This window comes from Narcine bancroftii, chromosome 6 (genome assembly GCF_036971445.1).
Source record: "Narcine bancroftii isolate sNarBan1 chromosome 6, sNarBan1.hap1, whole genome shotgun sequence".
NCBI lineage: Eukaryota > Metazoa > Chordata > Chondrichthyes > Torpediniformes > Narcinidae > Narcine > Narcine bancroftii.
In genome coordinates this window covers 51,739,800-52,152,583 of record NC_091474.1, presented here as the reverse complement: position 1 = coordinate 52,152,583, position 412,784 = coordinate 51,739,800, and the positions used below count along the sequence as shown (strand labels likewise).

Here is a 412,784-nt window from a genome sequence, read left to right as displayed (position 1 = left end):
GATGCAGGAGCATCACCAGGATTGTGAGAAGATTTTAAGGGCAGCAGCAGAAGGGGCGAAAGCGATGAGGGGTGGGGGTCGATGGAGCTGGACGGAAAAAAGATTCTATTCTACCCAGACATAAGCATGGCCCTCCTCAAGCAAAGAAAGGAATTCAAGCCAATAAAAAAGATGGCTAAGCAGAAAGGGTACGAAAGTGTCCTTAGGTCCCCAGCAACCCTAAAAGTCTTAATGCCAGGAGGTGAAAGAAAATTCTTGTCAGAGGTCAAAGAGGCCCAAGAGTTTGTGAAGCAGCTGTCGGAAATAATGTATATAGGTGTAGTACCAAATGAACAATGTTAGCAATTCTGTTGTATACAAGAGTGTATTGTTGGAAATAGTTACATATCAAGAGAGTAACAGTAGATTTGACCATTAGAAATGTAAATATGCTATTGGGAGAATTTATGAAAAGGAAATGGTCTGGGAGGGGGAGATGGTGGAGAGGTGTGGGAGGCAAATGGATATAAAATGCACAGCCTTTAGAAATGAGGGGGATGGTGACAGTATAGATGGTAAAGTTACCAGAGGTGAGGGTTAGTGGGAATTAGATGTGGGAAGAGAAAGTATATGAGTAAGGGGGTAAAGTTTGGTGTAGTATTTTATGTTGTCTTCATCTGTTTTCTCTTTTCTTTTTTCCCCTTTCATCACATCTTCTTTCTTTTACTTGTCCCTCAGTGGCTGTGGCACTTGTCTCTGTTTTATTTCCTCAGGGTTTGCTGTGGGCCTGGCGGGCTGGATCAAATGGCTGGAGGTATAATGTTGGGCAAGGATGGACATGGTGTGGCAGAGGCATGTGGTAACACAGATATGGAGGTCCCCAGGATAATGACCAATAACATAAAATACATTAATTTTAATGTTAATGGTTTGAATGGATCAGTAAAGAGGAAATGAGTTGGCGCACAATAAAAAAAATAGGATCGGATCTGGCCTTCCTCCAAGAAACACATTTAATAGAGTGGGAACACCACAAGCTAAAAAGGGGATGGGTGGGCCAGATATTATCCTCCTCATTCAGTTCACATGCAAGGGGGGTTGACAATTTTGATAGGGAAGAGTGTTCCAGTGAGAGTGCAGAATGTGAACAAAGATAAAAGAGGAAGATTTGCAATGATTCATTGTCAGATATATTCAGAATCCTAAACTTTAGTAAATGTGTACATCCCCAACTTTGATGACAAAAATTCATTCTGTCCTAAGATTGGCAGAAGGAAAGAAAACATCCTGATTGGGGGAAATTTTAATTTTTGTTGGATCCACTTTAGATAAGTCAACAAAGATAATAGCTAAACAAAGGCAGTGAGGGCTACCATTGGCTGTATGAAGGAGCTAAATTTGAAGACGTGTGGAGATGGAGACATCTGAAGGAGAGGGATTATTCGTTCTACTTAAAACTGCATGACATATTCTAGAATTGATTTTTTTTCCTGGCTTCAGCCCATATAGAGGGTAGGATCATGGAAGCTGAATACCCAGTGAGACTCTCTCAGATCACTCATCCCTGACACTAACAATAGAAATGCTAGACAAGCAGGATACAGTATACAGAAGGTGACTTAATGTGTGCCTGTTAAAGAAACTGGAGTTTTGTAGTTTAATAAGGCGCCTGCAAGCTCACACCAAGACACAAGAGCAACTTGTCCGTGAACTACTCTTTGCAGATGATGCCACTTTAGTTGCCCAATCAGAGCCAGCTCTTCAGCGCTTGATGTCCTGTTTTACGGAAACTGCCAAAATGTTTGGCCTGGAAGTCAGCCTGAAGAAAACTGAGGTCCTCTATCAGCCAGCTCCCCACCATGACTACCAGCCCCCTCACATCTCCATCGGGCACACAAAACTCAAAACGGTCAACCAGTTTACCTATCTCAGCTACACCATTTCATCTGATGCAAGGATCAACAATGAGATAGACAACAGACTCGCCAAGGCAAATAGCGCCTTTGGAAGACTACACAAAAGAGTCTGGAAAAACAACCAACTGAAAAACCTCACAAAGATTAGTGTAATCAGAGCCGTTGTCATACCCACAATCCTGTTCGGCTCCGAATCATGGGTCCTCTATCGGCATCACCTACGGCTCCTAGAACGCTTCCACCAGCGTTGTCTCCGCTCCATCCTCAACATTCATTGGAGCGACCTCATCTCCAACATTGAAGTACTCGAGATGGCAGAATTGAATCCACGCTGCTGAAGATCAAACTGCACTGGGTAGGTCACATCTCCAGAATGGAGGACCATCGCCTTCCCAAGATCGTGTTATATGGCGAGCTCTCCACTGGCCACTGAGACAGAGGTGCACCAAAGAAGAGGTACAAGGACTGCCTAAAGAAATCTCTTGGTGCCTGCCACATTGACCACCGCCAGTGGGCTGATATCGCCTCAAACCGTGCATCTTGGTGCCTCACAGTTCGGCGGGCAGCAACCTCCTTTGAAGAAGACCGCAGAGCCCACCTCACTGACAAAAGACAAAGGAGGAAAAACCCAACACCCAACCCCAACCAACCAATTTTCCCTTGCAACCGCTGCAACCATGTCTGCTTCTCCCGCTTTGGACTTGTCAGCCACAAACGAGCCTACAGCTGACGTGGACGTTACTCCTCCATAAATATTCATCCTTGAAGCCAAGCCAAAGAAAAAAAGGATAGACATATTTTGTGAGGCCAACTGTTCCTCTACTCCAGATAAATTCCCCCTATGGGATACCCTTAAAGCATATTTGAGAGGCCAGATAATTGGATAAATAAAGAAGATATGAGGGAGGTAGATGAATTGGAACAAGAAATTATCAAAAATAAGGCTCAGAGGACCACTGCAGGGAAAAGGCCATAATACAGTCAAAACAAAAATACTACAAATTGGGGGAGAGCCCATAAAATCCTCTCTTGGCAGTTGAGGACACAACAGGCCTCAAGGATAATCTGGGAATAAACCAAAAGAGATCAATGAGACCTTCAGGGAATTTTATGAGGGTCTCTACAAATCAGAGCTATCAGGAGGATCTGATAAAGTCAATGGGTTCCTGTCCAAATTAGAGCTTCCAAATTTAGACCCAGAAGAACAGGGTAGCCTAGATCTTTCATTCACAGAGGAAGATATATGGAAAGCATTGAACTTGCTGCAGACTATCAAGTCTCCAGGGGAGGATGGGTTTCCACCTGAATTCAATAAGGAATTTAAAGATTTACTGATACACTTCTATATGGAGGTGGTGGACCAGGCAATGGAGACCCAAACTCTCCCAGAATATTTTTCAACAGCAATCATTACAACAATACTTTAAAAATACAAAGATCCACTATTTCCATCCTCCTATAGACCTATCTCACTGTTAAATACAGATTATAAGATACTTGCCAAAGCCCTGGCGAATAGATTAGTGAAATATTTGCCAAAACTAATAAACAAAGACCAAACAGACTTCATGCAAAAGAGACAGGCAGCGGACAATATTGGCAGACTGTTGAGTATAATGCATCTGGCACAAACCAGGAATAAGAGGAGTCTGGCTGTGGCCCTGGATGCAGAAAAGGCATTTGACAGGCTGGAGTAGGATTTTTTATTCAAAGTACTGGAAAAACTGGGGTTTGGGCCAACTTTTACAAATTGGATAAGGGCACTGTACCATGTGCCTAACACTAACCCATGGACAAATTTCTCCACCATTCCCACTGACAAGATCAAGTAGACAAGGATGCCCACTGTTTTCAGCCCTGATCATATTGGCCATGGAACTGTTGGTTGAAGCCATTCGCCAGCATCCAGGCATTAAATGTTTTAGAGCAGGCCAGGAAGAACATAAAATCAATTTTTTCAGATGATGTACTGATATATCTGACTACAAGGTTAATTGGAACAAGAGTGAAATTATGCCACTCACTAAGGGGGACTACAGTCAATGTCAGCAGAACAGCTATTTAAGGTGAGCACAAAATGAGATCAAATATCTAGGAATTAGAATAGACAACTACTTGAATAATTTATACCCCCATGCTTGAAAGAATCGAGGAGTAGGTGATGTCCCTGCCAATAACCTTGGTGGGCAGGGTCAACTGCATTAAAATTAATGTGTTGCCGAGGCTTCAGTACCTCTTTAAGACACTGCCTGTGGCGTTGCCCCTGGGATTCTTCCAAAATTTACTCTCTTGGGTAAGAATGCTCCTATGGAATGGAAAGGTGGCCAGGGTCTCTATGGAAAAATTGACCTGGGATTATAGTTTGGGCGGATTACAAATGCCAGACTTCAAGAAATACTATTGGGCAGCCCAGTCAAGATACATTGCCTCACTCTTTGAAGGGGGAGATGTACCATCCTGGGCACAAATTGTCCTGCGCACAGTGGGCGAGAAGGTGGCAGAGGACTTTATTTATAAATGGGATGCTAAATTGTTATCTGGAAAAGCAAGCAGCCCTCTACTAAAACAAATCATCACTATCTGGAACAAAATTAACCAATATTTAGGTATCAAAGTGGGACAGTCCCCGAAAACACCCCTGACTCCAAATAGATTAATAGTATTAACTGTAGGTAACAAGATCCTGGACATCTGGCATCAGAATGGCATAAACTGCATAGAGGACTGTTATGAGCAAGAACAACTTATGTCATTCAAACAACTCAGACATAAGTATGGCTTATCAAACAAGACATTCCACTGCTACCTTCAGATAAGATCTTTCTTACAGGAGAAATTAGGTCCAACCATGGCCCCACAGTGACATAGGGACCATGATTTGAAGGGGGAACTCACGGAAATTCATCTCGGCCGTGTATTTCGTGCTTCAAGTGGAAGGACCTAAATAGCCTTCATAAATCAAGGCAGAGGTGGGAGTTGAACTTAGGAATAGTGATTGATGAGAGGTGCTCGTCCGACCTGAGTTGGGCCAGTATGATGACAACCATCAACGTGCAGTAGAGACTGGTGCACTACAACTTTCTGCAGTACAACAGCTGTATCTGATGCCACAAAATCAAACAGAATTAAATCAGAATTACTAGACCATTGAAGCTGGACATGTATCAAGGTGAGGCTCTTTTGGGTGGAGCCAGGTCAGGTCCTAGGAACGATCAGAGGCAAATATTTCCCGCAGGTCCCTGAGTTGTTCCTGTTGGAAAACATAATGGACGTAAGACTTACAATGAAGCTGTCTAAATTCCAAATTCAATTTGTGATGATCACATTGGCAGTGGCCAGGAAGTGCATAGCAGTTACCTGGAATTCCGACTCCTGCCTAAGCATCACGCTTTGGAACACAGAAATGCAAAGTCATGTTCCCCTGGAGAAAATCACTTACAAGTTAAAGAAAAAAATATGGCACTTATAAAACAATTTGGCAACTATATTTAAATTTCATGGGAGCACGACTATAGGTAGACTGTTGTACCTTATCACCCCACCTTCCTCAACTGTTTGGGGGAGTGCGCCGGGGGGGGGGGGGGGGGTGCGGGAGGCCCAACTCGTCCCGACAAGGTAAAGTCAAAAAATGAAACAGCCTGTGCTCTGACCGCCGTGCCATGACAAACCACCAAATCCCAACATGTTTCTTCTTTTTATTAGTGTCCTGTGTAATTGTGATCAGATAAATGTCTAGTGTTGAATAGGGGGGGGTTGGGGAGGGAGGGATATAAAAAGAGCTTGAACTCTGCAAAAAACTGTATAAAATGAATAATTGTAAATTGTAGTCAATGCTGACCATGTTAACATTGAGTTCAAGTCTGGAAAATCATAAATAAAATATTTTAAAAAAAGAAATACATTAAACTGAAAAAGAATTTGAAATTAAAAAGGGATTGGGTGGGATACATGATGTCATCTTCATTCAATTGTAAAGCAAAAGGGGTAGCAATTCTGATTAAAAAGAATCTTCCGATTAAGGACCAGAATATTATTACAGACCCTATAGGCAGATATGCAATGATAGATTGTCAAATATTTTCAGAGATGTGGACACTTTTGAATTTGAATGCTCCAAATATTGATGATGAGAAATTTATTCAAAATACTTTTTTTTTAATTTAGCAGAGGCACATGAAAATATTTTAACAGGAGGAGATTTTAATTTTTGTATAAATCCCTTGAGTAACAATGAGAACGAAAGCAGCTAAACCTATATTGGGTTTGTTGAGAGATTTGAATTTGATTGATGAGTGGAGAAGAATCCACCGTGGAGAGAAAGATTATGCATTTTATTCCAGTAGGTTTGATTCTATTTCTAGAATTGATCTATTTTTAGTCTCGGCTCAAATACAAGAGAGGATTTTTGAACCAGACCATAAACCAAGGATTTTATCTGATCATTTGTCTTTGTTAATAACTAAGGAAATGCCTGATAAAGAGAAGCTGATAGTAGATGGTGATTAAATTCCTTATTGTTGAAAAGGAAAGATTTTTATGATCTTGTTCGAAACCATATTGGAAAATTTTGTGTTATCAACTTGAACTCGATAAATGATCAATTTCTCATATGGGATGCCTTAAAACCATATTTACGAGGGCAAATTATAAGTTTTACATCTAAAGTTGAATTTTATAAAGAATTTAAGGATTTATTAATTCCAATATTTATGCAGGTATTAGATCAGAATTCACAAACTTCTACCCTTCCAGCATTATTTTTGATGACAATAATTACTGTGATTCCTAAAAAAGACAGAGACCCTTTAAAACCCTCATCTTATAGACCTATTTCTCTATTAAATGTGGATTATAAAATAGTACAAAAAGCTTTGGAAAATAGAATAATTAACTTAATTTATTTAATATGGATCAGACAGGTTTTGTTAAAAAAAGGCAATATTCATCCGGTAACGGCTTCACTAAGTCAATGTGCACATGGATGAATATTGCCACTGTGACACCCAAATCACCTCTTTTTTGCGATAAATATTACTTATAAACCTCAAGAAATAAATGATTTAAAAAATTATATGAGATTATATAGTTCAGAATCTTTAGGAGACGAAGCTAAAATAAATGATTATGTATCACAGATAATATTGCCCAGACTAAGTTTAGAAGAACACATCCTCATGAACACATACTGGCGATAATTTAGGTCCTTCGGGACATTATGTTTGGGCTGGCCATGTGGTGGTGTTTGCCATGGGAGGAAGGACCCCAGTTTCTGGAACAGGTTCTCAAGGGTCACCGCGGGCGGGGTCTTCTTGGCATTTATCAGGGGCTGAACTCCCCGGGGATGATCAAAGGCGCGCTGTAGATCATTTTCGCTGCTTAGGGCTTGAATTCCTTCTTTGGCTCAGTATGAATCCCCAACAGGACCCAAGGCAGTTTGTCCACCCATTTGAGACCCTTGAGCCAGGCCATCAAGGCTGCCTTGAGGTGCCTGTAGAAGTGCTCCATCAACCCATTGGCCTGTGGATGATATGTGGTGTGATGGAGCTGCATCCCCAGAAAGTTAGCCAGCAGTGCCCAGAGCCCAGAAGAGAATTGTGCCCCCCTGTCTCAGGTGAGGTGCTCCAGGACACCCATGTGTCATTGAGTGGCCTGGCGCATGTTTCTGTGGTGGTATCAACCAGCAGAACTGCCCCCGGCCACCTCATGGAGCAGCCCATCATGGTCAAAAGGTATCTTGCCCTACGGCAAACTGGTTTATAAGTAATATTTAGCGCAAAAAAGAGGTGATTTGGGTGTCGCAGTGACTTTAGATACAGAAAAGGTTTTTGATGGATTATAGTCGGATTTTTTGTTTAAGGTTTTAGAAAAGTTTGGATTTGGATTAAATGTTTTAAGTTGGATTAGAGGATTATATAATAGTCCTAAAGCTAAAGTGACTCTGACATTTAAGTTAATGAGATCAAGTAGACGAGGTTGTCCTTTGTCACCAGCTTTATTTGTTTTAGCCATAGAAGCACTTGCACAGGTGATTCACTCAGATTTACAGATTAAGGGTTTTACGGTGGGTCAGGAGGAACATAAAATTAGTTTATTTGCAGATGATGGTTCAATATATTTGATCCTGAGTCGTCTTTAAGAAGATTGTATGCTCAATTGTAAGAATATGGAAAAGTTCAGGATATAAAATAAATTGGGATAAAAGTGAAATTATGCGTTTGTCAGCAAGTGATTATATTCAGTGCCAGAGGGACACTCAGTTTAAATGGCCAAAATAAGGTATTAAATATTTAGGAATATGAACAGATAGCAATTTGAACAATTTATATAAATTGAATTATTTATCTTTGCTTAAAACAATTGAAGAAGATTCTTTAAAAATGGATAAATATACCAATAATTTCAGTTGGAAGGGTGAATTGCATAAAGATGAACATATTTCCAAGGATACAATACCTTTTTCAGACATTAGCGATATTAATACCCTGCAGCGTTCACATTACGTGAGCATGGAGAAGAATGGCATGCAAACCAAAGCCTTGGAAAATGAAATAGATTTATTGCTCTGACCATCAGAGGAGTGCCGGTCTGTGATTGGCCTGCATTCCTGCCAATGTTTCCCATCTTCCCGCCATGCAGAGGTCACCTGGGACAACGGCCGGAGTCACCCCCCACCCACCCCTAGGTCCGCAAGATCACCACGTTCATCAGTCATTTTGCAGGCCGGTCCATGTCTCTGTGTACATACTGCTACATGACTCCCCCCCAGATCCAGCGACTGGGCCATTGAACATAGCCTTAGGTGGCCTGCACCTTGGTTGTGTGGGTGGAGTGGAGACCAGTTTGTTACAGTCCAAATATGAAGGTTTCAGGTGGTCGACAGTAAAAGTCTCCTCCTTACCACCGATGTCGAGGATGGAGGTGGAACCATTGTCTCTAATGATCTAATGATCTTGTAGGGCCCCTTGTAGGGCTGTTGTAAATGTGGTCTGTGTGCGCCCATCCTCATGAACACATACTGGCGATAGGTCCTTCGAGACATTATGTTTGGGCTGGCCATGTGGTGGTGTTTGCCATGGGATGAAGGACCCCAGTTTCTGGAACAGGTTCTCAAGGGTCACCGCGGGCAGGGTCTTCTTGGCATTTATCAGGGGCTGAACTCCCCGGGGATGATCAAAGGTGCGCTGTAGACTATTTTCGCCGCTTAGGGCTTGAAGTCCTTCTTTGGCTTAGTATGAATCCCCAACAGGACCCAAGGCAGTTCGTCCACCCATTTGAGACCCTTGAGCCAGGCCATCAAGGCTGCCTTGAGGTGCCTGTAGAAGTGCTCCATCAACCCATTGGCCTGTGGGTCATATGTGGTGTGATGGAGCTGCATCCCCAGAAAGTTAGCCAGCAGTGCCCAGAGCCCAGAAGAGAATTGTGCCCCCCTGTCTCAGGTGAGGTGCTCCAGGACACCCATGTGTCATTGAGTGCCCTGGCGCATGTTTCTGTGGTGGTATCAACCAGCAGGTCTGCCCCTGGACACCTCATGGAGCAGCCTATCATGGTCAAAAGGTATCTTGCCCTACGGGAAACCGGTAACGGCTTCGCTAAGTCAATGTGCACATGGATGAACCTGTGCCGTGCCAGCACTAAAGTCTGTTTGGGTGCTCTGGTGTGAAATTGCACATTGAGGACTGACAGTTCATGAAGGTCTTGGCCCACTGGCTGACCTGTTTACAGAGACCATGCCAGACAAACCTGTAGGCCTCCATTTTGACCGTGGCGTGGATTGTGGGGTATGCCAGGTTGTGGATGGCCTCAAAAACCTGGTATCTCCATGCGGCCGGGATGATGGGGCAGGACAGTGGAGACGTCACACAGCTGTGTCAGGTTACCTGGGCCACAGGGATGTCCTCCATCCTGAGATGTTTGTCCTCAGGATCCTGCTGCTACGTTTTGGCGAGGGCCATGCAGTGGACCGACTCGATTGCAGGACATGACAGAGCTCCAGCTACCACTTTGCTTTTCCCCAACGATGTGGTAAATTCAGACATATAGTACAAGGGTTTCTGCTGTTGGGCCGATCACAGGTACAGTACCTTATGGAAGGCGAAGGTCAACGGCTTGTGATTGGTTAAAACCCTGAATTACTGGCCTTCCAAAAAGTAATGGAAATATCTCACCACCAGGTACAGCGCTAACAGCTCTTGGTCGAGCGTGCTGTATTTGAGTTCTGGGGGTATGGAGGTGCCTGCTGAAAAAGGCCAGGGGTTCCACTGGTCCTGGATGAGTTGTTCCAGCCCACCCCCTACCATTGTGCTGGAGGCATCGACTGTCAGTGCCTCCAGTCTGGGGTGGATCAGGAGGGTGGTATTGGCCAGCATGTCTTTGGCATTCTAGAACACCCTCAAAATCTCATCATCCCAAGAAACGTCTTTTGATTTGCCCGCCATCAGCAAGAAGAGGGAGCACATGATGCAGGCTGCTGCCGGTTTGATCCTGTGGTTAAAGTTGATCATCCCAGTGAATTCCTGCAACACTTTCACCGTGCGTGGCTTAGTGAAGTGCCGAACCACCTCAACCTTCTTGGTGAAGGGTGTGGCCCCGTGTCTGTTAATCCTGTGACCAAGGAAGTCAATAGTGTCCAGGCCGAATTGGCATTTTGCAGTGTTAATTGTTAACCCAAACTCACTCAGCTGGGTGCACAGTTGTCTCAGGTCTTTGCAACTCCAGCTGGTAATGAGGATATCATCCAAATAGATGAACATAAATGGGAAGTCCCAGGCCCACTATGTCCATCAGCCTCTGCAAAGTTTGTGCCACATTCTTTAGACTGAAGGGCACACAGAGAAACATAAACAAGCCAAAGTGGGTTACATTTGCAATCTTCGGGATGTCCTGGGGGATGAACTGGGATTTGGTGGTATCGCCTGATAAAGTCCCTGAATGCTCTCCAACCCCCTGCTGATTTGGGCACCATGTTGGAGGGGGGAGGCCCAGGGACTGTCGGAGCACCACACATTTTCTTAAACTTCTCCTTTGCCAGGCTGAGCTTTTCAGGAGGGAGTCAGCATGGCCTGGCATGGAGTGGGGGGCCCTTGGTCAGAATGTGATGCCTTACTCCATGCTTTGGCTCAGTATTGAGGGGAACTCTGCCAGGATGTGGGTGAATTCATTGTCTGAGAATGTTATAGAATCCAGGTGGGAGACGGGCAGCTTGGCTTCCCCAGAGGCAGAGTCTGAAAGGTTTTGGCGTGTACCAAGCACTGTCCCTTGAGGTCAACCAGCAAGCAGTGGATCTGAAGGAAGTCGGACCCCAGGAGCGGTAGCGCCACTCCTGCAAGGATGAAGATCTTTGTAAAGCGGCTGTTGCCAATCTGAAGGGGGATGGTGTGGGTCTCAAAAGTCCGAATGGAGGAACTGTTGGCTGCCCTCAGAACTGGTCCCTGCTTGCTGTTGCCGGTATTGAGGTCTGTGGGCAGGAGGATGCTTATCTCAGTGCCTGTGTCGACTAGGAAACGCCTGACCGACAGTGAGTTCCAGATGTGGAAGAGGCTATCACGTGGGCCAACCATCACAGCCCTCAAAGACTGTTGGCCAGGGAATTTCCCAGAAGTTCACAGGGTGGGCGGCATTGGGCCTTCACACCCCATCGCTGATGGTAGTAGCATAGCTGTTCCAGGGTGTCCACTGCCTCTCTGGTGGCCTTGATCTCACCAGGGGCTTTTTGTGGGGCTTGCTGAATTGGTCTATGATGGCGCTGGTGTCCTTATTCACTCTCCAGAGCATGTCCACTTGGGCCGCGACCCTCCGATAGTCGCTGAAGTCCTCATCCATGAGCAAGAGCCATATTTCCTCGGGCAGCTGCTCCAGAAAGATCTGCTCAAAAAGCAGGCAAGGTTTGTGGCCCTCGGATAAAGTAAGCATTTTGCCCATTAAGCTGGATGGGGCCCTTTCCCCCAATCCATCCATGTGCAGCCATGTGCAGGCACACTCACACCGGGAGAGTCCAAAAATGCGGGTAGTAGCTCTTTGGGGGCCATGTATTTGCCTTGCTCCAGAGGCTGCCGTAGAAAATCTATGACCTTTGCTGCTGTGCTCTGATCGAGGGCGCTCATGAAGTAGAAGTAACGGATGTCGGTGGCGGCAATTTGGCGAAGCTGGAACTGAGCCTAGACCTGTGAACTACATGTGTGGCTGCGACACCCAGAATGTTGGGAGCCTGAATGAGACCACGTGGATGGTCGCTGGCTTTGCCTGGTCCATCATCTTCGGGTCCAACTGCCAGTCTGACCTGTCGGGTTCACCAATGTAGCATTGACACCAGGATGAGTGTGAAGAAGAATGACACGTAAACCAAAGCCTTGGAAAATGAAATTGGTTTATTAACCATATAACCACTTACAGCACAGAACAGGCCAGTTCAGCCCTACTAGTCCATGCCGTAACTAATCCCCACCCTCCTAGTCCCACTGACCAGCACCCGGTCCATACCCCTCCAGTCCTCTCCTATCCATGTAACTCTCCAGTCTTTCCTTAAATGTAACCAATGATCCCGCCTCGACCACGTCTGTCGGAAGCTCATTCCACATCCCTACCACCCTTTGCATAAAGAAATTTCCCCTCATGTTCCCCTTATAATTTTCCCCCTTCAATCTTAAACCATGCCCTCTGGTTTGAATCTCCCCCACTCTTAATTGAAAAAGCCTATCCACGTTTACTCTGTCTGTCCCTTTTAAAATCTTAAACACCTCTATCAAGTCCCCTTTCAATCTTCTACGGTCCAGAGAAAAAAGCCCAATCTGCACAACCTTTCCCTGTAACTCAAACCTTGAAATCCTGTCAACATTCTCGTGAACCTTCTCTGCACTCTCTCTATTTTGTTTATATCTTTCCTATAATTTGGTGACCAAAACTGTACACAGTACTCCAAATTTGGCCTCACCAATGCCTTGTACAATTTCCTCATAACCTCCCTACTCTTGAATTCAATAATCCGATTTATGAAGGCCAACATTCCAAATGCCTTCTTCACCACACCATCTACCTGAATATCAGCCTTGAGGGTACTACTTACCACAACTCCTAAATCCCTTTGTTGCTCTGCACATCTCAATTAGCCTACCATTTAATGCATATGACCTATTTAGATTTGCCTTTCCAAAATGTAACACCTCACACTTATCTGTATTAAATTCCATCAGCCATTTCTCAGCCCACACGTCCAGCCTTCCTAAATCACCTTTTAATCTACGGTAATCGTCCTCACTGTTCATAACACCACCCATCTTTGTATCATCCGCAAACTTGCTTATCCAATTCTCCACCCCTATTTCCAGATCGTTAATATATATAACAAACAATAGTGGACCCAGGACCGATCCCTGAGGAACTCCACTAGTCACCGGCCTCCAATTGGACAAACAATTTTCTACCACTACTCTCTGACACCTCCCATCCAACCATTGCTGAATCCATTTCACTACCTCCTCATTTATGCCTAATGCCTCCACCTTTTTTCCTAACCTCCTGTGGGGAACTTTGTCAAAAGCTTTACTGAAGTCTAAATAGACAACATCCACAGCTTTCCCTTCATCAACCTTTTTTGTAACCCCCTCGAAAAACTCAATCAGGTTTGTCAAGCATGATCTACCCCTGACAAAACCATGCTGATTACTCCCTAGCAATCCCTGTACCTCCAAATATTTGTAAATACCATCCCTCAGAACACTTTCCATCAACTTGCCCACCACAGATGTCAGACTCACGGGCCTATAATTCCCAGGTTTACATTTGGACCCTTTCTTAAACAGCAGAACCACATGCGCCACCCTCCAATCCTTTGGCATGACTCCCGTGGCCAGTGACATCCTAAATATCTGTTAATGGCCCCACTATCTGTCCACTAGCCTCCCTGAGTGTCCTTGGGAATATTTTGTCCGGTCCCGGAGATTTATCCACCTTTATCTTTTTCAACACAGCCATCACTACCTCCTCGGTTATCCTTATATGCTTCATTACCTCCCCACTATTTTTCTTTACCTCAACTGGTTCAATATTCTTTCCCCTGGTGAATACCAAGGCAAAGAAATCATTCAAAATTTCCCCCATTTCCTCTGACTTCTCACTCAGCCTACCCTCACTATCTACAAGGGGTCCAATTTTATCCCTCACTAATCTTTTACTTTTAATGTACCTATAGAAACCCTTTGGATTTATTTTTACTCTGTCTGCCAAAGCCTCTTCGTGCCTTTTTTTGGCCTTTCTAATTTATTTCTTAAGATTCCTTCTACACTCCTTGTAGTCCTCCTTCAAATTGTCAGCTCCCTATTCTTTATACCTCTTGTACACCTCCCTTTTTCTCCTAACCAACTTTCCAATATTCCTCGAAAACCAAGCCTCCCTATGACTTCCAGCCTTTCCTTTGATCCTCATTGGGACATAACTACTCTGTACCCTCAAAATTTCTTTTTTGAATATCCTCCATTTTTCATTTACACCCTCACATGAAAATATCCTGTCCCACTCAATACTCCCCAAATCCCTTCTTATTCTTTTGAAATTTGCTCTTCTCCAATCCAGAACCTCAACTTTAGGCCCCTCCTTACTCTTCCCTAAAACTACCTTAAAACTAACAGAATTATGATCACTAGACCCAAATTGATCTCCAACAATAATGTCTGATACCTGACCTAGCTCGTTCCCTAACAGGAGATCCAGTATTACACTGTCCCGAGTCGGTTCTTCTACTAGTTGATTCAGAAAACAATCTTGAACACATTTAAAGAACTCTAGCCCATCCAGCCCTCTAACTGTATGGGTATCCCAATCAATGTGAGGGAAGTTAAAATCTCCCATGATCACTACCTTATGATTCTCACACATATACGTTATCTCTCTACACATTCGTTCCTCTAGTTTTCTTGACCCATTTGGTGGTCTGTAATACACCCCTATTAGCACCCTCATGTCTCCTTCACCCCTCAATTCCACCCAAACAGCCTCACTAGACGATCCCTCCAGACCATCTTGCCACCTCACGGCAGTAATGTCCTCCTTAACAGTAATGTCCCCCTTTTTTACCCCCAGATCTATCACATCTAAAACAAATGTATCCTGGAGGCCATCACGTTTATATGGGCCCCAGGTGCTGACATCTGGGCTAAGCATCATCGGAGCACTGGCCTGGGATTGACCAGTGTTCCCGCTACAGTTCTCCATCTCCCTGCCATGTGGGAGATCACCTCGGACGATGTCAACCCCAGGCCTGCGTGGTCGTCCCATTTGTCAGCCATTTTGCGGGCAGGGCCATGTCTCTGTGCGCATGCTGCTACAACCCCAACAATTTTTTTCAAGATTTAAATAAACAAATAAGCCAATTCCTTTGGAAAGATAAAATGGGAAGAATCTCTAAAGAAAAGTTACTGTGGAATTACGAATTGCGAGGATTAGAGCTTCTCAAGTTTAGGAATTATTATTGAGCAGCACGGATGATATTCCTGACTTCTTGTTTTAGAAATAGAAACTCTGCAGGAATTAATATAGAACTAAATTAAAATGGGAATTATAAATGGGAATTCAAACTGGTGGTTGCTGATAAAGAGGCCCCATTATTGAAGTGTTTACTTAATGTTTGGAATAAAATAAATCAGGATATTGGAGGAGGGTCTTTTTCATCTAAAATGCCATTGATTAATCCTCTTTAGTTCTTTTCAAGAGATAACCAATTTTTAAATATACAGCACCGTAAATGGGTTGTTAATGTAGAAGACGGTTGCAAAAGAGGTCAATTAATCTCATTTGAGCAATTGAGAAACAAATATGCAATACCACATAACATTCTTTTTTGTTATTTTCAGTTAAGTGCATATTTGAGAGATAAGTTGGGAACAACAATGTTTCTGTCCAGCTGTATTGAGGGAGAACTTCTTATTAGGGAAGGGATTGTTAAGAAATGCATTTCTTTTATATATTTATTATTACAAGCAAGAACTCCTAAATTAGGATTGTATAGATCTAGGCAGATATGAGAAATAGATTTGAATATTACAATAGACCAACAAATGTGTGAAAATTTATGAAGGGATTGTATGACTAATACTATCAATGTAAAATATAGACTAATTTGATATAAATTTTTACATCAGTTATATCTTACATCACAGAAACTGAATAGATTGAAATCAGATTTATCAGATCAATGTTTTAGGAGGATTTAGGATCTTTCATACATTCAATGTGGTCTTATCCCAATGTGAGACCTTTTTGGGTGAATATTCATAACTTTTTGGGACAAGTTACAGGAGTTGTTTTTCCATTATATCCTGATTTATTTTTATTAGGAAATATTGAAGGTAGAAGTCCTAAATTGAAATTATCAATTGAAATTTGTTAAATTAGCATTAGTAGTAGGGAGAAAATATATTGCAATTACTTGGAAATCGGATATATCTTTAACTTGGTCAAGGTGGCATGCTGAAATTCAAAGTTCTATTCCTTTGGGAAAAATTACATAATTTAGAGAATAGATACACTATATTTTTACATATATGGTGCCCATACACCCAAATAATGGGATTAAATTTGTAGCGATGTCCCTTTATCCCTCTAGCCCTGCAGAATTCTCCTCTGTGTGTTTGTGTTAGAACTGATGAGTTACACTACATGACTTCTCTCTCTGCAATCCAAAGATTCTTTTCTCACTTTCTTTTTTCTTTCTTATTTTTTTTAACTTTTTTCAATTTGTATACATTTGTTTCTGGGGAGGGGTGAAAAACCATCATGTATGTAATTGATTTGTTTTTTTAGATATTTACGTTGTTATAATGATTGTAGTTACTGAATGTCTGGAATATTAAATAAAATGTTTAAAAGGTGTATTGTGTGTGAGGGTCACATTCAATAGCTGTGAAGTAACGTGGCAGCTATAGTTGGCATATTATGGCCCATTCTGGTCATCTCACTGTTGGGAAGGTGTGGAAGCTGTAGAGAAGGTGCAGAGGAGATTTACAAGGAGGTTGTCCGGATTGTAGAGCATGTCTAATGAGGATACGGTGAGCAAACTTTGTCTTTTCTCCTTGGAGCGACGGAGGATGAAGGATGGCTTCATCTGGATTATGAGAGGCATTGACCTGCCAGAGGAACTGCTTACACTAATCATCCGAGGCTCCCATATTTACAAAGCAATACAATGGTTATTTACTTATTTATTTGTATATATGCAAAAGCGGCTAACACAAGGGGTGTAATTTTAAGGTGATTGGGAGTAAGCACCAGGAGAATTTGTTTTTCACACAGAGTGTTGGGTGCATGGACTGCCCTGCTGGAAACAGTGGTGGAGGCAGGTACAATAGGATCTTTTAAGGGGCTATAAGACAGGTACATAGAACCTGAGAAAAATGGGGGGTTGTACAGTAGGGAAATTCTGGAAAGTTATTAGGTCGGCTCAACGCTTTTGTGCTGTAGATTTTTATTTTCAATATAATTGGGTGGCACGGATTTCAAGGGCCTTTTACTGTTTGAAAAATTACTCTTGAATGTCTTAGAATGTAGCCTCCCACACCCAAGCAAATAGCTGTTTCCTGTGTCCACACGTGATCCATTAGTTTACTAAATGACCCTCTAATTTTCTAGTTCAGACGGATACATCTAGATCTATGTCACATTATTATAATTTAATATGTAAACTTGCAAATAAGGACACACAGCCCCTAGAGACTGTTCCATCATTTAATAAGATTGTAGCTGATCAGATTGAACTTGACTCCACGTTCTCATCTACTTAACCTTTCATTCCATTGCTTACCCAGGATAGATCTATCTATGTATCTCTCTAACTGTGTGATGTCTGTCTGTTTATCTACCTATCTGTCTGTCTGTCTATCTATCTATCTATGATTTAAAAATAGTCAAAGATTCTGATTCCCCCACCCTTTGGAAGCAGAGTTCAGAGAATAGATTTGACCTCACTGATGTCTTGAATGGGCACCTCTTAATTTTAAGGATCTAACTCTAGGTTCCTCCCCATCCTCTCCATCTCCATTCTGTCAAGACTCTACAAGAGCTGACATGTTTCAGTTGTTCTTCTGAACTCAAGGAGATACAAGTCTAGTCTGTTCACCCCTTTCTTATATGATCCATCCAGTGTGGGTTTTACTCAGCTCCACCTCTACTCTGATCTTCTTCAGTGTATGAACATCCTTCTCAAATAGGGAGACCGATATGGCTAACAGATGTGGTCTTACCAATGGCCTCTATAAACGTCTCTATTCCCGTAGAAATAAATAATGCCATGAGTTGAGCATTTTCAGCTACTTGGTGTATCTGCATTGTAGCTTCCATGAATCACACACTGGGGAAAATTCCTTTGAATCTCAGAGCTTTGCAATCTCTCACCACTCAGGAAATGAACTTCATTTTTAAAAATGTTTTCGACATAAACTTGAGTAAAAATACATCCATCATATTCCTCCTAGACAGCCTTAAACCTAACGTCTTGACTTCTCTAATTTTATGTAACCCTTAAATAGGTTACACAACCCCCTACATTGATTCCACTGATTCCATCGATGAGACTGGACGTAGACTGGAAGATCACTTTGCTGGGCACCTTGGGCTCTGTCCGCCGCAATAGCGTGGATCTCCCAGTGGCCACCCATTTCAATTCTCCATCTCATTTCCTTACTGACAATCTGTCCATGGTCTCATGTACTGCCAGACTGATATCACCTGTGAATTGGAGGAACAACACCTCACCTTTTGACTGGGCTCCCTCCAACCGGATGGCATTAATATAGACTTCACTGGCTTTCGTTAAACCCCCACCCCCCACCTTGCTCCCCCCTCCCCCGTCGACTCTCCATTTCCTGTCTCCTTTTGCACAGAAATGAGAAATTCTCACCAAGTCCCTTATTACATCTAATTAGCACCTTTTGTTGGTCTGGATTCCTCCCCCATTGTTTGAATTCTGAGTTTTCCCGGTATATCCGGTTACTGCCTTTTCTGAATTTTCATTGAAGAAGGGCCCGGGTCTGAAACATCAGCCATATATCTTGGACACCTATGGCTGCTGTGAGACCGGCTGAGTTCATCCCCCATTTCAGTGTGTTTTTAGTACAATCACAATGTCTGCAGACTTTCAAGTTTCACTCAGAGATATTGGGGGAGTCAGGGCTTAGTGAGTCATGTGGAGTCCAGATGTTTGTGGCCACCGGGGGTTGGGGAACATATACAGCACAGTACTGGCCCTTCAGCCCACAGTATTGTGCTGACCTAATAATCTACTCCAAAAGCTGCCTAGAATTCTCCTACTATATAACCCTCCTATTTTTTCAGTTTGATTAGTGAATGACATCATGTCACCAGCTCACAGCAGAATCTATCAGGTTGAATTTTCAGTGACAAGAATTGTGTAGAAAGAGAATTTCACACCAAGCAAAGCCCATTTCCAGTTGGACAACTGAAATCAGCTGCCCTGACCAATCCCACTTCTATGCCCCAATGCATTCATCCTGTTTGCTGCAGAAGGCTGTATTTTATGCCAAGGGAAACCATCTTTTAAATATTCGTTCTCCTTCTGGTATGGGGATACCCATACCCCTGAGTGTTAAAACTTACAAAAGGTAGTGGACCAGCCCAGGACATCACAGGCAAAACCCTCCCCACTATTGAGTATATCTACAGGGAATGGTGCCGTCGGAGAGCAGCAGCAATCATCAAGAATCTACACCACCTAGCACATGCTCTGTTCTCACTGCTGCCATCCGGAAAGAGGTGTAGGTGCCACAAGGCTCACACCACCAGGTTCAGGAACAGTTGCTCCCCCTCCACCATCAGACTCCTCAGCAACAAAATCAATCAGGGGCTAATTTAAGGACTCACACTTGTGCACTTGGCAGATTTTCTTTTGTTCTTTTTGTATTGCAGTCAGTTTGTTTACATTCATTATCTGTGTACAGTTTTTTTTGCACTACTAATAAGTGGCAATTCTGCCACGCCTGCAGGAAAAAGGAATCTCAGGGTTGTATGTGAGGTTATGTATGTACTCTGGCAATTAATATTTTCCATTTCTCCCCCTTTCCTTTGGTATATTCCTTCTGCAGAATCTGCTATGTGAGGGAGCACTGATCCCAGCCCAGTGCTGATCCTTAATGCACACCAACATCTGACTTACTTTTCTCATTTCAGATGAGCATTGTTGCAATAGCTTCCATTTGTTGTTTGTCAGCACTCAAAATCTCTTCCATTTTCCATGCATATTATTTTATTTCAATCAAAATAACAGATTATTCCTGGATCCTCTGCCCCAGTGAGAACCACTTAGCATATCCTTTCAATAAATTTCATCTGCAGTTCATTTATGCACTTGCTAGAGGCTGCTTTGATAGTATAGTCTTTTCACGGGCTCGTTTTAAGAAATAACAAAGGTTGGTCCAGATTATTTGGTAAAGTGACTGAAATGCTTGATTTATTGCAATCTCCCCAAGTTTGTATTTATTCTTACATGTACCAAGAAAGCAGTGATAAAATGTGCTGGAATAAGCAAAGACACACAATGTGAAAACAGGCCCTTTGGCCCAACTTGCCCGTACCGACCAAATTGTCCCCCCCCCCCTCCCACACCAGTCCCCTTTGGGTGTGACTAGGTGTGTTTGGCCCATATCCCCCTAAACCCATCCTATCCATTTATCCGTCCAATGTCATCTCCTATATAGTGCAGCAAATATAGTGCGGTCTTACAGAGAGTGGCCAGTTGGGACGCAGGATGATTTCACCAATGTTAAGGTTGGTTCAGGAGTTGGATAATGGCAGGAAAGAAAGTGTCCCTGAATCTGATAGTGTTATCTCATACTTGTGAATGTTGGGGTGTGGGGGGGGGTGGTGCAAGGGGGATGGGGTGAAGAGCATGTGATGAGGGTAATTACTCCTTTAATGCTTGTCCAAGGCAGCAGGAGTTACAGGTCACTGGAGATGTTCACACCTCAGCCCAGGGTGTCCTCTGTCAAGGTGCTTTATTGCTGTGGCCTGCGGTTGCCAAACACAGCATAGTCCCGTAAACACTGGGTAGGGATAGGCCATCTCACAACTGTGGCCCAAGGTGTAAATGAAGCAAATACAAAGCATATCCCCTGTAGCCCGACCTTGGCATCCCTGAAGAGGGCAGCTTGGTTAGAGAGGCAGATGGCATCACATCCGCACAGCGCCAGCGACTCGGGTTCGAATCCAACACTGTCTATAAGGAGCTTGTATGTGGGATTTCTTTAGGTGCTCTGGTTTCCTCCCACATTCCAAAGGTACGGGATCACTTGGGTGTATTTGGGCCACGTGGGGCGGTGAACCGGGAAGATCTGTCACTTATCTTGCTCTCCATGATGCCGCATGAACACCGAGCTCCTTCACCATGATTTTGTACCTTTTATTTTGTAGGTCTCATCAGGTTAGGAGCAAGAGCTTGATATCCTCTGTAAAACATCTACATGTAGTGTTACCTGCTGGAGCCAAAATGCCGTGTCTTCTAAGCTCACTCATGGTAGAAGGTTCCTTGGGGCAGAGATTCATAGCGCTGATGAAGGACTCCTTCTTGAGAATGTAGGTCAGTCAGTGCCTGACTGCTTCCACAAACAAGCTTCAGAAATAATTAATAGAGCCATTAATATTTTACCAATTATTACTATGGGTTCTATTTCTGCTACTAAGGTATGTTTTCTCTGAAGATTAATCATTCTTTTGAATCATAGACCACACAAGATAATAAATTGGCTTTGCTGTTATTATTTGAAGTAAATTCCCTTCAAGATTCTAGCAACCAAAACCATCATCCACAAATACCCTATTCTAAGGTCACTGAACCCTGATCTTAGGCTGGGCCAAAGGTATCAAATCAATTGGAGACTTGAAAGGTCATTTAAGTTCAAGTTCAAGTCAAGTTTATGTCATCCATTTTCACAAGTACAACCTGACGAAACAGCGTTCTCTGGTCCTCAGTGCAAAACGCAAACACACAACTAGACACAAAGTACATACAGTCAAACAATGCAAACATAGGACAAGTATTTCAGCTACACAAATAAATAAATAAACATTGTATTGTTTTGTAAATATGAGAGTCTCGGATGGTTAGTGTGAGTGGTTCTTTTGGTCGTTCAGCGTTCTCACTGCCCGTGGGAAGAAGCTGTTCCTCAGCCTGGTGATGCTGGCTCTGATCCTCCTGGATCTCTTCCCGACAGGAGCAGTTGAAAAATGCTATGTAGAAGATGTCCTCAATGATTTTGCATGCCCTTTTCAGTCAACAATCCTGGTTGATGGGGGTGGGGGTGGGGTGGGGGGGTGGGGGTGGAGGGGGGAGGCTCCAATGATCTTCTCTGCCACTCTTATGGTCATGTGGATTGATCTCTGTCAATTTCTCTGCAAAAACTGTACTGCACTGTGATGCAGCCAGCCAGGATGCTCTCAATAGAGCTCCTATAGAAGGTTGATATAATGGTGGCCGGTAGCCTTGCCCACTTCAGTCTTCTCAGGAAGTGCAGTTGTTGATGCACCTTCCTGACAAGTGAGGAGATACTGAGTGTCCACAATAGGTCACTAATTAAGTGAATTCCAAGGAACTTGGTGTCTCCACTCTCTCTACTACAGAGTTGTTGATGTGTAGTGGAGGGTGGTCATTCCTGGTCCTCCTGAAGTCCACAATCATCTCCTTCATCTTGTCCACGTTGAGACTCAGGTTGTTGTTCTCATACCATTTCACGTGATTTTCCGCCTCTTCTCTGTGGTGCGACTCATCGTTGATGCTGATGAGGCCAGCGACTGTTGTGTCATCTGCAAACTTGATGACACTGTTGGGGCTGGATCTGGCAATGCAGTCATGGATCAGTAGCGTGAACAGGAGTGAGCTGAGCACACAGCAGTGAGGTGCGTCAGTGCTCAGCATGAGGTTGTTCAATGTTCTGCTACTGAACCGGACAGACTCTGTTCTATCCGTTAGGCATGTGCACAAACGTGGTTTCTAGCCAGTGGAGTGTGATTATTGTTGTAATAATTGGAAATACACAATAATGAGCAAGTAACCTGGAAGAGAAAGACGAGCAGGTCAGGCAGTATCCATGGGTCAGGACTCTTTAGTCAGGGGGTCACAGCATGGAAAAGGTCCATTGGCCCAACTTACCCATACTCCCTAAAATGTCCCACCAACACCAGCCCCACCATATCCCTCTAAACCCTGCCTATTCATGTTTGCATCCAAATGTTTGCTTAAAATTTGCCATAGTACCTGGCTCAACTACTACCTCCCTCAGATGTAACTTTGTGAAGATTTACGAGGATGTTGCCAGGATTTGGAGATATGATTGATAGGGAGGGGTTGAGTAGTCTCGTGCTTTATTCCATGGAGAGTACATCTCCTCAAGATGTACAAAATCATGAGAGGAATAGATTGGGTGAACACTGAGAGTCTTTTTCCCAGAGTAGGAGAATTGGTAACCGTAGGTTTAAAGTGAGAGGGAACTTTTTTACAAGGTGCATGGAAGGGGCTGCTGGAGGGGGTGGTTCAAGCAGGTATTATTGCAATGTTTCAGAAAAAAAAGAATGGATAAATGGATGGGATGGGTTTAGAGGGATATAGGCCAAACACAGGAGGTGGGACTGGTGTGGGTGGACACTATGGTCAGCATTGACAAGTTGGGCTGAAGGGCCTGTTTCCACACAGCATGATTCGTTAAAACAGCTGCTGACTCCTTAACTATTAACTACATTTTTTAAATTCCTGGCTAATAGAAAGATTTAAAATCTTCCATTTGATTTGCCCACGTCCAGGACACTGTCACGTTGCGACAGTGGTGGAGATCTCGGCTGTCCTTTCTCTCGAGTGAGGGGAACCAGGTCTTTGCTCCCTTTGCTGTCGTACCTGGTGTATATGCCTTGTGCTGATAGTTCTGCATGTCTTTGATCTTCCTCTCCAGGAAACATCAGACATCTGAGGAAGTACAAATAATATGTTCAAAAAAGTGAATCCAAACCATCAGATGGGAATGCAGGACACAGACCTGAGTTGAAGTTCAGTACAGAAGCAGGAAGTACTTCCTTACACAGAGAGAGACTAAACAGCAGGAAGCCTGCTAGACTAAACCATTGGACTCGCACTGATATTGAGAACTCACACACATATCTGCAACTCAATCAAGGGATATAGTGCAGCAGTGGGACACAAGCTCATTGTGTAATGCAGAGCAGTGCTGCTGGCCATGCCAAGTGGCTCTTGAGAGGTGAAGAACCTTCACTGAGGGTAGGTGAGATAAAAACCAGAGGACATGTGTTAAGAGTGAAAGGGGAAACATTTAGGGGGAACATGAGGGGAAACTTCACCCAGAGTGCAGTTGGAGTATGGAACAAGCTGCCAACTGAAATGGGGAATGCTGGCTAATTTCTAACTTAAGAAGAATTTGGACAGGTACATGGATGGGAGAGGTATGGATAGCTTTGGACTGGGTGCAGGTCAGTGGGACTAGGTAGAAAAATGGTTCAGCACAGACTGGAAGGGCTAAAGGGTCCTGTTTCTGTGCTGTAATGTTCTATGGTTCTAACTTTCTGGAATGGATGTAGTTCTGGACACTGGTGTCTCTCTAATAGCTATAATGTCTCTCAATTGAAAAGGATTCAGAGGAGATTTAGCAGGATTTGCTGGGACCCGGGGGCTTGAGTTATAAGCAGAGGTTGGATGGCTGGGTCTTTATTTCCTGGAGTGTAGGAGGCTGGGGAGTGACTTCCTCGAGGTTTATAAAATCATGGGGGATTCAAGAGGGACCTGAGGTGCAACTTTTTCACTCAGAGGGTGGTCTGTATCTGGAACGAGGTGCCAGAGGTTCCATTACTACGTTACTGACATTTAGACAGATACATGGATAGGATTGGCTGAAAAAGATGTAGGCCAAATGCAGGCAAGCAAGACTCCCCAGAATGCTGATTTGGTCCGCATGGATGAGTTGTGCTGAAAGGCCTATTCCTTCCTACATGACCCTCTGGCTCAGTCCATGGGCTAATGGTACTCCCTCACTGGTGTTCCATGACCTTCATGGAGCAACCAAGAGGAGATAGCAGTGACTCCACAGAACAGTAATGTGGTGCAGTAGGCAGTGCCGCTACCTCACGACTCCAGAGACCCAGGTTTAATCCTGACGTCCTGCCTTCTGTCACTGACTGAGCGGAGTGCGTGTAATCACGTGGATTCCCAACCCCCGCTCCATCCTGCTGCTCTCATTTCCTGCCACATCCTAAAGGGGTACCAAATTAAAATGCAAAAGTCTGTTGACACTGCAGTTAAAGTAAAAATGCAATGCTGGAGAAACTCAGCAGGTTAAACAGAGCATTTTACACAGCAAAGATAAAGGAACATAAGCAACATTTTGGGCTTGAGCCCTTCTGTCCTCACTCTAAACAACTTCACCTTTGGCATTTCACTTCCTCCAAATCAAAGGAGTGGCCATGGCTCACAGCTATGTCTGCCTGTTTGTGGGCTTTGTGGAGCAATCCAAGCTACACAGGGAGGACCCCCCAACTCTTCCTCTTGTTTATTGATGCCTACATTGGGGCTGCCTCATGCACCTGTGATGAACTTGTCAACTTCATTCAACTCTTGGCCAACTTCCACCCCGATCTCAAACTCTCCTGGTCCATCTCCAGCAACACTCTCCCCTTCATGGATCTGTCTCCATCTCAGGAGAAAAGCATTCCACTGACATATTTGACAAACCCACCAACTCCCACAACTACCTCAACTACACTTGCTCATACCTTGTCCCCTGCAAGTGTTCAATTCCCTTCTCGCAATTTTTCCATCTCTATCGCATCTGCTCCCAAGATGAGGGCTTCCAGACCAGATCTTCCAAAATCTCTGCCTTCTTCCACAAACATGACTTCCCCTCCACCACCATCAACTCAACCCTCACCTGCATCTCCTCCATTTCCCACTCATCTGCCCTGGCCCCCTCTGCCTCCCTGACACCACAAACACAGGATTCCCTTTGTCCTCACCTCATCAGCCCACCACCCTCCACATCCAACACATTATCCTCTGGAATTTCCGCCACCTACAACATGATCCCACTACCCCTCTCCTCCCCTTTCTGCCTTCCCTAGGGACTGCTCCCTCTGTGACTCCCTCATGCACTCATCCCTCCCCACCATTCCACCCCCCAGCACCTTGCCCTGTGGCCACAGAAGGTGTTACACTTGTACCCACACCTCCTCCCTCACCAAAGTCTGGGGCCCCAAACAGGCCTTTCAAGGGAAGCAACACTTCATGTGTATACACGGGAGTGATCTACATCAGAGAGACTGGGCGCAGACTGGGAGATCACTTCACTGAGCACCTATGCTCGGTCCACACCAGTGACAGAGACCTCCCAGTGACCAACCATTTCAGTTCTGTGTCACACTCCCACACTGACATGGCAATGGCCTCATGTTCTATCCCATTAAGACAACCTGTAAATTGGAAGGCACACACAATGTGTTCAGTGCCTTGCCCAATCCAACTGTTTCAGGCAGAGGTTCATAGGAAGCTTTCCCAAACGTGAGGCAGAAAATTAACTTTTCACTGCAGGTGGTGCCTGAGCTGCTGAGTGTTTCCAGCACTTTCGGCTTTTATTTCAGATCACAGGTGACGGCAATGTTTTTTTTTCCATTTCCGCTGTTCTAATTTACTGGAAGAGAAAGTTCCTATTATCGCAATTTAACCTTGCCAAGCAACAACAAAAATATCTTACTTTAATTGCAAAATCTCCTTAAATATTGCGAAGGTTTTTGGGAAATCAAAGAAGATCTAAGATGCTTGGTGAATTCAGAGAAGTATCTTAATTAAACAAGCCCAGGAGTGTAATCAGCACAGAGATCTAGTGCACCATGTATCCAGATAATGACACAAGTCAATCAGAGCACTCTTGTACCTTGTTCTCTCAGGAGATGTTTCAGGAACGCAAAGAATGTGAAAATCAGGAAAACCCGATGGTATCTTGGAAGTTGGTATTGCATCAGAGGTGAAAGGGGTGTAAAGTGTACAGAGATACATAGAACAATGAACATTCCAGGGAGGTACAGACCCTTCGGCCCATGGTGATGTAAACCACAACAATCTATCCCCTCCCTACTTCACCCCCATAACCCTCTATTTTTCTTGAATCTGTGTGCCTATCTAAGAATCTTTTGAATGTCCCTGTTGTAGCAGCCTCCACCACCACCCCAACCCCCCCCCCACAGCAATGCATTCCAGGTACCCACCGTTCCATGTAAATAAAAGCTACCTCTGATGTTTCCCCAACATTTTTCTCCACTCACCTTAAACAGACCATCCCCTGGCATTTACTATAAACACCATTATGCCTTCTAATAAAGTGGAATTTCCCCTAGAGATGTGGCAAATGAAATATAACGACAGAAAGTGTACGGCACTTTGTTGGAAAAAATAAACAAGCAAACCATTTTTTAAATAGGGAGAAATTGAAAATATCCAGATGCAAAGGGACCTGGAACCCCTCATGCAGGATAACCTGAAGTTAAACTTGCAGGTTGAGTCGATGGTGAAGAAGCCAAATACAATGCTGGCGATCGTTACAATTGGATTAGGCACTGGTGAGACCTCACCTGGAGTTTTGTGAACAGTTTTGTGCTCCTTGTTGAAGAAAGGATGTGCTGGAGAGGGTTCAGAGGAGGTTCACAAGGATGATTCCGGGAATGAAAAGGTTACGGCTCTTGGCTTGTACTGTAGGAGAATGAGGGGGGGTCTCATTGAAACATTTTGAATGTTGAAAGGAATGGACAGAGTAGATGTAGAAATGTTGTTTCCCACGGTGGGAAAGAGGGCACAAGAGGGCACAACTTCAGGATCGAAGGGCGTCCACTAGAACAGAGATGCGGAGGAATTGCTTCAGTCAGGTAGTTGTGGAGGCCAGGTCATTGGGTGTATTTAAGACAGAGATTAAAAGGTTCTTGATTAGCCAGGGCATCAAAGGTTATGGGGAGAAGGCCGGGTAGTGGAGCTAAGTGGGAAAATAGATCAGCTCATATAATTAAATGGTAGGACAGACGTGATAGGCTGAATAGCCTATTTCTGCTCCTATGTCCTATGATCTTATAATCTTATCGTTCTTCGTGCTAAGCCATTGAACTCTATCCTCCTCGCTTACTGGGGTTTGTGCTGAGAAAAAACATGACTCCTAAACGAGGTTAAAAAAGAAAGTCTGCAGTGGTAGGGTTGCGTGGAACACACCAACATGCTGGAGAATGTCACCAGGTCATGCAGCATCCACAGGAAGTAACGAGCAGCACAGATGTGCTGGAGAAGCTTCACTGAGATTCTTGAACGCATCTCACAGTAGTGAAATAATGTTGGCTTTGGTCTCTAACTGATCTCTCTCTGGAACCTTGCACTGATGCATAAGGTGACTAGCTGGACTGCTTGTAAAAGAAACTTCCTCACAGCACCTTGCTACACCTTGCTACACCTTGAAGATAGAGGTAGGGAGAGGTGGGGAGGATGAAGGAGAAGACAGTGTAGCAATAAAGGTTCATTGCACCTGAGGTCCCATCTCACTTGGATTTTGCTTCCCCGGAGAGTTGTGGAAACAAATGACATGGAATCAAGCCTTCATCACACCCAGGCCACTCCACCATCAAGTACCCTTTAAGACATTTCTCTGAGCATTTTTTTCACATGTGAAACAACTCCTGATGCTGACACCTCCACAGTGAGGTTTCCTTACTAACTTAGAACACGTCTGATCCATTTCCCCAATTTAAAAGGCTAACTATCAAATTACATTCTTTGTCCGCTCGGAGATCTCTGACCTCCAACGACCTGGAGGGTAGCCTTTCAACACTGCCTGATTCTCAGCCTCCCTGCCTCAGGGACATTTCAGGTTGTTATTGCTGATCTCTGCCACATCCCACAGTTACTGTTCACTGCTGCATTTGAGAGGTCACCAAACATCATGGTCCAGGAGAGGAGACTCTGATAGGTGCCAGGCAAAGGGATATCAGGTATTGCTAGTATTGCAGGCTACCCATAGTGGAACCATTTGCAGACTGTACATGCATGAAAGGTGAGGACAATGGTTGAGGTTGAGGAGAGATCACAAGATAGAAGAGCAGAAGTAGGCCATTTAGCCCATTGGGTCTGCTCTGACAATTAATCATGAGCTGATTCTTATCACTCAGCCCCACTCCCTGGTCTTCTTCCTTTGATGCCCTGAATAATCACATTCCTGTCAATTTCTGGCAACAAGTTCCACAGATTCACAAACCTCTGGCTAAAGAAATTTCTCCACATTTCTTTTGTAATATGACGCCCTCTTATCCTGAAATTATGGCTGCAGTGATAGGTCACTGTGGGGATAGTTGGGGAGTTGTAGCGGTGAACTTCAGCAAGCTCAGCTTTCGTCCCTCACACAGAACCCAGGTGTTCGATGAAATGGTCACTTGAACTGTGCTTGCTCTGACCAATGTATTTCAGAGCAACTTTCAGCTGCTAGGGAAGTTCAGCAGCAAGACTGGGTCTGCCACTACAATAAAGCCCATTGAAACCTCCAACGTCAGCCTTTGAAGAGGAACTGGATACTGGATGAACAGGCAGCTTGCAGACACCAGAGGGTAAAAGGAGAATAAGGAAAGGAAATTGTGAAACTGTGTTGGGGAAATTGGGCGAAAGTGTAATTTGCACTGGAGAGGGTGTGGAGCTTAAAGAACACCAGCTATTCCTGCCTTTGTGTTATTTTTCTCTTCCGAATTTCCCATTTGGGATTTGGGCACCATGATATTGAAGACTGGGTCTGAAACTACTTCAATCCACACACCTTTTTCAGACAAGGTTAGGGCTCAAGAAATAGGAAACCTGATCAACACTCCTTTCTGAAATAAAATCAGAAAGTGCGGCAACTTTCCAGGCCATGGGGAGAGACTCAGAGCGAACATTTGAAGAGCTGGCATCAGAACTGGGGAAGAATCAAGTTCCTCTGAGGTTGCAGAGAAGATGGGAAGCGGGGGTGGGGGGAGAATGGAGAGGTCAAAGGGGATGTGCCTGACAGGAGGAAGCCAGGATTGCCATGGGAACAAAAGAACTCAGCCCTGACTGGAGACCAAATCTCGGTATCGATTTCCCTCGTGTGGCCACAAGGTAAATACAATCAGAAAATAGTGGAGCTGTTCAGCAGGTGAGGCAGCATCTTTGTAGAACAAAGTGAAGTAGGGGTTCACGTTGATCACCTTTCATGGAGGAAACCATTGATGAGAGAAATTGGTGCGTTAACTATATACCGGTGACTCGGAGGAAGGTTTTTTCTGGTAATGGTAGAGAGGACTGCAGTGAAAACTAGGATCAAGTCAATTAAGGAGGTGCTCTCCAACCAGAGCCCCTCTCCTTATGTTTGTGGCTGTCAGTGCCACTGAAGGAAGAAAGCAGGGATAGGACTTGGTGTTCCCCTGTCCCAGCTGCCATTGGATTCTCAGTTGTGTTCCACGGGCAACACCTTTGTCCCTGAATCAAACTACACTCCCAAAACAAGAGCGCAAACCCTGGCTGGCGGCTTCCTCCAGCACAATGTTAGCGATATCTTTAGATTCAGATTCAGATTTCTTGTCAGAGTACATACATGGCATCACATACAACCCTGAGATTCCTTTTTCCTGTGGGCATGGCAGAATTACCTCTAATTGGTAGTGCAAAAATAAACAGCGTAAACATGTAAACAAATAAAAGAACTGTAAACAGATAATTAATGTAAACAAATTGACTGTGCAATGCAAAGAGAACAAAAAGAAAATCAATAAAGTGCACAAGTAAGAGTCCTTAAATGAATCCCTGATTGAGTTTGTTGTTGAGGAGTCTGAAGGTGGAGGGGGAGCAGCTGTTCCTGAACCTGGTAGAGTGAGTCTTGTGGCACCGAGACCTCTTTCCTAATGGTAGCAGCGAGAACAGGACGAGTGCTGGGTGGTGTGGATCCTTGATGTTTGCTGCTGCTCTCTGACGGCAGCATTCTCTGTAGATGTTCTCGATGATAGGAGCCTGTGATGATAGGATGATAGGATGATAGGAGCCTGTGATGTCCTGGGCTGTGTTCACTACCCTTTGGAGGGCTTTATGATCAGTAGTATTGGTGTCCCCATAGCAGACCATGATGCAGCTGGTCAACGCACTTTCCACCATATCTCTGTAGGTTTGCCATGGTTTCTGCTGTCATACCATACCTCCGCAAACTCCTGAGGAAGTAGAGGTGCTGATGTGTTTTCTTCACAAAGCCATTAGTGCACTAGGTCCTCCAAGATAGTAACTCCCAAGAACTTAAATTTGCTCACCCTTTCCACCTCTGATCCCCCAATGATCACTGGATTATACACCTCTGGCTTTCCTTTCCTGAAGTCCACAATCAGCTCCTTAGTTTTGGTGACATTGAGTGCAAGGTTGTTGTTGGTGCACCATTCAGCCAAGTTTTCAATCTCCATCCTATTTACTGGTTCACCCCCTTTCTTTAGACAACACACTTCCATGGTATTGTCTGAAAATGTGTCACTCTGGTCACAACCTTTGGGCGGAAGATACAAAAGTCTGAAAATCAGCACCTCTAGATTTCAGAACAATTTCTTTTCAACAACTATCATGCTCTTGAATCTCCCCAGTACACTAATCCAACATCATAAAAGGTTTGTCAGTTTTGCACGAGGATTGTTTTAAATATTTATTATCTACTTTAGGCATTTATTATCTCTTTGAATTACTATTACAGCTTTTCTTTACAAGTACCTGTCCTGGAGCAGCAAGTAGGAATTTCGGTGCATTTGTACACTGTGTATGACAATAATCTTGTTATCTTTGTGAAATGTTAAAGCATGACCTTTTCTGCTCTCTCAGATGGAAGTAAGAAATGAGATTCTGAAAAGAAAAATAAAATTGTGGACTGAATTGCAGGCCGAATGCACTGGAAACACTCAGTAGGCCAGGTAGCATCTGCAGGAAAAGAAAAACCTCAACATTTCAGAGGTGGGACCCATCATCAGAACAGGAATAGTCCCATGGGGGCCAGAATTTTAGAGTTTGACTGTTGGAGAATAATTTAGAGACTCACCAATAAAAAGTGGAAGATTCCTGATGAATGTGGGGCAAATAAAGAGACAGGTTGAAAGATGTTAAGAATATTAAGTCTTTACCTATTACAGGTGTGGAACAGGCAGTCCTGACATTTGGACGGTAATAAATGCCTTGAATCCATTTCAAGATTAAAACTGTGGATGTATTAAACGTCAATGAAACGTTAGGAGAATAATCCCAAGGTCCTGATGGATGCAGTCATGCATATTTACAAGACCCTGAGATAAGGGATGCATGTAAAAACAGAACGCTGGAGAAATTCAGCAAGTTAAACAGGATACTTAAAATAGCAAGATCCATGCGGGGACCAAACTGGGAGCCCTGCAATGGGACATGGAAACCACGAGGCATAAGATGGAGGCAGAGGTAAGTAGCAAAGGAAGCCAACATGGATGTGGGAGCGAGCTGGGTGAGAATTTGGGAGCTGCAGGGATTACAGATGGGCAGCAGTGAGAATGAGCCACACAGAACAGAAGCATTGCTGTACATGTTTAATAATTTGTTAGGAAGAGATTATTCTGCATGACTGGGAACTTGGGTGGTTAAGAAGGGAAACAAGAGGTCTGAGGATCAGGAGTGAATTATTGGAGGTATATAAGATCAGGAGGGACATCAGGAGAGTGCACAGGCAACACATTTTTCATGGAGTGATCAGAGTATATCTGTTTAAGGTGAGTCAGGTAAAATTTAGCGGAAATAATAAAAGGTAGGTCTTTTTATACAGAGAGTGTCCAACATCCATGCTACCCTCCCACACCTACCTCCATCTGTCCATAACCAAAACTCCTCTCCCCCATCTATCTTCACCTGTCCATCATCCACACACCCCTCTCCACCTAACTCCATGCCTCCATCACTCACACTAGCCTCCCCACCAATCCCCATCTGTCCATCACCCACACTCCCCAAACCCACCTATCCCCATCTGTCCATAATCCACACTCCCCTCCCCCACCTACCTCAATCTGTCCATCACCAAATTTCACTCCCCCACATACCTCCATATGTCAATCATCAAATTCCCCTCCCAACCTATCCCCAACTGTCCATCATCCACACTTCCCTCCCCCACCTACCTCAATTAGTCCATCAACAAATTTCCCTCCCCCACATACCTCCATATGTCAATCATCAAATTCCCCTCCCAACCTATTCCCACCTGTCCATCATCCACACTCCCCTGACCCACCTACCTCCACCTGTCCATCACTCATACTCCCCTCCCCACCTATCCCCATTTGTCCATCATCCACCCCAACCCACCCATCCACTCCTGCCCATCAACTCTACCCTCCTCCCATACCTATCCCCATCTGTCCATCATCCACACTCCCCCCCTGCACCTACCTCCACTTGTCCATCACTCACACTCGCCTCCCCACCTATCCACATCTGTCCATCATCCACCCTCCCCGCCGACCTATCCACACCTGCCCGTCAACTACACACTACTCCCCTACCTATCCCCATCTGTCCAACATCCACATTCTCCTCCCCACCTATCCCCACCTGTCCATCACCCACACACCACACCCCCACCTACATCCACCTGTCCATCACCCACACTCCCCTCTCCAAGCTAACCCCATCTATCCGTCATCCACACTCCCATCCCCCACATATCTACATCTTGTCATCACCAATTACCCAACCCACCTATCTCTATCTGTCCATCACCCACACTCCCCACCCCCACCTATTCCCATTTGTGCATCTACCACACTCCCTTTCCTCACCTATCCATCAACAACATCCCTCCCCCACCTATCCCCATCTGTCCATCATCCACACTTCCCCCCACAGCCTATCCCCATCAGTCCATCATCCACACTCCCCTTCTCAACCAACCGCCATATGTTCATCATCCATTCTCCCCTCCCCACCTATCCCCACCAGCCCGTCAACCACAACCCTCCCCCAACTATCCCCATCTGTCCAACATTCACATTTCCCTCCCTACCTATTCCCACCTGTCCATCACCCACACTCACATCTCAACCATTCGCCATCTGCCCATCATCCACACCCCTCTCCTCCACCTTTCCCCATCTATCCTTAACCCACGTTACCTTCCCCATCTACCTCCATCTGTCCATCACCCACACTTTCCTCCCCACCTATCCTCATCTGTCCAACATTCACACCCCATCCCCACCTATCCCTACGTATCCATCACCATCACTCCACTTCCACACCTACCTCCATTTGTCCATCATCCACACTCCCGTCCCCCATCATCCCCAGCTGCCCATAAACCACACCCTTCACCCCCACCTATCCCCATTTGTCCAACATCCACAGTCCCCTCCCCCCATCTATCCATTATCCACACTCCCCACCCCACCTACTTCCACCTGTCCATCACTCACAATCCCATCACCACCTATCTCCATCTGTCTATCATCCACACTCCCCTCCCACACCTATCCCCACCTGCTCATCAACCACACCCCTCTCCCCACCTATCCCCATCTGTCCATCATAAACATTCCCCTCCCTACCTTTCCTCATCTATCCATCATCCACACAACCCTCCCCACATATCTCCATCTGTCCATCTCCCACACTCCCTTCCCCCACCTATCCATCAACGATACCCCTCCTCCACCTATCCTCATCACGCCCCTCCTCAAACTACCTCCATATGTCCATATGTTCATCATCCACTCTACCATCCCCACCTATCCCCACCTGCCCAACAACCACACCCTTCCCCCAACTATCCCCATCTGTCCAACATTCACACTCCCCTCCCCCACCTATTCCCACGTCCATCACCCACACTCCCCTCCTGCACATTTCCCCATCTATCCTTCATCCACATTAACTTCCTTCATCTACCTCCATCTGTCCATCACCCACACTTCCCTCCCCCACCTACCTCCACCTGTCCATCACCCACACTCTCCTCCCCACCTATCCACATCTGTCCATCATCCACACTCCTCTATCCCACCTTTCCTCATGTATCCGTCATCCACATTATATGCCCCCATCTCCCTTCATCTGTCCATCACCCACATTTTCCTCCCCTACCTATCCTCATCGGTCCAACATCCACAAACGCCTCCCCCACCTATCCATACGTTTCCACCACCAACACTTCCCTCCCTCAACTTCCCCACCTGCCCATCAACCACGCTCTTCCCCCAACTATCCCCATCTGTCCAACATTCACACTCCCCTCCCCCACATATTCCCACCTGTCCATCATCCACATTTCCTTCCCCCACCTATCCCCGTCTGTCCATCATCCACACTCCTCTACCCCACCTTTCCCCATCTATCCTTCATCCATATTACATTCTCCCATCTACCTTCATCTGTCCATCACCCACATTTTCCTCCCCCACCTATCCTCCAACATCCACACACCATCCCCACCTATCCCTACGTATCCATCACCATCACTCCACTTCCCCACGTACCTCCATTTGTCCATCATCCACACTCCCGTTCCCCACCATCCCCAGCTGCCCATAAACCACACCCTTCTCCCCCACCTATCCCCATCTGTCCAACATTCACACTCCCCATCTCCACCTCTTCCCACCTGTCCATCACCCACACTCACCTCTCCACCAATCCCCATCTCCCCATCATCCACACTCACCTCTCCATCAATCACCATCTCCCCATCATTAGCACCTCTCTCCCCCACCTATCCCCATCTGTCCAACATTCACACTCCCCTCCCCCACCTATTCCCACATCCATCACCGACACTCCCCTCCCCACCCATCCCCATGTCCATCATCCACACTCCTCACCCGCACATTTCCCCATCTATCCTTCATCCACATTAACTTCCTTCATCTACCTGCATCTGTCCATCACCCACACTTTCCTCCCCAACCTATCCTCATCTGTCCAACATCCACTCACCATCCCCACCAATCCCCAACAGTCCATCATCCACACTTCCCTTCCCCCACCTACGTCCACCTGTCCATCACCCACTCTCCCCTCCCCATCTATCCCCACCTGACCATTATCCACATTCCACACCCATACTACCTCCACCTTTCCATAACTCACACTCCTCTCCCCCACCTACCTCCATCTTTCCATCACCCACACTCCCCTCCCCCACCTACACCCATATGTCCATCATCCACACTCTCTTCCTCCACCTATCCCCATATATCCATCATCCACACTGCCCTTCCCAACTACCTCCTTCTGTCCATCACCAATCCCCCCCACGTATCTCCATCTGTCCATCACCCACACTCCCCGCCCCGTCCTATTACCATCTATCCATCATCCACACTCCCCTCCCCACCTATCCATCAATGACACCCCTCCCCCACCTATCCCCATCTTTCCATCATCCACACTCCCCTCCCCCACCTTCCCCAGCTGCCCATCAAACACACCGCTCTCCCCCACCTATCCCCATCTGTCCAACATTGACACTCCCTGCCCCCATCTATCCATTATCCACACACCCTTCCCCACCTGTCCATCATGCACACTCTCCTCCCCCACCTACCTCCACCTGTCCATCACTCACACTCCCCACCCCACTTATCTCCATATGTCCATCATCCACACTCCCCTCCCCCAACTATCCCCAGCTGTCCATCAAACACACCCCTCCCCTACCTATCCCCATCTGTCCAACATTCGCACTCCCCTCTCCAACTACCTCCTTCTGTCCATCTCCCATACTCCTTTCCCCCACCTAGCCGTCAATGACACACCCTCCCCCAAGTATCCCCACCTGCCCGTCAACCACACCCCTCCCCCAACTATCCCAATCTGTATAACCTTCACACTCCTCTCCCGCACCTTTCCCCATCTATCCTTCATCCACATTAACTAACTCCATCTACCTCCATCTGTCCATCACCCACACTTTCCACCCCCACCTACCCTCATCTGAACAACATCCACACATCCTCCCCCACCTATCCCCAACAGTCCATCATCCACACTTTCCTCCTCACCTACCTCCACCTGTCCATCACTCACACTCCGCTCCCCATCTATATCCATTGGTTCATCGTCCACACTCCCCTCTCCCACCTATCTCCATCTGTCTATCATCCACATTCCCCTCCCCACCAATCCCCACCTTCCCATCAACTAAACTCCTTCCCCTACTTATCCCCATCTATCCAACATCATCACTCCCCTCCCCCCTCCTATCTCCACCTGTCCATCACCCATTCTCCCCTTCACAGCTATCCCCATCTGTCCATCACCAACACTCCCCTCCCCCACCTTTCCTCATCTATCCAACATCCACACTCCCCTCCCCATCTACCTCCACCTGTCCATCACTCACACTCGCCTCCCAACCTTTCCCCCTGTCCATCATACACCCGCCCCCACCTATCCCCACCTGCCTGTCATCCACATTCCCCTCCCCACCTATCCCCATCTGTCCATTACCAACACACCCCTCCCCACCTATCACCATTTATCCATCATCCACTCTCCCCTCCCCATCTATCCCCACCTGACCATCATCGACACTCCACACCCATACCTACCTCCATCTGTCCATCACTCACACTGCTCTCCCCCACCTACCTCCATCTTTCCATCACCCACACTCCCCTCCCACACCAACCTTCATCTGTACATCACCCACACTCACATTTCCCACATATCCCCATCTGTCTATCACCCACAATCCCCTCCCCCAACTTCACACATTCTTCTATCAACCACACTCTCTTCCCCCACCTATCCCCATCTATCCATCATCCACACTGCCCTCCCCAACTCCTTCTGTGCATCACCAATTCCCCCCACCTATCTCCATCTGTCCATCACCCACACTCCCTTCCTCTACCTATCCATCAATGACACCCCTCCCCATCTATCCCCATCTGTCCATCATCCAAACTCCCCTCCCCAACCTATCTCCATATGTTCATCATCCACTCTACCCACTCCACCTATCAAAACCTGTCCGTCAACCACACCCCTCCCCCAACTATCCCCATTTGTCCAACATTCACACTCCTCACCCCCACATATTCCCACCTGTCCATCATCCACTCTCCTCTCCCCCACCTTACCCCATCTATCCTTCATCCACGTTACATTCACCCATTTACCTCCATAGGTACATCATCCATATTTTTCTCCCCCACATATCCTCATCTGTCCAACATCCACACACGCCTCCCCCACCTATCTTATGTGTCCATCACCAACACTCCCTTCCCCACCTACCTTCATCAGTCCGTCCCCACACTCAACTCCCCCACATATCCCCATCTGTCTACCACTCACACTCCCATCCCCAATTATACCCATTTGTCCATCATCCACACTCCCTTCCCCCACCTATCCCCATCTATCCATCATCCACACTCCCCTCTCAACTACCTCCATCTGTCCATCACCAAAATCCGCTCACCCAGCTATCTCCATCTGTCCATCACCTACACTCCCCTCTCCAAGCTAACCCCATCTATCTGTCATCCACACTCCCCTTCCCCACATACCTACATCTGTCCATCACCAATTACCCAACCCACCTATCTCCATCTGCCTATCACCCACACTCCCCACCAACACCTATTCCCATTTGTACATCTCCCATACTCCCTTCCCCCACCTATCCATCAACAACACCCCCTTACCCCAGCTATCCCCATCTGTCTATCATCCATATTTCCCTCACCAACCTAACCCATCATTCCATCATCCACACTCCCCTCCCCAACCTACCTCCATATGGTCATCATCCATTCTCCCCTCCCCACCTATCCCCACCAGCCCGTCAACCACAACCCTCCCCCAACTATCTCCATCTGTCCAACATTCACACTCCCCTCCCCACCTACTCCCACCTGTCCATCACACACACACATCTCAACCAATCGCCATCTGCCCATCATCCACACCCCTCTCCCCCACATTTCCCCATCTAGCCTTCACCCACGTTACCTTCCCCATCTACCTCCATCTGTCCATCACTCACACTTTCCTCCCTCTCCTAACCCCACCTGTCCATCATCCACACTCCCCTCCCCAGCAATCCCCATCTATCCATCATTCATACTCCACTCCCCACCTATCCCCACCTGTCCATCATCCACACTCGACACCCCCGCCTACCTCCACCTGTCCATCAACAACACTTCTCTCCCTAGCTATCCCCATCTGTCCATCACTAACACTCCCCTCCCCCACCTTTCCTCATCTATCCATCATCCACATCCCCTCCCCATCTATCTCCACCTATCCATCATCCACACTTCCCTCCCCAACCTACCTCGATATGTTCATCATCCACTCTCCCCTCCCCACCTATACCCACCTGCCCATCAACCACACCCTTCCACCAACTATCCCCGCCTGCCCATCATCCACACTCCCCTCCCCAGCTATCCACATCTATCCATCATTCACACTCCACTCCCCACCTAACCCCATCTATCCATAATCCACACTCCCCTTCCCACCTAACCCCATCTATCCATCATTCACACTCCCCCACACCTATCCCCACCTACTCGTCATCCACACTCCCCTCCCCAACTTTTCCCATCTGTCCATCATCCACCCTCTCCCCCACCTATCGCCACCTGCCCGTCATCTACACTCCCCTCCCTAACCTATCCCCATCAGTCCATCATCCACACACCCCTCCCCAACCTACCTCCATATGTTCATCATCCATTCTCCCCTCCCCACCTATACCCACCTGCCTGTCAACCACACCACTCCCCCAACTATCCCCACCTGTCTATCATCCACTCCCCTCCCCAGCGATCCCCATGTGTCCATTATCCACACTCCCCTCCCCACCTATCCCCACCTGTCCATCATCCACAGTCCACAACCCCACCTACCTCCACATGTCCATCACTCACACTCCCCTCCCCCACCAACCTTCATCTGTCCATCATCCACACTCCATTCCCCCACATATCCCCATCTATCCATCATCCACACTGCCCTCCCCAACTACCTCCTTCTGTCCATCAGCAATTCCCCCACGTATCTTCATCTGTCCATCACCCATAGTCCCCGCCCTGACCTATTCCCATCAATCCATCATCTGCACTCCGCTATCTCTATCTGTCCATCTCCCACACTCCCTTCCCCAACTATGAGTCAATGACACCCCTCCCCCACCTATCCCCATCTGTCCATCATCCACATTTCCCTCCCCCACCTAACCCCACCTGCCCATCAACCACACCCCTCTACCACACCTATCCCCATCTGTCCAACTTCCACAGTCCCCTCTCCCCACCTATCCATTATCTACACTCCCCACCCACCTATCCCCACCTGTCCATCATCCACACACCCCTCTCCCACCTACCTCCACCTGTCCATCACTCACAATCCCATCCCCACCTATCTCCATCTGTCCATCATCCACACTCCCCTCCCCCACCTATCCCCACCTGCCCATCAACCACACACCCTCTCCCTAGCTATCCCCATCTGTCCATCACCAACACTCCCCTCCCCCACCTTTCCTCATCTATCCATCATCCACATCCCCTCCCCATCTATCTCCACCTGTCCATCATCCACACTTCCCTCCCCAACCTACCTGAATATGTTCAGCATCCACTCTCCTCTCCCCACCTATACCCACCTGCCTGTCAACCACACCCTTCCACCAACTATCCCCGTCTGCCCATCATACCTACACCTCTCCATCACCAATTACCCAACCCACCTATCTCCATCTGTCCATCACCCACACTCCTGTCAATTCACCCATTTATTCACATTTGTGCATCTCCCACACTCCCTTCCCCTACCTATCTGTCAACAACTCCCCTCCCCCACCTATCCCCATCTGTCCAACATCCAATCTCCCCTCCCTCACCTAATCCCACCTGCCCATCATCCACACTCTCCTCCCCAGCTATCCCCATCTGTCCATTACCAACACTCCACTCCCCACCTATACCCATCTATCCATTATCCACACTCTCCTTCTCACCTAACCCCATCTATCCATCATTCACACTCCCCCACACCTATCCCCACCTGCTCGTCATCCACACTCCCCTCCCCAACTATTCCCATCTGTCCATCATCCACCCTCTCCCCCACCTATCGCCACCTGCCCGTCATTCACACTCCCCTCCCCAGCTATCCCCATCTGTCCATTACCAACACTTCCCTCCCCTCCTATCACCATCTATCAATCATCCACACTCCTCTACCCCACCTATCCCCACCTGTCCATCACTCACACTCCCCTCCCCTACCTATCCCCATCTGTCCAACATCCACAGTCTCCTCCCCCAACTAACCCCACCTGTCCATCACCCACACTCCCCTCCCCAGCTATCCCCATCTGTCCATAACCAACACTGCCACCCCAACTTTCCTCATCTATCCATCACCCACACTCCCCTCCTCCATCTGCCTCCACCTGTCCATCACTCACACTCCCCTCCTCATCTGTCCCCATCTATCCATTATCCACACTCCCTCCCCAACTATCTCCTTCTGTCCATCACCAAATTCCTTTCCCCCAGCTATCACCAACTGTCCGTCACACACTCCCCTCCCCACCTATCCCTATCTATCCATTATCCACAGTCCCCTCCCCACCTATCACCATCTATCCATTATCCACACTCCCCTCCCCACCTAACCCCACCTGTCCAATATCCACACTCAACTCCCCCACCTACCTCCACCTGTCCAACACTCACACTCCTCTCCCACATCTACCTCCATTTGTCCATCACCCACATTCCCCAACCCCACCTATTCCCATTTGTGCATCTCCCACACTCCCTTCCCCCACATATCCATCAACAACACCCCTTCCCCCACCTATCCCCATCTGTCCATCATCCACACTTCCCTCCCCAACCTATCCCCATCAGTCCATCATCCACACTCCCCTCCCAAATCTACCTCCATATGTTCATCATCCACTCTCCCCTCCCCACCCATCCCCACCTGCCCATCAACCATACCCCTCCCCCAACTATCTCCATCTGTCTATCATCCACACTCCCCTCCTCCACCTATCTCCACCTGCCCATCAACCACACCCCCTCTCCCACCTATCCCCACCTGCCCATCAACCACACCCCCTCTCCTACCTATCGCCATCTGTCCAACATCCACACTCGCCTCCCCCACCTTTCCTCATCTATCCATCATCCACACTCCCCTCCCCATCTACCTCCTCCTGTCCATCACTCACACTCCCCTCTCCACCTATCCCCATCTATCAATTATCCACACTCCCCTCCCCAACTACCTCCTTCTGTCCATCACCAAATTCCGCTCCCCCAGCTATCTCTGTCTGTCCATCACCCACACTCCCCTCTCCCAGCTATGCCCATCTGTCCATCATCCAGACTCCCCTCCCCCACATACCTACATCTGTCCATCACCAATTCCCCTCCCCACCTATCTCCATCTGTCCATCACCCACACACCCCACCCCCACCTATTCCCATCTATCCGTCATCCACACTCCCCTCCCTCACCTAATCCCACCTGCCCATCATCCACACTCTCCTCCCCAGCTATCCCCATCTGTCCATTACCAACACTCCCCTCCCCCATTTACCTCCATCTGTCCATCATCTACACTCCGCTCATATGTAATTCCATCTATTCATCCTCCTTCATCCATCTCCAACCTCTCCCCCACCCATGTCGCTCCCTTCCCACTCTCATTATACTTTCATTATACTTTGTCGGGTCTCAAGACTAAGAGTGCTTTTCCCACCTAAGATGTTGACCTACTCATCAAGTGCTCCAGCATTTTGTCTGTGCTCCAGCACCTGTTTAAGCACGATGGATGGCTGTCTCGTGGGAGTGACTTGGAATAAAGGATAATGATTAATGCTGCAACGTGCTGTGGACCAACCTACATCAATGTTCAAAAATCCTTCTAAACCCAGCAATGATGCCCACTCAGTTGGGCCTGGCAATCCTGAGAAACAATGCCAATAAGAATGAATACACTTGGAGAATGGAGAAATAATCAGCAAGTGAAATTCAGTCTAGATAAATGTGAGGGTGTACCTCAGGGAGAAAGAACAGCAAGGCCATTTATTGTTAGGGGATAATGAGGGGAGTTTATTGTTATCCACATTAGCACAGTGGTGAAATTCTTGTTTTCTGCAGTAACAAAGGTGCAGAAAATACAGGCAGTAAGTATACATTCAATTCCCACACAAAAATATTCCCAGTTACAGTTAGTGCAAGAATAACAAAGTGATGGTTCAATAGTGCAGACAGATCTTCGAAGACAGGCAGTCCGGTACTAGTTTTGGGGAGTATGGGGATGTTTAAGAGCCCGATTTATATTGGATAAGAAACTGTTCTTGTTTCCAGAGGTGTTAGACAAACATAACAGCTGCAATTGTTGACTCTTGAGAAAATAATTGCTGGAGCACAGAACAGCGGCAGCAATCGGGTCCGGGGTTCGAATCCCGCACTGTCTGTAAGGAGTTTGTACATTCTCCCCATGTCTACGTGAGTTTTCTCCAGAGGCTCCTGCTTCACTGATTAAAGACATACTGGGGTGTAGGTTAATTGGGTGTAATTGTACAGGATGGGCTTGTAACCGTGCTCTATGTCTAAATTTAAAATTTAAATTTAAAAAATGTAAAAACTGAGCAGGTGAGACAGCACCCACATCAGCTGGAGGCTTGAGAAAGGCTTCAGACCTGAAACGTTCACTGTGTAGTGGCCCGCTAACTGCGAAGTGACCCGGTATACAAGATGGCCGGCAAACGCTGAGACCGTGCAGACCTCATGGGGGCCAATGACCTTTGTTCCAGGTGACCACCCGTATGGCGGGAAACAATTAACCAATCCGAGGCTGGCGCTGTTGTGACATCACTCCTGTCATCAGCAGCGAGGAGAGAATATAAGCAGAGCTGTCGGTGCAATAAATCAGTCTTTGACTTCAACTTCTTGGGTGTGTGTCATTCTTTCCACACTTCCCGGTAGCGCGCATGCTACATTGGTGACCTCAGCAGGTCCAACCGCCAGATTGACCTGAAGATGATGGACCAGGTGGCTCTTCACGCGGTTTAGTTGAAGCTGCCAACATTTTGGGCACTGCAGCCACACGTGTGGTTCAAACAGGCCGAGGCCCTGTTCTACCTTCGACAGATCAGCGCCAATGCCACACTTTACTACTACGTGGTGAGCTTCCTCAACAGGAGATGGCAGCAAGGGTCATCAACTTCATGTGTGGCAGCCTCCAGACCAAGGCCAATATGATGTCCTCAAGGAGCTATTAACCCGCACCTTTGGGCTCACACGGTGCGAGCACACCGCCCAATTGCTGCAAATGGACAGTTTGGGGGACAGGGCCACATCCGCCCACATGAGTGAGATGCTCGCCCTTGTTGAGGGACACAGGCTCTTCAAGCAGATTTCCTTGGAGCTTCTGCCTGAGCATATCTGACTCTCACTTGCCAACGAGGACTTAGGCGACCCCAGGAAAGTCGCAGCCTAGGAAGACGTGCTCTGGATAGTGAAGAAAACGGCTCCGCATACAGCCAGCTACAAGGCCAAAGCAAAAAGAGAGGCAAGTTGACCCCCTCGACCCAACAGTTCTGTTACTATCACCAACGACAGGGTGTGGAGGCCCATCAATGCTGCCCACCCTGCACATTTCAGGGAAACACCGTGGCCAACCGTCGTTGATGGCTGCAGTGGTTGGCCAGCGTGACAGCCTCCTCCACATATGGGACTCTCTGTTCGGAAAGTGCTTCCTCGTAGACACCGGCGCTGAAATAAATGTCCTCTCCCCACCCACCACCACCCCAACCCCCCCCCCGTCCCCAGCCTATGACAACCGGAACAGAAAACCGGCCCTGGCACTGAGGGCAGTGAACAGCACCGCCATACAAACATTCAGCCCCCACACCGTCCCCCTCCACTTCACCATCAACCGGTTCACGTTCATGAGGCTGTGCAGCCGCTCCTGGAAGCAGACCCTGCGACCCTACTGCCTGCTGGTGGACCTTAAATGGCAGCAATTGGCGCACACCAGGACTTTTCAAACCAGGCCCCTGGGGAAAAACCAGGTTACCTGACCCTCCACCTTGACTCTGTTACTTTGTCCAACAATTCACGCAGATCCTAGCAGAGTTCCCTTTAATCACGGTGTCACAGTTTTCCTCTGTTGAGCTGAAGCCTGGGGTAAGGCACCACATTCTCACTGAGACACCTCTCACACCACACCAGTCCCCGCCCATGAAGCTCAGCCTCACCAAGGGGGAGTTTAAAAATGAGAAGAGCAGTGTTCCGACAGCCCCTGGGCCCCCCCCCTGCACATGGTTCTAAATGCAGAAGGAGGGTGGAGACTATCACCACCTCAACGAGGCCACCACACCTGACAGGTTCCCTGTGCCCCACGTTTAAGACTTCACCGCTAAATTATGGGTGTTTTCAAAAGTCGATCTCATCAAGGCAATCATCAGATCCCGGTCCATCCCAATGACGTCCCTAAAACCACCATCATTACCCCTTTTGGACTTTTCGACTTCCTGAGGATGCTCTTTGGACGTAATAATGCAGCCCAGATCTTCCAGAGGCTGATGGATGCGGTGGGCCAGGATCTCCCATTTTCACATTCATCACTTTGGACAATATTCTCATCGCCAGCTGCAAACAAACAGAGCATGCGGCCCATCTAAGGCGACCGTGTGCCTGGCTCTAGGAATTTGGACTAACTATAAACCCTGCTAAGTGCCAGTTCAGGTTGGAAACAATCAACTTCCTGGGGCATTGAATCATCAGGCATGGAGTGAACCCCCTGCCTGAAAAGGCTGAGGCCATTCAGAGTTTCACCAAGCCCTGCATGGTGAAGGGACTGCAAGAATTCGCTGGCATGACTAATTTTCATCACCAATTCATACCAGCAATGGCTCACATCATGGGTCCCCTGCTCACATTCATGGTGGAGAAAGGTCAACACATTACCTGGGACAATGGGGCCTTGGAGGCGTTCCAGAAGGCGAAGGATGTTCTGGCCAACACACCCTTCTGGACCATCCCAGGCCAGAAGCGTCAGCCACTCTCACAGTAGACTGCTCCAGCATAGCAGTAGGGGGCATACGGGAGCAATTCATCAAAGGGCAATAGCAGCCCATGGCCTTTTATAGTAGGTACCTCCAGCCACCTCAACTCAAATACTGCGCCTTTGACCGGCAGCTATTGGTGTTGTACCTGGCAGTCAGGCACTTCCGATATTTTCTGGAAGGTAGACAATTCAGGGTCTTCATGGACCATAAATCGTTAACCTTTGCCTTCCATAAAGTGTCAGGCCCATGGTTGGCCAGGCATCAGTGACACCTCTCATGCATGTCCAAGTTCACCACGGACATCCAACACATCGCGGGGAAGACCAACGCAGTGGCCAATGCACTTTTCCACCACGTGATCGAATCAGTCCAGGCCCTGTCCCAGGGAATACATTATTCAGCCCTAGCCAAGGTACAGCAGGAGGACCCTGAGATCCCGATGTACAAGATGCCAGTTTCTAGCCTCAAGCTGGAGGATGTCACCATCGGTCGTGGTAACCACGACACTCCTCTGTAACATCTTCACCGGCAAACTCCACCTCATTGTGCTGGTAGCATGGAGACAGCAGGTCTTTGATGCAGTGCACAACTTGGTGCACCCAGTCAACAGGACTTCTGTTAAAATGGTGGCCAGTAGGTTCATCTGGCACAGCCCCTGAAAACAGGTTAGTCAATGGGCCAAGACCTGCACACTCAGTCACACATCCAAAGTGCAGACGCACATCAAGGCACCCCCCCCCCACCCCAGACTTTCGGGCCAGCAGGATGTCAGTTCAGCCACATCCATATTGACATTGTAGGGCCGCTGCTGGGCTCCCGTGGGATGTGATATCTCCTCACCATGATTGACCGCTCCATGAGGTAGCTGGAAGCAGTCTTACTGGCTGACACAACCACTGAGACCTTGTGCCAGGGCACTGATTAACACCTGGATGTTGAGGTTCGGAGTCCCAGAGCATATGACTCTAATAGAAGTCACAGTTCACTTCGGGGCTCTGAGCAGCATTGGCTAACCTGCTGGGAAGCAGCTCCACCACACCACAGTTTACTACCCTCAGGCCAACAGGTTGGTAGAGTGGTTCCACAGGCACCTAAAGGTGGCCTTGATGGCTCGGCTCAAGGGGCTGAACTGGGCAAACGAGCTACCCAGGTCCTCCTGGGGCCCTGCACTGTGCCAAAAGATTTCAATGCCTCAGCAGCTGATATGGTGTATGGGGCACTGTTGGCGATGCCAGGGAAGCTTTTGGCCACTGTCAAGGACCCAGAGGACCTGGCGGCCTCATTGACTAATCTGAGGGAAAGACAGGGTACTCTAGCCCCTCCTCAGTCTTTGCTGCACGGCCCTGCCAAGTCTTACATCCCCAAAGACTTAGAGACCTATGAGTACGATTTTGTTCGGAGGTGGTTGGGTGGGGGGGGAACACCAGACACCTCTGCAACGGCCGTACAAAGTAGTCAGATATAGTGGGTTAACATGTGTGCTGGATATTGGCGGTAAGGAAGAGACTTTCACCATTGATCGCCTCAAGTCAACACATCTGGACGTTAGCCAACCGGTCTCCATGCAGCCCCTGTGATGTAAAGGGCGCAGACCCCACGGGAGCCAACGACCTTCGTCCCAGGTGACAACCCGCATGGCAGGAAATAACGAGCCATGGTGGGAACTCTGACCAATCCGAGGCCGGCGCTGCTGTGACGTCATTCCTGTCATCAGCAGTGGGGAGAGAATGTAAGCTGAGCTGCCAGTGCAATGAACCAGCCTTCGTCTTCGACTCCTTGTGTTTGTGTCATTCCTTCCGCACTATGCGGTAGTGTGCACGCTACAACTGCTCATTTCTACCCCTGGATGGTGTCTGACCTGCTGAGTTGCTCCAGCAATTCTTAGTTTGCTCTAGACATGCTGGACTCCAGTCAAAGACTGGTGTCAACAGATGTCAATGTTTCACCAAATACACAGCACAATGCAAAGGGATCTTCTGTGAACAGTCCAGCAGGTTATCCCCAGCATTCATGCATGTAAAGAACACAAATTACAGAGAATTTTTACAAGGATGATAGCAGGAATATGAATGTTTACATATCAGGAAAGGATAAACAGTCTGGGTCTCTTTTCTCCAGGAAGAAGATGAAGGCTAATTTAATGGAGGTTTTATAAATTATGAAAGGTTTTTGGTAGCATGGACAAATATAGAATTGCCATTCCTGGGGACCATCAATATAAATCATTCTAAAAAGACATCAGGAATTCAGAATAAACTTCTCCAGTGACAGTGTGCAGAGATGTGGTAAGTGGCCCACAGAGATTGGATGTGGATGTGGATGTGGTAAATGGAGCTTGATGGGGGTGAAGTGGGAGAAGATTCATGGGTCGTGGACTGATTGAGGGATGCACATCGTGGAGAACCCTCTCCTTCCCCTGACCCCAGGGGTCTGGGCTCAAAAAGAGAAGACTGGTCATCGGGAAAATCCATGGAAAATCCCTGACTTGGATGTGGAGTGGCAGGGTAAAAAGCCATCACCTCGTGATCTATTGATGTGCCCCCAAGGTCAGGACCTGGCTCACCCTCAGAGTGGGATGGCAGCTGTGGAAATCTCCCATAGATTTCTGCCAAATCTTGCCAAGAGGGCACGGAATGGCAGAGGTTCAAGAGCCTGATGGCTGTGGAAAGAAACTGCTTTTGAACTGAGAAGTGTTGGTCTTCTATGCCTGAAGGAAGCAGTGAGAAGAGGTTGTGACCAGCATCATTTACGATATTGACTGCCTCCTTGAGGCATCTCCCCATATAAATGTCTGCAATGGACTGGAGGTCAGAGCCTGCGATGGGCCTGGCTCTGTTAGCTACTTGCTGCAGCCTTCTGCATTCCTGGGCCCTTACCAAGCCAGGCTGTGATGCAACCAGTCTGTATTCTTTCCACAGCGCATCTAAAAATTTTAGACATAAATATTCCAGAAGGATGTAAATTAATATTGTAGAGTTTTTTTGGAATTACAAGAGTGATCTGGTTAGTGCAGCGGTCAGCGCAATGCTGTTACAGCACCAGTCATTGTGAGCAGGGTTTGAATCCTGCGCTGTCTGTAAGGAATTTGTACGTTCTCCCCATGCCCGCTTGGGGTTTACCCGGGGGCTCCGGTTTCCTCCCACCATTCATGGGCCAAAAGGGTCTGTTACCCTGCTGTATGTCTAAATTTAAAATTATAAAATTTAAATTAAAAAAACATTAAACATTATAAACTCTTGCTGTTATTTTAACCATTTTTAAAAGAGGTGTGTACACTCAAATTTTTCTAGCAAGTGGCACCTCCTCAAACGTTCAGAAGGTCCAGATCAACCCATTCAACTTTTCAAAAAGTCACAGTTCCGATACATAGGTGATAAGAGGATGGTCAGGTCATGCTGAGGAAGAACTAAGTCTGCAGAAGGACTTTGGAGATTCGGCAAGGAAATGGCAGATGGAATACAGTGCAGCAAAGTGTACAATCACACATTAAGGAATAAAGATGTGGACTATTTTCTAAACAAGCCACATGTTCAGAAATCAGAGGTGCAGATGGACGGGAGTCCTTGTGCAAGATTCTCTAAAGGTTAACTTAAAGGAAAAGTTAGAGGTCAGGAAGGCCAATCCAATAAAAGCAGGGGTGCAGTGTGGAGGCTTTATGAAGCTTTGATCAGACCACACTTGGAGTATTGGGAGCAGTTTTGACGTTCTTATCTGAGAAAGGATGAGGTGGCATTGGAGAGGGTTCAGAAGAGGTTCACAAGAATGATCCCTGGAATGCAAGGGTTATTACATGAGGAGTGTGTGATGGCTTTGGGGCTGGAGTTTAGAAAGGTGAGGGGGGAGGGGTCTCATGGATACCTATCGAATACTGAAAGGACGTGGACGTGGAAAGGACATCCCTTATGGTGGGTGAGTCTGGGACCAGAGGCCACAGCCTCAGAATATAAAACCATCCCTTTTGAAGGGAGATGAGGAGTCATTTCTTTACCCAGAGGATGGTGAATCATTGAAATTCTTTGCCATGTCATTGGGAATATTTAAGACAGAAGTAGATGGGTTTTTGATCAAGGAGGGAATCAAGGGTTATGGGAAGAAGGCAGGAGAACGAGGTTGAAAAACATAATAAGCCAGCATGATGGAATGTCGGGGCAACAATGGGCTGAATGGTATCACTCTGCTCCTATGTCTTAGGGTCTCCTGGATAGAGATGGAGTGGCCAGGGCCAGTGCTAGGAATTGCAGGGCCCAATTAGAAAATTGATAGCGGGTCGTCTGCTCTACAAAAGTCAAAATTGATGTTTTATATTTTGTGTAGTATGCCAGTCTTAGCCAAAAAGCATTAAATGCTTGATATACTAAATATTGAAAGACAATATGAAAGTTTTAATTTTTTAATACAAGTTAAGACAATTACAGACATATTGTTTATGCAGGTCTTTTAGAAACAGACTTTTCTGGCTTTTTTATTTACAAAATCTTTCAAAATAATTTCAAAGTCAATGGTTTTAGTAATGTCATCGACAAATTGTTTAGTTTCTCTTGTGAAATTGTTGACCGTAAGTATGTTTTAATCAGTTTTAGTTTTGAAAAACTTCTTTTGCCTGATGCGACTGTTACGGGCATTGTTAAGTAAATCCTCAAAGCAATAAAAACATTAGGAAATGCTGTGAATCAATTGTTTACTACCAGGTATTCAAACAGAGCTTAAGGCTTAATGACATGAAGGGAAGAAAAGTTTTCAGAGCTTCAAGTTCTTCGGCCAACAGATAACCATCCACGTCTTTAGTTATTTCAGTAACTACCCCTCCACCAGTGCTCTGTTTTAGTATGGTGTAAGTTAAAGCTGCTTCAAGGTCTGCTGTGTGTTTCCTTATTTCTGGCTTTTGTAAGCTCTGAAAGTTATTTAAAAATCCAAATAATTTTACATGGCTTTTAAGCTGCTTAAATCTAGGCTCTAAAGATTGAATAGCTTTGTCTAGCACTAAGCTGAAGCACTGAACTCTGTATGCTTCTTTTGGATCATCTAAAGCTTGATTTTTTGCATCAGACAAAAACATTCTCTTCCTTCTACATTTTTTTTTCTTGAAATTGTCTAAACTCCAATGGTAATTCAACAGCTTCAGCCAATTCATATGCACCTATTAAGACATCATTAAAACTGCCCTCTCTATAAATTCTTAGCCATGATAATAGTTTTTCAAATGACTCCATGCCTTCATCAATGTCCTTTGTTTCACCTTGTAATTCCTTGCTTACATAGTTAACTTTAAAAGGCACTTCATGCGAAAATATAAAAAAAACTAAAAATTTGTAGTCTTTTAGCTGGTTTGCTAAAGATTCAGCTTCTGCTTTTACCTTGGGCTCATCTGTTATCTCTGATATTTCCACAAGTGCATCATATACTTTTCCAACCTGATAACGAATAGTTTTAACACTATCAATCCGACACTCCCTCCTTGTGTTGCTCAAGGGTTTCACTGATAACCCGGGTACATGTTTGTTAAAAACTGCCCACCTCTTAGTTGATGCTGAGAACAATATGTAGATCCTTTGCAAGATCCCAAAAAATGTAATAGCATCTGGACAACACTTGGCTACATCTCTGAGTAAAAGGTTATAATTGTGACATGCACAGGGTACAAAGAAAACTCTTGAATTATCCTTCAACTGTCGTGCTTGTACTCGAGATGTGTGACCTTTCATGTTGCTACCGTTGTCATAGCCTTGGCCTCGAATATCTTTCACCTCTAAATTTAATTCCTTCAATGTGTTTAATAATGTTTTATATATATCTTCTCCTGTGCTACTTTCAACCTGCATAAACTTTATGAAATGTTCATAAACATCTGAAAGAGCCAAGTTACCATCAGACACATACCTGATCGTTAGAGACATTGGCTCTTGGTGACTCATATCAGGTGTGCAGTCTAAAATTATGGCGTAGTACTTAGCTGCTTTTACGCATTTCACTATCTCATTCACTATCTCATTCAAAACAGCTGTAGTTCATTCTGAGTATCTTTTCTTAAATAGTGGTTATGAATTTGGTGGGTTTTGACTTTTAGCAAATGTTCTTCAAGAACAGGGTCAAACTTTCCAAGCTCAACAAGATCTAAAAAGTTTCCATTGTGTACACTCTCAATACCAACTTTTTCCTCTGTTCCTCTAAATGCTAGATTTCTCTCAGCAAGAAACTGTGCTATTGCTGCTAGCCTTTTAAGTACTTGTTGCCAGTGCTTTGCATGTTCATTGATGATTATTTCAAGTTCTTTGTTAATTGTCTGTCCACTAAAAAGTCTTTGGTGTAACTCCTAGAAACTCCATGTGGCTTCCAAATGGTTTTTCGAATTTTCATGCTCATACAACCTTGTATGAAGATTAAATCAGTTGTTGAATCCACTTGTTGTGTTCTTACTAAAAAGTTTACAATAAAAGCAATAAATTCTATCAGCAGACTGAGAGTATATAATCCAAGGCCTTTCAACACACTCCTCATTTGGAAGTTTCCTCTTAAAGTGAAACTTTGAAAAACACAGTCCCTGTTCACCTGAATAGGAGAATCTTTCATTGTTAAATAATCTCTTACATTTTGATTTATATATGCTGGCCAGTTGGCTGGTTAATTACAACTGTACTCATGGATCCATCATTGCGTGATGTTTGGGCTTGGTCTTTTTCGGCTATAAGTGGACTTTCTGCTTTGGCATTGTCTTCTGGTGTATTGAGATCGTCTTCAATTTGATTCACAGCTGCGTCATCCTTTTCTAACGTTATCAATTTCATCATCATATTCACCAACTGTAATTGGACTCAAGGCTGCATTGTCATTTTCTGAATTGTTTTTGTTTTCTTCATCCTCAATACATGGGCGCTTCAAAGATGGAGTGACAAGGAATTTTGTGATAGCACCTCTATGTTTTTCATTTTCAGCTACCTTAACCTTGGCCAGTCCTCGTTTCTGGTTGCCGCTTAAATACTTATGCCCTTTGTCTTGTGCTTGCCATGTAAAATGACATATAAATTTTAAGCTGCTAATTCTCTGGGCTATATTTTAAGGTAAAAAAGATAAAAGAAGTATATTTTAAAATGTTTAGACTTAAAATTACATTAAAAATTTGAGGTTAGCAATTTGTTATAAAATTGGACTTGCCATCGCTGATAACATGTCTACGTTGTTCCAACAGTGGAACAATGTTCTCATCGTCATTGGTCTTCTTCTTTGGCTTGGCTTCGCGTACGAAGATTTATGGAGGGGTAATGTCCACGTCAGTTGCAGGCTCGTTTGTGGCTGACAAGTCCGATGCGGGACAGGCAGGCACGGTTGCAGCGGTTGCAGGGGAAAATTGGTGGGTTGGGGTTGAGTGTTGGGTTTTTCCTCCTTTGTCTTTTGTCAGTGAGGTGGGCTCTGCGGTCTTCTTCAAAGGAGGTTGCTGCCCAACATCAATCCCACGTCATTTTGCTCGTTAGCTTTACATTGTTCCAACGTCAGCTGCTGATCTTGGAACCACGCACCCAACTCTCAACTTGTGAACGCCACCGAACAGGAAAACAAGCGACCAATTCTGGATTTCTTGAATGACGACCACTTTGAATAAGGTAAGAATTGCCTTTTTTTGGTAATAGTTAGGTTAGGTTAATTAAGGTTACATTCCAGAATGGGGGGATGCACTTTAATTTTGCTGTTTTTTTAGCTGATTTTCTCGTCAAATGTCCAGCGCTAGTTTGTCGCTAGAAAATCGGCAGAAAAACTGATGCATGTAACGAAGGAAATTCGCCCCCAAAGAAAACAATTTCAGCATGGTCAAGCTAAACTGCACCTGTTCCAAATCACCAAAAACTATGCTATTGCCTGGCAGTGCAATAGCATAGTTAGTAACAGTAGCCTAGTACTATTTTGATACTAAATCAAACTACTGCAAAATTATGTAACAATGACAGAGGCAGCCTTGCTAAGAATATCCAGATCTTGTAAAGATGAATAACCCCGAGATGTACAGTACATGACCCTATAGCTGAATTACCATGTAAACCAGCTCGTAAAGATGTAGGCTATAACCCCCACAGCGACCTAGCCTAGTAAAGATCAACTTAAACTAACCTAACTTTGGGGTTATTCATCTTTACAAGACCCGAATATCCTCACCAATTCCATCTACAATTGGTAACATTGTCAGAAATTCTACGCTTAGGCCTAGGCTATTTATGTTCAGGCTAACTGCTTAAGCCTGGGCTATAGGCTAGGCATTAGGCTAACATGACGCTATCTCAATCTCATATTAAAGTACAAGTTCTCTTATTGATTAGCCTAAAGCCTGTTTTGATCTTGATAATAATAAGAGATGCTTCATCAGCTCCAGAATACATCAATCTTACTGGGTCAAATGAATACAAAGCATGAAATTTTTGGCTAAGGAGACAAAGGAGGCCTATAGCTTCCTTTAATCGAAGACATATTTCCTAAAAATATTTCACTGAGCTAATACGATCAATTAAGGGCAATAACTTCACGAGTTCACTGACAAATCCCTCAGTTTATAAGGCCTATAGTATTATTATTTTCTTACCAGTTTAAACGAAGTCTGTCACAGTGTTCTCTGTTCAAGGCCTGGGCTCAAACACGTGCTCAGAGCCCCCTTGAGGCGCAGGGCCTAATTTGATCAAATTGGTCAAATTTGAGTGGAACAGCACTGAAGGAGGCACTTCAGCCCAACCCACCCATATTGACCAGGATCCCTACTTGAGTTCGTCCCATTGGCATACATTTGGCCCATATCCCTCAAAAACTTTCCTATCCACCTGCCTGTCTAAACAAAGAACTTATTACCCCTCCATTTCTTTGCAACTGTAATGAGATCAGTGTTTCCCACAATTTTAATAACTATCTAACCTGGTTATTACAAATTCTGAGCAGGTATTTGTAATTGACACTAAATTAGTACATGGTTAGATACTTCCTTGGCCTTTAGTTTTCTTCCAGTGAGTTTGCAAATAACTGTATGAATTGCAAGGTAAAAAGTTAACTCTAATCAACATCTTTTTCACAGAAAATATAATGAGCCAGAACTTCCCTTCACCTATGAATTCCAAAAACTTCCACACAGAACTTCTTCAACTAGAGACCGAAAACTTGCAGCGTGAGACAGCAGAAAGATTTTTTTTCTGTCAGCCATTGCAGATTAATTCTGTGGTTATTTTTCTCTAAACTATATAAGTTTGGATTACTTTTTTCCTGTTGAAATCTTAGAGCATATGAAGGAATCAGTAACCTAATTATGGACAGTGCTTTGAAGATCAATTAAAAAGGTCATGTCTTAAAGTTTTCATCTGCAGTTCCATTAGCTCGAAATACCTAGAGATGTTTAAAATTGATCAACCACTCTGCTTGGCAAAGTTACATCAGTTATCTTTGGCTAAAATCCACATAAATGTCCGTAGTCCAAAACGCAACTAATTTTTAAAATTAATCCTTGGTGCACAATCTCAGTTAAACATTCAATCACTGTATATAAACATTGGCCTAATTATTTCTTGCAACAACTAATCCTTTTGTTCGAAGGGCTTTTCCTCCTAACTTTTCCCCTCTAAATCTTTTTTAATATTTTGATGGAACCATTTACAAATACTTGTGTGTGGAATGAGCTTCTGGACGAAATGGCGGAGACAGGCTCGATATTAGCATTTCAGGAGAAGTTACATATATGGGCGGGAAAGGAATGGAGGGTTACGGGTTGAGTGCAGGTCTTTGGGGTTCGATGGGAGAAAGTGTTCAACATGGTCTAGAAGGGCCAAGTTGGCCTGTTTCTGTGCTGTAATTATATCCCTGATATCAACTTTATTGATTTAAATGCCCCTGTGGAATGATTCTACAGCTCAATATCATGCTATTACATCAGTCTTCCAAATGTTTGGAGTTTGGGATGGATCTCCTTGATCTCCTTGATCTCACCCTATCATAAACATTCCCTTTATTTTACCCATCCCTCCCTCACCTTCCCTGTTACATCAAACTAACTTGTTTTCTTGGTTCTGAATGAAAATGCACAGAAAATATAATCGGGGTGGGGGGGGGGGGTGTGGTTAGCCTGTTCTGCCATTCACGGCTAATCAGTTCCCCGTTCCCACTTTCCCCTCATAACCCTTCATACCTTTCTCCTCATAAACAATATCTAACATTCTCGAAAACATTGAATAATTTGGCTTTAACCACTTCCTGTGGTAGAAAATTCCTCTGGTTTCCCACTTCCTGAAAGAAGACATTTCTCCTCCTCCTCTCTGTCTTATATCCTTAGATCCCTGAATTTCGGTTCCTTGTTGAACAGAGACATCCGTCCTGCCTCCGATCTACCCAGTGGTGTCAGGATGTAGTTAGGGTTCTCTCTCTCTCTCTCTCTCTCTCTCTTCTCTCTCTCTCTCTCTCTCTCTCTCTCTCTCTCTCTCTCTCTCGCTGGAACCCTGTGGCTCTGACAATCTCGGTGGTTCTTTGCTGTCAACAGCCAAGCTCCTGCAGGTACAACACTGCCCCAATGATGCTGCACCCCAGGGGTGTGAAGATTGTCCTGTTAGTAGAAACATGATCCTTTATCTGCATTGAAGATGCAGTTGACAATTCAGGCTGAGCTCTCCGTCAGTGTTGAGCGCTATTCTTCTTTGGCTTGGCTTCGCGGACGAAGATTTATGGAGGGGGTAAATGTCCACGTCAGCTGCAGGCTCGTTTGTGGCTGACAAGTCCGATGCAGGACAGGCAGACACGGTTGCAGCGGTTGCAGGGGAAAATTGGTTGGTTGGGGTTGGGTGTTGGGTTTTTCCTCCTTTGCCTTGGTAGCCCCAATAATGACACAGACAGAAAGACTGAGGGGAATGATAGATTTTATTGAACTAGAGACTACTGGCCCGGGTCCAGGCTAGGAAATGAGCGGGAAAGAGAGAGGACTCGACCTTTATGGCCTGGGGTTACATGGGCAGGACTAAGGGAGGAGCCAAGGCAGGGAGACAGCTGGAGGGCGGGCCAGCCAGTGCACACAATCTTATCACCACATTCACTCCCGCTTTAAAAAAAATGGAACCCATCAGAAAAACAACAGCAAAACCGAGTGTAATAACAGTAACAAAAATAATAACAATAGTTGCAGTATTAACAATTATTATGCAAGGGGGCAGGAGAAGCAGATGCCCCCACCAGCTTGAGGTTGAGCCACACAAGCGGCCTCCTCTGTCTGCCGACTGCCAGGGAACCAGTGTGCCCGTACGGCGCTCCTCCAAAGAGGGGGCCGATGTGGGAGTGTCCGCTGCAGGAACTGTCAGGGTTGGGGTGCTGGCGGTGGACTCCTGGAGACCTGGGAGTCCACCGCAGCTACATGAGGGGTAAATCCCTGGACGTCCGGCTGCAAGGCAGGCAACTCGGACTCAGGTCATGCTCTGATGCAGCACCATTGGCTCCGCAGCATGGTTAGCAGCCGGCAAGGCAATCACAGGATCTCCGGCCCTTGCCAGGTCTTGTATAGGCACAGATTCCTTGTGGTCATCCAGGTACCTCACAAATGCATATTGAGGGTTTGCATGTATGAGGTGCTCCGCTTCAAGCAGTGGATCCGTCTTATGGCTTCTGACGTGCTTCCGAAGGAGAATCAGCCCTGGGGTTGTCAGCGAGAGAGGGATGGATAAACCATTCACTGATCTCCTAGGGAAGGCAAAGAGGCATTCATGTGGGGTGGTGTTAGTAGCGGTACACAGTATTGATCAGATGGCATGGAGATCTTTGGGCAAGACATCCTGCCAGCAGGACACTGGCAAATATTTGGACCTAAGGGCCAGGAGCACTGTCTTCCAGATGGTGCCATTCTTCCTTTCCTCCTGGCCATTACCTCTGGGGTTATAGCTGGTAGTCCTGCTGGTGGCTATGCCTCTGGCTAAAAAGTATTGTCGCAGCTCCTCACTCATGAATGAGGTCCCCCGGTCACTATGAATATAGTGTAACTGTAGACACAGTCAGGTCGCTAACGCCCGATGCTGAGTTCCAGGCTGATGGCCTTCATGGTGGAACATATGCAGATGGCCCGCTTCTGCCTATGATTGACACCGCGTGGTTCTGGACTGAGTCCAGAGTTTTGATCAAGTCGATAGCCCTTTTGAACAGGTGTGGGTCCTCTTCAAGGAGTCTTTGCCAGATGTAGTCCGACCTCAACAGGCATCTCTGATCAGCTCTTCCACGCATTGGGTCAACGATATCGTGCCCATGGGATCCCCCAGTCTTTTCCCAGTGTGACCAGTATACTTAATTTGGAAGTCAAGATGTTAAGTGTGACATGTTGGTAAACAAGAAAGTCTGTAGACACTGGGGTCTAGAGCAGTAGACAAAAGTTCTAGAGAAATTCAGCACGCCATGCAGCATCTATGGGATGTAAAAACAGTCGACGTTTCAGGCCTGAGACCCTCGTCAAGATTGTGGGAAGACAGGTAGATGCCTCAATACAGCACAAAAACAGGCCAACTTGGCCCTTCTAGTCCATGCTGAACACTTTCTCCCACCTAACTCCACTGACCTACACTCAACCCCTAACCCTCCATTCCTTTCCCGTCCATGTACATACCATCTTCTCCTTAAATCCTAATATCGAGCCTATCTCCACCACTTTGTCCGGAAGCTCGATCCACACACAAGTTGGGTGGAGGAGAGGAGGGAGGAAGGGGCAGGGGGGGAGGCTTAAGTTTACTGATTGAGCTTCCGGACGAAGTGGTGGAGATAGGCTCGATATTAGGATTTAAGGAGAAGATGGTATGTACATGGACGGGAAAGGAATGGAGGGTTAGGGGTTGAGTGTAGGTCAGTGGAGTTAGGTGGGAGAAAGTGTTCAGCATGGACTAGAAGGGCCAAGTTGGCCTGATTTTGTGCTGTATTGAGGCATCTACCTGTCTTCCCACAATCATGACGAGGGTCTCAGGCCTGAAACGTTGACTGTTTTTACATCCCATAGATGCTGCATGGCGTGCTGAATTTCTCCAGAACTTTTGTGTACTGCTCTAGACCCCAGTGTCTACAGACTTTCTTGTTTACCAACGTGTCACACTTAACATCTTGACTTCCAAATTAAGTTTACTGTGATCAACAGTGAAGGAAAGTGGGAGCTAATATTTCTATTGATCATAGAGATGGAGATTCAACAAGCCTGCAGGATGTGCCTCTCGACGGACCTCTGAACCATTATCACAAAATCACAAAGGAACAAAAGCAGGCCACTAGGCCCATCGAGTCTGTTCCAAAAAACTACACTAAGCTGAACTATCCTCACACTTAGTTCCAATTTCCAGCCTTTTCTCCATATCCCTTACTAATGAGATACTTATCTATTTCCTGTTTAAATACTCCCAGTGATCTGGTCTCCACTGCTTTGTGTGGCAGTAAGTTCCACAAATCCATGACCTTCAAAGTTTATGAAGTTGATGGTGCATTGTCACAGCTAACTATGGTGCGCTGAGGTAGCAGCGAGCAAACACAAAACTCAAAGACTGTACAACAGGCTTTATTCAGGTAAAAGTCTGATCACCAGTTCATGCTTTGGTGGCTCCCTGTGTGACTGGCTCAGGAGGGTCGGCTGATTGACATCCAGCCAGGTGGACTCAGCCCCTTAGGCGGTTTTCCTGCTGGGTCAGAGATTGCCCACTGCAGTAGGTTGGTGGTCGTATAACCACACTAACCACATCCTTATTATTATCAGGGCAAATCATAGACAAACAGGCAGAAATCAGAAATTAAACCAGTCAAGCAACATCTACAGAGAGAGTAACAGTCAGACACTTAAAACAACATGATTTTATGGAAGAGAAACAGTGTTTGTTAGAGGGGAAACAAGACAGGTGGGTGATTTGAATTTCCAGAAGGCATTTGATAAATTGCATGAGATTTGAGAAAGTGGATTTTGTAGGGTGATATATGGATACAGGTCGGGGAGCAGCGAACTAATGGAAAATACGAACTTGGGATAAATGGTGTAAATACATGTGGTGATACACCACTAGCCAACTGCAGGGGGCAACCTGTGTACCTGCAGGAAGAGCACTGAAGGACAGACAACACCTGGCTGGCTGTCAATCAGCCGACCTGAATGGACCAAGCCCCGCCCGGTCAGCTGGCAATCATCCGCCGGGATATAAGCCACATTCGGCCCCTCGAGGTCATATGCTCGGAGCTACAGCTGACTGCAGCAGGGACTTTAAGTCGAATAAAGTAGATCAGTCTTTAAGTCTTGTGTCTGCATGGACAGGGGGGAGGAGGGAAACGCTGAAGATTGATCAGAGGATGGGAGTAGTTCTAAAATGCAGAGCTGGAGAAAAAGTCAGAGGGATAGAGAGAGAGAGAGAGAGAGAGAGAGATAGAGAGAGAGAGAGAGAGAGAGAGAGAGAGAGAGGGAGGCAGACAAGGGGTGAGGAGCTGGAAGAAAGGGGACACAGAGGCAGGGAAAGAGAGAGAGATGGGGGTGGGAGCTAATGGAAACTGGAGAAAATGATGTTAATGCCACCCGGTTGGAGGATGCCCAGATGGAACATAAGGTGTTATTCCTCCAATTTGTGAGTGGTCTTGGTTTGCATGAGACCATGGACAGACATTTTGGCATGGGAATGTGATGGGGAATTGAAATGGTGGCCACTGGGAACACCTGCCATTACAGCAGACAGAGCTAAGGTGTGATCTCCCAGCCTGCATCCATTCTCTGCGGTCAAGTTGGCCATGACTCAGGGGCATAGCCAGGTTCTAGGGGGGGAGCAAGCACATGAAAAAGGCACCAAGACCCCTGTTCCCTCTAAGCTGTGCGCGTGTGCACGTGTTTCACAGCCAGCACACAAAGGAAATTAAAAGATTAGTTACCTAAAATAATGTAGAATAAAATGTTTACAAAATCATTACATCATAGAATGTAATCATACTTGTATCAAAACATGCTGATACAGTTTTATTCACCATGAGAGACTGGCTGGGCCAAAATGATTTTGACACAATTTCAAGTTTTACATTTGCACAAGCATTCAGTGGCACAGACTTCTGTAACAGGAAAAAAAACTTTGCACAAGTAGTTTACTTTTCTTGATGCCGGGGGTGGGGGGGGCCCGCTCGCTGAGTTTCTCCAGCACTTTTATGTACTGCATTAGACCCCAGCAGATGGGTACTTCCTTGGAGTTAGTGATAGGTCCTTTGCGAATGGGTTAGGTGGGTGGCTGAGGGGTGGAAGAAATGAAGGGTGTGAACAACGATCGGGGGAAAATAAAAAATTTACTGGAAACTCCCTCACATGATCCACCAATGCGAACAGCATTGCAAAACAGTCCAGCCCATGCGGCTTCAAAGTAATTATGGGCAATTGCAAATTCAAAGACCAGCGGGTCTCAGTCTTCCGTCAGGGTCAGTCAATGAGAAAACGTTCTTGAACTGGGACAACAGAAGTTGTTTTTAATAAGTGAAGCTTCCTTCCAGAGAGTGTGGGAGGTTGTGTCACTTTTAATGGCGAACATTACTCATGCTCGCTTCAGATTTCAAGTGCATTTTTTTTCTGCTGACTTGCACAAATAAAATGCGAAATGCCCAAGAGATATGAGGTTTCGGTTTTGGTTCCACAGGGAACACAGGCGGACTGGCTGCACGTATATAACGGATGGCTCCCATCGATGGAGTTCGCCAGAGCAGAGATCAACTTCGCCGTGAGTGTGATCCCACCAACATTTCACAGGAGTTGAAAAAGAAGAATGTTCTCGGGGGAGCTGTCGCTCCCCCGCACCCCTTGCAGCTGCCACAACAGGAACGCTGGATGCAGTAGATGGCCCCTGCAGATACACAAAGAAAGTGTTGCTTCACTTGGAAGGGATGTTTGGGGTCTCAAATGGTGGTGAGGGAAAAGGTGTGGGCACAAATGTAGGGGAAAGTGCCAAGGGGGTGATGGGTGGGAAGGGGTGAGGGTGAGAGGGAGTAACAGAGGGAACAGTCCCTGCAAAAGGCAGAGAGGAGAGGTATTTCTGTGTATTTACTACAATCACAGTGTCTGCAGACTTTCGCCTTTCACCGCAGTTGGAATAAATAGTTGTTTCTGACATCGAGGTCAGTGCTGGGCCCAGATCATCTACAATCTCTACTAATAATTTGAAGATAATTAAAAAGAGTTTTCCCTCTCTCTCTTCTCACCCTCTAACATGTCCATGCATTGCTCCCAGTTCTCCAGTACCTTATGTCTCTTTCTCTGGCTCAGCGTCGAGAGTCCAAGTGGAACACTGGAAGAGTAATTTCAGGGGAAAAGCAAATATCTGGCAGCAATTGGTCTCAGCCTGGGCTGTGTTTTAACAAATGAGCCAGGTAGCTGAGTGATGCTGGTCTATGAATTGTAAGGGTGGTAATTGGTGCAGACATACTTCGCCCTCACTGGTAAACAGAAAGGTTCTCAGGAGAATCCTCCAGCAGAACTATGGATTGCAAAATACATTCATTTCTTTTGATATGAGCAGGCAACCAAGCAGAGATGTATTATTGAGTTTTGGAACCTCACATGAAAGAGGGAAGATAAAATATTATATGCAGGTAAAAGCATTCAGAAACTACCCTGCACCATGGTAAGAAAAATAGAACCATCAGCAATCAAAAACAGTAATTCTGATTAAAAATGAGCAGTTCATTAACAAGAGAATATCAATACCCTTGAATGGATAAACGAGAAAGCTTCACCTGTAATTATTAATAGTTCTAATCACCTTCAAAGATATCATTTGAAATGTTCGTTACATCCAGTTGTCATCCTGTATTCCTAAAGCAATAGAAATGTGACTGATGGGTAAATGTTAAAGTCATCTGATTGTACATTTACAACCCGATGGAACTGTGTTCTCCGGTCCTCGGTGCAAAAACACTCAGACACTCAAGCAGATGCAACACACGTACAGACACAGAATACATATGCAGGACAAATATTTCATCTACGCAAATAAATATTGTCTTGTACAAATGAGAGTCACAGCTGGTTAGTGTGAGCAGTTCCTTTTGTTCATTCAGCATTCTCACTGCTCGCGGGAAGAAGCTATTCCTCAGCCTGGTGGTGCTGACGGGAGCAGCTGAAAGATGCTGTGTGCAGGGGGGAGGGGTCTTCAATGATTTTGCGTGTCACCGGAACAGAAACCCAGGTCATGGGTGAGAGGGCACTCATGTGGGGACACATGTGGGGAAGTGGGGACACCTTCTTGACCCATTGACTGATGAGTCACTAAAGATCCAGTGAAATCCCCACGTGCAGTTGCCACAAGCAGCCTTCCTCCCCTTATTGCCCTGCAGAGTTTCATATCATCAAATGCAGCTGATTAATCAGATTCTCTCAAACCTTGAATTGTTTTAGCCTTGGCTTTTGGATGATTCATGCTTGAAACGAATTCCACCTGCTCAATTACATAATAAAGTCAGTCACTCATCCAGCCCTGAACTGTTGGACCCAATATAAACGCACAGCTTACAATCCAGCCCATCTGAACGTAATGCAACCAAATAATGGAATGATCCCACGGCTTAGGAATGGCATTGGTGCATCACAATACCAGCAAACCAGATATTCCCGCTTCTGAATAATAGACAATTAAAACAAACTAGTTTTGAAATGAATCCAACACAAAATCCCAGTCCAAAAATAACTCTGGCAATTTTACATTGTCGCTCCACAGAGACTAATATGTAATTAAGGGAGAGGTTTCCCGGAGATCCAATCATGATTGGGCAGGAAGTGGCCTAGTGCTCCCTGCTCATGATCCTGCAAATGGTGAGGGGGACGTCGGTGGGACCATATTCACCTCACACTGCAGGAATTGAGGTTAAAGGGCAACCGGAGGTCTGGCAGGAATGGTCACAAAGTGGAAACGATTGCGACACCAAAGTGAAGTTCTGAGTGCCACAAAATATCTGCCTGGAAATTGGAGCCAGTCCTGCAGCAAAAGCAGTGACCTGCTTCACCTGCAATAACATCACATCAGCCAAAAGCCCCTCTTTAAAGAATTGTTATGATGCCACACGCCCAGTGCAGTTCCCCAGGCTGCCTCATCCGGAGCAGCACAGCTGCAGGTGTAGGCCGCAGCCACAAAGCAGAGGCAGGAAGGAGCAAGAAGCAGCAAAGCAAAAGGAAGGGAGATCCTGGGTAGACCCCGTGGAACACTGAGGTGATGGGTTGTGGGGGGTGGGGGGGGGAGCAAAGCCAGAGGCCAAGGAAGAGTTCTCCTGTGCATGGTGGAAGTTGGAGCGACTACAGCGCTGCGTGGAAAGCAACCTCTGACCTGGGTGGAACATGATGGAACTGTGATGATTTGTAATTACATCACTAGGTCACCAGGGGTCATCCCAGTGACCTTGTATATAAAGCAGTCCAGAGCTAAAGTCTAGCCTTCCAGGTTTGTCTTGCAGAGATACAAGACCTCTTAGTGTACATATTAGTTTATTAAAGCTGTCTTATACTCGCACTGCTGGTGTGGTTATTGTCAGTACAGGAACACTGCAGGAAATTCACTGACCCGGCCATGTCTGTGATTAAGTCACCTGATCATCCAAGAACTCTCTTTTTAAATTAGGTGCATTGAATTGTTTCTCACCACGTTTACCAAAACACTGTAAAAAGCTTTGTTTGTGTGCTATCCAGGCAAGTCAACTCCAACAGCAGATAAAACAACAGGGTGGAGAGCAGTGTTACACTAAGTCAAATAGTGCAGGGTGTAGAGAACATTGGAACCCCTGTCAGAACAAAGACCCCAGTTTGTAGGTAAGGAATCAGAGAGAAAGGACATGCCTGGTGTATATGTACTGTCAAATGGAAAAATAAGATTAAGGAGCTCAAAAATTTGGGCTGTTTAAAGCCTGGGACTGGCTGAGCAGTTTCACAGAAATTAAACATTTCAGTGGGAGTGCGAGGAACAGTTCACCTGTGACATACAATGTTCACATTGTCTATGTTGATTTAAAATTGCAGCTTCACTTGAAGATGTTACAGAACTGAATTCAGCATATCAGTACCTGCATGGTGTCATTGCCAGGGAAAACTTGCTGAGAGGAATGGAATAAAAGGTTATGGAACCTTTTCAAGCTGCTCGGTACCATGGAAATGGTAAACACAACAGTGAGGAGAGCCTTCCATTACCAGGCACTGGGAGACGAAGGAGATTCCATCCAATAACAGGTGAAAGAGTAACAAGGTGCCACAGTGGTGCTCAATAGAGAAGGAAGGAAACAATGTACATTGAGGAAATGACTCTAAGGATGTGAAAAGATTTTGAACAGTTTTCTTTTTTGTAAAGAATTTATGGTGAATAAAGTTGATTTTTGGAAATACAATGGTGGTGACATTATGAAGCTGTGTGAGAGCTGTCCCACATTTAACATATATTGAAGATTTCACTGAATGCTTTATCTTAACATCCGTGACTGAAGAGGATAAAGTGCGTTTTCAATTTGAATTCTACAGCGTGAAACCCTACAGCATTTCTTCCACTCAGGGTCACTGAGTAAACATTTCCATGGCATGGACAAAGCACAGAGAGATCGCCTTCCATAACGGAGGAACATGATCGGGACAACCCTGATCCAGACATGGCCTTCAACCTACAGCTCTTGATTTGCACAAGTCGTGTTCTTATTAAAGGAGGAACAAGAAGACTAGAAGAGACCACTGCACCCTCCAAACAACTGACTCCATTTCACTGTTAACTCTGCTTCTCCCTCCACAGATGCTGCCTGACCTCCCGAGTATTTCCAGCATGTTTATTTCCACTTTGTAACATTTGCAGTATTTCACTTTCTGACCAGAATGATTCTGGTATAAGAGGGTTGAAATATAAGGGCAGGTGGCACAGATTTCACGCATTCACTAGATTACAGAAGATTAAATACGATTAAAGGAGGTGACCGGAGAGTTGGATGCCCATTCCTCTGGTACTGCTATATTATAAACAAGACAAGGATTAATGCAAACACCAAATATTAGACCGAGCTGAAGTGTTGCAACACTAGCTCTTCAACACGTCATAGTCAAGGCAGTCAGGTGATTTGTCATCCTGTTGCTGGGTTATATTTAGGAACTTAGCCTGTGGAATTTGGGATCCAATACTGTAGTTTTTTGGTATGCTTTCATTAGAATGTTGCCTCACCCAATTTTTTGCCTGCAGGTCGGATCTACATCAAGAAAATACCTGCTCTTCTCTTCTAATCCTGTAAATGAAATCTAATAAGCATGATTGAATGTATCTGTTGTTGCCAGAAGAGGAGCAAGAGATTTAATTATTATTTGCTGAACATTTGGAGACAGTGTATTTGTCAGTCAAGCACAGATGCTGGAAATATGAATTAAACTCAGGTAGTTCACAACAGGCCAGACGGCATCCATGGAGAGAGAGAGAGATGGGGGGGGGGGGGGTGCGGTGGAAAGCAAGAGAGTCAAGTTTCATGTCTGAGATATTTCATTATCCTGCTTCAAAGCCATGGTTTCATCAGTTGATAGGGTTCAGACTGCGTGGGCAGGATAATGGGCAGAGACGAGGGACTTTGCCAAACCCCTGGGTACTTTGATTGTTGGCTCATTGGCCTCAGGCATGTCTCCAAGGATTGGCTATGGTGTGTGTCAGCTGACTGCAGGGAGGGTCCAGGTCTCCTCTCTTTGTTTTCTCCCTTGACATCCAGACTGCCAAGAGGGAGAAATAGATATTCTTTGTAATGGTTCTCATCTTTGTACAGCAAATATTTCTTTTCTTGAGATTGTTAGTTTAAAAAGTGTTTCCTTCCCCTGTGCCTGTCAAGAATTAATTGAATAGTTTATTGCCACGTGTAATGAGAGACAGCCAAGGGCTCTGTTTTCAGTGCTATCCAGTTAAACCTTCCTGGTGGTGCAATAGTAACATATAAGCAAACAAACAAATAACAGTGTAGGGAGCAGGGCTGCATTTCAGTGCAAGGTCAATGAAAATAAGATTAAAACAGTGCTTGGGCATCGCCTTTCACCAGTGAGGTCTATTTAAGAGTGTGATAACAGCAGGAAAGAATCTTGGGGGGGAGAGGGGTTCAGGCTTTCAAGGTGGTGTATCTTCTGCCCAACGGAAGGGGGGGAAGAAGTGAATGTGACTGGGGTGGGAGGGCAGACTTCCTCCAGCTCGGCAGAGACAGAGAACACTGTATTGCAATGCAGGCCTTTTATCCTCCGATATTAATGCTGACCTTTGCAAACCTACTCCACAACAATCTAATGTTTCCCCACCTCGCACCCCTACTGTAACCCTCTATTATATGCACATTCATGCACCTATCAAAGGGTACCAGCCTCCGCCACCACCTCTGGCAGTGCATTCTAGGCACCCACCACCTCTCTGTGTAACACAGCCTATTTCTGACGTCTCCTGTAAATGTTCCTCCACTCACCTTACAAAGGCATCCTCCAGTATTTACTATTGTCACCGCGGACAAAAAGCTGCTGGTTGTCTACCCTTTCCAAGCTCCTCATAATCTTGTATACACTACCTCTATTAAGCCAGTAATTAAAATCAGACTTCAGAGAACATGATTCCCATTTGGTTCTATTTTATTTAGAGATACAGTATAGTAACTGCCCCTTCAAGCCCTTCAAGCCCATCCTTTACAGACAGCAGTGGATTCGAACCCAGGCTGCTGGCAGGGTCATGGTTTTGTGCTGACTGCGACTCTAACCAAGTCCGTCTTTGTGAACATAAAATGCCGAGCAATGAGGGGCGGCCTCAGACAGCAGCAGGTTTGCTGTGGGCTTCAGTTTAGCTTCCTTTCATACTCAGACATTCCCAAAGTATGATTACTCGAAACGATGAAAGGTTGGAGGAACTTCCTGAGGCAATTACCGACTCGACGTTTCTTGTGCTTTGGCCAACTGCAAAGTTATTTATTTATTTTCCTTCTTCCTTTAAATTTATTTTTTCCTCTCTTGTTATGTCTCAGAAAGGTACATCATATTTGCACGTTGTACACATGCCAAGAAATGCCTTTCACTCATAATTCACCTCATTTGCATTGGATTCACCCAAAGCTATCCTCAGAGCGATGTCTTTTCATAGGTATAAAACCCACTCCGGCAGCAACAAAAACGGCAGGTAAAGGACAGTTCGAATGGTGCAGTGAAGCTCGACTTACAGCAGTTCCCATTATCCTGGACATCGATGTCCCCTCACTTACTGGACACCCTGGGTATGCATCAAGGCCAGTGGATCAAACCATTCTCCGTTCTTATTTTACTTCGTGGACTGATGAATGCTAGAGCCCAGAGACACATCCTTCGAATATCCGGTTGGCCTCATCCCTCCTGCATTAGCCCTGCATTTCCTCCACTTTCAGATCTGCTTTCAACATAACAACGAAAACTGGCACTTTAAAAATGATAGGAATTTGTCTCTTAATCTGTGAGCTCTGCGTTAAAGCTGTTAATCCTTGTCTCCTGTATCAAAGCCTTTCAGAATTTTAAATGGAATTCTACCTTTTTGTAAATGAAGCCAGGATCAGAATTTGTTAAATGTTCTACAATCAATGCAACTAACTGCTTCAAACAGACACAACTAGTTCTGCATTCACTATTTAGGGTTCCTGTTTACACTACAGTGTGACAGGTCACCCCCACCCCCCTCCAGTTTTGTCCCCCCTCTTTTTTATTCAGGTGTCTGAAGAAGGGCTCAGGCCAGAAATGCAGACTGCCTTTTGCAACCCTTACTTTCTGAATTTCTTCAGCAACTTTAGGTACTTACCTTGAGTAAAATGTCAATTCTTATCCATGGATCTCACCCTTAATATTACTTTCAAATTGGAGATGCTGTGAGCCAATGGACTAGAGTGTGGTATGAAACTATGGATATTTGTGGAAGGAAATCAAACCACATTAAATCCAAATAGATCAATGCATTAATTATGCTGCATTAAATTCTTCATCACGGCCTGGTAAGGGGACATCAGTGGCCCTGAATGTAAAGCCCTTCAAAAGGTAGTGGACACAGTCCAGGATATCACAGTTAAAACCCTCCCACCATCGAGAACATCTACAGGGAACAGTGCCGTTGGAGAGCAGCAGCAATCATCAAGGATCCATACCACCCAGTTGCTGCCATCAGGGAAGAGGTGTAGGTGCCACAGGACTCACACCACCAGGTTCAGGAACAGTTGCTCCCCCCCTCCCACCATCAGACTCCTCAACAACAAACTTAATCAGGGACTCATTTAAGGACTCTTACTTGGTACTTTATTGAAATTTGCTTGTTTTCTCTGTATTGCACAGTCAGTTTGTTTACACTTCTTTATTTGTTTGCATGTGTATGTTGAGTACAGGTTTTTTTTGCACTACCAATAAGTGGTAATTCTGCTTGGCCCACAGATAAAAGAATCTCAGGGTTGTATATGATGTTATGACAATAAATCTGAAATTTAAAATCTGAAATATTTATGATGCAAAGTAAAATTCACTAGTGTTGTCACTCAGGCAGTGTCACTGAGGAAACTCAAGATAGGATCAAAGTGGGGAGAACAAGCAACTGATAACCATAACTTCCCATTCATTGCTGACATCTACAGGGCCTTCCATAATATTCAGGACAGACACTTTTCTCCTTTATTTGCCCCTGTGCTATTGCACATACCAGATTTTTTAAAAGGGTATTTGTGTACATTGTGGTTTGACTGTGAAGAAATTACAGCACTTTTTATACATAGTTATAGAAAGCAATATTACATATCAAAAATCCAGAAGTATGCAAGGTAACACAGTGGCGTGGCCAAGTTTATCTCCAGACTGATGGAAGCTCAATTGTCTTTAGGTGATGCTGACAACCTGAACAAACCAAAACATATCTGGGCATTAATTCTTTACCCCAGCTCCAACCCCACTGAGTCAAGTCATTCAATACTGGAACTATAATGAGACAACTTCCTCCTCTGTAGGTCTGCACTAGGATTAACCTACCAACTGACATGTGCTTGGGTTGTGGTGGAAACCAGGGCAGCCAGAGGAAACCTGCACAGTCATGGGGAAATCGTGGCAACACCACGCTGAGATCAGATTTGAATTTGAGCTGTGAGGGCAGAAAGTCTACCTGCCAATAGCCTTTGGGGGTCTGCCAGGTATTTCACAAGTCCCACAGAGCAATGAGATGATGAGCAGAGCATCTCTTTTGGCAGTAAAAACACACTGAAGTGTTGGAGGAACTCAGCCAGTTTTGCAGCATCTATAGGAGGTAAAGATTTATATTAATATATCTTTACCTCCTGTGGACGCTGCAAGACTGCCTAAGTTCCTGCAACATTTCTGTATGTTGTTACTACAATCACGGGGTCTGCAGAACTTCGTCTTTCACCTCTTTTAGCAGTGCTCGCTGCAGGTTAATTACAGCCAGGATCCCCCAGTTACTCCCCCGACACAGGCAGATAGGGTTGTAAAGTGAACTTTGGGCACATTGGCCTTCAAAAATCCAAGTATTTCGTACAGGAGTTGGGATATTATGGTGAGGTTGGAGCCCAAATTGGAGCATTTTAACTTTGGTCATCTAACAGCAGGAAAAATATCAATAAGCTTGAAAGAGTGCAGAGAAGAGTCACAAGGATGTTGCCCAGACTTCAGGAACTGAGATACAGGGAAAGGTTAAACAGGTTGGGGCTTTAGCAGTGGACAAATCAATCGATCTGCAGAGTGAGAGATCTGCACCCAAGTCTGGGAGAAGAGTTTAAAAAGGAGTATTAGCCATGCACCAATCAATTCACAGAGTGGGAGAGCTACACTCATGTCAGGGAGAAGAGTTTAAAAAGGAGCGGGAGAGGGGTGCACTTATTTAAATTTCTCCATTAGCTGATTACCTATAGCCAATAAAAGGAAAGTAGGGACAAGCGGAGTGGCCATGTTTTAGTGGCTCAATGTCGCAGTAAGAATTTGGGGCTTTGGTTCAAGAGGCATTGGTGAGCAGAGGCAGAGGTGGAGGTGTAGGAGTTGAGGTAAGATAAGAACGGGTTTTCTTTTAACTGTTTCCTCTTTAACAGACAATGGGAGTAGCAGCGAGGGCAGGGACATGGTTCTCTTGCAGAATATGGATGGTCAGGGAAGACAACACTATCCCTGACAACTTCATCTGTGGGAAGTGCATCCAGCTGCAGCTCCTGACAGACCATATTAGGGAATAGGAGCTGGGGTTGGAGGAACTCTGGATCATTTGGGAGCCAAAGGGAATGATAGACAGGAGTTACGGGGACACTATCACACCCAGGAGGCAGGAGGAAGGTAGATGGGCTACAGTTAGGGGAGAGAAAGGGAATGGGTAGGTAGTGCTGTAGCCATTCCCCTCAGCCACAAGTATATCCCTTGGATACTGCTGAGGGGGGTGACCTAACTGGGCCAGGCAGCAGTGAGACCAATAGCACCGTGGTTGGCCCTAAGCCTCAGAAGGGAAGGGTAGAAGGATTGTCACAGGGGACTCGATAGTTGGGAGAACAGATAGGAGATTCTACGGCCGCAAAAGAGACTCCAGGAAAGTGTGTTGGCTCTCAGATGCTCAGGTCCAGTATGTCTTCAAGCAGGTGCAGAATATCCTTAAGTGGAAGATGAGCATCTAAACTTCGAGGTACATATTTGTACCACTAACATGGGATGAGTGGGGTAGAGATCCTGTAAAGTGAGTTCCAGGAGTAAAGAGGCTGAAGAGCTGGACCTTCAAGGTGGTAATTGCACTCAGTACCATGAGCTAAGGAAGGTCAGAACAGAAAGATAATGCAGACAGATCAGTGACTCTGGAGATGGTGCAGGGGGCAAAGTTTCAAGTTGTTGGATCATTGGAACCTTTACTGGGGAAAGGGGTGACCTGCTCAAGTGTGACGGGTTGCACCCAAACTCAAGGGGAACCAATATCCTGGCACAGAGGTTTGCTGATGCTATTGGAGGGAAGGGAGGGTTAAAACTATATTAACAGGGGGGTGGGAACCAAAGAGAGGGGGTGGCTGGAGGACAAGTAGGGAAAGCCAGTAGGGAGTATGTGGGGAAGGACAGGCAGACAGAGCAAAGTTACAGCAGTGGGTGAGTTTTAGTGTGACGGGAACACAGAGTCAAAAGTAACAAATAAAGGGCTAAAGGCTTAATCATTTTTTTTAAAATACACGCAGCATAAGAAATAAAGTGGATGACCTTGTAGTTCAGCTACACATTGGGAGGTACTGTGTTGTGATCATCACAGAGCTGGGGTTAAAGGAGGGTGATGTCACGCCGATGGAGTAATGGCCAGAAAGAATAGCACTCTGAAGAGAAAAAAAAGAAGAAAAAACAAAGTTGGACAGAAAAAACATAGAAGGCCTGAAAGATAAAGAAACCAAGAAAACCCAAGAGATGGCACCAAAAAAGGAAAAGACCAGAGAGGCAGATAAAACAGAAGACAGGAAAACAGCAGAAAGCCTTACCTTAAAAAAGAACGTCCGATCCCTGAAGCCGTTAGATGTCCAGCTGGGCAACGGCCCTCCTCGGAATGAACTACAAAAATGGCTCACTGAGACACAAAATGACGCGCAACCATGGATAACAAAAAAGACACTGATGGGAGGGGGGCCCAGCAACAGGACAAAAATGAACTGGCAGAAACAACCAGGTATATGACATCGCGGCATGAAGTGGTGAACAGAAGACAAGAGAAGGAGTTAGAGAGAGAAGAAAAATAAGATTAAAATTTACACGGAAAAGAGGAAGGTAAAAAAGATAAACAGTTAACAGTGAATATTTTGATGAACAAATGAAGACATTAAAAGACATTTTAACAACAGAATTTAACACAATAAAAATAAAAATGGAAAAAGCCGAAGATAGAATACAAAGACTAGAGCTGGCCATAGCAGATATAGGAAAAAGAACAGATGAAGTGGAAGAAAGTCAGAAAGCTGTGGAATTAGAAATGAATGAACTAAAAGAAAAGCTGAAAGATAGAGACAAGGAAATTAAAGAGATGCAAGATCTGTTAATTCAAAAAATATATCTTTTTAAATGTTGGAAAAAAAGAGAATTATAGCAAATGAAACAATATAAAAATAGTAGGCATACAAAAAGGCATAGAAGGATCAGACATAAAGGGATTCATAAAAAGATGGATCCCACAAGTCTTGGAAGCAGAAGAACTACAAGACAAAATAGAAATTGAAAGAGCACATAGAACATCGGCACCAAAGCCTTATTCAAACCAAAAACCTCATTCCATAATAATAAAGTTGCTAAGACAAGAGAAAAAAAAATTAGAGTGGGCAAAGGATAAAGTAAAAGAAAATAAACAACGACTGGAATATAAAAGACAAAAAATATTTTTCTATCCAGACATCAGCTTCGAGCTCTTAAAGAAACGGAAAGAATTTAACTTGACAAAGGAAGAAAGGATATAATTTTAATCTACGACATCCAGCAATATTAAAAGTATTTATTCCAGGGGAAAGAAATAGACTGTTCTCAGACCAGAAAAATGCCCAACACTTTGCAGAACAATTGCCGAACAGACAAAGAAACGAGTATTAAAAAAAAGTCTATCAAAACAATGTATAGAAATAAATTATAAAGATAATAATGTAAATATAAAGTTGAAGTTTGAAAAAGATAAGGAGGAAAAAAAATAAGGTAAAAAAAGCTTTGTTACATTTTAGAAAATATATATATTGTTTCTCTGGGGGGTGGGTTGCTAGGGAGAAGAAAAGAACTGCAAAAGCTGTTGATGCTTGCAATTATTACCACAACCCAAATAGATAAGGGAATTGTGGTTGTCTAGCAAGGAGTCAAAGACAACCCAATACTTTCATTATTTTGGATAAGAATATTTTATGTGTTAATTTTAGTAGGGATTTCTAGGATAATATGTTTTTTTAACTGTGTCATCATGTATTGAGATGTGCAAAAATATATTTTTTTAAATGTTGGAAAAAAAGAGATGAAAGAGTTGAGGAGATGAGAGAGAATTGAAAAAAGAGGTATAAGATGGGTACATTAAATTTCATAACTGTAAATATTAATGGAATACACAATCAAATTAAAAGAAAAAATCGACATTGCTTTTGTGCAAGAAACACACTTAACCAAGGTAGAACACAGTAAACTGAAGAGAGACTGGGTCGGCCACGTAGTGGCATCATCATACAAATCAAAATCCAGGGGATTAGCTATATTAGTCAACAAAAATCTACCAATCAATATAAAGGAAATAATAACAGATCCAGCAGGTAGATATGTAATGACAAAGTGCAAGATTTATTCTGAATTTTGGAATTTACTAAGCATTGATGCACCTAACAAAGAAGACCAACTATTTATGCAAAACATCCTCCTAAAGATAGCAGATACACAAGGACATATCTTGCTTGGAGGGGATTTCAACTTCAATCTGGACCCAATGATGGGCAAAACTGGGAAGACAATTAGTAATAAGCATAAAGTAACTAAATTACACTAAAAGCAATGGAGGATATGAAACTAATCAATATATGGAGGAAACAACACCAAAAGGAGAGAGAATATTCACACTATTCAAATGGACATAAGACCTATTCAAGAACTGGCATGTTTTTGTTATCAGCACAGATCCAAGGAAGAGTTTAAAAAATGAAATATAAAGCAAGATTATTATCAGATCACTCTCTCCTGTTATTAACAATTGAATTAGAGGATCCCCCACCAAAGACATAGATGGAGATTAAATCCTACACTGTTAAAAGACAAGATTTCAAAGAATATATTGAACAACAAATTAAAATATACTTTGAGATAAATATGGAATCAGTAAAAGATAAATTCATTTTATGGGATGCAATGAAGGCCTTTATTAGAGGACAAATAATTAGCTATATGACTAAAATTAAAAAGGAATATAATCAGGAAGTAAAGCAGTTGGAAAGAAGAGATAAAAATCATAGAAAAGGAATTAGCGGGAAGAGAAGATACAGAGAAAAAGAGAAAACTGGCAGAGAGAAAATTAAAATATGAAACATTTCAATCATATGAAAACAAATCAAAAATATTATGAACTAGGAGAGAAAACACACAAAATATTGGCCTAGCAACTTAAAACAGAGCAAGCTAAAAGAACCATTCTAGCGACAAGAAAAGATGATAAGCAGATCACATATAATCCATTGGAGATTAATGAAAATTTTAAAAGATTCTACAAACAATTATACCAAACTGAAAATAAAGGAAAAAATGACAGAATTGATGAATTTTTATCTAATATTGAACTACCACATTTACAAATAGAAGAACAAAATAAATTGACAGAACCTTTTAAGATTGATGAAATACAAGATATATTAATGAAACTAGCAAGCAATAAAACACCAAATTAAGATGGATTCTCAATAGAGTTTCATAAAGTTTTTAAGGATCTATTAATCCCTCCCCTCCTAGAATTAATAAATCAAGTAGAAGAGACCCAAAACTAAACAGAATCATGTAAAACAGCAATAATTACAGTAATCCCAAAAGAGGGAAAAGATCCGCTATTGCCATCTTCATACAGACTGATATCATTATTGAATACAGATTATAAATTGATAGCAAAATTATTAGCAAACAGACTGAATGATTGTGTACCGAAACTAGTAAGGCAAGACAAAACTGGATTTGTTAAAAAAAGACGGGCAGCAGATAATGTTTGTAAACGTATCAATTTAATTCACGTAGCTCAAATAAATAAAATGCCAATGGTAGCTGTTATGTTAGACGCAGAGAAAACCTTCAATAGGGTAGAGTGGAACTATTTGTTTAAAGTGTTACAGAAATTTAAACTACTAGAAAAATTTATTAACTGGATTAGAGCATTATATAATAGACCGCTAGCAAAGGTAGTAATAAATGGATATGTATCAGATTACTTTAAATTAAGCAGGTCAACAAGATGCCCATTATCCCCTTCATTGTTCACTTTGGTTATTGAACCATGAACAGTGTTGATAAGGAAGGAAACTATGATAAAGGAATAAAAATAAAAGAGAAATATAAAATCAGCCTATTTGCAGATGTTATTATAGTATATTTAACAGAACCAGATAAGTCAATAAAAAAAACTACATATGAAACTGGCTGAGTATGGAGAGATATTAGGGTCCAAGATTAACACCAATAAAAGTGAAGTGATGCCAATGAACAAAGTTGACTATTCAGAATTTAAAAAAATACCCTTTTCAAATGGCAATCACAGGTGATACATTACCTTGGTATCAAAATAGATAATAACCTAAAACATTTATACAAATTAAACTATGAACCATTAATTTAAAAAATACATGAAGATTTAGAGAATTGGAAAGAACTACCATTAACTTTAATAGTAAGAGTAAACTGTATTAAGATGAATGTGTTCCCATGAGTGCAATAACTATTCTAAACGTTACCAGTTCCTCTGACAGAGAAACTTTTTGCAAAACTGAAGAAAATAGTAAGGAAATTTTTATGGAAAGGTAAGAAATCAAGAATCTTTCTTTGCTTGGATTCGCGGAAAAGATTTATGGAGGGGTAATGTCAGCGTCAGCTGCAGGCTCGTTTGTGGCTGACAAGTCCGATGCAGGACAGGCAGACATGGTTGCAGGGGAAAATTGGTTGGTTGGGGTTGGGTGTTGGGTTTTCCTCCTTTGTCTTTTGTCAGTGAGGTGGGCTCTGCAGTCTTCTTCAAAGGAGGTTGCTGCCCGCTGAACTGTGAGGTGCCAAGATGTATGGTTTGAGGCGATATCAGCCCACTGGCGGTGGTTAATGTGGCGGGCACCAAGAGATTTCTTTAGAAATCAAGAATAGTGCTAGAAAAATTAACATGGGTTACAAACAAGGAGGATTACAGCTACCAAACTTCAAAAATTACTACAGGGCAGCACAGTTAAGATACTTATCAGATTTTTATCAGGGAGGAGAAAAACTGGTCTGGACTAAGATAGAATTAGACAAATTGGGAGAAAATATCCCGGAACACAGAGTTTATAAATGGGATGAAAAATTAATGCAATATAACAATTCACCAGTACTACATCACATACTTAAATTATAGAAAAGAATACACCTGGAAGAAAAAAAGATAAATTATCAAATACCAAAAATGATATTAACTCAAAACCCATGAATCCCCTTTACAATAGACAATTTATTTTTCAAGGAATGGGATAGAAAAGGAATCAAGAAAATAGAAAATTGCTTTTTGGGAAATAATTTATTAACATTTGAGCAATTAAAAGATAAATATGGAATAACTCAAGGTACAATGTTTACATATTACCAATTGAAAACTTATCTAAAAGATAAATTGGGAAATACTTGAGATTACCACAAGGTAGCAATTATGAATATTTAATTGCAGACATAATGATAATTTAAAAAATTATTACAAGCATGTACATCAAATTGCAATATAAAGAAGAAGATGAAATAAAGTATAAACCAAAACAAAGTTGGGAAAAAGATTTAAATACAGAGATAAAGAACAAAACATGAGAGAAGTTATGCATAGGAACAATGAGGAATACTAGATGATGTATGATACAATTTAACTGGCTACATAGATTATATATTACTCCTCAGAGGTTAGGTGTGGGACCCAACAGCATTGGAGAGATGTTTTCATTGCATCAAGAGAATGGATCAACCTTACATGCAATTTGGGCATGTTCAAAAGTAAAAACTTTCTGGGAAGATCTAAACCTTTTATTAAACAAAATCACAAAACATAATATACCAAAATTCCAAAAAAGTTTCTGTTAAATAATATAAGAGACAAAAAATTAGAACTAAAATTAGACAAAGCCCAAATAAAATTTATTATTATAGCACTAACAGTCGCCAAAAAATGTATTATGACAACCTGGAAATTGGAAACAAACCTTAAAATACAACAGTGGTACAGAAATAAACAAGTGTATTCCATTAGACAAAAATTACATACAATCTGAAAGACAATTATACATTATTTGAACAAATTTGGGAACCATACATAAAATGTCGGAGAAAGCCAACGACAAACCTCCATCTCTTAAAACAACATAATTATGAGCACAATAAGATTTAAATATGTGAAAGTACAACTTCTTTTGTGTTTTTTGTTATATTTTTGTTTTATGTGTTTTATTATTTATTGGTTTTTGAAGGGGAGTGGGGAGGGGGAGAGGTAGGAAAGGGGGAAAAGAAGAAATGTCACTATGTATATATGGATGATGATCATTTGTGGATGTTGTTATTGATATGACTCAGTGCAAGAAATAATTTTTTTTAAAAGGGATAGATGTTAATGGGATGGGCAGGTCACAGAGGGGGTGGCGTGGCTCTGTGGGTAAGGAACAACATTAGAAAGAGGTGACATAAGATAAGAAGATGGAGAATCATTGTGGGTTGAGTTAACAAGGGGAAAGAGATACTGTTGGCAGTGATTATACAAACCTCCAAACAGTAGCCGCGATGAGCAAAACAAATTGCAACAGCAGATAGAAAAGGCATGTCAGAAGGGTGGTACAGTTGGTGTAGCAATTAGTGCAATGTCTTTACAGTGCCAGCGATCGGGTCCTGGGTTTGAATCCCGTGCTATCTGTAAGGAGTTTGGACATTCTCCCCTTGTCTGCGTGGGTTCTCCCCGAGGGCCCCAGTTTCCTCCTACCGTTTGAAATGTACTGGGGGTTGTAGGTTAATTGGATGTAATTTGGGTGGCACAGACTCAGGGCCAAATTGGTCTGTTACCATGCTGTATGTGTAATTTAATTTAATTTAAAAGGGTAATGTTATGATAATCATAGGGGATATTAACAGGCAAGAAGATTGGGAAAATCAGCTTGGAACTGGATCTCTTTTAGGAAGTCTATGAGATGGCTTTTTAGAGCAGCTTGTTGATGCTGGACTGGACTGGGTGTCGTGTAATGCACCAGAGGTGATGAGAGAACTTAGAGTAAAGGAACCATTATGGGATAGTCAGGGTCCAACATTAGAAAAGTCTAATAGGGGGGCACTGGGGTAACTGCAGGGTGGAGGGGGATTATCTGAAGTTTGAAAACTTGCTTAGCATGGGGGTGGGGGTGGGGGTGGGGTTTTACTTACCTGCCGCGATCCTCCTCTGTGTTCCGCCATCACACTTCACCCCTCCTTCTGACGTAACAGACAAATGCACTACTTATATTGGGTGGAGACTAGCAACGCTAGTGGCACTTGCACTGTGGTTGGGTGAAGGGGACGATCCCCATAAATTCCCCCCTCCCTCACTTGGAACTAGCCATGGGGGAAGTGATCACAATAAGATTGAGTTCAAATTGAGATTTAACAGGGAGAAACTAAGGTCAGATGTGTCACTATTTCAGTGGAGTAAAGGGAATTATGGTGGCATGAGACTGTTCAAGGCATTGGTGAGGCCATATTTGGAATACTGTGTGCAGTTCTGGACCCCAAATTATAGGAAGCATATCAGTAAGGTAGAGAGGGTGCAGAGAAGATTTACTAAAATTTTGCCAGGATTGCAGTATCTAGAATACAAAGAAAGATTGAGTAGACTGGATCTTTATTCATTGGAGTGTAGAAAGTTGAGGGAGGATTTGATAGAGGTACTTAAAATTATGAGGGGGATTGATAGAGTAGATGTGAATAGGCCCTTCCACTTGAGGGTAGGTGAGATTGGAATGAAGAGTCAAAAGTTAAGGGTTAGGGGGCAAAAGTTTAGAAGTTACATGAGAGGGTGGTTCTTCACTCAGAGAGTGGTGGCTGAGTGGAATGATCTTCCAGAAGAGATGGTTGCAGCAGGGTCAATTTTGTAATTTAAGAAAAAGATGGATAGGTGCATGGATGTGAGGGGATTGAAGGGTTATGGGCAGGGTGCAAGTAAGTGGGATTAGAGGAGATCACTTAATTCGGTGCAGACTAGAGGGGCTGAGATGGCCTGTTTCCTTACTGTAATTGTTATATGGTTATATCTGGTTATATGTGGGAGGTACTGGCCAAAATAGATTGCGGGGCGCCACTAGAAGGGAGGACGGCAGAGCAGCAATGGATGGAGTTTCTGCAAGAAATGAGGAAGGTGCAGGATAAATACAGACTGAAAGAGGGGAAATATTCAAATGGAAAAAAAGTCACAACTGTGGCTGACAAGGGAAGTCAAGGCCAACGTAAAAGAAAGAGAGGCCAGACATGGAAGCAAAAATTAATGGGAAGATTGGGAAGTTCTTGAAAACTTGCAGAAAAAACACAAAAGGAAGGAAAATATGAAGAATGAAAGTAGGGTAGCAAATAATATCAAAGAGGACACAAAAATCTTCTTCAAGGACATGAAGAGCAAAAGAGAGGTGAGAGCAGATGTAGAACCACTAGAAAATGATGCTGGAAAAATAATAATAGGACACATGGAGACGGCAGAGGAACTAAAAGAGAATTTTGCATCAGTCTTCACTGTGGAAGACTTGACCCATGTGCCAGATGGTGAAGGGCACCAGGGAAGGGAAGTGAGTGCAATTGCTATTAGAAGGGAGATGGTGCTCAGAAAGCTGAATGGTTAAGGATGGTTAAGTCACCTAGACCAGATGGATTGCACCCTTGGGTCCTGAAAGAAGTAGCAGTAGAGATTGTGGAGGCATTAATAATGATCTTTCAGGAATCAATAGATTCTGGTTATGATCTGGAGGACTTTTCAAGAAGGGAGGGAGGCAGCAGAAAGGAGATGGTAGACCAGTTCGTCTGACGTCATTGGTTGGGATGGAGTCAATTTTTTCTTTTTTTTGTTATAATATTTTACATCATTTTAAATATATTTAACAATCAACAATCATACCAAATACAAAACATCAAGAGATCCTCTCCCTCCACCCCTATTAAACAGAAAAAGAATGAAGGAAAAGAAACACAAAGCAGATCATCCCATTGACCATGCGTACAGTAAAACATATGGAGATACAATTATATCACAGTGTTAAGATCTTTACAGAGGTCTACTGGCTAGCCAGTAGCGATCGTAACCCTAAATTTGCACCAGTGAGGTACCTATATACTCTAAATAAGGCTGCCAGATTTTTAAGTAGGTGTTCAATCCCTTCCTGAGATTGTATGTGATCTTTTCAATTGGAACACAGCTGTTCATCTCCAAAGACCACCTATCCATGAGTAGATGGGAGTCAGACTTCCATGCTATGCATTTTCTGGACACACAGAAGGCAATTTCTGTGAACTTAATTTGAGAATTAGTGATCTACCAACCCTGGAAGACAAAGCTCTGGGTCAACTGGGTATCTCCTGTCATCTTTGTTGGGGCGTCACAGAGGTCATACCAGAAGGGCATCACCTTTGTGCAAAGCCAGGTAGAATGTAAAAAGGAACCAACCTCTACACCACACCTAAAACACAGCTCTGATAATTCAGGTTTATACTGGTGTAATTTCTGTAAGGTGAGGTACTGTTGATGGAGAAAATTATAATGGACCAATCTAAACCCGGCATTGATAGGAGCCAACAAACTTCCCTGACACAGATCTGACCAGAGTTGTTTGTCAATTGTTGTGTCTAAGTCTGACTCCCATCTCACCCTAGACTTAAAAAGTACATTCTAGAAATAAACATAAACATTTCCTTCATGGACTAGTTTCTCTTTATCAGTGAATCCTGGTAGAGTAACTTCAGGGCCAGAATTGGCTCTAAGGAAGGATTGTAACTGAAGGTAACAAAAAAAGGTCTTATTGGACAAATCATATTTCTTCTTCAGCTGTTCAAATGACATGAAAAGTTCTTTTTCATAAATATCCTTCAAATGTTGTGTCCCCTTATGATGCTAGGTTTCTTGGTCAGAGTCACGGGTATAAGTTCATTCTGTCTTAAAGGTGTCTTTGATGACAATCTTCTTTTCAGTCCAGAGCCTCCACAGATCTCATACCATATTTTAGCCAAGTGTTTTTAAATGGGGTTGTCTGTCCTGCTGGGTATAATTCTGGAATTCCACTTATTCATGAAATCATTACACGCCTTCTCTTTCAGAGAGTGCAATGCAATTTGTACTGAGGAGGGAGTAACGTACTGCTCAAAAAAATGAAGAAATAAATCTCATTTGGGCTGCCAAATAATACTATTGAAGCTATACAACCAGATGTCTCCAAACCTGTAATCCCATGTTAACATTTCCATAGCCACAAACGAGCCTGCAGCTGACGAGGACTTTTACCCCCTCCATAAATCTTCGTCCGCGAAGCCAAGCCAAAAAAGAAGAAAAGAAAGAAAGAAAGAAGAAAGATATTCTAGTACCTCACAGTTCCAAATAAATTTGCCCAACATGCTTATTAATGGTTTTAGAAAAGGTTTGGGGTAGTGGAATGGGGAAGGACTGGAAAAGATACTGCAATATATTTATCTTTACAGATTGACCCTGCCAATTAGAATGATGGGGAAGTTAACCCACCTTCTCAAATCTTCTTCAATTTTACTAAGTAGCAGAAGATAATTGAGTTTGTATAAATTCTGAAGATCATCATTGACCATTATTCCAAGGTGCCACCTGGGGGCCATTTGAAAGGACTTGTTCACTGTGTCTCAGTGTGATTAAAATTTGTTACTGGGGCGATCTCACTTTTTCCCCAGTTCATCTTATATCTTTTTTTTCTTTCCATTTGGCATCTCCTGTATAGCCTCCTTAATCTCAAAATCTGTAAATGGAGATTTCAATTCCATAACATCTTCCTCCCCTAATACCGGTAACATTAATTTAGATAAATAAAATTCAATGGAACCATTATCCTGTTTCCCCTCAGAAGTATATAATTTTTGATAAATGAATAAAACTGGTCTGTGGTGGGTTACTACAAGGCAGGTGAACCAGCCCTGCTTGTAAGCCACGCGGCGGGGCATCCGGCCAAAATGGCACCGTCAGGGGGTTTCCCTTCCTTCCAGTATGGGGCTCAGAAACCCTCGCTGGGGAACCACGTGATGCCTGGGTGACGTCAGCACCTTCCAGCGCGGTTCTCAGCCAGGTCCAGGCTGGGAGTATAAGTGCAGCCCAGCAGCCTGCAATAAACTAGTCTGCTCACTGAGCTCAACCCGACTGGTTGTGTGTGTTATTGCAGGAGCAGTGTAGCTGCTGCTACAATTGGTGACCCTGACTGGTTTAAATGTCTTTGAACCCATCTTGAGCGAGCCTGGGATCAGTGCTATAGCCGTAAAACTGCCTGAATTCTGGGTTCAGGAGCCGGAGACCTGGTTCGGCCACATGGAGGCCCAGTTTCACCTCTGCCAGATTTCGTCTGACACGACCAAATTCTACCATGTGGTCGCTGCCCTGGACCAGGCCACCGCCAGATGCGTGCTGCACCTTGTTCAGCACCCACCCACCGAGGACAAGTATGAGACCATCAAGCGAGTGCTTACCGGATCCCTTGGACTATCCAGACACCAGCGTGCTGCTCAGATGCTGCACCTCGATGCCCTGGGGGACAGGTCCCCGATGGAATTGATGGACGAGATGCTCGCGCTGATGGGTGAGCATACCAACTTCCCACTCTTCAAGTGCATCTTCCTCGAACATATGCCCGGGGTCATCCAGCCGCTGCTGGTCCAGGAGAGCTTCACCGACCCAAGTAACAGGCCATTTCGGCCCATAAGTCCGTGCCATTCAATTACACCCATTGGCCTACAACCCCGGTACGTTTTGAAGGGTGGGATGAAACTGGAGCCCCGGGGAATAGCCACGCAGACACGGGGAGATATACAAACTCCTTACAGACATTGCGGGATTTGAACCCTGGTCCCAATCACAGTCAAAATAAATTGGGAACGTTTCCTCCTCACTGATTAACAACACAGGCGCACCCCAAGGATATGTGCTTAGCCCACTGCTCTACTCATTATACCACCACATCTGTGTGGCCAGGCACAATTCAAATGCTATCTACAAGTTTACTGATAACACCACAGTTGTCCGCAGAATCACAAATGGCAATGAGGAAGTGTACAGGAGAGAGATAGGTCAGCTTGTCGAGTGGTGTAACGACTCAACATCAGCAAAACCAAGGAGATGAAGTACAATGAAAGGAAAGTGTGTCACAGCAGCAACGGGGCAACAATAAATCCTGTGCCATCTATTGACAATGTAGCAACATCAAACATCTATTGATTCTTTGGAATCATCCTGCTTCCCATGGAAGGGCTGTCTGGGTGTAAAAGAAGCCTTGAGGAAGTGATTGCTACAAGTTTCATGATGCATCATATATTGCCTGACTTGTTACTTAAATACATATTGTATGACTCGACAACTGGTCTTGCTCAATCAACAACTTCACTGAGCTTAGTGTAACATAGAGACATAGAAAAATAGGTGCAGGAGTAGACCATTTGGCCCTTCAAGCCTACATCGCCATTCAATATGATAATGGCTGATCAGTACCCGGTTCCTGCCTTCTCCCCATACCCCCTGATCCCCTTAGCCACAAAGGCCAAATCTAACCTACTCTTAAATATTGACAAGGAACTGGCCTCAACTACTTCCCATGGGAAAGAATTCCACAGATGCACCACCATCTGAGAGAAGAAAATTTTCCTCATCTCAGTCCTAAAAAACTTTCCCCTTATCCTTAAACTGTGACCCCTGGTTCTGGTTTTTCCCAGCATTGAAAACAACCTTCCTGCGTCTAGTCTGTCTAAACCCTTAAGAATTTTATATGTTTCTATAAGATCCCCCCTTAACCTTCTAAATTCCAGAGAATACAAGCCTAGCCTATCCAACCTTTCTTCATATGCAAGTCCTTCCATCCCTGGTATCAGACTAGTGAATCTTCTCCACCCCCTCCATGGCGAGGATGTCCTTCCTCAGATAAGGAGACCGAAACTGCACGCAGTACTCCAGGTGTGGTCTCCCCAAGGCCCTATACAGCTGCATCAGGATCTCCCTACTCCTGTACTCAAATCCTCTCGCTTTGAACGCCAACATACCATTCGCCCTCCTCACTGCCTGCTGCACCTGCAGGCCCACTTTCAACAATTGATGCACAGCAACACCCAAGTCTCACTGCATCTCCCCTTTTCATAAACAGATACCATTTAGATAATAGTCCTCTTTCCTATTCTTACCTCCAAAATGGATAACCTCACATTTATCCACATTATATTGCATCTGCCATGTCTTGGCCCACTCGCCTGACTTGTCCAAATCACTTTGCACCCTCCTAGCATCCTCCACACAGCCAACCCCACTATCCAACTTCATGTCATCTGCAAATTTTGAGATATTGCTATCTATTCCCACATCTAAGTTGATATATCTTGTAAACAACTGTGGCCTCAGCATGGAGCCCTGCGGTTCCCCACTAGTCACTGGCCGCCATTCCAAAAATAACCCATTTATACCTACTTTTTCCTTCCTGTCCTTCAACCAATTCTCTATCCATCTTAATACCATACCTCCTATACCACACTTTTTAAGTTTGTATGCTAGTCTTCTGTGTGGAACCTTATCAAATGCCTTACTAAATTCCAGATATACCACATCCACTGGTTCTCCCTTATCCATTCTATTGGTTACATCCTCAAAAAACTCTATTAGATTCATCAGACATGATTTCCCCTTCACAAAACCATGCTGACTCTGTGCGATGATACCACTACTTTCCAAATGTACTGCAATTGCATCTTTAATAACTGATTCTAGCACCTTCCCTATGACCGATGTCAGGCTAACTGGTCTGTAGTTTCACAATTTCTCTCTCCCTTCCTTTTTAAAGAGTGGGGTTACGTTAGCCATCCTCCATTCCTAAGGAACTCATCCAGTATCTAAGGAGGTTTGAAAAATTATTACTAATGCATCCATTATATCCTGGGCTACTTCCTTCAGCATTCTTGGATGCAGACCATTCAGCCCTGGGGATTTATCTGTCTCTAATCCCTTCAATTTAACTAATACAACCTCTCGATTTACAATTATTTCCTTTATACCCTCCCTCACATTAGGTCCCCAATCCTCAACAATTTCCTGAAGATTAGTTATGTCCTCCTTAGTGAAGACAGAACTAAAGTAGTCATTTAGACAGTCTGCCATACCTTCGTTCCCCACGATTAAGTCACGCATTTCTGTCCGCAACAGATCCACATTTGTCTTAACCAACCTCTTTCTCTTCAAGGGGAGCAGAAGGCAGGTGGCTTCATTTCCAGGAAAGGAATAGCAACTTTGTGAGTCTGGCAATGAGAGTCAGTAATGGGGCCTCAGGGAAGAAGTTCACATCTGCTGAAATACAAGAACTGCAGGCGCTGGAATCTTTAAGCAAACAGTAAGAGTGGGGGGGGGGGGGGCACCATTGGTCAGGAAGCATCCACGAAGAGAGATGGTCAGTCAAGGGTTCTGACCCAAAATGTTGACTAACCATTTCTCTCTATGGATGCTATCTGACCTTCTCAATGAAAGCCTGTAGCTGCAGTCCAACAAGTTTGTATGAGAAATCATGTTAGAAGCCCATGTGTAAGTATTATACCTCGAGATCCAAATTGATGCAGGCTAATGGATCAATTCCTGGTGTTGTCATCAACTACAACCACCAGTACACTAGATTTAGCAATGATTCAAACATGACAGGAGGTCAAACTGACAACAGTGAAACTCTGATAATACAGCGCATTCAGGACTTGGGGGGGGCTATGCTGGCAGATTTCCCCGACTGTTCGATAATATTCCCAGTGAAATCCCAATCCCATTTTAATCCTTTTTTTCAAGAACTTCATAAGTATAATGATCACTCCAGTAGACTCAGTTAGTGCAGGAACCAGCCCTGCTCCTCTCTAACCCCAGATGTAAAAAATACAGGATTCTGCTTGTCCTCACCTTCCACCCACCAGCCTCTGCATCCAACACATCATTCATTTGAATTTCGGCCACCTACAACAGGATCCCACCATCTTCCCCCCTCCACTCTTCTCCGCCTTCCATAGGGACCCCTCTCCGCAACTCCCTCATCCATTTACCCCTCCCCACCATCTTCAACTGTAGGGGCAGGAGATGCATCATTTGCACCCGCACCTCCACCCTTACCACCATTTGGGGCCCAAGCAACCCTTTCAAGTGAAGCAACTCTTCACTTGTGTATCTGCGGGAGTGATCTACTGAATCCGGTGCTCCTGCTGTGGCCTTCTCTACTGCACACAGGCTGGGTGATCACTTTTATGAGCACCTTCGCTCTGTCTGCATCAGTGATAGGGATCTCCCAGTGGCCAATCACTTCAAGTCCACAACCCACTCCCATGCTAACATGTCTGTCCATGGCCTCATGTACTGCCCCACCAACACCATCTGTAAATTGGAGGAACCATTTTCCATCTGGGCCCTCTAACTGGACAGTATTTACATCAACTTCCCCAGTTTCAGCTAACCTACTCTCTATTCTTCCCTGTCCCACTGTCTTCTTTCCTCCAGCTCTCCACCCCCTTCCCTCTCCATTCACAGAACAATCACCCCACCCTCCCCTAGTATGCAGTTGTACCCTTCCTCCCTTCTCCACGTATTACCTCCTGCCTTTGGGACCATGCTTCCCTTGGCCCTACCACACCCCATAGAACCATAGAATGCTACAGCACAGAAAGCAGGCCATTCAGCCCTTCTAGTCCCACTGACCTGCTCTTATTTCATAATCCTCCAGACCTCTCCCATCCATGTATCTATTCAATTTATTCTTAAAACACATGATCGAGCCCACATTCACCACATCAGATGGCAGCTCATTCCACTCTCCCACCACTCTCTGAGTGAAGAACTTCCCCCTAATATTCCCCCTAAACCTTTTCCCCTTCACCTTAAAACTATGACCTTTTGTATTTATCTCCCCCAATCTAAGTGGAGAAAGCCTATTCACATCCATTCTGTCTATACTCTCATAATCTTGTAAACCTCTATCAAATCTCCCCTCATTCTTCTTTGCTCAAGGAATAAAACCCTAACCTGTTTAATCTTTCCCTGTAACTCAGCTCTTGAAGACCCGGCAACATTCTAGTAAATCTTCTCTACACTCTTTCAATCTTATTGATATCCTTCCTGTAGTTTGGTGCCCAGAACTGCATACAATATTTCAAATTTGGCCTCATCAATGTCTTCACCATGCTTCACCAAAACATCCCAACTCCTACACTCAATACTTTGATTTATAAAGGACAAGATGCCAAAAGCTTTCTTTACAACCCTGTCCACCTGCAACGCCACCTTCAGGGAATAATATATCTGTATTCTGAGATCTCTGTGCTCTCAGTGCCCGACCATTTACTGTGTCTGTCCTACCTTGGTTTGCCCTTCCAAAATGCAACACCTCACACTTGTTTGCACTAAACTCCATTTGCCATTTTCTGGACCATTCTTCCAGTTGGTCCAGATCCCTCTGCAAGCTTTGAAAATATTCCTCACTGTCTACAACGCCTCAATCTTTGTATTATCTGCAAACCTGCTGATCCAATTGACCACATTATCATCCAGATCATTGATATAGACAACAAACAAGAATGGTTCCAGCACTGATCCCTGAGGTACACCCCTAGTCACAGGCCTCCAGTCTGAGAAGCCACCATCCATCACCACTTTCCGTTTTCTCCCACACAGCCAATTTTGAATCCAGTTTATAACCTCTCCATCGATACCTAGTATCTGAACCTTCTGAACCAACCTTGTCAAAGGCCAAACTAAACTCCTTGTAGATAACATCCACAGCTTTCCTTCATCTACCTTCTTAGTAACTTGCTTGAAAAACTCTACAAGATTTGTTAAACATAACCTACCACGCACAGATCCATGTTGACTGTCCTTAATTAGCCTATGACTGTCCAAATGCCTATATATCCTGTCTCTCAGAACTCCTTCCAATAACTTACCTACTACTGACGTCAGGCTCACTGGTTTACAGTTACCTGGTTTACTCTTGGAGCCTTTCTTAAACGGAGGGATAACACGAGTTACTCTCCCATCCTCTGGCACTTCTCCCGTGGCCAAAGACATTTTGAATATATCCGTCAGGGCCCCTGCAATTTCTACACTGCCTCAAGGTCTGAGGGACTGTCATATCTACCCCAGGGGATTTGTCTACCTTTATTCACAGCAAGGCAGCAATCACCTCCTCCTCCTTAATCTCCATACATTTCATGACTCTTCTATTTGTTTCTCTTCCATCCATATGCACTCTGCCAGTTTGCTGAGTAAATACTGATGCAAATAAACTGTTTAAGATCTCCCCATTATGTAAAGCTCCACACATAGTTGACCACTTTGATCCTCTAGAGCACACATTCAAACTCTGGCCCGCGGGCCAAATTTAGCCCGTCATATAATTATATTTGGCCCGCAAGATCATTTCAAAAATGTATTAGAGGTGGCCCGCCCTGCAGCGAGAGCCGATGCTGTTTTTTTGGTAATGTCACCCCCACCATCCTCCCCCTTCATTGCACATCCTTCCCCATTGTAACACGAGAAATTGTAATACGAGAAGTCTGTCGATGTCATCAGCGGCTCCCCGCACAACCAGTCACTTCTCCCACCTGTCGAGCGGTGCGGCGGGTTGGCGAGCGCCTGTGATTTCCTGTCGGCGCGACGGGCATGGCAAGCTGCGCACGGCCCCCGGGCAGCGCGAGCCCCGCACGGCCCCCGGGCAGTGCGAGCCCCGCACGACTGGCACTGGACGGCCCTTCCACAGCGTGAGCGCACTTCTTCCGGTCGCCACGGCCTTCAGCGTTTGCACCCGCGCGGACCCCAGGGACGGCTGGTTAGGCCCTGCACGTGAAGAGAGAGATGGTGGCTGTCCGCAAAGGCTGATCGGCAGCGCGCTGGGCCTGAGTGGGTGGGTAAGCAGGGGTGGGCAGAGGGTGTAGGTGAGGAGTAATGGGCAGGGGAAATTATGGTGGTGCGAGGGGCAGTTAGAGGGAGGGATGAGTAGAAGGAGGGGTGGATAGGGAAGAGGTAAAAGGGGAGGGGCAGGGTGAGTAGGGGAGGGGCAGGGTGAGTAGGGGAGGGGTGATTAGAGGGTGAGAGATGGGTAGAGGGAGGAACAGGTTGAGGGGAGAGGCAGTAGAGGGGCGTGTAAAGGATGGGGTGGGTAGAGGCAGAGCGAGTGGAGTGAGGGGTGAGTAGAGGTTGGGTAAAGGACTGGTCAGGTAGAGGGATGGTGGGTCGAGGGTGAATAGAGGCCTAGAGCCTGAGGAGTGAGCAGGAAATGCTGAGTCCTGATGCAGGCCAAAATGGACACAGCCTGTGAATGCTGACTACATCTCCACAGGGACCAAATATGTTTCCCTCAGGTCAAGCAAAGGGTGAACTTGAGCTACCTACTCCTGACCTGTAACATTATCCTCCTAAAGTTATATCTTAAAGTTTAATATTACATATGTTGAAAGAAGAGAAAACATGCAGATATTGTTGAAAATTTTCAATAAATATTTAGTTCGGCCCTCGACTTAGTCCAAGTTTTTAATTTTGGCCCTCCGTGAATTTGTGTTTGACACCCCTGCTCTAGAGGAACAATTGTGTCCATTACTATCCTTTCAATCTTAATATACTTATAGAAACCCTTTGGGTTTACTTTCACATTATTTGCCAGAGCAACTTCATGACTTCTATTTTCTTGTATTTTCTGAACCCTTCTAGTACCTCATTAACTCCTTGTTGCCTGTACCTGCTAATACACCTCCCTCTTCTTCTTAACCAGATCACGAATATCCCTATGCCTGGTAACTTTGACTTTAATCCTGACAGGAACATGCAAACTCTACACTCTCAACATTTCACCTTTGAAGGCCTTCCACTTACTGAACACATCCTTACATGAAAACAGCTTATCCTAATCCACTCTTCCTAGATCCTTTCTCATTGTCACAACATTTGCCTTCCTCCAATTTAGAATCTCATCTCGAGGACCATACTTATCCTTTTCCATAATTAACTTGAAGCTAATGACATTATGGTCACTAGACTCAAAATGTTCACCTACACATACATCTGTCACCTGACCTGTCTGGTTCCCTAGTAGATCAAGTATTGCATCCTCTCTCGTTGGTTCCTCGACATATTGATTTAGAAAACTTTCCTGAACACATTTGACGAACTCCAAGCCACCCAGCCCTTTTACAGTATGGGAGTCCCAGTCAATATGTGGAAAGTTAAAATCTCCTTCTATCACAACGCTCTGCTTTTTAAATCGGTCTGCTATCTCTCTCTTTACAGATTTGCTCCTCCAATTTTCTCTGACTTTTGGGCTGTCTATAATACAACCCTATTAGTGTGGTCACACCTTTCCTGCTCCTTAACTCCACCCATTATGGCCTCTGTGGACAAACCCTCCTGGCTGTCCTGACTTCACACAGCTGAGATATTTTCCTGACTAGCAATGTTACTCCTCCCCCTTTCATCCCTCCCCCTCTATCTCATCTGAAGCAACAGAACCCCAGAACATTAAGCTGCCAGTCCTGCCTCTCCTGCAACCAAGTCTCACAAATAGCAACAAAATATCATAATCCCATGTGTGTATCTTTGTCCTAAGCTTGTCAGCCTTTCTAACAATACTCCTTGCATTAAAATAAATTCACCTGAGAACATTTCTACCACGTCTGTCTAATCATGCAGTCCTCACATAACCTTTATCCTCCTCCTTCTCACTATCTACTCTAACATTCTGGATCCTCTCCCCCTGCAAATCTAGTTTAAACTCATGGGGACAAGGCTAATGAACATACCCTCAAAGATATTAATCCCCTTCCAGTTCAGATGCCATCCATCCCATCAATAGAGATCCTACCTTCCCTGGAACAGAGCCCAGTGATCTAGAAACCTGAAGCCCTCCCTCCTACACCATTGTCCCCAGCCCCGTGTTAAGCTGTCTTATCTTCCTATTTCAAACCTTTCCAGCATATGGCACGGGAAGCAATCCTAAGATCACTAACCTGGGGGTCCTCTTCTTCAACCTAGCGCCTAACTCCCTGAACTCTCCTTGCAGGACCTCCTCACCCTTCCTACCCACACCATTGGTCCCTACATGGACCACGACATCTGGCTGATCATCTTCCCACCTAAAAATGTCGTGAACTCAATCTGAGATATCCCGGACCCAGGCACCAGGGAGGCAACACACCATCTGGGATTCTCGATCTCCACAGAACCTCTCTCATCTGTCTTCCTAACTATGGAATCCCCTATCACTACAGCTCACGTCATTTCCCCCCTTCCCATCGACCACCAGGGAGCTCTGTGCTGCCTGTCTCTTCCCTCTCCCTCTCCTAACTGTAATCCATCTACCCTCTTCCTGCCTCCTGGGTGTAATAGTGTCCCTGTAACTCCTATCTATACACCCCCTGCCTCCCGAATGCTCTGGAGTTTATTCACCACCTGCTCCAAAGCCTCAACACATCTTGTCAGGAGCATCAGCTGGACACACTCCTCACATTTGTAGTCATCAGGGAAACCACTGACTTCCCTAACAATCCACATCCTACAAGAGGAGCATTCCCCTGCCCTGGGCGCCATTCTCATACTTGCTCTCTCTACCCCATATCCCTATCCCCCTCTATCCCATTGTCTCAATCCCCCTTTCTCTACCACACTCTATCCCCTCTCTCTCTCTCACTCTCTCTACCCCACTCTCTCTACCCTACTCCCTCTCTACCCCACTCTCTCTACCCCATGCTCTCTACCCCACCCTCTCTACCCCACCCTCTCTACTCCTCTCTGCCCCGCTCTCTCTCTACCCCTCTCTACACCACTCTCTCTACCCCACTCTCTCTACCCTACCCTCACTCTACCCTACTCTCTCTACCCCTCTCTCTCTATACCCCATCCTCTCTACCCCACCCTCTCTCCCCATTCTCTCTACCCCACTTTCTCTATCCTACTCTCTCTCTACCCTACTCTCTCTACCCCCATCTACCCACCCTCAACCCTACTCTCTACCCTACTCTCTCTACCCCACCCTCTCTATCCCACCCTCTCTACCCCACCTTCTCTACCCTGCTCTCTCTACCCCCTCTCTACCCCACTCTATTGACCCCACCTCTACCCCACTCTCTCTACCCCCTCTCTCTACCCCACTCTCTACCCTACTCTCTCTATCCTACTCTCTCTCTACTCCATTCTCTCTACCCCACCCTCTCTAACCCACTCTAATATTATATAACAATTTAGACCAAAAACAGAGGTAAGGAAACTGATCCTTCCTTCACCGCTGCTCCATCTGGGCCTCACCAGGCCTGGGCCCCATGCCACTATGCACTGGTTTCGCCAGGCCTGGGATCCTCATTGGGCCTCTTCGGCCAGTAACTCACCAATCCTCTTCCTCTTACTCCTCTTCCCGTGATCAAACCTTTCTCCCTTGTCAAAATTGCCTCTGCTCACTCTTCCCTATCTCCGTATGCTGTCCACGCTGCAGAAGTCTTGCCTCGACCCCCCCCCCCACCATTTTATTCAGGCCTGCCCACATTTTGTCTATATCTTGTGATGTTATCGCTATCCATTAGTTCCAAAGACTAGAAGTTGCCAGAATGAGAGATGTTTAATGGCTTAAAGCGATATGCACAGTCATTGCTGGCCTGAATCCAGAGCTTGGACTGAGGGAGGGGTTGGGGGAACCGCCTTTATTGGGGATTTCATGGGCTGGAGTCATAGATACAGTCAGCAACGGGGCAGAGCCAGCCATCCAGTAATAGTGGTATCACCACACCTTGAGGAAGGGCTCAAGCACAAAATGCTGGTTCTGCACCTTTATCTTTGCTACATAAAGGACACTGTTCACCTCCAGCACCGTATTTTTACTTCAATTACTGCATCTGCAGACTTTCATGTTTATCTCCGGTGAGTTTCAGGAAGCCCTGGAAACGTCACCTGTGAGTCGGATGATAATGAGAATGAGTTTACTGCCATAAGCCTGACTCAATGTATGCATGCGCCGATACATGCCATATACAGTGTATGACATATATCTATCGATATATGTACAGTCAAACCCCTGGTATCCGGCATCTATGGGGATTGGTAGATGCTGGATAAATATATTTTCCAGTTGCTTGAGGCTGCGTGTTGTGTGATTGGTGAACTACCAGTGAGGCGCACCAATTTTAAACATGTGTATTTTTTACCTCTTTATTTTCTGTAATTTTTTTTGCCAGTTGCTTGAATTCCGGATAATGGGTTTTACAGTTTATGTGCATTAAAGCATTATTCACTTAAGTTTACTTCCAGACAGAAGTGCTGGAGACGTCACAAAGCATCCATAGGAAGTAAAGATATATAACCAGTGTTTGGGCCTGAGCCCTTCGTCAAGGTCTGAGCAAAAAGCAGGCAGGCTGCTGAATGAAAAGATAATACCCTTTGCTTCTTATAGATACTGTGTGACCTACTGAGTTTCTCCAGCACTCCAATGTATTACAATCACAGTGTCTGCAGACTTTCCTGTAAAACTAAGTTTACTTATACAGTTTATTTTTACAAATACCTGTTTGGCTGCAGCAAGAATTCTGGTGCATGTGTACATTGTACAATGTTATACGACAATAAACTCATTATCTTTATCATACACCGATGCCAGGGTCTTGGAGGCTTTGTGGAGGCCATCCAGTTCGAGCCTTGCCTTCAAAAAGACCAGGAGTGTTATGTCCACAGCTCATGTGGATGGGCATTTCTTCAAAGGCAGTGCAAAGAGAATTCGTGAGTCTGTAGGAGCCACAATTCCACTCTTCCCATCAGTTCATCATTAATTCTGGGCATCACATTTCAAAGGCCTACACTTCAACACTGAATTTGAAAGACTGAACTTTAAAGTAACTTTCTAGATTTTGGCCTGGACTGTAATGGTCTGGGTATATCACGCGCGCACACACATGTGCACTAGTACACCTGTGCATAGCTGGGGATGGATTTAGTGTTAAGGATAGTTTAAGAGCCAAGACTATAGTTTTGGAGTAAAAAATAAAATCAGTGTTTTAAAATTAAACACTGTCTGGTACATTGTCTATTGCTGTTCATTATACACAGTTCATAGCACAACCCAGAAGTTCCAAAAGGCTCCTGCAGTTTTGATTCCTTGAATGATAGTGAAGGGGGGGGAATTGGTCACTCTTCAGTTCTATGATGGTAGAGTGGGCAAGCTGATATCCTGATCTTTTTGGAGATGGCACACCTTCCTGCTGATCTCTGGGTTTGGGGAAAAATCACAGGGTGGTTTCACTGCAGAAGAGCAGAGTTCAACATCCAATCTTTCGGGTTTGAGGAGATTGCAATGCGATGAAGAGTGGAATAGGAGGGGGCCATCTCTGAATGAACCCCATACCCTTTGATTTCCAAAGATCTTGTCTTGAATACACTCAAAGACCCCTCCACAGCCTCTGAAGTAGAAAATTCCAAAGATCACCCTCTGGATGAAGAGACATCTTTGTCCTGAAAGGCTGGCTCCTAATTTTGAAATTGTGATTCCTGGTCCTGATGCCTTAGCCTGGAAAAACATCATTTGTGCATCCATCTTGGAAAATCTTGGAAAGGATATGGAAATAAAAGTAGGGCTCTGGGAATACTCTGAGAATTCACTGGGAATACTCTGGAAATACTCTGCCTGTCTTGCAGCTTCTGTGGAGAGAGCAAAACAGAGTTAATGCTTCAGTTATATGACCATTTGGGAACTGGGAAATGCTGGAATCAAGCAGTTTTTTCATGATGGTGAGAGGGAGGGGCAGAGAAGGCAGAAGGAGAGTCTGTGCTAGAGTGGAGACAAAGAGAGATGATGACTCATTGGTTCTGGCTGAGGATGAAAGAGAATTTTGTGTAGTTTCCAGTTTTATTTCAGATTTTGAGCATTTGCAGCGTTTTTCAATTGCCAGAAGAATTTTCAAAATGTTAATGTGATCACTTGTCATTCTTCCCAAAAGGAACAAGGGCAGTCTACATCACCTCTTCCTCTTGGCAGGTCCAGCACATCTTAACCTGGTGAACCTTCAATGCCTTCCCTATGTCACTAATACAACCCACTTGAGGAGTGGAGACCAGATCTGTCGATAATATTCAAGACGTGGTCCCAGCATGACCATGGAATGACCACAAAGTCCTGTCTCTCCACTCAGAATCCCCTCCCCCACATCTCCCCACGACACCTTACCCTCAACTCCCCACAGGACACCCCTCCTCCACCTCTCCCCACTCACCCTCCGCACCTCTCCTCCATGTCTCATTAGAGGGCCCCCCTCCCCCACGTCTCCCCTCAGGCCCACTCCACCCCAATGGGTGCTGCTGGGATGGGCAGGATGGGAACTGGCCACCTGTGGATCCTCAGCTGCAGCAGAAATGCGGACCAGTGCTCTCCTAGCCTTGTGTGTCCTTGACCCTGTCATGACCATCAAATTGTGGACTGGCCCGGTTCCATGAATATGCAGAAGGGGCATGATGGGAGAACACAGGGCACACCTGGAGCTTGGGGAATTAATCTGCTGAACACGACTACTTCAGAACACTGGAGTTTAGAAGATGAGGGGAGATCTCATTGAAACCTATCAAATACTGAAGGACTTGGACAGAGTGGACGTGAAGAGGATGTTTTTTTTATGGTGGGGGAGTCTGGGACCAGCAGGCACAGCCTCAAAATACAAAACTTCCCTTAGGACAGAGGTGAGGAGGAATTTCTTTACCAAGAGGGTGGTAAACCTGAGGAGTTTGTGGCTGAGGAGGCCAAGGCATTGGGTGAATTTTATACAGAGGTTTCCTCCATATATCCAAAAGTTTCATTTCTTGCATTGATTTAATTATAAATTTGGTTACTTTGTTCTTCCTGTTAATTTTTTTCCCCGTTTTATCCATATTTGGATCCAAATTCAGGTTGAAATCCCCTCCTATTAGTATGTTCCCTTGCGTATTAGCTACCTTCAAAAAGATATCTTGCATAAACTTTTGATCTTCTTCGTTAGGTGAATATACATTAAGTAGATTCCAAAACTCCGAATATATCTGACATTTTATCATAACATATCTCCCTGCTGGATCTATTATTTCCTCTTCTATTTTAAATGGCACATTTTTACTAATTACTATAGCCACTCCTCTTGCTTTTGAATTATATGATGCTGCTGTTACATGTCCTACCCAATCTCTCTTTAATTTCTTGGGCTCCAATTCAGTTAAGTGTGTTTCTTGGACAAATGCTATATCAATTTTTTCCTTTTTCAGTAAATTTAGTAGTTTCTTCCTTTTAATTTGGTTATGTATTCCATTAATATTTAAAGTCATATAGTTCAGCGTAGCCATTTTATACTTTGTTTATCTTCTCCTTTGATAGGTTCTTGATTAGGAGGGGAAATCAAGGGTCACTGAGTAAAGGCATGAGAATGGGCTGAAAAGGATAGTAAATCAGAATTGATGGAAAGGCGGGGAAAACTCGATGGGCTGAATGGCTCATTTCTACATCATGGTCTAACAGGGGTGGCCAACCTTTTAATTTTTAATTAGCCTACACGCCTGATATATACTCGTGGGCCAAAATGGCCTGTTACCGTGCTGTATGTCCAAATTAAAAATTAAAAGGTTGGCCACCCCTGGTCTAACTGAACAACAAGATCTCGATGCAGATGATCTATCTGGCTCCCTGCTCAAAGAAGCCAATTTCCAGCCAATTCAATTCACTCCACTTGATAACAAGAAACAGAAGAGGAGCTGGATACCACAGAGGCAGTGACAGCAGACAACGTCCCTGGGGTGGTAGTGAAGGTTATCTTCAACATTCATCCACTGTATGGATGGTAGAGATAGCCTGGTGGTCTCTTCACAGAAGAGTCCTCATTGTCCTCAATGTGACTGATAAGCTTGAAAGAACTTCTAGAATGAAAGGTACCTCACGCCAAGCTGTCCCCAGTGTTGTAACTGTCATAGAGCAGTTTGTCGGTCATTGGCATCCATCCAACAATTGCCCAGGTATTTCCTCAATGCAAAAGGTAGCAACAACAAATCCTATACAGTTAACAAGCACAGTCAACTACCAAATATCGGAGCCTGTCCACCACAGCACAAAAGGACTGTCTGCATTATTTTTGGCACAAGGATTACTGTGAATATTTATTATTTATGTATTCATGGTCATTTTTTAATTCAATTAAGATAACAATTTTTAAAACAAATACCTGTTAAAATTATGGTGTACGTATGTGTGCCACTATCATTACTTCCTCACCAACAGCCACCTTCCTGACGGCCAGGGCCACAGCGCTCCTGACCTCCACTCAAACACCAAAGAGCTGAGGTGAAAGTGACAGGCCTTGATATCAGGGCAGCATCTACCAAAGTGTGGTGTCAGGGAGCCCTGACAAACGGGGCATTCGGGTGGAGCAGTCCAATGGTCTTGCAGTTGCGGTCGCGAGGCCACAGGCAAGACCTCACAGACGTTCCTCGGGACCAGGTCTTGGGACTCATCTCTAGCTGTTGCATCAATGCTGGTCCAACAGGAGAAGACGATGGTGGAGCTGAAGATCAATCCTGCAGTCTTCATGTCAATGCAACCTTGAAGAAGGCTCACCAGCGGGTGTACTTCATTAGGAAGCTGAGGAGATTTGATATGTCACTGAAGACTCTTGCAAGTTTCTTGCACCACAGAGAACATTCTGACTGGTTGCATCACTGTCTGGTACAGAGGTGCCAATGCACATGACAGGAAAAGACTACAGAGAGTTGTGAACTCAGCCAGCACCATCACAGGCATCAAACTTCACTCTTCAAGAGGTAGTGTCTCAACAAAGCAGCCTCTGTCATCAATGACCCTCACCACCCTGGCCATGGCCTCTTCACTCTGCTACCGTCAGAAAGGAGGAACATACAGTAACCTGAAGGTGAACACCAAACTGCACAAAAACAGTTTCTTCCCCTCCTCCATCAGATTTCTAAAAGGAAAATGAACCACAGACGTGACCTCACTTTATCTCTTTCTTTGCAATAATTGATTTATTTTTAAAAGTAGTGTATTTATGGAATTGTAATTTATAGTAATTTTGCACGTGTAATGCACAACATTGCTGCCCCAAAACAACAAATTTCGTGTCACACTCATGACAATAAATTTTGACTCTGATTCTGATTCTGAGATGGGAGCATCTGTGCTGGACAGCAGACCATGAGGTGTTGCAGACTCCGGGGGAGCAGTGGGCCAGCGTAAGGCACTTGAAATGGGGAGAACACCCCCGTTGAGAAGGATAAACCTGGGAAACAACCCTACATGGCAGCTGGACCCACACAGACTGCAGGCGGTTGGCGACTTGCAGTCGAAGGACCCACACAGGCTGCTAGAGACTGACTCATGGGGACCTGGTATTGGAGCCAGGATTCAAGGGCAAGAAGGGCTCCCGAAGGGCTCCCGAAGGGCCTTGGGCGCTGAAGGCTTCCTTTTATTTTGAATATTTTATTTAAATTTTTGTTCCTGTATTAATATCCAAATTCAGAATGTGACAATCACATAATCAAATCAGTTATACATGTTACATAGTTATACCTACCTTCTCCCCCAAATAATAATCCCCAAAAAAGATAGAAACAAAAGTACAGAAATGTTAGAAAAAGGAAAAACAAACCTGGTTATCAAAATATCATCACCGTTCCCACAACTTTCCCTTCAATGTCATCACCATTCCCACAACTTTCCCTTCAATATCATCACCATTCCCACAACTTTCCCTTCAATGTCGTCACCATTTCCACAACTTTCCCTTCAATATCATCACCATTCCCACAACTTTCCCTTCAATGTCGTCACCATTCCCACAACTTTCCCTTCAATGTCATCAGCATTCCCACAACTTTCCCTTCAATATCATCACCGTTCCCACAACTTTCCCTTCAATATCATCATTTATTTATCCCAAGGAGTTAGCAAGATTTCATGAGGTTCAGGGAAAGCTATTTATAAATTAATACCTACTTTATGTAAATATGGGCGCCAAATTTTCAGAAGGACATCATATTTATTCCTTAAATTATATGTCATTTTCTCAAGAAGTAGACAACTATATATTTCTGCATGCCATCTGTCCATTCTCAAATGGGAATCAGATTTCCATATGACCATATAACAATTACAGCATGGAAACAGGCCAATTTGGCCTTTCTGGTCCACACTGATCCAAGTACCCTCCTCTAATCCCACTTACCAGCACTCTGCCCATATCCCTCCATCCCCCTCCCATCCATATACTCATTCAATTCTTTCTTAAATGATAAAATTGACCCTGCCTCCACCACCTTTCCTGGAAACCCAGTCCACACAGTAACCACTCTCTGAGTAAAGAAGTTCACCCTCATGTTTCTCCTAAACCTTTCCCTGTCAACTCTCAACCCATGACCTCTTGTATCCATATCTCCTACTCTCAAAGGGAAAAGCCTTTCCACATCAACTTTATCTATCACTCTCATTATCTTAAACCCCTCTATCAAATCCCCTCTCAGTCTTCTATGTTCCAAGGAATAAAGACCTAATTTGCTCAATCTCTCCTTCTATTCCAGATGCTGAAACCCAGGCAACATTTTTGTAAATCTCTCTGCCCTCTCTCTATCTTGTTAATATCCTTGTTATAAATCGGTGACCAGAACTGCACAAATTATTCTAAATTTGGCCTCACCAATGCCTTGTAGAGTTTCATCATTACTTCTCAACTCCTATATTCTATGCATTGATTTATATAGGCCTTCTTCACCACCCTATCCACATGTGCTCCTACCTTCAGGGAACAATGCACCGTTATTCCTAGATCTTTCTGTTCCGCTGCATTCTTCAATGTCCTCCCCTTTACCACATTTGTCTTCCTTTGATTATTCTTTCCAAAATGAAGCACCTCACACTTATCAGCATTAAACTCCATCTGCCATCTTTCTGCCCACTCCTCAAAGCAGTTTAAATCCCTCTGCAATCTTTGAAAACCCTCTTCATCATCCATAATTCCCCCTATTTTAGTATCATTTGCATATTTACTAATCCAATTTACCTCCCCATCCTCCAGATCATTAATATATATGACAAACGGCAATGGTCCCAATACCAAACCCTGAGGTACACCGCTTGTGACTGGCCTCCATTCTGACAAACAATTATCTACTACTACTCTCTGGCACCTTCCTTCCAGCCACTGTTGAATCTTTTGACTATCTCCAAATGAATACCCAAGGACTTAGCCTTCCTAACTAACCTCCCATGCTGAACCTTATCGAAGGCCTTACTAAAGTCCATATAGACAACATCCACTGCTCTACCCTCATCAACATTCCTAGTCACCTCTTCAAAAAATTCAACAAGATTGGTCAAACACTACCATCATGCGCAAATCCATGTTGAGTGTTCCTGATCAGACCCTGTCCCTCCATATACTTATATATATTATCTCTAAGAACCCTTTCCATCAATTAACCTACCACAGACCATTTACAGGCTGATAATTGCTAGGCTTGCTCCTCGAACCCTTTTTAAACAAAGGAACCACATGCGCAACACACCAATCCTCCGGCACTATACTCGTCTCTACTGACATTTGAAAAATCACTGCTAACTTCTCTGAAGGTCCTGGGGAAAATCCTGTCAGGGCCTGGAGACTTATCCACCTTTATATGTTTCAAAAGCTCCAGTACTACCTCTTTCTTAATCACTATAGTCTCCATATTTACCCCCTTTGCTTCCTTTACCCTGCACAGTTCAATATCCTTCTCCTCAGTAAATACTGAGGAAAATAAATTGTTCAAGACCTCCCCCATCTCTTTTGGCTCCACATACATTTGTCCTTTTTGATTCTCTATTGGACCAATTTTATCTCTCACTTTCCTTTTGCTATTTACATATTTGTAGAAACCCTTTGGATTTATTTTCACCCTGCTTGCTATAGCCTCCTCATACCTTCTTTTAGCTTTTCTAATTTCTTTCTTAAGATTCTTTTTACATTTAATATAGTACCCAAATATCTCCTTTTTTCCCTATTTCTTATATTATTGCAGTACTCCCTCTTTTTTCAAACCAAGTTTCAAATATCCCTTGAGAACCATGGCTCTCTCAAACTTTTGACCTGACCTTTCAACCTAACAGGTTTATAAAGATTTTGTACTCTTAAAATCTCTCCTTTAAAAGACTCCATTTCTCTATTACATCCTTCCCAGAAAACAAATTGTCCCAATTCACCCCTTGTAAATCCTTTCGCATCTCCTCAAACCTAGTTTTTCCCCACCTCAACTCTGGGCCCAGACCTATCCTTTTCCATAATTACCTTGAAGCTAATGGCACTCTGATCACTGGACCTGAAGTGCTCCCCCACACATACCTCTGTCACCTGACCCATCTCATTCCCCAACAGTAAATCCAACACAGCTCCCTCTCTATACATTTTCTTGCAACTGCTAATGCAATTTTCATAAATTCCTTTTGGAAAGAAATTAATTTCAGTTTTGGTCTTATATTACCCAATAAAGAAAGCATTGGATCGTGGAAATTTAACTCCTGTAACTTGTTCTAGAAATTTTCCTAATTCTACCCAAAATGGTCTCAATTTTGAACATGACCATGTAGAATGTAAAAAAGTGCCTATCTCTTGACTACACCAAAACATTTTGATAGATCTGATTTCAATCTGTTTAATTTTTTTGGAGTAAGATACAGTTGATGTAAAAAGTTACACTATATCTAACATTTATTGTGTTTGTCATGCTATCATAAAATATTCCTGCCAATTTTTCTCTGCAATATTTGTGTTCAAATCCATTTCTCATCTCTGTCTAGATCTGTTAGAAAATTCTCTTTTTGCAATAATATGTACATAACACATATACATTTCTTAATAAATCAATAACAAATCAGTTTCTATTTCACTTCTTTCAGGCAATATCATTGCTGGACCCAGCTTATCTTGTAGATATGCTTTTAATTGATATTGTATTATTAATAATATTATCGTATTACAAAATATTGTATCATTTTGTATCCCATGTTTATTTTTTAATTGATCAAATTACATTACTTTTTGTCCCTCATAACAATCTGCTATATTTCTAATTCCTTTAGAAAACTAAATATTAAAAAGTCTATTATTCTTAATGAATGGTTAAGTCTATTTTGAGTCAAAGACATTTTAATGAGCCCAAAATTCCTTATTCCTTATTCCCACTTCATTATTTACTTCATTCCGCATGCTGATCAGATGCTTCAACAGTGGTGTATCCCTGTCTCCAGATATTACTCTCGGTTCCCATTTATATATAGAATCTTCTGCTCTCTTCTCCCTTATCTGATCCAGTTCTATTTTAATCCATGTTGGTTTCTCTCCCTCTATGTAAAAAGAAGAGAGAAACCTCATTTGTGTGGCTTTATAATAATTTTTGAAATTTCCCAATTCATATTTCCATGTTAATTTTTCTAACAAAACTCTTGACATGTTGGCCTTCCAAAGGGATTTCCTTGCATATTCATTTAATTCCTGGAAAAAATAATTTGTGGAAGAGATATAGGTAATGTTTGAAAAAGATACTGCACTCTTGGATATATATTCATCCTAATACAATTAACAATTAACCGCTGAGGTTTTCCTGATCGTATCAGAGTTTTGGACCTGGAGCTCAGGCTTCCAATCGTTTGAACTGGAATCTGTGAGGCTGCAGGAGTTGCAGGAAGGCTGGAGACGAACCCACAGGAACTCAGTGTCCCTGAAAAGATAATCTTTTGCTTCCCTTTCTCTTGTTGTTAGAGGGCGCTGGGTGATGGTCATGGTGATTCTTTGTTTCATGGCAGACAAAAGTTGAAGTTTATTATGTATAATATGGTCTGTGTGAACGTCTCGTTTGTCTATATGTGTGTTATGCCTGTACGTGAGTTTTACATTGTTCTGCGCCATGGTCTGGAGAACGCTGTTTTGTCAGGTTGTACTGGTATAACAAACAAAGTTGAACTTGATATTATTTTATGCAACAATAAAAGGAACCTTGAACACTGACAAGTGGGGAAGGCTGCTGACCACTGCAAAATGGTTGCAACCTATGAACCAGGCCATGTCTGCCAGCAACGAGACTGCCACAACATTGAGGCAATGGCACAATTGACAGTTCCAGCCAATGGCCACCCCATCAAGAGAAAATCCAACCATCCGCTGTTGACATTCAACTGCCCCACCACCAGCACTCTGTGGGTTAATACTGACCTGAAATTTGGCTAATCCAACCACGCATATACTTTGGTCTCAGAGGCAGGGCAGGGACTGGGAATCCTGGAGTGAGTGATCAGATGCTTCAACAGTCCTTTCACATTCTTTTAGGCACAAGTCAGGATTGTGCCACTTACCTGAATGAATGCAGCTCGAACATCTCTCAGAGAGCTTGGTACCATCCAGGATAAAGCTTGGCTGCATATTCTCAGAATCAGCACTAGAATTTATTGTCATGAACATTTCATGAAATTCATTGGTTTGTGGCAGCTTCACAGGTACAAAATTGCTATAAACTCATTTTTATTTTTAAAATAAATACATTAGTTCCCTCCACCATTGGTGCAGAGTGTTATGCAGCACTGTATAACACTCCAAAACACACAGCAGTTACATGCCCAAATACTTGCGACCCCTACTACCAAGGTCAAGAGCAGCCGGCTTGTGGAACTACCACTTACAGCTTCCTCCCCAAATTCTGTAAAATCCTGATGTGGAAATGAATTCCTGGTGATAAACCCTTGAACTCCCTGGCTACACCAGGAGATCTGCATCACTGCTGCCTTCTGAAGGGTAATTCGGAATGGGTCTTGTCCTGATCCCAAACAGAAGCAAAAAGAGAGTCTACAGCATTAGAACAAAACACTTTACTCTTGCAATTAATAATAAAATATCCTTTACTGTCCCAGTTCGTTGCACCTTTATGTTAACTTCCAGCAGGTCTTGTACAGGGACACACCTTTCAGTCTCTCATCATTTAGGAAACACTTCGCTTGACTAATCTTTTAAACAAGTTTGTCGCCCTCACAGTTTTCCACTAAGTATTTCACTTCTTGTCCACTTCACAGTCTCTACCTCACAGAAGGGTCTCTAAATCCTCCTCACAGTTCCTGCTCCTGTTTAATCTGTCTATCCCCTACTGAAGTCTCTCCACATCCTCCCGACGTCTCCCGCTCGTGTGAAACTCACCTATCCCCCACTCAAGACTTTCTAAATCCTCCTCACAGGCCGTGCTCCCACCTAATCTGTTTACCCCCTCCCCCCCTAAATGCTCCTCATGTTTCCCACTCATATCTAACCCACCCATCCCTCACTCAGGTTTCTCTAAATTCTTCTCACAGCTCCCACTCCCACCCAACTTTGTATCTTTAGTAAATTGGAGTATATTGGGGTAAGGTTTGTTACCTGAACTGGAACCAAAAGCTGGAACCTATGGAAAGATGCTGCATTCCTTTCTATCCAAGGCTCTATTCTGCTCACATTGAAATTGGAATCTCTGAGCCAACATTACACTCATCCTATTGCAACAAAAGTTCCAGTGGCTAAAAATATCCCAGAGCTCAGGTTTAATATAGAGCTGAGAAACTGTATGGAATGAAGCAGGCCACCTTCAGAAAGATGTACAGAGCAATACATCAAGGGTGATGAAGGAACAGGCAGGTGTGACTTACTTGTCAGACATCATGAGATTGGCTGAGATTGATTTTGTAGCAGAAATTGTAACAATGAATGCTATCTTGAAGTAACACAAAATAAATAACTTTTCTTTGCTAAATCTTTTAACTCATCTTCATGACATCGTAAAGTGCCAGCAGCAAATAAATTCCTTCTGATCGTGTATCCTCCTTAACAACATCAAAGCTGCAAGCAATTCTTACACAGTATTCTCCCTCCGATAACAATGAGATAAAGCAAGATGTCATTTCCTTTTAGAGTTCTTGAGGGAATTAATTCTGGCCTAAACTCTGGGCTTTTATTTAAATACTGCATTGGGGTAGCTTACTTTAATTTTTTTTTAAATTTAGACCTACAGCGCGGTTACAGGCCATTCCAGCCCACGAGACCCTGCCGCCCAATTCTCTTTGGCTTGGCTTCGCAGACGAAGATTTATGGAGAGGTAATGTCCACGTCTGCTGCAGGCTCGTTGGTGACTGACAAGTCCGATGCGGGACAGGCAGGCACGGTTGCAGCGATTGCAAGGGAAAATTGGTTGGTTGGGGTTGGGTGTTGGGTTTTTCCTCCTTTGTCTTTTGTCAGTGAGGTGGGCTCTGCGGTCTTCTTCAAAGGAGGTTGCTGCCTGCCGAACTGTGAGGCGCCAAGATGCACGGTTGGAGGTGATATCAGCCCACTGGCGGTGGTTAATGTGGCAGGCACCAAGAGATTTCTTTAAGCAGTCCTTGTACCTCTTCTTTGGTGCACCTCTGTCTCGGTGGCCAGTGGAGAGCTCGCCATAGAACACGATCTTGGGAAGGCGATGGTCCTCCATTCTGGAGACGTGACTCACCCAGCGCAGTTGGGACTTCAGCAGCATGGATTCGATGCTTGCGGACTCTGCCATCTTGAGTACTTCGATATTGGTGATGAAGTTATTCCAATGAATGTTGAGGATGGAGTGGAGACAGCGCTAATGGAAGCATTCTAGGAGCTGTAGGTGATGCCGGTAGAGGACCCATGATTCGGAGCCGAACAATCTCAGCCAATCTTATGACAATGGCTCTGTACATGCTGATCTTACACCCCATTCAAAATGTGGGAGGAAACCGAGCTCCCATACAGTCACGGGGAGAACATACCAACTCCTTACAGACAGCACGGGATTCAAACCCTGGTCCCGATCACTGGTGCTCTAAACACTACGTCCACTACGTCCACCACGCCGCCCCTTACGAGTGTTTAATGTTGGGGCCTCAGCTGTTGCTCACTTGCACCCCTGTGGGTGACAGCCCAAAAAAGAAGGGAGAAGCCATTTAGGGTTGAGGTGAGGAGAAACATCTTCACTCAGAGAGCTGTGAATTTGTGAAACTCCCTCCCACAGGAAATTGTTGAGGCCATTTTGTTAGATATTCTTAAAAGTCAAAAATGCAATGGGAGAAAGATTTAAATATACAAATTCAGGAGGAGATTTGGTTAAAATTATGTTATGAAAGTGTTATGAATACAGTAAATGTTAGATATCAAATGGTTCAATATAGCTTTCTTCATCTATTGTATTACACTCCACATAGGTTAAATAGATTTTATCCTAATTATTCAAATAAGTGTTTTCGATGTGTGAAAGAAATAGGGACTTTTTTGCATTCAATGTGGTCTTGCAAAAAAGTGGAAAGACTTTGGAATGAACTGAGTTTATTATTAGGGCAAATTATGAAGATAAAGGATCAAAGGGTCAAGAATATTTTTACTTGGAGATATTTATGAAAAGGATTTAAAATTGAAATTGGACAAATATCAAAACATTTTTTAAAGTATTGCAATAGCAACTACAAAGAAATTTATAGCGACATCATGGAAAGATGATAGAGAAGTGTTATTAAGTAGATGGTATAATGAGATGCAAAATTGTATACCTTTGAAAAAAATTATGTATAGTTTAAGGAATCGAGATGAAAATTTTTATAGTATTTGGAAACCATATATGGATTTTATGGATAATTTTCTGTCCACCTCTTCTATCTTTTATCTTATCCACTCTTCTTAATTAGTCATTTTTAATAACAATTAATGATTGACTGTGCTAATATTATTGTATATTAAATGGTAGGTGTTTCTTTCTTTTCTTTCCTTACTTTTGGGTGGGAGATAATATATAAAAGTACTTTTTTGTATCATTGGTTATGGATATTTGATTAATGTTTTATTCATTTTTTTCCTGTAATGATGCAAACAAATAAATAAAATTTAAAAATGATGTACTCAAAAGTGCTGGGGGCGTGGCCATGCGTAGGACTTGGACAGACATGTTTTGGTTCAGCTCTTTGTAAAGAGATCTAAATAGACGGTCAAAACTTGAAAATCAAGATTTTCTTCATCAACAATGGATAAAGAAGAATTCAAGGCAGCTGAGAACAAAGATTGAAGAAGCTCCTATTCAACGGGGAGCATCGGGTGAAAGTCTGAAAGGGAGAGGTGCAAAATTGGCAACAGAACCCACAGAACCAGGTAAAACTGGGGAGTCAGGTCAAGAGCTGAGCATCATCCTGGAAAAAATGGAGAACTTGAGTAATCAATTCATGTGTTGAAACGGTGATGAGAGACATCACGGAGAAAATGACTGAAATAAAAGAGATCGCTGAAGATTTGATAGAGAGAATGGGCCAAGCAGAGATTGAACTGACACATGAAAAATTCGAGGCTTTGGGGAAAAAAAGCAAAAGAATGGGAGTTGGATAAACAAGGATTGTTGGACAAAATTAATATATGGAGAACTTTCGGCGATCGAATAATGTCCGAATCATTGTAATGATGAAAAGGAATCGAGGGAAGAGACCTGGTAAACTTTTTTTTTCAAAAATAGATCCAACAAGTGTTGGGAGAAGATAAATTTAGAGAAAAACTGAACATCAAGGGAGCTCACCGAATACTCGGACCCAGAGACCAAGACCAATTCTGGTGAGATTTTTAAGCAATTGAGAATGAGAGATAATTCTGGGAGCAGCATGAGATTACTCTAAGCAGAACCTGAGGATGATCATGAAAAGTTACTATTTTTTCAAGACTTTAGCCCGCCCTTGATTGAACAAAGAAAAATATTTGAAGACATGAAAAGAAAACTACGTGCTAAAAACTTGAATTATTCAGTGATATACCCCACGACTTTGAGGATCGAAGTAGCGGAAGGGAACTGGCGATTTTTCAAGACCAAGAACAAGGTGGAAGACTTTCTGCGAAGTTTGTAAATAAAGATCAAATTTGACAAGGGAGAAGATTATGAAAATATTTATGATGGAACTAAGTAAAAGTTGTATTCTTTTTATTTTTACAAACACATCTTGTATTTATCATTTAAAAGTTAAGTGTGTAGAAATGTTCTCTTGAGAGTTCAATAAAAGAAAAAAAATCTGGGAAAAGTGGTAGCAGGGGTGGAGACTCCAGTTTAAGGGGGAGAATGGTGCCTGGAAAGGAGTAGCAAAAAAAGATGGTGCTAAAGGGAGGGGCTCTTCTTCCTCAAGTGATTCCACGGGCTTTATTCATGGGATTTGGGGCTCCATATATACGTCACCATCAGGGCAAGGACACTGTGTTTTTCTTAAAGGGAAAGGATCACTTTATTATTTAAAGTGTCAAAGAGATTTTACTGTTTAAAAAAATTGATAGAAACATGAATATGGATAGAACATTAAAATTTATTAGATTTAATGTTAATGGAATTAACAGGAAGAAAAAATGGGTTTTGGCATACCTAAAAGATATAGTCCTTTTACAAGAAATGCATCTTACCAAATCAGACCATGCAAAATTAAAAAAGAAGATGGATGGGGCAAGTAATATCATCTACATTTGGATCAAAAGTAAGAGGTGTAGCGATTCTAATTAATAAAAATATACCAATAATAATAGAAGAGGATTTAACTAATCAAGCTGGAAAATTTATTATGGCACACTGCAAAATCTATGCAGAATCATGGATGTTTATCAACATTTATGCCCCAAATTATGATGAAGAAGTCTTTGTGAAGGATTTTTTTTAAAAAAAACCACAGGGGAAAGGCAAAATATATTGATTGGAAGAGATTTCAATTTTTGTTTCGATCCAATATTGGTCAAATCAGCAAGAACAATAACAAGGCGAAAGCGGCAAAACAACATGATCATTTATGAAGGATTTAAATTTAATTGACATATAAAGGCGGCTCAGCCCCTTAGAAAGAGACTATTCGTTCTCCTCAAGGATACATGCCTTGGATACAAGGAATGACCTATTTTTAATGTCTGCTCAATTACAAAATAGAGTGGAAAAAGTGGAGTATTGGGCAAGACTTTTATCAGACCCCTTCCCATTAATCGGGCACACAAAACTCAAAACGGTCAACCAGTTTACCTATCTCGGCTGCACCATTTCATCAGATGCAAGGATCGACAACGAGATAGACAACAGACTCGCCAAGGCAAATAGCGCCTTTGGAAGACTAAACAAAAGAGTCTGGAAAAACAACCAACTGAAAAACCTCACAAAGATAAGTGTATACAGAGCCGTTGTCATACCCACACTCCTGTTCAGCTCCGAATCATGGGTCCTCTACCGGCATCATCTACGGTTCCTAGAACGCTTCTACCAGCGTTGTCTCCGCTCCATCCTCAACATTCATTGGAGCGACTTCATCCCTAACATCGAAGTACTCGAGATGGCAGAGGCCGACAGCATCGAATCCACGCTATTGAAGATCCAACTGCGCTGGGTAAGTCACGTCTCCAGAATGGAGGACCATCGCCTTCCCAAGATCGTGTTCTATGGCGAGCTCTCCACTGGCCATCGTGTCAGAGGTGCACCAAAGAAGAGGTAAAAGGACTGCTTAAAGAAATCTCTTGGTGCCTGCCACATTGACCACCGCGAGTGGGCTGACATCGCCTCAAACTGTACATCTTGGCACCTCACATTTCAGCGGGCAGCAACCTCCTTTGAAGAAGACCACAGAGCCCACCTCACTGACAAAAGGCAAAGGATGAAAAATCCAACACCCAACCCCAACCAACAAATTTTCCCCTGCAACCGCTGCAACCATGTCTGCCTGTCCTGCATTGGACTTGTCAGCCACAAACGAGCCTGCAGCTGACGTGGACATTTACCCCTCCATAAATCTTTGTCTGCGAAGCCAAGCCAAAGAGAAGAGAGAAGAGAATGGAAAAGCAAGAAAATATGTACAGATGGCATCTTAATGCTACATTATTAAAACGAAAGTTTTTTGTGAATTTATTAAGGGACAGGTTTAGAGAAGGATATTACAAAACAGGGAAAAGAATATCAGATATCAGGAATACAAGAAAAATACAGCATATTTTATAAACTAGAAGAGAGAGGAAAAAAAACTTAGATGTTCCTTTTACAAGGGAAGAAACAGAGAAAGCTAATAAATCCTCAGGGGAAGATGGGTTCCCTCCTGAATTCTTGAGGCAATTTAAAGACGTTAATACCTCTGTTGATGAATGTGTTAGACCAGGCTGTGGAGACCCAGACCCTCCCAGAAATATTTTCAACTGCTATAATTACAGTGCTACCAAAGAAAGGTGGAGACGCACTAGAATCCACATCATATAGACCAATATTACTGCTGAATGCAGACTATAAAATTCTAGCAAAGGCACGAGCCAACAGACTGAGTGAGTATTTACCAAAATTAATACATCCAGATCAGGTGGGATTTGTCAAAGGAAGAGACTCTTCAAATAGTCTAAGTAGATTATTCAATATAATACATACTGAAAAATTAATGTTGAATCCAAACATAACTATTTCTTTAGATTCAGAAAAAGCATTCAACCAGCTAAAATGATCTTTCTTATATAAAACATCGGAAAAATTTGTTGAAGGCAGAAAATTTATAAATTGGATAAAAACTCTTTGTCATGAACCACAAGGTAAAATTAAAACTAATAACCAAATGTCATCTGTTTTTCCCTTGGGTAGATCGAATAGACAGGGGTGTCCTCTGTCCCCGGCACTTTTAGTCCTAGTTATTAAGCACCTGGCAGATTATAAGGAATGGCAGCTGGTCGCTGTGAATGAATTTGATTTCCCAGTAATTTTTAAATGCTAAAAACTCAGTTTGACGAATGATTCATCTTGTAACTTTGCTTGTACCCTGTTTCATTGAACCCAGGATGCTACCCAAAGAGTGGTGACTCTTTTGTTATGTTTGAATAGCACATAAAACTAAGATTTTCTCTGTATCTCACAATAAAACCAATGGACATTAATGATCAAGATGGGTTTTTATAACTAACCAACATCTTGCTGATTATTTTAAAAAGAGTTGCTCCTTTTATTTCAACAAATCTTTAACCAAATTAGAACTGTTACTATGCCAGGGGGGGTTTTAAACTCCTTTCTACTTTCTTCCATTAACTCTCCAATCACCCCACATCAACCGCCCGGTTCCCCGGATCGTTAAACATGCTCCTAGGCTTTGGGATCTCCATGGATACAAGGGAAGAATGCCCCATGGGCACAGAGGACAAGGTTCTGCCAGAAGCTGCAACTGGCCTCTTCGCCCCCTATCCCATGTTCCAATGAAAATCCTGCCCAGTTGTACAAAAGAGATTGGATGGAAGTCCAGCTGTACTCAAAGTGATTAGTTAGTGTAAATGGAACAGGCTCTCTCAAATGGCACATACTGTATCCATATACATATGGAATGAATAACATAGAAGTGGATCTGTTCCAGTCTGGAATACTTCTCCATAAAATTGAACAAAGACTGGGATGGGTAAAGAAATGACAAGGACCCTGAGCTGGAAACTAGTCTGGCAGCTGCCGGTGACACTCCCACTAACAAGGACTGGGTCCTTAGGGGCTTTTGTGCCTAGCAACTGCTTAAAGTTGAAGGTGAATGGATTCATAAAGGCATCACACAGCAATTTGCGTAATCCCCTTCAATCACTCCAGCAGGAATCCTGGACTGCCCCAGCCTACAGCAGGCACAGCTTCATTGATTGAGCAATGTGCTCTGAATTCTCAAGTTTCCAAAAGTCAACAAGATGCATTATCACCACCCTGGACATGTTATCGTGTCATTCGGGGAAGTCATCGCTGGGACACAGCGGTGGAGAACCAAGCTTTCCCTGTCATGCTGCAGTTTACTGGCCTCTGCTCCTTGGATCCAGTGCCTGGCTTGGAATTCAAAACTCTTGAGATGAGAAACAAGGACAACAGGATTTCAAACAGCATGCCAGAAACTCTGAAATCTGGCAAGGCAAATCTGGGATCGGAAGAGTGACTAGCAGATTGTCGTAAATTCCCAGGTGGTTAAGCCAACAGAATCTGGTCACCTTTGCCTACTCTCCTACTTCCTCATAACAATCAATCTAACTCCTAGCTACTTGCCAAAATAACTGATACTTGAGATACTTAAATCTCTAGGATGGAGAAGGCTACAACCAAGTGCAGGTAACTGGGATGATTACCTCAGATACCATGGTTGGCAAAGGTATGCTGGGCCAGTTTCTCTGCTGTAAGGTCCTACAATTATCTAACATTAAAGATGACACTAAGATTGGGGGTATAATGGACAACGAGGATGTTTTTCAAATCTTGCAGCGGGATCTGGACCAGCAGTAAAAATGGGCTGCATAATGGTGGATGGAATTTAATGTGGTTAAAGAGTTTGATGTTGCACTTTGAGAGGGTGAACCAAGATAGGTAAAACACAACGATCAGTGAATATGATACATAACTCCCTGAAAGTGGCGTCACAGGTAGATAGGGTTATAAAGAAAGCTTTTAGCATATTGGCTTTCATAAATCAAAGTATTGAGTGTAGGAGTTGGGATGTTGTGGGGATATTATGGGGATCCACAGGCCAGGTAAAGAAGATCCCACCACGTGGGCGAGGGGTTGGGGGGGATGCTACAGGTCAAGCTGGGACCTGAGGCCTCCACCCCCTACCATCCTCTTGGGCAATGCACAGACCTTGGAAAACAAACTGGATGAACTCCAAGCCAGACTTCAACATCAGAGAGTCATCAGGGAATGACAAGGATGGCACAGTTATCGTAGCAGTTGGTGTAACGCTGTCACAACACAAGTGATCGAGGACCGGGAATCCAAATCCACACTGTCTGTAAGGAGTTTGTATGTTCTCCCCATGTCTGCATTGGTTTTCTCTGGGGGCTCTGGTTTCCTCCCACCATTAAAAATGTATGACAATTGGGTGGCACGGGCTTATGGGCCGAAATGGCCTGATACCTTGCTGCACATGTAAATTTAATTTAAAATTCTCCAAAGGTATATTTGTTACTTCTGAAAATATTCAATTTTACAATTTTAAACTTACATGTTTTTACCTGTTATTTTATTCTTACATATTTTATTGTTTAATGTTTATTTTCCTCTGTTTTTTGGCTGGTTGCTTGAATTCCAGATACAAGCAGTTTCACTGTTCTTATGTACATGACAACTCTCATCCTCTGATCTGACCAGTCACTTGTCAGATATGGGTGGTGGGGACCACAGGCAGTGAGTCTGGACAGAACAGCTGGCCTTATCTGACAGATCCCTTCTGGCAGGATCCGTTCCGGCTTCGCGTCCTGGTTCTTGATGTTGGAGCCTGACACTGACCCAGTCTTCACCTGTGAACAGTCCCCCTCCCAACCGCCACCGACGAAAACCGACATCTCCCCACCGAAGTCCCATTCCTGCCTGGGAGCCCGAGGTCCATGCTCCTGCCCAGGTGCCTGAGGACCCTGCTCCTGCCCGGGAGGCTGCTCTCCTTGATGATACTGGGACAAAGGATCCTTCTGACCATTTGCAGCTGGGAGACAGTGGTACACAGTTTGAGAGGGAGAGTTGGAGAGAAAAGTCAATAGGGGAAGGTAAAGAAGAAACGGGAGAGAGTACCTGAAACATGGACAATCATTGTTCTAATTTCACGTCGAGTGAATTTATTTTTTCAACCTGTGAGGTCAGTTCGGCTCCGAAAATATTTTCTCATTTATCCAAAATTTTTCGGAGGCAAACAGACATCACTTCCAGGTCCAAAAAAATTTAAGGATGGGAAGTTTCCATCGTCTTTTAATAAGGCTGGTATATCTCTTATTTTGAAAAAAAGGGAAGGACCCAGTGAATGTGCATTTTATAACCTATTTCATTACAACGTAGATAAGAGGATTTTATCTAAAGTTCTACCCCATAGATTAGAGTATATTTTACCATTAATTATGGATATGGACCAAACTGGTTTTATTAAAAATTGTTATTATAACATATATCGATTATGACCATCATTTATGTACCTTCCACCCCAGCGACTGAATATGTACTTTCATTAGATGCTGAGAAGACGCTCAACTGGGTGGAATGGGAACATTTGTTTTCTACCTTAAGAAAATTTAATTTTGGTCCAGATTTTATTAAATGGATTAAACTATTATATTCACATCCTATGGCTTTAATGTGTACTAATTCACAACAATCAAAACTTTATAGGCTTTACAGAGGAAAGAAGTTTTATAGAGGTTCTTTGACCTGGTATTGGAACCCCTTTCAGCTGCTCCTCGTGAGGGGAGAGATGAAAACCAGGAACGGAGTTGAACATAATGTTTCCCTATATGTAGATGATCTTTTGTTCTTTATTTAGCCAGTTTTCAGGGTATAAATTACATCTGCATAAGAGTGAACTTTTACCCCCAAGGGGGTCTTTTTTAAGATATTCCAATTTCCTTTTTAAGATAGTGAAAGACCAATTTAATACCTGGGAATTACAGTAACTGGGAGTTATAAAAACCTATTGAAATAATTTTTTTTTGGTATTATTTAATCAGACTAAAGTATTATTGTCTGGATGGTCACCTTTATCCATTACAATGATTGGAAGCAGCAATTTGATTAAAATGATAATTTTACCTACATTTTTGTATCTTTTTCAATCTTTACCAATTTAGATTCCTAAATCTTTTTTCAATTCATTGGATTTGTTTATTTCTTCGTATATATGACAAGGAAAACAACCTTGTATAAACAAGGATCATCTCCAAAAGACTGAAAGGAAAGGGGGATTATCACTTCCAAATTTTAGATTCTGTTATTGGGCACCCAATATATGCAATTTATTCTTATTATTACATTTTGATAAATTAGTCGACAGCCCTTCTTGGGTAGAAGTGGAATTGAATTTTTCTAAAAACTCATCTATGTTGGCAATTTTAGTTTTTTTTAACTCTTTTCCTTTTCTAAATTGACAGGTAATCTGATAATGAGGCGTAGGTTGAGAATATGGGCACACTTTAGGAATTTTTTTGTTATTGTCATTTTTCTTTTGCCAGCCCTATTATACATAATAATCATTTTCAACCTTCTTTGTTAGATACAGGTTTTAATGAGTGGTACAGATTATGTATTAAAGATCTTTTTATTCAACATAATTTTGCTTCTTTTGAAAAATCGACAGCAAAATTTAAACTTCCGAATAGACATTTTCTCAGATATTTACAAATTAGGCATTTTTTTCAGTCCAAACTTTCTGATTTCCCTTGAATTTCTGAAATAAATATTCTTGAGATCCTTTACTTAACAAAATAGGAGAATATTTGAATAAGTGGATGATACTGTCAATAACATTATCGGATAGGGTTAATTGTGTTAAGATGAATACATTCCCTAGAGTACAATATTTATTTCAAACCTTACCACAAAAGTTTTTACAAGAGTTAAATAAGTATATAAGAAATTATCTTTGGAGGGGTAAGATGTTGAGAGTTTCTTAGATAAATTGACATGGAAGTTTAAGTTAGAAGGTTTACAGTTTCCAAATTTTAAGAACTGTTGTAAGGCAGCTCAAATGAAGTTTCTTGGTTTTTTTTTTGATGAGGGAGAAAAGCCAGCATGGATTAAAACAGAAATTGATAAAACAGAAGAATCAGTATAGGAAGACTTTATATATAAATGGGAATCAAAATTAATATCTGGTGCAAGGAAAGCACCTTTGTTGAAACATTTAATTAATATCTGGAATAAGGTGAACAAGGAAATAGGAATAGGGGGGTTGTCCTGCCTAAAATGCCTTTGATCCAAATAGTTTTGTTCCATTCTCAATGAATCATCAATTTTTTAAACATTTGGTCTTGTCAAGGAATTAGATATATAGAAGATTGCAACGAAGGAAGGAATTTAAAGTCATTTGAACAATTAAAAAGTAAATATGAGATACAAAATTATACACTTTTTTGTTATTATCAATTAAGGGCTTATGTAAGAGACAAACTGGCTCCAACAATGTTATTACCAAAATGAGATGATGTGGAAATGTTAATTCATAATAGACATATAAAGAAATTTATTTCAGTTATGTACACTTTATTGCAGAAGGGGATTCCAAAATAGGGGATCCTTAGATCCAGACAGTGATGGGAGAAAGATTTAAATATTAAATTTAATGAAAAAAATTGGTCAGAGTTATGTCGAGATAGCATGATAAACACTATAAATGTTAAATACAGATAAGTTCAATATAATTTTTGCATCAATTATATCTCACACCACAGAAGTTAAATCAATTGAAACCAGATTTATCAGATCAATGATTGAGATGTGGTCAGGAGATCGGTACATTTTTTTACATTCTACTTGTCCTGTCCTAAAGTGAGACCCTTTTGGATAAATTTGGTAACTTTTTTTAGAACAGGTTACAGGATTCAAATTCCCACTAAATCCAATGCTATTTTTATTAGGTAATATTGAAAGGATAAGACCAAAATTGAAATTATCTATGTATTAGAAAGAATTTGTAAAGATGACCTTGACAGTAGCAAGAAAATGTATAGCAGCAACGTGGAAGTCAGACACCCATTTAGGTCTGGAGCGATGGAACGCAGAAATGCATGGCTCTATTCCTCTTGAGAAGATTATTTATAAGTTAAGAAGTAAATATGATGTATTTTTGAAAATTTAGCACCTGTATTTACAAATTGCGGGAAATAATTTATAGACATTTTCCCTAAACTTTGAAACCTCGTTAACCTCCTTGGAAGTAGTTAAAGATACAAATGGACAGAGCCTTGCGGTGAGGGGTGTCCTCTGGCAACGGGTCTCTATTCTTGTTTTCTTACTTTTTTCTTTTTCTACACTTTTTTCTTTCTTGGGGTTTTGCTAAGGGGGGAGGGGTTTGGGGTTTTATATGTTCATGTATAATGAACTCGATATTAACATTTGATTATTGTATTTTACATTGACTACTATTACATGTATGAAAACATTTTAAAATAAAATTTAAAAAAAAAATTGGAAACACAGGGAGAATGTACAAACTCCTCGCAGACAGTGCAGGATGCAAACCTGGCTCTCTGGAGCTGTAACCACTATGCTAACGGTGCTGCCCTTCTGTGAATAAAGTTTGTTTTTGGATTTTTTAAAAATGAATGCTTCATCCTGTCATGATAATGAATATGTATGAGATGTACCGGAAGTCACGTGGTATGAGAGAGATAAGAACACAAGCAAGAGAACAAAGGAAACGGGAGAATAAAGCCAGAGAAGTTTACCTGATAAAACTTGTGTTTAATATTTTATTAACTTCACATTTCGGGCCACAAATGTGACATTGGTGACGAGGATGAAAGAAGCTTGAAGAAAATTAAAGACTAAACAAGATTACAGAGGATTACAGACAACTTCAAGGTGATAAGAATTTTCTCTTTGTCTCAGTACTTTTGGGGCTGGAATATTTCCTCATGGCTGGTGCAGACAGTGACTTTCTAACACATAGTGGAATTGCTCATTTTGACCCAACGGGTGATGCAAGTACTGTAAGTGTGAAGTGGAAGGCATGGCTGGAAGAATTTGAATCCTACGCCGACAGTCGTGGCCTATTTCTACATACCGGTACGGTTGAACAAAAAGCGCAGAGGAGGGCGTTACTTCTTTTCACGGCTGGACCTGCAGTTCGGGAAACATTTAAGACACTTTTGAATACTGGAAGGAAGGATGAGTACCGGAAAGCGGTAGATGCATTAAATGCACACTATGTAGTGACACCGAATGCTACATTTCAACGCCATTTATTTCGGAGAACGAGACAAGAAGATGGCCAGACAATTGCTCAGTTCGTGACGAGACAATGCCAGCTAGCTGTTGGATGCAATTACATGCCAGCTGATTTGGATCAAGTCGTACAGCACTGCAGATCAGATAAACTCAGAAGACGTCTACTGGAAAGAGGGAGTGAGTTGGAACTCACCAATGCTTTAACCATTGCTGCTGCATTAGAGGCTGTTGAAGGGCAATTTCATACCATGACCCTGAAAGACAACTCAAGCCAGCAAATTAAGAGGCTCTCACATCGCCATAATCAGCCAAGATATACGTCGACACAGGACGTGGAGTGTTATCGAAGTGGAAACCGAGGTCACTTTGGAAAAGACCCATATTGCCCGGCCAAAGGCAAAGTTTGCAGAAAGTGTGGAGGTAAGGACCACTTTGCAAAGAAGTGCAAAAGCAAGTCCAATGCAGACCAGAAGAGGAAGAGTACAACTTCCAAAGGCAAAGCCTGGGGGAAAGGAAAGTATTCTGGAAAGATACCATTCGCCAGATAGACGGTGACGATGATGATACCCAGGAGGAACAGAGTTGTTACCAATTTACGTTGAATGAAGTACATCATGAGAAGGTCCCAGTGATCATTGGTGGAGTGACAGTTCAGGTCATTGTAGACTCAGGCAGTGACAGTAATGTGATTGATCGACATTTATGGGAGAAGTTGAAAAGGAAAAAGATCATCTGTACCTCAAAGAAGTGTTCCAAGAAATTGTATCCATACACAGCAACCAAGCCATTGCAGACCATTGGATGTTTTACTGCAACTGTTGAAGCTGGAGATAAGTACACCGAAGCAGAGTTTATGGTCATAGAAGAGAGGGGAGAACCAATGCTGAGTAGAAGCACAGCGCAAGACCTGGCAATACTTCATATTGGAGCTTGTGTCAATTCAATTCAGTCATATGAGGATATGAAGCAAGAATTCCCCGCAGTCTTCCAAGGAGTAGGAAAGCTGAAAGGTCGACAATTGAAGCTAGCGGTAGATGAAACGATCAAACCCAAGGCACAACCAATGCACCGAACTCCGTTTGGACTTCGTGGGAAAGTCGAAGCCAAAATTAAAGAATTGATCGAACAAGACATTATTGAACCTGTGGAACATTCGACACAATGGGTCAGTCCCGTAGTGATTGTGCCCAAACCAAAGGGTGACATAAGACTATGTGTTGACATGAGAATGGCCAATGAAGCTATAATTAGAGAACGACACCCTATACCAACGGTGGAGGAAGTACTTCAAGAACTAACGACCAGCAAGATATTCTCAAAAATTGATCTGAAATGGGGCTATCATCAATTAGAGCTGGATCCAGGTTCCCGAGATGTGACAACATTTGTGACTCACTGTGGATTGTATCGTTACAAGAGACTATCATTTGGAATTAATGCAGCTTCGGAGATCTACCAGTATGAAATCCATTGAGTGATTCAAGGCATTCCTGGAGTTGCCAACATTTCTGACGACATCATAGTCCATGCACCAACGAAGGAAGAGCATGACAAACGGTTGAGGCGTGTACTATCTAGACTACAGGAGGCAGGCCTTACCGTGAATGGAAACAAGTGCCAGTTCAGTGTGTCAGAAATGGACTTCATGGGACACAGACTTACACGGGAAGGACTAAACCCTGCAGAGGCCAAGGTGAAAGCTATTGCAGAGGCACGTGCACCTCAGAACGCAACAGAGGTGAGGAGTTTCCTGGGATTGGTCAACTTTTGTGCAAAGTTCATTCCTAATTTCGCTACAGTGGCAGAACCACTAAGGAAACTAACCAGGAAAGGTGTACCTTTTCATTTTGGATCTGAGCAGAAGAAAGCATTCACAGCGCTGAAGCAAAGCCTGACTGATGCAAAAACTCTTGGATATTACGATCCGGCGGCATCAACCAAAGTCATAGCGGATGCCAGCCCAGTTGGTTTAGGAGCCGTGTTGGTCCAGATGCATGATGGAGGACCAAGAATCATTGCCTATGCCAGCAGATCATTATCAGATGTGGAAAGAAGATACTCTCAGACAGAGAAAGAAGCACTCGGACTTGTATGGGCCTGTGAGAGGTTCCATGCATATTTATACGGCATTGAATTTGAACTCATCACAGATCATAAGCCATTAGAGGTGATCTATGCACCTAGATCCAAACCATGTGCCAGAATAGAGAGATGGGTACTCAGACTACAACCCTACAAATATAAAGTAATCCACATTGCAGGGAAAGCAAACATTGCTGATCCACTGTCCAGATTGGTGAAGGATGGTGGTCCACAATCCAAGTCAGAATTGGGAACTGAAACAGAGAGCTTTGTACGCTTCGTAGCTATTCAGGCGACACCGAAAGCTGTCACTACGAAGGAAGTCGAGAGAGAATCCGAACGTGATCCAGAACTCATGGATGTAAGAGAATGCATACAGAGTGGACAATGGGACAAGTGTACTCACAAGGCTTACATTCCCATTAGAGACGAACTTTGTTGCATCGGACAGTGTATTGAGAGGTTGCAGATTGGTGATACCGCAAAGATTGAGACCGAAGATCGTATCCTTAGCGCATGAAGGACACCTAGGTATTGTTGGTATCAAGCAAAACCTCAGGACCAAGGTATGGTGGCCAAGTTGTGATAAAGACGCAGAGAAATTTGTTAAAACTTGTCACGGATGTCAAATCACAAGTAGGAGTAATCCGCCAGAACCGATCCGGAGTACGCAACTTCCGACAGGACCATGGATCGACGTAGCTGTTGATTTTCTTGGACCTTTACAGACGGGTGAATCACTTATGGTAGTGATAGATTACTACAGCAGATACTATGAGTACGTGGTGTTGAAGTCCACAACCACTGAAAAAACAATATAAGCGTTAGCAGAGATATTCGCAAGATATGGATTACCTGTTACATTATACTCTGACAATGGTCCACAATTCATTTCAGAGACATTTGCGGAATACATGAGGACCACAGGTATCCACCATCATAAAGTAACTCCGAAATGGCCGCAAGCCAATGGAGAAGTAGAGAGACAAAATCAGTCCATTGAAAAACGATTGAGGATTGCACACGCAGAAGGACAAAATTGGCGAGAAGCATTGCTATCTTATGTGGCTGTCTATCGAGCAATGCCTCATGCAACCACTGGAAAAAGTCCTGCAGAAGCATTTTTTGGGAGAAAAATCCGCACAAAAATGCCAGAAATAAAGGAAATCCGAGACGATCAGGAGATGAGGGACCACGATGCTGAAAAGAAAGGTACAGCAAAGCTGTACACAGATTTGAAACGTGGAGCCAAGTACTCAGACATCATGCCAGATAATGTTCTAGTGAGGCATGAAACTGGTGGTAAGCTAGACACACCTTATTACCATCAACCCTATACTGTCGTATCCAGAAGTGGCAGTATGGTGACAGTCAAGTCTCCGACTGGAGTCCTGTATAAGAGAAATGTGTCAAGTGTAAAAAGGTACCAGTCCAGAGATGCATCGAGCGATGAGGTTGAAAGGCCAATACGAGATGCTGAAACTGAGAGACCTGATGATGTTCCAGAGGTAGTTACCAGCACTCCTGATGAAGTGACTAGAGCGCCAGAAACACCCGAAGCCGTGGCGAGCGGTATGTCCGACGCTGAGAGTGAACAACCGAGAAGCGACGACAATATCGCAGGCAGGCCGAAACGAAACCGGAAAGTGCCCAAACGATACGAAGACTTTGTGCCATAGTTTTAATAAGAACTTTGGGACAGTATTTTAATCTTATATCATACAGTGCATGTATGAGTGCTGTAAGAAGTACATTTTATGTAGTTGAGTTATAGTATTACCATTAGTTACGATGTTTGTATGTTTCCGAGGGATATTGGTAAGTGAAGATAAAGTTTATTTCTGATTAAAGGAGGGATGTCATGATAATGAATATGTATGAGATGTACCGGAAGTCACGTGGTATGAGAGAGATAAGAACACAAGCAAGAGAACAAAGGAAACGGGAGAATAAAGCCAGAGAAGTTTACCTGATAAAACTTGTGTTTAATGTTTTATTAACTTCACATTTCGGGCCACAAATGTGACACATCCCACTGAATGTATTGTAATCATTTAAGAAAGTCTGGATATAAAATTACGATAATTTTTCCATTGCACTTTCAAATAAAGTGTATTTTCACAGCACTGGGATTGTTAGACATTGGGTATTGAGCAAAAAATTAGTTTCGTGGTTAATGCAACATTGCACTGTTCTGTCAGACAGTTGGAATGCAGGATGTCAATCACAGTTCTATCAACAAAGATGCTTTGCCCAGGAGTAGCTTCAACTTCCCAAACAGATAGGAAAAATCACATTGAGCTGCTTTGTGAGAGTTCCTGGCACATGTCTCTATGTCAGGCAGTGTATGCAAAAAGAGAAACAGTAACACCAATGCAAGTTTGTCAAAACTGTTGGTTATTGAGGTGGAGGAATGGGCCACAAGTTAAACATTGAAACAATAAAATGGGTTTATGGAATATGTGACATGGGTGGCGTTTTCCTTTTTGTCTTTTTCTCAAGAGAATTTAATGAGTTGTTATTCACAGCAGCACTGTTGTAGGACAACCTTCTCAGGACTTCCTCTGATGGCCCCAGGTGTGGTCTAGAAACAGTGTTCCTGCCTCTGAATCTACAGGGATGGGGTCTAAATCCACTCCATTTTACAGGCATATCATTCAGATAGATACTCGAGTAATGAGGGAATTCTGTTCTGTCAGATGAATTAAGATCCTTCCTGCCCTCTCAGCTGATACGGTACAAGGGGTATTTATTTTCAGAGTCCCTGGCTAACATTTATACCTCAGCCAACATCTTAATCAGATTATCTTTTTTTAACCATCTTGTGGGAGCCTGAGCTGCACAATCTCCTTTTGTGTTTTCAACGTTACATTAGTGGTAAAATGATTTAATTGGCTTCCACGTCTATGTGTAAGAAGCTATTAGAGAAATCCTGTCTTCTTATAATAATGTGGCACCAACCCAGGCTCACAGAATCAGTGCTGAGCAGGGCAGCACTTGCAATGAATTCTTACGCATTTTCTGACAGCATGGAAGCTCATCCAGCTCATCGAGTCCATGCTGGTTCCCCAGAGTATCCCATCAATGCCATTCCTCCACTTATTTCCTTGTAACCTGTTCTGCCCCGTCAACAGCCAATACTGGGATTAACTGTTAGCCACCAATTAACCGGCACATCTTTGGGATACAGGAGGAAAATAGAATACCTGGAGGAAACCCGCATGATCAGAGAGAGAACGTGTAATCTCCAGACAGACAGCATCGGAGGGCAGGATTGAATACAGGTCACTGGAGCTGGGAGATAGTGGCACCACCTGCTGTACCTCTGTGCCACCCAATATAATAGTACACAAGCCCTTCGCTATGCACCTGTTCCCAAAGAGACACCTTTAAACGTGATCTGCTTATTTAATTGCTTGTGGCTGCATTAACATTGTGATACAGTGTATCACAATTTTAATGACCCATGAGTTTTTCTGGTTTAACAATTAACATACTCTATTGATGCGTTCCTGAGGACTTCGAGTTTTTCCCCCTCAGTTTGTCCACTTTCCTCAAATAAGGGAACAACACAAATCCAATGTCAGTAACAATTAAGCTAAATGATCTGAGGCAGCCCAGCTAGAGTCCACAAAATGGGAGTTGAACACAGAACCAAATTTGATCATTGCCACATTTAGGCTCATTTTGCTTGCTATCCAGCTAGGCTGGCACAGTTGGCATAGCAATTAGTGCAACGCCTTTACATTGCCAGTGATCAGGACTGGGGCTCGAATCCCACACTGTCTGTAAGGAGTTTGTACATCCTCCCCGTGTCTCTGTGGGTTTTCCCCGGGGGCTCTGGTTTCCTCCCACTGTTCAAAACGTACCGAGAATGTAGGCTAGTTGGGTGTAAATTGGATGGCATGGACTCTTGGGCTGAAATGGCCTGTTACTGTGCTGTTTGTCTATATTTAAATTAATTAAAAATTTAACAGTCAAAATCTAGACAATCAGCAAGTAAAATAGTACCAAAGACAGACTTGCAGGAAGAGATTGGGCAGAACAGAGCAAGGGCTACGTTATTTTATGAGTGTGAGGTTCGTTCAGGTGGCTAATAGCTGCTGGAAATAAACCATCCTCAAATCTGGTATTGCCTGATCTTGTGGATCTTCTTCCTGTCAGAGGGAGGGAAAGGGAGTGTGTACCTTAAATATGTTTGTTGCTTTTCACCAGCAGTGGGAGGTGATGGAGGGGTGGCAGTGGTTTGTGTGATAGACTGAGCTGTCTGTGTTCACAACTCTTGAACTTAATTTTTAATTTAAATTTAGACAAACAGCACGTTAACAGACCATTTTGGCCCACGAGCCAATGCCATCCAATTTACACCCAATTGACCTACACCCCTGGTACATTTTGAAGGGTGGGAGGAAACCGGAGACCCTGGGGAAAACCCACGCAGACATGGGAGAATGTACAAACTCCTGAAGGACAGTGTGGAATTAGAACCCTGGTCCCGATCGCGGTGCTGTAAAGGCGTTATGCTAACCACTATGCCAACTGTGCTGCCCCCTCCCCTTTGAGGCAGATCCCAATCGATGCAGACAGGATTATTTCAACAGATCATCTCTCAAGGTTGTTGAGGGATGCAGGGCACAGTCCAAATGTCCCCAAATGTCCTCAGGCCCTCAGCCATTGGTTGGACCAGGACAGGTCATTGGAGATGTTTACCCCTTAGAAATTGAACCAGAAGCTTATAAATTAGATATTTAAGTCATATAATTTCTTATTCTTTTTATTTAATTTTAACTATTCCACTTAAAATTGAAAGCAAGAGATGTTAAAGCAAAAACCAGCTGCAAGAAGCAGGTTCAACTGCAGTACTAGCAGTGGTGAGAGTCTGTAATTACAATGCGACTGGCTTACATCGGAGGACAAAGAATCGACACAAAGGTCGCACCAGACATGTCAAAAAGAAATCTACTTTCAGGAAGTAGAAAATGTTCATAGTGCTCAGGCCATAAACATGGGAACGTTACTTCCAATAGATGCTGAGTGACCTAATGTGGTTCTCCAGCACTTGTGTGTCTTACATTCAATCACAGCGTTGGCAGATCCTTCTGTCCAAGTCAATTTAGTCAAGTGAGCAGACTTTACCAAGACAGGTTGGACCCATTTTGACCAACTGCCTTGGTGAACATTCTACTTCTGTTCCTCTTTCCACAGATATTCGCTGAACAGCATTTGACTTTTCATTTTAAATCTCCCAGTTTCATTAAATAGGGCAAAAAGCATAAAACTAACAATGCCAAATACAAAATGAAATGAAAAAACTGGCGTAAATCTGCTCCTGTGCCACAAAGAAGAGTGATGAATCTTCATTAGTACCGATTACCAATTCAGGAAGACCAGGAATGACCACCCTCCATTACATATAAACAACTCTGTATCAGAGAGAGTGGAGGGCACCAAGTTACTTGGATATACAACAACTCCTCACTTGTCAGGAAAGTGCAACAGTGACTGCATTTCTGAGATGACTGAAGCGGGAAAGTCCACCTGTCACCATTATGTCAATTTTCTATAGGACCTCTTTCAAGAGCATCGTGGCCAGCTGCATCCAATGAGAGAGATGGTGGGCAGACAATGTTGGCTCAAGACCCTTTATTGAGAAAATTATCTGTGGTTTGTGAGAATTTGCTTTGCAAAAATTGGTTTGCTATGTTTCCTTCACTGCCACAGTAATTACTTTTTAAAGTATTTAATTTTTCATTGAGTAGTGTGAAAGGTCTGTTTGGAGCACAGAGAGCAAAATAAAGCCACCTAGTGGTTGTGACCTCATAGTCACATTCATTGTCATCTAATTGTACAACCCAACAAAACAGTGTTCTCTGGTCCTTGGTGCAAAGCACGCAGACACACAACCAGACATACATATACAGGACAAGTACTTCATCTATGTAAATAAATATTGTTTTGTACAATGAGAGTCTCAGATGGTTAGTGCAAGCAGTTCAGCATTCTCATTGCCCATGGGAAGAAGCTGTTCTTCAGCCTGGTGGTGCTGGCTCTGATATTCTTGTATCTCCTTCCTGAAGGGAGCAGCTGAAAGATGCTGTGTGCGGAGTGGAAGGGGGTGCAGAGAAATGGATCTGAGGTCAATCCACAGGACCATAAGAGTGGCAGAGAGGATCACTGGAGTCTCTCTCTCCCCCTGCATCAATGTGATCTACCAGGATCGTTGTCTGAAGAGGGCACACAAAATCAATGAGGACCCCCCAGGCCTTTGTAGGGAGATGAAGCTCCATCTTCAGAACCAGCAATGCTGCCCACTCTAGGAACCAGAGCTCAATTTTAAACTGCTATCCTGTCCCTTTAAACTCACACACAAATGTATCCTTAGCCTCCTTGCAGGTGGAATCAGGCCATATCTATTAGATTATCCTACTCACACCAGTCCACCTGCCTCCATTTAGCCCACATCTTCAGTTTAAACCCATCTTATCCATATATCCTACCTTTTTCTCCTCAAATATTGCCTGTTCCATTCACCCACCACGCTCTGTGTAAAAAAAAAGTTACCTCCCCCCACCCCAGATTGCTGTCAAATCTCCCCAACATTTCTCACTTTAAACCCATGTCCTCTAGTTAGGATTCCCTGAATCTGGGCAAAACGCTGTGAGAGTGGACAGCCAGCACCTTTTTCCCAAGGCAGGAAGAGTAAACGCCAGTGGGCATATGTACAAAGTGAAGGGAGGAAAGTTCAGAGGAGACATCAGGGTAAGTTTTTTTTTAAACACACAGAGTTGTGGGTGTCTGGAATACTTTGCCAGGGGTAGTGGTAGAGGCTGGAACATTAAGGGCATTTAAGGGACTCAGTCACATGGATGCAAGAAAATAAAGGGTTGTAGAATATGCAGGGCGGCACAACATCGAGGGCCGAAGGGCCTGTACTGTGCTGTGCTGTAATGTTCCATGGTCACCCGATTTGTAGCATTTGTAGCAATTTCAGCCCGTGGGGAAGCTGAACCTCTCTAAATCCAGTCCTCCCCAGGATGTAGAGACCTCCCTCTGACAGAAACAAAATGAGGAGTAAAACAAAAACGCTCAAGATATTTAGAAAGACCAAGCAACGGATGTGAAGACAAGGCGCCGCTTTACCCGGCAGCAGAGTCCGAGCCGGTACCTTCAAAATCTGTGAAGTTTAAAAGAAAGTTATTCCCAAGGTATTCAGCTCCTTGGGGCAAGAGCGAGCCACATTGGGGCAACCATCGAGAAGCTGGAGGGGCTCAGCGGGTCGGGGGTGGGAGGGGTTAGGGAAGGAGAGAGGGGCGAGGGGAAGGAGAGAGGAGAAGAAGCCTCCGATGGGGAGGGGGGGGGGAAAGAAGCCTCCGATGGAGAGGGGGGGGGAAGAAGCCTCCAATGGGGAGGGGGGGGGAAGAAGCCTCCGATGGGGAGGGGGGGGGGGAAGAAGCCTCCGATGGGGAGGGGGGGGAAGAAGCCTCCGATGGGGAGGGGGGGAGAAGCCTCCGATGGGGAGGGGGGAGGAAGAAGCCTCCGATGGGGAGGGGGGAGGAAGAAGCCTCCGATGGGGAGGGGGGAGGAAGAAGCCTCCGATGGGGAGGGGGGAGGAAGAAGCCTCCGATGGGGAGGGGGGAGGAAGAAGCCTCCGATGGGGAGGGGGGGGAAGAAGCCTCCGATGGGGAGGGGGGGAAGAAGCCTCCGATGGGGAGGGGGAGGAAGAAGCCTCCGATGGGGAGGGGGGGGAGAAGCCTCCGATGGGGAGGGGGGGAGAAGCCTCCGATGGGGAGGGGGGAAAAGAAGCCTCCGATGGGGAGGGGGGGAAAGAAGCCTCCGATGGGGAGGGGGGGAAAGAAGCCTCCGATGGGGAGGGGGGGGGGAAGAAGCAACCGATGGGGAGGGGGGGGGAAGAAGCCTCCGATGGGGAGAAGGGGGAAGAAGCCTCCGATGGGGAGGGGGGGGGGAAGAAGCCTCCGATGGGGAGGGGGGGAGAAGCCTCCGATGGGGAGGGGGGGGAGAAGCCTCCGATGGGGAGGGGGGGGAGAAGCCTCCGATGGGGAGGGGGGGAGAAGCCTCCGATGGGGAGGGGGGGGGAGAAGCCTCCGATGGGGAGGGGGGGAGAAGCTTCCGATGGGGAGGGGGGAGAAGCCTCCGATGGGGAGGGGGGGAGAAGCCTCCGTTGGGGAGGGGGGGGAAAGAAGCCTCCGTTGGGGAGGGGGGGGAAAGAAGCCTCCGTTGGCGAGGGGGGGGGAAAAGAAGCCTCCGTTGGGGGGGGGGGGAAAGAAGCCTCCGTTGGGGGGGGGGGGGGAAAGAAGCCTCCGTTGGGGAGGGGGGGGAAAGAAGCCTCCGTTGGGGAGGGGGGACCCGAGCAGATAAAAAGCGGCTTGTTTCGGGTTGAAGATAAACAATGGGGCACTTGGGTTGAACCGAGCTGTGGAAGAGGCTGCGCTAAGGAAGAGTGAGTGCGAGTGCGTTGATGTAGCCGCCAGGTTTGGGAGGTGTTGAAGGGAACGCCGGAGGGGAGGGGAGGGAAGGGAGGAGGGACAGGGCTGGCTCATCGGAAGCCACGCCGGAGAGCGGCGATGCTTTAACTGGGTGGGAAGGTTGGGACACGCCGAGTGTTGACCGCACGGACACACACGCTGGCGAGGACGAGCTGTGCGCAGTCCTGGGTCACACGCCGTCCAGTCCGCCCCGTCACCGGCCTGGGGTCCCCGCTCACGGGGTGAAGATGTGCGTGGAGAAGGACGCGTCCGATTGCCCACTCTCCGTGTCCGGCTCGTCCGACGAGATCCAGACCCTTAGCGGCGCCGTGCCTGGCAGCGACGTGCCGTCCAGTCCGGCCGAGAAATTCCGGGCGCTCTACCGGCTGCGCCCGCACATCGCGGCCGCGGTGCTCAGCTTCGGATACGTGGTGAATTACATGGACCGCTACACTGTGGCAGGTAACGGCGGGGCCCCTGGACCATCCGCGGGACGGGAGGGGGTGGGTGGAGCCATGCACCTGCCCCGGAGGGACAGCTTCTCCGGGGACCCTGCGGGGCTCGGCTGCTCCCGCGGGGAGAGCGCCGTTCGGTGACCGCTCCTTGTTACCTGGAGTCCTCGCCGGCGGGGTATTCCCCCTCCCCCGGGTGACCTGCTCCAGAGGAAAGTGCAACTTGTACCGGCCACCTCCCGCGAGTCGCTTCGGTTCCCGGCCGCCGCCTCCACCTGAAACTCGCGTCCGGACCCTTCCCCGAGTTAAAAGAAAAAGCCCCGTCCTTTCGCCGCCTCCAGTCCGGAGTTCGCGGTATTTCTCAGTTCGCTGCGGAGAAAACTCGGGCGGCCGAACGGCCTTTCTTTTTCGTTACTTTTCGTTATTTCGTCGCTCCTTGAATAACGGTGACGGATGGGCGCTCTCTGGAAGGGGGGCGGGGGGCTGGTCTCGTCTCTGTACAAGTTCATTACCGGCGCTTCCACCCCCCCCCCCCCCCCCCCTCTGTCAATTGTTGTTGTCAGTAGCTGTGGGCTGCAGGTGTTAGTTTGATGGATTCTTCATAAATGATTAAACTAACGGTACTTTCCCCTTGGAAGAGCACCTTGAACTCTCACCTCAGGACATCGAGCCCATCCATTAGTGACCATCTACCAGATCTTATTAGGACAGTGAGCTTTACCCATTCACCGCGACTGCATACAAAAGGGAGTTTGATTTTGGCTGCGTGTAATAACCAAGGTGATGTCCATACATTTTTAATTGCATGAACTGACCGGAGTCCGCACTTTTGTTTCCACCCGGAAAGGATAATAAACTGCAAATTGGTGCAACTTGTTTAAAAAATTATGCGTTCTGACAAAGTCCCCATCTTCAGAACCTCCCGGGTTTCTCTCAACTCCGGCTTTGGGCTCTGAGTTAGACTTGGAACTTGTCAAGGTATAATTTATGTTGTTGCAACATCGGCAAATATCTTCAGCTCAGAAAGGAATAAATTAGAAGGAAGCAGTTGTATTCAAAGGATGTCTCAAGATTTTCAAATGTATTTAAAGATGTTTTCCTGTCTTTGTTCTTTATTCCTTCGCGCGAACTTCTATCCCTTTCCACGCGTTCTGGTTAAGGGGAGGTGTGGCTTGTGTAACGGCAACTGATCGAGGTTCAAGGTGCCTTAGTGTTCTGTCTTCCACCCATCCAGCATGTTGCAAGGCCAAAAAAAATCATCATTCGGAAGTTCAGGCTAATGTCTAACATGGATTGCTTGAAGATCAAGTGATCTGTGGAGAGAGAAACTGGGTGGATGTTTCAGATTAACTCTTCTCTGCATAGTTGTTACCTGACTTCTTGAATAAATGAGCATTTTCTGTTTTTAATTTGGATTTCTAGCATTTGCAGTTTTATTTTTGGTTAATACTGTGAGATGTCTTGTTCCAACAAGGTTCACACCTTGTCTTCACTGTGGTCGCTGTATCTGGAGCTTTCTTAAAACCAGCACCGACCATGGGATGTTTGGTGGGTACGGCAATGTGCATGCGTTTGGACTTATGAATCAATGCCGTTCGATACCAACCCAGTTGGTGACCCACAGCTCTATCTCTCAGTTACTTCTCCAGTTCTTGCAGATCGCTCCCTCAGATGAAGTGTGCTGTTTAATTGAGATCGAACAAGGGACACTTGATACAGCCAGGAAGGCTGTATTTAATCATTGCCACAAACTGGTATCTCACAACTAGCTCAGACAGCTGTCTGCACCTGATCCACACAATTCACATTGATGTAACAGACTGGATGGAACTTCTGTTTCATCCACATAACCATCCTGTTTATTAAAAAAAAAACATTTTTTTTCAATTCAGTAAAACTGTAGCCACTAGAAATCTAAAATAACAATGGAAAACCTTGGGAATTTTCAGTAGGTGAGGCAAACACTTGAATCCCTCTGAAGATCACTTCATAAACATTCTGCTTCTCAGAGCCCATGTCAAACTGGCTATGTGTTGATCTGCTCCCCCTCTTAAGATCCTCACCAGTTCTTGCTCCATCAGTAGGGAAGTCGTTTTTGTAAGTCCCCGTGGCCATGCCCATCCCCCTCACATCATCCCCATCCTTCCAGCATTGCTCTTACTGCACCCAATCTAAAGATCTGCTCTCCAACTCCACTCACTTTACCAGCGGTGAGGAGCTTTCAGCAGGCATCAGTGCCAGAACTCGTGCTTTAATGCTTTCTGCCCACTTCTAAAAAATATCCTTCTTCAACCATCGGCCCAGTATCTGCTCTGTGGCTTCAGTTGTTTGTATGGAAATAGTCAAGCTAAGCACTTTATATGACAATTTTTGTACATGAACAGTTGACAGAAAATTTGCCTTTCTGGCGTATCACAGTAGCCTGAAGTATGAATGTAAAAGTTGCAAGATATCTTCAACCATGGAAGAAATGTATCATAAAATTGCCCATTGAATGATTGAATCGGCTATCCGATTTTTTTTTTTAAATAGCATAATTAAAGGGATGTATATATGGGAACTGATCAAGGGATGCTTTGTTTGTACGTGGCAATGAAGAGTTTCCTGTACATTTTACAGGTTGGTAGTTTGTCTATTTCACAGGTAGGGAGTAGAATAATTGCATATTTCTTGTCAAGGTTCAATATATATTTTACAGTTAGGTTTATTATATGGATAAGGGATGGGCTAGTTCAAAAGTTTATTGTTTTAGAGGATTCCATTTCACAGATAAAAATGAGGTTCATCTTGTATCAAATGAGTGGTGCAAATTTTTTAAAATTGGGGTTTTATCAAAGAATCCTAGGAATATATGGCTGTTCATCCCTTTGAGCTTGTCCTCTATTCATGACTGTTCATATAGTTTAAGTACCCCCTCATACACACAATGCTAGATCCACTCTTGTTGCCCACGGTTAATTACCTCTGAGAAGAGTACTTGAGCATCTGTTGATCTTCTGATGAAAGTGCTCCTTCTGGGGTGTGGGACAGGGAATCCTGGATTTTAAAAAAATTTAATTTTAACTTTAGACATGCAGCATGGTAACAGGCCCTTTTGGCCCACAAGCCAATGCCACCCATTTACACCCAATTGACCTACAACCCCTGTATGTTTTTGAACGTGGGAGAAAACTGGAGCACCTGGAGGAAACCCACGCAGACAAACCCTGTACAGACAGCGCCAGGTATGGACCCTGATTCCGATCGCTGGTGCTGTAACAATGTCACACTGACAGCTACACCAACCATGCTGCCCTTGCACATTCCACAGTGAAATTAGTTTATTTTCATATATATTGCACAGTGCACTGACATTTTTACTTGTAAACAAGTACTTGGGGAAAAAAAACACAACTGCTAAAACAACAAAAAAAAACAACCACAATTAATTGAATTAGGAGTCAATAGATAGAAATAATAAATATTCACAGTTATCATTCTACATAAAACTGAGCTAGCAGCACTGAAGGAACAGTGGGTGGGTGCACGGCTTGGAAAGGACCTGCACTGGTGATCTTCCTAAATGGCCTTGACCTTCCTAATGTCAGATTTAGCTGCTTTTGGAGTTTATGGTTAGATGAAGAACTGCAGTGCATGATTTTTTTATGGCTGAGGCTTGCTGTGTTGGAGGTAGGGCTGAGTGTTTGACATGGTTGATAGAGAAATAGAAAATGCTGGAACTGTGAGATACTTGCTGGAAATCTGCACTGAAATATAATGCTGAAAATTTACAGCATATCAGGCAAGTTATTTTCAGCCTGATGGGTTGATGAGCTTCCTTTGGAACTTGTCAATGTGAACTGGGAAGGCTGGTTATCTGAACCTGTTAAATCCAGAGAGCTGTCGCAAACCGAGTTGGAAGATGGGGTGCTGTACCTCGAGCTGGTGTCAAACTTCATTGGAGTGGTGTAAACCTGATTAGGATGCAGAGTTTAAAGTGGTGGATGACTGCAAGAAAGAACCACCCTAAGCTTCCAGCTTCCTGGCACTTTAATGGGAAAGAGTGCAATTGTGTATTCCAGAAGTACATCCTCTCTGGCATTAATTTAGGGATGTCGTTTTGAGTGAGGGTGAAGAAACTGATCTTTACAACTAGTGAAATTGAGCATGCCACGCATACAAAGAGCATGCTGTCTGCATCGCACGATTTTTCAGGATTGGAGATACATCAGGAGCATAATTTATTTGTTCTGTGAAGACTGTCCTTGGGAGGCAGGAACCACTTGTGGATTGTCAGTGTATCTGCATGCATCCATGTCTGTATAGCTATGCCCCTATGTCCATGCACACGTGTGTGTTTGGTGTTTATGATCTTTATTTGGTCATTAATGTTCAAAACATAGATCTGCATGGGTTGTTTTAATGGACTGAGAATGGGTATTCTGTGGCAGTAATAGATTTAATGTAATCAGTAAACCATGGGTTGAGACACATTTTGTTTAATTCAAAGCCACTTGCTGTGATTTTAATTTGATTGCTCCAAGTCTGTTGATGAAGTACACAGCCTAGTAGGGCTTGAATGTAAACCAGGCAGGGGCCAAATTTTGCTAAAAGAATTAATGTCATCCAGAGGGGCAATTGGGCTGCAATCCTGAGAGGACCAAGTTAAACACCTCTCTAGAGGACCTGAGTGTCACAATTCACTCAAGATGTGGATTGGGTTGTTCAGAAGCTCAGTACCAGAGGCAAAAGCTTAACAAGGAAAATTTTGAGAGCATTTACCTGTTAACTGTACCAAGTGCTTCCACTGATCTGTGAGCTGGTCCACATGTTGGCTTCAAATCAATTCTTTCTTTGGCTTGGCTTCGCGGACGAAGATTTATGGAGGGGGTAAAAAGTCCACGTCAGCTGCAGGCTCGTTTGTGGCTGACCAGTCCGATGCGGGACAGGCAGACACGATTGCAGCGGTTGCAAGGGAAAATTGGTTGGTTGGGGTTGGGTGTTGGGTTTTTCCTCCTTTGCCTTTTGTCAGTGAGGTGGGCTCTGCGGTCTTCTTCAAAGGAGGCTGCTGCCCGCCAAACTGTGAGGCGCCAAGATGCACGGTTTGAGGCGTTATCAGCCCACTGGCGGTGGTCAATGTGGCAGGCACCAAGAGATTTCTTTAGGCAGTGAGATAGATCAAATCAATTAGTAACACCTGAAATTCAATTCAAACACAGTTCAAATAAAGTGGACTAGCTTGGCTACAATGGGTGATTGAAACATAATAGGCTGCAGATGTTGTGATTGTACCACCAAAATGCTGGACAAACTCAGCTGGTCTTTTCAGCATCTATTGGAGACAAAGATATATTCCTATTGTTTCAGGCTTGAGCCGCCCTTCAAAGAAAATTCAGAAAAGGTAGGAGCAGGATATATCAGAAAGTCTCAGAAATCAAGCCATGGGGGAGGAATCCAGACCAATAAAAGGTGCTAATTGGATATGATAAAGGACTAGGTGGAATTTATCTTGTCTGTGCAAAAGGAGACAATGAATGGAGAGACGACGGTGGGGGAAGTGTGGGGGGGGTGTCGGGTCCTTCTCAGGCTCTGTGGTAGTTTACAATGGGACTGTGAAGAGAACAAATAATCAGAGATAGGGTTCCTGCACACCAGATGCAGCCATCCCACCTGTCCTCATATTGCCTATCTCTCTCTGCACCCTCGGTCTCGATGGAAGGTTCCAGCATGAAACGTTGCCCATTCTTTATCTGCCACTTATGCTGTGCGACCAGCTGATTTCTTCCAGCAGAATGGGTTTTTTTTTGCTCTAGGTTCCAGTGACGACAGTCTCCTTGTCTCCACATGAGATTTGAACTGATTTTTGTTTCACGGACATTTAAGAAAATGGGTTAAGACTAAGGGAGGAAAAAAATAAAGTCTTGCTCATGGTTAAAAGTTATTGACAATAGAAAATGTTGGAAAGGACAAGGTGTGTTTAGACATTTCAGTGAAGCATTGTCACTGTGGCAGCATCAGAAATTTACCAACCCATTTGTACACAACTAGCTTCCACAAAACCATTGAATTGTATTTCCTTTACTGACATTAATGGTTGGTTAAATGCCAGTGAAGTAGCAAAATGGGATGTTTTTGTATCTGAGAAATTGGACAATATTACATCTTTTGACACCTGACAGTCATCCTAGATTTTTTCCCCCCTCAAAGGGGGCTTTAATCCACATTTAAAGGCCCAACCAGAGATACTTGAAGAATAAACTGTTTTGTGTTCTTGCAGCTGTTCACTTTGAATGGATGTGCTATTTTGTATTTTCCGATGTTTGACCATTAATTTGCTAAATGCCCACTAGGTATTCATGCATACCTTTCTTCTGAGTAAATCGCACATAATTGGGCAGCACGGTTAACTTAGCAGTTAGCACAGCGCTGTTACAGCACCACCGATCGGGACCGGGATTCGAATCCCATGCTATCTGTAAGGAGATTCTATGTTTTTCCTGTGTCTGCATGGGTTTCCTCCAGGGGCTCGGGTTTCCTCCCACCCTTCAAAATGAATAGTGGGTGTAGGTCAATAGGGTGCAATAGGACAGCACAGACCCGTGGGCCAAAAGGGCTGTTACCATGCTATATGTCTTTTTAAATTTAGTTTAACATAATAATCCTTGGTAAATGTTGTAACAATATAACAAAGGAATATCATAACATATACATACCATAATTAATATAAAAGCACTTTATAATAAATTTCACCATAATTGTTAATTTGACATTATTTGTAAAAAAAAAACCCACTTGAGTTGCATTCTACCAACCCTCCCCATCCCTTGGTATAACATCTAAGTGATTGTTATGATGTAGGACAATCATAACTAAACCATACACGATCAACTTACCTTAAAAAATATCTAAAACTAACACTAATCTAACCCCTCCCTCTAATCAAGGTTACTGAATAGGCCCCCCAAAAATATGAAAATGGATCAAGTAGCGACCCTCAGAGGGCAGATGAAGCATCACTAGAGCATCCAATTATGATAGTGTTCTATGAATGGGCCCCGTATCTTTTCAAACTGAAACTTTCTGTCTTTAACATTGTATCTAATTTTCTCTAAATTAGATATGTCATTACATCCTGTAGCCACTGTGCATGAGTCGGTGGGAGTTAATCTTTCCATTTCATTAAAACTATTCGTCTGGCTATCAACGTGCTAAAAACTAAAATTTGAGGTGCCGACGAAAGTTTATCCAGATCACATGAAAAACAGGGCAGTTAAAGGGTCTAATTTAATCTTTAAAATTGTTGCTAAAGATTGAAAGGTATTCTCCCAATATCTTCTGAATTTGGGACACTCCCATAATCTATGAATCAATGAGGCTTCAAAAATGTTACACTTCTCGCATCGTGGGTCAACATCTGCATAATTTGTTTGGACGCGAGTGTTCTGTGTACCACCTTAAATTTTAATAAACCGTGTCTTGCAAAAAAAGTGAAGAATCGTTGATCAAATTCCGAGTAGAAACCAATCCTCATCTGAGAATGTTATATTGAGATCACACACCCAATCATTGTTTCATTACATAATGTTGATGTGGAGATTTTATGTAAAGTTTTTAGCACATAGATTAGAAAATATTCTACCAATAATTATTAACTCTGACCAAACAGATTTTATTAAAAATCATTATTTTTATTATAATGTATATTGAGTATTGAATATGCTATATTTGCCCTCTACCCTTATGACAGGTGTTCTTTCATTAGATGATAAAAAGGTGTTTGATTGGGTAGAGTGGAAATATTTATTTGGTACTTTAAATAAATTTAATTTTGGTCCAGATTTTATTAATTGGATTAAATTATTATATACATGTTCTATGACTTCAATTCATTCTAATTTACAAAAGTTGAAAAAGTTTAGGCTATATAGGGGAACGCGACAAGGATGCTCAATAAGTCCTTTACTTTTTGATGTAGTATTAGAACCATTAGCAGTTGCCCTTTGACAGTGTAGAGAACTTAAAGGAATAACCAGAAATGAAATGGTACAGATTGGGCATTACAAGTTCTAAAGATTTATTTATGTGAGATAATTTTGCATCTTTTGAACAATTGTCAGTTAAATTTAATCTCTCTAATAGGCATTTTTTAGATATTTAGGAATTTTGTTCAGTGTAAATTACATGATTTTCCTCGAATCACAGACCCAAATATTCTTGATATTTTTTGACACAGTTTGCTCACGGGGGGGTTGATATCATGTATTTATAATGAGTTATTCAATTTAAGATTAGCCTCCATAACTGTATGTCTAAATACATAATTAAAAAATGTATTAACACAGGAGAGCTCAAGAACACTTCTTCTTGTTCATCGATTTTCACCTTGTTCTGTTTGAAGTCTCTGACACATCAGCATAAGGTTCAGTTTCTGAAGAGGCCAATCTATAAGTAGGATTAGTGTCAAAGGATGCTTGCTGGCCAGCATGGGCTTGTTAGGCCTGTCTCGGTGCTGCATCTCTCCGACTAGTGAGTATAAGCAGCTTACTGGGTGTTGTTGGATCAGCAGAAAGCATCATGGCTGACATGGAGTAATCTTGTGCAAAAAAAAATTCCCAGCTTGACACAAGATTCAAAGCCAGTCACAGAGAGCCGTAAAACCCTCCTTGTATCCTCAGAAAACATGAGTAGTGTTTTATACTGTGTGGGCACCAATAATCATCTATTCAATGCTGAAGCTTCTAGTAATTGAGATGTAATCAAACAAGCTTGTTGGTTTGTGGGCACGACCATTAACTGCTTTTGAAGTGAGATGAGATGACAGTTTATTGTCATTCACATAAATTCCAAATTCCTTAATTTGCTTTAGACTAACTTAAGGCAGACAAATTCGCCATCAGCAGAAATTGTCAGGCGCCCCTTACAGTCAGAGGAAAAAGAAGCAAAAGAGAGTCTTTCTCCCACCCCCACAACCCGAGCACCCATTTGTCTCCAGTGCTCCTGCAGCCTCCATAGCCACAATGAGCCCAGTCCAAATCATCGGCAACTCGAACTCCAGATCTCTGGCTCTCACCTCAAATGCACAGAGGCATCAACTTTCTTATTTGCTGCAGCCATGCCCCAACAGCAAAAGCATGAATTAAATTGTTACAATATTGCCAAGGTGGGAAAAAATGATAATAACTATAAAAGGATATCGGCAGTGGCAGTTGTACATGAAAATGATTTTTGAATAGTGCGGGATGGGAGTCCAGCATCTCCTTGGACAGTTGAATGATATAGGTCAGAGTCGACCACGTTGGTGTGCAATGGAGCAGGTTAGGATAGCAGGTTTCCTTCTAGAAACAATGTTAATGAACCATTTGTGTATCAATAATCTACTGAAATCTCTGTTATCCACAGCACAGGCTGTCATGAGGGGACTTCAGTTCACACATGTGGATTATTATTGTTCCATGAGATGGCTTGCTCTGGTATAACTGCTCAAACCCAGCTTGTTAAAACAAGGTCATTGTCCACACTTAATTTTCAATCAACCATTCAAATCCCTAATATTGTTATAAGATTAATTGTTGCCCAGTCTCATCCATCAATCAAAACAACACCGTATCATATTCTTACTGGTTGTCATCCAAGCAGGCAAGGTAGTTGCTGTTGGAGTGGAATATATTTCAGATTCATCGTCAGAGAGCATAAATGACATCACATACAACCTTGAGATTCCTTTTTCTGCAGGTGTGGCAGAATTACCACTATTTGGTAGTGCAAACAAAAAAACTGTACATAGCATAAATGTAAACAAATAAAGAACTGTAAATAGAATAGCAAATGTAAACTGTGCATTACCGAGAGAATTAAAAAAGCAATAAAGTCCACAAGAGTCCTTAAAACAAGTCCCTGATTGAGTCTGTCATTGAGGAGTCTGATGGTGGAGGGGGAGCAGCTGTTCCTGAACCTGGTGGTGTGAGTCTTGTGGCACCTACACCTCTTTCCTGATGACAGCAGTGAGAACAGAGTGTGGGCTGGGTGATTGATGATTGTTGCTGCTCTCCAAGGCAACGTTCCCTGTAGATGTTCTCAATGGTGGGGTAAGTTTTGCCTGTGATGTCCTGGGCTATGTCCCAGTACCTTTTGGAGGGCCTTCCCCACAGGGTTATTGGCGTCTCCATACCAGAAAGTAATGCAGCCGGTCAGCACACTTTCCACCACACCATCTGTAGAAATTTGCCAGTGTTTCCAATGTCGTATCAAACCTCGGCAAACTCCTAAGGAAGTAAAGGTACTGACGGGCTTTCTTCACAATGCCATTGGTGTGTTCAGTCCAGGAAAGATCCTCCAAGAACTCCCAAGAAATTAAATTTGCTCACCCTCTCTACCTCTGACACTAGTAGTGGCTGAGATGTTGTAAAGTGCTTTATCTTGCTCCAGGATCACTTTTAAAAATATTCTTGATTTGAGGCCACCCAGAGAACTCGGCACCGTACAGGCAGTGATGTTTATTTTTCCTTTCTCTCTTGTTTCCTATCTGACAAGCATTAAAAATAGCTGTAAAGTGCAACCACAGAGGGTGCAAATATTTTTACTTTAACAGCGTGTTACTGTCAGATTGTTTCATGTATTTTTGAGGGTGAAATTTTAGTCTCTATCAAGGTGGAGAATTAAACACTTCTATTTTGGTCATCCAAGGATGTGGAAATTTGTCAGTGCACTGACCCCAGGGGTAACACATAGAATCGTGTGCTTGATATGCAGCCCCAACAATGTGCCCCTTAATCTGAACTCTGCACACCTTACTGCAGCACTGTGACCCTTTCATCTTTGCCGAGATGACAGGAAGCTGTCTTTTGTACACTTCATAGCTGCCCTGTTCTTGTCATCTGACAGCTTGGCATTTCCCTCTGCTCTCGTTGTAGTCTCTGGGCAAATCATTTGTGGCAGTGGTCAGTTTTCTCATTGGAAGCTTGTTTGTCACATGATACCATAAAGGACATGTCAGAAGGCTCATAATAATCCAAGAAGATGGCTTGACATCTTGAGTGATCCAACTCCTCTAGATGTGTCAAATACAATATGTACATCTTCACTGCCTGCCTCAGTTAGAACCACCCTGTGTCTCCACTCTCTGGTAGCCACTAAAACAATGTTTAATTTCCAACATTACTCAAGGTTATCAAACGTTATGTGGTTTCCTCTCCACTCTTGCTGCCTGACCTGTTGAGTATTTCCAATGCTCTTTTAATTCCGATTTCTGTCATCTGCCACTCTTTTTTGCTTTTGTGTCTGTCTGCTCTTTTCCACCATTTATTATTTTCAGGTGAGGTCAATGCTCTGCACTGAAATGAAAAGGTTTCTGTGGCTTCACCACACGGGCACGGCTCCACTTTGGAGTGGTTGACAAAAGGGAGCTGTGCGTTCCATGCCACAGACCTCTTAAGTTACTGCACGAGCATGTACAATGGGGAAGCAGTCAACTTTGTGGTTTCTTGCTGTCAGAGGGACACCTTTCTAGTCCAGAGGGCAAGAGGTGGCGTGACAATGCTAAGCCACACAACCCAATTCCTTTGTCCAGATCCGTCAACAAGCCCAGAAATTGTTTGTTTTTAACATCTGCCTAATGTTCAAGGAATTTTATGACTTTGTAGCATTCTGAGGATCAAATATTACAGGGCCAAAGACCCAGATAGAATGTGCTGCTCGCTGAAAGGAGTTTGTACATTCTTTCTGTGTCTGCATGGGTTTCCTCCTGGCACTCTGGTTTGCTCCCATGGTCCAAAGGCCAGTAGGTTAATTGGTCACATGGGTATAATGAATGGCACAAGCTCATGGGCTGGAAATGCCTAAACTGCTGTATCTCTGAATTACAAAAAAATGATAACCATTGGCAATGCTTGTAACAATGCCTGTAACAAGTGATCGGCTGTTGGGTGAAGGTACTCCATTTGTGAACCTTCCCTTGTTATTGTTTAGAATTTTATACAACCAACAGGGATGGACTTTCTCCAGGTTTTTACAGGAACTGTTTCCAAGTGTCTTGAATCAAAAATTGATTGGTTTCCTACACCTGAATTAATTATGAAGATTAGGTCAGTAGTTTCTTGCTGGCTATAGGGCCAATGGCAGGTAGGCTTTCATGTGTTGGGTCCCCTGGTGAGAGACACTGTCTGATCTGAAATCCAGATTCTGGGCACTGCACTAGGAGGTCGACCAAGGTTAAGGTTCCACTGTGGTGGTGAACATATGCAGTTTTGGCACCTGGTTTTTGAATGCATTAATTGCCGTGTTTCTTGGATTGCAACAGTAACAGCATGCAAAATATGCAATTGGTACTTTCTCAGGAGGGTGTGGAGATTTGATATGGCATCGAAAACCTTGGCAAACTTCTATAATGGTGCGGTGGAAAGTGTGCTGACCAGCTGCACCAATACCACTGACAGGAAAGCCCTGTAAAAGGTAATGGACACAGCCCAGGACATCACAGGCAAAACCCTCCCCACCTTTGAGACCATTGACGGGGCACGCTGATGTTGGAGAGCAGCAGCAATCATCAAGGATCTACACACAGGGGAGGAGTCACGTGATGGAGTAGTGGCCGGACGGTGAACTCCAGCCCTCTCCAGAAAAGTCGGGAAAAACAAGAGAAAATACAAAGGCACAGAAATACAAGTTAAAGAAAAGTGAGTATAAAGGTGGAAAGAAGATGGAGACAAAAGGAGAAAAATCAAAATCAACGGAAAGAAGAGAGGAAGAGAAGACAACGGAGGAAAAAGGTGAAGGCCTTACCTGTCCGAAGAGGCCCGCTGTGGAGAGAAGACCCCACTACCTCAGGTCGGTAGAAAGAGAACTACAACAATGGCTCACAGAGCCAAGTAAAAGTGCGCAACCGCGCATGAAAAAAAACACACCGACGGGAGGGGGGACCAGCTGGGGAGTCGATCTCCACAGCCGGCAACGACAGCTGCAGAACACCTGCAGCAAGAAGAGACCACAGAAGACAATGGAAACAAGAAAGAAGAGGAGGAAAGGGCAGCAAAGAAACAACAGATGGTCAACCTAGAGGAAGAAGAAGAGGAAGAATACAGTGAAATAGATAAAGGGAAAGGCAAGGTAAAGGATATACTTGCTCTTGTTAGAGGATACATGGAGTCATTTAAAGAATGGCAAACACAGGAATTCAATGATTTAAGAAGAAGAATAAACAACACAGAAAAGAAAATAAATAAAATGGATATGACCTTAACAGAAATGGGGAAAAAAATGGACAAGATGGAAGAACGGGCAATAGCAGCAGAAATGGAGGTAGAAGACTTAAAAAAGAAATTGGAGGAATCTAATAAAAAAACTAAAGAGACACAAGAATTACTAGCCCAAAAAATAGATATAATGGAAAATTATAACAGAAGAAATAACATAAAGATAGTGGGCCTTAAGGAAGATGTAGAAGGCAAGAATATGAGGGAGTTTATAAAAGAATGGATCCCTAAGGCCCTAGGATGTCCAGAACTACAGCAAGAAATGGAAATAGAAAGGGCACATAGAGCATTGGCCCCTAAACCACAACCACAACAAAAACCAAGATCTATTGTAGTAAAATTCCTAAGATATACTACAAGAGAAAAGGTACTGGAGAAGACAATGGAAAAAGTAAGAGAGGGCAACAAACCACTGGAGTATAAAGGGCAAAAAATCTTCATTTATCCAGATATAAGCTTTGAACTCCTAAAGAAGAGAAAAGAGTTCAATGCAGCAAAAGCGATTTTATGGAAGAAAGGATATAAATTTACACTGAAGCATCCTGCGGTATTGAAAATATTTATTCCAGGACAACAAAACAGACTATTCTCGGATCCAGAAGAAGCACGAAAATTTGCAGAACAATTACAAAAATAGACTGAGGGATGAAGACGGGTAATGAGAGCAAAAATCATCACGATTGATATGTATGTGGGTAAAGACAAAAATAGACTGAGGGATGAAGACGGGTAAGGAGGGTAAAAATGACCACGATTGATATGTATGCGGGTAAAGAGGTATAAGAGTGAATAGAGACAATGGGCATATGTGAAAGTATCTGTAATTAGAGGAAAACATAGAGAGTATAGACAAGAATTAATAAGGGAAGGTAATGGAATAGAGAGAATAAGGAGGGAATTAAAAGAGTGACCTTTGTGACATATAAAAAGCGAAATCTTTTCTGGGGGGGGCTGGGTGGGGGAAAAGAGCGGTCACTGCAAAATCAGTTGACGCTTGCGAGTGGATTCGCAAATCCAAATGGAGAGGGGAGATGTGGTTGTCCGACAAGGGATAAAGGGCAACTCAGGAGGGGAAGGGGAGATTGGGGATAAAGAAGATAGAAATAGGAGAATAAGGAAAATGTTGGATGTTGTAGGAATGTTGTCTGGTAAAGAGTTGAAAATAAGAAAACAGAAATGGAAAAGGAGGAAAGGTAATGATGGAAAAACGGAAAGAGAAGATAAACAAAATATAAAATGGCTACGCTGAACTATATGACTCTAAATATTAATGGAATACATAACCAAATTAAAAGGAAGAAACTACTAAATTTACTGAAAAAGGAAAAAATAGATATAGCATTTGTCCAAGAAACACACTTAACTGAATTGGAGCACAAGAAATTAAAGAGAGATTGGGTAGGACATGTAACAGCAGCATCGTATAATTCAAAAGCAAGAGGAGTGGCTATATTAATTAGCAAAAATGTGCCATTTAAAATAGAAGAGGAAATAATAGATCCAGCAGGGAGATATGTTATGATAAAATGTCAGATATATTCAGAGCTTTGGAATCTACTTAATATATATTCACCTAACGAAGAAGATCAAAAGTTTATGCAAGATATCTTTTTGAAGGTAGCTAATACGCAAGGGAACATACTAATAGGAGGGGATTTCAATCTGAATTTGGATCCAAATATGGATAAAACGGGGAAAAAAATTAACAGGAAGAACAAAGTAACCAAATTTATAATTAAATCAATGCAAGAAATGAAACTTGTGGACATATGGAGGAAACAAAACCCAAAAGAAAAGGAATACTCATACTACTCAACTAGACATAAAACATACTCAAGGATAGACCTATTCCTGTTATCAGCCCACATTCAAGGGAGAGTTAGGAAAACGGAATATAAAGCTAGACTATTATCGGACCACTCACCCCTGTTGTTGGCAATAGAGCTAGAGGACATCCCTCCAAGAATGTATAGATGGAGATTAAACCCCATGCTACTTAAAAGACAGGATTTTAGAGAATTTATTGAAAAACAATTAAAAATGTACTTTGAAGTAAATACGGAATCAGTGGAAGATAAGTTTATACTATGGGACGCAATGAAAGCATTCATTAGAGGGCAAATAATAAGTTATGCAACCAAGATGAAGAAGGACTATAATCAGGAAACAGAGCAGTTGGAAAGGGAAATAATAAACATAGAAAAAAAATTAGCAATAAAGGAAGATACAACCAAAAGAAGAGAATTGGCGGATAAAAAAATAAAATATGAAACATTACAAACATATAAGGTGGAGAAGAATATAATGAAGACAAAACAGAAATACTATGAACTAGGGGAAAAAACACACAAAATCCTAGCATGGCAGCTTAAGACAGAGCAAACTAAGAAAATGGTATTGGCAACAAGGAAAAAAGACAAACAAATTACATATAATCCAAAAGAAATTAAGGAAAACTTCAGAGAATTCTATGAACAATTATACCGAACCGAAAACGAAGGGAAAGAAGGGAAAATAGATGAATTTTTGACTAAAATTGAACTACCAAAACTACAAATAGAGGAACAAAATAAATTAACAGAACCATTTGGAACAGTAGAAATACAAGAGATAATAAAAAATTTACCAAATAATAAGACACCAGGAGAGGATGGACTCCCAATAGAATTCTACAAAACATTTAAAGACCTAATAATACCGCCCCTCCTGGATGTAATCAACCAGATTGATGAGACACAAAACTTACCAGATTCATGTAAAACAGCAATAATTACAGTGATACTAAAACAAGGGAAAGATCCACTCTCACCAGCGTCATATAGACCAATATCTCTGCTAAACACAGATTATAAGATAATAGCTAAACTATTAGCGAACAGATTAGCAGAACAGGTACCGAAAATGTTAAATTTAGACCAAACTGGATTTATCAAAAAAAGACGCACAACAGACAATATTTGTAAATTTATTAACTTAATTCATGCAGTAGAAGGAAATAAAGCACCGGCAGTAGCAGTTGCTTTAGACGCAGAGAAGGCCTTCGACAGAGTAGAATGGAATTACTTGTTCAAAGTATTGCAAAAATTCAGTTTACCGGAGAAGTATATTAATTGGATTAAAGCATTATATAAGGGACCGTTAGCGAAAGTGACAGTAAATGGACATGTATCAAAGCAATTTAACTTAAGCAGGTCAACGCGGCAGGGATGCCCACTATCACCATTATTGTTTGCGCTAGCTATAGAACCACTAGCAGAATCGATAAGAAGAGATAATAATATAAAAGGAATAAAAATAAAAGACAGGGAATATAAAATCAGTCTGTTTGCGGATGATGTGATAGTGTACTTAACAGAACCAGAACTATCAATAAAAGAACTATATAAGAAATTGAAGGAATATGGAGAAGTGTCGGGATACAAGATAAACGTAAATAAAAGTGAAGCAATGCCTATGAATAACGCGGATTTCTCAAAATTTAAGGAGGAATCCCCATTCAGATGGCAAACGCAGGCAATAAGATACCTAGGTGTGCAAATAAACAAAAATCTAGGCCAATTATATAAACTCAATTACAATCCACTAATGAAAAAATTACAGGACGATTTAGAGCATTGGAAAGAGCTACCACTAACACTGATAGGAAGGATAAACTGTATTAAAATGAACATTTTTCCAAGGATACTATACTTATTTCAGGCATTGCCAATACAACTGACAGAAAAATTCTTCAAAGAGTTAAAGAAAATAATAAGGAGATTTTTATGGAGAGGGGGGAAACCAAGGATAGCACTAGATAAATTAACAGAATGGTATAAACAAGGAGGCTTACAATTGCCAAACTTCAAAAATTATTATAGAGCCGCACAATTAAGGTACCTATCAGAATTTTATCAAACAAGGGAAAAACCAGACTGGACGAGACTAGAATTAGATAAAATAGGGGAAAAGATACCTGAACACATATTATATAAATGGGATGAAAAATTGGTACAACATAGAAGTTCTCCAGTATTACATCATCTCCTCAATATTTGGAAGAAGATTCATGTAGAAAGAAATAAAACAAATTATCAATTACCAAAACTAATATTGACGCAAAACAAGTTACTCCCTTTTACAATAGATAACCTTGCCTTTAGAAAATGGGAAAAAAAAGGGATTAAAAGAATAGAAAATTGTTTTTCAGGAAGTAGATTCTTATCCTTTGAACAAATGAGAGATAAGTACAATATAACTGGAGATACAGCGCTGGCATATTACCAACTGAGATCCTACTTGAAAGATAAATTAGGAAGCAACTTGAGTTTACCAGAGGGAAGTAACCTTGAATATGTGATTACAGATACAATGTTAATCAAAAGATTTATAAAAAATATGTATATTAAACTGCAAGAAAAGGAAAATGAGGAAACAAATGGTAAAACTAAACAAAAATGGGAACAAGATTTAAATATAAAGATAAAAAAGGAAACATGGGAGAAGTTATGCTCTGGAACGATGAGAAATACAATAAATACGAGGCTGCGTATGATACAATATAATTGGTTACACAGACTATACATTACACCGCAAAAGTTAAATAAATGGGACCCAACAGTATCTGATAGATGTTTTCGATGTAAAAAAGAAAGGGGAACAACAATTCATGCAATCTGGACATGTGAGAGAGTAGAAAAATTTTGGGATGATCTCAATCAGATATTAAATAAAATAACAGAAAACAATATACCAAAGAATCCAGAGATCTTTCTCCTAAGTAACATAAAAAATAAAGAATTTGGAATTGACTTGGAAGATGCACAAAAAAGATTTGTCAAGATAGCCCTAGCCGTAGCAAAAAAAATGTATTATGTCAACCTGGAAATTGGAAGATAATTTGAAAATACAACAATGGTATATAGAAATGAATAAATGTATTCCATTAGAAAAAATAACATATAGTTTAAGAAATAATATTGAAATATTCGAACAAGTATGGGAGCCTTACATTAAATACAATAGCGAAAACCTACCGGGAACAAACATTACCTAAGTTGATGGAAGGAGAAGAAAAGAAAAGAATGGACTCAGTAGAATTTCTGGTGTATTTTTGTTGAATGACAACATTGTCTAACTGAATTAATGCAACCTAGATTGTATACCTAAAATGGATGAGAGGGGGGGTGGGTGGGGGGGTGGCTTGGGAGGAGGGAGGGGGGAGGGAGAAAAAGTCACTGTAAATGTGTGGAAAAGAAAAAGTGTATATCATGGCTATTGTGATTTATGGTGTGAAAAATAAAAAATTAAAAAAAAAAAAAGGATCTACACACACTCCGTTCTCGCTGCTGCCATCAGGAAAGAGGTCTTGGTGCCACAAGACTCGCCCCACCACGTTCAGGAACAGCTGCTCCCCCTCCACCATCAGACTCCTCAACGACAAACTCATTCAGAGGCTCATTTAAGGACTCTTACTTGTGCACTTTATTGATTATTCAATATTTATTTTCTGTATTGCGCAGCTTGTTTACACTCATTCCTTTGTTTACATTTCTTCTCTTGTACAGGTATCTTTCCTTGAGTACAGTTTTTTGCACTACCAATAGGTAGAAATTCTGCCTGGTCTGCAGGTAAAAGAATCTCAGGGTTGTATATGATGATATTAATGTACTCTTGACAATAAATCTGAACCTTGAACTTTGGTTATGAAATGCCTTGGGACATCCTGGAAACTCCAATGGGACTATTTAACCATATAACAATTACAGTATAAAAACAGGCCATTACGGCCCCTCTAGTCCACACTGATTTAAGTGAATCCACTAGTCCCACCTACTTGCTCCCTGTTCATAACCCTCCAACCCCCTCACATCCATGTACTCATCCAATCCTCTCTTAAATGACAAAATTGACCCTGCTGCAACCTCCTCTTCCGGAGGGTCATTCAACTCAGCCACCGCTCTCTGAGTGAAGAAGCTTCCTCTTATGTTACTTCTATAGTTCTGCCCCATAACCCTTAACCTTGTTCCAATCTCCCCTACCCTCAAGGGGAAGAGCCTATTCACATCTACTCTATCTATCCCCCTCATAATTTTATATACCTCTATCAAATCCCCCCTTAACCTTCTACGCTCCAATAAATAAAGATCCAGACTACTCAATATTTATTTGTATTCTAAATACTGCAATCCAGACAACATTTTAGTAAATCTTCTCTGCACCCTCTCTACCTTATTGATATCCTTCCTATAATGTGGGGTCCACAACTGTTCACAATATTCCAAACTTGGCCTCACCAATGCCTTGAACAGTCACAGCATCATCTCCCAGCTCCTATATTCTATGCTTTGATTTATAAAGGCCAGCATACCAAAAGCCTTCTTCACCACCCTATCTACATGAGAATCCATCTTCAAAGAATGATGAACTGTTATTCCAATATCCCTCTGTCCTCGGCATTCCTCAGTGCCCTCCTCTTCACTGCATATCTGTTCTGATTATTCTTCCCAAAGTGAAGCACTTCACACTGATCTACATTAAACTCCATCGGCCACCTTTCAGTCCACTCTTCTAAGCCATTCTAAGCAGTCCCCGAAAACCCTCCTCACTATCCACAACTCCCTCTATTTTTGTATCGTCCACATATTTACTCATCCAATTACCACTCCATCATTCAAATCATTAATGTAAATGACGAACAACAAGGGACCCAACACCGATCCCTGAGGCACACAGCTCGTCACCGGCCTCCATCATGACAAACAGTTATCCACCATGACTCTCTGTCACCTATCTTCCAGCCAAAGTTGAACCCATCTGACTATCTCAACATTAATCCCTAGTGCCTGAACCTTCCTCACAATCCTTCCATGTGGAACCTTGTCGAAAGCCTTATTGAAATCCAGATAGACTACATCTACTACTCCACCCTCATCAACCTTTCTGGTAACTTCCTCAAAAAATTCAACAAGATTTATCAAGCATGACCTTCCCCTCACAAACCCATGTTGGGTGTCCCTGATTAGTCCTTGCCCTTCTAGGTACTTGTACATATTATCCCTAAAAATACTTTCCATTAGTTTACCAACCACTGACGTCAAAATTACTGACTGATATTTGCTGGACCTACACCTGGACTTGGTTCACTGTATACAAGCTGGTTAATTTTGGTGAGGACTTTGGGGGAGAGCTCACCTATCCTTCCTTGGGATATTTAAAATAAATAAATATTATTCAACAGGAGTAAGTGCAAATTGACTGATTGGATTCTAACTGTTCCCAAATAGAGTGCAGATTCCTGGGAACCACCTTTCTCTTGATAGCCTTGCCAGCTGTTGAAACAGCATGTCATTATGCTCAGACCCTCGAGAGCTGTTATATCTGTCAGCGTTTTCAGTTTCCACATCGTCCAATGTGCAGTGTTGTGCGGATGATGAGCCTTTAGGTTTGCCGGAGAATCTTGTTGGTTCCCTCCACTAGAACAGGGTGTGTCCAACATTAACCTTTTTGGGTATCACTTCTGGGGCTTCCCTGCCCTTTTTTTTTGGGGAGAGGGCAACAGCCCACCACTTCCCTGTGTCGGGGGTTAATTAATAAATAACCACAGGAAAGGCCCGGAGCCACTCTCCAATGGCACTCTTAACTTCCTGCCCCTTTCCTTTTTAATTGTTCTATTTTATGATAAATGTTTTAACTGGCAGCATTAATGGAATCCCATTAAAATAGCAGGCCAGCCCTTCCAACATCATTCCCTTTGCTCTTATTCCTCTGCAGTGCTGTGACTTGTTCTTTTTCGAGTGGCAATCAACTCTGCTTTGATTCTTTTGCCATGTACCCACATGAGGGGACATTTACGGTGGCCAGTCATCCTGCTCATACATGTACAAGGAAACAATGATGTGTTTTTTTGGGGGCGGGATGGGCAGAGGCCCACAGCGTCAACGAGATTCTACAGCATCAGGATTGAACCTGGGCAGCTGGAATAGGGAGGCAGCAGCTCTACTCGCTCATATTAACTCTCTGAGACGCTACTATTTACGAAACGACTATATATGTACTGCATGTGTATCATTTGTCTGTATGTGTGTTGTGTCTGGTTTTGCACCAAGGACCGGAGAATACTGTTTCCTCGGGGTGTACTTGCCCAATCGGATAATAAACTTGAACTTGTACCTGCGGCACAGCACTGCCACTATTCTCACACCCACATTCTGCCTCACTGGTTGTGAAGAGTTGGGTGATGAGACTCTACTTCCATCTTTGACAGCGCAAGTTTTCCAGCCTCCTTCACTTGCCTCCCATTCTCTTGTCAATGTTTCCTTAAGATGGTGTCCTTTAGTTAACTGCTTCACTGAGAGTGCCTGCAATTTGATTTATGGGGGGGGGAGGAAATGCTCTTGAAACCTCATTTTAGCGGGAGAGATGTTGGCATGATGCAGCCTTGGTGTGAGTGACAGTACTGTGGTAACAGAAGGTGGAAGGTAGAGTGTGGATCACTCATTAAGCAGACTGGAATTTCCCCTGCAAGTAATCAGCAAATGAATTAATCCAAATTTAGCATCTCAGCACAAATTTTGCTCATTATTTTCAGCGCCTCCAAAGATGCTTCCTGTCAACATATTTTAATTTTCGATGGCACACCATTTCGGGGCTGCATTTCCTATAGCAGATCTTTGAGTGCCTGTCCTCAGCAGCAGATCTGGCTCTGCCACCTGGTTGTGAAGCCACTCATCCAACAGGCTTTGTAATAAAAAGTGTTTTGCTGATTATTTATGTGGGATCTTGCAGCATGCAAAAAGGCTTTGGATCCCTGTACTTGCCCAGCATAGGAAAGAAAGCTACTGAGTGCTGACACTGATCCACTGAGGTCACGAAAGTCACATTGGTGAAGGATATTTGTTTTCCAGGAATTGAAAATTGAATAACTGCAGCTGAAACAAAATCCAAAACTGCTGGAAACTCTCAGCAAGCTGGGTAGCACCTGTGGGGAAAGTTCCCAACTTCTGCTTATGTTTTCGTCTTGCTTTTTATTTGCATACAAATTGTGAGCAGTGCGTCAATGGAATAGAGTTTCTCCTCGATAAATTGAACTATTCATGTTTTGGGATGTGGGTATCAGCATCAAGTTACCTCTTAGACCGTCTAATAACCGTTGTCAGGTTTGGAGTTCTGGGGTTTGGATCCGGAGATGAGGAAGGAAGGGTGATGGATTTCGGGATGGAGGGTAATTTTCCGTGTGCCAGCCGACCTTGTCCTTGGTGGTGAAGCTCTTGGAATGTGGAGCTGGGTTTGGAACAGCCTGCAGTGATTTCAATTTTTCCCCCTCAACACACAAACATGCTGGAGAAACTCAGCAGGTCACCTATAGGAAGGAAAGGGTGACCAATGTTTCGGATCTGGTTTCTTCATCAGGTATAAGAAGTAAAAAAATACGGGCAGGTGCCTAAATAAAAAGACGGGAGGGGGTAGAGCGGAAGGGAAGGATCACAGGGCAGATACAGGGGGGAGGGTAGAAGAGAAGGAAGTGGAGTGGTGATGGGGGAGAGGGCAGAGGATACGTTTTTTTCTGCACTCTTTGACAACAAGGGTGCCGGGGGGTGATTGTCTCAGAAGGGGACTGGTGTGCCCAATGAGTGAACTGCTCTGTCATGGATAGTGTCGAAGATGTAGCGTGTTGGAGAATCTCTTGTGCGGGCGTAGCGAGTCTCCCATCATGTTCTTCACCATCCCTCTTTGGCGGAGTATTATTGCTGCAGCAGAGCTTGTTTCTGACCTCTTGTAGCTGATGGTGGTGAATTTAGCCATTTGAACGGCAGTGAAGGGTATTCTAATCCCTCTTGCTGGAGATGGATGCTGCCTAGCTCTTTGGTTATACAATGCTCGTTGTATGTTGGGCTGCACCCAAATGTGTTCAGGACATCTGTCGTGTGCAGCTTCATTGGCTAAAATTGAATATTATGCAAGGAGATGATCGTGGAGTTCAGGAGGACCAGAAGTGACCACTCTCCACTATAGTAGAGTGGGTGGAGAGCACCAAGTTCCTTGGAGTTCATTTAACTAGTGACCTATTATGAACACTCAACATCTCACTTGTTGGGAAGGCACAACAGAGACTGAAGCAGGCAAGGCTTCCAGCCACCATTATATCAACCTTCTGCAAGAGCTCTATCGAGAGCATCCTGGCTGGCTGCATCACAGTGTGGTACAGAAAAATTGATCGGAGGTCAATCCACAGGACCACAAGAGTGGTAGAGAGAATCACTGGAGTCTCCCTCCCCCCTATCGATTGGGGTCATTGTCTGAAGATGGCGCACAAAGTCATTGAGGACCCCTTCCACCCTGCACACAGCTTCTTTGAGCTGCTCCCATCGGGGAAGAGATCTAGGAGGATCAGAGCCAGCATCACCAGGCTGAGTTTCAGTTTCTTCCCACGGGCAGTGAGAATATTGAACAACTAAAGGAACTGCTCACACTGACCCTTCGAGACTCTCATTTGTACAAAACAATATTTGCCACAGGTTTCTTTCAGTTACATTTGTGTCATGTGTTTACTCCCCTACTCTGTTCCTTGAACACACACGACTGCAAAACCCAATTCTGATCCAACTCGATCTACAAATTCGCTGAGAACACCACAATTATTGGCCAAATAACTGGAAATGAGGAGTCAAAATACAGGATGAAGGTCGAGAACCTGTTTGGTGGTGCCAGAGCAACAATCTTGCTCTTAACATCACCAGGACCAAGCAAGTGATTGTTGATTTTAGTATGTAATGGCCTGCCTGCATTGATGGGACAGAGGAGGTAGAGAGACTCCAAACATTCAAGTTCCTGGGAGTCCATGTATCAGAAGACATTACCTGGAACCTGCACATCAAGGCAACTGTGAAGAAGGCACATCAACATCTGAGGAATGTGAGGAGTCTGGGGATGACGTTGGATACTCTAACACACTTCTGCAGGTGCACTGTGGCAATTATACAGACTGGATGCTTGGAATCAGAATAAGAATTTATTGTCATGAATGTGTCACAAAACTTATTGTTTTGTAGCAGCATTACAGTGAAAACATTTATATAATCCACCTTACGACAATAAATAAAAATAGTACAAGAAAAAACTCAAAGTGAGGCAGTGTCTGGGGTTCATTGATGGTTCAGGAATCTGATGGCAGAGGGGAAGAAGCTGTCCTTGTGCTGCTGAGGGCTCGTCTTCAGGCTCCTGTATTTTTTTCCCAAAGATAACAGAGTGAAGAGGGCATGGCCTGGGTGGTGGGGGTCCTTGAGGATAGAGGCTGCTTTCTTAATATTACCACTTCTTGTGGATGTCCTCGATGGAGTGAAGACTGGTACTCATGATGCCGCAGGCTGGGAATATGAGTCTCTGGAGTTTTCTTTTCTTGTCCTGAGCTTTGGCACCTTCTTGCCAGAGAGTGATGCAACCAGTCAGAATGCTCTCCATGGTACACCTGTGGACGTTTTTGAAAGTCTTCGGTGAATGTCAAAAATCTTCAGTGAATACCAAATCTCCTCAAACACATTACAAAGTTACAAGAAGGTGAGCCTTCTTTGTGATTGCATTGACATGGAGGCTCCAGGGCAGATCCTCAGAGATGTTGACACCCAGGAATTTGAAGTTCTTGACCCTCTCTCCTGCTGACCCCTCAATGAGGACTGGTTCATATTCTCTTGATTCCTCCTAATGTCCCCAATCATCTCCTTGGTTTTACTAATGCTGAGCACAAGGTTGTTGTTGTGACACCACTCAACGAGCTGATCTATCTCCCTTTCCCTGCACTTCCTCGTTACAGTCTGTGATTCTGCCAATAACTGTGGAGTCATTGGCATATTTGTAGATAGCATTGAAATTGTGCCTGGCCCCACAGTCTTGGGTGTAAAATGAGTAGAGCAGTGGGCAAAGCACAAATCCTTGGGGAGCACCTGTGTTGATAATCAGTGAGGAGGAGATGTTGTTTCCAATTCATACTGACTATGGTCTTCCAATGAGGAAGTCAAGGATCCAGTTGCAGAGAGGGGGGTGGGATGCAGAGGTCTAGAGTCTGTAGCTTCTTGACCAGCACTGAGGGAATAATGGTGTTTAAGGCTGATCTGGTCGATGAAGAGCAGCCGAATGTGTTGTTTTTGAGGTGATCCAGAGCTGAGTGGAGAGTCAGTGATATTACATCTGCTGTGACAATAGGAGAATTGCTGTGGGTCCACTTCTTTATTTTGAATTGTGTTAATTCTGGCCAGGGCCCAATCTCTTAAAGCATTTTATCACAGTAGATGTGAGGGCTGTGGGCAATGATCGTTGAATCAGCTCACTCTGCTCTTCTTGGACTAGGATGATTGTTGCTCTTTTGAAGTGGGTGGGAACTCCAGTTTTAGAATTCAGGTGCCCAGCAAACACAGCCTGGTCTGTCATGGACTCCGGCCTCCCATCCATTACAGACATCTATGTGAGGCAATGCCTCAAGGAGGCCACCAACATCATAAAGAAGACCCATCACCTTGAGCACAACTTCCTTGAAGATGGAGAAACCTGAAGACCACCACCTCTAGGTTCAAGAACAGTTTCTTTCCATCTGTTATCAGGCTTTTGAACCTCCTCGCGTTACACTGATCAGGGACTGCTCTGACACCACTGAAGGACATTTTGCACTTTTTTTGCACGAGGATAACTGTGACTATTTATGATCTTTTGTGTATTTATTGTCTCTTTTAACTTGATTCTTGGTGAAAACTTAATTTGCTAGTAGTTGTTATTCAAAGATGGTGAATCATGGTTATTGGTCAACCAGGAAGAAGAGAATTTGTTGCCTTTGGGGTGCTGGGAGCCAATCAGTCAAGGCACCTGAGATACATTTGCACATGACTGAGAGGCAAGGATCACCTAAACTTAAATTTAGACATACAGCATGGTAACAGACCCTTTCAGCCCATGCTGTCCAATTATACCCAATTGAACTAAAACCCTGGTTTGTTTTGAAGGGTGGGATAAAATTGGAGCCCCCCCCACCACCCCCCACCCCGCCAGGGAAACCCATGCAGACACTGGGAGACACAGTGCAGGATTCTAATGGGTTTGGAGGGGTGTGGGAAGGAGGGAGGGAAGAGAGAGGGGGAAAGAGGGGAGAAAATGCCACTGTATATTCAAGAGGGAAATGTTTGTGTATATTTTGATTAATAGGGTTCATAGTGTGAAAAATAAAAATTTTTTTTAAAAAAGCACGGTATTTGACCCCCAGGTCCCGATCACTGGCACTGTAACAGTGTTACACGAACCACTACGCCAACTATGCTGCCTTCACATTCCTATCCATTCAGTTACAGGACGGTGACCTTTTGGAAAAGGTCTGTATTCATTGGCTGCCCTTGAGAAGCTTGTGGTGAATCCACATTTCTTTAGTTAAGATATTCCCATATTGCCCCCATCTGACTTCGTTCCGGAGACATTGAGGGAACATTGAGGTATTTCCAAGTTGCATAGACCTGGAGACACCATGGAATGTTCCTTGAGGTCCAAGGTGACGGAGGGGCAGGTTTGGGAGATGTTTCATCAGGTTGGTGGAGCAAATGCAGGCACAGATCTATTACTTGGTGAGCAGGCTGTAGAGAGAGTGAATAGGGAAAGAAGAAAAAATAACTAAAAGAAGTAAATTCTGGTCTCAACTTCCATTTACTGCTTGACTTTTGGATGGGTCAAATAACATTTTAAAACGTGGAACAGGATGCGCTTCTTCATATACTGCCTGTCCAATGAAATGATCATCCATCACCTACAAAGTAATTTATTACCATTTATAATTAATAACTTATTTGAATTGTTAATTTATCTTGTCAGTTTTCATATTATAAATCCTGAATATTTGAATGACTTTGATAAACTTTATAAACCAGGTAGAGGTTCATCCAAACCAGTTGGAATTCAACCTACATTCTAGATGGCTTTGGAGAAGGCAGAAGATCAGCCTCAATCGTGGTTGAGGCCTTTTTATTTTGTCAGAGCCAGGTGTGTTATCCCTGCTCTCTTCATTAGCAGAATCTTCTCCTTGCCTATGGGGTTGTCAGCTGCGGCTGCCTTCTTCCATCACGTGAATTTGTTACCATTAGGGAGTCCCCACGTCCATCAATGATGTTGCCATCTTTTTCCTTTGTCTCTAATTGTGTGTCTTAATTTATTTCCAGGTGTATTGGCAGATATTCAGAACCACTTTGGAGTGAGTGACAGTCAATCCGGATTGTTGCCTACAGGTTAGTGAACCATCGCTAACCAGTTAGTTTGACAACACCAGGCTGCATTAACCAAGGCCCAGCCTGGCCGTCCATTAGCCCAGCAGTGAGTAGTAGAGCCCTGTGCCAAATACGTGGTTTAAGATGCTTGATAATAAGTCTTGGTCAAAGAGTAAAATCTGCTTTGGAAGTTCACATGACAATGGAAACCAAAGCATTGGTGGGGGTGGGGGTGGGGGGGGGGGGAAGCACAAAGGTTTTTGAGTTGCAGACTTTACAAGAGGAAGCCACTATCATCATAATTTTTGAAAGTCACACGGAAAGTGGTGGGGATGTGGAACGAGCTGCCAGCTGAAGGGGTGAATGTGGGCTCAACTTCAACATTTAAAAGGAATTTGTGCAGGTACATGGATGAGAGAAGTATGGAGGGCTATGGGTGCAGGTTAGTGGGACTAGGAAAAAAAAAGGTTCACCACAGACTAGATGGGTTGAAGGGGCTGTTTTTATGCAGTAATGTTCTGTTTGGGTTCTTCCAATTCCAAAACCATTTGGACAAACATAATTATGGGAACAAGTGCAATTTCACTGCTGCTTTACACATTAATTCTCCCCTTGCTCAATCTTCTGCTTCTTTTCCCTTCCCTTTCTCCTCCTTCTCTGTTACCCCTTCTCACCTTTTCTCTCTCGCTGCTTTCTTTTCCTTCCTCTGCCTTCTCTTCATCCTTTCTCTGTTTATTGTTATGTACACAAAGTACAGTTTTCCTTTCTTTATCCTGTAAAGACAGAGGCACTATTAATACAGCACTACTAACAAGGTAAGAGAGTTCCCTCTGAGATGTCATGTCCATGAATCCTGCCACCTCTGTAGCCACATGGCCTCCTGTCCTTTCCAGTAGTGAACCTGAACTCCAGGCGGCCGTCTCCCTTTTCGGCCTTTGGGTCCCAACCCACAACTCCCCTCCCCCCCCCCCACCCCCACCCCAAAGGCCTTTTGAGAGCCCCACTCACCGAGTCCTGGACTCCACACCTAGTTCCCACAAACCAATCTCCAGCAGCCCACAGCCCTTTGGCTTCAAGCCCCTCACTGGTCTACCATCTGCTAGAGGGTCTCATTCAAAGCTCCTTCTTCTTGAGGGGTGAACAGAGTGGGGGGGGGGATGTTCCCATTCTGGTGCCCTGAGACCCTCTGCTGCTTCCCTGGATCCCACCCCCTTCGAAACCTGAGCTACAGAATGCAGGTGCCACCATCTTGGGTACAGACCCCTGAGCACATTGATGGAAAAACAACTGGTGGACTTTTCTGCCAGCAGTTTAACAGCACATGGGCCATCAGGTGGGACAGCTGGGCGCCAGGACCCTGCAGGAACCATGGAAAGTGGCAGGTAGTCCCCTTCATTCCTAGGTCTACACCAGTGACAACCCTGCTGTTCCAGCTGTTTGCTGCCACTTCTCCCCCACAATATTTCCTTTGGGAACAACAGAACTGAAAGTAGTTTTACAGTGAAAGGTTGTGGAGGAAATTTTTTTTAAAGTTTTAATTTTTTAAAAATTTAGACATGCAGCATGGTGACAGACCCTTTCGGCTCACGAGCCTGCACCACTCAATTCAGACCCAATTGACCAGTCCGTTTCAAACAGAGGGAGGAAACCGGAGCCCCCAGGAAAAACCCACACAGACACTGGGAGAATATACAAACTCCTGACAGACAGCACGGGATTCGAACCCTGGTACTGATCACTGGGGCTGTAAAGGCGTGGCACTAACCGTGCTGCCCCAAAAGGAGAGAATTGGTCCTTTTAAGCTAAACATTAGATTGTAGTGAGTCATTAAAACTTACTGCACTGGGACTTTACAAACTCAACCTAATGTTTATGTGAAGGATAATAAAGGTGGGATAAAAACACAAGGTCAGTGAGGCAACGGGAAGTTAAAGATTGAAAAAAGGAGCAAAAATTAAAATAGCCTTTCTATCTCTCTGGGATTTGATTGCAACTGACTTGTTTTTATCCTGTTTAAGCTTGGACTTTAATTTAAACACATCAAAGAATAGGCCATTAATATTGAAACACTGGTGATACTTGAACACCCTCCTGGGACTCTAGATGCAGCTGCCAGCTAAAAACCCATCTGCCAAAGCTGCAATGCCATGACTGAAATAATTTGTCAGGTTTCCAGCATCTGCGGTGATTTGTTTCTGGACGATGCATGCAGGATTCATTAGGAAATGCTGGGATTTCACCCGGGGATTGCTCCAAATGGAGTGGGAGGAGGGCAGGGGTGGGGAGGAAAGAAATGGTGAAGAGGAGGGGCAGGAGAGGACAAAGTGGGCAGCATCAAATGAGCAAGGTAGAGCTTGGAGAAATCAACTGGGTATTCGTCACAAACTGTGCTAAACCTCTGAATAAGCTTCTCAAATCATTCTCCTGCAGGTATATATTGCTAAAATATAAACTGAAGCTTAAAACACAGAAATAAGGATTTTTTTAATCACTGGTTTAAATGGATTCAATCAGCTATTACAAAATTGCCATGGAGGTGGTTTTATATTCAGAATAGCATTTGTATATAGAATACATTATTACTGAAATGGTCTGGATGTAAGTAGTGAATCTTCCAAATCCACAAAGCCTGCAAGTCTCATCCAGTCCATGGAGCACCATACACCATTCAGATTATTGGTTCCACACTGCCCCATAGACCAATTGTATTCACACAAAATCCCTCCTGTTGGATCTTGCAGCCATGATGGGTTATTCAAAAAAGGAAACTAATGAACAAGATAGAGCATGTTACAGCTCCTGTTAAATTTCTAACTTTTTTTAAAAATTCTGTAATCATCAAAGATCCACACCACGTAGCACATGCTCTGTTCTCGCTGCTGCCATCAGGAAGGAGGTATAGGTTCCACAAGACTCACACCACCAGGTTCAGGAACAAATGCTACCCCTCCACTGTCAAATTCCTCAATGACAAACTCAATCAGGGACTCATTTAAGGACTCGCATGTGCACTTTATTGAGTTTCTTTGTTCTCTATGTATTGCAAAGTTTATTTACATTAGTTATCTGTTTACAGTTCTTTATTTGTTTACAAGTTTACGCTGTATACAGTTAATTTTTTTTGCACTACCAATTAGTGGGAATTCTGCCAGGCCCACAAGAAAAAGGAATCTCAGGGTTGTGTGATGCCTTGTATGTCCTCTAACAATAAATCTGAAATTTGTTGTATTGAAAATAGAATTGCAATAAAGCCACAAAGGAATGAAGCGGGGATTAATAAATTCTGAAGTGCATTGCAACGGGAAAAGGCTGAAAAATGCACTTTGTGAGAGTAATGTGTAGTTATTTGGAGGAGGAGTCGGGAAGTACAAGACAATGCTGTTTATCTGAGTTAAACAAGAAAGTCTGCAGAGGCTATGATTGTAATTTAACACACAAAAGCACTGGAGAAACTTGGGAGGTCACGCAATGTTCTTTATGTAACAAAGATACCTGCCCAAAGTTTTGGACCTGAGCCCTTTGTCAAGGTGACCATCTGAGTTTCTCCTGTACTTTTGTGTATTCATATTACTGTTAGTCTGTAAATGTGTTAGCTAATACAATCACAGTTTTAACTTTGGGCATGAAGAGGTGGTTTTATATTCAGAATTGCAATTGTATTTAGAATACATTATTACCTGAAGCGGTCTGGGTATTAGTAGTCAACCTTCCATGTCCGTTGCACATCTCTACCCAGCTTTTTAATTACTTCAGTCAGTTACGAGGTTTAAGCTGATATGTTATTGTCCATTTTGCATTACTAGACAAAGTCATAATTAGCTACAATTTTGTGAATGGTTTGAAAGCCCCATTGCTTGGAAATTCAAGCCCACTGGGACTGGCAGTGGATTCTATTCTGATATTTAGTTCTGTTCAAGTCAATTTACTCCCAGGAATCAGTAGTAAATTCCTCGACGATGGTTCTTCCAGTCTACTGCTATTGGCTCGTTTTTTCCCAAAAGAAGGGATAGTGAATGTGGTCAGACCATCACACACACTGCCTGGTCTTCATCGACTTCATCTACTGGTGCCTTGGAAAAGCAGCCATCATATTACACGATTCGTCCACACCATGGCCACACTCCCTTCACTCCCCTCCCATCAGGAAAAATAGTCGTATGTGTGAGATCTGCATCACCAGGTCTCTTTCACACCATTATCAGACTCCTTTATGTGGCCTTGATTCTGCAGCTACAATCTCTCTTTATATCTCTTCACTGCTGTAATGTTTGCCAAACAACCTCTATCACAGCATTTTGGTCAATAAACCAGAACTTGAGAGGAGGAGGAGGACGAAGGTTGGAAGACAAAGGGCAGGGGTCCCCATCATGCCTCTCTCAAACCAATCCCAGCGACACCAGGGGGGTCCAGGAGCCCAATCCGCGAGTAGCATCACAGATCTCAGTCCATGCACTGCCTGCATTGTACTACATACAGAGAAGGGGTAGATCCATCAATACAAACAGACAATTAGTAACAGCAATGGTGACAGAGGTCCTAATGGTGTTGACCGAGCTAAGCTGTGTCTTTACCTTTGGACATGCAACCAGAGCGCATATTTTAACTAGCTTGACAGCCTGGTGTTGGTTTACACTTTACTCTGTCTAACATGCTTGTAATATTTAAGCCATCCACACTGAAGCTGTTAGCTTTGTTTAATCTGGCTTGTGCTGCTCCTACACACTGGATGAGCTCAGTTGGCAGTTCTCCAGCCTCCGTTAGTCCTTTTTCCTCCCGAGGTTCGATGATGAACAAAAGGTGCCAGGGTTGGAGTATTTGCTTTTAATTTCCCTGCAGGTTCATTCTGTATGTGACACAAGTAATTAAGCAGTATGTTAATTTAGAACCTTCAGGCCCATCAGGCCACATCACCCATGTGACCATCACCCCGTTCATTTGGAAACCTGGGAGGAACCCATGCAGACAGGGGTTGAACGTGCAAACTCCTTCCAGACAGCAGTGGTTTAGAACCTGGGTCACTAGTGCTGTGATGGGTTGCACTAGCCATGATGTCACTTCCAAAAGCCTTTTCACCAAGAGGTTGCAGATGTTGATTGCAGAAGGGTGTCACAGTTAGCACAGCAGTTAGCGCAATGCCTTTCCAGCACCAGCGATCAGGACCTGGTTTCGAATCCCGTAGAGTCTGTACATCCTCCCTATGTGTGTGTGTGGGTTTTCCCGAGGGTCTTCAAATGTACCGGGGGTGTCGGTTAATTGGGTGGCACAGACTTGTGGGCCGAAAGGGCCTGTTACCGTACTGTATGTCTAAACCTATTTTTTTTAAATCAAGACAATACCTTGGAAGGACATCTCAAAAGATAAATGTCTGCATTACAATTTGGGACTTCCTTTCAAGGTGCAGTTCGCATAAACCTGTTATCAATTTTTACAAATCCATCGATGAAGAAGCTTTTCTGATCTGACTCACTCTGAAATTTGAGCTCTGTTGTGGGGTTCATGCAGGAGCCTGACAGCTGGAGGAAAGAAACTTAATATGTTGCCTGCTTTTCCAAAGCAGCGGGAAATTAGATAAAGTCAATGGAATTCTCAGTGATGCTCCCAATTCAAGTGTTTGGCATCTCACTGATGCCTGCTCTATCTTGCAATGCTGTTTTTTTAATGGACAATGCTGATACTAGAAACCTGAGATAAAAACGAAAATGCTGGGGGCATTCAGCAGCTCCGGCAGCATCTGTGGAGGGAGAAGCAAAGCTAATGGTTCAGGTCAATGGCCTGCCATCAGAATTCAGACTCAAAAGGGACAAACAAGCAGTGAGAGAGTGTGGTTCACTGACCAGTGTATTGCATGTCTGAGTGAGCTGTAACTTAGCCTCCCATTCACCCTGGTTTCTCTGATTTCAGTCGGTCTCTGAACTGCTGTCTATTTTCTGCAGAGCACATGGCTGCATGGGGTTCATCATAGTCCCAGCACACTGCCACTCGCAGATCTTTGGTGCCTGAGCCCATGGCCAGGTTGCCCTTTACTTCCCACCTATGCTATGTGACCTGCTGGCTTTCTCCAGCAAGTTTGTCTATAGCCCTCAACCTGAGAGTTGGCAGACTTTCCTGTTCCACTCTGATCAGCAGCTCCACCGCAAGGCATGCCTACCCTGAAGAAATTCTCCAAAGAGAGTTCTGCAAGAGGCTCTCTTATTGCTCCCCTTCTGTTACTGTTACCTGATAAAGGACCAGGACCTGAAATGTTGGCTACCCTTTTACTTCCCTTCAATGCTGTGTGACTTGCTGAGTTTCTCCAGCACTTTTTGTAAAACTACAGCCCACCTCTCCTGCCTCATTCAGCTGTGATCCTTCTGTTTGGACCCCCTGCTTCAAGCAACCCTTCCCCCCCCCCCCCCCTTTCTACATCCACAACAGCCCTAAACTGAACATTTGAGACGGCATGGTTAGCGTAACGATTAGTGCAATGCCTTTATGGTGCCAGCGATTGGGACTGGGGTTCGAATCCTACGCTGTCTGTAAAGACTTTGTAAGTTCTCTGTGGGTTTTCTCCCCGGGGGCTCCAGTTTCCTCCAACCATTTGAAACGTACTGGGATTGTAGGTCAATTGGGTATAATTTGGGCGGCATGGACTCATGGGCCGAAATGGCCTGTTACTGCATTGTATGACTAAATTTTTTTAAATTAAATAAATTAAATTTCAGTCACCCAATAACAAAGCAGCAAATATCAAGGAAATTTGATCCTTAAAAAAATAAATAAATAAATACAGCATACAAACTAAAGACAAACATGGCAGTATTTTCTGGAGGGATAATTTTAAATTTAAACATACAGTAATTTAGTAACAGGCCCTTATGGCTCACGAGCCTGTGCCACCCAATTTACACCCTGTTACATTAGAATGATGGGAGGAAATCGGAGCCCCCGTGAAAACCCATGGAAACACAAGGTGAATATTGCTTACAGTGCAGGATTCGAGTCCTGGTCACTGGTGTTTCACTAGCCATTGTGCTAAACCTGCTGCCCACATCTTTGCTTCCTATTGGCGCTGGGAGACCTGATTAGTTTCTCCAGTAGTTTGGTGCATTACCTACAATTGCAGCATCTGAAGACTTTCTCGTTTCATTCTATAGATCCTGCCTCCTCCTCCAAATCCTCCACCTGCTGCGCCCCCATAATCTCTGTAGCTGCATGGCTCCTGACCGTTCCAGTGGTGGACCCGAGCTCCAGACATCCGCCATACTCCTCAGTCTCTGGTTCCCAATCTCTGATACAATTGGGAGCTATCAGTGGCGGAACTCTTGCTTGCCAGCAGAGCCCCATATCAATTCCCTACCCCGCGGGGTCTGGATAAATCTCTTGGATCAGATGGAATACACCCTCAGGTTCTGAAGGAAGTAACTGTAGAGATTGGGGAGACTTTGCTAATGATCTTCCAAGAATCAACAGATTCTGCTAGAGGGTCGGGACAATTTCAAAGGTCACTCCACTATTTAAAAAAAGAAGGAGGCAGCGGAAAGGAAATTATAGACCTGTTAGCCTAACATCAGTGGTTGGGGTCGATTGTCAAGGAGGAGATTATTGGAGTACCTGGATGCACATGACAAGATAGGCCAACATCAGCAGGGTTTCCTTAAGGGAAAATCTTGCCTGACAAACCTATTGCAATGTTTTGAGGAAACCACAAGCAGATTGGACAAAGGAGATACAGAGGATGTTGTATGTTTGGATTTTCAAAAGGCCTTTGATAAGGAGGCACACATGAGGCTATGCAACAGGATGAGAGCTCATTGAATTACAGAGAAAATACTAGCATTGGCTGATTGGCAGGAAACGGAGTGGGAATAAATGGATGGCATTGTGGTTGGCTACCGGTTACCAGCGATGTACCGCAGGGGTCAGTGTTGGGGCTGCTTCTTTTCATATTGTATGTTAATGATTTGGATTATGGCTTTGTCTCTAAATTTGTAGATGATTAAAGATAGGTGGAGGGGCAGATAGTTAGGATGAAATGGAGAGGCTGCAGAGACTTGAATAGAGTAGGAGAAGGGGCAAATGAAATCCAATGTTGGGAAGGGTGTGGTCATACTTTTTAGTAGAAAGAATAAAAGAGCAGACTTTTATTTGGATGGGAACAAAATCCAAAATTCAGCAGTGCAAATAAACTTCGGAGTCCTGGTGCAGGAGACCCTAAAATAGTGGTTTTCAACCTTTCTCTTTTCACTCACATCCCACTTTAAGTAACCCCTTTGCCATCGGTGCTCTGGGATTAGTAAGGTATTGCTTAAGGTGGGATGTGGGTGGGAAGGGAAAGTTGAGAATCACTGCTCTAGATCCAATTGTGATTGAAATATTTTACTTGAGGAAAAATTGTCATTGGCCCATTTCCTTTGGAGCTATGAATCCATGCACTTAATGAGTCAGTGAGAGATGATTAAAACAGTGGCTTTCAAACTTCATCTTTCCACCACATCCCACCTTAATCAATCCCTTACTCATCACAGAGCACCGATGGCATAGGGATTACTTAAAGTGGGATGTGAGTGGAATGGAAAAGGTTGAGAACCACTGCCCTAAAGGTTAACCTCCAGGTTGAGTCAGTGGTAAAGAAAACGAATGTAGTGTTGGCATTCATAGCTCAAGGAAAGGATAAAAGAGCAGGGATGGTGATGTTGAGGTTTTATAAGGCACCCAATGAGGCTTCGCGTGGAGTCCGGGGCCCAGTTTTGGGCCCCTTATTGAAGAATGGATGTGCTGGCATTGGAGAGGGTTCATTCACAAGAATGAAGGAGTTAGTGTACGAGGAACATTTGTCGCATCTTGGCCTGTACCCTTTGGAGTTTAGAAGAATGAGGTGGAGGTGGGGGGGGGGGGGTGGGGGGAGTTCACAGAAGCATTTTGAATATTGAATGGTTTGCTCTGAGTAGATGTGGAAAGGATGTTTCCTACGGTAGAGGAATCTAGGACAAGAGGCACAAATTCAGGATTGCAGGATGCCCATATAAACGGATGTGAAGGAATTTCTTCAGCCACAAACCGGTGATCCTCTGGAATTTGCTACCACGGGCAGCTGTGGATGCCAAGTCATTGGGATACCAGAGATTCTTGATGGAATGGCAGAGTGGATCGATGGGCCAGTGGCCAATTCTCCTCCTCTATCTTGTGGTCTAAAATGAGCACTTTAAGGAAGACTATAAAAGTATGTGCAGGCAGTTGAAAAGAGAAAGGTGAAATCTGATTGGAGAGCTGGTGTGAAGGAATAAGCAGAACCTTCCCAAGCACGACTCGCTGAGGATATCACTGGAACAGTTGAAAATCTCTGCACTATCTGGTTTGCGTAGATTTTCCAAATGCCCTTGCCAGCATTTTGCATGAATTATTTCTAATTAAACTCGTGATTGCAGGAATCTGGTGCCAAGTTGAGATTTGCTCCGAAATTTGGCAATTTAAAAAAATAAAGGAAGGAAGAACGTGTACTGGATAAAGATTGCGCTGTGAGTGATGGATGTCAAGGCAATCTGTCAGGTGTCCAGTTCTTTAATATGCAGGCAGCTACATTTCAAATCTAAACCTGTCAACACAAAGTTGGAAGGTGCAGTAGAGGCACAAATACTTCCAGCTCGATGCAGCTATCTGGCAGGTAGATAGAATTTAATGCAGATTAATGTGAGCTAATTTGTTCTGGCTGTAAATGAGAACCTCCCCTGTACAGCAAATGAAACTCTAGCATGGTGGGCGGTTCATAGGAGTGTTGGGAGGTTGGAAAGGATCGAGAAGCTGTGGTGTGTTTGCTGGGAGGGATAATATCGCAGTGGGTGCTGCTGGGATTTTACCCCTGTTCCTGGGTTCTGAATGTGTTTGGCTCCACTCCCAGTAGTTCTCACTTCCACTCCCTGGATCTCCCCTTCTGTTCCCTAGTTTTCTCCCCCAGCCCATCCTCCTGACCCTGCCCTCTCCACAATCATTTGCAAATTCGGGCGTATATCTAGGATTATCAATCGTTACTCTGTGATTTTGCACTCCTTTATTTCAGTTTGCATGCAAAGGGTCACCTTGGAATTCTCACTAGCTCTGCAAACTCCCTAATCATTAACAAGTTGGTAGCCCAAAAGTAGAGGTCTTCCTGGAGGCTTTCTACCATGACCTCTAACTGGCCCTCTCTGGCACCCCTGTTATCTCATCCCTTGATGTATAAAACAAAGAACAGGATGTGATTTCTAGGTTGATGCACCATAATTTTGCTTTTATCTTCAGTTTACATTAATTCTTAGAGGCTCCGGAATAGACCTGGGGGTGTTTGCTACATTTCCCACCATCATTTCTTGCATGGCAACCGATAATTATGTCCAGACAGTTGGCTCCTCCGGCTCCAGGGAAAGAAAGGGAACCTGGTTCAGCCTTACCTACTGTGAGATAATCAGAAAAAACCACGTGGGTGCCTGCATCATCCACTGCGCAGTGACATTGTTCTTGGGCGTGGTTCAAATAGATGAAAGGAGCCACACACGTGCAGTGAGGGAACAGAATGTTCACTGGGATGTTCCCTGGACTGCTGTCCCATCAGATAGCACTAGGGCTGGGGCTGGGGCTCTGTGCACCAGCCCTCCAAGCAACGATGCTTCAGTCCCATCTGACAGTGTTGGGTCTGGGGCTCCGTGTACCAGCCCACCAACTCTCCAGTCAATGATGGTTCAGTCACATCTGACAGTGTTGGGTCTGGGGGCTCTGTGTTGGGTCCAGAGCTCTGTACACCAACCCGCCAACACTCCAGTCAATGATGGTTCAGTCACATCTGACAGTGCTGGGTCGGAGAGGTGGCGCTGGGTTGGGGGCTTTGTACACCGGCCCACCAACCTCCCACATAAAGACAATCCATGAAATATCTCACCGAAACATGGGGCTCAAATGCATCACTTTAATGCATTCTTAAATGTAAACATACAGCAGGGTAACAGGCCCTTCAGCCCATGAGCCTGAGCTGCCCAAATACACCAATTAGCCCAAAGCCCCTGTACATTTTTTTTTAATAATGGGATGAAACCAGAGCATCCAGAGGAAACCTAAGCAAACACAAGGAGAACATTCAAACTCCTTAAAAGGGTAGTGCTGGATTCGATCCCGTGGAACTGGCACTGTAATAATATTGTGCTACCCGCTACCCTCCCCCTCACCTGCTTCTTAAAGTTGATCATTTCTGAGCTCATCCCACTCCTGAGACTTATCCACAACATCCATTAATGAGGGAGTGCGACAGATGGCCTCTACGAGGCGTTAAACTGGCCTCCTCTTTTGTGCTTTAGTGAGGAAACTGCCCCAATAAACTCTCCTCTTCCTCCACAAGTTCCTGGACAATGCTGATAATGGGGTCATAGAGAGATCTGGCATGGAATTGGTGCTTCTGCCTCATGGTGCCCGAGATCCTGCCCTCAGGTGCTGTCCGTGTGAATTTTCATGCTCTCTCTGTGTGGTTCCTCCAGGTGCAGGACACAAAGCGCTGGAGGAACTTAGCATCGACCGATGTTGCCTGACCTGCCTTGACTTGAAGTCTTCTGGTTTCCTCCCATTAGCCACACACAGCGGGCTGATGGGTTAATTAGTCCCTGAAATGTCCCTGGGGTTGGCAAGGGCTATGGGGAGACTATTCCTTTGGGCAGGTACTTGAAGATCAGCAGGGAGAAGGAGGGCCAAATGGCGCATATGGGGTGCCGCGGTTAGTGCCCCAGTGACTGGGGTTCGAATCCAGCTCTGCCTGCGAGTTTATACCTTCTCCTCGTGTCTGCTTGGGTTTCCTCTGGGTGCTCCTGTTTCCTCCCATGTTCCAACAAGTATTGGGGGTGTGTAGGTTAATCAGGGTATTTGGGGCAGCATAGGCGTGTTACTAAAAAAAAACCTTGTCACAGTTGCTGGAAACTGCAAAGTGCAAATCATCTACAACTCTTCCCTCATGCAAAATCTGACTACATCAGGTAGAAAGTGCTTTGGGAAATCCAGGGGAATGCAGGTGCCATATTAATGTTATTTCTCTGGGGTTTCATGAAATGGACGCAGTTTGAGAAAACTGGCATAATGTCTTAATAAGAACAGATAATTCTGGTGATACTCAGTGGAACTGGCAGAGTGAGAAACGGGGTTAATATTGCAGGTCGCTGACCTTCCAGCAGAAGTGGGTCATCACCTTGAACTGCTGACTCTCTTATCCTTTCCACGGTAGTTGCCCGACCTGCAGAGTGTTTGCAGCAGTCCACATTTCATTCCGGCATCTGTAGTTTTTAAAAATTCTTTCTTCTCAGTGGAACGTGGTTCCTGCTGGGTTCGTGTATCATTGAATCATGCATACAGCCAGTCTTGGACGTGTTAAAGTGAGATTTTATTCCCAGGCACAAACAATTGTGGTGAAGAGAAAGAATTTGAAAATGCCATTTAAGTGTGAAGTACAAACGCCATGTCCATAGAAGCCCTTAAAGGCACCCCAACAGTGATCATTTGCAGGGAGCATTGTTCTTACTAACTAGTATGGAATTAATGGGCCAAGTGGTCTTCCATTCTACAATGATGAAAGTAGTGTTGGGATACTGTTTTACTGACAAACAAGGAACAACCAATTGCCTGTGCAGGAGCTTGCTTTGTTTCCAAACATTGGTAGAAAAGGGCAGATGCCCAAGATGATGTACAGTTGGAGCTACCAATGAGAGGCTGAAGAGGGTGGAACAGTTGGAGCTGAGAGGCAGTGTGATGAATACATCAGAACAGCTGGCAGCCCTGATCTGGAGCTGGGTGATTAAAATAAAGGAGAAACCTTCCTAGAAAAACATTTTCTTTGAAAAACATTCTGATCAATGACCTTGCAGACTCATCCCATTTCTAAAGCGAGCACAGGCTGCTACTCCAGATTGGTCATTTGTGGAAATGTTATCAGCTGAGAACTTGAGAATGCAGTGGCCATGTTTTTTTGAGGCCCAGGCAAGGTTTGCAGCTTTCAATCGGAGTCACAAGTTTACCTCACACACTTTGGCCAGAACATGAGAGGTAATACGTGAAGAGGCGGGAATTGTGGGAGACTGACGCTCCAATGTACTCTCTGTTTTGCAACTGGTAATGGGAGCAATGGGTGATGCCATGTTTATGATGTGAGTTCAATGTCGTGTACATAAGTACAGACGTATCTGACAGAAGCCAGGAGTGGGAAGGAAAGGGGTCTTTCTGTTTGGCTGCCAGTGACCAGGGATCGATGTTAGGGCTGCTACTTTTTATGCTGTGTGTGTTAGTGAGGTGGTTAGCCCAGTGCTATTACAGCACCAGAGTCACGGGTTCGAATCCAGCACCATCTAAGGAGTTTGTATGTTCTCCCCGTGTCTGCGTGGGTTTCCTCCACTTCCTGACACTAATGCATCATGTAGATATCCTTGATGGAGTGAAATCTGGTGCCTTTGATGTCGCAGGCCGAGTTAACAACCCTCAAGAGTTTATTCTTGACTTAAGAGTTAGCGCCTCCATTCCAGGCAGTGATGCAACCAGCCAGAATGTTCCGTGGTACAACTGTAGAAGTATATGAGTCTCTTTACCCATTCTTTACCCATTCTCCCAACCTGTTCAAGTCCTTCTACAGATTCCTAGCTTCCTCAACACTACCCACCCCTACTCCTATCTTTGTATCATCTGCAAACATGGCCACAAAGTCATCAATTCTGTTGTCTAAATCATTTAAATTTAATTAAAAAAAAAAAATTAGAACATTAAATTTAGGCATACATCACGGTAACAGGCCCTTCCAAAATACCCCAATTAACCTATAACTCCCATCCGTTTTGAAGGGTGAGAGGAAACTGGAGTGCCCTCAACACCCTCTCACATCTCCGTTCTGATACCTGGTATCCCCTCAGCCAGTTTCCAGCAGTCTGCAGGGTCTATTGACTGTAGTCGCCAGCAGCCCAAGTGACCAACAGCCGCTGAAACGCCTCCATGGTCACCATTGCGTGGATCATATCCTCTGCTTCCCTTCTCAAACTGAGGGGGAGGGAGGGGTGGTTTTCCTTTCTCTGGTGCCTTGTGCACACCTCTGCTTCCCCAGAATCTGCAACCCCTTGAGGCCGCTTCTGAACAGAGGCACCGACATCCTGGGCCCAGACCCCACAGATGAAGTATTTTAAAATCTGCAAACTTCTCTACTTCTTTGGCCCGGTTGTCAAAGGGACATGGGGGTCCTGGTACAGGATTCTCCACAGGTTAACTTGCAGTAGTAAGGACAGTAAATGTGATTCATTTCAAGAGGATTGGAACAGCTAGGTTAGCACAACACTGTTACAGCGCCAGTGATTGGGGCTGGGGTTTGAATCCCACACTGTCTGTAAGGAGTTCGTATGTTCTCCCCGTGTCTGTGTGGGTTTTCCCCGGGGGCTCCAGTTTCCTCCCACTGTTTGAAATGTACCAGGGATTGTAGGTTAATTGGGTGTAATTGGGCAGCACGGACATTTGGGCTGAAATGACCTGTTACCGTGCTGTATGACTAAATTTAAATTTACATCTTTCGTATTTTTTTTAATGCTGAGACTTCATAAGGCATTGGTCAGAACACATTTGGAGTATCATGAGTAGTTTTGGGCCCCATATCTAAGGAGAGATACTTCGGTGTTGGAGGGAGTCCGAGGAGGTCTATGAGAAAGGTCCTGGAGATGGGAGGGTTAACTCATGAGGTACTCTGAGCCTATACTTGCTGGAGTTTGGAAAGATGAGGGTGATCTCTCTGAAATAAACCAACAATTGAAAGGGCAAGATATTAAAAAGAAAGAGCTTGTATTCAGTGAAATTCTCTTCAGTTTTCACTGATTCTAAACTCTTTCCAGCTGCTTTTGAAGTGTTCATGTTATTGTAAAGTAGGAAGTTGGTTGATGGTTTAATTGGCCACAATAAAATGCCCCCAGCAAGTAGCAGAATATGGAAGTCAGGGTATTATGGGAATATGGAAGTCAGGGGAACACGACCCAGTCCTCATCAAGGGCTCGGTAGTGGAGAGGGTCAAGAACTTCCAATTCCTGGGTGTCAACATCTCCAAGGATCTGTCCTGAAGCCTCCATGTTGATGGAATCATAAAGAAGGCTCGTCAACGGCTATACTTGGAAGTGTCTGAGGAGATTCAGTATGTTAGCAAAGAGACTCATATACTTCTACAGTTGTACCACGGAACATTCTGGCTGGTTGCATCACTGCCTGGAATGGAGGCGCTAACTCTTAAGTCAAGAATAAACTCTTGAGGGTTGTTAACTCGGCCTGCGACATCAAAGGCACCAGATTTCACTCCATCAAGGATATCTACATTAGGCAGTATCTTAAAAAAAGCAGCCTCTATCCTCAAAGATCCCCACCATCCAGGCCTTGCCCTCTTCACTCTGCTACCATCAGGGAAAAGGTACAGGAACCAAAAGATTAGCACTCATCGGCACAAGGACAGCTTCTTCCCCGCTGCCATCAGATTCCTGAATAATCAATGGACCAAATTCTGATTCTGATGTGGAAAAAATACAATGGCATAAATGGGTACTCGATAGTTAGCATGAACTGGAGGGTCAAAGAGCCTGCTTCCAGGCTGGATGGCTCTGAATTGGAACACAGCCATCTCCTGCCCCTGGCAGGACCAAGTAATTTGTTAGTGATTTTGTTGCAAGATAAACAACTCCTTACAGGGTAGAGCTGATTGCTTATTTAGATGTACAGTCCCAGTCACAGGCCATTTCAGCCCACATGCCAACCTATTACACCTAATGCCTGGTAAATGTTTGAACAGTGGGAGGAAGCCGGAGCCCCAGGAAAACCCACACTAACATGGGGAGAAGGTACAACTCCTTACAAATGGGATTTGAACCCTGATCCTGATCGCTGGCGCTGTAACAGCGCTGTACTAACTGCTATACCAACTGGGCTGCCCTATGACAATGCTTTTATTGCCATGTACCTAGTACAAGCTACATATGCACCAAACTTCTGACTTGCTGAAGCCCAATAGGTGCCTGTATATATTAAAAAAAACCCCACCCAGATATAAAAACAACACCAGTAACACACTTTCTGGATTCACCTCCACAAATATACAATACATCGTCAGGGGCAGATGTAGACCTCCTTTGGCCCACAGATAATGGTCACATTTCCAAGTGGGATTTGAACTCCCAACGTTTCGACTCTGAGGCTACACTGTGCGTGGTTGTAAAGGGCATGGTGCTTTGTGGGGTCATTGAGCACAGAAACAGGCCCCACAGCCATTGAACCACACAGAGTATCGAGCCCCCAAATACATTCTTCCACTTATTTCCACACAGAGAATGTAATGGTACAGTACAAGCCCTTCAGCCCACCTATCTAACAATCTAGCTATTCCCTTCATCTTACCCTCCATTTTTCCTATCGGAGAGTCCTTTGACTGTTCCTATTGTTACCAGCCTCCACCACCACCCAGACACCTAACCTTATCTCTGACCCTGTCCTTATTGTACCACTGCTCCACCCCAGCAAGACCATTCCAGGCACCCACCACTCTCTGTGGGGGTAGGGGGAAAACGTTGCCATCTCACCAAAACTTTGCTCTATTCACCTTAAACCAATGTCCTCTGATATTTGCCGTTGTTGCCCCAGGACAAGGGTTTTGTTGATGCATGCCGGCACGTGAGAAGAAACCCAAGTGTCAGTGGGGAAACCCACTTGGTCACACAGAGATGAAGCAGGATTCGTTGCTTTGAAAAGAAGTTGCTTTGACCATGTGCATTGGCTGCAATATGAGGAGGGTGAAGGTGGTCACGGGGAATCCCAGGTCACTGACCGCTGCAAGCGGAGGCAGAGAATAGGGGTGAGCTTGCAGGGAGGAGGTCTTCATTTGAGACTACATGTGGGAGCCATTGCAGGCCCTGAGTTTGTGGGCCGAGTTGAATCCCCTTTATTTAAAGATAAGCCTGGCAGTTCTCCAGGAAAACTGATGTCAGTGGAGGATGTGCAGGTCAGCACTACACAGGATAAGGACTATTTTAGGTCTGTAAACACCCATTCTAGGTGCCCAGTTTGATTACTTTTAAAAGAATTGTTGAAGAATACTTAGAAAATGAGAATACAGAGACATAGAATGATTTTTGGTTGAGTGACGAGGACTGTGTGCTATGCACCAACACAGACTATTTGTTCCAAGTCAGAGCCATTCTCAATGCATGATCTGGGATAAAGCCATTTCGTTTTAATTTTTTTATCTTTACATCAAAGATCTGAACTTCACAATATTGTGCTTAACAAAAATAATTGTCATGTTAATTATTTCACTATTTACAAAACTCTCCTCCTGTCACACACACACTACTGGCTTCAACTTCGAAGTGGGTGGCTCGTAGGTCCAGTGACACTGGTTCGATCCTGACCACGGCCTACTACCTGTGTGGAGTTTGAGTCTCCTCCCTGTGACCGCCTGGGTTTCCTCCAGGTGTCCCAGCTTCCCCTCACACCTGAAAGACATATATTCAAGTTGGAAGGTTCACTGGCCATTGTAAAATGCCCTCTAGTGTAGGGGTGAGTGATAGAAAAGTGGGGCGAGGGGAGGTGACTCGAATATTGGATTATGCAAAGGGTTGATGTGGATTTAGTGGGACCAATATCCTGCTATGTACCTCCATCATTCGAAAATAAAAGTTTAATAGAAACCCAGAACAAGACACCACAGAAACAGGACTTTCAACCCATCTCGTCCCATTGACCTGTACCCAGACTAATAGCCTCCACATCTGAGCCCACTGGCAGCTCGTTCCACACTCTCACCACTCTTTGCGTGAAGAAGTTCCCTCACAATGTTCCTTTTAAAAATTTCACTTTTCACACTTAACACTTGTCCTCCAGCTTTTATCTCACCCAACCTTAGTGATTCTCTTAAATGCCTGCTTGCATTTACTCTAGCGAAATACAGCTGGATGTGTGTGTGTGTGTGTGTGTGTGTGTGTGTGTGTGTGTGTGTGTGTGTGTGTGTGTGTGTGTGTGTGTGTGTGTGTGTGTGTGTGTGTGTGTGTGTGTGTGTGTGTGTGTGTGTACATGTGCGCTCTTTATTGTTGCTGGGTTAGAATCCTGAGCTCCCTAACGCACTCCATTCTGAGACCACCTTTAGATAAGGACTTCAGCGATTCTAATGCACGATCAATTGCACCAAGACTGAAAGTTGCCAAGACTGAAGGTTTTTATTTGCAAGAGACGGACAGCGTCCCTGCGTTGGTCACTCACAGACCTGGACTTGAACTGGGGGCTGGCTTGTGGCATCACAGCCTTTATTGGGGAGAAAGGGGGAGGAGTCACAAGCCAACCAGAGAGAGCAGGGTCAACCAGGAAAGGTCATGACATTTACATATGGCAAATATAGACAATAGTGGTTTCACCACAGATTCCTCACCAGTTTTTCTGCAGTATTTAAGGATGGATGTGTTCGGAGTTCAACCCCCATCAATAAATAAAGGTTTGGTGGAAGTTTGCCTTGGCTGCTTGTCTTTCTCCAAAGGTCTTCTCCACTCCCGACTGGCTCTAGATGGACTGGGCTTGTCCCTGGACTAGAGGACGCTGACGAGTAATCTGTAAGAGGTGAAAGGGGGATAGATAAGGTAAATGGTAAATCTTTTTCGTGTTATGGAGATGTTGAAACCAAGAGGGTGCAAGTTTTGGGTAAGCAGTAGGAAATGTGGAGGGGAATGAAGGGGAAATTTTTCATTCGATAGTTGATATCTGGAAAAGAGCTAAAGGTTTGAGAAGCACATATTTATTTTTTAATTTTAATGATGAAGTACGGTTGAAGGCCTTCTGGCCCATGAAATAATTAACCTACTAACCTGTACATTTTGGAGGGTGGGAGGAAACCGGAGCAAACCCACACAGGTCATGGAGAAAACAAACAACTCATTCCAGACATCACTGGATTTGAGCAGAGGAGATAGCCATGATTGGGAGGAGACTGGCAGAGAATGAATGACAAGTGGAGGTTGTGCTGGCAGGGAGAAGAGACGAGGTGGGAGAACAGAGGAGATGTCTGCGATGGGGTGGAACAAGTGGAGGTGGTGCTGGCAAGGAGAGGGAAATGAAGGGTTATTTCCTGATGTGCACACTTAGATTTCACATGCACCTTGTGTTGCTCAGGGACACTGCAAAACCGTTATTAGCAATGTTTGGGTCGGCAATGAAATGGAATCCCTGAGACTGTAATGTTAAATGCCCACAATGGCTGTTCAAACTCCCAGCACCACCTGATCCTCACTACTGTATTGTAATCATACTGCTTCACATCTCATTCCAGTCACTGTCAGAGAACATTGAGCCGCTTTTGATTTAACTGCCTGATTCACTGTTAGAAATCAGCTTGCGTTCAAGGTTAATTGACACAATAAGGGGTGTAGTGAGAAGGATTCTTCTGCAAACAGGTTATGTCCAACGTTCATACAGATAGGAAAAGAGTATGATTTCATAAGAACAGGATTACAATGAAAAAGAAGGATTAATTAGCATCCATTGTGATAGCATTGTTTCCGGTTCATTCTGGAGTCTAATGGCTGTGGGGCCGAAGCTGTCCTTAAGCTTGTTGCTGGGTACTCTCACTTCTCCCAATTGTGAGGTAGGAGAACAGAGTGTGTCTAGGGTGTGATGGGCCCTTTAGTATGTTAGCTGCCTTATCTAGGTAGTGGGAGGCGTAGATGGGGTCCATGGGGGAGGGGGGTTTGCGTGATGCTCTGAGCTGCATTGACCACCTTTGGCTTCCTCCAGTCTTGAGCAGTGCAGCCCCCGTCCCACACCGTGATGCATTTGGCAAGCTTGCATTCAATGGTGGAGTCGTTATCTCCTTGTTATACGGCTGCTGGATTTACGGTGCCATTAACGAGGAAAACTCCAGCAATTTCCTTTCTGCCATTCCCTGATTATGGAAGATGTATTAGGGTGGCCTGGTTGGTGTAGCAGTTAGTGTAACGCTGTTACTGTGCCAGCGATCGGGACTGGGGTTCGAATCCCGAGCTGTCTGTAAGGAGTTTATATGCTCTCCCTGTGTCTGCGTGTATTTCCTCCGGAGGCTCTGGTTTCTTCCCAATGTTTGAGATGCACCAGGGGTTGTAGGTTAATTGGGTGGCACCGGCTTGTGGGCTGCAGTATATCTAAACAAAATAAATGCCATTAGCATTTATGGAATAGCCCGATTGAACTCTGTGCTGCCAGTTTTTGAGTTCACAGCTCAGTTATGCATAGTACTGAAGGAAGGATGCTCTATGAGAATAAATAAGGGGTCACAATTGGGGAATGACCAATTAGAACAGGGATGAGCAGAAATCCCTTCACCTGGTGGGTGGACACTCTGTCTCTACACAAGAAGTGTGTGTAGACTCGCTCGCTGAGCTCAGATGCAGAGATTTGGGTATGGAGGGAATTCAGGTTACTGCAGGGAACCAATACTGAAGTTAAAGATGAACCATGCCTGTGGGGAAACCACTGTTGTACATATCTGTCATCTGTAAATGACATGACCTTTCCTGGTTGACCCTGCTCTCACTGGCCAGCTCATGACTCCTCCCCCTTTCTCCCCCCCCCCCCCCACCCCACCATAAAGGCTGTCATGCCACGAGCCTGCCCCCAGTTCGTGTCTGGGTCAGTGGGAGTGACCTACACAGGGATGCTGTCCCTCTCTTGCAAATGAAAGCCTTCAGTTTTGGCAACTTTAAGTCTTTGTGTAACTGAACAGTGAGTGAAAATACGGAAGTTGGTCCTGATACAGGGATCTCGTCTGGAATCGTTAGCCATCCCTTTGCCTCCACAGACACTGACCCACCTGCTGAGTTCTTCCAGCAGTTTGCTTTTTGCTCCAGATTTCAGCATCTCTGCTCTTCGGAGTCTCTGAATAGCTTCTGTTTATGATAATGTTTATTCATAGACACATGGTACAATGTTCATGTGCATCAAAATTCTTACTAACATGGTAAACTAATTGAATTAAATTAAGAGAGACAATAAATACACGAGACAGCTAGTACATTGATTCAGTCAGCCACGTTGATTCAGATTAAACTCAGCCCTCTGGGGGTTCTTTGAGGATGTGAATGGGAGGGTGCAGAAAAGATTTCCAGCATGTTTCCAGAACTGAAAGGTTAGACCAGTGGTTCCCAACCTTTTTCTTCCAACTCACATACCACTTTAAGTATTCCCTATGCCATAGGTGCTTTGTGATTAGTAAGGGATTGCTTAAGGTGGGATATGGATGGAAAGAAATAAATTTGAAAGCCACTGTTTTAATCATGCCTAATTGACTTGTTATGTGCACAGTATCATAACTCCAAAGGAAATGGCCCAATGACAATTTTTCTCAAGCAAAATATTTCAGTAACAATTGGGTCTGGAGCAGTGATTCTCAACCTTCCCTTCCCACTCACATACCACCTTAAGCAATCCCTTACTAATCACAGAGCACCAATGACATAGAGAATACTTAAAGTGGTATGTGAGTTGGAAGAAAAAGGTTGGGAACCACTGGGTTAGAGGGAGAGATGGATGGGCCGGGACTGTTCTCCCTGGAGTGACGAGGCTGAATGGTGAGTTTATAAACTCATGATAGACATAGATTCTTTCCCAGAGTAGGACTGGGAGTATAAAACTCAAGGGTGTAAGTTTAAGGTGAGAAGGGAAAGATTTGAAGGAGAGCTGAGAGGGGTTTTTCCCCACAGAGGATGGAGGGTGTGTGGAACGAGCTTCCAAACAAAGTGATTGAGGTGGGGACCATTGCACATGGAAAAGGCATTAGGCCAGGTACGTGGATAGGGAAGGTTGAGAGAGATGTGGGCCAAATGCAGGCTCAAGAAGGCATTGAGGACAGCATGGAGGATGGGCCAAAGGGCCTGTTTTCATGCTGTGTAATTGTGACTTCTACCATCTCTCCTCTCGTTCCCTCTAGCAGTCACATTGCTTAATCCATTAACTTGATCCGTTCTTTCTTTCACTCTTGTTCTGCTTTACCCTCCTTGAAGAGGATGCATCGCCTCCTCTTCCCTACCTCCCCACACTCCACCTTCTCTGCTCTCATTCTGCCAAAGGGACACTGGCACATTAAAGGCTCTCTCCTGACAGAGAATGGGGTGGCAGTGGAGGCCGGAAGGACAGGGATGTTCAGGAGATTCAGGCAGGCACGTTGATGTAGGAGAAATATTGGGTAGTGGGTGGGAGGTAGGGAAGGGTTCGATGATATGGAGTAGGTTTATGATAGGTTGCATGACATTGTGGGCTGAAGGGCCTGGACTTTGTCAGAATGTTCTGTGTTTTAAAATGTTCAGCAGAGTTCAAGGTCACTTTCCAATGGTGGAGCTCCCAGCTGGAACTTGGTCAGTGAAGGAGAGAAGTTCTTTAATATTAAAATTTAGACGTATAGCACAGCAACAGGCCCTTTCGGCCCACGAGCCCGTGCCGCCCAATTACACCTAATTGACCTACAGTGGGAGGAAACCAGAGCCCCCGGAGGAAACCCACACAGACACTGGGAGCATGTACAAACTCCTTACGGACAACGCAGGATTCGAACCCTGGTCCTAATCGCTGGCACTGTAATAGCATTGTGCTAACCATGTCTTGTGGACAGAAGGAGTATGGCAGTGTTTGGGAGAGATTGGACACTACTCAGGGTGCTGAGGCCAGGGAAGGGTACCTGAGATGCTCCGTAAGATCCAAGGGATGAGGGGGTGGGGGGGGGGGGGGGGCGGGGGTGAGTGGGAACAGGTGCTGAGGTCCATACACTTTCAGGTTGATTTTTAAAATAAAAATAACCTGTCAGGACCTGCCACGATCTCCCCTCCAGCAGCCAACAGGGGAACCCTATAAATCCTAGAATGATCAGATGGCAGTTCACAGCAGCATTTAAACTTGGGTGTTGCCCTACTTCAAATATATAAAAAAATTCTTTAAATAAGTAAGCTTTAAATTTAAAAAAAACTGCTCATACAAACAGTGCACAGAATGAGACACAATGGAATAAGGGTTTCACTTTTGATACTTTCTGTCATGTAGCCGACACATTCCTGTAAGAGAGGATGTTATTTGTTTCATGAGAATGTGTGGCATTTCACTGTGAATAATAGTTACATCCTCCAGGCTGTAGACCTTGGGGACTTGTTTCCTAAAGCTGAACCTCAGACTGAGCTTGGAAAGAATTTGCTCCCTGCCACGAGGCAGAACTTGTGCACATTCACTTCTTGCTCCTCAACTTTGCTGGTGGGTCAGGAGCGAATCCATGGGTTAAATCCTATTGGGCACATCTCCGCCGAACTGATGAGGCTACAGTTACCTGCACTCAGAAACTTTGAGGTCAATTTTACTATCGCCTGGATTTTAAAAAAAATTATGGCCCCACACTTAAATCCAAGCCATGTGACAAAGTACAAGGGACATCATACTGAGCCTTGTGGAATCCCACTAATGACAGCTTTCCGGCCACCAAGATGTCTCCCACTCGTTGCTTTGCTTCTTATCACCGAGTAAGGTTTACGTTGCGCCACTCTCTGACCCCAGTGGATTTCCTCCTCCTTTGCCTGACCAACAGTGTCTTGCTGAAATCTGGGTACACTTCCATCAAACAAACCTTGGAATCCCTTCCAAAAGAATTCAGTGTAAATCTGATCCTACCTTAGTCTAACATTCAGAATCAGGATTTATTGTCATGAACAAGTCATGAGTTTTGGTGTTTTGCTGCAGCATCTTAGTGCAAACATTCAGATCATAACCATCTTACAACATTACTATAAAAAATTTTAAATAATAGTGCACGAAATGTAAGGCAGTGTTTTTGGTTCATTGATTATTCAGGAATCTGATGGCAGCGGGGTAGAAGCTGTCCTTGTGCCGCTGAGCGCTCGTCTTTAGGCTCCTGTACCTTTTTCACGATGGTAGCAGAGTGAAGAGGGCATGGCCTGGGTGGTGGGGTCTTTGAGGATAAAGGCTGCTTTCTTAAGATACTGCCTCATGTAGATGTCCTCGATGGAGTGAAGTCTGGTGTCACAGGCTGAGTTAACAGCCCTCTGGAGTTTATTCTTGTCCTAAGAGTTAGTGCCTCTTTACCAGGCAGTGATGAAAGTGGTCAGAATGCTCTCCACGGTCCACCTGTAGAAGTTTACAAGAATCTTGCAGTGCCCCAGATTAACCTGTGCCTTTCCAAACAAATGTTTATGCTGACCATTAGGATTTCTTTACCCAGAGGGTGTTGGATTTATGGAATTTATTGCTGTGGATATTTGGGGCATTTAAGACAGAGGAAGGTAGGAATCAAGGGTTACAGAAGAAGCCAGGACAATGGGGCTGAAAAGGATAGTAAATGGGGGGCACAGTTAGCATAGCGGTTAGCACAATGATGTTACAGCGCCAGCGATCAGGACCAGGAGTCAAACCCCACACTGTCTGCAAGGAGTTGGTACCTTCTCCCTGTGAATTTTCCCTGGGGGTTCAGATTTCCTCCCACTGTTCGAAACATACCTGGGGTGTGGTGTAATTGACAGCAGGTTACAGTGCTGTTTGTTTACATTTTTAAAATCTAAATTAAAAAAATGAAAATTTAAATCAGCCACAATGGATTGGCGGGGAAGATTCGATGGGCTGAATGAATCAATTTCGTCCATATTTCTTCTGGTCTTAGAATTGATTAAACCCGTTAATAATTCATCTGTCACTCTGGTTATCCAAATATTTTCCAATTACTTTATGCAAATTTAATATAACACTGAAACAATCCTAAAAATTAAAGATCCATACCCCATTCCAGCCCATGAGCTGTGCTGCCCAAATATACCCATGTGACCAATTAACCTACTTTGGAATGTGGGAGGAAACCAGTGCACACGGACGCAGGGAGAGGGTACAAACTCCCAACAGACAGTGCCGGATTTGAACCTGGATTGCTGGTGCTGTATTAGTGTTGCGCTAACCATGCCGTCTTTCCTGGTGCTTGCCACAAGCTTCCTTCCATTACTCCACTCTGTACTTCGTGAACCAAGGGGGTTCAGTGAGCAGAAGTGGAGCATTAAGACTGGGGAGCTTGCTGCACCTTTCAATAAGATCAAGTCTCCTCCTGTCTCCCAAATGTGCAATGTTCATCATCCTGTTGGCCAATTCCTTTAGAATCTAAAACTCTCTTGAACTGGGTCTTGATTGAACATGACTGAGTGGTCACCTATAGAAACTTGCAAAGATTTCCTGCAAAAGGAACTGTATCCTTGCCTTAATTGTAGTGCTGTGGCGCTCGCGCTACGCGAGTGTGGAGAAGAACAACACGCCCACCGCAGCCTTGGAAAACTAGGCTGGTTTATTGCACTGGCCGTCGTACTTGTGTAGGTCCCAGGCTCCGAGGTCAATGCCCTGCATCATCGGAGTGCTGGGATTGGCTGGCATTCCTGCCAAAGTTCCCCCATCTTCTCGGCGTGCAGACATCAACCCCAGGTCTGCACGGTCGCTGTGTTTGTCAGCCATTTCGCGGGCCCGATCGTGTCTCCACATGTGGCCACTACAGTGCCACCTTTCTTCTAGCACTTCGGCACCCGGTGATATTTATTAATTATCCTTTCATTTTGTTATCTCTTTTTAATTTAATGTGTATTATTGTAGTTTTTTTTGTTGGTTGGCTGCAGCAAGTAAGAGTTCTGGGGCATTTGTGTATAATGGTTAATTCCAAATGGCCGATCGCTGTCCAGGGATTTTGCCTCCTGGTTGCAGATTCTCCAGCATCTACCCTGTCAGAATCTTCAACATCACTTCAGATTCTTACCTAGTTGTCACTCATGGGTCAAAGCAAAGCAATCTGGCCCACAATTCACTTAAAGGCTCTGGGCTGCTCGTTCTCTGAGATGGAAACCTTCCCACTTGGTTTGTGAGACAGAATAACTGGATCCTGTACAGAGCAGCTTCCAGTTCTTTGTTCTGTCCAAATTCTTGAAAGACCAACCCTTGCTTTATTTAACCTTTTCAGTAAATATTCAGTTCCCAGTAGATTATTATTAAATCTGCTTCCACCACTCTTCCAAGTTGGAAATTCCAGACCATGCTGTTGTTCCTCCTCCAACAATCTTTGGTCTGCCCCCGTAGGTTATCAACCCTGAACAGTTGCTACCTTCCTGAAAAAGCACCACTGCCTCCACTTAATCCTGGATTCTGTTTCAAAGGAATCAGTTTATCATTGGTCCCTTCTGTTTAGAGGGCATCTTCCTTTCTATCACCTCTGAGCTTCTTACATTAATCCCATTTCTCCTTTCCACACCCCCCCCCACCCTCAGCCAAAATGTGGTGCTACCACTATTTGCCGCTTTCAGGTGGCCAGGATACCCCAACGTAAAGCCACCTAAAATACCCGAATGCAGCTGTTGGGAGGCCACCTGAAAGGGGAGAACCCTGACCTGAGGAGTACTTACCCAACCCTCCTTGGGTCAGTGCATTCTCCGCTTCCGAGCGCTCCCCCGAGGCACCTGAAAGCAGGCTGGACTACAGCCATAGTCGACAGGAGCCGGCATTTGCTCCATGGCACCTCTCCCCGCTGTGGACCTCTCAGGTGCCAGAACAGCACCTTCAGTGCTGCCACCTGAATGTTGCTTTGCACACACCTGTAGCCAGCCCCGGAGCTGCATTCTCCCGGTGATACCACCTGAAAGCGGCTTATGAGTATAGATGTATATATGTGGTGTATGGGCCGGCCCATCCCTGAACCTGTGACTCCTCCCTCCCAGATATCTCCATAAAGGCTGTTATGCCCAAACCCTTCCCTCAGTACCTGACTTGGAACTGAGCCAGCAACATTGCAAGCTGTGCTGACACTTTAAGGTGATTAAATTGTACTACCAATCAGCCACCATCAATCAGAGTTATGATTAATAGACTTTAATCACCTTAAAGTGTCAACACAGGTTGCATGTTGCAGGCCTGGTTCCAAGGCAGGTACTGAGGGAGGGGTTTGGCATAACAGGCTTTATGGGGATATCTTGGAGGGAGGAGTCACAGGTTCAGGGGGTGGGCCATCCCATACAGTACATACATGCATCTGTATACATAGTGGTAGGACCACACCTGTCACCTTGTGCTCCTCCCCCTCTCCCGTCCTTTCTTTCAAGCTTCTGTTCTCTTCCTTGCCAGTCTCGATGAGGGGGCCTCGGTCAGAAACCTCTACTATCCCTTGCTCTCGACAGAGACTGCCTGACTGGCTGAGTTCCTCCATTCTCCCAGAATCTGCAGTCCCTCTTCATTATCTAATCCCCTCGCCTGACTTCAGCCCCCTTTTCTGAATGCAGTTCCCATAAGTCACTGTAACCAACCTGGACAAACTGCAGTTATGGGACACTCTGGGTATAGGGTAAGCCCCCAGGAGTTCCAGGCAGCTGCTCTGTCACAAAGGGATGTGGCTCCCATTTTTTTTTTTGATCACTCTTCAGTGTTAACAAATTGATTGCAGCACCTCAGTAACAGCCAGACTTTATTCAGCGGTGTCTGCTCCTAATCTTGTTACTTTCCTGTGCACCATTCTGGAATGCCAGTGCAGTGTAAACATGGGAAGGAAATCTTGGCAAAAGTTACAGAGTTTGTTTCCTGTTTTCCCCCAACACCACTGCCTCGGTCCATGTCGGGACCAAAATCTGGCTGATCGTTCGACTGATGTGCTTAGAGGAACCATTCTTTATCGTGCGACTGCAGATCTCTCCCCGTTAAAGCTTTGCACAAGTTGATGGATGGTTAATGGATGAAGGCCTTGTTGATTGGGAACTGCCCAGCATAAAACCATCATGCACCAGCTCCCACGTACACATTTCCTAGTGCAACACCCCAATGATGCAGTTGAGGTCACGTAGCAATAATTTCACACGGCAGTAGGAGGCTTCCAATTGGATATGTGACATCGCCATGCCCCACAGTGCTGAATGGAATTGTTCATTGCCATGTGTACTGAGATTTGGTGAAAGGCTTTCTTTTGCATACTATGGCAAGGATAGAAATATTATGTCACAACAGAAGTGGAGGGTGTAGCATAAAAAAGTACAGTTAAAACATGCAGGGCATGTGCTAATGAGAACTCCATTTTAATGGCAGCAGGAAAGAATCCTTGAATCTGCAGATGTGTCAAAGGGGTGTTGGTGGTCAGCACAGACACAATGGGCCAAAGGGCCTGCTTCCAGGTTTCATCTCTTGGCATTAAAGGGGCTCCCTCATTAGTACCTGTTGTCAGGAGCTCCAAATGTACAGTTAAACAGTGCAAGGCATCCCCTTGTATAAATGGGAGGTCCATTCAAGAGTCAGATAACAGCAGCAAAGACACTGTCCTTGAATCTGGAGGTGTCTGTTTTCAAACTACGCCATCTTCTGCCCAACAGGAGAGGGGAGAAGAGAGTGTAACCGGGCTGGGACAGACCCTTTAATATGTTGGCTGCTTCCCTGAGGCAATGGATGGAGTTGATAGAGGGTGGTGGGGGTGTGTGAGCAGTTCCTATGGTCATTCAGCATTCTCACTGCCCTTGGGAAAAAGCAGTTCCTCAGCCTGGTGGTGCTGGCTCTGATCCTCCTGTATCTCTTCCTCACCAGGAGCAGCTGAAAGATACTATGTGTGGGGTGGAAGGGGTCCTCAATGACTCTTCAAACAATTATCCCGGTAGAACTCGTCAATGGGGAGGAGGGGAAGGGAGACTCTAGTGATTTTCTCTTATGGTCTTTCAACATTCAAAATGTTTCAATGAAATTCCCCCTCATTCTCCTAAATTTCAACAAGTACAGGATAAAACTGTCAAACATTTTTCATATGATAATTCTTTAATTCTTGGGATATTCCTTGTGATATCCAAAAGTTATCTTGGATCTTACTGCCTCCGTGTCACTTGGACCTTGTCAGGGCACTTTGAATCCAATTTCAGATTTATTGTCAGAGTACGTACATCACGTACAACCCTGAGATGCTTGTTCCTGCAGGCGAGGCAAAATTACCATGTAGGGCAAAAAAAAATAACTACCCAGCGTAAAACTTATAAATAAAAATATAAACAACTGTGCAATACAGAGAGAGAAGGAAGTAAGAGCCCTTAAGCAAGTCCCTGCTTGAGTTTGAGGAGAACGTTCTTCCTGACAACGATGAGAAGTTAGGGTGCCCGTGGGGTTGGCAGCTGTGCTAGCGAGAAAGTGAGTGGTCTCAAACCCTCACTATTGCCTCAGATGTGGCTCCAACCCATAGCATGTGACTTTGTAATGGTGACTGCCATGACATTGGAGAGCTCAGGTTGCATCACCAGCTGTGAGCAGAAGGCAGCATGTTAGTGAAATAAATGTGTTTCCTATGGAGCCCCATCGTTACACATTGCTCATTTGCAGCTGGGCATTGATGGAACTCCACGTTCAGATTTCGGTTGGCTGAATGATGTATCACAATAATGTGAGCACGTAAGTCAGGCTGACCTTTGATCGACAGGGTATGCACATCTGTCCTGGGACCACCTATCTCTAGGGGAACCTCCAGTGACACCTTTTAATGCCTTGCCAGTAGAACAGGTCCATCAGTCACTGACAATTATAGTTGCCTTCTGAAGCTCTGAACATCTAAACACTTGTCCAAGTGTAAAATTACATCAAAAGATCAAATTTCATATCTCCCCCTCCCTCCCTCCCCCTCACCCTCACTTTCATTATACTCTCTCACGTCCTTTTCAGACCCTCTCTCACTCACATTCTCTCTTTCTCTCAGACCCTCACACCCTCCCTGTCTCACACTCTCCCCCTTTCCCTCACACCTTCCTCCTCTCCCTGCAACAGTTTCTCTTTCGTTCCCTCTCTCACACTCAACCTCGCTCACACCAATTTTCCACGTCAATTTTAGTTTTTGCACTAATTACATTGGTGAATATTTGTCCTTTTCTCTAAGTGGCAATTTTATACATATTGGTCATGTACTTTTTATACCGGTGTAGCTGCAAGTAAGAATTTCAGTGCATCAATACATTATACTTGCGTGTATGACATTAAATGCACATTGTCAGCATCCCATCAAGTCACTGTGTGACTGGCTGAAGACCTTGTCCCTGGTCCCAATGCCCTTCTGTTTTTATATACTCTGCATGCTATTTCTGAGGTCCTATTTTGGGACACAGATCCTCAGGAACTCTGAAGTTAAAACAACGATTAACCAAAATATAAACAATAATTAGCAATCACAATAGACTTTATATACAAGTTGGTAGCAGTTTCATTCAATTTGATAGCATGGTCCTAGAACTAAAAAGAGTCTGAGATCTGTGTGGCTGTGGGAAGTACATTAAAAAGACAACATTTGTGATCAATGACCAACGTTAATGAATTAGTACATTCTTTACATGTAAATACACTCACACCTTTCTCAGGCAAAAGAACCAACAGGAACAAAGGTCCAGCTGTGGCAATCGTTGGAAGTTAAAGATTGCATGTGGCCAACAGGAAAGGTTTGCTGCCAAACAACAGTTAGTTAGCGGATTAGGAAAATCTTCAGAATTCAGGAAAAGTGGATCCTGGATCTACTTTACAGTAGTTTAGTGACGATAAACCTGAAAGGAGAAGTTTGCCTTTTTCTTTCAAACCGTGAGGGAATGTGTAGTGTTGGTGCTCAGAGAGACCTCGGTCTCCTTATCATAGTTGAAATGGTGTTAGGGCAAGCCGGAGTGCTTGAATAGAGACATCTTTGCTCTAGAGAGGCATCTTCTGGAATAAGGTATTCACGTCTAATGAAGGATGTGCTTGAGATCGAGGAATGGTAGCAAGAGTGGGTTCCTGGGCTGGTGAGCGCGGCTGTCTTCTCTTGGGCTTAGAAGAATGAGGGGTGATCTCTTCTTCAGAAGCCTGACATGGTAGTTTCAAACAGCTCCTCCCTCACCAGCCTCCTGAAACGACCCTTCCAGGAGAGGCAGAGATTGCCATGCAGTTGCTCCAACCTCATCTGTTGTAGCTGACAGGGGTGCAATGCTGCTGGGACTCAACGGAGCGCTGCTCCGGCACCTCTGGGGGGGGGGGGGGGTGGGGAAGGGGCTGCTCTAGCACCTCCTTGTTATCGTGTTTGGTGAGCTCCAGCACCTTTTTAAAAAAAAAAAAAAAAAAATTAGCATCACATCTCTGGTGCTCACAACGTTCGTCGTCGGCAGGGCTAAGAGTAGTCAAGGCAACTGTTTTGGGTTAAGAAGGATGAGAGGAGGCTTAAAAGAGGCCTGCAAGATTATGAGAGGCATAGATTGGGTGGACAGCCAGCGCCTTTTCCCTAGGGCAGGATCAGCAGACACTAGAGGACGATTGCATAAAGTGAAGTTTTTTTACACAGAGAGCTGTGGGGGTCTGGAATGCCTGGGTGGTGGAGGCTGAAACATTAGGGACATTTAAGAAACTCTTAGACAGGCACATGGATGGAAGAAAAATAGAGGGTAATGGGGTTGGGAGGGTTTAGTATTTTTTTAAGGAATACGTGGATTGGCACAATATCGAGGGCTGAGGGGCCTGTACTGTGCTAGAAACATAGAAAATAGGTGCAGGAGCAGGCCATTTGGCCCTTCAAGCCTACATTGCCATTCAGTATGATCGTGGCTGATCAGTACCCGATTTTTGCCTTCTCCCCATACCTCCTGATCCCCTTAGCCACAAGGGCCAAATCTAACCTACTCTTAAATATTGACAAGGAACCGGCCTCAACTACTTCCTAAGGGGAAGAATTCCACAGATGCACCACCCTCTGAGAGAAGAAAATTTTCCTCATCTCAGTCCTGAAAAACTTCCCCCTTATCCTTTTCCCAGCATTGAAAACAACCTTCTTGCGTCTAGTCTGTCTAAACCCTTAAGAATTTTATGTTTCTATAAGATCCTCCCTCAATCTTCTAAATTTCAGAGAATATAAGCCTAGTCTATCCAACCTTTCTTCATATCCAAGTCCTTCCATCCCTGGTATCAGACTAGTGAATCTATGGCGAGGAAGTCCTTTCTCAGATAAGGAGTCCAAAACTGCACGTGGTACTCCAGGTGTGGTCTCACCAAGGCCCTGTACAGCTGCAGCAGGATCTCCCTACTCCTGTACTCAAATCTTCTCGCTATGAATGCCAACATAGCATTCGTCCTCCTCACCATCTGCAGGCTCACTTTCAATGACTGATACACAGCAACACCCAAGTCTCGCTGCATCTCCCTTTTCCTCTTTGGCTTGGCTTCGCGGACGAAGATTTATGGAGGGGGTAAAAAAGTCCACGTCAGCTGCAGGCTCGTTTGTGGCTGACAAGTCCGATGCGGGACAGGCAGACACGATTGCAGCGGTTGCAAGGGAAAATTGGTTGGTTGGGGTTGGGTGTTGGGTTTTTCCTCCTTTGCCTTTTGTCAGTGAGGTGGGCTCTGCGGTCTTCTTCAAAGGAGGTTGCTGCCCGCCAAACTGTGAGGCGCCAAGATGCACGGTTTGAGGCGTTATCAGCCCACTGGCGGTGGTCAATGTGGCAGGCACCAAGAGATTTCTTTAGGCAGTCCTTGTACCTTTTCTTTGGTGCACCTCTGTCACGGTGGCCAGTGGAGAGCTCGCCATATAACACGATCTTGGGAAGGCGATGGTCCTCCATTCTGGAGACGTGACCCATCCAGCGCAGCTGGATCTTCAGCAGCGTGGACTCGATGCTGTCGACCTCTGCCATCTCGAGTACTTCGACGTTAGGGGTGTAAGCGCTCCAATGGATGTTGAGGATGGAGCGGAGACAACGCTGGTGGAAGCGTTCTAGGAGCCGTAGGTGGTGCCGGTAGAGGACCCATGATTCGGAGCCGAACAGGAGTGTGGGTATGACAACGGCTCTGTATACGCTTATCTTTGTGAGGTTTTTCAGTTGGTTGTTTTTCCAGACTCTTTTGTGTAGTCTTCCAAAGGCGCTATTTGCCTTGGCGAGTCTGTTGTCTATCTCATTGTCGATCCTTGCATCTGATGAAATGGTGCAGCCGAGATAGGTAAACTGGTTGACCGTTTTGAGTTTTGTGTGCCCGATGGAGATGTGGGGGGGCTGGTAGTCATGGTGGGGAGCTGGCTGATGGAGGACCTCAGTTTTCTTCAGGCTGACTTCCAGGCCAAACATTTTGGCAGTTTCCGCAAAGCAGGACGTCAAGCGCTGAAGAGCTGGCTCTGAATGGGCAACTAAAGCGGCATCATCTGCAAAGAGTAGTTCACGGACAAGTTTCTCTTGTGTCTTGGTGTGAGCTTGCAGGCGCTTCAGATTGAAGAGACTGCCATCCGTGCAGTACCGGATGTAAACAGCGTCTTCATTGTTGGGGTCTTTCATGGCTTGGTTCAGCATCATGCTGAAGAAGATTGAAAAGAGGGTTGGTGCGAGAACACAGCCTTGCTTCACGCCATTGTTAATGGAGAAGGGTTCAGAGAGCTCATTGCTGTATCTGACCCGACCTTGTTGGTTTTCGTGCAGTTGGATCCCTTTTCCTAAACAGTTACCATTTAGATAATAGTCCTCTTTCCTGTTCTTTTGAGGTAAGATAACCTCGCATTTATCCACATTGAAGTTCGAGGTTCCAAACAAGAAGCTCTGCAGATGCTGGGATCAAGTGTGATGCACAAACGTGCCGGTGAAATGCCGCAGGTCACGATGAAAGACCCAGGGCTGAAACGTTGGTTACCCATTACTTCCTCCGTATGCTGTGTGACCTGCTGCTTTTTTCCAGCACATTTGTGCACTGCATGCGAAACTGCTCTTTTGTGGAGCACATCCACACCAATCTATCTAGCTTCTGCCTTCCCCACCAACACGCTGAAGTCAGGTGCAAATGTAAAGAACACCTCACCTCATGGATACACCTGAGGGGGGGGGGGGGGGAATGAACTTCTGGGTAATTGTTGCGGCGCGACATTCATTGACGGCCCATGCTTCCTGCAGTCACCGAGTAAAACTCATTTTATGTACCTTTCTCTTTTCTCAAGTTTTCATCTGCAGTTTCATGGTGGCCACGCCAATCTTCGGTTTCCTCGGCGACCGCTTCAACAGGAAGTTCATCCTGAGCTGCGGCATCTTCTTCTGGTCAGCAGTCACGCTCTCCAGCTCCTTCATCACTAAACCGGTAGGTACCAGTACCTTTTGCTTAAAAGAACAGGGCCTCCCCTTCTGGTTAAGGCCAGCTCCTGGCCCTGCATCTGAAGCTGTGGATTCCTGTTCACTTGCAATGCCCAATTTAGCAGGTCACGTAGCATCCACAGGAAGCAAAAAGTAACTGATATTTTGGGCCTGGGCACTTACTCAGAAATGAAAGGTCCCAGGCCCAAAAGGCTTGATTACTTCCTATGGTTTCTCCAGTGCATTAAATTTAAATTTAGACGCAGCACGGTAACAGGGCCTTTCAGGCCTCGAACCTATGCTGCCCAATTGACCTACACTGACCACTGGTACGTTTTTTGAATGGTGGGAGGAAACCAGAGCCCCCTGGGGAAAGTCCATGCAGACATGGGGAGAACGTATAAACCCCTTTCAGACAGTGCGGGATACGAACCCTAGTCTCGATCGCTGGCACTGTAAAGGCGTGGTGCTAACCACTACGCCAACTGTGCTGACGTTTGTGCATTGCTCTCAACCCCTCAGCTCTACGATATTTGACCATAGAGGGCTAGAAGCAAAGTGGCTGATCCTGGTGTCCTCGGCACCATGGTTCTTTCAGGAGTGGGTGAGCGATTGGCAGCTGGGGCTTTGTTAATTCCCCTCCTCTCAAAGTTATTGCTCTCACCTTGGTTATGAGCAGTTGAGAAAGACCTAGGTAATAGACCATGAGCCGACTCCACCATGCATGACCTACCCTTCTGTACTTTTCCACACACCCAATATCGCCCAGCTCTCCTAATTCTAAGAGTGATTTTAAAAAAATATTTTATTTAAAATTTAAAATCACATAACATAACATGAATTACTACACATTAATACAGACCTAGTGTGATTAGTTATTTATATTAAAAAAACCCACCCCCCCAACCTCCCCACTAATATCCTCCCTCCTCCCTTCCCCACCTACAAAGAAAGAAAAAGGAGATTATCATCTAGTACAATCACATTTACACTTTTTAGCTGCAAGAACGGTGGTATCGATTGGAGTGGACCAAGAGGTCAAATTTTAGCACCAATAATTTTCAAATAAGGACTCCAAACTTTAGTAAAGAAAAAATATTTATCTCTTAAATTATATGTAATCTTTTCTAAAGGAAATTAGGCTTTCATTTCATTGTGCCATCTTTTCATACCTAAAACCGAATCAGATTTCCATGTAATATCTAAACACTTTATAGAAAGAGCCAGAAACAAACGCACAAATTCAATTTGATACATAGTCAATCTCAATCTTAAAGCTGTCAACTTAATATAGCCCTAATAAAAACAACAATGGGTCAAAAGGTAAATTCACTTTTAATATCCGTTCCAAAAACAGTTTAATTTGCAACCAAAAACCTTTACCCTTAGGACAGATCCACGTCCAAGAGAGTGATTGAGTGTTTTAAATGTTTAAATAGGGGAGACAATACCCCACGAAATGGATAGCATTCTGGATTCTTGTAGATGAGGACTTACTTCCCAGGAGCATCAGAGAAATGGGGGAGGTATATAAAATGATGGGGTATAGCAGGCTTTTTTCACTGAGGTTGGATGAGACAAGGACTGGCTGACATGTGTAAGGGTGAAAAATTAACGTTTAAAGGGAACATGAGGGGAACGTCTTCACACACAGAGTGGTGGGAGTGCAGAACGAGCTGTCAGTAAAAATGGTGAATGTTCAGGATTCTATTTTTTGTCATAGTAACAAAACAGTCTCCAATTACATGAAATTTCTTTTTACCTGCTGCAAGGCAGACAGATTCGCTACTGGCAGGAATTGACTGAGTGCCTCTTACAGAGAGAGAGAGAGAAGCAAAAGAGAGTCCCCCTCCCCCCCACCCCCCCAGAGTCACTGAGTGTCCATAGATTCACCTCCAGTGGTTCTGCAGCCCCCACAGGGTCCAGTCCAAACTACTAATGACCCAAGCTCCAGATCCGAACCTCTGAAACGGTCAGGGACCTTTCAGCATCTCCTCACATCCCAGTTCCAATACCTGGTACCCCTCCGGCCAGCTTGGGCCAGACTCCAGCAGCCTGTAGCCCATGCTGAGTCTCCCGAAAGCAGTCACCAGTGGCCCATAGCTTCCACGGGTTCCTTGCCTCTAGTTGCCAGCAGCCTGCCACATGGATGGGTACCTGGATGGGAGGAGTACAGAGGTTATGGTCCAGATGCAGGTCAGTGGGACAAGGCACTAGTTTGGACAAGGTAATAGTTTGGCACGGGCTGGATGGGCCGAAGGACCTGCTTGGTGTGCTATAGTGGTTTTTGTTTCTGGCTGCATCCTGTGAAGTAAGAGGTTTTAGTGAGGCTGTCACCACAGTCAAAACGATCTCCATTCTGCTTGGCCTTCTGTGTGTTGCTGATGGTGAAATATTCCCCCAATAAATCTTCAAAACATCATGCTTTTCTTCTGCAAATCGACCATTTTGCCTGAACCATAAAAAGTGAGCGCAGAGGGGACTGAATCTGTTGGCAGCCATTGCAGACACTGGATATGGAGATGAGGTATTGGAGCATGAATGGGAAAACTAATTGGAAAGGAAATAGAAGCATCAAATAAATGAATCAAAGTGGGTGGGGATGTAGCCAAGGGTTTAGTATAACAGTATCACAAATCCCTGTCTCCACTGATTTTCCTTAAAGATTAGTGCTCAGCCGTTAGGAAGGCTTTGAGCTTTGAAATTGTTTTCATGTATCAAGCTGGGTCTTCCTGCATTTGAAGGGTATGTGCTGTTAAAATCTTGATGAGCTCCTCCTCTCTCTTTCAATATGACACGCCACCCAGATGTGCCTAATAGCATCTCGGTACACAAAGAATACTTGCTTCTTCAGGGAGGGAAAGCTGGAATCAGTTTCTGATGTGATTTAGTACATTGCAGACGTGGCTGCTCTCTGTGCACGTCTTGGGGGTGAGAGAGTTTGCCATCGCGTGGATTACTACTTTGAGGCAGCCGATGAAATCTCATCTGTGCTTCATACAGGCCAATTAGAGGAACACTTTGCATAGGCCTCCATGTGATCTCTTGTAGTGATAATGAGAACGTCCTCCCTTCCCCTTCTCCACGTGCTGGTGACATGGGGATCAGGGCACATGGAGGCTGAACAGAGTTGAGGTATTGCAGAGAGGAGGAAGGGGATGTCAGCGAGAGGGTGAAAAACCACGAGAACTGGATGACAAAGAGTCAAGCTGGCTTACGGAGCAACGTCTTTGTTAAAGGCAAACAGCTAGGAGAGCAACGGACTCAGGCAGCATCCATGGCTAGTGAATGTTTCAGGCCAGGACCCTATTTCGAGACAGATGTTGGATTATGAAAAGGGGAAGGACAAGACCCGAGAAAGGGCCCTGAGGTGAAATGTTGACTGACCTTTTCTGTCCACGGATGCTGCCTGACTCTAGCCTACGCCTGCAGTCTTTGTGATCCTCTTGTTAAAGAGAGCTGGAGTGTCTGGGGGAGGGGGATAGAAAGCAAGAAGAGGAACAGAGGGAGACATTGCTCCAACTGTTAGTTGCAGGAGTTGCTAGAAATTTGAAATAAGAAAATAAAAGAGAATGCTACGAAAATGGGAGAGGCAATAAACGCGGACAGAGAAACATTGGAATTATTTCTACTGCTCCACATCTGATAGCACCTTGCTTTTACAATCTTCAAATTGCTGCATCCCTCTGCTCTCCACATCTCCAACTCTCTGAACCTCTGAGACTCTGCTGTAAGAGTTGTAGACGCTTCTCCTGTGTATCGCTGAATATAATGGCGACCCCCCCCCCCCCCCACCCCTGATGGCAGCTGTGCCCCCAGTTTCCAGGGTGCAGGCCCTCACTTCCCTGACTATCTCCCATTTAACAAGCCTCTAAACACAAAGCATTTTCAATGTTACACCTAAATGAATCTTCTGAGGCTTGGAATCAAACACGCTAATGGGAAGGACAGAATATTTTACTGGGCTGAAGGTGTTTTTTTCAACGCCATTTGTTGTTATGGTTATATCAAGAATACCTGTAATTATCTTCAACTATTCGATGCTTTGCCAACTCCTTCCCACTTGCCAAGTTTTATCGTAATGGCAAAAGTTCTAGTTCAAAGTGCAAACAGACTTGTCACCATATCCATTCTGCCAATCTGTTTCCCAAGGGAATTCCCTTCACCCATCCGTAAAGGATGGGTGAAATGGCTGTGCATTCATTACGGTCGATCCTCCCCTTCCTGGCACTGCTTCAGCAGAGCTTTGTTTGCCCCCTGAACACTGAGGGGCAACATGCCCCTCAACATGCCCACGCCGACAAAAATGTCCCAGCCACACTTGGCCCTCATCCCTCTAAAACCATCTTGTTCATGCACCTGTCTACAGTTTTCTTAAATATTGCAATAGTATCTACCTCAACCACTCCTCTGGTGGCCTGCTCCATATGGGGGAACAAAAGGTTCCTGTTAAATCTCTCTCCCCCCCCAACCATCACCTTAAGCACACATCCTCTGGTTACTGAGTTCCCTACTCTGGGCAAAAGATTCTCTACGTTCACCTGAACTATTCCCCTTGTAATATTTCTCTGTGAGATCATCTCACCCTATATTTGGTCTTGCATTTAGTGACATCCTCCATGACATTTATTATGAGGTTTGAGAACCGACACATTCCATCAGAAAATCCTGACCTCATCTCTTAACACACAAAAAGTGCTTTCTCTCCCCTTCCCCCATCAAAGACAGTCCCCATTAAAAAAAAATTCTGAAAAGCTCTCTTTACCCACAGGCATTTCCTTGTACCAAATAATCAAACAGGAGTATTTCTGACACAAAACCTAAGCCAAGCAAATCTAATTATAGATTAAAATCATCTGTAGGGATTTTATCACTAGAGAACAGTGATAACAGTCGTTAACATTGCAAGAATTAAGTTGAATTGTCATCATGTTAATAATGAGACTGAATCTCAGACCTATGTGGAACCTTTGAACCCTGTAGCACAGGAGGCTCTTCAGCCCAACATGTATGTGCTACCCTTTTTAGAATCTAATCTATGAAACCCACTTTTCTACTTCTGTTTCCTAACCTGCCAAATAAGAAGAGAAAGCCCGGAGCAAGCACATCGATTTGAATGCCTTCTGCTTTCTCAGAAGACCGAGGAGGTTTGATGGGCCTTTGCTCAACCATTTCTACAGGGTAACCATAGAGAGCACGCTTACTGGATGCATCACAGCCTGGGACAGGAGTTGCTCTGCTCAATATGGGAAGAAACCTCAGAAGGTGGTGAATTCAGCACAGAACATCACGCAAACGTCCCTCCATGGACCTCATCCACATCTCCCATTGCCTAGGAAAGGCAGCCAACCTACTGAAGGAGCCATCACTCCCCATTCCCTCCTCTCATTGGGGTGAAGGCTCAAGAGTGTGAAAACACCCACCAGTAAACTTCCCCCCACCCATCAGGCTCCTGAATGAACCCCACGACAGTGCTGTTGTTCTGCCCTTGTTAGTGCTAGTTGACCTTTCTTTCATTATAATCCTGCACTCTCTAAATTGTGTGAATGTTGGAGGTGACCTGTTCATAGAAGATCCCTTCTCAATGACAAATGCTATTACTATTTCTGTGTAATAGTCAACCCACCGCCCAAAAACTGAGTGATCTTGTATGACCCACGTGAAAGTCAACCCTTCCTATTTTTGGCTCCGACTAGATGCCCCAGCAATGGACCCTTTCCCCACCCACCTGCCTACGGGAGCTCACAACGCCCAGGTGCCCTCCTACTGGAGCTTCTGATACCCGGGCCATCCTCCTACTGGAGCTCCTGATGCCGCCCACCTACTGGAGCTCCTGATGCTTCCCCGCTCACCCCCCCCCACCTGCCCTCTGGAGCACCTGATGCCTCCAGCCATCCACTTACCAGAGCTTCTGATGCCCCTACAGCGGATCCTCACCCTGGCCAATCACCCACCAGATGGCCACCCATCTGAGCTCCCGGCTGCAGATCCTTGCCCCGGTCACCTGCCCATTGTATGTCCTCTCTCCTGGCTGCTGGCCCATCCAAACCCCCAACACTCTTGTGGCCATCCTGACTGCGGTGCCTCCCCCAATGTACCTCCCATCTGAACTTCCATCGCTCCGCCCGCCCACCCATCTGAGCTCCTGACATTTTGAATGGCGCAGGTACTTACCGAGGACAGAAGTTTGACCTGTGTAAAAATTGACTCCACGTTTTTTGGCCCAAAAAAGAGGTCCAAAAAATTTGCCGAAGCCAAGCCAAAGAGAAGAAAGAAGAAAGTTAATCTTAACCACATACTAGGAATTCCTCAACCCCTTATCTATCTTCCTGCTCCTACACAAACAACTTGTACATTGAGCAGATCTTGGTGAAGGTTGTTCAGGTTGCAAGGTCTCCAGAGTTTATCTAAGGCTGTGAATGAGCTAGAGAGGGTGCAAAAATGATTCACAAGGTTAGAAGGGCTTGAGACTGGATGGGTTGGGATCTTTGCCCTGGAGCGACCAAGGGGTGGCCATAGAGAAGTTTCCAAAATTGTAAGGGTCACAGTCTGTTCTTTGGGGTAAGGAAGCCTAAAACTAGAGGACACAGGATTAAAATGAAAGGGGAACAGATTCCAAGAGGACCTGAGGGGCAGGTTTTTCTCACAAGAACAGTGGGATGTGGAACAAGCTGCCAGAGACCAGCACAATACGACCATTGAACAGGTATACAGATAGGAAGGTGAACAGAGAACGTGGAGGAGCTCTGTGGGGCAGGCAACATCTGTGGAGAGAGGAGGCCAGTCAACATTTTGGGTCGCAACCCTTCATTCTTATTGGTGTCCATTTCCCTCCACAGAGGCTGGCTGACCCATTGAGTCCCTCTACTTTCTCTCTGGTTCAGCCAGATTCTGGAATCTGCTGTTTTTGTGATCTTTATGGATGGGTAAGGTTAAATTTTAATTTTTGACAAACAGCACGGTTACAGGCCATTTTGTCCATGTCACCCAATTGACCCACAACCTCCAGTAAGTTTCAAATGGTGGGAGGAAACCAGAACCCTTGGGGAAAACCCAAGCAGGCATGGGGAGAACAGACAGCGCAGGATTTGAACCCCAGTCCCAATCGCTGGCACTGTTACGGTGTTGCGCTGATTCCTATGCCATGGTTCAGAAGGATATGGCCTAACGCAGGCAAATTAAACTTGCTCAGGAAGACTTGTGGGTCAGAGAGGATGAGAGGGACCTGTTTCTGTGCTGCACAACTCCCAGGGGACAGACGGTTGGGATTCTGGGGGGAAGAATGTAGTCATTTGCAACTGTGGAGAGTATTTGATCACTGCATGGCCTTCACCTTGCCTTTCTCTTGTACTCATTCCCCAGAACTTCTGGATGTTCCTCATTTCGAGGGGTCTGGTGGGCTTCGGAGAAGCCAGTTATTCCACAATTGCTCCCACCATCATCGCTGACCTGTTCACCAAAGACACCAGGACCTGCATGCTCTCCTTCTTCTACTTCGCTATCCCATTGGGAAGGTACGCTCCATGCTTTGACCTTCCCCATCAGCCTCGGGTTCATCGTCTGGGTTAGAAACCCCTCCCACAGGAATGGGGGTGACCTTTCCCCCATCAGCTGCTGTTGTCCCCTATTTTGATGGAAGTTGTGCCATTCAGAGCCTCCCGAAGCAATTTGAGGACAATGCTGTGGGGCAGTAACACCCAGGACTGTGTGACCATATTGATGACCAATTTAGGCCCCTCGCAATGCAGCGGCATCACTTCCAATTCCCCCTTCCTGAGGCTCTCCAAATTCTGAAACCATCTCCAGACGGGCATCTATTGTCCTGCTCACCAGTCAACAGTACTTAAAACAGTCAGAGTTAAACCAGAAAGTTTGCAGGCGCTGGAGAAACTCAGCAGGTCACACGGCATCCACAGGGAGTAGAGGGTGACTACTATTTTGGGCCTGAGACCTTCATCAGGTATAAGCAAAAGTAGACAGGTTCCTGAATAAACAGGTTGGGGTGGGGAAGGGGGGTGGTGGATGAGCGGAGAGAAGGGGAGATGGGGCAGAGGGAGGAGCTCTAACGTGCAAGAGGGCACAGGAGTTTCCAGGTGAAAGGGTAGAAGAGAAAGCAGCCAAGAAGTGATTGGGGGAGATGGTAGCTCTGAGTGGAGAGGGAAGGGAAGGGGGTGGGGGGCTGGAGGAAAGGAAACAGATTGACATTAATGCTGTCTGGTTGGAGAGTGCCCCGACCTACCCTTGACCTGCTCCCCCTATCCAAAGACATTTTCTTGAAGAAAGAACACCGTGTTCCACATCTAATAAAAATTGGTGGAAAGTGGCAGAAACACCAACATATGAGAAGCACTAATCAATCAGGACGTGATGCAGTGAAAGTAATTGGAAATTATGAGACAAACTGAGCAAGTCATGTAGCATCCATCGGGTATGAAGAAGGCCCCAGGCCCGAAGCAGTGGTGTCTCTTTACCTCCTACGAATGCTGTGTGACCTGCTGAGTTTCTTGGCACATGTGTGTGCTGCACTTCAGTCGGATCTCCCTGTGGTCCTGTGAGCTGGTCTGAGCGGATGGGGCCGAAAAAGTGAGTTGCCCACGTGATGGGAGAGGCGGGTCAGTTGTCCACTGGGAGGGACTCCCAGTTACTGCGGGAGGGTGGAGTTTGGAGTGAGAGCAGGCGTGGGGCCGTCACTGCTCTGTGATGATCGAAACTCTTCTCTCCTTTACAGCGGGCTTGGATACATCCTGGGGTCCAGCATGACACAGGCTTCTGGAGACTGGCACTGGGCACTCCGGGTAAGAGGTCACCTCCTGCGACGTGCCCCTAGTTGTTGATTGGGCAGTGCTTGGTTCCGAATTCGAGAAGTGTTCCTGCTGGTGATCTGTGCACTCGAGCCAACCTACATTTCTGGCATGTAGGTTTAGTTGGAGATGGGGTCGTGTCCAGGTGGAATTGTGGCTCTACTTTTCTCTCTGTTCTCCGTGTAATGACAGGGAAGCTGCTTCTAAAGGAGGCCAACTCTGCTGGGGATTAGTTCAGTGCACAGCTGATGAGAAACGGTGAGGCTTTGGAGTTTTGGCAGAGCCATGGAGAAAGAGCAGGGACGGGGAGAGGTGAAGGGATCACTGGGAGCTCATGCAGGATGGTATGATTTCTGCACTGTCAGATATAATGAGGGTCAAATCCACATACAGAGCAAGCACTTTTTTGGTTTTGATTCCAAAATTGCATCTGATTCACGCAGGCACATGCATGCACACACACAAGCATTTATGCACTCACACACTCGCATACACATACATACACACACACATGCGTACATACACACGTGCATGCACACATGCCTACATGCATGCACACACAAGCATGAATGTACATACACATACACATGTGCATGCACACACAAGCATACATACTTGCATACATGCACACACAAATGTGTGAACACACAGACACACATCTGGATGTGGGGAATGGCTGCACCTCTGTAATGGATGAATGTCAGGGAGTTTGACTGTCGGGTACCGATTATGCAGTGGGTAAAGTTCAGCTGCCACGTAGCTGATCCTATTCTGCACCTTTTCATATCCTACATCTGCCTGACACAGTGATAACTGCTGTGGGTTTACCAATGTGAATGTTGTTCATTTCGGCAGATCACCGAGTTCCTTTGCTTCAGTAAGGTACTCGGTGCCACATGTGAACGAGATGTGAACCACTTTTTATTTGATTAATTTGCAGGATGCAGGCATCTCAAGTAATAGCCCCAGTTTGTAACAAGGCTGAATACAATATCAAACCCTCTCAGCACGCTGAAGGTGTGACAACAGCTCATGTCTTCAGTGAGAGTCCCCCTTCTCCATCGCACAAATGGTGTCCATCTCATCCCTCAGTCATTGAGCAGCATTAATTCTCATTGTGGTGCCTCTTGCCCTGATCTCGGCTGATTTTACAACGTGGGCTCTGGGAGTGATGCACTGTGGCTGGAGGGGTGTGCTGCACTGTTGCAGATGGGAGGGGGTGGTTTCATGTGGTAAAATTATGCTGGATGATTCGACACCTGGCTCCCCAGGTGAAGGAGCTTCCTCCCAACATTCCACCCTACCACTGGCCCCACTCCCCCCCCACCCACCTCTCCATGGTCTATTCTTCCCTCCCCCAATCTCCCCTCCCTCACTCCCCAGCCCACACCCATTCACGTACTCCACCTCCTATTCACACTTGCCCCATCACCCTCTGTGCCCCCTTCCCCCACTCCCCATACAACCCTCACTCAGCCCACTGACCCCACCACCTACACCCCCAGACCTATTCACCACTCACTAAATTTCCCCATTTGCCCTTTTCCCTCACCCCCTACTCACTCCACTCCCCCAACCCCCCCATTCGCATCACATCCCCATTCCCCAACCCCCCTATCCTGTCCTGTCACCTCATTCCCTCACCTCACTACACCCCCTCGCTCAATGTCCCCACACCCCAACCCTCACCTCCTATCAACCTATTTCCCCACTCCCCCCCTCGCAACTCACCCCATCCCTTCACCCAGTTACTTCACTTGCCCACCCCTCCACTTGCCTCTTGTCTTAACTATGCCACTATTATCCAGGTTTCATGACAAGAGGGCACATTGCGCCATCCCCTACTCCCCTATCAATCTCACTCAAATTCTGTGACCTCTGGACAAGGTCAAGTCTTATTCTTCTAAACTCCACAAGCACAGGCCCAACCCAGCCAACCTACAACCTGGTGAACCCACCATGAGCTGCCTGCAGAATCAGTGAATCCTCTATAAACAAGGAGACCAGTGCTGTTGGCCATACTCCTGGTGCGGTCGCACCAGTGGTCATTGATCTTGTGGGGTCTCGATCTGATTCAATTGGCCTCTTTACAATTTATTTTCAGTCATGTAATCACTGCACAAAATTTGTCAACTTACATGTAAGGGCACAGAAGGAGAACCCACTCGTCCAAGAAGAGAAGGAGAAGGAGAATCCCATCAATAGCAACATTTTTACTGCATGTTGCTGTGTTACACATACAAACTGTGTGTGTGTGTGTGTGTGCACGCGTGCATGTGGTTTTATAGCAATGTACAAACTATATTTGCTGGGAAGTCTTTTATTTATTTTCTGGGTTCAGCGAGTGCCAGTTTAATTAAAACCCATTTTGTGTGGTGAGCAAGGCTGGATATCTGGTTGAGAACGTAGAGACATTTTGGTGTAGTACACACTCCAGGGGATGACGGGGTAATTCCTGGCCGAGGGACCGCGAAGGCCGGTGCCTCCCAGGGGCATGGCATTCCGTGCTCCATGCCGTGCCTGTCCTTCTCATCGCCAACTGTTCCCCTGGTTTAATCGGCATTCTCTTCTTGTCTCGGGGACCAACAGGTGACTCCGGCCATGGGCTTTGCAGCTGGTAGTCTCATCATGCTCCTGGTGCCAGAGCCGAAGAGAGGAGCTGCTGACCAGCATCAGGTCCAGCTGAGGGCCAGCACATCCTGGAGTAAAGACATGAAGGCCGTCATGAAGATGTAAGGGGCTGCATTGACAATTTGCTGTCCAATTGCTTGAGAATCCTGGCTGGCATTTTCTGTGTTCCCTTAGGCCTTGTTCTCCATGCTCCGCCTGTTTCCCTGAAGAACTCATTGCATATCATAGACAAAGTGAATTAAATATGTGCCAGTGTGCAGTGAAGTAACATCCAATAGTCTGGAAAATCCACCAGCCTGGCTAGATTATTGGATTTTACTGCACTTGAGGAACAGCGGAGTTCTCCCAGATGTCTCGCTTAATATTTACCCCACAAACAACAGCAAAGCCTCTGGTTGTCAACATATTGAGCTAATTTCATGTTCACTGTTGTAGTTGGTTTGTCTTGTATTGTATGAAATTTCAATGCCACTCTGAATAAGATTGAAAGAGAGGATTTACTAGGATGTTGCCCGGACTTCAGGAACTGAGTTACAGGGAAAGGTTAAACAGGTTAGGATTTTATTCCCTGGAGTGTAGAAGAATGAGGGGAGATTTGATAGAGGTGTACAAGTGTTAAGGGTTTCGATTAAGTGGCTTTTTCCACTGAGGTTGGGTGAGAAATGGGTTTGGGGTGAAAGGGGAAAAGTTTTGGCGGAACTAATTCATGTAGAGAGTGGTGGGGGCATGGAACGAGCTGCCAGCTGAAGTGGTGAATGAGGGCTTGATTTCGACATTAAAGATAAATTTGGACAGATACCTGCATGGGTGGGGTTGTCGAGGGCCATGGTCTTGGTGCAGGTCAATGGGACTAGGCAGAATAATAGTCTGGCATGGACTAGATAGGCTTAAGACTGTATCTGAATGTAATACTTGTGTAGATGGCAATAAGCTCTCTCTCTCTCTCACTCACATGACATTGTGGGATCTTGCTGTGCACTGTTGCTGCTGTGTTCCCCATATGGGAGATGGATGTTGTGTGTTTGTGGAGCCCTTTGTGAAGTGTTGAGGTTGGGGAAACATCTCCTCCTAACCAGAGGCCGCAGAGACGTTGGCATCATCCATCAGCCACTAACCCCCCTCCCCCTTTTCTGCCTCTCTCTTGCAGCCCAAGCTTTGTTTTCTCCACCCTGGCATCTGCCTCCGTGTCATTTGCCACCGGTGTGCTGGGTGTGTGGATCCCTCTCTACCTGTTCCGTGCAGAGGTGGTGCAGAAGAACATTGAGCCCTGCACTGTGGAGCCTTGCAGCGGACGAGACAGGTAGGGCTGCCATGGAGGCAGGGTAGGGGTGGGGGGGGGGGGGGTCCAATCACGTGGAGATTCCCCAATTTTGGGCAGGTGTTAGTAACCAGATAGGCTGCCTCCACGGGGCTATTGCCTTCACATCCCTCCCCTGGAATGCTGGAAAGATCTGGGTTTCTTGTTTATTTCTTGGCTGAGGCTTACTGGCCTATGGGTACTTTTGGGCCAGCTGGCATCAGTGTCCATTAATCGTGAATTTTATATTTACACATACAACACGGTAACAGGCCCTTTCAGCCCACGAGTCCATGTTGCCAAATTACATCCAATTAACCTACAACCCCAGGTACATTTCAAACCATAGAAGGAAATCAGAGCCCCCAGGGAAAACTCCTTACAGACAGCGTGGGATTCAAACCCACTGTAATAGCGTTGTGCTTACCACAATGCTAATTGTGCCACCAAGGATGGTGTCAGGCATTGGGCCTGAGAACCTCGGGGACATGTAGTCTCTGCCCATGCCAAGATGCAGAGAGGCTTATGGAGTGCCTCTCTCCCTCTTTGCCCAGGACACCCACCCCCCCTCAAACCTCCATAAGCTCCTCCCACTGCCCACGTCTCTGCACGCACGAATAGCGGTGTGGAGAATCAGGAAACTTGCAGGCGCTGGAACACTCGGCAGGTCAGGTGGCCTCTGTGGGGAGCAAAACAGCGAATGTTTCACATAGAAGGCCTTCACTGACCTTCTCCACCTCGCTCCCACTCTGACCTCTGTGGTAACAAGGCCCATCGCAAGCTCAAAGCCCTTCATCTCCATACTGGCCACACTCAATATCAAGTTGTACAGCTGCAGACTTGCTTTCCCTGACCATATCAGAGTGTATATAAGCTGCCCATCTGTGTTATTGGCTCAGTTTTGCTCTCTTGAGTGAATCTGACTGTCAGGATGTGGTGCATAGCTCTGCAATCTCCCACACACCATGCCACGTTATCTGTGTTATCGCACTCTAACAGCCCCTATTTACTCAATTTGACCAGATGACCATGCAGTTTATCCCCATGGCAACCCTGTTCTTACCCTATCACAGATACATTCAGAGCAGAATTAAGCCATTCAGCCCATCGGGTCTGCTCTGCCATTCGAAACATCCCTCCCCCAAACTTTTTATGCAGGTGACTGTGCACCATCTTTTGACTGAAGTTGACCATAGAACATTACAGCAGAGAAACAGGCCCCTTCAGCCCTTCTAGTCTGCCAAACCATTTTTTGCCTAGTCCCACCGACCTGCACCATCCATATCCCTCCATACCCCTCCCATCCATGAACCTGTCCAAATTCCTCTTAAATGTTAAAATTAAAATTCACCACTTCAGCTGGTGCCACACTCCCACCACTCTCTGTGAAGATGTTCCCCCTCATGCTCCCCCTAAACTTTTCTCCTTTCACCCTTATCCCTTGTCCTCTGGTTTGTACCTCCCAGCTCCACATCTTGACATGGGATAGGAGCTTCCTCTTCAGTTTGTTGACATCCAGGGACCTTTTTGACCTTTTGCCAGTGGCGGTTTGTGCCAAAGCATTGTTAACGTGACCCAACCACTCTTCCTCTCGTAGCCTGATATTTGGAGCGATAACCTGTGTCACCGGGTTCCTGGGACTGATCGTGGGTGTGGCAGCCACGCGCTGGTACAGGACAAGGAGCCCAAGAGCCGACCCCCTGGTCTGTGCATTTGGAATGCTCAGCTCATCCATATTCATCAGCCTCATCTTCGTGTTTGCCCGCTTCAACATTGTGGCAGCCTATGTGAGTACATCGCACACTCTCTCCACCCAGTGCTACACAAATGCCTCACACATTGTGAGAAGACCCTGCGAGCACCCTTGCTTCTCCCAAACTTTGATAATTGAGCAGAGTTAGTAAGTCACGGTGCATCTGTAAGGACGTTGGCCAGGCCATATTGGACGTACTGTGTGCAGTACTGGTCACCCATTCACAGGAAGGATGGGGAGGCTTCGGAGAGCTGGCGGAAGAGGTTCTGAGATACTGCCTTGGTTAGGGGGGAGGAGAGAGTCGACAAACTTGGGTTGTCATGCGAGGTTTATAAAATCAGAATCAGGATTTATTGTCATGAACAAGTCAGGGAAATACGTTGTTTTGCGGCAGTGTCACAGGGCAAACATTCTTGTAAACCACTGTACAACAATAAATAAAACTAGTGCACAAAAACTCAAAGTGAGGAAGTGTCTGTGGTTCATTGATCATTCAGGAATCTGATGGCAGAAGGGAAGAAGCTGTCCTTGTGGTATTGAGTGCTCGTCTTTAGGCTCCTGTACCTTTTTCCTGATGGTAGCAGAGTGAAGAGGGCATGGCCTGGATGGTGGGGTCTTTGAGGAATGAGCTGCTTTCAGACACTGGCTCTTGTAGATGTCCTCGATGGAGTGGAGTCTGGTGCCTGTGATTTCGCAGGCCGTTAACAACCCCCTGGAGTTTATTCTTGTCCTGAGAGTTGGCATCTCCGTACCAGGCAGTGATGCAACCAGCCAGGATACTCTCCACGGTGCACCTGTAGAAATTTTTGAGAGTCTTCCATTACATACTGAATCTCCTCAAACTTCTCCCAAAGTGTTACCCCGTGGCTATACAACTATATAGAGTAGGTAGTCAGGGTGGAATGGTGTAATACTACAGGTTTAAGGTGAGCAAGAGAAAGTGTTTTACATTGAGGGCCTTTACCTGATGCAAGGTTCCTTCATTGTCATGCACAATATAAAAAATTTTAACTTTACCTGTACACAGAGAGGTGCTCCACCAGGAAGAGAAGAGAAAGGCCATGTGCAGGCAGGTGGGATTGGTTTAACATTGCCACATGGTGGCAGAAGGCCTGTCCCTGTGCTGTACTGGTCTATGTGACACTATTGGTGCAAAGGAAGCTCAAGGTTGAGAACCTACCTCTTGACCTGATGGGCCAAGAAAGGCCCAGCCTCCTCCCTCAAGGGCAGCTGCAACAGTCAGTAACTGTCTTATTTTCCAGCAATACCCACAGGTGAAACAAAACTTGCATTCATAAGTAAAGGATAACCAATGTTTCAGGTTTTCCCTGTACAATGAGTTCATTTTGGTCCCAGTGGGTCTAAGCTGGTTTCACCTGCAGAAAGGGAATGCAACAGATGCCCAACTCACCTTTCCAACTACCTCCTCCAATCTCCAGACCTTTCCAAATGTTGGCCTCAGCGTTAACACTCTCGCCTCCCCCCAAGCCAGGAGAGGACATTGCAAGCTCCACTCCAGGGATGCAGTTCGCACCCACATGCCCCTACACCCTCCCCTTTTGGGCAGAGGCAGCGCTGTTGAGTCAAGGGGACATGAGAAAGCAGGGGCCTTGCCCACTATCATACGTCAACCAAGAGCATCCCATGTTTCCAATGTGTCCTGCTGGGTTCCCTGCCCAGTGTCAATACCCTTGACATGCAAGATGTAATGGTTTGGGTGCACGTATATGCAGATGCATTTCCTCTGTTGCAGCTGCAGTTGGCTTTCAGTGTTGTGCTCCCCTGGACTGCAGAGCGGTTGGTGATCTGCAGCATGGGACTGCACCACCCCACATCTTCCATTCTCTTCAGCACCACTCCCCCTCCCCCAACCCCATAAGATATAGGAGCAGAAGTAGGCCATTTGGCCCATCGACTCTGTTCCGCCATTCCATCATGAGCTGATCCATTCTCCCACTCAGCCCCACTCCCCTGCCTTTATCCCATGACCTTTGATACCCTGACTATTCAGATACCTGTCAATCTCTGCCTTAAACACACCCAAAAAGCCGGCCTCCGCAGCTTCCTGTGGCAGCAAATTCCAGAGGTTCACCACTCTCTGGCTAAAGGAATTCTTCCGTACCTCTGTTTTAAATGAGTGCCCATCAATTGTGCCCTCTCGACCTTGATTCCCCCACCATGGGAAACCACTTTGCACATCTACTGTCCAGGCTTTTCAACATTGAAAATGCTTCTATGAGGTCTGTTTTCCCCCCCCCCCCGCCCTCCATTTCTTCAAGGAGTACAGTCCAAGGGGTGTCAAATGTTCCTCCTATGCTAATCCCTTCATTCTGGGAATTATTCTTGTGAATCTTCTCTGAACCCTCCCCAATACCAGTATATCTTTTCTGAAATAAGGAGCCCAGACTGTACCCCGTACTCCTTGAGGCCTCACCAGTGCCTTATAAAGCCTCGACATCACATCCCTGCTCTTGTATCCTATTCCCTTTGATATATTGCCAACACTGCATTCGCCTTCTTCACCACCAGTTCCTCCTGCATGAGGATTCCCAAGTCACTTTGCTCCCCTGAATTTTTAATTTTCTCCCCAGTCCATCCTTTTATCCCTTCTACCAAAGTGTATGTCTGTGACTTGGGACAGCTCAGTACAGGCCCTCGAGCCCACAAGGTTGTGCTGACTATGACTCCACAGCAACCCAATCCTTCCTTACCTCACACCTATCCATGGGCCTATCAATGAGCCTTTTTGAATGCCCCTATTGTACGAGCCTCAGGCACCCACCACTGTAAAATCGTACCTCTGATGTCTCCTCTATACTTTCCTCCACTCCCCTTAAACAGCTGGCCTCTGCTACTTGCTATTTGAAGGAATGTTCATTGGTGATGTCTGCGGTCCGTTGGGGATCTTGCCCTTACCTGCTTCGAAGAACAGGGGAAGTAGCCGAGATCAGGGCTCAGGCCCAAAATGTCAGCAATATATCTTTGTCTCCTATCAACGGTGAAAGACCGGCTGAGTTCCTCCAGCATTTTGGAGTGTTTTTACTACAAATAGATTGTGTGCAGACTTTAGTGTTTCACTCAATAGCCTTGATTATCTGTGTCCACTTCCATCTCCATCTATCCACGGCCTCATTTATTATCACACAAAGACCACCCATAAATTGGAGAAGCACCTGATTTTCTGTCTGGATACTCTTCAGCCAGATGGCATTAACACTGACTCCTCTGGTTTCTGCTAACCTGCTCTCCTTTCCCCCCTCCCTTCCTTTCCCCCAGCTCTCCACCCCCTTCCCTCTCCATTCACCCACCATCCCTCCCTCCCTCCTCCTGCCTTTGCTCCTCCCCCTCACCTCCCTTTCCATTCAGAAGCCTGCCAATACTTTTCCACACCTTGATGAAAGGTTCAAGCCTGAAACATTGGTTATTTATTTTTACCATTGCGATATAAAGGACATTGATTGACCTGCTGAGTTTCTCCAGCATTGTGTTTGTACTTGATATCCAGGTTGAGGGTTATACTTCAATCACCAATTAAAACAGTTTGGATCTTTCCATTCTCCTTTGTCTTGTTCCAGTTGAAATGCTGATCCAAGTGGAGAAAAATGGGGACCTCTGGCCTTGCTGAGAATGCCAATTTCTCTGTACCCTCCAGAGGAATGGAATGGCCAGCTGGGAGTTCCCAGAAATTCCTCTTTGGCAGCTGAAGAAAATCAGTTAATCTTTATTAAATGTTCTCAACATGTTTTAGATTAAAGGAACTGCCCTTAAGATTTAAGAGGATGTTTTGACGAAATGGCTGAAGAGTTTTATAGCTGGCAAAGGAAGGCCAGTGTTGGGAGTAACCTCTGTCAGGTTGGAGACAGTCAGGAGCTGTTGTTTGTTTATAATGTTGCCGGATGTTTCCAGAAGATTGCTTCCAGCCACGTGACATTTCCATTTCCTGCGCTGGCTGATTTTGAGACATCCAGATGATTAGTACTGAATGTGTTTCATGATTTTCCAGTTTGAGTTGGACTGCCTCATCTGTAAGATCTAGCTCAACCATTTCTCTGGGACATATGTCAGAGATCTCCATCTTGCCTGCGGAGACTGAGAGTCCATGCTAAGAACCTGGGCCTACAACCTCTCCGCTGTCCATCTCAATATGAATGTGGCACATCACGTCATCAGGACGTGTTTTTCCTCGAGAAAACAAAATGTAGATCAGGAAATTCACATCTACATTTCAATTTTAAGAAGCGTAATATAAATACTAAAATGAAAGTACAAACATTAAAATAAATGCTTTTTTGGAACCTTTACCTTTTTTTAATTGGGCATACAGACTCATGGGCCTGAAGGGCCTGTTACTTTCCTGTATCATCAGATTAAAATATAGATGTCCCACTGACATTGGGATGCATCTTCCTGAAGGTTAATGCCTCCATTGCTTCAGTACTTTTAAATATTATACAAGGTTGCCACAGGGGAAGACGAAAGGAGAAGCAGCAATAGGAATAAATATTTTATATAACATTTTATGGGAGTCCAGTGGATCTGCTCCACAAAACCACACAGTCTCCTCACTCTCTGTGAAAAGTTCCGCATTTGACCTTCTAATCTGTACTCATCAGTTTGCCACATCAACAACCAGCAGGATCTCCATCACTTTCATCTCTCTCAAATTTTCCCTGATATTTTCGATATCTTTCCTCTGTTGGTAGAAAACTTGTAAAACTGACGGGATAATTCAGCTCCCTAACTGGGATTTTCAACTCAACCGCATCATCCAGTTGAAGCGAAATAATGAGGTAACAGCAAAGAGATGGAACTTGAACCATTCTCCATCTCCAAGCTGAAAGAAAAGAGAGCCCCATCATTTGAACACGAAAGGAAAACTACTTTACACTAATGAAAGAAGGACCTTTAATGTGGAGAAGAACATCTCGTTCTGGTTGAATTGTGGAGTGGAGTTCTGTTGTTCTTGGATGTCAGGACTGGGTGGCCTGAATCTTCCCTGTTCAGAGTCAGTGTTGTTTCCAGGTGGGCGTTTGGAGAATGAATTGGGTTTGCATCCTTTCATCGAATGGCAGATGTTTACAGAGGTGAAGGGGAAAAGTGTAAAGGAGATGTGCGGGCAAGTTTTTTTTGTACACAGGGTGATGAGTGCTTGGAACAGGTGCTGGGTGGAGGTGGAAGCAGATACAATAGTAGGGTTTAGGAGGCTTCTGGATAGACACCTGTAAGGGCAGTGAATAGATGGATAGGAAACATGAGCAGGCAGCAAAGATTTAATTTAATGTGGTATCATGATCAGTACAGTCATAATGGGCTGAAGGGCCTGTTCTTGTTCCGTACTGGTTTATGTTCCATGTTTATGTATAAAGAAACTGTTTGGCCTATCCCACTGATTTTCTTTTGAACCTGTCCTTTCTCTCGTCTGTTCCTCATCTCTTCTCATTCAGATTTTCAAACAAAAAAGTCAATTTTCTGTTTAAAAGTCATTGAAAACTCAAATCCCACTGCTTTTTAATCTGCATGATCTGTCCGGTTCTTTTAAGAATTTGTAACTAGGTGCAAAGGTTGGTATAGTGATGAGTGCGATGGTATTACAGCATCAGTGATTGGGGTTTGAACCCTGCACTGCCTGTGAGGAGTTTGCATGTTCTCCCTCCCTGTGCCTGTGTGGATTTTCCCTGGGGGCTCTGGTTTCCACCTTCCAAAATGTATGGGGTTGTGAGTGGCATTGGTTTAAATAGTCAGAATTGGCTTTTGCCATGCGGTAAATAAAGTTAAAAATTTAAATCTTCAGTGGAGTTTCCATGAACTCCAGCTGGGTCCTTGTAAACAATTCACTTCTAATTAATTAAATTTAAAACCTTTAGGTTTTTTAACAACATGGTAGAAGCTAAACCCATGTTGCCCAATTACACCCAATTAACCTTTCAGCCCCATTTATTTTGAATGGAGTGAGGAAACCGGAGCCCCCGGGGGAAACCCCCACACATACAGAGAGGACGTACAAACTCCATACAGACAGCGCGGGATTCGAACCCGGGTCACTGTTGCTGTAACAGCAATTGGTGTCATATCTCTTGATTGAATGCGAAAATGAACTGTTTGAGCCAAAGCCGCCTTCCAAACTCCCATCCCTTGAACCTTCTCCCTGAGACTAGATTTGGCTTTTTTGAGGCCCGTTAACAGGTGTTAGTGATCTGAACGGTCCCTCTCCCAGAGAATTCCAATCATCCTTTTCTAGTCTAGATGAACTCCTTGTTAACTTGTTATTGATGTGAGACTCATGATTATCAGGTGTCCCAGGACATCTGCTCATCATTAATTATCATGCATTGTGTTATCTTACCTTTTACTGACATCTAATCACCAGTGTTCTCTCTTCACAGATGTGTATATTTATTGGGGAAGTCCTTCTCTTTTTGAATTGGGCCATCACAGCAGACATCCTCATGGTACGTGTTTGATATGAGGTTTAGAGATTATATCAGGGAGCATCCACTTAGCTTCCCCCTCCAGAAGTGAGGTAGTCACTGGAAAACTTTGCTCGATGCTCCCTCCACCGATAGCTCATGTCTTGCTGGTGATCTTCAAAGGCGATTCTGAATGGCTTCATTTTGCCTCTCTGATAATTTGAATTGAATTCAATTGTTTTTATTGTCATATATACTGTCATTCAGTAAAAAGCATGGTTTTGTGTGCTATCCAGGCAAACCAACTGATTCTGCAGGTAGGGCAGTAGTAGTAAGCAAACAACAATGGGTTTACAATAGTCCAATTGTGCAGCAGATGGAAGAAAGGGCAAAACAGTGGAAGATACGGAGAGGAAAGTAGCTAAAATGTCATCATATTTTACCAGTACAAGGGCTATTTCCGAGTCCAATCACAGCAGGGAAAGAAACAGTCCTTGAATCTGGAGGTTCATACTTTCAAGATCATGGGTCTCCTGCCTGATGGGGTGGGATGGTCCTTTAGCCTGTGGATTCCCCCACCCTGAGGAAAAAGAGTGTGAGCATTCACTTTATCTATGCCCCTCATGATCTTATAAATATCTATAAGATCTCCCCTGAACCTCCCGTGCTCTAGGGAATAAATTAAATTAATGCCTCCCTATAACTCATCTACTGTGTAGCTGTGTCAGAATGTCTGTGATCTGTACATTATACTGATGTGTAGGACAATAGGATCTCAACTCTGTGCTCAAATATGTGATGCTGAGGAGTGAAAGTGAGGGAACCTCTCAGCCCCGACCCCACTTGTTGTTCTATTTACCATTGGATTCTAAAATTTAAATCATCTGAATGTGATCTGAGGCTTTTTAGATAGACCATAGGAGATAGGAGCAGGATTAGCCCATTGAGGCTTCTGTCCACCATTTGAAACATGGCTGATGTATTCTCCTACCTTCTCCCCATAACCTCTGATGCCCTTACTAATCAAGAATCCTTTAAATTCTCCACTTTAAATCTACCCAATGACTTAGTCTCCACATCCACCACTGAGAAGTGTATGGAAACCCTTGCGCTTTGTCGCCCAGTGCAGTAAATCTGCCTCTTTGTTCACAGTATGTCGTTATTCCAACCTGTCGTTCCACGGCTGTGGCCTTGCAGAGTTTCACCTCTCACTTTTTTGGAGATGCGGGTAGCCCCTATCTCATAGGTGTGGTGAGTACACTTTGTGTTTGGCAATGGATCGCCCACGATGAGTTAGAGAGCGGAGTCAGGGGGCACGGTGGTGCAGTGGTTTCCTCGCCACTCTAGTGGCACTGTCCGTGGAGTTTGCAGTGTCTTCCTGTGACAACATGAGATCTCTCTGGTCATTCTGAATTCCCAAAGAACAAGTTAATTGACTGGGGTATGATGCCCATAGAATGTAGGCGAGTGTAAGATCTGGGGTGGGGGGGGGGGGGATCAGGGAGGAGTTGATGGGGATGTGGGTGAGAATAGATTGCAGGGAAATTTAATGGTTATTTGGGCTAGCATAGGAATGATGGGTAGAACGGTCTGCTTGTAAGAGGGGAATGCAGTTAATATATTTTAGGAGAAAGGAGAGGAGGCAGCTGAAGGCATTGTCACCAGTGATGGGGCAAAGTAAAATAAGGTTGGGATTTGGCCAGCTCCAGTGATGCAGAGAGAGTAGGTGACTGTGCACCGTCTCCACCATTAGAATCACTTTCCCAAGAGCTTGAACTTCCAGCTCCACCCTTGGATCTTTCCCCTGTGTTTGAAACCTTTTGATCTTGTCTACCTCTAGATCTCAGACGTCATCAGGGAGAGCAAGCCCAACATGGACCTGTGGCAGTTCCTCAGCCTGGGATATGCTCTCATGCTCTGCCCATTCATCATTGTCCTTGGAGGGACCTTCTTCCTGGCCACAGCCCATTATATTGTCCATGACCGCAACAGAGCACAGCAACAGTGAGTATGAGAGATTTAGGGCCACCTTTCTCACTGAAAGGGCCAAGATTTCTGCTCAATCTTCACCTTTCCTCATAAAAATAGAAAGGTGCTCCAAATATTCGGTGGGTCGGACACTATCTCAGGAAATGAGTCTTTGATCTGAGGTGCAGGATGCTCTCTCTTCATTAACAGAGGGGGAGAGAGGGGGAGAGAGGGGGAGAGAGGGGGAGAGAGGGGGAGAGAGGGGGAGAGAGGGGGAGAGAGGGGGAGAGAGGGGGAGAGAGGGGGAGAGAGGGGGAGAGAGGGGGAGAGAGGGGGGGAGAGGGGGGGGAGAGGGGGAGAGAGGGGGGGAGAGAGTGTGGCTAGGATGGATCTGAGATGGGTCCTTCAAAATGTTGTCTGCTTTCCTGAAATATTGAGAGCTGGAGTGAATGGAGGAGGTTGGGGGTGTGGGGCTGGTGTGATAGCTTGAGTTGGGGGGGGGGGGTGGGAGTGTGATAGCCTGAGTTGTGTTTACAACTTTCCGCTGTCTCTTGTGGTCTAGGGCTGAACAATTTTGGTCCCGCACTGTGATGCCTGCAGCTGACATCACAAATTAATTAGACTGTAAATGGCCTCAGGTGCACAGAATAGGGGTAGAATTGCCTTTCGTCTATTGTGAGGCAAAGATTCGCCATTAGTAGAAATTGCCCAGCGCCCCTCACAGTTAATGAAAGAGAGGCAAAAGAAAATCCCTTCAGTGTCACTGAGTGTCCATGGATTTGCCTCCAGCGCTCCCACAGCCTCTGCGGCCACACAGACTTCAGCCCAAGCTCCAGATCCAAACCTCCAACATGATCAGGAAGCCTCTAGCATCCTCAGCACCCTCTCACATCCCAGCTCCCATTCATGCTACTCCTTCAGTCAGTCTGAGCCAATTGCCAGCAGTCCACAGCCGTGGGTTCCCCAGCTTGAGTCTCCAGAAGCCTGTGAGCTCTTCAGCCACAAAGTCCCTCACTGGCCCGTTGCTGTGGTCACCATCTTGTGGATCATCTCCTCTGCTTCTCCTTCTCAAACAGTGGTTGGTCTTCCCATTTCTTGGTGCCCCGACCAGTCTTCTGTTTCCCCAGTATCTGTAACCACTTGAGGCTGCTGCCGAACACAGGTGCCACCATCTTGGGCCCAGACCCTGCAGTCACAGGATTTTAAAATAACTCCTTTAATAGGCCATTTCAATCCCATGCAGAGCCGTCGGTTGTTGGACTATGCAGTAGAACCCTGTGGAGGAGCGGTGTCAGCATGGCCGCACCAGTGCAGGGCCACCATTTTTTATATCCTCATCTCCAGTCCACTGTGTACACACAGTACACAGCACATAATAATCACATACATGTGTAAAATATAATATAAATATCTTAGAATAATTTACTTGGTTAAAGGATATCGGCCTGCAGGAACAAGCTATTTCCCAGCCTTACAGTTCTGATTATGATGCCCCTCCTTCTTGATGATGGTAGGTCAGAGATATTGTGCACTGGATGGTAAGGATCATTGATAATTCTTTGAGCCCTGTTTAAACCTTAAATACACCCAATAATTTTGTCAGTGTTCCATTTGGATTATACGAAACGTAAGTGTTTCATACACTGCTGATGTCAGCGTTCCATTTCACAACCCCCCCCCCCCCTCAAGTGAAGGAGGAAAGGAGATGGAGCCTGGTGTGAGGAAAAGGAAGGTGCTCTCGCTGATGTTTTGCACTGTATAATGATTTCACTGGACTCGTATGTGGCCAATGTATAATCGTTAACTGCTGCAGCTTTCCCAAGTTTTCAGATATGATTTAGGAAGCAGAGTGTTGGTGGAATTGAATTGTAAAGAGTGCTTGTGTTTGTTAAGCATGTTTACAGTGGTTTCAGCTCCAGGGACCCAGATTCAAATCCAGCGCTGTCTGTAAGGAGTTTGTATGTTCTCCCTGTGACATGTGTAGGCTTTCCCCACGAGCTCCCAACAAAAACACACGGGGTTCGTAGATTTGGGTGAAATTGGGCAGTGTGGGTTTCAATGGCCGGAATGGGCTTCTACTGTGTTGAATTGTTAAAATTTTCCAATTTTAATCAATGAGAAGGGATGTAATGGATTTCCATAATTTCTAATGACGTTGTCCTGTCTAGTGCAGTGGAACTAGAGGACAGGTCTTGCATTTGAATGGAGCTAAATGTTAATCAAAGATACATTGGCAATAATACAACAAAGTATGAATTGTTCAGAATTCCTAGGGAAGATGGTTGGATTAGTTATTATTGATTACTTCAAATAAAAATCAGGCAGCTTTCTTCCAGAATATATGCTCTAGGGGTTTGCACGTGATTTCAGAGGCGAATACCTGCATTAATACCAGTAAACATCTTACAACGTCTTGAGGTTTGTGACTCAGTAATAATTCAAGATTGCTATGATAAAGCAACGAGAGTTAAACACAATAGGTGAATGTGGTATGGCACTTTATTTTTTAAATTTAGACATACAGCACCGTAACAGGCTATTTCTGTCCATGTCATCCAATTAACCTACGTTTCGAATGGTGGGAGGAAACTGAAGCCCCCGGGGTAAACCCATGCAGACACGGAGAACGTACAGACAGCACGGGATTCAAACCCCTGTCCCAATCACTGGCAGTGTAAAGGCAATGCCCAAACTGCTATGCCAACCATGCCACATTTAAAATTATCTTAAATGAGGAAAGAAAAAAATCTTAAAATGAATCAGAGGCCCTTATTCGAGTTTCTATCAATTGCAAAACTTTTAGTCAAAGGTTCTATAGATTAAACAATGCAATACTTTGAAACCATCCTCATTTGTTCACTCCTACCCATGAAGACCACCACCTTGGTATGTCTGTGGTATACCACTATAGTTGTAAGTGACACATGAAAGAACATCAGAGAATGGGCCCACACCCAATCAGAACTATGTGGATTGGCAAGGTATTTATGCAGATTCATTCTGGATGATATTCAACATGTAAGTGGGAGTTGCTCAAACAATTGTATTGTCTTGTCAGTGCAAAGCTATATCCTGTACTTGTTAATAAGTGCACTTGTCTCACTGAGAGGAAAACAATCCCCAACATCATTCATTTAATCCCCATAAGCCTGACGTTTCATTGGATAAAAATACAAAGTATTTGTATGATCCTTGACAATAGATATCTGCTGAATCTTGACCCAGCCTCGAAGTGTATATCCTCTCCCTCACAACTCGACCCCCTTCCCTTGTTGGCCTCTTGCTTTTTCCAGTGTTAGCCTTTCTACAGCCCCCTCCCATCCTCATCTCATCAACCACTATGTGTCGACCTATGGTTGAGTTTCCTCATCCCTACTGCTCTCCACCTCCTCCCCCACCCCCAGACTCCAAACCATTGATAATAGAACATAGAACATTACAGCACAGTACAGGCTCTTCAGTCCATGATGTTGTGCCAATCTACGTGAACCTACTCCTTGACCATTTCCTCCCTCACACCCATAACCTCCTTGTATCCCTTCCTGGTTACCCTTCTGTCGGAAATTTTTTTGACACAAGAAGGCATGATAATGATGTGTGGTTATTGTTAGAGTACGTAACCTTCCACATGAAGCCGCATGTTCTGGACAACTCTGCCTCCACTCTTATCACTGACCCTTTCTGAATTTATTCTACCTGGACTAATCCACATTGGAACTCTCCAACTCGAAGGGCAGAGGAAACAGAGTTGAGGTGTATCAAACGTTAGTAAGCCAAGGTTACGGGGGTACACATGGAAATGCCGATTGGGCCTGCCGGACTTTATTGAAAGGCAGAGTGGGCTGGAGTGGCCTCCTGGTACTGCTTGACCAAAGCTCAGATGGTAAAGACCAGATGACAACTGTACAGGAAACAATTGTCCTCCTACTTCCCTGTGGCCTTGCTTGTTATCCTTGAGATCATAAGAGTGGAACTTGGCCATTTGGCCCATCATGTCCATTCCTCCATTGCCAAGGCTGATTTACTACCCTTTTCAACCCCAGTCCTCCTTCTATTTTCTGTCACCCTTGATTCTCTTCCTAATCAAGAACCTATCTACCTCCATCTCAGATACCCGATGACTTGGCCTTCACTGCTGCTGGCAGCAATGAATTTCATATTCACCACTTTCCTCCTGCTTGACACAAAAGCCAAATGATTGGGAGGATTCTGGTTGAATTCTGCTCCCTCTCTGCGACCCTGCGGACATTTGGATTCTAGCTTCTGTTGATAATCTGGTTGGCTACAGGGGTGAAGCAGGTTGTACCCTTTGCAACATAGGCCAAGAACCATGCTAGCGATCCTGCACCACGTCACCAGCTGAGGTCAGGAGACATCCTGCTGGAGTGGTGGGGAGGTGGGAAGAAGACATTGTAAGCCCTTTCTATATCTGATGTACATGTACTCCTCTCCTTACAATTGTGATCAGTAGAAACTCGTTACATTACATCACTTAGAATCCAGCCGACTAGCCCAGGGCACCTCCAGCTCGAAGGTAGCTTCATGTTAAAGGCATGACATGAAACTGTGCTATATGTGGTGCTGCCTGGGGCAGTGACTGGAGACTCATCCATTCTAAATTATTTCTCTAACATTCACAAATCTGTCCACCGTTTGTCAGCGGAATGCCTGAGCTACCCCGCAAGCTTAGATCTCTTCCCATAACAACCCTTTCTATATGAGTGTGTGCAGACATATGGGCGCACACATGTAAAGACCATCTGTGCGCCTGCAGAGGTGGGAATCTGCACATGGGGTGTTCAAGTCAGAGGAAGTGGAAATGGGAGGCAATTTGGCCTCTTGTACCTGCTCTGCCATTCAACATGATCATGACTTTTCCTTTCAACAGCCCCATATCCTACAGTTCTCTTAACATCGAACATCAATTTCTGCTTTCAGTGGTACTGGAAACGAAGCTTCCTCTGCCCTCTGGGTTAGCAAATTCACTGATTGTAAACCAGATAAATTAATTCTAAAGATCTGACAGTGGCCTCGACCACCACAACCCTGGTTGCGCTAACCTTCCTGCCCCTAAACAGTGTTCCTGGTGAATATCATCAACAAAGGAAAGGGAGACCCCAGTGATCTTCTCAGCCGTTTTGATGATTGTATTAACTTCTGGTTTGGTACTTTGCAGCTACTGTCCCACACAGCCACACAGTGATGCAGTCAGACAGGACACTCTCAATTGTTCCCCTGTAAAATGCTGACATGATGGGGTCTGGTAGCGTTATCCCCTCAACCTCCTTATGGGCACATGTATGTTACCAACTTGTTCAATTGGGAAATGCAGAATAGATGTACTCGACTGGTATTACAACTAACAGTAAGGACACTGATTTGCTCATACAACACCCTTTGCTGAGCTAAGTTTATCAGGGCCTTGATGCAGATGATGGTCGCGGTGATGGGAAAGAGCCCCCTGCAGGAGTTTGGGTGGCATTACGTCCCAGGGTCAGGAGCTGAAATGACGGCCCCTGCACCCGAGGGCCGGCTGCTCCTGATCCCTGCAGTAACGGTACGTGGGGCAGTGAGCAAGGCAGACTGTGGTCAGTGAACTGGGGGTCCTGCCAGTCAGAGCAAGAATGAGCCATTCAATGAGATTGTGGCCAATTCAATGTTCCCGGTGCACCTCGCTCCATATCCTTTGAGGCCCTGCTGATTCGACATCTATCCACCTCACACTTAAATACACACTGCAGTAAAACTCGAGCCGGTGAGACTGCCTCGGACCTAGAGGGCCCATTGGCTTTGCTTCATGATCCCACTTTGAGCTGGGATACCTTTTGGAATGTGTGTGACCTAATCCTCCCCAAACCTCCTGTCCTTCGTCATTCACACTTCTCATCAGGTGCCCGGATGGAATCTCTTCACAGCCTAGGACATTGGTGTGCCCACCCCCGGCTGCTTAGGTCACTGTCATACTGTAGGAACTGTGATAGCGGAAAGTGCACAGAAAGATCCCACAAGCAGCAATGTGATTGTAATGGTGCTTTGCCGGGATGCTGGAAAACCCTCCTGGGATATCCTGCACTGCTCAGAGAGGAACTGTGGTGTTATGTCTCCTCCAGTACACAGCACCAGTGGCCTGGTTGTTCTCTGCTGGTCCTGCACTGGGATTCTCAGCTTGAACTACAAGATCAGGTCCTAGGGGCAGGCCATAGCCCTGGGGGCTTTTATCTTGGACACGGGATGAGCTGTGTGCCTATGCTAGTCTCCCAGCCTACCTACAAGAAAGGTCACCCATGAGAAGCTAGTTCAGACCCTATCATCGACAAGCTGTCAGAGTGATTTAAAGAACCTGCCACCTAGCAGCCCCCTACCCCTGCTGTCCGACTGTTACAGCTTCTCTGAGGTTTGTCTCCCCCCCACCCCACAGCTGGCTTCACATCAACAGCCTAGGGCTGAAACATAACCACTGGAGCTCAGGGAGAGTTAGTGGTGATGATGTAACAAATCTCAGGCTATTATTTAGAGTATTGGAGGTATACAGCATGGAAACGTGCTGTCCAAGCTTGTCCCTTTTGCCTGCATTTGGCCCACTGTCCACGTACCTGCCCAAATGTCTTTTAAATATCCCAATTAATCCTGCTCCTACAAACATGCTGGAGAACCTCAGCAGGTCATGCAGGAAATAAAGGGTGCAAACATTACGAACCTGGTCCTTTGTCAGGAATCAGGAGCTTGACTGCAGCATAGGCAGACTTCCTTGTTTAACTGCCTCTACGGCTTCATCCAAGTTACTTTAATGCAGTTGCCCTGGTTATTCTCACATGGGATCCTGCTCTGCTTACTGGTAACTACAATGACCACAATTCCAAAGCATTTCCTTGGCTATAAACTGTTTCATTAGATGAGGATGCAAGAGGCATTAGATATCTAAAGTCGAGGCCGACTTTCTGTGGAAAATCAGTTGGTTCAGGCATGTTCAGGGAAAGGAAACAGTTATTCCTTCCGAGTTGAGCTTAACTCACTATTGTGGAGTGCAAATCCCATCCCCAAGGATATACAAGGAATGGCTTCAACCCCAGCACCATTCCAACAGTCAAGGAAATATCCTTTTCCAAAATAGGGAAAAAAAGCCTCACTGAATGATCTCGAGGAGTAGAGGAAAGAATAACCAGGGTCCACAGTGGCCAGGTCAGAAGACAAGGTGATGACGATGTCTAAATGCTATTTTCACCTGACAAATGCCAAATGTTATTCTTGGCAAGATGGTGAAATGATCCAGTTTGCAAAACAAGTTAAGTGGACTTCCCTACTAAGGCTGAAGGTATTTTTATTGTTCTGAGAGGCTGGACAACAATTCGTTTGTCTATAACCTGAAGAAATCTCTGGAATGTTGATGTTTCCTAAAAACATACTTTGCATTTTGAAATGACAGGAAGTGCTAACACAATAATTGTAATGTGATATTGTAAAGCTCCTGCCAGATAAGGGAAGAACAATGGCTGTTTAGGAAGTGCCTGTTTGTGTGTTGCCAGGCATCTCTCGGACTGTGACTGTTAGCAGGTTCTCAGTAAAGGGGGTTCAGTCTATAGAGAGATGGAATTGTGGTTTGGAAACTATCAAGCAATAGCGATTCATGTTTTCCTGCAACCCTGCACCCACAGATCATTGCTATACCCTTCCCAATACAGTCACTGACCTGTGAACTGCTAGACCTCAAGAAGATAAGAAATAGAAGCAGATGAGGGCTGCACCAGTCCCATCTTTCTCTTCTCAACCTTTTTCTTTCCACTCACATACCATTTTAAATATTCCCTATGCCTTAGGTGCTCTGTGATTGGTAAGGGATTGCTTAAGGTGGGATGTGGGAGGGAAGAAAAAGTTTGAAAATCACTGTTTTAACCGTACCTAATTGACTCGTTATCTGCATGGTTTCATAACACCCATGGAAATGGGCCAATGACAATTTTTCTCAAGCAAAATATTTCAGTAACAATTGGGTCTAGAACCGTGATTCTCAACCTTCCCTTTCTGGTCACATCCAACCTTAAACAATCCCTTACTAATCGCAGAGCACCAATAGCATAGGGATTACTTAAAGTGGGATGTGAGTGGAAAGAAAAAGGTTGAGAACCATTGGTCAAAACCCATCTTATCATATATATCTGTCCATTTTTTTCCTGAAACATTGCAGCTGTACCTGCCTCAACCACCAGCCCTTTTCATACGCCCACCTCCCCCTTGTGCATATAGTTACCCCTTAGATTTCTGTTGAATCTTCCCCCACCACCCCCCCTCCCCCACCACCACCCCCCCCCCCCCCCACCACAACCATCCCTCCTCTCAACTCCTCTTCTCATTGTAAACCTATGTTCTCTGGTTACCGATTTCCCCTGCTCTGGGCAAAGACTGCATTCACCCAGTCTGTTTCTCTTGTGATATTGTGCACTTTTATGAGATCACTCCTCATTCTCCTGCATTTATCTACTTTTCATCTCTCCTGTCCTACCAAGTCATTCTATGTTTGCTACACCAGGGTTCCTGTTGTGATCCAGCCAACGTGCTCTGCATTAGCTATAACTATTTGTTAATATTTAATGTAAATTCCATCGATCATGATGTAATTACACTGTTATAGGCAGTTAATTGCAATATTTGTTCGATGGCACTGTAACCAAGATGCTACAATAACTATTTGCGTTGATTTTGTGGGTGTTCCAGTTGACCATCTTCAGGGAGAGTGACCTTTTAGGCTAAGGCAACCAGTTTCTGTGCCAGAAGCAGAGATCCAGAGATGGAATGCTGTTTCCTTCCCTGCAGAGTGCAGGAAGGAATTCCCGTTGCACCTACACAACTTCAGACAAAAAAAACTCTGAAAAGCCCACTTAAAGTTTTTGCATCCCAAGAGCTTCACAGTGAAGAGTGGACAGTTGGTGTTCTGATGAGCAAAGGTTAGAGGCAGTCTGTGACTGGGAATAGACAGCCAGCAAACATCAGAGGACATTTTCACAAAGGGAGTAAAGTTTAGGGGTAGTTTTTTTTTTGCACAGAGAGGTGTTGGTGCCCAGAATGCATTGCCAGGGGTGGTGGTGGAGGCTGGAACAATAGAGACTCTTAGAGAGGCACATGGATGAAAGAAAGGGGTAGCGAGGCTTTAGGTTTTTTTTGTAGGTACATATTTGAGGGTTGAAGGGCCTGCACTGTGCTGTGTTGTTCTATTTTCTATTCATCTTGGTAGAAGCATCATAACACCTACCCTATCAAATCCTCAGCACCCCCATATTTGGTTGTTTAACTCCCTCCTACCCTCCCTTTCAAATCTTGTAGGGATCTTGCATGTTTCACTCTCCTGAGAATACAGATCTAATTTCTTTAGCCACTGGTTCATTAACCTGCAGTGGGAAACTAATACTTTTTGAGGTTGCTCAGAGAAGGTGACAAATCATAGGCAGAAGTTGTGGCTTTTATTTATTTAGACATTCAGCATGGTAACAGGCTCTTTCGGCCATGAGCCCGTGCCACCCAATTAACCTACAACGTTTTGAAGGGTGTGGGGGATCCAGAGGACACCCAGCAGATATGGAGAGAACATACAAACTCTTTACAGAGAGCAAGAGATTCAAACCCATTTCCCAGTAGCTGACACTGTGACAGTGTTGTGCTAATTGAGCTGACCTTAACACGCAACAAAAAGCAGTGCTTGCAGATGGATAAAGAGCATGTCAGTGTACGCTTAGCTAGAGGAGGCCACATAGCACAGCTTTACACTGGGTCCAAAGTGATGTATAGCAGCAAAGGATTTTTGGTATGTTCTTGGGGCTTTGTGAGTGGCAGACAGTGAACACGACAGTGACTTGTCCTAGGAGGGCCTGCCTGCCAAGTTGCTGGCACCATATACAGCAAAGTGGAAATTTTCAGCCAGCATGTATCGATGCCCAAGGGAGGCATTGTTGAGGAGGGTGTGATTGCAGGTGGGAGACACACAAAGCTTTTGAGAGTGGTGGGATTGAAGTGCCTGGGATGTCTCCACAGGAAAGATATCCATAAGATTGAAAGAGTGCAGAGAAGATTTCCAAGGATGTTGCCTTGATGAACTGGGAAAGGTTAAACATATTAGGACTTCATTCCCTGGAGCATAGATGAACGAGGGGAACTTTTATAGAGGGGTATAGATAGAGGAGATACAAGCAGGCTTTTTCCACTGAGGTTAGGCGAAATGTTTAAAAGGAATATTCCGGGGAACTTCATGCAGAGTAGTGGGAGTGTGGAACGAGCTGCCAGCTGAAGTGGTGAATACAAGCTCTAGTTACAAATTTAAAAAAATTTTGGATAGGTATATGGGTGGGAGGGGAATGGAGGGCTATGGTCCAGGTGCAGGTCAGTGGGATGAGGCAGAATAGTTTGGCATGGACTAGATGGGCAGAAGGATCTGCTTTTGTGCTGTACTGTTCCATGCCTGGCAGGACTAAGCCAGGAAAGTTGGCACAGTGAGCATAGCGGTCAGTGCAATGTTGTTACAGCATCAGCAACCCTGGTTCCAATCCAGTGCTGTCTATAAGGTGTCTGTACATTCTCCCTGTGTCTGGATTTCCTCTGGGTTCTCTAGTTTCTCTCACCATTCAAAAATATACAGGGGTTGTAGGTTAATTGGGCAGTATGGGCTTGTGGGCCAGAATGGCCTGTTAACACGCTATATGACAACATTTATAAATTTAAGTTTTATGAATGCATCAGAGTAAAGGCCCACTCAGCATCTCACTTTCTCATTTGTGCTTAACCTCTTGAATTTCCTTTCTCTGCAGTGTGGAAGAAATGAAGCTGGTTTCTGTGAAGATCTAATATGGTGAGTGAAGGAAAAAAAACATGAAATATCAAGTTGTTTCAAACAACAGATGTGATTTTTGTTGATTTCCTATTATTTAATAACTTTCTTTGAATGAGGAGGTCATAGGATCGGAGTCACAGGAAGCAAGATTGCAGGGCAGTAACAGAGCTGAGATTTATCACTGGGCTTGGACAGACAAATGCAACTGAGAGATGTGTAGGAAATGGGCCTTCCAGACGTTCTTTTTTCAGTTCTGTTGTTTAATGTCAGTGTGGTCTGAATCTTCATGGAAATGTCAGATATTATAGTGAACGATAGTTTGAGTTGTCCATTTCATCTTGATGATAAGTTGATCCTTCTCTTAGTGAGACACTTAAAAAGTCCTTCTACTTTGTGATTCTCAGGGAAGGGAAGTTTTCAGTTGAAATACTTGCAATAATTTACTTAGAAAGTAATTTCCTCTCATAACTTGTCTTCATATGTCCATGGTCCCAGGTTTCGAGGCCTGAGGCCTGTACCACAATACACAAACATGCTGGAGAAAATGCAGCAAGTCACGTAGAATCCACAGCAAGTAAAGGGCATTGTGGGAGCAGAAAAGAGTTATGAGGATGTTGCCAGGACTCAGGGGCCTAAGCTATAGGGTAGGCTGGGGCTTTATTTTTTGGAGGGCAGGGGGATGAAGGGCAATCTCATTGAGGTGTACAAAATCATGTGAGGAATAGATGAGGTGAACGTGGAGTCTTTTTGCCTAGAAATCAGTAATTGGCACCCTCTCCAGCTTGACAACATTGCGGACTGGGCCCTCTTTTTAGAAGAGTTTTAGATTTCAGCTAGGGTGGAAACAGGCCTCTTCAGCCAACTTGTCCATGTCAACCAAAATGTCCCACCCACACTAGTCTTGCTTGCATTTGGGCCTGATTCCTCTAAATTCATCCTATTTAGTCCAATTTTTCCTGAACACTGCAATAGTACCCGTCTTGATCACCTTCTCTAGCAGCCTGTTCCATAAACCCACCATCACCTAAGTGTGTAGTAGTAAAAAAAAACCCAAACAAACACAAATAAACAAATAAATAAATAAATTGCTGTAGAGCATAGAAATCTATAGCACAGTCCAGGCCCTTTGGCCCACAGTATTTTGCCGACCGAATAACCTACTCTGACAACTACCTCAAATTTCTCCACTGCATGACCCTCACATTATGCCCCTATTACCCCTCAAGTTCTGGTTCAATCTCTCCCCTATCACCTTGAACCCAAACTCTGGTTACTGATTTCTGGGCAAAAGACTCCATGTTCACCTCATCTATTCCTCACATGATTTTGTACACCTCAATGAGATTGCACTTCACCCCCCTGGCCTCCAAAGAATAAAGCTCCAGCCTGCTCAACCTCTCCCTATAGCTCAGGCCCCTGAGTCCTGGCAACATCCTTGTAACTCTTTTCTGCACCCTCTCCAGCTTGACATTTTTCCTATGGCAGTGACCAAAGCAACATGCTTCCTGGTATTACTCTTAAAGGTTTCATTCTGTTTAAAACAGTGCCCTCTTGTCTGTTAGATGCTACTAGTACCATGAGCTGTGGAAATGGCTATGGACAAAACCATTCAATGCTGGAACAGTATGGATATATGGATAAATCTCAATGCTTAAGACCACAAAAGGGGACATGGCTTGTCCCTACAGTCTCATTGATAGTCTTTACTTATCAGCTTGTGTCACATTTGAGGCCAGGTCAAGCTGGAAGAGTATGGATATGTCAGCTCACTCTTTGCTTTTAGTGGAGGCACAGTAGCTTTCCTGATTTTGATTGATTTATCAATAACATTTTGAAGAATCTGATTTGGATACATTTGCAAGAAACTTGAATTTGCCTCTTGTATGGAGACGAGAGAAACTCCTCTAGGACAAACAAGAGTAAGCAGGTTACAGGTCTGGCAAGGGGTGAGAAATGCAGGTCTGATCTCAGTTTTAAAACACTTCAGTCCCTTTCACTTTGCTTCAAAGGGACATGTTATCTTAAGGCATCTACTGCATGCAACTGCTTCCCAAATATCTTGTCCAGATTCTGTAATGAACAGGCTGGGGGAGAAGTGTGCATTTCCAGGTGACCAAGTTTGCCAATCTATGGACTTCTCAGGTGCGTGGGAGAGCTCTGTGCTCCTCAGTGCATTAATGAATTGGTGGGGCTCCTCAGCCTTGGTCTGCAGAATTAATACAGAATTTTGTCTCAACTGCTCAGATAGTTAAGACCACAGTTGGTTGGAGTGAAGTATGAACCTGGTTGGATGGAATTCATGATTCCAGGTTGGTGTTAAGTCAGGGATTCATGTGGCACTGCCAGTCGTGCTGCTCCCTCACAGCATCAGAAACCCAGCTTCAACCCTGATCTTCAATGCTGTCTGTGTGGAGTTTACATGTTCTCCATGTGACCTTGTGGGTTTCCCCTGACTGCTCCCAGTTTCCTCCCAGAGATGCGCGGGTTAGTAGGTTCATTGGTCACTGTATGTTGCCCTTAGGATATGGGTAAGTGGTAGAATTTGAGGGAAGTTGATGGATGTAGGGAATGAATAGAATACAGGGAAGAGAAGACATTTAAATGATGTGATTGCTGAGTTGGCATGGATTTGACAATTTCAACCTTTGTTATAAGGAAAATTATGAAAATTATCCTACTGCTTCTACATAGGTTATGAGTCAATAGGTCTGGAACTGTCATTTTAAAATGACCAGATGGTTTGAATCCAGAGGGAACATCCTAGATGATATGAATTTAGAGGGAACATCCCAGTTTATTTGCAGCTGAACATTTTCTTGTCAGCAACACAATTGAATTGGCTGGAGTTTTGGTGACATCACTCACTGAGAATTTGGAAATTCCATCATTTGGGGTTATTTAACTTATCATTTCAACTTAATTAGCCACTCTAATTTGTTCTTCACGTGAATCAAAAATTGATGGGAATGTAGGGAATAATGTAGGTTTGGATAGCAATAGTGTACTTGGCGAGCAGGGACTTGAAGGGCCTATTTCTGTTTCGTATCTATCTGACTGTGTTAAGTGTCTGATTGTTGGAAGTGCATATAATCACAAAAAGAGGTCACCCTTTAAATGTAAATTTTAAATTTAGACATACAGCACAGAGACAGCCCATTTTGGCAAACGAGCCCGTGCCACCCAATAACTCCCCAGTATGTTTTGAATGGTGGGAGGAAACCAGAGCCCCTGGGAAAAACCCACGCAGAATGTACTATCTCCTTACAGACAGTGTGGGATTAGAATCCCGGTCCAGATCTAGCATTCAGGCCTGCACTCTTACTATTTATGTTGTTCACAGCCTTGCTTCATATTACCATCAATATGACTTGCTCTCCCTTTCTTCATGCATCCATCTGTTTTCCTGTACTAAATGTTTTCTTTTCCCCCATTAAAGGCTGGAAGAGGCTCAGGCAGCTCCCAAATCAACCACTTTGGTCTTCGAACCACAACATGGTTGCTGCAAACAGAACTGAGATGTCTCCTGCCAGCTAATGGTGAATAATGAGAAGAATACTGGGAATAGGACAATAATAAGGAACCCCTCCTTGTGAAGGGCAGAGCTTACAATTCTGTTTTTTTTTTGTTATGGATATCTTTCCGTGGGAGCACATATGCCGTTGTGACTCGGTGAGTTTGTAGGTTGAGATCTGATGTGATTCAGGACAAGCCAAAAAAATTTCTGTCAACATCTGCTTCAGCACTGTGGGCTACTGTGATACAAGAGAGACAGGACTGCAGGCTTATTGCCAAGATACCCAGCATATTCTAACCCTTACACCATGCTAAATGCTATTGTCAATGTTGGGTGGCCTTACCATGTGTAACTTACCATCAATCAGTATTACCTATCACCCACAGTACACCAGAGTGAATTCACACTGACTGTGTGAAGGGAGTGGAGTGAACACAATTGACGAGTTAAAAGTTATGGCAACCAAGACTCTTTTGAGGAAGTGTTGCCATCGCAAAATAACAATGCAATTATTGGCTTCTGAAATGTGCACTAAAATTCCCTTGCTATCAATGGAGGTGGTCCAAGCAATCTAAGTTCTTCTGCAGCTCTTTTTGTTAGAATTCCATGAGCTGACAGTAATGTTCAAAGAAGGTGTTCTTCCAGTCCCTGCCATTTCTCCATTCATCTGCAGATTAAGCTGTGAACAGTGCAGGTGACGTTGTTGCCAAGTTACACCCAATTGATTTGCATACAAGATGTCAGAGGCCATCAACAGTTCCTGATGTCTCTGTAATCTGTTGGTGTTTCTCAAGAACTAAATACATTGTGCAAGGCATCACCTGCCACGGCCATTTCCCCAACCCTTGAACGTGGGTAACATTTAAGCAGCAGAAGAAAAAAAAACCAATGGCAATGATTTATCAAGAGCTCCTTTCTCTCCCGATATGCTTGATGCAGATCACTTTCTCATGGTTCATCCAACAGGACAATTTGATAACGTTGGCCAAATCAATTGCTTTGTATTGAAAATGAGAAAAACCAGGAGAAAGTCTTCTTTTCTAACATATTCTACAAATGTCCCTTGTAACAATAAAATGCCGTTTATGATCAAGACAATCAATCAGTCATACAGTGGGTGTTGAATTGAACCCAATCCCTTACTATCTTACAAAAGTGCAAGAACATTTATACTGGTCTGTGGTTGCTAAGCATACAGGTATACCCCACTTTATGCAAATTCACTTTGACAAAGAAACCTGAGTTGGCTATCCAAAATAAATTTGAATGGGTTTTTGCTTTTATGAAAATAGCCTTCAAGTAGCAACCATTTCGGCTTACGAAAGGTTTCATAGGAACACTCTACTTTCGTAAAGCAACATATACTTGTAATTGTATTGGGAAAATTAAAGTCTGAATTCATCTCACTTGCTCAGCAGAAATTAGATATGGGCCATGAAAGTAGGTTCTTTACTTAAATAGTGTTTCCAGTGGAAGTTTCCCCAAGTATGGGTGTGCAATTTTTTTTTACCTAGTGCTCTAATTTTTACTAACAAAATGGCTTCCACATCTCCGAATCTGGAGTACATTTAATTGCTATATTTACTTAAACATCCTTTGTCAGACATTAACTGAGGAGATAAAGCTTTCATAGCCACCACTGAAGTATACTGCTCTTTGTGTTGTCAGTATTCAAAGCAAATACCATGCAATGAAGAGCATCTTAAATGAAACATCAAAGTGTGAGGTCTCAGTTGTGAGCTAAAATGTTATTCGGTGATCTGCAATGTCCAAATTATTAATAAGCTTCTCCCAACATGAACTATTTGTCCTCTAATTTCTTTATTCTATTATCATCAAAAGAATACTTTCACAAAAGGAATAATAATCATCAATTTGAAAATCAAAGGAATAAACTGATGCCAAGAATGGTTGAGAGTATTCACTTAAAAACAAGCTGTTACCATTACCCTCCTTTCCTGCGAGATTTCTAACTGGCATTGTCTGATCTTGTCAGTAAGTATACCCTGTTCAATGGCTGTGCTACATCGTGTCATATGCATGTACAAAATTCAACTTGTACTGATCAAGTGTCTGATGTTTCTTGTTAAACAAGAATTATTTTCTAAAATATCTATTTTATCTGATTATTTCAGGTATATTTTATTGTTTAAACCCAAAGTATATAAATTATACACAAGACTGTAGCTAAATTTATGTATAGTCAAGTAAATTAAATAAACTATTTGAATGCAACTGTTCACTTATTGCATATTTCTAATACCCATTTGCTTTCCTCATCACATTACTATCCAAGAGTCGAATGCTTCATCACAAGTCACAATGTAATTTGTGTTTCCAACTTTTAGAAAATGTAATGATTAGTCTGAGGTTGCTTAATCCAGGACATAATTACATAATCCAGGACACTTGCTAGTGTAAAGGGCAAAAAACAGTCGTGGTTAGAGGATTCAACATTGTTTACACTGGAAAGTAAGTCTGCTGAAGGTGGTAAGGAATGGCATGCATCATGAGATCCAACGAAAACAAATGCACTCATCTGGTCGACTGAAACTGAATGTCCAATCAGAGCTCACACCCCTTCCTCAAACTTATTCTTCCCCAAGCCAATGTAGAGAAGCTGGGACACACCAGTTCAGGCAGCATCAGTGGAAAGAAATGGAAAAATCAATGATCTGGGTCAGGACTCTTTGATAAAGTGTCTTGGTCCAAAATATTGGCAGTCTGCTTATTTACATGGATGCTGTCTGACCTGCTGAGTCCTTCCAGCTTCTCCGCGTTTTATCAAGATTTCAGCGCGTGCAGTTTCTTGTGTTTCTCTTCATATAAAAACTCAAAATGACACAGTGGGGTTATGGGCGTGAACACTTAGAGCAAAATCAAAGTTTGCATTTTAATGGAAGGACTATTTTCAAAATGAGTGGTGGTCAATACATCAATGGGGAAGAACAGCAAACAGTAACACAAATTCACACAACATTCAACCAAACTACAGTGTAAATGTAATGAAGAAACCTCTAATCTTACTTGAAATCCAATTGCATTTTTCACTGTGATGTAATGACAGGGCCATGATACCCCCCTGAAAATTACTCTTTAGAAGCTTCTGGACAGATTACAGACCAACCATAGCCAACAATTCAACCAGGGCCACCACATCAACCATTGTACAACTATTCTTGGAAGCTAACCTCTCTCTAAAAATGTTTGCCCTTAGTAATGGGAGAATAAGTGGGTAGTGCACTGTACTCAAGATAACCATTCTGCGGTGCAGGAGACAGTAATAAAACTGCTCATGAAGGTGGGCCCAAAATGACATACCTACCACCAGGAATTGTGCCTGGCCACAATCATGGGTGTACAGTGAGTAGAACAGTGGGATAAGCACACATCCTTGGGGTACACCTGTGTTGATGACTATTGTGTACTGAAATATTAGTTTACCAACAGTACATAATCATGTTGCAATCTCCAAACACACATACAAATGATATTAAGTTTTCCTAAGTGTGTTGTGGAGTTGATATTGAACGCTATTTAGGGACATTAAAACACTAATTGGCCAAACATTTTCATTAGTGTTTTAAAATATGTGTAATGTTTTTTTAAAAAAGACATCTTCTACTCACTATTTATTTGCAATTCTGGGCAACTCCGCATCACACCAGGAAGTGTCTGTGCAGACAGGATGAACGGCTTGCCATAAATAGAAGTGGATCACCACAGGACGCACGTCTCAATCAAACATCAATGATACACATCCATGTTATGGATGCGCTCCATTTCGAGTAACCAGATCTCAGACCACTGCGAGAGTGGTTGGAAGATCTCTTCCAGAATACAATGGGTGTTGACAATCAAACTACTGAGGTTTCACCAATTGTTTTACAGATGTTGGAAACCTGAATTAACGTGAAATTGTGGGAAATGCTCACCAGGACGGTCAGCATCAGTGGGGAAGGATGGCATTTTCAGACTAACGAGCTTTCATCAGATCTATAGATTTAGCTGTGTATTTGCAGCCCCAGTGGTGAGCACCCTCTCCTTTAATGACCCCCATCCTTCATTTTCACCACGTGCCCTTTCAACCCGTCTCCACCTACTTTAAATATTCCCACTGTTTTCCCCACTATGAAGTTTTCCCACTTCTGATGGAAGTAAATCACATACCTGTTTCTTGTTCCACCTGACCTGTCAAGTATTTTCAGCACCTTCCAGAGATGCTTTTATACAATGGCGACATTTTCTTTGGGACCTTTACACCAAATGGTCACCACTCACCTCCTTCCTCAGTGACCCAGCCATTCTGCTGTGTGGTGATTGGGTAACTAGGACAAGCTCTGTCACTAGGCCAGATGCCCCATTTTCTGGCAGCGGTATGGGGCATCGGTGGGGGCGGGGGGAAGAGAGAGAACAACTGGTGAGTGGGGTGGAGGTGCTAGGTGATGCAGTCAGATCATTGGAAGGGCAAAGCATGTGATCCCATAATTAATACTCACATTTATTTCCATGCTCAATCCACTGACCAGCTGCTTTCCGTTTGCTGCTTAAATGATAATTCAAAGGATACATGTTTGCTGGCTGGGATCACATAACCCACAGTTGGGCTTAAATGTAGAACATGAACAGGCTGTATGGTTTGTTAAGCTTCTTGTACTCAGCCATCAAAAGCAAGAGTTTGATCAAAAGTTTTTTTTCACCCCATTTCTAGCCTCCCCCACCCCCCAACCTCCAGTGATCTCTTCACATCAACAGAAATTAAGGCCAATAGCCAATTCAAAATTAATTAGGCATCATCCAAGGTGATGTTTATGAAGGGTATGACATATGGACCAATAAGAGACACACAGAAGACTCCAAATGGTGGAATCTGAAGCGAAACACAATCTGCTAACGTAAATCAGCAGCATGAGAACAATGGTCAACGTTGAGCTGAAACCTTCCGTCAAGACTGAGAAAAGTTAGCATAGAAACTGTGAAAAGAAGACATGGAATTGGTGAAGGAGGCAGAGGTTGAAAACAATAGGAATAGAGGACTGGCAAATGCCAAAGGAGAGAGGCAAAAAAAAACAAGGGAACAGGTGAAGGAAGAGTCACACATTGGGGAGTTGGTGATGAGAGACCAAAGCTGCCAGTTCTGGAGTCAGATCAGTGGAGGTGAGAATAGTGGTCAGATAGAACTGAAGGGAGGGGTGAGGGTGAAAGAGATGGAACCTATAAAAGGGGCAGGGTGACTGGGAAGAGGGACAAAAAAAAGGGGTATAGAAGAAGAGACTTCCTAATGGAAACACTGCAGTCCGTCCAGATTGGCAGCAGGACATCGAGTAAAATTGTGCAAGCATAGGAACCCAAGTTGCAACGTGGACAAGATGGCGGACTCTGGAGGACAAGGAACCCTCCACTTAACGTGACTTATCCTAGGTACACAAAATCTCACTTGTCAGGAAGGTGCAACAGCGACTGCGCTTCCTTAAAAAGTTGAAGCGACCCATCATACCGTCAACGTTTTACTGGAGCTCTATCGAGAGTGTCCTGGCTGGATGCATCACAGTGTGGTACGGTTGCAGTAGACCATCGAGTCAAAGACTTTAAAAGCAGTGGAGAGGATCACTGGGGTCATCCCCACCAAATTGATGGGATTTAACGGGAATGTTGTTTAAAGAGGGCTCACAAAATTTGGGAGAACTCCTACCACCCCACACACAGCATCTTCCAGCTACTCCTGTCGAGAAAAGAGCCAGAACCACCAGGCTGAGGAACAGTATCTTCCCTCAGGCACGGAGAATGCTGAATGACTGCTAAAAACAACTCTGTGTGACTCCACTATTTATTAAGAATTTTTTTGTTAATATATGTACATATAGAGCTTGCCTATTTATTGTTTGTCCACTGTTCTGCACCATAGACCAGAATGCTGTTTCACCAGATACAATTGGATGACAAATAAACTTGAACTTGATTAGCAGAAATTAGAAAATTCTATGTTCCTACCATTGGCCCTGAGTTTACATTGGGCTTCACTCTGGTAGAGGGGAAGGCACAGGATAGACAGGTTGGTGTGGGAATGGGAAGTCGACTTGAAATGGCAGTAACAGGATGGCCACCGCAGACAGAGCATAGGAATTCTCCAAAATGATCCCCAAGTCTGTGCTTGGTCTCACTGATGTAGAGGAGGCCACGTCAGGAGCACAGAATGCAGATGATGAGATTAGAGGAGGTGCTTGAATCTTACCCTCATGTGGAAGGGCTGTTTGGGAGCCTGATGGTGGTAAGAGCAAACATTGTACTTCCTGTAGATATAGAGAAAGTTCCAAGGACCTTGGAGAGGAGGATGGGGAGGGATGAGTGAACAAGGGAATCCCTGCAGAAGGTGGAAAGTGGTTTGGTGGTGGGGACCAATGGGGGTGGATAATGTGAAGTGAAAGGACTTTTTTTTTAAAAAGACGTAAAGCACATTAACAGGCCATTTTGGCCCACGAGCCCATGTCACCTGATTACTCCCAATTAACCTACAACCCCCAATACATTTTGAATGGTGGGAGGAAACTGGAGCACCTAAGGAGAATGTACAAACTCCTTATAGACCTTACAATCCTGGTCCCAATCGCTGGCACTGTAATAGCGTTGCGCTAACCATGCTATGTGGGGACACCTATATTTCTCTGGCCCATCTGGGATAAAGGGCTATATCTGTACCATGAATGTTATAAAATCCTTAGCATTAAGGACTCAGTTACAACTGATGGTGGTCAAGACTGACAGGCAGGATCAACCAGTTTCTGATTGATCAGTTTGTTTCTTCTGATGGGGGCAGCAGCATGAAGAACTCTGTGCTTTGGTTGTCCCAATGTCAGGGGCACAGTCACACGTGTTAGATCGAGGCAAGTCCCAGGTATTTGCCCCAATGATATTGTCCTTTGTCAATTTACTGAAAGTTGAGTGCACATGCTTTGCTGTGCCCAACGTCTGCTCAGGATTCAGGCGGGCCTGCAGCTGTTATAGATGGAGGCAGATAGAATTGGCATTACCGACCCACATCACTGCATGCTGACACTGAAACCTGGATTTCAGAATTTAGTTCCTTTATCAGATTCAAGCCTGCAATTAAATATGACATTCTTCAGCTTGATTGTTGTTAGAAAAAAAATCAATTGCAGCTGTACACAAAGCTGAGCATAATCATACTGAGCCAATTTGTACAGGGCCAATTAAAACGTCTAGGGCCAGATACTAAGCTAGTGGTTGCACTAGCGCTGCAGGTCAGCATAGCTGAAATTGGATGAAACTTTACTGGCCAGCAAAGCCAGTAAAAAATGTGGAACAGAGACAATAAAGAGGGAGACAAGCATGATGTTTGTTTGGATCATTTCCTGACCAACTGCAATATCGTCAAGATCGTTCCTCTCTTGCTGAGGTAAGGTAGCCTTTGCTTCATCGAGAATTATGGGCAAATTTAACGCAGAACCGGCCAGTTCTGCTGGGTAAAAGACCAGTGGAAGTATGCCCCATCTACATCCAGTTAGAAAAAGCATCACAACCATTTAATTGATACCCAGTACACTTCCTGGCCTCACAGAAGATATACAGAGAAACAAGGTGACTATAGAGCTGCTCAGGCCTGTAATAGTGGAACAGGAAAGGACTGTTCAGCCCCTTGACTCTGGGGCAGCAGTCAGAAACTAAGTCAACAGGAACAGATGCCATCCAGTCCCATCACATCTGGAATGATCTGTGCTTTACCTCCACCAAGTTGTTCTGCTACTTACCTCACCAGATTAAAATAATGACCACTGCTTTTATTTTTAAAAAGTCCAATATGAACAAAATATTTTTGGAGGGGAGGACAAACAGATTGTTTTCATTAGAGCTTGGGCCCCCACTGTGTCTATAATGACAATTCAAGAAGAACAAATCCAGCTGAGCCACACTATAGAAATAACCTACTTTAAACTTTGATTTAAAACATCATTGTACAAGTGGAGGAGAAACCTGCAGGCTTAAGAGCACAGTAAATATTACATCCCATATCTTGGACCGTGGGGCTAAAGCTCCAATGAAAACAATTGGGTCACTTTCATGATAATTATTTGTTATATATCCGGAGTGTGTAATATTCAAATTAGGCACTTATTAGAAAGCTATCTTCAGTCAATGAACATTCTTACGCCTCAGCTATTGTCATCCAGTTCTTGAGATCAGTGTCTGGAATCAAGCTTCTTCAGTCTTCACTTATCTTCAGTTTTCTTGACGATTACTTTGTTGCTCTAACTCCTGCTTCCTTTGATTTTTTTCCTCTTCACCTTTCCCCACCTAGCTGGTGTGGTATCTCCAGGATTTCTTTTCGCCTTTTTAGCTGGGGGTCCCTGGTTTGTCTGTGATTCATCAGCTACTTTCCTCCCTGGATTTTTCTTCTTCTTTCTCTTTTTGCCCACACCTGTGGCCTTTGGAACCTCATCGGATTTTCCATCACGTTTCTTCTTCCCTGTCTGCACATTCTCCTGGACTGGGAGTTCCTTTTTCTTCCAGTTTTTTCGCTTCTTGGTTTCCGGGAGAAATCCCTTCTTTTTCTTCAGAGCTCCCTTTGCTGCTACTGGATTGTCCAACTGTGGTTCGACCTTCACCATCTTTGGTTGGCTGGTGGGGATGAACAACAATTTAGTCCAGCAGTCAGAACCATGTTCCACAAGCTAAAGAAAACAGTATTAAAGAGTTGTTGACCCCGCCAAGCTCTGGGTTGGCAGGAGGGCAAGGAGCATGGACAACATTTACTGTCTGAAAACCTCAAACTATTAATAAACATTGAAATCACTTCATAAAGTTTTTAAAAATGTAACACGATTTGGTACAGGAGCAAGTCATTCATGCCAACGAACCTACCACATTAGAATGGGGGTTAAACAAGGAAGTCTGCAGATTTTATGATTGTAGTGCTAGAGGAATGCAGCAGGTGACACAGAAGTAAAGGCCTGAGCCCTTTGTCAAAGATTCAGCAAATAAAAGGTGGGGCAATAGAGGAGAGGAGGGAGGGGCATTGGTAGGTTGAAGAGAAAAAAGCTGAGGTGATGGGGTAGCTTTCTGAATGGTGAGGGAAGGGAGGGGGTGGAAGGATGGAGGAAAGGAGACAGAAGGACAGGGAAAGAGAGAGATTGAATGGAAACTGGAGAAATTTCCTGTCTGGTTAGAGTGCCCAGATGGAATATTACAAGCTGCGGGAAGCCTCGGTTTGTCAGTGCATGCATTATACAAAAGTGCGGGTGAAATTTAAAAAAACTTTTAGACATCCAGCACAGTAACAGGCATGGAAAAATAAGCCCATGCTATCTGATTACACCCAATGAACCTACAACCATATAATAATTACAGTATGGAAAAAGGCCATCTCGGCCCCTCTAGTCTGCACCGATTTAAGTGATCTCCTCTAGTCCCACTTACCTGCACCCTGCCCATAACCCTCCGATCCCCTCACATCCATGCACCTATCCAACTTTTTCTTAAATGACAAAATTGCCCTTGCTGCAACCACCTCTTCTGGAAGGTCATTCCACTTAGCCACCACTCCCTAAGTGAAGAAGCTCCTTCTCATGTTACTTCTAAGCTGTTGCCCCCAACCCTTAACTCATGGCCCCTCGTACCAATCTCCCCAACCCTCAAGAGGAAAGGCCTATTCACATCTACTCTATCAATCCCCCTCATAATTTTAAGTACCTCTATCAAATCCTCCTTCAACCTTCTAAACTCCAATGAATAAAGATCCAGTCTACTCAATCTTTCTTTGTATTCTAGATACTGCAATCCAGGCAACATTTCTCTTCACCCTCTCTACCTTATTCCTATAATTTGGGGACCAAAACTGCACACAGTATTCCAAGTTTGGCCTCACCAATGCATTGAATAGTCTCAACTCTCGAAACATTTTGAATGGTGGAAGGAAACCAGAGTCCTCGGCAAAATCCCAGAGATAGTGGGAGAACGTACAAACTCCCAAAATGTTGAACTAGGATTCAAACCCTAGTCCGGTTCCAATCGCTGATGCTGTAACACTGTTGTTCTAACCATTACACTAACCGTCTCGCTCATTTCGCTTGCTCAATTCAGTCTCTCCCAACACCTATAACTTTGATGTTTATAAGAGACTTTGTTCACTTTTCACTACTGCCTCTTTTAATACGACAAAACAGCTTCGTACACAATAGAAACAATAAAGCTGGCCAAGCAAAACTTCCATGCTGATCCCACCCTATATCTGCTCCATCATTCAATAGATCATGGCTAATCTTTTACCTCTGCGCCACTTTCCCATACATATTGTTTTCGATGTGATTTTCTATTTCCTCTGACTTGTTCCTGGTCACCTTCCATTTCCCTTCCTAAATATACACTGGATATCAGGCAATCTCTCCCCAGCATCCGTGATCTCTTCCCCAGATAACCGGTGTTGTTCTGTGTGGACCAGGGGTTTTAAAGTGCTCAAGCTTGATGAGTCTATTTATTATTCTTATTATTTCAAATATTTCAGAATTTCTGCTGCCGTGCAAGCTCAGTCGGTCTCCCTGGGAAGCAGCAAATCAGAACTGTTGCCATCTTGATTTAATTTCACCTGACCCTTTTGTGATCCTACTCCTGTACCAACCTCGAGTCCCAAGAGTAGCTTGATATCTGTTAAATACTCTGCTAAATGTTTCTTAGCTGTTTTGCTTTGCCAATATTGATGATCACTTATTTTTAAGTTTTATCCTGAACACCTTAAAAAATTTTTATAAAATATTTCAAGATTTATTACTGCCATTGTTAATGGATGTATTGAAACAAGCAAGGGAGGTTCATTCTTTACCAGATTCCTTTTCTCAAGCTTTTATAACAGTTATTCTTAAAAAAATACTCTAAACACTGGATCTTATAGACCAATTTCTTTGTTGAATGTTGATTACAAAATTGTAACTAAGGTTCTGGCAAATAGATTGGTGAAATACTTACCAGGCTTAATACATTTAGATCAAGCTGGTTTTATTAAAAATCATTTTTCAGCAGATAATATTGCAAATTAGTTTGATTCATATTTCTTGAGAGACATCCAACTTACCAACGGTCTTATCATTAGATGCCGAAAAGGCCTTTTATAGGTTAGAATGGAGTTTTTTTATTTAAAGTATTTAAAAGGTTTTTGTTTGGACCAATGTTTATTAGTTGGATTAAATCTTTATCCAAATATCATTGTCCTTTTTATTAGAAAGATCTAATAGGCAAGGCTTCCCTTTGAATCCGGCACTGTTTGCATTAGCTACTGAGCCTTTGGCTCAGTTGATAAGACAAGATAATATATTAAAGTGAAATCTGAGGAGTACAAGATTAATTTATTCACTAATTTATTTAACAGAACCTCAAAATTCTTTAAAATTGTTATGTGAAATATCTGGCTATAAAATTTATTGGGAAAAAAGTGAGATTCTGTCGTTGATTGTTGCTGATTATCCTTATTGTAGAAAGATTAAAAATCTTCTTCAGCATGATGCTGAAACAAGCTATGAAAGACCTCAACAATGAAGACGCTGTTTACGTCCAGTACCACGTGGATGGCAGTCTCTTCAATCTGAGGCGCCAGCAAGCTCACACCAAGACACAAGAGCAACTTGTCCGTGAACTACTCTTTGCAGACGATGCCGCTTTAGTTGCACATTCAGAGCCAGCTCTTCAGCGCTTGACGTCCTGTTTTGCGGAAACTGCAAAAATGTTTGGCCTGGAAGTCAGCCTGAAGAAAACTGAGGTCCTCCATCAGCCAGCTCCCCACCATGACTACCAGCTCCCCCACATCTCTATAGGGCACACAGAACTCAAAACGGTCAACCAGTTTACCTATCTCGGCTGCACCATTTCATCGGATGCAAGGATCGACAAAGAGATAGACAATAGACTCGCCAAGGCAAATAGCGCTTTTGGAAGACTACACAAAAGAGTCTGGAAAAACAACCAACTGAAAAACCTCACAAAGATTAGCGTATACAGAGCCGTTGTCATACCCACACTCCTGTTCGGCTCCGAATCATGGGTCCTCTACCGGCATCACCTACTGCTCCTAGAATGCTTCCACCAGCGTTGTCTCCGTTCCATCCTCAACATTCATTGGAGCGACTTCATCACCAACATTGAAGTACTCGAGATGGCAGAGGCCGACAGCATCGAATCCACGCTGCTGAAGACCCAACTGCGCTGGGTGGGTCACGTCTCCAGAATGGTGGTCCATCGCCTTCCCAAGATCGTGTTCTATGGCGAGCTCTCCACTGGCCACCGAGACAGAGGTGCACCAAAGAAGAGGTACAAGGACTGCTTAAAGAAATCTCTTGGTGCCTGCCACATTGACCACCGCCAGTGGGCTGATATTGCCTCAAACCTTGCATCTTGGCACCACACAGTTCGGCAGGCAGCAACCTCCTTTGAAGAAGACCGCAGAGCCCACCTCACTGACAAAAGACAAAGGAGGAAAAACCCAACACCCAACCCCAACCAACCAATTTTCCCTTGCAACCGCTGCAACCATGTCTGCCTGTCCCGCATCGGACTTGTCAGCCACAAACGAGCCTGCAGCTGACGTGGACATTACCCCTCCATAAATCTTCGTCCGCGAAACCAAGCCAAAGGAGGAGAAAGATTGTTCAATTTAAATGGTCAGATAAAATTAAATAGTTAAGTATTAGATTAGATGAGAATTTAGATCATTTGTATGAGTTAAATTATTTGCCTTTATTTCATAAAATTAAGAGTGATTTAAATAGATGGAAAGATTTACCTATAACATTAATACATAGAGTTAATTGTATTAAGACAAATATTTTTCCTAAAATACAATATCTTTTTCAATGTATACTTTGTAAAGTTCCTCAAAAGTTTTTTTTAGGGATTTGAATTCTATAGTTACGAAATTTTTGAGGAAAGATAAAATAATTGGAGGTATGAACTGGGAGTTTTACAACTTCTGAATTTTCAAAATGATTATAGAATTGAAATTTATTAATAGAATGTTTGATTTGGATAACCCATTGGCATGGGTTAAAATTGAGTTAACCAAAATTAGTGAGAAGAAAAAGGAACAGCTTATTTATATATGGAATTCTAAGTTATTATTTACATTTAATTCAACTAGTTTGAGACATTTAATTGAATTATGGAGTATGATAAATGAGGAAATAGGTACACAGGGGAAAATTTCAGCGAAGACACTTCTATACCTGAATAAACATTTTCCTTTTAAGCTTAATAATCGACTTTTGAAAATATGGGATCAGAAAGGAAAAATATGAAATTCCACAAAGTAGTCTTTTTTTGTTATTATTAAGTGGGAAAAAGATTTAGGAATAATAATGGAACACAAAGGTAGGAGAAATATATGTACAGATAGTATGGAAGATGTGAGATATAGGTTAGTTCATTATTACTTTATACATCAGCTATATTTAACCCCTGAAAAATTAAAGAGATATCATTTAATTTCTTCAGATTTATGTTTTAGATGTCATAAGGAAGTAGGTTCTTTTCAACATTTTACATGGTTATGTGATATGGTTAAACTTTTTTGGACATGACTTAAGAGTTTTTAGAGAAACTTCTAGAATAAGTTGCCGATGAAACCAACATTTTAAGTAATGTTAAAATGTTGATCTTAAAATTGAGATTAACTAGATATCAAATTGCGTTTTTGAGATCAGCTTTAACTGTAGTAAGAAAATATATTGCGATTACTTGGAAAAATGAGGTTGATTTAAGTTTGCATCGATGGCATATGGAGTTGAGATCGTGTATTCCATTGCAAAAGATAACGTATAATTTTTTCTAAATCGGAAAGTTTGGAGCCCTTATTTGGATTATGTGGGTTTAAAATTTGGGACTTTCTACGGCGCGTGGTGGTGTTACTCTAGTCTGTGGCATTTAGCTCTGCGATTGATGGTTTGGATCTCCTTCTTTTCTCTTTTTTCTAACTTTGGGGTTTGGGTTATAGGGAGGGTGAGGGGGTGGAGGGTGCTATATATTCCACATGTATTCTTATATTCAAAAATATTTCAATATTTTGTGGTTTATAATTTTTTAAATAAAGTATTCAGAGCAATAGGCTTGGTTACAAATCAATACATTTGGTATAGACTCGAGATGAGCATCCATTTTAGAAGCCAATCAGAAAAGGAACAGGATGAGAGTCTTACTTGAATCCAAGTAGCCGCATTATGTGCCAGTAGAATTGAGAGATCTTGCAGAAATCTTGCAGCTGTTCTAGTGATTGTAAAATGGGAATCAGCTCAGTTAGAGAGATGTGGAGCTTCTGCAAAACAAAACACCCACACAAATCAACATTTAACAGAAAAACTAACAGAACATGAAAAGGTAATCCAAAGAAAAATACCCCACACTGATGAAACATCAATGGGTCTATCTAAAGGCAAAAACTATCAACCTTCATTTATTCAGAAAAACTCAAGCCACTTTACAATGTGTGAAATACTTCTAAGGCATGGTAACACTGTAATCTGGTATTCTCGGTCACAAGAAAATTCAAGAAGCATGCTCACAGTAAGCTCATGCTCCAATGTGTTTCTTCACCAGCTGATGTGATAGGTCTGGAGCAACCAAAACCCAGCCTTGTTCATTAGTCTGGTGGTTTGGGTATTCATTACTCACCTCATGGAAGTCCATTAGGCACAGGCAAGTCATTTGTATTTATGGTAAAATGAATGTGTCAATGCTTTGAGAGCTTTTAAAAAGAAAAATTATTCCAACACTAGCTTGGAGTAGCCAAGTTTAAAATAACTGATGAAATTGTGGAATAGTAACAAACTGAAAACCTGTATTTAAACCTGGTCCTTTGCAATACAATTTCCCCAAAGGTCTTTACAACCAATAATAGTCATTTAAAAAGTAATCTATGCGCTGTAGGCAGAAATATGATGAGGGAGAGGGATAATTGACCAGAACAATCTGTCTAATCATGACATCCACCTGAGAGGGAAATCTTAGATTTCCCCCCCACCCGCCCCCCCCCCAAATATCAACCAAGTATAAATGCGGTGTGTTTAAACTAGATTAGCAGGGTGATGCAATTCTATGCAGGACAAAGGCAGGTGAGAGGATAGAAGTTGGTGTGGGAGGTGATGAAATAAAGTTTAGATGGCAGGAGAAAGGACTGTTAGTTTAAATTGCACTTATTTTAATGCTAGAGGCTCACCAGGTAAGGTGGGATGAACTTATGAAAACTGGAATGTGGCAGCCATTAGAGAAACCTAGTTAAGAGAGGCACAGGACTGGCAGCTCCAACATTCCAGGAAAAGACAAAGATGGGAGTGTCATGATAATGAATATGTATGAGATGTACCGGAAGTCACGTGGTATGAGAGAGATAAGAGCACAAGCAGGAGAACAAAGGAAACGGGAGAATAAAGACACTGAGAAGTTTACCTGATAAAACTTGTGTTCGATGTTTTATTAACTTCACATTTCGGGCCACAAATGTGACATTGGCGACGAGGATGAAAGAAGCTTGAAGAGAATTAAAGACTAAACAAGATTACAGAGGATTACAGACAACTTCAAGGTGATAAGAGTTTTCTCTTTGACTCAGTACTTTTGGGGCTGGAATATTTCCTCATGGCTGGGGCAGACGGTGACTTTCTAACACATAGTGGAATTGCTCATTTTGACCCAACGGGTGATGCAAGCACTGTAAGTGTGAAGTGGAAGAATTTGAATCCTACGCCGACAGTCGTGGCCTATTTCTAGATACCAGGTACGGTTGAACAAAAAGCGCAGAGGAAGGCGTTACTTCTTTTCACGGCTGGACCCGCAGTTCGGGAAACATTCAAGACACTTTTGAATACTGGAAGAAAGGATGAGTACCGGAAGGCGGTAGATGCATTAAAAGCACACTATGTAGTGACACCGAATGCTACATTTCAACGCCATTTGTTTCGGAGAACGAGACAAGAAGATGGCCAGACAATTGCTCAGTACGTGACGAGACTACGCCAGCTAGCTGTTGGATGCAATTACATGCCAGCTGATTTGGACAACCAATTACTGGATCAAGTCGTACAGCACTGCAGATCAGATAAACTCAGAAGACGTCTACTGGAAAGAGGGAGTGAGTTGGAACTCACCGATGCTTTAACCATTGCTGCTGCATTAGAGGCTGTTGAAGGGCAATTTCATACCATGACCCTGAAAGACAACTCAAGGCAGCAAATTAAGAGGCTCTCACATCGCCATAATCAGCCAAGATATACGTCGACACAGGACGTGGAGTGTTATCGATGTGGAAACCGAGGTCACTTTGTAAAAGACCCATATTGCCCGGCCAAAGGCAAAGTTTGCAGAAAGTGTGGAGGTAAGGACCACTTTGCAAAGAAGTGCAAAAGCAAGTCCAATGCAGACCAGAAGAGGAAGAGTACAACTTCCAAAGGCAAAGCCTGGGGGAAAGGAAAGTATCCAGGAAAGAAAGACACCATTCGCCAGATAGACGGTGACGATGATGATACCCAGGAGGGACAGAGTTGTTACCAATTTACGTTGAATGATATACGTCATGAGAAGGTCCCAGTGATCATTGGTGGAGTGACAGTGCAGGTCATTGTAGACTCAGGCAGTGACAGTAATGTGATTGATCGACATTTATGGGAGAAGTTGAAAAGGAAAAAGATCATCTGTACCTCAAAGAAGTGTTCCAAGAAACTGTATCCATACACAGCAACCAAGCCATTGCAGACCATTGGATGTTTTACTGCAACTGTTGAAGCTGGAGATAAGTACACCGAAGTAGATTTATGGTCATAGAAGAGAGGGAGAACCATTGCTGAGTAGAAGCACAGCGCAAGACCTGGCAATACTTCATATTGGAGCTTGTGTCAATTCAATTCAGTCATACGAGGATATGAAGCAAGAATACCCGCAGTCTTCCAAGGAGTAGGAAAGCTGAAAGGTCGACAATTGAAGCTAGCGGTAGATGAAACGGTCAAACCCAAGGCACAACCAATGTGCCGAACTCCGTTTGGACTTCGTGGGAAAGTCGAAGCCAAAATTAAAGAATTGATCGAACAAGACATTATTGAACCGGTGGAACGTTCGAAACAATGGGTCAATCCCGTAGTGATTGTGCCCAAACCAAAGGGTGACATAAGACTATGTGTTGACATGAGAATGGCCAATGAAGCTATAATTAGAGAACGACACCCTATACCAACAGTGGAGGAAATACTTCAAGAACTAACTACCAGCAAGGTTTTCTAAAAATTGATCTGAAATGGGGCTATCATCAATTAGAGCTGGATCCAGGTTCCCGAGATGTAACAACATTTGTGACTCACTGTGGATTGTATCGTTACAAGAGACTATCATTTGGAATTAATGCAGCTTCGGAGATCTACCAGTATGAAATCCATCGAGTGATTCAAGGCATTCCTGGAGTTGCCAACATTTCTGACGACATCATAGTCCATGCACCAACAAAGGAAGAGCATGACAAACGGTTGAGGCATGTACTATCTAGACTACAGGAGGCAGGGCTTACCGTGAATGGAAACAAGTGCCAGTTCGGTGTGTCAGAAATGGACTTCATGGGACACAGACTTACACGGGAAGGACTAAACCCAGCAGAGGCCAAGGTGAAAGCTATTGAAGAGGCACGTGCACCTCAGAACGCAACAGAGGTGAGGAGTTTCCTGGGATTGGTCAATTTTTGTGCAAAGTTCATTCCTAATTTCGCTAGAGTGGCAGAACCACTAAGGAAACTAACCAGGAAAGGTGTACCTTTTCATTTTGGATCTGAGCAGAAGAAAGCGTTCACAGCGCTGAAGCAAAGCCTGACAGATGCAAAAACTCTTGGATATTACGATCCGGCGGCATCAACCAAAGTCATAGCGGATGCCAGCCCGGTTGGTTTAGGAGCCGTGTTGGTCCAGATGCATGATGGAGGACCAAGAATCATTTCCTATGCCAGCAGATCGTTATCAGATGTGGAAAGAAGATACTCTCAGACAGAGAAAGAAGCACTCGGACTTGTATGGGCCTGTGAGAGGTTCCATGCATATTTATACGGCATTGAATTTGAACTCATCACAGATCATAAGCCATTAGAGGTGATCTATGCACCTAGATCCAAACCATGTGCCAGAATAGAGAGATGGGTACTCAGACTACAACCCTACAAATATAAAGTAATCCACATTGCAGGGAAAACAAACATTGCAGATCTGCTGTCCAGATTGGTGAAGGATGGTGGTCCACAATCCAAGTCAGAATTGGGAACAGAAACAGAGAGCTTTGTACGCTTCGTAGCTATTCAGTCGACACCGAAAGCTGTGACTACGAAGGAAGTCGAGAGAGAATCCGAACGTGATCCAGAACTCATGGAAGTAAGAGAATGCATACAGAGTGGACAATGGGACAAGTGTACTCACAAGGCTTGCATTCCCATTAGAGACGAACTTTGTTGCATCGGACAGTGTGTATTAAGAGGTTGCAGATTGGTGATACCGCAAAGATTGAGACTGAAGATCGTATCCTTAGCGCATGAAGGACACCTAGGTATTGTTGGTACCGAGCAAAGCCTCAGGACCAAGGTATGGAGGCCAGGTTGTGATAAAGACGCAGAGAAATTTGTTAAAACTTGTCACGGATGTCAAATCACAAGTAGGAGTAATCCGTCAGAACCGATCCGGAGTACGCAACTCCCGACAGGACCATGGATCGACGTAGCTGTTGATTTTCTTGGACCTTTACCGATGGGTGAATCAATTATGGTAGTGATAGATTATTACAGCAGATACTATGAGTACGTGGTGTTGAAGTCCACAACCACTGAAAAAACAATACAAGCATTAGCAGAGATATTTGCAAGATATGGATTACCTGTTACATTATACTCTGACAATGGTCCACAATTCATTTCAGAGACATTTGTGAATACTTGAGGATCACAGGTATCCACCATCATAAAGTAACTCCGAAATGGCCGCAAGCCAACGGAGAAGTAGAGAGACAAAATCAGTCCATTGAAAAACGATTGAGGTTTGCACACGCTGAAGGACAAAATTGGCGAGAAGCATTGCTATCTTATGTGGCTGTCTATCGAGCAACGCCTCATGCAGCCACTGGAAAAAGTCCTGCAGAAGCATTTTTTGGGAGAAAAATCCGCACAAAAATGCCAGAAATAAAGGAAATCCGAGACGACCAGGAGATGAGGGACCACGATGCTGAAAAGAAAGGTGCAGCAAAGCTGTACACAGATTCGAAACGTGGAGCCAAGTACTCAGACATCATGCCAGGAGATAATGTTCTAGTGAGGCATGAAACTGATGGTAAGCTAGACACACCTTATTACCATCAACCCTATACTGTCATATCCAGAAGTGGTAGTATGGTGACAGTCAAGTCTCCGACTGGAGTCCTGTATAAGAGAAATGTATCAGGTGTAAAAAGGTACCAGTCCAGAGATACATCGAGCAAAGAGGTTGAAAGGCCAATACGAGATGCTGAAACTGAAAGACCTGATGATGTTCCAGAGGCAGTTACCAGCACTCCTGATGAAGTGACTAGAGCGCCAGAAACACCCGAAGCCGTGGCGAGCAGTATTTCCGACGCTGAGAGTGAATAACTGAGAAGCGACGACAATATCGCAGGCAGGCCGAAACGAAACCGGGAAGTGCCCAAACGATACGAAGACTTTGTGCCATAGTTTTAATAAGAACTTTGGGACAGTATTTTAATCTTATATCATAAAGTGCATATATGAGTGCTGTAGGAAGTAAATTTTATGTAGTTGAGTTATAGTATTACCATTAGTTACGATGTTTGTATGTTTCTGAGGGAAGTGAAGGTAAAGTTTATTTCTGATTAAAGGAGGGATGTCATGATAATGAATATGTATGAGATGTACCGGAAGTCACGTGGTATGAGAGAGAGATAAGAGCACAAGCAGAACAAAGGAAACGGGAGAATAAAGACACTGAGAAGTTTACCTGATAAAACTTGTGTTCGATGTTTTATTAACTTCACATTTCGGGCCACAAATGTGACAGGGAGTAAAAGATGGAAGGCGGTGTGTGTTGTGATTGGTTAAGGAGGATGTCATGGCAATAGTCAGGTGACATTACAGATATATCAGCTAGTGAGGCTTTATGGGTGGAGCTGAGGGACAAGAAAGGCATGATCTTGTTGGGTGGTGGGGATGTGGAATGAGCTTCCGGCAGACCTGGTCGAGGCGGGATCATTGGTTACACTTAAGGAAAGACTGGATCGTTACATGGATAGGAGGGGACTAGAGGGGTATGGACCGGGTGCTGGTCAGTGGGACTAGAAGGGTGGGGATTTGCTACGGCATGAACTAGTAGGGCCGAACTGGCCTGTTCTGTGCTGTAAGTGGTTATATGGTTATATGTGTACTGAAGGCCCCCAGGAATTAGAGGAGTAAATATGCCAGGAGATTGCTGTCAGCTGTAGGTCAAATAAGGTGGTTATCATGAGGGATTTTAACTTTCCAAATACTGACTGGGAAAGTTAGTATGTGAAAGATTTAGATGGGGTTGAATGTGTCAATTGCATTCATGAATGTTTCTTTTGGCAATATGTAGAGAGTACCACATGGGAGACATCTTGGGAAATTGGGAAGGGTAAGTGGATGAAGTGTTCACAGATTATCCTTTGTGTACCAGTGACAATTGTTCTATTAGCTTGAAGATCATTATGTAAAGAGTGAGGGCAAAATCGCAAATTAAAATTCAAAATGGGGCAAGGCCAACTTTGAAGATATATGATAAGAATTGGCTTGTTAATTGGAACAGGTTGCTTTAAAGGAACAGGAACATTAGGAAAATAGGATATCTTTAGAAGTGTGTTGACAATAGTCCAGGACATGGGTCAGACATGCAAGTGCAGGGAAACTTGGATGAAGAGGGAACCAGGCTCTTGTCAAGAGCAAAGAGGCAAATGGCATGCATGAGCAGCTGGATGAAGTGCATACCTGGAAGAGTTTCAGGAATTGAGGAGCAAGCTACAAAAGGAAATGAGGGCAAAAAGGGGATAGGAGAGAGATCTGGCAGATGAAATTGAGGATAATCCCACGATTTTATGTACAGAAAGGGAAAAAAGGTAACTGGAGAAAAAATGGGACCCTTTTGGAATCAATGTGGTCAACTCTGTGTGGAACCATAGGAGAAGGGCAAGATCCTCAATGAATACTTCTCTTTTTACTGTGGAGAAAGATACAAGGACTGGGGAACTTGGGGAGTCAATGGTAATGACTTGAGAAAAGTTAGTATTACAAGTTGAGGTGTTAAAGGTCCTGTGGTTAATAAAGGCACACAGATCTCCTGGGTCTGATCAGAGGATACCATGGAATGTTAGGGAAGCTATTGCAGGTGCCCTGGCTGCGATTTATGAGTTGTCATTAAGTACAGGTAAGATTCCAGAAGACTGGAGGGTGGCAAATGTTGTCTCTCTATTCAAGAAAGGCTGCAGGGAAAAGCTTGGAATCAACAGGCCATTGAGTCCAACATCTGTGGCCGCAAAGTTATTACAATGTATTCAGAGGGAGAAGATATACATGCACTCAGATGGACAAGAGTTGCATTCTGTGAGGTCTGGGAAGGAGCTACACAATGAATGGTAAGGATCTGGGGAATGTTGTAGAAATGGGGGAAATCAGTGTACAGGCACATAGTACCTTGAAAGTGGTGTCACAGGTAGATAGGATGGTCAAAATAGCACATCAGCCTTCACCAGAGTATTGAGTGCAGAAGGTCATGTTGCAGTTGTACAAGATCCTGTCTAATTTAGACATACTGCATGGTAACAGGCCACTTCGGCCCACGAGCCCATGCTGCCCAATTCACACCCAATTACCCTACACCCCCGGAATGTGTAGAAGAGTGAGAGGAAACCGGAACCCCTGGGTAAAACCCATACAGACACGGGGAGAACATACAAACTCCTTACAGATAGCATGGGATTCGAATCGGTGGCACTGTAAAGGCGTGACGCTAACTGCTACGCCAACCTATTGAGTCTCCATTTGGAGTATTGTGTTTAGTTTTGGTCACCATGCCATTTGAAAGATGTTATCAAGCTAGAGAGATTTCGCCAGGATTCATAGGTCCTAAGCTATAGGAAGAGCTATAGGAAGAGATTTCGCCAGGATTCATAGGTCCTAAGCTATAGGAAGAGCTCGAGCAGGCTAGGGCTTTATTCCTTGGAATAAAGGTGGTCTCGACATCGGAGATTGGACGCAGAATGGGAGATCACTTTGTTGAGCACCTCAGCTCTGCCTGCTGCAATAGCATAAATCCATTTTCAATTCTCCATCCCATTCCTTTGCCGACATGTCTGTTCTTGGTCTCGTGTGCTGCTAGACTGAAATCACCCATCAATTGGAGGAACAACACCTCATCTTCCGACTGGGAACCATCCAACCAGATGGCATTAATATCGACTTCTCTGGCTTTCATTAACCCCCACCTCATCCCCTTCTTCCCTCTTTGTCTCTCCTTTCCCTGTCTCCTTTTGCACAACCATGATATATTCTCACCTAGTCCCTTATTACATCCAATGACCACCTTTGGATTCCTTCCTGCTTCTGTCTTTTTTTCTTTTTCTTTGAGGGGCGGCTCAGGCTCGAAACTTCAGCAATATATCTTTGTCTCCTATAGATGCCGAAAAGACCGGGTGAGTTCCTCCAGCATTTTGGTGTGTTTACTACAATCATAGTACCCGCAGCCTATTGCGCTTCACTTTATTCCTTAGAATGCGGTGGGGGGGGTTTCAGAGTGTCTCGGACTTGCACAAAATCATGAGAGGGATAAATCGAATGAATGCAGTCTTTTGCCCAGATGGGGGGAGAGATTTAACAGGAACCAGGGTGTTATTATTTTTAAAACAGAGAATGGTAGCTACATGTATGGACTGCCAGAGGTGATGCAGCAGCTACAATTGCAAAGTTTAAGATAAAAATTGGACCACTACATGAATAAGATGGGTAAAGAGGTTTATGGGCCAAATGCAGGTTGGGGAGAAATTTTATTAGGTGAGGGCATGTTGGGTCGAAAGGCCTGTTTCCACACTGTATCACTTTATGACTAATTGAGGCACTTCCTTCTCCATGATCAATAATCATCAATTTAATATTTTCTCTAACAATGCATCATTGCCACTCAAGTTCTCTTGTTTACATAATGTACTCATAACACAACTGAGAGGCTATTACGCCAGCCTCAGTGTCCATTGGTAGCATCACCCTAGATTCCTCTGAAAGAGGACACTTCTATTGGTAATTCTCCCAGTACTGAAGAAAAACAGCATTCCCAAATCACTGCAGAAGGCCCTGAACCTTATTTAGTAAAGCTCCTTTGTCAGAAAATCCAATAAACGTCTGTCCTCATCAAAATTAAAGGTATGCCAAATTTATTCACTGACAACAGCACTAAGCTGCAAATTGAAAGAAGCTTGAGTAATTCAAGGGCTCAGCCTTCTGATTAACCAACACATAGACAGTGTGTTGTATCTTTATTCTTCCTTCCAGCAGTAATTCAGAGTAGCCCATATACAGATTAATTAGGACATGAAGGAAAAGGTAGCTTTGGGACTTTGTGCCATCATTTCTGCTTTCTAACAATTTCAGCAATGGAAGTGTTCTACATCTTGCTTTTCTCTTTTACCTGTTGAGTCATCATCTTGATAAGGAAGTGAGCCAACTCCAAGCATTTTCTAATTTCATCCTGCTCCACCTTGAGTTTGATAGCAGTCACAGTCTTCAAACGCTGTTGCAGAAGATATGAAAATAAAGTTAAGCTTTGCCATACACCAAGAATACATTACAGGTCATCCTGTTATGAGTGACCAACTTCAGGACACTACACACGAAAGGGCTTCCCATAGGAGAAATTTCAAATGTATAAATATTTGTTCCTATGAACAGCAGAACTAGTTTTCTCTCTCTCTTCATTTTCAGTAATTGTTCCCTTCAGTCTTGTGTACTTTTGATGCCATTCAATAAAGTTCATAGCATTCTGGAGGGGGAGGGTGAGCAGCCAGATGTCATGGTCAATTTGGGGCCCAATGACATAGGGATGAGATCCTGAGGAGGGAATATAAGGAGTTAGGAAATTTAAAAAGCAAGACTCAGCCCTGGTAATCTCAGGACTGCAGCCTGTGCCACGTGCCAGAGAGGGTAGGAACAGGAAGTTGTAGCAGATGAATGTAGCAGCTGAAGAGTTGGTGCAGGGGTTCAGAATTGTGGATCACTGGGATCTCTTCAGGGGAAGGTCTGACACGTACAAAAAAGATGGGCTGCATCTGAACTGGTTGAAAGAAAAATAGACGGTTATGAGATAATACTTTTTTTAAGCACTCAGTGAGCATTGTCTATTACCTGGTACTTTGGCCAATTCACCCTGTGTATTCAACTAAGACCAGAAGGAGACTATCCAGCTGTGGCATACAATGCAGTAGAATCTTATCTTGCACATGCACTTTGACCAGCAGAGGCATATGGTTAGCAACCCTAAAAAGTAATCTGGGAGAACCGCAATCGAAATTTTGATTTTTGATTGTTTCCTCCTCAGTCTTTACTCCACGTGTTGAAAATTGTGTTGATAATCACTGTAATTTGATCAAACTGTTCCAGGACACAATGGGTGATCTGGCAGCATAGGAAAAGCTTCAAGTGTGTACCACAGTGACCCAGGGCTGTCAACAAAGGCTGCCTAGGCAAGCGTACACATAAACTAGCCAACACCAGATTTGGCAGGGCTCCAAGTAATTTAAACCATACAGTCGCCTGTATGCCTCATTCTTCTGCTATAAACAACCTTGAACAATGCACCTTACCAGGAATGAAAAGCTGCTTGACAATAGCAAACCCAGTTCAGATAAATATTTGGGACAAAGCAGAGTTAGATAAATATTTTTGCAGTCTTCCTGAATTATTTTGGAGGGAAGTAAGAAATCCTGTATTGTAAAACGCTTCCTCAGGAGATGGAATAATTTAGGTTGAATCTGTGAGAAGGCAACACGCAAATGAATTTTGGATAACAAATTTGACAATCAATTTGAATTCTTCTGCTGTGTATAGGGCACAAGGTCACACGTTGGCAGCTGTTATCTGCTTTTGCCTTTCCAATCAGAGATAGCATTGCTTCAACTTTAATTGTAATAACTTTAATAAGCTACAGCAAAATCTTGAGTTGAAACAAAGGATCAGAATTTGCTGCAATCCAACAAATCCAGAAAACTGCTTGACATGAAAGACCCCAGATCTCATTTAATTTAATTAAGGCTTTTTTAAAATATAAATTAAAAGCTGCTGAAAATAAGAGATCTAAATAGTCTGGTATCTTGAAACTTTGTTTCCCCAGAACCAATCAGTGGGCATTTTTACACAAAAACCAGAATTATTAAAAAAAATTACTATACTTACCTCCGGGGTGTCCTGATATGGTCATTCACACAGGCCACTTTTACACAGCCTTCCTGCTTGACGGAGGGTGAACGTCGTTTCTATTAGGCCTGTTTCTTATGGAGTGGTTGCGGTCAATTTACACTGCAGTCACTCCGTAAAAAATGTGTTGAGGTAGAAGTGAAAAAAAAAAACAGAATAAAAAATTCTGTCCTGACATTTTTACACTGCCATCAAGTGCAGAGATTTCCTGAGATTTTCTGGTTTTCAATGGCTGTGTAAAAGTGCCTAGTGTCTCAGGTAAGAAGCAAGGGTTGTACCGAGAACATAGGCAGAAAAGTAAAATTATTTAATTGTAACTTTAATAAAAACAATGATTACATTTGAAGGAACAAGTCTTCATAGCATTTTAAATGAAAAGCAAGAAATTGCAGATAAAACTGAAACTCCTAGACACTCAGCGGGTCAGCCAGCATCTCTTCAGAGAGAAGCACATTAATGTTTCTGATTGACCAGCTCCCATTAATTTTTACTATCACCTTATCATGTTTAAAAAGGAAATGCAAGCATGGACTGGCAACGTGCTGTACTTCAGGGCAGATCAGCGTGTCGTGACAGTAACTGGATTTTTATTTCACTGCACATGCCCAAAGTTGCTGGGCAACTTATAAATCAACCACTCACTTCACCGTTGCTAGCACATCCAATTCTGGTATACTGCATATCAAATAATTCATTACTTGCTTATTTAAAAATTGTGGTAGAATTCAATCACCTGTTTGATTTGACTGATCACTTTAGCGATGAGTTCGCTCCACTTGCTGGCTTGAAAAGATTGTTTCACCTCTTGGGACTGCAAAGCCTTCTGGACCAGACAGCAGGCCTGACCCTGCAAAACAGGGGAGTGAGATGATTAATACAGTGCCGCTGATCACAAGCAAAAGCTCTCATTGAAAGAAAGAATCCCACACACCTCCTCATGGCTACTTCAGCAGTGGGATGAGTAAAAACTGTTCCATTTATACACAAAACTGCAAGACCAACTTTCCAAACACATTGGACATTCCAAAGTATTTCAAAGCCAATCAAATTCTGAAGTATTTTCACTGCTATATTTTCAAGAAGTGCAGCAACTAATCTCCTTCACACTCTCAAACTTAAATCAGTTAGATAAATCCATTGGATAACATTGTTGAATGGTATGGGAAAGAATGGAGGGGACTACCAGAGTCCTGTTGGAGACCATTGCACTTTCATTGGACACAGGAGAGATGCAAAGTAGCTGATGTTCTTCTTTTATTTAAAAAGGGTAATAAGGATAAGCCATGTATTTTACATCAGTAGTAGGGAAATTACTGAAGAGATCCTAAGGAGAGATTTTCACACATTGAAAGGGCACAAACTGATCTGGAATAGTCAGCACAGCATTATGCAGGGAAAATCCAGTCTCACCAACTTGACTGACTTTTTTTTGAGGAGGTAACTAAGTAAATCCATGAATGCAGGGCTAGTAAAGCATTTGACAAGATCCTGCATGATAGACTAGACATGAAAATTAAGACATATGGGATACAAAGCAAGTTTGTTAATGAGATCCAAAATTGTGTTGTTGATAGGAGACAGAGGGTGATGGTGGAAGGAAGCAAAGAATTAATGAACTCAGCAGGTCGGACAGCATCCATGGGTAGACAGTCAACATAGGAGGTATGATTAGCTGAGAGACAACATTGTACCAACATATGCAGCAACTTACTGTTTGGTTTTGGTCGCAGTTTTCCAAAAGTCAAATGGTACAATTGCTGTTGACTTAAAATAATTAAAAAAAACAGAAACTGTCAAGTATTTCCAGCTCAGTGGTGCCATTTTGATCTCAATGGTGTGAACAAAGTCCAGGTCTGGTTGATAATTAAGAACTGAGGAGTTCTGTACCATCTGAACCGTAGTCTTGGATTTAAAACGTTAAAATCAACTTCGCAGGTAGTCAAACGTAACAGCCCTATAGATAGACTACAACTCCCAGAAGTCTAGCGAATCGGCACGGAACATCATAACGTGGCACGCGTGCTTCAGAGTTTTAAAAGAAGATACGCGCGACTCGAGTAAACGGGTTCTGATTTACCTGCAATGATGTGCGTCGTTATTTGGTGTTCATCAGCTACCATTGTATTTTGAGTGGCTACAATTGGTGATCACGACGTGATTCGAAAATGCAACCTTTTGACACTCCAAAGAGATTATCTCAAAGAAAGAGCACTGTGTTCTACAACATTTAATACAAAGTGGTGGAAATACTGAGCAGGTCAGGCAAAAAAAAACTAAAATAAGATAGGCTGAGAAGCACTTTTTCCTGACAAGTGCAAGACAGTGAGTTATTGGAAATTACGAGAGAAACTCAGCAGACCACACAACAGCCATCAAAAGTGATGAAGGACCCAGGCCCAAAATGCTGGTTACTTTCACTTCCCATATGGATACTGTGTGACCAGCTGAGTTTCTCCAGCACATTGATGATATGCACTTGACCCCAGCATGTGCATAGTTTTGTGTTTAACTGGAAGCATGTCCAACGTGATTGATCATTTTCATCAGGATACACAAAGTGGCTGCACCACTTTATATTAATGTTTCCCCCAATACTGTGCACACTGAATTAATTTACCAATTTCTTGACTGCATTAACTGGCCATAACCATCAAGAATCCTCATTGGAGTGGACTGAATGCAACATAATTTTTGTCAATGTCCACCAGGAAATAATCACATTCGGCCCATCAAGTCTGCTCCGCTTCTCCACCATGAGCTAAACTATTCTCACATCTCATTCCAATTTCCACTCTTTTCCCCATATCCCTTGACACCCTGACTAATTAGATACCTATTAATCTCCACCTTAAACTCTCCCAATGATCGGGCCTCTACAACTGTATGTGGCAACACATTCCATAAATCTATGACCCTCTGGCTAAAGAAATTTCTCCTCATCTCTGTTTTAAATGGGTCCCCTCTAACTCTAAGACTGTGCCCTCTTGTCCTGAACTCACCCATCAAGGGAAACAACTTATTCACATCACTATGTCCAATCCTTTCAGCGTTCCAAAAGTTTCTATGAGATCCCCAAATAACTTACTTTTGACATGCCTTTTTCTAATGTGGTTGCAATCAGAAATTGCTTGTATACCTCCGAGCAATCCCCAGAAGTATGTTAACAATGCTTCTCATTAGGTCCCACCTTCTTTCATGGTAAAAAGAATTGGGTAGGTTGAGTATTAAGCAAGATTTTAAAGTTTTCTATCACAGCCAGTCTGAAACAAAAAAAAACTAAGACACAGCTCATGTCCCATTTGCAGCCTACGTGGGTTTCTGGTGCATCTTCTTGGGGTAATGCCTGCAAAATAGAAAGGCTGAGGCCCTAGCAGCAATTCCTGCAGTCATCTGGACTGAAAAATCACCCATTCCTATTCTAGTTTCACCCTCTCCTATACCCCAGCATGAACAGTTTTTCCCAAGCTGATCATGGAGGAATCTTGGGAAAGATCAGAGCAGTACCTACCATAATGTTTTAATTTTATACTGGTGTTCTAATTGCATTTAAAAAAATCTTTCCCTCAAAATTAAATGGTGTAATTAAAAAAAAGATTCTCAGTGAACATCATCTCACCTTGAAGTCAAATCAAACCTTCTTCAAAACGACACAGCAGATCTTGTGTGGCCCCTGATAAAGGTGCCCAACCATGCGTGGAATGCTGTCCAACCTCAAGTTGTTTTCACTGCATCATAATGGCTGCATGACTTAATTATCAGAAAAATATTGCTTTTCTGCTTCTTTGGTATTTTAATTATATAGGTTTAAGGACATTTCTATCTTCATAAAAGTCCCAGTTACAACAAATGAATTAAATCTTAATGATGAAAAACATGAACTCTTTGAAGGTATTGGGCTGGGTCTCATTGCAAAATATGTGTTCCCAAATGGAAATGTTGGCATTTCGGATTTAAAAGGCAGCGTCTTCACATACATTGTGAAACGCGGAAGTCTCCGACTCAATTACTGATGACACAGCTCCTGCCAATAGTATTAGATGGGACAACACAGGAAAATCTAAACAGATCTACACCTTTTCAAGTTGAAACCTCAATTTCCATTTCCTTCTACAGATGCTACCAATGAGGTCTTCCGGCAGTTCTTTTTTTTTATATATACAGACTTTTGTGTCTTTGTAATGGCTCACTACAAATAGCACTGGGTCAGTGCCTGGCTGCACTTCAGGCTACAGTCTGGATGCCCAACTTTCTGTTCAGTTCATTTTTTCAATACTCACATATCAAAATGCCTTTTCTGAATTTTAAACAAATTCCTTACTAATTTGCCTTGGGCAAAATGTAATAAAGATAGAGAGAAGTTTATGAAAATAATAAATTGGTGAACTTCATAATTTGAGTTCACAAGGGCCTACAAGTGCAAGTGGATTAAAATGAAATTCCCATTTAAGTTGTATACCAAGCTCTATCACACACCTCACCTAAATTTGAAACATCATGTAGTAAACTTGTTTATCTGCACTCGCGCATCCAGTTATCATGCAAGAGACAAATAATTTTTTTTGAAAAATCAACACAAACAGTGAAGTTTAATTCAAGTGGTACACAATATAACTGTCAAGATATTTTGTAGTTTATGTTTATACACAAGGCCATACAGACGTCAGCTGATTAGCAGCAATATCCTTTGAGGATTTGGCACTTCATGTGATGGTGAATAAAGTCATTAATTTGATATATTGTTGCAGTATTTTACATTCAAACTTTTTAGCTTCAAAATGTAGAATTGCATTATAAAACATTATTTAAAAGGCTAAGATGACACACAGCTCAGTGACTAATGAAAGGTTTACGCACAGGATACTAGTGTGAAATGTACAATGCTTTTTTTGAGAGCAATTCTCTTGCAAAAGGCATATTCATGCAACCAGCAGTGAAAACAGGATGGCTAACAACATATTGTGCGAGACGACTCCATTCCCAGGAGAAAGATATACAATTCTCATGTTATTTTGGAATTATATTTGAATACAAATCCATTTAAGTTGACATTACAGTCAGGGGTCACTTACTAAATTCTTAATTTCACCTTGCTTCTACGGAGTTCTCTTGGCAGCACATTTTGTGACCAGACTAGTTCAGGAATCAAACACGTCAGCTAACCAAACTCTCAGGGAGAACCCACTCAATACCAGAGAAACATGAATTACATGTTGTTCTAATACAATTTAATCCCTATTTGCCTCCTTTCAATTTTAAATGCCAAGTTGGCACTGCTGCCTCAAGGCCAGAAACCTGGGGTGATGGCTGTGACTGTGTGGGTTTCTTCTGGGTTTGTGGGCTGTAAAATCTGGGTGAAGTTGGGAGCATAAGAATAAATGTGGAAATGGTCTACGTAGACGATTGGTGATCAACACTGAGTGCCCGTTTTTGTGCTTTGTCACTCTGATTCCATAAAACCAACAAAGCATAGTGCACAAGTGACAAAAACAGGTATGTGAACAACAAACGAGCCAATTTGCTCAAAGGTTAAAAGATGTTCTTAAGTAGATGGATGAAATATACTGTAGCTCAAACATATCAAACTCTTAGTTGATACAGGTTGACAATTTTATTGGATCAAAGATGAATGCAGTTAAGGACATGCCTTGCTTCAAACTGCAATTAAAACGGGATGTACAGCTGAAGGCAGGCATTTGAAGCTGTCTTCATTGCCTTTGGTACTATGCGGAAGTGTCTGCCAGGACTAGAAGGAAGGCGGTGATCAGTGTACAAATTTGATGCATCTCAGGAACGTTTCCAATTTGGCCAAGTTAATACTTGCTTGCTCATGCACCACCCAATGTTCTTTCTGCATTCCTAACTGCCAAAAATTTCATAGCATGACTGTGCAGCTTTACATGCCATCGTTAAAACTGAAGAATGCCAAATCCAACATTGACCTTTCTTTTCAATATAACTTTATTACAGTAATTATGAGACAAGTATGTATATTTGAGCTGCCAAATATTTTAGAGTTTAGTCACAAAAATTTAAGATCATGAACATATTTACAAGGTAATACGAGCAATGATTTACCTAATCCTAGTATCGGCCACAAATCCTGACAAACTGATTTGGAAAGCTTTGTGTGATTGACGTTGTGGGAGAGACAGCAGAAAGAATTTAAGGTTCAAGATTCTTTTACTGTCATGTAATAGGTTGGAACATACATTACACAAATTGCCTTCCACCATAAGGTGTCAACATTAATGTTGCCTGGCTTCCCTTACAGAACAAGAGAAAGTCCTTTCAGTCACTGAGTATCTGTAGAATTGTCCACAGGACTCTCGCAACCCAAACTCCAGATCCAAATCTCCAACACAATTAGGAAGTCTTCAGCATCTGAGGGTCTTTGGGAGGGCTTCTTGCCCTCATCACCCTCTCAAATCCCAGTTCCCATGAGCCAGCCTCCAGCAGCCTGCAGCACATGTGGGTGCCTCAACTACAAGTTGTCCGCAGCCTGTGTGGGCCCCTCATCTGCTGACTCCCTCGTTGGTCCACTCCCGTGGTCACCGTCTGTAGGGTTGTCTCCTCTGCTTCTTCTTAACAGTGATGTTCTCCCTGTTTCTAATGCTCTGAGTTGGTCAACTAATCCCCAGAGTCTGCAACCCCTCCAAGACTGCTGCCGAGCTCTGGGTCCACCATCTTGGGCATAGACCCATAGTTTAAAAGTGCTACTGGCTCCTCCAACAGGCAATTTAATGCATGTATGGTGCTGCCAGTATTAGGGTTGGGTAGTTGAACCCTCCGAAGCAGGGCATGTCTTCATTGTCCTGGGTCCACACCAGTGGCAGCTCTGCCGTTACAGCAGTTCCAACACAACACCATTTAAAACAAAATATTGACATGTTTGACTGAATCATTTAAGGGCAGGTACACTGTGCGACATACAATACTAGTTTCCTCCCAGAGGACAAGTTGTACAATTAGAAATACATGTTTCAAGCACACCAGTAAAATCTAAATCTCCCAATAGTTAACAAGGTCAACTAATTATAAAATATTCTTGTGGTAGGGACAGGAACAGGAACTTAACCCTGATTCCCCTTATTCAGTACATCAAAGTCTGCTGTAAGAACATTGGTAGGGAGTTGGTTTAAAATTGGCCAAGAACAATAGGGGGTGTTGTTTCTTCAGCCAGCTCCATCAGATTTCATATGACCAGCTAGTGAGCCTGAGACTTCAATCTTCCCCAGGAAGATAGCCCCTTATCTAAACAGTAATTCTCAGCTATAGGAATACAAGGTGCTCAAAGCACCAGCATTGGCTAATTAATAGCAGAAGGATACAAAATTTTAAATATTGCACTGCAAACAATAACGTTTTCAGCTGTTCTATGGTAGGGGGAACTGTCCAGATGCAACATTATCACAATATACAAACAGTACCGATACCTGGCTCCAATGTGGCTGTTTTTTTGTCACTATTGGTTCTCCTGAACCATCACAGCACTGAGGATGGAGAACATCTGGGCACTGGTCATTAAGCCAGGATCGTCACTTTGTAATCCACGATCATCACTTTAAAACTCACAGGACACTGGAGTTGAAAACGACAGTGACCTTGGAAAATGTGGCTCGTCAGTCAGATGTTGTGACAACAAATTTGCGGAAAGCTGCACACTCGTTCTATGTGCTCACATGCTCCACGGTTAAACAAGGTCAGCACAAGTCAATTAAGCACTGACATTGTACCCTGCTGAATAAAGCCAGAAACTTATCTAACAGCATCATAAATGGTTCTGGGTAAGGAACACAACTTAGGTCTACAAGTAGATAGCAACCTAATGAAGGCAGAATATTTTATAAACTTTATTGCAAATAGTTCTCAAAGCACATCAAAATGTTGAATTGTAAACAAGAATTACAGTCAACATTATTTTTCCATTTCCTTTGATCTAATTTAGTCAGGAAGTTTAGCATTGGACAATGTTGCTTGCTTGTATACATGCGCAAGATAGTGGTGAAGTGTGGGAAAGAATTTGGATTAATTTCAGACATAAAATGACATGTATTTAGCTTCTTTAGCTTAGTCAATGTTTTCATAGGATGTTTGAAGGAAAACAATTTGATGCACAAGTACTAAACCAACAAGGTGAAATTAGGTCAGGTGACCAAGAAAACGCGTTTGATTTTAAGCAGCAGGTTATACAAGTGGTAAAGGTTTAGCAGACTTGGATGGTCTAATTAATACCAGAAGGTATTAAAAACATGGCTGCCAGGGCTAAGACTAAAAGGGAGAGGCAACTTAATAGAGTTCTACTAGGTTATGAGAGGCATAAATAGGGTGGACAGCCAGCAACTGTTTTCCAGGGCCAGAGGGGCAAACACCAGATGACATCTGTACAACGTGAGGGGAGGGAAGTTCAAGATTCATAGTAATAAAAGAGGGTCGTATTACATGAAATTTCTTTTTGCCTGCTGCAAGGCAGACAGATTCTCCACCAGCAGGAATTGCCTAAGAGCCTCTTACTTACATTCAGACTTTACAGTCAGAGAGAGAAAAGAAAAAGAGAGGACCCCCCCGTCCCCCCCCCAGTCACTGAGTGTCCGTAGATTCGCCTTCAGCGCTTCCACAGCCACACAGAATCCAGTCCAAATCATTGGCAAAACAAGCTCCAGATGTGAACTTTCAACACAATCAGGGACCCTCCAGCACTCTCAGCACTTCCTCGCATCCCGTTTCTGATCCCTGGTACCCCTTCAGCCAGTCTCCAGCAGCCAACAACTTCCGCTGGTTCCTCGCCTTGAGTTGCCTGGTCCCTCAGTTGCAGAGGCCACTCACTGGTCTGATGATGTGGTCGTCTCTTCTGCTTCTCTCTCTCTCTCTCAGACAGTGTGTGATCTTCCTGTCCTCCGATGCCCTGCTCCAGTCCTCTGCTTCCCTGGAGTTTGCAGCCCCTCATGGCTGCTGCCAATTAATATGCGCCACCATCTTGGGCGCAGACCCACAGTCGTGGGATTTCATCTAAAACCACCGTTGGCTCCCTCAATGGGCCGTTCAAAGCCCTTGCAGAGCCAACAGCAGTCAACTGGGCGGCTGGACCCTGCAGGAGTGCTGCATCTCTGCTCCCTTGCTCTCTGAGAGATCATGGATGTTTTTATATACTGTCTGGAATGCATTACCAGGGTTGGTGGTGTAGGCTGGTATAATAGGGAGATTTAAAAAAGGCACATGGATGCAGGAAAAATACAGAGTTATGTGTGAGGTGGGAAGGTTTAGTTTATTGAGTAGGTTTATATATAGGTTGACATAACATCGTGGGGCAAACAGTCTGTATTGTGCTGTAATGTTCTATAAGCAAGACCAGACCTATACCTGTACTGTATATTCCAGCAGGCAGGGTTTAATCTTACATAACGTTTCAGTCAAAAACAGTCAATGCTCCAAATACACCTAATGCAATGAATCATCTGGAAAAAAAAACACGAGTCACATCAAATATATCAAGTGCCAGTGTTGCTGCATCCAACCAGAGCTCATTTTTAAAGCAGATGTTGTTGGATTTAGTGATATAGTCCTGTTACTGAATATCTAAACCAGTGGATAATTCCTGAAGTGATAAACAGGGAAGGTGGTGCCCATGGAAATGTTTACCAGCACAGCTCAATGCCTTCAAGCCAAAGAAAGGAAATTAAGAGGATTGTCACGGTGGGCTGAAGGGCCAGGATTTTCACTATGATTTAAATAATAAAAAAAATACTCAGCACATCAGGTAGCTGCTGTGGAGAGAGAACGATAATTAGGGTGCTTAGTAGAACTAGGATTAAAATTAAAATGAGAGGCTTTAATCTGCAGAGAAGGAAACTGGAAATATTGGTCATGCAAAATTTATGAATCCAATGTTTACTTGTCTAGTCCTATTATAAGACACAGTTCCTTGTGCTTACATTGGCCTCTTCAATTCTTTTAATACTTTGATAGGGAGGTTCCATCTTTGAAATGCTTGAACACTCCCTTCTATGACTGTTATTCATGATGCTGCAGTTTACATTCTTGAACATAAACCAACAAAGCCTCTCTCTGGTTACAGTAGCACTAGTTACATAAACCATAGATGTCCAAGAGGGCTCAAAAACTGGAATCTGGACAGCTTATATATCCAATTTATAAGCAACAGCACAAAGTAGTAACTGATGTCCAAGCATACTGAATCACATCTCTTGGGGGAACAGCCTGCATGTCCCACATCGGTCCCTTACTCTAATAAATAGATATTTCCTGGACCCAGGTGGCAATTGACAAAGACTCAGGAGGATCCACCCATAGAATGAACCAGAAGTAGCTGAAGATTGCTAGGCTGCTACTGTTACTACAAGGAGAATGTGCTCAATAGCAAATCCAACTGAATTTTCCACATTTTTCAATTTGGCAATTATATTCATTACATATAGGATCTTGTGTTTACTAATGCAGCAAAACACTGATGTGAACATGAGAGGCTAGGTGAGCATGATTGCCTTTGATATCAAGATCCTGACTGTTTGATTTTTTGATAAAACAGAAGTCAATGGGCATCAGAGGAAAATAGTTTAATGGAATTAAAACTTGCACAAAAGAAGTTGGCTGTGTCTGTGAGAAGTCAATTATCCCAGCCAAAGAATATCAGTGCAGGAGTTTGTCGGAACAGTTCCTAGGGCCAACCATTTTCTGCTGCTTCATCAATAACCTTATTTCCATCATCAAATTGTTAGTGACTGAACAATGTTTGATTGCATTTGCACAGCTTAACAAATGACCTAGGCAATGATTTATGTAATAGGTCATTATATTATATTCAGGCATATAATATTCATGTCACAAAATCCCAGGCAATTAACATCTCCAACAAGAAAGATACCATCACCGAACCTTCATGTTTAATGACTTTTACCATCGCCAACGGCCACATCCAGGAAATGGTCTGAGATCAGAAACTTAACTAGAGTCGCCACATGAATACTGAAACAACAAGTGGGTCAGAGGCTGTGCTCTCTGTGGCCTTCTCCTGACCCTTCAAAATCTTTCCATAATTCAAAGCATATCAGGAAAGCAATAGCCTACCTCAATGTGTGCAGCTCCAGTTACATTCTACGTTATCCAAGATTGCCCTATATATTAATTCCTTCGATCAGTTGCATGCTGTGGCTACAACGTACACCAATACAAAACACACCGCAAACAAGGGCAATGTGTACTTGGGAACACCAGTAACTGCAGCCTCTCCAAATTGCACACCATGTTTTCCTGGAAATGTGTTGTCACTGGGTCTAAAACCTTGAGCCCTTTGGCCAATAGCATCATAGAAGTGTCTTCACTAGGACTGCACTGATTTAAGGTGCCAGCTCATCATCATATTCTTAAAGATGCTTAGAGATAAATAATGCTGGCCTTGCCAGAAATGTCAACATCACTAAAAGAGTACCGAACGTTTGCTAAACAAATTATGATTAAAAATATCATGGGCACCATGCTTTAAAAGCTAACCAATGAGATGGAGCAGAAGGATGACAAACGAGTTGGATGGGTGGAAAAAGGATTCATACTTTTGAGGTGAAGAATAGTTTTAGGACCCAGAGAAATGGAAACTGTCAGAGTGATAGAAGGTATCCAATGTGTCATGGATGTAAATGGAAAGAGACTGAACCAGGGCAGAAAGAATAAGGACAATAGTGTAAAGAATCTGAGTTGTTCACCTTAGATCAGCAGTCAAGGTGTTCAATGAAGGATTGTAAGCAGTGGGCATAGCTGCAAAAGAACCAGCAAAGCAATAAAATAAGAAAACTGCTTTACTGAGTGAATTGATGCGATTTAGTTTCTACTCCCTGAAATTCCAATGGAAAAATTTCCACTTCAAAACTGAACAGAATGTAAAGAGCAGACACAATTATATAAAGCTATCAAAGAGATGGTGAAGCTCTGCTTTCCCCACTGAAGGGTGCTGAACCTGTACCAATGCCCACCATGTGAGGAATATTCCTCTTTAGAACAAAATGTGCTGAAGTTTGAAGAAACGAGCAGACCTGGTGTATTGTTTCTTACCCGCTGGTGTTCTCTAACTCCATCAGTGATGAACGTAATGGCAAGTGGCAACAACCGAACACACATGACCTGAAAGAGATGGGGAGAACAATTCACATTAATAGACTCATTGAAGATGAGCCTAAAAAGAATTAGCACTGAGGGATAAAGAGGCTCATTATAGGACTTGGATCCAATTGAAAATGTACATTGGTCTTGTACAGGAAACATACAAAATGTAGTGAAACTGCCTCAAAACACAACACAATGAAGTAACTGCACCATTCTGGATGGGCTTGAGTTGTTGAGAAGCATTGTTGGCATGCAGTAAAATGCATGCAGTCACGGAATTGTTGAAATGCAGGTGGCCCATACACTACACGGGCTTAGTAGAACGATCCATTAAATCCAAATTCCTTACTCTTCCCTCATTGAAACTAGGAGCCCTTCAAGTCCACACCGCCATTCAAAATGATTATGGCCGATCATGCAATTTCAGTACCCTATCCTTGCTTCCTCTCCACCCCTTGATTCTTTTAGCCCACGGAGTCACATCTAATTCAGTCTTTAATATATCTAATGAACTGGCTTCAACTTTCAGTGTCAGGGAGTTATACAGGCTCACAGCTCTCAGTGAAGAGGTTTCTCCTCATCTCAGTCCTAAGCAGTATGCACTTTCACCTTAGACCGTGACCCTTGTTCTGGACTTTCCCCCAACAACAGGAACAATCTTTCCTCAAAATTATGCAGATTATATTCCCTCAGAGTAACATGTTCCTGATGCCACCATTTACTCCACCCCCTGCACCATATCTTTTGGCTAAAATTGTAAATGTGTTCTACCTGTTTCTTCATCTGTTCTCCAATGGGAACTACTTCCCAGATTATCCTATCCATCATAGTACATTGCAGGCCCTTCAGCCCACCATGTTGTGCTGACCTATATAGACTGGGACCTACCAAAAAAAAATGAAACCCTACCTACCTCATTTTTTCTTTCATCCATGTGCCTTTCCAAGTGGCTCTTAAATTGCCCCCAATGTTGCAGCTTCCAACACCACCCCTGGCAATGCATTCCAGGAACCCACAACTCTGTTTAAAAAACTTAACCCTGATGCCTCCCTTAAACTTTACTTCCTTCACTTTGTACAGATGACCTCAGGTGTTTGCTCCTCCCAAACTGGGAAAAAGGCTGTCTACCTCATATATGCCTCTCAATCTTGTAGACCAAGCACCTCTTAGCCTTCTTCACTCCAAACATAAAAGTCACATATTATGGGTCCAGAGGACCCCAAAATCTCTTTTCTCTTGCTCTGCAGGTGATGATTGTGACAAAACATGTACTAACATCCATTACTGCTGTTTTCCCTACACACAAGCTTTAAATTAGCTCAGAAACAAAAACAATTAACTAATAAATCACAAAAATTCCAAAAGTTTAAGATCCCAAAACTCCAATTTTCAATCCGAAAAGATGAGGCCCCAAATGCTATGGGCCCACAGGACCCCAAAATCAAGCAGCAATAGAAATTCACCAAAACAAATGGATATTTAAACAAAAGTTGCTTTTAGTTATCTTAAAACATGAAAATAGGATCAAACTCTAACATTATTTTTATTAACTTAACCCCCTTCTAATTCTAAGTGCATGTGTATATAATGGGTGTGTAAGTTCAGAAAAGTTATTTGATTCACAGTCTAATTTCACTTCTCACTCCTCCAAGTATTAGGCAATTCTTGTACTGTGCACAGAATTTAACATTTATAAATTCACCAGGCTTTGGTGCTTGAAAGGTAAATGGTTACTGCTCAGGAAAGTTCTTGCTGGTTTTCAGAGAGATTTGTTGCTCATTGGACACCCACAACTGATTCCTTCCGAGCAGCCACTTCAGTGTCTTGCCGAAGAAACTTGCCCCATCAGGGTTTTCCAGATGATAACCTCTTTCTTTCAGGTCACCACAGAGTTGCTTTTTGTTTCCCTTATTTCTAGTGAAACATTATACAGCCAGCCATCTCCTCTTGTATGGACTACAAGGGCTTTGAACAGGCTGAACTAAAAACTCATAATCTGTCTTCACAATGGGGTTTTTTCACAAGCTTGCTAGCTCGTCCTATTCTAGTCCCAGCTGCTGCTGCTGATCTGTAGAACTGAATGCTCTCTCTCTAACACACACAGAGAAAAGTCTGTTTGACTCCCTCTGCTTGCAAAACCACATGGCCCTCTTAGAACAGCAAACTGCATTCAGACAGACTGCGGCACTGGACCCAATCTTCCAAGTTTGTTCATCTGCTGCTTTCCACAGCATGTCCAATTAACACCTACTTGTGAAGTCTCTATAGGTATTCTTCAAAGTTTTTCCAAAGGCACTCAGAGTCTGGCTTGAGCAGAGCTCTGGCATTTTAAATGAGATCTGTTTAGAAGTGTTATTTGTTTGTGACCTACCTAGAACGCTTCCACCAGCGTTGTCTCCGCTCCATCCTCAACATTCATTGGAGCGCTTTCATCCCTAACGTCGAAGTACTCGAGATGGCAGAGGTCGACAGCATCGAGTCCACGCTGCTGAAGATCCAGCTGCGCTGGGTGGGTCACGTCTCCAGAATGGAGGACCATCGCCTTTCCAAGATCGTGTTATATGGCGAGCTCTCCACTGGCCACCGTGACAGAGGTGCACCAAAGAAAAGGTACAAGGACTGCCTAAAGAAATTTCTTGGTGCCTGCCACATTGACCACCGCCAGTGGGCTGATATCACCTCAAACCGTGCATCTTGGCGCCTCACAGTTTGGCGGGCAGCAACCTCCTTTGAAGAAGACCGCAGAGCCCACCTCACTGACAAAAGGCAAAGGAGGAAAGACCCAACACCCAACCCCAACCAACCAATTTTCCCCTGCAACCGCTGCAACCGTGTCTGCCTGTCCCGCATCGGACTTGTCAGCCACAAACGAGCCTGCAGCTGACGTGGACTTTTACCCCCTCCATAAATCTTCGTCCGCGAAGCCAAGCCAAAGAAGAGAAGATTACACTATATAAAAAAAATCCCCACAAATTTATCTTCCAAACACATATCTATACATAATATAACATAATTTGTCGCACACAGCTCTGCTAATCTTGTTTCATAAGTTATTTTCCAATCTAGGTAACATCCTGATAAATCTCCTCTGCACCCTCTCTATTGCTTGCACATCCTTCCAGCAATGAAATGACAAGAAGTGAACATAAACATTCTAAGTGTGGTCTCATCACCTCACCACTCCTGAACTCAATCCCTCAATGAAGCCCAGTATACCAAAGGCCTTCTTAACTATTTCTATGGTAAACTTGAGAGATCTATGCATTTGGACCCCAAGGTCCCTCTGTTCTTCCATACTATTAAGTATCCTACCATTAACAAGTACACTCTGTCTTCAAGATTTCCCAATCAAATGTATCACCTACACTTATCCAGACTGAACTCCATCCGCCAACACTATATTCTGCCAACATCTTGTATCCTACAACAACTTTCAACACTATCCACAACACCTCTAACCTTCATATCACTGACAAACTTACTGACTCATCCATCTACTTCTTCGCTCATTTATTTAAAAAAAATCACAAAGGGCTGGAGTCCGAGAACAGATCTCTGCAGAACTGCACTGGTCACACCTCCAGGAAGAATATTTACCCTCCACTACCACTCTCTGCTTTCTATACGTAAGCCCATTTTGAATCCAAACAGCCATGGTTCCATGGATCTCATGACTCAAGTCTCCCATGGGGTACCTTATCGATTACCTTACTAAAATCCATGTGACCACCACCTTATCTTCATAAATTTCTTTTGTTACCTCCTCAAAAAACTCAATTAGGCTCACGAGGCATGACCTTCCCCTCACAAAGCCGCGCTAACTATTCTTGTGAAGACTGCTCATAAATCCTGTTCTTAAAAATCCTCTCTCATAGTTTGCCTACCACTGATGTAAGGCTCACTGGTCTACACTTCCCTTCTTCATTAGCTATTTTTGAACAGAGGACCACACTTACCATTCTCCAACACTCCGGCACCTCCCCTTTGGCTAAGGAGGATGCAAAGATCATTGCCTCATGATTTCTATCAAACCTCCTCTCAATCTTTGCACTAAGTAGATGCTAAGATAAGTCTGGGAAATAGAACCTAGTGAGCCACATACCAAAAAATTTGCACAAATGGAACCAGTGTATATTTCTATAGAAAACATTCACAATTTCACCATCTCCTTTGTGCATCCTTCAGAAGTTGCTACGAGCTTTATTTAATCAAATGAATTTCCATGATCATTCATCTAAATTTATGTGAATAATCTGTTCCACTGTAATGTTCACAGGCAGTCGAAGTACAGATGGACAACACATCATGAGGCAGATTCACAGTGAGATGCCCTACACTTTAGACTCCAAAGACAGCCAAGACTGGTGTTTGGGGAAAGGATACATTCTTCAACAGTTAGGGTCAGGTGGCACCACAAATAGGACGTGCACATTAAGGATATCTTCCCCTTCTTGAACATCAAAAGGGATAGTTTAATGCAGAAGTCAATAAAGGCACCAATTACAAAGCAATCAAGTGGAAAGGTTCAAGTTTAGCTCAGTGGAACCCATCCTGAATCAGGTGCCTCAATGAACTTGGATTGGGACCAGGAGAGATAGAGAGGCTGTTGGGCCAGACAAAATAGAATCAGATAAAGCAGACTTCCAATGGTGCAATTGTTTATCATAGCTTCTATGTAATCTCACATTAAATGGGGAGTTTTTCAGACACCCCTGCACCACCAAGCCAGCTGGCCACAAACAATGCCCCAAACAGCCTGCGCTCAAGTGGATGCTCACAAGTTCGATCAGTACAAGTGTTATCAGAGGCCAGGGCTAAGAGAAAGAAAGCAGTATCAGATAACGTCAATTCTAACCACGGTCAACCTTTGCAAGCGTAAAGGCAGAGTCCTTTCATCATTCAGTTAGGTGGTAACGTAGACACTCGGAAACAAACCTCAGGGTGTTAACAGACAGCAAGACACATTCCCAGCATAGACACTCAATATAGTTCAGAAATCAGAGGTGCCAAGGCAAGATTCCCTGAAGGTCAGCTTCCCTGTAGTCAGTGGCAAGGAAAGCATTTATTTCGAGAGTGATAGAATATTAAAAAGAGGTGCATTGGTCAGACTGCACTGTGAGCAGTTTTGGGCTCCTTAGCCAAGGATCAATTGGAGGGGGTGCAGAGGAGCTCCACTAGAATGATCCCAAGAATGAAGGGGTTATCACATGATGTGGAGAGGATGTTTCTGATGCTGGGTGAGTCTGGGTTCAGAGGGCAGAATCTCAGAATACAAAACATCCCTTTAGAATAGAAATGGGGAAGAATTTCTTTACCCAGGTGGTGAATCTGTAGAACGCCAGAGGAGGCCACCATTAGGTATATTTAAAACAGAGGTAGATAGGTTCTGGGTCTTTCATGAAAGCCATGAAAGACCCCAACAATGAAGACGCTGTTTACATCCGGTACCGCACGGATGGCAGTCTCTTCAATCTGAGGCGCCTGCAAGCTCACACCAAGACACAAGAGAAACTTGTCCGTGAACTACTCTTTGCAGATGATGCCGCTTTAGTTGCCCATTCAGAGCCAGCTCTTCAGCGCTTGACGTCCTGCTTTGCGGAAACTGCCAAAATGTTTGGCCTGGAAGTCAGCCTGAAGAAAACTGAGGTCCTCCATCAGCCAGCTCCCCACCATGACTACCAGCCCCCCCACATCTCCATCGGGCACACAAAACTCAAAACGGTCAACCAGTTTACCTATCTCGGCTGCACCATTTCATCAGATGCAAGGATCGACAATGAGATAGACAACAGACTCGCCAAGGCAAATAGCGCCTTTGGAAGACTACACAAAAGAGTCTGGAAAAACAACCAACTGAAAAACATCACAAAGATAAGCGTATACAGAGCCGTTGTCATACCCACACTCCTGTTCGGCTCCGAATCATGGGTCCTCTACCGGCACCACCTACGGCTCCTAGAACGCTTCCACCAGCGTTGTCTCCGCTCCATCCTCAACATCCATTGGAGCGCTCACACCCCTAACGTCGAGGTACTCGAGATGGCAGAGGTCGACAGCATCGAGTCCACGCTGCTGAAGATCCAGCTGCGCTGGATGGGTCACGTCTCCAGAATGGAGGACCATCGCCTTCCCAAGATCGTATTATATGGCGAGCTCTCCACTGGCCACCGTGACAGAGGTGCACCAAAGAAAAGGTACAAGGACTGCCTAAAGAAATCTCTTGGTGCCTGCCACATTGACCACCGCCAGTGGGCTGATAACGCCTCAAACCGTGCATCTTGGCGCCTCACAGTTTGGCGGGCAGCAGCCTCCTTTGAAGAAGACCGCAGAGCCCACCTCACTGACAAAAGGCAAAGGAGGAAAAACCCAACACCCAACCCCAACCAACCAATTTTCCCTTGCAACCGCTGCAATCGTGTCTGCCTGTCCCGCATCGGACTGGTCAGCCACAAACGAGCCTGCAGCTGACGTGGACTTTTTACCCCCTCCATAAATCTTCGTCCGCGAAGCCAAGCCAAAGAAAGAAAAGAAAAAAGATAGGTTCTTGATTAGGAAGGGAATCAAGGGTGATGGGGTGGGGGGGGGGGGAGGCGGGAGGGTACACTCTTCAAATAGTCTGGGCAGACTATTTAACATCATATATTTTGTAAAATCAAAGTTAAACCCAAGTAAAACAGTCTTCCTGAACTCAAAAAAGCATTTGATTGCTTAGAATTGCCTTTCTTATTTAAAACATTACAAAAATTTGGCATAGGTAGAATATTTATAAATTAGATAAAAATTCTATCATAAGCTGCAAGCCAAAATTATAACAAATAGTCAGATGTCAGCAATTTTTCCCTTGAGTAGACAGGAGTTCCCCTTATTCCCAGTGCTTTTTAACCTAGTGTTTGAATTGCTGGCGGAGATTATAAGAAAAGATCCAAATATAAAAGTCTTCAAGTCAGACAAGAACATAAAATTAGTCTATTTGCTGATGACGTGCTATTATATTTATCTGATCCGGCTGAGTCCTTGATAAAATTACAAATAACATTAGAAAAATATGGAAGAGTTTCGGGATACAAAATAAATACGGATAATGCCATTGAGGAATTTTGACTATGAAAAATACGGAATCAAATATTTAGGAAAACAACAAATAATTTACAGAACTGATACAATTTTCACACCTCTTAGAAAAACTGAGAAAGATCTAAATAAATGGAAAGACCTGCTGATAACTTTAGTGGGAAGAGTAAATTGTATTAAAATGAAAATAATGGCAAGATTACAGTATCTTTTTCAGTCGCTGCCTATTGCACTACCCAAAAAAAATTCTTGGATCCAAATGGGATTGAATTCATTAAGAGATGGGACAGCGAAAGACTTTATTTATAAGTCCAACATTAAGTTAATAACAAAAAAAAGATAGATAATCCTATATTAATACAGAAGATTAGAATATGGCAAGAAATCACACTAAGAGCACCATTATGTAAAAATGTGTTGCTGCCCATGAATCTGGGCAACAAAATACTAGACTCCTGGAATGACAAAGAAACAAGATATATTGATGAGAGTTATGCAGAGTCATTCTTGTGTCATTTGAACAGCTAAGACAGAAATATGGAGTAGCTAATGGGACTTTCTTCTGTTATCTACAGCTAAGATCATTCCTGAGAGAAAGATGGGAGCCAATGCAAGTCCCATCTGAAATTAATGAAATGGAATGAATGATCTGGCTGGGGAATGCACCCAAATTCATAACTAAAATGTATTATGCTCTCTAAAGAGAAAGAGAAAAACCAGGTTCTCAGAGGTCAAAAGAGAGATGGGAGTCAGATCTAGGTGTTGCAATACCAGAAAGATGTTGGTCTGATTGGTGTTTGGATAGTATGACATCAATTATAACTGGAAGATATGGATTAATTCCACACAATTTCCTACACTAACTATATCTTAAACCACAGAAGTTGCATAGATCAAAATCTAAAATATCTGAGATGTGTTTTAGATGTGGGACAGAATCAGGAACGTTTTTACATGCCATGTGGTTGAGTGTGAAGGTGAGACCTTTTTAGCAGGATATTGCTGAAATATTAACAAGGATAACAGGGATGGCCTTCACGGATGACCCAAAACTTTATCTTCTAGGTCATTTTATTGAATTAAGCAATAAACTTACTAAATATCAAATATCATTTGTTAAAAATAGTCTTAGCAGTGGTTAAGAAATGTATTGCAATTATTTGGAAATCCAACTCTGCTCTACATAACACGATGGACTGCAGAGATGAATAGTTGCATACATATGGAAAAAAAAATTACATAATTTAAAGAACATATATGACATTTGTTTAGATATGGCAACTTTATTTGGATCATATGGGGCTCAATTGTAACTATTGTAGCGTTCGTGCTACACGAGTGTGGAGAAGCCTTGGAAAACGAGACTGGTTTATTGCTCTGGCCGTAGCGCTTATATGGGCCCCAGACACTGATGTCATTGGAGCGCCAGCCTAGGATTGGCTGGCATTCCCGCCAGAGTTGCCCATCTTCCCGCTCTGCGGGAGGTCACCTGGGACGATGGCCGATGTCACCCCCAGGTCCGTGCAGTTGCCGAGTTCGTCAGCCATGTTATGGGCTGGTCTGTGTCACTACACGATAATAATAAAAAGGACAATAATAGATGCTGCTATGGTATAAATACATGTGACTTCCCCATATAGATTTTTATGGCCAGTATAAATATGAGCCCTGATGGTGTGCAGATTTATATTATAGAGGGAGGGAGAGAAGGGGTTGTTTTGTTTGTTTTTTGTAAGAAAAAAAGTTTATATATATATATATTTTATTGAAGAGTTTATGTACATTTATGGGAGAAAAAAAATTCAGAAAAAGGGAGAGAGGGAAAAGTCAAGAGAAAGGGGTTGAAAAGGATAGTAATTCAGCCATGATGAAAAGGTGAGGTAACTTGATGGGTGGAATGGCCTAGTTCCGCTCCTATGCCTTATGGTCTTATGCTTTTAGCAGCAGGAAGGGCAATGATAGAGGGTACACAAAAGGCCCATTCTTCTAAGCAAATGCATACTCTTTTCAATAATCCTGCAGTTTTGATTCACATAAAATCCAAGCTTCTTCACACTTACAGGAAAACGGTTGAAGAGATCAAGGAACATCGATCCATTTAGGGAACATTTCCGTCTGGTCATAAACTGGGTCAGCACACCCTGATAAAGTTTAGTCACTCTGCTGATATCCAAGTTTCCGTATGAATCAACCTGCAACAAACAGATTTCAGGCCAAGTCTGATCATAACCAAGAAAAATGCAAATCAAAATTAATCCATTTTGAATTATTTTTTTTTTGACGAAGAGCTTCCACACCCCCCCCCCTTAACATCAACCCTGTTCCATCCCCCAACCCATGTGCACCCCATCCAAAGTAAATGAGCCTCTGCATTTAGTTGATTGATACCATGTTTTACCTCTCACAAGAATACAGGGACCCTTCCAAGGAGACAGCTAGCACCCTGATCAGTATGACTGATCTCCACCCACTTAAAATGAGACAGATGGTGAGGGATAGGCTACAGCTGAGCACATTGTATCAAACGTTCCAATGAGGATATACAACTGGGTTTGACCAATAGACAGCATGACAATTACATGCAGTTAATTACTCACCGTCTCTTATTGAGAGAAAAAGTAGAATGAAGCTCAGTTTTATTAACTCACTCATGCATTTGACAGACTCAGTTATTCCACACTCTGCAGAATTTAAGCTGTTTTGTACAACAAAAGAGCTTCGCAGAAATATCAGAGCAGGATATTCTAAAAACAACTTTGACTCCAGTATCACTACCGTTGTTTGGACAAGAGAAACCAAATCAGCAGTTTGCAGAGTCTTTCTCAGTACAGACTCTTTATTAAAGGCAAGCCAACAGTGTCAACTAAAAAAAAAATGCATTTGTGACTTGGTTTAGTTGCTCCAAAGAGTGAGAAGTGGTTCAGTTGAGAGCACTCTCTCAGGTTCAAGTGCCACTCCTGTCTTCAGCAGGCCAAAACTCCAGGAGCATTGAGCTATCAGAAACCCTTTATGAAAGAGACATAAGACATAAGAGCTGCTGCCCATCCTTTTGAAGAGAGGACAATTTCCTTGTACTAGTTAATATCTTGCCTAAATTTTATCTCTCAAACAACCTTGCTAAAATATATTTCGTGGTCATTATCCTTTGTGGAATATTGTTGAGTTTGAATTGCCAGATTATATTATAACAGAATACCTTTTGAAATGGGAATTCACTGGCTGGGATGATCCTAAAATGAAAGGCATTATATAACTGAAAATCTTTTTCATTCAAAATTCATTTGAGTGTTGATACAACAATGGACTCTTCCACTTGTGTGTTTGCTGAATTATCCTTTAAATTTAAGATGAAAACTGCATGTTTATCTAAAATGGCCAGTTACTGTTCATTTACACTGAGGAACCAATCTTAGTCACAGCGAGCTCATGAATCAAACACCTCGTACAAGATAATCTGAAACTTCACCAACACAAATGGAAAGCTGAATGCCAGGGTTGAAGGGAGTCTGTAAATGATTGTTGTCTTGAACATGTACGCAGTGAAACTGTCAGTACACAATCAAATCCTGAGCCCAGCAAATATCAAAAAGGAGGAATTACCTAGTCAGACATAGGTCTGAGAAAGATCGCCCTCCATCCACTCTTGCCCTGAGCAAGTTCAAAGAGTGGGGCACAAAACACAACTGAATAAGCAAGTAACCATGAAAGGAAAATTACAGGCTCCACCAAATTTTCATGCTGGTATTTTGAGTAAAGGCATGTATACTTCCACAGATCAAAATGAGTATTACTTCCTCATGGAGAGTAATTGTGGGGCTTAATAAGACAAATGTGGACCGCATCTGGGACCAGGGTGGGGTGGGGATGGATGTCATAGTCACTGGTTCAAAGTAAGAGGTCAGCCATTCAGGACAGAGAAGAAATTTCTTCACCCAGTGTGCATATTTTAAAGAAAGATCTTTAAATAGCAAGGACACAAGACCTGTTTCTGTGCTATAGTGTTCTATGGCAAAGGAATTAAAAATCTTAGAAAGTAGTGCTACATTTCATATTGACGGACAGTAAAAACATGAGGGGCGCCAATGCTTACCCCTGTTCCTATTTCTTATATTTTTAACATTCTTGGGTCAAAATGCAGAGCCAAGGATGAATGCCAGCAAGGAGTCCCGACTGCATGAAAATGTCACAGCAATGTCTCCCTGGGACAGCATGGGCTCCTCCCATGTTCCAAAGGCGTGCAAGTTCAAAAAGTTGATGGGTCACAAGAGTGTATTTGGGCAACGTGGAAGGGCCTGTTACTGTGCTGTATCGCTAAATTAAAATTAAAACAAAAAAATCTGATGAGAACACAAGTGAGGTAAACTGGTCGTGGGTGAGTGAAGGGCAGTGAGTGGAAGACAGCAACTCAGTTTGAAGCTTTACTGGGAACAGAGGCATTTACTGTCAATTTTTATTGATTCTGAACTAAGGGATTAAGAAGTTTCCACAAAGGTGGGTGTGGAATACATACAGGACAGATTATTAATCAACAGCATTTTTTCTTCCCTGAATGTCTCTGATGAACCATGAGTTTTTGATGACAATTCAAATGTTTCATGGTTTCCATTACCACAACTTGCTTTTAAAAAAAAAAATTATATATTCATTTGATTTTAAATTTCCCATCTGCCCTTGGATTTGAATTAGTGTCTCTGCAAGAATGATCCAGAACTTCCAATAACAACCAATTGATCTGTGAGACATGACAGTAATGTTCAACAGTCAGAGTGGGTCAGCGAGGGGGTGTAGGAATGAGGGAAAAGAACAAATGTGTAAAATGTCTCCATCATTAGGCCTCTAACACTAATACTTTACACAATCTAATTTGATTTAGTATGCCAGTACATGTGTTGGATCCTCAGAGTGTCAAGTGATTGGCAGGATTTTGATTTGTACATATGCTTCCACTTGTGGGACTAGAGATCAAGTAAACCAAGACATGGCAGAGATGCTGCCTTTAGTCATCAATGTATGGCCATGTAGAGTCAGGGCAGTTGAGTGCAAACTGTCTGCTCCCTCCAATATTCTTTTACAGAACTTTGAAATCTGATTAATTGATTTCTTGTTGACTCTCTAGTTTATCATTTGATTTGCTTGGTTTCACATTCTTCCCTTTAGGATTGGGTGGCCAATTTGCATCAGAAGTATAAAAAATGGAAGAGTTTTAAAAAATCTATCAGATGAATTTTGAAAGTCTTGCTGTTATCAGGGTCCCTTGACATTGCACCAAACTGCCTAATGGCCCATAAAATTTACAATGCATGTGAGCCCACAAGCTTATTTAAAGCAACAATGCCGCCAAAAGGCAGCAGATGGGGAAAAAAGCCATCCACGGTGTGAAGTAGGAATTAATGAATGTGATGTTTGAATTAATGCACATTGTCAAGGCAGAAAGCCTTCTTTCAGTTGAGTAATGGCTTTGGAATTTAATTTTGTATGAGAGAGAAAATGGAAAATTCTTTCCCCACACTTTTCATTCAGAACGTTAACAGGTAGTTTTCTGAATTAGAACAAACAACTAGGCTTGCTTCATTTGGATTAGAGTCATTTAATGAATTATTGATATTGAACTCTTTTTTTGCACTAACTGCACCTATGAATATTTATCTATTTAAATGATCTCTTTTTCTGTCTTGGCACATTGTGATAATTTAATGTATACTACTGAAGTTGGTGTATATTATGCACCTATTTGGCTGCAGCAAAGAAGAATTTCTCTGCATCTGTAGATCGTACTTAGTACATGACAATACACTCTCACTACTTGTGACTGGTTGCTGGGAGTGTTGGTGGTGCCAATCTGATGATCACTGTAAAACTTGGTTTCCACTTTAGCACCATCAACTCAACCCTTACCCACAGCAGATCCACTTCCCCCCCACATCTGCCCTGGTATCCTCTTCTCCTAGATGCAACAGCACGTACCACCCCACCAGCCTTCACATCCAACATATTAACCCTTGTAATTTACAATGTGATCCCACCACCAGACATTTTCCCCTTCCCTCTCTGCTTTCCTTAGAGACTGCTTCTTCCATGATTCCCTCATCCACTTATCCCTTCTTTTTGACCGCAGGAAGTGCCAAACTTGCACCAACATCTCCTCCCTCGTCACCATTCAGGGCCCAAAACAGTTCTTCCAAGAAAAGCAAACTTCATTTGTGAATCTGGAGGAGAGCTGGTGCATCCGGTGGTCCCGTTGTGGCCTTCTCTACATACTGGGAGATTGTTTCATAGACCACCTTTGCTCTGTCTGCTGCAATAGCAGGGATCTGCCAATGGCCAATAATTTCAATTCCACACCCCATACCGATATGTCTGACCATGGCCTCATAAACTGCCAAACCGAAGCCACCTGCAAATTAGGGGAGCATCAACTGGGCACTCTCCAAACAGATGGCATTAACATCAACTTCTCCGGTTTCTGTTAGACCACTCTGTCTCCTTTCTTCCAGCTCTTTGCCCCCTTCCCTCTCCAGGGTGCTATCCCCTACCCATATCACACCTTGTGCCCTCCCAACCATATCCACCTATGTATCTTGCCTGTGGGCCTGTGCTTCCTCCCCTTGCTCCTACTCAGACCATTTTATTCAGTGCCTGCCTGCTTTTTGTTCACATCTTAACGAATGCTTCAAGCCCAGAAAGTTGGTTATGTAGATTTATAAAGAATGCTGCATTGTTGTGTAAACACTGCAAGTGCAGGTGTAGTATACACCTGTCATCATCAGCATCTTACATTCCAGTATCATGCACCTACCTGCCCACTTCCAGTTTCTTCCAGTTCTTTGCTGATGCCAATTACTGATGGTTTGATTGCTTTTCCTTTCAGAACTTTGAAGAGGTAAAGGGCTCCACTGCCAAGAGAATAAGATTGTTAGGAACAACCAGCCCATGGTCAACCACCCCTCAACCCAACTCTCTCATCACCAGTCAAAGTAAACCAACCAACAAAAGAAACCCAAATCCAGAAAACCAAACACTTGGCTTCTGGAAATTCAATCAAAATCAGGGTTGAGAGAAAGTGGACATTAAACACCTCCTTTCATAACCTCTGAATGTCTCCAAAGACCTCCAGTGAATTGGAGCATCTCTGAAGTGCATTTACTGTTGCAACTTAGAAAACTTGGCAGACAGGTTCTTGAAAACAGCAACATGAAAGCTACCAGATAAAGTGATGATGTTTGAGAGATAAATGTCAGTTTGGTAGAACTTGTAATATTTTTTGTGCAGGGTGGGGGTGTGTGTGTGTGTGTGTGTGTGTGGGGTCCTTCACTTTCAAAGCACAAACAGCTAGTGGCACTATCTAATGTTTCAACTGAAAGACAGCACCTTAAGGCACAACAACATTTCTCAAGAAACACACTGGGATTTTGCCAATCTGGAGGTTTGTACATTCAAATGGAACTTGATCCCACAAAACCTGCACTGCTGGAAGTGTGATGCTACTCAGCCACAGATGACAAGGAGGTTAATGAGGATGAAACCAGGCAAGGCATACATTTATTATTGGTGTGCAACTCATTATAATCTTCGTTATTTTATTCACTTTTCAGCACTAAATGCTCCTCATGGTCTCCTGATCACATTTTTTGAAGACCCGAGCTACTAAGTCATCAGTTATTGACCATACAAGGAAACCAGATGCAAGCTGCTAATAAATGGGTCTCAAATCCTGGAATTTTATCCCAGAAAGATCCGTACATACTGCCTTCATTTTGCGAAAAGCAATTAACATGTGAGAAAGCAACAAGAAGCTGGAGGAACTCAGTGGGTCAGGCAACATCTATGGGAAGAAATATTATCAAATATCAAGTGTGAACCTGGTCTGGAAAGTTGTCATGGGAGAAGACTAGCCAGAACACTTTATCGCGTGACAATGGTCCTTGCATAGTCTGCTGTGCATCATCTCTTCACGCTGAAGTTGCAACACAGATTACAGAAGCTAAATACTCCCATATAGACTGTAACTGGGACCTATTGCCACCTCATTCACCTGCCATTCATCAGGATTCTAAGATCCTATGAAAGGTGGGATTAGGGACAATGTCAGTCTCCCTATTCACAAAGACCTGACAAAGCCATCACAACCATACACAAAAATTCGTGGCTCTGAGAAACAGCAGTCAACAACACTGTTGTGTGTTGTGTGCACAAACTAATGCCCTAGATGGCAGGAACAGCAGGACAGATCCAACGCAAAGAACCAGCGCTTCAACATGACCCGATCATCCTGCAAAAACAAATGCATTGCCTTCAATAGAATCCATAGAGGTCAAGGATAGCAAAGTCCAAAGTCCCAAACTACTGTGAGTATCACATCAACCTGCCAGTTAAATGCTTGAAGTGAAGAGTTAAGATTTGTTACAAGAGGCAAGTCTGCTATCCACTTGCCATCTCTGGAGGACATGGAGTGGATTGACAGTTTAGACATCCAAATGCAAGTTTTATGAAAGCAAACACCATCTTAGTCTCTGAATATTTTCAGTACGTGTACAGAATGCTCAATTCTCCAACAAAGCACCTAAAATTGAACAATATTGAGAGAAAGCAAAAATGATTGGTGTGCAAAGAAAGCAATTTAACTCCAATCAAGATTTCAGATCCTTTGCAAATTCTTGACTGGCAGAGATATAGGTTGACTTCATCGTGAATTCATATCTGCAGGAAGTCACCAACTTGCTTCATACAAGTTTTTTTTAAATATTTTGTTTACAAATTTAAAACCAAAAATACAATCATCAATTAATACTGAAACATATATATATAAAAAACTTTACGTGTGGTGTATATAATCACTAATTCCTACCTCCTTCCCCCTTACCCCCTAGGATATAAAAGAGAGAAAAGGAGACTGTCAAGGATACATACATAACTTCAAATCAGCATCTGTGGAGCTGAAAATCACCATCAGGATGAGCTATCGAGAGTTCTAAATCTTCAAACTAACATACTGTAAATATGGGCTCCATATTTTCAAAAAGAAATGATATTTATCACATAAATTGTTATTTTTTTTCCAATGGAAAACAAGATCGTAATTCTGTATGCCATCTTTGCATTCATAAATCTATATCTGATTTCCAAGTAATAGCTAATTTCCTAGAAATAGCTAAAGCTAATCTTAAAAATTCAATTTGAAACATAGTTAATCTTAATTTAAGACTAACCATTTTACTATTACCCAGTAAAAATAACATCAAATCAAGTGGGAGTTTTACCTTTAGTATTTTTTTCCAAAAATATTATCACTTGTATCAAAAAAGATTTAACTTTACTGCATTAGAATGAAGAAATTAACATGTCTCTTGACCACATCTAAAGCACAAGTCCAATGATATTTAATTTTTGAGGAGTTAAATATAGCTTCATACAAGTTATAATGTGGAGTGCCTCTTGGTTCACAAGCAAGCATGGCCCTTAAACCACCTCAGTATTCAGCAGAACACTGCTGTGCAATCCTTGGGGCCCAGTTCAGAGGAAAAAGAGCCCAATTTTAATGCTCTCAATATTTCACTGAAGAGTCCGTTGAGATTTGGAGCTCTAGTCTTGAAGTAGAACTTGAACTCACTATCCTGTGGCTCAGAGGATAATGTGTAAACATATGCGAAGAAATCTCCTAAAGAAATAATTCATGTATTTCCATTGACAACTGCCATTATATATGTGAACAGAGACATTTATGCTGGATGATGACAAAAGAAAAACAGGCACACAATCTATTCCTTTACCTCAGCAATGTACACCAAGTGTACATGAGGAATATACTTGCTCTTTGCTGTCTGTACATTAGACTGACTTTATTTCTATTGCTTTTCACCTTTCAGAACTTGCCAGCCCAATGATTTTTTAAAAAGCATTTATTTTTGCTGGCATGGCCCACATGGTTGCATTCCAAAGAAACTTGGGAAACAATTATTAAGTTCAAAGTTGTAAAGTTGTGTTCCTTTTAATTTAGTATTTCACTTATTCTGATTTAGGACTTTCCCTCTAACAAAGTAGTGCTTAAAAGATAGTTTCAAAACTCAATGGCTATAAATTTTATGTATAACTAACAGATGAAGAGAGCAAAGGAAATTAAATTGCCTTTTTGTCCAAAACTCCATTAACATATGGTCCATTAAAATCTCATTTGTATGTTCTTGCTCTGTGCGAACAAAAGCTTTCTCCCAGTCTAACGGTGGACTCTATCTAGTCCAATTGACTAAATTTCACATGTGCATCAATGGCATGGCACGTTTGATTGCTGGGCACAACAGGTGTGAGTAACTAATTAGAGATCAGGAATTGGACTGTCCCTTAATGTGCAGAGCGATGAAAGCAGATGCTACTCCACACTGGTATCAGCAAACTCACAGGTTGGAGCTCAGTTCTTTGTTCTGTTAACTGTATTGCAGTAATCAGCATCTACATCTCTGATTGTCGGATCAAGAAGCTCCAAAAAACTTGTTTAAGTCCACCCGGAGGTATACTTAGACAGCACTGCAGGTGCTAACTTTGGGATGAAACATTAAATTAGGCATATCTGCATAATTAGATGGGATCAAAAGAGTTCAACAAGCAGGAATATTCAATTTCTTTCGATATCCATCATCTATATTCACCATCTGAAATCACAAGATGGATTTTTTAGACATTAATTCATTAACATCTGTCTGATCTTGCTAGGTTCAAATCAGCTGCAGGTTTTCTACTCTGTGACAGGAACTTTACTGAATCTGAAGGACTTTAGGAAATATTGCAAGAGTGACAGGTGTTACGCAAATGTAAAATTTTCTGACTTCAAGGCACCTTTATCTTTGGGAAAAAATAGTTGACAGAAACCAAATGCTCACCAAGCAATTCACTCCTATCCAATGACCTTGGAAGCTACCTATCGATTCCTGAACACCCAGCCCATGACCCAAGCAGCTCACACAGTGAATCTTGATACAAGTAACCATACCTGAAACAGTAGAGTGACACAGAAGAGTCTGCTTGCTTGGAGGCTCGAGCCAGCAATTGCTCCATCAGTTTATGCAAATCTTCCTTCAGATCATCAGAGATGTCTTGACAGTAGGAGCGAGCTTTGCAGAGCCGGTTCCTGCAAAACAACAATTTTTCTTTGGAGCAGAATGGTGATATTTAGCAAAAATCAGATAACATTTAAGGATGATGGGCCTTTATCATGACAAGATCTACTTCATCAAGCTAAATGCTGAGGCAGAGATAAGCAACTTAATCTGCTCCTGACCCCACCTTGTCCATTCAATTACTTACTCTGACACAGGTGGCCCTGCTCCTTATTTCTATGTGACCCTTTAATGTATTCTTTCTCACAAAGCCTTTAACCCCTGATTCTTTAGGTATTTTCCTTTATTAAGTGGTAATTTACTTTCAATAAACCTACCAGCACATCTTTAGAATGCAAGGGAAAACTAGAACACTATGAGGAAACCCCTGCAGTCATAGAAAAATATAGCAAGTGAGTACCCAAGGTCAGGCTGGGGCTATGTTGCAGCAGGAACTACCTGCTGTGCCACCAGGAACAGAGCGCTTCCAGATAGCTGGCACATTAATTCTTTGCCACACTTTCACTCAGGCCTCTGTTTTTAGCCTCCGACATTGCTTCAGCGATGCCTAACATTAACTCGACAAGCTGTACCTGATATTCTGATGAATAAATTGCAGCCCTTGGGACAATTTTAAGTTTAACAATTTCAGGTAACCATCCCCATCTTTTTTTCCCATCTCTCCACATATGTTGGTGTTCCTTTTGATTTCAATTTGTTGCTCCCCCCCCCCCACAACTTTTTTTCCTCTGGCCGCTTTTTAAAAAAATGTAATTGCTACAATGAGAATTTCAGAGATCTCATCTCTTCTTTCCATCTTTGTGCATCTCCGTCGTTGTCTCATATTTCCAGTTTGAATCAAGGGTCCGTGACCATAAACATTGACCATTCCTCACCCCTTTAATGCAGCGCAAGTGATTCCAGTATTTTCCTGCTTTTGCTCTGAAGTTAATGGGCTTGCTGTGTCAAACGAGCCATGGATCCTTTGGTGTTTCTGTACTAGAAAACACCAGTACATATTGGTGGCCACATATTGCGAATAAGTCAAAGGGCAGAAAGAACTACATTTGCGCCTACAACATTTGCGCAACTACATTTGCGCCTACCGTGGCACAAACTCAGCATCAGGCTTCAGAGTTTAATCGAGATGCAAGTCTGTTGTAACACCACCAAATTCATTGTGTCAATGGCAGAAGAAAACAATAACCCTGCAACATCAGAGCATAGCGCTGAACAACTCCTGACACATCAAGTTATTGCTTAAATGGATTCCAAAATTCATGAGAGGTTCACTAAAGTGAGTGATTTCCGCTACGGGAGAGTAGAGCACTTACTCATCTGTTGATCAATTCGAGTTGAGTTGATGAAAGAAGGATCAGAGATAAACAAATTTAGGGCTATACTTTGGGAAGCTTGCTGAGATGCCAGAGTTTGTGTTGGAAAGTTAGTGGCCACTTCAAATCTTTTTGTTAAGTCAGCCACACTGTGTCAGCATACAATCTCAGTTCCTTTCATTTACAACTCATTTGGCATCAGAGGCTGTTTTAGTACAGAATAATCCCTGCCAACAAAAAGAATACAAGATAAAGTAAAAACTAACTGAACTGGTTAAAGACATGAAAACACTGACTTGAAAATATCTGCAGCCTTCCGAAGGTAGTCTTGCTCCTGCAGGTTTGAATGAGAGCTTAGGGTTTCTTCAATGATTGCAATCAAAGGCTCAATAATATCAAAGACAAGCGGGCTCTCTGGTTGCTTCACAAGGAAGATTTCAATGAAATCCAGCACCTGAAGGAAACCACAAGAAAATAAAGAAATCAGAGGAGATTGGGGATAGGAAAGCACTGTGCAAAAAACACAGGGTCCTAGCTGCTGAAAAATTATTTACAGGATGTGGACATCATCAACAAGGCCACCATTTATTGCCCATCTCTTCTTACTTATTGAACTTCATGGTCAGTTAGGTCATTTCAGATAGAGATTAAGGTAAACCAAACCTTGTGGACTGAAAAGTCATGTTTTATATACATAGTAAAACCCCTGTAACCCAGAATTCAAGTAACTGGCAGTCTCAAGCAACCAGTAAAAAGAAAAATCATGGAAAATAAATAGGTAAAAAATACGGAAGTTTAACATTGGTGCGCCTCACCATTAGTTCACTGATCACACCACATGCAACCGAAAAATTCACTTATCTGGCAACTACCAATCCCCATAGGTGCTGGATACCAGGAGTTTTACTGTAAATGCTATATTGGGAGGGAATCCCATTTTCTTAATTTAATTTCTTATTTAGAGATGCAGCATGGTAACAGACCCTTCTATCTTCAAAGGTAAAACACAGGATTCTGTTGACACTGTGGTTAAGTGAAAAAACACTCCAATGCTGGAGAAACTCAGCAGGTCAAACAGTGCCTTTATGGGAGGGAACTGGAGCACCCAGAGGGAACCCTCATAGTCATGGAGAGAACGTACAAACTCCCTACTGACAGTGGCCGATTTGAACCCAGATCATTGGCACATTAACAGCATTGTGCAAACCACTATGCTTGCCGTTTTCTTCTGGTAGTTTCTTGGCCATCATTACTGATAGCAGTTTCTAATCCCCAATTGTTTTCAAATATTTTTGTTAATTTAGATTTCTAGGGTGGGATTTCAAAAAACCATGTTAATAGTCTGCATACCTGGATTACTAATCAAGTAATACAAAGACAAGTCCAGCACAAAGACTGCAAAGCAGCCCCTTCAATGAAAGAGAGAGTATGCCCAGCCTTGTATTATCCAAATACAGGAGCAAACAAAAATCATGTTATAAAAGCCTTTGCTCTAAAACAACAGCTTTGTGAACCATGATCTCAAGCAGCCAAGTATTAATCAATGTACTGCACTACACTGATGGAAACACATTCACCTGATCTCCATATACAAACTCTGCTACTCGAGTAGAGAAACTCTGTCCTTGTAAATTGGTCATGATTGAAACACAAAAGTCTGCAGACACTGTGATTGTAGTAACACAGAAATGCTGGAGGAACTCAGCATGTCTCACAGCTTCCATAAGAGGTAAAGAATTATTACCGACGTTTCGGGCCTGAGCCCTTCCTCGAGGCATGATTGGACATAACTCAGAGTTTTCACTGTTGTGTTTGGATATTATTAGCTTAATAGCCTATTCAAGTAAGAAGGACCAGTAGTTACAGTGCAGATTTTCATTGCTGTAAACAAAGCCCCAATAAAAAAAATCTACTATATAGGAACTCAGCAGATCATGCAGCATCCCTATAAGGGAAAGGGTAACTAATGTTTTGGGCCTAGGCCTTTGTCAAGCCTAATTAACCTCTCAGTTTAAAGAGTATGCAAAGTAAAAAGCCATGTCCATTGGGAATTATCCCTCACCAAGGACTCAAGCAGATTTGCTAACCTCCAGCTGCTTTCTAGGATTTTAGTGATTTAATGAGCTTTTAAAAATAGAGATGATTGTATGTGACTTGCTTTTAAAAGTGGTTCTCAGTTTGCAAAATTGAAAAGCCCCAGTTATAGCAAGCAGTTTCTTTAGCACTACTGCAGTCATAGATGAACACAACACAGGGTGAAGATTTTGAAATAATAATTGAGTCAGGAGGTAAAAGGGAGATTTTTAATTCTGTTTAAGTTTTGCTGAAGCAAAAGAACCTTAAGCAAAAATCACCCCTGGCAAAACATATACTTCATCATCCCTGCTCACCTCTGGACTGAGATGCCAACTATTATTTGGAATTTTTAAATCGATTGAGTCTCCCAAAATTTAAAGATTAAATTTTAAATTTAGACATACAGTACAGTTACAGGCCGTGCCATCTAATGACACCCATTGACCTACAACCCCAGAACATTTTAAAGGGTGGGAGGAAACCGGAGTCCCCGGAGAAAACCCAGTCCAAATCACTAGCACTGTAACAGTGTTGCACCAACCACTACAATAACCGTGCCATCCTTGTCATTCCAATAAACATTGTCATTCAAAAATCTCTACAATATTAAATCACATACTTCAGGAATATTAACTCAGAAAAAACAGGGATTGGAATAGCTTGATGGGTCAGCATAAAGCTGGTGTAAACCAGTAATGTGTTATTCTGAGCTGTGCACAACTACCTACGGTAACATAAATAAAATGGAATCCATACAATTGTTGTGAAATGTAGTAGCTAAACTGGCTTATCCTGTTAATTAAACGTTCAAATATTCTAAGTAATTGACCATGGGAACTTACAAGAACTGATAGTTACTATATTCAGTTCACAAAGTGAGATGAGATGTTAATATCCCTTATTACACTTCTAAGACTTGCTGCCTCAACTCTACAGGGTAGCCAAGTGAGTGGTGGCATCATCGGAGTTATCAAGTGGGCGCCCTCCTTCCTCAGTGTTTCACTGATAGACCCATGACACCTCCAGAGGGTTGAGCAGCAAATCCCAGTGCCCCATGCTCACCCCCAGATGCCATTCACTCACTTGGAGGCCCGGATAGAATCCTTTCTCCTCATCCAGAGCAGCTTTGACTGCCTCTCATTCCCAACTCCCGGAGTAGCCTTGATGTTGATGTGGATATAAATCCTCTGCAGCTTACTTCAACCAGTAGGACTCTTGCCTTCCAGCCATGTTGCTGTACATCAGCTGCAAACTCAGCATACCTCAGTTTCTTGCACTCATAGGGCTCCTCCACTGCATCCTCCAGCTCGATGATGTAACCAAAATGGAGTGAGGCCAACCACAGCACAAGGTCTGGTCTCAGATTTATTTCCGCGATTTAATTTGGGAAGCAGAGCCTCTGGCCTAAGTCAGCTGCCATCTTCCAATCACATGATTTTGATGTGGCAATTCCGGCTTGACCCTCACCTTCCTGAACGAATGCTATTGACGGCCAGTGGGATGAAAGAGTCCCTAAACTCCTCAGTTTTATCAAAATCAGAATTTATTGACATGAACAAGTCACAAAATTTGATGTTTTGCAGCAGCTTCACAGGACAAACATTCATATTATGAACCATCTTACAACACTAATTTATAAACAGAATGGAGTACGAAAAGTAAGGCAGTGTCTTTGGTTCATTGATTATTCAGGAATCTGATGGCAGATGGGAATACTCGTCTTTAGGCTCCTGTACCTTCTTCCCAATGGTAGCAGAGAGAAGAGGGCATGGCCTGGGTGGTGGGGGTCTTTGAGGATAGAGGCTACTTTTTTAAGACACCACCTCATGTTGATGTCCTCAATGAGTGAAGTCTGGTCCCTGTGATGTCGCAGGACAAGTTATCAACCCTCGGAAGTTTTTTCTTGTCCTGGGAGCTTGCACCTCCGTTCCAGACAGTGATGCAACCAGTCAGAATGCTCCCTACAACAGTACATCAACACCTCAGGCAAAGGCTGCTCCTTGCTCAAGTCAGGTTCTCAAAATATAAGATTTTAACATGTTGACATGGCAACTCAGCGATCAGGTGTTTTAACTACATAGTTAACTTCATTCATCTTTAACGCTATCTCATACAGGTCTGAACATCTTTCCCTAAGAGGATTGGAATTTGTTGGGAAAAGGATTAACACTTTATCCTCAGTTTAAGAGTTCTCACCCTAGCTTTTTTTAAATCATACCAGACCTTCATATTACCTTGAGCTGTTTCCAAATTTTCTTCAGCTAGTTTATAGACTTTCTGCAAATGATCTTTAAACTTTGAAACATAATCTAATAAATTCAACTGCACATCCTTTCAACACCACCACAGGTCTTCTAACTTTATGTCCAAACATCAGTTTAAAAGGGCAAGGGCTAATGATTCTTGCACAGACTCATTGCAAACAAAAGCAAATGGACACCCTCATCCCAGTCCTTCTCATTCTCAAGACAATTAATTGGCCCTCATCATGGTTTTGAGGATCGAAAGAAACCTCTCCAAGGCCCCACAAGATTCTGGATAATAATGCAGATGACATGATTTGGTTAGCCCCCAATTTATAAACTAACTGCTGAAACAATCCCGACATAAAATTACTTCCCTGGGCTGATTTAACCATTTTAGACACACCAAACAAAGTGAAGAATTTTACAAAAGCTCTTAAAACAGTTTTAGCTTTAATATTTCTAAGTGGTATTGATTTTGGAAATCTGGAGGCTGTACAATTAACAAACAGTTTTTGTCTTGGGCAATGGGCCAACACAATCCACAATGACTAGAAAAGGGTTTGTCAAAAGCAGGAATGGATTTTAAAGGATTTATTGGAGGACCCTGATTAGGTTTATCCACAACCTGACAAATGTGACAGGTACGACAAAATGTCACATCATCTTTCCTTAGGTTAGGCTAATAAAATTGTTTCATAAACCTTATATATAGTTTTCTTTACACCAAGATGACCACCCAAGGGCCAAGGTTAAAATTTTGTCCCTTTTGACTTTAGTTACTACAACCTGGTGAACCTAGTGGCAGGGATATCAAGTGGCCTCCACTTCCTCATTAGTACCCCTTCCTTAAAATAATATCCAACTGGCACTTTCTTAATTTCTTCCTCAGAGAGACTTATCTCTCACTTCTGTAAGATCAGGACCTCTGTTCTGCCACATTATAAAGTCTTTTTGGGATGGGACAATGACAAATCCCCACTCTCGGGTTTAACACCAGAACTCTGGTTCAATAGAGGAGGATATAAAGCCTTTGGCAGGTCATTACAACCTGAGTGCTGTTTTGCACTTTCACAGATTCGAGCACGTTTTAACTCAGTCTGCACAGCAAGCTTCTTGGCCATAACTCAAGTCACTGCAGAGGCTGGATATATATCCAAATCTATCTTTGCTTCATCAATGACTGGCTTAGTGGTCAACCTCACCACAGGGACAACATCTTCACCCTCTGCAAGGTCATTTCCCAATAATAACAAGACCCTCCACTGGTAAACTTGATTAGGTCCCAATGGTAATAGGTCCATCAACTAATTCTGATTTCAACATTATCCTGTGCAGAGGTATCGACTCTGAATCACCCCCCCACCCCCAAAACCTTGAATCAAATTTATGTCACCCATGGCAGTCTCACCACCAAACTCCAAAACACTGTCCAACACGAGTGACTGAACGGCCCCAGTACCTCGAAAAATTTTCACTGTCACTTGTGGTGACCCTTTCTTCAATGAAATCAAACTCTCTGACGCAAAATATTTGAGCTCCTCCTTAATGTTACCAGCAGGTCTGGAACCCATGTTTTTCATCTTTTTGAATAAAGGCATCTGGCGTTGCCTCCTTTTCTTTTTCCTCAGCATGGAACAATTTGCTATCACATGACCAGATTTCTTACAATAGTGGCAAAAGGGACCCAAATGCTTTTCTTTTTTTTGTTTCTCCTCATCTTTACCCCAAGCGCTACTTCCCGATTTGTTTTCCAATTTATGCGGATATTCCACATTACCATTCTAGAAGACTCCACTTGGCACAAATTTAACCCTGTGGGTTAAAATATAGTCATTGGCTAATTTAGCAGATTTCTGCCAAGTTTCAGTTTCTTCCTCAAACTGCCTTTGCCTCTCGGCTTCCTCCTGTTCGAGTCTGCATTTTTCCAGCTCAAACTGTTTCCTCCGCCTCAAGTCTCATTTGCATCTCTGCAAATCCCAAGTTTTTCTAACTCAAACTGCCTTTGTTCCTTCTCTCTCTCTCTCTCTCCAATCTAAGTTTTTCCAACTCAATTTGTTCCACTGGTGACTACTGCTCACGGGATTTACTTTGGAGAAATTGTTTTAACTCCTCCTCTCCAAACTTCCCTTTTATTACACCTATAACCTTCTGGATCTCTACCTTTTTAATCAACTGTTTTACCACCGCAAGTTCCAACTTTTGGGCGATAGTCAACGACTCATTCTTTTCACCCTCTGCAAATCTGTAAAGGTGGGCGACCCCAAAAACCTATCAATGTCCATTGCTGCTGTCGTTTCACACACAAGCCTTTTAATTGGCTCAAAAAAAAATCAAAATTAATTAATCACTAAGCTCCAATTTTGGTGTGATCCCAGATGAACCCCCATTATGTTATGTCACAGACCAGCAGCAATAGAAATTCGCCAAGACAGTGTTATATTTAAAATAATATTTTTATTTATTAATTACCAATAATATAACACCTTATCTAAACTTAGCTCCCAACTATGCGCATAGTGTGCGAGTGGAAATACCCAAACTATTACAGCCTAGGCATAATTCTGTAAAGTTACTCCAAAGTCATTCCTAGACATCCAGCGTTGACATTTGCATCTTAAATTGATGCAAAGAAGTGATTATGAATGAGGTGAGAGAGACTGGGTGACAGACTACAGAAAACTCATGAAACCTTGACGAATTACTTCCAGCGCAAATGTCCTTTCAGACAAGTGGTGATCACAACTCCCCTACTCGTCCTTTCGTGGGGGAACCAACAACAAGTGGCTTTCACAATACTTCCAGATGTGGGTCAGTCTAAAAGGATCATCACAATGGTCACGATTCAAATACAATGATTCCTATTTCCCCTTCAAAAATGACCTTTCCTTTGGTCACAGAATGGTACACTAATTCCCCTTCAAAGATGACTGTTCCTTTGGCCACAGTGGGGATCAAAATCCTTCAGATGGAGAAATAAACAAATTGTCTATTACCACACAGTCACTCCAGCACAGTATTCCTTCAAAGAGCTGCTGTTCCAAGTGCTGCTTTTTTAAAATGGCCACTGATCACAAAATGTCCTGTTCCTTTTTCAGTCTGTCTCTCACATGACTCTCCACATAAAAGCAACATATTTCCTCTCCCCTTCAAAAGTAACGAAGTGGGTACACACTTTCCTAGTTGCTGCCAAACTCGGTTCTCTCCACAGCTGTGAATGGTTGCAGCTTATACTAGCCCTGAATTTGTAATCCTTAAAGTGACAGTCACACTAAACTGAAATGCCTCGTAATATTAATTAAGGACTGAGACCTTGGTAAAAGTTATCTGAGAACTCAAATCTCTTGGAGTGCCCAAACTTTTGCATGGTGCTCCTTTCTATGTTTTCCCCCACTCTAAAATTGTACAATTTGAAAAGAACGTGTCATCTTGAATTTTATGACTTTTGGAAATCAGTTCAACTTCTACTAAAAGAAATTTTGACCAGGCATGCCCAAGCTTTTGCATACCATTGTAGGTATTAGGGACAAGGCCTGCATTTGCTGTTTATTCCCAACTGTCCAAGAGAAGGTGATGCCTAATAAAGCTAGTGGTGACCTAGAACACTAAAAGGGTAATAGAAGCAGTGGAGAAAGAACAGGGCAGTGGGTCTAATTAGAAAATGTCAAAAATCCCAGGACACGATATCCAAACAGCTGCTTCACCTCTACCCATGTTATTAGTTGTTTGCCCTCCACAGCCCTCGCTGTCCCAATATACCTTTATTTTAAAATTTTTCCGCAGAGTCTTCTCTTTTTTCATCTTTTGTTTCTCATCCTTTGCAGCCTGAAGTCGTTTCTTGCGCTCGGAGAACAGGGCAGCAATATTGTTGTCCAATGCCATCATTGTTTCATCATCCACCTCTTCATCACTGCTGCTCTCACCCTCCTTGGACTATGGAAGAGCAAAGATGTTTGCAATGACCAAAAAAAGCCACAGTGTTAATGTCAAAAGGTACTTTTGGGTACAATTGAGGAGCTAGGATGCTAACTATTCTTCAAACTCATTCAGATAAAACAGCAATTCTCTTGACCACAGTGCACACATGTAATACACAGCACGTAACAATCACATCTACAATATATTTTTTTAAAATTGAATCATTTACTAATTTTATTTATAAGAGACCCAAGGTTAATTTACCCAACACTGACCAAAAGGAGCTTCACTGCTATGATCAGACATGTTGAGGGAATACTCAAGCACAGCAAAGTAAAAATCATTTGATAGCATCAGTATATGCAGTCTGGTTATGAAATTCCCCTTTGGTTTAAAGTTGTAAAGACTGGAAGGCGAAACCATGTTCCACAATTTGAACATCTAATCCAAATACAGGCAAACCCTGCTTTATGAATACTCAAATACTGATACCATGGTAGTGGGTTGCATAAAGAAAGGTGATGAGTTCTCGTGTCTGCCATTCTTTTACTGCTTCCATATATTGAAATTTTTAAAAAATCTATGTACAGTCCATTCCCTTTATCTTCTATTTCTCTGTGCAGAGCTTGATGTTCTCCTTCTTCTTCTTCTGTGTCTGCTCTAGGGTTTGTGTCTTCTTCTCTTCCTTGTATCTGTGTCTCTTCTGACTTTCTTGTTGGTCTGTTTGTCTCAGTTTGTTGGATTTTTTTTATGGTGTCTTGATGTTGGTCCTCTTCTTCTGGGCTGGTTATCTGTTGTGTCTCTGATTTCCCTTTTTCATTCTCATCCCTCCCATTCCCGTTATTTTCTGTATCTTCCCGCTGGGGGCCCTGCTGTTGAGTCTTTCTCAGCTGTTCGAGCTATGGAGTTCCACTCCACAGCTGGTCCCCCCCTCCCGTCGGTGTTGTCTTTGTCGTGCGCGGTTGCGCATCTCTGTTTGGCTCCGTGAGCCATCTTTGTAGTCCTGCGTTCAGTGGGTCGCGACCCTGCGAGGTTTCCACTGACCTCAGGGAGTGGGCTCCTCTTTCCACGGTGGGTCCCTGCTTCTTCGTACAGGTGAGGCTTTCACCTTTCTCTTCCGGCGTCTTTCCTTCTTCTTTTCTTCCCGTTGTTTTTGGCTTTTCTTTCTTTGGTGCCATTTCCTCCACACCTGTATTTTTTATTTGTTGTGGTTTGTGTGTCTGGGGCTTTGCTTTTTCCTTACTTTTTTCCTTCTTTTCTGGAGAGGCATCGCAAAAAGCAACATACCAAAAATTCCAGAGATCTTTCTTCTAAATAATATGAAGAAGTAAAGAACTTGGACTCGATTTGGATGGAGCACAAAAAAGATTTATTATGATAGCCTTAGCTGTAGCAAAAAAAATGTATTATGTCAACTTGTAAATTAGAAGATAGCCTGAGAATACAGCAATGGTACATAGAAATGAATAAATGTATTCCATTGGAAAAAATAACATACAATTTAAGAAATAACATCACAGTATTCGAACAAATTTGGGAACCGTACATGGAACACAACAGAGAAGTCCTACCACGGACCTCCACCACCTAAAATGACAGCACCATCTAAAATGACAGAAGGAGAAGAAGATGAAATGAACTGACCCAGTATGTAAAAGTAGATGACATAAATTTGTTGTTTATTTTCACTGTGTGATGTCATTGTTTAATGGGTTTAATGTATCATATATGTTGAACATTGAGTGGGTGGGGAGGGAGGGTGAAGGAGGGAGGGAAGGGAGGGGGGAAAAGGGGAGAAAATGACACTGTTTGTGTGTATTTTGGTCAGTATGGTTCATAGTGTGAAAAAGAAAAAAAAAGAAAAAAAAAGAAAGGTGATGAATTGGCATACAGGATGGAGATTGAAAATTTGGCTGAATGGTGCACCAACAACAACCTTGTAATCAATGTCACCAGAACTAAGAAGCTGATTGTTGACTTCAGAAAAGGAAAGCTAGAGGTATAAAATCCAGTGATCATTGGGGGATCAGAGGTGGAGAGGGCGAACAAAATTTAGCTTCTTGAGGATGTCACTATATTTCCTGGACCCAACACACCAATGGCATCATGAAGCAAGCATATCAATGCCTCTACTTCCTCAGGAGTTGGAAGAGGTTTGGTATGACACCAGAAACCCTAGCAAATTTCTAGAGATGTGTGGAAAATGTGCTGACTGGCTGCATCACGGGTCTGGAATGGGAATGTGTAAAGCCCTCCAAAAAGTAGTGGACACAGCCCAGGACATCACAGGTAAAATCCTCCCCATTATTGAGTACATCTACAACTAACGCTGCTGGCGGAAGGAAGCAGCAATCATCAAAGACCCAGCACATGCTCTGTTCTTACTCCTGCCATCAGGAAAGAGGTGTAGGTGCCACAAGACTTGCACCACCAGGTTCAGGAGTACCTGCTACCCATCTACCATCAGACACCTCAACAGCAAATTCAATCAGAGACTCATTTAGGACTTTTATTTGTGCACTTTATTTATTGATTTTCTTTTGTTCTCTCTGTATTGCACAGTAAATTTGTTTATATTCGTTATCCATTTACATTTCTTTATTTGTTTACACTGTGTACAGTTAATTTTTGCATTACCAATTAGTGGTAATTCTGCTGCACCTGCAGGAAAAAGGAATCTCAGGGTTGTATGTGATGTCATGTATGTATTCTAACAATATATGAAAAAACTCGGACTGCCTCGTCCCGTGTTAGCTTTTACGAAGAAATTATAATGGGTTTTCACTTTTATGAAAATTGCCTTCAATAGTCATCAATGGGTCTATGCTTTACGAATGTTCAGTTTATGAGTGGTTTCTCAGGAACACTCTACCTTCGTAAAGCGGGGTATACCTGTATACACATTATACCTATCTTGAGGGAGAGCTGAATTCTCTGGGATGACAGCAGTAACTTGAATGGTTAATGAAGGATCAGTCTGCCCTTTAATGTGGATGTACAATTTCAACAGGAGTCAGACATCCCTCCCTGGTGAATGAGAAGTATTTCTGCTTCTTTGTCACCTCATCGGGGTCAACTTTGATTTGATTCCACTATCTGGTTTCCAAGGTCACCTGCAGGCTCTGCCACAAACAGGTTAGGAGATGCTTGATGTTGAATGGGTGAGTTTGTAGTTTTGAAACTGGTGTGTTCCCAGTGAACAAATCAGACTTGGAGTTTGGCCTCTGAATAGGCAGAGAAATGTATTGTTTGTGCACTGCAGCTCCACTCTTCGTGTGGGTAACTGTTAGCCAACCAAAAGCTGTGGTCATTGGAGTAGAGTTGAATGGTTTCCTCTTTATCCTGTACTTTAGTTCCACTCCAGCAGGAAGATTGTTAAAAGTGCAAGGAATTGGAATGATATTGTTCCATTAGACAGCCAATTGAATACCTTCAAGGTTCTGATTCACTGAATTACCAAGCAACTCACCTCCCCACCTGCTTATCCCACAGGGGCACAGTAACTGTGCAGGGAATGTGGAGAAGGTGAGGACCAAGGGGAATGGAAGATCTAGGAATTAAGGAATAAGGTACATGGAGCAGGAAAGGGAAGAATGGAAGGATGTGAATAGCAACTGAGGGAGGGTGGAAGCAGGCTTGTGGGGGAGGGGCAACAAAGTAGAGATTCAAGGAGCGGTGAGACTAATAGGAAGGGGGAATCAAATGGGGGATAATGAAGGAAGTGCATAGGGCTTGGTTGGAACTATCCATTTTCTGTGCATATGGTGTGCACTGGCTAACTTGGACTGATTCGTCACTAGACCAAGGCCTTTCTCCATCAAGCATGTATAGTAACCAATGTGGAATGGCTAGCTTGTGAGAGAATTCACACCTCTTGGAAGCATTCATCCTAAATGCTGATATGACTAAAGAATCTGCTGCAGGAACTCAGCACATCGAGCAGCATCAGTGGGAGAACAATAGTCACGGTTTCAGGTCAGAACCCTCCAAGGCACTTGAAGAAGTGACAACCATCCTTTTTCTCCCAGAGACTTAGCCCACTGAGTTTCTCCAGCAGATTGTTTGTGCTCCAGATTCCAGCATCTGCAGTCTCTGGTGTGCCTTTATGATTATTATCAGAGACCTTCAATAGTCGTCAATGGGTCTATGCTGTACGAATGTTCAGTTTATGAGTGGTTTCTCAGGAACACTCTACCTTCGTAAAGCAGGATATAAAGCAATAAAGAAGACAACAAAAATATTTCCCTGGCTCTGAGGAACCTTGAGACATATTGGTGTCAGAATCCCTTTTCTTTTAATACCTCAGTCGATGAATATTGAGAGGGCACGCATGTGTTCTATGTGCCAAAGTTGGGAGATAGATTCCCCGTCTCTCCAAATTAGCTCCCTGTACATCTGCAAAGCAACCTTCTTCCAAACATCTCTTCACATTCAAAGCTTACCACGACATTTGCTGCCTGCAGGACCTTCATCAATTCCATGCGAAAATTCTCATCCACTGCCTCCTCCTCTTCACCTTCCTGCTCACTGCCACTTTTGTCTTCATCGCTGTCATCCCCATCCTCATTGCCGTAGACTTCCACCTCCTCAGACTCCTCACTGTCACTCTCGCCTTCCATCTAGGAAAATATGCAAATTGAGCACTCAAGCAAGCTTCGAGGACACAAAGGATTAAAATAGCCCCGGTAGATTAAAGGCAGGGTAGCAGAAGGATTAAACAGAAAACAAAGATTTCACAAGCTCTGTAACATATGTAAAGGCAGGCTTATAAACTAGCAAATAAGCAATGGTTCAAACTTTGGAAATAACTTGTACAATTCTATTTAAACATTACTGAAGGTAGATTCCCAGTGTGTTACTCTGTAATGACGAGAATGTTGGGAACACCCTCAAGACGGAATCATTGTTGATTCATTTACAGCCCACAGGTGGGAGCATTAGCAAGAGTTAGAATGCCAGTGATCAGTTCACAACAATCATGTTAAAACCAATTCCTTAACCAAGACTCAATACAAGAAAAAAAAAAGTCACTTGCATTTGATACAAGTCAACCAAATATAAAAACTGGAGCCCAGAATACTATTCAATACACAGCAATTCTATAAAAAATCTAACCTCTTCTTCATGTGAAGAATCAACTTTTGATTTTGGTCTCTCAAACTCTTCAGTAATTACCAAGGCACACTCTTCATCATCTTCAGATACTGGGTTGAATACCTGTCCAAGAGAAAGCAACTTTTGAACCAGTTCTGGTGAATGATCAGAGCTCCTCTGCCATCACATTAGAGCATCACAACATACTCAACCAAAGATGCAAAGAGACACTCGCTAGAAACTTTCAGCAGATCTACAAACATGTCAATGAACAGGTGTTTCATCAGCTTCATTAAATACAGGATGTTGAGGCTGATGGCTTCAGACCACTGAACTGCATTCACCCATCATTTCATTTTTTAATTAAAAAAAGTCTGGGAATAGCAGTAAAGGAATACCTTAACTCTACAACTCCCAACATCCTGTAGAATGGTTAGGTCAGAAGACAAGTACGGTAGTGGATAAAAGTGCTTGTGAAGAGGATGAAGCTCACAGGATTTCATGACAAATAGAGTGGTTAATTTACACATGAAGAGAATTAATGCATTTTTTCCCACAAAATGTCCCTACTCATAGACTAGTGTGCCTAAGACACATATCACTGGCCTAAACTTTAGGTTTTTTTGGTAAGTTTGTATCTGAAAATACCCAGTATAGTGAGAGGGTTCTTCTGTGAGCAGACTAAAAGGTTACCTCTAACATTCATGAAGATGTGTAAAGAGCACAAGTTTACAGTGCATGATTACAATGAAAAGCAAGATTGATTAGAACCAAGCATGGCAGCATCAGTAATGGCTGCAGGGAAGAAACTGTCTTTAATCCTACTGGGTTGGGCTTTCACATTCTTAATCCTTCTCCCTGATGGGCTCCGCAGTATGTTGGCTGCCTTTCCTAGGCAGCGGGAGCTGTAGATGGGGTCCATGGAGGGGAGGGAAGTTTGGGTGACGTTCCGAACTACATTCATCATCTGAATGGTCAGAGGGTTCATTGATTTAACACAGCATCAACTTAAAAGAAAAATTTAGACAAACAGCATGGTAACGGGCCATTTCGGCCATCGAGACTGTCCGCCCAATTTACACCCAATTAACCTACAATCCCCTGCATGTTTTGAATGTGGGAGGAAACCAGAGCTCCCAGGGGAAATCCAAGCAGACACAGGGAGAACGTACAAACTCCTTACAGAAAGCGCGGGATTCGGACCCCAGTCCCAATCATGGGTATTGTAAAGGCATTGCACAAATCGCTACGCCAACTGTGCTTTTGCTCAAATCTCTGGCATAGAACAACTTGAACTCACAACCTTCTGACTTGGGAAGAGTGATTCCATTATGCTTAACAGGAAGGAAAAGGACAGAAGGATAATGGTGATTATTTTCACATTACTCACATCCAAGATGAGCTGCAGTGCTTCCTTTGTCACGTGGGGACAGATACGAGTAAACACCATTTTCGAGACTTGTCGCGTTAAACGACTTGATTGCGAGAGAAAGGACAGCAAGATTTCAACCATCACCTCTACCCACTCTGGTTCTTCTTGCACTAAAAATAAAAAAGTCATAGTGAAAACACCAGGCTGGAGAAACTCAGCAGGTCAAACTGTCCAAAGGGAAAAATACATCACCACCATTTCGGGCTTCAGCCCTTCATCAAGGGATGGAAAATGTGAGCAGGGATCCGAACAAAAGAGTTTGGGGGGTGGGGGGAAGAAAGAGGTGTGGTCACAAAAGCAGGAGGTGATAGGTGGAGTGATCATGGGGAGGAGGGATGGCTAGGTGAAGGGAGGGAGGAGAACTGGAAAGGGGAAGGGAAGGGGAAGAAGAGAGTAGGTTAGCAAAAACTGGAAAAGTCACCTGGCTGGAGAGTACCCAGATGGAAAACCAGATGTTGTTCTTCCAATAGGCGAGTGACCTTGGTGGGATAGTGCATAAGGCCATGGACAGACATGTGAGTATGTGAGTGCGATCACCTCTCAGCTTTTTGGCTATCAAGATCAAGTGGAGTATGTGAGCGTGACACAGAACTGAAATGGTTGTCTACTGGGAGGTCTCGGAAATTGGTGTGGATAGAGTGAAGGTACTCAGCAAAGCAATCTCCTAATCTGCACCCAGTCTCTCCGATGTAGAAAGCCAAAAGGGAACTGGAAACTGTACGTCAAGCCATTCCTACCTTCTGTTAAATCACAAGCTTCTTTGTCAAGCTCCCTTTACACAGGAAACATTTCTCAGCTCCATCAATTTAAATTAATTTATTGTCATCTAATTGTACAAGTACAACCTGATGAAACAGCGTTCTCTGTTCTTCAATGAAAAACACAGACACATCACCAGACATAACACACATGCAGACAAATAATACATATGCAGGACAAGTATTCGTGTGTACAAATAAATAAATATTGCTTCATAAATATGACAGTCTCAGATGGTCAGTGTGAGCAGTTTCTTTGGTTGTTCGGCATTCTCACTGCCAGTGGGAAGAAGCTGTTCCTCAGCCTAGTGGCGCTGGCTCCGATTCTCCTTGCCTAAAGGGAGCAGCTGAAAGATTCTACGTGCAGGGTGGAAGGGGTCCTCGATGATTTTGCACCCCATTTTCAGTCAACAATCCTGATAGATCACATTGATATGGGGGGTGGGGGGGTGAGAGAGAGAAAGGGTAGAGAAGGAGGGAGACTTCAGTGATCCTCTCTGCTACTCTTATGGTCCTCTGTAGCAACTGTTCTACGCTTTGATGCAGCTGGCCAGGATGCTCTTGATAGAGCTCCTATAGAAAGTTGACATACTGGTGGCCTTGCCGCTTCAGTCTTCTCAGGAAGTACAGTTACTGGTCAAGTGAACTCCAAGGAACTCCACTACACTACAGAACTGTTGATGTGTAGTTGAGGGTGGTCATTCTTGGTCCTCCTGAAGTCCACGATCATCTCCTTCATCTTGTCCATGCTGAGACTCAGTTTGTTACTCTTGCACCATTTCATGAGATTTTCCACCTCTTCTCTGTAGTGCAATCCATCGTTGTTGCCGATAAGGCCAATGACTGTTGTGTTATCTGCAAACTTGATATTGTTAGAGCTGGATCTGGCGATGCAGTATGGGTCAGTAATGTGAACAGAAGTGGGCTGAGCACACAGCCCTGAGGTGCACGTCAGTGCTCGACATTCTGCTACCGACACGGACAGACTGTGGTCTTTATGTTAGGAAGTCCAGGAGCCAGTTACAGAGAGAGGTGTTGAGTCCCAGCAAGGACTGCTTCTCCACCAGATTTTGGGAATGATTGCATTGCATGTTTAGCGGAAGTCAATGAACAGCAGCCTGACATATGAGGTGTCGTTCTCCAGGTGGGTCAGGAAGGAGTGAAGGGACAAGGCTATAGCATCATCTATAAATGGTTTCTTCTATAGGCAAATTCAAATGGGTGCAGCTTCACTAGGAGCTGTGCTTTGCTGCATTCCATCACATCACCAGATATTCAAAGCATTTCATAATAGTGGTGGTCAGTGCCACAGGTGGCATGGTCATTGAGGCCTGTTATTGTCACCCTCTTGGATACTGTGATGGTGGCCATGTTGAACCTTGTGGGAACGATGGACCATACAGTGAGCTGTAGAAGATGTCCTGAAGACCTTTGTCAATTGGACCGCGCAGTCATCAGTACCCAGCCAAATATGGTCCCTCTGCCTTGTGTGGGTTCATCTTGGATAGGGTTTTCTTCATCTCAGCCTCGGTTATGCAGGGTCCCATTCATCAGGGGGACAAGGAGCTTTCTTTGGCATCATCTTGTTCTTCTCATCAAACCGTGCATAGAAGAGGTTCAGTCTGTCCGGAAGGGAGGCATCATTATATTAAACTTGCAAGGTTGACTTGGACACAGTCTCCATGGATACTTGTTGGACTGGGATTTCATTTTGGAAGCTGTACAGTCACTGCATGGTGTCTGGTCAGTGATTTGGTTCCTCATGGTTAGTACCACATTATTCTTTGGAGAGCTACTCACCCCATACCCCCTACCCCCTACCTCAAAACTAATGCTGACAGTGATTGCAAAAGGAATTCCTGATTTTGAAAGCCTGTCATATATTCAGTATTATTCCAGCAATGTGTTCTATTGTTAGCGCTTGGCGCCCTACAGACTACAATAGTGCAGAACTCTGATTTGACAGTGTCTAGAGTAGTTTGTTCAGTTCCATATTTCGGGAAGCATATGCTGGCTTTGGAGGAAATGCAATGCTGACTCACTGGAACTGTACCAAGCTTAAAAAAGGTTAGATTACGCGGAAAGGTTGCAGAGCCTTGCATTTTCAAGCAGAGCAGATTACAGTGATCTAAGGTGTTTGAAGTGAATACAATAGTCAGCTTGACAGAAGAAAAAAATGTATGCAGAGGAAATTCATCACAAGAAGAGAATGAGGCTAGGCTTGACTTGACATTTACGCAATATTCTGTCTGGGTATTCAGAGCTGATATAAGGAAGTACTTCTTAAGACCGAGGACAGTAGAAATCTGGATGATTAACCCCTCAAAATTTTTTAAAAAGATAGCCTTACTAAACAAAACCTTTGATGGACATGGAAGCAAATTAGATGGAACAGATGCAAAGCACTTGTAATCCAAATTAACATAGAAACAGGAGCAAGGATCTAAATGCCACACAGAAGACAGCAGATGCTGGAATATGAAGCTAAGCACAATCAGCTGGAGGAACTCAAACATTAGTGGGTGAAAAAGAATCATTGATGTTTTGTGCCCAGTGATTCAGCTCAAAACGCCAACTATTCTTTTCTCCCACTGATGCTACTCGACCCAAAATTCCTTCAGAACACATTTCTGGCTGAGGCAGAGAGCATTTTAAACAGAATTTACGTCCACACTTCCCATGTGATGTATAACACCAAAGTATTGTATTATTGCCGAGGGGAATTCTATCTTCAAGATAGCTTTATCACAGCAATAATGTCATGCCTGAAAGCAGTCCTGTCAGAAGTAAACATTTACTGTTGAAATATATATATATATATATATATATATATATATATCGTGAAAGATGTCATTAAATTTAACAAAAGTGCTTTGGTGGCATCCGGTGGTGATTAATAGATACTGCACAGTCCAAAGTTTTGCAATGTCCTAGAATTAAGTAGAAATTCTATAGTAAAGACAAGGTCCAAACAGCTCAACAGTTCATGACATAAAAACTTATCTGATTCAACCTTCGCCTCAATATATACACTCATCTGGTTCTGAGACTGTTCATCTCCCCCTGGAATACACTCCATGACATTTCCACCACAGTTCTCCAGAGCAACTATTCTAAACCTTTTTTTGTTAATCTATGGCCTCCTTTGGACTGCAGAAAGTTTATGGTCCCTTTACCTGTGAAGCAGTCAAATTTAGTTGGTTTCTTCCATACTTCTCTCCTACCAACTACTTAAATGTGTGGTTGCTCCTGGTTTGGGGGGGGGAGGGGGGATTGGCTGACGTTGAGACTGGCTGCCCTAGAGCACAGAATTCCAAAGATGTACCACCAACAAAGAAGAAATTCATTCTAATCTTGGATTGAAATATGTGCCATCTTATTTTGAAACTACATCCGTATCAGGAGAAACATTTTCAGAAAGATTAACAATGTGGACACGAAGAAATTTAAATCTTTCAATAGGATCACTTCAACCCAGTGGACGTTCTCTGTATTGATCCCAATACAACCCAGTAGACCTTCTCTGCATTGATCCCAATACAACCCAGTTGTCCTTCTCTGCACTGTCCCCAAGACAACCCAGTTGTCCTTCTCTGCACTGTCCCCAAGACAACCCAGTGGTCCTTCTCTGCACTGTCCCCAAGACACCCCAGTGGTCCTTCTCTGCACTGTCCCCAATGCAACCCAGTGGTCCTTCTCTGCACTGTCCCCAATACAACCCAGTGGTCCTTCTCTGCACCTTCCAAAATACAACCCAGTGGTCCTTCTCTGCATTGTCCCCAATACAACCCAGTGGTCCTTCTCTGCACTGTCCCCAATACAACCCAGTGGTTGTATTGCCTCAGTACTTCCTGACACCTACTCAATTCCCTTCTTGGGTAAACCTGACAGTTCAGACACTCGACTTGGCAGCAAGCCCAACTAACATGAATTTTCAAAAGGACAGGAAGTGCAGTCTTGCTAATTTTTACTTCAGCATCATGGAAAGACAGATAGAGACGATAACAATAAAAAGATGCTGTTGCACTGAGCTGTACTAACCTTTTATCAGCATTGAATACTTTTTAGATTTCTTCTGCTCCCATTCCTCCAGACACTTATGCAGATCACTTAATACCACCAGCGAATCGTTCCCGATCTATAGAGGAAAACAGAAAAGATAAAGGCAGCTGGCGACAGCAGGACATTGGTGTACAATCAAGGGAGCTCCATTTTATGGTTTGTGATTGCTTCTTTACTGCTTGCCCTTAATGTAGTGAATACAAAAGTAGCTCACACATCGTTAAATTCACATGAAGAGCAAGCATTTAGTCTCGAAATTAATGAGTAAAAGCTATGGAACAATAATGAAGCAATTAGATCATGCTCAGTCAGGACTTCGGTTGTGATCTAAATGGATTTCTCACTTCTACAGCATGGAAATTGGCCCTTCGGCCCTACATATCTCATGCTAAATGTGGAGCACCCATTTATACTCCTCTCATTTTTTCTCCAAACCCCGTCATCTCCATATCTTCATGCCACTCACCTATACAACTAAGGGTATTTATGGCACATGGGCAGAAGTGTAGCACCTGGTGGAATCCTAGAAGGTCGTAGAACGACAAGCTCCTCAACAGCAGAACGCAAGATCTGGGCTGAGCTTGGATCTCCAAAGCTGTGTGTCAGGAGTAAGCACCAGTGAGCCACTGGTTTGTGCTACCTCAATGCTTCCCAGTAAATCAATTATCTGTTGACTGCTTCAGCAGTAGTTTGTTTGTTATTCCCCGCTCAATGAAAACTGGCAAAATATGAGATTTAGCCTGTGCAACGTGACAAGGAATGGAGAGCAAACAATGAAATGAAAATAAAACCCTTCACATAGATATTTGAGCCAATCTACATTATGATGCTCAGTTACAGGTTGGGGGAAATATTATGTGGAATGTTCCTGGCCATTCAGAAAACTGGCACCAGACTGATAGTTACTGAGATAACAGATACAGTGATAGCACTGAGATGACAAATTTGGCATCAAGGCAGGAGACAGAGGTCAGAGCAGAATGCATTTGTAAGAAAAAAAGGGAACAAATATTCATAGCAAGACCCCATGAACCAGTGAATGGGAAAAGAAATAAGGTCTGTTGACAATTTGCTGGTGGGGCTCATCCATGAAAACCAAGTGCCTACGACTAGCGATCGAATTGAATGCTCGACACTCAGTGTTTCAACAAAAGAAAGACTGGTTTATCAGCCGTTTCCAGATGACTTTCAACAATCTAAGATTCAAATTAGTCAGGCTCAGAAAACAATAAAGTCTGAACAAAATTAATTACTGATTTCTAAACATTTTCAGAGAAATCCAATCCAGGCGTCCGTATTACAGCAGTTGGAGTGGTGGAAATTTGCCCTTACTGAATTCACAGATTTACCCAAAAAAAAGGATCCAGAGTAAAAATTCACTCTTAGAGAAAATTTATGTGTATATAAAAAAATAAATAAAACTTTCTTTTCAAATCTCATTTCTTGTCGCATTCTCAGATGACGCCATTTCACATTATGGAAAATCACGATTCTGACCACTTTCTGGGAACACAACCAGCCTGAAATGCAGGCGTCCTCTATGGTGTTTATATACAATCACCTGGCCTTCAATTTTACCAAAATGATTACATTCTCAAAAGTATGTGTCAGAAGATCAGGAAATTATAGAGCTGGATCCCAGCCACATATGTACAAAACATACCATGAAGAGCTGTATGCCTACAAACAGGAAGAGCAGCTGAAAGGCTGAGGCCTCCAATTTCTGAGCAGTTTTTGACTTTTTCTGTAGATCTTGAACAGACCGAAGCATTCTAGGAATGAAGAAGAGACTTGTGAGCAAGATGTGTTCAATTCTAATTAAACAACATAAACGACACAGCAAGAATGATCAACTACATAGTACAGGTTATCCCAGCATGGGGATTCAAAAAGGCCATGAAAAAGCACAGATGCAATGTCCTCCATAAGAACAAACTATCTGCTGATACAGATATTCATAACCCATCTGAACGAGATGAAAAATCATCACAGTGCCCTGGAAAGGTAGGTCCCAGGAAACATAGTCTTCAATTCTGTGATTCAATGACTTTAAGCCTGATCTACACATTGATTCCATTCCTTACTGTGGGGCAATCTTATACTTTCTTTTGGGCAACAGTTCCACACATTTTTCTATGCTTGATTTAAGTATTTCCAAAAAACATTCATTAATTCTTAGTCCAAAATGATCCTTCTCATCTACTGACTGAAATCTATCCATCAAAATTTTCATTTTGTCAATCTATCTTTGCAATTTTATCCTCTGCTATACCACTGTCCAAACACTAATCTCCCGTAGCTCTGCGTGTCATGATCTAACCATTGACAAGTATACTAACTAGTATAGCCAAGTGAAGAACCATGCATAATTTTTCCTAAAATCTAAATACATACTATAGACACTGCCCCCCAATAATCTGACCAATGACCCATTTAAGCCACTAACTTTTCTTCATATTTATCTGCCTATCAGTCTTAAATGAAAAATTAATTGAATGTTTTCTGTAAGTCCTTAAAACTAGATCCACAGATGTGTTACTCCAGTTCTCACAAATCAATAGCTTGCTTCCACAATGACTAATCTATACAAGTATTTGCTTAAAATAATATAGCAGATCTTTTTCATAATAGGTTCTTAACTTAATGCTGTATATTTATGCAGACCACAATAGTCTACACTTTATAGGCAACATACGTCAAGAAGTTCAGCCTTACAGCTTGGCTTTTTTCCTCAAGTACATCAGCAGCAAAACTGTGCAGAATGTCTTGGACATTTTCCAGACCAGACATAACAGTGCAGTTAAGAAGGAATGCTGCACCATCTGTATTACCCAAGCATCAGCACTCTCCAACATGTGGACATATATTCTCTCTCAGCCAAATGCATCAATTACAGGTTCACTGGCCTTTGGTTGAATTTCCTGTTTCCTTGTGCTTGATATGCCCAAATGACTGACCCTTGTGTACAGCTTCTGCCAGGTTAAGATCAGGACTGGAGCAAATGAAGAACTTCTTTGAACAAATTTTGCATTGCATTATATTGTAGCTTAATGTCAAGGGAAGGCATAATTAAATGCTTTATGATTAAATTAATATTTTGACATGTATTATTATACAGTAAAACCCATGGTATCCAGCATTTACAGGGATTGATAGATGCAGATAAGCGAGTTTTCCAGTTGCTTGAGACTCACTCAATGCCTAACTAATACACCTGCATTAAGAATAAAGAGTTTAAAGGACAAAACTATACAGTACTTACATTGAACAAACTTCACTGGCATGAACAAATAAACTTTAAAGCATTTAACTTTATTTTACAGTCACATTCTTTGAAAACCTTTAACTGTGGCTGCATCTGTAGGTTCTTCCCCCCCCCCATCATAATTAACCCCTTTCCCCCAAGTTTATAGATAAAGCCTTACTAATATACTTAATAGTATATTCATAAAGACTCCTACTAAGCAGGGATAAAGAGAGTCGGTGAGCAACATCAACCTCCAATAATCACCCTTGAGGGTTACCATTTTATTCAAACAGCTGCTACGAGCAAAACACGACCACGGCTCTCCGCTGGCTGAATATTTGCTCCCATCTTCACCAAATGTTTACGTGTTACTTCAGAGAACATTTACTTTTACAATTTTAAACTTTTATTTAAATTTTTATATATTCTTATTTATTTTAATTTAAAAATTTATTTATTTTCTCCAATTTTTGACAATTGCTTGAGGTCGCCGGTTGCTTCAATTTCGGATATCAGGAGTTTAACTGTATGGAGGACTCAAATGCAGCAGGTTCCCACAAATAACACTGAAATAAATAACATGATTACAGTCATGCATCACTAAACATCCACGATACGGTGTGGACGTTCTGTGAACACCATATTATGTACTTAGCTATGTGGGATACTGTAGTGCACCTGTATTGACCTGTAATAGTTTTGAAAGAAAATTAAACAGAAATTTTCATATATAACCTATCGTTCGTGTCTTGATAGTCATAATAAATGCCTAAGTTACTGGCTTATTTATGGACTTTCAATCATTATTTTAATGTGAACTTTCCCTACTTATAAATAAAAAAATTTACCAGATAACAGTGTCTGCTTCAACACGTAGGCAACAGCATCCAATCTCGTGTAACGAGCGTCTTGAATGTTGTAACATTATCTTTCTGTTTCTTTCTTTGGCTTGGCTTCGCGGACGAAGATTTATGGAGGGGGTAAAAAGTCCACGTCAGCTGCAGGCTCGTTTGTGGCTGACAAGTCCGATGCGGGACAGGCAGACACGGTTGCAGCGGTTGCAGGGGAAAATTGGTTGGTTGGGGTTGGGTGTTGGGTTTTTCCTCCTTTGCCTTTTGTCAGTGAGGTGGGCTCTGCGGTCTTCTTCAAAGGAGGTTGCTGCCCGCCAAACTGTGAGGCGCCAAGATGCACGGTTTGAGGCGTTATCAGCCCACTGGCGGTGGTGAATGTGGCAGGCACCAAGAGATTTCTTTAGGCAGTCCTTGTACCTTTTCTTTGGTGCACCTCTGTCACGGTGGCCAGTGGAGAGCTCGCCATATAACACGATCTTGGGAAGGCGATGGTCCTCCATTCTGGAGACGTGACCCATCCAGGTTATATATTCTGGAGACGTGACCCACCATTATATACCTGGCAGCGCCCTTTGTGTTCAAGAGGTATGAGATGCACGTGTTGCTTGTGGGAAGCTGTTGCCTATGTTACATCTGTTTACGTCCGCTATGTCCCATTCTCCAATCAGGATTTTTGAACTCTTATTATAACCTTAAGGGACCATGGACGTACATGCAGTTGGACGTTGCCCGAACGGACGTTATGCATATTTATTTTAACTATCCAAAATGAACAAGTGAACAACCTAAACAGCAGAACAAGTAATATTGCCAGTTAAACTGAATCAAAACATTGTCATCTAGCAATGATACTCAAGTAGAGAATCCAGAAATAACTGTACGGTAAGATAAATGGCTGCCTGCTGATCAATTTAATTAAATCTAGGTTACACACCGGTCCCAGGCTTCTCTCTCCTTTTGCGTGAAGGGTTTGATTATTCGGACAGATCTCTCCTGTGACAGCAGGACACTTGCATACTGAACTAAGCAGTAGATCCACAAATTACCATCGGCTGTGACTCCCAGCACTCGCTTCTCATTCCTGTTGCCCAATTCTGCAGAGTTTCCCAGTGGAGGCAAGGAATTCAGATGGCTCAACAGACTAAGGGCATCAAGAAAAACATCACTCTGATTAAGCAATGTGCCACAGGGTTACTAATATGCAATCATCCAATCATCAGCGATAACAGCAGGAGATAGAAAGCAATTACATCCTATTTTAGGACAACCACAAATTAAACAGAAGATGATACCGTTGTACTTTATAAAGCATTCAATAGCAATATCCCAAAACTTACCCAAAAAAGGAGTTTGCAATCACATCTCGCGTGTTTTCATCCAGGGGAACAGTCAGTTTGACTTCAGTCTCTGGTATGTCAGATGTATAACGTTTAGATCCAAAAAAAGCATGGAAGAAAATAAACCTAGATGCAGGAAAGATTGCTTCAGTCATGAGTATTAATGTGATCAGCGAGACAGTGGGGGAATGGAAGAGGGAACAGGTTAGAATGAGGGCAAGAGTGAGAAATATACAAGTGAGGAGAGTATTATGTGGATGGAAGAGAGTGAGTGAAGGAGAACTCAGGGGTAGGGAATATTGGATAGAAGACAATAAGAATTGGGATTCAAGGGTTGAAGTTAGGCAGAAGAAAGGAAACAAACAAAATTAGTGTTTGGGAGACCTAGGTGGGAAACAAAACTGGGCAAGAGGAGGAAGAAAAGGAAAGCAAGGCAGGAGTTTTGGAAGGATGCAAGATAAAGGAGAAATGGAGAGATAGGAAATACTGTTGGGTTTTTTAAAAATAAGCCCAGGAAAGTGGGAGCAAATAGAAATAGCAAATTTTCTCCCTTGAAGGACTGTCATGAACCAGGTGAGTTTTAATGGCAATCAAATGATTTAATGATTATTTGTGACCCTAACAATATTATCATTGCTTGATCAAGGGAAATAAACACTATTATAATGTCTTTCTCACTTCTCCAGAGATACATTCATCATTGTTGGGCACAGGTGAGTTAATGGAAGACTGGAGGGTGCTTGATGGCATTTATTTATTTAAAAAGAGCTGCAAGGATAACATCTACCAGCCAGTGAGCTTAATGTCAGTTGATGTAAATCATTGGCTGGGATTCTGAGGGACAGGATCTACATATATTTGTAAAGGCATGGACTGATTAGATTTCAGATTTATTAACAGAGTAGATACATGATATAATAACATAGCATATACATGTAAACAAATATAGAACTGTAAACAGATAACAAATGTAAACAAACTGACTGTGCAATAGAGAGAATAAAAAAAGTCAATAAATTGCATGAGTAAGAGTCCTCACAGGGACTAGGGAGATGATGGTCAACACAGACTAGCGGGGTCAAATGAATCTCTGATTGAATTTGTTGTTGAGGAGTCTGATGGAGGGGTAGCAGCTGTTCCTGATCCTGGTGATGTGAGTCTTGTGCCACCTGGACATCTTTCAAAGCTCGCTAGTATGGTTTTGTGTGCAGGAAGTTGTGTCTCACAAATTTGAATTTAAAAAAAAAGTGACCAAGAAGGTTGATAAGGGCAGGGCAATAAGCATATTCTACATGGACTTTCACAAGGATTTTGATATAGTCCTGTATGGCATCTGATCGACAAATCACATGGCATCCAGAGTGAGCTGGCCAATTTGCTACAGAATTGGCCTTTCTCTGAGTCAGAAATGCTGATGGAAGGTCATTAGTCAGATTTGAGGCCTGTGACCAGTTCCTTGGGTAGGGATCAGTGCTGAGTCTACTACTGGTTTTTTAAAATCTATATTAATGATCTGGATGGCAATGTAGTTAGAATGGTTAGCAAGTCTATGTATGACACCAAAATTGGTGATGTAGTGGACAGTGAGAAAGATTAAGATTACAACAGGATTGTGATGAAATAGGAAAGTGGGCCAAGAAATGGCAGATGGAATTTAACCAAGATGTTGCATTTTAGAAAGTTAAAACATGACAGGACTAATACACTGAATGGTAGGGCCTTGGAGTCATAAAACAGATAGACTTAGGTGTAAAGGTAAATCATCCCATTGAAGTGGTGACACAGATAATGTGAAGAAGTCATTTGGCACATTTGCTTTCATCAGTCAAGGTACTGAATATGGGTCTAGAAATATCATGGCACGGTTCGTGCACTGCTGTTTCAGCACCAGCGATCGGGACCAGGGTTTGAATCCTGCACTGTCTGTACGATGTTCCATGTCTGCGTGGGTTTTCCCCGGGGGCTCTGGTTTCCTCCCACAGTTCAAAACGTAGCGGAGGTTGCAGGTTAATTAGGCAGCTTTGGCTTGAGGGCTGAAATGGCCTGTTACCGTGCTATAGGTCTAAAATTAAATTTAAAATTGTACAAGATGTTGGTGATACCACGCTTGGACTATTATCGAGTATTATCTATTATCTAGTCACCCTGCTATAGTAAAAAATATCATTAAGCTGGAAACCATACAGAAATTATTCACAAGGATGTTACCAGGACATGCAGCCTAAGGTTATGAGAGGCTTGATAGGCTGGGACTTCTCTCCCTAGAGTGTAGTAACTGAGGGATGACTTTATATAGGAATACAAAATCAAGAGGGGCACAGGGAAGGTAAATAGTTAAGAGTCTTTTTCTCAGAATAAGGGAATCTAAAACTAGAGAGCACAGATTTAAGGAGAGATTTAAAAGGAACCTAAAAGGCACCTTTTGAACAGAGGGTGGTTGGGAAATAAAACAAACTGCCAGAGGAAGTGGTAGGAATGGCTGCATTCACAATGTTTAAAAGACACAGGAAAGGTTTTGGAATGATAAATTATGAAGATAAAGATACAAAAGGATCCAAGAATTTTTTACTTGGGGATATACAAGAAAAGGATACAAAATTGAAATTGGATCAATGCCAAGAAATATTTTTCAATAAACTGACTGCAAAGAAAGGTATAGCGATAACATGGAAAGTTGATAATGAAGTATTATTAAGTAGATGGCACAGTGAAATGCAAAATTGTACACTTTTAGAAAAAATTACATGTAGTTTAAGAAATCGTGCTGAACATTTTTTTTTAATAGCATTTGGAAAGCATATATGGATTTTATGACTAAGTTTCCATCCACCTCTTCCATCCCTGTCAATTTGAAATTAATATTAATGTTATATGCTAATGCTGTTTTATCAGTATCAGTAGGTGTTTCTTTTCTCTTTTTCTTACTTTTGGGAGGGAGGGGGGTTGGGGAGAAAATTTAAGGTTTTTTTGTATTACTATGCATGATCATACTATTAATATTGTATTCATTGCATTTTTAAAATCTGTATTGATACAAATATAACCATATAACCGTATACAGCACAGAACAGGCCAGTTTGGCCCTACTAGTTCATACCAGAACAAATCCCCACCCTCCTAGTCCCACTGACCAGCACCTGGTCCATACCCCTCCAATCCTCTCCCCTCCATGTAATTATCCACTCTTTCCTTAAATGTAAATAACATCCTTGCTTCAACCACCTCTGCTGGAAGCTTATTCCACATCCCAACCACCCTTTGCGTGAAGAAATTTCCCCTCATGTTCCCCTTATAATTTTCCCCCTGCAATCTCAAACCAAGGCCTCTGGTTTGAATATCCCCCACTCTCAATTGAAAAAGCCTAACCATGTTGACTCTCTCTGTCCCTTTTAAAATCTTGAACACCTCCATCAAATCCCCCCTCAATCTTCTACGCTCCAGAGAAAAAAGCCCCAGGCTACTCAACCTTTCTCTGTAACTCAAACCCTGACATCCTGTCAAAATTCTTGTGAACCTTCTCTGCACTCACTCTATTTTGTTTATATCCTTCCTATAATTCGATGACCAAAACTGCACAGTATTCCAAACTTGGCCTCACCAATGCTTTGTATAATTTCATCATAACATCCCAACTCTTGAATTCAATACTCTGATTTATGAAGGCCAACATTCCAAATGCCTTCTTCACCACTCTATCTACCTGAGTATCAACTTTGAAGGTACTATTTACCATAACTCCTAAATCCTTTTGTTGCTCTGCACTCCTCAATTGTCTACCATTCAATGTATATGACCTATTTAGATTTGCCTTTCCAAAATGCAACACTTCACACTTATCCGTATTAAATTCCATCAGCCATTTCTCAGCCCACTCCTCAAGCTTTCCTATATCTCTTTTTAAGCTATGGTAATCTTCCTCACTGTCCACAATAACACCAATCTTTGTATCATCTGCAAACTTACTTATCCAATTTATCACCCCGTCTTCCAGATCGTTAATATATATAACAAACAATAGTGGACCCAGGATCGATCATGGAGGAACTCCACTAGTCACCGGCCTCCAATTTGACAAACAATTTTCTACCACTACTCTCTGACACCTTCCATCCAACCATTGCTGAATCCATTTCACTAGCTCCTTATTTATACCAAATGCCTCCACCTTTTTTCCTAACCTCCTGTGGTGAACTTTGTCAAAAGCTTTACTAAAGTCTAAATAGACAACATCCACAGCCTTCCCTTCATCAATCTTTTTTGTAACTCCCTCGAAAAACTCTATAAGGTTTGTTAAGCATGATCTACCCCTGACAAAACCATGCTGACTACTTCGTATCAATCCCTGTTCTTCCAAATATTTGTAAATGCCATCCCTCAGAAACCTTTCCATCAACTTACCCACCACAGACGTCAGACTCACAGGTCTATAATTTCCAGGCATACATTTGGACCCTTTCTTAAACAGCGGAACAACATGAGCCATCCTCCAATCCTCTGGCACTACCCCCATGACCAGTGACATCCTAAATATCTCTGTTAATGGCCCCACTATCTGTACACTAGTCTCCCTGAGTGTCCTTGGGAATACTTTGTCCGGACCCGGAGATTTGTCCATCTTTATCTTTTTTAACACTGCCATCACTACCTCCTCGGTTATCCTTATATGATTCATGACCTCCCCACTATTCTTCTTTACTTCAACTGCTACAATATTTTTTTCCCTAGTGAATACCGAGGAAAAGAAATCATTTAAAATTTCCCCCATCTCCTCTGCCTTTTCACATGGACTACCCTCCCTATCTACAAGGGGTCCAATTCTATCCTTCACTAATCTTTTACTTTTAATGTACCTAGAGAAACCCTTTGGATTTATTCTTACACTGCCTGCCAAAGCCTCTTCGTGCCTCTTTTTGGTCTTTCTAATGTCATAAGATTTTTTCTACACTCCCTTTCAATTCCTCATCACCCTGCTGTTTATACCTCTTGTACACCTCCCTCTTTATCCTAATCAAATTTCTAATATTCCTCGAAAACCAAGGCTCCCTATGACTTCCAGCCTTTCCTTTGATCCTCACTGGGACATATCTACTCTGTACTCTCAAAATTTCTTCTTTGAATATTCTCCATTTTTCATTTACATCCATTCCTGAAAAAAATCATGTTCCACTTAATACTCCCCAAAGCCATTCTCATTCCTTCGAAATTTGCTTTTCTCTAATCCAGAACCTCAACTTTAGGCCCTTCTTTGCTCTTCCCTAAAACTACCCTCAAACTAATAGAGTTGTGATCACTAGACCCAATTTGTTCTCCAACATTAACCTCAGACACCTGACCTATCTCGTTCCCTAACAGGAGATCCAGTATTACACCGTCCCTAGTCGGTTCCTCTACGTATTGATTAAGAAAACTATCTTGCACACATTTGACAAACTCAAGCCCATCCAGCCCTCTTACTGTATGGGTATCCCAATCAATGTGAAGGAAGTTAAAATCTCCCATGATCACTACCTTATGTTTATTGCACATATATGCTATCTCCTTACAAATTTGTTCTTCCAATTTTCTTGGCCCATTTGGTGATCTACACTCCTATTAGTACCCTCATGCCTCCTCCAGCCCTCAATTCCACCCAAACAGCCTCACTGGACAATACCTCCAAACCATCCTGCAACCTCACGGCAGTAATGTCCTCCTTAACTAGCAGAGCAACTCCTCCCCCTTTTTTACCCCCTGATCTATCACATCTAAAACATTTGTATTCTGGAATATTTAGTTGCCAGTCCTGACCCTCCTGTAACCAGGTCTCACTAATTGTCACAACATCATGATTCCAAGTGCCAATCCATGCTCTAAGCTCATCTACCTTATTCACTATGCTTCTTGCGTTAAAGTACACACATTTCAGAGAATGACCCTCACATATATTCCCTATTCTACCTTTTACCTTAACCTCCATCCTTCCTTTGCTATCTTTATCATTCTTAACTAGGTGACCATGCACTCTAGACATTGCTCGCAAACTCTGCTCCCCACCCCCCTGCCAAACTAGTTTAAACCCTCCCCCACAGCTCTAGCAAATCTGCTTGCCAGGATATTGGTCCCCCTCCAGTTCAAGTGGAGTCCGTCCCTTTTGTACAGGTCCGACTTTCCCCAGAAGAGATCCCAATGATCCAAAAATCTTATCCCCTGCACCAACTCTTTAGCTACGCATTCATCCTCCACATCCTCATTTTACTACCCTCTCTAGCGCGTGGCACCGGCAGCAATCCAGAGATTACTACCTTAGAGGTCCTGTTTTTTAACTTCCTGCCTAATTCCATGTATTCCTGTTTCATAACCTCATCCCCACTTCTAACTAAGTCATTGGTCCCCACATGGACCACGACTTCTGGCTGCTCACCTTCCCCTTGCAGAATTCTGTGAACTCGATCAGAGATATCCCTGACCCTAGCACCAGGGAGGCAACAGACCAACCTAGATCCCTGATCTCATCCAACAAAGTTCCTATCTGTGTCCCTCTGACAAGTGAGTCCCCAACCACAATTATTACCCTGTTCTTATCCCTCCTTCCCTTCTAAGCCTCAGTGGCAGCCCCTGTGCCAGAGACCTGACCCCCACGACTCGTCCCTGGTAGGCTGTTCCCCCCAGCAGTATCCAATGCCAAATAAATGTTGCTGAGGGGTACTCTGCACTGGCACTCTCCCTCCTTTCCTTACAGTCACTCAATTCCCTGACTCCTGCCTTCTAGGGATGACTGTCTCCCTGTAACTCCTCTCTATCATTGCCTCTGCTTCCCTCATGATCCTCAGTTCATCCAATTGCAACTCAAGCTCCCTTACATGGTCACTCATGACTTGCAATTGGATGCACCTTTTGCAGGTGTCGTCGTCAGGAACAGCTGTGCTGTCTCTGACTTCCCACATCCCACAATTGGAGCACTTGACTACCCCAGCTGACTCCATTAACTCCTTTTTCAATGTATATAGGTTATTTAAAAAGAAAAACTAAACAAGTAATACTAAAAGACTAACCAAAAAAGACACCTTACCACACAGGGAGCTCCTTCTTACCGAAGTCCCTCAAGCCAAAGTCTCAAGTCTCCACTCCTTCACTGCCTCACTCCTCACTGGCCGCTCCCTCCCCTTTCACTCCTTTTATAGGCCCCTCGAACAATTAACCCTGTCACTTTCACCAAGCTCCTCCTCCTCCTCCTCCGATTCCCAGCCGAACCAAGTAGGCCCAAGCCCGGGTAAGCCCCCAACTTTTATAGATTACCTTCTCGTCACTTTAACCAAGCTCCTCCTCCGACGACTCACAGCCCGACTCTCTCCGAGCTCCTCCTCCGACTCACAGCCGAACCAAGTAGGCCCAAGCCCCAGTAAGCCCCTGACTTTTATAGCTTACCTTCTTGTCACTTTCACCAAGCTCCTCCTCCTCCGACTCACAGCCCGACTCTCTCTGAGCTCCTCCTCCGACTCACAGCCGAACAAAGTAGGCCCAAGCCCCAGTAAGCCCCCGACTTTTATAGCTTACCTTCTTGTCACTTTCACCAAGCTCCTCCTTCTCACTCCGAGCTCCTCCTCCTCACTCCGAGCTCCTCCTCCGACTCCCAGCCGAACCAAGTAGGCCCAAGCCCCAGTAAGCCCCCGACTTTTATAGCTTACCTTCTTGTCACTTTCACCAAGCTCCTCCTCCTCCGACTCACAGCCCGACTCACTCCGAGCTGACTCCCAGCCGAACCAATGATAAATAGAATTTTCAGAAAAAATGTTTAAAAGGCACAGAGAGGCACATGGATAGGAAAAGTTTAGAGCGATATGGGCTGAACAAAAATGAGCTTGGCTCGACAATTTGGTCAGCAAGGGCAAGTTTGGACAAAGGGTCTGTTTCCATGCTGTAAAACTCTGACTTTAAACACAAAGTGGTGTTGAGGTGCTGATGTGTCATGGTAAAAGTTTATCTCAACTTCTGCTTTACCTTTTTGTTTAATACCCTGTAGTTCTGATGAAAGGTCAAAGATCTTAAACTTAACCACTATTTCTGACTCTACAGATGCTGCCCAACCTGCTGAGTATTCTCTACTTTATTTCAGATTTTCAGCTGAACTAGTAATTTGCTTTTGGGAAACACCCATAAAACAGCAGTTCTGTTTAAGAGTTAAAATATCTGCAGGACTTGATGGTAAGCTCCCTCCTCAATATATTCCTATTTACCTGGCAATATCCATCACCAGATCTTCCTCTTTCTTCACACGATCGTTCTCTACAATTGAGATCAGGCGTGAAACAATCCATGTCCTCAGTCGCATCACCGAATGCTGAGCTCTGTAAAGCATCATGTACAAGATCAGTGTGGGCAGCCTCGACATGGTCCCTCACCACCAAACTTTTCACTATTTTCCCAATGATAGATTGATTCTGTTCATGTTAGCTACTTGTCAGTAACCTCATAGGGCAATGAACCACAGAATAATGGACAGTCAAAGCCATCTCCCAGTTCTGTAAAATCCAACTCCTGCTGCCATCGCTGGTGAACAATGCTAGCACGTTAACAACCCTGTAACATATTGTCTAATCAGTGTGTGTAACCTTTCCTCCAGACAAGAGGATCTAAAGCTAGATGCCACGGTTCTTTTCCAGTAAAGCTATGCAAGACAGTAAACAGGATGCTATTTTCACTATTGCATTTCTGCTCCACCATCCAACTCAAATTCCAACCATTTGCTCAAAGAAAATGAACAAATTCTGATACTGTGCTTGGGGCCTAACTTTTTAACCGGGATCATCAGGACCAGATAGATACATGTCGTTATTTGGAATCTTCCTGAATCATTTTAAAATGGCAAATGCGATGTTTCAAAATAGCACAAAACAGGTGGCGTGGGATGTTAAATGAATTTAGATTAAAAAAAATAAAGACCATAAAATACCTAATATCACTAGCACATTTTTTTATTTTAAAGTAAAACTTCAAAATAAATCTGGCTCAGACCCCCGTGCTTGCCGTCCCCACCCCCTTGGGTGCCTTCTCTGAGCTTCGGTGAAAAGATGACTCTCAGCCCCGAACACCTGGTGGGAGAGAAGCAGGAGGCAGCTAGCTTAATGCGGGAGCAATGGCCGTCTATGTTACCCATAATCCCCCATGCAGCTGGAACCAGTCTGCCAGTACTCCCGCATTGAGCAGTCACCAGCTGCCACCACGAGTGAACTCCAGGCTCGGCAGCACTGCATCCCTGCCGCCCTGTTGGGAGTTAAATTTGGGGGGGCGTGACAGACAGCCTGGGGCATGGGAGGGGGGGGGAGCAGGGCGACTGATGCATGGATGGCCGAGGGGGGGGGGGGGAGAGAGGAAGACCAGCGGTTGGGCGTTTTCATGATGGGAAAAAGTGCCGGTTTTTGGAGGTGCCTGGTGTTCAGAATCCCAGACAAAAGGTTATGCACCTGTACTTCCGAAACTCACCATGGGCTCTCCCTTCCTGATAAGTCTTCACAAGCCAAATACCACACCTATTCTCTTGCAAAGTAGTAATGGGTGGAAGACAGACAGCAAGCATCCAAATAGAACATTCAAGCCTATTCAAGGCCTCCCCAGAACACAGAAGTCCTGACTTATGGAAATAGATTTTGCACAAATTTTAAGACTTTGACAGGAAGTTAGTAACAAAATGCAAATATTGGGAGTTATGGAAAAGGGCAGCAGCTAGTTAATGCAACTAGTCTTAAAAAGTTAACATGAAAAGTCTGCACAGTAATCAAACTGATACCATTGAATATTAAGATCACAGCTGGCACTCACAGTAGGACACTAACGAGATTTGCTTTGGAACCTGACAAAATTTCTTCTCTTTATACTTGTTAAAATCCTTTAATCAAACAATGTTACATGAATTGATACTTTAAGGTCATTAAAAGTAGCCAGTGGATGTGGGATATTTTGTTTTATTACAATTGCATGGAAGACAACAAATAATTGTTCAATTTAATCAATCCTTATTGAAATTGTTCATTTCTGATTTACAGAGGGAAAAATAAATTTATGGACAGGTGTCAGGATCACATCATAACATTTGTGTAAGGGAATGCCTTCAACTGTTCACTTTATGTGGATCTTTTAGTCGGAGATTAAAAGGCTAATTCATACTTTCAGATGTTTTAACTAGATTGAGATGGACCAGATGCAGTGTGGGACCTTCAAATGACCTCGTACTGTTTTCAGGCTTAAGCCTGAGTGACAATTATGAAATAGTCGGGACTGGACCCAAGTTCGATAAATGGTTTTTTCAGAGAACTGGTCATTTTTAAAAAAAACATCCCAGTTGCAACAGCAAATCACCTGTATCAATGTTTAAAACACAACAAACAAGGGAAGGCTTTAAGCATTAATGTTTAATTCCCACCAAAAACAAAATGCTGGCCAAAACGCCACTGGCAATCACTGAGATCTCCCAACCGCTGCCGCTGATCAACTAGGAGGCTTCCCAGGCCAGTAGAACATTTACTGGCAAGTTGGCAGGACCTGACTCCCCAGACATCAGAGATCCCAATGCCAGAGTCCCAACTCCAAATCCTCCCCAGGCCTACCGCACATGCACACTGTGGAGTGCGGTACTCGGCCGAGGGGGGGGTTTGGCATCGGGAGTTCCTGTGTGCCAGCGAGGGAGGGGAAAAGTGTCCCCTCTCCTGCCTGGGTCCCCACTCCTGCCTGGGAGGCCACTCTCCTTGTTGATGCCGGGACAAGGGATTCTTCTGACTGCTTGTGGCTGGGAGACAGCGACATCCAGTTTGCGAGGGAGAGAAAAGTCAATAGGGGAGGGTAAAGAAGAAATGGAAAGAGAGAGGGGAGGAAGTTACCTGAAATAAGGACAATGTCGTTCTAATTTCATGTTGGATGAACTCTTTTTCCAACCTGTGAGGTCAGTTCAGCTCAAAAAAATTTCAGATGAGGATTTTTGATTTGTTTTGGATATCCTCACTTATCCGAAATGTTAATTTTTTTTTGATAAATGAGGATTTCAGAAATCCAATTTTGGATAATTGGAGTTGTACTGTAGTTTTAAAACCTAATATTGTTTCCAGGTACAAGCCTAACATGGACTATTTTAAACAGAACATCCTGAATGTCTGAAGGATTTAAAATTTATAGAGGTTCAGAATTATCAAAAGTTCATAAACTCTTCAAAAACATAATTGCCTTTGTGTATCACTCCTTAAAAGATGATGCACATAATGTGCAAAATGTACAATGAAAAGGATTTTCTTTTTCACCAAATGTGCTCCTTGCTTGTCTAGTGCCATCTTCTGTTTCACAGGGGCATGACAATAGTGTCAGCTAAACTTGCTAACAACTCACCGGTCAGCTGGTTGGCTGTTCTCTTTCTGCCGCTTGGTGCAGAAATCTATGCAGGTGGCCAAGTCAGGGCTGACGAACATGCTTTTCAACCAATCAACATACTTCAACAAAACTGAGGACTGCAGTCGACAGACGACTTTCCAGGAGCTTGGGATAATGGGGTGACCATTGTTAGTGAGGCACGAGAATCCCTTGATCACCATAAACTGCTTTGCCTCATCCTGGGTGCTCTCAAGGAATGAGTCAACACACTTTTCCATTTCAGGTGCGAATCTGAACCTCTTTGGGAGCTGAAAAATAACGGCAGTTTTTAATTAAATCATCTTCAGTGGGTGAACAAATTCCAATGATGAATATCCCTACCAAACCAAATCCACAAGCATTGGACTAGAATAGTGCTATACTTCAAATCAAAAGCTACAAAATATAAATTTATCAGTATTTTTCAATCCTTAAATCAATTCTAAGGCAATGCCCTCATGGTGTTTCAATTTGATTACCTGCAAGCTTGGCCAAAAAGGTAGATTTTAAGGAACAGCTCGCAACTGGAACAGTTAACAACAGCCACTATGAGATCAAAGAGTCGACATTCTACCAGGAACAAAACTAATTTTAAAGTATGAACTACTTTGGTTGTGCTGCCAGCAGATCATCTACAGAGCCATCAAAACCACATGCAAAACCAGGATGCATGTTTGTGGCTCTGTACACACATTATGCTCCATTTTGAATGGGAGACGACAACCTCTCCATCCATGTCAGCAAGACAAAGGAACTGATCATAGACCTCTGGAAGAGAGATAGAGCTCGCTCCTCTATCTGCATAACCAGTGCTGAGTTGCAGATTACAGGCACTCGCCTCAGCTCCCTCTCTTCGGGAAGAAGAATCACAAGTACAAGATCACCCACCACCAGGTTCAAGGACAGTTCCATTCCTGCTTAACAGATTCCTGAACGAACCGCACAATAGTAAAATGATTTCCTTTGCTCCCTATCAACTGATCACTCTGTAACTTGGCATTGGATCTTATTTGCGGTACTGTGCATGGGATGTCTAACTGGACTGCTCGCAAATGCACATAACAAAAAAGCTGAAACTGAACAATGTCTTTGATTTGAATGACTGCAACAAGGATATAAATGTCAGATTTGCCTCCAACCCAGCATAAAGCTGACAGTAATTCTGAAATAGGCCAACACAGAGCAACAACTTCAAAGGATTCCATTTTCCAAACTTCTCTACTGTAGTAGCTGGAGAGTTCCCCAAAAAATTCAGGTGATTACATTTTTTAAAGAGATAAATTTAGAGATACAGCTCAGTAGCTGGCCCTTCCTTCCCATATCACTCAATTATACCCAGGTGACCAATTAACCTACTTGTCTATATATCTTTAGAACATGGGAGGATATCAGAGCATATGGAATAAACCCACATGGTCACAGGGAGACAGACAGCATCCAATTTGAACACGGTCATTGGCATTAAAATAGTGTTATGCTAACCGCTATGCAGGACACGTTGACGATGATCTTTGAATCCTTCTTGGCTGAAGAGAGGTGCTGGAGAAAAATGGCAAATGTTATCTCCTAATTTAAAAAAGGTAATAGTGAGAATTATCGACCAGTCTTACATTAGTGGTGGGCAAACTATTGAAGAGGATTCTCAAGGACAGGATTTACAAGCATTTAGAGTAGTCTTCTCAGGGTTAGTCAGCATGACTTTTTGAAGGGTTGTGCCTCACAAGCCTAATTGAGTTTTTTGAGGAGGTAACAAAAGAAATTAATGAAGGTAGGGCAGCAGATGTGGGGTATATGGATTTTTAGTAAGGCATTTGAAAAGGTTCCCTATAAGAAACTCATTCAGAAAGTCAGAGGATGGATGGAACCTTGTCTATATGGATTTGGAATTGGCTTTCCTGTGGAAAGCAGAGTAATAGTAAATGGGAAGTATTCTGCCTGGACATCAGTGACTAATGGAATTCCACAGGGATCTGTTCTGGGACCCCCTACTCTTTGTGGTTTTTATAAATGACCTGGACGAAGAAGGAGAAGGATGAATGGGTCAGTAACTTTGCAGATGATACAAAGGTTGAAGGTGATGTGGATAACCTTGAAAGTTGTTATAGGTTACGACAGGAAACAGGCAAAATGCAGAGTTGGGTGGAAAAGTGGTAGATGGAGTTCAATCTGGGTAAGTGTGAGTTGATGCATTTTGGAAGGTCAAACTTGAAGGCAGTGTACATGGTTAATTGTAGGATACTTAATCACAAGGAAGAACACAAGGACCTTGGTGTTCAAATCCATAGATCTTTCAAGGTCACCACATAGGTTGATATGACAGTTACGATTGAGTTCAGTGTCATGAGGTAATATCGCAGCTTTAATGGTGGCCACAAGAGGACACAGGTTTAAGGTGCTGGGGAGTAGGTACAGAGGAGATGTCAGGGCTGTTTTTATATATATTTATATATATATATATATATATATATATATTTATTTATATATATATATATATATATATATATATATATATATATGTATAAACGCAGAGTGGTGGGTGCGTAGAATGGACTGTCAGCAACTGTAGTGGAGGCGGATATATTAGGTTCCTTTAAGAGATTTTTAGATAGGTACCTGGAGGATAGAAAAATAGAAAACTACAGGAAAGCCTAGTAATTTCTAAGAACATGTTTGGCCCAACTTTGTGGGCTGAAGGGCCTGTATGTTCTGTAAGTTTTATAATTTTCTATAAATATAACTCTCTGGAGAGACCACACTTAGAATATTGTGTTCCATTCCAGTCGCCTTTATTACAGGAAAGTGGAAGTTTGGAGAGGGTACTGAGGAGATTCACCAGGATGTGGTAAAAATACACAGAAATGCTGGAGGAACTCAGCTGGGCTTGCAGCATCCATTGGAGGGAAAGATATATTACCAATGTGCCTGAGCCCTTCTTCAAGGTACAAGCAAGGAACAGGAAGGCATCAGAATAGAGACTGAAGAATACAGGGGGAGGTCTATACACTAACAAATGGTGTTAATTAGATATAAGAGGAAAGTTGAGAATTGATTTTGGCTCTGTGAAAGGCGACAAATTGAAAAGGAAGAGTGCGAGAGAGAGAGCGCAAGCAAGAGCGAGCTGGGGGAAAGGCAACAGAGGGAAGAATAAAGGTTTAATGGATACCAGAGAGGTTGATAATAATGCTATCCAGTTGGAGGATGCCCAGACAGAAGATGAGGTGGTGTTCCTCCAATTTGCGGGTGGTATCAGTCTAGCAGTGCATGAGACAAAGGACAGACATGTCAACAAGGGAATGGGACAGGGAATTGAAATGGGTGGCCACTGAGGCAAGATTAAATAATATTGGTCTCTTTGCTTCTGTTGTTTTTTTTTTTCTCCCCCTGCACATTATGAAATGATGTGAGGCATTGATAGGATAGACAGCTAGAATTTTTCTCCCAGGGTAAAACATCACATACGAAAGGACATGCATTTGAAGCAAGGATGCAGTTTAAAAGAGGAGTGCGGACAAGTTTGCTTTTAAACACACATAGAGTGGTATGAGCCTGGAATGGGCTGCCAGTAGTGGCAGAAGCAGATACAAGAGTAAAGTTTTAAACATTTCTGAAGAGACATATGCATCATGTGCAAGGACCAGAGCCTTAATATGAGCTCCATGTTTGGCAAAGATATTACTGCCGAAGGGTTGTTCCTGTGCTGCATTGCTCTATGTTCCATTACTCTGAGTTACTCTGATGGAAATGCCCTGGTCCTTTACTAATTCCCTATGAATTTTCCTATAAGTTCTAAATAAAAAAAACCTTCATTATAAGCTGTTTCTACACTTCTGCTAGGCTACTCATATTCAATGCTTTTCCCTTAATTAATTTCTGGGTTATCCTTTCCTGTTTTGGTTCTCTATTATAATCTCCAAATCTTCAGGCTAACCACAACTTTATTCAAGGTTTCCTTATTGTCATGTAATAGTACAAAACATGTAATGTTAGACAAAACTGCCTTCTGTTTGCCATAAGAAAGAGCTGCCATTAGTGGCACTCGGCACCCCTTACAGAACGAGAAACAAAATAGTCCCTTCAGAATCATTGAGTGTTCATAAATTCACCTCCAGTGATCCCGTTGCCCTTGTAGCCACACAGTGACAACTTGAGCTCCAGATCCAAACTTCCAATGCAATCTGGAAGCCTTCAGCACTCAAAGCCATTCGGGAGGCCTTCTTGCCCTCAACACCCTCTCAAGTCCTGGCTCCGATACCTAGTTCCCATGAGCCAGTCTGCAGCAGCCCACAGCCAGTGCCCCGATCACATCCTCCCAGCTTCTCTGGATCCCTCATTTGCTGAGCTCCTCGCTGGTCCATCTCGATGGTCACCTTCTTAAATAGATATTAATCATTCAACTAATGTCATGCCTTTGAATCTCGTATCCAAAATGCAGTTATTTATTGTTCCGTCCCAAGTGATTAGCCTTCGGTTTAAGGCTCGTTTCAGACTTCAGTGTGCTCTCCATTGCAGGCAAAATCTTCACTAGGATTCTCCTAAATAGAATAATACCTAGTGTCGCCGAAAATATTCTCCCAGAATCACAGTGCGGCTTTCGCGCAAACAGAGGAACTACTGACATGGTCTTTGCCCTCAGACAGCTCCAAGAAAAGTGCAGAGAACAAAATAAAGGACTCTACATCACCTTTGTTGACCTCACCAAAGCCTTTGACACCGTGAGCAGAAAAGGGCTTTGGCAAATACTAGAGCCTCGGATGCCCCCCAAAGTTCCTCAACATGATTATCCAACTGCACGAAAACCAACAAGGTCGGGTCAGATACAGCAATGAGCTCTCTGAACCCTTCTCCATTAACAATGGCGTGAAGCAAGGCTGTGTTCTCGCACCAACCCTCTTTTCAATCTTCTTCAACATGATGCTGAACCAAGCCATGAAAGACCTCAACAATGAAGATGCTGTTTACATCCGGTACCGCACGGATGGCAGTCTCTTCAATCTGAGGCGCCTGCAAGCTCACACCAAGACACAAGAGAAACTTGTCCCTGAACTACTCTTTGCAGACGATGCCGCTTTAGTTGGCCATTCAGAGCCAGCTCTTCAGCGCTTGACGTCCTGTTTTGCGGAAACTGCCAAAATGTTTGGCCTGGAAGTCAGCCTGAAGAAAACTGAGGTCCTCCATCAGCCAGCTCCCCACCATGACTACCAGCCCCCCCACATCTCCATCGGGCACACAAAACTCAAAACGGTCAACCAGTTTATCTATCTCGGCTGCACCATTTCATCAGATGCAAGGATCGACAATGAGATAGACAACAGACTCGCCAAGGCAAATAGCGCCTTTGGAAGACTACACAAAAGAGTCTGGAAAAACAACCAACTGAAAAACCTCACAAAGATAAGCGTATACAGAGCCGTTGTCATACCCACACTCCTGTTCGGCTCCGAATCATGGGTCCTCTACCGGCATCACCTACGGCTCCTAGAACGCTTCCACCAGCGTTGTCTCCGCTCCATCCTCAACATTCATTGGAGCGCTTTCATCCCTAACGTCGAAGTACTCGAGATGGCAGAGGTCGACAGCATCGAGTCCACGCTGCTGAAGATCCAGCTGCGCTGGGTGGGTCACGTCTCCAGAATGGAGGACCTTCCCAAGATCGTGTTATATGGCGAGCTCTCCACTGGCCACCGTGACAGAGGTGCACCAAAGAAAAGGTACAAGGACTGCCTAAAGAAATCTCTTGGTGCCTGCCACATTGACTATCGCCAGTGGGCTGATATCGCCTCAAACCGTGCATCTTGGCGCCTCACAGTTCGGAGGGCAGCAACCTCCTTTGAAGAAGACCGCAGAGCCCACCTCACTGACAAAAGGCAAAGGAGGAAAAACCCAACACCCAACCCCAACCAACCAATTTTCCCCTGCAACCGCTGCAACCGTGTCTGCCTGTCCCGCATCGGACTTGTCAGCCACAAACGAGCCTGCAGCTGACGTGGACATTTACCCCCTCCATAAATCTTCGTCCGCGAAGCCAAGCCAAAGAAAGACTTCAGAAGATCACTTCTGAATTCAATAAGGCTTTGAATTGTGGCTTATTATCATCACCCTGCCCCCGAGGCCCCTTTACCATGAACTTACTAATTAACTCAATCTTATTGCACAAGATAAAATCAAAAGTGACCTTTTCTCTGCCTGGTTCCAGAGAACCAACCTGCAGATACCAACTTCAAACACATCCAATCTGCCCAGTCTACATGACTGGATAGAGTGGATGTGGAGACTTTATTTTTCTGGGGCGAGAGTCTGGGACAAGAGGGTGCAGCCTCAGAATAAAAGAAAGTCCCTTTAGAACAGATGAGAAATTTCTTTACCTAGAGGGTGCGGATCTGTGGAATTAATTGCTGAACGGCTGTGGAGACCAAGTCATTGCACCTATTTAAGACTATGGCTGTTTGCAAAAGCCACTTCCTTTCAGGTACAGGAGACTTCTGCAGTTCTATAGTAACTGGCACAGTCTGGCTGAACAGTTAGCAAAACACTGTTGCAGCGCCAGCAATTGGGACCGGGGTTTGAATCCGGTGCTGTAAGTAGCTTGGTACTCTTTCACCATATCTACTTGGGTTTTCCCCGGGCGCTCCAGTTTCCTCCTCCTGTTTGAAACGTGCCGGGGCTGTAGGTTAATTGGGGGCACGGGCTCATGGGCTAAAATGACCTGTTACCATGCTGTATGTCTAAATTTAAAATTATACACATATCAAAATGCGGATCAGTTGAGGCAACTGTCTCGTTAATCTCTCAGGTTGATGGCAGTGATGATTGGCAGGAGCTGGCTGCTGGAGCCATCTAGAACCTTTGTCATCTTGATAGAACTGCTGTACTAGTGGCACTTCTCTGCATGCCTTTACAGGGCAAACTAAGGAAAACAAATTTTCAGTATTTTGTATACATGACTATAAAGGAATCTTGAACCTCCAAAATGCAGTGATAACCTCTCTGGTGCCAGGGTTTAGGATGTCTCTGAGTGGGTATAGGACATTCTGAGAGGAGAGAGAAAGCTGGCGGTCATCGTTCATATTGACACCAATGACACAGGTAGGGAGGGAGATGTGGTCTTGGAGAACAAGTTCAGGGAGCAAGGTACAGGTGCCTAATCTTTCATTTGGGATTGCCAGGATCGGACACCTGCTGTTATCTGGAATCTTCTGGACTTTGGAATATTTTGGTTCTGGTCCCTTTAAACCCACCCACTTGAGTCACGCTGCTGTCTCTCCCCCGTCCCCGCCCAAATCACGCTGCTGTCTCTCTTCCTGCCCGAGTCGCGCTGTCATCTCTCCCCCCCCATCACCCACCGAAGGAGTCGTGCTGCTCTCTCCCCCCTCGTTGCCCGCCCAAGTCACGCTGCCATCTCCTCCCCTTTCTCACCTGCCCGAGTTGCGCTGCTGTGTTCCCCCCCCACCACACATGCCCACCCAAATCACATTGTCATCTCTCTCTCTCCTCCCCCTACCAGCACCAGAGGATCAGCCCCCTTCTCGGTTCCCCTGCTCTGGCAAGTTTCAGCTGTGTGGGGGATTATGAGTAGTGATGATGGCCATTGGACCGACTGAAAGCATAGGAACACTGGATGGGCGTCAGTATACAGCAATTCGGAGGCGCTTATAAAGTGTCAGAATGACACGGGATATTCCTGTGTGAATTGAGTGAGAGTCATGTACGATACTTATAATGTAATTATACCATTAATTAGCAATGTGGGACACAACAAATGCACTAGAGTTGAGCGAGGGTCGTGTCATGTCATGTATGGTACCAAGCTCCATCTTTGATGAGCAGATATCATCTGCCAAAAAAAGTGCCAATTTTTGGAGGTTGCCAATTTTCGGAATCCCGGATAAAGGGTTAGGCACCTATACTCAGCTAAACAGCAGGAATTCCAAGGTTGTAATCTAAGGATTACTACCTGTGCCACATGTTGGTGAAGCAACAAACAAGAAAATAGTGCAGTTTAATGTGTAGCTAAGGAGCGAAACAGGAAGAAGGGATTTAGATATTTGGATTGTTGGGCTCGCTTCCAGGGAAAGTGGGACCTACACAAGAGGAATGGGTTGCAAGTGAACTGGATGGGGACCAATATCCTCGCTGGGAAATTAATTAGCAGTACCGGGGAGAATGTGAACTCGGACAGGGACATGAACTTGGGTGGTGGGGCGGCATGTAGATAGCCAATTATGAAGGGGGCCATACTAGACCCTGAGCCTGGCCAGGTGATCAGTTTCAGTAGGGTACATTTTGAGAATCGTGATCACTCTTCCTCATCTTCCAAAATGGTTATGGACAAGCTTTGGCCTGTAGAAAAGTACTAAATTGGTGGAGGGCAAATTATGATGGAATTAGACAGGAACTGGAAAAAGTTAACTGGGAACAGCTATCAGGCAGGCCTACAACTGAAATGTGGCAGCTGTTTCAGGACCAACTAATTAGAGTCCAGTGCAAAGGATCAGATGGCAATGTAAGAGAACCTTGGATGACGAGACAGGTCATGAACTGGGATATACCTCTTTTTTCTCTTGACTAAGGTTCAGGAAGCTACAATCAATCAGGGACCTGGAGAAATATAAAAGTTGCAGGAAAAAGCTCAAGCAGGCATGAGGAAGGCCAATATAATCTGGTCAGGAAAAAGGGCAGCAAGGGAGGGAAAAATCAACCGTGGTTAACAAAGGAAATAAAGGAGAGTCTAAAATTGAAGGTGCAGGTGTACAAACCTGCAAAGAGCAGTGGGGAAACTGGAAGATTGGGAAAACTTTAAGAGACAACAAGGGGTTACAAAGCGGGTAATAAGAAATGGGAAAAAGGATTATGAAAGTAAATTGGCACAAAATATAAAAACAGAAAGCAAAAAATTTTATAAATATACAAAATGGAAGAGGGTGGCCAGAGTTAACATAGGACCCTTGGAGGATGAGAAAGGAAAACTGGTAGCAAAAAATGAGGAAATGGCCGAGGCATTAAACAAATATTTTGTGTCAGTCTTCACGGTGTAAGACATGTCCAGCATGCCCAAGTCCGGAGTTAAGGATGCGAATGTTGGGGAAGGCCTTGATAAAATATTTGTTACAAAGGAAGTAGTGATGGAGAAACTAATGGGACTAAAGCCAGACAAATCACCTGGTCCTGATGATATGCATCCAAGGGTTCTGAAGGAAATGGCAGAAGTTATAGTTGATGCATTGGTGGTCATATACCAAAATTCCTTGGATTCTGGGCAGGTCCCGGCAGACTGGAAGACAGCAAATGTCACGCCACTTTTTAAGAAGGGATGTAGGGAGAAGACTGGAAATTATCGGCCAATTAGCTTGACATCTGTGGTTGGAAAAATGCTAGAAGCCATCATTAAAGATGAAATAGTGAAACTTTTGGAATGTAAGGTTTCAATCAGGCAGACGCAGCATGGTTTTAGAAAGGGAAGATCTTGTATGACAAACTTGTTAGGATTCTTTGAGGATATAATGGGTGCGGTGGATAGAGGGGAACAGGTTGATGTTGTATATTTGGATTTCCAGAAAGCGTTTGATAAGGTACCACACAAGAGACTTATCAGTAAGTTACAGGAAAGTGGAGTCCGGGGAAATATATTGGCCTGGATTGAAAATTGGTTGTCTGACAGGAGGCAGAGAGTCGGGATAAATGGGAGTTTTTCAGGTTGGCAGAGAGTGGTAAGTGGGGTGCCGCAGGGGTCAGTGTTAGGCCCACAACTGTTCCATCATTTACATTGATGACTTGGAGGAGGGGACAAAATGTGGTGTAGCCAAGTTTGTGGATGACACCAAATTGAGTGAAAGAGCAAATTGTAATGAGGATGTGGAGAGTCTGCAGAGGGATATAGTTAAGCTGGATGAGTGGGGAAAGGTCTGGCAGATGGAGTACAATGTTAGTAAATGTGAGGTTATCGACTTTGGCAAGAAAAATAAAAGAGCTGAATATTATTTAAAGGGTGAAAAACTACAGCATGCTGTTGTGCAGAGGGACTTGGGAGTGCTTGTGCATGAATCGCAAAAAGTTAGGTTGCAGGTGCAGCAGGTTATTAAGAAGGCAAATGGAATATTGGCCTTCATCGCTAGAGGAATTGAATTCAGGAGTAGGGAGGTAATGTTGCAACTGTATAAGGTACTGGTGAGATCGCACCTGGAGCACTGTGTCCAGTTCTGGTCTCCATATTTGAAGAAGGATATACTGGCTTTGGAGACGGTCCAGAGGAGGTTTACTAGGTTGATCCCTGGGATGAAGGGGTTGACTTATGATGAAAGATTAAATCGTCTAGGATTGTATTCATTCGAGTTCAGAAGAATGAGAGGAGATCTTATAGAAACATATAGGATTATGAAGGGTATGGATAGGATAGATGTAGGAAGGTTTTTTGAGCTGGCCGGGGAAACTAAAACAAGAGGACACAGTCTCAAGATTCGGGGGAGTAGATTTAGGACAGAGATGAGGAAAAATAGTTTTTCCCAGAGAGTAGTGAATGTTTAGAATTCTCTAACCAGGGGAGTGGTTGAGGCTGCCTCATTAAACATATTTAAAATTCGGTTAGATAAATTTTTACATGATAGAGGAATTAGGGGATATGGGGAGAAGGGAGGTAGGTGGAGTTAGGTCATAAATTAGATCAGCCATGATCGTATTGAATGGTGGAGCAGGCTCGATGGGCCATTTTTGGCCTACTCCTGTTCCTACTTCCTATGTTGCCTATGTAGGAGCCATGAGATGTCCTTGGCGAGAAGGATTAAAGAGAATCCCAAGGCATTTATTCTTGTATTAAAAACAAATGGATAACTAGGGAGAAAATAGGACCACTCTAGGACAAAAGAAGGAGGTTATACTTGGAATCAGCTTAAGGGGGTGAGGTATTCAATGAAAATTTCCCATTATTTACCGAGGAGAAGGACATGAACAGTGATAGGGAGCATAATGTGGAGAATGCTCATGCGTTATGGCATTGAGAGATAAAGAAAAAGGTGGACAGGTCACCTGGACTAGATGAGATAGATACCTAGTTATTGAAAGAGCAAGTAAAGAGATTGCTGGGGCCTTGACAAAGATCTTAGCATCCTCACTAGTGACAGGAGAGGACTGGAGAGTGGCAAATGTTGGAGCTTTGTATAAAAAGGGAATAATTCAGGAAATTATAGGCTAGTGAACATGGCTTTCTAAAGGGGAGGTCAAATCTTACCAATCTGATTGAATTTTACAAGGCAGATAAGGTGGTCTCATCAGATTTTAGAAAGACAGTTGACAAGGTCCACATAGGAGGCTGATTTTTTAAAAATGCAAATGCATGGATTTATGTTGAATTGTGAAATTAAACGGCCCATAGAAGACTGGAGGTAGTGATGGAAGGCTGATATTTAGCCTGCAGTCACAAGAAAAAGGAACAGAAGCAGGCCATTTGGCCCATCGAGTCTAGTCTGTGAAAGCTCGCTGACTTAAATCAGTCATGTGACCAGTGGTATACTCTACGGGGATGAGTATTGTAATCCCTGCTGTTTCTGACTTTTTTTATACTTGGATGAACAAGTAGGTGGGTAGAGGTTTAGCAAATATGCAGATGATACAAAGATTGGTGGAGTTGAGGACAGTATGGAGGGTTATCAAAGAATAAAACAGGATACAGACATGGGCAGAGAAATGGCAGATGGAGTTTAATTCAGTTAAGTTTTAGCATTGCACTATGGGAGATCAAATACATGGGGAGTATATACCGTGCATCTTGGCACCTCACAGTTCGGCGGGCAGCAACCTCCTTTGAAGAAGACCGCAGAGCCCATTTCACTGACAAAAGACAAAGGAGGAAAAACCCAACACCCAACCCCAACCCACCAATTTTCCCTTGCAACCGCTGCAACCGTGTCTGCCTGTCCCGCATCAGACTTGTCAGCCACAAACAAGCCTGCAGCTGACGTGGACATTACCCCTCCATAAATCTTCGTCCGCGAAGCCAAGCCAAAAGAAAGATATACAGTTAACAGTAGTGGACTTAAAAGTATTGATGTGCAGAGGGGTCTGGGAATCCAGTTCCAAAACTCTCTGCTAGTGGCCATGAAAGTAGATGCCGTGGTAAAGAAGGCATATGGCATGCTTGGTTTCATTTCCCAGGACACTGAGTATAAAAGCAAGGAAGTTACAAAGCAGCTAAATAAAACTTGTGTCAGGCTACATTTGGAATACTGCGTACAATTCTCATCACCACATTACAGGAAAGATAAGGAGGTTTTGAAAAAGGTACAGAGTTTTTCAGAATGTTGCCTGATTTAGAAGTTATGAGTTACAGGGAGAGATTAGACAAACTTTGGTTACTTTCCCCTGTCGTGTAGGGGAGACTTGATAGAGGTGTATAAAAAAAGAGGCATTGATAGGGCAAAGGCATCACACATTAGAGAACATGTGTTTAAGGTGAGGAGGATGGAGATGTGTAGGTCAAATATTTTACACAGATAGTCATAGGTGCCTGGAATGAGGCTGTTAGGAACAGTGATGAAAGCAGATAAAATATTGTATATACTTGTGTAACAGTCGAGTTTTTTGGACAAATTTTTCAGCTCAAATTTTGGAGGTGGGGGAATAAATCAACTTTTACACAGGTCATACTTTTGACTGTGGTAAGTACCTGAATAGTTCAAGGTGTTGGGAGCTCCGATGGCCAGGATCTGGAGATAAATCTGTGGTCAGGGCATCAGTAACTCAGATGGGCTTGGGCCTAGGAGAGTCTGGGGCATCAGGAGCTCAGATGGGTGGGCAACCAGGGCGAGGGTTCGCAGTTGAGCTGTCAGGTGCTTGAATGGGCGGGCTGCTGAAGCAAGGGCTCGTGGTCAGAGCGTCGAGAGCTTAGATGTGCAGGCAGTCGGGGACAAATTTTTTTGCGGGGGGGGGGAAACAGGGTCAACCTTGACACAGGTCATATAGAAAACGCATGATTTTTGGGCTAAAAAAGGTGGGGTTGACTATTGCATGAGTATATCGAGTAGCATTCAAAAAAGCTTTTAGGTAGGTAGATGAACATGAAGGGGAAGAGGGATACAAGATGCAAGTGGGATATCTTTGTTTAACTTGGACATCATGTTCAGCACAGACACGTGGGTGAAAGGGCCTGTTCCTGTGCTGTACTGTTCTATGCAACCTGTGTCAGTAAGTTAACTGTTAGTAAGCAAATCCTAATGCACTTTAAGCTTTGCTGAAGTACTGCACATTAAAAACAAATTTCAGCAAGGCACCCTCTAAAGAAAAATTTAAAGTTGTTGGCATTTATTAATTTCTATGAAGGTTACTGAAGAATTCAAGGTCATAAAACACAGCAGCCGTGGTGCAAGTTACGTAACAATATTTTCAGATCACAAATCATTTGCCATCCAATTATTGCTCACCTTCAATTTCCAATTAGATCATCTACAAAATATCAAGGACACACATTACACTTCCTTCTACTGTAACCATTCTGTCTCAGTCTTAGAACTCTGGAATGTCATTATTGTAGCTTAAAATTACCTTCCATCTACTCTAGGTTTGTAAAATTGCCATTTCATGCATGTTACATTCTAAATAATGCTGCAGTGTAATGTTCTGTGTTCTAAACCCAGCACCAAATGCAAAACTCTATACTATAAAATCCAAGCATTACCCTCCAACACAACAAGTTTAACAAATTATGTCACTAAACACACATCACAGAATCCTACCACAAAGACATATTGTTCAGATGAAATGGCAGCACTGCTGTTGGTGCGGACCCACAGAGAGCAGAGACGCAGCAATCCCACGGGGTCCAACAGTGAGAACTTTCTTACTGTTCACCCTAACGTGCAAAGACCTTGACTGGTTGTAAGGGAAAGCAGCACAGGCAACACTTGCCTTCCACACACACTTAAAATAGATGATTATGCAGATACTTGTACACAATTATATATCACCATATATTACAAGAATGACAATAGATTTTTTAAAAAGTGCGTCCAGAAGTAACAAGAGACATCACATGAATGATGAAAGCTCGGAGAAATGCTGTGTATTTTTCAACACTAAAGGGATGCAAGTTGCTGTTATTCTTAACAGGAATATTAATCAATAAAGAGTATTTCAAAAAGTAATAACAGTGCAAAATTTGCCTGAAACTTCAAGTTCTCCAAAAACCTTAATCTAGATGGCTGATTTTAACCTGAATAGATGGATGATACATCAAAATGCTTGAAACAGTACTATCACCACTCCCCACTCTGAATTGTAAAGCTGTCCAAGAAGAACCAGTTTCTTCTACTTATTGTGATGCCCAAATGCATCCACAATTTTGGTCTTGAAATTGCTGCAGAGAATCAGATGCTTAACATAATAGAGAAAATACCTGAGCAGAAACCACGTGGTTCCCGTAATGCTTCATCACTTCTCCTGTGAGAACAAGGTTGAGCTGAGAGAGATTTAGCAGTGGTAACATGGCACCAAGTAACCTTAAACACAGGTAGCTGAAGGGAACAGGATAAGAGGACACAACATGGTTACATTCATATTTAACAAACCATTCCATCAGAAGTGTGGGATTAAAACATTAATTTGTTCAGTGGAAAGAGCCAGTGATTCACTGTGAAGATTCAGATTACAAACAACTGAAAAAAAAATGGCAGGCCCAAAATAACTGTGTCATGTCACAAGAACAAAAGTAGGGTAGAAACCTTCACTGCCATATTCATACGACAGGCCTTTTGGCCCAACTCTTTCATGCTGACCAAGGTACTTGCTTGAGCTAACCTTATTTGCCTGCATTTAATCCATGTTCCCTGAGGCCTTTCTTAGCCATAAACCTGTCCAAATGTCTTTTAAACATTCTAATTGTACCCAACAATTTCTTTGCCAACTTGTTCAATATACCTATCACTCCTTTTTTCCCATTCTCACATTAAACCTATGTCCTCTAATCTTCAGATCCCCTATTCCACAAAAAATATCTCTGACCCTCATTATTTTATAAACCTTAGAAAGGTCACCCCTCCTTCATTCCAAGGAAAACAGTCCCAGCCTATCCAGTCTCTCCTTGTATTCAAACTGTGCTGTCCCAGCAACATCATTGTGAATCTTTTCTGAACCTGCTCTAGTTTGAACATCCTTTGACCACAACTGACACAATATTTCATCAGCATCTTGTACAGATAATCCCAATGCTTGTACTCTTTTTTTGACCTTTGGCTTGGCTTCGCGGACGAAGATTTATGGAGGGGGTAAAAAGTCCACGTCAGCTGCAGGCTCGTTTGTGGCTGACCAGTCCGATGCGGGACAGGCAGACACGATTGCAGCGGTTGCAAGGGAAAATTGGTTGGTTGGGGTTGGGTGTTGGGTTTTTCCTCCTTTGCCTTTTGTCAGTGAGGTGGGCTCTGCGGTCTTCTTCAAAGGAGGCTGCTGCCCGCCAAACTGTGAGGCGCCAAGATGCACGGTTTGAGGCGTTATCAGCCCACTGGCGGTGGTCAATGTGGCAGGCACCAAGAGATTTCTTTAGGCAGTCCTTGTACCTTTTCTTTGGTGCACCTCTGTCACGGTGGCCAGTGGAGAGCTCGCCATATAACACGATCTTGGGAAGGCGATGGTCCTCCATTCTGGAGACGTGACCCATCCAGCGCAGCTGGATCTTCAGCAGCGTGGACTCGATGCTGTCGACCTCTGCCATCTCGAGTACCTCGACGTTAGGGGTGTGAGCGCTCCAATGGATGTTGAGGATGGAGCGGAGACAACGCTGGTGGAAGCGTTCTAGGAGCCGTAGGTGGTGCCGGTAGAGGACCCATGATTCGGAGCCGAACAGGAGTGTGGGTATGACAACGGCTCTGTATACGCTTATCTTTGTGAGGTTTTTCAGTTGGTTGTTTTTCCAGACTCTTTTGTGTAGTCTTCCAAAGGCGCTATTTGCCTTGGCGAGTCTGTTGTCTATCTCATTGTCGATCCTTGCATCTGATGAAATGGTGCAGCCGAGATAGGTAAACTGGTTGACCGTTTTGAGTTTTGTGTGCCCGATGGAGATGTGGGGGGGCTGGTAGTCATGGTGGGGAGCTGGCTGATGGAGGACCTCAGTTTTCTTCAGGCTGACTTCCAGGCCAAACATTTTGGCAGTTTCCGCAAAGCAGGACGTCAAGCGCTGAAGAGCTGGCTCTGAATGGGCAACTAAAGCGGCATCATCTGCAAAGAGTAGTTCACGGACAAGTTTCTCTTGTGTCTTGGTGTGAGCTTGCAGGCGCCTCAGATTGAAGAGACTGCCATCCGTGCGGTACCGGATGTAAACAGCGTCTTCATTGTTGGGGTCTTTCATGGCTCAATAAACTAAGAAATGCACAAACTGCAGATACTGGAATCTTGTATGAACAAAGAAAAGCTGGACTCGACTTGACAAAGGATCCTGATGTGAAACATTGACCAATTCTCTTCACGAATGCTACTGAATATCTCCAGCTTTTTTTTCTGCGCATTCATACTCAATATCCCATACAATGAGGTCTGACATGCAATGCACCTTTACCACCTGTCATCGCTTTAAAGAAACTACATACTTGCACCACTGGTTCTCTCCATTCAACAATAAGCCCCAACATGTACTGGTATAATTATGTCACGGTGCTAATTTTGCCCTGGTACAAAATGCATCACTTTGACTTGGAGCAAAATTCCACCTACCATTCCTTTGCCACTTTTCTAGTTGATCTAGATCTTCCTGTAACAGTAAACACTGTCCACTACACCACCAATTTTAGAGTCATCTGCAAACTTACTACTCAAGCCACCTGCATTCCCATTCCAATCATTAACGTACTATATATGAGGAATAACAGTGGACCCAGCACATATCACTGTAGCATACCACTGGTCACAGGCCTCCAATCTGAAAAACATCCCTCCTCAACACCAAGACATTTTTGTATCCAGATGTATCTCTCTCTGGATCTCATGTGATCTTATCTTCTGGATCAATCTACCACGTGGGACCTTTTCCAAAGCTTAGTCCACATAGACCACTTTTTCCCCACTCACATATAAGCAGTCCCTTACAGAGCACCTTTAGCATCCTATATGTGAGTAGAGGGGAAAAAGGTTGAGAACCACTGACATGGACAATGTCAACTATGAATCCTCTTGGTCACTTCTGCAAAACACTCCAAATTTGTAAGGTATCATTTTCCAAACGAATCCAAGCTAACTATCCTTAATCAACCATTGCCTTTCGAAAGCATGTCAGCCCATCTCTCAAATTCCCCTCCATTGATGTTAGCCTCTAAGGCCTGCAGCCATTCTTAAATAAAGGCATAATATTAGCCAATTCCTGGTCTTCCAATACCTCCAACTATGACTAAGAAAGATCCAAAAATTTCTGCCAGGGCTGCTGCAATTTCTTCCATTGCTTCCTTTAAGGACCTGGGATACTCTTGGTCACCCCTGTGGATTTGTACATCTTTAAGAGCCTCAATACCATTAACACTTCTTCTTTGGTTTAGCTGATATGCTTCCAGGCATCAATGTTCTCTTTCCTAAAGCCTCTAAGAAATGTTGAGAGGAATATGCAGGCAAATTAGAGTAGTTCAAGAAGGCACCTTTGGTTCGCACAGATGTGTTGGACCAAAAGGCCTGTTTCTGTGCTGTATATTTAGAATTCTACGACTCAGTAGGAAGAGGAAAAGAATAAAAAGAAATAATTCCAAAAATTTGGAAGCCAGGAGAATAAATAATTAAAATAAGATTAAGGGCAGCACAGTTGGCGTAGCAGTTAGCTCAACACCGTCACAGTGCCAGTGATCCACACCGGGATTTGAATCCTGCACTGTCTGTTCTCCCTGTGTCTGCGTGGGTTTTCCCCAGGGGCTCCTGTTTCCTCCCACCGTTTGAAACGTACTGGGAGTGCAGGTGGCACAGACTCGAGGGCTGAAATGGCCTGTTACCATCCTGTATGTCTGTATAGTGCAAAGGTGGTAATAATGGAGTTTATTGTGCAGAAATTCTCTTTCAGTTCCTACATTACAACAGTGATCAGGCTTCAGAACCATTAATTACACATGAACTGACAAGATATTCTGACTTCACAACAGGTGCAAAGCAAAAGCAAATGCCCCTCTTTGTGACACCGCTGATCAATGCTGTGATATTCTTACATACCTGGTGGGACCCGAATGATCTTTGAGCAAGCCATTTTCCACTAGCTGCTTCCAGAATATTTCAAATGTACCCTCCTGTAAGGCCACATGCACCAGATCCAAGGCCAGTGGAGGGAGAATCTGATCCTTCTGAACAGACTTAGCAGCAATTTTCAACAACTCAATTAACCTGCATCAAAAGGAAAGGTTGGTGTAAAATATGGCACAAGTATAGAGAGCCTTCAGCATTATTGCCATCAAATTTAAGTAGTACAATTTTGGAAGGATATGAAGGCCTTGGAGAATGCAGAGATTAACCAGGACTGAGGGCTTGATGTGTGGAGACAAGAGGTGGTGGTATTGTTTTTCTTGAAGCAGTGAAGATTTAAGAAAAGCAAAAACTAAGAGTTTAAGGTTAATCAAGAAGAACATAAGATTAATTTATTTTCTGATGATGTTTTGGTTTATATGACAGACGGCAAAAATTATTTCCAACAATTATATACAAGGTTGGAAGAATATGGTGAAATATCAGGATAATTTTAAAAAAAAGAAAAGTAAAAGCTGCAGATTCTAGAAATCAAAAATGAAATTAGAAAATAGTGATGAAATTAGCTGATCCATAACACTAGGCCACAATTCACTCGGCTGCAATTATTTCCAAAGAAAGAGGGATCCCACGAAGAAGAGGCATAATTTGAGGTTAACAAATGATGCCAAGGATAATATTAAATTGAAAAGTAGGGTATTCAAAGTGACAAGATCTGTTGAAGGCCAGAGGACTGAGAAGGTTTAGGATCCAGTAGCAAAAGGATAAAAACTTCATGAGAAAACTGGTTTTAATGAAGAATATCAAAATAAAAATTCAGAGTTTCTTTGGATATGCAAAGGGAGCTAAATAGGTGTGGGACCTCGAGAGCAGCCACTATCAATGGGAACCATACTGCTCCCCTAGAGGCCACTGCACATTTAAGGGGAGGCCATGGACTAAAATAAAATATTTTTGTTATTCATGTCATCGGTAGAAGAGAAGTATGTAAGAAACTAACTAAACTCGACTGCTTCACAGGGAAGAGGGTCCATAAACTTTGTGCAGAGTCCTAAGAAGGCCCATAATCAAAAAGGTTTAGAATAGCTACTCTAGAGAATTATAAATGGAAAGAAAGGATGGATGGCGTAGTGGTTAGCACAATTCTACTACAGTGCCCCCAGGTTAGAATCTGTTGCTGTTTGTAAGAATTTTTACGTTCTCCCCGTGTCTGTGGGGGTTTCCTCCGGGTGTTCTGGTTTCCTCCTACCCTCCAAAAACAAACAGCGGTTGGTGGTCAATGGTGTATTGGGCAGCTCGAGCTCGTGGGTCAGAAGGGTCTGTTACTGTGCTCTATGTCTAAATTAAAAAGAAATAGCAGATACATTAAATCAATTTGTGCATTGGATGACACTGTACATATCCCCAAAATAACATGGAGTAATTTCAAATTATACAGAGGAACTTGTAAAAATCCCATTCACAAGGGATAAAATATTAGAGAACTTTGAGGGGTTTTAAAGGCTGCAAGAGGTAGTTGACCCATTACAAAATTTCAAAACTCACTACATTCAGGGAGGATAACAGAAGACTGGAAAACAACCAATGTGACAACCAAATTCAAAAAGGAGGACGGCCAATTAGTTTACCACTCATTGTTGATTCTAGCATCTTCCAAGAGAAAATAACTAATCATTTAAGAAAGCTGAATATAATCTCACCTAATCAACATGGCTTTATGAAAGATTAATCAAATTTGATAAATTTTCTCAAATTCTTTGAGAATGTGACAATAAGAGTTGGTAGTGGGGAATGTATTTAGATATCCAAAATGCATTTGAAATCACAAGAGCCTGATATATAAATTAAGAGCCAAAGGATTTAGTTTTTTTTTTGGTTTAAATATATTGGACAGCATATCATCAAGGGTCGAAGGACCTGTACTGTTCTATGCATTAGCATGGATTGAAAATTCAGTGCTGCCACACTGAAAACAAAGAGTTGGAATAAATGATACCTTTTTCAGTGTGGTGATCTGCCTAAATGACCACTGACCAGTGGCACTCACATCAACAGTGATGCAGTTACTGCAAGCACAGCAGTTCCTGAGTGAGTGGCGACATGGATCCATTCCAATTTGCCTACTGCAGCAACAGGTCTACGGCTGATGCCATCTCACTGGCTCTACACAAAACCCTGGAACACCTGGACAGCAAAGATGCATATAATTGGGGTGCTCTTTATCTACTAGAGTTCAGCATCCAGCACCATTATCCAGAGCTGCTGCAACGGCAGCACAACTGCAGGAGCAAACTCACAGAGAGTGAGGACAGGAGACAGCGTTCATGTGCAGGGTTCTATTGCCTAATCCAACTATCAGTGGCTCAGTACAGGCAACTTGTCCGTGAACTACCGGCATCACCTACGGCTCCTAGAATGCTTCCATCAGCGCTGTCTCTGCTCCATCCTCAACATTCATTGGAATGACTTCATCACCAACATCGAAGTACTCGAGCTGGCAGAATCCCCAAGCATCGAATCCACGCTACTGAAGACCCAACTGCGCTGAGTAGGTCACGTCTCCAGAATGGAGGACCATCGCCTTCCCAAGATCGTGTTATACGGCTAGCTCTCCACTGGTCACCGAGACAGAGGTGCACCAAAGAAGAGATACAAGGACTGCTTAAAGAAATGTCTTGGTGCCTGCCACATTGACCACCACCAGTGGGCTGATATCACCTCCAACCGTGCATCTTGGCGCCTCACAGTTCGGCGGGCTGCAACCTCCTTTGAAGAAGACCGCAGAGCCCACCTCACTGACAAAAGATAAAGGAGGAAAAACCCAACACCCAACCCCAACCAACCAATTTTCCCTTGCAACCGCTCGTCTGCGAAGCCAAGCCAAAGAAGAAGAAAGGAGCGGATAGTGGTTTATTTTAAAATCCTGCAACATTGGGGTTTGGGGCCAAGATGATCAGCAGGCTCCGGGGAAGAAGAGGACTGGCTCAGGGTCTAACAATATTAATATTTGCTGAGAATTCATAGGATTTCGAGTAGGTCACATACATTCACAAATTTTAAAACAGATCTTATTTGAAAGACTGGAGATGTAAGCAACTTTCACAAGTAGGTGTTAATGGCACTGAGTCATAAAATGCTTGACCATTGCCTTGCTGGAGTCATGCTGTCTATCAGTACCCTTTCTGCAAAGTGCTCATAGAAAGGTCACTCCTGGATTTTGTTTATCTAACAACAGATGGGAGTGGAAGAAAGAACTCCTGTTGTTTTGCTCAGGAAGGTGGGGGTTTTGCAAGACATGAGACACATGGTCTCTTTGGAGTTTCAGTTGGAAAAGAGAGAGAGTTGAGTTAACAGGTCAATCAGTCAGTGCGTGGGACACTGACAAGTAATTGAAAAGTGCAATCCAGGGAAAACTCTTTAAAACTGATGAAAGCAAGTTCCAGAGCAGTAGATGGCTGTAAGTGTTATCTGTCTGATGTTTCTTTTGAAATAGAGGAAGGAATGGAACTCTGTGGTAGCTTGAAGAACACTCTGATGGGGCAAGTTTCATCAGCAAGACCCTGAGGTCTAGTGGTGGTACCTCAGTTGTGGAAATCCTGAAGCAACAAATCTCTCTCTCTGCAAACCCTAGAAGAACCTTCCTCAGCGGTAAACATTTACCTTTCAAGCACCAAGCCTGGTGAACTTTATACATGTTACATTCTATGCACAGTATGGTGATTGCCTGCAACCACAGAACTTGGAAGAAGAAGTGAGATTGAACTGTGAACCAAAGAACATTTCTTGAATTTACACACACATTAGAATTAGAAGGGGGTTAATTTGGCTTAGTTAAGTATAGAGTTAAGTTAATGTTTGATTCTATTTTCATGTTTGAAGTTGATTAAAAATAACTTTTGTTTTGAAAGCCACTTGTCTTTGTGAATGTCTATTGCTGCTGAATTTTGAGGTCCTTTGGGCTCATAACAAGGGCACAAGAAAATGGAGAGACTAACACCCATTTGAGATGGAGAAGCAGAAGAGAACCCCATGGGTCGGTGACCATGGCAGCAGATCAGTGAGGAGCTTTGGGGCTGAAGAACATGCCTTGGAGACTCGAGGCAAGGAACCCATGCATGCTGCAGGCTATTGGCAAATGGAGTCAAAGAACTCATACCAGAATGTGGACTGCTTGAAACTGAATCGAGACTGGCTGAAGGAGTACTAGGTATCAGAATCACAATGTGAGAGGGATTTGGATCTGGTGCTCGGGTTGCCAATAGTTTTCACTGGAGTCTGTGTGGCTGCGGAAGCACTGGAGGCGAATCCATGGACACTCAGTAACTCTGGGGGGATTCTCTTTTGCTTCTCCTTCTCTGACTGCAAGAGGTGCCTGGCAATTTCTGCTGATTGCGAATCTGTCTGCCTTTCGGCAGACTAAGGCAAATTTCCTATAATGTTAAAACTGTTTTATTAGATGACTATAAAGGAATCTTGAATCTATCATTCCCTCAAGACTGATCCACAAACTCCAGATCACAATCAGTGAGGATGCGTAGGAACATCTCCACAATTTCCATCAGTACTGGTGCATCAAAGGACTGCATTCTTAGCCCGTGCTCGGCTTTATACCCATGACTGGTACAAGAACAACAACATCCACAATTTGCTGATGATACCTTGGTAGTGGGTTGTATAAATAGGGTGATGAGTCAGGATACAGGAAAGATGGTGTCCTAACAACAACCTTACATTCAATGCCACCAAAACCAAGGCTTTGGTTGAGGAAAGGAACAGAGGTGTATGATTGAAGGATCTTTCCTGGAACTAAGTGAGAAATATAATAAACACGAGGTTACGCATGATACAATATAATTGGTAACACAGGCTATACACCACGCCCCAAAAATTAAATAAATGGGACCCAACAGTATCAGACAGATGTTTTCGTTGTAAGAAGGAAATAGGAACAGTACGTGCAATTTGGGTGCATGTGAGAAAATGGAAAAGTTTTGGGAAGCTCTAAACCAGGTATTAAATAAAATCACAAAAAGTAACATAGCAAAACATCCAGAGATCTTTCTTCTAAGTAATATAAGAAGTAAAGAACTTGGACTCGATTTGGATGGAGCACAAAAAAGATTTATTATGATAGCTGTAGCAAAAAAATGTATTGTCAACCTGGAAATTAGAAGATAGCCTGAGAATACAGCAATGGTACATAGAAATGAATAAATGTATTCCAATGTAAAAAATAACATATAATTTAAGAAATAGCATCACAGTATTCGAACAAATTTGGGAACTGTACATGGAACACAACAGAGAAGTCCTACTGCGGACCTCCACCGCCTAAAATGACAGAAGAAGATGATGAAATGAACTGACTCAGTATGTAAAAGTAGAAGACACAAATTTCTTGTTTATTTTCATTGTGTGATGACATTGTTTAATGGGTTTAATGTATCATATAGGTTGAACGTTGTGTGGGTGGGGGGGGTGAAGGAGGGAGGGAAGGGAGGGGGAAAAGGAGAGAAAAATGACACTGTGTATATTCAAGAGGGAAATGTTTGTGTGTATTTTGGTCACTATGGTTCATAGTGTGAAAATTTTTTTTTTAAAAAAAAGCACGTCAGCGCCTCAGCTTCCTCAGCAGTTTGCAGACCACTATCTTTCTTTGTCTTTGGCTTGGCTTCGCGGACGAAGATTTATGGAGGGGGTAAAAAGTCCACGTCAGCTGCAGGCTCGTTTGTGGCTGACCAGTCCGATGCGGGACAGGCAGACACGATTGCAGCGGTTGCAAGGGAAAATTGGTTGGTTGGGGTTGGGTGTTGGGTTTTTCCTCCTTTGCCTTTTGTCAGTGAGGTGGGCTCTGCGGTCTTCTTCAAAGGAGGCTGCTGCCCGCCAAACTGTGTGGCGCCAAGATGCACGGTTTGAGGCGTTATCAGCCCACTGGCGGTGGTCAATGTGGCAGGCACCAAGAGATTTCTTTAGGCAGTCCTTGTACCTTTTCTTTGGTGCACCTCTGTCACGGTGGCCAGTGGAGAGCTCGCCATATAATACGATCTTGGGAAGGCGATGGTCCTCCATTCTGGAGACGTGACCCATCCAGCGCAGCTGGATCTTCAGCAGCGTGGACTCGATGCTGTCATCCTCTGCCATCTCGAGTACCTCGACGTTAGGGGTGTGAGCGCTCCAATGGATGTTGAGGATGGAGCGGAGACAACGCTGGTGGAAGCGTTCTAGGAGCCGTAGGTGGTGCCGGTAGAGGACCCATGATTCGGAGCCGAACAGGAGTGTGGGTATGACAACGGCTCTGTATACGCTTATCTTTGTGAGGTTTTTCAGTTGGTTGTTTTTCCAGACTCTTTTGTGTAGTCTTCCAAAGGCGCTATTTGCCTTGGCGAGTCTGTTGTCTATCTCATTGTCGATCCTTGCATCTGATGAAATGGTGCAGCCGAGATAGGTAAACTGGTTGACCGTTTTGAGTTTTGTGTACCCGATGGAGATGTGGGGGGGCTGGTAGTCATGGTGGGGAGCTGGCTGATGGAGGACCTCAGTTTTCTTCAGGCTGACTTCCAGGCCAAACATTTTGGCAGTTTCCGCAAAGCAGGACGTCAAGCGCTGAAGAGCTGGCTCTGAATGGGCAACTAAAGCGGCATCATCTGCAAAGAGTAGTTCACGGACAAGTTTCTCTTGTGTCTTGGTGTGAGCTTGCAGGCGCCTCAGATTGAAGAGACTGCCATCCGTGCGGTACCGGATGTAAACAGCGTCTTCATTGTTGGGGTCTTTCATGGCTTGGTTCAGCATCATGCTGAAGAAGATTGAAAAGAGGGTTGGTGCGAGAACACAGCCTTGCTTCACGCCATTGTTAATGGAGAAGGGTTCAGAGAGCTCATTGCTGTATCTGACCCGACCTTGTTGGTTTTCGTGCAGTTGGATAATCATGTTGAGGAACTTTGGGGGACATCCGATGCGCTCTAGTATTTGCCAAAGCCCTTTCCTGCTCACGGTGTCGAAGGCTTTGGCGAGGTCAACAAAGGTGATGTAGAGTCCTTTGTTTTGTTCTCTGCACTTTTCTTGGAGCTGTCTGAGGGCAAAGACCATGTCAGTGGTTCCTCTGTTTGCGCGAAAGCCGCACTGTGATTCTGGGAGAATATTCTCAGCGACACTAGGTATTATTCTATTTAGTAGAATCCTAGCGAAGATTTTGCCTGCAATGGAGAGCAACGTGATTCCCCTGTAGTTTGAGCAGTCTGATTTCTCGCCTTTGTTTTTGTACAGGGTGATGATGGTGGCATCACGAAGATCCTGAGGCAGTTTACCTTGGTCCCAACAAAGCTTGAAAAACTCATGCAGTTTGGCATGCAGAGTTTTGCCGCCAGCCTTCCAGACTTCTGGGGGGATTCCATCCATACCTGCTGCTTTGCCACTTTTCAGTTGTTCGATTGCCTTATATGTCTCATCCAGGGTGGGAACCTCATCCAGCTCTAGCCTTAGGGGCTGTTGAGGGAGCTGGAGCAGGGCGGAATCTTGGACTGAGCGGTTGGTACTGAAAAGAGATTGGAAGTGTTCTGACCATCGGTTGAGGATGGAGATCTTGTCGCTGAGGAGGACTTTGCCGTCTGAGCTGCGCAGCGGGCTTTGGACTTGGGGTGAGGGGCCGTACACAGCCTTTAGAGCCTCGCAGAAACCCCTGAAGTCGCCAATGTCCGCGCTGAGCTGTGTTCGTTTGGCGAGGCTAGTCCACCACTCATTTTGGATCTCCCGGAGTTTGCGCTGAAGATGGCTGCATGCGCGACGGAAGGCTTGTTTCTTCTCTGGACAGGACGGCTTTGTAAGGTGAGCCTGGTGGGCAGCTCGCTTCTTTGCCAGCAGCTCCTGGATTTCCTGGCTGTTTTCGTCAAACCAGTCCTTGTTTTTCCTGGAGGAGAAGCCCAGTACCTCTTCAGTGGATTGCAGTATGGTAGTCTTCAACTGATCCCAGAGGGTTTCAGGGGACCACTATAGATGCGTAGTAGAAAGGTGTTGACCAACTGCATCACAGCCTGCTATGGGGGCACCAATACCTCAGAATGGAAAGCCCTGGAAAAGGTAGTGGACACAACCTAGGACATCACAGGCAAAATCCTCCCTACTATCGAGAACATCTATAGGGAACGGTGCCGTCTGAGAGCAGCAGCAATCAGCAAGGATCCACACCACCCAGTACACGCTCTGTTCTCACTGCTGCCACCAGGAAAGAGGTCAAGGTACCACAAGACTCAAACCATCAGGATCAGGAACAGTTGCTCCCACTCCATCATCAGACTCCTCAAACACAGATTCAGAGACTCTTTGCACATTTATTTTCTGAATTGCACAGTTTGCTGACGTTTTTGTACAGGCATCTTTTCTTGAGTTCAGTTTTTGCACTACAATAAGTAGAAATTCTGCCTGGTTGACAGGAAAAAGAATCTCAGAGTTGTATGTGATGACATGGATGTACTCTGACAATAAATCTGAACTTTGACTTTGAAGGGATGTAACAAGTGAGTATCCCAGGAATTGATTCTTAGTCTTCAATTGTTTACTATTTATATTAATGACCTGGGAGCAGGAATAAAATGCAAGGTTTCCAAGTTTGTTGATGATACAAAAATAAAAAGGCATGTTGTGATTGAAAATGGTGGTGCTGCTGCAGCTGATGGTGGTGGTGGTGCTACTGGCGTGGACGCACGGGAAGCGAGGAGCAGAGATACAACGCTCCTGCAGGGTCCAACTGCACAGTCAACTGCTGCCAGCTCCGCACAGGCTTTGAATGGCCGGTTAAAGGAGCCAATGGTAGTTTTATTTAAAATCCTGCGACCACGTGGTCTGTGCCCAAGATGGCGGTGCTTATGATTGGCAGCAGCCACGAGGAGTTGCAGACTCCAGAAGAGTGGAGGACTGGCACAGGACGCCAGAAAAACGGGGAATTTATCCCTCAACTGAGAAAAAGCATAGGAGAGGACCCTCAGGACGGCGTCCATGGCAGCAGACCAGTAAGGGAGCTCTGGTTGAAAGACCCATGCATGCAGCGGGCTGCTGGTGACTTGAAGCGAGGAACCCACAGAGGCTGGGAGCTGCTGGAGACTGCTGTCGGGAGATTCGTGACAGCTGCGGACTATGGAGACTGGTTCAAAACTGGCTGAAGGGGATCCAGATATTGGAACTGGGATACGAGGGGGTGCTGAATGCACTGAGGGGTTCCTAACCATGTCAGACGTTCAGATCTGGAGCTTGGGTTGCCAATGGTTTGGACTGGACTCTGTGTGGCTGTGGAACGGCTGGAAGCGGTGACTCGGGATGGGGTGGGGGTGAACTCTCCTTTGTTTCTCTTTCTCTGACTGTAAGAGGCTCTTCAGGCAATTTCTGTCAATGGAAAATCTGTCTGCCTTACCGCAGGCAAAAGCAATTTCATGTAATATGACAGTTTTATTACAAAGGCAATAAATTGAATCTTGAATCTTGCGAGGAGGATATTATGATTCTGCAATGGGAGATGGTGTGAATGGGCAGCATGGTTAGTGTAGCAGTTAGCACAATGCCATTATGGTGCCAGCAACCTGGGATCAAATCCAGCACTGTCTGTGAGGAGTTTGTACATTCTCCACACATCTGTGTGGGTTTGCTCTGGTGAACAAAGAAATAAAGGAACACTAACCCCCAGGTTTCAGCTGGACATGAGACTTGTAATGCTCCACTCTGAAGGTAAATAGGCTTGCTTAATTATAGATTTCCATTTAACATATGAAGACGGCATTCAAGTCAGCAAAAAGGATTCAGATCATCTATCTGTTGTCCAGCACCCCCACAACCAAATTCCAAATCCCTTCTGCCATTGCTATACACAAACCAGAAAGTTACAGTTACAAGATGACAAAAGACACATCTGACAATATTGCAAGGGGGTTGGCACCCAAGAATAATAAAGTCTACCAGCAATTGTACAGGGCTTTGGTAGCCACACTAAGTGCTGCATAAAGGTTGGATCCCCTCATACTTTGGTGAGGTAAAGCAACTCGGTCAATTCCTTCATGCTTTGATAAGTGCAATAAAATGGGTCCATATTCTTCAAAGTTTGGAAAAAAGACACTGTAATATTAAATTCTTAAGAGGGCTTGACAGGGATGCCATTTGTACTGGATAGAAAATCAGGTGGCGGGATTATACATTGATGATCAGAAATGTCATTTTTCCATTCACACGGTTGTGCATAATTGCAACACAAGTATATGCAATTCTAATTTACAGAGGTGTTAGAGACGAAAAGGATAAAAGATATTAAGATAGGGAGAAAAAGCCTAATGAAGATTAAAGAATTGGATGGTGGAGCAGACTCAAGGGATGAAATAGCTTATGACTTTTTAAAATAATGTTAATATTGGGCAATTTTTATCCTCAAAAACAAAAACAGGTAATCTGTTGATGAAGGCACAATTGTTTGTGGTTGGTATCTCTACATATATGCCCATTGTGCTTTCAGACACTACAAGAATGATTACACTACAAAGGTCAATTATAGATAGTTATATGAACAAGGGTACAAGATGCCTGGCAAAGGAGCATTAATTATGGAAAGATTATAAATGATTACTTCTGCTCCCTCCCTCTCTTTCCTGCACCTGTCCCAAATTTTCACACTTAGTTTTTCATTAGTAATCATTAAAACTATATCAAAGGACTTACTTGGGAATATTTTCTGATGACAAAATAGTAGAAGATCCAAGCAAGCTTTTCAAATTCTGAGGTTTCAGAACGTTTGGGAAGTGTTGGAGAACCACCAAAAGCAAATGTAACTGTGATGGGGTGCTGAAAGCAGAGCACATGTCCGTCTTCAAGGCTTGAAATAGTATTTTCTTAAAGACGTCCTCGGGGGTCTGCGGTAACATACAGAAGAAATTAAAGAGTGATCATGATCTATCTGACATCACAATTTAGTTCTACATTCTTGCCAGCACTAAGAGACGCCAATTATTTGGGAGCAGCCCTCACATGGCACTGCATTGAATTTGCACAGACTTCTTGCAGTTAATAAAAAACCATGGATACCACCAAGGCATTAAACAAGAAAGTCTGCAGAGACATGATTATAGTTTAATATTTTGTAGACCAAGGCCCTCTATGTATCCAATGCAATATCTAAAATAAACTTAAGTAAACCTATTATGTTCTAGAAGTATTCTTTGGCTTGGCTTCGCGGACAAAGATTTATGGAGGGGGTAAATGTCCACGTCAGCTGCAGGCTCGTTTGTGGCTAACAAGTCCGATGCGGGACAGGCAGACACGGTTGCAGCGGTTGCAGGGGAAAATTGGTTGGTTGGGGTTGGGTGTTGGGTTTTTCCTCCTTTGTCTTTTGTCAGTGAGGTGGGCTCTGCGGTCTTCTTCAAAGGAGGTTGCTGCCCGCCGAACTGTGAGGCGCCAAGATGCACGGTTTGAGGCGATATCAGCCCACTGGCGATAGTCAATGTGGCAGGCACCAAGAGATTTCTTTAGGCAGTCCTTGTACCTCTTCTTTGGTGCACCTCTGTCATGGTGGCCAGTGGAGAGCTCGCCATATAACACGATCTTGGGAAGGCGATGGTCCTCCATTCTGGAGACGTGACCCACCCAGCGCAGCTAGATCTTCAGCAGCGTGGACTCGATGCTGTCAGCCTCTGCAATCTCGAGTACTTCGATGTTAGGGATGAGGTCGCTCCAATGAATGTTGAGGATGGAGCGGAGACAACGTTGGTGGAAGCGTTCTAGGAGCCGTAGGTGATGCCGGTAGAGGACCCATGATTCGGAGCCGAACAGGAGTGTGGGTATGACAACGGCTCTGTATACGCTTATCTTTGTGAGGTTTTTCAGTTGGTTGTTTTTCCAGACTCTTTTGTGTAGTCTTCCAAAGGAGCTATTTGCCTTGGTGGGTTATTTGCCTTGGTGGGTCTGTTGTCTATCTCGTTGTTGATCCTTGCATCTGATGAAATGGTGCAGCCGAGATAGGTAAACTGGTTGACCGTTTTGAGTTTTGTGTGCCCGATGGAGATGTGGGGGGGCTGGTAGTCATGGTGGGGAGCTGGCTGATGGAGGACCTCAGTTTTCTTCAGGCTGACTTCCAGGCCAAACATTTTGGCAGTTTCCGCAAAACAGGACGTCAAGCGCTGAAGAGCTGGCTCTGAATGGGCAACTAAAGTGGCATCGTCTGCAAAGAGTAGTTCACGGACAAGTTTCTCTTGTGTCTTGGTGTGAGCTTGCAGGCGCCTCAGATTGAAGAGACTGCCATCTGTGCGGTACCGGATGTAAACAGCGTCTTCATTGTTGAGGTCTTTCATGGCTTGGTTCAGCATCATGCTGAAGAAGATTGAGAAGAGGGTTGGTGCGAGAACGCAGCCTTGCTTCACGCCATTGTTAATGGAGAAGGGTTCAGAGAGCTCATTGCTGTATCTGACCCGACCTTGTTGGTTTTCGTGCAGTTGGATAACCATGTTGAGGAACTTTGGGGGGCATCCGAGGCGCTCTAGTATTTGCCAAAGCCCTTTCCTGCTCACGGTGTCGAAGGCTTTGGTGAGGTCAACAAAGGTGATGTAGACTCCTTTGTTTTGTTCTCTGCACTTTTCTTGGAGCTGTCTGAGGTCAAAGACCATGTCAGTAGTTCCTCTGTTTGCGCAAAAGCCGCACTGTGATTCTGGGAGAATATTCTCAGCGACACTAGGTATTAACCTATTTAGGAGAATCCTAGCGAAGTATTAACATGCATTAATAAACACATTAATTTCCTAAAAGGAAATATGATCTAACAAACCACTCCACTCAACTATTGAAATGTAGAAGCAGAGACAGGTGAGAGGTATGGTCTCAAATCTGATCACATTTATTGATATAATGATTGGTTCCTCTTCACATACAGTGACATAGATGCTTTTGGAAGAAACTGAGATGGGCCTGGGGCTCAACCTCCCAAGAACATGGATAACATGGACTAAGTGACTGCTCAGCAAAGAAATAGATCCTGCTTATTCACATAGGTTTTCATGCTTGCCACAAGCCTCCCCCTACCCTATTTCATCCAAACATAGTCATGACCTCTCATTCCTTTCACCCATTTTTACCTATCTTTTTTGATGCCTCCATGCTATTTGCCTCAACTATTCTATGGTAATTAGTCTTACATTGACTATACCTTTATTTAATACTCCTTATTGGACTTGATCAGTGAATTTTCTTTCCTGACATCAAGCATTTAACACCTCAGAGTCCCATGGAAATAGCTGCGTGAGTAGCTATGAAGGGATGTCTTTCATCCCTTCATCGATGAAAGACACTGAGATCTCACTGGATGTCAGCATGACTGCATGGAGCATTTTCTGCAGTTTTAGGTCATTCAGATACAGGAAAGATCTTGTTAAGCTGGAAAGGATGCAGAGAAGATTCACAAGGATGTTGCTGGGACAGGGGATGCGGGAAGTTTGAATTTATAGAGAGAGGTTGAAATATGCCAAGACTTTTCTCTGTAAAGAAAAGGAATCCTGTCCTTGCTACATGTGGCGGGCAGATGTGCAGCTGATGGGGGAAAATAAGGCGGAGAATTCCACTCACGAAGCTGGCTAGTGGCTGCTCTTCCTGCACCTGCAGACTTTTTTGTCCCCGCTGCTTCGGAGATCCTCTGCCATGTGCCGTCTTTTCCCTTTTTGGCTCAGGAACAGACATGTCATAACCTGGGCACATCCTGTACTGTTGCTACATCCTACTTACATACTACCCCAGAATCTGATGAAATTATAGGCTCTGGATTCTCAGCTCCTTGGCTGAAGGGAGTAGAAGCCTCTCATATACTTTCAGTGCTTCAACTGAAATCAGCATCTTCAGATAAGCATGTAACTATGATGGTTACTTCCAGCTATTTACTGGATTAACTAAATAAGGACAAGTTGTAAAAGTAAAATGCCAAAATGAACTAAAACCTCAAAAGATGGAACTTACACCAAAGAGGAGGTCTTGCAGTCAGGACCCAAATTTTATATGCATGAAGCAGATTGGAAGGAAGTACAGAGTTCATGTTTAATTCAGAACAACCTAGAACTCTCTGCATTATAGTACAATAGTTGCATCCTCATTAGAAGGCCTGCCATGGCTTAAGGAGGCTTGTTATCACCTTCAAATGGATCGCAAAGGTCTCTTGCAAAATGCTTTTTTGCAGAAAGCAGCATGCCTGAGAAAGCATGTGATCTTTGCAGGTAGGAAGAAACAGTTTTGCTCTCAGAGAGGGAGCGTGTGAAAGCAGAGAGAAAGGAGACAGAAATCAGTTCCAGAAGGACAAAGCTGGCAAACTTTTGAAAGACTGTCTGGTCAAAGGAGAAGATTAGCTGTCTGAGGTGACCCGAAAGAAAGAGGATCATCTGGAGAACCCTGAAGGGGGCAAGATTCGTCAGCAAGACTGATTGAAAAAGAATCAGTTGTTGATGTCCTGGAAAAGAAATCTCTCGGGAGGAGTCACGTGATGGAGTAGTGGCCGGACGGTGAACTCCAGCCCTCTCCAGAAAAGTCGGGAAAAACAAGAGAAAACACAAAGGCACAGAAATAAAATTTACAGAAAAGTGAGTATAAAGGTGGAAAGAAGATGGCGACAAAAAAAGAAAAATCGAAAGCAACGGTAAGAAGAGAGGAAGAGAAGACAAAGGAGGAAAAAGGTGAAGGCCTTACCTGTCCGAAGAGGCCCGCTGCGGAGAGAGAAACCCGCTCCCTCAGGTCGGTAAATAATGGACTACAAAAATGGCTCGCAGAGCCGAGTAAAAGTGCGCAAACGCGCATGAAAAAAAACACACCGACGGGAGGGGGGACCAGCTGGGGAGTCGATCTCCACAGACGGCAACGACAGCTGCAGAACACCTGCAGCAAGAAGAGACCACAGAAGACAATAGAAACAAGAAAGAAGAGGAGGAAAGGGCAACAAAGAAACAACAGATGGTCAACCCAGAGGAAGAAGAAGAGGAAGAGTATGGTGAAATAGAAGAAGAAAAGAAAGGCAAGGTAAAGGATATACTTGCTCTTATTAAAGGATACATGGAGTCATTTAAAGAATGGCAAACACAGGAATTTAAGGATTTAAGAAAAAGAATAAACAACACAGAAGAGAAAATAAATAAAATGGAGATGACCTTAACAGAAATGGGAAAAAAAATGGACAAGATGGAAGAGCGGGCAGTAGCAGCAGAAATGGAGGTAGAAGACTTAAAAAAGAAATTGGAGAAATCTAATAAAAAAACTAAAGAGACACAAGAACTACTAGCTCAAAAAATAGATACAATGGAAAACCATAACAGAAGAAACAACATAAAGATAGTGGGCCTTAAGGAAGATGAAGAAGGCAAGAATATGAGGGAGTTTATAAAAGAATGGATCCCTAAGGCCCTAGGATGTCCAGAACTACAGCAAGAAATGGAAATAGAAAGGGCACATAGAGCATTGGCCCCTAAACCACAACCACAACAAAAACCAAGATCTATTGTAGTAAAATTCCTAAGATATACTACAAGAGAAAAGCTACTGGAGAAGACAATGGAAAAAGTAAGAGAGGGCCACAAACCACTGGAGTATAAAGGGCAAAAAATCTTCATTTATCCAGATATAAGCTTTGAACTCCTAAAGAAGAGAAAAGAGTTCAATACAGCAAAAGCGATTTTATGGAAGAAAGGGTATAAATTTATACTAAAGCATCCAGCGGTATTGAAAATATTTATTCCAGGACAACAAAACAGACTATTCTCGGATCCAGAAGAAGCACAAAAATTTGCAGAACAATTACAAAAATAGACTGAGGGAGGAAGACGGGTAATGAGAGTTAAAATGATCACGATTGATATGTATGTGGGTAAAGACAAAAATAGACTGAGGGATGAAGACGGGTAATGAGAGTAAAAATGATCACGATTGATATGTATGCGGGTAAAGAGGTATAAGAGTGAATAGAGACAATGAGCATACATGAATGTATCTGTACTTAGGGGAAAATATAGATAGTATAGACAAGAATTAATAAGGGAAGGTAATGGAATAGAGAGAATAAGGAGGGAATTAAAAGAGTGACCTTTGTGACATATGAAAAGTGAAATCTTTTCTGGGAGAGGCGGGGTGGGGGGAAATAGCGGTCACTGCAAAATCAGTTGACGCTTGCGAGTGGATTCGCAAATCCAAATGGAGAGGGGAGATGTGGTTGTCCGACAAGGGATAAAGGACAACTCAGGAGGTGAAGGGGAGATTGGGGATAAATAAGATAGAAATAGGAGAATAAGGAAAATGTTGGATGTTGTAGGAATGTTGTCTTATAAAGAGTTGAAAATAAGAAAACAGAAATGGAAAAGGAGGAAAGGTAATGATGGAAAAATGGAAAGAGAAGATAAACAAAATATAAAAGGGCTACGCTGAACTATATGTCTTTAAATATTAATGGAATACATAACCAAATTAAAAGGAAGAAACTACCAAATTTAAATGAATAAATGTATTCCATTAGAAAAAATAACATATTGGTTAAGAAATAATATTGAAATATTCGAACAAGTATAGGAGCCTTACATTAAATACAATAGCGAAAACCTACCGGGGACAAACATTACCTAAGTTGATGGAAGGAGAAGGAAAGAAAAGAATGGACTCAGTAGAATTTCTGGTGTAATTTTGTTGAATGACAACATTGTCTGACTGGCTTAATGCAACCTAGATTGTATACATAAAATGGATGAGAGGGGGGGGGGTGGGGGGGTGGCTTGGGAGGAGGGAGGGGGGGGGGAGAAAAAGTCACTGTAAATGTGTGAAAAAGAAAAAGTGTACATCATGGCTATTGTGATTTATGGTGTGAAAAATAAAAAAATTAAAAAAAAAAAAAAGGAATCTCTCTCTGAAAACCAGCAAAAACCCTCCTGAGTGGTAACCATTTGCCTGTTAACTACCAAAGACTGGTACCAAAGACATGATGCTGAACCAAGCCATGAAAGACCCCAACAATGAAGACGCTGTTTACATCCGGTACCGCACGGATGGCAGTCTCTTCAATCTGAGGCGCCTGCAAGCTCACACCAAGACACAAGAGAAACTTGTCCGTGAACTACTCTTTGCAGACGATGTCGCTTTAGTTGCCCATTCAGAGCTAGCTCTTCAGCGCTTGACGTCCTGCTTTGCGGAAACTGCCAAAATGTTTGGCCTGGAAGTCAGCCTGAAGAAAACTGAGGTCCTCCATCAGCCAGCTCCCCACCATGATTACCAGCCCCCCCACATCTCCATCGGGCACACAAAACTCAAAACGGTCAACCAGTTTACCTATCTCGGCTGCACCATTTCATCAGATGCAAGGATCGACAATGAGATAGACAACAGACTCGCCAAGGCAAATAGCGCCTTTGGAAGACTACACAAAAGAGTCTGGAAAAAAAACCAACTGAAAAACCTCACAAAGATAAGCGTATACAGAGCCGTTGTCATACCCACACTCCTGTTCGGCTCCGAATCATGGGTCCTCTACCGGCACCACCTACGGCTCCTAGAACACTTCCACCAGCGTTGTCTCCGCTCCATCCTCAACATCCATTGGAGCGCTTACATCCCTAACGTTGAAGTACTCGAGATGGCAGAGGTCGACAGCATCGAGTCCACGCTGCTGAAGATCCAGCTGCGCTGGATGGGTCACGTCTCCAGAATGGAGGACCATCGCCTTCCCAAGATCGTGTTATATGGCAAGCTCTCCACTGGCCACCGTGACAGAGGTGCACCAAAGAAAAGGTACAAGGACTGCCTAAAGAAATCTCTTGGTGCCTGCCACATTGACCACCGCCAGTGGGCTGATATCGCCTCAAACCGTGCATCTTGGCGCCTCACAGTTTGGCGGGCAGCAACCTCCTTTGAAGAAGACCGCAGAGCCTACCTCACTGACAAAAGGCAAAGGAGGAAAAACCCAACACCCAACCCCAACCCACCAATTTTCCCCTGCAACCGCTGCAATCGTGTCTGCCTGTCCCGCATCGGACTTGTCAGCCACAAACGAGCCTGCAGCTGACGTGGACTTTTTACCCCCTCCATAAATCTTCGTCCGCGAAGCCAAGCCAAAAAGAACCAAAGACTGGTGAACTTTTTTTTTCACACTGTGAACCATATCAATCAAAATACATAAAAATATTTCCCTCTTAAATATACAGTGGCATTTTCTCCCATTTTCCCCCCCAACCTTCCCTCCCCACTTCCCACCCCCTCCAAACCCACTAAATGTTCAACATATACAATACAATAAAACCATTAAACAATGTCATCACACAATGAAAATAAACAAGAAAATTGTGTCATCTACTTTTACACACTGGATCAAGTCATTTTGTCTTCTTATCATTTTAGGGGGTGGAGGTCCAAGGGAAGCCCTCCCTGTTATGTTCCATGTACTGTTCCCAAATTATACAAAGTCACATTATTTGAACAAATTTGAACTGTACATGGAATTATATGTTATTTTTTTCCAATGGAATACATTTATTCAGTTCCATGTACCATTGCTGTACTCTCAGGCTCTCTTCTGATTTCCAAGTTGACATTATACATTATTTTGCTACAGCTAAGGCTATCATAATAAACCTTTTTTGCGCTTCATCCAGTTTCAGGCCTAATTCTTTACCTCTTATATTACTTAGAAGAAAGATCTCTGGATTTTTTTGGTATGTTGCTTTCTGTGATTTTATTTAATACCTGATTTAGATCTTCCCAAAACTTTTTCACTTTCTCACATGCCCAAATTGCATGTACTGTTGTTCCCATTTCCTTCTTACAGCGAAAACATCTATCTGATCCCATTTTCTTTAACTTTTGGGGTGTGATATATAACCTGTGTAATCAATAATACTGTATCATATGTAACCTTGTGTTTATTATATTCTTCATAGTTCCAGAGCATAACTTCCCATGTTTCATTTTTTTATCTTTATGTTTAAATCTTTTTCCCACTTTTGTTTGGATTTATAGCTTACTTCATCATTTTCCTTCTCTTGCAGCTTGATGTTCATGTTCGTTATAAATCTTTTTATTATCATTGTTTTTGTAATCACATATTCAAAACTGCTTCCTTCTGGTAATCTCAGTCTGTTTCTCAATTTATCCTTTAAGTAGGCTTTCAGTTGATGGTATGCAAACATTGTACTATGAGTTATTCCTTATTTGTACTTCATTTGTTCAAATGTTAATAAATTATTTCCCAAAAAACAATTTTCTATTCTTTTAATTCCTTTTCTCTCCCATTCTCTAAAGGAAAGGTTATCTATTGTAAAAGGGATTAGCTGATTTTGCGTCAATAATAATTTTGGTAATTGGCAATTTGTTTTTTTCCTGTCTAAATGAATCTTCTTCCATATATTGAGTAAATTATGCAATACTGGTGAGCTTTTATATCGTATCAGCTTTTCATCCCACTTATAAAGTATATGTTCTTTTCCCCTATTTTATCTAGCTCTATCTTAGTCCAATCTAGTTTTTCCCTTGTCTGATAAAAATTTTATAAATACCTTAATTGTGCTGCTCTATAATAATTTTTAAAGTTTGGTAACTGGAAACCACCTTGGTTGTACCACTCTGTTAATTTATCTAACACTATCCTTGGTTTTCTCCTTTTTCCATAAAAATTTCCTTAATATTCTCTTTAGTTCATTAAAGAATTTCTCTGTTAAGGGAATTGGTAACGATTGAAATAAGTACTGTATCCTTGGGAAGACATTCATTTTAATGCAATTTACCCTCCCTATCAACATAGTGGTAATTCTTTCCACTAACTGATAATTTAATTTGTACAGGTGTCTTAAATTATTATCTAATCTAATACCTAGGTATCGGATTGCTTGTGTTTGCCATTTAAATGGTGATTCTTTTTTAAATTCTGTATAATCCGCATTACTCATTGGTATCATTTCACTTTTATTTGCATTGATCTTGTACCCCGATATTTCTCCATATTCTTTCAATTTCTTACGTAGTTCTTTTATTGATATTTCTGGTTCTGTTAAGCATACTATGACATCATCTGCAAATAAACTGATTTTATACTCCTTTTCCTTTATTTTTATCCCTTTTATTTTATTTTCTGTTCTTATCAGTTCTGCCAATGGTTCTATTGCTAAAGTGAACAGTGAGGTAGATAGTGGACATCCCTACCTAGTTGACGTACTTAATTTAAATTGGTTTGACATATATCCTTCGCCAATGGTCCATTATATAATGCTTTAATCCAATTAATATATTTTTCTGGTAGATTGAACCTCTGTAATACTTTATATAAATAATTCCATTCTACCCTGTCAAAGGCTTTTTCTGCGTCTAAAGCAACAGCCACTGTTGTTATCTTATTTCCTTGAACTGCATGAATTAAATTAATAAATTTACAGTTATTATCCGGTGTTCGTCTTTTCTTAATAAATCCAGTTTGATATTGTTTTATTATTTTTGGTACACAGTCAGCCAATCTGTTTGCTAATAATCTTATAATTAAGATTATCTTAATTAAGTATCTTATAATTAAGTAGAGATATTGGTCTATATGATGCTGGTGTTAGTGGATCCTTCCCAGTCTTTGGTATTACTGTAATTATTGCTGTCTTACATGAATCTGACAAGTTTTGTGTTTCTTCTATCTGGTTCAATACTTCCAGGAGGGGAGGAATTAATAACTCTTTAAATGTTTTATAGAATTCTATGGGGAATCCATCCTCTTCAGGCATTTTATTGTTCAGCAGCTTTTTTAATATATCCTGTACTTCCTCTATTTCAAATGGCTTTATCAGCTTGTTTTGCTCCTCTTCTTGCAATTTTGGCAGTTCAACTTTAGCTAAAAACTCTTCTATTTTATCATCTTTCCCCTCATTCTCAGTTTGGTATAATTGTTCATAAAATTCCTTAAAGTTCTTATTTTAATCTCCATTGGATTATATGTAATTTGTTTGTCCTTCAATATCATTCATTTAGCTTGTGCTGTTTTAAGTTGCCAGGCTAATATTTTGTGTGTTTTTTCTCCTAGCTCATAATACTTTTGCTTTATTTTCATTATGTTCTTCTCCACCTTATACGTTTGTAATGTTTCGTATTTTTTTTGTCTGCCAATTCTCTTCTTTTTGTTATATCGTCCCTTGTTGCTAGTTCTTTTTCTGTACTTACTATCTCCCTTTCCAACTGTTCTGTTTGCCGATTGTAGTCCTTTTTCATCTTAGTTACTTACATAACTTATTATCTGCCCTCTCAAGAAGGTTTTCATTGCATCCAATAATATAAATTTGTCTTTCCCTGATTCTGTATTTATTTCAAAGTACATTTTAATTTGGCATTCAATAAATTCTCTAAATTCCTGTCTTTTAAATAGCGTGGAGTTTAATCTCCATCTATATGTTCTTGGTGGGATGTCCTCCAGTTCTATTGCTAATAACAGGGGTGAATGATTTGATAGTCTAGCTTTATACTCAGTTTTCCTAACTCTCCCTTGAATATGGGCTGACAACAAAAACATATGTTTTATGCCTACTCGAATAATATGAGTATTCCTTCTCCCTTGGGTGCTGCGTCCTCCATATATCCATAAATTTCATTTCCTGCATTGATTTAACCATAAATTTGGCCACTTTATTCTTTTTGCAAGTCTTTTGTCCAGTTTTATCCAACATTGGATCCAAGTTAAGGTTAAAATCCCCTCCTATCAATATATTCCCCTGCGTATCTACAATCTTCAAAAAAAATCTTGCATAAACATTTGATCCTCTTCATTAGGTGCATATACATTGATCAAATTCCAGAATATTGAATATATCTGACACTTTATCATTACATACCTCCCTGTTGGATCTATTATTTCCTCCTCTATTTTGATTGGTACATTTTTATGAATTAGTATAGCTACACCTCTGGCTTTTGAAGGGTTTCCCCTTCGACCTCAGCAACGGGCTCAGAAGCTCGCGCTTGGGGACCCACGTGACACACTGGTGACGTGAGTGCCCCCAGCGCGGTTCTCAGCCAGGTCTGGGGAGCCAGGCAGCCTGCAAAAATCAGTTCTGCTCACTGAGCTCAACCCATCTGGTTGTGTGTTATTTCAGTTAGGAGTGTAGCTGCCGCTACAATTGGTGACCCCGACAGGTTCACATGTCTTTGAACCCAACATGAGCGACCCTTCGATCAGTGCTATAGCCGTCAAGCTCCCTGACTTCTGGGTGCAGGAGCCGGAGACCTGGTTCAGCCACGCAGAGGCTCAGTTTCTCCTCCGCCAAATTTAATTAGACACGACCAGGTTCTACCATGTGGTTGCCTCCCTGGACCAGGCCACCGCCAAATTTGTGCTGCACCTCATTCAACACCCACCAGCGAAAGATAAATACAGGACCATCAAGCGGATGCTCACCGGCTCCCTTGGACTATCCAGGCGCCAGCGTGCTGCTCGGATGCTGCACCTCGACGCCTTGGGGGACAGGTCCCCGACTGAGCTAATGGACGAGATGCTCGCACTCATGGGCGATCACACCAACTGCCCACTTTTTGAGCGAATCTTTCTCGACTATCTGCCTGAGGACATCCGGCCGCTAATGGCCCAAGAGAGCTTTGCTGACCCAAGGAAGGTTGCTCAGAAGGCTCAAGAGCTATGGCTCGAGCGATTCCCGGAGGGCTCAGCAGTCCAGCAGGTCGCGAATCACGGGCAAGACCAATCCAATCCTTCCTCTAGCGCTGCGGTAGAACACCCGGTCCCTACAGGGGCCACAAAGAGCATAACCAGAGGTAACCATCTGCTCCAGGCCTCTGCTTCTACCATCAGCACTGGGGAACCAAGGCTCGGAAGTGTCATCAGCCCTGCTCGTTCCAGGGAAACGAAATGAGCAGCCGACTGCTGTTAATGGCTGTGGCGGCTGGTCAGGGACACAGCCTTCTCTACCTGCAGGACTCAGTCAGCGGCCGACATTTACTTGACAACACCGAGGCCCAGATCAGCCTCATTCCCGTAACAGCCATCGAGTCCAGGAACCGGACTCGAGGACCTCCCCTCTGCACGGCCATTGCAAAGGAGATCCAGACATATGGAGATAAGGCAGTCCACTTCCAGATCGGCCGGGAAAGGTTCTTGTGGAGGTTCACCATCTCATCCCTTACGACCGCCATCCTGGCTGCCGACTTCCTCCTCGACCACGGGCTCCTTTTTGACATTCGAGGTAGGCGCCTGGTACCTTCCATGCAGTTTGCGTCAACGCCTCCCGCACAGAGCAGCCGCAGATGACCACGATCAGCACACCCAAGGATGAGTTCCAGCGTATCCTGGATGAGGTTCCGGCCCTCCTCAAGCCACAGTTCTCCGCTGCCTGGAACACCACGGGGTGTTCCTTCACATCTCCACCCAAGGCCCACCAGTCCACACCAAGGCACGCCGGCTCCCGCTGGATAAGCTCCAGGTGGTGAACGAAGAGTTTTTGCATCTGCTGGAGCTGGGGATCATTCGGCGCTCCGACAGCCCTTGGGCCTCACCGCTCCACCTGGTCCCGAAAGCCTCCAGCAGCTGGCGCCCCTGCAGAGACTACCGGCGGCTCAATGAGGTGACAGTTTCTGACCGTTACCCGATCCCTCACATCCAGGACTTTACGGCCAACCTGCATGGTGCGAGGGTATTCTCCAAGGTCAACCTAGTGCGTGGGTATCACCAAATCCCGGTGCACCCCGAGGACATATCCAAGATGGCCATCATCACCCCCTTCGTCTTGTTTGAATTCCTTCGCATGCCATTCGGGCTCAAGAACGTCACCCAGACCTTTCAGCGCCTTATGCACTCAGTGGGCAGGGACTTGGATTTCGTCTTCATTTACTTGGACAACGTCCTAGTTGCCAGCAGGGATCGGGTGCAACACAAGGCCCACCTGCACACCCTCTTCTCCTGACTGGCCGACTTTGGCCTCATGATCAACCCAGCCAAGTCACAGTTTGGGAAAGAGTCCATGCAGTTCTTGGGCCATGTCATCATGGCCGAAGGAGCCATGACTGCCGCTACGAAGATCGCTGCAATCAAGAAGTTCCCACGCCAGACAACCTCAAGGGGCTGAAGGAGTTCGCGGTTATAGAAGTTGACCATACCCGTTTCATCCCAGGCGCTGCATGCATCATGGAGCCACTTTTTGACCTCATCACGGCAAACACAAAACACTGTACAAAGGCCTGCAGGGCATTCAAAACCACGAAGGATGCCCTCGCGAAGGCTATCATGCTCATTCGCCCACCCACACACCGACCTGCATATGACGCTCTACGTTGATGCCTCTGCCACAGCTGTTGGCACCGTCCTGGAGCAGCAAGTGAATGGACAGTGGAAGCCACTGGCTTTCTCACCCACCAGAGCGCAAGTATAGTGCCTTTGACCGTGAGTTACTGGGTATGTACTTGGCAGTGCAGTCTTTCCGCTATTTCTTGGAGGGAAGGACTTTTATCATCTTTACTAACCATAAACCCCTCACACAGGCGCTCGTCATGGTAAAGGATCCCTGGTCGGCCCGCCAGCAGCATCACCTCTCCTTCGTGTCGGAGTTTACCAACGACATTTGGCACAAGGCGGGGAAGAACGTGGTCGCCGATGCACTCTCACGACTGGCCATCTGCGCACTGAAACCCGGACTCGACTTTGACCAGCTCGCCCGGAACCATAAGTCCGACGAGGAGACGTGAGCCTTCAGGACTGCCATCACAGGCCTGCGGTTCCAGGACCTCCCGGCTCATAACGGTGAGGGCACCGTCCCATCCACAGCACCTCCGCAGAGGCCTTACGAACGGCCCTACAAAGTCGTCCAGCTTTCAAGGTCCATGTTCATGCTGGGCACCCTGCAACCAATGGTTCCCCAGCAGTGGCGCAGGCAAGTCTTCCATCATATCCATGACCTTTTGCACCCTTCCATCAGGATCACGGTCCATATGGAAGCAGAGTATGGTAGGGAACGGTTCAACCATATTCACATGGGAATTGTCAGGCCCTTACCTGTTTCTCAGGGTAACCGTTACCATTTCATAGTGGTGGACCGCACCACTCGTTGGTCCGAGGCGATCTTGATGCCAAACGCCTCCACAGACTCCTGCTCCCGAGCATTGTTGCACAGTTGGGTCGCCGGTTCGGCGTCCCGAATCACCTCACCAGCGATCAGGGTGCCCAGTTCACGTCTGCACTCTGGGCACAGCTCGTCAACAGGCTGGGGATCGAGCTACACCGCACCACGGCCTATCACCCGCAGGCCAATGGACTGGTCGAGCGACTACACAGACACCTTAAGTCGGCACTTATCACCCGCCTCACCGATCCCGACTATGTGGACGAACTGCTTTGGATGCTCCTGGGCATGCACTCAACTCCAAAAGAAGATCTACAGGTGTCATCAGCCGAGCTGATCTACGGCGCACCACTAACGCTACCCGGTGAATTTGTCAATGCATTTCACAACCCCCAGCAGTCACCGCATGAACTACTCCCCCATCTCTGGGCCCAGTTGGGCTCCTTCGCATCCCCACTGCCACCCAGACACGGCACACGGGCCTTTTACATCCCCAGCAAGTTGCACTCTGCGGAGTACGTTTTTATTTGGCGAGGCCCGTCCACAGCACCTCCGCAGAGGCCTTACGAACGGCCCTACAAAGTCGTCCAGCTTTCAAGGTCCATGTTCATGCTGGACATGGGCAGTAGGAGGGAACTGTTTACAGTGGACAGGCTGAAGCCAGCACACCTTGACCCCACTGAACCAGTAGTTGTGGCCCAGCCCAAGAAGCGAGGCCGCCCGACTAAAAAGGACATCGGCGCCAGTACTAAAAGGACATCGGCGCCAGTTCGGTGGGGGGGGGGGGGTGTCCTGTGTGGCGGCACGCCATTAGGCAGGCGAACCTGCCCCGCTTGTAACACACACGGCGGGGCAGCTGGCCAAAATGGTGCCGTTGGGGATTTCCCCTTTGACCTCGGCACCAGGCTCAGAAGTCCACACTTGGGGAGCCATATGACCCCCTGGTGACATCAGAGCCCCTAGCACGGTTCTCAGCCAGGTCCGAGCTGGGAATATAAGGCCAGCCAGGCAGCCTGCAATAAATCAGTTCTGCTCACTGAGCTCAACCCATCTGGTTCTGTGTTATTCCAGTTAGCAGTGTTGCTGCTGCTACAAGATGCTCTTTAGCCTTGTCTCAGTCTCCATCTCTGTAACCACATCAATTTTGTATGGTTTGAATCTAACTGGTTATTTCTTGAAATGGACCTCAGCATTTCTCTTCCAGTATTCATACAGACAAAATCCAAGGCTATTAAGACTCTAAATTTGTCAAAAGAGTCATACATCTTAATTATGATAAAACGTCTATTCTGCATGGCTCTCTATTCAGCTTTTACAAGTCTCCATGTGCCAGAAACATTTACCAGAGGAGAAATTTGGCACTTTAAAAGCACATTTCACGAGTGTAATCCAAGTCTTTACCTCAGATAGGATGTCCACAATAGCTTTCTCTGGCAGATCCTGGAGCTGTTGTTTATATTGACTGAGGCTTTGCAATAGTTGGACTGACTCCAAAAGAACATCCGACTCCTGGCAACAATAAAAAAATTTTTTACACTAGAGAATTAAATATGAAAACTTAACATATCTTTGTAATCCCCAAACAAAAGAACCAGAGGCTATAATTGTATACCAATTTATAACAGATTATTATAAACACCTACTTGAGAAGTTGTACTGTGAAAGAATGTAAAATGAAGTAACATGTCAGAAAACATTTCAGAAGATATAGATAGGTAAGGCAACCATGGGAAGACAATGCGCAAACAACATGGAACAGATTGTGAGCTGCAATAACCCATTTAAAAATAATTCCGGCTGGACTGTTCACAAATCAAGGTTCCTTTTATTGTCACGCAATACATAAAAATGCTAAGATATAAGGCAGCCAAAAGTTGAAGGCAAATACAGAGTTGTCATGAGCACTAGCCAACACCCTTAACAATAAGGAAAAAGAGAAGCCATAGCAAGTCCCTTCAGAGACACCAAGTGTCCATGGATTGGCCTCTAGCGATCCTGCAGCCACACAGACTCCTGTGCAAACCAGGTCCAAACCTCCGATATGATTAGGAAGCCTTCAGCACCTAGGGCTCTTTGGGGGTCCTTGTTGCCTTAACATCCCAGTTCCTATACCTGGTTCTCATGAGCCAGTCTCCAGCCCCCTGCAGCCTGTTTGTGGGTCCCCCACTGGCTTGCTGTAGGGTCACCTCCATACCCTCCCCATTTCTGTTGCCCTGTGCCAGTCTATTGTGCCTCCGGAGTGAACTCCTGCAGTCTGAACTTTTCTCCTTACTGTCAACCACACCACTTTTTGCAGTATCTGCAAACAATTTTTTTAAAGTCCAAATTTTAAAATCCATATCATTGATACATTTTGTAAATAGCAAAAGACGCTACACTTTCTATGCTCTTTCAAGCTTGTTGCCATGTTAAGCTCTCAACCTCGGAAATAAACTAGCCTGATTTACCTTATTTTAACTACAATGCATCTCACCAACCAGAGCGCTCCAGGCTTGGGAGTCCTACCCATTTTCTCTGTGGGCACATTTACTCCAAAACTTCTAAATCTCCTCCATTAATGGATGACATGGTTAGCACAATGCTATTACAGCGCCAGTCACCAGAGTTCGAATCCGGCGCTGCCTGCAAGGAGTTTGTACATCCTCTCTTGTCTGCATGGGTTTTCCCTGGTGTTCCAGTTTCTTCCCACCCATCATACATATGGGGATTGTAGGTCAATTGGATGGCACAGGCTCAAGGGCCAGAAGGACCTGTTACCGTGCTCGATGTCTAAATTTAAATTTATAAATGTCTCTGATTAATTAGCAACCATCTATCTACAAGAAGCAGTTTCTGGTCTACTTTTGCTTGATCACTTCAATCTCAAAAAACTTTGAAACCTTACTCCTAAAGGACACTTGCCCTTGCCCAAACCCTTACTCTATCCAACTGAATTACGATCACTATCACAAGTATGTTCTCCCAGACACATCTATCACCTTCTCAGCTTTGATTCCCAAAGCTAAGTACAGAATGGCATTGCTTCCTACCCACCCCCTCAAACCCACGGTTTGGCTTGCTACATTCTGTCTGAAAAAGGCTCTCCTAAACATTATTTTGAAATTCTGTACCCTTTAAATCTTTCCACACCAAGTCCAGTTAATATTTGGGTAAGTGAAATCTACCATTATTAATGTCTGAATGTTTTTTCCCTCTTCTTAAATGTTCCTAAATGTGTTCTCTCCCTCAAGAGTGTTTGAGGATCAAGAATGAAATCCCGAGAATGAGACGGCCCCTTCTTAATTCTTCCAATCCTGATGCGATGTATATCAACTTTTCTCACAGCTATGATTGTTCTTTAAATTAAAACTGCTATCTCTCCCTTTTTTTTGAAATCCACCCCCCTCAATCTCATCAGTCAGAATACAGGGACCATATTCTGGTTGACTGCTAGTTACTAATGCCATTCTTCAGTCTTTATTCTGACACCTTTCTGTCCTTGTTCTTTGCTTGTACCTTAAAGAAGGGATCAGGCTCAAAAAATGTTGGTAATACAGGTACATAATTTTTTTTATCCAAATTTCTGAAAACCGAACACAATTTCCATGGTTGTCGTCTGCATACTGAAGCTCGTATTTGGCGCTAACATGACCAGACACAATCCACCCCCATCCAGTGCAATGTCTCAGTGCTCCTATCAGTCACACATGCTAGAAGCCTGAGGTTCCTGCTCCTGCCTGGGAGCCCAATGACACTGGACGAAGTCTTTAAAAATACTCCAACCTGAAAACGATGGTCACCATTTTTTTAATGGTCTATCTTTATCTCACCATTTACAAACCCCCCCCCTGTAAGGTAAAACATCATGAGATGGGAATGTGTAGGGAGTTACCCTGTACAGGGCAGTAACAAGAAGGGGAGGTGTCCTTGTACTCCTGTTAGGTAAAACATCATGAGATGGGAATGTACAGGGCTGTAACAAGATGTAAATGCATCCTTGTACTTACAAGATAAGAGAGACATTGATGGATTGAGAGGCAGGAAGCTAGCAGGGAAAGGATAGCAACAGTTTTAGTCATTGGACAAGTAATGATATGATGATGTTCTAAGCATGTATCCAAGGGTATAAAAAATCACCATTTTGCTGATAACGGCAGAATGCATTCTCCGACTAACTTTGTTAGTCGCAAGTGTTACAATCCGGTAATAAAGAACAAAGAACCCTGATTTCGACTCAGTCTGGTGTTTGTCTCACTCATTCATGAACAAAGCAGACCTAACAATTTGGTGACCCCGACGTGATGGGTGAGTGAACACTGGACGACGGTTTCTGTTTTTTCTGACAATCATCTCAGCCGGCTGATAAAAAGGTCCAGAGAAGCCTGTTTTAACAAAATTCTCTTTTTTTTAAAATCTTTATGATTGTCAGTAAGAACTGGAGATCGGACAAATTAGACGACCACAATTGAAGGTCGCATGCCAGGATTGCAACACGTAAGTGATTACAGACAAGATAAAAGTCCTTAAGGTGTTTGAATGACATTTATTAAGTGCTTCGCAAGAAACTACTAGAGTTTAAAAGTCTAATAGAGTGAGAAGGTGGTCTATAAACAATTGAGGACCTGAGTTTTCTGCCCTAAACTGGTTATTAAGAGGAGAAATCTCCCACGTGAAGGTTGGGCTTTGAAAGAAAACAAAGGTTCAGGCTTATTGGCCTCAATTGTATCTGAGAGACTGACTTATAAATGTCCGGTAGGTATGATAATGTCTGTACACTTGAGAAGTTAAGAATTTATTTCCCCAATTCGCCGTGGTGGAATACCACAGCAGACACTAGAGACCTTGAGACAACAAAAAAAGTACTCAGGGACGCCTGCCTGGTGAACAAGAACGACGACAGAAGGCTGCGACAGCTGTGTCCGGATCAGGTAGGAGATATTAATGAAAAAGTTGACAAACTCCTAAGAGACACCCAGTTTATTCGAAATACTTTTGATAAGTTAAATGAGGGTATTCCCAACATCACCAAGGAGATAAAGTTACGTAAATTCATAGATTGGTACAGGGAAACAGGACAAAAGTATAGCCCAAATATTTGGTTTTCTAGTTGTAATTTAACTTTCAGACCCCTTTGGGAAAACAGAGAGTGGAAAACGAGCAATCAGAGTATACAGGACAGTCTGAAGTCAATTGGAGGACAAGACTTAGAGACTGTTCTTTTAAAAGATATTAGTCATCCAGCTTGCAAGGAGACATTTTTAAAAGCAATTTTCATTGACATAGATCCCCTAAACGGACAAGAACCTAAATTAAAACAGGCATTAGAAAGCGGTCCCGCAGCTATGGCTGTACAGTTGCCTGCTAAGACTTTTGACCAAGTTATTAAGGAAATTAATCAGGAATTAGAGGAGCGAAATACCAGTAATGCGGCATTGGAAAAACAAAAAATGCTCCGAAAATGTGTAGACCGCTGGAGGAAGAGGGGTTGGTTACCCGGGGGCACTGAGATGTTCCTGACAGGTGAGGAAAAAAAAATTTTAAAACGTAGAGGCTTAGATAAGCTGGAAGAAACAAAACACAGAAGGGAAAGGAAAAGTGCCTGTTTCCAGTTTCCAGCCACGAAGTGTCCGGGTTTGCTCTCTCCCTCCCTCCTTTCACCCTCCCCCCTCTCTCTTCTCTCCCCCCCTCTCTCTTCTCTCCCCCTCTCTCTCTTCTCCCCCCCCTCCTCTCTCACCCACTCCCCCTCCCAATCCCAATCTGTGGCGGTGCTGCCCTGAAATCCCCAGGTTGGGCAGGGCAGAGAAATACAATTTGGTTTTAATTTTGTGCCCACAATTCCAGCTCCGCATCAAATGGGATCCTGTTTTATCCTCTCTCCCTCCCTTTTTCCCGCACCCCCACCATTGCGGGATCAGGGCAGACATTGTGGGCTGACGTGTAGCTCACTCGAGGTGGGAGGGAAGGAAGGAGTGATAGTTCCCAGTGGTGGGAGACCCAATCTGATCCAGACCAGTGATCACAGGATGAGAACCTTTTAAAACCTTTGAAACGAAAGTGTTAATCTGAAGACTTTTCTCCCAGTGGGGCCAGTGCAAGGCATTTTCTCTCTCTATCTCTTGTGCTCTGTGTATCTGCCTCTCTATCTCTTTCTCTCGCTATGCTCTCTCTCTCTCTCTCTCTCTCTCTCTCTCTCTGGCACCCCAGATGGGACACTGGAGTCACGTCCCTTATATTCAGATATTGAGACACTGGGGTGTGACAAGAACCACGGGAATAGGGACACATCAGACGAGGTACAGGCCCCTTTAATAAAAATAGAAGGGGGAGTAATAGATGTAGAGACCCCTCTGGAGTCCAAGAAAATAGAAAAGGAGTTAGAGATACAGAAATGGAACATGAAAAAGGTTCAGGATAACATTAAAAACTTAAACAGAGATATTAATGTGCTGGGGCAGATCAGTGAGGATCAAAAAGAATTAATGGTAGGTGTATTTAAGGAAGTGGAAAAGATAACTACAACACTGTCAGGAGAAATTAAAGCTGAAGGAATGGTAATAGGAGTAAAGGACGAAAAGTGTAGTACAGATGAGGAAACGAGATACGATCCACCATGGGAGGAAAGTAAAAGGAAAAGACTCGGGAGGGAGAAAAATAGACATGCCTACCTGGACATAGTTAGAACAAAAGAGAAAGATGTAAAACAACTAAACTATGGCCGAAAAGATTATCTTAGAGATGAACGTGACCAATATACCTTTGACCCTGAGACATTGGAAGCTGATAGGGACAGTGACAGTGACGAAGAAGAGTCAGAACAAGGTGGGATAAATAAATGCATGCCAAGAGTAAAGAAGGAGCAGAAATCCCCAAAATTGAGATATCAATGCCCATTACTGATCACGGGACGGGGAACTCAAAAATATTTACCCTGGTCACGAATGGACTTAGAGAGTTTAATGAAAAAACTACCTCCGTTGAGTAATGGGGCTAGTCCATGGATTTCTTGTTTTGAGCGAGAAACCTGCCAAGAACAATTAGCACTCGCAGATGTCAGAACTATCATGATAAAATTAAAGGCAGAAGGGGCCCTGAAGCAAATAGAGAGAATTGTAAGAAGCAGTAAATTGGGGGATGAAATAGAATTTAACCCACTTCGGAATAAATTTTGGGAAGCACTTAGAGAAACATTTCCTACACCCTATAGTTTGGATGCCTTGGTAACCCTTCAACTAAAGGAAGGAGAGACTGCACACGAGTATTTCACTCGAGCATGGGACTTATGGGAAACAGGGACTGGAGAAAGACCCGACCACAGCCCTTTAGGAAGGGCTCACTTTCGTAATGGGATAATAAACGGACTACCTGCTACGGTTCAAGCAAAATTAAGGGACATTGTGGGATTAGAGACAATGTCAGAGGATTTGTGGAAAAGACACCTGACACATGCAATCAAACGACATCGTCAATCAGAGCATGCTAAGTCAGAAAGTGCGTCCCAGAAGGAGGTGGACAAGACAACCGATAAATTGGTGAGAGCCATAGAACATATAGGGGTTAAATTAGCGGCCCAACAGATAGTCCCACAGGTCATGGGGCCAGTGATAAATCCGGGACCCCAAGTAAGAAATGGTTGGGAAAGACAGCTAGGTACAATGTATAGAGGGGAACATGCAGTATGCTGGTACTGCCAAAATCCTGGACACTACCAGCGGAACTGTCCGGAGGCTGGGAGAGCAAGGGGAAAAAGATTACCCTCTATTAGAGGCTATCGGGGAAGAGGAGGAAACTTAAGAGGACAAGCAAGGGGTAGGGGTGGACACATTGATGGGCCCCAGAGAATCGGGGGGTGGCAGAGTGATCAACAAGTCCAGGCACCTCAGTGTAATGACTATATTGAGGAAGGTGCTGAATTTGATTATTGAAGGTGCCCTGGAGAATCAAAAATCACGCCTCCCTGGGAGCCACCAAAAGTTTGGGGGACGGTAAATGGAGAAAAAATTGAATTTATGGTTGACACAGGGGCAGCAGTTACGACAGTGATTAAAAAACCCCCAGGGAGCACATTTTCGGGCAAAACATTATCTACAATAGGATTCTCCGGGATAAAGGAAACACAGCCCTATACAGATAACATCGACATGACATTTGGACGACAAAGGGTTAAAACGCCTGTCCTGGTTGTGCCAAGTTGCCCCATTAATTTATTAGCAAGGGACATTCTTACCAAACTAGGAATAACCATACAATGTTCTGAGAAGGGCCTTCGGTTAACATACCCAGGGGATACAATAAGAAGGGGAGGACAGTTTATAGTAATGACCCCATCTAACGCTTCAGAAGACTCTGTGGAGGTTAGTATTTTCTGGAGTCGGCTACTGTATGATGAACCAGGCCCAGGGCTGATTAAACAGTTTTTTGAGTGGAGGGCCAGTATTCCTCGGTATGGGGATTACCATTATCCACTAGATCCTATGCATGTTACATTAAACTACACCATCCACCCGGACCAGGAATAAAAGGAGAGGTGGGACTCTCTAAAAGAAGGGAAGACAGAAACGATACATTGTCCATTTATCTTTGTAGGTAAGGAGGGAATAGCTGCTATGGTTGTCATGACAGAAGAACAAATGGAGTGGTTCTGCTTAGGAGTAGAAAGTGTGCCTCATGTGACCTTGGGTATTGCCAAAGATCATCACGCTCGACAGCTGGGTCCGATGGTAAAGGAAGCGATAGGGTGTGAATACAGGCAGACAGAAATCCCGGGATATTCCACCTCGGAGGGAGGAAAATTTGTCAGACTGAATATTGAAGCATGGGACCAGGTTGTGAATGAGAAAGTAGAAAGAGACCGAGCCATAGAAGGAGAAAATATTGATCACAGAGACTCAGAAAAATATCTTTCTAATCTGAGTCCACATATATGGACAACGGGGCCCTATGATGTGGGAGTAATAAAAGGAGAGGTATTTCTAGAATTGGCCAACCCCGGGCAGAAACCAATATGGAGAAAACAATACCACTTGTCGCCCAGTCAGGAGGAGGGTATTAAAGGAACGATAGAAGGGTTAATGGAGTCAGGGGTTTTAAGGGCGGCACCTGACAGTATGTGGAACACGCCCATCATGCCTGTTCCCAAACCGGGTAGAAAAGACTGGAGGATGGTACACGACCTCCGGGAGATTAACTTGGCTACCAAGACCATCGGGAGACCAGTCCCAGACCCATATGTAGCACTTAGGGCTCTGAGTCCGGAGCACGAATACTATACTGTCATTGATCTGGCAAACGCATTCTTCTGCTTGAAATTAGCTGAGGAATGCCAAGACTGGTTCACTTTCACTTACCAAGCACATCGGTACACATACACTAGATTACCTCAGGGTTATAAGGACAGTCCAGGACTGTTCAATCAGGCCCTTAGCGAAATCCTAATGAAATTAAAGCTCCCGGAAGATGTTACACTGATTCAGTATGTAGACGACCTACTATTAGCAGGGAAAACGCCACATGGGTGCCTGACAGGGCAGCCAAACAGGTTACTGGTTATCATGAACATATACAGGGGATGATTTTGAGGTCCCATAACAAAAAAAATGAATCTGAAACTAAGGAGACTTGTAGCAGATTGCATGACTACACAGATGAGTTTTGTGGAGGAAGAGTGCTGTACAACTGGCTCCCCGCTAACTGGGATGGTCGGTGTGCTCTAGTAACCCTTAATGCGCCAGTGCTGATTGTCAAAAGGCAGGAGGGAGACGAGGATTCCCTAGAATTGCGCCACACAGAGAGTTGGCTGTGGAGAAAAAGGAGGAGTGTTGGACTCTTGGGGCCGGGAGGAAGGAACCCTGATGGGGTATGGATTGATGCCATTGGCCAAGCCCGGAATATTCCGGACGAATTTAAATTAGCCGATGAGATTGCAGCTGGGTTTGAAAGCTTTCCTGTTTTTAGTGCAATATTTCCCATCACTGTAAATAAGAATGTTAATAGGATCAACCTTATTCACTATAATGTCCAGCGCCTTGCAAATTTGACCAGGGACGTTGTTGAGGCAATACATCAACAACTGTCAGAAACTTCCCTTATGACACTTCAGAATAGAATAGCGATTGATATGGTCCTGGCAGAGAAAGGTGGAGTGTGTGCTATGTTTGGAGATCTATGCTGCACTTCTATCTCTAATAACACAGGGCCAGATGGATCACTCACTAAGGGGTTAACGAAACTTAGGGCATTGGCGAAAGAATTAAAAGCCCAGTCTGGAGTCTCCAATCCTGTTTTATCCTGGTTACAGGGAGTGTTTGGGAGATGGAGCACATTGTTAGGACAACTTTTGCTGGGTTTGTTCATTTCTGTATCAATTTTTATCACTTGTGGCTGTTGTTGTATTCCATGCATTCGAACGCTGGTCACGAGGACCATAGAGAAAGCCTTTGCTGACCGTGATGAACTGCCTCCGAAATATCAAGCTGTGCAGGCTGTGGAGCAAGACTATCTCACATTACAGGAGGCGGAGAAAGTTGCTGAGATCGATCTGGAGTCTGATGGGGAATGTGATGGAAAGGAGGGATTGTGAATTAGATTGTTACACATATAATTTTAACCTTGCTTGTAACCTAAATATTATAACCTTGATTGTAGAACAAATATTATAACATTGATTGTAACACAAACATTATTAATCAGATTGTAGACCATATGTTAACTTGGGAATTTACTAATGTACGGGGGGTTAGCTATTTTTTGCTTGGGGGCAAATGGGATGAAACTTGTAAACGGGCAATGGGATCGGGGTGACGGATGGGGGGTGTACGCAAAGGAGGGTTGGGGGAGCCCTCGCCCACCAGCCGAACTGCCCTGTGAACAGAACCCGTATAGAGCTTGGCAATAATAGGCGAACTAATGTAACGCGGTGGTAGCATAGTCAGGGCGAGATTGTCCTCTAAAGAGGACAAAGGAGGGATTGTAAGGTAAAACATCATGAGATGGGAATGTGTAGGGAGTTACCCTGTACAGGGCAGTAACAAGAAGGGGAGGTGTCCTTGTACTCCTGTTAGGTAAAACATCATGAGATGGGAATGTACAGGGCTGTAACAAGATGTAAATGCATCCTTGTACTTACAAGATAAGAGAGACATTGATGGATTGAGAGGCAGGAAGCTAGCAGGGAAAGGATAGCAACAGTTTTAGTCATTGGACAAGTAATGATATGATGATGTTCTAAGCATGTATCCAAGGGTATAAAAAAATCACCATTTTGCTGATAACGGCAGAATGCATTCTCCGACTAACTTTGTTAGTCGCAAGTGTTACAATCCGGTAATAAAGAACAAAGAACCCTGATTTCGACTCAGTCTGGTGTTTGTCTCACTCATTCATGAACAAAGCAGACCTAACACCCCCCACCCCACTGTCCACAGACCCTTCTTGTTGGAGTGTGTCTTTGTTTTGTACGAATCTGAAATCGCGCAATTATTTAACAAACCACATTATTGTTATTCTATTATCCAAAAAATTCCTAATTCAGAAAACTGTCTAGTTTCAAGTGTTTTGGATAAAAGATATTGTACCTGTATATCTTTATCTCCCATGGCCATGGCAAGACCAGCTGAGCTCCTCCAGCATTTCTGTGTTTTTAGTGCAATCACAGTGTCTGCAGACTTTCATGTTTCACCTCATTGATAGGTTCTTGATTAGCCAGGGCATCATAGATTATGGGGAGATGGCCAGACAATTGGGTGGAGTGGAAAAATGGATTAGCTCATGATTAAATGGCAGGGCAGACTCAATGGGCTGAATAGCCTATTTCTGCTCCTAGGTCTTATGGTCTAACCTCCCCTTCTTTAAGCCAATATCCACCTCTGATCTTCCACCTCCATTGCATTAACTGAACTGAATGTGTTCTTTCTTATAGCCACATTAAGGGAATGAAAATCAGTATCTTTCACATACAAATCAGTTGTCATCATTTGTTCCAGAGATACTTGGAGACTGCAGTTACCTTTATTAACCTTCCAGATTGTGAAAGAGCCAAGATGCCAAAGAAGTTTCCAAACACAGCATTTCTGATGCGTTTCTGGAATAAAAAGAACAAACTGAGTTAACCCAATGATGTAATAGCGATTATATTTCTGGGTCTAATTTGTGTTTTCCTTCTGCCTGCTCCCATTCCTTTTTATATCATGTTTCTTTTTAATCTTCTCCAGAATAGTCTGCAGAAATAGTTAACAAGGCCTACTATACAATTCTTCTGCACAAAAATGCTAGATTTGCATTGGGTTCTTGTGACCTTTTGTCAATAGTCGTCTTGATGCAGCAAAAAGGTTGACAAGAGATTTTAGAGGGTTCTTTAACTATCATGGGGGCAGATAAAGTAAATTCCATGAGTGGATTGTGCAAGAACCAAGGGACACAAATCTCAAGTGAAGAGCAAAATATACTGGGTATATGCAAGTTAAAGCTCTTGAACATAGATAACTATGAAGATTCTGGAATTAATTGGATGGTGGTAACAAATTGATAAATTTCAATGGGGAATTAGACAGAACTGCAATGGCTTAGTCATTCAGAAAAGCAAGAAAATATATGATGTAATCATTTAAAAAGGTACCAGAGTGCCAGAGCAGATAGGGAAGTGGAGGAGGAAAGGGATGAAATGAAGATGGTTGTATGAGGTAGAAACTTTCACAGGGGCATCTACTTCAATGCAAGGAGCATCATAGAAAAGGCAGACAAGCTTAAAACGTGGCATGTTGATTGACATTGTGGCCATTGGTGAAACTTGGTTGCAGGAGGGGTAGGACTGGCAACTCAATGTTTCAGGTTTCTGTTGCTTCAGACATGATAGGTTGGGGGGGTGGAATGAAAGGTGGGGGGGGGGGGCATTGCCCATCAGGGAAAATATCATAGCTGTGCTCAGGCAGTATAGACCAGAAGGCTTGTCTACTGAGAAGAGGTGAGGAACAGGAACTGTATTTCCACACTCAAGGGGTTGTTCTATGGCTGCCCAATAGTCAATGAGAATCAGAGGATCAAATCTGTAGAGAGATAGCAGACAGCTGCAGGAAACTTTCACAGGCAGTAGGAGATTTTAACTTTCCACATATTGACTGGGATTCCCATACTGTAAAAGGACTGGATGGCTTGGAGTTTGTCTGATGTGTTCAGGAAAGTTTTCTAAATCAATAATATAGAGGTAACAACTAGAGAGAGTGCAATACTGGATCTCCTATTAGGGAATGAGGCAGAACAGGTGATCGAAGTATGTGTAGGGTCCAATGATCACAATGTCATTAGTTTCAAGTTAATTATGGAGATGGATAGGTCTGGGCCTTGGGTTGAGATTCTATTTTGAGGAAAATCAAAATAAACTGCAGGAAAGACATCAATAAGGTAGAAAGAGGAGGAGTCACGTGATGGAGTAGTGGCCGGACGGTGAACTCCAGCCCTCTCCAGAAAAGTCGGGAAAAACAAGAGAAAATACAAAGGCTCAGAAATACAAGTTAAAGAAAAGTGAGTATAAAGGTGGAAAGAAGATGGAGACAAAAGGAGAAAAATCAAAATCAATGGAAAGAAGAGAGGAAGAGAAGACAACGGAGGAAAAAGGTGAAGGCCTTACCTGTCCGAAGAGGCCCGCTGTGGAGAGAGGAGCCCACTACCTCAGGTCGGTGGAAAAAGAACTACATCAATGGCTCACAGAACCGAGTAAAAGTGCGCAACCGCGCATGAAAAAAAACACACCGACGGGAGGGGGGACCAGCTGGGGAGTCGATCTCCACAGCCGGCAACGACAGCTGCAGAACACCTGCAGCAAGAAGAGACCACAGAAGACAATGGAAACAAGAAAGAAGAGGAGGAAAGGGCATCAAAGAAACAACAGATGGCCAACCCAGAGAAAGAAGAAGAGGAAGAATACAGTGAAATAGATAAAGGGAAAGGCAAGGTAAAGGATATACTTGCTCTTGTTCGAGGATACATGGAGTCATTTAAAGAATGGCAAACACAGGAATTCAATGATTTAAGAAGAAGAATAAACAACACAGAAAAGAAAATAAATAAAATGGATATGACCTTAACAGAAATGGGGAAAAAAAATGGACAAGATGGAAGAACGGGCAATAGCAGCAGAAATGGAGGTAGAAGACTTAAAAAAGAAATTGGAGGAAGCTAATAAAAAAACTAAAGAGACACAAGAATTACTAGCCCAAAAAATAGATATAATGGAAAATTATAACAGAAGAAATAACATAAAGATAGTGGGCCTTAAGGAAGATGAAGAAGGCAAGAATATGAGGGAGTTTATAAAAGAATGGATCCCTAAGGCCCTAGGATGTCCAGAACTACAGCAAGAAATGGAAATAGAAAGGGCACATAGAGCATTGGCCCCTAAACCACAACCACAACAAAAACCAAGATCTATTGTAGTAAAATTCCTAAGATATACTACAAGAGAAAAGCTACTGGAGAAGACAATGGAAAAAGTAAGAGAGGGCCACAAACCACTGGAGTATAAAGGGCAAAAAATCTTCATTTATCCAGATATAAGCTTTGAACTCCTAAAGAAGAGAAAAGAGTTCAATACAGCAAAAGCGATTTTATGGAAGAAAGGATATAAATTTACACTGAAGCATCCTGCGGTATTGAAAATATTTATTCCAGGACAACAAAACAGACTGTTCTCGGATCCAGAAGAAGCACGAAAATTTGCAGAACAATTACAAAAATAGACTGAGGGATGAAGACGGGTAATGAGAGTAAAAATGATCACGATTGATATATATGTGGGTAAAGACAAAAATAGACTGAGGGATGAAGACGGGTAATGAGGGTAAAAATGACCACGATTGATATGTATGCGGGTAAAGAGGTATAAGAGTGAATAGAGACAATGGGCATACGTGAAAGTATCTGTAATTAGAGGAAAACATAGATAGTATAGACAAGAATTAATAAGGGAAGGTAATGGAATAGAGAGAATAAGGAGGGAATTAAAAGAGTGACCTTTGTGACATATGAAAAGTGAAATCTTTTCTGGGGGGGGCTGGGTGGGGGAAAAGAGCGGTCACTGCAAAATCAGTTGACGCTTGCGAGTGGATTCGCAAATCCAAATGGAGAGGGGAGATGTGGTTGTCCGACAAGGGATAAAGGACAACTCAGGAGGGGAAGGGGAGATTGGGGATAAAGAAGATAGAAATAGGAGAATAAGGAAAATGTTGGATGTTGTAGGAATGTTGTCTGGTAAAGAGTTGAAAATAAGAAAACAGAAATGGAAAAGGAGGAAAGGTAATGATGGAAAAACGGAAAGAAAAGATAAACAAAATATAAAATGGCTACGCTGAACTATATGACTTTAAATATTAATGGAATACATAACCAAATTAAAAGGAAGAAACTACTAAATTTACTGAAAAAGGAAAAAATAGATATAGCACTTGTCCAAGAAACACACTTAACTGAATTGGAGCACAAGAAATTAAAGAGAGATTGGGTAGGACATGTAACAGCAGCATCGTATAATTCAAAAGCAAGAGGAGTGGCTATATTAATTAGCAAAAATGTGCCATTTAAAATAGAAGAGGAAATAATAGATCCAGCAGGGAGATATGTTATGATAAAATGTCAGATATATTCGGAGCTTTGGAATCTACTTAATATATATTCACCAAACGAAGAAGATCAAAAGTTTATGCAAGATATCTTTTTGAAGGTAGCTAATACGCAAGGTAACATACTAATAGGAGGGGATTTCAATCTGAATTTGGATCCAAATATGGATAAAACGGGAAAAAAAATTAACAGGAAGAACAAAGTAACCAAATTTATAATTAAATCAATGCAAGAAATGAAACAAAACCCAAAAGAAAAGGAATACTCATACTACTCGACTAGACATAAAACATACTCAAGAATAGACTTATTTTTGTTATCAGCTAGTATGCAAGATAGAGTAAGAAAAACAGAATATAAAGCGAGAATGCTATCGGACCATTCACCCTTAATACTGACAGTAAAGCTAGAGGACATCCCTCCAAGAATGTATAGATGGAGATTAAACCCCATGCTACTTAAAAGACAGGATTTTAGAGAATTTATTGAAAAACAATTAAAAATGTACTTTGAAGTAAATACGGAATCAGTGGAAGATAAGTTTATACTATGGGACGCAATGAAAGCATTCATTAGAGGACAAATAATAAGTTATGCAACCAAGATGAAGAAGGACTATAATCAGGAAACAGAGCAGTTGGAAAGGGAAATAATAAACATAGAAAAAAAATTAGCAATAAAGGAAGATACAACCAAAAGAAGAGAATTGGCGGATAAAAAAATAAAATATGAAACATTACAAACATATAAGGTGGAGAAGAATATAATGAAGACAAAACAGAAATATTATGAACTAGGTGAAAAAACACACAAAATCTTAGCATGGCAGCTTAAGACAGAGCAAACTAAGAAAATGGTATTGGCAACAAGGAAAAAAGACAAACAAATTACATATAATCCAAAAGAAATTAAGGAAAACTTCAGAGAATTCTATGAACAATTATACCGAACTGAAAACGAAGGGAAAGAAGGGAAAATAGATGAATTTTTGACTAAAATTGAACTACCAAAACTACAAATAGAGGAACAAAATAAATTAACAGAACCATTTGGAACAGTAGAAATACAAGAGATAATAAAAAATTTACCAAATAATAAGACACCAGGAGAGGATGGACTCCCAATAGAATTCTACAAAACATTTAAAGATCTAATAATACCGCCCCTCCTGGATGTAATCAACCAGATTGATGAGACACAAAACTTACCAGATTCATGTAAAACAGCAATAATTACAGTGATACTAAAACAAGGGAAAGATCCACTCTCACCAGCGTCATATAGACCAATATCTCTGCTAAACACAGATTATAAGATAATAGCTAAACTATTAGCAAACAGATTAGCAGAACAGGTACCGAAAATGGTAAATTTAGACCAAACTGGATTTATCAAAAAAAGACGCACAACAGACAATATTTGTAAATTTATTAACTTAATTCATGCAGTAGAAGGAAATAAAGCACCGGCAGTAGCAGTTGCTTTAGACGCAGAGAAGGCCTTCGACAGAGTAGAATGGAATTACTTGTTCAAAGTATTGCAAAAATTCAGTTTACCGGAGAAGTTTATTAATTGGATTAAAGCATTATATAAGGGACCGTTAGCGAAAGTAACAGTAAATGGACATGTATCAAAGCAATTTAACTTAAGCAGGTCAACGCGGCAGGGATGCCCACTATCACCATTATTGTTTGCGCTAGCTATAGAACCACTAGCAGAATCGATAAGAATAGATAATAATATAAAAGGAATAAAAATAAAAGACAGGGAATATAAATCAGTCTATTTGCGGATGATGTGATAGTGTACTTAACAGAACCAGAACTATCAATAAAAGAACTATATAAGAAATTGAAGGAATATGGAGAAGTGTCGGGATACAAGATAAACGTAAATAAAAGTGAAGCAATGCCTATGAATAACGCGGATTTCTCAAAATTTAAGGAGGAATCCCCATTCAGATGGCAAATGCAGGCAATAAGATACCTAAGTGTGCAAATAAACAAAAATCTAGGCCAATTATATAAACTCAATTACAATCCACTAATGAAAAAATTACAGGACGATTTAGAGCATTGGAAAGAGCTACCACTAACACTGATAGGAAGGATAAACTGTATTAAAATGAACATTTTTCCAAGTATACTACACTTATTTCAGGCATTGCCAATACAACTGACAGAAAAATTCTTCAAAGAATTAAAGAAAATAATAAGGAGATTTTTATGGAGAGGGGGGAAACCGAGGATAGCACTAGATAAATTAATAGAATGGTATAAACAAGGAGGCTTACAATTGCCAAACTTCAAAAATTATTATAGAGCCGCACAATTAAGGTACCTATCAGATTTTTATCAAACAAGGGAAAAACCAGACTGGACGAGAATAGAATTAGATAAAATAGGGGAAAAGATACCTGAACACATATTATATAAATGGGACGAAAAATTGGTACAACATAGAACTTCTCCAGTATTACACCATCTCCTCAATATATTGAAGAAGATTCATGTAGAAAGAAATAAAACAAATTATCAAATACCAAAACTAATATTGACGCAAAATAAGCTACTCCCTTTTACAATAGACAACCTTTCCTTTAGAAAATGGGAAAAAAAAGGGATTAAAAGAATAGAAAATTGTTTTTCAGGAAGTAGATTCTTATCCTTTGAACAATATAACTGGAGATACAGCGCTGGCATATTACCAACTGAGATCCTACTTGAAAGATAAATTAGGAAGCAATTTCAGTTTACCAGAGGGAAGTAACCTTGAATATGTGATTACAGATACAATGTTAATCAAAAGATTTATAACAAATATGTATATTAAACTGCAAGAAAAGGAGAATGAGGAAACAAATGGTAAAACTAAACAAAAATGGGAACAAGATTTAAATATAAAGATAAAAAAGGAAACATGGGAGAAATTATGTTCTGGAACGATGAGAAACACAATAAATACGAGGCTGCGTATGATACAATATAATTGGTTACACAGACTATACATTACACCGCAAAAGTTAAATAAATGGGACCCAACAGTATCTGATAGATGTTTTCGATGTAAAAAAGAAAGGGGAACAACAATTCATGCAATCTGGACATGTGAGAGAGTAGAAAAATTTTGGGATGATCTCAATCAGATATTAAATAAAATAACAGAAAACAATATACCAAAAAATCCAGAGATCTTTCTCCTAAGTAACATAAAAAATAAAGAATTTGGAATTGACTTGGAAGATGCACAAAAAAGATTTGTTAAGATAGCCCTAGCCGTAGCAAAAAAATGTATTATGTCAACCTGGAAATTGGAAGATAATTTGAAAATACAACAATGGTATATAGAAATGAATAAATGTATTCCATTAGAAAAAATAACATATAGTTTAAGAAATAATATTGAAATATTCGAACAAGTATGGGAGCCTTACATTAAATACAATAGCGAAAACCTACCGGGGACAAACATTACCTAAGTTGATGGAAGGAGAAGGAAAGAAAAGAATGGACTCTGTAGAATTTCTGGTGTATTTTTGTTGAATGACAACATTGTCTGACTGAATTAATGCAACCTAGATTGTATACCTAAAATGGATGAGGGGGGGGGTGGGGGGGGGCTTGGGAGGAGGGAGGGGGGGGGAGAAAAAGTCACTGTAAATGTGTGAAAAAGAAAAAGTGTACATCATGGCTATTGTGATTTATGGTGTGAAAAATAAAAAAATTAAAAAAAAAAGGTAGAAAGAGTGCAGAGACAATTTACGAAGATGCCACCCTGTCTTCAGAAACTGTTATAGGGAAAGGTTAAACAGGTTACATGTTACATGGGAGAATGAGGAGAGATTTGATAGAGCTATTTAAAATAATGAGGGGTTTAAACATAGTACATGCAGGTAGGCTTTTTCCCCCACTGTGAATTGGTGACTACACGTTCAGGAATTGTGCAATGAAGATTGATTGGTGCATGCATAAGACTAGAGCTACAAGATGCCCCAAATGTACATGTGAAATAACTGCCACAAAACTTACTTACACTGGAATAGATCACCACAGTTAGCTGATCTATTCCAGCTCTCTAAGAGTTGCCCATTCATTTCCTTCTCTTCAGCAAACTCATGATGTTTTATTTATTTACTTCTCTTTAGCTAATAATTCATTCTCTACTAGAATTTTAGGAGTATTAGTATTGAGACTCTATATTTTCTTGACATTCTCCATTCTTTTTCCTTACACTTTATTTTGGTATATTCTGTAAGGGAGGATAGGAGATAATATATACCACATGTATAATTTTTGTGGTTTCATTGATGATGTATACATTGATGTGGCTTTAAAATTATTTAATAAAATAATTTTTAAAAAATACTGTGTTCAACTCTGGTCACCTCATTATAGGAAGGATGTGGAAGCTATGGAGAGGGTGCAGAGGAGATTTACCAGGATGTTGCCTGGATTGGAAAATTAGGAGAGCTGGGACTTTTCTCTTAGGAACGTAGAAGGACAAGAGGTGACTTAATAAAGGTCTACATAATTATGAAAGGCACATATAGGATGGACAGCCATCCTATCTGAAGGAAGGAATAGGAAACACCAGAGAACATAGTGCCCTCTATAATGTTTGGGACAAAGACACTGTTTTTCCTTTATTTGCCAGTGTTCCACAGTTTTAAATTTGTAATCAAAGTATTCACATGTAATTAAAGTGCACATTACAATTTTTATTCAAGTTTTTTCATATACATTTTGGTTTCAACATGTAGAAATTGCAGCACTTTTTATATATAGTCCCCTCAATTCAGGGCACCATAATGTTTGGACATTTAGGAGGTTCTCATACTTTCATAATCCCAGTTATGAAAATGAGGGTCCAGATGTTTCTCCCTACTCCAGAGCTTTATCACTCTGGCCTCCCACCTTTATAAGTACATTACAGTAAAATTCTGATAATCAGGCACTCTCAAGACTTTGACAGTGTCAGACCAACAGATATTTTGACCCACTGGATATTTTCCATATTACTCTTGTTCTTCATTTGTTTTTAAAACATGTTACATAGTAGTACAATATTTTTTTTTCCAAATGAACTTGTTGAGTTTAGAGAAAGTAGTAAAATGATCTAAATGCAAAGGGATAATAGGGAACAGAAACTGGTGAGTTTGTAAATTTCAGATTGTATGACTTCCTATAGATGTCTGAAATTACACATGAACATGAAGCCCAACACACCTTATTGGTTTTTATTATATCATGTTTCTTCTTAATCTTCTCCAGAATAGTCTGCAGAGGGATCTCCTCTTTGCATTGTAGGACCTGTTAGTAAAGAGAAATAATATTTAAAAAAAAACCAACCAGTCTTATGGTCATCAATTTTAGAAGAATGTAAATAGCCATTAGGGTAATCGATTCAGCAGTGCTACTTCTGATGGAACCATGCACATATTGCTATACAAGGTACTTCATTGATATCTGAACCAGTTCAACCACGAAAATCCAATCCAATATTATTAATTGAATTCCAAGGGTGCTTTCTCTCATCAAGTAAAAAGTCACCAGGAATTCTACCTGAAATCATTATTGAATTAGACAAAAATACAATTAACTACCTCAAATGTTCTAAGTTGGAAAACAAAAACGTTGACAATAAGCCACAAAAGGAAAAAAATGTCAAATGATTAAAAGCTCAAATCAAAAAATGTGGGTTTAAAGAGAGCTTTACGAGAACAAAGTAAAGAGGTGAAGACATCAAAAGGTGTTTTATGCCAGGCCGACACTTCAAGGCCGGCTCATTCCACGGAGAAAAATATGAACTTACCCTCCAGTGTTGCTTTTATGCAGAGCAGCACCTCATTGCTTCCTCCGGAGCTTTTGGAGGCAGGGTGAGTGGTGCAGTAGCGCTGCCCCTCGCCATGAGGTCTAACATACACACAGAGTGGTTCCAGCTGCATGGAGGATTATGGGTAACGAAGACGACCATTGATCATTTTCCTGCCTGTGCTGCCAGACATTCATGTCCCAGAGACTCCAGTATTAGTCTAACACCAACTGATTATCTGTGATATCTTTTCATCCAAGATCATCCTTTCTAACTAAAGTTTTAATGTATCTGTCTGTGCCTAACGCTTATTTTCCATTGCGTGTCTCCCATCTCTATTTGTTCTCATTTCTCCATCTTGTGCTTCCATCTTTGGCTCTTGCTCCACACCTCCATCTGTCTGCATTCTCCACAACTGTTTTTCCCTTCCCTTTGTCTCCGGTTCACTTTATCTATCTTTTTCTCTCGATCAGAGAACAGGGTGCACAGCAAACAGAAAGGGGGGCAAAGAGGGAGAATGGGAGAGAAAAAGAGAAAAGGGGTGTGGAGAGATGGGAATGGTAGGGGATGTGCAAGAGATGGAGGGAGAGAGAGGGGCGAGAGAGGGGACAGGGATGTGAGGAAGAGAGTTATGGGAATGGATGTGAGAGAGGAGGGAGGGGCGGGCACTGAGAACGGGGGAAGAACCGGGGAGAAGGGAGAGCGGGAAAACAAGGGAAGGAGATTAAAGAATGTGTGCGGACAGCATAAAGTGCTCAACAATTTGATACAATGTGCCAGTTCATGTCCTGGTTCTTTCTACTCGATTCTACCTTCCCATAGCACCTGCCCATTCAACCTCTGTCTCCTCTCCTCGTGCCCGTACCCCCAATTCTTCCCCCTCGCATCTCTCCTGTCCACCTCACCTCTCTCCTTTATTTTATTTAATTCTTCAATTTTGCCTTAAACTTGTTATATTTTTCACTTGGCGAGTCTTGAACTTAATGTTCAGATGTGAATGTGAGCATGAAGGGTTGACAGCATCTCTCATCACAGCATCGCCAGATCTGCCCTTCTCTCCGCGTTTGATGTTGAGTCAGGGTATTCTGGGATTGCTGGCTCTTGCTCCAAACTGAGTGGAGGACTATTGGAAAATGCATGCAGTAATCAATCGGTATGTAGCAGTTCCCAGAAAATGAGACTGCAGTGAGCCCATCTTCTACTGGGTCCTGGATCGCAGGCTGACGCTGTCATGCAACACCATCAACCTGGCCGCTTGCAGTGGCAGTACATTTATGAAGCGAGGTGGAGGGATCGGAGTTGGCTCCTTGGAGCTACTCGTGGAGCATTTATAAAGGTAGGGTCAGTGACGTGAGGGCGGAGAATCTCTGCCTTTAGTCACATTTTTTAACTCTATAAAAAGAAAATCAAGAGAAACAGTTCAAATTGTTAAACAGGAAAGTCTGTAGATGATGTGGTTGTACTGCAATACACAAAAGTAGTGGAGAGACTCAGCAGGTCACATAGCATCGATCGGAAGCAAAGGATTAAAATAAAATGTATTGGGCCTCAACCCTTCATCAACATAAATGCAGAAAGCAGGCAGACGCCTGAATAAAAATGGATGGGGAAGAGCACAGGCCAACAGGCAAGAGGTCGTAAATTTAGATTAGATTTCAGATTTATTGGAAGAGTACATCCATGACATCACATACCTGTGATTCGTTTTCCTGTGGGCAAGGCAGAATTACCACTTATTGGTTGTGCAAAAAGCACTCAATGTAAACACAAAAAACAAAAAGAAATGTAAACAAATTGACTGTGCAATAAAGAGAAAAAAAAAATCAATAAAATGCAAAAATAAGAGTCCTTAAATGAGTCCTTGATTGAGTTTGTTGTTGAGGAGTTTGACGGTGGAGGGGGAGCAGCTGTTCCTGAACCTGGTGGTGTGAGTCTTGTGGTACTTATACCTAATGGAGGGAGGACAGAAGAGAAAAAAGCTGAGGTGATGGGGGAAGGGATAGCTCTCTGAATGGATGCAGAGGCACAGACAGGAGTCGATATTAAATATTAGAGCCATCTGGTTGGAAAGTGCCAGACGTTCCTCCAATTTGCGGGTGGCCTCGGCTTGGCAATGTATGAGGCCATGGATACACTGGTCAGCGTGGGAATGGGCTGTAAATTAAAATGGTTGACCACTGGGAGGTCTTGCTTTGCTGATGAGCAAGTAGCAGCAGATTCAATTACTCAGCCTTAATTTAAGAGATACGGCAGCACAGTTAGTGCAACGCTATTACAAAACTCAAATCGGTCAACCAGTTTACCTATCTCGGCTGCACCATTTCATCAGATGCAAGGATCGACAATGAGATAGACAACAGACTCGCCAAGGCAAATAGTGCCTTTGGAAGACTACACAAAAGAGTCTGGAAAAACAACCAACTGAAAAACCGCACAAAGATAAGCGTATACAGAGCCATTGTCATACCCACACTCCTGTTCGGCTCCAAATCATGGGTCCTCTACCGGCATCACCTACGGCTGCTAGAACGCTTCCACCAGCGTTGTCTCCGCTCCATCCTCAACATTCATTGGAGCGCTTTCATCCCTAACGTCGAAGTACTCGAGATGGCAGAGGTCGACAGCATCAAGTCCACGCTGCTGAAGATCCAGCTGCGCTGGATGGGTCACGTCTCCAGAATGGAGGACCATCGCCTTCCCAAGATCGTGTTATATGGCGAGCTCTCCACTGGCCACCGTGACAGAGGTGCACCAAAGAAAAGGTACAAGGACTGCCTAAAGAAATCTCTTGGTGCCTGCCACATTGACCACCGCCAGTGGGCTGATATCGCCTCAAACCGTGCATCTTGGCGCCTCACAGTTTGGCGGGCAGCAACCTCCTTTGAAGAAGACCGCAGAGCCCACCTCACTGACAAAAGGCAAAGGAGGAAAAACCCAACACCCAACCCCAACCAACCAATTTTCCCCTGCAGCCGCTGCAACCGTGTCTGCCTGTCCCGCATCGGACTTGTCAGCCACAAACGAGCCTGCAGCTGACGTGGACTTTTACCCCCTCCATAAATCTTCGTCCGCGAAGCCAAGCCAAAGAAGGAAAAGAAGATTACAAAACCAGCGACCTAGTTTAGGATCTGGCACTGTCTGTAAGGAGTTTGAATGTTCTTGCTTGTGTCTGCGTGGGTTTCATCTGAGTGCTTCAGTTTCCTCCCACCCTTCAAAACCTACAGGGGTTATAGGTTAATTGGGTGTTTGGGCAGCATGGGTTCATAAGCCGGGAGGGCCTGTTACCATGTTGACATTTTTACCATGTCTACATTTTTTTTTAATTGAAAAAGATATGAGTGTAAGCCATCCCTCTCTCAAACCTGCTCTGCCATTCATCAAGGTCATGGCTGATCTTCCACCTCAAGGCATTTTTCAGCACCGTGAATTTAACCCTTAATTCCATTATTGTCCGATTATTCATCCATCCCCATTTTGAATGAGAACAGTGACAGGGCAACTGTGGGTTGAGAATTCCAAACTTTCTCCATCTTCTGACAAAATGTTTCCTCAGCTCACACCTAAATGGTGGACCGCTTTTTCTGAGTGTACATAAAAACACAAGAAATAGGAGCACGAGTAAATATATTTAAGACAAGGTTGGAATGATTTTTACATAGTAAGGGAATTAAAGGATATGGGGAAAAGACAGGTGGGTGGAGATGAGGCTACCAGCAGATCAGTTGTGATCTCATTGAATGGTAGAGCAGGGTTGACAGGCCGGATGGCCTAGTCCTGCTCCTATTTCTTAGATTATCTGGCCCATCAAGTCTGATCCACCATTCAGTATGATCATGGACTTAGCTCCACCTACCTGCCCATTACTTATCACCTTCTATTCCCCGACTACGTAAAAATCTAACAGCATCTTAAATATATTTAATGAAGTAGCTTCATATTGTACAGATTCACTACTATCTGGGAAAAGCAGTTCCTCATCTCCCTATTGAATTTTGTCCCCTAGTTCTAATCTCACCTACCAGTGGAAATAACTTTCTTGCCTCTCTTATCTATGACTTTCATAATTTTATGTTTCCAGAAGATGCCCTCTCATTCTTCTGAATTACAGTTGAGTATAGTCTCGGACAACTCAATCTCTCATTATCATAGTCATCTCTCGAATCAACCTGGTGCACCTCCTCTGCAACCACTTACAGAGCCTTTCTCATTTCCCTTCTTTATGACCCATTACATCTGCAAACCAACCATTTGCAATACAGACTCAAACACTTCCAGTCCCTCTGCACAACCATATGCTGTAATCTTTCACTGTTTAAATAATCTGATTTTCTACTTTTTGTTCCAAAGTGGATGACCTCGCATTTACCAACATTATACTCATCTGCCAGACCATTAATAACTCAGTTAACTATTCTCTACAGCCTCTCCACATTCTTTCCACAATTTACTTTTCCACTCAATTAAATATCATCGGCAAACTTAGATACCCTATACCCGGTTCACTATTTAAAATTATTAATGTACATTGTGGACGGATGTGGGCCCAACACCACCAACCCCTACAGAACTCAACTCACCACAGATTGCCAACCAGAGAAAAATCTTTTATCCTATCTCCTATTGATTAACCAAGAACATCCACAGGGAACTGTGCCGTTGGAGAGCAGCAACAAGCATCAAGGATCCACACCACCCAGCACACGCTCTGTTCTCGCTGCTGCCATCAGGAAAGAGGTCCAGGTGCTACAAGACTCACACCACCAGGTTCAGGAACAGCTGCTACCCCTCCACCATCAGACTCCTCAACAACAAACTCAATCAGGAACTCGTTTAAGGGCTCGTGCCCTTTATTGCTTTTTTCCTCTATATTGCACAACTATTTACATTTCTTTATTTGTTTACATGCATACATTGATCTTTTTTTTACCCTACTAGTAAGTGGTAATTCTGCCTCACCCGCAGGAAAAGGAATCTCAGGGTTGTATTTGATGTATGTACTCTGACAATAAATCTGAAATCTAAATCTAACCAATCCTCTATCCATGCTATTACATTATTCTCAACTTTATGCATCCTCATCTTATGGATGTCTTTTATAATACACCACTGTGCTATCCTTGTGCAAAAAAGATACGATTTTTGAAGAGTTGAAGGGGATTGACAAGGGCAGGGCATTGAAGGTTTTATGTACAAGGGTTTTATGTTAAAGGGTTAGCAAGGTATTTGACAAGGTAATGCATGGTAGACGTGTACAGAAGGTCAGCAGATTTTTCTTATTTTCCTTTTATCAAAAATAAAGGAAAAGGGTCGAGTGCTTACGTGAGGCATACAGCAGGGCTCAAGGGGATGCAGAGCCACTTGCAGCACCCGCATTTGGAAAATTTTGAAAATGTATACACAAAATGATCCATTTCAAGCCATTAAAACTAGTCATTTTAAACAAAATCAATTTTTTTTTACAGTGAGCACAGTATATCAGACAGACACAACCATGTGTACCTAACTCGAAGCAGGCTTGACCTATGTTCAAACCAGAGTCTGCTTCTCCTGACCTCAAGCAGTACTTGCCCATAACTAGCACACCCTTGCCCAATTTGCCCAATACCCTTGCCCAACTTGCAGCCAATCCCCAAGTAGTTAACTACTACCCTGCACCCAATCCCCAGGCAGCGCTCCTCTCCAACCTGTCCTCAGTCCCCAGGCAGATCCCTGCCTAACCTGTAACCATTTCTTTGCACTGATGTTCATCTATTACTCAGGGTTTTTCCTCAGCTAACCTTAAAATCAATTCGTCTTTCCCAATCGTTTCTTTACATTGGTTTTTGAGAAGTGGGTAAAATCACATGGAAGCACTTTTGGCATAAACAGCATGACATTGCAACATGTCAGAAATGCTTTGCAACTGAGGAGTGCATGGGTATGTGCAGCATACTGCAGGAAACGTGCCAGCCAAAGTCAGCAAAGCAACATCCTAGCACTGCACAGAATGAGCAGAGGGAGTCAGAGCGGGCAGGGAGGACACCATGGAGGTGGATTTTAAAAATGTGGAAAATTCACATGTGTGGCGGTGCACATCCTCATGGCAAATTGTATTGCCACATGGCGGGGCAGCCATGGGGAGCTGGTGTCGTCAGGGGTTCTCTCTGACTCCAGCCTCCCTTCCAGCGCGCACCCTGGGCAGTGATTATGATGCCACCACGCACGTGGTGTTACAGAGTTCTGTGTTGTGAGGTTTTATGTGTTCTGTGATCTATGAATTGTGTGGTTTTATGTTAAAAAGTGACAGTTTGCCTGAGAGAGCCAAGGTGAAGGTGGACTGCTGAGCGAGTGGGATATGAACTGAGCATGTGCAGAAAATGATCTAAACATTTCTGGTCTTGGACGATAAACCACCACTGGGTGGTGCTGTGGAGTGGAAGTCAGTCCAGAGCATGAGTCATGGTCTGGAGGTCAGTTTAGAATGTTGGGATTTCAAAAAAGGATGAACATTCCGAAGGCAGCCAGAAGGATCCGGACGGACCAAGCCAGTGGTTCCTCTCTCTGCAAGCAACACAAGAAGACAACTTCGAATTTTGTGCTCTCTCTCTCTCCCTCACACACAAAGATCTTTTGGCTTCAGTTTACCAAACAAACTGAATTTTGTTTTTGATCTTTCCTTCGGTTGAAATCAAATGTTTGTGAGTCTTGTGTGTTTTGTGTTTGTTTTGTGTTTTTCTATGGTCTGGTTGGAAATATAACTTAGACTTTAATTACATATGTTATATTTAGGCTGGGGCATTTATTAATTTTATATTTCTTTGGCTTGGCTTCGCGGACGAAGATTTATGGAGGGGTAAAAGTCCACGTCAGCTGCAGGCTCGTTTGTGGCTGACAAGTCCGATGCGGGACAGGCAGACATGGTTGCAGCGGTTGCAGGGGAAAATTGGTTGGTTGGGGTTGGGTGTTGGGTTTTTCCTCCTTTCTCTTTTGTCAGTGAGGTGGGCTCTGTGGTCTTCTTCAAAGGAGGTTGCTGCCCGCCAAACTGTGAGGCGCCAAGATGCACGGTTTGAGGCGATATCAGCCCACTGGCGATGGTCAATGTGGCAGGCACCAAAAGATTTCTTTAGACAGTCCTTGCACCTCTTCTTTGGTGCACCTCTGACACGATGGCCAGTGGAGAGCTCGCCATATAACACGATCTTGGGGAGGCGATGGTCCTCCATTCTGGAGACATGACCTACCCAGCGCAGTTGGATCTTCAACAGCGTGGATTCGATGCTGTCGGCCTCTGCCATCTCGAGTACTTCGATGTTAGGGATGAAGTCGCTCCAATGAATGTTGAGGATGGAGCGGAGACAACGCTGGTGGAAGCGTTCTAGGAGCCATAGGTGATCCTGGTAGAGGACCCATGATTCGGAGCCAAACAGGAGCGTGGATATGACAACGGCTCTGTATACGCTTATCTTTGTGCGGTTTTTCAGTTGGTTGTTTTTCCAGACTCTTTTGTGTAGTCTTCCAAAGGCGCTATTTGCCTTGGCGAGTCTGTTGTCTATCTCGTTGTCGATCCTTGCATCCGATGAAATGGTGCAGCTGAGATAGGTAAACTGGTTGACTGTTTTGAGTTTTGTGTGCCCAATGGAGATGTGGGGGGGCTGGTAGTCATGGTGGGGAGCTGGCTGATGGAGGACCTCAATTTTCTTCAGGCTGACTTCCAGGCCAAACATTTTGGCAGTTTCCGCAAAACAGGACGTCAAGCGCTGAAGAGCTGGCTCTGAATGGGCAACTAAAGCGGCATCGTCTGCAAAGAGTAGTTCAGGGACAAGTTACTCTTGTGTCTTGGTGTGAGCTTTCAGGCGCCTCAGATTGAAGAGACTGCCATCCGTGCGGTACCGGATGTAAACAGCGTCTTCATTGTTGAGGTCTTTAATGGCTTGGTTCAGCATCATGCTGAAGATTGAAAAGAGGGTTGGTGCGAGAACGCAGCCTTGCTTCACACCATTGTTTATGGAGAAGGGTTCAGAGAGCTCATTGCTGTATCTGACCCGACCTTGTTGGTTTTCGTGCAGTTGGATTTGCATAGTAACCAGTGGGCATTGTTATAAGAGGGGGATTTGGAAAAAGTTTGAAGGTGAATTTTTGCAAAATAAAGTAATTGTTCATCTTTACCCCTGTGATATGCCTTCTTTGTGGTTGCTGGTTTGATCTTGTAACATAATTTGGGGCCATCGTCCGGGATCAAACCAATTTGGAAGCTTTAGGGGTGATCGACTTGTGTTTAGTTATCAGTCGTCTGAGTTTGACTCAACCTCCAGCTTGAAATTAAAAATAAACGGTGAGTGTATAAATCACCAGCAACTATGAATATTGACCAGTTCATAGCAAACCCTTCAGTGATTAATTTAAAAATGGCTAAAAAGTCAGAACTGATGGTTATAGTTGGCGTTAAAACTTCTTACAGTAAGAACTGGGATGAAAAAAAAGGAAATTGCCCAAAAGATTGTTAAGCATTATGTAGGAAAGGGGGTATATGAAGAAGTTGCATTAGAACAGTTTCCAAAGGAGAAAATTCAGAGGAATATTGGCTTTGAGAAAACTAGAGTTAGAGGGGAAAAAAGCAGGCAGAAATGGAGGAAAGGGCACAAGGGAGGAGAGAGAGAAAGAACAGAAACATGAGCTAGAACCAGCACCAGTTAAAATTAAAGCTGACTCTAATGCAAGGACAGGGAGAAGCCCAAAACTCACGTGCTGGTCAGTTGGAGAGGTTTCTGGTCAGTAGAGAAGTGAGGTTAGTTCCTCCATTTGAGGAAACTGAAATAAACCAGTATTTTCAGCATTTTGAGAAAGTAGCTGTAAATTAAAATGGCCACCAGACCAGTGGTCACTCCTGCTACAAAGTGTTCTTAAAGAGAAAGCCCAACAGGTGTACTCATATCTCACTGCACAACAAGCAGTTGATTATGAATTTGTAAAGCAGGCTATACTCCGATCTTATGAACTAGTCCCAGAAGCTTATCGACAAAAGTTCAGGAGTTTAAAAAAGCAGTAACCAAATCTTACCTGAATTTTGCTTATAGGAAGGTTGTGTGTTTTGATTGGTGGTGTGCCGCAATTAAAGTAGAACATAACTGATTTTTTTGAGGGAAATAATTCTGATTGAGGAGATTAAAAATTGTGTTCCTGATGATATTCAAGTGTACTAGACAGAGAAAAATATAAAAACTTGGCAGGATATGGCTAAATTTGCAGAGGAATATCCTTTACCCACAAGCCTAAATGGACACCAGGGAAAACCTTTCAAAGGAATACTGTTGATAATCCAAGTAGAGTAGAAAGAAAATCTAGAAGTGAGGTTAAAGGAAGAGAGGAAGAGAAATGGGTGAAGGAAAGTTTTTTGAGTGTTATTTGTCACTATTGTAAGAAGCCAGGTCACATAATAGCAAATTGTCTTGAAAAGGAAGAGAAAGGAGTGGTACCAACTCCCTGTGTTCAGAGTGAGAAAGTTAGGGATATTTTTAAACCATTCATCACTGAAGGTTTCATTTCGGTTAAAGGATCCAATCAAGTGCTAGTTAAAATCCTGTGGGATACTGGAGCAGCTCAATCGCTTGTATTAAGCAACGTTTTGAATTTTGGTGAGGAGACCGATACTGGAGATGTGAATTTATTTAAAGGCATTGGTGATGAAGCAGAGCCTATATCTTTGCATAGATTAGGATGAAATGAGACTTAGTTAATGGCCCGGTTACGATAGGGATAAGATCAAGTCTGCCAGTGGATGAAATTTCTCTTTCGTTAGGAAATTATTTAGCAGAGGATAAAGTCATACCTGCGGTGAAACTCACAAGTAAGTTTATGAGTCCGAAAAGGATTTGGAAATATACCCTGCATGTGCCATTACTAGAGCCATATCTAGAAAAAAGGTAGAAGTAGAGAAGTCTGTGTTGATCCTGTAGTGGAGGCAAGCAACCTAAGGATCCAGCTTTGCTGTTGTCAAGAGAAGAATTAATAGCTAGACAAAAGCATGATCCTGATCTTGCTGGGATGAGATAAGATTCTGTCTAACCAAGAAATTGAAACTGTGCAAGTAGGTTACTTTGTTCAAGTTGGAATATTAATGAGAAAGTGGAGACCACAAGTGATACATGTCAGTGAAAACTGGGTGGTAATAAGGCAAGGTGTAATTCCTAAAACTTACAGAAATGAAATATGAAAGTTGGCTCATAGTACACCTTTAGGAGGTCATCTTGGAGTGAAGATGATGGTAGAAAATATAAGGAAACAGTTTTATTGGCCGAAATTAAGAAAAGATGTTGTGAACTTTTGTAGAACCTGTCACACTTGTCAACTGGTGGGTAAGCCTAATCAAAGACCACCAGTGGCACCTTTACAACCCATTCCTGCTTTCGGGGAGCCCTTCTCAAAAGTGATAGTGGATTGTGTTGGCCCATTGCCAAAAACTAAAGCAGGAAATGAATATTTGTTAACACACATGTGCACAGCTTCAAGGTTTCCAGAGGCTATTTCTCTGAGAAACATTAAAGCAAAGACGATTGTGAAAGCTATGCTAAAATTTTTCACACTATTTGGCCTATCAAGGGAAATTCAATTGGACCAAGGGAGTAATTTTGTGTCTGGAATATTTCAACAGGTGGTGTATGAATTGTGAGCCCATCAAATTGTGTCGTCTGCCTATCATCCTAAAAGTCAAGGGGCCTTGGAAAGGTTCCATTTAACTGTGAAAAATATGATGAGGGCTTATTGTATGGAAAATAATAAGGATTGGGATGAAGGAATCCATTTGTTATTGTTTGGTATTAGAGAGGCAACTCAGGATTCTCTTGGCTTTAGTCCATTTGAGTTGGTGTTTGGTCATGAAATCAGGGGTCCATTACTATTGTTGAAGTAACAGTGTATTCATAATGATATACAATCAAATCTGTTGGTTTATGTTTTCAAATTTAAAAAGAGATTACATCAGGCTTGCGAGATGGCAAGGAAAAATTTAAAAACTGCTCAGGGAAAAATGAAAATTCGGTATGATCAAAAAGCAAAAATTAGGGACATTGAACCTGGCGACAAAAGTATTGGTTTTGTTTCCAATGCAGTCAAACCCTTTGAGAGCTCAGTTTTCAGGACCATACAAGGTGAAATCAAAAATTAACCAGGTCACCTATGTCATTGAGACGCCTGATCGTCGTGAACATGATTATACCTTACTTTGAGAAAATGATTGAAGCGGAGACTAGGATTCCAACCAAGGTGCTAGTTATAGAGGAAAGTAAGGAGTAGATAAGTTTCATGGAAGATCATGGAGCACAGAGTGATAAGCCCCAGGCTGGAAAATTCCATAGTTTTACAAAACTTAGAAACCGTTAATGCATTTGATTAAATCAGAAAGGGAAGAAGTGAAGACATTACTTATGACATTTAAGGATATATTCCGAGATGTTCCAAGAAGAACTAACTGTGGCTTGTCATGATGTGGAAGTCAGTGATGCTAAGCCTATTAAGCAGCATCCTTTCTGAGTTAATCAGGAAAAGAGCAGATTGTTGGATCAAGAGGTAGATTATATGTTCAAAAATTACATCATCTGAAAATCAAGTTCAAGTCGGAGTTCACCCTGTGTTCTGGTGCCTAAGCCAGATGGCTCAATTAGGTTTTGTACAGATTATCGAAAGGTAAACATGGTGATGTGTTCCCTATTCCCAAAATAGATGATTGTATAGATAAGGTGGGGAAGGCCAAGTTTCCTACAAAGATTGATCTCTTAAAAGGATACTGGTGTGTTCCTTTGATAGAGAAAGGCAGGGAGATTTCTGCATTTGTTACACCTTCAGGATTGTATGAGTATAATGTTAGGCCTTTCAGGATGAAAAAAAGCACCTGCAACATTTCAGAGAATGATTAATGCAGTAATTCAGAGTTTAGAGCAAACAGGAGCCTATATCAATGATTTAGTCATTAGTACAGATATATGGGAAAAACATGTTTGATTTAGAGCAGTTTTTTCAGAGACTGGTGGAAGCACACCTCACAGTGAATTTACACAAGAGTGAGTTTGGGCATGTCACTGTAATTTATCTGGGTTATGTGGTAGGACAGGGACAGGTGGCACCGACCGGTTGGAGCAAAAATATTGGCTATCACTGTGTTCCCTATCCCCAGTAATAAGAAAGCTCTTCGGAGATTTCTAGGTATGATTGGATACTATCGTAGATTTTGTAAAAACTTTGCAGAAATTGCACTCCCATTAACAAAACTACTTGGAAAGAAAGAAAAATTTATCTGATCAGATGCATGCCAGGAAGTGTTTCTGAAGTTAAAGGCCATTTTATGCCATCAGCCTGTACTTGTGTCCCCTAACTTTGAAAAGCCGTGAACACCAGTGACGAAGCGATTGGTGCTGTACTGTTACGGAAGAAGGATGGTGATGGAGTAGAACATCTTATTTCATACTTCTCATAAAAGTTTAACGACCATCAATGAAATTACTTGACAAGAAAAGGGAGGAGGTAATGAAAAGGGATTACAGTGAGATGGGACAAAAGCTGAAAGACAGGATCGCTAGGGTGGTGATCTCGGGATTACTACCTGTTCCAAATGCAGGTGATGAAAAGAATGTAAGGATAAGGAAAATGAACGTGTGGCTGAGGGGCTGGTGTATAAGGCAAGGATTTGGCTTCTTGGATCATTGGGATCTCTTTTGGGGAAGGCATGATCTTTACAAGAGGGACGGGTTTCACCTAAATCCAAAAGGTGTCAACATTTTGGCAAGTATGTTTGGTACAGCAGTGGGGCAAGGTTTAAACTAATTTGCCAGGGGTATGGGAACCTGAGTGATAGGGAAAAGGGTAGGGAAGATAAAGAAATGGCCAGGAAAAGTAAAATAGGAAAAGTAATTTTGGGAGGAGAAAGTAAAAAATCAGATGGTGCAGTGAGTTTTCAGGTCAATGATAGTGTTAAGAAAATTACAAAGAAAAATAGTGGGCAGAAAATTTGTTCTATGTTCTACTAGTCATCAGCCACTGGTGGGTGATCCACACCCAACTTTTGTTTAGGGATTACTACCTTTTGGTAGTTGTTTTTTTTTGCGGGGGGGGGTTTCTTTTTATTTTTTTTCTATTTTCATTTTATTTAGACTTTAATTTGTGGTTTCTTTTTCTCCCATTGGAGGGCCTATTTATGTTGATCTGAGTCTTTATATATTGATATTATTAGTTTTTAGTAATATTAATGGATATGTCAAAGTTGAAGTTTGCTACTTTTAATGTTCAGGGTTTAAACAGTCCGATGAAGCGTAAGCGTATTTTTATCAAGTTCGATCTTTGGTAAAACGTGTTCGGTAGAGATATGATTTTATTTAACACCTGAAAAATTGAAAAAATATGATCTTTAGGAATCAGATTTGTGTTTTAGATGTGGTAACGTTGTTGGAATTTTTTTTCATGTGGTTTGGGACTAGATAAACTTCAATTTGTTTTTGTGTATTTAGCGCTATCTATAGCGAAAAAATGTATTGCAAGTATGTGGAAAGATACAAATATGATTGATATTAATAGATGGCATGAGATGAAATAGTTTAATAATGGAAAAAATTACATATGTTTCACGGATAACTATAGTTTTTTATTAATAGGTGGTTGTTATATTCAAATATTTACATTTTGATTTATATTGACTAGATTTTAATATGTATGCTTTACTTTTCTTTATTTTTTCTTTTTTCTTCTTTTTTTTTAATATATATAAAATATAACGTTCATGCTTTGTTTATTGTTATATATGTTATTTATTATCTGTATTTTGAACAAATAAATAAAGTTTTTAAAAAAAGATCTTTTGGCTTCAGTTTACCAAACAAACTGAATTTTGTTTATGATCTTTGCTTTGGTTGAAATTGAAATTTTGTGAGTCTTGTATGTTTTGTGTCTAAGTTTTTCTATGGGCTGGTTGGAAATATAACTTAGACTTTAAAATGCATATGTTATATTTAGGCTGGGGAATTTAATAGTTTTACACCATTATAGAAATTTGCATAGTAACCAGTGGGCATTGTTATAAAAGGGGAGATTTTGAATTAAAGTTAGTAATTGTTCATCTTTACCCCTGTGTGATATGCCTTCTTTGATGGTTTGATCTTGTAACAGTGGTTTCTGAGCTCAAGCTGCCCTTAAAGGGGCATGTGCTGAATTTGAATAAATAGTCGTTAACAATCTTTGGTGTGGTAACTGCGTTTTTCTCCAGCTGCTCACAGTGCCACAGTGTTGACCCCAACGGGGCCCAATGTCTATCTGGACCCAGTTAACGATGAACGCAGCCGAGGTAAAAGCCATAGCCCTCAAGCTTCCCCCTTTCTGGCCCCGTCGTCCACAAACGTGGTTCAGGCAGGCGGAGGCACAATTTCACCTGCGTAACATCTCAGCCGACGCCACGAAATTCTACCACGTCATGTGCGTGCTGGATCAGGAGACGGAAGCAAGGTTGGACGACCTCATTCATCGATCACCAGCAGTAGGCAAGTCTACCGCCCTCAAAAACCTGCTCCTGGGGAAGTTTGACCTTACTCCCCAGCAGCGTACTTTCAGGCTCTTACATCTGGACAGGTTGGGGGATCGCAGCCCTTCAGCCCTCATGGATGAGATGCTGGCTCTGGCAGAGGATCATGAGCTGGGTTTCCTCTTCCGCCAGATTTTTCTGGAACAAATGCCAAAAGATATCCGACTACATTTGTCTGAAGAAGATTTCACTGACCTCCGTAAGGCTGCAGCCCGGGCAGATGCCTTCTGGCACACAAAGCAGAAAAACGAGGTTTCCAAGCACAAGCCAGAGGAAACCCAGTCAACATGGTGCTTTTAACGCTAGCGCTGGCAAGCCCACAAGTGCCGCCAACCCTGCAATTTTCAGAGATACGGCCAGGCCAACCGCCGTTGATGGCTGTGACGGTTGGCCACGTTAACAGCCTCCTTTACATCACAGACAAATCCACAGGCCACAAGTTCCTGGTGGACACAGGGGCTGAGCTGAGCGCCCTCCACCCGACAGTGCTGGAAACTCATACCCAGGCCCCCGGTCCAATCCTCCGGGCCGCCTACGGCTCTGGAATCAAGACCTATGGCACCTGTAGGGCGCAGATACAGATCGGGGAATAAAAGTTCACATGGAAGTTTGTGCTGGCCTCGGTGGGCACGGCGTACGACTGGGCACGGCGGATGACAACAGACCCAGAATTACCACAGTAGCCGCTGCCAGGAACGAGTGCGCCTCGATCCTCAGCGAGTTTTCAGCCATCCTGGAGCCATGTTTCAATATCGCTTTCCCCTGACACGGAGTTTTCCAGCACATCTCCACACAAGGTACTGTTGCACGCCAGAGCTAGATGGCTGTCACCGGAGAACTGAAGCAGGCAAAGGAGGAATTCTCCAGGCTCCAGGAGTTGGGCATCGTCCGGAGGTAGGACAGTGCCTGGTCGGCACCTCTGCACATGGTCCCGAAGTCATCTCTCGGTTGGAGGCCCTACGGAGACTACAGGCGATTGAACAATGCCACGACTCCAGACAGGTACCCGGTCCCCCATATCCAGGGTTTCACGGCCAACCTCCATGGCGTGTGGTTCTTTTCTAAAGTCGATTTGGTGCGGGGATACCACCAGATCCCGGTACACCCCAACGACGTTGGAAAGATCACCATTATCATCCTTTTCTGCTTATCCGAGTTCCTCTAGATGCTGTTTGGGTTGAAGAACGCAGCCCAGACGTTCCAGCGCCTCATGGACGCGGTGGGTAGGGATTTGGACTTTGTCTTTATCTACTTGGATGACATCCTGGTGGCCAGCCGCAGCCACGAAGAGCACAAAGCCCATCTCCGTACCCTGTCTGGCAGAGTTCGGCCTTACGGTCAACAAGGCCAAATGCCAGTTCGGGAAACAACTGCAGTTCCTGAGGCACATCATCTCAGCATCTGGGACAGCTCCGGCACTGGAGAAAGTGCCAGCCGTCCAGCATTTCCCCAAACCCTCCACCCTTAAAGGCCTACAAGAATTTGTGGGGATGGTAAATTTCTATCACAGATTCTTCCCCAACGCCGCCCACACCATGCATCCTCTATTCACATTGATCGGGGCAAAAGAGAAGACCCTGGCCTGGTCGGAGGAGGCGGACGAGGCCTTCACTGCGACAAAACAGGCCCTCGCCGAGGCGACACTACTGCTACACCCGCGCCCGGAAGCACACACGGCGCTATGGCAGTCGGGGGAAGTACTGGAACAGTGGCTGGACGGGCAATGGCACCCACTGGCCTTTGTCGGTAAGCTGTTGCAGACACCGGAATTAAATACAGTGCATTCAACCGGGAGTTCCTGGCACTGTACCTGGCCAACCGCCACTTACGTTATTTCTTGAAAGTCAGACCTTCACTGTTTTTACTGATCACAAGCCCTTCACTTAAGCACTGGCTATGGCCAAGGACCCGTGGTTGGCCAGGCAACAGCGCCACCTTTCCTACATGTCCGAATACACCACGGACATCCTGTACAGGGCAGGCAAGGACAATGTGGTCAAGGATGCGCTCTCCCGCCCGGCCATCAACACGTTAGCTCCCGACCTAGACTATGCGTGATTAGCGCAGGCCCAATAGCACGACACCAAAATACAAGCTCTCTGGACCGCCATCTCAGGTCTGCACCTCGAGGATATCCAGCTTCCTGACTCTGCCCAGCCGCTGCTCTGCGACACTTCCACTGGCTCACCACGCCCGGTAGTTCCACACGAATGGAGGGCAAGGGTTGTCACCTCCGTCCACTATCTCGCCCACCCCTCAATAAAGGCAACCGTGAGGATGGTGGCTCAACGATTCGTCTGGCATGGACTCAAGAAAGAGGTGGCGGCGTTAGCCCACAACTGCATCAGGTGCCAGGTGTCTAAAATTCATTTCGACTCGGCAACCCGGAGGTTCCAGCATATCCATGTGGATGTCGTGGGCCCCTTGCTGGTGTCCAGAGAGTCACGCGACCTGTTGACTATAGTGGACAAGCAACGAGATGGCCGGAAGCCATCGTGGTCCGCGAGGCATCAGCGGAGACGTGTGCCAGAGCCCTGGTCAGCCAGTGGATCGCTCGTTTTGGCGTGCCGGTGCACATCACAAGCGACAGAAGGTGTTCCGTTTACCTCCACACTATGGACTTAGTTGGCGAGGCTTTTAGGGATAATACTTCACCACACCACGGCCTACCACCCACAGTCTAACGGGTTGGTAGAGAGGTTCCATTGGCACTTGAAGTCTGCTCTGATGTCAAGGCTTTCCGGCTCGGACTGGGTAGACGAGTTGCCCTGAGTCCTCCATGGGATCAGAACAGTGCCCAAGGAGGACTTGCCAGCTTCGTCAGCAGAGATGGTTTACAGCGTGCCACTCTCCCTGCCGGGTGAATTTTTCAGCCCATGAGGAAGGTGAACGGCTCGACTGGCCAACCTAATCCCACCTCCCCCATCACACCACGGTACCCGACCATCCCATTGACTCAAAGAACTGGATGTGGTGCAATTTGTATTTGTCCAGAGAGAACCACAGGGGGCCCCGTTGCAGCGCCCATATGAAGGTGCATATAAGGTTCTCCAGCAGTCGGGTGGAACTTTCACCTTAGATGCGGGTGGGAAGGAGGAACTCTTTACTCTGGACCGCTTAAAAGCCACTCATTTGGACTTATCCCAGCAGGTGCAGATGGCCGTGCCCAAGCGCCAGGGCCGACGGTCAAAGCGGTAGGACGCGTAGCTGGTTCTGGGGGGGGGGGGGGTTGTGGCGGCGCCTATCCTCATGGCGAACTAGCCCCGCGTGTATCGCCATGTGGCGGGGCAGCCTTGGGGAGATGTCATTGTCAGGGGTTCTCTCCGACTTCAGCCTCCTTTCCAGTGTGCGTTCTGGGTGACATCACCACGCACCTGGTGACTGAGCTTGAGCTGCCCTTAAAGGGGCGCGCGCTGAATTTGAATAAACAGTTGTTAACGATCTTTGGTGTGGTGACTGTTTTTCTCCAGCTGCCCACAGTGCCACACATGCCCGCTTTATGCATTCCAATTCTACTCAATCCTACTATTTATTTCAAGGTATTTTTATTACATTATGGTTCCAGAGAGAAGTAGCTGCCAGTTTTTTTTCTCCCTCTTGAATAGTGGGGTCACACCTGCTACCCTCCTGTCCACAAGAATAATTCCACAATCTACAGAACCTTCAGAAATGACAACCAGGGTATCACCATCTCCAAACACACCTCTATCAATTTCTGTGAGGTAGATGAACAGAGGAGTCACGTGATGGAGTAGTGGCCGGTCAGGGAACTCCAGCCCTCTCCGGAAAAGTTTAAAAAAAAATACACAAAACACAAAGGTACAAGAATAAAAATTAAAACAAAGTGAAAGTAAAGGTGGGAAGAAAATGGCAGCGAAGAAAGAAAAGTCGAAAGCAACGGGAAGAAGAGAAGAAGAAAGAACGTCGGAAGAAGAAGGTGAAGGCCTTACCTGTTCGAAGCACGCCGCGGAGAGAGAAGCCCGCTCCCTAAGGACAGTGGAAGTCCCGAGCTCGGGACTACAAAAATGGCTCACGGAGCCAAGTAAAAGTGCGCAATGCACATGAAAAAAAAACACTGACAGGAGGGGGGACCAGCTGAGGAGTCGATCTCCACAGCTGAGGATGACAGCTGCAACACAACAACAGGAAGAGAACATAGAAAACAACGAGAACAAGAAAGAAGAGTAAAAAGAAAACAAGGAAACAACAGATGACCAACCCAGAGGAAGAAGAAGAAGAACATAGAGAAATGGAAAAAGAAGGGAATGGCAAGACAATGGATATTTTTTTTAAAGAATATATGGAATCAGTAAAAGAATGGCAATTACAAGAATTTAGTGAAATGAAGGAAGACACAACTAAAAGAAGAGAATTGGCAGATAAAAAAATAAAATATGAAACACTACAAACATACAAGGTGGAGAAGAACATAATGAAAACAAAACAGAAATATTATGAACTAGGAGAAAAAACGCTCAAAATTCTAGCATGGCAGCTTAAGACAGAACAAACTAAGAGAATGGTATTGGCAACAAGGAAAAAAGACAAACAAATCACATATAATCCAACAGAGATTAATGAAAACTTCAGAGAATTCTACGAACAATTATACCAAACTGAAAACGAAGGGAAAGAAGACAAAATAGATGAATTTTTAACTAAAATTGAACTACCAAAATTACAAATAGAGGAACAAAATAAATTAACAGAACCATTTGAAATAGTAGAAATACAAGAGATAATAAAAAAACTACCAAATAATAAAACACCAGGAGAGGATGGATTCCCAATAGAATTCTATAAAACATTTAAAGATTTATTAATTCCTCCCCTCCTGAAAGTAATCAACCAGACTGATAAAACACAAAGCTTACCAGATTCATGCAAAACAGCAATAATTACAGTAATATCAAAGACAGGGAAAGATCCACTCGCACCAGCGTCATATAGACCAATATCTTTACTTAACACAGATTATAAGATAAACTATTAGCAAACATATTAGCCGACTATGTACCTAAAATAGTAAATCTAGACCAAACTGGATTTATTAAAAAAAGACGAACAACAGGCAATATTTGTATATTTATTAACTTAATTCATGCAGTAGAAGGGAATAAAGCTCCAACAGTAGCAGTTGCTTTAGACGCAGAGAAGGCCTTTGACAGAGTAGAATGGAATTATTTATTCAAAGTATTGCAAAAATTCAGTTTACCAGAGAAGTAAATTAATTGGATTAAAGCATTATATAAGGGGCCATTGGCGAAAGTGACAGTAAATGGATATATATCAAAGCAATTTAACTTAAGCAGATCAACAAGGCAGGGATGCCCACTATCACCCTTATTGTTCGCGTTAGCTATAGAACCACTAGCAGAATTGATAAGAACAGAAAATAAAAGGGATAAAAATAAGACAAGGAATATAAAATCAGTTTATTTGCAGATGACGTAATAGTATACTTAACAGAACCAGAAATATCAATAAAAGAATTACATAGGAAATTGAAGGAATATGGAGAAGTATCGGGGTACAAGATCAACGCAAATAAAAGTGTAGCAATGCCAATGAATAATGCGGATTTCTCAAAATTTAAGAAAAGAATCACCATTCAGATGGCAAATGCAAGCAATACGATACCTAGGTATACAAATAAATAAAAACCTCGGCCATCTATATAAACTCAATTATTATCTACTAATGAAAAAATTACAGGACGACTTAGAGCATTGGAAAGACTTACCACTAACACTAATAGGAAGGATAAACTGTATTAAAATGAACATTTTCCCAAGGATACAATACCTATTTCAGGCATTGCCAATACACTTGAAGGAGAAATTCTTCAAGGAGTTAAAGAAAATAATATGGAAATTTTTATGGAAAGGGGGGAAACCGAGGATAGCATTAGATAAATTAACAGAATGGTATAAACAAGGAGGCTTACAACTGCCAAACTTTAAAAATTATTATAGAGCTGCACAATTAAGATACCTATCAGATTTTTATCAAACAAGGGAAAAGCCAGATTGGACTAGATTAGAACTAGATAAAATATGGGAGAAGATACCTGAACATATATTATATAAATGGGATGAAGAATTCTCCAGTATTACATCATCTGCTCAATATTTGGAAGAAGATTCATGTAGAAAGGAATAAAACAAATTACCAATTACCAAAACTAATACTGACGCAAAATCAGTTAATCCTTTTTACAATAGATAACCTTTCCTTTAGAGCACACATGTCAAACTCTGGCCCGCGGGCCAAATATAATTTGGCCCGCAAGATCATTTCAAAAATGTATTAGAGGTGGCCCGCCCTGCAGCGAGAGCCGATGCTGTTTTTTGGTAATGTCACCCCCACCATCCTCCCCCTTCATTGCACATCCTTCCCCATTGTAACACAAGAAATTGTAACACGAGAAGTCTGTCGATGTCATCAGCCGGCAAGCCAGTTGGAAGGCTCCCCGCACAACCAGTCACTTCTCCCACCTGTCGAGCGGTGCGGCGGATGAGCGAGCGCCTGTGATTTCCTGTCGGCGCGACGGACATGGCAGGCTGCGCAAGGCCCCCGGGCAGTGCGAGCCCCGCGCGACTGGCACCGGATGGCCCTTCCACAGCGCAAGCGCACTTCTCCCGGTCGCCACGGCCTTCAGCGCTTGCACCCGCGCGGACCCTAGGGACGGCTGGTTCGGCCCTGCATGTGAAGAGAGAGATGGTGGCTGTCCGCAAAGGCTGATCGGCAGCGCGCTGGGCCTGAGTGGGTGGGTAAGCAGGGGTGGGCAGAGGGTGTAGGTGAGGAGTAATGGGCAGGGGAAGTTATGGTGGTGTGAGGGGCAGTTAGAGGGAGGGATGAGTAGAAGGAGGGGTGGATAGGGAAGAGGTAAAGGGGAGGGGCAGGACGAGTAGGGGAGGGGTGATTAGAGGGTGAGAGACGGGTAGAGGGAGGAACAGGTTGAGGGGAGAGGCAGTAGAGGGGCGTGTATAGGATGGGGTGGGTAGAGGCAGAGTGAGTGAAGTTATGCTCTGGAACTATGAGTAGAGGTTGGGTAAAGGACTGGTCAGGTAGAGGGATGGTGGGTCGAGGGTGAATAGAGGCCTAGAGCCTGAGGAGTGAGCAGGAAATGTGGAGTCCTGATGCAGGCCAAAATGGACACAGCCTGTGAATGCTGACTACATCTCCACAGGGACCAAATAGGTTTCCCTCAGGTCAAGCAAAGGGTGAACTTGAGCTACCTACTCCTGACCTGTAACATTATCCTCCTAAAGTTATATCCTAAAGTTTAACATTACATATATTGAAAGAAGAGAAAACATGCAGATGTTGTTGAAAATTTTCAATAAATATTTAGTTCGGCCCTCGACTTAGTCCAAGTTTTTAATTTTGGCCCTCCGTGAATTTGAGTTTGACACCCCTGCTTTAGAGAATGGGAGAAAAAAGGGATCAAAAGAATAGAAAATTGTTTTTCAGGAAATAAATTACTATCCTTTGAACAATATAATATAACTCAAGATACAGTGTTGGCAAACTACCAACTGAAATCCTACTTGAAGGACAAATTGGGAAGCAGTCTGAGGTTACCAGAGGGAAGTAATTTTGAATATGTGATTACAGATACAATGATAATCAAAAAATTTATAACAAATATGTATATTAAACTGCAAGAAAAGGAGAATGAGGAAACAAATGATAAAACTAAACAAAAATGGGAACAAGATTTAAACATAAAGATAAAGAAGGAAACATGGGAGAAGTTATGCTCTGGAACTATGAGAAATACAATAAACACGAGGTTATGTATGATACAATATAACTGGATACACAGGCTATACATTACACCTCAAAAGTTAAATAAATTTGACCTAACAGTATCTGACAGATGTTTTCATTGTAAAAAAGAAATGGGAATAACAATTCATGCAACCTGGACGTGTGAAAAAGTGAAAAAATTTTGGGAAGATCTAAACCAGATATTAAATAAAATTACAGAAAGCAATATACCAAAAAAAACCCAGAGATCTTCCTCCTAAGTAACATAAAAAACAAAGAATTTGGACTTGATTTGGATGGTGCACAAAAAAGATTTGTTAGCCGTAGCAAAAAAATGTATTATGTCAGCCTGGAAATTAGAAGATAACTTGAGAATACAACAATGGTATATAGAAATGAATAAATGTATTCCATTAGAAAAAATAACATAATTTAAGAAATAATATTACAATATTTGAACAAATATGGGAGCCATACATGAAACACAATAGAGAAAACCTACCAGGGACATCTACCACCTAAAATGACAGAAGGAGAAGGAAATGAAAAGAATTGACTCAGTGGAATTTCTTGTTTATTTTTATTGAGTGAAAACATTGTTTGACTGGTTTAATGTATCTTAGATTCTGTACTTAGGGAGGTAGGGAGGGTGGGATGGGAAGAGGGAGGGGGGCAGAAAACAACACTGTATATATTTGAAAAGGAAAATGTACATATCTTGATCAATGTGGTTTATAGTGTGAAAAATAAAAAAATTTTTAAACAAAAGGTAGATGAACAGATACTTGGAACTAAGTGGGTTTCAAGCTCACTAATTTCCCCAATGCTATTATTTGGCTAGTATGAGCCTTCATTCTCAAAAGGCTTTTGATTCTCTTATTTCTAGCAAGATTTGCATCTCCATTAAAATAAGTGTTTAATTCCTCTGCCATTTCCTATTCTCATTACAAATTCTCCTAGCCTGTGAAAGGACTGCATTGGTGATTTTTTTAAATTTAGACATACAGCACGGTAACAGGTCCTTGTAGCCCATAAGTCCATGTCACCCAAATACCCTAATTAATCTACAACCCCATACGTTTATAACATGGGAAGAAACCAGAGCGCCCAGAGGAAATGCACGCAGACACGGGGAAAACATGCAGTGGGCTGATATCGCCTCAAACCATGCATCTTGGCGCCTCACAGTTCGGCGGGCAGCAACCTCCTTTGAAGAAGACCGCAGAGCCCACCTCACTGACAAAAGACAAAGGAGGAAAAACCCAACACCCAACCCCAACCCACCAATTTTCCCTTGCAATCACTGCAACCGTGTCCGCCTGTCCCGCATCGGACTTGTCAGCCAAAAACGAGCCTGCAGCTGACGTGGACATTACCCCTCCATAAATCTTCATCCGCGAAGCCAAGCCAAAGAAAGAAAAGAAGTGTCTGATTTGAACCATGGTCCTTATTGCTAGTGTTGTACTAACCGCTACACCAAACATGGTGCCTGTAGTTATTGTTGGAAACTAAAAGAAGAGAACTAAAATATACTAAGAGTATGGATTTGGCATCCAACATTATACCAACAATAGCAAAATGAAAAGTAATTTCAGGTTAATGTTATCCTCTATCCATTGTCTGTGTTAAACATAGCATCTAACCTGTGCCAGAGCCAAACTGAAGCCAGGACGAGCTGCTTCACGAGTTGCTGCCAGTCCCTCAATAAGTCGCATAATTGTATACTGAAGCTCATCACCCTGGAAACAGAGTCAAGTGTTATTTCAATTTTTGCAGTGGGCCAACAAATAATCTACACTTGTGGTATTCAAATCCAAAAGGGCGTATGGTCCAACCCCCTCACCCTTCCTCCGTTCCAACACATCCCACCCCCCATCCTGACCCATTCCCACTCCTATCCATTCCCACTGCCCCATCAATCCATTCCGAACTTTCTACCACTCCATCTGTTCCAGACCCCTGCCCCACCCCATCTATTCCCACTGCCCTCTGTCAATCCTGAACTCCCCTGCACCACTCTCTCTGTTCCAGCTCTCCCCACCTCATCCATTCCCATTGCCCCCCTATCAGTCCCGAACTCCCCCTGCAACACCCATCTGTTCTGGCCCCCCCGCCCCACCCCCATCTATTCTGAACTCCCCCCACCCCATCTGTCTAAAATCACCCCCCCATCTGGCCTGAACTCCCCCTTTCCCCCATCTGACCTGAAAATCCCTCTCCTGTCCCTAAATCCATCTGCCCCAAACCCCCATCCCTTCCCTGTCCCCCACCCTCCCAAACCCCCATCCCTTCCCAGTCCCCCACCCTCCCAAACTACACCCTCTCTCCTGCCCGATCCGAAGTCCCCACCCCTCCACCACCTGCCTATCCCGAACTCCCCACACTCTCCTCTCCCTGTCCATCTTAAAGTCTTCCTCCCTCCTCTCTCCTAAAGGGATGAAGTCCAGACTGTCCTTGTGGTGCTCAGAAAACAATCTGGTATCAAATTCCTTGAAGACGAGAAAGCTCATAATGGATTTAAAGAGGAACAATATGGCCCCAGCTCCATTGTATATTAATAGGAACTGTGTGGAAAGGGTCACAAGTTTTAAGTTTCTGGGAACTTATTTGGCAGAGGATCTTTGCTATAGTCAAGAAAGCACATCAATGTCTCCATTTCCTGAGAATCCTTAGGAAAATCAATTGCCAGGAGAAGTTATTGATGTCCTTCTATCACCGCTCTATTGAAAGCATGCTGACACTGCATTCTGGTTTGCTAGCTGTACAGTAGCAGATAAGAGGGATCTTCAGAGGGTTATCAATAAGGTGTAATGGCTCACCACTAGGCAGGCGAACTGGCGCCATCGGGGGTGTTCCCTTCCTCTACCATCAGCACGGGGCTCAGAAGCCCGTGCTGGGGGACCACATGACGCCCAGGTGACGTCAGCACCCTCCAGCGCGGTTCTCAACCAGGTACGGGCTGGGAGTATAAGTAAATCCCAGCAGCCTGCAATAAACGAGTCTGCTCACTGAGCTCAACCCGTCTGGTTGTGTGTGTTCTTTCAGGAGCAGTGGAGCTGCCGCTACAAAGGCCCAGAAGATCACGTGGCGCCTCCTTGTCCTCTTTGGAGGATTTATTTCAATTTCACTATATCGGGAAGGCAGCTAATATCTTTAAGGATTCTACTCACCTGGGACATCATTTATTTGACCTATTGCCCTTGAGTAAACTATACAGATCCATTAACTCATAGACAAACAGACTCAAGAACAGTTTTTACCCCAGAGTCATCTGAGAATTAAACTCTGCCAATTAGTGTATTTTTGTATTGTTTTAATGGTACTTTTTTAAAAATTGTTTTTATATGTTCTTGTATGTTGAATTTGAGTACGGTACCATGGTCACGATTTTAAAATTTTGTTGTGTTTTCTTACACAACAAAGTACTTACTTTCCCCTTCTCTTCCCTTCTCCTTTACCATTAACCCCTCCCCTACTTCCCTTTCCCCTTTACCATTTTAACCCCATCCCACACTCCCTCACCCCTTTCCCCCACCCATCCATCCATTCCCCTTCCTCATACCCCACGCATCCCTTCCCCATCCCCATTATCTTTCCTGTCACCCCTTCCCCACCCATCCCTTTCCTGCCCCCACCCTCTTCCCCATCCCCACCCCTTCCCCACCCCCACCCCCTCCCCACCCCCCTCACCCCTTCCCCCCCTCACCCCTCCCCCCTCACCCCTCCCCCCTCACCCCTCCCCCCCTCACCCCTCCCCCCCTCACCCCTCCCCCCCTCACCCCTCCCCCCCTCACCCCTCCCCCCCTCACCCCTGTCCCCCTCACCCTGTCCCCCTCACCCCTGTCCCCCTCACCCCTGTCCCACTCCTTCCACATCCTCTGCCCCTACCTCCTTTTTCTCCACTCCCCTTTACCATTACCCCATCCCTTCCCCACCCTCCCAGCCCCCATTTCTTTCCCGCCCCAAACCCCCATCCATCCCTTCCCCCATCCCTTCCCCACGCTCCTCCTCCTTTCCCCTCTCCTCCCCATCCCTTCCCCTCTCCTCCCCATCCCTTCCCCTCTCCTCCCCATCCCTTCCCCTCTCCTCCCCATCCCTTCCCCTCTCCTCCCCATCCTTCCCCTCTCCA

General features: G+C 43.5%; 2 protein-coding genes and 1 long non-coding RNA gene across 6 annotated transcripts; 1 reads left to right on the top strand and 2 right to left on the bottom strand.

The window, feature by feature from the left end:
- Nucleotides 1–60,923: 60,923 nt before the first annotated feature.
- Nucleotides 60,924–65,055, bottom strand: LOC138737512 (uncharacterized). 2 transcript variants are annotated; one of them, XR_011340990.1, is made up of 4 exons: nt 65,028–65,055; nt 63,361–63,415; nt 62,741–62,793; nt 60,924–61,825 (listed from the first exon to the last, which is right to left on the bottom strand). It is a non-coding gene; the product is annotated as an uncharacterized lncRNA (long non-coding RNA). The 2 variants fall into 2 exon arrangements; XR_011340991.1 differs by having other exon boundaries at nt 64,948–65,046.
- A 64,144-nt stretch (nt 65,056–129,199) lies between these two features.
- Nucleotides 129,200–230,496, top strand: spns2 (SPNS lysolipid transporter 2, sphingosine-1-phosphate). Of its 2 annotated transcripts, XM_069884984.1 has the most exons (13): nt 129,200–129,597; nt 156,979–157,044; nt 190,955–191,091; nt 198,447–198,598; nt 199,813–199,879; nt 202,475–202,617; nt 203,664–203,816; nt 205,411–205,600; nt 211,950–212,015; nt 213,126–213,224; nt 213,814–213,977; nt 224,732–224,772; nt 228,191–230,496. In XM_069884984.1, exons 1-12 carry the CDS (start codon nt 129,384–129,386, stop codon nt 224,766–224,768), a joined length of 1,488 nt encoding a protein of 495 aa, XP_069741085.1. In that variant the 5' UTR covers nt 129,200–129,383; the 3' UTR covers nt 224,769–224,772; nt 228,191–230,496. The 2 variants fall into 2 exon arrangements, with proteins under 2 accessions (XP_069741085.1, XP_069741086.1); XM_069884985.1 differs by lacking the exons at nt 129,200–129,597; nt 156,979–157,044 and adding an exon at nt 169,967–170,049.
- Nucleotides 230,497–231,120: 624 nt separating this feature from the next.
- On the bottom strand, nt 231,121–410,392 carry mybbp1a (MYB binding protein (P160) 1a). Of its 2 annotated transcripts, none has more exons than XM_069884983.1 (26): nt 410,299–410,392; nt 385,758–385,841; nt 376,928–377,002; nt 366,349–366,456; nt 350,588–350,778; nt 339,872–340,039; nt 336,096–336,213; nt 321,698–321,987; nt 318,562–318,672; nt 310,349–310,474; nt 309,946–310,152; nt 306,577–306,685; nt 304,893–304,989; nt 300,052–300,203; nt 298,683–298,784; nt 298,010–298,186; nt 293,409–293,582; nt 285,627–285,784; nt 283,891–284,028; nt 279,706–279,802; nt 274,970–275,101; nt 265,788–265,856; nt 254,461–254,574; nt 251,947–252,048; nt 242,458–242,573; nt 231,121–236,902 (listed from the first exon to the last, which is right to left on the bottom strand). In XM_069884983.1, the coding sequence occupies exons 1-26, from the start codon at nt 410,368–410,370 to the stop codon at nt 236,533–236,535; spliced, it is 3,657 nt and encodes a 1,218-aa protein (XP_069741084.1). In that variant the 5' UTR covers nt 410,371–410,392; the 3' UTR covers nt 231,121–236,532. The 2 variants fall into 2 exon arrangements, 1 of the variants encoding a protein (XP_069741084.1); XR_011340085.1 differs by lacking the exon at nt 231,121–236,902 and adding an exon at nt 250,821–250,935 and having other exon boundaries at nt 242,486–242,573.
- Nucleotides 410,393–412,784: the final 2,392 nt, after the last annotated feature.

Excerpts from the sequence above, each read along its gene's own strand:
- spns2 (XM_069884984.1), top strand. The coding sequence starts at position 129,384 with ATGTGCGTGGAGAAGGACGCGTCCGATTGCCCACTCTCCGTGTCCGGC. Across the intron at positions 157,045-190,954 it reads ATCCGGATTGTTGCCTACAG|TTTTCATCTGCAGTTTCATG; the intron begins GTTAGTGAACCA and ends TCTTTTCTCAAG. Across the intron at positions 213,978-224,731 it reads CGCAACAGAGCACAGCAACA|TGTGGAAGAAATGAAGCTGG; the intron begins GTGAGTATGAGA and ends CTTTCTCTGCAG.
- mybbp1a (XM_069884983.1), bottom strand. The coding sequence starts at position 410,370 with ATGCGACTTATTGAGGGACTGGCAGCAACTCGTGAAGCAGCTCGTCCT. Across the intron at positions 279,803-283,890 it reads GTGTCACTCTACTGTTTCAG|TGGAGCCCTTTACCTCTTCA; the intron begins GTATGGTTACTT and ends TTCTCTTGGCAG. Across the intron at positions 265,857-274,969 it reads ATCTCTTCAACCGTTTTCCT|GTCATGTGTGTTCGGTTGTT; the intron begins GTAAGTGTGAAG and ends CATCTCTTTCAG.